Below are 479,439 nucleotides of genomic sequence, written 5' to 3'. Positions count from 1 at the left end.
AGGGAAGAAAAATCACTTTCGTAGTGGTAACAAGGGTGGCCCATTTCAAACAGTTGACAGGAATGTGTGAGTTTGGATCGTTCTCTCTCATGCAGGCTGGGGCACTGGTGCAGCAAGTAGCTGGGGGGAAGCAGCTCCAGATGGCCCTGCATTAGACTGAGGAGGAGGAGGAGGAGGAAGTGGCAACCACTAGTGGCTGTGGACCTCTGTGCTGCTGACTGCCTGCACTCCTCTAGTTGGGTCCACAGTTGCCCACCTGCAGTGCTCCTAGAGCTCCTCAGAGGGGCGCAGCTCAGGAACTGCTACATGTTTTTGTTGTGTAGAAAGCTCAGGGAGCACTCCGCCACCTCAGACAAGCCCAGGCAAGTAACGCCTCACGTCTCTGCTGCTCTCCTCAGTCTCCTTCTGCTCTGTCCCTCTAAGGGCAGCAGCAGCACTGGAGCAGGTGCAGGAAAGCCACTGAGCTCCCACTTGTGGGGAACCAGCCAGCAGAACAGTGGCTGGGACAGAACACAGACAATGTGGTGGACAGAAAAGCTCAGGAGCAGGAGATGACTTTTTTGTACATTTCAACAGCACAAACAGGGATGTGTGTGTCAACTAGAATGAAAAGATTGCTGCCTTTCTGAGACTGGATGTATTTCTAAAAGATGTGTCTAACTCAGCCACAAGATACAGGCTGCATGAGGAATTAGATGAGTGGATTTCTTTGGTCTGGTTTGTACAGGAGGTCAGACTCTTCTGGCCTTAAAATATATCGGTCTAGGAAGCGGGGAAGGGTAAGTTAGGCAAATGTTTGTGCTGCCCCAAAACCAAGTGATGCATAGGTCCTGGATGAAGAGTGAAGTCAATGAAAGCACAAGTATCTGTATACCTACAGCAAGCAATAACATGAATACCGACAGAGCAAGTTCCTCCACACAAGCCTCCATGAAGATGTCTCAGACTCAAGAGGCCATTTCTGGGATGGGAGAGCGCAGACGCTCTCCAGGTTCCCAGTCCTGGAGCTAACTGAAGGAACTGGACATGGGGATGTCAGTGCCAGCTCTGCTGTGCGTCCAAGCACTTTCCAAAGCTGGATAAGTATTATCCTCATTTTATAGAGGCAGGGAATCAGAGAGGTAAAGTGACTTAACCAAGGGTCACACCAGTGGCAGATTAGCCACTGGGCCGACAGGGCTAATCCACCCTGGAAAAAATCCGTCACCGAGCGGTGGAAGCCCAGAGCCCTGGCAGAAGTACCGGGTGGGGCAAGTCCTCATGCCCCGACTCCACTCCCTGGCAGAAGCTCTCTGTATCCCTCGCGCCCCAACCCCAGGAGCTGTGCTGGGCAGGCGGGGGAAGCCCCCAGGCCCTGACCCCAGTATCAGCAGTGGACGGGCGTGGCAGAGGAAGCCAACGCGCCCCAACCCCGCTGCTTCCCAGCAGAAGCGTGGTGCGGCGGAGGAGGCACTAGCGCCTGGACCTCCACTGCAGCCTGGGACTCTCGCTCCCTGCCACCGCCTCAGGGCTGGGGGAGCACTCACTCCCTGCTCTGGCCCCAGGGCCATGGCAGGGGGGAGGAGGGGGGCAGAACTTCTCCAGTCTTGGAGGGGCATAAAGGAGCAAACAGGTTGCGGGTCACAGTGTGTGTGTGTGGGGGGGGAGGTTGGGACCGTCGGTGGAACAGGGGCAGGGCCGCAGGGGAAGTGTCAGAACAGGGTGAGGCCATAGGTGTAGCCAGAGGGGAATTGGTGGAATGGGGGTGGGCCTGCAGGGGAAGGGGGTCCCCCTACTTGCTCTGGCCCAGGGCCCCATGAAACCTTAATCCCCCCTTGGGTCGCACAGCCAGGTATCAAACTCAGTCTAGCTGACTCCTGTTCTATTGCTTTATTTGCTAGCGCAAGGTGCTTTCCTATTAACCCACCCTTGATTAGGTGAATAATCCCCAGAGTTCAAAGGAAGGGTTAACAGGAGCCATAGTAAAAGGGTCGAATTAAAGAGAAAGCCTTAACTGTAAGGGCCAAAACCTTTAATAAGTGTGGAAAAACTTAATACGACCACCAGGGGACACTATAGACTCAAGAATTGAAGCACTAACACACACTAAGGAGACATTCTCTCAGATTTTCTTGCCCCTCACCCACAGGTATTTGCTGCGGGGAGGTGATTTGTACTTTTGCCCCATCACCGTTACAGTCAGAGCTATCTGTTTGTATAGTACCTAACAGAGCGGGGCCCTGACCTGTTTGGCCTCTTGGCATTAGCACAATATAAATGTTAAATACTTTCCAGTTGCAAATGTACTGTACCTCATCCCATAGATTTGCACAGCACCTAGCACCACTGGGCCAGATCCTGGGTGCTACCATAATATAAACAATACAGGACTAGCCATGCCAGGAACCCACAGGCACGAGACAATTGCAGGGGATACAGCACTCTCTGTAACACATGGTCCTCTACCTTGTAAGACCTCTAACCTCTCAGAGAAAGGGAGGTTAGGAGGATCACATAACACCGATTCAGTTGGCAATGTGGGAAAAGAACAATGGCCACACCCTGTAGAGGAGATTAGCCCGAGTGGGACTCACATTTGGGTGTTTCACTTCTAACAGTGTGTGTATGCACGCGCGCACACCTGCCCATCTCTAGAAGGGAGATGAACACCCCAGCGAGGGAGGCACATGTTCAGGATTAATTAGCAAAGCAATCTGCAGATGAAAGTGCCAGTTATAGTGCAGTATGAATTTACATAGCGGCCAATTAACAGGATTAAGTTGCAGCCTTAAATCCTTATGTTGGTCCCTATGTGCATGTTTTCGCACAATGCGCTTGTTTACCAAGGAATTGTTAGTGCCATGGGTCAGTTTCACCTTTCATTCCAACTGGGCTTCAGCTGTTCCCATCCTGTGTTTTGTGAACTGCCTACCTTGCCAGTAAGAGCTTTTCTTTCTCACCTTCTGCTACAGGAGTCAAGCTTGTGAAATCCCTCAAAGCATTTCATTTGGTTCATTTAACTTCAAGAGGATAAAGCATTCAGGCATGCCATGGTGAGACATGCACAATATTAACTACATTGCTTTGGTCAGGCCAGGCTGCTGCTGACTTCCTTTATATGAGAAACTGCTTTCCTGTTCCACTGTGCAAGTATAAGATCACATCTTTGTCAGTATCAATTCTTTGTGCAGCTGGAGCACCTGCAGGCCCCAAATGCAATCAGGGTCCAATCCCTGCCTTAAAGAACTTACAATCAAAGAGAAAAGACACACAAAGGGGAGGGACAACGGAAGAATCTTACACAGGGGGAATTGAGGCAGGGAGAGAGAAAGTGACTTGCTCAGGGTCACGCAGAATTTTGCTGGGACCTGCACCCAGATTTCCCTGGTCCCAGTTCTCAACCATAAGCCCAACCTTCTTCTCTCTTATCTGGTGCCTCTGTATTAGATACTGGCATTTAGGATCATGATCAATACAGCAATTATATTTTCTATCAAAAAGTTTTCAACTAACAGAGTGGTAGGTGCAACCCTGGGAACCCCAGGCCAATGAGCCTTACGTCAATAGCAGGTAAATTAGTTTAAATAAGAGTTATAAAATACCTAGACAAACAGGATATAGTAATAGGAACAATAATGAGTGTGGCATGCTCAAAGGAAAATTACACCTCTTTCAGTCATCCAAATAGCACACAAAGGAGAACCAGCGGACAATCTATTTGGATTTTATTTTATTTTAAAGAAGAATTTTTTAAAAAATGATTGAGCTGATACATCAAGAAGAAACAATCCAGGCATTTGAAGGAGGGTTAATTTAGCTGATATGAAGAGATGGAAGAGAGGCTGCACAGCTGACTTTAAAATGACCACCGGCCATCGTATTTCCAGATAGCATATGGAGACAGGTTTCTCAGCAAACTCAAGATTTTGGTCAGAAAACAGCAGTTGATGACTGACAGACCTAAAATCTTTGTTGATTATAAAGATATATAGCACCACTGATGTGGTCATAAATCCAAAGCATAGGACCAAGGGAATACAAACCAGACACTTTTTGAAAGGCAACTGAGATAGTTTCTTTTATCCAGTGAATCCTGCACCAGCTTTGCTTCCACAATTTTATGCAACAACCAACGAACCTGGGCTCTATCTTCATTTTCCGGTCTCCTGCACTGAATTTTCCAGTTATCCTTTCAGCTGGATTATGGCATTTTTCTGAACCTCCCAGATTTGCTCAAATCCTTCCAGCACGTGCCTTAGCTTGGATGCCTGGCATTTTTCCTCTTTATGCTGCTGCTCTGCAATCTCCAGCTTGTTATGAAGTTGTTTCAAGCACTTCTGGATTTCAGAAATTACATTTCCCATACCTGATCGCTCTCCTTCTTGAAAAGATTTGTAATCCTGATATGCAGAAATCTGGAGACACATTCCCTTTATTTCATCAGTCAGTTGGTCATTGGCTCTTTCCAAGTTCCTGTTTTGGAATTCCAAATGTTTAATCTTTACTTCCTTTAGTTCCAGAATCTCCTCGACATTCTCCACCCCTTTGCCAATCTTCCACCACTGTTCTGTAACAGTCTATTTTGGCTTGCAAGTTTCTGTCCAGGTCTTTCATTCAATTGTTTTGCTTTATTAGCTCCTGCTTTTCAGTATCAAGGTTGGGAGCTGTTTCTCCAAAATCCCATATTTGATTCTGTACACTTTCATTGGTAACAGTCAGGTCCTGAATTAGGGAATTATCCATGTGCTCAGTCTGATAGCCTCTGACGCAGAGATAAAATTGTGCTCTTTGTGGAAATAAAACAAAATCAAAAACCATGCCAAAAAACAAGGTTAGCCAGGTCATTGTAAGCCTGACTTCACCTCTACTAAATTTTAGGAGATGTACATGGTCAAATATGCTGTTACAAATTGTTTGTGGGTTATGTTAGCTCACATGCTTTGCTGTAGAACATTTTATTTCATATAATCAATTTGAAGTGGAGCATTCTTGGGATCTGTGTCCGGACCTGCTTTATGTCAACAAGTGACAGGCAAAACATTCTTTAAAACTTGCATCTAGCTAACTCACACGTCATAAAATCCGTCTGTTCTCACACATCATAAATACCTTGTTGTAAACATGGCCTATGTGTATTATCATAGCTATTGTGTTCTTGGCCAAGATTTAGGAAAGTGACTACTGATCTCGAATGCCTCAATGTTGGGTTGCCCAACTTTTTCAGAGCTTTTTGAAAACCAGGGTCTCAAGTTGGGACACTTACCAAACTAAGGCACTCCCAAATCACTCACCCCTTTGTAAAATCTTGGCTTTTGTGTGGATGTAAAGGGTTTTCTCTATGTCTTTACTTAAACTTGGCCTTGAACATACCAAGATCTGTTAAAAAGGCAAATAAAAGAACAGAAGTGTCTCTATGGAAACCTGGGTCTTCTCAAGACGAACTCCCGCCTCTTTTGTTTAAAGGGATATTCCAGCCTGCCAGGGACATAAATAATTTGTCTGAAACAGTAACAAATAGAGCAAATTTATGTTCTGAAACGATACAGATATGTCCCTTTAATTAAGACATTCCAAGAGCGAAGCTGTGCTATCAAAGCCGTAACAATGGGCTGCTATTCACTCAACCCATTCTTCTTCTCAGCTACAAGCCTTCTCTTTTAAAAGGCACACAAAGGATTTACTTACACACACACACACACACCTCTCTCCCTCTTGGGTACAAAATCCCAGAAACTTATTAAAATAAATTATTTCTATAAACATCGAGGAGTTAAGTGAAAAAGACATTTTAACTATAACAGTTAAACACAGGAAGCATATTGTGTAAGTTCCCATCTGCCTCTTGTGTTTTAAGGCAGTGGTCCCCAACCTTTTTGGCTGGCGGGCGCCGGACAAAGGACCGTGGCAGCAGTCGAACATCTTCAGCGGCGGCACTTCAGCGGCAGCACTTCTCGATGACGTCGCTTGTCAGCGGCAAGCGGCATCATCCAGAGGCGTTACCGGCGTTTGGCGGATGCTCGACTGCTGGCCAGGAAGCGGGCGCATTTAGATGCCACCGCGTTGGGGACCCTTGTTTTAGGGAGAGGGATAAACCTTTGGGTTTGCTATTCTTCAAGGGCCTGTTTCAAAATCCACTGAGGTCAACGGGAGTCTTTCCATCACTTCCAGTGGACTCTGGATCAGGCTTTGATTGCCTAGATTGATGTCAGCCTAATTTCTTGTTAAGCTTTTGCAAGTCGCTGGTTTGCAGCGGTGAGCAGTCCTTACTATTCCTTGATCTACTTGACACGATCATAACACCTTGAAGCGGACTGATTTTCAGAGGGTGTGTAGTAGGCAAACAAAGAACCTACTAGGTTATGTTCCAAGCAGCTAATATAAAGGAGTCATTTCAATATAAATATATATTAAATGGGGAACTATTTAAGTGGCATAATTGAGGAATCTGGCTCAGAAACAGACAAGAGAATTGTTGCTAGTTCTTCAAATGTATTGTCATTTACCCTGAAAAGACCATAGTATGGAAAAACCAAAGAAGCAATCATCAAAACAATGCAGATTTATCTTCACTGGAAAGAGCTTTCCCAGGATTTTTAAATTTTTAAATATGTTTGGAATGAAAATCTTCTCAAAGTGAACTAAAGTAGTTTTAACTTCTTGAAGTTCTGAAAGCATTGCTCCCAAGACAGAGTGGTGGCCATAAAATCTGACCAGATTTATTACTCTAGTACAATAGAACTTCAGAGATACAAACAGACCTGTCAACCACACACCTCATTTGGAACCAGAAGTACGCAATCAGGCAGCAGCAGAAGAGACAAAAGAGAAAAAAAAGGAAATACAGTACAGTACTGTGTTAAACATAAACTACTAAAAAGGAAAGTTTGAAAAGATTTGACAAAGTCAGGAAACTGTTTCTGTGCTTCTTTCATTTCAATTAAGATGGTTAAAAGCAGCATTTTTCTTCTGCATAGTAAAGTTTCAAAATTGTATTAAGTCAATGTTCACTTGTAAACTTTTGAAAGAACCACCATAATGTTTTGTTCAGTTACAAAACTTTCAGAGTTACAAAAAACCTCCATTCCCGAGGTGTTTGTAACTCTGAGGTTCCACTATACATGGGCATTAGCCAAGCATATATGCATGAACTGAAGCAGCACTGAGCCCAGGACATGGGAGGCGATGACTGAATGGGAAAGGCAACATGTTGCTACATGAGTCCAACCAAGTGCTAAAAGTAAGGCAGATACCAGAGTTTTAAACTACATGAGAACTCAAACAGAAGAATTTACCTGATGTACCTGAGGCAGTTAACTTAAATCAGGCCCAGCCAGCCAGCCATTGTACTCTGCACCACTGACTTTCATGTCAATAGATCAGGGCAATGAAGCCAGACTGTTAGATGACACAGCTCTGATGTCACAATCCTACAATTTATCAATGGGCCTCAAAAAGCCTTTGGCAAAAGCTCTCACACAAAGCTATTAAGAAAACTAAGTAGTGATGATGGTAGTCCATTTCCCATTACATGGGCCAATAAGACAGTCATTGGTCATTTATCCAACAATTACTCAAGGCAATGCTACTTCCCTTCAACCTCTGTCCAAATTCCCCAGGGAGTGTCTATCTGATCATTCAATCAGACTTCCCCCAGGGCTGGGGTGTTCTAGTTTCTGACTAGCCTTGGATTTCTAGGTGAACACCTAGGACAAAATTTTGTCAATTTTATCCTAGGTGTTCACCCAGAAACCCAAGGCTAGTCAGAAACAGATATCCAGGGAAATCCTTAATCACAGAAAGGTGAACAAATGGGATTTTTAATGACTGGAGTTTAAAATTATGATTTTATTGCGAGCTGTGAACGTGCTGTGAACATTCAGGTAGTGGGCTAGGGAAAACAGGGACTCGGACCATCCTTCTAGTTGAACCTGTTTTAACTTGTGTCGAGCTGCCAGGCCCTGAAAACAGATTAATCTAGGTTATTTTAGGTGAGATCTTAACTACAGACTTTTGCAGGCGTAACTATGTCAGACAAGGGCGTGTAAGGTGTGATTTGTGCCAGCAAAACCCTCTAGTATAGATACACTCATACCAGCAAAGGAACTGCTTGCATTTTCATATGACTGTGAATTCACATAAGATATTGAAAAGCAGAAATGCTCTCAACCAGGAGATGTGTGTATGTACCTGATGGTGATTGAACTATACAAACCAATTTTTAAAAAGATGAGGAACCAGAAATTAAAGTTCACTTGGAAAATTATAGTCCAGTGTTTAGGACACAGATTTCTCCAATCAGATGCAGTTCCAAGTTTCCTGATATTTTAAAAACTGTGGCAACCAGAGGAATTATTAACCTTCTTGGTCCTCCATCTCCCAAACACTGTACATCTGGCAGATATTATGGCTAAACGCAGTAACTTGTTAGGCAACAAGGGAAGAGGCAGAGACCAGAGTGAGGAAGATGAAGAAAAATCCATTGGTATCCAAGCAGACAGGGTCAATTACAGGTTTCACCTAGGAGTTGGACTGAGCTACTATGCACTGTTACCATTTGCTGGAGGCCTGGTGGTTCCTCCATCATTTAAGGCCTCATACATTGGTTTAATTTATACCAGAAGTGGCCAGAAGAGGAGGCCGTGGCAAGGAAAGCAACAGCATAGTATGAGAAAGCAGCTCCCACCTGACGTTAATGCATGCCTTTTTACACGATCTTCTGGTTCCTCAGTATGGAAATTACAGTCACTTAGACTCCATATCATGTTCGTAATTGGATATATGCCAGTCTAGGGAACTCCAAATATAAAATAATCTAGTTTGCATGTACCACTTTAGCCATCACCTCTGGACACTCAGTGGCAAACGAAGAATAGCATGAACAGTAGTCCAATTTGAGAGGATTGTGTTTATGACTATGAAGTTAATCCTCTAAATCCTCTCTCCCCCACCCTGAGGTCAGAAATGCAGCAGTTTTTATTAAAATCAACATACAGCTGGTTATAGTCCAGTGTTTAGGACACAGATTTCTCCACTCAGATGCAGTTCCAAGTTTCCTGATGCTTTAAAAACTGTGGCAACTAGAGGAATTATTAACCCTCTTGGTCCTCCAGATAAGTCACAGGATAAAGAAATCAGATTATTTAGTTTACACACACAACTACTATACCCAACAGCATCTGAACTTGGTATAGGAAATTATACTTTCTCAAATACCACTATGGCAAACTGTGGGCAAATGGTGATACTGTCATGGTGACCACTGTATCAGTGTTTTATGATACAGACCAGTGATGTCTTTAACACAAGCTGTGCTTTACAGATGAAATAGTTTTAAAAATAGGCCTGCCACCTTCTTCTGTGATTTACCTTCTAACACACCAGAAATACTATTTTTGCAAGTGATCTAATAATTAGCAGAATTGAAAACTGAAGCCTACAAATCTGAGATGAAAACAGAAAGAGGATCTTTTAATCAGAGGCTGATTCACAAGACGTAGCACAAAGGTGATCCATGAATTAAATCCTCCGATGGTTGCAGAAAGTTAATTCAGAATATTTCAGCTCTCTCTGTCAAGGAGTCCGGCAGCACTGAGGAAGTGTTTGGGTGCTGCATACTCCTGCAGCCCCCTTTTCCGTTATTAAAACTGTTCAGATTTCTGCTGGCTGCGCCATTCTTCAAGTAACCCGAAGCATGCAAGAGTTTCAGTAGTGTAACAACTGAGCTGGGCAGAGGCAGGGAAAATGCAGCCAGCGAGAGATTTAATTGATTAAGATAAACATGGTCTAAGGCTCCACACTTATGTTAAAAAACAAACACATTAGGAGATATGAAATCAAACTGGCTTTGCTACATCAGGCTCAGAGGTTCTCACAAAGACCTTGTCAACCATACAAAATAGTCTTCTCCCACCAAGAGGGTGAGAAGGCTGATCACAGCTTTAGATCAGCAATGCCTCCTTTAACATTCAACAAATACTACTTCTGCGGCCCACTCTCAGGGGATCAAAGTTTTGGGCACCCCCAAGGAGCAGGAAGGCAGGTATTCTGAAATGAACATTGAAAAGACTTGGCACGATGACTATGATGATTCCGCATTAGTGGTTGTTCTTCGCTGCCTCTTTTGCGGCAATAATCAGAGGAGTGAGACTAGAAAGGGGCTTTGCAATTTTCAGGAACTGGTGCTAGGAGAAAAGGAGAAAACTAAGTTATTGATGATACCTTTGAGGTCAAGTCTCACCACAGAGTAAAACATTTGTACTGAAGCCATGCAGAGCTCAAGTGGTTTGCAGTTTAGTTTAGTTACAGGCTCAAAACTCAAACCAGGTTAAACTAAAAGGTTTGCTGAAGTCACAAACCTTTCAAGCAAGCCTGGATTGAATTCCAGCTTTGCATCAAATTCCCAGCTTTGTGGGCTTGTAACACAAAACTAGTTGAAACTCAGGAAATTCGTCATGGATTCGGAGTTAATTCAAAAATATAAATTGAAAGTTAGAAGATCTCAGTCCTGGACGGAACGAAGACAGATCTGCTCTAGTTCACTCAGAAGTTATTGAGCTGGATGTGGGAGTCACTGGGTGATTTTCTAAGGCCTGTGTCATGCAAGAGGTCAGACTCAATTATCAAAACAGTGCCTTCCGGCTTTTCAATCTATTAATATCTGCAAAGCAGAACTGGAGTTAGGCACAGTTATAGTCAAACTGGCAATCTAAGTCATTTACTAGATATCCAGGCGTCCATTTGCAAGACACCTTCCACTTACTACAATGCAACCCAGATATGATTGTGCATCCATCACACTATACATGGTGCCACAAAGCAGCGTATGGAGAGTTCATCCTGAGCTGAAGGCGGTGGGTTTTGAGGTAAATTTCAAGAAGTGGCAAAACCTGCAGCACTGGGGAAATAATTCCATGTATAGGGGGTAACAAGAAAAGCTGCTAATGCCCAATCTGACCATAGTGTGTCAAGGGAGGAGAACAGAAGACAGATTTAAGTGGATTTCAAGTGAAGAAGTCAGGTAGAGCCGAACCACTCTGGACATGACCATCCCATCAGTCACACATGCACAACTCCCACTGAACTTCTGTGGGAGTGGAACACACGCAAACTGAAGGGGTTGAATTCAGTCCTGGAACTGGACATCCATGGAAGCAGAAGGGAGGTGGGTGAGAGGCCAGTACTGTTCTGCTCCCTGGAAGCATTTTGGCTACAACACCCAGGCTCCCGAAACAGAGACTGCAGGAATTTAGGAAGAGCATCAGTGAGAGAATGTCACCCAATAAAAGGTTAGCGATTAAGGCATGAGTAGAGGCATCTCAGGGAAGCAGACACAAGGTAAGGCAGACTAGCAGAGCACGGACAGGGTGGAAGTCCCCTTTGTAGCTCAGCTGCGGTGAATAAAGGAGAGAGATGGCAGGGTCTGAGACACGGTATAAAAAGACACTTGCAGCAGAAGGGCTGTCGTGGGGAATCATTCAGTTGACAAGGCCAAGAGGAGCAGGGAGAGAAGTCTGAGCAATGAGAGAGTGCTGACACACACAGAGTTGGGTACCAGCTATGGAGAAACCATGGGAGTAAGGGGCTCTGCATCTTGGTGGGCCAGGCCCAGAGTGAGCATTCTGAATTTGGTTACAGAATATTCCACCCAGCTGTTGCCATTAAACAGTGGCTAAAACAAAAATGGATCGGAACCAGGAAGAGAGTCCTAAAGTAAAAAATCCTCATCAATCCACTCCCTGTGCCCCTTTGGGCAAGTCACCTCGGACATGCGTGTGCCATCAGCCTTGCCATTTTAAACATAAAATAAATCCTCAGTAGAGGCCAGAGCGCTGGCTTGACTTGAGCTCGCCCCTCCACCTCCCCTCCCAGTGGTTACCTGTAGCAGTTCTTTGGCAGAGCCTCTTTTCTCTACATCCATCTCGAGACAGCGGTTAAGGAAGTCTCGAAATATGGCTGAAAGCTTCTCAGGGTTCTGCAGCTCTGGAGTACCATTGGTAGCAATGAGATACAGGGCCTGCAGGAAATGAGCACCAAGGAAACAAAAGGAAAAGAGGGGCAATTCAGATTCACCCCTTGTTGGAGCGAGATCCCTCCTTCTACAGATTACACAGGCTTCTATTTTTCCTGCACATTCCGTTAGGAACAAATTGTTGCATGACTCATCCACGCTTATGTCCATCCATGTTTATTATAAAACAGAACTGCTGTCTGCCCTATTTTTAAATGGCCAGGATCCAGTTCTCTAGTATTTTACCCTATTAATCCAGGTTTGGATCCTGTAGTCATCTGGAGGGATTTGCAAGAAAAAACATTTCATGCCTTGTCTAAGGGCTTTTATACACAGGGGAATTTACTAGCATAACTAGATCAGTATAATTATTCCACTGTGGTTTATACTGGTATAACTCCTTGGTATAATTACTGGTATAACGTCTTCAAGAAGAATGTCCACACGGGGAGTTATACCACTAAAATTTCAGCAGTGTAACTCTACTGGCATAATTATGCCCGTAAATGTCCCTGCATACACAAACCGAAAGAGCCCACTTTTGTAAGACGCTGAGTGCCTGTCTGCAATAGCTCAGGCACTCAGCACCTTGCAAGAACAACCAGCTTTCCCAATATGACAGGGGGAAGTCAGACTGTTCCAAACAGAGAGAATTAAGAACCAATGGGCTCAGAGAATTTGATTTAAATGAGAACCATCCTTCTGGATAAGGATGTCTCCACCTAAGCAGAAAGAAGGCAAGAATCAATTTGATGCTCCCAGGCAGTCTAAAGGTTTTTCAGAGCCCCTGAACTTAAGAGGAGCAATTCAACAGCCTGGGAACTGAAGCACCTCGAGTTAAAAGAAGCCATAGTGTTAAGTTATTGAGGCCAGTTAAGTAACAGTCACTTCCTTTCCCTCCTTTCCTCCTCACTGCCTCCCTCCCTTTGGGCTTTTTCTTTGGCTATGTCTACAGTATAGTCTGTGTCAGCAAAACTTATGTCGCTCAGGGGTGTGAATATTCCACCTCCCAGCAATGTGAATTACACCAACGTAAGTGCTTGTGTGCACAGCTCTATGTCAGCGGGAGAGCTCCTCCCACCGACACAGCTTCTGCCACTGGCAGAGGTGGGTTTTTTATTCCCATGGGAGAGCGCTCTCCCATCAGCACAGAGTGTCGTCACCAGATGCGCTGCAGCGACACAACTGTATCAGTGCAGCTGCAGCGCTGTACATACAGACATGGCCTTAGTCTCTTGCACTGGAAACCAACGTCAAACAAACTGGGCTAGACTCTTCTCATCCTCTCAGGAGTCACATCTGACCAACAGAGGGATAATTTGATCCATTGATTAACTTTGCAGGTCATCTGCATCCCAAATGAATAAGTGAAGGTCTGGTGTATATCATATATGGAAAGGGACAATGTCAGGCAGATTAGACTCAACATTTTTAGATTACGTAAAAACCCCAAAATTTTACAAAACTATTAACAGAAACATTTATTTTGAATGTGTTTGGATTTGAAACTTCTCCTGCAATGCTTGCAGCTCACCCACTGCCTGGGCTCAGCCTTTGCAACCCATCTACCACTGCCACAGTATGAGAACCAGGCAGTGAAATGGAGTGGGACTGCACAGGAGGGGCTGGTCTTGAGGATTTGAGAAGCCAGCCACGATTACAGAACACTATGCCTACTGGTGCTCCTGCTGCCTCACGCCCATAACGTGAGATAGTAAGTAACTACCTACAATCTGGTCCTCAGATCTTAGGAGCAAGTCTACAAAAGCGACTGACATGCTTTGAAGTGGGCCATTGGAAAGGTATTCTTAGAAAGACAGCTTACGAAGGAAGGTTAAATCACTTCACAAAACCAAGACCACAGGCCTCCACTATCTAGAGCCAAACTCAGACTTCTAAGGCTCTGAAATGGTCAGAATCTTCCTCATTTCTAGTTTCTAGCCAGGATAGGGACAGAATGGAGAGAAATGGCACAAAAGACTATTCTTGCATTGCTTCTGGACTAATATAGCAGAGAAGTTCATAGAAGCATCCAGGGTGCATCTGTTCACCCTAATGCAGAAACTTCTGAGGTTTCCTTATTAACGTATGACTATACAGTAACTATCACAAAAGCGAAGCCAGGTTTGACACATCTGGCTGACTCTCGCACGGCACTGCAGTGACATAGCATTAGCTTACTCTCAGGGGGTTCTCATTGAGGTAAGGAGGTTCTCCCTCAATCATTTCAATAGCCATGATTCCCAGAGACCAGATGTCCACTTTCGGCCCATAAGCCTTCCGCGTCACCACTTCAGGAGCCATCCAGTAAGGTGTCCCCACCATGGTGCTGCGTTTGCTCTGCTCTGGTGTTATTTGGGCACAAAAACCAAAGTCAGCTGGAAGAGAAAATTGGGAGGGGGAGGAGCAAGAAGATATTTTAAACATAAATTAGTTTGTTCACAAAGATAGAGAACATAAGAACAGCCATACTGGGTCAGACCAAAGATCCATCTAGCCCAGTATCCTGTCTTCTGACAGTGGCCAATGCCAGGTCCTTCAGAGGGAATGGACAGAACAGGTAAGCATCAAGTGATCTATCCCAAGTCATTCATTCCCAGTTTCTGGCAAACTGAGGCTAGAGACACCTTCCCTGCCCATCGTGGCTAATAGCCATTGATGGACCTATCCTCCATGAACTGTTCTAGTTCCTTTTTAACCCTGTTATAGTCTTGGCCTTCACAACATCCTCTGGCAAGGAGTTCCACAGGTTGATTGTGCTCTGTGTGAAGAAATACTTCCTTTTGTTCATTTTAAACCTGCTGCCTATTAATTTCATTTGGTGACCCCTCGTTCTTGTGTTATTAGAATGACATTAATGCCAGAGAATTGACTGAAAACAAGGCTGAAAATGGGTTTCATATTATCCATCAGTTGATGTAAGTTATGAAAGGAAGGGTAGTTATGTGGTTAAGACATAAGGCATCTGGATTCTGTACAGTAACTCCTCACTTAAAGTTGTCCCGGTTAACTTTGTTTCGTTGTTACGTTGCTGATCAATTAGGGAACACGCTCGTTTAAAGTTGCGCAATGCTCCCTTATAACGTTGTTTGGCAGCCGCCTGCTTTGTCCACTGCTTGCAGGCTAGCAATTGCTGGCAGTTCAACTGTCCCTCCCCCCACTGCCATGTGCTGCTCCTGCCCTCTGCCTTGGAGCTGCTCCCGGGAGCCTCCTGCTTGCTATGCAAGGGAGGGAAGGAATGGAGGGCTAATGTCAGGGTGTCCCCCTCCCTCCTACTCCTGCCCTCCGCTTACCCCTTTTCCACATAAAGCAAGGAGGGGACGACAGGGCTCAGGAGGGAGAGAGCTTGCTGGCTGCAGCTGCTGTCTCAACTTCCTGATCTTTTTAAAGGCAATGTACTTAGAGTGGTGTCAGGGTACTTAAAGGTGTAATGCGCATCTCTCTCTCCCCCACACACCAGCAGGGCTGGCTTTAGGAACTGTGGGGCCCGATTCGAATACCCGGCGGGAGCCTGAGTCTTCAGCGGCACGGGAGTCCTTCACTCGCTCCAGGTCTTCCACAGCACTGAAGGACCCCCCGCCGCCAAAATGCTGCCAAAGACTCGGACTGCCGCTGGGTATGTAAAAAAAATAAAAAATTTAAAAGGCACCTGGGGAGAATCGGCCTAAAGCTGGCCCTGCACACAGGGTGTGTGTCTCTGTCTGCTATGCTGTCTCCCCTCCCTCCATTCGTGCTGCCTTGTGGAGTATGAGGCTACATTAACAATGTGTTAACCCTGGAGGGCTCAGACGAATGCTGGTTCATCATTTAGCAGGAAGGCATTCCATGGGAAATATCCCACCCTCTTACTTCACCACATCAAACAAGCTTCACAATCATCACTGCTGTGTACAGTATTAAATTGTTTGTTTAAAACTGTGTGTGTGTGTGTGTGTGTGTGTGTGTGTAGTTTTTTGTCTGGTAAAAAAAATTCCTAGAACCTAACCCTCCCCCCCCTTTCATTCTTATGAGGAAATTGGATTCGCTTAACGTCACATTTTTCAGGAACGGAACTACAGCGTTAAGCAAGAAGTTACTGTAATGACTCACTGTAACGCCGTTGGACAAGTGAACACCTCCATGACCACATATAAAATGGAGACAGTATTTCTTGTCTCACAACCTCCCTGAAAGCATAGCGCACTATATATGCTGTACATTCTAAATGTCAATATTCTAAGTTGACATTGCCAGAAAAGTGAACTGATGTTAAATCTGATCTGGGATTAGGATAGTCTATGTTTTTTCTCATCAGATGTGTCACAGTTGTGTATTTCCACAGTAGATGTGTCATCCCATCTAGCTGGATTTGCTTTACAGTGTGAACACTTGTGTCCATACTAAAATTAATTTACTTTTAGACATTTAAACTCAGTTATGGTCAAAAGTAAGAATAATGGAACCATTAAGTGAAGATTTCTGATCCCCATGTCTTTTCAACTCATCTGCTTATTTTACTGATTAAAACAAGTACTTACTCCTGTTAGCCTTGCAAAGCCAACACAGCAAGCTGGTTTCTCTCATGCCTCCTGCACCATAAGAAATGGTTACTTACTGGAACTGTGATTCTTCAAGATGTGATACAGACACGAATAGTCCATGTAAGTGTGTGTGTGCCCAGCTCACCAGAGCTGGAGAAATTTGCCTAGCAGTACCTGCGGAGAGGTGGCACTTGTACCTTGTCACCATAGCCCCTCCCCTGGCTACATGGGACAGCGCTGTCCCAACCCTCCCTCAGTTCCTTAGCATCAAATGCCTGGAAACAAGACTCCAATTCAGAGGATGTGGAGGCTGGGTCATGGAATACGTGACTGCATTATATCTCAAAGAATCACAGTTACAGTAAGTAACCATTTCTTCTTCTTCAGGTAGACACAGCCGTGTATTCCACTTGAGTGACTCACAAGCAGTACCCCACCAGGAGGCGGGGTTCAGGGTCTACCTAAACAGTGACTCCAAGACCGCCCTACCAAAGCCTGCATCCACCCTGGAACATGTGGTTATAGCATAATGGTTTGTGAACGCATGTATTGACAACCACGTAGCAGCCCTGCAAATGTCCAATATGGAAATGTCACTGAGGAACACTATGGATACTGCTTGCGCCATAATAGAACGAGCTCGCACCCACTGCGAGGGGTAGCCAGAGCTATTTCCTATGCAGTCTTGATGCAGGATGTTATCCATTTGGAGATGGTCTCTGCAGAAACCACTTGACCCTTCATGCGATCTGCATACGACACAAATGAGGCAAAGCATGAAATGGTTTAGGCCTGTCCAGATGTCAGGCCAGCCTGACACCTAAGATATGGAGATGCTGCTTTTTGGAGATGAATGTGGCTTAGGAAAGAACACAGGTATATACATCACTTGGTTCAAATGAAACTGGGAAACCACTTTAGACAAAACTTTTGGATTCAGGCCATAAGGTCACTTTGTCTTTGGAGAATTGTGTATACAGTGGCTCTGCCATCAGAGCATGCACCTCTGACACGCTCCCTGGGGATGTGATCACTACCAGGAATACAGTTTTCTGACACACAAGCAGTAAGGGACAAGATGCCAGGGGCTCAAATGGACGTCCCATTGAGGCTGCTAGGATGAGGTAAGGTCCCACAGATGAAGTGGCTCTAGGAATGGAGGATGTAGATGAAGGAGCTCTTCTAGGAATCTTGCTACCATGGCATTGACGACAACTGATCTTCCCTGAATGGGGGGAATGAAATACCAGTATCGCTGCCAGATACTCTTTCAATGAACTAAACACACTCCCAATGACAGAAGGTGCAGCAGGCTCTCCAAAATGCCCTGGATAGAGGTCAGTGATGGTTGGATTCTGCGGGCTAATGGCCATACCGAAAATAGCTTCCATTTCACTGAATAGGCCACCCTGGTGGAATGTCCTCTACCGTTAAGGAGGATTTGTTGGACAGCCACCAAACATGGCTCTTCCTCCTCATTCAGCTGTGTCACAACCATGCTATTTCCAAAGCTAGCAGACAGTAGATCTGCTCAAAGAGCAGTATCTCGTGAGAGGGGGCCCTGAAGGGGGATGGGGAGGGAAGGTGGGAAGGAGTTGTGGAAAGGAACTGGGTGGCATAACCCAATCTGATGGTGCTTAGGGCACAGCTGTGAGTGGTGATCGATCCCCAAGCATTGTGAAAGAAGGCCAGCCTGTCCCCAAATCAGGGAGATCAGGAGAGGAGCTATGACTAGAACAGTGCTCTGGACCAAAGAGGCAAAATGGGTGCTTGAAGGACAGTGTGTGGCCTGGCCGAACCCCGAGACCAATTGCTTTCTCCTGTTGAATCTATCCCTCTTTCTGGGTTTGTCCCATTGCCTTGGAGGAAGGCAAAGCCGGCCAAACATGCGCTATAGACAATACTGCTGCTGAACGCCGCAGTGGCATCTCTGCACCACTGGCATGTACGCCCCCAAGGACCGCAGGGTAGCCCCAGAGTCCTTGAAGGAATGCAGCATCTCGTCAGTTTTGTCAAAGAACAGTGTCTGGCTGTTTCAGGGCAAATCCTCAATGTCTTGCTGGATATCAGGGGCAATGCCCAGACCCTGCAGCCAGGAAGCCCTCTTGGTGACTGCAGAGGCCATCACCCAGGCTGAAGTGTTCACGATGTCTAGCATGGGCTACAAGGACACCTTAGCAACCAAACAGCCCTCAGTGACAAATGCCCAAAATTCCTCACACAAGGCAGCTAGTCTGTGAACTCTGACATAGCTGTCCAGTTAACAAAATCATACTTGGACTGCAAGGGTTGCTAGTTTGCATCCATAAGGAAGAGGAGTTGTAAATCTTCCTGCCCAGGAGGTTCAATCATTTAGAGTCCCTATCCTTAGCAGACTGCCCTGCTGGGCTCTCTCATTCACTGCAGATACAACTAGGGAATTTGGGGCTGGATGGGAGTAAAACTGCAGGTGGTACAGAAGCCAGCATGCTCCAGAGGGCCTTAGCTGGTTCAAAGAGCACATCCTTGATAGGAGGGCAACTCTCCCAGGAGCAGACGGCTGCAGATATCCACTAATTTGTTGGTATTCTCTTGCAAGAACTCCACTTGGATACTGAGGGAAGAAGCTATGCCCCACAAAAGCTCTTGGTATGCCTTAAAATCCTCTGGTACTGAAGGGAAGGATGAGCCAGGCAGCACAGAATCATCCAGAAATGAAGACTAGGCTCTTACCTGAGCCAAAGCCGGATCCTGTTCTAGGGCTGATGGACCGGGATGGGACAATTGTGGGGGCTCCGCAGGGAGAACGGCCCCCAGAGCCTGGGACTGCAGTGTACCATGATGGTCATCACTGCAGACCTGGCCAGCAATTTTGCCTTCAAGCAAAACGAAGAGCGGGACCTCTGCAACCGAGGAGCATTCCATGGAGGCCGTTGACATGGATAACGCATTGGTGGACAGAAAGTGCCAGGCCACAGGCCTCCCTTTTGGCCATGAGACAAGCATCAGTCTTGGTACCCATAACATTCCATCAAAGGGCCCCGATGCCAGTCAGGCCATGGAGAGCAAGAGAATGGTGACTCCGACTCAGATGCCAAGGAGACTCGGGATCCTGGCAAAAAGCGTGGAGTGAGACCAGAGGGAACAAGTAACCCATCTGATGTATCCCCTGTCCAGAACAAGGCAGGAAGAGGTGTTGCCCATGGAAACAGTACCATCAGTATTGAGCATGCTGGTTCTGGAAGCGCTGTCGATCACAAAGTCAGCAGCATTACCAGACTGTCTGATGGTACCAACGTTGAGGGAGGTGAAAGTCGCCATGGAAGCACTTGCAGAGCCAACCGTAGCTGTGCAGAGGAGATTCCTGGTACCGAGGTCCCTATACCATTCTGGCACAGACTCTGCAAGGGGAACACTGGGGTATGGTGCCGACAGACCCGAGGTTTCAGCACTTGTTCAGCCAACAGGGCTATACATGATGCAGTCCTGGACCAATGGAGAGATTGGGACCAAGAGGCAGAGGTGGTCTGTAACTGTCTGGTACCGACTGTTTCCACATTTATTGGTATATCAGTATGTCCCTCGTCAGTACCAGACTCAAGACACCAGAACCGGAGTCAACAGTACAGGGTTTCTAGCCTTCCTATTTGGTACCAGGGAAGGGTTAGAGGTACCTGTGCCATCCTGCACACCAGCACCAATTCTGTGCTGGCCTGCTTTTCCTGGGTCAGGTGGAAGAGTCACCCCCAGACCTGAAGCAATCTCAGTTGGTGTCACGGGACCTTTTCCTCGGCACCGTCAGCAGGAACAGCTCCTCAGTTTCTTTGGAGAGGTGACTGCTCCGGAACATGAAGCGGCAGCGCTCTCCGAACCCAAGGGTGATCTGCAACTCAGTGAGGGCCCTGGTACTGCCGCAGGCTGCATGGCCTGTTTGAGCAGGTACTGCTTCAGGCAAAGGTCCCGCGCCTCTTGAGTCCGTTTTCTTAGATGAGTTGCTGATCACACAACACTCTGATGTGGGCCTCATTGAGACAGAGGAAGCACTGCATGTGGGGATCGCTCCTCCACAGAAAGGACAATGTTTACACATCAGTGGGGGCATCACCGAGGAAACAAACTACTACAACTAATGCTACTCTAACACTAAGGGTACTACTAACTAAAAGAACTAGATAAATTCATGGAGGTCCATCAGTGGCTATTAGCCTGGATGGGCAGGGATGGTGTTCCTAGTCTGTTTGCCAGAAGCTGGGAATAGGCAATAGGGGATGGATCACTTGATGCTTACCTGTTCTGTTCATTCCCTCTGGGGCACCTGGCATTGGCCACTGTCAGAAGACAGGATCCTGGGCTAGATGGACCTTTGGTCTGACCAAGTATGGCCATTCTTATGTTCTAACTACACACAAGGGAAAATAGTAAACTAGTTGAGAGGTAACGAGGTTAAGATCACACAGGGCGCCGACTCCAGCCACAGGCAGTAAGAAGAAACTGAGGGAGGGTCAGGACAACACTGCCTCATGTAGCTAAGGGAGGGGTTATGGCCACAAAGCATGAGTGCCACCCCCTATGGGTACTGCTAGGGAAATTTCTTCAGCTCTGGTGTACTGGGTGCATGCACACCTAAGTGGAATATATATCTGCATCTACTAGAAGAAGAAACATAGCTACCAGCAAAACATACAGCTTAATTTTTAGATCCCAGATTGAGCCTTGCACCCAGGCTAATAGCTAGAAAAATCATCTATGGGTTATAACTGAGTAAATTTGTATTGGAGCCATTGAGAGAATCAGCCTGAAAGCATACTGCACCATTTTCACAGAGAGACTTTTCTAACTTAACCCGCAGTAGGCAGCTATCAGAATGCAGTTTAAAAAAAAATTCTATAATGCACACAGCATCTTTGCCTCTAGCTAGCTATTCATAGCTTGCTACAAAGTCAAAACAGTGGGATATTGAAGTGCAGTTCTACTCTGAAAAGGGATTTATGTAAAAAATATGATACCTTCTTATTCAACAGATCTGCTCCTTCCGTCCACCTCAAGTCACCCTTTTTAATCTAGCCTAGGGGTTGGCAACCTCTGGCACGCTGCTTGCCAGGGTGCTTACCCTGGTGGGCCGGGCCAGTTTGTTTACCTGCTGCATCGGCAGGTTTGGCGGATCGCGGCTCCCACTGGCCGCGGTTCGCCATCCCAGGCCAATGGGGGCGGCAGGAAGTGGCACGGGCCGAGGGATGTGCTGGCCGCGGCTTCCCACCACCCCCATTGGCCTGGGATGGTGAACTGCAGCCAGTGGGAGCTGCAATCGGCCGAACCTGCCCACGCGGCAGGTAAACAAACTGGCCCGGCCCATCAGGGTGCTTACCCTGGCGAGCTGCCTGCCAGAAGTTGCCGACTCCTGATCTAGCCCAACCATATTTAAAGCTATGGTCTCAGTGCACAGTGATTTATCCCTGCAGCTACCATTAACGCAAATAGGTGCCACTGCCTATTGGCTATCCTCACAACACAACTGTGCCTTGGAAGGACAACCTTCCCTTTAATTTGCAAGCTCATAATTACAGTCATCATCAAGGCTGCCTTCTGCATACTTAGTTTGACGGAGCCGTCCATTCCTAGTAGAATGTTGTCGCTCTTGATGTCTCTGTGAATGACTTGGCTTGAATGGAGGAATTCCAGAGCCTGAAGACACTATGAGAAAACAATACAGTATTTTTTTAATAAAAAGCCATTCAACAACCTTTGAAATTGTATTAGAAAAGGGGCAACTAGTCAAATCTGAAGAGATGCACTTTTAAACAACATGGGCTTAGTTTCTTTACTATAAGCAACATATTCTATCTCCACAGTTTCATGACTGTACTTCTATGTGACACACAAGTGATATGTCAGAGTATCTCAAATCTGTGTGGAACGGAGATCGTTGTTTGTACCCTGATCAGACCCAAATTGGAATTAATCATTATGAATTGGGCAAAAAATGGATTTTTCTGTTCATTGGCAATTCCTCCCAAAATAAACAAATGCATAAAGAAGTTATTTTTGGGGTCAAACCAAAAAAGGCATTTTTTAAACTTTTTAGCAAATCAAAAAAAAATTTAAGTCAAAACTAAACAAAATGTCTCAATGTCAAAATAAAAATAATTAGCTTCTACCCAAAACATTTTGTTTCAGATTTCAGGCATTTTGACAAAAGCAAAAGAAAGGATTCTCAAATAGGAAGGAGGAGGTTGGGTGGAGCCTCCCTTATAAGCTTTTGTCCGCTGGTGAGAGCAGCCACATGGGATGTGGGAAACTGTGACTCTAACAGCATCCCAGTGCAAGAGGCTCACTGGCATTTAGGACTGAGTTTCAGCTACCGTGACCAGTTGTGTGTACCCCAACTCATTAATGACGTACATGACACCTTTTAGATACAGGTTACAATATCAATAGAAAGCTAATGCCATACAGATACTTAATACTATTGGGGGTGTATGCACAGGGGACAAATTCAAATTAACAAACATGAGGAATTAATGGTCTTAATGTGCATCTGCCAGGCAGAGCTGAAGTTACTCCACCCTAGACAAAGGGATGTGGCTCTGCCACCTTGAAGGTACTTCCAAGGTTGAGTAAGTGACAATGGGAATGCAATTTACATAGAAAGTTAATAGGACCATCAAGCAAACAAGGAGAGGAGATAACCACTTAGCATCACAGCATGGGGAGGTAGGAGGGGGACTACAAGAAACAGATCAATTTGCATTTTAACAAACACCAGCAGGGGAAGAAACCAGCATGAAATTTCCTTTACCAGGAGACTCCATGTTGCCTTCCTCGCAGCTTGAATGAACTTTACTTTGGGGACATTAACCTTCAGAAAAATCCATTGCAACGGTTCAGTGGACTATAAAAGAGAGGGGCAAAAACAATCCCAAGTTATCTTCCATCTAAAAAGACAATCTTCCCGGACTTTGTGGAAGAACCCGACCAGAGGGGAGGTCAGCCATCTTGCTGGAAAGTAGATTGGTATACTGAACAATGGCTGTAGCTTGTTTTGTTAAGTCTTAGCTGCTAGAAAGCATTTTTCACTTCTATTTGCCTGTAACCATTTCTAGCTCTATTAACAAGAGAGGATAGGATTTTAAGTGAGTTCCAATAAAAAGAATAAACTTATTTTACTTTTAATCTAACCCAAGCCAGCGTTGCCTTTGAACTGAAGTGAGAGTTAACTCCAGTTAAAAAGTGATGAGTTGGAGCAAACAAGCCTTATTATTCCTGTGAATTGTCCAGGAAAAGGCTGGACATTTCAGAGCTGGGAAAATTCCAGACTGGGAGCTATTCATGGGCTACAGGCTGTTCATATCATCATGTCTGACTAAACAGAGCAAGAATGAAGCTTCAGCCTTGTAGCGAGGGCATTTGTTTAAAACATGAGCTCAAGTCCCTACTCGGCATCAGGTAGGTGAGGAAACTGAACCTCGGTCTCCCACATCCCAGGTAACTGGTCTAGCCACAAGGCTATTATAACGGAGGCACCACCACCACTTTGTGAAGCCTTTGCTTTGTTTTCTTCAAAAGGCTGAAAACTTAAATGAATTGTTGTGGGGCTGAAACAAAATATTTCCTTTCCATGGTATTGAAACATTTCAACTTTTTCTGTTTGGTTGAAACTGGTTGGCGAACTCAACACAAATTTGCGAATAGCTTCACTCACCCCAAACTGAGTTTTTTGGTAAAGAAACTTCTGAAAAATTTGCCTAGCTCTAGATCTGAGGGTTAAGGCATCAAAATGTTACCATGCTGCAAGGGATTATGTGTTGGGAGCCTAAAAGTGATTTTAAGCCCCATTAACTAGATGTGGGATCTGGCATTGCCCTGAAAACAGGGACTACCCTAGAACTCCAGAATAGGTTGCAAGCCTGTCTGCAAACAGAATATTAACACTGAGATGATGGATTCACTAATGAGGCTGTGAAGAAATAGGTCAAACCAAATTTAAAAATAAACACTGTGCATGGGCTTCTCTGGCACAACCTGGAATAAATCATTCTGCAATATCACAAGAACACTGCCAGAAAATTCCTTTGTAATAGTGAGCTGGCCCATAAAGGCCCAGGCAACAACAGAGCTTCCACAGTTCTTCAGCTTGATGCATGGTTTTCAAAGTTTCTTCGGTATAATTATTGAAATCTAAACAACATTTGAAAAGGAGAGAGATTTGAGAACTGCACCACAAGTGGAAAAAGAGCAGCTTTACATTCAAGAGGAATGCCACCCCCTTCCATACATACAGTGTGCCAGAACGAGCTCTTTTAGGAACATCCACAGGAAGCCTGGAACCATCCAGGGCACTCCGTGGGGCCTACCTTAACGAGGCCTTAAAAGTCCACCTGCCCCTCCAGAAGGAGTATCTTCTTTCTTTCTTCTGCTTTTAAAAAGCAGGAATTCCATTATCCAATGGAATTCACCTTCCAGGGCAGGAGGAAAGTAAAGGCTCTGGGACAGTACAAAAATATGAGGGGAGTTTTTTTCAAAGGCAAAGAAGGCAGCTGGGTCAATGGAAAGTCAGGTGCCTAACTCCCATCTGTGTCTTTGAAAATCTCCCCCTTCATTCAGCATTTGCTTGCCCCTCACAGCCTGGTTTCTGGGGCAAATCAAAACAGTATAAAGTCATTTTATCCTGATTTAATGGGGGCACTGAATCAGTGCAGAGAATTACAGACATTAAGATTTTCAGGCCAGATGAGACCATTGTGATCACCTAATCTGCCTTCCTGCATAACACAGAGCACAGAACCGTACCTAGTATTTTTTCCATCAAGCCCACAACTTGTTTGAATTACAGCACAGCTTTTCAAAAGGTATCCAGTGTTGACTTAATGATTGCAAATGATGGAGAATCCATCATGTCCCTAGGCAGACACTGGCAGGCAGGCCTTACTTCAAACAAGGAACTTTAGGTAACAGAAATTCAAATTGTTAAAGATTTACTCTGTTAACAGGACTGCATCCATTAGCTAATGTTTGCACAGCACTGTGGCATGCTACTTCTGTGCTCAACTCACTGGTGATATTTCTTTTAAATGTTTCTGTCACAGTTAAGCTATGTCCTATGGAACTATTAAATATCTAGTTCCAAGTCATACTGCAAAACCATGACACTTCATGGAAACCTTAATTTTATTTATACATTTCACGCTAAGCACTCGTTCTGACAAGTAGGGCATGATCTTACCTCTCGACACACAGCTGCTATTTGTCCTTCATCCATGCAGGTCTCTGTTACAACATCCGTCAGGGAGCCGCCTGCCAAATACTCCATAACTACCCACAGTTCATCTCCTACAAGGTAACTATAAAGGACCAAAAAAAATAACAGACGGTAGTTGTATTTCTTTAGCCAAAAAAGCTCTGAGTAAAGCTATTTTTAAAATGTAGTGGGCCACTAGGCATCTGTGCCTCATTCTAAAGTCCAAAATGCCTGGAGAGTCAGTGTGGAGTGATGGAATCAGCTTACGGGCATGGCTGAGAGCTCTTTTTTGTTCAGAATATCACCAGCTTGAATCATCACTGGAATTGGCAGTCTGTTACCATCCAGCTTTAAGTTTTCAACCATTTTTACTTTATGCATTACACCTGTGTGGTGAACAGCGATAGTAATGTATGTGTCTATGCCATGCCAAGAGTCCTAGACTATTGTTATATGAGAGGTAACTCAACCAATCACCATCCTTACTCTACAGCTAATTAATATGCAATACTTTCATTGGCTGTCTGAGGGAAACTGCACAGATGGTGGATTACTTGGCCAAGTCGCCACACCTCTGTACCTAACTGCCACCACGTAAACCCACACAACTCTCCCAGGGCAACGCAACCACCCATACAACACCACAACCAGCACGTACAATAAGCCCAAAAATGCACACACCACTTTACCACAGCACACTCCCCTAATTGACCACTTGTACAAATCAACAAATATTCTAGCACAACCCCTCCTAGAGACACAAATGAACACAACCACCCATACGACATAACCAGCATACACATGGAATTTGCGGTCTGTTGTAAGCCAGTTTTTAAGTTCTCGGCCATTTTCATCCTTTTGTTTTATTTTTGACATACGTGACTATAAATTAAGTCTGCGACAGCATGGGCTTTCAGCTATTAGTTAACAGACTGTTAATTTAGCAGTGCTAGAGATTTAAGTTACTCAGACAATATTTCTGGTACTCCAATGATTTATTATTTGATGTACCCGCCCCAAAGAGCTTGGATTTTACTTTAAGACAAGAGAGAACATGTAGTTGAAAATAAAAGGTGTGGGAGGGGAAAGGGGGAATGGGTAAATAGTAATAGGCTCCTGTTTTGTCATGGATCAGCTGTGCGCCCATTAAGTAGAGTCATTTTTAAGACAATATTGTATATTCTTAAAGTCTGATCATTAATTTTTTCCTTGCACCTATGACACCTAAGGATCTCAAAGCAATTTGAGAATGACAGTATCCTGCAAGATATGCAAGCATTATCACCATTTTACACAGAGGGAAAATGAAGGCACAGAGGTTAAAAGAGATTTTCCCCAAACGACACCACAGAGTAGCAGAACCAAGCTTATAGACCAGGCTTCTGGCTCCTAGTTCTGTGGTTTAATCACAAGACCATCCTTGGGCCAGATTCTCACCTGCATCAAGATCTGCTTGGTGCAGGGGCAAAGGGCATGTCGACTGGGGAGCTGATTATGGTTGCCTGATTCTCAAATTGTCTTGGCCCAGGCATTAAATTAGAGCTAAAGGACCACATGCCAGCTGTGAATCTAGTACAGCAGGGCTCTGGCCTGACCCTTTCCTGGTATGTCCACAACAGGATGGGACAGGGGCTGGGAAAGAGATGGCTGCATATGACCTGGTTCTGTTGACTAGTTCACAATTTCCCTCTTCCAGGGGGCTGTGGTGAAATCCTAGTCCCTTTAAGGAGTATGTGTGCTCTTGAGGTTATAAACAAGACACTGGGATGAAGAACTGCTATCTCTGGCATTAACTCGTGTGACCTTCAGTGAGTCATCTCACCTCTTTGCCTCAATTTGCCCATCTGTAATGTGAGAAACTACCTTCCTTTACAGGGCCCACAGTGGGAAGCTTAATTTATTTGTTATCCTCACAGTAAATGCCAATTATAACTTCTATCTCATCACGGTTACCCTCCTGTTTTTAAAGTTAATTTTGAGGCGGGAAAAGAATCTATGTGGTCAGCTTTACACATTTTATTACCAGGACATTTTGCAGCCTGTTGGTCTATAAAGCAGACGCGATCAGCAGACAGAAAAACAAGAATCAAATCAGATTAAGAGCTGCTGTGCTGGTCGTGACATTGTGCACTAGCATCGATCAAAGAACGCTTCAGTCTGATCAGATGACCAATCCTACTGCATCTGGAAAGCCAGAGGAAAATGTAATAGACAGTCTCAAAGTAATAAATAATTCTCCAAGTTGTCAAAGGTAGAAAGCAAGGTGAGTGTCTGGTTCCATGATTATCTAAAATCTTTCAAATAGGAGAATCGAGAAGATTTAACGCATATTCTGACTTTAAAATACAGTAATTCCCTCACTTAAAGTCATCCCGGTTAACGTTGTTTCGTTGTTGATCAACTAAGGAACATGCTCATTTAAAGTTTTGCAATTCTCTCTTCTAATGTCATTTGGCAGCCGCCTGCTTTGTCCACTGCTTGCAGGAAGAGCAGCCCGTTGCAGCTAACTGGTGGGGACTTGGATCCAGGGTGGACCGTCAGGCCCCCATCAGCTCCCTGTTCCCCTAAGCCACCCAGCAGGCTATCAATTGGCAGTTCAGCTGTCCCTCCCCCCACAGCAACATGCTGCTCCTGCCCTCTGCCTCGGAGCTGCTCCCAGAGACTCCTGCTTGCTGTGCAGGAGCAGAAGGGAGGGGGTTAATGTCAGGGTGTCCCCCCTACCCCCTGCTCCTGCACCTTGCTTACCCCTTCTCCATATAGAGCAGGGTGGGGACACAGACAGAGAGAGACGGAGAGCTTGGGGCAGTAGCTGCTCTCTCAACTTCCTGATCCACTTAAAAAGACAATGCACTTAAGAGTGGGTCAGCTTACTTAAAGGGGCAGTGTGCATCTCTCTCACTCTCTCCCCCCCACACACAAGGTATGTGTCTGTCTTTGTCTGCTATGCTGTCTCCTCTCCCTCCTGTTCCTGCTACCTTGATGAGAGGCTACATTAACAACAACATGTTAACCCTTGAGGGTTCAGCCAAGTGCTAATTCATCATTTAGCAGCAAGGCATTCCCTGGGAAACATCCCTCCCTCTTCCACCCTCTAACTTCACCACCTCAACCAAGCTTCGCAATCATCATAGCTGTGAACAGTATTAAATTGTTCGCTTAAAACGTATACTGTGTGTATAGCTATATAGTTTTTTGTCTGGTGAAAAAAATTTCCCTGGAACCTAATCCCCCCCATTTACATTAATTCTTATGGGGAAATTGGATTCACTTAACATCATTTCACTTAAAGTTGTATTTTTCAGGAACATAACTACAACGTTAAGCAAGGAGTTATTGTAGGTAGTAATGATTCTGAGGCCACACAGGACTGCTTCGGCGTGTGGGCTTTTGCTCCAAAGTAACACACACCATTTACACTTGCACTAAAGGAGACTCTAGTTAAATGAGGACAGGTATGGTCTAGTCATCTGAGCAGCTGACTAGGAGCCAAGGAGATCAGAATCCCAGCTCACCAATGACTCTCTGCGTAGTACTGAGAAAATCCCTTGAGAACCCTGCAGGAGTGTACACAGGGCCCAGGAACATTCACCAACTGGCCTATGTTTCCCTGCATGTGCCGAGAACACAGCCTCTGGACACCCGACATCCATGGGGAAAGGAAGCTGTGGGGCAATGCCCCCTTTGCTGCTCTGTTTGGAGTCTCTTCCCAGAAGTACAGATTTCATAGGAACTGGGCTATGACTGGTTCTGCTGTCTGTGCAATAACGCCCTCTTGACGGAGACTATAGAGCTGGAATACTACAATTTTCTTCATGAATATTCCTGCTGACCCGATGAAACTGGGTTATCCTCCTCCTAATGGATCCCCAAAGCTATTGTATCCCAAAAATCCCCCCACTCACTTTTAAGGTTCTGTGTCTTACCCATCATCATCATCTTTCCAGTCAAGTACAATTAGACATGCCTGCCTTGCAGATTTCATCAGCGCCTTTAATTGATCAGTGGCACTCTCCTTCCCTGCCATTAGTGTCTTCTGCAGCATAACTCAGCTTGCCCAACGGGCAAGAGATTGGGAGATCACATGTCCAGCATGACCATACACAGCGCAACCCAGTGAGCACCAGCTGGAAGCTGAAAAGTAATTCTGAGCAGCGGACAGAGCAAGCCAAGAAGCATGCTGGGAATCTGAAGCTATGCCATCAGCAGCCATATGTGCATGGCAGCGCCTGACACCTAAACAGCAGAGATCTTACACAACCTGCAAGGACGCAGAATTAATTCAAGCTTCCTGCCAGCTCTAGCTGCGTAAATGTGATTTGAGGAAGCAGGCTGGTGCCACCTCCAGGCTCATCTTGATCTTTAACCACAGCAGAGCCCAGTATTAGTCACTGAATAGTTTATTGCAGATATGTTTCAAATGCTTTTTTTGCGGGGGAAGGGAGGGGTGCAGTTTCTGAGACAGCAAAGGGGACTATGATTACAGATACAGGACCAAGTTCTGTTCTCTCCCACTGACCTGCTGTATGACCTTGGGCACATCACTTGGGGTCAAATTCTGCCACCCTGACTCACGCTATGTAGTCCTACTGAAATGGGGCTCCTTATGCAACGAGAGGTTACTCAGCATGAGTCAGGGTGGGAGAATCGGGCCCAGAACCTCTCTGTACCTCTGTCTGCCCAGCTGTAGAATAGTGATGTGTTTCTCTCAGGCTTACAGTTTACAAGGTACTTTGAGATTTTTCCATAGAAGACAACATATAAACACCAACCATCACTATAAACCTGCTCTTGTGAAAAACTCTATAGAATTCAGTAGAAAACGACAGCTCTTCTACATGGTTTTTGGACATTCACATAGTATTTGATACAAAGTTATATTTCTACTACAGAGCACTAATAATTTTTTAAAATCTTATAGCAAAATAAGAATTAGCTATTAAATTTCAGAGGTGCACAGTACAGTATCACATTCCTGGGTAGCACTGTGATTCTACTTCTATTCAATTGCATGGGGCTTTTCCATATACATGACTACAACTGAAGGTTTTTATTTCTGTGGGGCTGATTGGTTGGTTTTGTTGTTTGTTTGTTTGTTTTTAAAGGAGATTTCTCTCAAAAGGTGAGAAACAAAAGGTCTCTATGTTTACCTCACTGGGCTCTGCATAGGTACAGGGGTCCACCATACAGATGTGGGCTCCTCATCTCAAAAAAGATATACTGGCATTAGAAAAGGTTCAGAGAAAGGCAACTAAAATGATTAGGGGATTGGAATGGGTCCTATATGAGGAGAGATTAAAGAGGCTACGACTCTTCAGCTTGGAAAAGAGGAGACTAAGGGGGGATATGATAGAGGTATATAAAATCATGAGTGATGTGGAGAAAGTGGATAAGGAAAAGTTATTTACTTATTCCCATAATACAAGAACTAGGGGTCACCAAATGAAATTAATGGGCAGCAGCTTTAAAACAAATAAAAGGAAGTAGTTCTTCACACAGTGCACAGTAACCCTGTGGAACTCCTTGCCTGAGGAGGTTGTGAAGGCTAGGACTATAATAGGGTTTAAAACAGAACTAGATAAATTCATGGAGGTTAAGTCCACTAGTGGCTATTAGCCAGGATGGGTAAGGAAAGGCGTCCCTCTGTTTGTCAGAGGGCGGAGATGGATGGCAGGAGAGAGATCACCTCTGGGGCACCTGGCATTGGCCACTGTTGGAAGACAGGATACTGGGCTGGATAGACCTTTGGTCTGACCCAGTATGGCCTTTATGTTCTTATGTTCTCACTCATATGCAAAGCACTGGAGGATTGGGATTCAAAGGAAAATATATAGTACACTTGCATAGTATTTTTATACAGTGCCTAGCACAATGGGGACCCACTCTGGTTGGAACCTCTGGGCACTTCTGTAATAAAATACATTTCAGATGCAATTCCTGGTGGTATACGAAAGTGGATAAAGCATGAGTAGCCCCATTTTACAGTCAGAGGAATGGGGTCAATAGAAGGGCCTATGATCTGGTTTTCACTCAGATGTTGGAAGCCTATAGATCCATAAGGGGCTTAGATCTTTCATCTCCCCAGTCCAGTCACCTAATTGCAAGGGTATCCTTCCCCATGCTGCCTTTTGTAATAATAGATTTGCTAAAGCAAATTTGGGTTCCAATCGGAAAGGCATTCAGTGTCCGAGAAAGGACAGGGAATAGGGCAGGCCAGGACAAGCCTGATTCACAACTACATTACCCCCTTTTACATCACCAACAAAACCCCAGGTTCACACTGGTGCAAAACTGAAGTACCACAGTAGACCTAATCTGTACATAGCATTCCTCCATCTTGTAACTATTACAGAACTATTTGGGAGCTGCTTTGCCCACTGCCTAAAGCAGTAGAATGCTCAGTTCTATTCAAGATGTCTTTTGAAAGAAGGGCGATGACAAATGCAGCAGCTCATGTACTGGAGGCATTTAAACAAGACAACAGGGCATGTAATTACCCAATAGCCCAAATTTTCTTAATGGAGAAGGCAAGTGCAGTACATGTAGTGTTGCACAACTTCTCTAATTAGATAATAAATGCCACCTTTAAGCAACCTTATTGTCAAAGGAAGTTGTCACGCTGCTCTCCATCAACCAAGTTAAATTCACAGCATTTAATCTTGTGTTCTTTGCAACACTCTACACAAGTGGGAAGAGTTTTAGAGGGGTAGCCGTGTTAGTCTGGATCACCCACGAAAGCTCATGCTCCAAAACATCTGTTAGTCTATAAGGTGCCACAGGATTCTTTGCTGCCTTTACAGGTGGGAAGAGACATATGAACACAAACCAAAAAAAAAAAAGAACAGTCAAGAACTAACCCCCAGAAGTCACATTACAAGTCACTGATGGCCAAATATTTATAAATGCTCTCCATTCAATTGTGGGACAGTTCAGTCCTCTGCAGTGCTTGAATTAATTGTGTTTTAATTGTGAGAGGACTGGTGGCAGGGTGGAGGGTCTGGATCCCCCCTCTCCTGCCTCGGTTCACCTGGATTCAGAATCCCATCAGGATGTGCCACAAGGCTCAGTCCTTTCCCAAGTTTTCCTGGAATCATGGGGAGAACTACACAAACAGAGTATGGTTGGCGGTATGACTGAAAGTTCTAATGATTGTGCCAGTGGTTGGGAAGGATTCTCAGGACTTATTGGAATGTACCTAGTGTGTGATTTAGAGGATTATTGTATGTGATGTGCTGAGAGAAGCAGATACAGCAGAATCTCAGAGTTATGAACACCAGAGTTACAAACGGATAGGTCAACCACACACCTCATTTGGAACTGGAAGTATGCAATCAGGCAGCAGCAGAAACAAAAAAAAAGCCAATACAGTACAATATAGTGTTAAACTACTAAAAAAATAAAGGGAAAGTTTAAAAAAAGATTTGACAAGGTAAGGAAACTATTTCTGTGCTTATTTCATTTAAATTAAGATGGTTAAAAGCAGCATTTTTCATCTGCATTGTAATGTTTCAAAGCTGAATTAAGTCAATGTTCAATTGTAAACTTTTGAAAGAACCACCATAACATTTTGTTCAGAGTTGTGAACATTTCAGAGTTACGAACAACCTCCATTCCCAAGGCGTTTGTAACACTAAGGTTCTACTGTAGGCACAAAAACAGCTAGACTGATCAATAACGGACTGGTGTCTGTCTCAAATACACACTGGGAAAAAGCTAAAGGTAAAATAACGGAATGCATTTGCAATGTCACTTCTCCATCTCAACACACCCTTGGTTTTATTCATAACAATTTACATTTATATAGCTGCACCTGTCATCCCTAAAGGTACTAAAATGCTGTACAAGTTTGCAGTACATACAGCACCACTGAACTGCAGCTCACAGATGCAAAAGTGTGAGGAGCAGCGTTTTTGGGTAAAGTCAGGCAGATCCCTTAAGAAAAGGTCTTGGGGACTTTAATATCTTTGCAGAGCAGATGCATATTCTGTTACACAGTCTATTCTGAAAGACCCACAGACAAACCTCATGGCTATTTACCTACAGTGCTTTTGAAGGGCTGGAGAAAGTCAAGATTTAAGTGCGTGGTCCAGAGACCCTCCGCAGCAACCTGGACCTTAATTCTGTGGCAGCTCCATTGAAGTTGAATATGGAGAATTTTAATGATGTATGAAAATGGCTAATTCAATTGATACACAGTGCTCTAGATTATTTAGTTTGATACTAAATTCAAGTCACTGTATGCAGTCCCCCCCTAGTTTTGGATATGACACACGTTTTTGTTCTGACAGCTCATAATTGCATCCTAATAGGTATTGGGGGAGGTTACAGGTTCTGGCAGCTGGGAAGGAGACAAGTGAGGTTTTTGGCAATTGGGAAGGCAGTTTGAGATTAGAGTAAAAGCCTTTTAACTGAATGTTTCTTCTAAAATGGTCAACAATAAAACAATTGACAATGCTGATGTTTGTACCATGATCGTTAGGTGAACACCCTGTTGGCTGAAAGGAGCAGTTCATGGCTCTCACAGATGTGTTTCAGACTGTCTACAGCAGTGGCCACCAACCCGTTGATCGCAATCACTGGGTTGATCTTGGACACTCTCCCAGTCAATCACGCTCTCCAGCCTCAGCAGCCCCAAGCCACTCCCAGAAGCCGCTCCTGGAAGCGGCCAGCATGACCCGCGGGGGGGAGGGGTCTCTGCACACTGCTCTTGCCTGCAAGTGCCACCCCTGCAGCTCCCATTGGTTGGGAATGGGGAGCTGCGGCCAATGGGAGCTGCAGAGGCGGTGCCTGCAAAGAGGAGCAGCACGCAGAGCCACATGCCCCCTCCCAGGGGCCACAGAGGCATGTTGGCCCCTTCCCGGAGCAGTGTGGCCACGTGGTGCACTACTGGCTGGCGGGGAGGGTGGCCCGGCTCATGACAGGGAGGAAGTACCGATGAGCTGTTTCCATTTCTCCTCAAGTGGTAGGAAGGAAATTGCTTTCAGTGTCTAAAATGCAGCAAAGGAGAGGGATACAACTTGGAATCCTGACTGCACAGCACTAAAGCCTTCCATGCCAGCATTTTTACAGTGAATCGAGTGCCAATGAAGGCTGTTTGATGCAGAACTGGACTGAGAGCACCAAACTCCTGGCACATAGTTACTATATAGTGTTACTATCACTCTGGGTTGGATTCAAACAGGATCACTGAGGAAGGTGAAGGGCAGTGGCTATACACAGCATATCTTTTAAATCAGAACATACCTGTCCAAGTAGTTGACAATGTTAGGGTTTTTGTTTTCCCTCATTACAAGGATTTCATTAATTATAAGTTCTTTCTTGGGCTGCTGTTGCAAATTCATCTGTTTGATTGCAACCTAAGAGAGGGAGAGAAAAAATACGTAAAGCATTAATATATTAACATCCCTAGAAATCTGCCAGTTGCTAGTCTCTGCTGCTTAAGTTCAATTTGCAAATAAAGTTCACCACCACTTTATTATCTCAGGGTACACAGCTGTTTTGTAACAGTGCAAGTACTTTCATCCAGTCAACTTCCAGAAGCGTTCAGCGACGCAAGCAAAAAAAAATTGAGAGGCAAGTATTTCCCTATTGGAAGCCTGCATCATAGCTGGATAACCTTGCTCCTTGCAGTGCTCTTGGCAAAATAACAAATAGCTCCTTACTACAACATGGATTGATTTCTCTAAAAAGCTCATTCTTTAAGGAATCCAGCTCTCTTTATTTCAGATCAGCATCTTCTTTCAAATGCAAGTCAGGCTCCAAGAAATTTGTGGGACAAATTCATTTAGCTTAAGTGCAGTTTTCCAAGGTACTAATTTCACTGTGTTATAACTGAGCTACAATGGTGAGCAGCAGTGTTCAGATCCAAAGTTTGGTGGTGGTTAGACCTGAGAGTCTGGTTCAGACCCACCTCTAGCCAAAACTTTGTAGGTGGGCGGCACTCTTATTATAGTCTCTTGGTCTGTATCTTTTCTGCAGTGCATCACTGCACATACACAAATCTCTGTGTGTGTGTATAAGCCGACAAAGTAGACCGCAGTCTCATGCAATGTATTCTTCGCCATTATATCCAAATAGTCACAATACCAGTATATAAAAGGCCAAATCAGGCACTCTTACTCATAGTATAGTCATTTAACTGTTAAAACAATGGGACTGCTCAGTATGAATAAGCTGGCAGAATCAGTTTGATTGTGTTAACATTCTGTTGGGTTTTTTACAATATTTAGGCAAAGATAAAGTGAAGGGAATGTAGTTACACCTTTATGGCAAAGAGCTATTTGCAGAAAAGGCAGCATTTCTAATGGATGGGAGCCAGCAAGGAAAATGCCAGTATAGATAGGTACAATCAGCACTTAGGTATTATGGTTATAGATTCTACAGGAAACCCTGACACAGGTGAGACTAGAGAGAACGTGCTGCTTGCCAACAGTGTTTACAAAGCTGTCAAACTGCAGTTTGACAGTAAAACATGCAGTGGTGACATTTGTTCCCTTAGGACAGGAGGAATGAAAAACAGAGGGTATCTGCTCCAGACCTCACAGAGCTGGAAGACAAGAAATCCCTAGATCAGGGGGATTTTAACCACCCATATATCTGTTAGATAACAAACAAACAGCGTAACAGTAAAAGAGATTCCTTTTACAAACAAGACAGTTTTATGACACATAGAATATAGAACACAGCCAGAGGAGAAGCCATCCTGGAACTAAAGAAGAACTGGTGAGAAACTAGGAGGACAGGAATTGACAGACTGGACCAGAACATACGGCCAACTAACTAACCCCACTATTTTGTCTGACAGTAACCAGTATCAGAAGCTTCAGAGCAAACCAGTACATAGTTATGGGATAGCCTGCCCCCATACTCCCCTGTGAAAGTTTCTTTCTAATCCATTAGTCAGAGCATGGCTTATGCACTGAAGCATCCATCCCTTCCAAAATTCTGGCTTCATCTTTTATTTTTAATTCGTACAATAGTAACTTCGTTATCCATATAATCCTACTAAAGTTCTTAGCCTGTTAAATATTGTGACAAGCAGTTGCACAGGTTACATGCATTGTATAATAAAATATTTCCTTTTATTACTTTTAAACATGCTGCCATTCAATGTCAATGAACTTCAGAATAATAGGAAAGATTGATACCGGTGTCCAAAAACGACTTGAACTCAGCGTAACAAGGAATGGGTTAACAGAATATAATGCTTAAGGATTTCAGGAATGTAAAGTCTATGGCCTGATCACACTCTCACCATGTTGAGAACCAGGAGTTACTGGAAGTCACTCAAGTCCATGGGTTACACAGTTGTGTACAATGGGTTTGAGTATCAGTATGGAACTCAGCTAAGGGATCCTAAGAGACAACATACAGGTACAAACTTCCAGACTACTTTTCCAAAGGAATTGTAAAAAACAAGCAGCAGCCAACATGGTTCCCCTTTTCAAAAATGTGAAGTCAAACTTTTATTAGTGCTTTGTCATCTCACCCCTTTTCAGTCCCTAATACAGTGTCAGCAAAAAGCATATAGTTGTAAGACTACTGGTATTTAATTGTTGGCTTTGTATAATTGCAAAATGGACCCATATTTCAAGAACCAATAATACTACAAACTTTCCTGTTTATTTCAATACTAGCTTTAGTATTATTAGAATGAACATTATTCCATCATTGCAAAATTCTTATTTGTCTTATAGACACGTAATATATAGGACCTTATTTTCTGAGGTGCTGTGAACCCATTGTCGCATAGAATAGAATACCAGGATTGGAAGGGACTTCAGGAGGTCATCTAGTCCAACCCGCTGCTCAAAGCAGGACCAATCCCCAGATTTATGTCCCAGATTCCTAAATGGCCCCCTCAAGGATTGAACTCACAACCCTGGGTTTAGCAAGCCAATGCTCAAACCACTGAGCTATCCCTCCCATTAGCTTATGGTACTGCCCATGATGTGCTGGGTGCTTTCTAGATGTTCAAAATGGGATGGTACATGCCCCAGTGATCTAGCAGCCTTAGGGCAGACAAGCAGGTAGACAGAGATTGGATTGGGAAAGGGAAACAAAGATTTTCTGTCCAGGTCAGTTAGATTCACTGTAGGCAGCGGATGAAGAGTGGGTCTTTAAGGGGGACTTAAATGAGGATAGAGTAGATGGGCCCCTCTCTGGAAGAGCTCAGGGAAAATGAACTATATAGGTAAACGTACAGTATGTATGTTAATATCACATATAATGAGTATGTTTTTACACACACACACACACACACACACACACACCCATCCTCATGGCTCCAATAAATAAATAAATCCTTCCAAATGTGAAGTTATGCATGGTGTAGAATTTAGGAGCTCCTGTTTTTTTCCAGTCCTATGCTCAGACCACTAGCCGAGGCCTGTCATTAAATTAAAAACAAGTGTTCTCATTAAAAGCTAAATGTCATGAATCTTTGAAAGAAGATCTATGTTTTGTAGTGTCAATTAGAACCTGTAGGGCCTGTTCCAAAGCTCAGTGAAGAAACAATCTGGCAGCACTCACCTCTTGTCCTGTAGCTACATCCATTGCAGTATAAACTGTGCCTGAAGCGCTAACCAAAGAGGGGAGAAAACACATTGTTAGTGCTAAACAGCAAGAGTGATAGCTTTAAATAAAAGAAGAATTTTCCAATCCATTAAATTTTTACCTTAAATGAACATATCATTTCAACTCTGTTTCTACACAACATTTCCAAGAGTAAACAGCAATCTGAAATATTTATGAGCAAAGCCCAATGGCTAAAAAGAGTGACATAGAATATATTGAGGAACTGGCTATAACACAACAATCTCTTGACATGGTTAGGGTCTTGGACTGAACCTTGTTCTGGAAAAATCACTAATTTGGAACATGAGTTGATCCCATCTAAACTGACACGACAGCACCAAGGCTCCCTAACATGGCAGAGATTAAAGGGTAGACTGAATCAGCTAGGCAAGGCAGACATGGCATTTGTAATGAGAGACAGATAGTTTGATCCTGCACCTACTGGATTCAGTAGCAAATCTTCCATTGTCTTTAATGGCCCAAAGAGAGAGAGAAAAGCCTGCATCGTTTTAAATGGAAAAAAAGTTAACCATCTGTATACTCACTACTGGGAGAAAACATTTGTACAATAGATCAACAGCCATCTTAAAAAATGGAGTCAACTGTCAGTAAAGAAAGAGGTAATACATCTGATACTCCTTCTCCTACACCCCACTGCCAGGGGACCCAAAACCAACGCTGAGCAGAAAAGGTTAATTCTGAAAGCAAATCTGTAATTTGAAGAGGTTTTGTGCACTGGAAATAAGCAGTTCTTTCCCTGCACACAGATATATTTAGCAACACAGTCATCTAATGACATATATTTTAATATTAAACAATCACACAAAACCTCACAGTCACTATGACTCAAGAGTATGTGGGGAGGGGGAAGGAAGGAAAATGTTATGATACTGTTTCCAGCAAACAAACCCAGCTTGGGTTTTCTGCTGTGTGTATACTGAGTGGGGGGGAAGCAGTATATACTAACCCTTGTCCGATCTTCTCAAACCGTGTGTATTTCTTTTTGGGGTCTCCCACACTCACGATACTTCCTTTAAAAAAAAGGGGGGGGGTTTAAAATTCTCGTTATACACCAATGCAAGAGCAATCCGTTGTGCATCAAAGCCCCAACCTCAAAATGACCTCTGCATGGGTAAATGCCTGTGGCTGCACTTGGCAGATGCAGGAGCTGCTCACATGGAGTTCTCTGCAGGATCAGGGCTTAAAAGAGAACTAGTCTGCTGGAAGGCCATAAGCGTCATTGTCACCACAGTTAACATGCAGTGGATGCTCATACTTTTCCCAGCAGCATGGCTGCTCAGCTCCCTTGCAGGGAGAGGGCAGAGAGTAGAGGATATGGATTTGTATTTAGTAGAGCTGGGCAGAGGAAAGTATTCCATTTCATAGAGGATTCTGAGAGCTGGAGATCTGGTTTCATTCCAATTTGGAACAAAGCCCCCAAATGTTGAAGTTCTCCACAGAAGGGGACAGAACCCTCACCATGGGGCAGACTGCTTCAGAGGCTGCCGCAGAGCCACACCTTGGAAGCCAGGGGGTCCCAGCTGAGGGCAGATTGCCTGGTGCGTTGCTTCAAAGCTACAGACCCTGGAAGCCCTGGGGATGCCTGGTTCCAAGGTAGTTTGCCTGGCTGGCAACCTGGTAGGAAACCAAGCAAGGTTCTGAGAGAAACCTTCGTGATTTCTAGAGGACCTTTGTCAAAAATCAGTGAAGTGTTTCGATTTCAATGTTACTTGTCCTTCCAGCTACTCTCTGCAAAGAGCTTTGATCTTCACAACACCGTTGAGGTATAAGGAAGTATCATCATCCCCCCGGGTAGGTTGGGAATCAGAGGGGAAAATTAAAGCCAACCTTTCCAAAAGCACAGGCAGATGGAAAGAGCCAAAGAGGTGCCATTCTAGGGCTTAATATGGAAATTGGGAACATAAGGGTTTTTCAAAGTTAGTGTTTGCAAGTTACCTGAGCAGTCAGTATATGGTGGGATTTTCATAAGTGCCCAGAGCTGAGCAAGAAACACCAATTAGACACATAGTGGCCTTTGTAGACCACTTTGCATTTAGTAATGAGGCCTGGAAACCCAGTGGCGAGCGATGTAAAAACAAGCTGTTTTCAGACATCACTGGGGCATGGCCAAATCACAGGATCTGGGGCAGACAGAAGTAATGGAGAGGAAAAAAGGGGCAGCCCAACTACACAAACCGAGAATTGACACCACAATTATAGAAATGACCTTTGCTCCTTGAGGATGAACTGCTGGGCAAGGGCTCAAGAAACCTCTCTTCCAGTGTAAGGCACGGGCCCTGGGTTCACACTGTAAATTTGATAACTGCTGGAGAGGAGTAATGACAGGATTTAGGAGGAGTTGTGATATTATTAAACTCTGAGTTAGTATCCTCATCTGTAAAATGGGGTAATACTTTCCTGCCTCACAAGAGGTTGGCAAGATTAGTCAGGGCCGCCCGGGGGGGGGCAAGAGGGGCAATTTGCCCCAGGTCCCGGGCTCCGCAGGGGCCCCCACGAGTGTTTTTTGGGGCCCCTGGAGCGGGGTCCTTCACTCGCTCGGGAGCCCCAGAAAACTCTTGCAGGGCCGGGCCCCGGACCTTCTTCTGCTCCCAGTCTTCGCTGGCGGGGGAGTCCTTCCGCTCCAGGGCGGAAGGACCCCCCGCCATCGCATTACCACCGAAGCGGGACCTGCCGCTGAAGTGCAACCCGGTCTTCGGCAGTAATTTGGTGGCGGGGGGCCCTTCCGTTCAGGGACCCACCGCCGAAGTGCCCCAAAGACCCGTGGCGGGGGCCTCCCCCCCCGAATTACCGCCGAAGAGCAAGGTACACTTCGGCGGCGGGTCCCAAAACGGAAGGGTCCCCCCTCGCCACCGAACAGGGCCGGCTCTAGACATTTCGCCGCGCAGGGGCCCCCTGCCGCTTGCCGGTCCCACGGCTCCGGTGGACCTGCCTGCGGGAGGGAAGGGTCCGCTGGTCCCGCGGCTCTGGTGAACCTCCCACAGGCGTGCCTGCGGATGCTCCAGCGAAGCTGCGGGACCAGCGGACCCTCCGCAGGCACGCCTGCGGGAGGTCCACCAGAGCCGCCTGCCGCCGATGGCCCCAGGCCCCCGGAATCCTCTGGGCGGCACTGAGATTAGTAAGGTTTTCAAAGTGCTGCATATGTGCTAAAAGTTCTTAAAATCTTTCTATATTTGTAGTTGCAAGAAAAGCTGTTAAACTTTACCAGAAGCTGGGAGAGGGCGATGGGATAGATCAGTTGATGATTACCTGTTCTGTTCGCTCCCCCGAAGCACCTGGTATTGGCCACTGTCAGAAGACAGGATACTGAGCTAGATGGACCTTTGGTCTGACTCAGCATGGCCGTTCTTATGTTCTTAATTATGTTTGCAGGAGCTGTAAGTGGTTGTCAGAAGACCCATCTATGAGCCAACTTGTACCCCAGTATGAGCATGTTCAACTCTGCTCCCTTCAATAGAATTACACTGGGGAGACAACAGATGGCAAAGCTTCCAGCAAAAAAACAATCTTGCAGCCGCCAGAGGGTGTTGCTAAAGGCGTCAATGTGAAAGAATTAACACAATGCAGAACACATGGCCCTTTAAAGCAGATCCAGCAAGGTTGACACATTTATACAATATAGCTGTAGTGACTTTGCAAGTGTTGCACTCACATTACCTTAAATTACTCAAGTGATTCTATTTAGTAGCCTTTTGTTACACAATAATCACTCCTTTGCTCTTTGGGGCCAAGGACTGTCTTCTGGCCCTGTGTTTGGGCAGCATCGAGCACACTGGGGTCCAGGTCCATGACTGGGGACCATGGTAATACAGATAACAGTAATCACAGAAATGTAGGGCTGGAAGGGACCTCGAGAGGTCATCTAATCCAGACCATTGCGCTGAAACAGGACCAAGTCAATCTAGACCAGCCCTGACAGGTGTTTACTCAACCTGTTCTTAAAAACCTCCAATGATGGGGATTCCACAATCTCCATTGGAATCCTATTCCAGAGCTTAACTATCCTTATAGTTAGAAAGTTTTTCCTAATTGACTTCAGAGGCGCTACCCTAATTTATACCAGCTGAGGAGCTGGTCCTGGGTTTCATTATGATTCATATTTGTATTACAGTTGATCTGCAAGTTATGTTGTATTGTCTCATGTTTAAAATTTGCTTGTGCCAACTGACTACTTAAAAGTCAGAGGTTGGGGACCTTCACCATAGCAATTTTACCCAGGCGTTTGAAGGGAGCAGGGCCTGGTAAAAGCTTGTGTTTAAGGGAGCAGGAATTTTAGTGAGGAAAGTCTCTTTTATTGGTTTTGTTGGGAAGATGGGGGGAGATTTTCTGAGGGTTGCTGCTGGTCTCAGCTGTACTGTATTGCTAATGATAAAGGCACCCACAGTACCAGAATGCTTTTAAAATGTTACAAATAGAAAGCAAATGTTGAAACCATTTGGAGACATGATGGAAACCTGGGCCTATATTTTCCAAAGCAACCAGTGATTTGGGGCATCTCAATGTTTGAGACTCCTAACTATGGCCTGATCTATAGAAAGTGGTGAGTGAGCAACCAACTCTCTGACCATCAGTCGCCTTCAAAAAGGTGCCTGCCTCATGTTGGGCACCAATCCCTTTAGACTAGGAGTCAGCAACCTTTCAGAAGTGCTGTGCTGAGTCTTCATTTATTGACTCTCATTTAAGGTTTCGCGTGCCAGTAATACATTTTAACGTTTTTAAAAGGTCTCTTTCTATTAGTCTATAATATAGAACTAAACTATTGTTGTATGTAAAGTAAATAAAGTTTTTAAAATGTTTAAGAAGCTTCATTTAAAATTAAATTAAAATGCAGAGCCCCCCAGACCGGTAGCCAGGACCTGAGCAGTGTGAGTGCCACTGAAAATCAGCTCCAATGCTGCCTTCGCCATAGGTTGCCTACCCCTGTTTTAGACCATGGTATCTATGGGAGGAGAGCAATGAGGAAGTTTTCTAGCTATATCCTTTTGCTGATTTTATTTAGGAGTTGTTGTTTTTGGGGTTTTTTTTTTTGGGGGGGGGGGGTTTGTAGTCATAGTAATAAGCTTTGCTCACCTTCAGCCTAACTAAGTTAATTATAATTATCCTAGAGTTGAGAAAAAGCAATATCTAGGTTGGCTTCAGCTTTCACACTGAAAAAAATATCTATATATATGTATATATTCAGGGCCTAATTGCCACAGAGTTTGAGCATCTGCAGCTCCCACTGACTTCACTTGCAATCAGCGTGCTCAGCATGCCTGAAAATAAGGCTCTCGGTGCTTAAATTTGCACTTGAATTGGTCACTGAATAACACAAACATTGAGTCATAAAGTGAAGTCTGAAGTGAGTGATCTCAGAATGTAACTGTCACAGGATCTCTGCTTAGTAAGGATTTGGGAACGGAATTTGCCTCTAAGGGTATGTCTACATCTACAATTTTGCAGCGCTGGTTGTTACAGCTGTATTAGTACAGCTGTATAGGGCCAGCGCTGCAGAGTGGCCAGACTTACAGCAACCAGCGCTGCAAGTGGTGTTAGATGTGGCCACACTGCAGCGTTGTTGGGCGGCTTGCAGGGGGGTTTGGGGAACGCGAGAGCAAACCGCGGGGAAGGAGACCTGCTTGCAGGGGGGTTCGGGGAACGCGAGAGCAAACCGCGGGGAAGCAGGTCTCCTTCCCCGCAGTGTGCTCTCGCGTTCCCCGAACCCCCCTGCAAGCAGGTCTCCTTCCCCACGGTTTGCTCCGGTGTTCCCCGAACCCCCCCGCAAGCATGTCTCCTTCCCCGCGGTTTGCTCTCGCGTTCCCCGAACCCCCCTGCAAGCAGGTCTCCTTCCCCGCGGTTTGCTCTCGCGTTCCCCGAACCCCCCTGCAAGCAGGTCTCCTACCCCGCGGTTTGCTCCGGTGTTCCCCGAACCCCCCCGCAAGCAGGTCTCCTTCCCCGCGGTTTGCAGGGGGGTTCGGGGAACGCGAGAGCAAACCGCGGGGAAGGAGACCTGCTTGTGGGGGGGGGTTCGGGGAACGCGAGAGCAAACCGCGGGGAAGGATACCTGCTTGATTACCAGAGAGGCTTCCTCAGGTATGCTAGGATACCTGCTTATTCCACGGAGGTCAAGAAAAACGCTGGTGAGTGTCTACACCTGATGACCAGCGCTGGATCACCAGCGCTGGATCCTCTACACTCGAGGTTCGACCGGGTGTACGGCCAGCGCTGCAAACAGGGAGTTGCAGCGCTGGTAATGCCCTGCAGATGTGTACACCTCCTAAGTTGCAGCGCTGTAACCCCCTCACTAGCGCTGCAACTTTGTGGTGTAGACAAGGCCTAAGACACCAAATAAATCAGAATACGGATTTTCAAAGTTGACATACTTAATTTTTCCAAGATTTCTTCATCTGACATCTTCGGCTTTTTCTTCTGTTTCTCTGTATTCCTGGTCATTGTGTCAGGGGATGTTGTGTTGTTTTCAGAGGGTGAAGAGATAGGCGAGGTGGCCACATCTCTGGTAGGAGGTGGTGGAAGGGGCTCTATCACAGAACGGGTGTATACCTTTGTGTTGGGGAGAAATATGTTTTATTAAATGAAGATTAAAAATAAAAGATCTCTATGCACTAGACATATGTCCTTAGCAGTAGCACGTGCCAAGCAATGAAAGAAATATTACTACAGTAAGTAGCATTACTACATTAAGAGCTCCATGGCTGGATGCTGCTCCATTAAGCTGCTCTATGAAAAGGCATGAAGTAATTTTCTCCTCCCCCAGAGCAAGGAGGAATTATGGGTATGCCTCCATTTTGAGTGGGGAGTGTGCTTCCCAGCTCAAGGAGAAATACTCATGCTAGCTCTGATCGCCCAGCATGCTAAAAATAGCAGTTTGGCTGCAGTGACATGCAACGGGAGGGGTAGGCACTCCAAGTCTGTACCCATCTGAGATCATAGACACGTATTTGGGGAGGCTAGCTCCCCATCTCCTGCCACCCTGGCCATATTGTTATTTTTGACATGCTACTCAATCAGAACTAGCGTGAGTATGTCTCCTCGAGCTAGGAATCACACCCCCAGCTCAAAGTGTAGACATGGTCTGTGACTCTGGGTTACAATTTGTTCTCAAGTATGTTCCTGGGGCAGTGCAGCTGTGCACCACCTCTTACCCTGGCCAGACTAAAGTTGCAGCGTAGCCCAAAGTGGTGAAATCTGTAGGAAGGGAACAAAGATTTCTAGCTTGCTCACTGATTTTGTGTGTTCAGGTCGTGGAGCTATCACTGGGGGTGGAGCAGCATCATCCTCGTCATCTTCATCTTCTGAAACTGGCGGTACAGCAGGAGTCTCGGATACAGCCTTCACATTCTGCATTTTGGTTAAAAGACAAAAGATACCTTTGGAGTCCCAGAATTTTATTTTTTTAAAATCACTCCTCACAGAAATAGAATCACGCTTCTAACATTTAAGCCCTTCAAATCACAACAGGAATTATTATCAAACGGGTTTGACAAGAAACCATGGTCAGATCTCTTGGATTATGCTATAAAGTGACAATTTGATGTCCTACGCGTACAAACACTTAAACCCACTAGGGAATTTATGGAACTAAATGGAACTCACACGAGCACACGGATGTCTGCGGCATCAGACCCTAAAAAATCCATGGACCAGGTTTCTTGGACTCTTAAAGGCTTGCTCAAACATTCCCTGTTGGATAGTGATGCACGCTGGAGGTGTGGGAATGAGGGGGTAATTTGAGATGCATTATGCAGCAACGCCTCAATATCAGATATTTCTGGTGGCTTATGGAAATAGTATTGCATCATAAATTACTAGCTAAGGCTTCAATCCTGAAATGTCCCTGCAGGGAACCTGTTACAAGCTTAACTAACACATTCCATTTCAAATAAGTTTACCACAAGCCCTCACTTAAAAGAGACGCCTGCCCAGAAATTAGCATCATGTGGGTGGAGAGTGCCATTGGGTATGGTTTGACCAAAGGTGTTTAAGAAAGAAGCATGGGAGAGACACTGAGTAAGCAGCCGGCAACTTAATCCTGAAAATAATCTACAGAGATTTGGGGTACTGACTGGAAAGAGCAGTTTGGGTGCTGAGAGCCAGAACATTGTCCCCTGTTTGATTCTCAGGGGAACAGGATTTTCTACATTCCTTGTAAATAAACAATGTTGCAACAAACCGGACTCCATCACTGAATTCTACTCCCAACTGGAACAGCCCCAGGGCCTCGAACTTTGACTAGCTGCTCAGATCAACAGGGTTATGAAGTGTCATTGAAGGTGATGAAGCTTTACACATGGTCAGATTGCAGAATGGGGCTAAGTCAAAATTATACTTTGCTACATGATTTTTTTCATTACATGAAACCACGAAGCCAGATAAAAGTGACTGCGATTGCATATGGCTGTATGAAGAGAGACTGATCTTTAGAAGCAGGAAAAGCTTGTTTCCACGTTAAAGAGCTTTGTGCCTCAGTTTCCCCTCTGTAAAATAGGAATAACTAATGCTTATGGCATACAAACAGAAGTCAGACAAAAAACATAAAATACTCTTTCTGGAACGTTGCAACATAACTACTTTTATTCTTAGAATCCAGAATGATAACACAGTAACCAAAATCAGAGATAGACAAAGCAGGCTGCTCCATAAGACAGCAAGGCACAACTCACTCCACCTTGTTCTAGAACTGTTCTCTGCAGACTGATGACTGATTGTATGCTTCCCTACAGACCCCCCTAATTTACGAGCAGAAGCAGGAAACACCCCACACCACTCAAAGTGATAGCTTGCAATTCCAAGAAGTTTCTCAGAGCACCACAATAATAATAATCTTTCATCTGACTAGGCTCTAGGTGCTCCAGGCAGGGACTGTCTCTCATTGCACATCTGTAATGATTAAAACTGAATTTCACAGGACAGAAGTCAGTTTGATCTAGAGATGTGTCCAGGAAACATTTTGGATGTAGATCCAAACTGCATATTTCAGGGGTGTTTGGCTCCCATGCTTTGGTTCAGGTCATCTAAACCTGATCTAGTACAAAGTACATTGCAATTTTAGGTAAGACGCTTCCGATTTTAGGACTGGACTCACCAGCAGTATGTCCAGATCCCATATTTTATACAGCTCCTGCAGCGTGGATATCTGACTTGTTTTTAATCTGGTCTATATGTGCTTAATACTTATGTCCCTGAAAGCAGCACGATTTATGCGTAAAATGTTCCCACATCAAAGCAATTAGTGGTGACATGCATATCCAAAACCCCATTATGAAATATACAGGCTCCCCGCCATGCCAGAAGACATCCACCTCCATGATCATTAGCATTTTTGTCCTGTGTTATAAGCAGTGGCCTTACTCCTTTTACGTGACAAACAACGTAAAAAAAATTATTAAACAAAAATACTCAAACTGCTGGATCTGAAAAGTGCCCCATCCAGGAAAATCCAGCTAACTCCATGTGCGGAAGAGCGTTCTGTAGAGCAAGCAGTTTCTCTCTCCAGCAGATGGTTAGCATCAGGAAAAGTACCTGCCTGACAGCTCTGGAGACAGAAGTTCTCTATTTAATTGTCAGAATGGGTCCTCTGGCAGAGGTGGTGGCAGCAGCAGTGAAAGCTTCTCACACACACATGTGGCTTGGAAGGGTCAGTTGTGAGTGTCTGCCATTTTTTAAATATGTCCAGGCTCTCCCTCAGGTTCTTGGAAGTCCTATGCAAAGTAAAGCATGGCAGACATCCATAACTAGCATATCTGTCTGGGCTAGGGGAGGGGAAAGTTTAACAGCTAGGCAAGCCAGAGATACCTGCCATTAGCAGATATAGGAGGATTTTAACAACAGTAGGGGTATGAGCAGCAAAGATCAGGCACTTGTCATTAGTGAGGATGGCTGAATAGGAGGAGAGTTTACATGGTTGATTCCCCTCCCACATTTTTTCCAGAAGCAGCAGGGGTAGTAGGTGACTAAGTGGTGAGTGCTCAAAAGAGACATTCCACAGAGCAGAGCCATTTGCCCCACCACGTGTCACATGCCTTCAACCAGTCTGATCTTGAGGGGATAGAAAGTGGTTCAGTCTCCAGACAACTTAATCTCTGGATTCTCCAAGAAGACTGCCAGCAATGGAGCACTGATGGTACTTTCTGTGACTAGGACACCTGTCCCACTTGGAGTTGAACCAAGTCTACCAACAATCATCAGATGGTGATGATCAGGGACAGATCTGAATAGGGCTCTTAGAGAATAAAAGGCTCCTTCTTCATTTACCATTCTCCTGAGTCATCATGTCACCCAGCTACAGGTGAAGGTAGTTTTCAGTCCTCAGATTTGTTTTGTAGGGAAGGCACGCTTCAAGTCTAGGGACTGTGTGAGTTTTTCCTTAAGCGTGGCAAGTAAACAGAAAGGCTCACTACTTCTTTCCCAAAGATATGATTAAAAATGGTGACCACACCTGCGATTAGTACCCCACCCCCCCACCGCCCAAAAAAAAACAACCCTGCTTTTCCAGCAGATTTTCTCTCTGGGACAACCCTACGTGACAGGAATAGATAATGGGCAGATTGTTAGCACAGCTAAAGCACGTTGCTGTGCCAACAAAACAAGCATTGGCAGAAGCACCACACTGATTTTAATAACCAGAGTAATAAATAACACGGCTCTGGGTGCAGATTAACTTCCTTTGCACTGTGTTTGTTATTGTCTCACCTGCTGAGAAACGAGACTGGCTTGTTCTCATCTAAATGGATGGCTGAGATCACTGCGGCCTTGGCACCTCTATATCCTTAGAGTGACACTATATTCTCCAGCAACAGTTAGACACTGTCCCTGCACTGATGCTCTGAAAGATCTGTATGCCACCCCTTTCCACATTATGATCAGGGTTGGGCCCAAGCCATGAAGTTTGGATCCAGACCCACACACTTTCCCAAAGTTAAAGGATAAGGCTGAAATCAGATTTCGTGTCGTGGATCAGGCTCAATATTGATAGGCCCTACTTCAGTAATACATACAGGATACAGTAGCTATATGGATCTATAAAGCCTTTTCAAATCTGATATAGAGCCGTTATTTCTATATATTCATAACTGAAAAATAATACACTTCACACTCCCTTCCTACATAAGGGGCACAGTCACCAAGCAGAAACCAAAATCACTTTTGCTTGAATTTTTTTAAAACCTACTGTTGATAGAAGTGACACTCTAAACTGACTATAATAAAGACTGGTAAAAACAAAAGTTCTCTATTTTGCCAGTTTCCTTTGTGTATCTGAGCACACTTTGTGTGCAGTCAATTTCACAGTTTCCCTGTATTGTCATTCTCCTGTTCATGTGAGACAGGAATGGAACAAATATTTATTTTTTTTAGTTTGTGATTGTAAAACCACAAAAATTAGCAAGAGCTATTCAGTGAGAAGAATAGACCCTAAAACTACTTTTATTTATTATTTTGAAACAATTAGATTAAAAAATCATAGTATTACTTTACAAAATAGTGACTATCGAAGTGCACATTTCCCCTGACCCACCAAAACAGTTATACTTGTCTTCATGCATTGGGTTCGTTTTTAGTTTTGATTTTTCAGTTTTCCACCAGTTCCTTAGAGCTGGCACAGAGACAATAATGTGACAATATTAAGCCAAAGTTACATTTGTAAAAGTTAGTAAGTTTAACTGATCTTAAGTCTCCAGCCTCCGTCATGCATTTAAATACTACGAGGCACTTGCTTTATCAAAATTTGAGGGCCTAATTCTGCAAGGCATTGAACGTTACACTTGAGGAGGTTCTGACTAAAAAATTAGTAAGATAAGGCTGCTGAGCACCTCACAGAATCAGGCCCCAGATCAAAAGCCTGGCAAGATAACAGCTTCCTGCTTCCTGCTTAGATGTTAGCACAGTTAAACAGTTTAAGTTACTAATGACAGATGCATTTTTACAACAAGAGGAAACAGTTACAAAAGCTTGTAATATGGGTTTTATTTTTCCTTTATAAGGCAGACCCAAACATAGTTGGATAGGGATGCACTGCCTCTGGATGAAGTGACAGCAAACTCACTCCAGATAAAGGTATTGTAGTGAGGAAATACAAGATGATGATGGAGTGGTATTATTTTTGTAAATGATTTTGTTTAATCCTTTTGTGCTGGCTTACTTACAAAAATACCGCACACACACGCACACACACACATACTCAATGTTCAACAAACAGCAAAACTTTTAAATTGTATCTTCTCAGTAAAAGGAGGTTCTGAACACGTGCTGTAATGGTTGGAGTACAGGTCAAGAAGAGAGAAGACCTTTAAGTAAATTAATCTTGAGAAATAAAATGAATCATCTACAGCAGTTCACTAATCAGATCTTGCATGCTAATAATTAAATTTAGTCAGATCATAGACATTTATTGATACCTGATAAAAAGCAGGCTGGCTTTCATTTTCCAGATTATTTTGCATAGGGGAAACTGCTGTTCACTAGAGTCCAGAAATAGATCTGCTTCTGTGAAGGCAGCAATATTCACTAACAAAAATCACTTGGAATATAAAGCAGTAACCTCAATAGCAGACAGTTTACAGGAAAAGGAAAAGAAATGCTTGTAGGCCAGAATGACAGACACCCCAATTTACATAATTTTTTGAAATTAAGATGACAAATAATACTGTTTAGCAGTGTTCCCTCTAATTTTTCCACGCATGTGCGGAATAAATTTTGTTATGTGCACCAATATGAAGATGATGTGTTACACATCACCTTCATATTGGTGTACATAACAAAATTCATGTGGCAGGGTGTGGCTGAGGAATTCAGAGTGTGGGCGAGAGCTCAGGGCTGAGGGTGAGGACTCCAGGTTGGGGTGCAGGCTCTGGGGTGAGGTTGGAGATGAGGGGCTGAGGGCTGAGACAGAGGTTTGGGGTGTGTGGGGAAGTGAGGGCTTTGGCTGGGGGTGCAGGATCTGGGCTGGGGTCGTGGATGAGGGATTCAGGGGCTACGGCAGAGGGTTGGGGGGAAGTGGGAAGAGTGCTGGGGTGGGGCCGGGGATGAGGAGGTTGGAGTGAAGGAGGAGGCTCCGGGACTACAGCGGGGGACAAAGGACTCCCTCCAGCTCTCTCCCCGCAGCAGCTCTGGGCTTGGGCTGGGTTGGGGCTGGGCACGTCTCCCCTGGCCGCAGTATGTCCCTCACCGGTGACCTGGAGGAGCAGCAGTGGCTGTGGGTTCCTTTAGGCCCCACCACCTCCCACTATCACTGGCAGGTAGCCAACGACTGCTGCTTGCTGGTGGGTGACAGAGGCAGAGAGAGGAGCCGTCAGCCGGCCATCTGAGAGGAGCAAGTGGGCAGGGGGGGGCATAGAAGCCGTGGGCCCATGGGCCTAGAGGAGCACAGGGGAGGAGCCGGAGAGGAGCCAGCGCTGCAGCCTCCGGGCTGCAGCACAAGTGAAGTGGAGCGACAAGTCGTGGGGCCCCTGTTGAGCATGGGCCGGGCACCGTGGCGCCATGATAAACCCGGTACTGTCTGGGACGGGGGTGCCCCTGCAGGTCCAGGGTTGGGGGAGAAGCATCTCTCCCCGCTGCAGCCGCGAGCACCTGCACAGTGCTTAAAAGTCAGCTGCATGGCTACGCAGCTCACAGCTTAGAGGGAACTTCGCTGCTTAGCCACATTTTGGGTAGCCTAGAAGTGAAAGAGGATGTTGACATTAAATACACCTCTACCTCAATATAATGCTTTCCTCAGGAGCCAAAAAATCTTACCGCATTATAGGTGAAACTGCATTATATCGAACTTGCTTTGATCCACCGAAGTGCGCAGCCCCGCCCCTCCAGAGCACTGCTTTATCATGTTATATCCGAATTCGTGTTATATTGGGTCGCATTATATCGGTGTAGAGGTGTATAAAAATGTCTCTACAGTTATAGTTTTATTTTATGCACATTTTAAAACTTAAAATATAAGAAATATATGAGGTTTTTAAGGCCCGGCTTGACAAAGCCCTGGCTGAGATGAGTTAGTTGGAGTTGGTCCTGCTTTGAGCAGGGGGCTGGACTAGATGACCTCCTGAGGTCTCTTCCAAGCCTAATCTTCTATGTTTTTATGATTCTATGAAAGAAACATTAATAAAAACCAAAAAGCTCACCAATGTATTTGATGAACTGTACTCCTCTGCAGATTTATCTGAAAACAAAACAGAACAGATACAATTGGAATTATTATAAATTACTTGTATTGCTGCCCTAGTGTGCCAGGCACTGCGCAAACCCATAGTGACAGTCACTGCTCCTAAGAACTTTCAAGCTAAACAGAGGGTAGGCAAAAGGAAGTATTATCCCCATTTCACAGATTGTGAATCATGGCACAGAGTGATTAAGGGGTTTAAGTGACTTGCCCTGCATCACACAGCGAGTCTGTGGCAGAACCAGGGATTCAACCCAGATCTCCTGGGTCCCAGTCCAGTGCCTTAGCCACAAGACTCCAAAATGGCTTACTGAGCCCCATTAATACAAATGGAAAACTCAGAAATGCTCAAAAGTGTTTTTCTTCAATCTTTGGCCTCTAAAGAATGCAAGGTTAGCAGATGATTGGGAACAGCTTCACACTTAAAAAAAATAAAAAAGGGCAGAGTATTGTGAAGCAGGCTTAAAGTATGGTTCCAGATGTAGATATTCCATGTTTTTGTCCCACTACTAATGTGACATCTTTTGTTCAGAAAAGTTCAGAAATGCTTTCCAAGATAGACATGTCACTTCACCCAGCACTGGAATGCAGCATCTCAGATGCTGAGCCACCACCAGGGTATTTAGTGGGTAACAAGCCTGTGACCTTAGCTGGTAGCAACAGCAGGCTCTGATCCTCTGTGTAAACCAGCCCCTACTGTAAATGCAATACATGTAGCCAGGGTCTTATCCAGGCTTTTCCAGAAGGTTGAAAAATGACAGTGAGCAAAATTCTGTGCAGAAGCACTCAAGGAACCAAGGCACTGAGCACACAGACAACAGCAAGGGAAGCTATTGCAAATTCCAAGACATTGCTTGCTTCTTCGACCAGTTTTGAAAAGAGGCCCCAGAACCACGACTTCCACAGCCCCAGCCTCACTGCCACAGAAATGCACTAATCATTTCAAATCCAATTAAGTTTAAGAGAACATGAGGCTATTTTTCAAGATTCCTGACTTTTTTGGGTTGCTACCTGTGAGTGATACATGGCTTGGAACTTGTCCAGGTTTCTTACAAGCCAAGAAAAGTTTCTGCAGGAAATTAGGTGTGACACGAGTTAGCGAGTTCCCCAAGCAGGTTGCCAACTGTGAGATAAGGAAACAGGAAATCTAAAACTCTGCAACCATAATGGGGACAAATTCCCTGCTCCCTGGGGTAAAAAGATGCAATTCCCTGCAGCTACATCCTAGGGTCCTATGCTTGAGATGCCTTCACCACAGTGTACTCAATCCATCCCTCTTAAATCCATCCTGAAACAAGCTGGTGCAGAATTTAGCTGCCCTCTTACAAAAGAAACTCTCTGACTGGGAGCAGATTTGCCTGTTAGTTTCCAGGTGCTGGTTTTAATCCATAAAGTACTGTGTGCTTTGGGACCTGCCCATCTTACAGACTTCCTTATTCACAACTGCAGCCATTTGGCAAAGGAATTAGAAGAGACAATCAAGCTGGATTTCAAAGGAGAAAGGCTGCTGGCAGAGCAGAAGAACATCGCATTACCTTTGTAAAAACAACTCTCCAGGTGTTCTGGCATTTGTTTGTTTATTTTAATTTTTAAAAGAAAAATCATAAGGACTTATCAGGGATTCACACTCAGTAATGCAGAATCAGAGATTTACTACATACCTGTGAAACTCATGTACTTCTGACTGTTGGAGGTCTTTTTGGAATTGTAGAATTCTAGCACGTCGAGCACGGCCTGGGGATTTTTCTTCTGCTCCGATTTGGTGATGTTGGAAGTCTGCAATAACCGAGCCCACTGCTCTGGCATACCCTGTTTGAGACATTCCAAGCAGTTACCACCACACTCTTGGATGCAGCGTCTACATTCAGCCTAAGGTTGTTTAAAACGTTTAGTTCAGCCACTCAGTTTCCGAGATTTTTCATTCCATGTGAGAGGGCTCATTGGATTAACCCCTTCTCATTGCCCAGCAACCTAGGTTTGAAATCTAAATCCAGATACTGCCGTCCGATCCATGCAGACGAATTCTCATGCTCATGTGGAGTTCCACTGAAATCAGCAGGCTCTGAAAAGGCCCATAGCTCTGAACCCAACATTCAGATCCAGCTCCCAAAGTTCAAAAGAGGAAAAGGCAGATCCAGTGTTTTGGTTCAGGAAAGTCTTCTATGAAATACAAGAAATTTCCTATTATGTGACTATCCACTTGTAAGAGGACTATAGTGGTAATTTAGTCTGCAAGCTCTTTTACCACGTTTGCATAGCACCCAGCACAATCAGGGCTCTGATCCTGATTCAGGCTTCCTGGTGCTATTGTGACGCAATTTTTCGATAGGCACCAAACCATATTTTGGCCCAGTGTTGGCTGTGACCATGTGGTAATTCTAACAGCATCTAACGGAGTGTCTCCCAAACATTAAAAACAGAATTTCAACAGAGACACATGGCTTCAGCCACAGGTGAAATAAATTTGGCGACCACATTCGTCAAGCTCACAAAAGACACTGAATAATTTGGTATTATTGTTTTTCATACCAGTGTGTTAGGGACTTTACAGATTGGCCTCAAGATATGGCTCCTCCCCCCTCAACAGCTAGTCTACATTCAAGAACAGATTGGTGGATCCGCTAGTCAGATGTGACAAACTGTTGCATTTTGGTTAGCTCAGGAGAGCCCCAGAGACAGCCATACAAACTACTACTGTAAGCAAGATTACAGCATAACCCTCTCCTCTCAATATTCTGCACATCAATAAAAAAGATAAAGCGAAATAGATGCCATTAATTTTAGGAAAATACATGCCGCGCACTAGCATGCGTGTTTGTGTGGAGCTGGCTGCTTCCTAAAGAAGAGATCTGGAATTCAGTGAGACATAGCTGTCAGGCACAGATTAACCTTCTCTGTTGCCCTGGCCCAGCAATGCAAAAAAAGTTGGCTCACTATCCACTTCAGCTAAGAACAGATAGTAAAAAACTGGCCCACAGACAATCTTTCTGGAGTGTATTGGTGCCAGGTTCGACAACCAGACAAAACGTCCAGTAACCAGGTTCCATCCTTAGAGGTTTTAAGGCCCGGCTTGGCAATGCCCTGGCTGAGATGATTTAGTAGGTGTTGGTCCTGCTTATAGCAGGGGGTTGGACTAGATGACCACCTAAGGTCTCTTCCAACCCTGATATTCTAGGATTCTATTCCTGAGGGAATTCTGTGACCAAAAAAAAAAAAAAAAAAATTCTGTGCACAAAATTTTAAAATTCTGCAAATTTTATTTGCCAATAAATAAATGTGAAGGCTCCAGCATGGCAGTGGGGAACACAGGCCACTGACTGTACAGAGAGGTGAGTTCCCTCTGCAGCCCCTGCCCCAGGACAGGAACTCCGCAGTGAGGTTGCACCTAACCCTGACACAGTCCAAAGGCCAGGCCTCCCCAGAAACACCCTGGGGCCCTTCCCCTCTGTGCCAGGTACACCAGGTGTGGGCAGGCAGGTTCAACCCAGCGGGATCCAAGTGTGGAGGGGCTCAGTGTGGGTTGAGAGGGTTCTGTGTGGAGCAATCTGAGTGCGGGCAGCAGATGCACAAGGGGTCATTGGTGGGTTCCAGGTGCTGGGGGAATGAGACTCTGCAGAGGGGTCCAGGTAAAGGTGGTTGCCGCTTGGCAGGGGAGTGGGGATGGCATGCTCAGCAGGGTGGGGGTGCTGCTGCTGAGGGGACACCACATGCCGAGCTGTCATTTTCTGCAGGGAAGCAAAGAAATCTGCAGAGGGACCTGAATTCTGCATCCACGCAGTGACACAGAATTCCCTCAGGAGTACTCTATACATGAATTAAACTGGGTGGGATTCTCTGGCCCATGTTATGCTGGCAATCAGACAAGATGATCATAATGGTCCCTTCTGGCATTACTTTATGAAGGATGAATATCTCCCAGCTCCACTAATGATAAACAACTGTGTAATCCTCCTTCCCCCTCCAGAATCACTTACCGTGAATTCTCCTGTGACAGCATCAAATCCAACATGAATTGTGTGTTCAAAATCTGAAGGGAGGGAAATTTCTGGGCGTTCTTTCTCCTTCTTTTTATTGGCTGCATATGAGAGAGAGAGAGAGAAAACATCAAGAACAAAGAATACTTCCATGGTAGTTCACAGTACAACCTCTGCAACCAAATCCACAACAAAAAACATATGATCTGTGGAAATGTGAAAAAGATTCTGACTGCACACTGATAAAGATTTAAGGTTATGGGACAACCATATTCTGATATTCTTGATATTTGCATTTGTAGGCCACACAGAGCCCAGAGAGGGTGACGAGTCTGCACACAAATGTCCCACGTAGTTTATGTTTTCCAGCTGCTGTCTTGTCAACTGCAAAACAAATGCTACTCAGCTATATAGACAGACATTGTTCCCCAAACCATTCATATCACCAAAATGGAGGTTTTAAAGATACCCACCTATTCTAAAAGCCACCATTTTAACCCATTGTATTGCACACATGTATTGTGTTTCCCAAGTTTAACCAAATAGTCTTATTTGAGTCCCGTGCTCATAAGACCAGATTCTGCTCTCAATTATATCCATAAAAATCCAGAGTAACATTATAGAGGTTAATGGAGTTACTTCAGATTTACCATGTACTGTGTAACAGAGCAGGATAAGGGTACATAGCCTTAAAGGTTTTTCTAAAACAACATTAAGTCCTTAGGTTTTTTTCAGTTTAAGTGGAGAGAATGTTAAATAGTGACAGCTTTGTAAAAGAAAGGAATGAGAGAAGAGTAGATGGAACACTGGAGGATCCCACACAGACAGAGAAGCTAGGAGGAACCAGAAGCATCTTCTGGTTAGCAGATGTCAAGCATCTGCAGCATGCAGACCAACCAAAGACGGGACTAGCAGCTGCAACTGGGAGGAATACAAAGGAAGCTGAAAGCTGCAGCCTCGGAGAAGGAAAGTGAGACAAAGGGATGCTGAGAAAGCCAATAGATCAAGGTGGCTCAGGAACTCTAAGACAACTGAAATGGATGTGTGAACTACCAGAGCATTAAAGAATGTTAGAACATTTACTGTCCAAAATTCAAGGCACAGAACTTTTTGACTTCTATATTTTGATCTACTGAACGTCAGGATATCCTTCTACACATTAATTCTGCATCTGGAAGGATACAACTTTTCACTAACCAACATCTCCAGCATCCATTTTCAAACAGCATAATGAGCAAGTCAAGCTTTGCTCCACTGATTGCAGCTACTGCTTTCAAATTCATATTAAATATGAAAATGCATATTCAAGAAGAAGCCTCAATAATCAGGGCTGGTAGCTTGGATAAGCCTCAGTTACACTGACTGGTAAACAGTGTTTTCAATAATGAATTAAATAATTTAATTGCATCTACTGCATTAAAGATTCATAGTTCTCTCAATATCCAGCTCTCATGCAGATATTAAACCGGAGATAAAGCGGCATTTGCTCATTATAGTAAAAATGATTATGCTTTGTATACATGTGGACGTGAATTGTAATCTTTGTTGGCAATCTCATGATTCTTTTGATACCCCACGTAACTGAAGTGAGTAACCTTGTGATCTTATGGCTGTAACATTGGTCTTTCCTCAAAGCACCTGCTTCCTACTGCTTGTCAACCCCACCATTGACGGCACAGAATGGCACAGCACAAATTTGATTGTAAACTCTTTGGGGCAACCACCAAGGACCTCATTCTAATCTCACTTAATCTGTGCTATTCCTAACTGATGCGAGTGAGATTAGAATCAAGCCCCACATGTTTCTATTTGTCCAGTAGAGCCCCTTTGGAAGTAGTAAAAATAAGTTTAACTACTTCAAGACCTGGTTTAAGTAAACAAGCACTCAAATGCTTAAACAGGCTTTCTGATTCTAAGCACATATGAGCTTGATCAAATCGGAGAAACAGATCTCAAAACATACATGCATTAAAATATTAACACTATCATTGCTTTTCACTGATGACACTGTATATCACAGAATGAGGAATAGGCTAAGAAGGATTAGATTTAAAAGGACCTGTCAGCCTTGCTCTACACTTTAATCCCACTTTATAGTCTTAATGGATATTTTACCCTGGGCCTTGTAATGGTATATAGAGGACAACAGAAAACTCTTTAGGAGTTTCAAAAGAAAAACAGTCTTCCTAGAAGCACCTATCTATTGTTGATTACTTTATTTCAATTAATGCCCCATTAAACTGTAAGGTTCTGAGGAATAAAAGTAAACTGAAATGTATGCTCAAAAAATTTCAGTGAGTGTCCATGATTGCATTCTCACAGTGAACCTTTCATAAACTAGCAAGGTTTTTCTGTAATGTGCCAGACGCTGAGTATGAGTTCCTCAGATGAAGACAATAACTCTCTCAATACAAGGGGGACTTGCTAACTGAAAATCCTCGGTTGAGAATTACAAGCCAATAATAGTCTTTTCAACTAACTAATATCTCCAGAGAGATGTTGAGCACTCACAACTCTCACTTAAGACAATGAAGCTGTGGATCAGCACGTCTAGGAATGAGGCCACCTCACTATTAAGTCTATATTCAAACATCGGAATTATGTCAGAAGCTGTACTACCCAGCAATGAGGCCAAAATTCCACAATGCTACCCGACTACCACCATGGAAAAGTTAGCAACACAACACCATAGCTCCCAGGCGTTCTAAGTTGGAGCTCCACCAGGGACAGCTCCAGATTCACCCCATAGAATCTCAAGAGATCTTACCACCTCTTCCTGGGCCACTTGGAAAAGTCACCTGAAACACTTCCCACCCCTCTAGCGTTTCAGTAGGTGGTGCACAGCAGGCACAGCACTGCAAAGGAGAAACCATCACCAAAGTCTTAAATTCAGCTCATTGAATCAATGAGGTTCTTTACATAATTGTTTTATATGACTTGCTTGCGAAGTGTTTGCCAATATTGCTTTCTGCAATCCTCAATTTATAATAGTATTTAAAAAAGTGAATCTGAAGTCCAATATTATTGGTCAGGCCTGCTCCTCAGTGTACCACAGCTGTACAGTCTTTATGCAGTTCCATCACAGTAGAAATTACATCCAACCTGCATAAACCCTTCTTTTACTCCAGTCAACTCAGTAGTTGAATTGTAAGCCTTAATCAAGCTGGGTTCTTGTGTAAATAGGTTCGTGCTTTAGGAGATTCTCTAAGGCTGATCAGCTGGTGGATTTTCTATTAACAATTCATCAGCACTTCACATCAGGTGTGGTAGCCAGTCAGGGCTTACATATTGGTCTGTCGGTCATCCTACCAGGAGCCAGAGTGGCAACCAGGCTAAAAGGCCTCTGACAGAGGCAGCAGGAGAAGGCTGCCACTCTGGTTCAGACAGGTGCATTGCAACAGAAGACTCTTCTGGCCTTGGCAATGATTCTCTTTTGCCTGAGCGGCTACCATGCTGGAATGTCTACAAGAAGCCAGCTTCCACTGACTTCAATGGCAGTCTGCTCATTGACTTCAAATTGAAGCTGGATCACACCCTCGATGTAAAGAGAACCCAGAGCTGCTGAAGCATCACATTATGGCACTCCTCTTTAGTTGCCAGTTTTGGGGTGGGGAGGGAGGAAACAATCATGTCAGTGTAGAAACAGACCTGGTAGCGTAACCCTTTTATGGAAAGTACGCAGACAGTGGTCAGCAAACAAGACTGCAACAGCTAATAGCAAGGGTACTGTCCCATCTGCTAGCTAGAGACAAACACTACGTAGGACTGAGATCTGGAAAGCTCCTTTGGAACAAGTTACATAACCTCAAAAGGCTCTGTTACCTTGTTGTCGCCTGTTGGTAGAAAAGAACTACGTATCTGGTGCTCAGATACCAAACACTGTACTTACCATTGTATACACAGAGGAAGAGAGAAACCTGGCCCAATTTTAAAAAAAAGTAAGTAGATGATATTTTATTAACGTTTAAGAGCATGAGAGATAAAGGGGGAATAGGGAAGGGTTACAGACGTGTTAAGACATCCAAAGCTCATTTTCACCTAACAGCATGTGAACTGACTCATTTAATCCAGTGCTTTGCATTCATGTTTAACAGCATCTCGCATCCTTAACATACCTACACCCTTACTGCAGATTGGCACTATGATAGATATGAAACTGTCTGCCTGCTTCCCAGAGCAGGTTAAATAGTATAAACAGCAAATAAGTTACTCTTAGGCCACAGAACTAGGATTAGTCCTTTCCATCTAGCAAGAATTTAGGAGCCTGACTCCTTAATGAAACAGTTGAGAATGTAGATACAAAAATTAGAGAAAGATCTTATTTATTTAGCACCCAACTACCATGACAATGGGCACTATGAATCCTTAAAAAGAGACTGAAAAAGGGAGATAAATACATCATAGAGATGGGTTCCTTACAAACAGATTAAAGAGAGATATAAAAGGAAGCAGCACAGACTAAGGACTAGAGAATTTCTTGAATCATTGCAACTGATTCATGTGATAAATGTACAACCTTCGAAATATACTAATGGAAGAAATTAAAATTGCATGTACAGTACATCAGTTCTGTCCCTTATTCCCATCTTGCCTGTTACATTACTTATTATAGCTGAAAGAATTCATTCAATACAAATTAATGTGCAAGAAGTTATAGGGATAGATTATTTTTAGCAGTGGACAATGTCGCATCCAAAATTCTGAAATAGAATAGGATGACAAAGACTCATCTTAGACATTAAGCTCTTCAGGGCTATCGACCACATAGCAACATGCGACAGGACTGGTAAGAAATGGTCTTTTAGACGTACTTGCACTCTTCCAGCCTGCTTTCAGTTTCACCAATGCAGAAGGCCACTGGGGCTCCTTCAGGAGGCCCACTCACAATGGTTGCAAAAACTAAGGCCAAAAACCCCCTCCAAAAAACAAACAAACCTCACTGAACTTTGGAAAGGCAGCTGTGATAGGCTCTGAGAACAGGGACATTACAGTGTCTATATCCCTGAAAACTGGTAGTCACAGATCTCACAGAAACACACACACACACTTTAACAATCAACAGATTATGAGAAGGAATGGGGAGCTTGTGAGGGGAATGGCATTAATTATTAGGAAAGCAGATACCTAGCTAGCCACCACAGGCAGCCCATATTCCCAGTATGGCCAAAAAAAATTATGTGAAATATTAGACTTTGTGAACCATCCTCTACATTCTAAAGAATCATTAACATCATTCCCCAGCAACATGCAAAGAAGAAACTATAGAGAAGATCAAAATACTGTACTTTTATCTCCTGGCAATATAGATCGGTAAAATCGGTCTCTCTTTTTCTTTTCTTCAGGGTTGGGAGGCAAAGGTTTTGAGCCATGGTTTAAAGTCCCAATGTCTTTGCTTCCAGATCCAATCATAGTGCTGGTATTTCTCATTGGAGGGGCTGGAGGTTTGTCTTCGGCTTCAACACCATTATTAGACATCTTCAGCAAAAGAAGCTGTTACTAGGACCAGGAGAAAGAAATAATCACTTTTGTGCATTTTTAATTACAGTTGCAAATTGATCCTTCAAATAAATTGTGCATCAGCTTTGTCTTTTAGTTTATGTTAATTACCTGCAGATAACAAACTTGCATAAAAATTTTCTTCTGGGGGCCAATGAATGGTTCCACTGAAGTGGATGCCAAAATTCCCATTTATTCACTAGTAATCAGGATCTGGCCCTCGGAACACAACTCTTAATTATTTCCCATATAAAGACAAAGTTTAAAGGTTCTTTCAGAGTTACTGACCATCATGCCCAGCCTTTTTAAGGGTATTTCATTTCATTGAGCTGGTAAAATAAAACTGGATCATCCACACGCACAAAGTGACTCTTCATGTAAATCATCCTTAAAGTGAAGATTTAAACAAAGAAGCTACTGTATTTTTAGAATAAACCATTAGCAGCACAATTAACTCATTCCTCTCACCAAGTGAGAGCAAAAGAAATCTTTATACAGCCCAACTGCACAGAGAGCTTGTTGGAAAATGCTGGAATTTTTCATTAAAAATTCAAACAATTTCTGACCAACTCTAGCTGTAAAACAAACCAATCCTATTCCTCAGAATAACCAGATAACTTTCCAAATTTCACACTCTCACACACACACACACACACACACACACACAAAACAAACAAAAAAACACCCCACCACACCTCCTGATTTGAGTCCTTTTATTTGGTAGCAGGTTCTGTCACTAGGAAAAGCCCAGCTCCAAAAAGTGATAAAATAAAATCAGAGCAAAGTTAATTTACAAAGTCCAAATCTCTGAGTTGCTCAGGCAGAAGAAGAATCCATGCGGGGACACAGCTAGTGTGACCCAGACAGAGGCTACTGCTACATGACAGAGCTTACAGCGGCACTGCTGTAGCACTGTTAGTGCAGATGTTCAGAAGAGAGCTCACCCATTGGCTGAGTCACTCCAAGCCCCGCGAGCAGCGGTAGCGATGTCGATGCCGGGAGAAGCACTCCCACCGACATAGGCTGCCCACTCCAGCACTTATGCAGGTGTAACTTGCATCGCTCAGGAGGGTTGTCATAAACAGATAGCTAAGGATTAATGTTCTTTTACCTGTAAAGGGGTAACAACAGTAACCTGAAACACCTGACCAGAGGACCAATTAGGAAACAAGCCTTTTTCAAATCTGGGTGGAGGGAAGTTTTGGGTGTGAGTTCTTTGTTCTTTGTCTTGGGTCTGACCCTCTCGGCTCTGAGAGTGATTTTTCTATCTCCAGGCTTTCTAATCTTCTGTTTCCAAGTTGTAAGTACAAGGATAGTAAGACAATAGGTTTATATTTTTTTTTGTATTTACATGTGTGTAGTTGCTGGAATGTGTTAAATTGTATTCTTTTTGGATAAGGCTGTTTATTCATTTTTTTTCCTTTAAGCAACTGACCCCGTATATTGTCACCTTAATACAGAGATATTTTATGTCCTTTTTCTTTCTTTTTATATAAAGCTTTCCTTTTAAGACCTGTTGGAGTTTTTCTTTAGCGGGGACTCCAGGGAATTGAGTCTGCAGCTCACCAGGGAATTGGTGGGAGGAAGAAGTCAGGGGGAAAATCTCTTTGTGTTAGATTTACTAAGCCTGACTTTGCATACCCTCTGGGTGAGGGGGAAGAGAGATTAGCTCTCTCTCGGTACTTGTGTTTCCAGGACTGGAAACAGGGAGGGTAGAATCCCTTTGTTTAGATTCACGGAGCTTGCTTCTGTGTATCTCTCCAGGAACCCAGGGAGGGAACCCCTGGAGGGGAGGAGGGGGACGGGAAATGGTTTATTCCCCTTTGTTGTGAGACTCAAGGAATCTGAGTCTTGGGGTCCCCCAGGGAAGGTTTTGGGGAGACCACAGTGAGCTAGGCACTGTATAATTCCTGGCCGGTGGCAGCAATTACCAGGTCCAAGCTGGTAACTAAGCTTGGAGGTTTTCATGCTAACACCCATATTTTGGACGCTAAGGTCCAGATCTGGGAAAAATGTTATGACAGGGATGGTTTATTCACACCTCTGAGCAACATAAATTATGCCAACATAAGCTATAGTTTAGACCAGGGGTAGGCAACCTATGGCACGGGTGCCGAAGGCAGCATGCGAGCTGATTTTCAGTGGCACTCACGCTGCCCGGGTCCTGGCCATCGGTTCGGGGGGCTCTGCATTTTAATTTAATTTTAAATTAATCATCGTAAATATTTTAAAAACCTTATTTACTTTACATACAACAATAGTTTAGTTATATATTATAGACTTATAGAAAGAGACAGTCTAAAAACGTTAATTGTATTACTGGCAAGCAAAACCTTAAATTAGAGTGAATAAATGAAGACTCGGCACACCAATTTTGAAAGGCTGCCGACCCCTGGTTTAGACATATCCTAAGAAGGCCACATTCCAGCAGGGGGCTTTAAAGTATCAAAGCAGAACTTCATTGATTAGTCTGGCAGTCACAGCAGAGCCTGAAGGGCACTTTCAAGAGAGTCCCTAAGGTCCTAATTTCCAGAGATACAGGTGCTTTCTATATCAGGCCCTAGACTTAAGTTTTCCAGAGTGACCACTGATTTTGAGTACCTCCTCCTGGACAGTTAAAATAGAGACACCTTGGCCACTGAAGTCAATAAGACTTCTGGGTGCTGATTGCAGAACTGGAACCTAAGTAAGCCAAACCACAGCAAAGGCAGGTTATTACGCCTTACCTAATATATTTAACTTAGAAGTGGTGACTCCACACAAGCCTATCCGGAGTCAGTGTCCTAGAAATGAAATTTGTTTAAAGATTCTCATTTGGGACATTGATTTGAATGTCAGGAGGTAATTTTTGACAGCCAGATGAGTCTATTCAGCTTTCCACTTGTCTGGGCGTGTTCTGGCATCTACCTCCTGCCTCCTCCAGTATTCAGGTCACTGGCCATCAGCCCCCTGCCATTCCCCAGTGTGAAAAGGAGCAAGAGCAAAAACAAAGCTGACAGCTGGAGATGCAGAGACCGGGAGCTGCATAAGAAGTTTGGGAGATTTCTTTTGGTACAAACTAAAACGCACCAGTAACTTTGACAGCCATTGGTGGGTAAATATCCTGTTTGACATGAATACACCCGAGACCACGTTTATATGGAGCTGTCTTGCACACAGCAGCATCACTGGTGCCTATAAAATTAGCAGCTCATCTAGATCCAACTGAAACAGAGAAAGGAACAAGCACAGCCTGCCAGGCAGAGTCACTAAAGAAGCCCTGAGTTCCTTGCATTCACACACCTATGATCAGGAAGAAGCAAGTTACCAGGAGGCTGCTAGACAAAGACAGCAGCAGGAAGAGAAATAGGGAGGTTAATGTCAACAGCTGCACACTTGCCTAATGCCGCTCCTCGGGAGCGATAGTCATTTTAGTCACTGCTGCCTCTTTCCCACTCATCCCAGGTCAGGAAGTGTTTTGTTTTGTTTTGTTTTGGGGGAGAGCAGGGGAGAAATGATCAAGCTTTCCCCTGCACTTCAGGCTCCTGGCTACTAGGAACTAGTACCTGGCCTGGTGTGCAGGCAGGCAAAAAAAACCTACCTCCCCACTGACTCCCTCTCTCTTGCTGTGTCTTCCTGCAGCACACTGCCAGCAAACAGGGAGACACCAGCTGACCCCCTCACTCACCCATCTCCTGCCACCTTGGAAGGGATGCAGGACCAGCAGGGTGACCAAATGAAATAGGGAAGGACATTGAGGAGAGCTCTGGGGGGAGAGAACAGACCATTCAGGGGACAGGGCTGGTGGAAACAGTGAGGAAAAAGGACCACAGGGTGGCAAGGAGGGAGACAGTGGAGAAGAGAGGGAAAGGAAGGAGAGAACAATTTAGACAAAAATAGAATCATAGAAGATTAGGGCTGGAAGGGACCTCAGGAGGTCATCTAGTCCAACCTCCTGCTCAAAGCAGGACCAATCCCCAGACAGATTTTTACCCCAGTTCCCTAAATGGCCCCCTAATGGATTAAACTCACAACCCTTGGTTTAGCAAGCCAATGTTCAAACCACTGAGCTATCCCTCCCCATTTAATAATTGGAGATAGAGCTCTCTCCTAGAACTGGAAGGGACCTTGAAAGGTCATCAGGTCCAGCCTCCTGCCTTCACTAGCAGGACCAAGTACTGATTTTGCCCCGGATCCCTAAGTGGCCCCCTCAAGGATTGAACTCACAATCCTGGGTTTAGCAGGCCAAAGCTCAAACCACTGACTTATCCCTCCTCCTAGGGGAAGGGCTTGTGGCTAATGCCTCTGACTGGGAGACAGAACTCCTAGGTTTTATTTCCAGTTCTGCCACTCACCTGCTGTGAAACCCTGGAGAGGCCACTTCATTTACACGTGCTTCAGTTTCCTCATCTATAAAATGGGGACAATACCCCCCTTCCTCACCGGCAGATGAAAGCACATTAAGATCCTCGAAGGGATGGGGCAATAGGAGTGCCAGTTACAGCTATTTGATTAAATGAGGGGAAACTCAGGTGATCAGAAAATGCTCACACACTTCACACACGCCCCCAAAAAGAGACACAGCTCAACAGCGGATACCAGTTCTGCACACCTATTTGAGAACTCAGATTTGCAGTTCTCACCTAGGCAACCCACAAGTAGATTCCTCCTCTCACTCAAGCCACCCAAACCCTTCCCCGGGATTGCCCCACACAAGATCTAGGATTGTGGTATTAAAATATACACCTCCCCCATTGGCCTAACCAGTGCACAGAATGTGTGTGGTCAGCTTTCTTCCTCCCCACAACATTTGGGGGCAGGGAGGGGGAGAACACTCCAAGCTACAGGTTTACAGGGTTTGTTTCAGGATTGAAGGCCCCAGTCTCTTCCATGGATTCTCCAGGAACTTCCTGGGAAAGCCCTCAGGTTCCAGCAGCCCAGTCCTAGCAGCTATGTTCCACATGCACGCACCTGACATGGTGTTTTCACAAAACTTTGAGACATCAGCCTGGGATGTTTACTTGCCTGAAACAGAAAGAAAACCCACACATTTTGAAGTCCAAAGATTAAAAAACAGCCCACTGTCAATGGGACAGCAATTCTAAACGTACACTATTGTCAAAACCCTGCTAAGCTCAGGTTTTGCAGGATAGGTAGGAGCCTCGAGTGGAGCATTCCGATTTGCATCTTCTTAGCGTATGTGCACCGAGCCTCAGATGGCAAGTGACCAGGAGTCATCACCTAATTTGGACTGCTGGTTGGAGCATTAACTTCCCTGGCCCGGGCTGGGTACTGACAGGGAGGGAGTGCAATGTGAACGCTGATCCATGCCTGAGTTATTCTGAATGTACCAGAAGGTGGCACTCTCCTCATCAAAGTGCAGCATACATGCAAATTATTTTCTTACCATGATAATATGTAGCCGACTCACTGCCCTTTCCTTCTTTAAATATAAAGGAGCTGTTTTATTTGCATTCTGCATGAATTCCAGTAGCTCCAGCAAGTAGTTGCTTTCAGCAAACCACCACAGTTGTCAGAGCTCAATTACACCAAAGTGAGTCACTGAATAATCTCTGCTCTAAGCAACCCAGATTGCAAAAGCCAGTCAAAGTAACATCAATCAACCTAATTTCCCTTACTTTTCACAACACTATGATTGTTCTGTTTGCAATGACAGAACACTCCACGAGAAACTGACTTTACATTTCAATGGCAAGACAACAATAGAAATGTAATTACCCAGCAAATGAACCTTTCATCTGAAGTTAGATAAGGGATGCATCTTAGGGCATGTCTTCATGTGTAAGGCGCGGCAGCACTTTAAGATGGCTTTAACATGGCTTGTGTAGTTGCAGCAGAGAGCTGGGAGATCCCAGCGCTCTAAAAACCACCTTCATGAGGGGAATAGCTCCCAGCACTGGTGCACTCTCTATACTGGCACTTTACAGAGCTGAAAGTTTCAGCACTCAGGGGGGTGTTTTTTCACACCCCTGAGCGAGAAAGTTGCAGCGCTGTAAAGTGCCAGTGTAGACAAGCACTTAGATACAGATACAATTTTCTCAATTCCCATATATTAAAATACCAGCACTCAGACCAAATCCCACAGTCACGACAACAAGGGCATCTCCACTGTCTAAAGCTATTGTTTCTGTGGTCACTCTGGAGCACTGAATGTGAGAAGAACCATATGGTTCATCACACAGCAGTCCTGAAAATACACTGTGGTATAGACTAAGAATAGTAAGAAACTTTTGTCTGCCATGAGTCCAGAATACAGTTAGTATCTGTACTCTTGAAATCTCTTTTTACCTTTTCAAATCAATTATCAGCCAATGTAAGTGATCCCAGTGGCCCAATATAAATGCGCTCACTGATGTATATGTCCTATCCACATGAATAATTATGAATGGGAGAAGAGGTGATCCAACCAGGGCCAGCTCCAGCCACCAGCCCAGCAAGCAGGTGCTTGGGGCGGCCATGGGAAAGGGGCGGCACGTCCGGCTCTTCGGCGGCAATTCAGCGGCGGGTCCCTCACTCCCTCTCTGAGCGAAGGACCAGCTGCCTAATTGCCACCGAAGACAGAAGCGGCAGCGGCAGAGCTCCCGCAGATCACAATCTTTTTTTTTTTTTTTCTTTTTTTTTTGCTGCTTGGGGTGGCAAAAACCCTGGAGCCGGCCCTGGATCCAACAGACCACCTCTCCAGCACAGATTTGATATGCTGTTCTTCCTAAGAGCAGAATTTAACAGGTGCATAAGAATGGTTTCCGAAAACCCTACATCTAAAATTACCTAGACAGATTTGTAATTTCTCCTGGTTTGTTTTAAGCAACCATGGGCCCAAACCACAAAGTTCACATCTGGAGAGGAACTTTCCCAAACTTTGAGGGTGTTTGGATCTGGGAGTTTGGAGCCTCTCTAGGCTCTATTCTAATATAAATAAAAAGTAATAGCTTTATCCTAATTAAAAACAAAATAAGACCGTCTAATAGAAAGTCTACACTAAACATTTATGCTATGCAAATAATGTTTTCCTTTGGAAAGCCAAGTCATTTTATGTTGATGTTCCCACCACTGAACATCAAGCTGAATTATATTTTCCTGTAGTGTTTTCCTTTAGCAAAAGCAATTGCTAAAGAGAAAGCAGTGAGGGAAAAACCAGTATTATAGCTGAAATCTATCCAAAAGTAGATGCCATAAACATAACTATGCCCAGTACATACTGATTGCTGGAGCCAACATGAAACTCAAAAGAGCCATCTATAATTCATGCAGTCTGGGAAGATGATAGCTGAGAATTAGTCATTATAACTTCTAGATGAAATAAACTATACTAAAAAAAGATTAGCCCAACAGTTATTCTCTCAGCAAGTACAAAATTTTAATTAGTTCTGAAACACTGTTTTCCCATTGTTACCATGACTATTGGTCATCTTGACCAGATTCCAAAACAAAAAAATCTTAACTGTTATGCTGATTACAATCAGCCCGGTTACTCATTTTACCTCTGTGTCAACATTCCTGTTATACTCTGATCCACACAATATAACTGATCATGGCGAACAAGAACACACACATTAAAGTTGCCTTCTTCCTTATAAGACAATTGTTCCTACAACTAAGAAGTGGGGGAGGAGGGGAGGGAAAGGAGCAAACATTGTACTGCTGTGACACATATCGTGCTGGGATGCTATAAGTAGAGGAGATTCAAAACACACAACCTAGGGGTCACCCCATGAAATTAATAGGCAGCAGCTTTAAAACAAACAAAATGAAGTATTTTTTCCACACAACACGTAGTCTACCTGTGGAACTCATTGCCAGAGGATGTTGTGAAGGCCAAGACTATAACAGGGTTCAAAAAAGAACTAGATAAGTTCATGGAGGATACGTCCATCACTGGCTATTAGCCAGGATGGGCAGGGATGGTGTCCCTAGCCTCTGGTTGCCAGACACTGGGAATGGGTGAAAGGGGATTGATCACTTGATGATTAACTGTTCTGTTCATGCCCTCTGGAGCACCTGTCATTGGCCACTGTTGGAAGACAGGATGCAGGGCTTGATGGACCTTTGGTCTGACCCAGTATGGCCATTCTTATGTTCTTATTCCCTCCAGATGTGTCATGCCCTTATTTCAAGAATCCCAATGAATCATCACAGGGAGTTTGCTGGCCTGATATCAACACAGGAAGGATACACTCACTGGGCCATTTTAATCTCCATCAACACAAGGACATCCCTGTGCTGAGGGACGATGAGCTATATGGCACCTTAGGGAAAAGAGAGCCCAGAATGTCACCTGGAGCTGTGCAGGGGGACGGACAAGAAGGACACACATGCTCCTCACAGTTGTGGGAGGATGGACAACAAAATGTAGATTATAAAATGGAAGATGACTACCAAGCCCTTAATATAGAGCCAGATGTTGTAGTATTTAAGCACTATGCACAGCTCGCCAATAAGTCAGCCACCATCAATACATGATCCCAACCCCAGAGTTTAGAAGTGAACTAATTTCATACAAAGAGAAAAGGATTAGACATTTTAATTAAAATTCTAGCAAAGTAGAAACCAATGAAGTTGTGTCTCACTATTCCTCACCCTTAACTCACTCTTGCACCATTTTAAAAACTGTTAATGCTTTCTACATTACATGTACTGTGTGTGAGCACTGGCGCGCATCCCCCACCATCCATTAGATTACAGCCACTGGTTGCAGTTTTGCTCCACTGCTAGTTTTATTATTTATATAGCACTAAAAGCTAATTCACCAAATCCCTTGGTAAGGTATTGCAATGGTTGAATTGACTCTTTAAATCAAGACAGAATGTCTTTTAAAAACACAATCTAGTTCATCTTGGTCTTGATGCAGGAATAACTGGGCGAAGTTCTATGACCTGTGTTATGCAGGAAGTCAGACTACCACCACAATCATCTCTTCCAGTCTTAGACTCTATATAACAAGGTCCCTGCCCAATGGCAGTGCTAAGAGGGGCTTGCAGGGGCTATAGCTACCCCAAATTTTTCCTTAGTTTCCCCATAGTCATCCCTCCCCATGCAAAGGTCAGATGTTACCCTGAAGTAAGGATGGCCTGGTATGTTATTCCCACCCTTGCTTCTGCTGCCTTCAAAGCTGGGCACCCAGCCAGCAGCCGCTGCTCTCCAATCATCCAGCTCTGAATGTTGACGATGTCCAGGGTCAGCCTTAGGGAAAATGGCACCCTGGGCAAACGGGGGGTGGGAGTTCCCCATATAGTGACCCTCTCCCCGTGACTGGGGAGCAACAGGGGCAGGAAGCGGGGATTGGGAAGAGTTTCCTGCAGTGGGTCTGACTTGGGTTACTCCCTGCTCAGTATTTGATCAGCCTTGCCAGTTCTTTATGGATTTGCCAGTTGCCAGAAAAATAAATTAATCTGCCAGGCTTGGGTTTTTATAATGTGGGTCTAAAGATTTGTATTATCACCACAATACACTGGGATATCTAATGGTAAAAGTTTCTGTGTCCAGCCAAAGATGCTGCAGTGTTAGCTCTTCTGCAGCTTAAGTAAGGAAATGATGTTATCAATCTTATCTACATGTGTTATCTCTCTAGTCTAGATACTATAAGTGGCTGCTGAAGGGTGTGGGATGTTGCAGAGTTGTCTTGTGGTTGGGATTGTGGCAGGCTTGCCTTGGGGCGGGGGGGGGGAGGCGGCGGAGGGCAGGAAAGTGACCGGTGTTTTTGTATTTTAGATGTGGTGACCCTAGTCTGATCTGGTCCTGGGAGTAGTCTGTGCAGGGGAAGAGGAAGTCTCAGCCCTCCCCAGCCCAGCTGTGACTAGCAGCAGGAGCCCCGGCCACAGCACCCCTAGTCTTACCCCTCCCCAGCTCTGAATCCAGCGCTTGGAGGTTAAAGAGGACTTATGCTGGCTGGGGGGGAATTAATACGTATAAATGTATAGCGCCCCCCCACCCCCCGCCAATTTTCTGTCTAGCCCTGCTCAGCCACCCCACACCAGGAAGAGGCTGGCACCACCGCTGTACATGCCCCTTACGTGGTACATTGCATTAGTGCACATGATCACCTCTCTCTTTAGTAGAGGATCCTACTAATTATCACAGCATTTTTCTCTCTCTCTCTTATAAAGGCCTAGGGTTCAGTTCCTGCTCACTACCATGGCGTCTGCACATAGATAGCCTTTGTTACACTAACCAAAACCCACTGGTTACTCAACGCTACTAAATTCTCTCCTTCAAATTAACTTAAGTATTTATATGGCTCCCACCACAGAAGTATTTGAATAATATGGTAGGTGCAGAATATATATTATAGTATTTTTCGCTCCATGCATCTGATGAAGTGGGTTTTAGCCCATGAAAGCTTATGCCCAAATAAATGTGTTAGTCTCAAAGGTGCCACGGGGATTCCTCATTGTTTTTGCTAGTACAGACTAACACTGCTACCCCTCTGAAATATATTACGTGTTTATGCTACAAGACCTCAGTAGGGTACCTAAAAAATCTTTCAAGGCTGGAGAGAGAGAGGTATCCTCCATGTCAGAGACAATCTTTATTTCTCCAAAACACCATTGACAGACCGGTCAGAGTACTTGTTCCATGCCAGCCATAGCCCCATGTGACATAGAGGCTCTTTTGGTGGTTCACTTCTGTGTCAGCCAACTCTTAGCCTGACAAACTCACTATACTCAACACATTGCTGTCATAGTATTGATCGATAAAGAATGTTGTGTAAGGTATCAAATGAAAACTTAAATCAAATTGGCCACCATAATCACTGTGTGATATATGTATGGGTAACAATTACAAAGTTGTAGGTATGTACTAAAAATATGCTCAAACCAGGAAAGCAGATAGGTTGGTGAACAAGTTTGCCCCAGACAAAGGAATGATTGTCTGCCTTGGTACTGACTGTAAATGAAGCAGGGTAAGCCATAGACAATGGGAATTATATTTGCATCTGCAGGCAACAGGAAAAGAAAATGAACAAGAGATTGAGAAAGGGGGACATGATGCCAATGCTCTTGGGAACAAACAGTAAGAGGTTTACTGGACTAGCAGAAGAAGGGGAAAAAGACATTGTGGTTATGCATCACTGAGGGAACAAAAAGGAAAGCAACTTTTGTATCCATGAATGGCATATCCACAGCCACATGGTTGGTGACATTGAAGGGTGGCTTTAGGTGAGAATCTGCCTTAGATAAGGACTGCAGCATGTTAAGTCTAGTCACTAGAAAGCACGTTATATTGTTAGTTTTATTTGTACACATTTTCTATTATCTTTGCTTAGTATCCCTTAAATCTCTGATCTTTTTTAATAAATGTATTCTTAGTTTTTCTAGAAACTCATCTCAGTGATACGTTCTGTTTATAGACATAACCCAAAAGGACACTCAGATGGAGCCAAGTGTTTCTAATTTAAATGATCTCACTCAGCAAAAAATCCTCAGCATTTCAGTGAATGGGGAAATGCTGTTACCCTGTCAATTGTACGCCAGAACAAGCAAGCTGCCTTTATTGCTGCTGCTGCCCTCAACGCAGGCTCCTCCTTTGCTGCCACACTTGAAACTCTCCCTTGGCTTTCATTCCGCTTGAGCTAACAGAATGACAGGGTAGGGTTTCAACTTTCAGCTGCAAAAGTCAAAGTAGAGAGGGGAGCCAGAACTGGCAGCAGAAGCAGAAGCAGAAGCAGAAACACACACACACACACACAATCTCTCTCTCACCCCCCAGCCTCCCGCTCAAGAAAATCTTCATCCCTCATCTAAGTCTCACTCCTCCTGCCCCAGAAGGTAGAAGATGATATTGGTGGGAGCAATTAACATATTAAATCACACGCACAATACATAAAAAGAACATTTGTCAGGTACTTAGCAATAATTCAAATTGCATATAAGCAGCAAGAGCACCACAGGCAACTGCATTATTAATTAGCTTTCTGCTGCAAAGGAATCTGTTCAGAGGATGGACCTGGGCCACAAAGTTCAGATTAGACTCAATCTTCTCTCTGATCTCAAACTGGTGTAAACCTGGAGTAACTCCATTGACTACAATGGAATCACCTTGAATTCCCGTGGCATAACCAAGATAAAGAGTCTGAGCCAAAATGCTTCAGCCTTGAAATGGAGAGACCACCTTTCAACAACAACAAAAAGGTTATAAGTCTCCATTCTTTTTCAGTATTTAGCATCCTTGTTGAGACTTCCAACAGTGATGCTAAATGTTGAGTGGCCCTTGCTCACTTAGAACTCAGCTCCTGCCAATATTTCACATTGATCAGTGAACCACAAGAGTTTAAAAGTCTTTCAGTCACTACCAACGTGGACCAGGTTCAAATTAGTGACCATTAACCCTGAGCCCTCTGTTCAAGTTTTTATTATTTTTAGACAAACTGTAATTTGACAATCATTATTTTAGCTGTGCGAGTGTAAGATGAACATCTTGCCATGAAGATGGAACACAGGCTAACAATATCACAGAATACATAGCGGACCAGACAGTGAGGGAGTGGGTAAGAGGATATGGAACCCAAGTTATTATTGCTGCCAATAATGTGCCTGCTCTGATAACAGCAGACTTCACTTTCCATGGCAGGCGTCTTTCATGAGCACTTGTTCATTTAACTCCATCCCCAAAAGCATAAATCTCACAGGGAGGCATGCAGTTTTCAACACTAAAAAACACATTAGCCACGATTATTTGTAGAACTACTGTTTGGATCTACTTAATAAGATATCATATTGATAAACACGCATTTTAAGTGCAGCCAGAATGTGATGTGATCTATACACTAAGGGTTACACTCAGTCCCTGCACAGAGTCCCTGAGGGAAAAGTGAGGCAAGAAGAGGTTAAGGTGGAAAGTCTGCAAGGCAAAGGGATGTTGTGACAGTGGAAAGTAGATGCGGCTCCCTGCCCACTGGGAAAGGGGTGCACATGAGAACAGCAGTGCCCAAAGATTGAGTGGTGTTGGCTAGGAGCTGGCTTAATCAGCACTGAGAGGGATGCCTGGATTCAGTGTGGTCCCTCCACAACTCCGCTCGCAGGGCTCCTATGGAATTCACAGTAGATTTAAAAGCATGAGAGAAGAGAGCAGCAGCACTATGCTGGGACACATGGCAAGGCTGATACAAGGAGGTATAATTTACACATCCCAGCAGCACCGTACATTAAATCTAGCACCGAGCATATGGAGATTATAGGCTGATTCTGGACATGTAATGACTCCTTGTATGGGCCTGAAGCAGATTCTGAAAATGGGACTTTTAGCCGCACAGTACAGCCATTGTCATTTGAGTTAAATGAATACAGTAACTCCTCACTTTAAGTCGTCCCAGTTAACGTTGTTTCATTGTTACGCTGCTGATCAACTAGGGAACATGCTCATTTAAAGTTGTGCAATGTTCCACTCTTATGTTGTTTGGCTGCCTGCTTTCTCCACAGCTGGCAGCCTCCCTATGCCTCCCGTCCACCAGCAGACCCCACAGATCAGCGCCTTCCCCCTCCTCCTGCCCACAGCAATCAGCTGGCTTGCAGCGTTTGGGGGGCAGAAGGGAGGGGGGACGAGCAAGGACTTTGAGCGCAGGCTCCCCCTCCTTCCCCTCCCTTCTAAACGCTGCGAGCCAGCTGATTGCCCCGGGCAGGAGGGAGGAGCGAGGACTCAGCGTGCCTCCCCACTCCCTCCCCTGCCTCCTGCCAGTGGCAATCAGCTGACTTGAGGCGTTTTGGGGGCAGGAGGGAGCGGGGAGGAGAGAGGACTCAGTGTGCAGGCTTCCCCTCCTTTTCCTGCCTCCCGAACGCAGCAAGCCAGCTGATTGCCCCAGGCAGCAGGGAGGAACAAGGACTCAGCGTGCAGGTTCCCCCTCCTTCCCTTGCCTCCTGCCCAGGGCAATCAGCTGGCTTGCAGCATTTAGAAGGAAGGGGAGAGGAGTGAGGACACAACGTGGGAAGTAAAGGGGGAGGAGGTGGGGGGGACAAGAGGCAGGTCAAGGATGGGGTCTTGGGGAAGGGGGTAGTGAGTGGGCTAAAGGGTTGAGCCCCCCGCCCATGGTGCTTGCAGAGTAGGGGAAGCTGCCACTGCTGTGCAATGTGCTTCTCCTAGCCTACAGCACCTTCAGCCTCCTTGTCTGTGTCATCTCCAGTGCCAGTGGGCTGTGCCTGTGTGGGGGAAGGCAGGGGCACCTCCCAACTACAGTACAGTACCTGTATTAAATTGCTTGTTTAAAATGTATATAATGCCTTTTGTCTGGCCAAAAGAAAATTTTCCCTGGAACCTAATTCCCCCCCGCATTTACAGTAATTCTTATGGGGAAATTGGATTTGCTTAACATCGTTTCACTTAAAGTTGCATTTTTCAGGAACATAACTACAGCGTTAAGTGATGAGTTACTGTATAACTCCACTTGCTGGTAACAGTATTAGGCTATTGTCCTCTAGTGGCCAGCCATTAGAGAGGGATGTGACATCTTTGCCAGTGAGTTACCCTACTGAACACGGTGCTTCCTACTGGCTGTAGTCCCACTGAAGGCAAAGGAACTGTTCAAGGGAGCAAGCCCAGCACTCAGTTACAAATGCTTGTAGGTTCAGGATGCATGTTTCTAATCAATGCCATAGTGAGAGTATCATACTGACATAAATCATATCAATCGCTTTAGTTTAATATTGTTTTCTTAAGTCTCATGACTTTGGAGCTAGACAAAAGAATCATGAACGTTCCAATATAAACCGAGCTTTGCATAAAATCTACAAAACTTCACAGCAACTGGATTAGAAGACAGTAAGAAGAGCAGCAAACGTAGGGATCCGCCAACTGAAAAAGGAGAAGCTAATTTAGAGTCAATGGAGACAAACTCATTAAAAATTGTGTATCTAAATTCTTTGAGTTTGCAATGATTATTCCTTCAGCTGTGACAGCATTAATACCCTAACAGCATTTTACGGAAGATGATAAACCAAGCTAAAGGGGCTCTAAACTACGCTAGGGTTTCCATTCAATTTAGCTTTTAAGAGTCTCTCCTTGCTGCTACAGCATTAAACTATATATGTTTACTATGATATTCTATCGGATTCTAGTGGAACAGCACCAATACGCACAATTTATAATCCACATATACACAAAAATATCTGCTGGGAGGTGGGGAACAAGCTAAGAGATAATACCCGAGTGCCGCAGCTAAGTCTCATATTACTAAAACTTCATTACTTTTACCAAGTGTACTGTATAGAACATTTACTAGTGCATTAAGAATCAAATCAATAAATAATTAAAAACTAAACTACAATTGTCACAGTAAGCCAACTAAGTACAGTTGGTGATGCATTATCTTGTACAGTATTGTTCACTTAGACCCCAATTCTGCAGGTGGATGGAGCCCTATTAAAGGCAATGGAAGTTTACATAGACACTGGGATCTACCCAAACACACCACATTGTAGGATTGACTTGTGACGTTTGCATGTGACTAGTACCTTCCTGTGTATTGGGTCTTCTAGTAACTAGTGAGATTCTACTGCAATAACTTACACTTCGTATACAATGTCATGCATCCAAGGATATAAAAGCACTTTAAGATGCCTAAACCCCAAAAAATCTCTCTTTTGAGTTGCTAAACATAATAAAACTTGTTGCCCCACAAAAGGTTTGTAGCGGAACCTCCTGCTTCAAAAAACACAGACTCCTACCGTTTAAGCAGAAGGAGATTCTTCATTAGCTGTTAGCAGTAAGCTCCATGAAATATAGTTGGGCCCTTCAGATTCCACCCAATGGAGGGTAGCAGTAAGCACATACACGTTTATTACAGTTTTTTGCCCATTTTACAGATACTATGCCACAGTGCATGTGTGGTTAAAGAACACAAAGTCAATAATGGAACCAAAAATAGAACCTGGCGTCCCCCTGAAACAGAGGCCTAATCCTATGATGTGACCTCTTTGGGGCATGGATCATCTTTTTGTTGTGTGTTTGTACAGCACCTAACACAATGGGCACTAGCTGCAATACAAGTAACCACTATACCACACTCCCTTTATAAATAAAATATCTATGATAAAACAGCATTATCATGATTCATACGCACAGTTACATTTGACTCCAATATTCTTGTTTAATGTATTCCTTCCTGATTAATAAAAGCAGCAAAGAGTCCTGTGGCACCTTATAGACTAACAGACATTTTGGAGCATGAGCTTTCGTGAGTGAATACTCACTTCGTCGTTGCATCTGACAAAGTGGGTATTTACCCACGAAAGCTCATGCTCCAAAACGTCTGTTAGTCTATAAGGTGCCATAGGATTCTTTGCTGCTTTTACAGATCCAGACTAACACGGCTACTCCTCTGATAACTTCCTGATTAATGTAACAGGCAACAGCTCTGTTATTTATATTATATGAAATATATAGATTATATTATATTATATGAAAATGATGGCACTGGCTGCAGCTAAACACAATGCAGGCAGGGCACTGCAGACTTCTACACAAAGCCCTGCACCAGTATCCACTCAAAACGAGTTGGTTGCATCAATCCAATACCTAGTGGACAATGTCCACATCACAAAATTACAATAGGGCTGATACAGTACTGTTTGGATTATACGGACAGCCAGCCAGCCAGTTTTTACCTTCCACATAGGGTCTATATATCCATCACTTCTGAATGCTTTAGGAAAATAATGTTCCTTCACCATAGGACGGCTGGATATTTGTTGCTGTTGTTGTTACTACTAAATTATGGAAAAAGTGTGCTCACTGGATTAGGTCCCAACATCAAGTCTTGCATCTAATCTCTGTTTGGTCTGGGAAGTGGTGACCAGGACTGGTTTCCCCATTGAATAACAGAAATGAGTTGGTTCTAACACAATTTACAAGTAAGAGCATTTTGTTTTGCAACAGTACTCCCTACCAAGCCAGGTGAGCTGCCCGTTGTGAGGATACAATTACCTATCTAGGCAGTAACAGGTGGAGAGAAGCTCTGATTACTCTTACTTTGAGTGACAAAGGCATGTGCACTAGCACACATCCCATCCAGCAGGCAGATCCAGGACACAGAACTTTCTGCACATTCTGCCCAAGGTTATCTGTATTCTTGCACAAGGCAGCTCTGGTGGAAAGGACCGGAAACAGAGATTCAAGGATGTCTAATACGTCCTGTCCAGTCCAGAATGTAAAGTTATACGTCGTGCAGCTAGAAATGGCTTCTCAAATATAAATGGGACACTCCATTTCTGAAAGGGCCCTTCCATAGCCTAAGGAGCTTATAATCTAAAAGTAATCCTTGTATCAGGCCATGGGTGGGGGGGAAGTTCTTAGCAGAGGTGATCCACAGACCAAGCACAGCCAGAAGTGGCACATAACCTACTAGGTTAGCTAGTCCATTTCACTGCCAGTGTAGGATTGTTCCCCACAATATGTTCTCCTGAGATTTTTCCATGCCAAATTCTTCTTTATCTTGGTATTTTCATACTTCAGATATTTGCAGTGGTCATCATGTCCTCCCATTAAGCAAGCTGTGCATATTTGGCTCTTTTAATTCTTTTCAGATAAGAATCCTTACAGCTCCTCTAGTCATTTCTGTTGCTTTTCCCTGAACTCCCTCCAGTGTCCAAAACGGTTTTGGTATTATGGAGCCCAGAACTCAGTGCAATATTCAAAACAGTCTCAACAGAACTGTATTGGCCTTTTCTGCCACTCTCCCACGTTTCCAATAGTAGACCATAAATTTGCTGTATATCACTGCTAGCTCCCCTTTCAGCATTTTAGAGCTGGGCCAACACCAGTCTCCTACACCACTTAACCTTGCAGTAGGGTTTGGCTATCAGAACCTACTCTATGATTTTGGTTCCTGGTCTGATCCCAAACTGCTTCTAGCTCTCATTCAAATGAGGCTGAACCATGAGGAGATTTCAGCCCAAGATTGTTGGCTCCCAAATGCCATCATTCTGGTATGAAGTCTCATCAGAACCTATTGCTAAATTTTAGAGCCATCCCAACTAAAATCATCTGTCTGTTTCAACCTCTAATCCAATCTCCAAACTCAGCCTATAAACTAATCTTGATCTGACTCTAAATAATGTCCACAGGCCCACTGCTTCTCCAGTCTTCTCCTTCCCAGTATCTATGTTTTGGATTACTTTCCTCCAGATTTGTTAGCTGCCTCTTTTTAAACAATCTAATTTTGCTATTTGCTGCCCACATTTCTAAACCCTTTAAAAAGACCAGTCAGGCAAGAGAAATAGAACAAGGGGATCTATATACCTTTCAATTTAGTTTAATCTGCAAGGCTCAGTCTAAACTAGGGAAATTGGTCACGTTTAGAAATGTTTTAACTAAACAGTTTTTAAAACAGACAAGTTTTCTAATCTAGGCATGGTCTGTATGTCATTTAAGCGTGGTGTTACTCCAGTTCAGATCATTAATGCCAGAGTGCTGCAGGGGTAAATGGGATAAATTACAACCTTGGTATTTCTAATGTAAAAGACAATCATACTAATGTCAAGAACCCAAATGGCAATGAGTATTAAAAAATACAACTAGATGAATTTTATAATAGGATTATTTGTCTGATTTAATTAGTGTGGCTTACCTACTAAGAAATATGCCACAAGAGCTAATTTCCTTGTAGCTTTTAGTTGTTAACCAAAAAAAAAGCTGCTTTTTATGGTGAACTGAAGAGAACTGCATTTTCTTTTGTAAAACGGATTCTTTCTACCTTCATGAACACTATTCTTTCAAATGGAATGAGGAATAGAAAAATTTTACAAGAGAAGGGAGATTATTTCTTAGTTTCTTTCAGTTACCAATTGATTAGCTGAATTATTAATAGAAAAGAGCCATCTCATGGACCTTAAATATTAAACAACTTCTGTCCTCATCTCACCCACTTTTATATTTCCCCTACTACACATTTACCATATTTCAGCCAGTTCATCTCATCCTCATTTTTTAATCTTTTTTCCTATTTGCTAAGCAGACAGTGCAGGTTTTCTATATAGAGTTCATGGTAATAAACCAGAATCAGACTCAAAAACCTCAGACTGTTATGATTTCAACTACACACAGATCATCTTTAGCTGTCACTAGCATTAGATATCATGTGCCAGACCCTCACTGATTTCAGCGGAGCTATGCTCCATCAATTGTGGATCAAACCCCGTATCCCTTTGTAGGTTACCACCATGGATAAATAAACTACCCAGTACGGCCATTCTTAAGTTCTTTAATTCAAGATTAACCTTGACCTAACAGGTAATGATCAAGTGATCTCTCTCCTGCCGTCCATCACTACCCTCTGACAAACAGAGGCTAGGCACACCATTCCTTACCCATCCTGGCTAATAGCCAATAATGGACTTAACTCCTGTCTCCCCGCTTTTCCCCACAGCCACGGCCCTGCTCCAGGGATGGGGTGCAGACAGGGATAAGGTAGGGTGCAAGGTAAAAAGTTTCGGGACCACTGTAATAGAGTATGATGATACACAAACAAACCCACTTGCCTGGACATTACAAGTGGACTGAAGCAATGGAGAAGGGCTGGACAGAAGGGAAGGATTAAATGTTGGGTTAGGGAAGGGAAAGGACCAAGTTCAAAATCCAAGTTCGCAACAACATTGAGTTTTGGGCATAGGTGCTGGAACAAGAGGTACTGGGGCTGCTGCTGCACCTAGAGTTGCCAATTTTGGTTGGACCTACTCCTGGAGGTTTCACCATACAACAATCTTTAATTCAAGGTTAACTTTTAATTCCTGGAGACTCCAGGACAATCCTAGAGGGTTGGCAACCCTAGTCGCATCTCCTGGCTTGAAGTGGATTCCATTATATACAGCAGTTTGGTTCTATAGCTCTCACCGCCCCCACTATAAAAATTGCTCCAGCACCCCTGGTTTTGGGAAGGTTGAACTTTTGCATAAAGACCGATCTCTAGTTAGAAGAAAAAATGAAGAAATGTTTAAAGTGATAAGTATCAGAGGGGTAGCCAGGTTAGTCTGGATCTGTAAAAAGCGACAGAGTCCTGTGGCACCTTATAGACTAACAGACGTTTTGGAACATGAGCTTTCGTGGGTGAATACCCACTTTATTCACCCACGAAAGCTTACGTTCCAATACGTCTGTTAGTCTATAAGGTGTCATAGGATTCTGTCACTTTTTAAGGTGATAAGGAAGCAGAGAGATTGAGGGAGAGTCTAGACACGTGGAAGATGACAGAAGGCAAAAGAACAAAAAAAAAAAAAAAGGAAGACAGACATTATATAAATATCTTAAACATTTTGCAATATAATGCAACATTAACCATAAATGGCTGCAGCATTTATGAGCAGGATATCAGAGACAGTGATCACCAAGTGGCGGGACACTTACGTGGCCTTGGTGCAGCCTTAAGATTGATAGTGGGCCCCAACTCAAAAGCTGGAGTATTATTTACAAAGTGCCAAACGCGTACTAGGTGCCTTTTCAACAGTCAAGGATGAAGAGCTGCCTCTGCTCCAAGATGCTTAAAATCTGAGGCCCTGAGTCAGCAAAACACTTCAGGGCATGTTTAATTTCCACTGGGAGTAAGTGAGTCCAATTCCAACAGTACTTAAGTAGGCACTTAAGTGTTTTGCTCTACTGAGGCCTAAATAGAGAAGAACAGCAAGCAGGGATAGGATTCACCAGAAAAGCAAAGGGATAGATCAGCGTAGCTGAGTACACAGCCTGCTAGCTACTTGTTTTCTGGGTTTGTTTAGCTCCTATCGCACTCCCAGAGGGACAATGAAAGTTTCTATTGTTATTAGAACACACGTGCTCAGACCTATCTGAAAATACTCAGAACAAAAATACACAGTATACAATGTAAACTCTTGTTCACTTGTTAAATCAAATGATAGATATGTACAGTTTAGGCATAATTCATCAAATAGCTATCCATGTTTGAGCACTCGACTAAAAAAAAGCCTCAAAAAGGACAGATATTTGCAAAAATTATTCATTTGCTACATGTGCGGCATCATGCCAACACCACATACTATGTTATAATGCACATTGAAGGAAGATTTAATGAGGTCCTCAAGAGGAGATTATGCTTATTCATATCTTGGGTTTTCATCTCCTAATGGCAACAACCAATTTATATGAATAAAAGTGATCAATCAAACAAGACCAAGTTTTTTGTGGTGGATGAAATCAGATTCCAGATTCTTTATGCTTCTCTAGAAGCTCCAGGGAGCCGTTTTACCCTCCCCCTCAAAAGTACACCCTAGTATAGTCGAAGTCTCTGGAATAACAGATGGTGTTAAGAGAAGAAGGGAAAAGCAATTTCCATATAAACAGTTGAAATAAAAAAGGGTCATGGCACAGTGACCAGCCACATTCACCTCCTGTTTAAATCCCCTGAGAAGCATCCTTAGTTTTTAACATCTGTGCAGGCTATATTTACTCTCAAAAGCATGCTCTCATAAAAAAGCTACAAGCCCATCTATCACACTGGATTGACACAGTTTCAGTCATTGGAAATGTGACAATATGCAAACTCCACTGTTTAACTAGCAAGCACATGGTTGGTTGATGAATGAGAACAACTGTGTTCTTACCATGAGGCCCTCAATCAGAACTACCACTGGAGAAGGACTGCTTTTGGATAGAGTAACTGGTTCTGGGCAAACTGAAGCACTGCATATGGTTCTTCAAATACAATTACCAACTTTTCCAAGTTGGTACTGTATCCATATGGTACCGCATAGGAACCAGTCTACAAAGATAAAATTTACTGTGTCAGGACAGAGCACTGTAGCGTAGATGCTTCCTACATGGACGGAGGTTCCTGCCCCGCCCCCCATCAATGTAGTAAATCAATCTCTCCAAGAGACAGTAGCTAGGTCATCAGAAGAATTCCTGTGTTGGCCTAGCTGCCACTGGGCAATGTAATTACAACACACTGGGCAAGAACATTTTCATTTCAACCGTGCACTCACATCTCCTCTTATGCTTCTGTTCCAAAATGAGTCATATTTCAGTCCCCAGAAGATCCACTGTCAATGCGGCTAGGTCAATCTAATTTTTAGGTGAATGCCAGGCTCCGGGTTCTAGTCCCAGTTCTGTCATTGACCTGCAGTGATATCTCAGTCAAATTTCCCCTCCTACCCTTTGTCTGTCTGGTCTAGTTAGATTGCAAGCTCTTGGAGGGCAGAGACTGTCTAGGTGTTTGTACAGCCTCTAGCACAGGCTTGGTCCTCTAGTCGCTACTGTAATAGGAAGAGTTGTTTGAACACAGGGACCATCTCTCTCTATGCTGAGCGTTCATCTATCACAACTGCTAGCCAAGAGGAGGAGGAGGAGGAGGAGAAAATCTTCTCCCTTTCAGCAGAGATGATGTGACAGCGGAGAGAGTTCCACTTTGAAGAACGAATGAGCAAAGAGCCCAGCCTTGGAGGAGCAAGAGAATACAGACAGTTTGGGCTTTGGTGCCTAACACCTGCTAGGTGTGTTTCTTAATTGCTGTTGACTAACATTCCATATTGACATTGACACAATTCCAAGCAGGCTTTGAAGTTAATACTTCACTGAGGTGGAGAAGTAGAGCTCTCCCACCTTAGCTGGAGATAATTTCCTGCCAGGTCGGTTAACAGTGCATTATTTTAAAAGTTTTTGGCAATGGGAATTTTGCCCAATAAATTATCTCAGGATTTGTCCGATTCAGTCACGTAACACTTCCCATCCCTCCCACCCACCCCCTAAACATGAAACTGAGCCTAAAACTAGCTGACAGCGTCCCTTTATTATTGGCACAAGAAAGATGGCATGCTAACAGCTTCTGAAATGCAGTTCCTGGGTGTTTATTTTGCAGCTATTCAGTTCAACAGCTGAAAAAATATTCTGGAGTTTCCAAATTCATGGGAGTGCTGTTTCTGATTTTGTTAAAGGTGTATCATGAAACAAGCCAGTAGAATATCATGCAGCAAACCTATTCAACAGTCAAGCAGCAGTGTCTGTGTCCGGCATCAGTAGAACTGCAGCATGTCATCAATTACTATTCAACAATCCCCAGCGTCTCTTTAAAGGTTCTTAGATTCCTTCCTTCCCAACTGTCAGCTATTAAAAAGAGGATCAAAGAACAGCACTGGAGACGGAAATTGTCCACTAGGACATCTATACCCTGTATCTATCCTTCTGGGAGGACTGTTCCCCAGAAAATAAAATCGTTTCTTTAACCAGTCTAGTTTTGTAGGTCTGCAGGAAGGGAGGCTGAAGGTGAGGTAAAGTTCAACTGATGTAAAACCTGCTTCCCCACACTGGAAAATACTGCTTTAGAACAGGTGACAAACAAGATGTTCAAACATGACTTGCATTCTGTGTAGAAAAAGGACTGTTGCATTTCATGTCACATCAGCTGGTTCTGATTTATTCCAGGACTAACTATCACTAGAGCTGATTGAATAATTTAGTTTTTAGTTTGGTGGCTGAACTAGACATTGTTTGACCCAAAACAATTCCTCCTTCCCTCCCCTCCCCTCCGTTTTTAGGTATTTTTCGCCTCATATTTTTAAATAAATCTCACTAAATTTTAAAACAAATGTCATTTTGAAATGAAAGGTCAAAATGTTTCATTCCAACTTTTTTTTGGGGGGAGGGGTGTCATTTTTTCCCCCCTGAAAGAAACTATTTGATCAGTTTGACTCAGAACTATTCCCAAGTTCAATCAACTATTCCCAAGTTCAATCAACCAAAAACTGAAGTTTTTGGTGAGCAAACTATTCATCCAAAAACTTTTGCCCAGCTCCAACCATGACTAGCCATTTAACTTATTCCTTTCTATGTACTGCATCTTTAAGTTTCCTGTAGTAGCTGTTTGCAGAAAGCTGCCACCATTTAGCAAAGCAGAGATGATGCAGTATGTTCCAGAGGAGATGCACTCAACACAGTGCTTTCCATAATTGACAATAAAAATTACATAGGCTGGAAATATAGGACTGCACTCTGTTGACAGTATACAGAACAAAAGAATTCAGCTTCGATGTATGATTCTCCAGGAGCAGGGCTTGAAAAACCCACTTGCCCTTGGCAAGTAGGAATCTGCAGTGAGATTTTCAAAAGCACCTGAGTTTGGAACACAAGTCCCCCTGAACTTCTGAAAATTCAACTCATGGAGCTTTAGCACAGATAGTAGAACTGTTAGTGCATGTTAATCAAGATCCTTAACAGAAGTTCTCATTAGGAAACCCTAGGGATGGAATGAATCTTTCATTCATAAAGGAATATATCACACATATTACTGGCATGCAGATATTCATCTCTTATGGGCAAGCCCAAAGAGCTACAGAAGAATAAACAGGACCACCACCAGCTTGTTCCATGGGAAGCAACGTAGGAAGGAGAGGACATAGCCGGGGGACAGTCTGACCTACCCCTCTGAATAAGGAGCCAGCAGCTACATTCACTCTCTTCCTCCAACCCTCCTCCCATGAGGAGTCAAGTGACAGGCAGCTGATGTTTTGAAATGCATTTGAATGGAGTATCTCCTTAGAGGGTGATCGTTCACTCATTGCAATCACTGATTTCAATGAGCACAGGATTGGGATTGATGCTCAGGTGCACCTTCATCTGGAGTAGCAGGTGCTCCACACATTTCAGGATCAGCCCTTCTTTTGCAAACCAGGTCACAGCCAGTTAAGTCATCAATGCGGTGTCTAGGCAACAATATGTAATATTCAACACTGAATCTCTAGCTATCAGAAAAGGTCCTTGGCACAATGATTAACTTTAAAAAAATAGCCAAGGGGAAACTTGACAGTGGATCTTCTGGGGATTGAAATATGACTCATTTTGGAACAGAAGCATAAGAGGGGATGTGAGCGCACTGTTGAAATGACAAAACAGGTTCTGATTTAAATGAAGCAAAGGCATTTCTGCTCAAAATCGCACAGTTATCAAATGCCAAAGAGACTTTCACAGATTAGTTAATACACTCATGTTTAACCCTGAAACTAGGCAAGATCTAACTATTTCAGACAGCAGAGGAAAAAAGACTGACTCATCAAAATGAAATCATGAATAATTCCAGAGCAGTCATGTTTATATCTTGCATTCTTTAAACTCTTTACAGCAGAAAGACTCTGCCAGCCCTTCACTTCACTAACATTGAGTTTCACAGTTACATTTTAGAACTATTGGATTTTAAAAGCTGAAAATTAAAGACAAAAGTCTTTCTAAGGCATGCGATTAAAAACCTTACACCAACATGAAATACCAATTTATTCCATGCAAGCCCATTAAACTATTATTTATATAGTATAGCAAAAAATGGCTACAAGATATCACTGTCACCACCGAGGAGCACAGGAAATTCAACCTCATTTGAGCTAAAGGTGTAATGCTGTTAGTTGTAACGAGGTAGGCTTTTGTAGTCTCTCGGGCCAGCCTCTGGAGGGAGACATGCTCACTGTTAGCGCTTGTCTAAGTTAAGGCAGACAAGACATGTCAAATGATGACTACAGGCTCAAGGAGAAGTATGGATAGCAGTCACATCTATTGGTAATATACACTCATCACAGAGGTTCAAAGATTATTGTGTGTATGTGCATACACAGGTTTTCAGACTGCATGGAAGCAGTCTATTTTTAAGAAGGGACTTGAAGGAAGAGAGTACTTAGCAAAACGGAGAATTGGTCAGAGAGAGCTCTAACCGTAGGCTAGTAAAGGCAACAAGAAGAGGAGTTAGTTGCACAGTTTGGTTAAAGGACTAAAGGTAGCTCTCTAAAGAAGACTTCCATTCTTCCTTTCCCCTTCATCAAGTGCGTAGCATATGATCAATTCCTCTTTTCTAAAAATAAACTACTGAACTACTAAGCTTTATTGCTATATCCCAATTCTGTCTACAGACAACACAGACCATGTCATCAGAACCTACTGTTTAGTGTTGGTTAGTTTTATTATTAGGAGGACTCTTGATGCTAGGCTTGGAATCAGAGATTGGCGCTAAGGAGGAAAGAGCTGTTTTAAGCAGACAGAATCAGGTTGTAGTAGGATGAGAGCCTGAGACATGAGCCTTTGCATCAAAGGCCTGTATGAAGCCTGAGGCCTGGGCTGAAGTAGTGGTCAAAACTTTACTGATATAAAGCAAAGACAAACTGTGAATAAGAGGCAGGATCTGCTCACAGATTCTGGCAAGAACAGGGCTGATATTGCAAAAATACACATTCCTAAGAAGTGCTATGCACAGAGCACTCACACAAACACATCCTGATATCAAATGGTTCCAGAACATCCCGATATCAAGGATGGTACAAAAACATTCCCCAAGCATAAGAGAAACACACTGACCCCTCCTAAAAGATAAGGTCTGGATGACAGTACATAATAGAGATGTTTTTATTGAACCAACATGAACAAGGTGATGAGTAATAACTAGCCATGTCAGGCAGAGGTAACTAACTTTGTCAGAGGGACAGTATGTAACTTGTTTGTATCAGGGTATCTCAGAGGAAGTGTCTTTGTCTAGCCTAGGAATGAATGAAAAGTCCCACCATTCACTGAGCTGGTCCACTGTTGTATTAGTTGTCCAATAAAGTCTGCGGAATACTAGTACTATGCTTCGTTGACAATAAACCTGGCCTGATGCCTTCATACCTTAACGGATCTTGTGGTCACTGGGCAGTTCACTCGAGGTCTGCTGTGTCAACTGTCTGTGCAGAGCTGGGACAGCACACAGGGAGAACACACACACATCCAAACATCTAATCACATTTGTGACCCACGACCGCTGATCTGGTAAGTAAGCAAGCTGTCCTCTGTAGGAATCGTGATCTAACATGACAGAAAACCACGAGCTAGGGAACTCCCTTATCCCCTCCCTGCAAATCCCCACAGAGTGTGATGAAATTTGGACCTGTTGGATTGCCAGCAAGGGGAGCCAATATGAATTTTAAAAAGAATGTGGGGAAACATAGACTGGAATATATAAAGTAATGGCAGAAACTGAAGTTTTGAAAAACAATAACAAAAGTAAAAAAATGTAGAATATTGTAATTAATGGCCATGGCAGTAAAATGGCTTAAACAACATGCCACAATACTGGCCAAGCAAGTCATGGGAAAAAACAGGGAAATAGAAGAGGTAACCCAGGCTTTGGAAGAAGCATCCAGGCTGTCGAGCACTGGAAAGCCCAACTTCTTTTAGCAGGGCAGCAGGCAGTCCAAACACATCAGATGCTCAAACAGATAAAGCTGGAGAATAAACAATTGGAAACAGCTGTGGAAAAGAAAGAGGTGCCGTCCCCTGCTACCCAACAACAGACTTCAAGTGCTTTTATAGTGCCTGAAGGATGCGGACAGAAATGGAAACAGGTGGCCCAAGCCAAATTAAAAGATGGAACATGGAGTAATGGGAATGGATGCTGCACTGGGGAAAGACCCACCATCCAATCGCCCATGGGCAGGGGCTACCGCACCGCAACCACCACCTTATGATGAGAACCAAGTTTTGGAAAAACCTTCATCAAAACCTAGAACAATTCCTGTTAAAACAGAAACACTGGGTGAAGAAGAGAGGGTGAATGCAGAGCTGAAAACTGAGTATGGCACCTCATCAATACCTCGATTCACCCTTGATGCTACCCCACAGATAACTCCTACCGGATTAAAATTATTAAGAGAAATAGAACACGCAACTCAGAAATTAGAAAACTCTAAAATTGCCATGGTGCAAGTGTTACCACCCAAGCTTCAGATCTGATATCACAGCAGTCTACTTAAGACACACTATCTTGCAAGAAAGGTTGGTAAATTGCATTTTCTACATAAACACTGGATTAAAGAACTCACGTGAAAGCAGGATTATTTTTCCATAAGTAATTTACATTTGAAGAAATAGGCTGAATGAGAAATATACAGTGATATTTTATTTATTCAGAGATCAGGGGACATAATCCAATAGCTGGTCATTGTCACAGAATGATATGAGATATATACACCAAAAACTATTATTCTTCGTATTACAGAAGCACCTAGAAGCCCCAACTGAGATTGGGGCCCCACTGGGCTAGATACTGAACAAAACACCTAGTAAGAGATAGTCCCCGCCCCAAAGAGCTTGCAATCTAAAAAGGCAAAACTAAGGCGGGGGGGGGGGGGGGAAAGGTTACTGCTTACCCAAGGTCATACACCATGTTGGTGGCAGAGCCAGGAACAGAAGATAGTCTGGGATTCAGAAAACCTGACACCCTATCCACTGGACCATGTTGCCTCTCAGTGCTTCAGGATCTATGTAATACTATGTTTCAGTATCTTCAATGGTGCCTAGCTCCTGAACTGAATTAAAAGGCAACCTCGGAAAGCTTAGTGCCTGTGACAGCCTCATATCATCTCTAGTGCTTCTAGTTTAGAGTTTAACAAGAAAGTCTCACTGCTTTCAATGCCCTCACTGCTTCAAACAGAACTTTCTTCTGTACTGGCCAAGAGTGGGGATGTTTAACCCTGTGTGTTCACTTCCAGGAGTCAGTTTAGCAACTTGGCTTCTGAGAAATCCGCAGAGTAGCCCATTGCTGTGATATCTGACACTTCTATTTCTTACAGTCCACACAGACCTAGATCTTTGAATGCTCCAGATCAGCTGTGTAGCAGAATTTAGCCTCTTTGATCCACAATACTTAAAATTAAGGGCCAGATTCTGACCCCCTTTGAAAATGCCTTCCAGATGGACGTGCACACACAATGTAAGATACAAGAATAGCGTCATCTTGCATCCATATTCTCACCTCCCAACCAGCTCCTGATAAAATCCTACATTTTGTGGATTTTTAGGTATCACTGCAGAATCAACAGGCACATACTCACAAGCAAACAGACCTTCTGCCAAAACCCAGAATGCATCTGTGGTTGGAAGATCTGCAGAGTGGCCTCTTCACAGATTTTGTGGGCATTACTGTCAAGTACCAGGTAATTAAATTTTGTTCCCTCCCCTATTTTAGAATATTCTATGGCCCCAATAAACCTAGTATATGAGCACTATGGTAACGAGCACCACACTTTTTTTCTTAATGTATTTATCCTCATAACATCTTCAGTGCGATTATCCCCATTTTACAGATAGGCAACTGAGGTACAGAGAGACTTGGCCATAGTCCAATATGGAGAGTGATATGGAGCAGGGAACGGAATGCAGGTCTCTCAAGTCCAAAGACTACTCCCTAATCAGAGGACCATCCTTCCTCTCCTGCTCCCCAATGTAGCTAGCTCCCCACTAGCTAGCACCAAGTTTCTGTATGAAAGCTATGATCCAGTTCCTATTAGGATTCTTTCCTTTGACTTGGATATGAGTTGGATCAAGCCTTAATCTTGTTTAACACACAAACACACATCACCACCACCACACTACCGCTGTTAAAAAAAAAAATTCCAGAAAGCATATCTGAACCTGGATTTCACTTGTTGCCCCGCCCCTCAGGAAAAATGCAGATAAGGTTTTAATATGGAAATTAGGTACAGAAAGCCCTAAGTACAAAAGCTTGTGTGACAGTAGCACACAGTAATGCTGCATATGAAGATAAGCCTGTGTAGTTATATGCCTATTATCCGGAGTTTCTTTCATATGCATACGGCTCTTCCTCAACATAAGCTTTCAGCCCCAGGAGCTTCCCAGATGAGACCATCTGGAAGGAAACATGGCAGAGACAAAGAAGGGAAGAAAAGTTCATCTCTTCTCTCAGACCATTTTTCATTAGTAGCCGGCAGATGCAGATGCATCTTTGCATGCTTATGATCTTAAACATTAGCTTGATAAGACCAATATCCAGAGATGTGAGAGGGTTTCCAAACAATAACAAACAACGACTTAGAGGAAAGGCAAGTCTATGCATTTGGTTGCACAGAACAAAGGCATCACAAATCCATTCTTGCCCTGTATTCCCCTGGATAGAATTTCACACTGCCTCACTTCTTGAATAGTCATTTACACCTGTGCAATGTAGGTGTAACGACCATTTTGCACTAGTAGAACTGTACATCCATTTTGCACAAGTGTAAGTGACTATACAAGTAGTAGAAAAAGTCAGGCTCTCTATCTTACCTCTCATTTTCTGTCTCTCTTCCTCTCCCTTCCCAGGTCTAATCTCCCACATAAGATGCAATCACCAGAAGGAAACACAATCACACTTAATCAAGGCCAGTAATGACATGCCAACCAGCAGAGGACAGGATTTTGGAGAATCACGTGAAAGACTTGTACATTATCATTCAGATGTTTATTCCATTTTGCATTAGGTTCTGCTCCATATTTTTCCCGCCCCCTCCAATATACACACACTTCCTTTTTGGAATTATATCTTTTAAAGGCGATTCTATTCTGAAAAGAGTGACTCTGTAGAAATGGCACCTTCTTACCTCAACAGAAGATTCCAAGTACACTGAGGCTCATCTGCTGGCTCCTAAAAAAAAATTACTGTTTTTTTACTCCATATAGCCCTACAGAGTCAGAATATGTGAGAGAGTGAGCAGGATTGTACTCTTGCTTGTGGATCATCAACAAGATTGTATACTAAGTTTCAATCAGTTACACCTGTGCACTATTTCTTTATTTAAAAAAAAAATCACATCCCTAACCAAAAAAAGCATGTAGATCAGGCTTTAGAAATGCCCTAAAATGGGCTGGGCAGCCTAACCAATAGGTCAGTGTTATTTACAGTATCTGCTGGACCTATAATCTGATCTGCTTGAAGAAAGTTGACATTTGACTGAACACAGTTGAGCGGCTGGGCCATTTTTATTAGGGGCCAGTCTGAACCCCAGAGTTTAAAGCAGGATTCAGAACCCTTCTCGGAGATCAGCAATGTTCCTCTGCAGGATTTTGGACACACACACAGGCACACACTTACAGGATACTCAACTCTGGGGTTTTATTCAGATCCTAATAGAGATAGGAGTCATTTGTAGAAGTAAGCTGGATTCCAAACCCCACTTCCTGAAGTTCAGGATGTTCAGAGTCAAGGTTTTGGCTCGGGCCCATCCCTGATTTCACCCTCACCCCCAAATATCACCCCCAAAAATTTTAAGCTGCCAGTAGCTAAAACAAAAGGTTTTAAGGGATTGGGCAAAGAACACAACATTCCTGTCTGAGTGCAATGAAAACAGTTTGAACAAGCTTTCAAAAGGTCATTATCATAACAAACTCCCAGAAACAGGTCATCCATTTTCAATTAGAGCTGCGCAATTCAGCTCATTTCAAGCCCAATACTTTTGTTAAATTTGCTCAGTTTCCCTGAATGACTTCCAGAGTACTAAAGACCACCTTGGCCCCCCCACACTGGCTGACACCCGAAGCCAGGTCAAACTGAGCCGTTTGGCTGAGTTTTGCTTTGAGATGTTGAGGTTCTGGATGTCTTTGTACATGGAAAATCTGAGAGCATCATTTTTTCCAGTTACACCGCATTCCCTGGAGCATCAAACTCTGTATGAGGCAGGAAAATGCTCATATTCCCAAATGCATTACAGTTATAAATGTATCTTTGTCCTAAAGGATCATTCTGACTGAAAATGTTAATTAACTGAACTGCTTCATAACTGTGAAGCAACCTGTGGAAACTGATCTGTTTAAACAGAAGAGGAAAATACACACAGACCACCTAGGGCCGGCGCAACCCATTGGGCGACCTAGGCGGTTGCCTAAGGCACTAATATTTGGGGGGTGGCAACCACGGCGGCCGGATCTTCGGCCGCCCCGGTCATCATCGGTATTTCAGGGACGGGACCTTCTGCCGCCTAGGGTGCCAAAAAAGCTGGCGGCACTCCTGAGACCACCTATGGCAAGCAATATGGCTTTTCCATCTAACACATATGACTTCTGTTAAGAACTCCACATATTCTTTTGTCCTGTCATTTTTGTTGATTCAGAATTCCAGGATCAGTGCAAGGCATATTAGCTGTCAATCAAGTGGATGGGAGACAAAATAGAAGAAATTACTGCAGGGAAGGAAACAGTTGATATTCCTTCAGCACTTGTCAATACCTGTCACCTTTAGAATAATTCTTCTGGGGAGTTTTTAAAGCAATCTATAGAAAAAGTTCTCTCTGCTATAGACTTTTATTGGACTCTTACCCACACCAAGAATTTCTATAGAACTATTAGTTTCATTTCCATTCAGCCCTATAAGGTTTTTCCAAGAGGGTAATACAGGCGTCTCTAGAACAGTGGTTCTCAAACTTTTGTACTGGTGACCCCTTTCACATAGCAAGCCTCTGAGTGCAACCCCCCAAATAAATTAAAAACACTTTTTTATGTTTAACACCATTATAAATGCTGGAGGCAAAGCAGGGCTTGGGGAAGGAGGCTGACGGTTCATGACCCCTCAGCTAATATCCTTACAACCCCCTGTTTGAGAATCCCTGCTCTAGAACAATATTTGCAAATGGGTAACACTTATCCATAGCCTCATTTCAGAGTGGTGTAAACTGAGGCAGAGAGATGACGTGTCTTGAGCAAGGTCACAAAGCAAGTTAATGGCAGAGAGGGGAATAGATCTCCAGATTCCCAGTGTGGTGTCCTATCCCCTGGATCATGGCATCTGCCCCTCCTTTCCTCCTCTCCACAAGAGAGACTCCTCATCAAAAGAAGCAGGTTAGTTTGTGGCTATCAGATTATAAACTTGTTCCAACATTTTTCCCCTCTACGATTAGAAGTGATGCCGAACTGTGGAGTCCAGGTACAGATCTACAATCTTACAATGTTAGAAAGCATTTTCATTTTAGCCATTAGAATTAGAGAGGGTTCTGACCCAAAACCCCGGCTCCAATTCACCTCCTTTCTCCTCATGAAGATCTCCCACAGTTTCTGCACTTCGAGCAACGAAAAGTCCTTAAAGCTCTTTCACAAACCAATAGTAATATGCCACCAGATCAGAATATTCGCATTTAACATCCATGTTGCACTTGCATTACACTGGAGTAAATGACTTTACATGGTGGAAGGCAACAGGGAACTAGATCCTCTTATTCTGCTTTCCATAGTCTACTTAGAATACAAGCTCAAAGATATTGGTTCAAAGCTAGCTCAGCTCTTCTGGCCCACGCTGTGACATGACCATCAGCTCCCTTTTCCACCACTGACGTATGTAATATGCGCTGAAGTACATTTGTTCACCCAGCTTTCTTTCAAACATCCCAAGAATATCTTTTTGATCTGCAATTTGCTTATTCTCAACACCCCCTCTTGCACACACGTTTTTCAGTATCAGTCTGAATACTTTTGCAAGTGACTGAAGGCAGATGCTCAGTCTCATTTACGTACAGTTCCAATAGGACATGTCCCTGAAATCCAAGAGTATCCCAGTTTATCCTGATGTCCCTGTACAGTTTTTATGTAATCCTAGGCAGACTTAGATCCTAACAATGTCATTAATCCACTAATCCAATTCAACTGACAGGGGCCTGGTTGAGCTCACGGGCCCCCTCAGGGACTATTCCTAAAAAACCTCTCTCACATCACTACCCTTTCCCATCCAAGTGGAGGTAGCAAAGGCTCCAGAAAACAAACAAACAACCTCTTGAGTTTCTAGGCCCATCAGGTAGCATCTCCCATGACAGAGAACAGACAGTATTCTGTTGCAATGAATACAGGAATGATCCTTCATGTAAACTCCAGGATACAGACCAACCTTTCAGTTTTCTGGCTCTCCATCTCCCAAAACTGTATAATACATCCCTGCACTGCCTAGAATCACTATATAATCTCCCTGTATTTTCTCTTAAACTAAGCAGCCACGGAACAAACTGGTAAATGCATTGCACATCACAGCCCAGCTTACATAAAAACAGTTTTTCTTTGTGTAATCTTTCCCCAGAGCTGCTCCTAGTCCACTTGTGCTGCTCCTAGTCCACTTGTGCTCCTACAGCAAGGAGAAGGCCACAACCTTCTGTTAATCCCCCCACCACCACCCCTCGCACAGAATCTCCCAACCGGCCAGAAACGGGCGAGGGGGAGAGAGATGCATCTGCCTCAACCCTGGCATTGCTGCCACCTGTTCCTCCTTCCTACATTACACCAGAAAGCTGTTCTCCAGGGTGAGTCACCTCTGCCTTGCACCTGTGGGTAACCATTTACATCTGTGCACAGTGGATGTAAAAATGCAAACATGCTGGACTGGCGGCATTTTTCACCCACTTTGAACAGATTTAGGTGGTCACACATGATGGAAGGTGGTGGAGAATCAAGCACTCTGAATCGGCCCCAACTACCCGTTCTTCAGAATATCGATTTATAGACTTTAAGAACAAATTGTTTTAGATGGACATCACTCAGAGGTTCCAGCCCAGATCATGGTTTGTAACTTACTGGAGAATTCCAAATTGTCTTTCTGGTTTTTGAATTGAAGAATCCATTTACTTACCATAAAAGGAGGATTAATTGAGTCAGCCATAATGCAAGCAGCTGCTGTGGAAGCACCACACAGAGCTCTGCCTCTGCCAAGAACAATAATAATTTTATTTCTGAAGCACCTGCTGGGCAAGGTGCTTGGGGCCCTGCATAACATTAAAAACCAGGCTCATATACAATAATTACCAGAATTGGAAATGAATAAAAACTAACTGAAGGGTGCTCCAATGCCAGGAAAAGAAAGGGGACTTAAGGAAGCAATAATACGAGGCCCAACAATGATTGTTAGTAAGTACTTTCAGGAGAAGATGCCCTGGGGAATCCTCTATGCTTGGCAGCAGGCTCCCAGGCCGTTAGATCCATGCTCCTGAATTTGAACCACCTGTAGTTTATTTGTTAATGTTATTCAACTATACGTCTCAATATTCTCCAAAGCTGAGTTCTGCTAATTAAGATACATGAGGAGGAAAGTAGCAGGTCCCTCTGTTCTATTCAACTCCATAAATGACATCACATAAAACTTAACAGACAGAGCACCTGGAAAACGATTAAACACAAAAACACTCTATCACCAGTGGGTGAACTCTTTTGACAAAGCGATCACTATGTCTGACCTCTCAGTCCTCATCCTCAAAGGAAACCTGCACAACACTTTCAGAAGACGAGCCTGGGAGCTTAAATTAATAACTCTGCTAGACACTAAAAAATCCTGGATTTAACAGAGACACTGGATTTACGGCTTATTATAACAATCTGTAACCCATTCCCCCCCTCATTTTGTCCTATGACTGCAGAAGTGTTAACGGGCCATTCCACCTTGAAATGGTCCCTTACAATATGTGTTAACTACTTAGGCTAAACAATCTATTCCCCCTCGCATTTAGCTGTACCTTTCCCAGACCTGAAGAAGAGCTCTGTGTAGCTCAAAAGCTTCTCTCTCTCACCAACAGAAGTTGGTCCAATAAAAAATTATTACCTCACCCACCTTGTATCTCTAAAGCACATGAAGTCAGATTTAGAAGTATAGTCTTTTTCCTTAAATGTGTGTGTTACCCAACTAGTACATTTCTTACAATTATAAAGACAAATGCTTTAAGCTATTTCTCTGCTACCAAAAACACTATGGGCTTCTGTTGCTTTTACAAAGCAATCTGCAGCATAATTGCAGACACTGACTTTCCAAAAAACCTAACTTGAGACTGTTCCCCATTGAACGGGAGAGGCTGAAGCTATAAGGTCTTCACTGTCCGCACAATGTCCTAAGAGTTCTTTCAAATTAAAATGTACATTAATATTATGTTTGCATCAAACAGACCAGAAGGACAGCAGCTGCAGATATGTACACACACAGCTAGAGCTGCTAAAGACCTCTAAACACATGCCAGATTCACAGGAAGACCACTTTTCACCTGCCCATTTTGCTCACATGAAAAAAAGTCGAGGTCAGCTACAGAATTTCTCCACTCTGCAATCCCAAGTTTAGCTTATTTTGAATTTCGATACAGAGACAGGAGCTCACACAAGGAACACACCTTTCTAGGGCCAAAACACATTATGGCTCTGGCCAAAACACCCAAACATTCTAGAATTACCTCCACTAAAGAATAATGCAAATGCTACTTGAAAAAGTGTAGGTAAGAGGAAGTTGTTTTATGAAAGTGTGTGTCTCAGGCAAATAAACTAGATCAGGCCCTTGAATACTGAAGCCAAGAGATTAGTAGGATTTAAGAAGTGACTGGGCATTTATATGGATATATGAGAACATCTGCTGTTAGACCCCTTACACATTTATATCCAGTGGAAGTCATCATGCTCTAAGCCAGAAGTCCGTTACCAACTGCCTGAGGTTAGGAAGAATCTTTCCTTATGAATAGGCTACTACACAGCTGGCATCTTGACCACTCTCTAGAATATCTGATACTGGTCCCTGCCAGAGACAGAATAATACTAGATGGGCCACTGGTTTGATCTTGTATAGCAGTTCTTAAAACCCTTTTTACTCATTAAGGTTCTCATTTACTTTAATAGCATTTGGCTCAGACTCTAAGGGTCTGTCTACACTGGCAGAGTTACAGCACCAGCAGTTACAACGCCGCTCAGAGAGCACTGAAGGGAAATCTCTGTTGTGTGTTCACACTGTCAGCTGCCTGCACAATAGCGCATTCACACTTGTGGCACTTGCAGCGGTATTCAGAGTGGTGCACTCTGGGCAGCTATCCCACAGAGCAGCACTTCCTGTTCCGCTGCTAAGAGTTGTGGGAAGGTTGAGGGAGTCGTGGGGCATCCTGGGTCCTGTCCCAATGCCCCATGATTCATTGCTTTGCATTCCAGAAAACCCTGTACTTCCATTGGCATTTGGCACCGTCTTTCAGTGATTTGTGCACTGCATACCCTGCCTCTTTCAGGCTGCAGGAATGGATCCCAAACTGCTGACCAGTATGCTCGTTGCTCTGACCAACACGTCATGAAGGGCAGTGGAGTTATTCTGTAAACTACAAAGGCAAGAGCAGTTTGACAATGATCTCACCACGCATAGTAGCTACGACAAGATTATTTGTGGCATTCACAGAGGTGCTGGCTGCAGTGGAACGCTGCTTTTGGGCTCGGGAAACAAGCACTGAGTGGTGGGATCACTTCGCCATGCACATCTGGGATGATGAGCAGTAGCTGTAGAACTTTCAGATGAGGAAAGCCACATTCATGGGACTGTGTGATGAGATCACCCCAACCCTGTGGCACAAGGACATGAGAATGAGAGCTGCCCTCAGGAGCGGCGCCAGGGTTTTTGGTGCCCTAGGCGCAGGGCCGGCTCGCCAGTCCAACGGCTCTGGTGGACCTCTCACAGGTGTTCCTGCGGACGGTCCGCTGGTCCCGCGGCTCCGGTGGACCTGCTGCAGGCGTGCCTGCGGATGCTCCACTGGAGCCGCAGGACCAGCGGACCACCCGCAGGAACGCCTGCGGGAGGTCCACCGGAGCAGTCTGATGCCCTCCCAAACCCTGGCGCCCTAGGCGACTGCCTAGGTCTCCTAAATGGAAGCGCCGGCCCTAGCTGCCCTGCCATTGGAGAAGCACGTGGTGATTGCACTGTGGAAGCTGCCTACTCCAGACTGCTACCGATCAGTCGCTAACCAGTTTGGAGTGGGAAAGTCGACCATTGGACTTGTGTTGATGGAAGTGTGCAGGGCCATTAATCGCATCTTGCTCCGAAAAACCATGACTCTGGGCAATGTGTGTGACATTGTGGATGGCTTTGCACAAATAGGCTTCCCTAACTACAGAGGGGCGATAGATGGCATGCAATTCTGGCAGCAGACCACCTAATCAGCGGAAGAGGTATTTCTCAAGGGTTCTCCAGATGCTTGTGGATCACTGTGGGCATTTCACAGACATTAACGCAGGCTGGCCAGAAAGGTGTATGATGCCCACATCTTTTGGAACATTGACCTGTTCAGGAAGCCGCAAGCAGGGACTTTCTTCCTGAACCAGAAGATCACCATAGGGGAAGTTGAAATGCCCATTGTGATCCTGAGAGACCCTGCCTACTCCTTAATGCCGTGGCTTATGAAGCCATACATGGGGCACCCTGAAAGCAGCAAGGAGCAGTTCCAACAACAGGCTGAGCAAGCGCAGAAGGACTGTTGAGTGTGCTTTTGGCTGTTTAAAGGCCTGCTCGTGATGGCTCTATGGGAGACTGGATCTGGCCAATGACACTATTCCTATGCTTATAGTCGCTTGCTGTATGCTCCATAATATTTGTGAAGGGAAGAGTGAAAGCTTCACTCAGGGCTGGACCTACTGAGGCTCAACACCGAGAGGCTGAATTTGAACAGCAGGAGACCAGGGCTATTAGAGGGGCACAGCATGGGACCACAAGAATCAGGGATGACTTGAGGGAGCAATTTGAAGCTGAAATCCGCTAATATTTGTTGCTATGCTCAGGAGTGCAGTGCTTGTAATGCTAGGAGGTGATTGTGATTAGTGCAGATGATACACTATGAAGGGCTCGGTTTGCTTTCAGTTAACGGAATAAAGATTGTTTACAAACCAGAACAATTATTTTATTAAAAAACAACCACTGAAGGAAAGAGACAAACAAACAAAAAACACACAACAGAACTGAGGGGGATGGGGGAAGGGGGGGTTCCAGGAGGAGGTGGGGTCCCAGGACATTTAAAGATTTGTGTATGTCCAGGTAAAATATCCAATCTTCTCCTCTGGAGTACAGTGCAGTGGATACTGTACTTCAGCAGGGCTAAACTGCAGAGGTATGGGTGTTGAGTGCAGTGGGTACTGAGAGTCCACAGTGCTGTACTGTACTGTGACGGGGAGGAGAGGAATGCCGCAGGTACAGACTGGAGCTAGGAGGTTGATAAGTGTGTGTTGGCCGTGTCTAGGGTGGGAGCATGGGAAAGAGTAAACGAGCCCCTGATGGCGTGGCTGATGTGATTAGGTAATATGGCAACTCTGTCCACATATCTATTCAAGTGGCACCATCATAGGACCTAATCACATCAGCCACGCCATCAGGGGCTCATTCACCTGCACATCCACCAACATGATATATGCCATCATGTGCCAGCAATGCCCCTCTGCCATGTACATTAGCCAAACCAGACAGTATCTACGCAAAAGAATAAATGGACGCAAATCTGACATCAGGAATCATAACATTCAAAAACCAGTGGGAGAACACTTCAACCTCTCTAACCACTCTGTGACAGACTTGAAGGTGGCAATTTTACAACAAAAAAAGTCAAAAACAGACTCCAAAGAGAGACTGCTGAACTCGAATATGCAAATTAGATATAATTAAACTTAGGTTTGAACAGAGACTGGGAATGGTTGGGTCAGTACACTAACTGAATCTATTTCCCCATGTTAAGTATCCTCACACCTTCTATGGGTCATCTCAATTACCACTTCAAAAGTTTTTTTTCTCCTGCTGATGATAGCTCGTCTCAGTTGACTGGCCTCTTACAGTTGGTATCCGTACTTCCACCTTTTCATATTCTCTGTATGTATAAATATCTTCTTGCTGTATGTTCCAGTCTATGCATCCAATGAAGTGGGCTGTAGCCCACGAAAGCTTATGCTCAAATAAATTTGTTAGTCTCTAAGGTGCCACAAGTACGCCTGTTCTTTCTACCTAACTGTGTAAGCAGCTACACTACAATGTTCCTCCCAAAGACTGAACACACTGTGACATTACTCAGGGTAAAATCTGAACCATTGAACAGCTGTGTCCCCTGAATTCTCCAACCTGGGGTGCCTTTTACACTGCTTCACTGACAGAACATCCACTCCTGGTCTACTCACACACAGCTTCCAGCATGTAAATTACTCCCAGCTATATTGTATGAGTCTATGGCCAGCCACTCTTGATTTACACTGCAGAGAAACACCAGCAATTTCCTAGTCCCAGACTTGCCCCCGGAAATGTGCATCTTCTACTGCCCAGCTTTCCCCTTCTAGATTATACAAGCGCACAGAAAGTTCATCATTTTAATAGAAAGTGATATGCAGAAATCCTGCTATCTCAGATGGAGTTTTCCAGACACTTCAATACAATCGCATTGGTTTAGATAAAAGAGTACCCGATGTTATAACCTTCAAGACCCATTCGTCTCATGTAAGCTGCTCCCACACCAGCTGAAAATGGTGGGGAGAGGCCCAAAAGGGAGAAAGGTCAACTGTTGCAGCTGAACGTACGAACACCAGGGCTCTTTCAGTCCCTCAACTAGACCATCAAAATTCTGATGAGAAAGGTTGAATGGTTAAACAAGATGTAGTACATGGTGTCTCTCTGAAACCCTCGTTTCTTCCCACATGGCTACGAAGGTCTTTCAAAACCAGAAAACTGGACAGGACAGGAACCCTGGGAAGTTTGGGATTTATTATATTTCCATTTACTTGCTGGTGTATAAATCCCAGAAGATTGCAAGGTGGCTCTGGAGTATTTCAAAGTGTAAAATGACTCATTGGTCATCTCAGGAAAGAGTTTCAAAACATCAAGAGGAAGATCCTCAACTATATTTTGGATGCCCCTAAGGATCTCAGACAGCTGGAGCCAAGATGGCCAACACATGACAACTGCTGTGGAGATGGAGTGAGCTGTAGCATCAGCAGCAGCCAGAGCGGCTTATAAAAACATTCTAGCTATAACCTTTGGGCTAGGATGTCCTGGAACTGTTTGTGATGTTCTGCTGGAAGGTGTTCAATAAACATGTGAGACTTGAAACAGGCGGTGTGATTATCAAATTTATAGGGCAAAATACAATTTGCTGTTCTAAACTGCAGGGTCACAGATAAATAGCTCTTATGGCCAAAGGGGTCATATGGGGTCGATTTAGCATGGGGCTATCTTTCACATTCATTTACGGCTTCAGCATTCAAGGAGTTAGGTATGTGGAGGGGGGAAAAAATCCAGACATAATATTTGGTTGGGCTGGGACAGAACACTTTTTTTGTCAGCACACGGATAGTGCTGTGGCTGAGGTCTCCCAGATGGTCTTGGCAGAAGGGCTTTGTTAATGGGCAAGGCCACTCGGGGAGACAGTGCTGTCTGCCAAATGTGCAATAGTTTGCGTTGTGACTCTCCAACTTCTTCAGGGGGGGTTATCTGCAAGGAATCTGCAACCCATTTCGTGAGGTCCTGAAACCATGTGAAGTCATTGGCCAGAGAGGGTGGGGAAGAAGAGGAATATTAGTCTTTTGGGCGTCCTCCTTGTCTGTTACAGTCTGTTGCTCTTCAAAGGTTTCCTCCAGCTGTTGAGGTAGTTAAGGAGGAACAGATGGAGTAGGAGACTGGCAGTCCCAATGAGAGAGGCTAGGGGCTTTTGAGAACTGCTGCCAGTAGCAGCCCCTGCCAAGGGTCGCAATACGACCACTAAGTGGGACCATAAGGAATACAGAGTGGAATTCAAGGCCACTCATACCAGTGATGGGGACTCAGATCTGTCCCCTACCTGTGAGTCAACCCTCTCCTTGTAGGTGCCAGGGAAAGGGTTCATATAAAGGTAAGTAGGAGGCTCTTGCACCAAGATATGAGAGACCGAGGAAAGTTGCTTCTCATCATCCAACAGGGGAGCTCTGCCAGAGAATGGTCAGGGCCGCCCAGAGGATTCAGGGGGCCTGGGGTCTTCGGCGGCAGGGAGCCCCCGCCCCTGAATTGCCACCAAAGACCCGGCACTTTGGCGGCGGGTCCTGGGGCAGGACCCCCCGCCGCCGAATTGCCGCTGAAGACCTGGAGCGGAGGAAGCTCTGAGGGCCCGGGCCCTGTGAAAGTTTTCTGGGGCCCCCAGAGCAAGTGAAGGACCCCACTCCAGGGGCCCCGAAAAACTCTTGTGGGGGCCCCTGCGATGCCTGGGGCAAATTGGCCCACTTGTCCCCCACCTCTGGGCAGCCCTGAGAATGGTAGGGAATCAGGTGGTCCCGAGAGACCTGTAATTCCAGTGACTCTGTGGATGTTGCTACCAAAGTGCTTGGTACCCATCAAGAGGGGAGGCTCTGGTTCATTCAACAAAAATAGGTCTTTCCAATATCTAAATTCCTGCAGTACCGGATGAATTAACAGTACTGAAGTAGGTCCCTTGCAGTGGCAGGTCAATGGTACCAACAGTGTTGACTGTGTCTAAGCTATCATGGGCTGAAGCAGTTGCTTGGACTTCTGTGGTAACTGAGGGAAATCACAATTCGGGCTACCAGAAAAAGTAACAGGAGGCCTATCAGTACCAACTTGTTAGAAGCAGGCTGCTTGTTTCTGCTGCCCCCGTCACTTATTATGGTGCTGACACTGACTTAGGTACCGAAGCATGCTCAGGGTCATGGCTCCTAGAGCAACTCCGAGTCTTAGGAGTGTGATCGGTACAGGACGACTCTGGAGTCTTAATGGTATCCAGACCAGAACTTGAGGACTTGGACAGATTGATTTTTGCAGAGACTTAAGACCTCTCTGAAGTAGGCTCTTTCTGTGGAGAACTAGAACTTCTTTTCTCAGAGACTTTCCCAGTACCTTCTGACTTTTCCCTTAAAGGTCTGGGTGAACGCAGCATCAAGGTAGACAGGGCACTATGGTCGCTCGGACACTATTGTATGTGGGCGGGTTCCCTGAGCTGGGTTTGGGGTCAAGCAAAGGGGTTGCTCCATCATAAAGAGTTCCAACCTAATCTTCTGATTAATCCTTGCCCAGCTCTTAAGGTCTCTTCTGAGGGACGTGCATGTCCCCCAGGCAACAAATGCACCAGGACTAACCCCTGCGGACCAGGATAGCCTCCTGGCAAGTAAGACAATATGTGAACACAGGTGATCCTGGCACACCCCCTCAACAGAGAAAGAACCTCCCAGGAGAAGTGGGGGAAATAGAGAGAACACGATATTGCAATTCTCTTCAGAAAACAAATTTAACTAAACACTAACCTCACTTAACTAAAGGCTAGCCAAGGCAAGCCTGACAATTGAAGTGAGCACTCTGAATGCTCAGATCAAGGTTATGGAAAAGGAACTGAGGGCAGTCTGCCCACGCAACCCTATATAGCCTCGGTGTGGGGCACAAGCACGTGTAAGGTGCCTCTGCAAGCCTTCCAAATGCCTTTGATCGAAGACACATGGGGCCACAGTGCACCTGAAGCAGAGTACCCACAGGGACACACAATTTGAAGAACTTATTGCTGTTCTTACATACCACAGAGATGATTTATTTTTAACCTACATAAAGGTGACCTACAAAGGAAACAAAACTAGTTTTGTGTCATGTTTGGCTTTTCACATGTATACAGGAGGCGTGAAAGGTTGGGGGTGGAGGGGCGTACGTTTTCTTCAGCGTGGAAAAACAAGTCTGCTTTTTTTGCCTTTAGAAATACCAAGTGTGGCCTTCTTTAGTTTTGCTGTTAGACTGCTTGGACAATCCCAAATGTGGACTATAAGTTTTGGACTTAAAGGGAGTAAGGGTGTGGAACATTTAGACATCTTTTCTCCCAAGTGAGAGAGAGAGAGAGAGTGTGTATGTCTCCAGTATCACTTATGTATCCGTTCTCTATTTGTCTAAAGTCTTTCAGAAAAAACGGAGGCAGACAAAACAAATATTTAATGTAGAAAGCAAGCACAAAAACAAACTTGGGGTGGGAGGGAAGGAAGGAAGCAGACAGTACAAGAGCGCTTACATAAAAGAATGACAACCCTAACACTTTTCCTTGTCAAGTTACATTTAAAGTGATTAGTGTCAGGGCTTTCATTAAAAAACAACAAGGAGTCCTTGTGGCACCTTAGAGACTAACAAATTTATTTGGGCATAAGCTATTGTAGGCTATAACCCACTTCATCAGATGCATGGAGTGAAAATACAGTAAGCAGGTATAATATAGAGCACATGAAAAGATGGGAGTTGCCTTACAAAGGGGTAGGGGGGTGTCAGTGCTAATGAGGTCAGTTCAATCAAGGTGGATGTGGCCCAATCCCAGCAGTTGACAAGAAGATGTGAGTACACTTCTTCTAGATTTAAGGGAGAAACCAGCCTCACAGCCTAGATACATACTTATCCAAATGAAGATACAGGGTCAGCTTAATTTTGTGCTTAAAAATCTCTTAAAAATCTTGTTTGGGAACATCAGCAGGGGATTAGAACAGGTCCTAAAGGAGCAATTATGTTCCTACTCTCAATGTCTTTTGGCACTGGATGGCACAAGGAGGAATACTTTACAAAGAGATGAAATTCATTAAATTACTAAGAAAGGGAGTCAGAAATATACAAGTGATGGATTAAAATAGCAAAGTACAGATATTTGAAGGAATTGCAGATTTTTATTAATCCCTTTATTAGAAAGATGTGCAGTAGATTGAGAATTTATTTAAACCAGAAATGAAATATTTAAGTGGTTTTATTAGGTCAATGCAACAGCAATCCGACATGCTCATTTATTGTCCTGCAGCACTTCTTCCTGCCCCCAAACAGTTTTACATCTCTCTCGCTCTCCCCAAGGATGCCTAATGGACATTTCAATGGATATATTGAGCTTTTGCAGACTAAGCAATGTTGTTACTGCAACTTCATTATGCTGTACTTTATAAAGGCAGTATTGCCAACTCTAAACATTCAACAAAAATAATGAGTTGGGTTCTCAGAAGTAATTATTTTTTTAAAAAACTCTCATTTTATGTTCTTAGTACTTGCTTACCGGTTTTCACATCTGGGCCAATTACTGAGCTTTTCTCCACAGTCATTAGGGTGAGAAACTTACCGTACTTTGCTTTTTAAATAAATGCTAAGACACTCAGCAAACTGAATGGCTCCAGGAGGCAGAACTAAGAAAAGCTACCAAATATCATGACACTCAGGATATAGATCGCAAGAGTTAGCAACACAATAGAGACCCTAATAAAAGTACTCGTAAGGAAGAGTGGATGCCTTAGGGTCAGTGGTGCACAAACTTACGGTCACGTTCCCTTTACCATTCACTGAATTTGTCATGTACCCCTGCCCTACAACATGTAATCTCAAACTGGCGGTTTTTTTTGCAAGTTGACAGAAGGAACGAAAAAATTGTTTTTATTACTAAATGTACAAGTTCCCCTGCAGCAGCACTGGGATCCCACAGGACCCGCTGCCATCATAGCAGGATAAAAATTAAATAAACAATGTAGGAGCAGGTGGGAGTGGGTATTGTAGAGTGGGACAGGAGCAGGATTAAAAAAAAATAGTCCTGCTGCGCCGCAAACAACATGAACACCCTGGGCGGCAGCAGCCATTCTCTGGCCACGCAACTCTGTAGGCAGCGCTGCTGCCAGCAGCAGCACAGAAGTAAGGATGGCAACGGGGTACTAGACAGTCTGCAGCAAAAAGGGTTATTTGTGTGTTTGTTTTTTAAAAGGGCAAAAGGTCAAAGTTTCTTCACACACCCCGGTTTGAACACCACTGCCTTAGCTCATAAGTCAGAGTGTCATCAGCATTTATATCTAGGTTAACCCTGCAAGTTAAGTTCCGCTATAAAATAAAAACTGTTCCCATCTGGGAGCCTGTGTGATCCAGTGACAAGGATTCAGGAACTCTAAACCAGGGGTCCCCAACGCAGTGCCCGCGGGCGCCAGGGCATCTAAATGCACCTGCGTCCTGGCCGGCGGTCAAGCATCCGCTGAAATGAAGCTGAATTTCTGCTGCATTTTGGCAGCGATGCCTCTCGATGACGCCACTTGCCACTGACAAGCAACATCATCGAGAGGTGTCACTGCCGAAATGCTGCAGAAATTCAGCAGCATTTTGGCAGATGCTGGACCGTAGCCATGGTCCTTCATCTGGCGCCTGCCAGACAAAAAGGCTGGGGACCACTGCCCTAAACAGAGGAACTAAACTACTTTCTTACTCCTAGAGATCAGCATTGATGCACGGTGGCAGAATAGGGTAGAGGAAAGCATCAATGGACTTCTGTGGTAAAACAAATAATTTAAAGTCTTCTGGGGAGTCTGGCAATAAAATTCATACAAACATTTGTGAAAGGAAACAATTGTTCACTGGTGACAGTCATTCGCTACAAGATAATCACCGAAGACATAGTGATCCATCCAATATATCATTTTCATTTTGCATCTTACAATATTTTTTCAGATGGAGGCTGACAATTTCTATTTTTTAGAAACAGGCTTCCAGAGTTTAGGAATTCAACTCATCTTCAAAATACCCTGTAACATTAAGAGTGTTACTTAACTCCATAAAATATAGGAATTAGTATAGATGGGGATTCGCGTTGAAAATCCAGCACTCAATCTTCTTAACCACGGAGGTCCATCAGGTCACCAATACTGCTTGGACCAAGATAGAGCATCATACAGCAAGACCAGTGGTCTTCACAGGCAACATTTCCCTGTTGAAGATGCCCTCCAAAGCAGAAGAAGACTGCTTTTTTCTCTCCCTTCTTTAAAGTGTGCCTAAAGACATCATTTTTTCCCAAAGGTTCCTGTTTTACTTTAGTTGAAAAGGCAGGGTTGTCAAATCCTTAAAGAAAGTTTCTCTCACAAATGTTTTAGTTAACTAAATATCAACCAAACCAGAAGTGACAAAGTTTTAAACATTCAAATAAAAATCCCTTCCCCTCTCTAACCAGGTTTTTCCTCTACAGTGCCCATAATATCATAATCCTAACATTTCTCCAGTCACCCATAGATTCTTCTAGGGTAGACAAGACCTGATTCTACAGTGTTAAAAAACAACAGCAAAAAAATCCTCCAAGCATTATATATATACAAGCCCATTTCTCCCCCACCTCCACTTTGCGGGTGACCTTTAACTACAATATCATTGGTCCAGTAATAGAACACTCATATTTGGCACCATCTCACTGAATGCCTCTTGGCTAGTAAATGCTGTCAGTGTTAACTCCCTTGGTGTCACTGATCCATTAAGAAGAATGTGTTACGTAGCAGAAAAATCTAGGCTCCATCAAGATTTAATATGTTCTGTAGTTTCTGAAGGAAATGAGCATGTCACCCACAATATTTATTTGCATTACTTTCTTTCCAGAAAAGATGCACAATGTAATGGAATTTTATAACTGAGTGTCTTATTAATTTTAATAAAAACTAATCAATATCACATTTCAAAGCCTGATAACATATGGAGATATACCTATCTCCTAGAACTGGAAGGGACCTGAAAGGTCATTGAGTCCAGCTCCTTGCCTTCACTAGCAGGACCAAGTACTGATTTTTGCCCCAGATCCCTAAGTGGCCCCCTTAAGGATTGAACTCACAACCCTGGATTTAGCAGACTAATGCTCAAACCATTGAGCTATCCCACCCCAATGTGTCAGTTTGCCTTTAATTCTCTTTAGATTATATGCCCCTTATTGACAAGCTGTTACCTGACTGTTAGTTTTACCTTTGAAAGTGAAAGGTCATGGAAGTTCAGGCTCAAGAGGCTCTTAAATGAACTAGTGTAATGAAGGGATATCATCAGGACATCATCCACTGGGCCTTGTTATATTTTTTCGCCCCCGACCCCGCGGTTCTGAAAACCCAGTTATGCCTTCACATACATGACAACTCATTTTGAGTTGTACCCTGTATTGCGCTGAGAATTGCACTTTAAATCCCTATCACAGACACAAAGCTAGATACTTGTCAAATCGTTAAAAACTCTAATCATAACCCAAGTTCTCTCTCTTGTTATACCCATGCAACTGTATAGACTTCTGACGGGTAATATTGGTGTAATAGAGTACAGATCATTTGGTGCCTACTCTTCGTAAACAAATTCATAGCAGGAAAAGAATCCTTAAAGATTAGGATACCAGCTTAAACAAAAGCTTATTTTTTTCCTTCATCCTGAACTGGTATGAACTAAAGATGGATCTGAGCTTTTTAGTTCCAGATCCAAATAGAGGTTTCCCCAAATAAGACAAATTCTTGAAACAGTTTACAAAGGCAAAAGGTAAATCCAAGATCACATGAAGTCTTTAAATTGAGATTGGATATATTTCTAAGACATGCTCTAATTCATTCACAAGTTCCTGGGCTGAATAGTTTTCCCTACAACATGAGTGAACGTTAAGTCCCTCTCCAGCAAAAAATCACTGGGTAAAAATTCTAGTGTGACCTCCTGCCTAACACAGGCGAGAGATGATCATAGTGATCTCTGCTGGCCTTAAAATAAGCAATGTATGTGCATGTGTCGGCACATGCATGTATATAAAATGAGAATTATGAAAATCTGGAACCATATTTAGCATAAACAGTTTCAAAAATGAGATCTGACAAGACATATGTATTTCACAAGCCATAAAGCTTTCTATATGCAAACAGAAGAACACACTGTAACAAACACCACTATTTGAAAGCCCCACTATCTGAATGAAAATGATTTCTCTTTCCCATCCCCCACTTCATGAATAAAATATAACCCATAATCCATCAGAAAGTAAAAGAGAAGTCATGCTAGATAGGGGTATGAAACGCTTGTGTCATTTGAGCTATCAGGTATTTTAACAACCATAAAACTTTAGTTTTATTGCATCAATAAGACTGTTCCTTCTACCAATCTAGAGTTCAAAAAATAATAATAATAATAATCCAAAGTCCATCACTGCCACCATGACAGAAAACACGTCAGTAGAAGGAGTTATCACCACATCAAAGCTGGAACTCTTTGTTCTGACCTTTGGTATTTCTGTTTTTTAAAGTCAGTGATTGCACAGTTGATATTTCATCAACACAATCAGGGATGATGGATGGTCTTGTGCTGAAGGCACTGGACTGGGACACAGAAGATCTAGGTTCAATTCCCAGCTCTGCAACAGCTTAGACAAACCACTTACCTCAATTCTTCATCTGTAAAATTGGAACAATAGTACTTCCTGTCTCTCATTTGTTTAGAGCAGAGGTAGGCAAAGTGCAGGCCCATCCTGCCCAGCCCCTGAGCTCACAGCCAGGGAGGCTAGCCCCCTGCCCCTCCCCTGCTGTTCAGTCTCACCTCACTGTGCCGCCAGGCAGCTCAGCCCCAGTGCACCCCCTGTGCAAGAGCAGGGAGGGAGGCTCACCTGCAGCCTCAGGGGAACAGGTAGGAGGTGCAGGCAGCAGGAGCACTGCGAATGTGGCTGGAGGACTCAGGAGGAGCACTGGGTAGCCGCTTTAAAGGGGAAACTGCCACTTCTCTCCGGCTCCTCCTCCTGAGTCCTCTGACCATGTTCGCAGGGCCACATTCCAAAAAGGGCTGGGGCCGAGGAGTCGGATAGCGGGTGGGAGTCCCGGGGAGCCTGTTAGAGGCAGGGCAGTGGACATGGGGTAGTCAGGGAACTGGGAGCAGGGGGATTGGATAGTAGGTGAGGTCCCAGGAGGGGGCGGTTAGGGGACAAGGAGTGGGTGGGGCGGATGGGTCGGGAGGGGGAGGGGGAGGGGGAGGGGACCAGGCTGTTAGGGGAGGCACAGCCTTCCTTACCCGGCCCTCCATACTGTTTTGCAACCCCAATGTGGCCCTCAGGCCAAAAATTTTGCCCACCTCTGGTTTAGAGTATAAGCTCATCAAGGCACGCGCTATATATTACGTGCAACGCCAAGCACAGACTGTCAGTGAGGGTCTCTGGGTGCTACTGTCATAAATAATGTCAAATGCAGGAGTAAAACAGTATGCATGCTGTGCTGTTACAGCTTTTGACATGCTCAGTCTGTTCCTGCGTCGAAGAGAGAGACACAACATTAGGGACAGAAAGAGAGTGTTGTGCTAAATCTCTTAAAAAAATAAAATCTAATCAAGCACCTGATTCACCATATTAGGGCTGTCAGTTAACTCAAGCAATTAACCCAAACCAGATTAACTATCAAAAAATTAAACACTGAGATTAATTGCAATTATCACACTGTTAAAAATTAACAGAATACCAACTGAAATTTATTATAAATATTTTGGATATTTTCTACATTTTCAAATATACTGATTTCAATTACACAGAGTACAAAGTATACAGTGCTCACTTAATTTTTATTACAAATATTTGCACTGTAAAAAACAAAATAGAATTTTTCCATTCACCTCATCGAAGTACTGTCTGTAGTGCAGTCCCTTTATTGTGAACATCCAATTTATAAATGTAGAATTATTATTTTTTACGTAACTGTACACAAAAACAAAAGCCTACAAGTCCTACTTTTTGTTCCACCAATCGCTAAGACAAACAAGTTTGTTTCCATTGGCAGGAGATAATGCTGCCCGCTTCTTATTTACAATGTCACCTGAAAGTGTTTGCATGGCACTGTTGTAGCCAGTACTGCAAGGTATTTACGTGCTAGATATGCTAAACAGTCATATGCTCTTTCATGCTTTGACGTGTAGATTTTGTTTATCTTTTTTACAATGCAAATATCTGTAATCAAAAATAAGCACTCTACACTTTTCAATTACAATGCAGAATACAACCACTATATTTGAAAATGTAGAAAAACATCCAAAAAGATTTATAAACATTTAAATTGGTATTCTATAATTAACAATGGGATTAATTTCTTTTATCTCATGATCAATCGTGATTAATTTTACCATTTGAGAGCCCTATTTCGTTGCACTCTTCCACTGATGTAACACCAGTGATTTCAGTGAAGATAATCAGCGTTGAAGTGGACTAAAGCAGGTACGAAGAGCACAGACCATCCAAAAAATTGTACTGGGGAAAAAGCTATTGTTTAACCTGCACCCCAGATCAGACGCAAGAGGTCAAAAGAGCCCCTGTTTTAGCTTTAACAACAGAAACCAAATGTGGTTCTCCAGGTCATATACTCATTCTGAAGTCTAGATGATGATCTGAAGCCCTGTAATTGAGCTGGATGCCTCCACCAGGCCTTCATCCTCTCCTTCAATCCCTCTGTGACACACTGTACTTCAAAATGGCACCCTGTCACCCCCATACTCATCATTCATACATCATAATATTTCATACAAAGCATGCCATGTAAGATACCATATGAAAGGTTATGATCTGCTGAAACTCATTGTTCTATCCAAACGTGTATATCATTAGTGCGTATTAAGTTATAAAAGTAGCTGTATAGTGTTACAGAAATACGCTGTAAATTTACTAGTGACATACAAAGGACATCCACCCAGAAGGGTGTTCAACAACCATTAATTAGCAGGGGAGTTGTAATCCAGGGATTTACAATTCAATGGGGGCTGCCCAAGCACCACACAATGGGGACTGCTCTATTCTATGACTCAGCCGCACAAGACTACATCAGATTGATTGCTCAACCCAGTGACTCAGCATAGCCTACCAGGGCAAGTGTCGTCTAGGCACATGGACTAAGGATATAAAATAGGGAACAGTAACAGAAGGCCTTTACCTTTCTCCTCCCCCACACCTATGCTAGAAGCAACAGCAAAGCGGAGAAGATGAAGGTGATCTGAGGAGACTGGTCCAGGCTTAAGGAGAAGCCTGTGTGTTAAGAACTGTAACATCCAGTGGGCTGAGAAAAATGCTGATTTAAATACTGCCTCATGTAATAAAGTTTAAGATTTAGATTGCACATTTATCTTTTATTTTCTTTGGTAACTTTCTCTGATCTTTTATGCATCACTTATAACCACTTAAAATCTATCTTTCTGTAGCTAATAAATCTGTTTTATGCTCTACTTAAACCTTTACTTAAACCTTCAAAATTGCTTGAAGTGCTTGGGAAATCTCAGCTCAGTTACAAAGGCTAGTGCATGTCCTCTCCACATTGAGGGATGGACAGACTGGGTAAATCATCTTAGGGCTGGTCTACACTACGAGGGAAAATCGATCTCAGATACGCAACTTCAGCTATGTGAATAACGTAGCTGAAGTCAAAGTATCTAAGATAGAATTACTCACCATCCTCATGGCGCGGGATCGATGTCCGCGGCTCCCCGTGTCGATTCCGCAACTCTGTTCGGGTTGCTGGAGTTCCGGAATCGATATAAGCGCGTTCGGGGATCGATATATCGCGTCTAGATGAGACTCGATATATCAATCCCCAAGCAATCGATTGCTACCCGCCAATACGGCGGGTAGTGAAGACGTAGCCTTACACTGGGCAGGCTTCTGACCAGGGCAAGAAGGTGTAAGGCTGAGGAGCTGGAGGGAATTGCCTGGAGCCTCTCTATTGTTGGCTCATGAGTGGCTGGGAGAAGCATTCATGTAACTAGGTTAGACATGTCTCTGCCTCTGCATGGCTGTGTAAGTGCAGTACCTGCTAGAGAACAGTGAGAGGGAGTACAGGATGGTGGGTCCGAGGGCTCAGCAGTACCCCAGTTCCAGGTTGCATCCCAGGGATCCCGTCACACCCTCCTGAAAACACACTTGAACTCAAAAGGCCTCTAAACCCTACCTCTCCCCATCCCAAATAAGCATTAAAGGAACTTGCAATTCCTATGGGAACAGAGTACTTTGTCACTGGCTTGCTGTTGCTTCCCCTTCCCCTCTGCTTCATGAACACTGTCTGTTTAGACCAGGGGTCGGCAACCTTTCAGAAGTGGTGCGCCGAGTCTTCGTTTACTCACTTTAATTTAAGGTTTCGCGTGCCGGTAATACATTTTAATGTTTTTTAGAAGGTCTCTCTCTCTAAGTCTATATATTATATAACTAAACTAGTGCTGTATTGTAAAATAAACAAGGTTTTCAAAATATTTAAGAAGCTTCATTTAAAATTAAATTAAAATGTTGATCTTATGCTGCCAGCCCCTCAGCCCGCTGCTGGTCTGGGGTTCTGTTCACCTAGGCCGGCAGTGGGCTGAGTGGGACCTGCGGCCGGGACCCCAGCTGGGAAGGGTCTGGCAACCAGAACCCCAGACCGGCAGCGGGCTGTATGGGGCCAGCAGCTGGGACCCCAGACCAACAGCAGCTCAGCCCACTGCCGCTCAGGAGTTCCATCTGCCAGCTCCTGCCAGCCGGGATCCTGGCTGCCGGACCCGCTCAGCTCGCTGCCAGTCTAGGGTCCCAGCCCTGCCCACATACAGTGGGTACCTGAAGGGTCTGGCCAGGAGCTAGAATGAGGGAGGGGGCTCAGGGTTGGGGCAGGAGGTTCGGGTGTGGGGGCACTTACCTGATCAGCTCCCATTTGGTGTGAGGGGTGCAGGTAGGAATGTGAGTGGGGGTGCAGGAGCTCCCATTTGGTGCTCAGGGTGGAGGCAGGCATGTGCGGGGTGCATGGGATGTGGGGGGGTGCAAGAGTTAGGGCAGAGGGCTGGGGACATGTGAGGGGGTGCAGGTGTCAGGGTAGGGGGGCTGGGTATGTATGGAGGTGTCAGAGTCAGGGCTGGGGTCATGGGGGGGTGAAGGAGTCAGAGGGCTGAGTGGTACAGGGCTCAGGGCTATGTGTGGGGGGGAGGGGTCAGGGCAGAGGGCTCGGTGATTGCCCCCCCAGAACCCCCAACCCCCCCGCTCCTTGTCCCAACTACCCCCTCCTGGGACCCCACCCCCATCTAACCCTCCCTGCCCCTTGTCCCCTGACTGCCCCCCTAGGACCCTACCCTCTATCTGTTCCCTGACTGCCCCAACCTTTATCCACACCCCTGCACCCAGACAGAACCCCCTGCACTCCCATGCCTATCTAACCGCTCCCCGCCCCCTGACATGACCCCCAGAACTTTGGACCCATAAACCCCCCCGCTCCCTGCTTGCCCCAACCCCTCTCCACACCCCTACCTCCTGACAGCTCCTCCCACAGCACTCCCAACTCATCCTCCTAGCTCCTTGTCCCCTGACCACCCGCTCCAGAGACCCTCCCACCCTAACTGCCCCTCAGGACCCTCCTTGCTCCCTGTCCCCTGACCCCTATCCACACCCCACCCACTAACAGACCCCGGGACTCCCATGCCCATTCCAACCCCTCCCCCCGCTCCCTGACTGCCCCCTCCAGAGACCCCCGCCCCTAACCACCCCCGGGGACCCCACCCCCCATCCAACCCACCCTGCTCCCTGTCTGCCCCCACCCCTTATCCAACCCCACCCCAGCCCCAAACGCCTTACCATGAGGCTCCCCGCTCATCTAGAGTTTTGTCGCCGCCACGTGCAGTCCTGCCCCACCCCTCAGAGCACTGTGCATATGGCAGCAGGGCTCCGGATGAGCAGGAAGCGGTTTTCCCTCCCCACGGAGCCAAACGCTGCCCCGGCCCCCAGAGCCCTGCATGCACGGGGGCAGGGCTCCGGGGGAAGGCGGGGGAGGGGCCGGCAACTTGCTTCGCTCGGCCCGGCACTCCTGACAGGGAGCGGGGACCCTGCAGCTTGCCGTGTCGGCAGGACTTTTAATGGCACACTGGGCTCCCGGCAGGCTCCAGCGTGCCATTAAAAATCAGCTCGCGTGCCATCTTTGGCACGCATGCCATAGGTTGCCGACCCCTGGTTTAGGCTATAAGCTCTTTGAGGCAGGGATCCCATCCTCAGACTTTGAACTAGTGATTTTTAAAAGTTAGCCTTTCAAAAGAAAAGCCTTGCAGGACAGCTGCACCAAAAAGGGGAAAAAAATCAGAAAACCATATCTCAGTAAAAAGGATTTAGAACTCAAGCCTGCTCCCTCTCAAGTCAATAGGAATATTGCAATTCGCTTTGATGAGAGTAGAAGGGCAGGCTCTAAGTCAGCAAGGAAGGCACTCAGATATTACACTTATGAATGCCATATAAGTATCTAGAGAGAGAGCAAAACATAGGACCAGTGATTTCCTCCATGCAAACACCACAGTGTCTGTCGCAACATCCTGCTGATCAGAAAAATCATTAACAAAAATAAACCTCAAATAGCTAGTAATAGTGAGGTAGAGAGATGTTTGAAGTTCTGACCTATTTGGTGAGACAGTTAACACTGAATTTAAAACTGTTGCAAGCGAACTGATACAAAGAAAACTTGAATTCATCTTTTGTAATTAATTAATGGGGGGACGGGCGGGGGAGGAGAAACCAGGCTTGACATCTTTGAGGTATTAGAAAAATTCAAATCTTTCCATTTATATTTTCCCTATACACACAATTCTTCCTCCTCTGGGAAGAAGACCTGAAAAGCAGCTCTGTGTAAGCTCCAAAGCTTCTGTCTCTCACCAACAGAAGTTTGTCCAATAAAGGATACCATCTCATCCACCTGGCCTCACCCATAACAGTCACTGAGCACATGGTAGAATAAGAACATTAGTGCGCTGACAAGAGTGGTTTCTTCCTCAGGTTTAACTTTTATTTCAATACCACATACAGGAGGGATACCTTAGTAGCCTTAGTATCCCATTTGCAGAGTTCAGGTATGACAACTATCCACCCGGCTGTCACCCCCCACCCATTACTCTCAGTATTTCTGTAGTGTTGCATGCATACAAGGCCAAATTCTGGCTCAAGGTACAAAAGAAAAAGTACCGTAATCAATCTTCAAATAAACTCAAGCAAATACTGGAATAGCAGCATTAACATCTTCCTGTAGTCTGGCTGTCCTCTCTCTATACAGATTATGCCTGCTTGTAGGAGCAATCTGCATTAAGAGGGGGTGGGAGGCATAAAGGAACCTCAACTGCTCAGTGGACACCTATAAGGATTGCACCAAAGCCTCTTTCTGAGGGCAGGTCTATACTACTGGGTAAGTCAGTCTAACCCATGTTGCTCAGTGGAGTGAAAAGACAAAGACACACACACACACACACACTGCAAGCTACAGTGTTCAAAGCGCTGTCACAGAACATACAACAGCACAGCTGCACTAATGTAGCACTTCTAGCATAGACCTGCCTGAGCCTGACAAGTGACAAGCATCCTCAACTCCTCCTGAAGTCTGAGGGCACTCAGGACCTTGCAGGATAAGGCGCAACTCATCAAGCAGCTCCCAAAATAGAGGGGGGTTGGGGAATGCAATTACTGTACCCAGAGGTTAAGTACTGTATTGGGATTACTCTCTAATTCCCAATAGAAAGAACAGACTTTCTTCCTTCTGGTCCTTCACTTGCTGAAAAAAAATTTTTAGAAGCATACCTCTCTCTAAGAAATCCTGCCTACTCACAACACCCACCGTTCTTTTGCTTTTAAAACTTGGCTAAGACTAAATAGTTTAACAATGCAGTTCTCACTATTATTACCACATATTAAAATATATAATTACCTCAGATTAAAATAATCATAGCATCTAAACATAATTTGCACATCTTAGAGCAGATGAAGTTTCCCAAATATCTAGCCAAATCCTGAAGCCTTTTATTCGGTTTCTACTCATCTCTCTCCCCAGGAGAAACTCTGACTGGAGGCTGGGAATGAATAAGGGCTGAGTAATTGCCAGTGTGAGCAAATGTTCGGTGACATCCAGACAGCTCACATAGCGCTGTGATTGTTAAAGCCTCTGGAAGAGGAAAGTAGCCAGAATCACAGTGGACATCACTAGGAATACGAGGCTTTTTGAATCTGGGCAATTTCACACGGCAGCCTTTACAGAGTTGCAGAATGAGATAAAGTCATTTCTCCAGCGGCACCTTCCTGCGGCTGCTCCCCTCGCTCCCCAGGGACAGCCTTGAAGAAAGCCACCCACTGAGACACACCCACGCTCCCTGAATTCTCTGCTCATCACATTCAAAAAAGTTCAGTTCTGCTGCCCGAGTTCTCTCCAAGCACCAAAAATAAAACCGCAGAAGAGCTGCACTCTGCATTTTCACCCAACACCCCCCCACACACCCGCTGCAAGAAGCAATACCAACCTCCTGCCCCCATCGCCTATTAGCTCTGTTCACTGGGCACACAAAGCCGGGGGGGGGGGGGATCTCCATTCCCCAAACCCCATCCTACTTGTCTCACTAGACATACAACTCGCTCGCTGGACGTGCAACCCCCTCCTCAGGATTCCGGGTCCCCAATTCTCTGTATTCACCCCAAACCCCACACAACCTCCCCTCCCCACAGCTCTCAGCTCGCTCACCGCCTCAAACGCCAGAACGGCGCTCCGAATCGTGACACGCTCTTTATTTTCTCTGCTCCTGACATACCCCATCAATTCAGCGCTGAAGCGTTTGCCAGCCCCGGGCACCCCCGCTGTTTCAGTTCAGTAGACAAAAAGCCGAATGCTGAACCCCAAAACTGCCTCCTCGGGTCTCCCTCTTACCACAAAATCCAAGCGTCCATGCCCAGGTCTCTTTACCACTAGATATGAGAAAGCAAAGGGGGAACCCCCACCCCCAGTTCTCTCCAGTCAATGAACCCCAACAGAGCCAGGAAAAGCGGAAGCTCCAATTTAGATCTCAATTTCCCACACACACCCCCAAACACACACACGCACAATCCCTTCGGTTCACCCTGGCGCAAGTTAAGGGGGACTAGGAACGAAGGCAGCTCCCTTTGTTAAATGAATGAGCGGCATGTGCAGGAGAAGCAGCCGGCCCCCTCCCTTGGCTGAATGGGTCTCCCCAACCCCAGCCATGCAGCTTAGCCCACCAGCGCTGCCCAGAGCCCGGCTCGCCAGTCACCCACCCCCGCCCAGGGAAACTTGAAGGGACTCCGTCTGCGCTGCGCCCTGGTTTCAAACTTGTCCACACCAGGGACTCCGGAGAGCAGCGTGGGAATGAATGAGCGTCGCTCTCCGAACGCCCCCTGCCCGGGGAACCCCGGGTGACGCGAAGTGCCCTGCAAGTGCGCCGGGCAGGAGGGGCCCGGGCACCCCCTGGACTCACCGGGGCGCGGCAGAGCGGTTCCGTTCCCTGGCTTTCGCCCTGCTGCCGCTGCTGCGCTTCCTCTTTCTCCCTGCCTCGCACTCCCCGCGGCGCGGCTAGCTCAGAGCAAGGCAGCCAGCAGGAGCGCCCGCCCCCTACTCCTCCTCCTGCACGCCGCTCCGGCTTCCCCTATTGTCAGCAATACCTAAACCCCGGCTGCAGCGCCCGGCCCCTGCTCCTCCTCCTGCACGCCGCTCCGGCTTCCCTTATTGTCAGCAATACCCAAACCCCGGCTGCAGCGCCCGGCCCCTGCTCCTCCTCCTGCACGCCGCTCCGGCTTCCCCTATTGTCAGCAATACCTAAACCCCGGCTGCAGCGCCCGCCCCCTGCTCCTCCTCCTGCACGCCGCTCCGGCTTCCCCTATTGTCAGCAATACCTAAACCCCGGCTGCAGCGCCCGGCCCCTGCTCCTCCTCCTGCACGCCGCTCCGGCTTCCCCTATTGTCAGCAATACCTAGCCCCGGCTGCAGCGCCCGGCCCCTGCTCCTCCTCCTGCACGCCGCTCCGGCTTCCCCTATTGTCAGCAATACCCAAACCCCGGCTGCAGCGCCCGGCCCCTGCTCCTCCTCCTGCACGCCGCTCCGGCTTCCCCTATTGTCAGCAATACCTAAACCCCGGCTGCAGCGCCCGCCCCCTGCTCCTCCTCCTGCACGCCGCTCCGGCTTCCCCTATTGTCAGCAATACCTAAACCCCGGCTGCAGCGCCCGCCCCCTGCTCCTCCTCCTGCACGCCGCTCCGGCTTCCCCTATTGTCAGCAATACCTACCCCCGGCTGCAACACCCGGCCCCGCTCCCATCGGCTCTTCCCCTCCCTCAGCTGGGCTGCTCTCCCATTGGCCGCTGCGGGCGTCCGGCGAACCCCCTCTCCCCTCCCCCTGTGAGGTGGGTTGATGCGGATTGGGAGGGGAGGAGTGGGAGGACATGTGAGTGTGAAGCAAACAGAAGGCTTGCAGGGTGATGTCATGTGGGAATGAGGTAGAGGCGGCTGGGATTAGGGGGCTGCGAGCCGGCAGCACGAGCCCAGGCATCATCCCCCTCCAGCCAAACTCCCTGCGTGGCAGCATCTTCCGCAGTTTGCCAAGCCACCAGCCCATTATGTGCTCGGGGGAGTTTTAGGCGAATCAGCATTTTTCAGCTTCAGAGCCCTTTACAGACATTAACTAATCGATCTCCCCACCCGGCCATAGGCACTTGGAGGTAAATATGGAAAGAATTATCTCCCATCCCCCTTGTATAGTGTGTGAAACAGGAGAGAGTTGTTCTGCTCCGGAAACTATATAACCACACCTTCGGCCATGTCTACACTACAGCATAAAATCGAAATTATTAAAACCGGTTTTATAAAACTGGTTTTATAAAATCAATTTTACGCGTCCACACTAGGGCACATTAATTCGGTGGTGTGCGTCCATGGTCCTAGGCTACCATCGATTTCCGGAGCGGTGCACTCTGGGTAGCTCAGTAAAAGAATGAGACCAATAACTTTGATTTCCGTCCACACTAACCCTAAATCGATATAGTAATATCGATTTTACCATTACTCCTCTCGTTGGGGAGGAGTACAGAAATAGATTTTAAGAGCCCTTAAAATCGATTTAAAGTGCCTTGTAGTGTGGACGGTTACAGGGTTAAATCGATTTAACGCGGTAGTGTGGACCAGGCCTTAGTTAGGAAACCTGCTCCCTAGGTCTGTTCAGAGTCACCTTTGCTACTTTCCTAGAAAAATGCCTCCCCCTTTTGTTTTACTCCTGCCAGTCCCACAGAGCCACATAAGAGACTCAGAGAGCCAGCTGGGTTCTGTTCCTTCTTGTGCATCCTCAGCTGAATTGTTTACTAGATCAGTTACACCTACCTGTGCAAAACCTCTGATGGTATTGGGGCTTGAAAGGAATCTCTGACAGCATAAAATCCCCCATGGTTTCACTACCACTAGGGGCTCTGTGTAAGATCAAAAGCTTGTCTCTTTCACCAACAGAAGTTGGTCCAATGAAAGATATTACCCCACTCACCCTTTTCTTTCATGTTATTTGTGTTGTGGTAGGGCCAGGGCTCCATTGTGCTCAGCAATGTACAAACACATAACCAAAAGATGGTTCTTGTCCCAAAGACCTTACAATCTGAGCCCTTGTCTAATCTCAGAAGTTGTGTGACTTTATCCTAAATGTGTTTTTAAACTGGTGCAACTCCCTAGGTGGACCTTCTTATTCTGGTTTAGCTTAAACCTGCTCCTAACTGATTGAAGTTAAATTACAAGAATGCTGGTTTAAACCAAAACAAAAGCATCTCCGCTGCCTTTTGCACAAGTTTAAAATCACAGCTTTAGTTAAACCTGTGCAAGGTTCTCATGTGAACAAGCCCTAAATAAGAGATAAGAGACAAGTGGTGAATAGGGCAGACAAGGGGAACAAAAAACATCACACAACCCTGTTTAGCATGATAAGCAGTGGTCTTAAAACACCAGCTGGCTATCTGTTGTCATGTTGATAGAGAGAGCAACAGCAGGCCCATACTAGGAATCCCACTGTCACTAACATCAGTCGAGCTGCATGACGTATTGCAACAGTGAGAGATCTGACAAAAAAGCTCAGTGTAGACACACCCTAACTGCCTTGCCCAAAGCCACAGAGGAGGTAAATGTCAGAGCTGAGATAAGAACTCAAGATTTCTTGGCTTCTAGTCCTGTGCTGGGTAGAATAACTTCGTATACCTGAGGGGAAAATACAGATGCGTCGGGGGGAAATATAGATGGGTCCTGGTAATGAAAAAAAAAAAATTTTGAAACCAAGTCCTGGCAAATTTTTATTCAAATTATTGATTTTATCAAAATTTGTGACACAAGCAGATTTTTTCCTAAGCTTTTCTGTTCTCCCTGTATGAGCTGCTGCCCAGGATTCCCTTCTTCATGGCAGGTCTGGCTGCATCCATCCCTTGCAGAGTTGATAGACTGGTGTGGTAACACCATTGCTGTCTCCTCCTCGCACACATACCTGCAACCAGAGCTAGACAAGGAACAATGATCCCCCTTCACTTCCAGCACAGAAAGGTAACATCAACTCTCCACATCCAGCTGTGTGGGCAGTGACTGGTAAGGAATGGATGTGGCATTTTACACCCAGGACCTGAAAGACTGAAATGGCAGGGAATAGTCAAAGCATTTCACACTCCCCAGAAAAGGGGAATGGGTGGGGAATGACCCATGGCAGGGGGATAGTATGGAACGGCACCCTGTAAATATTGTTAGGGTATGGCTACACTTGCAGCTGTACAGCACTGGGAGTTACAGCTGTCTTCGTACAGCAGTGTAGGGAAAACACTGCAGTGTGGCTGCACTGACAGCTACCAGTGCTGCAGTGTGGCCACATTTGCAGCATTTGCAGTGCTGTTGGGAGTGGTGCATTATGGGCAGCTATCCCACAGAGCACCTCGTCCCATTTTGGCGCCGTGGGTTGTGGGAAGAGGATGGAAGGGTGCAGGTCATTCCACTTCCTGTCCCAAAGCCCCGTGATGCATCACTTCACATCCCAGCAGTCATTGTTTTTCCATCCATGTTTGGCACCATTCTGACTATCCCAACGGTTTCTGTGCAGCTCAATTTCTGTGGGAAATGGAGCCCGAGCTGCTGAGGAGTATGCTGATGAGTCTCGCCAGCACATCACGTTTGGCAGTTGAGCTATTCCTTCAGCTCCAAAGTGACAGTGAGGAGTCCGAAGATGATATCGAGTCGCCTGACTTGTATGACACTAAATTGCTTGTGGCATTCACGGAAATGCTCAGCACCATGGAACGCCGCTTTTGGGCTCGGGAAACAAGCACTGAGTGGTGGGATCACATTGTCATGGAAGTCTGGGATGACAAGCAGTGGCTGCAGAACTTTCAGATGAGAAAAGCCACTTTCATGGGACTGTGTGCTGAGCTCGCCCCCACCCTGCGGAGCAAGGAAACGAGATTGAGAGCTGCCCTGCCAGTGGAGAAGCGGGTGGCTATTGCAATCTGGAAGCTGGCAACTCCAGACAGCTACCGATCAGTCGCGAACCAGTTTGGAGTAGGAAAGTCGACCATTGGAATCGTGTTGATGCAAGTTTGCAGGGCCATTAATCGCATCCTGCTAAGAAGAACCATGACTCAGGAACGTGCAGGACATTGTGGATGGCTTTGCACAAATGGGTTTCCCTAACTGTAGAGGGGTGATAGATGGGACACAAATTCCTATTCTAGCACCACCCCACCTAGCATCCGAGTACATTAATCGGAAGGGGTATTTCTCTATGGTTCTTCAGGCGCTTGTGGATCACCATGGGCATTTCATTGACATTAACACAGGCTGGACTGGAAAGGTGCATGATGCACGCATCTTTTGGAACAGTGGCCTGTTCCAGAAGATGCAGGCCGGGACTTTTTTCCCAGACCGGAAGATCACAGTAGGGGACGCCCATTGTGATCCTTGGAGACCCTGCTTACCCGTTAATGCCTTGGCTCATGAAACCGTATACAGGGAAGCTTGACAGCAGCAAGGAACGGTTCAACTACAGGCTGAGCCGGTGCCGAATGACCGTGGAGTTGCTTTTGGCCGTTTAAAAGGGCGCTGGAGACCTCTGTATGGGAAGCTAGACTTGAGGGAAAACAGCATCCCTGTGGTTATATCTGCGTGCTGTACCCTCCATAATATTTGTGAAGGGAAGGATGAAACATTCAGTCAGGCATGGACCTCCGAGGTTCAACGCCTGGAGGCTGAATTTGCACAGCCAGAGAGCAGGGCTACTAGAGAGGCCCAGCACAGGGCTACAAGGATTAGGGATGCCTTGAGGGAGGAATTTGAGGCTGAAAACCAACAGTAATGTTTGGTGCCTTGCATGGGAGTGAAGTGCAGTGGTTACAATGTTAGTAGGAATCTGTTTTTCCTAAAATGATTTGCAGTGCCTGTTTCTTTCCTGGGCTATGGTATCTTTCACTTTCTGCAATAATAAAGACTGTTTTCAAAGCCAAGAATTCATTTATTGAAAAGAAAATAACTTTCTTGACAGACATACAACATTTTGGGAACCTAAAAGGGCAGGGAGGTGGGGTGGGGAACTGTACAGTCACAGGTTTGAATATGTCCTGTCTGGAGTGCTGTGCAATGACTGCTGCACTTCAGGATGAAAATACTGCATGGTGATGGGGGTTGAGTGCAGAGGGTAAGGGTCGTAGTTCTCAGGGCTGGTTGGTGAACATACAGGTGTTGGGGGCAGCTGGTGGTGGCAAGAACCTGGATGCTGGGGAAGGGGGTTTGGAGCTGACTTTGAGGCACAAGGGAAAGAGCTTTGGGACGGAGGGAGGCTGGCACGGTAGTGCTCTGCCTGCATGGCTACGAGCGCCTGGATAGAGTCCGCTTGGCGCGCCAGGATGCTTATCAGCTGCTTTGTGCTTTTCTTCTTAGCCACTGTATTTCTCTGGCGGATCCTGCTTTCCCTTTCCCTCCAGTCCTGCAGTTTTTTCCTCCAGTCCTGCAGTTTTTTACTCTCCCTGGCAGAGTGATCCATAACTGCTTTCAGCATGTCTTCTTTGCTTTTTCGCGGCTTCTTCCTGAGGTTTTGTAGCCTCTGAGCAGTCGATAATACGGGCAGTTGAGTAGTCAAGGACACTTTTCGAAAGGCAAAAATGGCAACAGTTAACAGAGGCAGCATTGTTTATAATCTCACCCAGACAGTTATTCCCACACAGTGAAGGAGTTTACAATCTTCTATTTAGCATACTTTTCCCATACCAAACAGAGTGCACATAACCCACAGGAGCCACGAAATGGTGAGTAAGGGGGACTGATTGCTTCAGGGCTGTGCTGGGGTTTCTGTGCGTTGGGGAAAGCAAACTGCTGCAAGGAGCACCTACAGTGTACAGTCTCCCAACATTTTCCACAGGAGTTAATCCTGGAAGTTATCTCGCTGCTGCGGGTCACCTGGGAAGAGCGGGAGAGTCTTCTACAATAATGTGGATTTCGCCCTGGCCCCTATGCAGCTTGCCTGTGTGCAGCAATGGTCCCTCCACCCCTTGCGGCACAGTGGCACGGACACGTTAGCCTGACTGGTACAAGGACCACAGTGGCTCTCCCTATAAACTTGCGCAAGCGCATTGCCCACGCTCTGGCTGAAATTTTTGAAGAGATTACTGAGGCCAATTACCACGACGTGATAGACCACATCAATGGGCTATTCCACATCTAGGCATGCATGCATGCAGCCCTAACCCTCCCTCCTCTCCCGCAACATTTCCATCCTGAAAATAAAAGCCGCTTACCGGGAACCCACTTCTCTGCTTGTCCTTCACCAAGTACCAGCTGCTGCGACTGGCTGCCTTCCTCCTGGCTTGAGAAGAGCTCCTGGCTGCATGCCTCCTGGGACTCCGGGGTGTCTCCCCCCAACCCAGTACCCTCAGTCTTGGTTTCCTCCCCCCCTCCCCCTCCTCCTCCCCTCCCCTCCCTCTTTGAAGTGTCCATCGTGGTCGTTGCATTGGCAGTGGGGTCACCCCCAAGTATTGTGTCCAGCTCCTTGTAAAAACGGCAGGTCGTGGGGGCAGCGCCAGAGCGGCAGTTTCCCTCACGGGCTTTGCAATAGGCACTCCACAGCTCCTTCAATTTAACCCTGCACTGCACCGCCTCCCGGTCATGGCCCCTTTCCAGCATGGCCCTTGAGATCTGCCCATAGGTATCGTAATTCCTACAGCTGGAGAGCAGCTGTGACTGCACAGCTTCCTCCTCCCGAACACTGATGAGGTCCAGCAACTCGCCATTGCTCCATGCTGGGGCTCGTTTGGCGCGTGGAGGCATAGTCACCTGGAAAGATTCACTGATTGCACTCCACACCTGGCTGAGCAAACAGGAAGGGGATTTTTAAAATTCCCGGGGCATTTAAAGGGAAGGTCACCTGAGGCCAGGGCAGTAGAGTGCGAACTGATGAGCAGAGTGGCTGAACAGGCATTCTGGGATACCTCCGAATACCTCTGGGGGCCAATTACAGCGCTTTTGGTGGCCACACTGGCGGAGCAGTGCTGCATCACCAGCGCTGCAATCATTATACCCCAGACAGAGCAGGAGTACAGCCAGCGCTGCAGCCAGGGAGATGCAGCGCTGTATGTGCCTTGCAAGTGTGGACGGTGAGTAAGTTGCAGCGCTGTAAACCCACCACCAGCGCTGCAACTCTCCACTGTCGCCAAGCCCTTAGTGTCTGCATCCTAATTCAATGATGAATCAGAACACATAGTTTCTTTGATTACTCCTCACTCCTATAGTGGAGGACCTGAAGCAGATGATCAGTCCTGACCACACTGAAGCACCCCTCTCCTAGTGGGACAATATACATACCAAATTAAACTCATTCAACACGAACCACTCATAAACCAATTTAAATGTGTCCACACAAGGGAGTTGCACCAGTTTAACTAGACCTGGTCTACACATAGTTTTTGTATCACTTTACTCATGCCCCAGTCTGGATGTAGTTACACCAGCAGTTCTCAAACTGTGGGTCGGGACCCCACAGTGGGTCGCGACTGTGTTTTAATGGGGTCACCAGGGCTGGCATTAAACTTGCTGGGGACCGGGGCTGAAGCTGAAGTCAGAACGCCACCACCCAGGGCTGAAGCAAAACTTGAGGGCTTCAGCCCTGGGCAGCGGGTCTCAGGTTATGGCCCCCTGCCCAAGGCTGAAGCCCTCAGGCTTTGGCTTCAGGTCCCCCCGCCCCTCAACCGGCAGGACTCTGGGCTTAGGCTTCAGTCCCCTTGCCCGGGGTCATGTAGTAATTTTTGTTATTAGAAGTGGATCACGATGCAATGAAGTTTGAGAAATCCTGAGTTATACCATATAAAGGCGCTTATACCATATAGTTTAGGAAAATAACTCCATCTCAGCTAGGGGTTATATTGCTTTAACTAGTTGACACAGTTAGGTTAGGTTTGGTTGACACAGCTATGGCACTCAGGGGTGTGAATATTTTCATAGCTATGCTGACCTAACCCCTGGTGTAGATGCAGTGAGGCTGAAAGAAGACTTCTTCTGTTGGCCTAGTGACTGCCGCTTGGAGATTTGGATTACCTACGGCAACAGAAAAATCCCTTCCAGTCCATGGCAGCGCAGCTGTAGTGTAGATATGACCTATGTCTCTTACTAAAACAATACAGTTACAATGGTAAAAAACAACTGTATGTAAAAAGCCAAGCCTTAAATTAATTTAGAAACCAATTTAGTTAAATCTGTGCAATTTCTGTGTGTAGATTAGAGCTAAGGAAGCAAAAAGTGGGCACAAAGTCTTCTCCCACCTTTGCAGACTGCCTTTAAGAGACCATTCCAAGGTGTCCCCAAAGGAATAGAGCATATTTCTGCTCCATTATTATTAGGAGATTAGGACAGATGGTGCCATAATTTGGTACCCCAAAGGGGTTCCTTGTGGTGATGGTACTCCTAGTGGCAGAGCCAGGATTTGCAAGCAGGGGTCAATAGGTCATTGGTGGCTGGAGAGTGAGTCTGCCCCATAGTCACGTAGAAGCAGCAGTTCCCCTTGCTCTCCATCCCTGTGTGAAAATTTTACACCTCCTTTTGCCAACTGCATAATATGCTTGAAAAAGGACCACACATACACCTGCAGGCTGCTGCGGGCAGGGTGGGGGGCAGTCGCCATTCTTGCCCCTTTATTAGCTCCACCATTGGTGTCATAAACAGATAGTTAAGGGTTAATGTCTCTTTTACCTGTAAAGGGTTAAGAAGCTCAGTGAACTTGGCTGACACCTGACCAAAGGACCAATAGGGGGACAAGTTACTTTTAAATCTTGGTGGAGGGAAGTCTTTGTTTGTGCTGTTTGTTTTGTTCGTTGTTCGCTCTTGGGGCTAAGAGGGACCAGACATACACCCAGGTGTTCCCAATCTTTCTGAATCAGTCTTTCATGTCTCAAAATTGTAAGTATAGCCAGGCAAGGTGGATTAGTCTTATGTTTGTTTTCTTAACTTGTAAATGTGTCTTTTGCTGGAAGGATTTTTACCTCTGTTTGCTGTAACTTTGAATCTCAGGCTGGCGGGGGTGGTCCCTCTAGGCTATATGAATCCGAGTACCCTGTAAGCATTTTCCATCCTGATTTTACAGAGATAATTTTTACCTTTTCTTTCTTTAATTAAAAGCTTTCTTTTTAAGAACCTGATTGATTTTTCCTTGTTTTGGAATCCAAGGGATTGAGTCTAAATTCACCAGGGATTGGTGGGGGGAAAAGGAAGGGAATGGTTAATTCCTCTTTGTTTTAAGATCCAAGGAGTTTGGATCTGTGTAGCGTCCCAAGGCAACCCAGAGAGGGGAAAGTCTGGGGGGGTGGGACGAAGGAGGGGCGATGGTTTATTTCTCCTTGTTTTTAAGACCCAAGGGGTTTGGGTCCTGGGTTCCCCAGGGAAGGTTTTGGGGGAACAGGAAGTGTGCCAAACACTATATTTTTGGCTGGTGGCAGCGTACCAAATTTAAGCTAGTAATTAAGCTTAAAAGTGATCATGCAGCTCCCCACTTTTTGGACGCTAAAGTTCAAAGTGGGGAAAAAACCTAGACAATTGGGTATCCCGTTTCCTGAATCCAAGCCAAACTCTATCAATCCTTCATCCCAACCTATTGTTGGGCATCTAAGACCTGCTCCATGACCAAAGACAGGAAGAGATGTTCAGGGATGTCTGTCCACAAAGTGGCAGTGGCAAATGGACCTCTCATCGTAAAAGATAAGTCTTGCTTGAGAGGTGACTGACTGAAAGCAAAACAATGTTTTTTTTAATTTGTGTTCTGAACTTAATAGGCAGAGCAGATGCACTGAGAGTCTTTGGGAAAGGACTGTGATTTTCCTTGGTGCTGAGAATGAAGTCATATGGCTTCATTCCAAAAAGAAGTTATTTTCCTCAGTTACCTCAAAAGGGTCCCTTGTGTTCTGTGGGCAGGAAATGAGCACCAGGCCCCAACCTCAAAGACCAACTCTGTTAATCAATTGATTTTTGAGTAATCACTTGAGAACCTAAATTTCCTCTTTTTTAGACTAACAGCAAAGAGTGTTGGCCCGCAGCCTGAGGCCCTGCCTAGACTAGGAAAATAGGTAGCAGCTAGCTAGCAGGATTTTAAACACCACTTAGCAACCTTTCAAAACATGTTAGATGCTTGTGGTCAGCTTTAAGGGGTTGCCTAGGGCTCAGCATGACCATCTAAGGGCTTATCTACACTTAGAGCACTTCCTGGCTCAGGGGTCTGAAAAATCACCCCCCTGAGCGCAGCAAGTCTGAGCGCTTTAGAGCACTAGTGTAGACAGGCTCCCCACGCTCAGAGCTAATCCCCTTGTGGAGGTGGATTACCAGGAGTACTGGGAGAGTGATAACACTCACACACATGACCACATTCACACTTCAAAGCGCTGCGGTGGGAGTGTTCCTGCACAGCGCTTTGAAGTTTCCAGTCTAGACATACCCTTAGACATCTTTAAAATTGTTAAACTTTTATCTACACTAGGTCCTAAGTAGAGTTTAAAAAGTTGTTAATTAAAACATGTTAGCTAACACTCATTTTCCTCCTCCAAATAATCAGTCTCTAGTGGTCTTTCTTTGGGTGATAACAGCCATTATTTATCCTAGTCTACATTGGCAACTGTAACCCTCTTGGTTTCATACTATGAGCAATAGACCAGAGTTTATGAATGTTGTACGGAACTACCACGTGTGAAGAACACAAAACTAATTACAAAGTGTCTGAACCTTAACCTGGTCTATGTCTAGCTTCCATCAACCTAGCTACTATCTCTCTGGAAAGTGGTGTTCCTACACCGATGGACAAATAGCTAAGGCACTATGTCAGCATAGTATTGTAGACATGGCCTCACTCTTCAGTCAAGTTCAGGGGAATAGCTGCACCCCTGCTAGGGGTTTGTACTGCTGTAACTATATTTGATTCTAAAACAATATCGTTAACATGGTACAAAAACTCTGTGTAGACAAGCCCCACATTTCATATATATATGAAGACACAATACCTGTCCCGAAAAGCTCACTAAGAAGGCATAACACTGGGTGATAGTGAACAGCAAGTTATGGCTCTGATTCTTCTCTCATATAAAGCATTATAAAGGAAAAGTAACTCCATTGAAAGTAATGTAGCTAATTATGTGTAGGTTGTGATGGAATCGGAGCCTCGGGGACACATTCACCAGGGACTTCCTTCTTGTGTAGTCATTTTCACACCCATGCAAAGTGGGTGTAAAACACTGCCAAATCAGAATGGTAACATTTTAAAACCATCTTCGCCAGATGTAAATGACAACATAAAGTGCAAGGCAGTAGAGAATCAAGCCCTAGATGTGAATTTGTGATGCAAGATGTTCAATGTATTCCTAGCTACATATGCAAAAGCATTATAGAGAATATATAGGTAATAAATAGTCCCTCTCTGTACAACTCTGGTGAGACAACTCTTGGGATAGTTCTGGTTACCTTCTTACCAGAAAGGTGTACACTGATTAGAGGGAGTTCAGAAAAGAGAAACAAGGTAATTAAAGGACTGAAGGGATAGACTAATAAAGAACTGTGGGACTAATTCTCCTCTCACTTACACTGAGATAAAAATGGTGTTACACTGGTGTAACCATTGCAAATGAGGGGTGAACCAGGTCCTAAATATATCAAAAGTGCACAATCATTGGTTTTGGAGTATTTCCACCTATAAGATCTACCTCTTTTTCTATCATCCCAGAGCAACCATCATAACCTAGGCCAACTGCTTTGAAGAGCTCAAGCCCAAACTCAGAAGCACTTCCTAAAATTGTATTAACTATGGCTTATACACTCAGTTCAAATATTGGGACAAACCCCAAGCATGCCTCTTGAATACAGGCATTTCCATGCTTCTGTTCAACAAAGCTCACTCCCAATCCCAGCTGTGTCTGCAGTTTCATCAATTAAAGTTGAAAACCCTTCTCATGTGTTCCCTGCCCCTCCAATATCATTTCTCAGAATTTAACCACATATTTCAATCAGTTCATTTCTGGGTTGTATTGTAGAAGTTTCCAAATGCTGCCTAATACTTTCATCCTCACATTGCTAGACTTATCATGGAGAATAATGACTTGCGTGGCACAAAGCAGGATGGTACAAACAATCAGATACAGTCTCGCTTGATAAGCTTCTGAGAATCTTCAGTTGCTCCTTAAAGGGTCCTTTCTTCTTGCTCAGGATATCCAAGAAGTTGGCTGCTCATAGAAATCTTCATGTCATTCAGATTTTACATGATCTCCCACTGCTTCATTGAAGACCTGGTATTTGGTGAAACTTCTGGCAATTAATATACTTTTTACACCCCAGACAATTTTGTCCGGAAAATATTCCAATACCAGCAAAGATTTCCTGTGATGGAGGAATAAGGTAAATATTGGGTAAGCCATAAATGATTACATGATCTTGGACTTACTGTGCAACTCTGGAAGTCATAAAATGCAAATGGGGTCCATAGGTTAGCAATGATGTCATCCTTTGATTCATCAGCTAGTAGGTGAGTCTGATCGCATATATCACCATACCCAGGCATGCTGCTCATTCTGAGCTGAAGATTGGTGCTTTTGTTGGCTGTACAGTCTCAGTTTCTGCTGAGCTGCATTGCTCCACATTTTTAGCATAGAATCTGTGATGTTTATGAGTCATCCAAAGTTTTTTGCTTCTTGAAAAAGTTATGAATATTCATAGTTAACCTGAGGTGGAAAACAAATTAAAATATATTTGAATTTTTAAAGTGGGATTTGAATACACTGGATCAGCCAGTGGAGCTATTCTGATTTACACCAGCTGAGGATCTGGCCCTTTAAATTTTAATCCTACAATTTGTAAGGCTCTATGGCGATGAGTGATTGGCATGGCAGGTTGACCTACACTCAAATATCAAAGGAGGCAGTGATATGCAAAAAACCCAGAGTTTTATCCTTAATTTCAATTATGCTATTTATGTCTTTAACTAAACGCATAATTCAACTAATGAGTGCACATAGGGCATGTTACAAAAATTACAGTCAAAATTTTCCCCTTCAGTCTCCCAGCCCCATTAATCTCATCTGTGCCTCTGTGTCTCTGAAGTCGTGATTCTGCCCCACTAAAATCCACCTTTCTCTATTCTCTCCCCAGCCAAGATCACCATCTCAAATGCTCCTCCTCACTCCTCCCCCCACCTCCATATCTGCCCCTTTCCACACAGTATCCCAGGAACTCCCCTCCCTGCCAACTTCCACACCTATCCTTGCCTCATTCCACACATTGTCGAAGAACAACCCCATCATCCAAGAATGCCCCCAACCCTGTTTTGGCTGGAAATCACGATGGCAGCTGAGCATAGCAAAATACATACATCATGACAGCATTACAGACAGCCAGGGAACAGGAATAGGTACCCAGAGGCAGTTGGAAGGGGATATCACTGAGGGGGGAGAAAAAGTTGTGGGGAGGAGAAGGAGAGACAACTCTCCTCAATGCATTGAGCCTTTGGATGGCTATAGAAAAACATTTGTTAATGACAAGATTATATTGGGGAAGGTAAGACATACTGTAGAATCAGCAGGATGGCAATGGCATGCAAAGATCTCACCCACGAGTCCACCTGTGTGTAATATTCATATCTGCAAAAGCCACAGAATATGTACAGTGCATAATATGCTGTCAGTGGCAGCAACTGTAATAATAGTACATTTCACTGTTTGTGTTTCAAATACCTCTTTTCACATTTAACTACATTTTTAATGGAAATTTCAGAATTGGGGGGGGGCATATTGTCTCTTACCCCATTGTTACTATGAGCAAATAACCTTGTCCTATTATTTAATTTGGTAAATCTTTCTCAGACATCTTTCAGATACCTTTCTGGATGCTGGAAGGAGACTAGCATCAAAATTAGAATTATTTTTCTGATCCTTTCTCCTCAGTGTAGAGAATTCAGATAAAATGGGACCCAGAGACCAAGCTTCTGCAAAATCTAAATAATGGACTGCTCCAAGCAGCAACTCTCTATTTCCAACAGGCAAAGCTGTTTGATTTAGGCTTTTCTTACAGGGCCAGAATTTGGCCTGTAGGGCCAATATTCATCACCACCCCAGTATAGTTTTATAAAATACATCTAGAAGCTGTTGTCATGTCCATGAATCATTTTCTATTCAATTTATTCTGTCCATTTTTCAGTCCAGTAATGTGGCTAATTCTTTTCTTTCAGCCTTTGACGGAATATAGTGGAGACTGATTAACAGGTAATCAGTGCTTAGTGGGCCAAATCCGGCTCACAGATAAATCATCCAGTTTCATGCCATTTAAATTTACATTTAATCCAGATTTACATAGGTGTAAATGACAGAATAATTTGCCCAATACATATGAGTAGAAGACGTGGCAGCCACAGAATTACAAAGGAAGAGTCAACTTGGAGTGAAAATTGTGAAGGGTGAAGTTTATACACTGAACCACAGTAAACCTGTCTTTCATTATAGACTGGCCACGTTTAATAGGCTTTCCTCTAGTTAAAGAAAATTAGAAAAAAATCAGTCAGCTTTTCCTCTCTTTATTGATTTCTTAAAGTATGGAGAGTTCCCATTCCCATTATCAGTGCAAAGAGAGCTAAGCACTGCAACAGCCAGCCTGAGTGAGACATCAGGAGAGACTGTTAATCCAAGGCTATTTTATCCGTTGAGCACTAACAAAGAAGCTCATTTGTTTGTGGAAAATCTTGCCTGTGAGGAGCGATATTGTAAATATAGGGGAGAGAGTGAAAGAGAATATAACAGCATAATAGAATTCATTTTTTTCCTCTTTTGCCTTACTTATGTGCCTATTCAATCCTGCTCCAGTTGAAGTCAATGGGAGTTTTGCCACTAATTTCAGTGTGGACAGGATCAGGCCTTTAGTCATTGCATCTCTGCCAGATTTTATTTCATACCCTGCCAAAATGTCACCACATGAACCAATCTGTAGCTTGAGTCATTTAGAACTGGACTGAACAAAGCCTTGGAAAATAAAATGTAGGGAACAATCCTGCTCTGGCAAAGAAATTGACTGGATGATCAAATGCGTCCTTTTCCATGCCTTTCTGATTCTGTCCTGCTGCATTATATGAGTGGCAACCAGGCAGTGAAAAGCATTGACAGACACCCATTCTTTGTGAGTGTTGTGCAAATGTTTCACATATATTATGCAGTTTAAGTAAGCTGTAAAAATATAAAATCATGATGTCACTTTCCTATATATTTGAACCCACCTAACACTCTTTGGGTGGATCTCAGTATAAATAATAATAAAAAAGATTATTGCTGATAATTGAAGATTACATCTGTTTCATGAGGCCTGTTCTTTTATATCAGTGCAGTAAAATTCATCCATCAAATGCATGTACAGCTCTTCTATAGTAACACTCTGTGTTTATAGCTGCTCCATATGATGTCATTAACTGCAAGAGGATCCAAATTCAATACCCTTGTCTCCTTAAAAAAAAAAAAAAGAAAAAAGGAAGTGTGGGTCCTCATCTGTGGCTGATAAAGTAGCAACTTCAATAGGTTATACAACAGAGAGAACTGTAATAAACAAATAGCTCTACTAAAACAACAAGGAGTCCGGTGGCACTTTAAAGACTAACAGATTTATTTGGGCATAAGCTTTCGTGGGTAAAAAAACCCACTTCTTCAGATGCATGGAGTGAAAGACTCCATGCATCTGAAGAAGTGATTTTTTTTTACCCACAAAAGCTTATGCCCAAATAAATCTGTTAGGGCTTGGCTACACTCAAAACTCCAAAGCGCTGATGCGAGAGTGCTTCCGCGGCAGTGCTTTGAAGTGCGAGTGTGGTCGCAGCGCCAGAGCTGGGAGAGAGCTCTCCCAGTGCTGCAAGTACTCCACCTCCTCATGGGGATTAGCTTGCACTGCTAGGAGCTGCGCTCCCAGGGCTGGGGCACCGTTTACACTGGCGCTTTGCAGCGCTGTAACTTGCTGCGCTCAGGGGTGTGTTTTTTTCACACCTCTGAGCGAGAAAGTTGCAGTGCTGTAAAGCACCAGTGTAGCCAAGGCCTTGTTCTTTAAGGTGCCACCAGGCTCCTTGTCGTTTTTGTGGATACAGACTAACACGGCTACCCCTTGAAACTAAACAGCTCTATTGCAATCTAGCAGAAGACAGTAGTATGCAAATAATTATATCAGTTCTAGAATGATTGTTACAGAACAGGCCACATTGGGTTCAAAACCACTTTGGAGATGCACATTGTTTTAGACCTGATGCTAGAGATTTCCTTTAATATGAGGTACTTCCCCTCAGCTCTCTCGGAACTGCTGATGAGCAGTGTAATATGCTTGGGGAAGCAGGATATCTCAGATGTTACAGAAACATTTTTATTTAACTATTTCATAAACCTGACAGATGAAACTGGATTCAGTGTCAACTAGAGAACCCCTAAACTCAGTCTGTCTCCATGTCTGTCTATAGACTACTTTCTGTTTTGTACTTGCAAGGTCCACAAGATAAAATGATGTCACAGGCTGGACTCCTGACCGGACTTCTCTCAAATCTAGTATATTACCTTTTAGATCTTCTGGGATTTAGGGGTGAAGCTGCTCTGAAATCTGGTGAATACACCATTCAAGATTATTCCAAGGTTGCTTCTGGAGTCATTTGTGTGGTATGTTGTACTAGTTGTTGAGTCTCTTCAACCTAGGCCTTCTTTTCAGTACATATTCCAGAAGCACTTATTCTGACACGAATGATAATCTCTCTGCTGGCTCTGATGTTGGTTGGGCCATGTGTTCTGCAATCCAGAATTTATGGCTTTCTCATATAAGTGCCCGGGCTGGCTGTCTTCTTGTTTCCCTCATTTCTGGGATATATCGAGACATCCAATTCTTGTCCATAATTCACCTTACAAATTACTAATTAATCCTTAAAGCATCCTGTGAGTAAGTATTGTTACCCTCATTTTACAGCTGGGGAAAATGAGGTAAGAGGTTAAGTCTCACAACAAAACAGTGGCAACACGGGAATTTGAACTCAGAGGCTCCTGTCTCCCAGTCCTGTGCTCAGACCTGTAGATTGCACCCTCTCTTGCTAACATGTTTGAAAGAGTCACATTTTCAGCAAATACTGGTAGACTGCTGCAGAGTATAATGTCCTACTACAATCCTCCAGAAGGGTGAGTAGAAGTGTGAAGTGATTTATGGGGGGAACGAGTTTATTTTTGGGGGAGTGCATCAGGTTGGCAGCACTCATCTGAAATCTCTACCTGCTAGCAGACTGTGGTCCTGCTAGAAAATGTCAAGTCTGTTTTTCTGTTCACTCACGGTTGCAGGTAACTCACTGTCCCATCCAGACATAAGGGAAGTAGGAGTGGCTCTGTTGAGAGAAAGGACATAGGTCGTGAACTGGGAAGTTCTCAAGGAGCAGCCAATCTGGGGGGCGGAGGGCTTAAGGTGCATTGTTTCCTTTCTATTAGGAATAAAGCCAGATCCCAGGAAGGGGATGACCCACTCTATTGACTGAAATGGACTGCATTTGAAACTGTGAGGAAGCTATCCGCTTACAGTGGCTTGCTGAGCTGTGGTTTTAAGATGGATAATGCTCCACTGTGAAATTGGTATATACTGTTTTTTGCATGTATGTCCAGAGCTCTGGATGAGCACATTTAATAAAATTAAATAAATAAATGAAAATGTACATTGTATTAAAGAGGACTGTATTAAAGTAACTCTTCTTCCCCTCTAAGTGGTTACGAAACAATGAAGCTTTCAGAGCTTTACACTTCACAGGGTAAAAAGTACAATGAGCTGCTTAACATTCCTCAGTTCAGCTCTTCTATTCTCATGGGTATCCAATTGCAAGGTATCTACATCAAACTCAATTCTCAGCTGATCCCAAAGCAGAGAGCATCTGGCTATGAGCGCTTCTGTTTTAACGTGCTGTTTCAGGACTTAGTTTCAGCATGAGTGTACGAGGTTTGCTATGCCTAAATTTGCTTGATATTGGCAAAGGAGCAATATCACAAAATCTTACAATATTCATTCTGTTTATGAAATGTGAAGTAGGCGCTCTTGCATTGCCAGGCTAATATTAACCATGATGTTTGCAAACGAGAAGGAAGCCAGTTATATAACAGCTAAAGCAGGCCTGTTACAAGGAAGATTAGAACACTTCTTGGTTTGTTTTCTAAATACATTTTATTTGTCTCCAACAAAGTCCAGTTTGCAATCCACATACAATACAGTTATAATCCTTACAATTGTAAAATTGATTCATTGAAAGAATCAGACAGGATGTAAATCTCACCATGGGATCCGCTAACTGTGAATGCAGAAGCCAGACAACCAGAATATTAAGGCGTGCAAATAGAATTTTCTTTCATTATTGTCAAATAGTCTCAATTGAGAAGGGAGGAAAGGAACAATAAAAGTATGTTATTAGCCTCTGGATTCTAATTAAATTATAAGTGTACTTGCTCATATCAAACAGCTGGAAGGGTTCTCCCCAGCACAGGTAGACAGACACATGCTAGCTCTGCTTGAATTAACCTGCTAAAAATAGCTATGTGGCCATGACAGCATGGGTGGTGGCTAGGGCTAACTGTCCAAGTATGTGCCCTGGGGGTTGGGTGGGATTGTACTTGGGGTGGAGGAGGGAGTCTGTGCCACCACCCATACTGCCACAGTCACGCTGCTATTTTGAGCAGGCTAATTCAAGCAAAGCTAGCATGTGTCTGACCACCTGTGCTGGGAAGCACCCTTCAAGATGCTATGTAGACCTAGCCTAAGGGAGAAAAAGGAGAGTGTGAGGAATAATTTAAAGGTTAGGGCCATTGTCTCATTGAGTGCATGTAGCTCGCATGTCCTAATTCAGTCAAAAGTTTATTGTATGAGAGACCCCAAATCTTGTACAATTTCTCACTCAATCTTCTATGCGTTTATGTTGTGTTGAAGCAGGGATTATAATTGCTTGACAAAGCAGGAGGAAGGAATGAGAGGGGATAGTCCAGACACATTCCAGGTGGGAGAGGGAAGGGTTCAGAAAATATTCCAGGAAGGAAGACCATCACGCTGAGAGGGCTATAGAATAGGAAGATAGAATTTAAAAGTTGAGGCCTAAAGTTAACTCTCTCCATGACATCCACATAGGGTGACCAGATGTCCCAATTTTATAGGGACAGTCCTGATTTTTGGGTCCTTTTCTTATATAGGCTCCTATTACTCCCTGCCCCCGTCCCGATTTTTCACACTTGCTCTCTGGTCGCCCTACATCCACAGCAGTTGGGGACTAAGTTCTGCCAATGATTCGTGAATTTATCATTGATCTGCCCAATTTTTCTTCAAACACCTTTGCATTTTCTCCAGTGCTGCCCTTTATGCATAGGAAGTGTTTCCCAAAATCCACAAACACTATTTTATCCTCCTCTCATTAAAACTCCGCTCTGTCACGATGCCTTCAAAGCACTCTACAAGGGTTGAGCGGTTGGTACCATGACTGCTGCTTCTTATTCTGATCATAATCGTTCATTGTTACTTTGTACATTCCATGTGTTTGTTGTATCCACCTGTTGTCTCTCATGATATACTTTCAAACTCGTAAGCTCTTTCAGAGAGTGGACCATCTTTTTGTTATGTGTGTACAATGTCTGACACAAAAGGGCCACAATCTTTAATTTACAATTTGAGGTCCTACCACCATTCAAACAAGAATAAATTGATGAGAAAAAAGTGTGTAAAATTCAACACAGACTCCATCTGGCCTAGGTGTTACAGTAACTAAAAAGCTTGGTGAATGAGCAATCAGAGATTATAGATGTGCTAAATCAGGTATGTAGGCCAGATCACAGAGAGTGTGTGTCTTTCTCATATGTTTTTAACAATACCTAGCATGCTGGAGCTCTGGCCTATATGCAGTACTGTAATGCAGATAAATAATAATAGTTTGTAACCTTTTAACTGATATCTAATAAACATAGACAATTCCCAGCTGCCCATTAGTATTAAAGAGAAAGAATGCTTGTGTTTCAATATCTACCCTAAGGAATGGTGTGCGAACATATTATGTTGTTGTTCCTTTATATTGGGAAGTTTAGGACTGAAGACTGAAAATGTACTACCATGAGGGTAAGAAACAGGCAGGGAGAATGACCTCTGGAGACAGTGGAGGAGGTAAAATAAACAAAGATGGCCTGAGTATAGGGTTGCCAACATAGGCGTACACAGCACATTTCATTAGGGAGTGCACCCAGTGAATTTTGTTTTTTTTAAAGAACATCATAAAGGTTGGGGTGCGGGAGGGAGTATGGGGTGTGGGAGTGGGTGCAGTGTGCAGGAAGGAGCTCAGGGCAAGGGATTGAGGCAGAGGAGGGGTGCAGGGTGTATGGGGGGCTCAGGGAATGGGGTTGGTGTGCAGAAGGGGTGCAGAGTGCATGAGGGGGCTCAGGGCAGGGGTCTGGGGTGCAGGAGGGATGTGGAGTGCAGGAGACGGCTCAGGGAAGGGAGTTGGGGTGCAGGAGGGTGTGGAGTGTAGGAGGGGCTCAGGGCAGAGGGCTGGGGTGCAGGAGGGGTGCGGGGTGCAGCAGGGGGCTCAGAGCAGGAAGTTGGGAGGTGGGGTGCAGGAGGGGGCTCAGGGCAGGGAGTTCGGGTGCAGAAGGGGTGTGGGGTGCGGGCAGGGGGCTTAGGGCCAGGAGTTGGGGTGCAGGAGGGGTGCAGGAGGGCACTCAGGACAGGGAGTTGGGGTGCAGGAGGGGTGTGGCAGGGGGCTCAGGACAGGGAGTTGGGATGCAGGAGAGGTGTGAGGGTCAGGCAGGGGGCTCAGGGCAGAGAGTTGGGGGGTGGGGTGCAGGAGGGGTTCGGGCTCCGGCCCAGCGCCGCTTACCTGCGGCGGTATGCTCCTTGCCTGCCTGCCCTGGCCCCACACTGTGCCGCTCACCACATCCCTGCGCGTGCGGCCCTGGGGAGGGGCGACGGAGGGCACACAGGGCTTCGCGCACTGCCCTTGCCACGCCTCCAGGTACCTCCCCCAGTTGGCTACAGTTCCCCGTTCCCAGACAATGAGAACTGCGGGGGGCAGTGCCTGGAGCAACACATGGAGTCCTCTGCCCCTACCCACCCCCAGGGCCCCAGAGACGTGGTGCCATGCTGGCTGCTTCTGAGAGTAGCATGGGGCCTGCGGCACCATGGGAGGCAAATCCCATGGGCCGGATCCAAAGCCCTGAGGGGCCAGATCCAGCCCATGGGCATTAGGGTGTGCCTGGGCACACCCCGTTCACACCCTTATGGTTGCCAGGCATCCAGTTTTCGACCAGAATGCCCAGTAGAAAAGAGACCCTGGTGGCTCCAGTCAGCACCACTGACCAGGCCACTAAAAGTGCAGCAGGGCTAAGGCAGCTCCCTGCCTGCCCTGACTTCGCGCGGATCCCCCCAGAAGCGGCCGGCATGTCCCTGCAGCCCCTAGGCGCAGGAAAGGCCATGGGGGCTACTCGTGCTGCCCCATGCACCAGCTCCGCAGCTCCCATTGGCTGGGAACTCCTGCACCCCACACCCCCTCCTCCACCCCAACCCCCTACCTCATCCCTGACCCCCCTCCTGCATCCAAACTCCCTCCCAGAGCCCTTATTCCCAGTCCCACCTCAAACTCCTGCCCCAGCCCTGAGCCCCTTCCTGTACCCCAAACCCCTCATTCCCATCCCCAGCCCAGAGCCCTCACCTCTCCCACACCCCAGCTCCCTGTCCCAGCCTGATGAAAGTGAGTGGGGGGAGGGGAGTGAGTGACAGAGGGAAGGGGTTGAAGTGAGCAGGGGGTGGGGCCTCAGAGAAGGGGCAAGACAGGGGCGGGGTGGAGCAAGGGTGTTCGATTTTGTGCGATTAGAAAGTTGGCAACCCTACCTGAATATTCATTTGGCCTGCACCGTTTACATTCATTTACGTCAGAACAGAGTGTAAGATGCTACCAGATGAGAATGGTAGCATTTTACCCCAATATCCATAATTGCACAAGGTTCATGGCAATGGACATTCAGGTTCAAGGAGATAAAATATTTCACTTCTGATACAGTCACATCAAAGCTTTTATTAGCTTAAATAAGATTTCCCCAGTGTCCTTTTCTACTATAGGAGATGAGTCTTCAGCAGCAGCAGAAGTTCTTCCAGACAATCCCTACACATAACTAGAAACAGAAGAGTTAACTTGTGGGGAAGTGTGTGGGAGAAGTAAGCAGGATTTTATAGCAAGGAAGCTTCAGATCAGAGATTATCAGTGGCTATGATCTCTTAAGCTTAACTCTTTTTTTCCCCCTCCCAAGACTCTGTAAGATGCTGTGGTGACTGAACAGAAAATAACACAGCAAAAGGCAGTAAGGTCTATTGCAGGGATCAGCAACCTTTGGCCTGTGGCTCGCCAGGGTAAGCCCCCTGGTGGGCCAGGCCAGTTTGTTTACTTGCTGAGTCCACAGGTTCGGCAGATCGTGGCTTCCACTGGCTGCGGTTCGCTGCTCCAGGCCAATAGGGGCTGCGGGAAGCAGCGCAGGCCAAGGGATGTGCTGGCCGCTGCTTCCCACAGCCCCCATTGGCCTGGAGTGGTGAACCGCGGCCAGTGGGAACCGCGATCAGCCGAACCTCTGGACATGGCAGGTAAACAAACCAGCCCGGCCTGCCAGGGGGCTTACCCTGGCAAGCCACAGGCCAAAGGTTGCCGATCCCTGGTCTACTGAGTAGGAAAAAATCTTTATAAACACAAACCAAACAAGGTAACTTAAGCAAAAAAACATCCCCAGCCCTCAGAAACTTGGTAGGAATCCCTGCCTTCCCACATGCACTCTTCTCCTTCTGCTCCCCAGCAGACTTTTTTATAGCTCATCCTTTTAAGGGAAGCTGGAGTTAACTTCTTGTGTACTGGGGACTAGACAGTGCTCCTCTACCCAATCCCACCCTCCTAGGTTGAATCTCATCATTGGTCAGGCATTCATAGCTATGCAGAAGACAATGCATGTACAATATTCATTGGTTGTCTGTTTTGTCTGACAAACTTTGTAGGATTGCTGACAAAATATTCCTCCCTTTCCAAACTGCCCAACTCCCTCCTCTCCATCCTGATACCACCAGTCTGCTTGCCCTATTTTTCTCTATCCCAAGGTGGGTGGCCACCCCTCTCACCCCAGTGAAGTCAGTTTCTTGGCCCACTTCACCCCACTTCTTCCAGCACCTTCCCACATGCATCTAGAAACCACAGTGACAGCTGCTTTAGATTAGATAGAGAAAACAGATTAAAAAAATATAGATATAGACTCCCCTCTCTGATCAGTCTGGCTCATTCCTGGCATTGCAGACAACCTCCAGCACAGGCTAATGAAATCTGGATTTACTTTGCAATAGCTGCAATAATAAATAATAATAATTAATAATACTTTGCACTTCTGCAGCATATTCCATCTGAGAATCTCAAAGTACTTTATACATTTGAATTAATAAAGCTTTACAATATCCCTGTGACATAGGTAAGGAATACACAGAGACATTTCATCCAATACTGAAATGTAGCAACTGTTTAACAATGCACTGAAACACTACACAGCTGTTTAGGACATGACAAATATCTTATCCGGTAAAAACTGCAGATGGAATTCAGGGAGGCAGAATGTAACTATGTTTGACTGAATTTAGAAGGCAATTATTTGTTTGAAGTTGGCCAGAACAAAAGTGCCCAGAGGATCTTAAGGCCATGTCTACACCTGTGCTTCTCAACCTATTTACCATTGTGAGCCGCATATGTGGCCCACAATGTGTTATATGGGCTTCATCCAATACTACCTCTATGGCCTTAGGGATGTCACATGGGTGGCAGCTCTGTGCTGATTGGGTCGCAAGTGGCCCACAGGCCACAGGTTGAGAACCACTGGTCTACACTAATACTTTTGTCAATCAGGGGGGTGAAAAAAACACTCCCCTGACCAACATACGTTACACTGACAGAAGCAACAGCGTGGACAGCGCTATGTTGGCTGGCGTGCAGGCTACTGACAGTTGTTGAGGGTGGTTTAATTATACTGGTGGGAGAGACCACATTTTGTCAAGGGCCTTAGTTTTACATTTCATTCAGGAAGACCACCTCCAGCAGCATAGCAGCCCATGTCAGGACTGGAGTACTGATTCAGTACTGACTGAAAGGGAAGAGTGCCAGCTGCTGAATCACCAACATCTTTTTTGAATCACCTACATATTTATTTTCCTTGGAGATTTTCCATTCAAGTATGGACCTAGTCCAACCCTACCAAGCGCATGAGATGACCCAGGGTCACCGGACAAAGCAGTAAGGCTGCAGTTTGTCAGCCCTTCTGCATAGTGGTCAAAAATGCATCAATAAATTTGATACATCAAGTTACGTTTCAACTAATACTCTTTGCTCACAATATGATCCCAAAGGCGTGTTACTCAGCACTGAGTCAAAGTAATCAAAGTGTTACTTACACTTTGATTGCAAAGGAACATTTTTGCTGGCTTTGCCAACTATTTTTGTTTGCTGTGGTGTCACCTCTCAAGGCAGAAAAAAGTCATTAGCAATATCAACAGCAGCACTTCTGCCTTTACATACGTAAATCATCATTTTAAGTGTGATCAACAGCAATATGCATAGCATACATGGATAACTGAGGAAACTTAAGTTTGTCAGACAGTGTGAGGTTTCTTCAGTTAGAACAAAAAGTTTAATTCTTGCAGGTAATATTCACCCACATGCTTACATACTGGCCAAATTCTCCTGTCAGTCACACCTTTGCCACACATATCAAACCAAAATCATTTAAGGCATAACTTCATTGCCTTCAGTAGAATCACACCAAGATAAATTTGGCCCACTGTTTTATTTATTTGTATGTAATTCATTTTTTCATCCAGGCACCTAGGACACTGTAGAAAATTAAACCACAACAAACACAGCAACCCAGGAAAACCACTCACTATAATAGACAAACAAAGCAAAAAGAAAAATAATCCAAATGAGAAAGTGAAAAAGAGAAGCCAAAACTATCAAAGATGTACTGAGCTGACTAGAACAGCTGCACACCAAGACTTGAAGACAGTACAAAGGGACTCTGGCAGGCCTCCACAGGGAGAGAGTTCCACAGACAAGCTTCCTGAACTGAGAAGGCCTTATTTTCCCTGTTAATTCAGAGGGGACCATGGGATGATGAACAAGACAGCTAGACTGTTCTACTCAGGAAGGCTGTTGAGAAGAGTGACAGTCACTGAAGTACTTTGAGACAAGATTATTTTGTATGTTTTGCATATGAGGAGGAGAGATCAGTTTTATGGATATTGTAACAAATGCACGGCCATCCAGGAATATCACCATTGTCACTGTACTGCACACCATAGTCACACATCTTCATGGTGAGAATTCTCCAAAAGCATAGATTCCTACCACATGAACAAAAGGAGAATCTCTATGATCTATTAGCAGTATAAGGCCTATAACATACAGCTGGGCAGTTCTGTTAAATACTATATTAAATATGTATAACCCTTTTGGAGTGGCTGCTCCTAAAATACCACATGGAGCATATAGGAGACTCACCCCTGGACTACAGCAGCAATACTGGCAGAGGTTCAGGACTCTATTTCTCAGACTGCCTATGGTCCAGGGCAGAGATAGAATGGGCTAGCAACATTACTAGAACCAATCATAAACCAGAATTCAAAGACCAAGGGTTTGGTTTTACTTTCAGTTTATGGCTGTGTTGAGCATAGCAGAGAGAGAAGCATCACAGCCAGAGAGGACCTTTCTACCCTCCACCTTCCTAACCAAGAGAAGACTTTTGAATCTTTTGGGGATTTCTGGGGAATTGAACAGTGTCATCCCAACAGAGACCTAATGATGCTGAGGAGAGTCATGGCCAGGCTACCAACAGCCAGCCTAAACACACATTGGAATTCAGACCAGAGAGCCACAAGGCTGATCTTCCCATCCTTGGTGTGGATACTTTGTAAGAACACCATTGTTTATTTAGTTTGCTATTCTGTTTTAAGATGGCCACCAACTTTAGAACTGCAACAAGCCTCAGACCCTGAGCTTAAATTCACTATTTGCGTGGGCAGGTGCTAGGAGGGGACACAAGGTGGTTTGTCCTGGCTGTAAATTTGGTAGGGGTAGAGTTTATGTATTATTGGTTTTTATCTTTTATTATCCTGTTCTCTCTTTCCATGGTCACTTATCCTGAATTCCCCATACCTAATTAGGCCCCAGTTACTGTTTTATTACTCTGGGAATTATGACAGCTATCTTTGTGTGTGCTCTGACTGACACTCCTCTGTAACAAACTGTGTGTTAAATATTTCCCAAGTGACAAGCCCTCCGTGTTCTCTGCACTAGGAGGGGTTTCCTTGAGTGGGGGCACCAGACAGCCTTATATGTGAACACAGCACCCATAACCCTAAGGAGAAAAGGGAGAAGGCTGTAGTCACACCTCAGGGCTGAGTTACATACATTTTACATTATTACTATTAATCACATTTATTATGGCGATGCCCTGTTATAAAACAAGAATGAGGTCTCAGTGTGCTAGACACTGAGGTTATGTCTACACTGCCAGCTGATTGGGGCTCACGGAGCTCAGGCTGCAGGGCTGTTTCACTGCAGTGTAGACTTCTGCGCTTGAAGACCTTTTGAAGTGGGAGGGTTCCAGAGCCTGGGCTCCAATCCGAGCCCGGAACACTACACTGCAGCGAAACAGCCCCGCAGCCTGATCCTCACAAGCCTGAGCCAGCTGGCATGCGCCAAGTGCGGGTGTTTAATTACAGTGTAGGCATATCCTGACAGTCCCTATCCTGACATGCTTACAGTCTAAATAGACAAGACAAATACTGGGTAATACAACAAAGGACTATTTTTATTATGACTTGAGGAGCAACTCATCAAATATTATGTTTCCAGAGGACATTCATTTAACTCACGCTACTTACTGGTTCAAATTTAGTCCAGATCAGTGGCAACTGAAAAATTTTAGCTTCTGATGGCCCTTCAGTGATATAACTACGGTGCCATTAGGTGGATTGCAACACAAAAACAATGTTGAAAGAACATTATTAAGGTTGCAAAGTCAAGCACTCAAAAGCTGGGAAATGCCAGAAGTCAGGTTGCCTGTGGAACCTTAATTCAGCTCCTTTGTGCATATGGATTATGATACAGTCCTTAATTACATGATCATATATTATATTTTCCAGCAAACACCTCCATCATTCAGGGCACATGATGGGCAGTACTCATTGAATGTGCAATTTTCTCCTCGCTGTTCAATGTGTGGGCCCATGTTTTAATTTTTCCTCACTACTGAAACCCTATTCTGAAGACAGGATTATTAAATTTATCATGGGTTTTTCTCTGATTTTCATCACTTTTGTGTCCTAATGGTTCACTATACAATGCTGATCATCCCCAGAGCAGGTCCATCATATGCACTGAATGAGGCAGGGATTCGGTGGAACAGATTCTTCTCACATGTAACTCTTTCTGCCCCTTTCCCTCCAACCCAACCCTGTTTCAGTTCTGTCTCTTCTCCACTCACGGCTCCTCATCCCAGTCCCATTTACTTCACCTAGCTAGTTCCAGTTTCCACTCTGGCTTCTCATCCCATCCCAGTCTCCTTGCCCAGCAAATCCTATTCTCACAACTCTAGACTCCCCATCCCAGTCTCCCTAGGTTCAGTCCAAGCCTCCACACTATTTCCCGTTTCTTTGCCTGTCCAGTCCTAGTCCTCTGCCCACTCAGTGCCTCCTTGTCCACAGATTCCTTGCCCAGCCTGTCCCAGTTCTCCATCTACCACTCCACAGATATGTCTCCCCTCCCTCCTGGCCTCCAATCACTCCCATCCCATCCATGTTCCCCACTCCTCTGGCTCCCAGTCCCCCTGGGATTCCTGGCCAATCTCATTGTCCCTGCCTCACCCAGACTGTCCCATTTCTCCCACCACATTGTGGATCCTCATCAGGTCTGTCTCCACTCCCCTTTCCAAACTCATTCCTCCTCACCCCACTGGTTCTCAGTCCCAGTTTCCTTGCCGGGCCAGTCTCAATGTTACCACACAGCTTCTCATCCAATTTCAGTCTCCTCCCCCTACAAACTCCCGAACCACATACACTCCAATAGCTTCTTTTAGCTGCTAATATCTAAGAAGTCTTTACTGAGTACATGTGAAGTGAGATTTTTCAGAGGCTGATAACTTGGACAAATTTGGTGAAGGCACATCCTTCACACAAAAGCCATCCCCTACCCAAAAAGTTCCTGCTCCAAATCATGGAGGCTCTAGAGCTTTTTCAAAAAGAAGATTGCCAATATATATATTTTTAACATTGGAAAACATTTTCCCCTAGTCTCATTCTTGGAAATAACTGAACCATTTTGGCTGAAAAAACGAGGAGTCCGGTGACACCTTAAAGACTAACAGATTTATTTGGGCATAAGCTTTCATGGGTAAAAAACTCACTTCTTCAGATGCATGGAGTGAAAATTACAGATGTAGGCATAACTATACTGACACATGAAGAGAAGGGAGTTACCTTACAAGTGGAGAACAGGTGTTAGCAAGGCCAGTTCAGTCAGGGTGGATATCAGCTGAAGAAGTGCGGTTTTTTACCCATGAAAGCTTATGCCCAAATAAATCTGTTAGTCTTTAACATGCCACCAGACTCCTTGTTGTTTTTATGGATACAGACTAACACGGCTACCTCTCTGATTTTGGCTGAAGTTTTCCAAAAGCATTCAGGCAACCTTAGGACTAGATGGTGCCACTAGCCCTACTTATAATAAGTAAAACTAATAGGTGGCTAATAACCCATCCAAGCCCTATTACACAACTCAAGGACTTTTCTTTGTCTTAGAATATTAAGTACTTCATTAGCCATGTTCTTGGTGGTTCATCAGTGCAAGAGCAGGGCCGGCTCTAGCCATTTCGCCGCCCCAAGCACAGAGGCACGTCGCGGGGGGTGCTCTGCCGCTCGCCAGTCCCGCGGCTCTGGTGGACCTCCCGCAAGTGTCCCTGAGGAGGGTCCGCCAGTCCCGCGGCTCCGGTGGACCTCCCGCAGGTGTCCCTAAGGAGGGTCCACCAGTCCCGCGGCTCCAGTGGACCTCCCGTAGGCGTGCGTGCGGATGCTCCACCGGAGCCGCGGGACCAGCGGACCCTCCACAAGCACGCCTGCGGGAGGTCCACCGGAGCCACCTGCCGCCCTCCCGGCAACCAGCAGAGCACCCCCCGTGGCATGCCACCCCAAGCACGCACTTGGCGTGCTGGGGCCTGGAGTCGGCCCTGTGTAAGAGTATGGAAATGGGCTGCAATTAGCTCTTTCTATCTCAAAATCCTATATCACAGAGAGTTCTTTGATGCATCCACATGCGTCTGAGAAAGTGGGTATTCACCCACAAAAGCTTATGCTCCAATAATTCTGTTAGTCTATAAGGTGCCACGGGACTCTTTGTCACTTTTTACAGATCCAGACTAACACGGCTACCTCTCTGTTCCTCGATGGAGTTGTTTATAAAAGAAAGCATATCTCCTTCTTCCTCTACTTCAGGGAGACATACTAATCAGATTCAATCTTTTTGTTCTATCCTTCAGGTCTTCTATTTTTTCCTGGATCCTCGCTATCTTTGATTTTTCATTATTTGAGTTTGGGATGCATTCTGTCTTTACTGCATCCAAACAGGCACTCCATCTTTGAAATCCTCTCTTGGAAGTCTTCCATAGCAGGCAGTTAATTTAATTTACAGTTTTATGAACACAAGTCAACTGCTCTGCATGGATATTTATGCCTTTCTGCATTTCTTTTTAAGCTGTTTTTGTGTTGGAGCGTCAGTGTTTCCTATGCAGACCTTCTTGTTCTCTCCCTGGTACTGGGACAAACTGTAAGGGGCCAATTCCACATCAGAGCAGTCTGGTGAATCCTGATAAAAATAGGTAATTTGACATTTGCTTTTCCTCCAAGTCTGTTTCCTGGGCTTCTTCAAAGTTGTGACTTGGGGGAGGGGAGGAGAAGAGAATGGCAGGTATTAAATCAGTCTTTTGATGGATTTCTGATCATGATCCGCAGAACTTCAGAGCTGTCAGCCCTCTGCCAGCTTGGATGACCTCACTAACAGTGCACTGCTTTGTTTCATATCCTTTCCTTGCAACCTTTCCTGCACTGGGGCCTGGTCTACACTACGCATTTATACCGAATTTAGCAGCATTAAACCGATTTAACCTTGCACCCGTCCACACAACAAAGCCCTTTATATCGATATAAAGGGCTCTTAAAACTGATTTCTGTACTCCTCCCCGACGAGAGGAGTAGCGCTGAAATCGGTATTGCCATGTTGGATTAGGGTTAGTGTGGCCATAATTCAACGGTATTGGCCTCTGGGCGGTATCCCACAGTGCACCATTGTGACCGCTCTGGAAAGCCATCTGAACTCGGATGCACTGGCCGGGTAGACAGGAAAAGCCCTGCAAACTTTTAAATTTCATTTCCTGTTTGGCCAGCATGGAGAGCTCACCAGCACAGGTGACCACACAGAACTCATCAGCACAGGTAACAATGCAGTCTCCAGGGAATCGAAAAAGAGCTCCAGCATGGACTGCACGGGAGGTACTGGATCTGATCTCTGTATGGGGAGAGGAGTCCATGCTAACAGAACTCTGTTCCAAAAGACGAAATGAAAAAACATTTGAAAAAATTTCCAAGGCCATGATGCAGAGAGGCCACATCAGGGACTCGGTACAGTGCCATGTGAAAGTTAAGGAGCTCAGACAAGCCTACCAGAAAACCAAAGAAACAAACAGAAGGTCCGGGGCAGGGCCGACAACATGCCACTTCTACGCTGAGCTGCATGCAATTCTAGGGGGGTCCGCCACCACTCCCCCACCCCTTTCCGTGGATTCCGAGGTGGGGGTGGTAATCTCAGCCATGCCTCAGGATTCTGCGGACGGGGAAGATGAGGAGGAGGAAGAGGAGGACAAGCTTGCAGAGAGCACACAGCACTCCGTTCTCCCCAACAGCCAGGAGCTTTTTCTCACCCTGATGGAATTACCCTCCCAGCCCTCCCAAGCTACTATCCCAGACAATGAAGCCATGGAAGGGACCTCTGGTGAGTGTACCTTTGTAAATATAAAACATGGATTAAAAGCAAGTGTTTTTTAATTTGCCCTGAGGACTTGGGATGCATTCATGGCCAGTACAGTTATGGAAAAGTCTGTTAACATGTCTGGGGATGAAGCAGAAATCCACCAGGGACATCTCCATGAAGCTCTCCTGGAGGTACTTCAAAAGCCTTTGCAGAAGGTTTCTGGGCAGGGCAGCCTTATTCCATCCTCTATGGTAGGACACTTGACCACGCCATGCATGTAGCAAGTAATCTGGTATCATTGCATGACAAAGCCTAGCTGCGTATGGTCCCGGTGTTTGCTGGCATTCAAGCAACATCCGTTCTTTATCTTGCTGTTATCCTCAGGAGAGTGATATCGTTCATGGTAACCTGGTTGAAATTCAGAAATTTAATTAAGGGGTGTTTGCCTGTGGCTTAAAAGAAATCCTTCCCTGCAGGTAGCCAAACAGGGGGGAAGACGGGGGTGTGATTGGCGCTGAGCTTTTTCACGTTTGGCAGCTGGGATCTTCCCTGCTACCAGCCATGCAGTGTGTGGGGGGGAGGTGTTTAGCAGTGATCTTCCATGATACCAGCCACATGTGGGGGGAGGGGTAAAGCAATCATCCCAGAGAATTGGATGGGGGGGCGGTTTTCTGCTGCTGCATGTTAACAGGAAAGAAGCAGCACTCAACAGGCTTTGTTTGCTATTTGGGAAAGGAGGGCGCTGGATATATGAAGGCTGCAGAAGACAAAAGACAATGGCTTACTATGGCCACATGCAAGCCGAATTCTGCTGCCTGGACCTGCGTCTGTGAGATCACTAACACCAGAGCCACAGGCACTCAATATTAAGATGCAAAATGCGACCTTGTAGTGAAATCACATGTGCTGTGTTAGGTGAATAGTGTTGTTCACTGAGAAAGAGTATAACCATTGTTCTGTAAAATGTATCTTTTTAAATACTTCGCTCCCTCTTTTCCCTCCCTCCTGCAGCTGCAAATTTTTCAAGCCTCCCTCCTCCGTCCCGAAGGCTATCAGAGATAAGGCGGCAGAAAAAAAAGACGCGAGATTAAATGTTCTCAGAAATCATGGAAGTGACCCGCAATGAAAGAGCTCATCTGAATGAGAGGAAGGACGCGGTAGCAAAGTACAGGAAAGATGGCAGTGACCATGAGGACAGGAGGGACGAACGTGAGGACAGGAGGGACGCTCGAGATGAGAGGAGAGATGCTCGAGATGAGAAGTGGCGGCAGGAAGATCAGCTGTGGCAGGATGAAACACTGGGGCTGCTGCGTGATCAAACTGACATGCTCCGGCGTATGGTGGAGCTTCAGGAATGGCAGCAGGATCACAGAGTGCCGCTGCAGCCCCTGTATAACCACTGTATAACCACCCTCCCCCCTCACCATGTTCCTTAGCCTCCTCACCCGCCAGATGAGTAAGAACGCATGGAGGAAGGCTCCTGTGCACCTGCCCACTCCACCCCAGTGGAAAGCCCAACCAAAAGGCTGTCATTATTAAGAAATTTTTTTAGTGGCCTTTTCCTTCCCTCCTATCCTCCTCCCAAACCCCACCCAGGCTACCTTGTCAGTTCTCTCCCTCTTTTTATAGTTAATTAATAAAGAATACATGATTTTTAAATGAGAGTGACTTTATTTCCTTAGAAAGCAAGCTGTGTTCGAAGGGGGAGGGTGGCTTACAGGGAATGAGTCAATCAAGGGGTGGTGGGTTTCATCAAGGAGAAACAAACACAACAGTCACACTGTACCCTGGCCAGTGATTAAACTGGTTTTCAAAGCTTCTCTAATGCGCACCGCCTCCTGGTGTGCTCTTCTAGTCGCCCTGGTGTCTGGCTGCACGTAATCAGCAGCCAGGTGTTTTGCCTCAGCCTCCCACCCCGCCATAAAGGTCTCCCCCTTACTCTCACAGAGATTGTGGAGCACACAGCAAGCAGCAATAACAATGGGGACATTGGTTTGGCTGAGGTCTGAGCGAGTCAGTAATGTGTGCCAGTGCGCCTTTAAACGGCCAAATGCACATTCTACCACCATTCTGCACTTGCTCAGCCTGTAGTTGAACAGCTCCTGACTACTGTCCAGGCTTCCTGGGTATGGCTTCATGAGCCACGGCATCAAGGGGTAGGCTGGGTCCCCCAGGAGAACTACAGGCATTTCAACATCCCCAACTGTTATTTTCTGGTCTGGGAAGTAATTCCCTTGCTGCAGCCATTTAAACAGAATAGTGTTCCTGAAGATGCGAGCGTCATGAACCCTTCCCGGCCATCCCACGTGAATGTTGGTGAAACGTCCCTTGTGATCCACCAGTGCTTGCAGCACCATTGAAAAGTACTTCTTTCGGTTTATGTACTGGGTGCCCTGGTGCTCAGGTGCCAAGATAGGGATATGGGTTCCATCTATCGCCCCACCACAGTTAGGGAATCCCATTGCAGCAAAGCCATCTACTATTGTCAGGGTCTCTTTCCCACTTTGAACTTTAGCATCCAGAAAATAGGGACCTGCATGTACTCCTCTAAACTTAATTCCTAGCTTAGATCTGATAGCGCTGCCACCAACCAGAGATTTCAGTGTCTGGCGCACGCCTTGTCCCCCCCAAAACCTTCCCTGGGGAGACCAAGACCCAAACCCCTTGGGTCGTAAAACAAGGGGAAATATACCATTCCCCTACCTTTCTCCTCCCAGACTTTCCCCTCCCTGAGTTACCTTGAGAGATTACTGTGATTCAAACTTCTTGAATCTTAAAACAGAGAGAAATTCACCTTCCCCTCTCTCCTTTCCCCCCACCAATCCCTGATGAGTTCAGACCCAGTCCCCTTGGGTCTTACACAAGGACAAAATCAATCAGGTTCTTAAAAACAAAAGCTTTTAATTAAAGAAAGAAAAAGTAAAAATTATCTCTGTAAAATCAAGATAGAAAATGTTTACAGGGTCTCAGCTTTACATAGACCAGAGGGACTCCCTCCCCCCTAGCATAAGATACAAGTTACAGCAAACAGAGGTAAAATCCTTCCAGCAAAATACACATTTGCAAATAAAGAAAACAAACATAAATCTAATCCGCCTTTTCTAGCTAATACTTACTATTTTGAACAGGGAAGACTGTTTCAGAAAGATTGGAGGAACCTGGTTGCATGTCTGGCCTCTCTAGCCCCAAGAGAGAACAAAGAACAACTCAAAAAGCACAAAACAAAGGCTTCCCTCCACCAAGATTTGAAAGTATCTTCTCCCCCGATTGGTCCTTTGGTCAGGTGTCAGCCAGGTTCACTGAGCTTGTTAACTCTTTACAGGTAAAAGAGGCATTAACCCTTAACTATCTGTTTATGACAACTATGGCCTGCACATTTCCCAGTCACAACCTTTCGTAGTAGCAGCTTAGTGATTGCTTTGGCTACTTGCATCACAGCAGCCCCCACAGTAGATTTGCCCACTCCAAACTGATTCCCGACTGACCAGTAGCTGTCTGACGTTACAAGCTTCCAGAGGGCTATCGCCACTCGCTTTTCAACTGTGAGGGCTGCTCTCATCTTGGTATTCTGGCGTTTCAGGGCAGGGGAAAGCAAGTCACAAAGTTCCATGAAAGTGGCCCTTACGCAGCCACTGGAAATCGTCCCACACCTGCAACACTATGTGGTCCCACCGGTCTGTGCTTGTTTCCCAGGCCCAAAATCAGCGTTCCATGGCTAGAACTTGGCCTATTATCAGCAGGATCTCCAACGCGCCGGAGCCCGCAGTTTGAGAGAATTCTGTGTCCATGTCCTCATCACTCTCGTCGCCGCTCTGCCGTAGCCACCTCCTCCTCGCCTGGCTTTGCAGGTCCCAGTTCAGCATAGACTGCACGAGAATGCGTGAGGTCTTTAAAATGTCCATGATTGCTATCTTAAGCTCAGCAGGGTCCATGCTTGCTGTGCGATGGCGTCTGCACAGTTCACCCAGAGAAAAAGGCGCAAAACGGTTGTCTGCTACTTGCACGGAGGGAGCGGTGAGGCAGGGGTGAGGCTGTACCCAGAACCACCTGCAACAATGTTTTTTGCCCCATCAGGCACTGGGATCTCAACCCAGAATTCCAATAGACAGGGAAGACTGCGAGAACTATGGGATAGCTATGGGATAGCTACCCACAGTGCAATGCTCTGGAAATCGACGCTAGCCTCGGTACATGGACGCACGTTGCCGAATTACAGTGCTTAGTGTGGCTGTGTGCACTCGACTTTATACAATCTGTTTCAAAAAAACAGTTTCTGTAAAATCAGAATAATCCCGTAGTGTAGACATACCCTGTGTGTAGTTTTGCTATTAATTCATAGCAAAGCAATGCTGCCACATAAAGGCAATAAGAGAGACTTGGTTGTATAAGTAGTTCAGCTATTGTTGCTGTCATTTTCTCCCCATCGTGGATTTCCTAAAGTCCTACACAAGTTTGCATTGTTCGGAGGTAGCATAAGCAGTGGGGAGGAAAAGGTGTTAGTACTCTGCTTAAACTCCTCCCCTGTTTCCAACCTAACATGATCAGCAGTGAAATAGTTGATCTTGACACTTACTTTGTCATCTTTAAGGCTTCAGCAACAAAACCCACTCAGAAGAAAGAGAGCAGTTCACACCTCTCAATTTTCTTCTAACAGACTGAAAAAATATCTCTGAGTCACATTCAGAAAGTTTTCTTTGCAACCATAAGGGTTAAGATATTTCTTTAAAAAAAAAATAAAAAAAAATCACACACAATCTAAGCTTACATTCTGCAGAAAATAATGGTACCACTGGTAACATGCTAATATGATGTACCACCCAGTACTGATTGAATCTGACCCCAATCATATCATTACTTTGTATTTTATTCATTATATTTTACTGATTCTTCCCCCAAAAGTAAGGAAAGAACAAACAAACAAAAGTGAAGAACGGAAAGGGAGGTGGAAAGGAGAATGATCACTCAGCTTTCGTCCACTAGGAATGAATCCAAGATTTCTAAAAAGTCAGACCAAATCTTTTCAAATTTGTCTGAAGTTCCTCTTCTGCTGAATGTTACCTGCTGCTGAGATGCCAGGTCAATCAAGTCGCTGTCCCAAGCTTCTAGACCTAGAAGCAGGCTGCTCTTCTCTCTAAACAATATATGTCATTTGGCTACAAGCGCTGCTCTAGAGAGCCAAGCTTTCTGTGAGGTGGAGAGTTTCCAAGATGATGGGATATATCCCAAAACACAGTTCTAGCATGTAACTTCTAAGAAAGTATCTTTTATTATATTAATCTTCCTGCCTGCTTCTAGCCAAAAGGATTGTATCCTGGGACAATCCCAGAATATGTGAACCCGCATCTTCAGCAGCAGTCTACTGGGGGAAGACCCATGCAAAGTGGTGACCAGTATGAACAAAATATAACTTCCTGCTGAATAACTCTTAATCACAGATCAATAGTAGCATTTTTAATGTTTTGCAAAGAGTGACCAGGTGCATGGGGTGGACCACATGAAAATGCCACACTCAGAATAGACCGCAAGAAACAGGGCAGACAATCCCCAAAACTGTTGGTTTATACCAGAGATAGGCAAACTTTCATAAGTGGTGTGCCGAGTCTTCATTTATACACTCTCATTTAAGGTTTCACGTGTCAGTGATACATTTTAACGTTTTTAGAAGGTCTCTTTCTAGAAGTCTATAATATATAACTAAACTATTGTATGTAAAGTAAATAAAACATTTTAAAAATGCTTAAGAAGCTTCATTTAAAATTAAATTAAAATGTAGAGCCCCTTGACCAGTGGCCAGGACTCGGGTAGTGTGAGTGCCACTGAAAATCAGCTCGCGTGCTGCCTTCGGCACACGTGCCATAGGTTGCCTACCCCAGGTTTATACTATAATTAGGTTCACCAGCAGGGACAGCTCTAGGTATTTTGCCTCCCTAAGCACGGCAGGCAGGCTGTCTTCGGCGGCTTGCCTGCAGAAGGTCCCCAGTCCGCGGATTCGGCGGCCCACCTACGGGAGGTCTGTCAAAGCCGCAGGACCAGCAGACCCTTCACAGGCAAGCCGCTGAAGACAACCTGCCTGCCGCCCTCACAGCGACTGGCAGAGTGCCCCCCGTGGCTTGCCGCCCCAGGCACGTGCTTGGCATGCTGGTGCCTGGAGCCACCCCTGTTCACCAGATCAGTAACAAAAGAGCTTTAGTAGCTCTACATTGGTTAACAAGAAGCCAAACAGTCCCCCTTAGGCATTCCAGCCCTTTATTCCAATCCAGACTAATATAGTGAGAGTTTACTGAAAACCCAATTCACCATATGTGTGGTTTTATCGATCCCAAAGGATTACCCCCAGGTCAATATATATTTCAGATCTTATCCAAATATCACGCTGTAACTAAAGATTTATTAAGAAAAGAGTTTTTGAATGGGTAAAGAATCATACATACAAGTGATTTTCAATGTTCATAGATCAGGATCATAACAATAATGGAATAGACTGCTGGTTTGCAAAAGTCTCTCTGGTAACTTCCAAAAGACTGGAAGATGTTCAGTCTAGGGTTGCCAACTTTCAATTTTTTAAAACCAGACACTACAGGCCCCTCTCTGTCGCTCACTGCACTCCTCCCCCTGGTCACTCACTCACTCACCCCCCCACACTCACTCCCCACCTCTCCCTGGTCAGTTGGTCACTCCCACCAGCCGCTCACTCTCTCCCCGCCTTTCTCCCTTCCCTGGGACTCACCTGTCACCTGCACAACCAGGCTAGGAGCTGATACGGAGCCTGCCTGCCGGCCCATGAGATACAGGTAGGAGACAACCCCGGGTGAGAAGAGGCTGACATGGGTTAATGACCTGGTGCCCCCCCGGCACTGTTCTGACCATCACCCTGGCCCCTCCCAGTCCCCACACCCCTGGCCAGGCTAGCAGGGAGCAGGCTGGCGGTGGTGTTTTCAGGCAGCACCTGTCCATTCCAGAATCCCTGCAGGCAGTAACTGGACTTTTGGTGTCCGGTCAAAAATCTTGTAGATTTTCAACAATGGGACTTTTCGGTTGAAAACTGAGTACTTGTCATCCCTATATCTGCAGCATTCTCAGGAAGAGTTATTTGGAGAGTTGATTCTTCTTAATGGCCCATCAAGTTTGAATAGCCCATTCAGAATGGGCTGGACTACCTTGTGGGTGTCACCCCAAGAACAAACATTTTAGATACAAATATATAGCCAATATTTCTAAGTTCAGATATAGTGATGCTACATGGATTTAACCAGGATAATCATACTTGACAGACTATAACTTTTCCACTGACACCTTACATGATACACTTTGTGTAAGATTTGTTGCAACTGCATAACAGTGGTAGCAACAATGATACAGATGGGCATCTTATATACGTAGAGAGAATAATAGACTATCAGGGTTGGAAGGGCCCTAAGGAGGTCATCTAGTCCAACCCCCTGCTCAAAGCAAGACCAATCCCCAACTAAATCATCCCAGCCAGGGCTTCATCAAGCCTGACCTTAAAAACCTCTAATGAAGGAGATTCCACCACCTCCCTAGATAACCCATTCCAGTGCTTCACCACCCTCCTAGTGAAAAAGTTTTTCCTGATATCCAACCTAAACCTCCCCCACTGCAACTTGAGACCATTACTCCTTGTTCTGTCATCTGCTACCACTGAAAACAGTCTAGATCCAACCTCTTTGGAATCCCCTTTCAGGTAGTTGAAAGCAGCTATCAAATCCCCCCTCAGTCTTCTCTTCTGCAGACTAAACAATCTAAGTCCCCTCAGCCTCTCCTCATAAATCATGGGCTCCAGCTTCCTAATCATTTTTGATGCCCTCCGCTGGACTCTTTCCAATTTTTCCACATCCTTCTCGTAGTGTGGGGCCCAAAACTGGATGCAATACTCCAACGCCGAATAGAGGGGAATGATCACGTCCCCCGATCTGCTGACAATGCCCCTACTTATACAGCCCAAAATGCCGTTAGCCTTCTTGGCAACAAGGGCACACTGTTGACTTATATCCAGCTTCTCATCCACTGTAACCCCGGGGTCCTTTTCTGCAGAACTGCTGCCTAACCACTCGGCCCCTAGTCTGTAGCAGTGCATGGGATTCTTCCTTCCTAAGTGCAGGACTCTGCATTTGTCCTTGTTGAACCTCATTAGATTTCTTTTGGCCCAATCCTCTAATTTGTCTAGGTCCCACTGTATCCCATCCCCACCCTCCAGCGTATCTACCCACTCCTCCCAGTTTAGTGTCATCTGCAAACTTCCTGAGGGTGCAGTCCATGCCATCCTCCAGATCCTTAATGAAGATATTGAACAAAACCAGCCCCAGGACCGACCCTTGGGGCACTCCGCTTGATACTGGCTGCCAACTAGACATGGAGCCATTGATCACTATCTGTTGAGCCCGATGATCTAGCCCGCTTTCTATCCACCTTATAGTCCATTCATCCAGCCCATAGTACTTTAACTTGCTGGCAAAAATATTGTGAGAGACGGTATCAAAAGCTTTGCTAAAGTCCACTGCTTTCCCCTCATCCACAGACCCAGTTATCTCCTCACAGAAGGCAGTTAGGTTTGTCAGGCATGACTTGCCTTTGGTGAACCCATGCTGACTGTTCCTGATCACTTTCCTCTCCTCTTAAGTGCTTCAGAATTGATTCCCTTAGGACCTGCTCCATGATTTTTCCAGGGACTGAGGTGAGGCTGACTGGCCTTGCCAGTCAAAAACCAGGCAGCTGGCAACTCTAAACGACACCTGAACACAGAAGCCAAAAACTGGACTGTCTGGGTACAACCCGGAGGGGTGTCAACGCTAGCTATGAGTTAAGGAGAACAGGGATCTGAGGTAAAACTGGTAAGCTGGGGGGTACTGCTTCTTTGGAAGCAGCAGACAGGTGAATACTGTGAGCGTCCAGTGGACCAGGGGTTGTACACTTCAGGGAGATGCTTGGAGGGTTTAAAGATGGGAGTGTGCCTATCGCTAACCTGCAGTGACAGCAGAGCCCATAGGGCGTTGAGGGGAGTGCTTGTGTTGCCTATCACCGCTGGAATTGTGGAGTTGACCCACAGCAGACACAGACAGGCTCTCTCACTCTAAGGGCAAGAGGTAGTGAGGTGCCTCAAAACCCTGGGTGTCCCTGAAAAGCATCACACTTTCTATTCATGAGTTTACGCATCTGTAAAATAATACTCTCCTATTGTATCTCACAAAAGGGTTGTGAAGCTTAATTTTTTAATATTTGTAAAATGATTGATATTATTATTAATAATTCTTTGTATTACAACAGTGCCTAGAGGTCCCTACTGAGTTTGGGGCCCAGTTGTAATAGACACTGGGCAAACATATAAGGAGCAGAAATCTCTGTTCCAAAAAGTTTACATCCTAAATAGACAAGAGAAAGAATGGAAGGAGAAACAGAGGCATAGAAGTAACATGACTTGCCCAAGATCACCCAGCAGGTTCGTGGCACCGCTAAGATTAGAATCCAGTTTTCCTGAATCCCAACCAAATACTCTAGTCACCAGACCTCACTCCTTCTTGAGCTATGATGGGATCTCTGCCTGGAAAGCACTATAGAGAAACAAAGTATTGTGCTAGAAAAATAGCACCAGGCTGAATGAATGAATGACCAAAAAACAAACAAACAAACAATCGAGTATGAAATAAGAAGAATAATTGGTCAGTTAGTCTCACAAGAACATGTTTTTTTCATATAACTTCTGATACTTCTGGCCATCAATGTAATGGAAACAGCTTTTTCACAGAATTTCAGTAATTCTAGCTCCCATCCCAGCCAACAGCTGGAAGTCAAAACCACTTAGCTGAATATTCAGAATTGGGTGACAGTCTTATTTTATCCAAATCTATGCCCCACCCCAAACAGAAAGAAACCACAGTGTAAGTTCAAGAGATAAAGTGAAAGAAACTCATTCATGTTAATTAAATATTAATCTTATTAAACTTCAAAAGCAATTTGACAAATATGTTGATAAACAGGGAGCAGGTGTCTCTCTGCACTTGCAGCAGCAACTCTGCTGATTGGAACCCATGCCATAGGAGTCCACTCACCCACACTGATATGACTGACTGAAGTTGAAAGGGAGTAACTCTACTTTGTACTGGCTTCACAGCAGTTCACTGCATCAGTCAGTCACTGTTTTGCAGGCTAGAGAGAAGGAACAAAGCACAATTGTTGGAGACCCTGTGGGTGAGGCATAAAGATGGCCTTACAAAGTAATCTCTTTAGGAAGATCCTCATAGAACTAATTGTACAGAGCAAACACAGAAGCTGTAGATAAAATAAGAAATAAATCTGAGTCATTTTTTCCTTCCTCACTCTACAATCCTCTTTCTCTTGAATTATTGTCACAAACAGACATAACCACAGGAGTGCAAGGCACAATCATTCACCTAATTTATTTTTCTTCATCTTTGGTCAGTAACTCTTTGGTAACACTGGCTAGTTGGATCCCTTTTAAACAGGGCTGCACAGGGTGGGGGCAAGTGGGGAAATTTTCTCCGGGCCCCACAGGGGTCACCACAAGAATATAGTATTCTATAGTATTGCAACTTTTTTTTATGGAAGGGACCCCTGAAATTGCTTTGTCCCAGGACCCCTGAATCATCTGGAGCCCTGCTTTTAAGAGGATGTGTTGTCTTCCTCTCTCTCTCTCAAAATCTTACACCACATGATTATGAAACCTCACATATTTACAAAGAAAACCAGAGCTCCCATTTACTTTCTGAACTGCTGCTGTTGTTTATGGCCTTAAAAAGCACCAAATGTGTTATCATCACCATAGCAATTGAGAGGGAGAACACAGAGTCTAACCTAATTATTTTCCACAAAGCAGTTACTGGCCTGACAAACTCTTTTTATCTGTTAACTGAATATAGTGTCTGATAACTGGCTGAAAAGGGCACTTATAGACTCATAGACTTTAAGGTCAGAAGGGACCATTATGATCATCTAGTCTGACCTCCTGCACAATGCAGGCCATACAATCTCAGCCATCCACTTCTATAACAAACCCTAACCTATGTCTGAGTTATTGAAGTCCTCAAATTGTGGTTTGAAGACCTCAAGCTGCAGAGAATCTTCCAACAAGTGACCCATGCCCCATGTTGCAGAGGAAGGCGAAAAGCCTCCAGGGCCTCTGCCAATCTGCCCTGGAGGAAAATTCCTTCCCGGCCCCAAATATGGCAATCAGTTAAACCCTGAGCATGTGGGCAAGACTCACCAGCCAGCACCCAGGAAAGAATTCTCTGTAGTAACTCAGATCCCATCCCATCTAACATCCCATCCCAGACCACTGGGCATACTTACCTGCTGATAATTTGGCAACTGATCTTAAGCTATCCCATCATACCATCCCCTCCATAAACTTATCAAGCTTAGTCTTGAAGCCAGATATGTCTTTTGCCCCCATTTGGCAATAATGTGCCACCATCCTAGAGCCAATGCTAAGGTTTGAACTAGCCATTAGACTTCAGCTATATACTAGTTTAGTAGCTACTTCTACAGGGCCAGGGGATTTGCTGTGCTAACTTGGGCAAAGGGAACCCTACATGGGCACAGCTCCCTATGACCACATAATAGGTGGAATACTACTTATTAAGACCCGCTTACACTACCCCTTATGTCAGCAAAATGCATGTTGGTCAGGGGTCACACCCATGAGAGACATAAGCTTCGCTGACATAAGCGCTCATGTGCACAGCATTATGTCAGCAGGAGACGCTCTCCCACCACCATAGCTACCGCCACTTGTTCAGGAGGTTTTATTAGGTCGGCGGAAGAGAGCTATACGAGTGATCTTACAGTGGCTCATTACAGCTGTGCCACTGTAAACTTCTTAGTGTAGACATTTAAGAGTAGGTTAGAGACAAATACCTGTCAAGGATGGCTAAATAATATTTAGTCCTGCCATGAGTGCAGGGGACTGGACTAGATGACCTATCGGGGTCACTTCTAGTCCTACAATTCTATAACTATGATTCTATGTCCTTAGCCTTGTCTTCATCTCCTTTGTCCATGGCAGCAGCATATCTGATCTGTGCGGAATGGGCTCTGCAGGGTTTTGACAGTGGAGCTAGAAGCTAGAGAAAATGGAAAACAGGAGTGCTGGATTCTATACATCTACACTGCAAAAAAAATCAAAATGAAACCCTGCACCAGTGAGTTTCAGAGCCCAGGTCAACTGATGTGGGCTCACGCGACAGGTGTAAAAATAGCAGTGTAGAGGTTCCTGCTCTGGCTGGAGACCGAGCCCTGAGACTCTCCCCCCTTGACAGGTTTCAGAGCCCTGATAGATATGCAGCTGTCCAAGTGGATATATTAAAAGGAATCAATACTGCTTAATACATCGGAGTCCCCTAGGCAGCCTTCCATGTCAGCCTAGCACACAGAGCTTTACAACCCATTAAATAACTTGAGCTTCTTTAAATTCCAGTAACAGTTTGTTTGTTTCACAGCACATTACAGAAATATAGAGAAATCTAATTTTCAGTCAAAACAACTGAGGTCAAATTTTTGTACTATTTCAATCTTAAGAAAATATTGCATTTTGTTTGACAATATTATTCATCACTATCTGCCAGTCAGAAACTCATACGCAAAGGAATAAATACATGACTATGATTTTCTGTTAAACCATAGGACTGTGGCTGGTAGTAAGTGATTGTTGGATGGAATATTTTGGAGACCATTGCCTTGAATGGACACTGTTAACTTGAAACTAGTCAATTTACCTTAGAGACTAACAAATTTATTTGGACATAAACTATTGTGGGCTAAAACCCACTTCATCAGATGCATGCAGTGGAAAATACAGTAGGAAGATATACACACACAGAGAACATGAAAAAATGGGTGTTGCCATACCAACTATAATGAGACTAATCAATTAAGGTGGGCTTATGAAAGCCTATGCCCAAATAAATTTGTTAGTCTCTAAGGTGCCACCAAGTACTCCTCATTCTTTTTGATGATACAGACTGAGGCCACGTCCAGATTAGGAATTAAAATCGATTTTAGATACGCAACTTCAGCTACGTGAATAACGTAGCTGAAGTCGAATTTCTAAAATCGAGGTACTCACCAGTCTGGACGGCGCGGCATCGATGTCCGCGGCTCTCCGTGTCGATTCCGGAACTCCGTTCGGATTGATGGAGTTCCGGAATCAATGTAAGCGCGCTCGGGGATCGATACACCGCGTCCAGACTAGACGCGATATATCGATCCCCGAGCAATCGATTTTAACCCGCCGATGCCGCGGGTTAGTCTGGACGAGGGCTAACACAGCTACCACTCTGAAACCTGTCAATTTACCCTGAGTCCTTCTGCCAATTTTTATGGTTTTACAATCACATTTAACTATATTACTAAATGTTTTTCTCCCCATGTTGCCACTGTACAAAGTAAACAAATTAAAATAGAGATTTTTTTCTCTCTTTGTTATAGCCATCTTAGGTATCAGTAATAACTATAATAAACCCTTTTCAGACCAAAGTGCAATTTTAAGTTGATTGGGTCTCTGCGGGAGGAGCAAGTTGCTTGAGAGTAGAAAACAGAAAGAAGGGGCACACTGTGTTGTGGAATTACTACAAACGTGCCTGAAGAAGATAGAGAGAGAGAATGTGCAAGTGTGTGTGTGTGTGTATATATATATATATATATAAACTGCATGTATGTGTGTGTAGATATATATATATGTAAACTGAACATGTGTAAACCTACTGAATGCAACAGGATTGCATAGGTGTTAGTGACAGCATAATATGAAGACAATGGAGATGCACAGGTATACCTGAAGACAGAATGTGGGCTGTGGAACCTTTATTTCCAGTGCTGATCCAGGAGACAGAAGAGACCCAACCAGACTCTTAAATCCCAAGGTGAGTTTGCAGGTTTGGAACTCTGAAAAACATTTTTCTACTTTTAAACTGAGCACAGCTGATATAGTGAGAGACTATAAACATGGAGTCCCTTTATGTCATTTTTACAGAGTCACATTCAGAATAGGACTGCATTTTAATATAAATAGTTTGATCCTGGACAGCCATTGTATTGATGGGAAATAACATAAAAAATGAACAAAGGACCAAGGACTGCACACTGAGCTATTTATGCTAGTAATTCTCTCTTCAATAGCATGAATAAGTCTACAGTAGCTAACTCCAAACCTAAAGAAAGGTATAGCCAAAGGTGGTTTTGTAAAACCAAGCGCAGAGGTTTTTCACTTAGAGATATCACTTTATCCAAACTTTGAAATAAGTTAAGGGATAAGGCTTTCAGGTAAATAGTTTCAAGTTAGACCAATCCCTAACCAGATGTGCCATTTAAATAGAGTTGTAACAGCTGCTTAGAATAATTAAAATGCATTGCACAGAATCAGTTCCCTGGTAATTATAACAATTATTTGGACATGCCATACATCATTATGCCAATTAAGTGGAGTCTTCTGAATTATGATTACTGAGTCCTAACCTGTGCATTTATACTGTATACCCAGATGGCTGGGCACCATCACTGGCTAATAATATTACTTCTTTTATTTGACTCATTTGTGTAGTAACAAGTAAGCAGTGTAATGATTTTTTGCAGAGTGGAAATAAAAGGCTCTTTGATTTTTTTTTAGTGAACTTATTAAGATCAATGTAATTAGCCCTCTTCCTTCAATGGATAAAGAGAGAGTTGGTTTTGGAATATCATGCTAGTGTGATACTGATTCTGAGATCTACAAATGAACTTGTCTAGTATGCACATTCTTTATGGTGACATTACTTTGCTGAAGTGTACATAGGATAAGTTATCTCTGTCTTGATATACAGTTAATGATAGTTTGCATGCCCTATATTTGAATATACAGTAATGTACCTATGGAAATGTGACTTTGTTATTGGAGAGGGGAAAAACTCTTTTCTTTTACTTTTTAGTTACAGTTTTAAGAATGAGATGTGACTTTGAGAACTTGGTGCATACAGGCTATGGTGATGAGTGAGATATAAAGGCACAGATGGATATAATAATTTACAATTCCGAGGGCAGAGGCTTAATTCCATTTTACTTAAGATGCAATGCTGATTGCAAAACAGTACCTTGTCCTTCTTGAAGAACTTTCAGTAGCTTCTTGAAAGCAGAGTGCAGTTTAATAGAAGGCGATGGATTCCCTAGCTATACCAGAGATTATGTGCCATTTGAACTTGCAGCATGCAACAAAAGAAGGATTTCAATTCATCACTGCCCAGAAAAATCAAATTTTATCCTCTTGCAAAAGGTCCTGAAATCCTTATTGGCATTATCAAGTACTTGTCTAATCCAATATTGCCAATCCCAAACTTGCAAAAATCATGAGTCAGTCCCTCCAACATTACATAACCTAAAAACATAAGAACAGCCGTACTGGGTCAGACCAAAGGTCCACCTAGCCCAGTATCTGTCTACCGACAGTGGCCAATGCCAGGTGCCCCAGAGGGAGTGAACCTAATAGCAATGATCAAGTGATCTCTCTCCTGCTATCCATCTCCATCCTTTGACGAACAGAGACTAGGGACACCATTCTTTACCCATGCTGGCTAATAGCCATTTATGAACTTAACCACCATGAATTTATCTAGTTCTCTTTTAAACACTGTTATAGTCCTAGCCTTCACAACTCCTCAGGTAAGGAGTTCCACAAGTTGACAGTGCAGTGCGTGAAGAAGAACTTCCTTTTATTTGTTTTAAACCTGCTGCCTATTAATTTCATTTGGTGACCCCTAGTTCTTGTATTATGGGAATAAGTAAATAAGTTTTCCTTATCCACTTTCTCCTCATCACTCATGATTTTATATACCTCTATCATATCCCCCCTTAGTCTCCTTTTTTCCAAGCTGAAGAGTCCTAACCTCTTTAATCTTTCCTCATATGGAACCCTCTCCAAACCCCTAATCATTTTAGTTGCCCTTTTCTGAACCTTTTCTAGTGCTAGAATATCTTTTTTGAGGTGAGGAGACCACATCTGTACACAGTATTCGAGATGTGGGCGTACCATGGATTTATATAAGGGCAATAATATATTCTCAGTCTTATTCTCTATCCCCTTTTTGATGATTCCTAACATCCTGCTTGCTTTTTTGACCGCCTCTGCACACATCTGGACATCTTCAGAGAACTATCCACGATGACGCCAAGATCTTTTTCCTGACTCGTTGTAGCTAAATTAGCCCCCATCATATTATATGTATAGTTGGGGTTATTTTTTCCAATGTGCATTACTTTACATTTATCCACATTAAATTTCATTTGCCATTTTGTTGCCCAATCACTTAGTTTTGTGAGATCTTTTTGAAGTTCTTCACAATCTGCTTTGGTCTTAACTATCTTGAGTAGTTTAGTATCATCTGCAAACTTTGCCACCTCACTGTTTACCCCTTTCTCCAGATCATTTATGAATAAATTGAATAGGATTGGTCCTAGGACTGACCCTTGGGGAAAACCGCTAGTTACCCCTCTCCATTCTGAGAATTTACTATTATTTCCTACCCTTTGTTCCCTGTCTTTTAACCAGTTCTCAGTCCATGAAAGGACCTTCCCTTTTATCCCATGACAGCTTAATTTACATAAGAGCCTTTGGTGAGGGACCTTGTCAAAGGTTTTCTGGAAATCTAAGTACACTATGTCCACTGGATCCCCCTTGTCCACATGTTTGTTGACCCCTTCAAAGAACTCTAATAGATTAAGCAGCAAAGAATCCTGTGGCACCTTATAGACTAACAGACGTTTTGGAGCATGAGCTTTCGTGGGTGAATACCCACTTCTTCAGATGCCCACGAAAGCTCATGCTCCAAAACGTCTGTTAGTCTATAAGGTGCCAAAGGATTCTTTGCTGCTTTTACAGATCCAGACTAACACGGCTACCCCTCTGATATCTAATAGATTAGTAAGACATGATTTCCCTTTACAGAAACCCATGTTGACTATTGCTCAACAGTTTATGTTTTTCTATGTGTCTGACAATTTTATTCTTAATTATTGTTTCGACTAATTTGCCCGGTACCGACATTAGACTTACCGGTCTGTAATTGCCGGGATCACCTCTAGAGCCCTTTTTAAATATCGGCGTTACATTAGCTAACTTCCAGTCACTGGTTACCGAAGCCGATTTAAAGGACAGGTTACAAACCTTAGTTAATAGTTCCGCAACTTCACATTTGAATGCTTTCAGAACTCTTGGGTGAATGCCATCCGGTCCCGGTGACTTGTTAATGATGAGTTTATCAATTAATTCCAAAACTTCCTCTAGTGACACTTCAATCTGTGACAATTCCTCAGATTTGTCACCTACAAAAGCCAGCTCAGGTTTGGAAATCTCCCTAACATCCTCAGCCGTGAAGACTGAAGCAAAGAATCCATTTAGTTTCTCCGCAATGACTTTATCGTCTTTAAGCGCACTGGTTGTTTAGCAGGCTTCCTGCTTCTGATGTACTTAAAAAACATTTTGTTATTACCTTTGGAGTTTTTGGCTAGCTGTTCTTCAAACTCCTCTTTCGCTTTTCTTACTACACTCTTGCACTTATGTTGGCAGTGTTTATTCTCCTTTCTATTTATCTCACTAGGATTTGACTTCCACTTTCTAAATGAAGTCTTTTTATCTCTCACTGCTTCTTTTACATGGTTGTTAAGCCACGGTGGCTCTTTTTTAGTTCTTTTACTGTGTTTCTTAATTTGGGGTATACATTGAAGTTGGGCCTCTATTATGGTGTCTTTAAAAAGCGCCCAAGCAGCTTGCAGTCACTGTACCTTTTAACTTTTGTTTAACTAACCCCCTCATTTTTGTATAGTTCCCTCTTTTGAAATTAAATGCCACAGAGTTGGGCTGTTGAGATGTTCTTCCCACCACAGGGATGTTGAACGTTATTGTATTATGGTCACTATTTCCAAGTGATTCTGCTATAGTTACCTCTTGGACCAGCTCCTGCACTCCACTCAGGATTAAATCTAGAGTTGCCTCTCCCCTTGTGGGTTCCCGTACCAGCTGCTCCATGAAGCAGTCATTTAAAGTATTGGGAAATTTTATCTCTGCATTTCGTCCTGAAGTGAAATGTTCCCAGTCAATATGGGGATAATTGAAATCCCCCACTATTATTGGGTTCTTAATTTTGATAGCCTCTTAATTTCCCTTAGCATTTCATCATCACTATTACTGTCCTGGTCAGGTGGTCAATAATAGATTCCTAATGTTATATTTTTATTAGAGCGTGACATTTCTATCCACAGAGATTCTATGGAACATGTGGATTCGCTTAAGATTTTTACTTCATTTGAATATACATTTTCTTTCTCATATAGTGCCACTCCTCCCCCTGCACGACTTGTTCTGTCCTTCCGACATATTTTGTACCCCGGAATGATTGTGTCCCATTAATTGCTCTCAGTCCACCAGGTTTCTGTGATGCCTATTATCAATATCCTCCTTTATCACAAGGCACTCTAGTTCACCCATCTTATTATTTATGAGATTGGCTTAGAAACCATGAGATTTAAAATAAATGTTGGGTTCTTCTTATTTGCCTTTTGGCTTTTGAGCTTTGCGGATGCACTTGGACCATATTTTCAAGGTTTTTGCCACAACCAGGAGAGCTTTAAGAAAAACATCAACTATCACAAGATTCATGATGAATGGCAAAATTAAATAACATCTGGCCTTCTTCAAATAACCTTCAACTCATTCATTTTAAAATAATCAATTGTATTTTTGACATATTAAAAATCTTATTTTAAAATCCCATTTTCACAGGATTCTACCAAGGATCCTCTATTATTTAAAAGCCTATAGTGTTCACGCAGATACATTTTTGTATATGTATTACTATAAATAACTTCTATCCAGTCCTGTAGCACTGGGAGGGAGATGGTTGGGTGAAATAAGAGAGTTCAGGGAGCTCCACTTCCATATGCTACAATTCTTTGCCCAAGAAATAACCTTTTTCTTGGTTTTATGGTTTGCTATACTTTCAATGACAAACATGCTTAATAAAGTGAGCAATACAATCTGAAAGAAAACGAAACAGAGAAATGTTACCGCAAGCTGGTGCAGGGGGTCACCGAAAGCCAGAACTAAAAATTACTGGTCAGCAAGTCTCTGTCCTCTAAGTTTTATTCTTGAAGAGGGTCAGAATGCATTGATTACAACCAAAAAAACAAAGGAAAAGTTGTTTGCCATAAATAAACCCGAAGTCATGTACAATTAATCTCTAAAACAAATGGATGCAGAGCTCTCCCTTCTCAAAGGCTATCTACTCTTCTGCTTGGTGAACATAAGAACGGCCATACTGGGTCAGACTAAGGGTATCAGCCCAGTATCCTGTCTACTGATAGTGACCAGTACCAGATGCTTCAGAGGGAATGAGCAGAACAGGGCAATTTCAAGTGATCTATCCTCTCTTCCAGTCTCAGCTTCTGGTAGCTGGAGGTTTAGGGACACCTGAAGCATAGGCTTGCATCTCTGACCACCTTTCGCTAATAGTAATTGATAGACCAGGACTCCATGAACTTATCTAATTCTTTTTTGAACCCAGCAGTCTCCAAATAGGCTACCCCTTGCATGCTACTCCCACAATGGCTTGTAAGGGAACCCATACCCATCCTTAACACCGGGTTCCAATCCAGGGACCCTTGACCCAGCAGCTCAAGTCTGTTCTCCCAGATCTTACTACTTCCCTGGACCACTTCCTACACTGCCTGTTACAGGCTCCTACTCTACTCTCCCCTCCCCCGTATCAGGGAGTGTGACTACAGGTTTCCTTAGCCCTCCTCTCTGTTGTCAGCTCCCTGGCTTTATAGAAGCCACACCTGTTTCTGCTTAGGTGAGCTTCATCCCCAGTTAATCCTCATTGCCCTCTAGCTCTCCTCCAGGCCTGTGGCTAATTAGCCTCTCTTGCCTATATTAACCCCTTCAGGGCTAGTGGGGTGGGGGGGAATGTCTCATCACATCACTATAAAAAACTGTGTCAGGGTTTTGGTTTTGCATCTTTGTTCTTCCAAAAATGTTATTTAAGTAGCCACTTATTCTAATATTCCACATATTTGTCCATGTAAAGATATTAACACAATGAACTCAGAAACAAAACACTGGATCTAAATTATTACGCTGGTTGAGTGCATGTGATCAATCCTATCTCAGTCTAGTGGTTGGACTCAGAGACTAAAAGAGCCTGCTAATTTCTCACAGCTAGAAGAGTTCAAGTCGTAAAGGCCTGTGGTTTTGGTGCTGACAATCCAAAGTCCCAGCCTCACTGAGGACCATGGTGTCTATGTGTATGTGGCCACAGATTGTTACATGAACACCTCAATACTTTATGTAACTGCATTTATAAAAACAAGTCCAAAAGAAAAACTACTCACAGACACTAGGCACCCATTAAAATTGTTTACAAACACAACTCACACAAACTTTGTGGTTTGAGCTTCTCTCTAGAAAATATGTAATCTTTTCCAACAGAGATAGCAATGTAAATTAAAGCTGCTGTAGGATTACCCAACAAATGATTGGTTCGTATAATGCTGCTATATCTTGTGGTCATAAAAAGCAATTATGTATACCCAGCTTATGTAAGGAATTTATGTATTACAATTAAAATTGCAAGATGGTGACCTTGAGCTGACCTTTTAGAGAACTATGACTCCTGATCCTTTCTTCGTGTAGTCATATGAGCATGTCAGCATGGAATTTTCCATTACATGTCAAGCAAGCTGCAAATCAAGGAATGAATGACGATCCATATGTCAGCAAACCACATATCATTTCATGTTTTATATATATGAGCCAGTCCAATCTTCCCCTTTTCTGGCAACTTGACAAGAATGTGAGGAAACTCACTGGCTAATCTCATCCATAGCAGGACCACAGAAATGGGAGGCAACTCAGTGACTAATTCCCATATTGCGCTTCATGACAACTTAAGACACCATAAATAGCAAGGCTGGCCCTTGGTCTCCCTACCTCCCATTTGTCTGTCTCAGCATCTTAGAAGGGTCCTCGATATGTTATCTAGTCCAGTCCCTTGCACTCAGGGAAGGACTACATAATAATTAGACCATTTCTGACAGGTGTTTGTCTAACTTGTTTTTAAAAAACTTCCAATGATGGAGATTTCACAACCTCCCTAGGCAACTTGTTCCAGTGCTTAACTACCCCTGTCAGTTAGAAAGGTTTTCTTAATGTCCAAACTAAACCACTTTCAGAAGCCATCCCAGAATGCCCCACAGTGACAGCAGAGTTGGTACAAACACTCCTGGTGAGGACACACACCACTGACACAGGGATCGTCGTGTGGACATGCAAAAACAGTTCAATTACTGCAGTGGCTGTATGCTGACATAATTTAGGTTGACATAATTTCATAATGTAGACATGCCCATAGAATGGAAGAATTACTTCTCCTGTCTTGCTTACAACACTCCTGCTCATATATCCCAGAACGATGTTTAATTTTTTGCAACAGTGTTACACTGCTGACTCATTATCTTGTGATCCACTACAATCCCCAGATCCCTTTCCACAGAAGCCCTTTCTGAGAGTAGAAGGAGGTACCTGCAGGCAAGGGCAGTGCACAGAGCCCTCTGCCCCACCACCTTCCAGGGGCCACAGGGATATGGTGCTGGCTGCTTCCGGGAGAGGCGTCGGGCCAGGGCAGGGGGGAGTCTGCCTTGCCTCACTGCACGTCGCTGCCACCCTGGAACTGCTCAAGGTAAGTGGCATCGGGCCAGAGCCTGCACCCCAACCCCCTCCTGCACAACAACCCCCTGCTCTGAGCCTCCTATCGCAACCTGCACCCTTCCTGCATCCCAACCCCTTGCCCTGAGCCCCCTCATACACCTCACCCCCTCCCATACCCCACACTCCCTCCTGCACTCCAACCCCCTGCCCCAGCCCTACATTTGTGGCCCTGCATGCAATTTCCCCACCCAGATGTGGCCCTCGGGCCAAAAAGTTTGGCCACCCCTGATGTAGACTGTAAGATCATCAGGGCAGGCACTATCTCTTACTATGTGTAGCATGTACAGGGCCTAGCATAATGGGGCCTAATCACTAGACAATAATAATAATAAATAATTCCTGAAGTAAAGACAAATGGAATGCATATTTTGTAAGGAGGGGAATGATGTATAGTGCATATTTGAATGTATAATAAGCTACATATGCAAAAACAGGTATGTACAATTGTGACAGGCTAAAATTTTGATCCTATACGAGGCAATTGTTAACGTGTGTTTAGATCATATGAAGTGCTGCATTTTATTTTTCTCTTTATATTAAACAAACAAGGGCATCAAAATAAAGTAGCAGCACATTTTAAACTCCTAGGAACCCTAATGTTCATGCTTGCTCCTAATTGTTGATCCCTGATTCAGCACTGGCACGGATCAACAAAAGAACAGGTGGTAAGGCACAGCTATGTGAGAGAAATGATTTTGTTCTGTTTACTCTGAAATGATTTTGCAACTTTGTTCTGAACATTACACTGACCTTACGCTGAAAGTAAGGTTTTGTTTTTGTTGGTGAAAGGCAACATATTCATCAGAGTAGGCATTGCCTCTGCAAGAAATTTACTGTCTATATCAGTGGTTCTCAAACTTTTTTTTCCATGGGCCACTTGAAAATTGCTGAGGGTCTCGACAGACCACTTAATGATCTTTCCAAATGTTGTTTGTACCATTAGTTAACTATTGTGAAACACTTCGGATAAAAGCACTATATAAAAAAAAAACCTTAATAATAATTAACTTTTTTTGTTCTACAAATAAAAGCACACAACTCATATTTTAAGATCAGTAGTCTTACCTTTCTAAAGTGATGGATGTGCCACGCCCTCTCTCCCCTGCAGTGGCAGCCCCCAAGCTGGGTCTGGGAAGGAGTGTGAGTGTCTCTCCTGCACCACAGCAGCCACAAAGTGGAGGCTGGGAAGGAGGGCCGTATCTCCTGGCAGCCACAGCCCTGGAGCAGGGAGAAGTCGCCTCTTTCTCTGGTCACCACAGCCCTGCACATCCCAAATTACCCCCACCTCCTCTTCTCACTCACCCCCAATTCCCCCCAAAGCCACTACCTCACCTTACATGTGCATCTTCTCCAGGGTCCAGGCACCTAATTAGTGGAGCCATGCCTGCACAGCTCCACTAATTAGGTGAGTGGCCCTTCATTCTCTTGTGTGCGGCTGCCCAGGCACGCACCTTAGAGGGAACTATCCGCAGACCACCTGAATGGAGCTTGCAGACCACAGTTTTAGAACCTCCTGGTCTATATGAACCTTGTTCAACAAATTGCAAGTCAGAAAGTAAATCTTGAAAGATTTGAAAACATAAAGTAATCTTTGCTGCCATCTTCTGGAAAATTATGTGTATATATGCTCAGGTATGCTGAACTCTGTCCTTTTCTGCCCTTGCAGCTACACTCTGTTTAGTATTAGCTCAGCTGCAACAATCATTGATAACCACTGACAGCAGTGGTTTAGTTTCAGAGCATGGACAAGACTCTGGAACCAATATCTTTACTGACTACTCAAAAGCTGGGACAATGTGCTTTCTACCTTATGATCACAACTACAGAGGGTCAGAGGGGCAATCGTGTTAGTCTGTATAATGAGGAGTCGGGCGGCGCCTTAAAGACTAACAGATTTATTTCGGCATAAGATTTCGTGGGTAAAAAAAACACTTCTTCAGATGCATGGAGTGAAAATTACAGATACAGGCATAAATATATATTGGCACATGAAGAGAAGGGAGTTACCTTACAAATGGAGAACAAACGTGGAAGGCCAACTTGTCAGAGTGGATGTAGTCCACTCCCAATAATTGATGAGGAGGTGTCAATACTACAGAGTGATCTAGCAGTGAGATAATAAAATTCTTCCCGAAGGATAAAAAAAAATGACACCATCAGATATGTTTCCTCTCCACACATTCCAGAAATAAAAATTGTAGGCCCAGTGTGTACAACATACACTCACCTACACTCGCAGCCTGGAACAGGTAGATCTTCAATTCTTCCCTCTGCAGCTGAAAAATATTCTTGGGGAGTGGAGGAACTGCCTCTAATCAAGTGAGAACTAATTCTGTATGTAAGAGTGGAGGCAAGAAACCATCTTCCTGTGTAAAAGTAACTGGTTATACTTATGCTGAGTAATTTAGAATTCACAATCCTTCTTCTCAACTGACCAAACATGAAGTTATCCCAAAGGAGGGACAATGCCTATCATCAGAACTGGCCTGAGACAATACAGGGCCTTCTTTATATATCAAGACAGGGCCCTGTGGTCTCAGAGGTACCCAGGACTGAAAGTCATTTTGTTACATCCCCCGCCCCTCACCTACAGCATGAGGGAGTCTTACTTGTGCTTAACTGGATGTCAGCTCCCTGACATCACCAGCCTGTTAGCCACCAAGCACTCTCCTCTGCACTATACCAGCCTTTACTTTACCTTATAGGTTAACAATGAGTGCACCCCAATCCCTTTGAAGCATTCCCCCGGTACTGTTAAGCCCCTTATAACTGAACACTCACAGAAATACCAGGCCCGCTTTTCCAGAGGAACAGTATACACACTAGTTTATATGATTCAACTGAGGATCTGCACCTGACTTAATATCACGGCACTGAGATATATTTATAGAGAAAACAATAATAAGTTCCCTAGCCTTTGTTTGCCAGAAGCTAGAAATGGGGATGGATCACTTGATGCTTACCTGTTCTGTTCATTCCCTCTGGGGCGCCTGGCATTCCCCACAGTTGGAAGACAGGATACTGGGTTAGATGGACCTTTGGTCTAGATGGCCGTTCTTAGGTTCTTAAATTCATTTTCAAGTGATAGCAAGTAAGGAAATTAGAATCAAAAGGCTACATATAAAATAAAAGCATAACGTGCTTTCTAGAGACTAAATTTAACTGTTTAACCTCCTGTCTAAAGACATTTATCTCACCTCCAAGGTCCTCCGTAGTGTTTCAACCAAGGTTGATTGAGATCCCATTTTCATGAGTGTAAAGGCACTGCCTGTTTAATTCTTATAGGCAGGATAAGGGCATGTGTTGTTTGCCTTCTATTTATATCCCCAACGTTCACTGATTGTCCCTCATGGTTTCTTTTCCTATGTTCTGCTTCCTTGTGGACTTCACATCTCTTTGATGCCTATTTACATACGAAGTTATCCATTGTGTTAGCTTACAATGCTTAACTTACATCGGACAGACAGAAAGGTGAATAAACATCTCGTCTGACAGAAAATCTTCTTCTCCACGTCTGCTGTGATACAGAAGCTAAGAACATATTTTCAGAGTGCACACATAACTCCTTACATAGTATCTCTACATACGTTTCACAATAGCATCAGGGGATGCAGGTTTGTAGAACTTTTGGTGATGCCCAGAACCTGCCCTCCAAACTCCACCCCCCCCAACTCCAGCCCCCACCTGCCTAAGGCTTTGGGAGGGAGTTTGGGTTGGGGGAGGAGGTCTGGGGTGCAGGCTCTGGGCTGGGACAGGGGATTGGGGTTCAGGACAAGTGAGAGGTTGGGGTCTGGGAGGGAGTTTGGTTGGGATACGGGGTCTGGGATGCAGGCTCTGGGAGGGAGTTTGGGTGCTGGGTGCAGGCTCCAGGCTGTGGCAGGGTGTGGGGGTGCAGGAGGGGGTGAGGAGTGCAGGGTCTAGGAGGGAGTTTGGGTATAGACTCTGGGCTGGGGAAAGGGGTGGGGGTATAGGAGGAGGTGAGGGGTACAGGCTCTGGGAGGGAGTTTGTGGCCTGGAGGGAGTGTGTGGGAAGGGGGTGGTAGGGTGCAGGCTCTAGGACAGAGTTTGGGTGCTGGATGCAGGCTGGGACAGGGACTGGGGGTACAGGAGGGGATGAGGGGTGCAGGCTCTGGGACTGAGTTTGGGTACAGGCTCTGGACTGGGGGTATAGACTCTAGGACTGAGTTTGGGGGTCAAAGGACAGGTGCAGGCTCTGGGATGGGATGTGGAGGGGTGCAGGGCTTACCGGGAGCTCCTAGGCAGGACAGGCTGGGAGTCTCCATATGCTGCTACCCCCAGGCACTGCCCCCACAGCTTCCCATTGGCTGCAGGGATGCTTGGGGTGGGACACAGACCCGTCCCCCCCGCCCCCGGGGCCACAGGAAGGGGTTGGCAGCCATGTGGAATGAGCAGGCAGGAAGCTGTTCAGCTCTGCTGTGCTGCTGGTGGGAGTGGGGAGCCCGGGCTGTTTTAAATGGCTCGAGGGAAGTGCAGGGTGGGGTCACCCGGGGCAGACAGCGGGGTCGAGGGAAACACCCAGCCTCAGACAGTGCTGGAGCCGGGCCCGTGGTGACTGGGCACCAGAAATATTCCTGCTGCCCAGGCACCACAGGCCATAGACTTTGCCACCCATGAATAGTATTAATGAGCAGTGTGACCCCAGCTTTCGTTTGACACTTTTTGGTGAACTAGAATGTACATACTGTACCAGAAACAGGACATTTGGAGTTCACTGTATTAAAAATGCAAATACTCATATACTATTTCAAGGTTGTATGGGGTTTCTTTAGCAGGGTGACAAGATTAATGCAACCTTTGGAAGGTATTAGGAAAATCAAAGGGCTTTTTGGAACAATATGTGTGAAGTGGATTTCCTACAAAGTACTTTGAGGTGAGAGAAATGCAAATTTTTCCTACCCAAGCCAAACTTTTGAAGATACATCATGTGGAGAGAGATCACTGTGTACTAATTACCTGCTTCTAGAAGCTCTACATCAAAGGTCCCTGAAAGGTATAAAGTGTGGACTGAGCGTTCTTGTTCTCAGCTGAAGCTGTGATAACCCTATAACCACAAGGAATCTCATTTGGGTGGTGGTTTGAGGGGCTACCGATACCAGAATCCACGTTAAGGTTCGGGTGAGCTCTGGTAAACTTATAGACTCATAGACTCCAGGACTGGAAGGGACCTCGAGAGGTCATCGAGTCCAGTCCCCTGCCCTCATGGCAGGACCAAATATTGTCTAGACCATCACTAATAGACATTTATCTAACCTACTCTTAAATATCTCCAGAGATGGAGATTCCACAACTTCCCTAGGCAATCTACTCCAGTGTTTAACTACCCTGACAGTTAGGAACTTTTTCCTAATGTCCAACCTAAATCTCCCTTGCTGCAGTTTAAGCCCATTGCTTCTTGTTCTATCATTGGAGGCTAAGGTGAACAAGTTTTTTCCCTCCTCCTGATGACATCCTTTTAGATACCTGAAAACTGCTATCATGTCCCCTCTCAGTCTTCTCTTTTCCAAACTAAACAAACCCAATTCCTTCAACCTTCATTCATAGGTCATGTTCTCAAGACCTCTAATCATTCTTGTTGCTCTTCTCTGGACCCTCTCCAATTTTTCCACATCTTTCTCGAAATGCGGTGCCCAGAACTGGACACAATACTCCAGCTGAGGCCTGACCAGTGCAGAGTAAAGCGGAAGAATGACTTCTCGTGTCTTGTTTACAACACACCTGCTAATGCATCCCAGAATTATGATTGCTTTTTTTGCAACAGTATCACACTGTTGACTCATATTAAGCTTGTGGTCTACTATGACCCCTAGAAGCAGCAAAGAATCCTGTGGCACCTTACAGACTAACAGACGTTTTGGAGCATGAGCTTTCGTGGGTGAATACCCACTTCCTCAGATGCATGTAATGGAAATTTCCAGGGGCAGGAATATATATGCTAGCAAGCAAGCTAGAGATAACGAGGTCAGTTCAATCAGGGAGGATGAGGCCCTGTTCTAGCAGTTGAGGTGTGAAAACCAAGAGAGGAGAAACTGGTTCTGTAATTGGCAAGCCATTCACAGTCTTTGTTCAATCCTGAGCTGATGGTGTCAAATTTGCAGATGAACTGAAGCTCAGCAGTTTCTCTTTGAAGTCTGGTCCTGAAGTTTTTTTGCTGCAGGATGGCCACCTTAAGGTCTGCTATAGTGTGGCCAGGGAGGTTGAAGTGCTCTCCTACAGGTTTTTGTATATTGCCATTCCTAATGTCTGATTTGTGTCCATTTATCCTTTTCCGTAGAGATTGTCCAGTTTGGCCGATGTACATAGCAGAGGGGCATTGCTGGCATATGATGGCGTATATTACATTGGTGGATGTGCAGGTGAATGAACCGGTGATGGTGTGGCTGATCTGGTTAGATCCTGTGATGGTGTCGCTGGTGTAGATATGTGGGCAGAGTTGGCATCGAGGTTTGTTGCATGGATTGGTTCCTGAGCTAGAGTTATTATGGTGCGGTGTGCAGTTACTGGCGAGAATATGTTTCAGGTTGGCAGGTTGTCTGTGGGCAAGGACTGGCCTGCCACCCAAAGCCTGTGAAAGTGTGGGATCATTGTCCAGGATGGGTTGTAGATCCCTGATGATGTGTTGGAGGGGTTTTAGCTGGGGGCTGTATGTGATGGCCAGTGGAGTCCTGTTGGTTTCTTTCTTGGGTTTGTCTTGCAGTAGGAGGCTTCTGGGTACACGTCTGGCTCTGTTGATCTGTTTCCTTATTTCCTCGTGCGGGTATTATAGTTTTGAGAATGCTTGGTGGAGATTTTGTAGGTGTTGGTCTCTGTCTGAGGGGTTAGAGCAGATGCGGTTGTATCTCAGTGCTTGGGTGTAGACAATGGATCGTGTGATGTGCTCGGGATGGAAGGTGGAGGCATGAAGGTAGGCATAGCGGTCGGTAGGTTTTCGATATAGGGTGGTGTTAATGTGACCATCACTTATTTGCACTGTGGTGTCAAGAAAGTGGACCTCCCGTGTAGATTGGTCCATTACATGCATCTGAGGAAGTGGGTATTCACCCATGAAAGCTCATGCTCCAAAACGTCTGTTAGTCTATAAGGTGCCACAGGATTCTTTGCTACTTTTACAGATCCAGACTAACACGGCTACCCCTCTGATACTATGACACCTAGATCTCTTTCTGCCATACTCCTTCCTAGACAGTCTCTTCCCATTCTGTATGTGTGAAACTGATTGTTCCTTCCTAAGTGGAGCACTTTGCATTTATCTTTATTGAACTTCATCCTGTTTACCTCAGACCATTTCTCCAATTTGTCCAGATCATTTTGAATTTTGACCCTGTCCTCCAAAGCAGTTGCAATCCCTCCCAGTTTGGTATCCTCCGCAAACTTAATAAGCGTACTTTCTATGCTAACATCTAAATCGCTGATGAAGATATTGAACAGAACCGGTCCCAAAACAGACCCCTGCGGAACCCCACTTGTTATACCTTTCCAGCAGGATTGGGAGCCATTAACAACTACTCTCTGAGTACAGTTATCCAGCCAGTTATGCACCCACCTTATCGTAGCCCCATCTAAATTGTACTTTCCTAGTTTATCTATAAGAATATCATGTGAGACCGTACCAAATGCCTTACTAAAGTCTAGGTATATCACATCCACTGCTTCTTCCTTATCCACAAGGCTTGTTATGCTATCAAAGAAGGCTATCAGATTAGTTTGACACGATTTGTTCTTTACAAATCCATGCTGGCTATTCCCTATCACCTTACCACCTTCCAAGTGTTTGCAGATGATTTCTTTAATTACCTGCTCCATTATCTTCCCTGGCACAGAAGTTAAACTAACTGGTCTGTAGTTTCCTGGGTTGTTTTTATTTCCCTTTTTATAGATGGACACTATATTTGCCCCCTTCCAGTCTTCTGGAATCTCCCCCGTCTCCCATGATTTCCCAAAGATAATAGCTAGAGGCTCAGATATCTCTTCTATTAACTCCTTGAGTATTCTAGGATGCATTTCATCAGGCCCTGGTGACTTGCAGGCATCTAACTTTTCTAAGTGATTTTTTACTTGCTCTTTTTTTATTTTATCTTCTAAACCTACCCTCTTCCCGTAAGCATTCACTATATTAGACATTCCTTCAGACTTCTCAGTGAAGACCGAAACAAAGAAGTCATTAAGCATCTCTGCCATTTCCAAGTCTCCCGTTACTGTTTCCCCCTCCTTACTGAGCAGTGGGCCTACCCTGTCCTTGGTCTTCCTCTTGCTTCTAATGTATTGATAAAAAGTCTTCTTGTTTCCCTTTATTCCCATAGCTAGTTTGAGTTCATTTTGTGCCTTTGCCTTTCTAATCTTGCCTCTGCATTCCTGTGTTATTTGCCTATATTCATCCTTTGTAATCTGATCTAGTTTCCATTTTTTATACGATGCCTTTTTATTTTGTAGGTCACGCAAGATCTCAAGGGTAAGCCAAGGTGGTCTTTTGCCACATTTTCTGTCTTTCCTACCCATCGGAATAGCTTACTTTTGGGCCCTTAATAGCGTCTCTTTGAAAAACTGCCAACTCTCCTCAGTTGTTTTTCCCCTCAGTCTTGATTCCCATGGGACCTTACCTATCAGCTCTCTGAGCTTACCAAAATCCACCTTCCTGAAATCCATTGTCTCTATTTTGCTGTACTCCCTTCTACCCTTCCTTAGAATTGCAAACTCTATGATTTCATGATCACTTTCACCCAAGCTTCCTTCTACTTTTAAATTCTCAACAAGTTCCTCCCTATTTGTTAAAATCAAGTCTAGAACAGCTTCCCCCCTAGTAGCTTTTTCAACTTTCTGAAATAAAAAGTTGGCTGCAATGCAGTCCAGGAACTTATTGGATAGTTGGTGCCCTGCGGTGTTATTTTCCCAACATATATCTGGATAGTTGAAGTCCCCCATCACCAACAAATCTTGGGCTTTGGATGATTTTGTTAGTTGTTTGAAAAAAGCCTCATCCACCTCTTCCACCTGATTAGGTGGCCTGTAGTAGACTCCCAGCACGACATCACCTGTGTTTTTTACCCCTTTTAGCCTAACCCAGAGACTCTCAACACTTCCGTATCCTATGTTCATCTCCACCTCAGTCCAAGTGTGTACATTTTTAATATATAAGGCAACACCTCCTCCCTTTTTCCCCTGTCTATCCTTCCTGAGCAAACTATACCCATCCACACCAACATTCCAGTCGTGTGTATTATCCCACCAAGTTTCAAGTAATGCCAACAATGTCATAGTTGTATTTATTTATTAGCACTTCCAGTTCTTCCTGCTTATTACCCATACTTCTTGCATTTGTATATAGGCATCTAAGATACTGGTTTGATCTTGCCTCCCAGCTTTGCCCTGACCCTCCTTCCTCACTGCCATTATAACCCGTGCTCCCTCCTGTTTCCAACCCATCTCCCAGGTCATTTTCCCCACTTACCTGTGGGGTTTGCTCACCTGTCCCCGTCGAACCTAGTTTAAAGCCCTCCTTACTAGGTTAGCCAGTCTGTGCGCAAATAAGGCCTTTCCCCTCTTCGAAAGGTGAACGCCCTCTGTGCCTAGCAGTCCTTCCTCGAATAGCATCCCGTGGTCGAGGAAGCCAAAGCCCTCCTGGTGACACCATCTTCGCAGCCAGGCATTCACCTCCACGATGCATCTGTCTCTGCCCGGGCCCCTACCTTCAATAGGAAGAATCGAAGAGAATACCACCTGCGCTCCAAACTCCTTAACCCGTACTCCCAAAGCCCTGTAGTCACTCTTGATCTGCTCAGCGTCACACCTCGCAGTATCATTTGTGCCCACATGGATGAGTAGCATGCACGTTGGTTCTTTTGGGGTTTTTAACATGTTTTTTTCTCTGTAGTGCTTTCCCCCGTAAGAATAAAGTAGGCTTGCTTAGAAAGAGCTGTGTGGTCATGAGAATGGTGGGCAGTCACACTGTTACCCAGCTCTGAAGAGACAGCAAGCAGGCGGTGCCCTTGAGCAACCTGGCTGTGCTGGGAATAACACAGTGAAGGCAGGGACCTGTGGGGTGAAATACTGAGGCCAGACAGAGCGGGACACAGCTGGGGAGCTGAAGCCGGAGAGTGGGTGCCTTTGGCTGGCCCACTGAGGAGAAATGCAAGTGCAGTGGCCTGCACTGTGACCGTGAGATAGGGACTGGCACCCAGGGGCCGAGTTCACCCCCTCAGAGCCATGAGGGCAATGTCCTGCCAATGGATGTCAAGACGCCCAAGGAGGCAGGGGGCAGAACCAGGCTGAGGCCCACGGATAACGTGTGGAGGAGGCTTCTGCCTGCGGTAGAGCCTGGGTGCGGGGTTAGATCCGAGTGACAGGCCCTTCCCCCCCTCCCCTGGCCATAGGCACGGGACCAAGCCCCTCCCTCGCCCGAGGGGACCCGGCTCCCTCGCGCTCTCGGCAAGCGCGTGACCGTCACCTCGCCGGAGCAACGGTCACAGGCGGCAGCGCGAGCTCCCTGCTCCCGTCAGCAGAGCCGCTGCGGCCAGCTCGGGAGCCAGGCACCGGAGGGAAGCCGCTGTCTGCGCACGCGCCGGTTGGCTCGAGCTCGGGCTCGGGCTCGGTCTGTTTCTATCCCGCCAGGTGGCCACCGGCCCGGAGAAAGGGCAGCTTCCCCGGGCCAGCCGCTGCCGCCGGCTGCCGTTTGGTGGAGGCTCCTCGTAGCGGGCAGGGGACGGGACGTTTTGCCACATAGGCACTGCGGAGGGGAGACGTAGCGGCCGGCTGTGGGGGAGCTTGGCAGGAGAAGGGGGAGAGCTGAGACACCTGAGCGGGAACTGGGGGAGCTGAGACACCTGAGCGGGAATTGGGGGAGCTGAGACACTCCCCTGACAGGCTGTGGGGGAGCTTGGTACGAGAGTGGGGAATTGAGACACTCCCCTGACTGGCTGTGGGGGAGCTTGGCAGGAGAGTGGGGAGAGCTGAGACACCTGAGCGGGAACTGGGGGAGCTGAGACACCTGAGCGGGAACTGGGGGAGCTGAGATACCTGAGCGGGAACTGGGGGAGCTGAGACACTCCCCTGACAGGCTGTGGGGGAGCTTGGCACACGAGTGGGGAGTTGAGACACTCCCCTGACAGGCTGTGGGGGAGCTTGGCAGGAGAAGGGGGAGAGCTGAGACACCTGAGCGGGAACTGGGGGAGCTGAGACACCTGAGCGGGAACTGGGGGAGCTGAGATACCTGAGCGGGAACTGGGGGAGCTGAGACACTCCCCTGACAGGCTGTGGGGGAGCTTGGCAGGAGAGTGGGGAGCTGAGACACTCCCCTGACAGGCTGTGGGGGAGCTTGGCAGGAGAGTGGGGAGCTGAGACACCTGAGCGGGAATTGGGGGAGCTGAGACACTCCCCTGACAGGCTGTGGGGGAGCTTGGCAGGAGAGTGGGGAGCTGAGACACTCCCCTGACAGGCTGTGGGGGAGCTTGGCAGGAGAGTGGGGAGCTGAGACACCTGAGCGGGAATTGGGGGAGCTGAGACACTCCCCTGACAGGCTGTGGGGGAGCTTGGCAGGAGAGTGGGGAGCTGAGACACTCCCCTGACAGGTTGTGGGGGAGCTTGGCAGGAGAGTGGGGAGCTGAGACACCTGAGCGGGAATTGGGGGAGCTGAGACACTCCCCTGACAGGCTGTGGGGGAGCTTGGCAGGAGAGTGGGGAGTTGAGACACTCCCCTGACAGGCTGTGGGGGAGCTTGGCAGGAGAGTGGGGAGCTGAGGCACTCCCCTGACTGGTTGTGGGGGAGCTTGGCAGGAGAGGGGAGAGCTGAGACACCTGAGCGGGAATTGGGGGAGCTGAGACACTCCCCTGACAGGCTGTGGGGGAGCTTGGGAGGAGAGTGGGGAGCTGAGACACTCCCCTGACAGGCTGTGGGGGAGCTTGGCAGGAGAGGGGGGAATTGAGATACTCCCCTGACAGGCTGTGGGGGAGCTAGCCAGGAGAGCGGGGAATTGAGATACTCCCCTGACTGGCTGTGGAGAAACAGAATCCCCCCTCACAGGCGGCAGGGCTGGAGAGGAGTGAGCCCAGGACCTGAGTGCAATTGCCCCTGCACTGGGAGAAGTCCTAGCCTCTCTCAGCCTGGGCCTCACTATGGTTCTGGATGAGACCTGTATCTCGCTCCTGCTGATGACTGGCACCATGATGTTGGTAGGAGGGTGCCGGAAGCTAACCGGACGCCATATACACTCCCGACGCCCTCGCATGTTTCTCCTGGAGCTGTTTGCCACTTTCCAAATCTGTGCCTGCACCAATGAGCTCCGGCTGCTGGCCAATGTGCAGCCCAAGCCACACTTTGCCCTCACCCTCACCTATGGTTTTACTGTCCTGCATGGATTGACTCTGACTGGCAGCACATGCAATCCCTGTGGCACCCTGCAACAAATCTTGGATGGTGGGATCTCAGTCAAACAGGGCGGGCTGAAGATTGGAGCTCAGTTTGCTGGTGCAGTGCTGGCCAGAATTTACATCCACTACATCTGGTCCATGGGGATTATCGAGGTGCACTCTGAGGCACTGGCAGAGGGCTGCAGTAATCCTATCCAAACCACTGAGACCCAGGCTTTTTGCATAGAGCTGCTCTTCTCCACTGTGTTCCAGCTGAGCATACTGCAATTTGAAGCTGTTAAACCCAGCCTCAGGGTCCACCTAATTGCTCTTCTCATTACTATGCTGGTGTATGGAGGTTAGTTACCTTTTTTTTTTTTTTTTGGTCCATGATTGTTTCAAATTATAGATATTTTTGAATTGTGTGATGTGTTAAAAAATGTGTCCATACAAAATTGTTTCTGTAGTACTGTTGTTGTGCTTTACAGCGGACAAAATACACTGAACAAAAGACCTTGATCCAATAAGCTGAACGGGAGAGGGATACTTCATTTGGACTCTGTATAGATGTAAAGGTCTACCTGCATAGATCCCTTTCCAGGATTGGGGCCTGAGAATGAAGTGAAGTGAAATCTCTGTTCTAAAGAATTTGCAGTCTAAAACACAAATGGGTAAAACTAAGTAAAAAGAGTTTCTCCAGATGGTTCTTTTAAATATTTTACTGAAACAAACAGAAAAATCCTTTCATAATACAACTTTATATTACATGACATCTTTCATGCAACTTGTGTCAATAAATTTGCCTCAGTTTAGCTACATCAGGGGTTCTCAACCTTTTTGTTTTTGAGGCCCTCCCAACATGCTATAAAAGCTTCATGCCACAACCACTCTTTTTCTGCATGTCCAGTAGATTAAAAGCCAGAGCCAGTGTTAGGGGAATCAAGCAGAGCAATTGCCTCCCAGGTCCCCATGCCACAGGGGGCCCTGCAAAGCTAAATTGCTCAGTCTTCGGCTTCAGTGCCGGGTGGTGGGGCTTCGGGCGTCTGCCCCACATGACAGGCCTTGAACTTTCCACCCTGGGGCTCCAGCAAGTCTAATGCTGACCCTGCTTGGCAGACCCCCTGAAACCTCACGGCCCCCCCCCTGGGGCCCGTGCCCCTGGTTGAGAACTGCTGAGCTACATCAATGTGCAAACCCTTAACATAGTTATACTACACACAAGTAAAGCGCAGTTTACACCAGTGTGATTTAATTAGGTATATTACATTGAGACCTCAGGTAAACCATGACTAGACCCCTGCAAATCGGCAGATATCCATGGACTATGTTTGCAGATTGGCTGTGGATACAAATTTTGTATCCATGCAGGACTATAACCATGACCAGGAACAAATGTCTCTCAAATATATATGGTAGTTTTAATTGGCAATCAATTAATTCAAGTTACAGTACAACCAGCAACTCTAGTCTAATCAAGACCAAGAAGACTGGAGCAAGTCCATGAAGATTTCCAGAAACAGGTTTGGCAATTTTGAACTATATTCTGAAGTGAATTTTTGCGGACAAAAGCAACATGGTGATGCTTCTTAACAGATTTTAAGTGTCTCACCTGAATCTTCCAGTAAAAGTCTTAGAAGAGGGGTGTACTCTAGATTATAGTATCCTGATATTAGCATAAAATAGAAAACAAGATTCCTGATTACTAACATTCCTCTGCTGTCTAGCAAATATATGTGTAAGCCAAAGTATGGGTCACGTCACATCATCTTCTAGTGTCTGGCTCTCATAGTGGATAGTAGCCTGTTACTGCTACTAGTTAATTAATGGTACTTTTGAACTGTGGATCTAATGCTCTTGGGTTCTGCCCTACTGATGATCTATGCAGGAGGTCACTATGGCTCAACCTGATGGAATGTTTGTATTTTTTTTTTTTAAACACTGGGATATTACATATTTAAAAAACGACATTAAAAGAACATTAAGGTCACAAAATCAATCACTCAAAAGTTAGGAAATTCTAGAACTAAGGTTGCCTGAGCAGTTGTAATTCATCCTTCTTTATGTAACATTATGATACAATCGTTAATTACATGGTTACCTGCTATTTGTTTTACTGGATCCCTGCCTCATTTAGTGCACAGGATGGACACTAAATGAGGCAGTGGGTTGCAAGAAGAGAAAGAATGGTCTCCTGCTGTTAAGGCAATTGGGCTGGGACTCTGGAGAGCTGAGTTCTCTTTCTGCCACAGTCTTCCTATGTGATATTGGGCAAGACTGTTGTTATGCATACATGAAAAGAGGCTGAATTATGGTTCTCCAGGCAAACTTAATTATGGTATTTCTTAGCTTGAATGCTTTACTTTGCAACCTTAATATTCTTTTGAGACATTACTGAAAATTATGTGTAGGTGAATGAGATAATCCTCAAATATAAAAATCATGCGGGATGAGTCCAAAAGCTTGTTTTAGGCTTTGGGATCCTAGTTCACAGTGTTGCAGATTAATATTGATAAATTATTAAACTGGGCCATTTTCACTGTTATGTATTTCAAAAATTCAGTTTTTTCTCCAACAAATACCAAACAGATTAGACCAGTGGCTCTCAGCCAGGAGTCTGGGGCCCACTGGGGGGCTGCGAGCGGGTTTCAAGGAGTCTGTCAAGAGGAGCCAGCATTAGATTTGCTGGGGCCCAGGGCAGAAAGACAAATCTCAGCTTATGGGGCTGAAGTCTGAGGCCGTAAGCCCCATTACCCAAGGCTGATGCTGAAGTCTGAGCAACTAAGCTTTGTGGGGCCCCCTGTGGCGGGGGATCCCGGGCAGTTACCCTGATTTCAACCCCTTAATGCTGGTCCTGGCTTTTATATGCAGAAAAATAGTTATTGTGGCACAGATGGGCTGTGAAGTTTTTGTGGCATGTTGGGGGAGCCTCAGAAAGAAAAAGGTTGAGAACCTCTGGATTAGACCATAATGTAGAGTAATAATTTGCCATTTTTTAAAAATTTTACATTGTTGCACTTGTGTTATGAAAAGTGTACTAAATCTTTGAATTTGAACTAAATTAGATGGTTTGTTTTTAAAGGCCAAATCGTGGGTGGCTTTTCAAACTGACATGCTTCAGTAATGAATGACCCAGAAGTATCAGAGTACGTTCCTTATACGTCAGGCTTCAACCTAAGGTGAATGTTTTATACCCTAGTAAACATTCAAGAGTTTTGTGCTGCAAGTGTAGGTGTGACTATACTCTAAAAAGCGATTTTTTTTTTAAAAAGCATTTGTTTATTATTTGCTCCATAACAAATTTGTTTTGCGTACAATTTTTTTAAAGGATTTTTCCTCTATTTTTTTTTCTGCTCTAGACAGAGATTGTATGCTGTAAAGTACCTAGCAGCATACTTGGGGACAATTCATAAACCCTGTTTATCTTTGGTAGTTATAAGGCAATTTTCACTTGGGCACTTAATCATAAACTGCTATCACCAATTTTTTTTCACTAGGATCCTAAAGTCTAGCTGGGTTATTTCCTTCTTATATATAATTACCTGTAAACCTGACCCAAAAGAGTGGTCTTACAGGTATACACCTCAATTTATTTTAACTGCCACTAATATACATATCAGATGGGTCAAATTAACTGCTGATGATGTGCAAGAAAGTTAGAAAAATCATCATTGTTATTTGTAAACTGAATGACTTTGATAGGGAATGATTGAGAGACAAATTTGGAAGCCCTCAATGTCATATTCTTTCATTTTCTGAAAGTACAAACAGCTTTTTATAGAACCCAACCTTTTCTCCCTTATTATTCTTCATATAGTATTTATGGGAGTTCCAAAAACTTCATGAGTAATTGGTCCCATGTAATTTAGGTCTTTAAATATTTTCTGTTTGGAAGAAGGCACTTGTATTTAAAAAGCATAATGTAAAAATGGAAATACACCTTCTGTATCTTTCACACCCATAATTTTCACAATAACCCTCAGTCTTCCCAACCATCAAAATTCAAGGGCAAAGAGCTTATTAAGTGATGTGCAATATTACCATTATTTTAAAAAACATGCTACAAAATATTTACTGTCGTACTATGAAGTGTTATATAGTATTAAAACTACACTTGTCAAACTAATAAAGAATATTTTGTTGCATTATCCTTATGTTTACATGAGACCAGTAGCTCAAAATGTGAACCTTCAGACATGTATCATCCTTGAATGCAGGGAGCTCAGAGAGATGCAAATATGAGAGCAAAGTTCAAGGTTGTTTGAGATACCTTAACTTTGCATTTCTATATTTTCTGGTGTTCCTTTCTGGTTTTATTTTTAAAGTACAACTTTAACTTTTATAGCTTGTAGATTTTTTTGAAACAGCATTTTATTAAGGTTCAAATTAAATTTTTGGTTTAGAAATAAATATCTCAATATTTAAAACTGCCCAAAAGTGTGTGAGGAACCTCAGAGAACAAACAGAAATACAGTGATACTGCCTTGAAGACTTTTCAATTGAAAATTTATACTGTATGTAAAATAACCTTTTAAAATGTTTTGTTAATCATTATCTGTATAACAAAAGATTATAGAAGTTCTCCATTTACTAAGCAAAACTAGCTATGGAGGACTACTGCTTAAACTTCTAATACTCCATTATCTACTATGCTATTATCTGGGTTGAAGAAGAGCTGATCCCTCATTCACCAAATTTGGCTACGTAGTCCTCTTCGGAAATAGCAGGAGAACAGGAGTCAGAAAATCTCCTACTCCTCTGTTTTATGAACATTAAGTTGTTTTAGCAGCTACAGTATTATTAAGAGGAGGGGACAAAAGAAAGCACAAGGGGAGAGAAGCAACAAAGGATGGAGGAGACAGGAGAACAGATGGGAGAGGTGAGAGGGTTAAAAATCCCTGAATTGAGGATGTGGGATGGAAAGAGCAAAGAAAAAACTGAAGCAAACTTTTAGGGTGAGAATCATTCTTTGTTTCATTACCATCTTAGGTGACTCACTTCATTAAATTAGATCAATAGCCAAAAGAAGGTCAAAATATAATTTACCCCCTAAACAGTAGTTAAAATAGATCAAGCTAAATTGGGGAGCTCACCAGTTTTGGTGGATACCATTACAGATCTGGACATTGTGAAGTAATGTAGCGTGGCATCATGTTGTGGTGATGAGTCACTGCAAGGAAAAGAGAATACTGTAAGGATGACAGGAAAAATGTCCAAATGCAGACCTTTGGTCAGCAAAACAAAAGTGTAAAAAAGTATGTGTGCGCCTCTACCCAGCTACACATCTCTGCTTTTCCACACTTCCATTTTGACCATGATGGACAATCTGTTTTAATGTAAAAACAAATAAGTGGGACCTGGGGTACTTTCCCAGAAAATTTTGTAATATATGATGCAGTCATACAATTTAGAAAATCAAGACATTTAAAGAGAAATTTTATGTTAAATCTATGTATTTATTTTTCCTGCCTCTTCCCATTAGGGGCTGCAAGGCACTTTCTCCTACTGCTGCTACCACTTTAAGTTCCTTTGGCTTGTGAGTCCCCACTTCAAAGGACGGGAGGACCTTTGGGGGAGCACTGGTCCCCCAAGAATAATTTCTCTTAGCTTTTAGTGGAGGAATGGGAACTGTGTTCCTGCACAATAGCTCCTACTCCTAAAATTGTTGAGTTCTTCCTTTGAAAAAGTTTGTAGGATAGATCATAAGAACATAACAAGAATGGCCATACAGGGTCAGACAAAAGGTCCATCTAGCTCAGTATCCTGTCTTCCAACAGTGGCCAATGCCAGGTGCCCCAGAGGGAATGAACAGAACAGGTAATCATCAAGTGATCCATCCTCTGTTGCCCATTCTCAGCTTCTGGCAACCAGAGGCTAGGGACACCATCCCTGTCCATCCTGGCTAATAGCCATTGATGGAACTATCCTCCATGAACTTACCTAGTTCTTTTTGAACTCTACTATAGTCTTGGTCTTCACAACATCCTCTGGCAAAGAGTTCTACAGGTTGACTATGTGATGTGTGAAAAAATACTTTCTTTTGTTTGTTTTAAACCTGCTGCCCTTATAGACAAAAATGAAATTAAAACCCTGGAAGTAAAAAAATTTCTGTACTTTTTGCATGATAAGCTAAGAACCCTCTTTAATGTTTTTAGAAAAGCTTTTGTATGTTGGAAATTTTCATAAATCTTTTTTCTGTGTATCTCTTTTTACATATCTCTTCCAGCTCCTCCTCTTTTCTTCCTTTTCTAAATATAAAAGTGCAGGGGGGAAAAGTCTCATTTTCATGCCTGACCTGTTCTGGCCAATCTGAATCGTCCATTGTTCCTAATGAGCAGCCTAAACGTGTTGTACAATCTACAAAATAGCATCTTTCATTCTAGTCATATATTTACAAGAGTTCCATGTCTGCAGGGATTGCCATCTAATATTTAAGGGCCTGCCTTGTATTATTATGATGGCACAGGAAGGTAGGGAAGAGGTGAGTATATGCAGGCCATATGCTTCCCAACATCAGGATAGGATCTCTGCTTAACACATGAAGTGGCATAGACTACTTGCTAGATGATGGAAACCAGAAGACAGCTAGCGTACATGCTTTTTGACAGTTTTCCCAGTAGCACATTTCTTTCCGTCTTTACCACAAGCTGCAGTTTTCATTCCTAGAATTACACATTTTAAGACAGGATTTCACCCTCAGTATCTAATTCAATATTTCTTATTAAATACTGGTATAATCCTGAAATACTCATTACAAATACTTTAGCTCTGGAACATCAAACACTAAGATGTCAGAGTTGTTTGTCTTAGCCAAAGTAGACACTATGCTTGGTGATATAAAAACTTCACTGTGAAACATTAAACATTTTGATTAAATACTAAACAGAAAAAGTATTGTTTTTCCTCATATCAGCAGTGATGTTGGTCTGTTGTCAGCAGATATTGGAAGATAAGAAAATAATATACTGCCATCACTTTAAATAGGCAATGTACGTGCAGCATTCAGCTGTGCATTGTGGGAGCTACAAAATCGAACCACCCCAACTCACTGAATAACTAAGCTAGAAAAGATAGCCATGTTTTAAAGTTATGGAAATTAATATGAACTTCATTTTATATTGCCAAGCTATATTATAGGCAATGCTCAAATAAGCCTTCATAGGAAAATGATAGCTCAGAGGATTGTCAATGGGTAAGGCGGCATTTTTGTCATGGAAGTCTAAGACTCCTTCATTTCCATATTTTAAAAAAAATGGTAATTTTTGACACGTGGGAATTTTGGCATGCAATAACAAACAGTTAAACCAGTTTCACTGAGAGCTCAGATATGTAGGCAGTGGAGCGCGGGGCATCTAACATATCTCTGCTAGGGTTTTGTTTTTTTCTCTGAAAAATTTCCCATTGGTGCAACTTCTCCATTGGCGAGACCACGAGAATAGACAAAGCTTCAAGCACCCACCACCATTTAAAAGTATGTTTACACAATACAAGGAAAAATGCTGATGGGCTGTTGTTATTTTGTCTTTGTTAGCACTCCCACCACTGTAATAATTTATGAGGTGCATTAGTATTTGCAACAGTTGGAATATTTTAAAATCAGAAAACAGGCTAGTTTAGATGAGGCTTTAGCTAATGGGATCTCTAACAACTATTTTATTTTGTTTGATTTATAATGACATTAAAAATGCATACATTTGCTATTTTGTTTCGAGTTTGTGGTGTGCCATTTTGAGGAAGATGGGTGAGTATAACAGATTCTATGATCTCTATGGTTTTGGGTTTTTTAAGACGTCACAGAATTTACTTTGTGGTTTTTGAAGTGTCTGCAGTGGCTGAAGCAGAAAAGTGATGAAGAAATGGCAGCAGCAGGTCTAATCTGTCTGCTTTACTGCTCTGGTGCTACTACAGAACCAAACTGGAAGTACTGGAATCGCAGATATAAATAGTTTTACATACTTTTTTTAATAATAAAATTATTTTAAAATTAAAATAGTGCATCTGTGACTTTTGGCCTTCCCTTTTACTATCAATTTGTAACTTTTACCCTTTATCCTCCATGACCAGGCCATGACTTTCCGTATAATTACCATGATAACCTATTAACCCCAATAAGGGGATGTGGTGCCTATGGACTCTGCATGGCTAGTTTAGTTTAGCTCAGTTCAGATGTGACAGTAAATTGTTACCATCTGATAGTTTATGTGAAATAAGTTGGGTGGTCTCAGTCTCAGATGGTTCAGAGAAATGAGTGGACAGAGTGGTAAACAATACCAGCGACCCTTCAGACAATCAAAGGCACATTCAACTGTCATTCTGCTCCTGCTGAGCCTGTAGTTGAATGCTCCTTGGAGCTGTCAAGGTGGCCAGTGTATGGCTTCATGAGCCATGGGAACAAGGGATAGGCCAGGATCACGATAGGCATTTCAAAATTCCCAATGGTAATCTGCCGGGCAGTAAAGAAAGTTCATGCTTTCAGCTTCCTGAACAGTCCTGTGTTCTTAAAGATGCAAGCGTCATACACCTTCTCAGACCAACCCACACTGATGTCAGTAAAGAGTTCCCAGTGATCCACCAGAGCTTGCATAACCATAGAAAAGTTCTTTCTGTGGGGTAGGTGGTCTGGTGCCAGAATAAGGATATGTATGCCATCTGTCACCCCACCACTGTTCAGGAACCTCATTGCTGCAAATCCATCCATTATGTTCTGCACATTGCTGAGAGTCGATTAGCATAGCAAGAGTTGATTAATGGCCTTGAAAATGTGCATGATAGTGGCCCCTGTGATGGTTTTCCCAACTCCAAATTGATTCCCAACTGACCAGTAACAATAGACTGCGCTGTGGAAACTTGCAATGCTCGCCACTCACTTCTCAAACTGTCAGTGTTGCTCTCATTTTGGTGTCCCTGCGCTGGAGGGCTGGGGCAAGTTTGGCACACAGACTCAGGAATGTGACCTTGCACATCCAAAAGTTCTGCAGCCATTGCTTGTCATCCCACACCTGCATTACAATGTGAGTAATCCAGTCAGAGCTTGTTTCTAATCCCAGAACCATCACTGCATCATCTCCAGCTGCTCTATGAACACTACCCCCAACCTTGAATTTTTTTTTCCATCTCCAAGGAATCATCATCATGGCTTTCCTTGCGGCTCTGCAAATACTGCAAGATTGTGCACCCTGTGTTTGTAATGCTCGTGACAATAGTTCAGTGCTGTGCAGGCTTCATTCTTCTGTCAGAGATGGTGGACAGCAAGGAGGGAAGCACATTTGTGGGATTTTGAAAAGGCATGAAAATTATGGGGTGGAGAACACTTCTTTATGGAAGTTGACCTGATGTTCCCAGTTACCCTTACATTACTTATTTTGGCCTCATGAGGCATTGCGAAAACTCCGAAAAGACTGCGCTGGGTGGTAGTGAGTTGCACGGTGGGATACCTACCCATGGTGCACTGCACCCTGCATTGATACAAGCTTTCCTGGTAAGTATGTGCACTGCCAACAAAAGGAGCCAAGAATGCACTCGCACAAGTGATGTACTAACTGCAGCGGCTGTATGCCAATGGAACTTAGGTTGACGTAATTTTGTAGCATAAACATGGCCTCCGTCACCACCACCAGTTGGGAAGCATTATCACTAAGGCTGCCAATTTGTCATGGAGGTCATGGAAGTCACAGATTCCGTGACGTTCCAGGACCTCCGTGACTTCTGCAGCAGCCGGTGCAGCTGACCCAGGTGCCACTGCACCCCAAGCAGCAGCAGGAGTTTGGGTGTGGGAGGGGGCTCAGGGCTGTGGGTTTGGGTGTGGGAGAGGTCGAGGGCTCTGGGCCGCACTTACCTCTGGGGGTGGGGCTCCCGGCCAATGGGAGCTGTGGAGCTGGCACTTGGGGTAGAGGCAGCACATAGAGCTGCTTGGCCACGCCTCTGCCTAGGAGCTGAGGGATGTTGCTGCTTCCGAGGAGGCATGGAGCCAGGTAGGGAGTCTGCCAGTCCAGCCAACCCTGCCACCCAGCACCAATGGCAACCCCCTGCCACCTACCCCAAGCACCTGCAGCAGCCCTGGGCTGACACCCCCACCCACCCAAGATTTAGTCAGGGGTATATAGTACTAGTCATGGACAGGTCACAGGCCATGAATTTTTGTTTACTGCCTGTGACCTCTCCATGACTTTTACTAAAATGACCTGTGACTAAAACGTAGCATTAATTATCACTCAAAACCATTGTGGAGGCAGAAAGGGATGTTTTAAGTGTTTAGCACCAAGTAATTCACCAAAATTACTAAAAAAGTATAGTCTAGAGTAACAAAAAATGACAGGACAGATCTTAAAAATTGTCTTAATAAATGCCAGTTCAGGGATGTTACCCCCATTATTTTAGTGACAAGGGGTCCTTGCTTTGCTTTGGGGGGCACAATGATGTAAGTCAAGCAGAATAATCACTTTTATTAATACAACTAATATTTTAAAAAAGGAAAAGAGAAATAAGAAAACAGAATAGAAGTAGTAGTAAACAATAGCTACTTCAGGTACAATCTTTTCTGTATGGTACTCTGTGGAGAGCTTTCAGCAGAGATTACACATTAAGAGTGGGTCCTCCTTTGGTGGGGATATATCTCTAGGTAAGAAAACCAAATTGTATTACTCCCAAAATTAGTAGCAAATATATTATAGTATACAGATGAGCAAAGGAATGTTGTTTAAAGATTGGTGAATCCGTTTGATTTATCCTGAGTAAACTGAACAGTTTATAAACTAAGTCCTGTTAAATAGAAGGAAGTATTTAAATTGGTAACTTAAAAGAAACCATTCAAGGAACAGTTTTCAGATAGTCAAATTAATGAATATTAAGAATCTTACATTTAAATTAAATCCCTCTTTTTCTGTTTGCCCAGGTTAGCATATCTCCTTTCCGGGAGTACACAGTCTAAAGCTGATGTGTAGCCCGAGAAGCTGTGTTAGCATTTTAATACCCTAGGACAATTATTAAATCTTAAAATTATTACATGAACAATTAAAATCTAAACTCTTGGTAGTAATTTTGCAAACTCCATTGCACAAATTATGTGATGTCATCGTGTTGCAGAAGCAGTGATGAATTGGAAGGTTGCTTCTTGATGCTGTGATGTGTGTGCAGGGTAGAGGATCACATTGGGTCACATCCCCATCCCCCCTGATTTCTGCCAGGGTTTTTATGCCCTGCCCTGAACCCTGCTGCATACCACTAGCAGCTTTAAATTGTGCCCCTATCCACACACACTATCAACAGTTACTGTCTCTGGTGGGAGGATTAGTTGTTTTGTTGCTGTTTGTTTGCTTGCTTGTAGAGGTATTGTAACTCTTCAGCTTTATGGTTATATTGTCTTTGTTTTAGTGGCAGGAAACTCTCAAGCCATCTTTAAGTTAAGAGATTTAACTCGTTTTCTTTATTCAGTCCATTTTCTGAACCATCCCTTCACTTCTAGCAGGATTTAATAGGAGCTGAAATTCAATTTTAGATGAGTGCCAGCACTCTTTATTTTCTTACCCGAGTCTTTCAGCTCTGGTGGTGGGAGAGACAGGCTCACTGTAGGATCCCGGTTAGTGTGGCCTCACTAGTACTCTTTTTCTGCCTCCCCTTCTGATTACAGTAGGGATGTATTTCCTGTCACTAGAGGCATAGATCTATGGGATCTAAGGAAGAACATGTGCCTTTATATCCACCCCTGTGTCTCCCTGTCTCTTATGCCTATAGTGTCCTATGTTGGCCCTAATGGGCCCCTTGAGGTATGCAGCTGGTGAGGAAACCTACCTCTACAGCCTTTTTTCCTCTCCTATGAAACTTCATAGAGCTTCCCAAGAGGGACAACTGGCATGGCATGATCAGACGAACAAGAAAGTGAGGAGGAAGAACACCTGCAATCGGAGAAGTACCCTCCTCTTCTTCACCAGACAAGGCAATAGTGCTCTTTCTGTTCAAACTGATGATTTCAATATGTTTTAGGAACTTCTGTGTCACATGGCAGATATGTCAGAAATCCCTGTGGAGGTAGTGCAGAAGAAATTGCATAAGCAATGAAAAATGCCTTTTTTCCCTTTTTTTTTTTTTTTTTTTTTTAAGTCAAGGCATTTTTAAAAAGTATAGATTTCAATGAACGTCCCTGGGAAATAGATATATTTCAAAATAAGAAATGTTCATTTTGGAGTTTTGAAATTTCATTTAGGAATTTATTTTCATTTTTATATATTTTTACATTATTTCATAACATGTCAATAATAGCAAAGCATAATATTCCTTTTTGAGCCCATCAGCACTGCATTATCTTGGAGCTTCTCTTATTTAAATTTCATGTTGTGATACCAGTCGGTTAATCAGAATGGGATATCAGAAGGAGGTAACAATCACCTGGGACAAAAAGCAGGAATTACTGCAGTCAGTGTAACATTCATACAAAGTAAGGGTTCATTGTTCATGCTGATTTATTCATCCAAGGAAAATTAGAAGCAAGCTTTAAAAGACTTAACCCTGGATAAAATCTGCAAAAACAACCCTCTCACACATGATCAAACACAGGCAGTTTAGCAGCATGAAAATTCTGGTTTGCAGATATCACTCTTCAGCAAAATGGCCACCACCAGAATACACATCAAAAGTTAAAAACAAAAAAGCCAAATTATCCCCAGTATAACTCCACTGATGCAAGTCGTGTTACACTAATGATGAATATAGCCTCCATAATGTATTTCATTTGTTTTTATGGGCCTAATCCTGAGAAATGCTGAGCATCTTCATTTTCATTTTAAGTCAATAGGAGGTGACAGTGCCTGGCATCTCTCAAGATCATCCCTATGTTTAGCCTAAGTGTTTAAAAAAAAAAAAGTGAAAAAAGTAATGCATAAGGCAAATTTGATATTTCCTTCCCCCTGTCCATTATTGCCTAGCAGTTACTTACTATAAGATAATGTACCTGGAAAGATACTGGAGCAAATTATTAAACAATCAATTTGTAAGCACCTGGAAGATAATGAAGTTACAAAGAATAGTCAGCATGGTTTTGTCAAGAACAAAATGTGCCAAAGCAACTTAATTTCCTTCGATAGGATTACTGACCCAGTGCATAGGGGGGAAGCAGCAGATGTGATATACCTTGATTTTAGTAAGACTTTTTGAAACCTGGCAGTCTCATAAGCAAACTAGGTAAATGTGATCTAGATGAATTTACTATAAGGTGGGTGCACAACTGATGGAAAGATCATACTCAAAGATCTTGGCATGTTTAGTCTTGAGAAAAGATGACTGAGGGGTGACCTGATAAATCTTCCAATATATTAAAGGCTGTTATAAATGGGATGGTGATCAATTGTTCTCCATATCCACTGAAAGTAAGACAAGAAGTAATGGGCTTAATTTGCAGCAAGGGAGATTTAGGTTAGATATTAGGAAAAGTTTTCTAACTATAATGGTAGTTAAACTCTGGAATAGGCTTCCAAGGGATGTTGTGGAGCCCCCATCATTGGAAGCTTTTAAAAACAAATGGGGCAAACACCTGTCAGGGATGGTCTAGGTTTACTTGATCCTGCCACAGTGCAGGGGGCTGGACTTGATGACTTCTCAAGGTCCCTTCCAGCCCTATGATTCTATGAACGTTAAAAATTCCATTAAAAAGTTGTTAGCATTAAAATTTTGATCCCTGTTTTTGTGTTCTATTATCATTTGGTGTGGGGTGTGTCATGTGCAGTCTGGTCATTGTGTTTCAGATTTCATGGAAGCTTAAAGTGATGGCTTATTACACTGAATTCCCATGGTACAGAGGTCAGAATCTCTCTACAGTCTGTAACCTTTGGAATTTTCTCTTTGGGCATTTGGCCAAGGTTTTTAGGGTAGTCCACAGGGAAAGATGCAAAGTACATTTATATGCTTCAGCTTCTGGTTTATTGTTTGGGGGTTGGACAGTAACAGCAGTAGTAGTGTTTGTTTTTTTAATTTACCTCACTGTAGGTTATGTATGCAGTTATGTTTATTAACTTTTGTAAAGTAACACCTACTTGCTAAGGCAAAAGTTTTCATAATAAATCATTAAGTAAATGGAACAAAAAATAGAATAAAATTAGTCTTTTAATAAATTTCCTCCATTGAACAGCAATTAGAAATGGAGGTTACTTGTAACTGAAGTTCTTCTGTATGCACTCTGCATATTCACACTCCTGGGATGTGCTGACGCGGTGCAGCTACAGTGATGGAACCTTCCAGTAGCAGTGCCTGTTAGAAGCACTTTAGTCCTCTTCTTTCTCCTCCTGACCAAGAGTGTGCACTGGAGAATAAACCTAAAACAGAATACATGATGTAGTAGTGATATAATTAGGACTCCACAGAAGCAGGGAAGGCAGGCAGGGAGTGGGAATATGCAGAGTGTGTATATCAAACAACTCCAGTTACAAATAACCAAGCTACTTTTCTTTTTAGAGTGCCCTTTGCATATTTCCACCCTTGGGAAAGTTTGGAAAGCAGTACAGTAACTCCTTGCTTAACATTTGTAGTTATGTTCCTGAAAAACACTACTTTAAGCGAAACAATGTTAAGTGAATCCAATTTCCCCAAAAGAATTAATGTAAATGGGGAGGGTTAGGTTCCAGGGAACACACTATAAGTTTTAAACAAACAATTTAATACTGTACACGGCAATGATGATTGTGAAGCTTGGTTGAGGTGGTGAAGTCAGAGGCTGGAAGAGGCTGGGATATTTCCCAGGGAATGCCTTACTGCTAAATGATGAGTGCTCAGCTGAGTGCTAGATCAAGAGTTAACACATTTTTGTTAATGTAGCCTCACTCTGCAAGGCAGCAGGAATGGAGAGAGGAGACACAGCACGGTAGAGAGAGACACACACCGTGTGTGTCTGTGTGTGAGAGAGAATGAGAGTAAGAGAGATGTACACATATACTGAATGTGTGTGCGAGAGAGACATGCATTGCCCCTTTAAGTATATTGACCCCACTCTTAAGTACACTGCTTTTTTAAGTAGATCAGCAAGTTGAGACAGCAGCTGCTGCCAGCAAGCTCCCTCCGTCCTGAGCCCTGTCATGTCTCCCCCCACCCCGCTCTGTGGAGATGGGATAAAGGTGCGGGGAGAAGGGGGATACCCTGACATTAACACCTCTCTTCTCCCACCTGTGCCTGCACAGCAAGCAGGAGGCTCCAGGGAGCAGCTCCAAGGCAGAGGGCAGGAGCAGCACACGGTAGTGGGGGGAGGGACAGCTGAACTGCCCGGCAATTGATAGCCTGCTGGGCGGCTGCCGCACAGGGAACTTAGGGGCACTGCTGGTCCACCTCATTCCAAGCCCCCACCAGCTAGCTCCAATGGGCTGCTCTTTCTGCAAGCAGTGGATAAAGCAGGCGGCTGCCAAACAACTTTCTAAGGGAGCATTGTGCAACTTTAAACAAGCATGTTCTCTAATTGATCAGCAACGTAACAATGTTAATCGGAACGATGTTAAGTGAAGAGTTACTGTACCTCAGTAAAGGATGGACAAGTCCTAATTGAACAATGATTGAAATACTGACCTGCCAAAATGAACATTGGACCTGGATTCTAAATCTAGTGCATAAGTGACTTGTAAAAGCATGGATTGTTCTCCATGTAGTGGTCTTGCAAATTTCAGCAATGGAAATGTACTTGAAAAATGTTGTAGACAGTGTGGCAAACCCAGGACAAATAGCAAGGGAGGGGTAGTAATTAGTCCCAGCGGGGTTAAAAGGCCTCTCCCTATCCATTGAGGGGAGATAGCCATGGAGAAATAAAGTTCAGCTGGAATAGGAGTTACCAGGGAACTAATTAGGTTCAGCTGGCCCCAATTGCTGGAGACCTTTTTAAACCCTCCCTGGCAGGGAAGCAGGCGGGGAGTGAGAGAAACTGTCAGTGAGTAGGTGCAGCAAGACTCTGAACTCTTCCAGCAAGGAAGACTGCACTCTGTCCCCAGAAGGGGAGAGAAACAGAGCAAGGGACTGACTGAGAAAAGGATCAGCCAGACCCTGCGTGACCGGGAAGGACTTTGCTTTGTCCAAGCCTGTGTCTCCAAGGCAAAAAGGGACTGAGCCAGCTGAGGAGAAGCAGGTACTTTGCCACAACAGCCATTCCTCTAGTACTATGAGCTCTAACAGGACCTGGAGAGGAAAGCAAAGCTTTCCTAAAACATTCCTCAGTACAGAGTCTGACCCATCCAGATAATGATTGAGCTGAAATGGCCTGTCATAAACAGATAGCTAAGGGTTAATGTCTCTTTCACCTGGAAAAAAAAGTAACCTGAAGCACCTGACCAGAGGACCAATCAGGAAACCGGATTTTTTCAACTCTGGGTGGAGGGAAGTTTGTGTCTGAGTTCCTTGTCTTCTGCCTGAATCTCTCTCAGCTAGAGAAGGATTTTTCTATTTCCTGCTTTTCTAATCTTCTGTTTCCAAGTTGTGAGTACAAAATGGTTTGTTGTTTTGTATTTACATGTCTATAGTTGCTGGAGTGCTTTGAATTGTATTCTTTTTGAATAAGGCTGTTTATTCAATATTCTTTTAAGCAATTGACCCTGTATTTGTCACCTTAATACAGAGAGACCAGTTTTATGTATTTTTCTTTCTTTTTTATATAAAGCTTTCTTTTAAGACCTGTTGGAGTTTTTCTTTAGTGAGGAACTTCAGGGAAATTGAGTCTGTACTCACCAGGGAATTGGTGGGAGGAAGAAGTCAGAGGGAAATCTGTGTGTGTGTTAGATTTACTAGCCTGACTTTGCATTCCCTCTGGGTGAAGAGGGAAGTGCTTTTGTTTCCAGGACTGGAATTAGAGAGGGTGGACTCCCTCTGCTTAGATTCACGGAGGTTGCTTCTGTGTATCTCTCCAGGAGCACCTGGGGGGGGGAAGGGAAAAGGTTTATTTCCCTTTGTTGTGAGACTCAAGGGATTTGGGTCTTGGGGTCCCCAGGGACGTTTTTTGGGGGGACCAGAGTGCCCCAAAACACTCTAATTTTAGTGGTGGCAGCAGTACCAGGTCCAAGCTGGTAACTAAGCTTGGAGGTTTTCATGCTAACCCCCATATTTTGGACGCTAAGGTCCAAATCTGGGATTAGGTTATTGACATGGTGGCAGCGGTGGGAAAGATAGAATCCAGAAGCCAGTAGGAATATTATATTTTTCTTTTCTCTGCTAGGGGCTTTTTAGCAGAGAGGGCTTGTTTTTCAAAAGGAACCAGAGAGATTTTTTTTTCTGCTCTCTCTGGCAGTTGTGGCTTGCATATTAAGCAAGAAACCATTAAGCTGTGACAAACAGGTCTTTTGTCGGACAATAGCACTCCCATTAGGAGTCATATACCAGCACTATATACATGCAAATAAAGTGGTTTTTCTGGTTTACCTTACATTGAAAAAATTAGCTAAAGGAAGAAAGGGAAAAAGGCACTGTTGCTAGGCAGACCCCAGGAGGCAACAAAGCCTGCAGTTCAGACAATAAACACCGGAGGGCACCCCAACACAAGAAAACAGGAACCATGCCTTCCAATACAAAAATGGAGGCTGAAGAACAAATCAAAGAAGCTGAACACAGGCGACAACTGGAAAAAAGACAAAAAGAGGTGGAGCTGAAAGAAAAGGAAGAAAGCATCAAACTGGCAGCCTACAAAAGAGAACAAGCAGCCAAAGAGGCAGCCCACAAAAGAAAACTAGAAAAAGAAAAGGTGGCCCACAGAAGGAAACAAGAAGAAGAAGAGGCGGCCCACCGCCGAGACATGGAAAAACAACAAAAAGAAATGGAAAAACAACAAATAGAAAATGAAGAGAAGGAAAAACAGAGAAAACATGAACTGGACTTAGCGCAAGCTGGGCTGCATGCGCCAGCCAGCCCTGGCAACCCTGCGCCAATGATTGTTCCACAGCACAGGAAATTTCCCACCTACAAGGCAGGTGATGACACCGAGGCCTTCTTGGAAAATTCTGAAAGAGCCTGTCTTGGGTACAGCATCCCTGAAGACCAGTACATGGTAGAATTGAGGCCACAGCTCAGTGGACCTTTAGGAGAGGTGGCAGCTGAAATGCCTAAGCAGCACATGAACGACTATAAACTTTTCCAAACCAAGGCCAGATACAGAATGGGGATAACCCCGGATCATGCCCGTCGGCGTTTCAGAACCCAAAAGTGGAAACCAGATGTGTCATTTCCCAAACACGCCTACTACCTTGGGAAAAATTATGAGGCCTGGATATCAGGACACAATGTTAAAACCTTGGAAGAACTGCACCTACTCATACAAATGGAGCAGTTCTTGGATGGTGTTCCTGAGGACATCACACGGTACATACAAGATGGAAAACCCAAAAATCTCGCTGAGGCGGGGGAGATTGGAGCCAGATGGATGGAAGTGGCAGAAAGCAAGAAAGCTACGGTCAAGGGGAACGAATACCCCAGGGGGCACACCGACCATAAACCCTACAACCGAGGACAGCCAAAGACCCCACATACAACCCAAGTAAAGCCACAGACGCCCTATTCTTCCACCTCACCAGTCTCCAGTAACTCACCTCGGCCCAGTGACCCATCAGATGGAAGATGCTTTAAGTGTAATGAACTGGGACATATCAAGGCCAACTGTCCAAAGAACGCCATCCGAGTGCAGTTCATTACACCACCATCACACAAAAGATCCCCAGGCCCAGATGCCTCTCAAATACCCTTGGAGCGAAGGGAAAATTTGAGAGTGGGCGGAAAGAAGGTTACTGCGTGGAGAGACACAGGGGCACAAGTGTCAGCTATCCACCAATCCTTCGTAGACCCCAAATTCATCAACCCAAAGGCCCAAGTGACAATTTACCCCTTCATGTCACAAGCTGTAGACTTGCCTACAGCTGAACTGCCTGTCCAGTACAAAGGCTGGTCAGGAATGTGGACTTTTGCAGTCTATGACAATTATCCTATCCCCATGCTACTGAGGGAAGACTTGGCCAACCAGGTGAAGCGGGCCAAGCGAGTGGGAATGGTTACACATAGCCAAACCAGGCAAACTTCCAGACCCATTCCTGTTCCTGAGCCGTCCACAGAGGCCCCGTCTGCGTTACCAGAGACCCAGACAGAGGTAGTGGACCCGGATTCCATGCCAACCACTGAAGCAGCCACAGCACCTCCAGTCCCAGGCCCGGAACTGGAACAGCAACCAGCACCAGCAAGTGCAACCCCATCTTCAAACTCAACGCCAGAGGGCGCCAGCGAGCCAGAACTGGCAGAAGCAAAAGACAGCCATACCCAAAAGGTTCAGCCAGAGCCTGAAATACCCTCAGGTGCACCAGCGGAGAGCGGTTCACCAGCAACGGAAACCACCCCATCACCTACCTCACTTCCAGAGGGACCAAGCCCAAGTCCACAGTCTGGAAGAACTGGTGACCCCAGCCACAAGGGAACAGTTCCAGACTGAGCAGGAAGCGGATGACAGCCTTCATAAAGCTTGGGCAGCGGCACGGAGCGCCCCACCGCCTCTCAGCTCTTCTAATCGATCCCGGTTTGTTATAGACCAAGGACTTTTATACAAGGAGATTCTTTCTGGTGGACACCGGGAAGAATGGCAACCGCAAAAACAGTTGGTGGTTCCAACTAAGTACCGGGGGAAGCTCTTAAGCTTAGTCCATGATCATCCCAGTGGCCATGCTGGGGTGAACAGAACCAAGGACCGGTTTGGGAAGTCCTTCCACTGGGAGGGGATGGGCAAGGACGTTGCCAAGTATGTTCAGTCTTGTGAGGTATGCCAAAGAGTGGGAAAACCCCAAGACCAGGTCAAGGCCTCTCTCCAGGCACTCCCCATAATTGAGGTCCCATTTCAGCGAGTAGCTGTGGATATTCTGGGTCCTTTCCCAAAAAAGACCCCCAGAGGAAAGCAGTACGTACTGACTTTAGTGGACTACGCTACCCGATGGCCGGAAGCAGTAGCTCTAGGCAACACCAGGGCTAACACTGTGTGCGTGGCCCTAACAGACATCTTTGCCAGGGTAGGTTGGCCCTCCGACATCCTTACAGATTCAGGATCTAATTTCCTGGCAGGGACCATGGAAAAACTGTGGGAAACTCATGGGGTGAATCACTTGGTTGCCACCCCGTACCACCATCAAACCAATGGCCTGGTGGAAAGGTTTAATGGAACTTTGAGGGCCATGATACGAAAATTCGTCAACGAATTCTCCAATAATTGGGACCTAGTGTTGCAGCAGTTGCTGTTTGCCTACAGGGCTGTACCACATCCCAGTTTAGGGTTTTCACCGTTTGAACTTGTGTATGGTCACGAGGTTAAGGGGCCATTACAGTTGGTGAAGCAGCAATGGGAGGGGTTTACGCCTTCTCCAGGAACTAACATTCTGGACTTTGTAAGCAACCTACAAAGCACCCTCCGACACTCTTTAGCCCTTGCTAGAGAGAACCTAAAGGATGCTCAGGAAGACCAAAAGGCCTGGTATGACAGACATGCCAGAGAACGTTCCTTCAAGGTAGGAGACCAGGTTATGGTCTTGAAGGCGCAACAGGCCCATAAAATGGAAGCATCATGGGAAGGGCCATTCACGGTCCAAGAGCGCCTGGGAACTGTGAACTACCTCATAGCATTTCCCAATTCCTCACTAAAGCCCAGAGTGTACCATGTTAATTCTCTCAAGCCTTTCTATTCCAGAGACTTACAGGTTTGTCAGTTTACAGTCCAGGGAGATGATGCTGAGTGGCCTGACGGTGTCTACTACGACGGGAAAAAAGACGGTGGCGTGGAAGAGGTGAACCTCTCAACCACCCTGGAACGTCTGCAGCGGCGACAAATCAAGGAGCTGTGCACTAGCTTCGCCCCATTGTTCTCAGCCACCCCAGGACGGACTGAATGGGCATACCACTCCATTGACAAAGGTAATGCTCACCCCATTAGAACCCCACCCTACCGGGTGTCTCCTCATGCCCAAGCTGCTATTGAACGGGAGATCCAGAACATGCTACAGATGGGTATAATCCGCTCATCTACCAGTGCATGGGCATCTCCAGTGGTTCTAGTACCCAAACCAGATGGGGAAATACGCTTTTGCGTGGACTACCGTAAGCTAAATGCGGTAACTCGTCCAGACAACTATCCAATGCCCTGCACCGATGAGCTATTGGAAAAGTTGGGTCGGGCTCAGTTCATCTCTACAATAGACTTAACCAAGGGGTACTGGCAAGTACTGCTAGATGAACCTGCCAAGGAGAGGTCAGCATTCGTCACCCATGCGGGGGTGTATGAATTTAATGTCCTTCCTTTCGGCCTTCGAAATGCACCCGCCACCTTCCAGAGGCTGGTAGATGGTCTACTAGCAGGACTGGGAGATTATGCAGTTGCCTACCTCGATGATGTGGCCATTTTTTCGGACTCCTGGCCCGAACACCTACTACACCTGGAAAAGGTCTTTGAGCGCATCAGGCAGGCCGGACTAACTGTTAAGGCCAAAAAGTGTCAAATAGGCCAAAACAGAGTGACTTACCTGGGGCACCAGGTGGGTCGAGGAACCATAAACCCCCTACAGGCAAAGGTGGATGCTATCCAAAAGTGGCCTGTCCCACGGTCAAAGAAACAGGTCCAATCCTTCTTAGGCTTGGCCGGGTACTACAGGCGATTTGTACCACACTACAGCCAAATCGCTGCCCCACTTTCCGACCTAACCAAAAAGACCCAGCCAAATGCAGTTAAGTGGACTGATGAGTGTCAAAAGGCCTTTACCCAGCTTAAGGCGACGCTCATGTCTGACCCTGTACTCAGGGCCCCGGATTTTGACAAGCCATTCCTAGTAACCACGGATGCATCTGAGCGTGGTATAGGAGCAGTTCTCATGCAGAAAGCAACAGATCACAACTTCCATCCTGTCGTGTTTCTCAGCAAGAAACTATCTGAGAGGGAAACTCACTGGTCAGTCAGTGAAAAGGAATGCTGTGCCATTGTGTATGCCCTGGAAAAGCTACGCCCATATGTTTGGGGACGGCGGTTCCAGCTACGAACTGACCATGCTGCACTAAAGTGGCTTCATACGGCCAAGGGGAACAAGAATCTTCTTCGTTGGAGTTTAGCTCTCCAAGATTTTGATTTTGAAATTCAGCACATCTCAGGAGCTTCTAACAAAGTACCTGATGCACTCTCCCGTGAGAGTTTCCCAGAATTCAGTAGTTAAAAAAGTGTTCTTAAAATGCAGAAGTCTGTTAGTTATATACTTAGTGGTATATGTAAAGGTGCATGTGTTGTAGTAATCTGTTTATTTTAAAGTTCTAGAAGGAAATCGCCGCCAGTGAGCTTCCCCACTGTCTGCAATTTGGGGGGCGTGTCATAAACAGATAGCTAAGGGTTAATGTCTCTTTCACCTGGAAAAAAAAGTAACCTGAAGCACCTGACCAGAGGACCAATCAGGAAACCGGATTTTTTCAACTCTGGGTGGAGGGAAGTTTGTGTCTGAGTTCTTTGTCTTCTGCCTGAATCTCTCTCAGCTAGAGAAGGATTTTTCTATTTCCTGCTTTTCTAATCTTCTGTTTCCAAGTTGTGAGTACAAAATGGTTTGTTGTTTTGTATTTACATGTCTATAGTTGCTGGAGTGTTTTGAATTGTATTCTTTTTGAATAAGGCTGTTTATTCAATATTCTTTTAAGCAATTGACCCTGTATTTGTCACCTTAATACAGAGAGACCAGTTTTATGTATTTTTCTTTCTTTTTTATATAAAGCTTTCTTTTAAGACCTGTTGGAGTTTTTCTTTAGTGAGGAACTTCAGGGAAATTGAGTCTGTACTCACCAGGGAATTGGTGGGAGGAAGAAGTCAGAGGGAAATCTGTGTGTGTGTTAGATTTACTAGCCTGACTTTGCATTCCCTCTGGGTGAAGAGGGAAGTGCTTTTGTTTCCAGGACTGGAATTAGAGAGGGTGGACTCCCTCTGCTTAGATTCACAGAGTTTGCTTCTGTGTATCTCTCCAGGAGCACCTGGAGGGGAGGGGAAGGGAAAAGGTTTATTTCCCTTTGTTGTGAGACTCAAGGGATTTGGGTCTTGGGGTCCCCAGGGACGGTTTTTGGGGGGACTAGAGTGCCCCAAAACACTCTAATTTTTTGGGTGGTGGCAGCAGTACCAGGTCCAAGCTGGTAACTAAGCTTGGAGGTTTTCATGCTAACCCCCATATTTTGGACGCTAAGGTCCAAATCTGGGATTAGGTTATTGACATGGCCTACCCTTGAAGAACTGGTATAAACAACCTGAGAGAAGATCTGAAGTCTTTAGTTCTATCCAGGTAATATGAGAGTGTTCTTTTTTCATCTCAAGGAATGTAATCTAGTATCTTCCTTATCTATATTAGGTTTTGGAAAAAATAAGGGTAAGCTAATACATTGATTCTTCTTTGAGTAGTGTCCTTATAAATGCTTGTGACGGACTTCCCCGGGATGCAGCCTGGAACTAGGGTACTACTGAGTCCTCTGGCATACCAGTCTGGGCCCCCTCTCATACTATGAGGCTGTGACAAGCTGCAGTCCTCTAGGTCTTGCACTTATATAGCCATACAGAAGCAGGGACACACCCAGCTTCAGTTACAAGAATGTTGCTCCTAGCCAATCATGAACTAACAATAGAGAGGCTCTGGCCAGTTTTCCCCAGCCTAGGACCCCAGAGTTGCACTATCTTTCCCTGGTCAGAAGCCTGACCAGTGCAAGTTATTACCCAATCTGCCCCTCCCTCAATTTGGAGAAGACAAAGCACCAGCCCCTGTTCCTGAGCAAATTTCCCTTTCACTTCAAACACCACACTCTTATAGGTAAAAAATATAAAACAGTTATTAATGACAGAGAGTTTTTAAGTGATTATAAGTAATACCATTCAGATCAAAGTAGATTACCTAACATGCAAAACAAAACCAAAGTCTGTTCTATAAACTAGATAAGATTTGAATCGAGCAGTGTCTCACTCTGATGGTACAAACAGTTAACCAATCTTCCCTCTTTCCTGCCTGGGACCACCTTCCCCTGTTCAGTCTGAGTTGTGGGGGGAGTGAGGCCAAGTGATGATATCACTTCCCCATTTTATAGCTTCTTTCATGTGGAGGGAACGTCATTGTTCCAAGCAAAGTCCCCACTCCCCAGCAAAATTTGTGGGAAAAGCACAGGCACAAGATGGAGTCCAGTATCACCTGATCTAGTCACATGCCTTTGCATACTTCAGTGAGTCATAACAGGGGCCGAAATAGTTGTGGGTGAGGACAAGGTCACAAACCTTTTCATGTTCTCTGTATGTATAAATATCTTCTTGCTGTATGTTCCAGTCTATGAATCTGATAAAGTGGGCTGTAGCCCATGAAAGCTTATGCTCAGATAAATTTGTTAGTATCTTAGGGATGTGGGTTGAAGAAACAGGCTCTGGATCCCTCTCACAAATCATCTAAGAGAGAGGAAGAAGTCCCCTTAGTGAGCCTAAAAATAGCCGTAAGCGATTACCATCTTGCTCAGTATCTTCAGCACTCAGACCATCTCAGTCTGGCACCCATGCCTCACGAAAACTGATGGCAACTGGTATCGCTGAGAGGCCCACGGACCTGATGGGCACAGGCACCAGGTCATGGGTACCAAAGGACAAGAGTAAGCATTCTAAAATATATGCAAGTCCATTTCTGAGCTGCCAGCGACAGCTCACCTGGCACCAGAACGACCAGTGTGGACAAGGTCTCCTTCCCCCCGGCATCACTATTGATGCCAAGATGATCAGTACTGGCAGAATCCCACCATTCCAGTGACCTCCACACGCTGGATGCACCCGAGTCCCCACCCCTTGGTACTGAGACCTCTGCACTGAGCCTCTACCAAGCATGGGAAATATCCCTGCTACCATGCCATGTCCCTCTGCTCTCTAGAGAGGGTTCAGACAGTGAGCCCAATACCCACAGATGACCCCATCGCCAGCATCTTGGTACAGCCACTCATGGCATCACTACCAGGCTGTATGCCACCCCAATGGCCATACTGGGACTCTCTCAAGCTTTGCCTGAGAATCTTCTAGATATGCCCTCTGAGCTGCAGCATCCAGGGCTTTGGAACCGCCTCAAGACATAGAGGAACAGGAAGCCAATACTGAGGAGGAAGTGACACCCAGGACCATATCCTCCTCTTCTCCAGACAAAACCATCATGCCTCCCCCAACATCTTTGGGCAGATGACTTTAATCTCATCCAGGAACTGCCAAAGAGGGTGGCAGACACCCTCCTGATACCACTGGAGGAAGTTAAGGACACCCAACACCAGCTTTTTGACATCCAGTCTTCCTGTTCCAACATTGGAATGATCGTTGATAAGGTGACCATCTTGAATTTTTGAGCTTTGACAAACTTGATAAGTCCTAGAGATTGTTTGAACCAGGTAATCCATTCATTTTACTTCTCTACCCATACCACAACACCCTTCCCCTTTCCTCTTCAGGGATCCTTCTCATGAGAATTTGCTATGATGAGAGAGAGTGCCTCCTCCTGTTAGGAGCTATAGAACCAGCTCTTCAGCATCTACGAGATAAGGGTTCTACTCTCATCATTTCCTAATACCCAAAGGAAGAGAGGTTGGAGACCCATACTAGACCTCAGAGCTCTCAACAAGTTTGTCAAGGCTCAAAAATTCAAGATGGTCACCTTATTGATGATCATTCCAGCACTGGAACAGGGAGACTGGATTTTGGCCTTTGACCTCCAGGATGTCTATTTTCACATCTCAATCATACCTGCTCATAGACCATGTCTTGGATTCACTCTGGGACACGACCACTAACAATACAGAGTGCTCCTGCTCGGGCTATCATTGGCCCTGAGAGTATTTTCCAAGGTTCTCTCAGTGGTAGCCACTCATATACGCTCTCAAGGGACAATGATCTGCTAGACAAGAAGGAAGGAAAGACTGCCAGAAACTGCACATTTTTTGAAGCTGTGCTTCTTCACTTTGACCTCTGTCATGATCAGTAAGTTAACTATGTTGTTTCAATGTTTAGTTTAATTTTTTTACTAAGTATAATTATACTAACTACTACAACACTGCAACTAACATTTTATTTATTCTTAGATGATTGCACTAATTACAGAGACAAACAGCTCTAAGGTGGCCTAATGTTGTGGCAGTTGGAAGGAACTGAGGTGACAATGGTGCCCATGATCTTCCTGTAGCCACACCTCCCTAACTGCTGGCATAGGATCTGGGGATGGGATGGGAGGGGAGGGGCAAGGCACTTCTAACAGGCCACAGCTACCCACCGTACAACGCTCCAGAAGTCGATGCTAGCCTTGGTACTGTGGACGCAGTCCGCCGACTTAATATACTTACAGCATTTTGTGTGGGGACACACACAATCGACTGTATAAAAACAATTTCTAAAAAAAATGACTTCTATAAATTCACCCTAACTTTGTAGTGCAGACCTAGCCTGAGAATGCAAAATCCATTCCAAGAACATTTTATAGTTCATTTATTTTGGCAGGTAAATTAAATAATTGTATGAAAAAATTGTGTGGTTTGTAAAAACAACCATGAAATATCCAAATGTTAAGAAATTGAGAATTTTCAGCCAGTGTGGATGGTAGTATTGTCACTAGTGACAGAAAATGAAGGGGAAGAGGCAAGGTAAGGAGTTCAGTTTGGACCATGTTAAGCTTAATTCAATGGTGAAACATATAGGAGGAGAGAGGCTGAGATGCAACTACTACAGAAGGTTTCACTGTTCTAGTTGCACCAAGTCAGCACATCCCAAGAGACTGACTGTGCAGGGGCACTTACAGAAGAACTGATACGATATAGTATCAATCAAGGACAGTCACAGAGACAGGGCTTATCACTATCTACATTGGAAACTCAGATGTTGTTAGAAGGGGGCTGAGTTATAGCCTGTGTTAGAGCATGTTTTTTTTAAAACTTGTTTTAAAAAAGTTTTGCCCAGTTCACCTGACCAGACAAACCAAATCAGAATTAAACTGTATTTAAAATCAGTTCTGCTAGTGCTGTTTATTACCAGTGTAACAAAATACACATTTAATGTAGTATCATGGATTAACATTTGTGTCCCCATACCAAATATTTCCGCTCAAAGAAATACAAGTCAAGAGAGATGGTTTAGTTTAATTTTGTTTAAAACTTTTATTGCAGGAGGAAACCTCACTGGAGCAGTATTTAACCCAGCATTGGCCTTTTCATTACATGCAAGTTGTTTCCATGAAAAATTCTGGGATTATTCACTAGTGTATTGGATGGCACCTTCCTTAGGTAAGTGCCTTTATGCTTTTTTGCACTTGAAAAAAACATTGTAACAACACGTGATTCAGGGAAAGAAATCACTGTCCTTTATTTTCACAATCTACTAGTTTTTCATTTCAAATTGAATCCAATAAGTTAAATTAATGCAACGTTAAGGTTAGAACTTGATTCAAGTCAGAACATTCAAAGTTATGGTTCCCAGAGGAATCATAATTTGTCCTTCTTGCATATATAGAGTGAGTTTTTAATCTCATGCCATATAGTAGTAGTACATATGACTTAGGTGGATGAGATTGTATCTTGCACTGAATCAACTTCTGTTGGTGAAAGAGACAAGCGTGAGCTGTGTGTCAGCTTGAAAGCTTGTCTCTTGCACCAACAGAAGTTGGTCAAAATAAAATATCTTGCACATCTTCTGACATATGATTTAATAAGGTTTGAAGTAGGAAACATAACTTTGAATTGTCTGACAGATTTATATCTCAGCCTTACTATCATATTAACTTAGCTGTTGGAATTATTATTATTTTAGGGGGTTCTTTTCTTTTTTAGAAAAAGTGAGGTATCATTTTCTTTGACTATGTGATCATTAATGTACACATTTAAAGTCTGTATGCTTGCAGGGTGCTTTGAAAGGAACAATGGCAAAATTTCAAATTGGTGTGCAATACAGGTATATCCATTTTAACTGGTCAGTTTTAAACTGACACACCTTATCTACTTTGCTCTGCCAGAATGATATTCCAATGATATAGCTGCCTTCCATTTGGCCCTGGTGCCTCAGTTTTAAAATTCTAGTGGTTTGAGATGTGCAACATACTGTAGGACTGTACAGGTTCTAGCAAAATATCAGCCACATGTGCTGGGTTCTGGCAGATCCTAAAAGGGAGGGTGAGCTGTGAAAGTGAAAAAATAGCCTGAGAGAATTTGAAAATGGACAGAAATTGGTCAGCTTGTATCCATCCAATTAGATTCTGTACTGCTTAATTACAACACACACAAAAACTGAGAGCTGGATTTTTCTTAAGTATTGGGCTAACTGCTCAAAATAACAAGAATAGGAGAACACCCAGTGTGGTGGTAATGTACCTTTTCCTCCTCCTTATTAAAGCCCAGACTTGGCAGCTTCCACTCCATGAAATCTAAATGTGCTCTACTTTAGTGATGTCACAGCTGTCATGAAACCCCACTGGAGGCTAGAACTAGCCTGTAGTGGTAAGATGTCATTAAGTACAAAATAAGAATATTAAAAAAGCAACTTAGCAAAATCGCACAAGACAGTACCTCATTTTTAAAAAGCCCTGTTAATGTACTCTACTTCTACATATCAGTCCTTGCCTCCACCACAGATCCGATGTGACATCACTAGCTTTGAAAAGAAACTGGCAAGTCCAAGTATGGAAAACTGGAAGAGGATGTATGTGGAGACAGAGTAAATGAAGTCAGTGTGCTGAATGCTCCTAAGCCTTGTTACTTGGATCAACTGGCACATAACTTGAAAATAAAATAATAATCCAAAAACTTTGAAGTCAGTTAAACTACATATGCTCTGTTTGGCTTTTAAAAGTACGTTTTTCCACACAATGTCTGTTTTGAATAATCTATTCTTAGGGTAAGAAATCTGACAGGGAAGAATTAATTAATGCTGTGATCTTCTACAGGTTCTGCAAGATTTCTCTTTGCAGGAAACCATGTCTGCTGTGATTCTTTTTGCAAGACACTGAATTTGCATGTCCCTTTCTACAAAGAAATGCTTTTTTCAGTAGTCTCCACTGTCCTTTAGACAAACAAACATATTTTAAAATTTTACTGTACATAGAACCTGGACCGTACGTTCCTCAAATGTACTTACTTAACTGCCTTTTTGTATTTTGTCCCATCAGGTACAGTGCTTGTGGCCATTGTGTGGGGTGAAATCCTTCCTCTGATATTCTGAGATTTTAAAATGGTGAACTCTAGAACTACATGTGTTAAAAAGAGAGACTCTTAAAAACAGAACTAAATTGCAGCAACACAGTACATAGAGGGAAGACACCTGGATACCAGGCATTGAGAACACTGATTTCCTTACAGGCTTTCCAGATAATTTTATGTTTTGAAATACAGTCTTAACTTTACAGTAGAATTGAATTACAGTAACAAATTGGTATGGTGAGAACAAGAATGAAAGTCTTTATCACATTTGTCAGTTAAGCCATTTATATGAAGAAAAACACTATTGCAAAATGAACTTGTCCCTTTAACTTTAATCCAAAATGCCATTCATTGACCTTTCTTCCAAACCTATTGAAAATGTCAATTGGAGAGAGATACAAAAGTTACATAACCTCCTCAGATATCTGCCACCAGTGGTTTAATTACATCAGACTCATCAATATATAATACCCACAAGAGGGGATGGATTCTGAAAAATTTATTCTTGAAATGATCTTTGCATATTCCCACTTGTGGCATATGTAGCCTCTGCAAGGGGGGGCTGGGTGGGGCATGTAGCCCTAAAGGATGCTACCTGTTAGAAAAATTACAAAGCTCAACCCCAGAGGCACTGTTTCCCACAAGTGTGAACATGGAGAGGTGACACTCTTAAAAAAGATGTTTTACTGCTAAGTACTAACCCACCTTTTCTTCTTGTGAGGAATCTGCCACCTCACTATCATTTATTGGCTTATTAGGGCCCAATCCTGCATGATAGTAAAAGTTGCAGAATCAGGCCCATACTTCAATTATTTTTGTCCACTCTTTTTCTGAGTACTAAGTAATTAATTCTTGGTCCTGATTGACAGCAGTGCATTTTCTATTGTTAACTTTGCCTAAGACTAGTCAGTATTATGAGCATGAGGAGTCTTGACAGGAGAGTTAATCAATACAATCAATCAGACAACATACTCTGATGACTATTCAGAGAGCTTGAATCATTTGTGACTCTGATGTCTCTTTAAGGGCACACAGTGGGCATGTTTAGGCCTCTGCCATACAAAAAATAACCAGCAGAGCAGCTCTGCTGCCTCAGAAAATGTACTGCTGCTGTACACCATGCCAGACTGGTCAGAGGCCACCTTTGCTTGTGGTGAAGACCACTCACAGGTTGTGAGCATTCCACAGTATTGTCATAGTACATTTTTCTCTCTATGCTTTTATAATATTAACATAGCAAACACTTTGCCCCCTCTCATCTGTGCAAAAACATAATTTTGTTTAAAATTTTATGTAGAGGGGCTGGTTGTATTTCTCCATTTTGTTTAGCAGATTTGAAAGGGGATCAAGTTAACAAGTTTTATACATAAGTGAGATACTGAAGCACAGAACTCTTGCAAAGCAGTCAGAGTTTGCACTATTAGATTCTGGTATCAAACAGTAACCTCACCCAGACTTTAAACAGCTGTAAGGTGAATACTTTATGGATACCACCAGGTATTTTGCCTGTGGCCAGTCTGGTTAATTTTCAGAGTAAGTAGTACTGCCACAGATAAGCACATTTTGCCTTTTTTGTTTTAAATAGCTGTGCATATGTAAGCTGTTACAAATAGCCTTATCTCAGCTAAATTTCCTCTCAATTTAAGATGAGGAGTGGGCTTACTTCAGAGACAATCCAAGTATTGCTGTGTTAGTAAGATATAAAACTGAAAAAAATGTCACCTCTTCAACATACTTAGTCTGCCTTAGTCCAGATCTGCAAATGTTGCAGTCTCCTGATCTTTCTCCCAGCACATACTATAATGCATTTAGGAACAGCCAGAGAGACATTTGAAATTATTTTTATTTGACACATTACTGTTAGGGATTTCCAGAATCTTTAAGGTGACTGACAAAAAGAGATGACTCACCACTAATTCATTTAAAATCTTAAATAAAAAAAGTGAGACCTGCAAAACTGAACTCTGAGCTGTAACCTAGACTCAAGATTAGAGGTGAGCAAATTATCAGTGTTGACATAATATTGGTCTGTTTAGGGATTTGATGCTGCCCAGTTATTTTTCTTGTAAACTTTTAAATCTGCCCTCTGGTAAAGTGAAATTGCTACTCAGTACAGTCCTACATAAACAAAAATCTGTTCACACCAAGCTTACTTAAGGGATGATGCGTCAAATTGCCCACAAAGCAAAACAAAATTTCATCAATATTTCAGAAATATAAAGCTATGGATGAATAAAATCTGCCTTTTAAACACTGAAATATAAATTCCTGGCCTTGATTACGCTGCAGGCCTCATTTTGCTGTAGGAACAGATCAGATTGTTTTTATACTATAAAAATACTTGGTATTGAATGAATTAAGCCTTACTGAGCAGATATTTTTCTTCCTCTTATTCTTACAAGTGTTCTGGAGGTAAATTATATATTGTTAACGCTTCAGATAATTTGTTTTAAATCTAGTGTTTTGTTCTCAATAAAATCTTTGCTTGTATATATTTCCTTGCATTTTAGATACACGGATTCAGAACTCAGTATGAGATGAAATGACTACTAACCTAATTGCCCAAACTTTCATACAATAGGAGCCCAGCACACAAACATTCACTGCTGTATTTCTGTATCCAGTAATTTAAAAACAAAAAATGTAGCTTGCCATGTGCCAGTGCTGGGAGGGCTTTTAAGACCTTATCCACTCGGTTCTCAGCTTGACGCTAAACTCATCACCAAGGTTTAGCTTAAAATCAAACTACATTTGAGTTGATCAGGCTCCAGGGCATACCAGACAGACAAAGTTACAGAGCATATCTTTTTCTTTATATACATTTACACATTACACTGAATTTACTACATTCCACTGCTTTTGCTTTTCTCTTATATTAGCATGTCTTTTATTTGTATTATATTCATGGCTTTCTTTTTTAAGTTTGCTACCTAGCATCACATTCCCAAGAGTACTGTAGTTGTCATCAGTTAAACCACTACTACTACTACTACTACTACTAGGCTCAGTGTACAAATGAGGGGAAGAAGGGGGTGGCTGGAGAGTGGGTACTCACCTTCTATGGGATAGCCTACCAAGGTGTAATCCCACATTAGCTTGTTCTCCCTTTAAAGCATGCTTCTGTAATTTTAACTTTACTTTTATTTTAAATTACATTATAAAAGCCTGGTACAAACTAATTTTTTTCCATTTAGCACCGTAGGAAATTGAGTTGTGAAACAGAATGTAGGCCAGTTAAAATAACATCCCCTGGGTTCATAGCACAAGTGGTCCTTTTCAGCCATCACACTTATCAGCACAAGCAGTTTTTACTTTACCAGTGTCCCAGCATCTCAACCATACTGTGCAATTTGGAGACTATTCCTCCCCAGTGAGCCCAGAAGCTGGCAACTCTGTATTACGCCTGCATGTCAGTATCCCTCAGGAGCAAATAGCAGTACAGAGCAATGGCTTTCCAGACCTTGCATTGCTCTGCAACAGTATTTGAGGAGGGAAAAACTTCCACACCCTATGGATTGCAGTGGTTTCACATTTAATTTCATGGTATTTGACATGTTAATTCTCTTATCCTGCACCAACTGCAGGGATAAAACATAGAAAGGATTTTCCCCCAGAGGTTGCTATTGGTTGGACAATTCCATACAACACTTCTCCCCCCTCTGTAACTAATGTGGCTCTAGAGTCTAGGTGCAAAAAAACTGATGGATAGTTCCTGAAATGTTGCAGTGTTGCTGCTTTCCATACTAAAGAAAAATTGAAGACACTACCAAAACACTCTGCTATGATCTGTTACAGGGGGCTTCTAGCAGGCCTGGATTGGAATTTATTCTCAGGTTTCTCTTCCCTAAATTAACATGGATAGTATTTTCATACCCCTCAGAGAGATTCACTCTTCAGACCCGAGTCTTATCTTTCTTAAGATTGCCCAAAGGTCATTTCAGGGGTTAAAGGACAACTGTACCCACTTTGGTCACCACATCTGAAAAGTGAGAGGGAGCAAGAATGGTGGAAGGCTATCAAAGTCCATGTTGGTAACTCCTCTTCCTCAGCTCTTATAGTTTTAGTTAGAAATGAATACTAGCTGTGTTTCTTATTCTAACAAACTCTCTTCTCTGCAATTATTGTTAGATAGCTATTCAGTTACACTGCTTCTGCCCATGCTGTCAATGTTCTGTAGCTAAAAAGGTAATCGTTTTCAACTACTGTGCAATGTGATAACATTTAGAGACTAAATTCTCAGCATCAATAGGTGCAGCGCCATTGTCTTTATGATCATGGCCATTGCCTTTTTCCTGTTGGCCAGCAGATGGCAGCCACAGTATCAGGACTCCTAATTTCTATCTGCAACTGTGTCACTGATCTAAGGCAATTCACCTAACCTCCTGGTGCCTCAATTTCTCCATCTCTAAAACATGTATAACAAACTTGTATACCAGGTGGAGTGCTGTGAAAATTAATTTACAGAAAAAGTTTAACAAGACGACTTAAAAATAAATATAAAATATCCCCCCTCGCTCCCGAGGATTGTATTAAAAAAAGCTGATCATGGACAGATTTAACATTCATGTCACAGTCCCAGTGGAAAATATAATAGAAAAGAGGGAAGTGGCTACACTTGCAGTTAAACAGCGTACAGCACTGGTTCAGCTGCACTTGTTGTCAGCACCTGGTAAATTTCATTGCAAAAACACGATTGGAGGTGAACAAAGACAAACAAGGGAAGGTTACATCATAGGAACGGACAACTAAATTACTTGCCAGAATCTTTCTTCCCTTTTCTGATGTCTGGTACCCTATCTCCTTTTCTCCAGTCTTCTGTGCCTTTCCAATTCTCTGTGACTTATCAAATAATTCTCAGTTTCAAAAGCATATTAGCCAATTTCCTTAAAAGCCTATGATGCATATAAAATCTGATTTGAGTGTTCCCAATTTCCAGATACTAGCTTATGTTCTTTACCAATAAATGGTCTTTACTATTTTCCAACTATGCCATCATTTTTATCTGACCAGGCTGTAAAAGATGCATCAATAATTTTAAAATAATCTTCAAAGGTTCTTGTAGTACATGGCACATTGTTTATAATATTGTTAAAAGACCATTAATTTTATTGAAAGAAGAATACTCTACAAAGAGCAGCTACAACTAATGTTATGTACGTTAGCAGTGGTTATGCCACCTGGTATCTTCTGGTATTCCGCAGTAAGCAAGTCAGAGAGGGAAGAACCAGTTTAAAGAAAAATTCTCCTCAATACTGTATGTGAAATAACTATAAGTGGCATAAATTATAACCAGAAATTTAAGAGGAGAATGGTTGTGACTGAAGCAGGTTCTCAGGTTGACTTCAGAAGAACAGATAGGTCTCTACCAGCTGCTCCAGGGACCCAAACACCTGCCTGCGCTGCTGGGGATGGGTGCATGACTGTTCTTGCAGCTTCCCTTCTCTTCCCATCAGAAGCTGTTTTTCTGCGGGGAACATGAATTCTGTGCACGTGCAGTGGCGCAAAATTCTCCCAGGAGTAGAATATGGAGAGGAGAGTTTATCTGGCAGAAAACTGTCTAACGAATCAGAGTGCACAGTGGAGAGGGAAGAAAGGCAGCTTCAGCAGATCTGTTCACTGTTCTTGGCAACCTAAACCCAGGAGAAGTCACGGTGAAGGTAGCTCTACCCTCAGAACAGTGCATATATACTGGGGGTTTGCATCAGTGTTGTTACAATAGTGCAAAAATCCTATATGTAGACAAGACTTAAAATGAGTTCAAGGAAAACATCCCCTTTAAGGGATGCACTTAATACCCCTCCCAAAAAACACAAATGAGAACTGCCAAAGAACAGCCCTGAGCAACTAAATGAGTCTTCCAAAGAAAATGATTGAAGGCTGCAACACAAGCCTGGATTGTGAGATACAAAAGTCTAAGTTTATTAAACAATTTTGTTAATGTTTATTACAAAGATGCAGAACAAGTCTCATCTGTGGGACTTCACTCAAGCCTCTCCCCTACCCAAACTCTGTCAGTAAAAAAATGACAAGACAAAAGACCTGAATAGATAAAGCTAGTTACTTGGAGGGCTAAACATTTAGTTAGTTTTGCTTTGCATTCTCAGCTGACCTTATTTTTCTTTACCAAACTCCTGTTTCTATCAGACATGGCTGACTCAGTGGATAAACAGACACAAAAATATGGACAAATTCTAGGACAACCTAGAATTCTGTTCCAATTACAATTTTGTTTCTTAATTCCTAGAATTTCTACCAAGGCTTCCTAGAAACGAGCCATGATTAGCCCCATTCAAGCATTAGATAAGAGGTGTTATTGTTTTTATCTTTTAAATAAAAACCCCACAGTGGTCACAGAAATGTCAAACTCTGTTTTAAGCACATCTATAAAAGCATTTACAGACGTAGATGTCCATGCTTAGGTCATTAATAGAGAAGTTATTAAAGAGGTTAATTCCCAATAGTCACTGCAACGCCTTGTTTTACAGCTTATTCTGGAAGTGTCCCAAGAGGAATCTGAAAGATATAAGACACGGGGTTTAGATAATTGGCATGAATGAAGTTATTAATCTTTACAAAAAAGTCTCTGAACAGCTGCTAGCAACAGCATGGGATAACTATTCACTCTCAGCACACCCCGGCCTGATTTTCAGAAGGTTGGGCACCTGCAGCTCACGCAGACTTGAGTGGGAGTTCTGAGTGGTCAGCTGGTCTGAAAAATCAGGCCCAATAAGCATACTACTGCTTTAAAAAATCAACATCACCGAATGTGTGTATGGGAAGGGAACAACAACTGCCAGTTTAATATATACAAAATAGTTTGAACAAAATGTGAACTTTTGTAAGTGGCATAAATAACTGTTCTTGACAAGACTAAGTACAAATTTCACACTTTTATCATCAACAAGTCGCTAAGAGCTTCATCAGGCAACTGTCACATCTCATTTGTGTAATGAACAGGGACATGCGACATTAGTGTCACATGAGGGTGTCACTTCAGAGGCATGATGGTTCATTGCTTTCTAAAGGATCACTGGGACGTGATGTTCCTGCAGATTGTTTGCTCAGTCTGCTTGCAATGTTAATGAAACAAAAAAGAATTAAATCTAAAATTATTTGCTCCATGGCGTACTATGAAAATCTCAGTAAACTTCCTCTTTATTACAGCAACCTACATGCCATAAACTTGTTAGCCCAGTGATTAGCAGAGACAAAGAGCTGTTTGTTCTTCACATGGATTCTGGGATTACTTGGGGAGTTACTTTATAATTCCTTGTGTTTTGAACAGCAGACCAACCTGGTGGCCCATTCATTACAGGGCTTTTCATACCAAAGGCTCTCAACTGCTTTATGAAGTGACATAATACTTAGCACTACATACACAGATCACTTTATCCACCACTGATCTGGAGCTGCTTGTTAATTGCACAGCAACAGAGTTTAGGACAGAAAACAAAGAACAGCATCACCAATTAACTCTGGCAACACAATGTTCTGTGACAACATACTGGGGCATGTACAGTCCAGACTCAGGAAGAGTACCGCCAACTGAAGATATTGTAACAATGTGCTAGGTGCTTTGCCAGCAAAAGAATTACCAATACATAAGGCATCTCTTTTAGATTTTAACTGATAAACATCAACAAAAACACCCGGATACAAAAAAATTAAATCAGTGTTTATCCAACAAAGACCAGAACTGGTTACCCAATCTGTGTTGACTTCACCCCCTTCCCAGTGCAGTTTGTTTATATAGTCCCTACTCCGTGGCTTATACCTAAGGGCTAGTCTTCACAGAGAAGTAATGCAGACTGTGTGTGCGTGCGTGCATGTGAGATTTCTAAAGCACACAAATGTATTGCATATTAATTGGACCACATAAACGAAAAGCTCCCTAGGGCACTTTCATGTAGTACTGTTTCAAATAGCACTATGTGGGTGTACAAAGGGAAAGCCCCCCTGTCCAGATTTTTGGACATCTAAACAGAACTTCACCACCACCACTCCCAAACCCCCCCCCCCCCAAAAAAAAACAAAACAAAAAAAACCCATAAGCCCTACAACACCACTTCCTAAGGTCTTAGATGCCTCCAATTCTACTGCTAACCTAGCTCAGTTTACAATGTGACCATTTGGTGGTAATGTTACTACAGAAAGTAGCACGGTTGCAGCGATATTACCACAAAGGAAACCTTAATCCATGGACTGATAGCCCTTGGAGGGAAAAAACAGCTCTAAGAACGCCATCTCTATGGTAACAAGAGTGGACCTTTTCAAGGTCTAAATGCCCTGGGTATCCCTGATACAGAGCGAGGAATCTGGACATGGATGGAAGAGTAACTAGAATCTTGACTGTACCCGTAATAGCTCCTCTTTGAACCACTCAGTGCTTCAGGATGGTGGCAGGGCCTCTGAGTGCTTGGAGTGACATTGTCTAATGGTGGTTTCTTGAGGCAGGATTTTGTGCTCTTGCTTCTGGGCTGAGAAGGTCAGAGATGCTAAAGCCTACGCACTGCTGCCAGCACATGTAAGCTGCTCCTATGGCTGGCTACCTCAATGGCCTGCCTTCCAGCTTCTGCAGCAGCAACTTTGCATTGGGCTTGTACAGCTCCATGACACTCTGTAGATGTCAGAAGTCAATTCCTCTCATCCGCTCCCAGATTAAACTGCTGCTCACCCCATCCCTGGCTGGGAAACACTGGCAACGCTGTTATCCCACTAACCTCGAACAGACAGAAAGGGTGACATTACAGAAGAGGGGACATAGAAGACTTATTTCTAGACCTGCTCCAAAGCTGAAAGCTTTCAATGACATCCCCACCAAGAAAGAATTCCTGTTCCACCTACAGTAAAACAAGAGATGGACTTGCCACAGAGTTCTGCCCCCTGAAACAGTCTGGCAAATCTTGCATGCTAAGGGGGGAAAACAATGGATACCAGGGACAATAACTTCCCAGCAATGGACCCAATATTTGTGTAGCTTCCAAGAGACTTCATGTGATCAGACAATTCACGTGACCCAAGGATCTAGATCTAACAACAGCCTAATCTACCTTTTCCTGAAGTGTGTAAGGTCACTGTCTGAAGAAGGGAAATTAACCTCACCTGGCTGTTCATTTTACAGTTTAACTCCTTTCCACAGTTTTGATAAACACTTCATTTTTTTTTCAAATTTCCTCTATTTCTTCTTTTACTAGAAGACACAATCCCGTGTTTATTCACAGAACTCTCAATGGTTTCCGAAGTAATTTAACATAGGGACTTATGGACAATTCTCAATTCATCAAACTACAAAAGCACACGGCTCTGCAGGACTGAAGAGCCTCACACTGAAGGTAGAAAAAAACTAAAGTTTTAAGCTTACAGCAGCATATATCTTCCTCAGTGATCAACTTCTGCATCTTCAAACTGCCCTGCAACCACTGGTGTCGCGTCCACTTCCATCCCATCTGAAAACAAAGCCAAGGCAATGAAATACTGTAGCACGCACAAGCTGAACACACTGTGACATAAAGCCAGTGCCCTCTGCTGGCGAGAGATTAGTGCTGCAGGAGATACTAATGTGTTGACAGTATTCTAGGCAAGTTGAAAACAGCAACTCCCCAGACCTATTTCACATACTCTTCGCAATACCCCTTTTTAAAAAGTCAGTCAGACAATACTAAGTCACTAAATTGCACATTATAAAGAGATGCAAGGTTGTTAAACTGCAGTTTCTATTACTCTAAGAAAACTTTTTTTCTAAAAAGCAAGAACCCTTATTTGGTTCACAGATTTGAACATTAGACCCCTGCAATTGAGAGGAACACACGATTAGAAAGCATAACATTGCAGGTATATATGAGGTAGGTTAGTCTCAAATAAAATCAATCTAGAGCCTGTTCTAAGAACTTCTGACCACAGGCGTTAGTCTCCAATGTAAAACCACCATGTTAAGCAAAGTCAGGATTAGTCACTTTAGCTGCAGAGTGTCAAGAAATCTCAGAAAAATTCAGAAGATCAGCAGCCAAGGATCTATCACTGAACTAAGCAAAACCCAATCCAACCCACTCTTCAAGAACAGAGCAACAGCCAACAAGATCCAGGAAGGCTACTAAGCTTGCTAAGAGTAGGTCCAAGCTGTGCCATACACGGTCCATTTTATTTCCAACATCCAGAACTTTGGGTTCAAAATCCAGACTGAACTTTGAGATGAAGGGAGATTTCACAAGAACAAATGAGATCATACAAAAACATTTTTATACAATGTAATTTAATCCACAAACTTGTGGAACACACACACACACACACACACACACAGTAAGTTAACCTATGAAAAAAGTAAAGAAAATGCAGAGTTAAAGCTAAAGAAAAGTCACTCAGCTGTCAATTATTGCAACACATCACATATCCCTAGTTACATACTGCTTTGCTCGGCTAGAGAAAGGATGGGCTGAAGACAAACTTTCACAGAGACTGGTTTAAAAGGCAAATCTGAGTTACATAGGTTCAATAAGTATTTAGAAAATCTAAAAATCTTACCTGAACTGGTGCAAGCCTATACTCAGACACACACACTGCATATTTTTGACCCAGGGAAAAGCAAGAGGTACTACCCTTTAAAGATTAAATGGCCAACATTTTAATTGCCCACTGCTTTTTCCCCATGTTTTCTAATATTTGTCTCCACATTGCTAAGGTTGCATTTACAAAGCATATAACAGTGATCGAACTACAAAACAGGTATTTTAAATGCTAATGGAAATACTTACACACCAATGTAATTTTTCAAATCATGTTATTACTCACCGTTTATATCGTGAAACCGGCTTCTTTTTCCCAACACACGCAGAAGTTTATGATATTATTGCTCACAAGCCAATTTCACCATTGCTACTGCCACAGCCACATAAAGCTGCATGCAGTAAGGGTCAAGAAACCATAGTATACGTAGTGTGGGGGAAAGGGACATGTCTCACCTTCAAACTCTCTCACTGAATCTTCTGTTCGCACTCCAGCCATGTTGTACTGGCTGCTCACAGACTGAGCTAACATGCCCTCTAATCTCTCCAAAGTGGCTTGACCCTCTGCAGTTAAGTGTGACAACCCTTCTTCATATGTGTAGAAGGAAGGGATATCGCCTTGTCCTTGTTCTGCAAAGACAAGTTTGCATTTAGCAGATATGAAGTTATAAACACAGCAAGTTCCTACAAGATACTAAACCACTTTAAAAAGATATTTCCAGACGTGGTCAGGTAACACATACTCATTTATTAACCAGGTAGGCTATTTTTAAACCAATTTCAAACTGAAAAGGATTCACTAGCACTGACGACACAGCAGGATCTTTTGACAATAGACAATTTCGAAAGAAATCCATACACTATCTAAAATGCTTTTAAAAGAACTCTCTAATGAGCAGCATTTTGCACTTGCATTTGCAGATCTCTAAGTGCTTCAATCAATGAATTTCTCCTAAACGCTCCTGCAAGGCATGATAGCAGGTAACAGCCCTGCTAAGGTTCAGACCAGATTTCTGCTTAAAGCCCAAATATTTTAAGTGCTCTAAATTCAATACAGTTACTCAGATTGCCTTGAAATTTGCCATGCCTCACGAGAGCACAGGTTTCCGTTAGTAGACCAAATCTGGGCCATTTCACCAAAGGGTACCCTAGAGATAGGTCCCTCCCAAAATAGCAGCTTTTTTTCCTTTAAAGTTGACAGATTCTGGCAACTAATTTGTGCTTACAGATAGATCAAACAGGTGCAGATCCTTACATCGGGATCTCAGACAACCAAGGGTTACCCTGGCAACTACCAGCCCACTGGGGAAAATAAAATTAAAATAAACTTTATTTGACAAAGATTTTGCTACTGTACTGTAGCACATCAAAACCATCTCATGCTAATAAGATGCTAATGAAATTACTGAGCATTGGGGAGAAACTAGAAAAGGCTGGATGGCATATTGCTAAAATCTGTCTGTCAGGGTTTTTTTTTTTAAATTTTGGGAAAAATGTATTTTTGAAAAAAAAATTAGACATGAATGCTTGATGCAACGTAGCAGCATTTTAGGAGGTGCAGAAGTTGAAGCATTTGAGGTGAGAAGGGTCAGACCCTTCTCTTTCATCTCCCCGGATGGGAGCCAGGCTCTGCAGGGGGCTTGCCTTACTGGGAGGGGTCCTGAGTCCCTGCTGCCTACCCTCTCAACATGAGCTGGGGTCTGGGCCTCCCTGTATTCCAGAGTTGTGTGCGCCCTACTCCTTTCTCCCCCGTTTGTGTGTCAGTATTTCAGGCACCTCAGCACATCTATGAAGGTCTAACCCCCACACACCTCTCCCCATGTGAGCTGAGATCTGAGGAAGTCCTGCCTCTCTGGGTGGAGCTTAGAATGGGCATGCTCAGAACAGGCACTAAGAAGACACTGCTGAGACTGTCGTGAAGAGCTGGGAATGGGTATGCCCGATGTAACAAAAACTCTCCAGCACTGGGGAGTGGGGAAAAGAACATCCAGACATGAATGGAGCAGTTCACAAGTCTCAGAGCTATTGTTTCAGGCTGTATTCAACTCCATGGGATATTCAGCTAAGAACATCTCATGGGGGCTATTAACACTGCCCTGAGCCTGCTACTTGGGCAGAAATCAGAGAATGAAGATTTTTCCCAAATGTTCACTAAGTTTTTCTTGAATTATTGTATTTTGGAAAAATGTAATCTGAATACACCAGAATATTCAGAAGATGCTGAAACCATATTTGAAAAGAAAATAAATTACACACACAAATGCTCACTGGGAGGGGAGTTGTGATTAGGGGTGCAAAAGTAGTTGGTGATATGGGAAGTGACGTTTGGGTCTGCAGCAAGGGCAGAAGATAAATGGGAATGGCTGGTAGAGGAGGGAAGAAAGCTTAAGGGAGGACTCATCTCAGAGGGAAAGGGTCAGAACATCAGAACGGTCATATTGGGTCAGACCAAAGGTCCATCTAGCCCAGTATGCTGTCTGCCGACAGTGGACAATGCCAGTGCCCCAGAGGGAATTAACAGAACAGGTAAGCATCAAGTGATCCATTCCTTGTCTCGCGTGAACAGAGGCTAGGGAAACCATTCCTGCCCATCCCGGCTAATAGCCATTGATGGACCTATCCTCCATAGATCTATCTAGGTATGAACTGGAGTGGGAGGGGAGAAGATGGGACAGGTTGGACAAATCATGCCAAACGAATCCAATTTCCTTCTTTAACAGGGTTTACTGGTCTAGCAGATGGGGGAAAGCAGTAGACATGATATATCTTGATTTTAATAAAGTTTAAGCACACTAGGGAAAAATGGTCTAGATGAAATTACTATAAGGTGGATGTAAAACTGGTTGAAAGACCATACTCAAGAGTAATTATCAATGGTTCACTGTCAAACTGGGAAGGTGTATCTACTGTGGTCCTGCAAGGGTCAGTCTTGGGTCTGGTACTAGTCAATATTTTTATTAGAGACTTGGATAACAGAGTGGAGGATATGCTATAAAATCTGGATGACTCCAAGCTGGAGGGGTTCCAAGCAGTTTGAAGGACAGGATTAACATTCAGAACAACTTTGAAAAAACTGGAGACTTGGTCTGAATTCAACAAGATGAAATTCAATAAAAGATAAGTGCAAAGTACTTCACTTAGGAAGGAAAAAATCAAATGCAAAACTACAAAATGAGGAATAACTGGCTAGGGGTAGTACCACTGAAAAGGATGTGGTGGTTACAGTGGATCACAAATTGAATATGAGTTATCAATGTGATGCAGTTGCAAAAAAGGATAATTATCCTGTGGTGTATTAACAGGAGTGTCACATATAAGAAACAGGAGGTAACTGTCTTGCTCTACTTGACACTGGTGAGGCCCCGGCTGGGGTACAGTGTCCAATTCTGGGCGCCATGCTTTGGGAAACATGGACAAAGAGGAGAGAGTCCAGAGGAGAGCAACAAAAATGATAAAAGGTTTAGAAAACCTGACCCACGAGGAAAGGTTAGTCTTGAGAAAAGATGACTGAGGGGAGACCTCATAACAGTTTTCAAATATATTAAAGGCTGGTGATTAATTGTTCTCTGTGTCCACTGAAGATAGAACAAGTAATGGGCTTAATCTGCAGTGAGAGATTTAGGTTAGACATTAGGAAAAACTTTCTAACTATAAGGGTAGTTAAACTCTGGAATAGGCTTCCAAGGGAGGTTGTGGAATCCCCCCCATCAGCAGAGGTTTTTAAGAACATGTTGGACAAACCCCTATCAAGAATGGTGTAAATTTACTTGGCCCTGTCTCAGCACAGGTGGTTGGAAGGGACCTAGAGAAATCATCATTTCCACGATTCTACTATGTAGGGCAGCAGAAACTGGGAGTTCAAGGAGGAGCTCATATCAGCCGAGTTCTCCTCTTCCATGCGTATGTGTGCTGGGACCTACCCTACCCCTACCCCTCTGCAGGGGTTTGAGACTCTCCTTGCCTACTATGTATTCTGGAATCTGGGACACCCTGCTCCTCTTAGGATGTTTCCATGTGAACTGGCATCTGGTGTCAGGAAGGTATTTTCCTCCAGGGCAGCTTGGCAGAGGCCCTGGGGGTTTTTTCGCCTTCCTCTGCAGTGTGGGGCATGGATCACTTGCTGGAGAATTCTCTGCAACTTGAAGTCTTCAAACCATGATTTGAGGACTTCAATGGCTCAAACATAGGTTAGGGGTTTGTTGTGGGAGTGGGTGGGTGAGATTCTGCAGCGATCATATTGGTCCCTTCTGACCTTAAAATCTACATAACCCAGGTAACATGCAGCCCTCCACTAAGCTACAGCATAGGGAAGAAGATAGCAAGGAGCAATCTCTTACAGTGCAAACTAGTGGCTTCATGAGAAGGGATGGGGAACTGGAAGGGGGCGGGGGGAAGACGCTACACATCATGGGGAATGTTGGGGCAGGGAGTAGAGAAGGAGACATATGCCAGTCTTCTCTCACATGCTTAAAGTTACTGTGACAACCACATAAAACACATGGTAAAAAACAAAAACACTGTATCTCCCCTGGGCAAACACATTTCACAAAAAGATTACTCCATATCTGACCTTTCAGTCCTAGTCCTCAAAGGAAACCTGCCAGAGGTGACTAGCGAGAGGAACACAAAGGGGGAAAGTGACCTTCCCACGTGACCTGTCCCCACCCCCACGTGACCCCCTCACATGACTCGTCCCCACCCCACCCCCAGGCTCTCCCCATCCCCCATTACCTGGCAAGGAGGGGGGGCGGCAACTCTGCCTCAGTCCCCCTCGAAAAGGAGAGGCTCTAGCTCCGCCTCTTCCCTTCCAGCTCTGGCCTTGTCCCTTCATCTCCTCAGCTGCTGGCCTTATCCCCCCTCCCCACCCCAACAATGTTGGGGAGGGTCACGTGACCCTTCGCACCCCCTGCCCCATTGCCTGTACTACACCTTCAAAAGATGAGCTGGGGAGCTTAAATTCATAACTCTGCTAGACACTAATGAGCACGGCCTTACCAAAAACATTGGTTTTATGGCTTTTTACACCACTAACTTGGTAGCTCCCCTTCTTTGTCCTGTCACTGCAGGGCTGCTTCACCTTGAACGATCCTTCAGAATGTGTTAACTACTTGTGCTAAATAACCTGTTCCATCTCGCATTTAGGTGGGACACTCTGAGTACCTTTCCCAGACCTGAAGCAGAGCTCTGCAGAGCTCATAAGCTGGTCTCTTTCACCAACAGAAGTTGGTCCACTAAAAGATATTACCTCACCCATCTGGTCTCTCTAACCATGTAATGAAACGGTCAAGGTTTTGGGACACATCCCACGGATGAGACTTCTCTCACTGGCCCTGTTAGCAACTACACAGACATTGCAAACATTTCAAAGCATGACCACTATCTCCACTCCACTATAACAAAACATCCAGGAGGGGGAGGAGCACTGCAGAATCACATGGAAAGAGCACTGGACAGGGACTATCCCTAGCTCTGTCACTGGCTTACTAAGTGACCTTGGGCAAGTCATGTCGTCTCCTTGTGCCTCAGTTTCCCAACTGTAAAATAGGAATACGGCTGTGAAGCTGTCCGAGATCTACTGATGAAAGGCACTGCATAAAAGCTAGGTCTTTCAATTATTATCTAGCCACAGCTGCATACAAACTGCAAACCTTGGTGAGAACTACAATTGTCTAAATGACCACTAATAGTTACCAAACATTTCTTCATTTAAAAAACTAGGAAATTAAATGACAAAAAATGAATTAGCACAGATTTAAGGCTGCCAGTGATAGCTCATGCCCTTCCTGAGCACGGAGTTCAGCAAAACTCAAACTTCTGCAAGCCAGGAAAGAGAGAGAGTTAAGGTAATTGCCCAGGCTACCTTAACTCTGCCCTCTTTCAGCAATGCCCCAATACACCCAGAACACACTCTGCCTTCTCACTGTAATGGACAGGGTACCTGCGCTTGCCGTACACTCAAACATTGAGCTACTCCGCTGACAGAATACCACACCTGTAAAATTTAATAACTACTTCATACCCTTTTATAACCCCTTCCACTCTCTCACAGAATACCATCTCCACGTACACTTTCCCTTACCCCTCATTAAATCCAGACTGTTCTCATACCCCACCTCACTACTCACAATACCCAGGGCAAAAAGACCCCAGTGCCCTATTGCTAACACAACCTACAGTTCTGCACTGAAACAATGCAGACTGGAACCTCAAGGTACATACTCACCTCTTTCCTGGGACCCCACACATGGGAGGACGCAGACCCAGATCTCCTCATATCACAATCACTGTTGTTCTTGAATGCTTTGACTTATTCCTCTCCCACTAAATACAATTACACACAACACAGGAGGTGCATGTAAGTCCCAGGGACTACAGCCAGCTCCAGGGGAGCAGAGTTAAGTTGTGTGGGCATTTACCTTAACGCTGCAGGTCCTTGTTTTCAGAAGTTTGAGTTTTGCTGAACTCAGCATTTGGGAAGGGGACAAGCTATCACTGGGCAACCGTAACCCTGCGTTAACAAAGTCTTTTGCCATTTAATTATATTTTACATACAAAATCTGTTAAGAGAACAGTGAGGTTGCAAAGTGGAACACCCGACATTTAGGAAATCCCAGAACCAGGTGGCCTGTGCAACCTTAATTCAGCCCCTTGCACATTTGGATTCTAGTACAATATTTAATCTCCTCTCTCAAGATGCACAGGATTGATGGTGTTCAGGGAATGAATCAGAGTTGTGTACTGAAGGAAACTGGTCTGTAGGGCCCTCGCCTCCTTTGTTGCAGAAGTTGGAAGGTGTGTAGTGAATGAGGCAGGGGGATTTCAAGAAGAGAAGGGATGGTCTCATGGTTAAGGCCATTGAATGCTGTCCTGGAGAAAAGACGGTTACTCACCTTTGTAACTGTTGTTCTTCGAGATGTGTTGCTCATATCCATTCCAGCTAGGTGTGCGCGCGCCGTGCGCACATTCATCGGAAGATTTTTACCCTAGCAACACTCGGTGGGCCGGCAGGGCGCCCCCTGGAGTGGTGCCGCCATGGCACCTGATATATACCTCTGCCGGCCCATCCGCCCCTCAGTTCCTTCTTGCCAGCTACTCCGACAGAAGGAGGGCGGGTTTGGAATGGATATGAGCAACACATCTCGAAGAACAACAGTTACAAAGGTGAGTAACCGTCTTTTCTTCTTCGAGTGCTTGCTCAAATCCATTCCAGTTAGGTGATTCCCAAGCCTTACCTAGGCGGTGGTGTCGGAGCGAGACATTGCGGAATGTAAGACCGCTGAGCCAAATGGGGCATCGTCTCTGGACTGCTGGACCAATGCGTAGTGTGATGCAAAGGTGTGGATGGAAGACCAGGTAGCCGCGCGACATATTTCCTGGATGGGAACATGGGCCAGGAAAGCGGCAGATGAGGCTTGAGCCCGAGTAGAATGGGCGGTGAGATGGCAAGTTGGGACGTGAGCCACGTCATAGCATGCCCGGATACAGGATGTCACCCAAGATGAAATCTGTTGGGAAGAGATTGGCATGCCCTTCAGGCACTCTGCCACAGCTATAAATAGCTGAGGCGAACGACGGAAGGGTTTGGTTCTCTCGATGTAAAAGGCGAGAGCCCTGTGGACATCCAGAGTATGCAGCTGTTGTTCCCGACGCGATGAGTGTGGCTTCGGGAAAAAGACTGGTAGAAAGATGTCTTGATTAACGTGGAAGGCAGAGACCTCCTTAGGGAGGAATGCCGGGTGCGGTCGCAGCTGTACCTTGTCCTTGTGGAATACCGTATACGGGGGATCCACAGTCAAAGCTCAAAGTTCCGAGACTCGCCGAGCCGAGGTGATAGCGACGAGGAAGACTGTCTTCCAGGACAGGTACAGCAGCGAGCATGTGGCTAGAGGCTCAAAGGGTGGACCCAGGAGCCTAGCTAATAAGAGGTTTAGATCCCAGGTACGGGTTGGGCGCTTGACCTGAGGGTAGAGCCACTCCAAGCCTTTGAGGAATCTGGAAACTATGGGGTGAGAAAAGATTGAACTGCCAGCTTCCCCAGGATGGAAGGTGGAAATAGCTGCAAGATGCACCCTTATAGAAGAGATCGCCAGGCCCTGCTCCTTGAGGGACCATAAATAGTCCAAGATAATGGGGACCGATAAACCTTCTGGGATAAAGTCATGCTGGGCGCACCAGTGGGAGAAGCGCTTCCATTTGGCGAGATATGTCATCCACGTGGAAGGCTTTCTGCTTCCCAGCAGCACCTGTTGCACTGAGGTGGAGCAACGCAACTCAGATTGGCTCAACCAGACAGCAGCCATGCCGTCAGATGGAGGGACTGCAGGTCCGGGTGGTGAAGCCTGCCGAAGCCCTGTGTTATGAGGTCCGGGCAGAGGTATCAGGTCTGCCAGAGAAAGGTCGAGCAGCAGCATGTACCAGTGCTGTCTCGGCCATGCCGGAGCGATCAGTATTAGCTGGGCTCTGTCCCTGCGGAGCTTGAGTAGAACTCTGTGGACAAGAGGAAATGGTGGGAAGGCATAAAATAGGCAACCTTTCCACGGAATTAGGAAAGCGTCCGAGAGGGAGCCCGGGGAGCAGAACACCTGGCATTTCCTGTTCTCTCTGGAGGCAAAGAGGTCTATGTGGGGAAAGCCCCACTTCCGGAATACAGAATGGAGAATGTCCAGACGGATGGACTACTCGTGAAACAGGAAGGATCTGCTCAGTTGCTCTGCGAGAGTGTTCCAGACTCCTGGGAGAAAGGAGGCTATTAGGTCTATTGAGTGGGCTATGCAGAAGTCCCACAGTTGAATGGCCTCCCGACAAAGGGGGGGGAGGACCGTGTCCCTCCCTGTTTATGTAATACATGGCCGTTGTGTTGTCTGTGAACACTGCAGCACAATGGCCCTGTAGATGATGCTGGAACGCTCGGCCCGCCAGTTGGACCGCTCTCAGTTCTCAGACACTGATGTGTAACGCCAACTTCCGAGACGACCAAAGGCCTTGAGTGCGAAGGTGCCCTAGGTGAGCACCCCAGCCGAGAGATGACGCGTCCATTGTTAGGGACGTGGAGGGCTGCGGTGTATGGAACGGCAGACCTGCACACACCAGGGATGGCGTCCGCCACCAGTCGAGGGAGCCTAGAATGCTCGGCGGGATTGTGAGTATAACGTCTATGGCGTCTCTGCCTGGACGATAAACTGAGGCGAGCCAAGTTTGAAGAGGACGCATGTGCGGTCTGGTGTGCTTTGTGATGAATGTGCGTGCAGCCATGTGACCGAGGAGGCCAAGGCAAGCGCAGGCAGAGGTTGTTGGGAAGCTTTGAAGTCTTTGTACAAGGGAGACTATAGCCTGAAAACGAGGTAGAGGCAAACTGGCCGTGGCAAGATTGGAGTCCAGCATGGCTCCGATGAACTCTATCCTCTGTGTAGGCGCCAGAGTGGACTTTTCTAAATTGATTATCAGGCCTAGAAGCATGAATAGGTCCTTGATGATGGTCACATGACTGGTGACTAGTGCCTCGGAGGTCCCTCGAATAAGCCAGTCGTCGAGGTATGGGAAGACATGTATTCGACGACAATGTAGGGAAGCGGCGACTACCACCATACACTTCGTGAATACCCGAGGGGCCGAGGAGAGGCCAAAGGGAAGGACCGTAAACTGATAATGTTGATGATTCACCACAAAGTGTAGATACCGTCTGTGCGGGGGGTAAATGGCAATGTGGAAATATGCGTCCTTCATGTCGAGAGCAGTGTACCAATCTCTGGGATCCAGGGAAGGAATGATGGTTCCCAGGGATACCATGCGGAACTTGAACTTTTTGATGAAATTTGTTCAGTCCTCGCAGGTCTAGGATAGGCCGGAGGCCCCCTTTCGCCTTGGGGATTAGGAAATATCGGGAATAAAACCCTTTGCCCCTTAATTCCTCCGGTACCTCCTCTATAGCTCTGACTGTAAGGAGCCTCCGAACCTCCTGCAGGAGGAGTTGCCCGTGAGAGGGATCCCTGAAGAGGGACGAGGAGGGGGGTTGGGAGGGAGTGGGTGAAAGAAACTGAAGATGGTATCCAAACTCCACCGTGCGTAGGACCCAAAGATCTGAAGTTAATTGGGACCATGCAGGGAGGAACGGGGAAAGGCAGTTGTAGAACTGAAAAGGATCCTCGGAGATAATTGGTACACTGCTCTCGGGCGCACCCTCAAAAGTTTGATTTGGGTCCCGCTGTTGGCTTGGTGGGACCGGAATTGTTACCCCCTTGAGGTCCAGACTGAAGTCTGCGGTTGGTACGACTTCGCCTTCTGGTAAAGTCTTGCCTTGGCCTAGGCGGGGGGTAAGGGCGCTGAGGTTGGGAGCGGAAGGACCGTCTTTGAGTCTGTGGCGTATGCATTCCCAGCGAACGCATAATTACGTGGTTGTCTTTTAGACTCTGAAGCCTAGGGTTCGTCTTTTGTGAGAACAGGCCCTGGCCATCAAATGGTAAGTCTTATATAGTATGCTGAAGTTCAGGTGGCAGGCCTGACACTTGTAGCCATGATATACGTCACATGGCTATTCCAGAGGCGACCGTTCTAGCTACCGAATCGGCGGCATCCAGCGAGGCCTGTAGGGAGGTCCGCGCTACTCTCTTTCCTTCCTCCAGGAGTGCTGTAAATTCCTGGCGGGAGTCCTGCAGGACCAGCTCTATAAACTTCCCTACGGCCTCCCAGGTGTTGTAGTTGTACCTACTCAGGAGGGCTTGTTGGTTTGCTACCCTGAGTTGGAGGCCTCCCGCGGAATAGATTTTTCGTCCCAACAAATCCATTCGCCTGGCCTCCCTTGATTTAGGTGGAGGGGCTTGTTGGCCGTGGCGCTCCCGTTCATTGATGGGCTGTACAACCAATGAACAGGGAGGGGGGTGCACATATAGGTACTCATACCCTTTAGAAGGCACCTTGTATTTCCGTTCGACCCTGCTGGGGATTGTCAGATGGTGTCTGCTCTAGCCTGGATCAAACAGATGAAGGGGAGAGCCACTCTAGTTGGTGTCTCCGTCAACAATATACTTATCAGTGGGTCTTCCACCTCTGGAACTTCCTCTACCGGCAAGTTGATATTCTGGGCAACATGCCGCAGAAGGTCCTGGTGTGACCTGAGGTCAATCGGAGGCGGGCCCGATGATGACGTCCCCACTACTGCCTCATCCGAAGAAGAGGAGGATGACAGCCCTGGGACGAGTGGGTCCTGTACTGACTCCTGATCCAGGGGGACCTCTGGAGCCAGAAGATCTTGTGGGTCCGGTGCGTGGGTAGGAGCTTCCTCCGTACCAGCTGGGGGGAGGTCTGCTAACAGTGGCCTCTGGCACACGGTGTTCTGATGGACCGGAGTGTGATGGGCCAGCGGGTTCCCCATAGGAAGCACTGTCCGCATGGGATGAGACGGATGGATGACGAGAAGGCCACGGAGGAGCTGAGGCCGTTTGGGCAGGGTCTCTGCGTCCATTCAATCCTTTTCCACGCAGTACCGGAGAATGGTACCGGGAGTCGTACCAGTGTCCGGAGTGAGACTGGGACCTGCGACCAGCGCGGTGCCGGGAGGTCGACCGGTGCCTTGAATCTCCGTGCCGAGATCGGCTGCGAGAGGTACGGTGCTGTGAGCGGTGCCGGGACCTGGACCAGTGCTGAGAGTATAGGGATGGCGACCGGGATCGCTAACGGTGCCGCAAGTACGACCAGTACCTAGATGGAGAGCGGTACCGGGACTGCGAGCGGCGTCGGGACCGGGATCGATGACGGGACCGAGAGTGCCTGTGGGACCTGGATCATGACCGGTGACGTTCGGTGGTACCGGGCGAGGATGGTCTCATCATGGCGGGCTTGCCTAATGATTGAACAACCCGCACCGGCGGTGCCGGGGGTTGAGGCAGCTCGGGCTCCGTCAAGCCAATCAACTCCCTTGCAGTGGAGAACGTCTCCGGCGTGGAGGGCACGATAAGCTCAACCATGGCGTGTGCCGGAGAGCTGATAGGCACCGGACTCGATGGCTCTTGCGAGACCGGAATCAACGGTGCAGAAGACTTCGGTGCCGTGGCAGCTGACGGTGCCGGGCAGGCCGACTTAGTTGTACGCTCTGACTGCGGCATAGATCCGGGAGCCACAGGAGTCTGATGCTTCTTGCTCCTTGGGGAGAGAGAGCGGTGCCGGGCAGGAGCTTGGGCCAGTGAAGGCTGGTGTCGAGGAGCCTTCACTGCAGTCGTGCGCTCTGGTGCGGAGGAGGCATTTGTCCCCGGCACCGCAGTCGGTGCCGAAGATGGAGGAGTTAGAGCTGCCTCCATCAAGAGTTGCTTTAGACGAATGTCCCGTTCCTTTTTCGTCCGGGGCTTGAAAGCCTTGCAGATGCGGCACATGTCTGCGAGGTGGGATTCGCCCAAGCACTTTAAATAGGAGTTGTGAGGGTCTCCTGTGGGCATCAGCCTATGACAGGCCGAGCATGGTTTGAAGCCCGGTGAGCCGGGCATGGGCCCCGGTACAGGGTGAGGAGAAGGGGCTAACCCCTGATCCCCCTTAACTATATACAATAACTACTACAAAGAACTACTAAAACTAGAAACTAACTAGAAATATAGAAGATCAAACTATATACATAATAATGATTAGAAACGAGCGGATAGCTAGGGAGCTGGAGATCAGCTAAGCCGCGCTCCACTGTTCCAACGACCGACATGGGCAGTAAGAAGGAACTGAGGGGCGGATGGGCCGGCAGGGGTATATATCCGGCACCATAGTGGCGCCACTCCAGGGGGTGCCCTGCTGGCCCACCGAGTGTTGCTAGGGTAAAAATCTTCCGACGAACGTGCACGCGGCACGTGCACACCTAACTGGAATGGATATGAGCAAGAACTCGAAGAAGAACTGGATTTTCCCCCAGCCTTTGCTACAAAGTTCCTATGTGATCCAGGGAAAGTCACTTAAACCAAAATTATAAACTTCAGACGGCTAGAAACTTTACAAAATAGTTAGGAATAATACTTCCCGGTTTACACAGGAGGAAACAGAAGTCAACTATCCAAGCTCTCCAGGAAAACTGTGGCATAGTGGAGAACAGAACCTACCTTTCCTAATTCTGTGCTTCAACCACACACATGCTCCTTGAAAGTTCCCTTTATTATGATTTCTGGACCAGACTTCAACTGGCATAATTTACATGCTTAAAATAAAGCATTTGCTCAAGTGCTTTTCTCAGTCAGGGCCTTTTACCACAGACTCTTCCACAACATGGCTGGAACCACCTAGCAGTTATTGCCAAGTAGAATCCCATCCCCTAGCAAAGCAAGTTGCAGGTCATATCTCTGAAAGCAGGAGGAGCCTGAATCAGAGGGGAGCCACTAGACAGGTCAAATTGACCAAGCCATAGGGTAGGTGCTAAAATCACATTAGCCTGTTGACTGGGAAGGGGGAAGGCTGCTGTCAGTTAGCGTCTTGACGCTTTAGAGAATACAAACAAGGCTGTAGTAGGATTCAGGGGCGGCTCCAGGCCCCAGCACACCAGGCGCGTGCTTGGGATGGCAAGCCGCAGGGGGCACTCTGCCAGCACCGCAAGGGCGGTGTCCAGGCGCCTGCAGGAGGTCCTCCAAAGCCGCAGGACCAGCGAACCCTCCGCAGGCAAGCCGCGAAAGGAAGCCTGCCTGCTGTGCTTGGGGAGGCAAAATCCGTAGAGCCGCCCGGGTAGGATTTGTGCTGAACTCCAACTAAAACTCTGCAGCCTGACTAGTGATTTTCTGCTCATTTCTGAGCTTCTATGCCATAAAACTACAATATAAAAAATTATTTAAACATAGATGATACCAGTAACAGCCAAGGAACACCTTTTAAAAATACACACGCACAATAGATACAATGCTTAACCTGAGAATAGCTTTCTAAGAAAGGCTCCAGGTACACAAAAGTTGGTAGGTATTTAAATGATAGCATATCACTAACCATGGGCCTCCACGTCATACTCCTCTCCTTCATAATCATTGTCTGAATCTTCATCGTCAGGGTCTGGGTGTAGGGCCTGGCATTCACACATTGCTGAAAACATAGCTTCCACTGTAAAAACAAATCACACAAGAGTCTCCCATTGGTGAATGGACAAAACAGCTCTAGAAACAGATTCCAAGGCCAGAAAGGACCATTGTGATCATGTAGTCTGACCTTCTATGTGACACAGACCACAGAACTTCCCCAAAATAAATCCCAGAGCACATATACATTAGTACGGATGTGACAAAGATACTTGTTTTAATCAAAGGATGGATAGTAAATACAAGTCTTTATACCGGGAGGTGTCTTTATCACATACATGGCAGCATCCAGGAGTGGTGAAAGGGCAGAGTAACAAAACCCCTCCATCCCAATACACCATGACAACACTCAGGAGGTTCTGGGGTGGGAGAGGAGGTCAGAGAGAAGAAAATAGGAATTCTCCTTCATTAAAGCAGCCACTGAATTAAAATTAGAAGTTACACTATATTAAGATTACAAACTTGCAAGCAAATTAAGTTACTGCTTTTTAGATAAATCCCTTAATAGTCTCTAAGTCAGTTAAGTCATCACAGGATGAGAGATAAAAGTTCTATCATGGATTAGAAACCATCTGAGACACAAAACAGAGTAGGAATAAAAGGTCAGTTTTCAGCATGGTAAGAAGTTAACAGCGGGGTGCCCCAGGAACCTATGCTAGAACAGGGAGGTTAATATATTTTTGAATGATCTGAAAATGGACAGGCGAAGGACAGCAGCTTTTGCATACAACACAAAATTCTCTTTAGTCAAGACTGAAGAAGATCGAGGAATGCAAGAGACGCATAACAAAACTAGCAGAAGAGGTATACTGTAAACCATTTATGCATTGCTGGGTTTAGATGCACTGTAAACACCCCAAAAGCCTAGGTTTCACCCCTATAGAAAATTTCATCCCAATTTGCAGTAGTCAACAAAGAAAAACAGTGTTAGGACATATAAGGAACAATAGAAAAATACTGAAACCACTTTCCATAGCTCAAGGGCACTCGTTCACCCACAATACTGCGTTCATATCTGGACACCGTATCTCAGAAGAGACACAGGGGAACTAGGAGAGGTTCAGAAATGTGCAATGAAAGTTATTAGAGGTATGGAGAGACTGCCATAAGGGAGATTAAACTAACAGTAGTTAACGAACACATATGCTACACAAGTAAAATGGCATTGCAGATGAATTAGGAGTTGCAGACACAGAGTCTGGTTAGTCTCAGAAATATTATTCAGCAGATATAATCTGAGTATTCTTAGAAATATTATTCAGCTACAAACCGCAACTGTACTAGAATTTTCACTGAAAAATGGCTGCCCAGCACATCCCAGCCTTAACTGAGATACTAAGACTGAGACTAAATTAAGCACAATCTACTTAAGGCTACTTCTAGGAAGGCAGAAGTCCAGTAGTTAACAAACGGTAGTGGGAGTCATGTCACTTGACCTCTCCGTACCTCAATTCCCCATATGCCTCACGTCCCTACCTCACAAGGGTATGGAGGCTTACCTCAGTGTTCGTAAAGAGCTTTGAAAGAACTGTAACAAAAAGAGCTATACCATTGTCTTATTTCTTTACTTACAGGCTGATTTGTCGCTGGGTACAAATCTGAATTCTGCAATTGGTTCAATATCATCATCATCACTGTCCTCCTCCTCTTCCCCTTCAGCCATGGGAGTTTGTTTTGTTTCTTCCTCTAAGGAATTCAAGTGTTTAAAAGAATGTTTACATTCCCCCAAATGCTGGCCCACGTGTTCTTTTAATGCACATACATATTACATACATAACGCAGTCAGGGACCTAGTTCCAAAATGCAGCCACAGTACCAGTGTCCCATAATAGAACTAAAGTCACATAAAGAACACAGGCAAAACATAGCTAAGAACTTTGTCTGCACTGCCTCTTAGGAATTTATAGGATGTCAACCACCAGAATACCCTGCAATAGAGCTGTAATTGAGCCCCTTTGCCTTAATTTTATCTGTAGTATAGACAGGCCCAAATAAATGACTAAGGTCACGTCTATGCTGGGTCATAACTGTCTGAGCTGTAACCATACTTACGTGTTTTTTGCAAGCAAGGTTCTAGCATAGCGTCCCCACTTTGTGCACAATAGAGCAAGGGTTTCTCTTCTTCTAAATGCAGCCTATAGCATGGCTTTAAAATGATAATAGACAAAGGCACTCTCATCTACATGGGGATGCTTGTTTTTAACAGTCTAGCAGTTTCCCTGACCAATGTGGATTGGGATTTTTTTTTTCTGTACTGTAGCATCAAGGGTTATAAGAGAAACCACAGTCCATTCTGGCCAAGGAAACTGACCCAGACTCTTCCTAAAAATAGCTGCGTTCAAAACATGGTTGTGTCTCTATACGCATGATAATTTCAAATTGTAAGAATGACAGTGTAAGCAATTACTTGATAGACCACGTTTATTTTATAGTGCTGTGATACAGTCCCCATGAAATCAATCAGCTTTTTGGACCGGCCCAGTAACAATAACCCATGTTCGGTTTCTGATCTCTCTGCTCCTGTTGCTAGGCAGGCACAGGTGGTGGAAATGGTGGGTAGGAAGCATGCTCAGCCTTCAAGGTGTGGGTGGGTGCCTCATGACTTCTATGAGCGAAGTCTCTAGATAACTAAGAAGCAGTGCTGAAAACCTCTACAGAGATTCATGTTAGAGCAGTGGTTTTCAAACTGTGGGTCGGAACCCCAAAGGGGGTCACAACCCTGTTTTAATGGGGTCGCAGGGCTGGTGTTAGACTTGCTGGGGCCCTGGGCCGAAGCCCAAGCCCCACTTCCCAGGACTGAAACCCGAGGGCTTCAGTTGTGGGCGGTGGGGCTCACGGTATAGGCCCCCTGCCAGGGGTGATGCCCTTGGGTGTCGGTCTGTCCCCCCACCTGGGGTATTAGGGCTTTGGCTTTGCCTCACCCCCCTCATGGGGGAGCGAGGCTCAGGTTTCGGTCCCCCTCCTGCTGTTGTGTAGTAATTTCTGTTTCAGAAGGGGGTCTCAGTGCAATGAAGTTTGAAAACCCATGTGTTAGAGGCCTGCTGCATTTTTACGTCTACTGAAATAAATAAGGAAGATGGCTGTGACGTGGAGCCTTGTATCTGGAAGTTTTAGCATAGGGGTACAAACTAAACCCACATCCCAGGAACTACAGATTTTCTAAAGGAACGTGGAACAAGTCCAGCAAGGCATCCATTTTCATGAAGAGTATCTTGTACTATCAGAGCCCAGAAACTCTGCAACGTAGAAACGTCAAGACTCAAAACAAGTCAGCAAAGCATCCACTGGCTGCCTCCAAAAATAAAGCATTCAAGGGGACTTCCCAACACTTTACCGGCTGACGTCAACAGGCACATATTGCGATTGGGGTGCCCAACTGCCTGTTCTCAGTTATGTCAATCTCAAGCTCACCCCTTCATAAAACACCACACAGATGCTCACAGGCACACACAACTCATTTGGAATGTGACAAAAGCTTCCAGATAAAATACTATGGATCCTACCCAGCCATGCTACACAAAACATGGAAATTCCTGCAATAATTGAAGCAGTGAGGTTGTTGCTTTAATGCCCTGAATTCCATCCAGCAGATAGCAGCAACACTGTATTACAAACCAGGAATGGACTTGAAAACTAATTGTGCAGGTTTCCACAGGCTACAGAAGATTTACTGTAGCCTGAGTTTGTACAGAAAATTAGTCAGATTGCTGTTACAACCCAGGGGAATCTCTCCAGGTAGAAGTGGCTCTACGCTCTTATGTGGTAATGCCAAATTTAAGAGCTTACCTTTATTTATTTATTTATTTAAATTCAATAAGTTTCTAGACCATGTTTCTCTAACCTAGATTCATGCAACATTAGAAAAAGATGCATTACAGAACTGGAATAAAAAATATATATACATTGTCCATTTCTCCCTCACACACTATCTGAAGAAGGTTCAATGGAATGGCTGTCTTTTTGTATTAACAAGCAATAGGCTCCTCAAAATATACCTTAAACAGACATTATCAAAGCTGGGACACTTTGAATTTAGCTACCAAACTGCTCCTTTCCCTCCTAATTTGCTACATGCACCTACTATTATGTTAGTGGGCATCTTTCTTAAGGAAGCACATAAAAAAAATTTCAAAGGAAATTTGCAAAAAATATTAACTGTGCATACACTGTTGCTTCTTTAAAATGCATAAAAATAGCACAGAAGACTCCACCCCAAAACATTTTTTATAAGTAGAAATCCATATCTTGTCTAACCAGGAAGACTGTTAAACTGAGTATTTATTATTACAAGTGAAGTCATGACATCAGAATCTTTAATAGGCCAAAAGCTGAAGCAAGTGACTGGAGAGTGGGGAAAGGAGAGATTTTTAGTCAGCCTATTTAAAACTTACTTTTAGTTTGTCTTTGTTAGCACGTATTTAACTGCAAAATATTGTGGAGAAAACATGTTATTGTTAAAAAATCCAACACCCTGCCCTTTCAGCAGAAGTTCATCATATAAGAGCTTCAAAAGTACCCCCAGAAGGACAGACTTCTCAAAACCTGGTATTTCGAAAAGGGTTTAAGGAAAAAAAAAAAAAGCAAACAAAAAAAAAATCCTCCACCACCACCACTTTCAGGTTTCCTTTCAGATCAAGAAGAAACAAGAAAGGGCATAAGCCTAAGTTTGTTTAAAAACCTCTGTGGGACAGCTTTAAAGATTTAGTAATAAGCCTCATAACATGAATAGTTCTTACACACCTGCAAGAATTGTGAATGAAGGCTTCCAGTGTAATTTCAAATCAAAGGCATGCAAACACCCATTCACTACACTGAAAAAGGGAGGGAGTAGAGTAAGGGGAAGCAGTGGAGGAAAGGGACATGAACACAAGCATCAAAGGAGCAGATAAGCAGATTTTTATTCTGTTTAAATAGGACCAAGAGAGCAGAAACAACTAAAAACTGAAGTTTAATAGGAATACTCTCCTGCCGTACATTTTAACAGGTCAAGAGGCAGGGCACAAAATGTGAATAGTAAAAGTGACTAGAATATCAGTCCACAGTCAGGCTTCCAGGAAAGGCACAGCCTTTAAGAAAAGGAAAGTAACGAGGTAGGGTGTTTGAAACAAAAATTTAAAGAGAGACAAGGCCTGACTTTTAAATCCCAGTTTCCTCACTGTTCATAATGGACAGTTCAAGTGACAAATTACCCCTACTGGGAGACAATTTTCATTTCAGTTGTTTATTGAGCTACAAGAAGGAGGAAGAAAAGTATACAGACATATCATACCTTCAAATTTGGCATTGACCATGACATACAAATGTTCCCATGGATAGGCATTTAGGTCCCTGGAGACAGCATGTAAACTTATGGTGGGATAGTCCAAGGAGAAACCCAGTCCAGACTTATCTAACCATGACAGGCGACTGGAAAAAAATAAGTCAAATTAAACAACTCCAAAAAAGTTCTGAGTCACATGACTCAACTTTACAGATGAAGTTCAACAAATCAAAAACAGTAAAAATCTATGGAAGAGATTCTGTAGGCAGCACTCATCCCACTTAGTACTGAACTAAGGCTCAAGAACTATGCTAACAGGTCCTTGTGTTTAAAATGAGACAACTTATGGTCAACGATACTATAACACTTTTTACAAGAGATGGAGTGTGAATCCAAGTGCTCTGGACAAGTTTCATCTTGGATTAGTACATTCTGATAAATTCCTGCTGCAGTTTCAATTTGAAAACCGCATAATTCATTTTCTGTCCTTAACTCTTAGAACTGATATGTGCTGTTGATATGTTGCACCCCAGAGGTAGCTGCACTGGTCCATGAGTATAATTCAGGGGTAGGCAACCTATAGCACGCATGCCGAAGGCGGCACGGGAGCTCATTTTCAGTGGCACTCACACTGCCCAGGTCCTGGCCACTGGTCAGGGGGGCTCTGCATTTTAATTTAATGTTAAATGAAGCTTCTTAAACATTTTATAAACCGTATTTACTTTACTTACAACAGTTTAGTTATATATTATAGACTTAAAGAAAGACGCTCTAAAAACGTTAAAATGTATTACTGGCATGCAAAACCTTAAATTAGAGTGAATAAATTAAGACTCGGCACACCAATTCTGAAAGGTTGCCGACCACTGGTATAGTTTATACCTCAATTTGCAAAGTGCTTTGTGATCTTTCAAAACAAAGAGATCAACACAAAATAAGATCTTCCTGAAGTTGTGCACAACATCCATACAGCTTACATCAGTGAGTCTATGTGAGTTTCTATGGGACACCAGGAAGAAACAAGATTTGAGGAGGTGAGGAATCACTTTCCTAATTATGATCAGCAAGCTGTTTCTTTCCTCAGTTTTAAGTGTTGACAGCTGTAAATGCACTGCATCTGTACTTGGATCCAAAGCCTCATTGTATTCAGCAGCGCCTGGTTCTCCCACACTGTGGAACTCCAATAATGTAATTGGAGTGCATACTGGCTCATTCTATTCATTGCTTGTAAATGGCTCTTGTAGAAGCCTCCCAGCACACTATATGAGGAAGCAGGGAGAAATATTTGTATAAGCCTCAGACAAAAGGCTATTGAAAGTATAGTAAAGGGCACAACTCAGCATTATACATGTCAACAGCACATATATTTGGCCTAGTCTACACTTAAAACTTAGTTTGGCCTAGCTACATTGCTCAGGACACAGTGACAGCAGCACTATTACCTGGTTTATAACTTGGATTTCAGTACAGATAGCTAGTTTACTTAAGAAGGGTGTCGCTAAGCTCCCCAGGGCAGTTCTACAGCGCTGGGCATAGTCAGCAGTTAAATGAGGAAGATCAGTGCACAGAAATGCAGAGGACCATCTCTTTCTGGACAAGAGCCCAGGAAGACCGCCCCGGCCTGATGCAGAGATAACATCCTGTGATAACCTAGAGATGGAGCCTAGAGATGGGGGGATCGGGAGCAGACAGGCAGGCTAGAAGAGCTGCTCCACACTGTGCCTAGGATGCCGGCGAAAGGCTCGCAGCCAGGGATGGGCTTCAGGCATCCCCAGAGCAGCACTGGGCATCAATGGGATTCCCACCACAGCCTTCATGCCAAACTACTGCAGACATCTACTGCTCAGATAAACACCCCAGACAGACGAGAGCACTGAGCTCCGAATGTAGAAGTCTGAAAACAGCGCAGTCCCACTGCACAAGGGCCTGTTCCTGCCAACCCCCCTGCCAGCCGGGTATCCTCACCAGGGCCTGCCCCCCCGCACATCCCCCGTCTCCCCGCCAGCGCCAGGCGTCCCCCACACCCCCCTCCCGCCAGCAAGGTCTCCCCACCAGCTCCTGCTCCTCCCCTCCACCTGACAGGTCTCCTCGCCAGAGCCTGCTCCTCCTCCATCCCCCTCTCCTCTGACAAGTCTCCTCTCCAGGGCCTGATTTCCCCCACCACGTCCCCCCGCCAGCGCCAGGTCTCCCCCACACCCCCCTCCCGCCAGCCCCTGCTCCTCCCCCACCCCCGCCAGGGCCAGGTCTCCCTCACCAGGACCTCCTCACCCGCTACCCGGATCCCCCCGCCAGGGCCTGCTCCCCCCATCGCAGCCCCTCGCCTGCCCCTCCCCCAGCGGCTCCCCAGGCCGCACCTCTCGGCGATGTACAGCGTCCCGCTGCCCAGCCCGCGACCTCCGAGCACCGCCTCAGTGTCGGGCTGCTGCTGCCGGATCCCCTCAGCCGGCGGCGGGAACCGCTTCAGGAAGCTCATGGCAACCGTCTCCCTCCGCCTGCCGCTCCGAGCCTGGCCGCCGGAAGCGGAAGCGCCGCTCTGGCCATCGATATAGCGAGGAAAGAGCCGCTCTAGGCACCGCTCTATGGTCAGGGGGCGGAGTGCTCGCCCCCTGAGGCCGGCACAGAGGCCACGGCGAAGCTCCTCCCCTTTGCTCTCTGCAATGGGCAGGGCGTGTTCCAGTGCCCCCGCCCCGCATGTGTCACGTGAACTGCTGTGTTATTGTAGGGTCTCCTGCTAAGAGATCTTGGGCAGTCCCCTGTGGGGGTGGCTTGGTCCAGACCTGCACATGGGACTATGGGCGTGAGGTCACACCAGGAGGTGGGGCACGCCTTGCCCACTCCAGTGCCAACGGCAGGGGAAAGGCCAGGAACGTGAGAGGGCCCACACCCCACCAGCAAGGGAGGGTCATGGCACAGGGCTGCATCTCCACAGCAGCTGCCACTGCTGAGCATGCAAGACCTAGGGCACAAGTGTGAAGACACATAAACCCTGCAGGAGGGAGGCCAAGTCTATACACAAAAATAAGTTGGTTTAACAACATTGGTCAAGGGCATGAAAAATCCACAGCTAAGTGATATAGTTAAGCCAGCCTAACCCCCCAGCTGTGGACAGGGTTAAGTCAATAGAATTTCTGTGCTGATTTAACTATCAGCTCTTGGGAAGGTGGATTGCCTACACCACCAAGAGAAACCTCTCCCCTTCCCCCCAAGCCAGCAGCTGTGTCTATACTGAAGCACTATAATGACACAGCTGTGATCATGCAGCATTTAAAGTGTACACAGCCTGACTCTCACTGAAGGTGGAAAACTTCCAAGTAATGTTGGAGAGGGGAGTCTAGTCTATGTGATACAATGGCTGTCACAGCCTTGCACATCTGCTGCTGCTGCCGCCGCCACCACCAGCCACTTAACTGCACCCATCGACCCACCACCCAGAAACCATAGGTGCTGACACTGTGGGTGCTCTGGAGCACCCATGGGGAAAAAAAAAGTGGGTGCTCAGCACCTGCTGACAGCCCCATGGATTAGCTCCTCCCAACTGCCTTCTGCCTGCCCCTGGCTGCACATATAAGCTCCTTCCTCTTCCTCCCACTGGCTGTGATCAGCTGTTCAGCAGGAGGCAGGTGGGGCTGGGGTGGGGGGCAGGAAGAAGGGGGTAGGAGTAGGGACTTGGGGGAAGGGGTGAAGTGTGGGCAGGAGCTGGGGTCCAGCACCCTCAGGGGAAATCCTAAAAAGCACCTCTGCTAGGAACCCACTCACCAAGGCAGTAGCACCACCAGTCACTAGCTCCTTTGCCATAGGGTGAACCCCCTGCTGGTGGTTACCCATATAATTCCCACCCCATGACAATACCCAACCCTTTGCTACACTGCAATGCCCACACCTGCCCACCCAGACTGGGCACATACCCCATAGCAGTATTCCAACTGCAACATCCATATGGACTCTTACCCATTACCTCCCAACCCCTCCAGGAAGCCACCCAATGTGACACATGCCAGAGAAATGCATGTTATAGACTCCTGTGAAACACAGTGATGAAGGAACAAGAAAGCTGGGCCCCTAGGGCCTGATTTTATTTCTACAAAATACAAATAATTGCTATTGTCTTACATAGGAATTACTCTTATTCTATGGCAGGAAAATAGGATCCCACAACATGACAGTTAACACTCTTAGCTCTGAACATAAAATAGCACAGGACCTTTAGTAACCTGCTCAATCCAAAGACACCCAGTCCTTCAGAACAGAGGTGGAAAAAATCATTGTGGAAATTTATTTATTTGGGTGCAAAGAACCACTGTGGTGGTGATGACAGAACTTACAAGATTTCATGCACACACCAGAAACAGCTAGTGGCAAGCAGAGTTTTACAATGCAGTTTTGCAGTTGCCTCTGTTTAGGTAGAGGGCCCGGTGCTGCTCCCAGGTTGGGCACTAGTTTCAGGTACATTAGATACAGCAGCAATTGGCACGCTTTTCTCTTTGAGCCTTGCACACACTGCAGTTGATTGGGAAATGAGTACCTACAACCCATCCAGCAGCACAACTGCTCTCTTGCTTGTGTTCTTCTGTTGCTTTTAACTTTCTCTCCTTTCCTATCTGCAAGATTTTTGTTTTGTCCCTCTTTATTTCCATCCTGCAGGCTGGTGCCTCCCAGTGCCTGTGACTCCACCCACTGGAAGTACATGATGCTCTTCCTACTTCCAGGACAGGCAGTGGGTAGAACACACTGTTGGCAATTTTCTAGGTATAGGCCACATCCACACGCTCTTATGACCTATCAAGTGAATGCTGGTGGCTGAGACTGCATTGTGCACCAGGGCACTTGCTACAGGAGCAGAGGGAGGTGGTGAACATTTCCATGGAGGTACTTGCCCCACCCATATCACACCCCCCTACCTTTCTACAGAGACAGAGGGGGATGTCCTAGGCATACAGCAATTACAGAAGCATCTGGCTTCTTTACCCTCCATAAAACAGGATTGGGGGGGGAGGGGCGAGAAAGAGATGGGGAAGAGAGCAATGGGTAATGACATCATGTTCCATATTTGATTCCAGAGGTTCTTTGCACTACTCAGATTTGTGCCTCATTAACTACTGGGCCAGGTTATTTTCCAATGCATGGTCACTGATCTTCCATCAAGTACATACGACTCTTTAATAAATGAGGGGGAATTTCACTCAGAAAAATCTGTTTTCTCTGGTTTTGAGTCCTGACCAAATGGCGGCCTGCCTTCAAAACACACCTCCAGTCTGTGTTTCAGAAAGCCTGTGTCTTTACCAATTCCTTTTTTAAAACATTGTCATCATCTAGAAAACAAAAAGCAAACAGAAGTGTTACAGTGAGAACCAGTTCAGATACAAGAGGTGAACCTACTGGACTCAATACACCTTAGTGACAATGCAGAGAGACTGCTGGAGGACACTAGTTAAGGCATGGAGACCTCAGCATGAAAGGTGACAAAGAAAGAAAAAAGTAGCTCTTCTGGGATCATTGCAGCATGTAAACTGAGTTATTAGCTAGATAGGCAGACTCCCAGGCCTCAACCCACCTTGAAAGCTAAAAGGTAGGAAGTCATATATACACCTTACTATTTAAATATTATCTATTTAACTTACCCATTGATGACTGTGTGGGTACTTCTTGAGAGATGAGTTTGGAGGCCTGGAACCAGATTCTGCTGGGAAGGTAACTACATCACAAGCCTCTACTATTTAGCCCACTTGTTGGCGGTCTCAGGACTGAGGTTAGTGACTCCGTGGCTCAGAAGACTGGACTACGCTCTCAGATCTAGGCCCTGTTTATGCTGGGCTTGTTTGGACCCTTTTAACTATACTACGGCAAGTCCCCAGTGTAGACATGCGCTGGATTGGTCCAAAGGGGGGAGAGGGGAGAAGCTTGCACCAGTACAGGTCACTTACTAAATCATCAGGAAAAGGTGTCTGCATTAGGGGTTTGCACCAGCATAATGACATCAGTGGGGCTACACCAGTGCAAATTTCTTGTCGTCTTGAGGTGACCCCTCCACATTGCACAAGACACATCCACTACAAATCATGAACTAGAGGTTATGAAACCACCATTTCAATTTGACCCACTGCCCGGCTTCTTAATATACAGACCGTCCGTAGGCATTTCCCACTACTTCTGGAGCAAAATGGAAATCCTACATCAGATTCGGTAGAATTTTTAAAGGGGGAGTTTTTGAGTACAAAATTTGAACAAATAATAGTACAGTGACTTGTGTTAAATTTAAGTTTACACTCCTTCCATACACACTTATTTTCATTGTGCCACAGATTTCTGTGTTGACCATGAATAACTACCTTGCAGAAGATGGCATGGGGGTGGAAGGTGGGGAAGGTTAGAGTTTGGATAGGAACTGGAAGGGTAGGTGGTTTGGATGTGACAGCTATTAAGGGCTTTTAGCACTTGGGAGGGGGAAAAATCTACAGTCTCTTTCCCTGTAACAGTCAGCTGACCCACGTTCCAGCATTTGCCAATGGATCTAACAATAAGCACATTAATTGGCTCCTGCTAAAATAATCAGTGAAAGCCAACACTGACATTTCTATTCACCATTATTAATCTTCTGAGATAGATGGGAAGTTCATACCCTTCAGAGAAGTCATTTTAGGTTGTCTACAGATTCAGTAAGGAAAACACATTGCAGGAATTTTACACAGTTCATAGCTGGAAGCTTTTCTTCCCAGCCAGAAGGGTTAGAAACAAAGTTTGTTTTCAGTGCTCGTCATATACTTAGATTTTAAGATCTGAGGGGCAGGGGCCATCATTTTGTTCTGTATTTGTACAGCACCTAGTACACTAGAGTCCTGGCCCATGACTGAGGCGCCTAGATACTAACACAATACAAATACATAATAAACAACAATAAATCCAAGCCTGCAGCCACAATTCTGCAGCAAGTACATTTCACTGTATCCCAAGAACAATAAGGGCCTTGATTAAAAATATACCCAGAGTAGAAGGAAATAGGTTATGAGAGACTTCACAGAGGTTAGCATTGAGAGCCATCAAACTGATCTCCAATTCAGCTCCTGCTTTCTTCTGTACTTTCTGGGGCTGTTTCCTGGTTGGCCACTAAAAAGAATGGTTACTTACCTTTTTGTAACGGTTGTTCTTCGAGATGTGTTGTTCACGTCCATTCCACATTAGGTGTGCGCACACCACACGCATGAGCGTCGGAAACTTTTTCCCTTAGTGGCTCCCGGCGGGGCGCCTGCCAGAGTGGCACCACTGCGCCACGTATATATACCCCCGCTGGCCCGACCCCCTCCAGTTCCTTCTTGCCGGCGACTCCGACAGAGGGGTAGGAGGGTGGGTGGTGGAATGGATGTGAACACCACATCTTAAAGAACAAGAGTTACGAAAAGGTAAGTAACCATTCTTTCTTCTTTGAGTGCTTGTTCATGTCCATTCCACATTAGATGAATCACAAGCTTACCTTTGGAGGAGGGTAGGAATCACGAAACAATTGATTGGAGGACCACTCTGCCAACTGCCGTGTCCTCCTGTGCCTGCTGGTTGACGGCGTAGTGGGTCGTAAAGGTGTGCACCGATGACCAGGTGGCCACCCTGCAGATCTCCTGGATCGGGACCTGCAGGGCCAGCTCTACTGTTTTTGCTGCCCCAAGCAGTGCGCCGAATTGCCACCGTGGACAGCGGGGGCAGTCCATGTGCCGTTAGGGTGGCATGCACGTTTCCGTGGTGGCGGCAATTCGGCGGCAGCTTCTGTCTTTGTCTGAAGACAGAAGCTGCGCCACCACAGGCAGCTGAACACAGAAGCTGCCACCACCGTGGAAACGCGCGAGTCGCCCTAATGGCACACGGACTGCCCCCACCGTCCGCGGCAGCAATTCGGCAGGCTGCTTGGGGGCAAAAACACACAGACTGCCGCCCCTTGCAGATTGCCACCCCAAGTACCTGCTTGAGAGGCTGGTGTCTGGAGCTGGCCATGGGAACCTGTGCCAGGAAGACCGCGGAAGCTGCCTGTGCTCTGATTGAGTAGCCTGTGACCACCGGAATCGGGACACCAGCGAGGTCATAACACACCCGAATGCAGTCCATAATCCACGATGAGATTCGCTGCGCCGACACCAGAAGGCCTTGCATCCTCTCAGTTACTGCCATGAGCAGTATTTACGACAGAGCTTGGTGCACTCCAAGTAGAATGCCAACACTCAGCAGACATCTAAGGTGTGCAGGCTGCAGTGGCTTGGGTCCTCATGGCGTTTGGGGGAAAAACAGCAGACGACAAATGTCCTGGCCCAGACGGAATTGTGAGACCACCTTTGGGAGGAACTTAGGGTGTGGGCGGAGCTGCACCTTGTCTTTGTGAAATACAGTGTATGGTGGCTCCGAGGTGAGCGACTTTAGCTCAGATACCCTTCTGGCTGAGGTGATGGCCACCAGAAATGCCACCTTCCAGGAAAGGCGGAGAAGGGAGCAGGTAGCCAGGGGCTCAAACGGGGGTCCCACGAGCTTAGAAAGGACTAAGATGAGATTCCATGGAGGACTGGGGGGTGTGAGTAAGGGAACACCCTTTCCAGACCTTTGAGGAATCGCCCCACCATTGGGTGGGAGAAAACCGAGCTACCTGAAAACCCTAGGTGGAAGGCGGAGATAGCCGCCAGGTGCACCTTAATCAAGGACAGGGCCAGCCCTTGCTGCTTGAGGTGCAGCAGGTATTCTAGAATGGCCGGCACTGGGGCCTGGTGTGGCTGTATCTGTTGTAACCCACACCAGCACAAGAACCTCTTCCACTTGGCTAAGTAAGTCGCCCTGGTAGAGGGCTTCCTAGTACCAGGTAGAACCTGCTGCACAGGAAGGGAGCACTGGCTCTCCAAAGCATTTAACCACATAGCTTCCATGCTGTCAGATGCAGCGCTTGCAGGTTGGGGTGGAGAAGCCGCCCTCCGTCCTGTGTAATGAGGTCCTGGTATAGAGGCAGGGTTATCGGGGCCTCCACCAACAGCTCGAGACCGGGGCGGAGAGAATGATCGACGCCCTGTCCCTGCGCACCTTGAGCAGTAACTTATGCACCACGGGGATCAGGGGAAAGGTGTATTTCAATTCCCTTCCTCACGGGATTGCGAGTGTGTCTGCTGTTGAGCCCGGGCTGTGACCCTGGAATGAGCAGAATTGAGGGTACTGGGCGTTGCCCTCGGTAGCAAACAGGTCCATCAGGGGAAACCCCCACTTTTGGAAGGGCGAAAGCATGACGTCTGCTCTGACTGTCCACTTGTGCATGCAGTAGGACCTGCTGAGGTGGTCCGCCAGCTCATTTTGCTCCCCTGGGAGATACACCACGTCGAGGTGAGTGGCATGGGCTATGCAAAAGTTCCAGAGGAGGAGAGTCTCATGGCAGAGCAGGGAGGAACGGGCTCCGCCCTGCCTGTTTACGTAAAACATGGCAGTCGTGTTGTCTGTCAGAACTGTAACGCTGTGACCACTCAGAGTGGCATGAAAGGTCTGGCAGGCTAAACAAACCGCCCTGACCTCTTTCACTTTGATATGGAGCAATTGCTCTGCCCCTGACGACACATCCTGGGTCCTGAGGTCCCCCAGGTGAGCCCCCCATCTGAGGTCTGACGTGTCTGTTACCAGCGTCAATTCCGGCTGTTGTGCAGCAAAGGGGATGCCTTTGCAAACCATGGTCTGGGACCAGCACCACATCAAGGAGTCCAGCACGTCCCCCGGGGCTGCCACAATCAAGTCTAGGGGGTCCCTGTCCACACGTGTGCAAGCTGCCATGTGGCCTAGCAGCCGCAGGCAACATCTGGCCATTGTAGTGGGGAACTGGCACAGGGAGTTCACTGCTTGCTGAATGGCCAGGAATCACGATTCCAGAAGGCTTACCCTTGCCTGTACCGCATCTAGGACCGCCCCTATGAATTCCTCTCTCTGCATTGGAATGAGAATGGACTTGGGAACGTTGACCAGGAGCCCCACCTTGCGGACCAGACTCAATGCCCTCTTCACGTGGGACCAAACCTCTTCTTTGGACCGACCCACCAGGAGCCAGTCATCGAGGTAAGGGTAAACTCGAATCCTTTGCCTCCGCAAGAATGCCACCACTACCGCCATGCATTTTGTGAAACCTGTGGGACCACAGGTAAAACCGTAAACTGGTAATGTTCCTGGTTCACAGTAAAGCGCAGAAATCGGCAATTCGCTGGGTGGATGGCGATATGAAAATATGCATCCTTCACGTCGAGGGCAGCGTACCAGTCTCCCGGCTCCAGGGAAGGGATGATAGTGCCCAGAGAGACCATGTGGAACCAGGCCTTGACCAGGAACTTGTTGAGCCCACGCAAGTCTAGAATAGGATGAAGACCCCCTTTGGCCTTGGGGATGAGGAAATAGTGGAATAGAACCCTTTCCCCTTTAGGTGTACAGGTACTATCTGTACCACATCTGCCTCTAGGAGCGAGCGAACCTCCTTTTCTAAGAGATGCTCGTGAGAAGGGTCCCTGAAGAGGGATGGGGAAGGGGGCTGGGGGGTAGGCAGGGAGGAAAACTGTAGCATGCACCCGCTTTGCACCGTGCATAACACCCAACGGTCCAATGTAATGCTGGACCACGCATGGGAGAAGTGGGACAGGTGGTTGAGGAAACAAGGGGATGGATCCGGTAGTTGATCTGGTACGCTGTCCTTCAACGCACCTTCAAAAGCCTAGCTTAGGGCCCGGCTGAGATTTATGTTGGCCTTGACTCTGGCCCGGCCTACTGGAGTTGCTGTTATTATTGCGCCGCCTCCTGTAGTCTCCGCCTTGCCTGCAGTAAGGCTTCTGTCGAGGACGAGGCTGGTACTGGCGCTGGGGAGGAGGTTGTGGCTTAAAGGGCTTCCTCTGAGTCACCGGGGTATGCATACCCAGCAACTTGAGTGTAGCTCTAGAGTCTTTGCGTCCATCTGGTCAGAGAAGAGTCCGGACCCTTCGAAGGGGAGGTCCTGGAACAAATTCTGGACCTCAAGTGGCAGACCTGACTCCTGAAGCCACGCTGAGTGCCGCATGACCATGCCCGATGCAATTGTCCTGGCTGCCACTTCTGCTCAGTCCAAGGACACTTGGAGGGAAGTTTTCGCCACGGCCTTGCCTTCCTCCATCAGGGCTGTGAACTCCTGTTGGGAGCCTTGTGGGAGGTTGTACTTAAACTTCCCCACTGCCATCCAGGAGTTGAAGTTATGCCTGTTGAGGATGGCCTCCTGGTTAGCAATCCTCAACTGGAGGCCCCCTGTTGCCCATGGCGCTCCTTCTCGTTTACCACTGAGACTACCAGGGAACATGGGCTCGGGTGCCAGAACAAGAAGTCGTATCCCTTTGACGGGGCGAAGTACTTGCACTCCACACCTTTGACTTGGTACACTGGATGCTGTGGTCTGCATATAGTTATGTAATTAGACTGAATGGTCTTAATGAGTGGGAGCGCTATTCTGGATGGACCTTCTGGGCTCAGAATGTCCACCATGGGGTCCTCCTGCTCAACCATCTCCTTGGCTTCAACCTCAAGTTATGGGCCACCTTATGTAGCAGCTCTTGGTGGGCTTTGTGGTCTAGTGGCAGAGGTCCTGTTACTGCCGTGCCTACTACTGCTTCATCTGGAGATGACGAGGAAGTTAGCAGTTGCTCAGTTTCCTCTAGCTGGTCTCCCTGGTCCCCTTCCCCCAGGGGAGGGGCTTCCGGCTCAAGCTGGGGCTGGTGGCCTTGGGGCGGCACCGCGTACGGTGCTGGGCTCCCCAGTCTCTCGCTCGGCGAGGCTGCAGGTGGCTTGGACACCGTAGCTTCCCTTATGGATGAGCGTCGGTGCAGGGACTGGCACCACTGTACTGAGTAGCTGGGCCTGGATGCTGGTGGTAGGCCCAAGGGGTCCAGAAGGGCCAGTGCCCTGGTGGTCCCCATTGTGGTTACCAACCAGTTTGTTGTTCCCTGCTGTCCGGAGCCTGTTGCAGGTAGCTGTATTGGCCAGAGTTGGCACCGAACTCCGGTGATGCCAAGCACGAGTGCCACGGCGATCTGTGTCGGCGGGAGGCTGACGATTGGCTTCTTGCTGATCGGGAACAGGACCAGTACTGCTGCTCTCTGGACCAGTACCGATGTTCCTGAGCCCTTGGCGACTCCTGGCTTCTGTTCTCCTGATGCCAGTCTCATGGCGGGGGGAGGGGGGTGGCACCGGGGAGTGCTGTGTGCCCTGCACTAACCCCGTTCGCTGACTCGCCTCCGGTACCGAGACTTCCCTCTGAGTCAAGGGTAACGGGGAGTCCACAGACTCGGAGCTCGACCAGGACCAAAGCCAGGAGTGGTGCCAGGGCTGTGTCCTCGAAGGGCGCACCATTGCTGGCTTTCCCTTCAACAGCATCCTGGGTCCGGGTGCCGGAGACTTCTCCCTGGCCGAGAGGGGGCTCGCCATCAACAATCTGATGAGGTCTTTTGCAGCCTCAGAGGTGTCAGGTGTGGAGGGCTGATCTATTACGCCCTCGAGCCCTTCGTCCGCACTGAGTTCACTTATAGCTGAACTCGGTGAGACTTGTGGCACCGGTACCACCAGTGCCAAAGTTGGTGCAGTGTCCATGCCGCTCTTCCTGGAACCCGGGGCCTGATATGGCGCCGGTCTCCTTTGTGGGGAGCGTCCGCACCCCTTCTTTGGTTTTGTCTTGGGCTGCACCGGGGAGGATGAGCGGTGCTGGGGCCTACTTTGGTGTCCCAGGGCTGATGGCTTGGGGTGCTTGGCTGGTACCGCATCTTTCGACGGCTCCGGGGCACTCCGCACGGAGGAGGCTGGGGCCGGCGTCGGGCGTTCCGGGCCCAATGGCTGCAGCGCTGCCTCCATCAACAACTGCTTTAAGCGAAAGTCTCTCTCTCTCTTTGTTCTCGGCTTAAAGGCCTTGCAAATCTTACACTGCTCTGTTTGGTGAGCTTCCCCTAAGCAACGTAGACAGGAGTCGTGGGGGGTCACTAACCGGCATAGGCTTGTGGCGTGTGGCACAAGCCTTAAATCCGTGGGCCTGCAGCATGCCCTGCAGCCCAGGGTGGGCACTAGAATCCTCCAAGCACCTAATCTATTAAGTGTCCAACAACAATGAAATGCTAACTAACTGATAACTAACTGATAACAGCTAAGGCTAAAAGATTGAGAGCAAGAGGTTGTTCTAATGCTGCCACAGACAGTAAGAAGGAACTGGAGGGGGTCAGTCCAGCGGGGGTATATATACACGGCACAGTGGTGCCACTGGCGGGGGCCCCGCCTGTCCGCCGGGAGTGGGTAAGGAAAAACTTTCCTATGTTGGTGCACGCAGTGCGTGTGCACCTAATGTGGAATGGACGTGAACAAGCACTCGAAGAAGAAACTCCTTTTCTTAATGTTATGATTTTCCATTGCCATAAGCACCTATCAGACCAGCTACCAGAAGCGGTAAACACATTTTTTAGATTTGTCACAGTTAGTGGTTCTAATATTCTCTGCAGGACTTGGCTCAGCCCAGGTGCCCCTCTTGTCATGCATGAATAAGTGAACAAAGCAGCAGAGCTCTTGCAGTCCCATCTGAAAGCTTCAGGGCTTTGCGCCTGGAATTGTATGGCTTGGCTATCATATTGCTGCTTGTAAGTTATGGCTAAAAGCAGTGATCTATCTCAAGAGATGCTGACGACACCTGGAAATCCTTGTCTATACAAAGTTCATGGCTGTAATTCATCACTGGTACAGCTCTATCAGTAACAAAAATGGTGGAAGCTGTAGCATAGACATGGCTTAGGTGTTTTAACCACAATAATGCTGTGGTAAGAGACACTGAACCTTACCACTTTCACCACTAGGTGAGCTGCACCATTAAGTAGATGACGGCAGACAAAGCTGAAGTGCTTAAGGCAAGTGGATACATAGAGTGATCAGAGCCAATTTACAGCATCACATAAATGGCATGCTGTGTCTCCAACTCATAACTGCATAGACAAAGCTTACTCTGCCTACCTTGAGAATCTACCATTTATCTGTATCCCCTACATTTTTCTTCTCATATGCATGAGTTTGGTTCTTCCATGTCCATACAAAATGATGTTTCCACTTTCAAATTCAAGATGGTCCCCTTTCTGTATTAAACTCTTATTAGGGTTGCTATATCCACACTGTACTGCAGAAGAACTATTGTACGTTTAGGCGTTTCTTCCACTTGTGTCAGCGCTTGGCAAAATCCAGTTGGTTTGGAACTCTATGTAGGATCACTGAGTGTCATTTTTGTGTACCGCTTACCCAGTCCATTCCTCCTTTGCCTCCTAGTACTCCAACAAAGCAACAGGTTTCAGCCAGGATCTCCCCTTCCAAAAGCCTCCATAAACCACATCATGAAAAAAACCAAAACATTATAAGCGTTAAAGGTTACCAGCAGTCCCAATCAATTTACTTGCCATCAACATGATTTTAAGGAATTATCAAATGTGTTTCCTTTCCTAAACTGGACCTTTAATTGCAGCTGTTTCTTTAAGGTGCTTTGGCCTCTTGCCAAGCACCAACATTCTCCAGGTCTCAGCAAAGCTGAGCCTTTTCCAGGCTATGTTTAACCTGCCTCTACAATCAAATTACTGAACTCTGATCTAGGAGATTGTGAACCCCTGACCAAGGCACCCATAAATGTCTGATAGGCTCTGTTGACAGACTGGCTTTGGATGTCTCACTTTGAGGAGAGTATTTAAGCCTTACGACGACAATGATTTTGTATAAACATGGGTTTAGTCAGTCAAAGAGAACAGGTGGCAGCAGAGCTAAAGCAATAAGGGTCAGATTTGTAAAAATATTTAGGCACCTAGTGGGATTTTCAGCAATTTGGTGCCTAAAACTCATTGCTTTCAAGGGGTGGTAAGTGCCCAGATGCTTTTGAAAAATCTCACCAGGCATTTAAATACCTTTAAAAATGTGGTCCTAAGATGCTAGTCTCCCAATTTGCCTTTCTGGATCAACTAATAGAACAGCCCTATATTTCTTTTTTAAAATAGTATATCTAGAAGATATAGAATATAGAGAAAACTGATAGCAAAGACCAGTCAAGCGCAGATATAGAAAATATAAGGATTTCAAATGTCTTCACTGTCATCAACTGCTGGTCAAAGAGAAAACCTCACAGGCTGAACTGGGTAAGAGAAACAGCACAATTTGCTACTTGTAGCCAAATGTCACTTTCAAAGGCTGGACCGATCTGTAGCAGCCATTTTCCACTGTCTACCTTAAAGTCAGACAAAAAGAAGCCCCTCCTTGCTATTTAGGTGCCAGGAAAATTAAAAGCAAACATGCTTCTCCCAGACATATTATACTTTGTACATCATCAAGTTATTTAATTTTTTTTATTATGACAATTTACATGTCATATTTATATGAAAGAAATGACAGTAGATATTATAACAAAAACATTATGAAAGAAAAAGTTACACAATTAGGCCTACAAGCTATAAAATGGCTTCAGGCCCAGCTTATACACAAAGAGTTCTGACCAGACTGTAGTGAGAGACAACAATGAACATTTCATTAACAAAAATATTGGCACCAGCCTTAACATTTTTTTTTTACTTCATTTACAAGGAATACAGTATTTAAACAGTTGTGTACTGCAAATCTAAAAACATCAGCTGTTATTAAACTGCAGTTAACCCCTTTGAGCACTGAGACCACCATGACTTTCGTTTTAAATTTTTTTAATGTATCATGTTTTACATGCAGGTGAAATTACTGGTGGGAAACAAAACAGTGAAAGCACCAACCTAGTTATGTGCAACAAGAATTACACTTCCAGTTTTTTCAACATATTTTCCCCCCTCCACACACACAACACATGCAGTGTGTGCACTGCAGTCCTTTCCCCTCAAAATATAGCAAGCCATGATTTCACAGAAAGATTTAAAAATCAAGGTTCAGGACTCAAGCAAAGCAAGGGTTAAACTCTAGAAAGAGCTGCTAAGCTTTCTGAAATTTACCATGTTACCTCTTAAGAGTAAGATAAAACAAAAATGAGGCCATCAGTGAATTTGAGATAAAAACTTTAAGGAACTGTAGGTTTCTCTGCCAACATTTAAACAGCACACAGAAGTAAGACAAAAACTGTATTTCATGTAAGCATATCTTAAAATTTAAGAGACCATATTTGGGAGTTTTGATCTAATCATCACAGAGTATTGGAACAACCATTCTGCTAGCAAGCAATCTGTATTAAATTTACTGGGACAGTGAATAGAGACATGAACATCAGGTATAAACACACAGAACGTGCCCATTTGACAGCCATTATACACTAAAATAGTGATATTAAACTTTTTGAATCAGTCAACTAGCATATGATAGCGGCTATGTATTATAAAGGAGGGCCGTGAAACAAGTAAGAAATTAGCAACCATTGGCATTTAAAAGAATTTTAATGCAAGTTAGGGGGAAGTACCACTTTAATGAATGTACTGTAAGAATAAGACACTATACAAGATTTCAGAGTCAATGTAATGAGTATGAAATTAAAAGCAAAAGATTTATGATTTGATTTCCTTTTCTACCACATTAACTTTAGTAGCAGTTTAATATCTATTAAGAACTTTAAGTCATCGAGCTAATAAATGGTGTGCCAGTACTACGCCTATTACGGCTTTCAGTAGAACAACTTTTTTTCCTGTAGAGTCATTTGTTAAGTCCTGAGAGTGTCAAGGTGAGATAATATCTTTTACTGGACCAACTTCTATTGGTGGAAGGTACATGCTTTCAAGCTCTGCAGAGCTTTTCTTCAGGTCTGGAGGAAGCAGAGTGCCTGAGCTAAAAAGTTGGAACTAACTACAAACAAAAATCCCGACCTGTATTTAGCTCAAACACCCAATGAAGAGCTTTGTGTAGTTTGAACACTTGTACCTTCCACCAACAGAAGTTGGTCCAATAAAAGATATGACCTCACCCACCATTTCTCTCTCATATCCTGGGATCAACATGGCTACAACAACTTGTTACATCCTAACAGGCTAAGCTAAATATTACAAATCACTATAGCTGTTTGGGTCATAAGAGGAGGGATAAGCATACAGAGTGGCCTCCATCAGATTGTGCCAAAGCCAAACAGTGTTATAATATCTAATGTATTGCTCCAAAAAAACCCTGCATCCACACTTACCCTTTAGCACTCATTCATCCGTTGCAGGAAACCAGTTTTGCTAACATACACTGATTTTTATGCAGCTGCTCAAAGGGGATAGGAATGAGGTCAAGAGGGTGTCAACCTCAGTGTCTTAAAGGGTACAGTCAATTTGAAATGGTCAGTTTTTAAGAGTGAATTACAAATTGTTTCAACACTCTGCCTGTCTGAATCTCCTTCTGCAAATGGTTGTGAGTGTGCAATCACATTTTGCTATTTTTTCTTCCTGTCCCGTACTGCCATTTGAAAGATCCACTCAAAATGACAGGAGGAAACAATTTCTTACTAGCCCTGAGAAACAGTGAGGCTGACTATACACAAAGTGCTATCTAATGCACATAGTAAACAAACTGGAAAAAAAAGAGCAACATTTTCCCCCTCTGATCTCTCAGCTCTAGTTAGTAACCTTTGGGGTTATTTGTAGCAATCAGAGAAATATTTACAGCCACAAGTACCCATATTAAGCAATGTGTCCCCTCTGCCTGCATTTCCCTTGTCTCTACTGCTCAGAACAGGTACCGGGTGCAAGCAGTTACAGAGCGATATCTAAAAACCCAGGTTGTCAGACTTTTTATAGTTGTAATTGTGTCTGGAGCCTTTACTCTCAATTGTAAAAATCTATTATCTACTTTAGAATGTTCTACTCTTTCCTTCAGAAACTGTACATAATTTAAGTGTTGTTCTAAGCTATATACATTTTTTGGAATGTACAAATAAGTTAAATTACTCTGAAGCTTTGGGCAATTACTGTATATACTCCTTCATTAGCCCATTGATTTATAAGCCGACCCCCCCCCCCCCCAAAATGGATAGGTAAAAACAGCAAAAACTGTATGACCCTTTCATAAGCCGACCCTGTATTTCAGGGGTTGGAAAACTTTGGCTTCTGGCCCATCAGGGTAAGCCACTGGCGGGCCGGGACATTTTGTTTACCTGGAGCGTCTGCAGGCATGGAGCCCCTCAGCTCCTTGTGGCTGCAGTTTGCCATTCCCAGCACAGTTTGCTGTTTCCTGTGCCACTTCTTACAGCTCCCATTGGCTGGGAACACCGAACTGCGGCCACAGGGAGCTGAGGGACTCTATGCCTGCAGATGCTCCAGGTAAACAAAACTACAATGTATTAGATCAGAGATCAGCAACCTTTGGCCTGCAGCCCGCCAGGGTAAGCACCCTGGTGGGTCGGGCCAATTTGTTTACCTGCCACATCCACAGGTTTGGCCAATCGCAGCTCCCACTAGCAGACAAACTGGCCTGGCCCGCCAAGGTGCTTACCCTGGTGGGGTGCAGGCCAAAGGTTGCCAATCCCTGTATTGGGTATTCAATTCAATGATTCCATAGAGTTTAAAATCATCAAATTTTGGTGTAGACCCGTTCATAAGCCAACCCCCGCTCTTTGATGCGTCACTTTTTTACCAAAAATATTCGGCTTATAATGAGTATATACGGTATTTCACTACCCATGCAACCTTGTTTTTTGCTGATTGGAGTTCTGTCATTCAAACAGGCAGTTATACTGATGCTATAATAAGAGCTTAGTCAGTGACTTAATTTTCAAAAAGAGATTAATGATTTTCAGTGTCTTGATTTTTTGTTGTCCAATGGGAGACACCTCAAAGTGGCCTTATTTTCAGTAAGTGAGTGTTCGCAGTTTCTGAAAAGTCAGGCGTCTTCAACGTGTCTCCGACTGGACACCCAAAAATGGAGGCATCCAGAATCATTAATAATTTTTGAAAATTTAGGTCAATACATATTGCAAACATTAGTTCAACAAAAATTAAGGCCTCTCTCTGCTCACTTCATATTTCCTGACTTCCAAAACACTTAAAAGCAACATCCCACCCCTTAACTCAGGTGAGGGGTTAAACACAAAAGCCAAGACTGGCAGCCAGGATTTCCTAGATTGTGTCAAGAATTCCAGCCCTAATCCTGCAAACCTGTATTCCTAAAAGCAGTCTTAATGACTTCCATAGATGCACTTGTGTGTCAGGACTTGCAGACCAGGACTACTTAACATGAATTGCTTTCTTTCTCCCCCCCTCCATTCAGTATATTTTTTTCCAGTAAAGATTTGTTTTTGTTTGAAGGATTTAATATTTATATACATTTTTTTAAAGGTTTTATTTTCCCAATGGACTGGAAGTGTTCTTACATAAATACGCACATAGGATGCCTCTTGTGTATTTAAATCTATAATACAAACCTGTGAACAGTAGTCACTGCACATGTGCCACAATCACTTTTTGCCATTTTGAACCAGTTGATACAAATATCTTGATCAGACCATTTTTGGACTAGCATGACTGCAAAATGTTATTTAATTACTGTATACAGAGGAGATTTTAAAAACAGGTGCCTTTATCTTGTTTAGTTTTAAGAAAGGTAGTTTGTGAAAGTATGTGATTGGAAGCAAATTTAAAAAGAAATGACTGTTGGGCCAAGCCTTCACGCTGAAGAGCTTTCAATGCCAAATTAGAAATGCCTGAAAACAGAGGTCTGTAACGGACACCCTGACAGTGTACTATTAGAATTATTGAACTACTACAGCATTCGGATAGTCACCTAGTTCAAATGATAAAGTTACTAAGATAAATTAGAACAAATGGACTGCCATGCAAAGGTTTTTTCTTTTATGAACATACATGTTGCCTTGAGGTTCTCTGAATAGGTCAGTCTTTCATGAGGAGTTCAGACACAGTGAAGACAAAACAGAAGCAAAAGGAATACAGTCCAGCCTCCATTAGCAGAAGAGCAACTGAGGCACCTTGATGCAGAAGAATAGTCTTCTCAAGTGCAGTTAAAATGCAAAAGCCATTAGATAAAGAAAAGATGTGTTAATGGGTTCACGTAATTTAATGTGCACAACTCTGAATCAACTATCAAATGCTCAAAGAGTTCACTGTTTAGCATTGATCTTCCTGTACTCATAATTAAACAAAGAGACATACATTGTGTCTACATTTGTTTTTTAAAACCAGGAATACACTCATTTAGAAGAATCAAAGACAACAAAAACAGCCATGGTGAAGTTCTTACTCTATTACGGGCTTTGTTAATGTAATCCATCACATCCATTTAGTGTGAAGTGAATTTACTGTACACTTTTGACATCAATGCTCATACAAGTGGTTTGCAAGCCAGCAAATATCATTCTTCTCGTGAAATGATCAGAAAGTTCCATCCCTCATTTAATTCCCTCAATTTGTAGCTTCCTCCCCTCTCCAGTGCTGCTTAAAACCTAAACTGCACTTAATTAACTTTCTTCCCAGTCAGTTCTGCACTAAACAATGTTCAATTTAAAAATCTGCAATATAGCAACTTTTAGTCACAACCTGATGGGTAGCTGTTTGTGCAATCAAATCCTTACATATAGGATTGATATCTGCTTATTCTTTTCCAGTTGGAACTATTCCGTTAAAATAACCCAAAGCAAGTCTCTGTTGTGTTTCTAAAACTTGATCTTTTGCTAATTAACTTAATCAACATCTGAAGATTAGTATTCATTGTGGATATTAACATAATCCAAAAACATTGCACTTCATTCCTTACCAAGATTACAGTAGAACACAATCTGCGAATGACACCAAATCAACTGGAAGACATTTCCATAGTGTGGACTAATGAAAATATTCTTACCATCTGACCAGGGGTCACTTGTGCTCTTATCAAGAAGTGCCATTTCCCAAATAAGATACTATACATTTCCCAGCAAGCAGAAAATCTTCAAAACTGGGGATTGGGATGGGGTTGAAAATGTAAGCCCTCTCTTTGAGCCAAATGTTGCAGTCTGGATTCCCACAGATATAAAAGGGAGCTTTGCCTGTGTAAGGGTTTCAGGCTTGGGCTCTTTGGGATGACATTAACACCAGAGAGGACTTTTTCTTAATCAGATAGAAGGTCAATCTACAAAACTGACATACAGGAAGTAAAGCTCCATAGCAGCATCAAAATCATGTATATATTTATGGAACTGACAGTACCTGAAAAATGACTGGATCCTCCGTTCCAGTGTTGTGACTGAACTTTATGATATTGTCTGCTTTTACATCATTCCCACAATTAAGACACAATATTTGATTTTTTTCTCTGGTTGGTGTATCCAATACTTTCAACTCTTTTGTATTTTTCTTACATTGAAATTAATTGCCCACTTATGTCTATAATTTAGAATTAATGCTACAGCAAGAATGCTTGCTACAGCACTGATCAGATACTAAAAGGCTAAGTCAGAGAACAAAAGGGTTATGGCACTGCCTAAACAAAACAGAAGTCGTGGCTGCGCAGAGTATTGCATATATGAATTAGACAGTTTGCACTGCAAATACTAAAAATGCACAGTTACTAACATTGAAAAATGGGAGCCACATGTCATTCATCATTTTAAATACAAGTATATTAGAAATGTAGCAGCACTACACTGTCGCATCACCTAAGCGCAAAAAAAAAAAAGCATATATGGTATAGTAGCTTAAAATGCTACATATGCTCTTAAGAACACTTTCTAACTTCTGTGGCTTTTCGCACTACCCTGTTTAAACATCTGTTAATGAAACCTGTTAACTATAAATTGACATGGTGGAAATAATTATTTGTTTAAAAATTCCAAGGGAATAAACTCATTTGGAAAGAAAAAGTGAATTGTCATTTTCTTAAGTCACAAACCTTGCTTACCATAGCAAACGATGAGTGGGTCCTAACCTTTTGCATCTTTGATGGTTTTAGTTTTATATATGAGGATATATGAACTGCTAGAATCCCAATGAAATAACGTTAATGCAGTCGGTTCTACAGAACTAACATGGACAGAGGGGAAAAACAAAAACAAGGACTTTCAAGGCTAGAAGGTAGGTATTTTTGGATCTAGGTTTTCTAGAGAGGTATTTAGTAAAGGCCTAATGCCAGTTTTATTACAATGAAACAGAAGTGCTTAACTACTGACTGACTAGTCAATACGACATTGAGGAGGTTTGGGTGGGGTAGGAAGGAGAATTCACTCCTTGGTGCCAGCAGCAAATTTGGTGCATCCATTGCCGGCAATGGACATAACACCGGAGGAGGGGGAGGGAGGAGGAATCCAAATCTCAGCGCAAAAGGTTTAACAGATGTGACCTTATCAGATTTCAACATTTGGCAGCTATGTTTTAGCTGTGGGCTACAACAAGTATAAACTTTACAGCCTACATCTTAATTAAGAGCGAAGAGAAAACTGAGTGCTATCCAAAACAAACTTCAGCTTCACTGTCTATTATGTGCCAAATAAACTGTTAAAAAAAATCTGTACACTTGAGCTAATGTACATGCCACTCAAAGTGATGAGATATTGTCTTGGAGTCAAGCATTTTCTCACAGAAATACTGCCTTCTTGAAATCAGTTGGTCACGTGACAACTATTAAAATGTATTTTAAGAAAATTCTAATGGCCAAAGGCCAACACTACATTCAAAACCTGCTAGTACATCCAGGCAGATAAGTAAATCAAAACAGAAACACACAAATCCAAAACAGAAAACCTTCAAAAGGAAAACTGCTCCATTTGTTTACTTCAATTTGAAGTAGATATTAGGGGCATGAATGGACCAGTCAAGGTTTGTTTGAAAATCCCTCCATCATCAGATGTGCTGTAATCCTGTGGTCAATGCAGTATGTACAAACGTATTCCTTTCAAAATACTCTGATAGATGATTTAAAACTCAAAACGGCCAGGCAGTTACTTTATACAGCGGTTCTGGCATCTGTGAAAAGTTTACAGCACTCACATGGTATCATTCCATTTACAAACTAACTTCACACAGATTCCCTCCCACCAGATACTGTACATTAAAGGCCATCTGATGAAAAATGTATGGAAAAACTGTTTTATAAATTCATTGCTAGCATGTTTTGACCGTCAAAACTTCATTACAGTACACTTTACTGTACAAACACTTTAAAGGATGTTTATCAGGAAACTCTGCAAGTCAAAATGGATACTAGAGTTCTTGTTTATTGTATTTTCTTGGCCTCTTTATTTACTGTGGTTATCTCCAATCTTAAATCAAGCTGCTTTCATGAAGGTGGTTACTAAAATGAGCTATGTATGTTAACCTACAACTCACAAAATGCAACAGTAGAGACATTAATTTTTAAACTGTCTGTTAAATTGTAATCTAAGTTGTGAACATTTAAATATAATATATATCTCATATGAAAAAGCTAAAGCACAAGTGCTTCTGCACACACGCCCCCATTCCCGCCTCCCGCTGCCCCCTGCCCCAGTTACGTTTTGGGCCCTGACCGATTTGGAATGCTTTCATAGGCCACATGTTTCAACAAATTTGTATGCTTTCAGGAAATATAAAGTCAAAAATATACAAATCTCTTGTTGTTATAAGGTTTTTGTGAATGAAATTACCCAGGACCATGGACTTGGAAGGAGAGAAAAAAAATTAAGAGGGAATTTACAGCAATTTATCTTCAAAGTTCAAAACTGGTCACTTCACAGAAAGACTGCAGAACTGGTGAAATTCTTGCTTCTAAAAAGTGATACTGTAGTGGAGAGTCTTCTAGGAAAAATAAAACAGCTTTTAATAACTGGCCCGCTGGTATGAGCTACCGTGGAATAAATTAGCACAAAAATGGAAGAAAGTCTTATAACTGTTCACTGTTACAGACGTAATCAACAAGGTCAGTCACTCTCAAAAGTTCATCCTCCTCTTCCTCTGGCCCTACTACCTCCTGACCACCCCCCGTCCCATTGGGTGCCAGGTTGGCATTGGCTGTGCTGTCCTTGGGGGCTTGAGTCTTCTCACTTGGTTTGCCAATCAAGGTTTCAATAGTTTTACCTGGGCTCTGTCCATTGGTGGAAGGCAAGTCCACTAGGCTGTAGTCCAACGGGCTTTCTACTTTCCCTACATTATCAAAGTCATCTTCATCATCACTTTCTATCCGGTAGCAGGGCTTCTTGGTGCTGTCATGAGGAGCATGAGGTGCTGATGGCTTATTTGCAGGTGCAGGCTTTTCTGCATCTTTGTTCGCATTGTCGCAGTTATCTTCATCATCTGTTTCAATTCGATTCAGCCGTTTGCGGACAGGTCTCCCCCCCTCCTCTGGTTCGTCCCCATCCTCCTCCTCTTCTTCTGAGTATTCGTCTGTACTTCGGCTACGTTTTCGAATAGACTGCTTTGATTCCTTTGCTGGTTCATCATCTTCAGAGTTCTTGGACATGTAGCTCTCTGGAATGAGGAACAGACTTAAAGCCGTTAGCAAAATCTGACGGCAGGCAAAACATTTACAATTGCTCTTTATATTTTCCCTTTTATCCCTCTCTTCTGAAATGTCAATCCTTTCTGTCTCGCATCCCGCCACCCCTCCCCTCTCACACCAATTCCTGCCAGGCCTTCTGAAACTTTGTTAGAGTACTCGCACATAAAATAAAATAAATAGAAATTGCCATACTAGATCAGGCTAGTGGTCCATCTCGCTTGGTATCTTGTTTCTGACACTGACTGCTTGAGGAGAAGGTGTAATCCCACACAATGGATAATTACGTAACAATATGCATTCAGAGAGGTTGTGGAGAAAGTTTATTCCTAATCTCTTAACACCCACTTTACACTCTTCCAGACACCGAGAGCCCATATTATGGCCATCAGCCTTCCCAAAGAGAATTGTATAGGACTCCTTTCAAATCTCATCAACATTGCCTTAAATTTCAGCTGGAGGGTTTGCTATTGTATACAGATGCTCCCCGACTTACGCAAGCGTTCCATTCCGTAACGGCTTGCATAACTCGAATTTTGCGTAAGTCGGAAACGTATACCCAACCATTACAGAAAAACACCCCCCACGCGTTCTAGATTACAGAACTTTTTCCATAAGTACGTATTTGCGTATGTCGGGTTTGCATAACCCAGAGGGCACCTGTAATGTAATGTCTTTTCCCTGAATAGAGGGAGTATTCTATAGCCCCCCAGCATCTGTAGCTCCTGATAGTCTGGGAAGGAAGAGGCTGGGACAGGAAATCATACACCAAGCAGTTTGACTCATCGGGCCATTCTGAGCTACCTAGAATGTGTGTACAATGTGTGTACATGGTCATCTAAAAGTATGTTTTTTGCACAAAAATTTTTACAACAGGCAAGTTGCCTCTGGTGTTTCTGAGCAGTCTTTCACACAGTTCCACAATAAATCTTCCAGGTAATTCTATTTCCAGTGACACTGTTACACACTATACTTTGATATGCCTGGGGAAAATACCAATGGTACCGCTGTGCTGTTTTTACTGCATAAAAAGCCAGTAACAAATTTAATACTATGCAAATTATCTCATAGAACAAATACTATTATTTAACCATTGGTAAGCCAAAAGTCTAGGAGTCAAAGGACTAAAGTTCCCAGAGCGGCTATTGTATTATATAGGAGATTCTTGGCAGAGAGGTTCTCTCTACATCCAATTTAACGGAAGAGAATGCAAATTACATTTTAAGGCTCAGTTTGCAAAAGACAATAAACTTGTATAATACAGTTAATCGCCTTTCATCCTGAAGGATCCTACAGCGCTTTACAAATTTCGGCCAACATTTCCCCAAATATCTTCTAATTATGGATTCTCAATTTGACACACAGTGCCTGCTCTTTGAAACATAAGAACAGCCATACTGGGTCAGACCAAAGATTCATCTAGCCCAGAATCCTGTCTTCCAACAGTGGCCAATGCCAGGTGCCCCAGAGGGAATGAACAGAACAGGGAATCATCAAGTGAGTCATTCCGTGTTGTCCATTCCGAGCTTTCCATTCATACCATCCTGCCCATCCTGGCTAATAGCCATTGATGGACCTATCCTCCATGAATTTATCTAGTTCTTTTTTGAACCCTGTTAATAGTCTTGGCCTTCACAAAATCCTCAGGCAAGGAGTTCCACAGGTTGACTGTGCATTCTGTGAAAAAATACTTCCTTTTGTTTTAAACCTACTGCCTATTAATTTCATTTAGTGACCCCAGTTCTTGTGTTAAGAGACGGTGTAAATAACACTTCGTTTTTACTTTCTCCACACCAGTCATGATTTTATAGACCTCTATCAGATCCCTCCTTAGTTGTCTCTTTTCCAAGTCTTAATCTCTCCTCATACGGAAGCCATTCCATACCCCTAACCATTTTTATTGCCCCTTTCTGAACCTTTTCCGAGAGAGGGAGTCCACATCTCATGCAATATTCAAGATGTTGGTGTACCCTGGATTTATATAGAGGCAATATAATATTTTCTGTCTTATCTACCCCTTTCTTAATGATTCCCAACATTCAGTTAGCTTTTTTAACTGCCGCTGCACATTGAGTGGATGTTTTCAGAGAAGTATCCACAATGACTCCAAGATCTCTTTCTTGGGTGGTAACAGCTAATTCAGACCCCGTTATTTTATGTGTATAGTTAGGATTATGTTTTCCAATGTACATTACTTTGCATTTATCAACATTGAATTTCATCTGCCTTTTTGTAGCCCAGTCACCCAGTTTTGTGAGATCTTTTTGTAGCTCTTCGCAGTCTGCTTTTCATTTAACTATCTTGAGTAGTTTTGTATCATCTGCAAATTTTGCCACCTCACTGTTTACCCCTGGTGGAGTGCACTGTCAGTGCAGGGACAGGTATTTTCGCCAGATTGTAGCATGTCAGGACACATGATGTAATCCATGACAAAATTCTTTGAGAAGAGACCTGGAGCTCCTTCATTCTGTCTGCTACTGCAACGAATAGTTAGGTAGATTTCTAAAATGGCTATGCTCGATACAGAAAGCTAACGCCCGGCAAACATCCAAAGAGCGAAGTTTCTGTTCTTGGCTGTTTGACTGTGGCTTAGGGTAAAAGACTGGAAGAAAAATGTTCTGATTAACATGAAACTGGGAGATGACCTTCGGGAGGAAGGCTGGTTGCAGCCGAAGCTGAACCTTGTCCTTATAGAAGACTGTGTAAGGAGGTCAGATGTCAGAGGTCAGATCAGGGCCTTAAGCTTGGCTACTCTCCTGGCAGATGTTATTGCCAACAGAAACGCTACCTTCGATGATACATAAGAGCAAAGATCATGTTTTGAGTAGCTCAAAGGGGGGGGGGCTCATTGGTCTGGAAACAACAAGGTTAAGGTCCCAGGCCGGGATTGGTTGTCATACTTGAAGGTATAGCCTGTCAAGTATTTAAGAAAGCATCCAACTATTGGGTTGGCAAAGACTGACCATTTCCGGTGAAAGGTGGAAATGGCAGCCACGTGGACTTTTATTGATGACATAGAAAGCCCTTGCTGTTTCAGGTACAGAAGGTAGTCCAAGATAAAAGGTATTGTCGAGTGCATAGGAGACGTGTTTCTGCAATGACCAAATTGTGAATCTCTTCCATTTGGCTAGGTAGGTGGCCCTAGCAGATGGTTTCTTACTGCCAAGGATGACTTTCCTAACTGGATCAGAGCAAGCAAGCTCCACTGGGTTTAGCCATAGAGCTTCCAAGACGTGAGGTGGAGAGATTCGAGGTTGGGATGCTGAAGATAGCCGTGGTCCTGAGTTATCAGGTCTGGGAGCATCAGTAGAGTGATCGGAGTTTCCACTAACAGCTTTAGAAGAGACACATACCAGTGCTGACGGGGCCAGGCTGGAGCTATCAATATTATCGAGTCTTCATCCCTCTGAACTTGGATTAGCACCCTGTGAATGAGTGAAATGGGTGGAAACGCGTAAAGGAAGTGGTCCTTCCAGGGAAGAAGGAACGCGTCCGCGATTCAGCCCGGGTTGTGATTCAGGAAGGAGCAGAACTGCGGACACTTCTTCTTGTGACTTGTCGCAAACAGGTCTATCTAGGGAATTCCCAACTGTCGGAAGATGGTGTTCACGATGTCCGGGTGGATGGATGACTCGGGGTTGTGAAAAGACCTGCTGAGATGGTCTGCCAACTCGTTTTGAACTCCGGAAAGATAAGGTGCCTTCAAGTGTATTGAGTGGGCTATGCAGAAATCCCACAGTTTGAGGGACTGTTCCTGGCACAAGGGAGATGAGCATGCTTCCCCCGTCTTTTAATATAAAACATCACTGTTGTATTGTCTTTCATGACTGATACACATCTCCCCTCCAAGTGAGCTTGGAAAGTCTGGCATGCCAGACAGACTGCCCTCAGCTCCCTGACTTTGATGTGAAGTAAGAGCTCCGCTTGGGACCAGAAGTCTTGAGTCCTGAGCTCCCCCAGATGCACTCCACTTCAGATGCTTGAAAGGGTGGGAGCCTCACTCTGGCATGCTGCATTACATCAGTACAGGCAGCATTACTGATGTACAGGCAGTACATCAGTACAGGCTGAGGGGCTTCAGGCAATTCCTTGCTGTGATGGTAAGGAATTGTCTGAGATCTTGTATGTCGTCACAAAGGGTGTGAAATCATGACTCTAGTAGAAATACTCTTGCCTGTCTTGTGTCCAACACTGCCCCTATGCATTCTATCCTCTGAACAGGGGACAGGGTTGACTTCTGCACATTCAGTAGAAGGCCAAGGTCATCGAACATTGCTCTTATCAGGCTTACGTGTGCCTCCACTTGTGTTTTGGAGCAGCCCTTGATCAGCCAGTTGTCAAGGTATGGAAACGCCTACACCTAGTACTTCTGCAAGAAAGTGGCCGTGACTGCCATGCATTTGGTGAACACTCAAGGTGCCGCTGACAGACCGAAGGTGAGGACCGGGAGCTGAACTAGAGAGAATATCCCAGTTCTACGGTGCTACTGTCATAAACAGATAGCTAAGGGTTAATGTCTCTTTCACCTGGAAAGAAGTAACCTAAAACACCTGACCAGAGGACCAATCAGGAAACAAGACTTTTTCAAATCTGGGTGGAGGGAAGTTTGTGTGTGAGTCCTTTGTTCTTGTCTTGTGCCTGTCTTTCTCTCGGCTATGAAAGGATTTCTGTTTCCTGCCTTTCTAATTTCCTGTTTCCCAGTTGTAAATACAAAAAGATAGGTTTGTTTTTTTGTATTTACATGTGTGTAGTTGCTGGAGTGCTTTAAATTGTATTCTTTTTGAATAAGGCTGTTTATTCATATTTCTTTTAAGCAATTGACCCTGTATTTGTCACCTTAATACAGAGAGACCATTTTTTTGTATTTTTTTTTCTTTTTACATAAAGCTTTCTTTTTAAGACCTGTTGGAGTTTTTTTTTAGTGGGGAACTCCAGGGAATTGAGTCTGTGCTCACCAGGGAACTGGTGGGAGGAAGAAGTCAGGGGGAAATCTGTGTGTGTTAGATTTACTAGCCTGACTTTGCATACCCTCTGGGTGAAGAGGGAAGTACTTCTGTTTCCAGGACTGGAAATAGAGAGGGTGGAATCCCTCTGGTTAAATTCACGAAGCTTGCTTCTGTGTATCTCTCCAGGAACCCAGGGAGGAAACACCTGGAGGGGGGAAGGGAAATGGTTTATTCCCCCTTGTTGTGAAACTCAAGGAATTTGGGTCTTGGGGTCCCCAGGGAAGGTTTCTGGGGGGACCAGAGTGCCCCAAAACACTCTAATTTTTTGGGTGGTGGCAGCTTTACCAGATCCAAGCTGGTAACTAAGCTTGAAGGTTTTCATGCTAACCCCATATTTTGGACGCTAAGGTCCAAATCTGGGAATTGGGATATGACAGCTACTCCTGGGGGAATTCTGCACCAAAAAATCCAAAATCCTGCATCAAAAAATCCAAAATTCTGCAAATTTTATTTGTCAAAATAATGCAATATCATCACACCAGTTTCACTTATTTTGGTAATTTATTTAAACTACCATACAGAAAAAAAATCCCACTAACTGTGCAGCATGTCCTAAACACATGAAAATTAAGTTACAAATACTTGGTAACCACGACCTTGCATTCCAGTTATAATCCTGGATTTTCATGTAAATTACACACTTTTATTTTGTTGTTTGGTGTTCTGTAAAGTAGAACGACGCTTTAAATTGCTCAGACTTTCACACAAGAAAACCATACAGTTTTGCTAATCATTTTCATGCATTTTTTAAAGTGGATAAGTAAAATAGATCCTGAGCTGTAATCTAACCCCACTGTGCCTCTCTGGCACAGGAAAAAAGCAAGAAAGCACACAGACCTTCCTAGCTGAGGATTCCGTTACTGTCATTTACAACAAGGTTTATTTACCCCATCTGGCAAGGTAAAGGAGTCTTAACTGACTAACAGTGGGAACAATTAACTAGCAATGGGAACATTAGCAGCCTGCCTGTTTAGTTATTACACTTCTGCTCTGCCTCAGGGACAGAGCCTGCTTCACACAGCCCTATGCCTGCAAGCCCGGGATGCAGCAACAGCGAGGATAGAGACAGAGTGAGTCTGTCTCACTCTTCCCATGCAGGCAGGCAACCAGCCCCACCTCCATGCCCAACCTCCCTCCTTCCCCTCCCCTCCCTGCCGCCATGATCTGCTCTCTGCTGCCGGTTGCTTCCAGCAAACGCGTCCAGGCTGCTGTGGAAGGGGCATGTGTTGCCCACAGATTTCTTTGCTCCCCCATTTTTCTGCAGGGGAGCAAAGAAATCTGCAGAAGGTATGAATTCTGCACCCCACTGCAGGGCGCAGAATTCCCCCAGGAGCACCAGCAATCTGACATGATCTGGGCCCAAGCATGGTAGAAGTGAGGCAATTGGCACAAAAAGGATGGGATATTTGGATTCAGTGTTTGAACTGGTGCGTCGCTCTCGGGCGCACCTTCAAAAGGCTTGTTTTTAACCGGAGGACTGTTTCACTTGCCCAGAGCCGATGAAGGAGGCGGCGGCTTCCTCCTGTTGTTTCTATTACGCCTCCTAAAATAGTCCTGCCTGTTGGTAGAATCAAGGCAGGGGCTGGGGCTTAAAATGCCTCCGCTGAGTAGATGGAGTATGGAGGCCCAGGGACTTGAGAGTGGCTCTGAGTCCTTAAAGCTATGAAGCTGTGAGTCCGATTTCTCAGAGAAGAGGGTCGAGCCTGGGGTGACCAGATGTTCCAGTTTTATAAGAACAGTCCCGATACTTGGGGTTTGTTTTTTTTTTTTTTTTTTTTTTTTTTTAAAAACATGGGCTCCTATTATCCCCCACCGTCCCGATTTTTTACACTTGCTATCTGGTCACCCTAGTCGAGCCCTGAAACAGGAGGTCTGTTGGACCTCATACAGGAGCTCTGATGCCTGCCGCCACGACTCCCCCTAATGGCCACCACTGAAGCCCTGGTCCAAGTGGCTGAACTGGCAACATCCAAGGCTGCCTGTAGCGAAGACTGTGCCACAAGTTTGCCCTCCTCCACCAAGGTAGAAAACTCCGCCCTCAGTTCCGCTGGCAGAAGCTCAGTGAATTCTGACGTAGCCCTGCAGGAATTGAAGCTATATCTGCTAAGGATTGTCTGGTGGTTTGAAATCCGAAGCTGAAGCCCCCCAGTAGAATAGACTTTCCTCCAAAAGGGGTCCAGCTTCTTCACATCTCAGGCTTTAGGTGATGGGCCTTGGTGCCCTTGCCATTCTCATTCGTTTGCCACTGCCACCACTAAGGAGTCCGGTGGCAAGTGTGAATAAAAGTGTTCAAACCCTAAAGTTTAGGGGAAACAAAATACTTCCTCTTTGTCCTTTTCGCCACCAGGGGCAGGGAGGCAGGGGTTTGCCACAGCATTTTGGTGGTATCTTATATGGTTTTAATGAGCAGCAGGGCAACTTGGGAGGGTCCTCAGGGAGTCAAGATGTTCACCATGGGGTCCAATGACTCAGAGACCTCCTTGACCTAGAGCCCCAGGTTCTGGGTCACTCTCTTCAGGAGCTGCTGGTGGACCCTACTGTCCTCAAGTGCAGGAGCCGTGGAGGTACCAGCCACTGCCTTATCTGGTGACGACGAAGACGAGGTTCTACCCGGGACCGGCTCTTGCTCTTGGCCTGTGCAGTGACCAGTACGGTGTAGGGCGGCTGGTCCTGCACCAAGAGAGATGGGGAAGGTGCATGGGTTTCTGAAGCCACCAACACTGACCTCCTGGAATAGGATCCCTTGCTTTGATGAAACGCCCAGGGGGTCCAAATTGGCCATTGGGTTGGAGCCTGCCATTGCACGGGTCACAGCATCGGGGGAAATTGCTGTCTCTCCCTGTCCGACCTCGAGTGTCTGCGCTCCGATCTGTGCCAGCTCCACCTGGACACACAGAATTCCACCTCTGAATCCGATTGGGAGGACTCACTCTGGGAAGATCATGGGAGAGCAGTGCCTACTAGTGCCATAGAGCGGTGCCGGGAGATTGGTGACCACTGCGGTTCCCCTGCTGGTCTGCTGCCAGAAGGTACCAGGGACCAGTGGACCTGATGATGGTGACTGATGTGGTACCATTGCTGGCTTGCCTCTGGACGACACCGAGAGTCTCGCAGGTGCCGTTGCCCTTTAGCTTGGTGCCCTGTCTTGCCTGGGCAGGGAAGGCAGTGCCATGAAGGTGATGAGCTCTCTTGCTGCCTTGAAGGTCTCTGGTGTGGAGGGCTGCTGCAAAGCCTTTCCGCAACTCTCCAGGGCAGGGGAGTCCTGGGGCGCTGGACTTGACTGACCCTTTGTTGGGCCAGCAGTCAACGGCGTCGGGCTAGGTGGTGCCACGCTTACGTGGCCCAATGCGAGTCCTTCTGTCCTAGACGCAGTGCAAGTGAGCACCCCCTGTACAGCTTCTTTTTCTTGAGGGGCACCAGGGATTGGGAATGGTGCCATGCGTGGAGCCCCTGTGCAGTGAGCTCTGTTGGTGCTGAGTGTCTCTGTCCAAGTCCTTTTTCGGTACCGAAGTTTCCCGTATCGAAGCTGGAGCACTGCGCACCAATGTTGAGGTGCTAGGTGTCAGTTCGGCCAAAGTCACCTCTGAGTGGGGACAGAGAGTGGCCTCCATCAGAAGGATCTTCAGCCTTTGGTCTCTTTCTTTTTGAGTCCTGGAGTGAAATCCCCCACAGATCTTGCAATGGTCCTTCTGATGCGATTCCCCCAGGCACTTCAAGCAGGAAGTGTGGGGGTCGCTCCCTACTGGAATCTAGCTATATAATGACTGAGTAACTACAGCTACTAGCTAACTGGTTTAACTATTCACAGAAAGACATTCTGAGCACTACTAGGGAGAAGGCTTGCCAAAGCAAGAGCAAATGAGCATTCCGGCTAACCATCACAGGCGGTAAGAAGGAACTGAAATGGCGGCGGGTTGGCGGGGCCCTATAAACGGCACCATGGAAGCACAACTCCAGGGGGTGCCTGAGCTGACCCGACGGGTACCGCAAGGGAAAAACCTGGCTACTGCGCACACATCTAATTAGAATCAACATGAGCAAGCATTCAAAGAACCACCAATCTTGCCAAACAAACCTAATTTCCTTCATTGACAGGGTTACTAGCCTAATGGATACAGGGAAGCAGAAAACATGGTATAGTCTTGATTTTAGAAAGGCTTTTGTCCCACAGTCCCATATGACATTCTCATAAGCAAATGAAGGAAATGTGATCTAGATGAAAATATTATAAAAGTGAGTGTACAATAGGGTGAAAGACTATGTGTAGTTATCAATGGCTTACTGTAAAACGGGGAGGAAGTATCTAATGGGATCCCACAGGTCAGTCCTGGGTCTGGTATTATTCAATATTTTCATTAATGACTGTAATAATTAAAGTGAGAGCATGTTTATTAAATCTGCAAAAAACATCAAGTGAGGAGGGGCTGCAAGCACTTTGGAGGACAGGATTAAAATTTGAAATAACCTTGACAAAATTAGAGAATTACTCTGAAATCAACCAGATAAAATTTAATAAAGACAAGTGCAAAGTACTTCACTTAGGAAAGAAAAACCAAACATACAACTACAAAATGAGTAATAACTGGCTTGGTGGCCGAGCTGCTGAAAAGGATCTGGGGGTTATAGAGTGGATGACAAAATGAATATGAGGAGTCAACAATGTGATGCAAAAAAGATTAATGTCATTCCAACATGTATTAACAGGAGTGTCATATGAAAGACATGGTCTGCTCTACTCAGCACTGGTGAGGCCCCAGCTGGACTACTGCATCCAGTTCTAGGCGCCACAGTTAGGAAAGATGTGGCCAAACTGGAGAGAGTCCAGAGGAGCTCAACAAAATGATAAAAGGTTTAGAAAACGTGACCTATGAGGAAAGTTTAAAAAACTGGACATGTTTAGTCGTGAGAAAAGAAGACTGAGGCGCAACCTGATAACAGTCTTCAAATATGTTAAGACCTGTTACAAAGAGGTCAATTGTTCTCCATGTCAACTGAAGGTAGGACAAGAAGTAATGGGCTTAATCTGCAGCCAGAGTTAGATATTAGGAAACAATTTCCAACTATAAGGATAGTTAACCTCTGGAATAGGCTGCTAAACGAGGTTGTGGAATCCCCATTACTGGAGGTTTTTAAGAACAGGTTGGACAAAACACTTGGTAGGGATGGTCTAGGTTTATTTGGTCCTGCCTCAGCACAGGGGACTGGACTAAATGACCTCTTGAGGTCTCTTCCAGCCCTACATTTCTATGATTCTATTCAAGTTTTAATTACAACTACAGGCATATTTAGGGGAACAGAACAAAATTACCCAATTTGGATACAACCAGGATACCAGGGTTAACACCCTTAACTTTTACAGAAGTGCTATGGATCTTTAATGACCACAAATGAAGCATAACAAATAATCCTGTCCTCCACAATAACTGCATTTCCTCCTTTGCAATCCCAACATTTCCCTGCCAGGTGGAGTAATTTCACACCAGGAAGTCAAGATAAGGGAAAGCAGGGAATTTGACAAATAGCAGTGGTAATTCCCTGTTATAGAAATTGATAGGTTGCATCACAAGGATACATTTAGATTTTAAGAAATATCAAGGATCTCAGGAAAGAATTCTCTGTGTATCTCACACTAAATGCAAATCTTGTGTTTACTTTATGCCCCATATTTCTCCCTTTGCACTATCACTCACAGATCAGCTCCTGCAAATGGTGGAGTGCTTGTTTTACCTTCACTGTCTGAACTGGGAAGCCTGCGTTTATGAAGTCGTCTTAACTCCTTTCCGTAGCGAACACTTTTCTGTGAGCCATCGCTTTCTGAATCCTCCTTATAGTTAACTTGTCTCTTCTGATTCCGCCTTGATCTTCTCCGCCTAGTTTCCAGGTAATCATCATCACTGTAATCTGTGTAATCACCACTTTCTGCAAAGAAGAACACAGCCATATACTTTATTCTGTTAAAATGAAAATGCACACTCACTGTCACATTTTCAAAAGATATGTTTGTTCACACAAAGTGCAACCTTGAGCAAACAAAATCAACCACTCTTTAGTCACAGGAAACCCTCAATCATTACGCTTCTAACGGGAAGGTTGTTATCTTGTCTGGGTAAAGTCTCATACTACTCCACTGGCTCCCAATTCATTTCCAGCTTGAAATTGCCATCTGTTTTTAAAATTCCACTATGGATTTGTCCAGTTACTCTAACAAACCTCTCCCACCACTCCTCTGGTTTCCTATTATCTTTCTATACAATCCTTTTTATCCTTCTATACTCCTACTTGTGTGAAACATACTTGTCCTCTACAGCTCCTGCCAACTGGAACAACCTGCTTGAATCTGAATTTATGATATAATCTCATTTCAATCTCCTCTGGAAAATACCTGTCCCCCCATGTTTTTATTTAACTGTAATTTTATTATATTCAAGCATTTTTAGACAACATGCATGAAAGATGTTGACAGAGTAACACTGAACTGTAGGCAGTGGTCAAAAATGAAGTGGGTAAACTCAATTCCCCAAACGAGAAGTGGCTAAACTCTGTGTACCTGAGTTTACCCTTGACTATACTACTGATGGTAGGAAAGTACAGATTAATTGTTCTCAAGTCAGCTACAAGATCAGTCCTATAGATTTCAAAGCTGCAGCTACGCGTTTGGTCAGAATACCAGATGACAGCATTTATAACAACCGACCCACCGTCATTCCTAGTTCTTGGTTCACCAGCCTTCTGCAGAATTAGTACTTTCTTAGGGTCTAGCTTGTCAGCCACTTTTTCCAACAGCTGAAAATAACTGTGGTAGCTGGATCATGTTTAGCTACTTTTTCTTTAAACCACATCAAAAACATTATTCCACAGTGTTAATGCTGCTTTTTCATTCACATCATGAGCTGCCCTATCGTGTTATTAACTGAAATGACCCAGACTAAAACAGCCGCATTTTTCTCTCAAAAACATTAAGGAAAAAATGAGAGTAAGTCAGTAAGAGAGCTCAATGAGAAACCTCAGAATTCTGGAGATGAAAAAAAATAAAGCAATCATCCATGTTTGTTATTTTTTTAAACTCAGTGTAAGGCGAGGCAGGCTCTCCGGAAAGGGAGCTTATGGGGGTAAGGAAAGGAACACATAGTTTGGGCTACCACCCTTGGCGGGGGGGCAGGGAGAGGAGATTGAGAGAGAGATACACTGCCTTGTGGAAAGGAACAGGACTGAAAACCTCAAAGACTGAGGTTCTTTATATTTGTCCACAAAACAGATGAATACTGGGCATCAGCAGTGCAAGCTTCTCCAACATCAAGCTGCCATGGAGGGATCACTTCCAGAGATAAGAAGGGAGTTCAATTTCCAGGCACACTGAGCCTTTGGCCTCTCTGCCAGCTGTTAACAAGAGTATTAGTGCATATATTAGGGTGGTATTTTTTTGTGATGGACACATGTCCACTAGGAACTGAATAAGAACTGCTCCCAAGCGTTAAGCTGCATTAAGGTGTAGATTAGTAATAACTTCAGATCCTTTAGCTTCTGCATCAGTTGCTCGCATATTTTCATTAATAACAGACTACCACCATTTCCACTATGAATCTCTATGTGTTCAGACTCTAGCCATTTCTTTCTTACACTCATTGTTGGTCTCTTAATGGCATGCAGAAAAGGAAGACAGCTTACGGAACAATTATTTTAAGTTCATACACCTTTCTTATAATTTGCCCATACATAAAAACTCACACTGGAGACCAGCCCTTCCATGATAACCCATTTCAGTCTGCAGCTCAGCTGACTTCAGAAAGATGGATACAATAGTGGAAATTCAATACTGCAATGAACTAATCCTTGATGATGCTGGGTGCCTTCAACTCCCAATGGCATTACGTAGTTTTGGGCCCAGTCCTACAAAGTAAGTGACACTCTCGAGAAAACTCTTCCTAAAATGTGCTAACTCCTCATGGAATGCTATGAGAATACATTTTTAAGAGACAAAATTTACTTATTTTCTGAGTTATTTCTTCTTGATTAGTAAGGACAAATAAACATAAGAAAAAAATATCTTCTCCCCTTAGTTCATTTGCTTCCACTGCTTATTCCTCTGGTAGGAATCATTTTTACAGAGTCAATTGTATTTCAGACAGAGGATGGATTTTCATTGGGGAACAGACAGTATAAGGCAAGGAACAAAGATACTGTTCTCATGCAAGTGTCCCTAGTAATTAAGGTTCAAAAGAGAGAAATATCAAAACCACAGATGCATAGATTATAAAGTCTGAAGGGATCACTACTGTAATTTAACTTTTTCCTCTAATCTAACATAAATCATAGTACAAGAATTCCTGCAGTTAAGGAAATTATTCTTCCCTACTAAAAATCAGGGATTGAGTTTCTAATAGCAATAGGCTTTTCAAAGTTTTCCATGAGGCATCAGCAGATCTCTGGGTAGACACAATGAAATAGTTCTTTGAACTACTTTTCCTGCTAAGTTTAAAAAAAATATTGTGCACACACAAAATATGCAAATAGAGATGCAATTGGAAATGAAACATCAGGAATCTGCAAATTCTACATACAATTGCCTGTTTTGCCCTCACAACTTAAGCATGCATTTAAAAATGAATGTGACCCAAAGAACCTAGCACTCAACACTAATTTCCTTTTGTGTATTTTGAAGAGAACACTCAGAGCAAGTGAAAACCTTAAATACGGAACACAAGTGTTAAAAAAACAGTACTCGCATGGCACTTTTCATTTCCAAAGTAACTCTCAGAGACATCCAATTAACTACCACAACACCTCTATTACAAAAGCATTAGCCCTATTTTTACAGCTAGAACATTAGAAGCACAGATGACATATGACTTGACTGACTCCATATAGCCAAGTCAATGTACAGGCTAAGATTAGAACTCAGGAGTTTGTAAGCCCCCGTCCTTTTGCTTGGGCCCTCTCCTCTCACATACAACAGCTAACTCTGAAAAAGTTAAGCTTACCAGACTCCCTACTTAAATTGTCCTCAGAATCTTCCTCTTCATCATCCTCTGAATATTTTTTCTTGACTGTTTTTCTTCGTAACCGCCTGCTTTGTCTCATTGGCCTGGAGTGGTGTCGCCTGGGTCTACGGGCACAGAACTCTGTATCACTGTCTTCATTTGACAGCTGATCATCTTCACTTTCATCTGGGTTTTCCTCTGATACAACAAACTCATCCTGAGATCTGTTAAAAAAAAGTTACAGCCAAAAGAGAGATACTTGAAACAAATGGACTAAAATACTGTACTATATAAGAGTTAGATATATTTAATATCGCTTATAATAAATATAGAAATGTATTACTGAAATAACATCTGCATCTTTTTTTGTCAGGAGATCCTAAGAGCATTTCACAAAAACGAATGAATATTCTCACAACTAATGTGAGGCACCAAATCTTTATGCTGAGATTAACATACTCAACACCGAAATTAAACACCTGCTGCATACCTGAAGGTGTCTTTACAGAGTATAACATTTGTGACAATGTTCCTTCTCTACCTTGGTGGGTCCCGCGCTTATTGGCAGATTTGCTCTCCTCAATGATTTTCCCCACAGTCTGGGTCAACTCCTCCTGTGTCTGATTAGGAGTTGGGAAGTTTGGGGGGGAACCCAGGCCTGCCCTCCACTCCGGGTTCCAGCCCAGGGGCCTGTGGATTGTAGCTGTCTATAGTGCCTCCTGTAACAGCTGCATGACAGCTACAATTCCCTGGGCTACTTCCCCATGGCCTCCTCCAAACACCTTCTTTATCCTCACCTTCCTCCTGGTGTCTGATAACTCTTGTACTCCTTAGTCCTCCAGCAGCACACACTCTCACTCTCAGCTCCTGGTGCCTCTTGCTCCCAGCTCCTCACACGCACTTCCTCCCCTCTGGCTTCCCCTCTCCCCCCGACTGGAGTGAGCTCCTTTTTATACCCAGGTGCCTTGATTAGCCTGCCTTGATTGGCTGCAGGTGATCTCATCAGCCTGTCTGCCTTAATTGGTTCTAGCAGGTTCCTGATTACTCTAGTGCAGCCCCTGCTCTGGTCACTCAGGGAACAGAAAACTACTCATCCGGTGACCAGTATATTTGCCCTCTACCAGACTCCTGTACCCCACTGGTCTGGGTCTGTCACATATCCCTCCCCCCTGCTCAACACCAAGGGGATGGGCAGCTTGGGATGCCAGACAGTGCACACGTGACAAGTCATTGGCATTGCCGTGACAGCTCCCTGCTCTGTGTTGCACACAGAACTGGAAAGGTTGGAGGGATAAGAACCACCTGGTCACCCTTGTGTTCTTCTTGTTCCACTGCATCCATTGAAGAGGGGCATGGTCGGTCACGAGGACAAATCTGCGCCCAAGCGCAATGCTTCCATGGCCCATTTTACGGTGAGGCACTCTCTCTCCACCACTGCATATTTTTGTTCCCTCCGAAGGAGTTTCCTACTGAGGTAGAGAATTGGGTGTTCCTCCTCCCCGACCATCTGTGATAGAATGGCCCCCAACCCTACTTCCTATGCATCCCTCTGCAGGATAAATACCTTGGTGAAATCAGGGGCTACCAGTACAGGGTTACTGCAGAGGGCAGTCCGTAGGTCTGTGAATGCTTCCTCTGCCGCTTCCGACCATCTCACCAAATCAGGTCCACGGGCTTCCACTAGGTCTGTCAGGGGGCTTGCCCTTGTGGCAAAATGGGGGATAAATCGTCTGTAATACCCCACTACACCTAGGAATGCCCGGACTTGTTTCTTGCGATGTGGTCGCGGCCAATTTTGGATGGCCTCCAACTTGTTCACTTGGGGTTTTACCAGACCTTTTCCCACAATGTAGCCAAGATATTTGGCCTCTGTAAACCCTACAGCGCACTTGGCAGGGTTTGCGGTAAGGCCAGCTAGCCTGAAGGTATCAAGGACTGCCTCCACCTTCTCTAGGTGGGTTTCCCAGTCTGGGATATGAATGACCACATCATCCAAGTAGGCAGCAGCATAACTGTTATGCGGGCATAATAGCTTGTCCATGAGGCGCTGGAAAGTAGCTGGGGCTCCATGTAGTCCGAAAGGGAGGACAGTATATTGAAAAAGACCCTCTCGTGTAGAGAATGCAGTCTTTTCCTTTGCGTCTTCTGCAAGGGAAATCTACCAGTACCCCTTTGTCAAGTCTAAAGTAGTCAAATACCAGGCATCACCCAGATGGTCCACTAGCTCATCTATGCAAGGTATGGGGTATGCGTCAAACTGTGATACTTCGTTTAGTCGCCGGAAGTCATTGCAAAAACTTGTGGTGCCATCAGGTTTGGGCACCAGCACGATTGGGCTGGACCACTGACTGTGGGATTCTCCGATGATCCCCAAGTCCAGCATTTTTTTTAACTTCTGCTTTTATTTCCTCCCTTTTGGCCGCTGGCACCCGATAAGGCCTCATTGTTATTCTGGCCCCAGGGTTCATGACGATGTGGTGATATGTCTCGGCTGTTCGACCCGGTTTTGTTGAGAACACATCTTGGTTCCGGAAGATCATCTCAGACACCTCATTCTTCTGGTCTGGTGTTAAATCGAGAGACACTCTCACCTGTTTGGAAGGCTTGTTTTCCTGGGTTAGGTCTTTTTGGATAGTTATGCACGCCTCTTGTGCATGCCAGGGTTTCAGAAGGTTGATGTGATAAATCTGTTTTTGTTTTTGGCATCCTGGCTGCCGCACCTGGTAGGTTACTTCCCCCACGGGTTCAACCACCTCATAGGGTCCCTGCCATTGGGCCAGAAGCTTGCTTTCTGCCGTGGGTACCAACACCATCACCCGATCCCCTGGCTGGAACTGTCGGACTTTTGCCTGGCGATTGTAATGGGTTCTCTGGGCCTCCTGTGCATTTTCCAAATGTTCCCATACAATAGGGGTGACACGGGCTATCCGGTCTCGCATCTCTATTACATGTTCTATTATATTTCTCCCCTCATTGGGTTCCTCTTCCCAGATCTCTTTGGCGATGTCTAGTATGCCCATATAATAACTCGAAGGGGGAAAACCCAGTTGAGGCTTGAGGTACTTCCCGGATAGCGAACATAAGGTAGGGTTGTAGGGTGTCCCAATCCTTCCCGTCCCGACTTACCTTATCATAGCCTTGAGGGTTCGGTTAAACCTTTCTACCAACCCATCAGTGTGCGGACGGTAGACGGAAGTTCTCAAGGTATGTATATGAAGCAGCATACAGAGGTCCTTCATTAGCTTTGACATAAATGGGGTTCCTTGGCCTGTTAATATCTCCTTTGGTAACCCCACTCGGGCAAAGATCCCCACTAGCTCTTTGGCTATCGTTTTAGAGGCTGTGTTCCGCAGGGGGACGGCTTCTGGGTAGCAAGCAACATAGTCCAAAACAACAAGTATATATTGGTGGCCCCGAGCTGTCTTTTCCAGGGGTCCCACTAGGTCCATGGCTATTCGCTCAAAGGGGACCTCTATGATGGGAAGGGTACCCTCAGGTGGGGACAGGGACTGTGCAGCTGACACTCTGGGCAGGATGCACAGTACCTCCGCACTTCTTCATGTACTCCGGGCCAGAAGAACCGTCGTAGGATTCATGCAGGGGCCTTCTCTACCCCCAAAAGCCCCCCAAAAAGATAACTATGAGCAAGACTTAATACAGCATTCTGGTGTTTGTGAGGTACTAGGATCTGCTGTACCTTCTGCCCCTGTACTGGTGCAACCCGGTATAAGAGATTCTTCTTCATTATGAAGTAGGGTCCTGGTCCCTGGGTTTTCCCTTTCACGGGGACCCCATCTATTTCAGTCACCTCCTTCCTAATGTTGTTGTACCTTGGGTCTTCAGCCTGGTCCCGTCCAAAATTTCCTCTCCCGGGGCTAATCTGCTCAAGAACTAGGGGCCCAGTCTCTGTTGCCTCTACTGGTTCAGAAGTGTTAGGTTGGGGGGTCAGACTCAGATGCTTCTCCCTCCTGGGTGGCCTCCTTTTCAACTGCTCGGGTCCGCCTACCTACGAGAGTGACCCTCTGGCTTTGAGTCAGTATTTGGGTTCCCAAGGCCTTAGCTGCCCTCCTTTCCCTTTCCCTTTCGACTTTCTACCCCTGTCTGGGTATGGAAAATAAATCTGGGGATATTTCAGAAAAGACTGGGGGTTGACAGTCTACTGTGGATGCCTCACTAACTTCAGGATTCCCCTCTGTCTCCAAGCCTCCTACTGGAAGTAAGTCTCCAAACCCTGCGAAGTCCCTCCCTATGAGCACCAGGTATGGGAGTTTAGGGACTACACCTGCTGCTACCTCAGTAGTGTTCCCCTGAATCTCGAGTTTTACTGGGATGGTGGGGTAATAACCTACTGTCCCATGGACACATGTTATCCCTGTACGTTTAGCCCACAGCAGCTGACTACACTTCACGAGCTTCCCTGAGACAAGTGTGATAGCACTCCCCGAATCAACCAGTGCCGTGGTCTCTAACCCATTTAGCTTTACTGGTCTGGTGTACATACGTGGGGTTAGTGAGACCCCCACAAGGTGGATTAGGGAGCATGGGTCTGCCCAGTTCCCCAGGTTACGCTGCATCGGCTCCTCAGCATTGGGACACTGTGCAGCTATATGTTCCCACTCCCCACAGGCATAACATCTGTATGGGGCCCTAGGCATTCTCCGGTCTCTTGGTTTGAGCAGTCTAACATCACAATCTTCTTCCCCCTCAGTGTTCTGACTCTTTGTGGCTTCTGGTGGGCCTTCAGCACCTCTCTTTTTCCACCTGGGCTCTCCTGGTGGCCCAGGCACCCGAGCTTTAGGGCTTAGTGCTGCTGGTTTAACCCGGGGTGCCTCTTCCTTAACTGGTCGGGTCAGCTCCCTCACCGTCCTTCACCTCTCTACCAGTGCAACAACGTCATAATAGGTGGAGAGTTCGTTCTGGCTTACCCAGGCACAAAGGTCTGGCGGTAGTCCCCTCAAGTATCGGTTGACGACCAGAACCTCTAGTACCTCTTCCGGACTCCGGGACTCCGTTCGCAACCACTTTCGTGCGAGATGGATGAGGTCATACAATTGGGACCGCGGGGTTTTGTTTTCCTGGTACCTCCACTCGTGATACCACTGGCCCCGCACTGCTGTCGTTACCCCAGATCTGGTCAGGATCTCTGCTTTCAGCTGGGGGTAGTCTGCTGCAGCCTGTTCAGGAAGATCATAATAAGCCTTCTGGGCCTCCCCGCACAGGAATGGGACAAGGATGCCAGACCACTGATCCCAAGGCCAGGCCTCCCGTAGGGCTGTCCTCTCAAAGGCCAGAAGATATGCCTCTACATCATCCTCCTGCATCATCTTCTGCAGCCAATGGCTGGCCCGCATGATCTGTGTCCCATCATGGCAGCGGTTCAGCTCTGAAGGGTCTTTACCTGGTTTACCAGTTCCCGCAACAGAGCTCAGTCTTGAGAAGCCTGGTCCATCAGCAGGCGATTAGTCTCTTGCTGCAGCTGCACTGCCTCCTGTTGGGCAGCTGCCTGGACATGGGTAGCCTCCTGCTGGGCCGCCGTAGCTTGTACCAATGCCCGTACTAAGTCATCCATTGTGCTGAAAAAAAAGTAAACCCTCTACCTTTTTTGTTTGTTTTTTAAATCACCCTCCTTCTTCTGCCGCGCTGTGCACACCAAATCCCACCTCTGACACCAGTTGTGACAAAGTTCCTCCTCTGCCTTGGTGAGTCCTGCGCTTATTGGCAGATTTGCTCACCTCAGTGATCTTCCCCACAGTTTAGGTCAGCTCCTCCTGTGTCTGATCAGGAGTTGGAAGGTCTGGAGGGGAACCCGGGCCCGCCCTCTATTCAGGGTTCCAGCCCAGGGCCCTGTGGATTGCAGCTGTCTATAGTGCCTCCTGTAACAGCTGCATGACAGCTACAATTCCCTGGGCTACTTCCCCATGGTCTCCTCCAAACACCTTCTTTATCCTCACCATAGGACCTTCCTCCTGGTGTCTGATAACTCTTGTACTCCTTAGTCCTCCAGCAGCACACCCTCTCACTCTCAGCTCCTGGTACCTCTTGCTCCCAGCTCCTCACACGCACTTCCTCCCCTCTGGCTCCCCCCTCCCCCCGACTGGAGTGAGCTCCTTTTTAAACCCAGGTGCCTTGATTAGCCTGCCTTGATTGGCTGCAAGTGATCTCATCAGCCAGTTTGCCGTAATCGGTTCTAGCAGGTTCCTGAGTACTCTAGTGCAGCCACTGCTCTGGTCACTCAGGGAACAGAAAACTACTCACCCAATGACCAGTATATTTGCCCTCTACCCACTGGTCTGGGTCTGTCACACATTACATAGTAGATTAGGACAGTAAGTGACTTCAAATGCTGTATCCAATTGAAACTGCAGGTGGCTTTATTTAAGCTGAATTCTAATTGGACCAGGACTTCAGGATAAACATCACTATTCTTATGAGACATTCTTTAAGTACCCACATCTGGTCAAGACTTCAGTTTGTGTGTCTTCTATGAAATATGGCACCCTCACACCTACAGTGCCCTTTGTCATACTGGTTCAGTAATAGTTCAGGCAGAACACCATCTGTGAAACAGTTTCATGTTTCACCTACAATAGGTGTTCCCTTGCGATCTCTCATTCAAGCACTGACCAAATACAAATTTATTCACTTGTGAGAGTTGAAAGAATCATATCCATGAAGCTGATGCGCTTATGGATAAACTTCTAATTCACTGATTTATATAACCGGTCTTTCAGCACTACTGTCATATAAAGACTTATAAATTTCTATAGCAGTTAAGCAGCCTACCTGAAAAGAAAGGTTCTTATGCAAGAGTAATAGGCATCCAACTCCCATATCTGAATGCAAACTCTAATCTAACATCCAACAGATAATTAGTAGAGATTATTGTTGAAAATATGTGGACTCAATGTGACAGATGAATGCAGTGCTAATTCAGTGAGATTTTTGCAGGCTGAATTCACTAACTAGGAAAGTTCCAGAACATCTTGCTCAACCACTGAAAAACCTTCAACACAATCACATGTGGAAAATGGAGCTGAAGAGATCTGAATAGAGATAGTTCCAAAACACAACAAGAGGGGTAATGAACAATGTGTCAGCCTCAAGGACTCTCAGCAAAGAGGGGGAAAAAAAGAGGTCTTGTACCCTAGTGTGTGTCTTTAGAAAGCATAAAAAAGGACTGAAAGAAATTCAGGTCTGTCTGCTCTGGAGGATTCAGATGACTAGAGAACTAATGAAATGGCAGCATCCCAAGAAAGTGAAAGTTGAGAAATTCAGAAGGGGAAGGGATATTTAATCAGACTGCTAACATTTTAGGTTTCACGTTCTTAACAGGTTAAACGCTACCTTTTCCTGATCTCCACATCTAGTTCTGCTGGCTTCTGAACCTCAAATTTGTAGTATGCTAAAAAAATTGATTTCTATAGCTTTCTTTAAGCTACTAGAGATGAAGCTTTCAGTCTATCAGTACTTCATAATTCTAAGATATCTATGAGGTCTTGTTTACACTAGAGAGTTGTGACTAGATTTTCTATACTGATAGAACAGAAAGATGCCTTATACTGGCACTGCAATTCCCATACAGTAAGAAACAAAACTATATTGGTATAAGTCACCTTTATACCAATAAAAATGTGTGTCCACACTAGGGCTTTCACTGATGTAACTACTTTTGTTATGTTTAAAAAAAAAAACTACATACCCCTAAATGAAAGAGTAAGACTAATAAAAAATTTAAGTCTAGACCTGACTTAACAGAAAACCCACTCTTACAGCTTCAAACCACAAAGAGACAACTAATGGCATCGTAAGCTCACAGAAACCTGTAGTGGTTAATAACCCAAGACTAGTAGTTTAACAGCTACCTACCCATCGCTGATCCTGAACTCATCCTCACTCTCTTCCTCATCCAGGTTACTATCACTATCGAGGTCGTTCAGTCGCCGTCGCTTCTTGCGACGTGCTGCAGCCGCCCTTTGTGGCCGCTTATTTTCTTTTCTTTCTTCCTCTAGGATGGTGGAAATGTCTTTTCCCCGGTGACCTGTGATATTAGACATGTCTTTGCCTCTGCCACCACCTGTGTTAGTTGGAGAAAGGGAAAATAAGCTGCAAGTTAATTATAGCATTTTTCATTCAACTTCACAGAGACCTTCCCATCCTCTTGCTAATTTCAACTTCCTTTTATAAAGGAGACCCTTTTCATCATCCAAGACTCAATTTCTTGAACCCAGGTTTCTTACATCCACAGCTTTATTATAGAGAGAGTATATTTTGGAAGGGATATAATCCCTAACATTGGGGGCTCAAAGCAACTATTTACCCATGGGATGTTAGAAAGAAGTTTCCCTATGGGCAGGTTACTGGACAATTGTCCATTACAGGAATGCCAGCACCTTCCTCTGAAGCATCAGATATTGGCTACTGTCTGGGACAGCATACTGGGATAGGTGGACCACTGATCTGATAGGAACATATTAAAATGCTATGCCATAAGATAAACTCAGGCACACGCACACACAAAACAAGATTATGAATGTTCTTGGAGGACAAGAGGTCTGAATATGATGTAGGACTGAAGGAAAGCTAGGGAGTGGATTCAAGGATATGACACATGATTGGAATAAATGAAAAGGAACAGTACTAATACTAAAAATATTGTTATTGACAGAATAGAAGAGTGCGGTGAGGGAAGAGGTGAGACAGGAAAACTAGAGATATGGTTCTCGTAGTCAAGGTGAGAGATCCCCAAGTCATGAATAAGTGTTGTAGTGGCGGGGGGGGGGGGGGGAGAGAGAGAGAGATGAAAGAACACACTGATTTTAAAGAAGTAGTAACAAGGCTTAGTGAGGGAACTGGGTGTGGCTGAAGGAGCGCTGGGAATTCTGAAATGGCATTAGCAGCTTGGGAGACAAGGGACAGTAGCAGAGTTCTTAGTGATGCCAGAGAGAGAAGGAAGTGGAGAGGGATTAGGAGGAAAGATGAGCAGCCCTGTTTTGGAGACACTGGATTTGAATTCGTAACAAGACATCTACAAAAGGCGTAGTTGTGAGATGTGAGAGTCAGTCAATCAATGGCACCATCACTCTCTACAGAGCCTGGTGTAGATCCTGATGATTTCTTTGGCAATCATCTATAAAGGACTGCCAAGGGAGATGGGAGTCACCAGGCAGCTGTATCCATAAGCCTTCTTCCCGGCTTATTTTATTCCAACCACTTATGCACCAGTAATTAGCATGTGCTAAAACTATTACCATAACTGAAGGCAAGAGGTGGGTTGTGGTTGCACACCCCATCACATGCAACTTGACTGGGGAACTGGTTTTGAAAACTGGCTGATTAGGAGGTGACATGAGCCCTACCACAAGGAAATAAGTAGTGGGAACATTAGCTTAGTACAGTGTTTAACAGCCAGTGTTTAGATACGTAGGCTGAGCAGCAGTCAGGGTATACTGATATTTATTGATGCAATTATGAAACAAAAAATAAATACAAAGTGTGCGCATACGTTCACAATCCCCAACCTGAAGAAGAGCAGTGTGTGGCTCGAAAGCTTGTCTCTCTCACAAACAGAAGTTGGTCCAGTGAAAGATATTACCTCCCTCACCTTGTCTCTCCCTCCACTTAACATTTTGCTTGTCTTCTGAGACTGTAAGGCCTTCAGGACAGGGACTATGTCTGTGTATGTTTCTATGGCCCTTAGCACAGTAGGATCATAGAGCATCAGGGTTGGAAGGGACCTCAGGAGGTCATCTAGTCCAACCTCCTGCTCAAAGCAGGACCAATCCCCAACTAAATCATCCCAGCCAGGGCTTTGTCAAGCCTGACCTTAAAAACCTCTAAGGAAGGAGATTCCAACACCTCCCTAGGTAACCCATTCCAGTGCTTCATCACCCTCCTAGGGAAAAAGTTTTTCCTAACATCCAACCTAAACCTCCCCCATTGCTACTTGAGACCATTACTCCTTGTTCTGTCATCTGCTACCACTGAGAACAGTCTAGATCCATCCTCTTTGGAACCCCCTTTCAGGTAGCTGAAAGAAGCTATCAAATCCCCCCTCATTCTTCTCTTCTGCAGACTAAACAATCCCAGTTCCCTCAGCCTCTCCTCATAAGTCATGTGCTCCAGCCCTCTAATCATTTTTGTTGCCCTCTGCTGGACTCTTTCCAATTTTTCTACATCCTTCTTGTAGTGTGGGGCCCAAAACTGAACTCAGTACTCCAGATGAGGCCTCACCAATGTTGAATAGAGGGGAATGATCACGTCCCTCGATCTGCTGGTAATGCCCCTACTTATACAGCCCAAAATGCCGTTAGTCTTCTTGGCAACAAGGATACATCGTTGACTCATATCCAGCTTCTCATCCACTGTAACCGCTAGGTTCTTTTCTGCAGAACTGCAACCTAGCCACTCGGTCCCCAGTCTGTAGCAGTGCATGGGATTCTTCCATCCTAAGTGCAGGACTCTGCACTTGTCCTTGTTGAACCTCATCAAGTTTCTTTTGGCCCAACTCTCTAATCTATTTAGGTCCCTCTGTATTCTATCCCTACCCTACAGCATATCTACCCCTTCTCCCAGTTTAGTGTCATCTGCAAACTTGCTGAGGGTGCAATCCACGCCATCCTCTGGATTGTTAATGAAGATATTGAACAAAACCAGCCCTAGGATTGACCCTTGGGGCACTCCGCTTGAAACCAGCTGCCAATTAGACGTGGAGCCACTGATCACTACCCGTTGAGCCCGACGATCTAGCCAGCTTTCTGTCCACCCAACCCATCCCATTTCTATCCACCCTTTCTATCACAACCATCAGGGTCGGCTCCAGGCACCAGCACGCCAGGACAGGGGGCGCTCTGCCAGTCGCCGTGAGGTTGCCTTTGGTGGCTTGCCTGCAGAGGGTCCGCTGATCCCTGCAGTGCTTGGGGCGGCAAAATACCTAGAGCCACCCGTGCAACCATCAAAGGGTTTCTTCAAGTGATGTGACATGTGCATGGATCTATAGGTAGGGTACAATCTGAGGCCCTATACCCTCACACAACACCATATGAGAATGATGGAGCATGGTCACTCTCTCTGCTGTCCTAACCACTTCTGGTCCTAAAGGCTCAGAGTGTCCCCCATGATAAGTAACACCATGTTTGGATGGAAGTGCTGCAGTAAGTAGATACCACTTTAGCATTAAAAATGTTTTGTTTCGTTATCTTTATCTCAGTGGGACCGAACCTTGCAGAAGTGGCACTCAAGGTAAGGCCAGGGCTGAGTGGAGGTTGCAGCCTCAAGTCCTAGTTAAAAGATAACCCAATTATTTTCTTCTCTTTTTCCCCTTCAGGATCCAGACAGCATTGAGGGCCTGATGAAGTAGTAAGTGATGGCAGACTCTTTCCTGGGAAGTCACCTCCTGTCGCCTACATGGCAGGGGCTGTATAGGCACCTGGGGCGATGGAGGGAGACAAGTGGCCCCCAGAGTGCCAAGGAAGGATAAATTGGGTTGTTTTATTTATTTATTTGTTAGGGTGAGTTTGATGGATAATCCCTGTACCATGCACACAGCGAAAACTCTGCACATCCATTCTTTGGTGCTCTAGTCACATACTGGGCCATACTGACACAGCTGTGGTCTGTCAAGCAGGGGCGTTTGAGCTGGATTTCCCTTATTATAAAAGTGAAGGGGGTGGCTGATGGAGTGTTCTCTGTGAGGGCTATGAGACTCTGGAACCTGCTCCCCCACTTAGTCCATAACAGCTCAAATTTGGTGACTTTCTGGGCACACTGCAAATGACATCTGTTTAATAAGGTCTTTAGAGAAAGCCGATGGTATACCTCCTACATGAAAGGAGGTGCCTGGCAGGCGGGCAGGCAGAGTTCCCGTGGAACTCATTGTAATGCTTTTGAAAAAACGGGCATTGTTCTGGGGATTCAAAAAGAACACGTGCAAAGGATTATCTGAACATTTTAAATATGCAAGAGATGCTGAAGCACAAATCCCACTGACAGGCAATAGGCACCGCGCTCCTAAATCGCTTGGGCATGCTTGGAAAAATCTGTCCCTCAGCTCTTCACCACGTCACAAAACAAAAATAAAAGACAGATTAGAATAGTAAGATTAGGTTATAATTTTCTAACTTCGTTCTAATTTTTTACTATTAGCTCCTTCCACCTGAGGATCACGAAGAGATTTACAAGCATTAATGAGTAAAGTTTCACAACACATCTGTGCTGTAAGGTAGTACTGACCAAGATCAGGGCCAACATTTTCAAGATGTTGACTAGTTTTGGGCACCTCAATGTGAAAACACATAGGAGCCCAATTTCCAGAGGTATTGAATACCAGCAGCACCCAGTGGCTTCCCAATCTGGCCATCCAAAGTTAGGGAGCAATTATAAAATGTTTGGTTCTTGATGCCCAGTTTTATGTTTAGATATTGAAAAAAGTAAAAACTGAACTTAATTATCATTAACAAAAGCAACATGACTTTTCCCTACATGGACTCTCCAACACATGATACCCATTGCCCCAGAACCAGGCAAATACAGTAGCAATTTCCATTTGAAAGAGCACTAGCAAAAATTTCAAGCTATGCAGAGATTCAGATGAGGTATCAAAAGGTCAGGACTACATGCATTCCCTCTGGCACTGTAATAGAATGCGCATTATACCAGCCCAGCATGTCACCATTTTAACTATACAAATAGTAAGTAATAAAAACATACCTCCTCCATCGGCCTCCTTGATATCATCTTCTATTGCTTCATCAATTGCCTCATCAAACTCATCAAATCTAAAAATAGTATCTTTTATTTATTACTTTGAAACAGAGCACAGTTCAGATATATTTTGATGTCACGCCTCAAAATCTAAAATAGCTGTAAGAATTCAGAGTGCTTCAGACATTCCAAAATTGAGGGAAAGTAATAAAATAATCAGAAAAACGTCATACATATTCATAGTGTACTAGACAGATGCTCAATGGGTTTTTTAAAAATATGTAGAACATTTCCAGCTTCTAGCAGGATGGATATATATTACTACCTAGGCTGACTTACTAATAATTTAGATAAATTCACAAAAACACTTCCTTCTTACAGAATATGCTACTGAATTAAAAAAAAAACACAATGTGAATATTTTGTTTTAAAAGTATTTCAGAATTTTTTCACAAGAAATAGTTGCTTATTGATTATGCAAAACTTTTTTTAAAATTTAGATGGCATATGCATCTTTGTTTTTCAGGACAGCCTTCTCAGATGTCTATACAAGTCTCACGTTAAGTAGTCAAGTTATCTGAATTTTGATTGCTAGTGTGCGTTTCATATTGTTCTACTTCTGCTCTCTAAACTTCTAAATTGGGTAGTTTACCTACATTTTAGACTAAACATAATACATGCTTTACAGAATTCTTCATTTGAAAAAACATAAGAATGGCCATATTTGGTCAGAACAATGGTCCTTCTAGCCAAGTATCCTGTGTTCCAACAGTGGCCAATGCCAGGTGCTTCAGAGACAATGATCAGAACAGGCAATTACTGCGTGATCCATCCCGTTGTCCACTCCCACCTTACAGCAGTCAGAGGCTAGGGACACAGAGAGCATGGGACTGCATCCTTGACTATCTTGGTTAGTAGCCATTGATGTATCTATCCTTTATGAGCTTATACAGTTTTGGCCTTCACAACATCCCCTACAACTAGAACCACAGGTTGATTGTGTGATGTGCGAAGTACTTGCTTTTTTTTTGGTCTAAGCCTGCTGCCTATTCATTTCATTGGGCGACCACTCCTCCTTGTGTTACGTGAAGCAGTAAATAACACTTCCTTATTCACTTTCTCCATATCAGTCATGATTTTATAGACCTCTATCATATCCCTCTTAGTTTTCTCTTTTCTAAGATGAACAGGCCCCGTCTTTTTATTCTCTCCTCATATGGAAGCTGTTCCATACCCCTAATGATTTTTGTTGCCCTTCTCTGTACCATTTTTCAATTCCTGTATATCTTTTTTGATATGGGGCAACCAGAACTACATGCAGGATTCAAGGTGTGGGCATACCATGGATTTTTATGGTGGCATTATGATATTTTCTCTATTATCTACCCTTTTCCTCATGGGTCCTAACATTGTTAGTTTTTTTTGACTGCTGCTGCACATTGAGAGGACATTATCAGAGAACTATCCACAACGACTCCAAGATTTCCTTCTGTAGTGGTAACAGCTAATTTAGATCCCATCATTTCGTGAGTATAAATGGGATTATATTTTCTAATATGCACTACTTTGCATTTTTCAACACGGAATTTCATCTGTCATTTGGTTGCCCAGTCATTCAGTTTTATGAGATCTATTTGTAACTCTTCACAGTCAGTTTCGTATATAACCATCTTGAGTAGTTTTGTATCATCTGCTAATTTTGCCACATCCTTGTTTACCCCTTTTTCTAGATCATTTGTGAATATGCTGAACAGGACTGGTCCCAACACAGATCCTTCGGGACCACCACTATTTCTCTCTCTCCATTCTGAAAACTTCCCATTTATTCCTACCTTTTGTTTCCTGTCTTTTAACCAGTTACTGATCCACGAAATCTTATCCCATGATGGCTTACTTTGCTTAAGATCCTTTGGTGAGGGACCTTGTCAAAGGGTTTTTGAAAATCCAAGTATATTATATCCACTGGATCACCCCTGTCCATGTTTGTTGACCCCCTCAAGAATTCTAACAGATTGGTGAAGCATGATTTCACTTTACAAAAACCATGTTGACTCTTCCCCAACAAATCGTGTCCATCTATGTGTCTGATAATTTTGTTGTTTACTATAGTTTCAACCAATTTGCCTGGTACTGAAGTTAGACTTACCAGCCTGTAATTGCCAGGATCACCTCTGCAGCCTTTTTAAAAAATTGGTGTCACATTAGCTATCCTCCAGTCATCTGGTACAGAAAATGATGTAAGTGATAGGTTACATACCACACTTAGTGGTTCTATAATTCCATAAATGAGTTCCTTTAGAACTCGAGTGACTACTATCTGGTCCTGGTGAGTTATTTACTATTTAATTTATCAATTTGTTCCACAACCTCCTCTATACCTCGATCTGGGACAGTTGCTCAGATCTGTCACCTAAAAGGAATGACTCAGGTGTGGGAATCTCCCTCACATCCTCTGCCGTGAAGACTGGTACAAAGAATTCATTTAGCTTCTCCATGACAATCTTATCATCCTTGAGTGTGCCTTTAGCACCTCAATTGTCCAGTGGCCCACTGATTGTTTGGCAGGCTTTCCGCTTCTGATGTACTTTTAAAAAAAGTTGTTACTTTTTGAGTCTTCAAATTCTTTTTTGGCCTGCCTAGTTTTCCATACAACTTGCAGACATTTCACTTTTGTGACTATACCTTTTAATTCCTGTTTACCTAGCTTCCTCATTTTGCATAGCTCCTATTTCTGAAGTTAAATGCTACTGTGGTGGACCTCTTTGGTACTTTCCCACCCAGACAAGGATGTTAAATTTAATTATATTATAGTCGCTATTATTTATAGGTTGAAATATGCTGTAAAGCAAACTGGAAGGACAAAAGCAAAAGTATTCTTCTTTCATATTTTGTATTTTTGTTATAGAAGACTTTATAATTGTGAATGTGACTTTGTACATACAGAAAGCAATTTAAAGGCAACCTGCAAATAGAAGAAAACAGTGTCTGTTCCCTCTTTGGTTTGATGTACAAAAGAAGACAGGAGGGTTTTGTTTAAAAAGATATTATATTTTATTTCTTGTTGGAAATTCAGGTCTTGTCTACCTTGGTTTCCCTGGAAGATACTATGGATGAGAAAAAGGCTAGTAGGCCTATGACATCAGATACAAGGAAATGAAATTGGATTGTCTGGAGAAGTAAATTTTATTCAGATAGATAAAATTCTACTTTTTTCCCCCCACATATCTTTTTTAATTTAAATGTTTAACAGCTGAAGAAAACCTCTTTTAATAAAGGTTCAGCCCTTAACTGAATGTGAGAGAGATCCTCATTCTGTACCTTACATGCACAACAGTGAAAACTATTCCTAATATTTCTGATATTTCTATGAGTGAAAACCACCAGGCTTTCTTCATAACAAAAGATTCCTGGCCTTCTTTGTACATCATAAAGAAGGAAATCCTCACATTTGCATGTCACCTTTAAAGTGTATTTATGGTAAAATGAGCAACTCTGAAATGACACCTTTGTGAGGTTTATTCTAAGATACTTCCAAACAAGTTTATTTTCTTCTAACAAAAACATTTTCGCTTCATTTTGTCTTTGGAATAATTAAGCTATTCTTTCCATTCCACATGTCACTACTAACAACTATTTTGGAATCAAGTGCTAGCTGACAATTGTCTTTTCATACATGAAGCATAGTAGATGGCAGCTTGCTCTTCTGCAGTTTTATTAGTTCAGTAGTGTTGATTTTGTATTAACCTGTTCATCAGTAAGTGATGCCGATGACTCCAAAGACATAAAGAAAGCAGGTATCCGAACAGAACTAACATACATTTTATAGATTCATTTGTGAGCAAAATGAGACTTTAGGGTTTATTTCCCCTCACTGAAGGAGGGCCTACACAGTTCTCATTAACACAAACTAGACTTCCATTGTGTACGTGTGAATTTGAAGTCGGGTACAGACAATACACACACACACAAATACATTCACAAACTCAAAGACATCTATGATGTACTGTGCACGAGATACTTGTCTGTCATTTTAGATAGTAAGACTGAGTTTCAAAATGTAAAACTGTATGAAACAAATTATTTCCATTTAAAAATCACTAGTCTCGCAGGATTTTATAAACCCATTGCAGTACTGTCAAAATACCCTACAGGCAAAAACATTTTCCTCTGGGTCAGTGATTGCCTCAACTGTCAGGAACATGACAGAAATCTATAAAAACCTGCCCTTAGCATCATTTCTCTTACAAACGATATTGAATTCTGTATACCACCAGTGACATTTTCCTCAGTGTGGCATCTGCTGTTAACAAAGGGAGGTTACTCCTGAGGGCATTCTGCGCCAAAAAATTAAAATTTCTGCACACAATATTTCAGAATTCTACAAAATTCTGCAAATTTTATTTGCCAAATAAATGTGGAGGCTCCAGGATGGTATTGGGGAGAACAAGCCACTGGCTGCACAAAGGTGGGAGATCACAGTGCAGCTCTGCCCCGGGACACAGACTCAGCGGTGAGGCTGCACCCACTTCTAACACAGGACCAGGCCTGCCCCAGAAACACCCCAGGGCCCTGCCCCTCCGTGCCAGGTGCACCAGGTGTGGGCAGGCAGACTCAGCAAGGCAGGATCCAAGTGTGGAGGGGCTTAATGTGGGGGAATCCAGGTGTAGGTTTAGAGCGTTCTGTGTGGGGCAATCTGGGTGCAGGCAGCTAAGTAGTGGATCTGGTGGCACAGGGGCTTGTTGGAGGGTTCCGAGAGCAATGGTAATGGGACTCTGCAGGGGGGTCCAAGTGAAGCTGATTAGGGCTCAGCGGGGGGGGGGGGGGGGGAGGGGAAAGTGACCTGGTGTGTATGTGGGGGGGAATAGAGCTCAGAAGCGGGGCTCAGAGGGGAGGTCCAGATGCTGGGGGAGTTGGGTGGGGATCCAGGTGCAGCTGGCTGGGGCTTGGCAGGGGTAGGGATCTGGGTGCGGATGGTTTGCTGAGGTGGCCCAGGTGCAGAGAGACTGGGACTTGGACTTGTGGGAGTGTTCTGGGTATGGGGAGGGGGTGAGGCTTGTCAGGAGAGTCTGGAGCATGAGAGTGTCTGGATGCTCGGGGGTTGGGTGGATGGGGGAGCAGCTCCCTGTACAGAGATCCCTCCCCCTGCAGTTGAGGAGCAGGAAGTGTGCAGGAGTTTGCAGAGCTTCCTACAGCTGGCAGAGAAATCTGGGGTGGGTCTGACATGGCCCCGGATGCCATGCAGGGGAAGAGAAATCCTCGTCCTCCCCTGCCCTGCCAGGACTAGCAGCTGAGCCTGGCATAGGGTAAGAACCAAGTCTTCCCCAGTCCCACCCGCTGCCATAATGCGATTTAGCTCTCTGCTGGGTACCCTGGTTACCTGAAACATACTGCTGGGGAGGGCCAAATGATTGCTCTTGTGGCTTCCCTTTGCTTTCCCATCAGAAAATCATTCTTCTGAAGGGGAAGCAAAGAAATCTGAGGGAGACAAATTTTGCACGTGTGCAGAATTCCCCCAGGAGTAGGAGGTACCGAAAAATATCTACAGTTAATTAAGAGAAAATTCCTGAGTGCTCAGTGAACATCATGCTGGCAAATTCATCACGTTATACTAATTCCCTATCACTCCCTGAGAGGAGTGCCAAATTAGTTATTGGCTTAAACACTGTTGTTGCCAGCAGGGTTTTAAACAGTTTCCTTGTGGACCAACGTGGACACTGATCACTTAAAAGCAGTGCTAGCTATGCTGTACTACAGACTACATCTGTAAGTAATCTACAGCACAGTTCTAGAACACACTGGGGAGGGGGGCAGGGGGTGGAAATCTTATGAACCTGTTAGCAATAACTGTCTGGAAACACTGGTGACATCACTATTCTGTTTCCAGCTATTCTGCAAAGGTAAAGTTCATTTTTCTCACTGTATCTTGTGGTAAGGGTTTCACTTGTACATTGCTTCAGGTGTTTACAGAGGAAAGGGACAATAGAAAAAGAGGAATAGGAGCACAAAGCTGTCAGATATTTATATTAGTCAGTCTTCCATGAGAGGGGAGAACCGATGCACCGGCCTGCATTAGTATTTTGCATACAGTGCAATAAGAATAGTCATTTCTAAGATGGCTCTATTTCCCATATCACTGGGCTAACCACTGTATCTGCTCTTACAGGTCAGTCATCTAAAGTGGCACCTTTGCTCCATGCTTGGTAATCACGTGCAGTATTCAAAAGTAAGACTGAAGACACTATAATTTGATCAGTTGGCGAACCATAAAAGTATCCTCTCTAGCAAGGGAATGGATGGACAGAGGAAATGGCAATATAATATTAATATTCTCCAGTTGGAGAACAAGATACCTACCTGTAACTTATGCATTTCCGTGTTCTAGTAGACCTCCTTTCAAGCCGTTTTGATTTTGACTTTTTGGAATCTTTCTTCTTTTCTTCCTGACTTTCTGGTATTTCTGGCTCCTGTTGAAGTATGACAACAAGTGTTAAATATGCTGGAGCAGACATCAGATAGCTTTGTCTCCCCTCTCAAGATTCACGAGGACTGAACTGGAATTGTCTATTTTCATGTCAGATAAGTGGTGTAAGGAAAACATTTCAAGTTCCCAAGTGGCTGATTTATACACAGGGACCTAGTTCACAGGTACACAGTTCTCTTTGTGGTACTATACATATGTATACTATACCTGTACTATACAAAGGCAAGATTTACTGGCAACATAATTCTGTAAGTATCTGGATTGAGGATGTAGATTACAGTAACAGTAGTGACATTATGTTTCCAGTTGAGGTGACATTTTCAGGCCTTGTCTATGCTATAGTTGAAAAAGACTGTTGCCAAGAAGTATTTGCAGCCATTGTACACTGGGATTTTTTCTGTGTGTACCATATTGATCACCTCCTCTAGACAGCTGACAGTTCTGGAGAAAAAGATCCATATTATGTTCCCACTCTTTGCATACCTTTTTATGGTACAGTTTCAGTCCCAGTCTAGACAGGACTTTAATTCTATGCCATTATTTCCAGAGCCTTAGTTTTCAATAAAAATTAACCTTTGAGCTGAATGTTTTGTTCTTATCAAGAGGTGTGGTGCTGGTTTGTTTTTGGGGGAGAAAGAGGCTTGTGGTGTTTTGTTTTTTAAAGTTTGGTAAAATCCCACTGAGCCATTTCTCAGTTATCCAAGTGTGGAGGGAGAAAATTTGGTTTAGCACAATGAGTTAGAGTGGAAAAGTCTACCTGACATTTATTGTTTGAACAAGTTTAAATGTAAAAGCTCATTTACTGGGCCTGGATGAAATCATCTGTTAGGAAGGCATAAGAAAAACATCACTTTAAAATGAGTTTATGAGGGAAAAAGCACAAGCTCTGAAGGAGCAAAACATTTTCCTCCCATTCTGGAAAAAAAAAGGGAAGGTCAATAAATTTTTGCTACAACATTCTGGCTGAAATCTTGCAGACATAAAAGCAAAGCAATGCAAAGAATGATGGTTCCTTCGGCAATTGTAACTCTCAATGTACACTTGTATTAAGACAAACGGTTAATACAATATCCAGTATCAGAAGATCCTTCCTATAGTAAGGAGAGAAGTTATGGATGCTATGGGCACCGTAATTTTGAATGTTCTGACTTTTGTGAATATAAAAACCAAGATCAGAACACTGTTACTGCAGGCTTTCTGCAGAGAAAGTGAACTCCGGACAGCATCTGGTTTATTTCAGGAAGTCCCAATATGTCAAATTACATTGGCACCATTTATTTAACAGTGTAGTTTTAAAAAAAGAACAAAATTTCTTTGGGGAAGTCAGTTATGCATCCCCAATCAATCATCAGGAAAGTGATAATCAGAATTGAAAAAAGGTAAATAATGTCTTAATTGCCTGTGAAGTATTTTACTTAGCACTATTCATAAAGCTTTAAGCTTTTAAAATTTGAACAGGTTTTCTCAATCCCAAAACAAAGCAAGAGCAATTAATATCCTTGCCTAATTCTTACACTCTCACCAGCTAAAATGTGAGACACTGAATTAATTCTCATCTACCTGTTAATTAAGGTTTTGCCTTAAAAGAGCATTTGCCACTCCTAACACTTGGGTGTCCTGTTCCCTGTGACCACATAGGGACTGTTGAGTAATGATGCAGAGTAGCCAATATCTTAGCAAAGCCACTCTTTGGAGCAGTCCAGAAATGATTTTTTTCACCAAGCTAGATATACTAAAAGGATTTAAATTAGTTTCATTATCAATACACAAAACAGCAAATTACAATATAGAGCAGTAAACTGCATTTAGGCCCTGATCCAGCAAATAATTTTAAGCACGTGTTTAACAAACACAATAGGTTCAAAATTTTACCAAATGAAATTACTAAACAATGTGGAGAGTTTCCTTTTAAAAATGATGCAAATCTTATGTTAGTATCTTTTTTTTTTTTTTCAGCAGACTGAAGTCAGTCACTTATTGCAGTAAACACATTGACGAAATGAAAGAACAATAGAACACAGCTGAGTCAACTTACTTGTGGTGGGATGATGTTCTCAATACTGATACCCACATACACCAATCGCTCTTTCCTTGGGTGAGAAAGAAAATTAAAAATAGTTCACAAGGAGCCTGTTTGTAAGATGGTACAGATTTAAAACAATGATCTAATCAGTATCATTCAAAATTATTCATGCAGTCCCACAGAAGCAGCCCTATGAGTTGTTTCACTGCAAAATACAAGTTTCCAGACCTTGGATAAAGTTAGTGGGTACACCTCTACCCTAATATAACACAATCCGATATAATACAAATTCGGATATAACACAGTAAAGCACTGGGTTGCCCTGGGCCCTTTAAAGCGCCGCCCGAGCCCCGCTGCTTTACATCTGAATTTGTGTGGAACCACGGGCCCTTTAAATCCCCACCTGAGCCTGGCTGCCAGGCTTGGGCGGAGATTTAAAGGATCAGGGGCTCCACCCACTGTGGGGAGCCCTGGGACCTTTAAATCACCGAATGAGCCCAGCTGCTGGAGCTCTGGTGGTGATTTAAAGGGTCCGGGGCTCCCCGCAGCAGCTGGGGCACCAGACCCTTTAAATTACCGGTGGGAAAGCCGGTCCAGTCCAGCACAGTGTACTGGCTGTTGCTGGTACGCCGTACCGGACCATACCCGATATAATGCAGTCTCAACTATAAGGCGGTGAAATTTTTGGGCTCCCGAGGACTGTGTTATATTGGGGTACAGGTGTATTATTTCCTAAGTCTTGAAGGATCACAATTTCCTTTACATGTGAAACCGGTGACTTTACAAACTGTTCAGACAACTGCAAATGTCTGAAAGGAACAGACACCGAGGAAGGAGAGGAATGGGTTACTGTGGTATGAGGGAGGGTAACTAGTAGTAACAGATCAAAATTAAGGAAAATTTAGAAAATAAAGAAATGGTTGAATATCTAAAACAACAGAGCCGTTAGAGTCTCCCAAGGGAAGCCACATCTCTTGAGGAATTTAAATCTAGACCGCACAATATAATGTGCTAAGAAATATACTGTAGAGAGCAATTATATGCTGGCAGGGGATGGATCAGATGTAATCTAATAGCTCTTCTTCATCTCCCCACTACTGTATTCCATGAAGCATTGCTACAATAGAACCTCAGAGTTACGAACTGACTGATCAACGACACACCATATCTGAAACTGGAAGTGGGCAATCAGGCAACAGCAGAGACCAAAAAAAAAAAAAAAAAAAAAAAAAAAAAAAAAAAAAATGCAAATACAGTTAAGTACTGTGTTAAACAAACCACTAACAAAATAAAAGGAAGGTTTAAAAAAAAAGTTTTGACAAGGTCTGGAAACTGTTTCTGTGCTGGTTTCATTTAAATTAAGATGGTTAAAAGCAGCATTTTTCTTCTGCATAGTAAAGGTTCAAAGCTGTATTAAGTTAATGTTCAGTTGTAAACTTTTGAAAGAACCACCATAACATTTTGTTCAGAGTTCGGAACATTTCAGAGTTACGAAAAACCTCCACTCCCAAGGTGTTCATAACTCTTGAGGTCCTACTGTACTGTTAAAATAGAAAGCAAGAATTAAGGCCAAAGTGCTAGACTTGTGTGTTTTTATGAGCTGAAACAGATCCTGGACGGCTGTACTGTCAATCAAAATTAGCAGTAAGCAACTGCATGTGCAAATCACATTTGCATGCATTGTCTATGTACCTAACTGTTCACACACATGCACAAATACCTGATATGCATATTAAATTTATATTTGTATGTGTTAGTTTGGCACACATACATATATGTACACAGTAACAAGCATCTATCTATGAAAACATGTTTCCCAATGTTTGCATGTGTCCGGCAGCAGATCGAGATTTTCAAATATTCTTATGACTGGACATCTGAACAAGACTTCCTTTTCTTAATATCCTTCTAATGAACCGATTGCAGAAAAAGAATATGTCCAATCTTTTTCTTAAGTAAAAGCAGCAAATACTGTGTTTGAAAGGAAGCTGACAAAACAGTAAAGTGGATTCTGAATACTTCTCCTATAGCTGTAGTAACGCCGCCACATGCTGTCACAATTTTATATTACTGTAGGATAACACCTGCACTGACATTTTTGGCTTTATTTGAAAGTACTTATTTTTCTATCCCAGTGCCAGTTCCCTAACCTTATAAATCCAAAAGAAACTCTCTCTTCCTCTGAGTGCTATGAGACCTGGGTGGATGGAGAGAAAATTGTTTCATCATTTGTCTAGCAGACTTAAACTAAGGGAAATTCATGAAAAATAATCTCTTGATGCAAGAGAAGAAGCTGCTAAAGGGGAGAACACAGATGTAAAAGCTTTAATAACCATCAATTTTTCTTCTGTACTAGGATTCATTGCCTCTTCCACTTATTTCCTATGAAGCAAAAAAATCAAGTACAACAAGGGAGTGAAGAGTAAAATTCAACCAGATTTTACCAGAGAGGGTCTCAAGTACTGATCCTAATTCTGACAGTCAGGAACCCAACAGACTGTATAGGAAATTAGGGGATAAAAAACAGCATTAAGGATGGAGCCTGCAATGTTGTAGCAAAATTCTTATATTAGACAGGCAGATGAAATAGCATGTACCTTCCTTACCAACGAGGAACAAATGAAGGCTCAACATTTAAACTAGCAGTTCTCAAACTGCCTGCCATGGAGATGCACTGGCTTTCTTTATCTCTAACTGTTAAACTGCATTAAAAGAACCTACATACACATTATCTCGTACTATTATTTTTCTGAGGGGTAGCCGTGTTAGTCTGTATCAGTAAAAACAATGAGGAGTCCTTGTGGCACCTTAGAGACTAACAAATGTATTTCAGCCTAAGCTTTCTTGGGATATAACCCACTTCATCAGATGCATGGAGCGGAAAATACAGCAAGCAGGTATAAATATACAGCACATGAAAAGATGGGAGCTGCCAAGTGGCGGGGGGGGATCAGTGATAACGAGGCCAATTCAATTAGGGTGGATGTGGCCCATTCCCAACAGTTGACAAGAAGGGATGAATATCAGCAGAGGGAAAATTATTTTTTGGTGATGACTAGTGGCATTCTGTTACTTTCTTTGTTGGGCCTGTCCTGTAGGTGATGACTTCTGGGTACCTTTCTGGCTCTGTCAGTCTCTCTCTTCACTTCTCCAGGTGGGTACTGTAGTTGTAAGAACGCTTGATAGAGATCTTGTAGGTGTTTGCCTCTGTCTGAGGGATTGGAGCAAATGTGATTGTCTCGTAGAGCTTGGCTGTAGACAATGGACTATGTGATGTGGTCTGGATGAAAGCTGGAGGCATGTAGGTAAGTATAGTGGTCAGTAGGTTTCCGGTATAGGGTGGTGTTTATGTGCCCATCACTTATTTATACTTTAGTGTTCAGGAAGTGGATTTCTTGTGTGGACTGGTCCAGGCTGAGATTGATGGTGGGGTGGAAATTGTTGAAATCCAGGTGGAATTCTCAAGGGCCTCCTTGCCATGGATTCAGATGATGAAGATGTCATCGAGAAACTGAAGAACTGGAATTAATTTGCAACCTTGACACCATCAAATTAAGCCTGAATAAAGACCGGGAGTGTCTGGGTCACTGCAAAAAATGATGTTCCCTCTGTTGATATTCACCGTTTCTTGTCAACTCTTGGGATGGGCCACATCCACCCTAACTGAATTGGCCTCGTTAGCACTGGCCCTCCGCCACTTGGTAGGCAACTCCCATCTTTTCATGTGCTGTACATTTATACCTACTTACTGTATTTCCACTCCATGCACCTGATGGAATGGGTTATATCCCACAAAAGCTTATGCCCAAATAAATTTGTTAGTCTCTAAGGTGCCAGAAGGACTCATTGTTGTTTTTATTATTTTTCTGTGTAACTAACTGCAGCAGCTGCCACAGGGATGATATGATATTATGAATGAGAGGAGGCAATCCATGAGACTGGGCATGGGTTAAGAGGTGACCAGGAACTGGAAAGTTGTCCCAGGAGACACTATCAAAAGATATGGTGCACCCTCTGAGACAAGGTTTGAGAACCCCTGATTTAAATGCAAAACAGTATCAGCAAAATCTTCAGTGTCCTCTGCTTCCATCTGGTGGCACGACATGGTTATAAATGTTAGTAGGTGTATAAATGAAAAACTTGAAATTCAGTAAGCCTGGAGTCGAAGGAAAAATATTTTGACTCAAGTCTACATTTTTGTCACAACTGTTATTGCCACCACGGTTTTCATTAAAAATAAGTTAGCCATAATCTGCCATTTGGGGATGTGTATGGACGTGTTGCTGAATAGCTAAACCAATTTCAATGAGAACCTTGAACGTCGCCAAGTTAAACCCTGGGCTGCATGGGAAATAATCAAAACTAGGAGACTTAGCAATGTCACTGCAGTGATACAAAGGATCAGACCATTGTAGTCTTAGTGAGAGTTTAATTACATCAGGGGGTTCTTTTTCCACCAAAGGAAAAGACTAAAAAACATGAAGAGCTAACATAGGTTTATACAGTTGAGCTCTGGTACAGTAAATACTGTCTTAACACCTGTAAGCTCTTGTGCCCCAAATAACCTTTATTTTCCCATTTTAGCTAAGAACGGTACTTGTACTGTGATAAAAACCAGGACCCTGGACTTTTTCCAACACCACTGTGTCATGATTTCTACCCTCTTCACCATGATTACCCTGGAACACACCACAATAAAGCAGCACTGGACTCCTGCCAGATTAGAAAATTGTGCCATTAAGTTTACTGCCCTGTCTCTCCTACCAATAGAGATCATAGGCTTCAAAAAGCAGCAAAAAATCAAATGCAGAAGAGGAAACTAGACTATTTTGGCTGGAGGATCAGACTGTTGAACGTTTGTTCTTATAGTAATTTTCACCATATAAAACAGATATAACATTTGAACAGCATGCTGTTCTGTAAAAATTACAAAACCAACAATAATGCAATACTTAGGCTGCAAATTTAAAAAGCAAGATAGACTGAGTGGCGATGAAGACGACAAGTCTGATAGCATTAATATAGTGTGTGATACTTGAACATTTAGGAATGCAAAAATACTATACATAAGCTATGTAGAAGAGTTAACACTGCTAGGAGGAACCTTAACTTTTCTGTATTTCCCACCTTTTAAAGTTTTCAACTGTTAATGTTGCATTAATATAACTTTAATACAAAACTTATTTTACAAAAAACAGACAAAACAGAAAGCCATGGCTCTGCCTTGAAACACATAAAATATCGTAAATAAAAAGAGAATTAACATTTCTTTACTATGCATGTGTTAAAGTTGATTTTTAAAGGCACATAATTAACGTTTTAAGAAATACTGCACCTCTCCCAACTGTGGATTGCTACTCACAAACCTGTTTCAGATATCTGTGCTGGGAACTGTGGGACTGCTATGCACAACGCATTGTTACTGCAACAGTTGGAAGACTGTTTGTGGACACACAGTGTTGATTTACACTAACCAGGACGATGGCTAGGATGGACACAGAGCTCCATCTCAAGTTACAAACTGAGACCGCTGTAACATGCAATAGTGTGATCCTGTAGTGTAGATGAAGTTTCAGACTAATCTTGGTGAAAAAGGCAACAGGAGTCTGTCTGTAAGGCACATTACGTTAGAAACTTCTGTATCCAAGTCAGGTGATTCAGAACTTGCCTACACTAGGAAATTTACACATTGCTGACTGTCTTAGCAAAGGGTGCAGATGAACCAGTGCTGAAAATTATTTAACTGCAAGCGTAAGCAGGACCAAACTATGTTCAGACGCCATGACTGAACCTTAGTAAATACCATCCCCTCATCTTCAACTACTGGACTTCTGTTTTACCCTCCTGTAAGCATATCCAGATTTGCTGCCAGCAGTAAACTTCCTGATTAATAGGAAGTTCATGGGATTAATCAAAAACAAATTTATCAGCTCAAGGTCTCAGTAACACACTTAGCCAGGTCCACTTAACGCTTGATCAGTTACTTCCACCTCTTTGCCTAGCAACTCACTGTGAGCTGTTTGTGAACACAACCAACTAGGTTTCAGTACCTTCGCTCTGCCCGCTCCTTCTTTTTCAAGACAACATCCAGATCTTGCAATTGTTCTTCTAACTTCTCACAGAGTAATTTCTGAGGGGATAATACACAGTATCAGTTTCTTGCGTAAGCAAATACTTTCATTAATCAGTTTATTCAGACACTTAATGCACCATTTTCACATTTGCCTTAGTGATAGCTGGAATAGGGATAAGTGTCTACATGTGGAATACTTAAAACTAAATTCATAGTTTTCTTTGCATTTTCCTGAATATAGCCTAAGATTATTATGTTAATTTAATCTCTGCCAGACACTTCAGTGGTGTAGCAACACAATATTACTTCTGTTGGAATACCACCAGGCAAGAACATGGCACGTAGTGAAGGTTCAGTCTTCTAAATTTAAGATAGACTTTAGCACAAATTTCAATACGTTTTGCCAGAGAGATAAACCCTTCTGGTGAGAGGTATCTATTGTAGAAAACAGTCTGCCCAGTGTGCGTATTAAAGAGGAGTGTTTAGAATAAACATATTTCTAAATGATTCCGTTTTTTATGTTACTCTGTATAGTTATCGGAAAGGTAACTGGGAGGTAGTTTGTATTTTATTTTATTTATATAAATACACAGTGAGTTTTAGTCCTCTTTCCCACAGTTCATTTATTGTTTATCTTTTTAGATTGTAAACTTTCATTTTAATGATTTCATTGGAAAACACATATAACTAAGTTTCCATTTATTGATTACTACTGTGGTGCTTTTTATAAAAAAATAAAATGTTTTGTATGATACAAGACCTTATATCCACATCGAATATCAAGATAATAATCAAGTCATCATGCAGGTGGCTATTATTGACAGATATATCACCTGCTTTGTAGGGATTCTAACATTATGTCTTAGGTAAGCAACTGAGTTGATCTTTGTTACAAGTAAGTGGCCCCTATAAGAACTTGCTTTGCTCTTCAGCAGGAGACCTGCCTTTTCCCATTACACTTGTTACATGTGCAAAAGTTCTCCCCAAAAGTGTTCTTATTGCAATCACTGTAGAACCTTTCCCCTTTGATCACATTTAAAACTTCTCTTTTGCAGATGTGATTTGTTCTCTCCCATCCATTCCTCCTCTCCGACCATATACTTTCTGTTGGTCTTTTTTGCAGTTTTAGGTGAGTTTTTTTCTTATTATGTACTTACTAGGAATTAGTCAACAGTGCCCTTAGCACCTTGGTGGGGAGGTGCTTTATATATAATCAGGTACAAGTAGCACTTCTAACTTCATTTGTAAAGAAAAAATTCTTACAATTTCAACATGTTAATTATTTAAATTAAAAAAAATACTTAAAACCACAGAAACAGGCAAATTTTCATGCACAATACAACTATACATCATCACTGATCAGGATCTCCTCTTGCACAGCAGCAGCCCTGCCTTGTGACATGCAAGTGATCTAGCTGTTTGGAACCAAAGATAGGGTATGAGATCCACCAGGCTGCCTCTATAATGTACCTAATTCTTCCCCAGTCACTGCCGCAGGAAAAGTATTAGTCACACTATGGCCTTTAAAACTCCAGGCCTCTACCCTACAGAACTCACTATTTTTGCACCTTCTATTTCACATGAAGGCCAGCCATGTGTTTGCATTGAAATATCTTTTAGTAGCATCTAGCCTCGGAGGAAGCACTGAAATTTGCCTGCTGCTAGGCAGTGACAGCACTCGCTCTGAGCAGAGACAGACTGGCATGTCACAAACATGCATGTTCCAACCAGGTTCTGAGCAAGTAGGTCTGGGAAAGGAAGTGGGTTTCAATCAGAGCTCCTGGCCCCTGGGAGAGCACTCGACAAAATGCCACAGCAGCATTTTGGCGGGGACGCCTCTCGATGATTAGGGGTTTGGAGAGGGTCCCATACGAGGAAAGATTCAAGAGGCTAGGCTTTTCAGCTTGGAAAAGAGGAGACTAAGAGGGGATATGATAGAGGTATATAAAATCATGAGTGATGTGGAGAAAGTGGATAAGGAAAACTTATTTACTTATTCCCATAATACAAGAACTAGGGGCCACCAAATGAAATTAACAGGTAGCAGGTTTAAAACAAATAAAAGGAAGTTCTTCTTCACACAGCGCACAGTCATCTTGTGGAACTCCTTACCTGAGGCGGTTGTGAAGGCTGGGACTATAACAATGTTTAAAAGGGAACTGGATAAATTCATGGTGGCTAAGTCCATAAATGGCTATTAGCCAGGAAGGGTAAAGAATGGTGTCCCTAGCCTCTGTTCATCAGAGGATGGAGATGGATGGCAGGAGAGAGATCACTTGATCATTGCCTGTTAGCTTTACTCCCTCTGGGGCACCTGGCATTGGCCACTGTCAGTAGACAGATACTGGGCTAGATGGACCTTTGGTCTGACCCGGTACGGCCATTCTTATGTTCCTGCTTCCTTGACTACTGCCACACTTCCCACATTCAGTCTTACAGGAAAAATGAAGAGAATGAATATTTCCAATTCTACTGTTACCTTGATGCAACCTTTGCAAAGGTAGGAAAGAACCGATTCTGTTAAGCAGTACAATAGCCATCTACTAATAATGAAAAAAAGAATGAAAAAAGCATGAGGAAAAGGTTATCTCCAGCTCGGTTTAATAACAGAGCAGGGGGCTGGTTGAGGCAATGCATCCCAAATGAGAGGTTATTTTTTAACTGAGAAAGATGGTTACCAGAAATAGTTTGTTAATCAAACAATGATTCTCCACAACATCTAGCAGAGATGAAAACTAGTCAACCAGAAAGCATACATGTTGGCAAGGTGGGCAGAACCACTCTCCATCTGGGATTATCATCAATGGGGGTCGAAGGCAGGCTGTGTGGTATCCACTGTCACAAGAGTCACACAACAGAATCTGTGGAAACAAAGTAACAGATTAGCATCAGTTTGCACCTCTTGGCAGGTAACAAGTTCTAAAGCTATTTTCTAGGCCGGGGTCCCCAATGCAGTGTCCGCAGGTGCCATGGTGCCCGCGGGGGCATCTTAATGCGCCGCATCCTGGCCCCCGGGAGAGCACCCGCCAAAATGCCACAGAAGCATTTTGGCAGGGACGCCTCTAGCTGATGCCAATTGCCATCAACAAGTGACATCATCGAGAGGCGTCGCTCCCGAATTTTGGCGGCGACGCCTCTCGATGACGTCGCTTGTCGACGGCAAGCAACGTCATCGAGAGGCGGCGCCGCCGAAATGCCGCGGTGGGTGCTCCACCGCCACAGTGGTCCTTTGGCTGGCGCCTGCCAGCCAAAAATGTTGGAGACCACTGTTCTAGGCAGTGTTGAAACAACTGCCTAAACACTCTGATCCGTACAAACTTCAGAACCTCCAAAATCACTTATTTGCAGGGTTTTATGGAAAGATGAAACATGTCTTTTCACGGAACAAGTTGATGGTACCAGCATGTTAAGCCTTAACTCTGGACTGTTTATCATGTGTACTGACACAAACAAACCCTCTCTGGATTGCCTAGAACCACAGAAGAACACAGAATTAGGAAGCTGTTAAAATGCATATTGATTTATCAGGGTAAACCCTAGATTCCGCTTTTCCGTCAAATAGGAGATGGTAAAGTTGACGTGAATTGTGTGCCCATCCATTGGAGTACGCAATTCATTCAAGGAGCTACTGAAGTGGTCTCAGCCATGCTGGCATGTCTGTCACATAACTAAAAGAACGCTTACCTTGTGAATTAATGGCATGAGCGAGCATTATTATTTGCCAGATAAATATAAATGTTAAAGATGAGTGGCAAGTGTTGTTAAAGCAGAACTGTAGAAATTAGAGATAAAATGCTATAGAGAATAGTCATCTATCTAGTCCTTCGTTTAGTGGTAAGCATCTCAAGCAATGGGGTTTTCAGCACTTCACCGAGCAGATAATGCCACTTCTAAAGAAACTCGATGTCAGGAAGTCTTCACGGATATTCAGGCAATACTTTTCTTATGAATTCCATTCCATTTAAAATATTGTAATATTCAGCATCTTACAATATTGAAAAAATATAAAAGAAAACTCCAGTGATAAATTATAATCCTTAAATAGTTAATTTACTGCATATGAACATACACTTATGCAAAATGGATCTCTAGAACAGTTTTTAGGAAACACTTGTCATATTACCTTCACAAATGAGAATGGCCTCAGATGAAGCTGCAAATGTGATACCTCTCAGCAAGCACTCTAGACATATGATGCAGATTGGGATTAGATGACAGCTGCTTCCACATGGAAGAGCAAGAACTTCAAAGATGAACATAGCAGTGGCTTTTCTGAAATCTTACCCCTTACATTTCCTTTCCTATCCACACAAATGGGTTCTCTGCTTCTTTCAAGTCTTACCCTATATTCTCAGATACCCAATATTGCAGCTTCCTATTTAATTCATTCTTTGTTATCTATAAGACCCAGTTTTTGGTGAATTATTCAAGTAATCATCAGAGGATCATATATTGCCCTGGAGTTTTCCTTTTATGCACACGCACAGTAAACCCCATGTCATAAGAGTTAAAGAAAAAGTGATGACATCTAAAAGAGGCACAGATTGTTGTCCCATGGCTTATTTAGGCGAAAAAAAGGTAATCAACCCTTATTACTCCAAAGGACATACCCAGAATGTAAAACTCAATGTTTCATCACCAAACGGCATGGGGTTTTACATTCAGAATATGTCATAATTGTCTTATTTAAAATTTCATATAAAAGATGTTTTTAATGTTTAAATTCTGGGTCTGGACCTTTATGGGCCTGGACTTTATTACACATTAAAAGGCACCAAGCTGGATGATTTCTGAGCGCTTGTTTTTTATACTGGGCTGCAAGTAGTTTCAAACTACTTGATTGTGCACTTAGTTCATAAATATCCAAACTGATTTTTAAAAATAAAGCAGAGTGAACCAGGTGAGAAGTCTGATAGTTTCTTTTTATTCAGCTGATCATGGATAAAAAGTGTTCTGACTTCAGTCTGCAATTAAAGTGACTATTACATGCCAAAAAGCGAAATTAGAGGAAAATTAAGGCTGTGAAGGCAAGTACTCAAAAGTTACGAAATGTCAGAAATAAGGGTTGCCTAGGAAACTAATTTGCTATTCTTGTATTTATGATAAAGTCTTTAGTTATATATTTACTTTTCATAAGTTCCCTGCCTCATTTGTTGCAGAACTTGGAAGATATGTAGTGAATGAGGAAGGGGACTACAGGAAGAGAAAGGATGATTTCATGGTTAAAGCTATGTAAGTCTGCTGTAAAAAACTGGTTTCTATCCCTGCCTCTGCCATAGAGTTCCTTTGTGATCCTCTGCAAGCCACTTCAACCCAACATTTAACAGGTGGACACTAACTGCACGTTTCTCATCCTCTGCATGCCTGATTTGAGATCCTGGGTTTTCATTTGCAGACGTGACGAGTACTCACAGAGACAACTGCTTTAAACACAAAGCACCATATAATAGTACATACTCTGAAAAATCAGGTGCTGAAGTCTGAAATTGGAAACCCAAAATTAGTAGACACTTTTGACTTTAAGTACTCTATGCCTTAGCTCCCCATCTATAAAATGGTGATAATAATAGCCCCTTTCCTAACAAGAGGTGTTCTGAAAATAAATGAACATTTGTGAAATGTGTATAATGTAGTCTGAGTGCCATAGAAAGTCCATGAGGAAATTAATAATTCTGTTTTCTGAGCAGGATTTGAATAAGGTGTATATATTGACAACGGAGGTTAAAACAAAATATTGAATGCTAGCTGTTCATTAATTGAGCACCATCCACTGTACACTGAATGTGGCAAAGGGCCTGTGGAAAAATAATATGTGATCATGTAATTACGATTCTTCCATAATGCATATATACAAAGGGGCTCAGTTAAGATTGCATGGGAACCTTAATTTTGCCTTTTCCTAACTTCTGAGTAGCTTGACATTGCAACCTTAATGTTCATTTAGAATAGCTCGTGTGTGTGTAATTTATTTATTTATATTACAGTAGTAGAGTTCAAAAAAGAACTAGATAAATTCATGGAGCATAGGTCCATCAATGGCTATTAGCCAGGATGGGCAGGGATGGTGTCCCTAGCCTCTGTTTGCCAGAAGCTGGGAATAGGCGACAGGGAATGGATCACTTGATGATTACCATTCTGTGGCTGCACTCTGGGGAACCTGGCACTGGCCACTGTCAAGACAGGATACTGGGCTAGATGGACCTTTGGTCTGACCTACTATGGCCGTTCTTATGTTGTGTTTTAGAGGCCCCAACTAAGTCAGATCTTCATGGTGCTATGTACAAACATAACGGAGTATATACTGTAAAAGATAAGACATCCTAAGGAGTGAAACAAACTTGCACTCTTCCCTCTTGGTTTCAAGTAAATGGTCCCAATTCTCTGCCTGTGATGTGAAAGGTATCAAAAACATCACACAATGAAGGGCAAAAGCTAGCTGTTCCCCAATAAGGGAGGCCAGAGAATGGAGGAATTCTGCGCCACTGCACACGCACAGAATTCATGTCCCATGCAGTTTTTTTTTCCCTCTGCGGAAGATACATTCTGCTGGAGAGGCTCTGTGGTTATGCCTTTTGCCACCAGATGCTGCTATGGCACCAGAACAGAGGGCGGCTGGCTCACCAGCTGTAGCAGTCAGGGTGAAAGAGAGGCTGCATTCCTCACAGTGCCCTGCCTGAGGGACCAGGGGAGGAGGAATGGGATATAGCGGGATAGACAGAGTGGGGCACATGGTGCTGCTGGGGTGGTCTCAGAATGGGGTTCAGAAGGGCCAGTGGATGGAGACAGACTAGGGCAGGGGCTGAATGGGAGTAGGGATGCACGGCCAGACAAGAGTTCAAGGACACATGGGGATGGGGAGGAGGTGTGGCTGAGTGGGGGTGCAGGGACACATGGGGACAGAGATGACCCATATCTGCTGATAGTAGAGAGGGAAAGGGGGCACAACCCCAGAACAGCTCAAATCACTCGCTCCCCAGGTAGCCGCCCCTCCAGGAAAGCCAGACCCCACCCTTCCCAGAAAGCAGTGGCCTCTCCCTGCAGCTCCTAGCTATTCCTCTGCTTTTCCCAGCAGAATTAAAGCAGCAGCCCCTCCCCACAGCTTCCAGCTGTTTCTCCTGCCTCTCTCTGCCTGGCACAGCTCGCCAGCTCAGCTGCTGCACAGGGAGGGGGCCTGGCCACAACATCTGGCTGAGCAATCGGAGCGGGTGGAGGGGAAGCGAAAGAGGGTGGCAATGTGCATGCGCTCCCTCCCCCCATGCATCACTTCTGCATGAGGAGAGGGGCAGATGTGCCTGACTGAATGGGAGAGACCGGGGTCAGATAGGGTCTGCATGGGAGAGGCTCCCCAACTCCATAACACTCTCCTCCCCTGCAACAACCCTCCAGATTCACTCCCAGGCTCCTTCCCAGCAATCAATTCCCTCTCCTCCAGCTCCTCCATTATCCTTGACTCCCCTAAGCCTTTGCATTACTTCTGAGGGGTGTGGGAAATATGTTTCTGTATTGTAGTGTAAATGAATTACTACTCAAAGTTCCATATTGATAGATTCGTCATATTTGTCAAAAAAATGGAATCTTTTTTGTTGTCTGTATTGTTACACACACATACACACTTGTTGACAGGTATTTTGAAATAAATTACCAAACTAATTGAAACTGACATGATTATATTATGTTATATTATTTTGACAAATAACATATGCAGGATTTTAAAATATTGTGTGCAGAACTTTTAGTTTCTTGGTGCAGAATTGGTCTAGGAATAATAATCTGTCTCATACACCCTCCCTTTTCCCAACATGAGACTCAGAACTGGTAAGAGGAAGGGAGAGAGAGTAAATGTTAGGGAAGGCTGAGAGATCAAGCTGGATTCTGAACTCTGCCTCCTCCTCCTCCTCCTGAGACCACCAGACTGGAAGCAGACAGGACAAGCGATGTGAGGGGGGCCATGCTGGAAGCAGATTTCATCTTAGCCCCAAGCCATCAGGGCATACCCACAGCATTAAAAAGTCTGTTTGTATTAAGATGAATAGTGGACATATTGCAGCCTTATCCATGTCCCTTTACTGTTACTACCTACTAAACCTGCCCCACCACTTTTCCAAGGGAGGGATTGTTTATCGTAAAATACCACTGCACATCTCTCAGAAGAAAGCTCTCCCATGGCAGAAATAGCTTTGTTTTACACATTACTAGTCTAAAAACCATCACTTTCAGGGTGATTAATGGAAGTTTTTTTCCCCATCACACTATTTTGTAGATCAAGAACATACTAGCTCAGGGTGATTGGGAAGGCCACACTTCTTGCATGGTTCATCATCATCAGCAGGTGCAGGTTCCTCTTCTTCCTCTTCCCTCGCAGATTCCTCCTCAGAGTTTTCTTCGGACTCAGATTCCTCGCTGTCTTCATTACTTGAATATCTCCACCTGCCACGTGTTCGAGTACCTGTCCACCGCACTTTGCTTCTCTGTGTGACCTAGTGTTCCAAAGGTAAAACACAGCAAAAGGCTCTTACATTGCCTCGTCATTTACACTGTGGGTTTTCTACGGAGGTGAAAGTAGAAATAGTGACTTACTGGTACGTAGCTGGGTTGGGGCCGGCTCTGGCCCCCAGAAGGGGTGGGGCCTCAGGCGGAAGGGACGGGGATGGGGGGTCAGAGCCAGCCCCAGCCCACCCTGTACCAGTAAATACCCTCCCCTTCCCCTGCCAGGGTATCAGTGGCAGCCCCAGCCCTGCTACCGGAGCCCTGGGGTAGCAGCGGCAGCAGGGGGCTCCGGCAGCAGTTTAAAGGGCCCAAGGCTCGTCCGCTGCTATCACCCCAGGCCCTTTAAACTGCTGCCGGAGCCCCCAGCTGCCGCTGCTACCCCAGGGCTCCGGCAGCAGGACTCTGGGGGCTATTTAAAGGGCTGGGGCCGTAGAGGCAGCGGGATCCCCAGGCCCTTTAAATAGCCCCCAAGGCGCAGCCGTTACTCCAGGGCTCTGGGGACTATTTAATGGGCCCAGGACTCGCCTGCTTCTACTGCCCCAGCTCTTTAAATAGCTCCCTCGAGCCCTGGGGTAGTGGCAGCAGGGCTCCGGCACTGTTTATAGGGCCCAGGGCAACAGAGGCAGTGGGAGCCCCGGCCCTTTAAATAGTACCCGGAGCCCCGCTGTCGTTACCCCAAAGCTCCAGGAGTGGGGCTCTGGCAGCAATTTAAAGGGCCTGGGGCTCCAGCCGCTGCTAGGAGCCCCAGATCCTTTAAATTGCTGCCTGGGAAAGCCGCGCCACCCCGGTACGGCACACCGGCTCCTGCCGCTATGCTGTACTGGGACTTACCGGCTTACTTTCACCTCTGGTTGTCTAAGTTAAAAAGACCGTCACACTTTAAAGTTTGAGTAAATGTTCTCTAAAATGAACTGATTCATTTCAATCAGAATAGCTACAGGAATAGTAGCATGATCATAGAATACCAGGGTAGGAAGGAAGGGATCTCAGGAGGTCATTTAGTCCAACCCCCTGCTCAAAGGAGGACCAATCTCCAGACAGATTTTTGTCCCAGATTCCTCAAGGACTGAACTCACAACCCTGGGTTTAGCAGGCCAATGCTCAAACCACTGAGCTATCCCTCCCTCCGATACAGCAGCTTCAATGAGTAGATCTTCCATTGAGTCCAAAAATCCTTACAGAACTAATTACAACTAAAGGGAAAACAGAAATTAAGGGGTATAGGCAAAGAAAATGCTTCAGGCGAGGCTTAAAAGACACGAAGACAAAGCTTTAGAATGTGACTCCACTCCTTTGTTGAGCTATCAAAATCTAAAATTTCTACTTTGACAAGGTAATTTTGCATAGTGAACATGAGAACTTTAACATGTAAACTCTTCCCCTCCAGAGTACAATAAATCTTATTTTGAAGCTGCCTTTCCTCAATCCAAAGAGAATATATTTCTATCACTGCTTCCTTTTAGAAAGACAAATTACAGAATGTGACTGATTTTACTTTTAGAATCATCATACTGTAAGAGATAAATTGCTGTCATCGTTAAGTGTTCTCTCTGCCTGTGGGGTTGGAGGAGGAAGATGTCTGAGAGAACTATGTGCATGTGTATGTTCTATACAAGGAGATCAGGCCCAAAATTCTCTATTATATTTTTTTATCTCACTATGCATATTTAGATCACTAAGTCTTTCAAAAGCTATGTCCATTTAAGACTGTACTTGTTTCCATTTTAACATATTGTTACTTGTAGTACCTATTACTACCAGAACTGAAAGATGAAAAAAATCTCAGTAATTTGTAGTTTATGTAAGGCATTTGACAGCACTTACTATATAACAGTTTCACCTGTCCCCTATAAGGTCAATTTCTCATTTTGTTTGTGAAGGTTATTCACACCGCAACAGAAGAGAGAAAAAACTTTTTTTAAACAGAGAAAAAGGTGTCTGTAGAACTACAAAAGCTAGTAAGGGGATTCAGAATAGGAACTGCACTTGAAAAAAAAAACTAGTTATTCATTTTTTAAATTAACTAGATTTCAAGTTGACACTGTCCTTTTACCAAGGACACTTTTTAAAAGAAAGAATTTCCTCTATCTTCCTGTTTTTTAAATGTATTTTAATTAGCTTTTCAGGAAGGCATACGGGTCAAAAAGAAAACAGAGTCACAGCATGGCTAATAGCAGGCTGTACATGTCTTCTACCTGCAAGCTCATTATCATTTCTACTCTATAAAAAATTTAAAACTGTGCCTGAAAGACAAACTTCTCATGGAAAACACTTTCTGAACCCAAAATAAAACCTACATTCATCCTAGATAAGAAATTCTCTCATAATCCCTCTAAAAGTGGTTCAGTTACTCTCAAGAACAAAACTCCTCTTAAATTCTACATAGCATTACTACTTTACTGTAACATTTTTCCTATTCCCATCTATCCGCCATCATCATCAAATTGACCAAGTATCAGCATATACATCACACAGTCAATCTACAGCATCTTATTCATGGTTAAAGCATCCAATCTATAGGATTTAAAGCATACTGAAGGTTTGATTAATAAGGATAAGCTCCTCTAGAAAATAAAATAATTTGCACTAGATATGCTAAAACCAGGTTCAATGTAAGAATTCTGACACTCACAAATTATGATGTTAATAGCTATTAGCACTCTCCTGGGGGCTGTTTTCAGACCAGTCACTGCCCTAACGAAGTTATTGGACTAGTGACATGCATAAATTGACCATAATGGCATGCTTCTCCACATTCCTCCACAAATTTGTTTTCCTTAGATTGAAAACAACCATCTCCTCCTGTGCGCTATAATGGTGTTACCTTGCTCACTTTAGAATTGGACTCCTTCTCTTGCTTTTTCACATCCTCTCTTCGGTCTTGCTTTTGCAGCACTGCCAGTTTCTCCTCTTCTTCCTCACTTCGTTTTTTGTCAGTTTTCTGATCCCGAGTCTCCACCACTTTTGGAGTAGGTTTAGATATTCTTGGAGACCTCCTTAAAGTGCGACCAACATTGACTTCCTCCTCTTCCTTCTTCTCGGCGTCCTGAGTCTTTGGAGGTGGATCAGGCTTTTTCTTTCTACTGGAGATCCTGATGGTTAACTTGATCCCTTCCTTCTGCCTCTCGGAGGTTATTTCCTTGTTATCTGTTACACAGATGTTCTCTTCAGAAACCAGTTTATATTTAAATTTGCTTTTGTGTACTGCAGATTCCTTTTTAGACTCTGAAGATTCCTCTATATTAGAGGTTTGGGCTTTATCTTGTTTATCTGGTTCTGTCTGGGTTGCTTCAAATTCCTCCTTTTGTTTTTCTGAATCTGATCCTTCCTGAACTTTGCTTTCATCGGGAAGCATGTTTTTGGAATCTGAGCCCTCTTTTTCTAAAGCAGATTTCTCGGAAGGAACAGGAGGAATAGACGATGGAGGAGTTTCAGCTGCTTTTGGAGAGTCAGATTTCTTCTCCAGTTCATTTTTGCTTTTCAAACCCTCTTCATCCGTTAGCTCAAGCTTGGGAGGCTCCTTAGGAGTGGATGTCTTCATGGACTTTTCCAGCTTTTCTAAACATTCTTTGAGTGGTGGTCGTCTGTCCTTCCTAGTTTTCAAAGCTAATTTATCTTCAGGTTTCTTGGGGCAATATCCTGCTTTCCAAGAGTCCTCCATTGCCACCTCAGAAGTCATACTGTCGAGGGACTCTTTTTCCATAGGACTAGATTCCTCCTTTAAAGGCACTTTCTGATTGGAGATCTCAGAGACCATAGCAGCTACCTCTTTGTCTGTAGGCACATTATCTTCACATGTTTTCACAATTTTGCTAACAGAGTTTAAAGAGTCTGATATTTTCCCCCCACTGATGCAATTTTTCTCCTTTGATGAGCTGCTGCTGTCTTCCTTTGTGCTAATGGAATGTTCTGACTTATTATTTTGGGTGACATTTTGGGCGACTTTTTCACTGCTAACCTCTCCATTTACTAGCAATTTCCCATCAGGACATAAAGCAGTGATTGTAGGGACTCGTCTAAAACCCTCCTCCTCTGATTTTCCTTCCTCTTTCAAGACATCCTTTGTTGGAGTAACACATTTACACAAGGACCCCTTTATTGGACTGTCATAGTCATCTGTCAGCTTGATCTCTCGCTTTTTCAGTGGTATCTTTGCCTGCTGGTCATTTTTAAGTTTCTCACTTTCTTCTGCAGATTTCTCCACAACTTCTTGAGGGGTTTTGACATTGACACAAAACTCAAATCTCTCAGGCTCATGAACTGTTATTTTATCTGTGCTGCTTTTTACTTCTTTTAAATCTTTTGGTTCTACTTTATTTTCCTTCACTTCTGCTTTAACAGGCTTGACATTTTCTTTAAAGGAATCATTTTCTTCTTTGGTAATCTGCTTTTCCTCATTGTTTTCTGAAGGTTTCTCTAGCTTTACTATGACAGGCAGTTTCATAATTTCCTTTTCTTCCACTTTCTCCACTTTCATCGTGTTTTCATCTGCTGGAACTGTAGGTGGAGGAAGGCTTTCCAATTCCTTTGACTGTTCCTCCATGTTCTCCTTTTCTTCTTTTATTTTTAATTCATTCCCTGTTAAAATAGAAACAAAATAATTTAACATAGCCAGATGAATTCTAGGATAAAAAAATAAAGCTAAAGATGCATCCTACAACAATCAAAATAAGTCCTCGCTAATGAAAATAAGGGTTTGGCCTAACACTGGCATTTGCCATCCGATTGACAAATATTAGCTAAAGAATGGGACAGAATGGCAGTTCAGTTTAACTAAAAACCAGAGATAATTCTAAACTTAACAGAAAATATCAGCAGAGCCCCAGATCTATCTTTTTTATGCTGACCTTTTAGCTTCCTAATCAATTTTAGTAATTTTTTTTCTAAAGTGTGTGTACATAAAAACTAAGCACAAGGTCTGTAACACTAGTTTTTAAAAGAAGTCTGAATTGACAGTTTGCATTATTTCACTATGACAGAATATTTTACAGAATTCCTTACATTAGAATTTCAAGTGAAGTGTCTACATCCAAAACACATTCCTGTTTATACACACTAATATTTTCAGAAATGTTTACTTATTTTTTTCTGTTTCAGAGAGAGAAGAGGAGAAGCTGCAATACTATGTCCTGAACCAAAATTCACCCAGATGTGTTGCACTTTAGCAGGGCCATGGTCCATGACTGGGTCTCCTACATGCTACCACAATACAAATAATAAATAACAACATTTTGCATTCATTTCACATGCACAAGTCCCATTGACTTCAACGGGACCAACACGTACAAAATAAGTACAGAGTACAAATACATCAGAGAAAACTGCAGGGAGCAGATCTACCCAGAGTTAGATGGTATGGTCTTTGCACAGACATTGAGATACAATTTCCAGTAGGTGTGTGATACAAGTCGTCAAAAAATGAGATGTAATAGCACTACATATTCTTCAGTGTGATCTTCCAACATTTGAAAGGCTCTTACTATTCCAAAATGCAGTAAATCTCAGCCCCAAGTTATTCCTTTCCCCCTGCACTAACTGAAGTCCTTTCCCAGATGAAAGCTTCCCAAAATGCTGGTTTAGTTCTAAATGAAGAGGGGGCATCCAAGAGCTAGCTTAGCACTCAAACAGGAAACAAGAAAGAAAACAGTGTACAGAAGGAAAAAAAAATTGGTGAGAAGAAACTCAAGGGACTTTGAAAGAAAAAACAAAACCAATTTAGTTAGTTTCGGAAGTCAGTCAGAGAGAGAAGTCAACTCCTCATGAATGCAAAACCAGAGACAATGTTTCAAAGGGTCCAGACCCATTTTTCCTCCTTACTTAGATGATTTACACTCCACTTTCCCCTGTAACTTCTCAATGCTGCAAGTGGCTTTCCTGAAAGCAGTGCTTACCTGAGATAAGAGTAGGATACATTTTCTGTGTCTACTCTTTTTCTGCTTCCTGTTCCCTTGTCTCTGACCTCTTTCTTTTGCAGCCCTTTTCCCTTGGCTATGCCTCTCCCTCAAGCTTCTCATAGAATCAGAGAATCATAGAATATCAGGGCTGGAAGGGATCTCAAGAGGTCATCTAGTCCAACTCCCTGCTCAGAGCAGGACCAATTCCCAACTAAATCATCCCAGTCAGGGCTTTGTCAAGCCTGACATTAAAAACCTCTAAGGAAGGAGATTCCAACACCTCCCTAGGTAACCCATTCCAATGTTTCACCACTCTCGAGTGAAAAAGTTTTTCCTAATATCCAACCTAAACCTCCCCCACTGCAACTTGAGACCATTACTCCTTGTTCTGTCATCTGCTACCACTGAGAACAGCCTAGATCCATCCTCTTTGGAACCCCCATTCAGGTAGTTGAAAGCAGCTATCAAATCCCCCCTCATTCTTCTCTTCTGCAGACTAAACAATCTCAGTTCCCTCAGCCTCTCCTCATAAGTCATGTGCTCTAGCCCCCTAATCATTTTTGTTGCCCTCCGCTGGACTCTTTCCAATTTTTCCACATCCTTCTAGCATTAGAGGGCAGCAGCCATTCTAATCCTTGTCTACGCTAGACAAATCCCCATTCTAAGAACTGATTTAGTTCCCTACATCAAAGTATTCACATCCACTCACAAAGAGGGCTTTAGCTGTTTACAAGTTCTCAAAACATCATTTGAGTAGACTTGGCTTTCAGCAAATTTAAGAAGTGGTTCAGTTTAAACTGTTTTAGTATAGAATAATTTAGTGCCGGTGTAGATGTGGACAAAGAAACAGTACATTTGGGGGTAGGGTGTTATTTCACGATCTCCCAGAACATACCGTTTCTGAAAGCAGTACTTGGATTGTGCAATAGGTACCAGAGGGAAGTGGAAGAGGAATGGTTTAAGTGCTGAACTGTTTGTACCTAAACCAGCAACAAGTAATTCCACTGTCTGGTATAGACACAACCCCATTGTCTAGCACTAGAAATTCTACAAGCAATGCATATCAGATGCTAGCCTAACACGAGTAGTGACATTAGCAAACTTTGATGGATTGGTGTATCATGCTGTCTTGTCTCATGATTGGCTTGTGTATACTGAAGAACTGTTTTAAAACTGGTTCAGCTAAATAGACTTTTAAACCAAATCAGTTACAGCCAAAGCATAGCCCTAAGTTTAGGTGCTTAAACTGGTCTGACCAGTTTTTACTGAACCAATTTCAAGAACATTGCTTGAAATTAACTCTGTAGTATCAATGATTAGGGAGATTTGATCATCTTTTATTTGCAATGTAATTGCAACTTTAGCCATTGTCAAATATCTTAGTTATATTAAACTTACATCAACCAATACAGATCATACTCTGTATTAATTATTGATATTAGCAATATACAGTTAATTGTACAATAATTTCTTAACTGTTTCTACAGCAGCTCACAAAATTATATTATTGTATTAATCGCTTCTTCCCTTCACCAGGTCTTTGGAAGAACATGCATCGAATGTCAATGCAATTGCAATACTTTCTCTCGTAGGCCAGAACTCTGGGCCAAATTCTGCCCACAGTTACACCTATAACACTCACTATCTTTAATATGATTGGCATGGGTGTAATGGAGGGCACAATGTGATCCTGAAAACCTTGTCCCCATTGTGGAAATTCCTCCAAAAAAAAAAAAAAAAAAAAAATGCACACCAATTTTAAAACCAGATTCCCCAGGGGAGACAGGCCTTTAATTGTTTTGAACCTGAAAAATGAAGAAGTCTTTTACTACAAAGAGAAGCATTTAACATTTAACTGATTCCTATTAAAAACCCAATACATCAAATAAGTTAGGCAACATATCAGAAATATGCAGTGACAAAGCAGTAAGGAATGAATAATGTTTCTTCACTGGTGAGAAAAATAAAATGTGCAGTTAAGGGCTTGTTATCAAACAAAGCTCATCACAGATCTTCATTGGGATTATTAAGCTACCTGCCGATACAGTACTTAAATCCAGCAATTTAAAACTATCTTGAACTGATGTGTTGCTCTTGATTTTAAAGCACAGGTTACTAAAGTGAAGAAAAATCCATATTTTGTGATACAAAGCCAAAGACAATGTTAACACAACTATGAGTGTGGTGTTTGACATCAGTTATGCCACTACACAAATTTGGGGGGCGGAAGGAGTTTCATGTCTATTAGAAACATGACGCTGGGTTGAAACCTAATGCATGACAAATGAAAGAAAGATAATAGATAGGAAAGCAAATGTCAAGTGTCAATGGTGTTGCACAAAATACCACAAAAACAAAGTAAATTTTTTTTTTAAAGAAAAGAATGGAAAGTTGTATATGTAATTTGTTTTGTTTTGTTTAAGTAAACTGAGTACACATCCAAATTATTTTGAATTTTAAGATGTGTGAAAAGGTTTAAAATGTATCCTTGATACATGGATCAGAGACTTTTAGCTCAGAAAATAATAATAATAATAAAAAAAACAGGCCTATTCTAATACTCTAATTTTTCAGGAAGTTGAACATTTTGATATGAGGCAGCACAACGTCTAAAGCTTGGTAAAAAGAGGGTAGAAAACCTGGTGGAGATATTTCTTCCTCCTTTTTGCTATCTTCATCTTCTATGCTAGGGCTTTCATGTGATGAGCTGTCCTGCTGGTTGTTCTTTTTCAACAGTGCAGGATCGATTTGTGCTTTCAAAAGCTCAAGCGTCTCAGCTAGCTCATTTCTGTTTCTGGATGACAAAGAAAAGAAGTAAGTTGTCTGATAAAGCTCTTTACTGGCTCTCCCCAAAGCCATACATCTAAAACAAAAAACACCACCTGCTTAAACGAATGCTGCATTACAAGCTATAAGACCAGTGGATCGGCTTTGTCCAATCAGAAGAGCCATCATTTAGTGATTAAATGACTTGCCATTTTATCTGTAGTAAAACTAAAACTACCTTGCTGACCCCTTCTGAGTGGCCTCAATAACCCATAAGCTCCAGACATCCTGCTTTGGATCTGAGCTTCTATCGTTTATTAGTTTTGTAATTATTAACCTATCATCATCAATGCCCATTCGTTCTCCTTAGCAGTTATCAGATTCTCTCATTGAAAGGCCTTGTAGTGCAGCACAGATGAAAAAGAGAAGAGCAATTATATTTAAAAGTAGATTTTTAAAAAGCACTTAAGTACTTTCCAAAATCCCACCCTAAAGAATACACAGAAGGCTAGAAAATCTGAACATTTAAAATTAGTTATTATAATGATGCAGAGATTATGGGAGGAAATTAATGCTCAAGCAAGCAAAATAAAGTTACCAATTTAAACATTTAAGTAAGGATGCAGAGAGCAGTAACAGACAACCTGTTTTGAGAGCTGGTTAAATGGATGCAATGCTGCACTGCAGGATTAAAAGTCAGGGGTCTCATATTTCTGCTCTCAAGCAAACACCTAGCAAGTTGTTTTGGATAGGAATTTCGGTTTTACACACACAAAAAAACAAAGCCTTGAAGCATGCGCAAGTTTAGCATGGAGAGCTTGGTGGTTTTAAACCCACTTCAGATCTCAGAGACAATTACTGTGTTTTACTGGCGAGAGTCACATGGTGCTAGTACTCTCTCAGCATAAGCCTATCCTACTTTGCTTTTCGGCCTCACTTTCTCCTGGCAGTCTACAGGGGCATGATGCAAGACAAGCCTAGTTTACCTTTTGGCTGATTTGGTTTGTTGTGTTTACTTTATTCACATACAGCAGCTACTAAAATCTCCTTAAGCGGTAACACTGGTCATGTTATGTAATCCACTGAGAATTGACTTTGCAGTTTAAACTTTGTGTTCAACAACCCTAATTGCTAAAGCTATAGCTACATACACACACACCAGTTAAATTACAGACAGTATTTGGTATTTATAAGATCTCTTTCACCATGTTTGTTTACTATTTTACTCAATGCCGATTCTCTTTTGATCAGAGTCCAGCTTTAAACACATTTGGTATTGACTAGATTTTTTAAAAATAAAGGTTCTAAATGAGAATATATTTAAAAAAATCAATCATTTGAAAATTTTACATAAATAAATTCAAAATTAAAAGACTCTTCCTTGGAAAATATGCCACAGTACACAAGGTACATGTTAGAAAATGAAATATTTACATAGTACAAAAACACTTTCCTTCATTTTAATAAGAATGATGAAAGGAATTAATTTGAATCTAGAAGATCAAGAAAAGGTCACTAGGCTAAACTGCTGGAGCTCACTAAGACTCACAGGAGCAGTGAGCCCCAGCATTTCAGCAGTTACTAGCACACTGTAACTCACTCATTAGTCATCCAGAATCTGAGTTCTACTTCAGAAGGTTCTTGTGTTTGGCTTTCTGTACTAGATTAAGGAATTATTTTGCATTCTATGAGCCTAGAACTCAACCCTGCAATTCTAATGAGAGCATAATGTTGTCCATTACTAATTTGTGACTGATAGCATGAGAGGTTAGAACAGGAGTCGGCAACCTATGGCACACGTGCCAAAGGTGGCATGCAAGCCAATTTTTGATGGCATGCGGCGACGGGCTCCCGGCTGGCAGGAGCTGGTGGACGGAACCCCAGATTGAGCCGCTCAGCCCGCTGCCGGTCTGGAGTCCTGGCCACTGGCCCCGCCTCCCAGCCACCAGCCCCGCCAGGCCCAAACCGGCAGTGGGCTGAGCAAGGCCTGCAATCCTTCTCTGGGGTTCCAGCCACTAGCCCCCCTCAGCCCGCAGCCGGTCTCGCGTTCTGCTCACCCAGGCCAGCAGGAGGCTGAGCGTGGCCGGCAGCTAGAAACCTGACTGACAGCAGACTGAGCCACTCAGCCCCCCGCCAGCCACCAGCCCGCTCAGCCTGCTGCCGGCTGAGTGAATGGAACCCCAGACCAGCAACAGGCTGAGCAGGGCCAGCGGCTGGACTCCAGACCGGCAGCAGGCTGGGCGGGGCTGAAATCCCAGACAAGGATCACACTAAATTGCTAAGACCTGCATTTTAATTTTATTTTAAATGAAGCTTCTTAAATATTTTTAAATTTATTTACTTTAAATACAACAATAGTTTATTTATATAATATAGACATAGAGACAGACCTTCTACAAACGTTAAAATGTATTACTGGCCAGCAAAACCTTAAATTACTGTGAACTTGGCACACCAATTCTGAAAGGTTGCCGACCCCTGGGTTAGAGAATTAACACAGTCTTCCTCCATGTTCCCTATAGCACATTGTCAGCACATAGTGGGACCATTCTCCAAGGGGCACAGTTCTCCTCCTGATCCTACTTCCATATATATATCTAGATGGTGTTTCTCTTATAAACCATAGAACGAAATATGCATTGGCTATTATCCTACAAACCAGCAAGCCGTTTTTCTTTATAAATCATATTTGTGCATGTGCTTTTCCCTACTGTGTATATCTGAAGACAGATAATTAAATTGACAGGAATACTGCTCTCTGAAAAGAGGATACTTATTGAATTTGACATCTGAACTTCATAGACACAGATAATCACATTTAAAATTTGCAGTTATAAACAAGAAAATAAAGAACAAAATTACCTGACGATGCATTTCCAAGAAGACCCATCCTGGTCATCCTGTTCTTCTACATACATTCTCACATTATGTTCTTGATCCAGCTGATACCAATACATTAGACCATCCTTGTCTCGACCAATTGGCTGGAGACGCATAGCATCAGCATCCTCTTCATTAATGATATTCTTAAATTTTAGATTGTCATCAAACTGACACTCACAGAGGTACTGAAAAAAATTGCAAAGTAGAAAGATTCTTTTAAAACACCAAGATATCACAAAAAACCTTGTGTGTGTGTTTTGGGTTGTCTTTTTAAACCTCCTTGGGTTTATGATTTAACTAGAGAGAGGGGGATCCAATGCATAGGTCTCTCCAGATTATACTCTTTTGGTAAATCAAAGATTAGTTTTTAATTTCTTGTTAGTGGCCATTTAGAATGGTGTTAAACCTCTTCAACAGTAAACTTTAAACAGAGGAGAATGAAGGCATCTTTACTGTACAGTAGAACCGCAGAGTTACGAACACCCAGGGAATGGAGGTTGTTCGTAACTCTGAACAAAATGTTATGGTTTTTCTTTCAAAAGTTTACAACTGAACATTGTCTTAACACAGCTTTGAAATTTTATTATACAGAAGAAAAATGCTGCTTTCCAGGTTTGGTGGTGGTGTTTTTTGGTTTTTTTGGTTTTTTTTGGGGGGGAGTTTACACTTAACGCAGTACTGTACTGTGTTTGCTTTCTTTCTTTTTTGTCTCTGTTGCTGTCTGATTGTGTACTTCCAATTCCAAATGAGGTGTGTGGTTAACTGGTCAGTTCGTAACTCTGCTGTTCGCAAGGCTGAGGTTCCACTGTAGTAAACACTCCAACAGCTACCACAGAAGATGAAAGCAAGCCACCACCAAAGCACACATGCACAGAGTGGTGTTTCTATTTCCTCTTTTAAAAGTAGCCATTGAAACTCTAACCTCTGTATTTTATATACATCTGAAAGCAATATACATGGGAAGCGTCCTTTTGTGAATGACCTAGCTAAACAATGGATATTATTTATTTAGTATATTAGTCTACAGTAAAACTCCATGTAATTTAAGCCATCACACAGGAGGCTCATTACTCCTGCCTCATCTCATGAGCTGAAAAGCTGAAGATGAGCCCCATCTCTCACCTTTGCACTTAAGATAAAATTGTTTCATTACTAGCTCATGCACATAACAAAAAAGAATACTGCATGCGTAAACACCCTCCAGGGGCAGAACTGTAGCTACAAATATATTTCAGTACGAACAAGTAAAGTATGAAAACAAATAGAAAACACCATATTTAGTTGAGGCTTATCCCCATTAACAAGACCATTAGCAATTACGATTGGTGATATTAGTTTGTTACAAGCTCTGACATCAGCTCCAAATTTAATACATTTAATTACTGCAATTTATAAGTTTTCAAAGGGTCATTTTAAAAAAAATAGTGAATACATTACCTTCAGAATTCCCAATTTGCATTCAACACTCGTTTCCAGGTATCCTTTCTTCTCCATCTCCCATGCCCAAGTACTGTTGAACTCTTGGCATATCTGTCAGATAAACAAAATATTAAACTAACTAGTATTAGTGGATGAATGTAACTTGAAACCTCTACAGAGGAAGAATATTTTGTTGCAATACCAACGTTTTATCTACGAACAGTGCAACTTCTGCAAGCAAAAAAGTCATCAACAAAAATCAGAGATAAAGCCAGGTGAAAGTGGGCAAGCATTGGGCATGTCACCATTAAGTCCTGAAAGATAGTCATCAGGATCTTGACTATCATCTCCATTTTCCTAGCTCTGAGCAACTCTTAAGAGACAGCACGATCTACAGCTAGGGCACTAGAATGGGAGTCAGGAGACTCAAGTTCTATTAGGAAGAGAACTAACTCTGTCACTGACTTGCTATGTGACCTTGGGCAAATTACTTCACCTCTGTGCATCCATTTCTTTTCCCATCTCCCTTTGTCGGTCATGTCTATTTAGACTACAAGTACTATGGAGCAGAGATTGCTTCTTACATGTCTGTACAGCACTTCACAGGGTATGTCAACACTGTGTTTTAAAACCCGTGGCAGCAAGTCTCAAAGCCTGGGTATACAGACTCGGGCTTGTGGGACTCATGCTACAGGGCCAAAAACAGCAGTGTAAACATTGTGGCTTGGACTGGAGCTTGAGTTCTGAAGCAATGTCTTTTAGCTGTTTTTAGCCCTGTTGCATGAGCCCAAGCCTGCAGACCCAGGCTCTGAGACTTGCTGCAGTGGGTTTTATAATGCAATGTAGATGTACCCACAATGGGAATCACAGTCTCAGTTGCGGCCTCTAGGCACTGCTACTGTAATACAAATAGTATGTGAGACTGCCAATCATTCCATGTTGTAAAACGATGTAATTATGTATTAAATGCTGAGGTCCTTGGAGCACATACCTGGAACCATCTTGGAGTCAGAGCAAAGGGATGGTGTACCACTATTGATGCATATAACTACAATTTTTTCCCAGTTTTTCAATTCTGGGTACTCTGATAAATAAGAATACTGTGATTATGCTATCAATAAGCATACAAATCTCTATATGGTTGTCAGCTATAGTACAGGGATTTACATCATATTAGAATTACTGATACATTATCATCAATATGGAAATCTCTCTGCTCTGACTGGCCACTAGAATTCTTATAGTCTAATCTGCTCCTGTCTTGCACATGTAATAGAGCCTGCAGGTCTGCAATGTTCTACATGCAGAAGTTGATATCTAGTTTCAGAAATTTGTGCGCATACCCAGGCAGGCCGAAAATTAGTTTGTTTAACTAGAACCTTAAGCTACTCTGGTCTGGGCATGCACACAGATTTTGGCTACAGCTCTAGGTTCACTAAAATTCATACTACGGATTTCTGACATAAAATTTCATCACATCCCAGCATATTCAGAGTAACAGAACAGAAATCTACTGTACCTTGATCAAGTATTTTTCCCATCTGTCTGCTGTGACAGACTTCCCAATCTTCCTCATCAGTTTCAAGTGAAGTTCTACCAACTCTTTTGGAACTGCATTATTAAAAAGGGGGAAGAGGGAGAGCAAAAGTTAAAAATAACCAACATAAATAAATCCTAATACTAAATATTATAAAAGTATTGAGACAAAACCATACATTGAGAATTTTTTAAAGTGCATAACAATTTGAAAACAATGTAACAAGGGTTTCACAACTAAAAACAAAGCAAGATCTTAAATAAATCAAATAGGTTTGCATTTAGATTTAAAATAAAAGACATCAATCCAAGGCTTTAGGTACCCGAATACATCACTGATAATACAACAATATCCCAGCAACATTAAAGTAATAATTTCACATGAAATGAGCCAGCTAGACACCTACAGACACTAATTCCCACTCTTTCACCATTGTGAGAAACACAGCCTCTCCAAAAATTCTATCAAACAGGTGTCTTTTGTTGCACGCCTGGAAGGTCACCAAATCTGAGCTATTTTGGACCAAGTGGGGTGGCACCAAGTTCTTGAGACAAGATTAAGGTCCCATACTGGTGTAAAATCTCTGATTCAAAGGTAGAGGTTACCCATACTTTAAAAAATCTTTTCATTGTAGGATGAGCCAACACCGAATGACCATCTATCTTCCAGCAGAAATTATTAATGACTGTGAGATGTAGCTTTACCAAGCTTAGAGATAGGTCTGATTTCCAGTAATGGAGAGGATGTAGAAGTAAACTGTCCTGCGTCACATCAGATTTGGAATCTCTTCCATTTTTGAATGTATGTGTGACAAGCAGCTATTTTTCTGCTTGTAACAGTACTTTCTTCACATGAAAGCTTATGCCCAAATAAATGTTAGTCTCTAAGGTGCCACAAGGACTCCTCGTTGTTTTTACTGATACAGACTAACATGGCTACCCCTCTGAAATCTATCCTCAGAGAACAGTTCGTTTCTAATCTTTGGAACCAATGAGGAGCCATGCTTGGAGCTGGAGAACTTGCAGATTTGAGTGATGGCTCTGGACTGCATCTTGAGAAAGAAGATGAAAAATGGAGTGGAGACCAACTGATGGACAGACTGCCAGTTGCAAAAGGTATGGCAATCATGTCTGCCTTGGCTTCGTTGGAACTACAAGAATAACTCTGGCCTTTTCTTTTTCTCAAATATCACTTTGGATCTTGGGAAAATCTCAGAATATCCGCTGTAGTCTTCTGTAAGATGGTTGCTGTGATGCCGATCTGGTGATTAATGCACCAGTTTCATATTTTCACTGTCTTGGCACACAGGGAATGTGATCTTGTTCCTCCCTCGTGGCTTATGCAGAACATACATGAAATTTTGTCTCTCAGTCTTTACATGTTCATCTCTGATCACTGGTAGGACGTGTGAGAAGACTCCTGTGAGTTCTAAGAAGTTGACACATAGCGTGGATTCAAGAGGGGACCATTTTCCCTAAATTGTGTAAGTGTCCAAGTGGGCTCCCCATCCCACAAGGAATGCACCCTTCATCAAAATCAACCATAGGGGTGGCTGACTGAAGGGGACTCCCACACATACACTGTGAGGATCTGCCCACCAGTCAAGCAAGTTTTTGATTGTTGAGGACATAGAAGTTTGTTTAAATTGTGTCTTCGGGACAGATACTTGTCTGACCCACCTTTGAAGACAATGTGCTTGCCCCCATGTGCCCCAGTAGTTGCAGAGAAGTTTTGGCTGAGATCTGCAGACTGGCCTGAACTGTCACAATTAAGCTGGCTAAGTGTTTAACCTGTGCGATGGGAGGAAGGTTTTGGCCTCCACTGCATCTAGGTTGGCTCGTAAGAATTCCAGTTGTTGCACTAGGCGTCAAAGTGGACTTTTGGGTATTTAGTTGTAGGAACAGATCTATAGACTTTTGTATCTCTTGCAAGGTGTTGGTGAAGGTACGTGGTTTGAGCAAGCAATTGTCTCGATACAGAAATATCATAATACCTTGTTTGTGAAGGTATGCCACGACCATAGAAACAACCTCTGAAAATACCTTGGATGCCAACGATAGACCAAATGGGAGCACTTTATATAGGAAATGATCTTGACCTAGAGTGAATCTTAGGAACCTCCTCTTGGATGGGTGGATTCTGTTATCAAAGTAAGCATTTTGTAGGTCGAGGGCCAAGAACCAGTTCCTTGGGTCCAGAGATGAGATTATTGATGCCAAGGTAACCATCTTGAAACATATTTTTACAAATCTGTTCAGTGCCCAAAAATCCAGAAGGAGTCTCCAACCACTGTTCTTTTTCTGTATAAGGAAGTATTTGGAATAGAACCTCTTCCCTCTGTGTTGGGTGGGAACTGGTTCTATAGCACCTAGTTTTAGGAGGTGGTTCATTTCTTAACATGAAAGGTGCTTGTGAGAAAGATCCACGAAGAGGGACGGGGAGGGAGGATGAGGGAGTAGGGGAGAAAGAGGTAAAACGGATTGAATATTTCTTGACGATCATCTCTAGTACCCACTTGTCTGAGGTTATACTCTCCCAGTTTTGATAAAAAGAAGCAAGGCGGTTGTGACAGGTTGGACCCCACTTCTGGGATGCCATCTGAAGTACTGGGATTTCACTGAGCCTGCCTGCTCCACTAGCCTGGGCTCCCTCTTCCTGTTTTGCTGAATCAGACTCTCCAGCCTCTGGCAGCACACATACAGGTAGGGACGCACCATCTGTAGAATCCTGTAAACAGCTCTCCATGGGAAGGTTTAGCTAGGAAATTGCCCAGCACTCAAGTGCAGCTTCCCTCTGGAAAGTACACCCAAGATAATATTGTTTTGTGTAATATAGAAAGATGTGCACAGCACAAGCTCATAAAAATTCACCCTCTCCCTCAATGTAGAGAGAAATGCACAGCTTCTTGCCCTCCCAATTAGAAATTGCACAAACCGAGTTCAAGAAGCAAAACACATTTATTAACTATAAAAGGCAGATTCTAAGTAATTACAATGGATCACAAACAGAACAAAGCAGATTACTAAACAAATAAAACAAAACATGCAAACTAAGCTTGATTCACTAAAGAAACAGGATTCAAAGTGTAATTTCTCACCCTAAATGTTGATTTTAAGTAGGATGAAGAGTTTCTTCAGTTTAGATTTCCAGTTATTTCTCTTTACAGACTAGACTCTTCTGTCTCAGTCTGGACTGAGCCCTTGCCTTTCCTTCAGCTTAGTTCCTGTCGCTCTTTGAGTACTTTCAGCACTCTTTCTTCTTGGGCAGGAAGGCAATGGAGAAGAGTCCTGTCTGCCTTACTCCCCAGCCTTAAATAAGATTTATGTAAGGCAGGAATCTTTTGTTCTCCAATCTTGACCTCCTCCTCCTTTTAGTGGAAAATTGATAGAAGTCCAAGATACTGTTTAGTACCAGGTGACAAGACCACTTGACCTAGTAGTGTCACAGCTATATCCCAGGACTCCTCTCAGGAAGGAGAGAGAGAGTAGTATCTTTAAAGTCTTATTGTTTCTTCCTAAAGGCTCATCAAAGCTGATGGCCTGTTGTCTGGTGGCTGTCTCCCAAATACACACACAGTTGTAATTGTTACATAGTCGATATTCCTAACTTTAGATACAGAAATTATACATGCATACATATTGGATAACCACAGTCAACAAATCATTTCCAACTATACCTTACAAGACCTATCTTGCATAAAGTATATCTTAGGCCATATTTTATCTTAACCATATTTCCATGAAGAATATGGGGTGTAACATCACAACAGTTGCCGAACTGGTGGAGATGTTCAGATTATTGGAGCATATGAGACTTGGTGTGGAAACTTGGGGCTTCGACCAACACATCAGAATTGTTTTTTGGATGCATAAGGTTGCAGTGTGAATGATTGTGGGGCATTTGGTTGCTGACTTTGTAATCTATGCCTCTTCCTTTCAGGATCATAATGTCTCTGAGGAGGAGAAAAGTGTGTAGGCCAGGATCTCTGTGCTGTCTGGTACTTACTGAGTCTTCTTTCTTGGGCAGCCATGTAAACACCCAGAAAACATAGTGTGGCCCTAGAATCTTTTAGTATGTGGAGGGATTCATCCATTCCTTCTGCAAAAAATGTAAGATACCTCAAAGGGGAGGTCCTCCACTGTGGCTTATACCTCCTTTGGAAAGGTGGAGAGTTGAAGCCAAGATGCTCTCCTCATGACAACTGCTGTGGAGATGGAACGAGCAGCTGTATTAGCAGGATCTAGAGAAGCCTCCAATGCTGTCTTCATAAGGAGCTGACCCCTCAGCAATGATCACCGGGAATTGCTCTTTCTGATCCGACAGGAGGTGTTCAATAAAGGCATTTAATTTTGAATAATTGGTATGACTGTGTTTTGGCATAAGGGCTTGATAGCTTGCGATCTTAAATTGTATTACATCCAAATAAATCCAGTTATTTCCAGTCCTTATTGTATGGTGTCATTTTAGTGTGATGCTGCCTGCCATGCTCATTAACGGCATCAATGACCAGTGAATTAGGGGATGATGACAAAATAAAAAAGTCCCCATCTTTAGAGGACACAATATTTTTTGTCTACCCTTTTGCATGTTGGGGGTATTGTGGATGATGTCTGCCACAGTTTTCACCCAATTAAGCAGTGCCTCATTGATGAGGAATGGAATCATTGCTGATGATGTCAAATAGTTTGCACTGTGAGATTATGACTTCATTAAGCAGGATTCTTAATCTGCTACCTATTAAAGAGGTCTTGAAATTGCTTGAAGTTGTATGCTGTAGTTCGTGGGGGAGGCATGACCACCTTAACAGGAGATGATGAGAAAATGTTTGTCACCCAAGGTCTCCTCTTGAGGATCAGGTGGTCTGGCTACTGAAGGTGAAGGAAATTGCTTTCCTCAAGCTCTATAGAGTTCCTCAAAAACTGTTGTCTATATGCCACCTGTGGGTTCCAATATGGCCACTGAGGTGGTGAGAAAGGGTATGGGTGGAGGCAGCCGAGGATGTCCATACCAACTGGGTGGGCACTTCTTCTCTGAGGATAGATTGAAAATGCACGACTTTCCACCCAGCTAGCTCCCTGGTGTTGTAAGGTAGAACCCTGGAATGACACTGAGTATAGGTCCATCCCCATCATCTTCCTCATCGTCACTTGACAGGTGAAGCAGTCATGGAAAGTGGAGTAGAATGTCTTGGTACTGCATGGAAGTCCAGGGAGCTAGGCATAACCCATACCATGGTTACGTCAGTGCCAAGTAAGGCTGATTCAGATATCTGAGACCATCAAGTCTTTGGGGAACCGAAATTCCTGTGGTACTGGAAAAACTATCAGGACGCACTGAGGTCAGTTGAGTAGGTGTCGTTGAAGCGGAGAGAGTTGTTGGTACCAGAGGCTCTCTGAATTGAGAGGAATGGCCACCAGGTGTCGCCACAGCCTTTTGCGATGCTGGCGTATGCAGTACTGATTGTCTAGAAGATTCCATTATTGCCGTTCTAGAGGAACTGGGTTTGTCTTCAATCACTCCTTTCCCCCAACAGTACCATTCTGCCTGAGCCGCCCTCTTAGGGTCTTTGGGCTTACCCATGGTACTGGTACAGGAGGATCTTGCAGCCTTATAGGTACCTAGGCATGGGTCAGTTAGTACACAGGTTATCAACTGTGCCAGGGACCTCTCTCTCTTGGCCAATTCCCTGCTCAGGAACTTGTGGTCTGTTTTTTCAAGACTTCCTGAGAGGAATCTGAGGATTTCCTCTTTGAAGCCACTGGAGGGTGTTGATCCAAAGATGCAGACAGGATCAGTCTTGACAGGGACCGCTTTACGGAGTGGGTCCCAGGCCCAGGGTCGGGGTTGGTCAAAGTGAGCTTTCCATCATGAGCAGTCTTAATTTCAGTTCATGGCTCTTTCTGGTTCCAGATTTTACTTTGAGACAAATCTCCACTATGCTGATAAGAGATTCCTTCTTGTCCATCAGGATAGGTTGCAGATCCTTGATGTTGCACTGGAGAGGGCAGTAAATGCAGCAGGAATGTGTCGCTGACAGAAATGGCTTCCTGACATGGGGTAACTAGGAATACCCTTTTCAGGGGTTACTTCCCACACAGGAAGAGCTAGGAAAATCTAATTTATACTAAGGAGATAACTATTCTACAAGGAAAATAAAATATATATAAATATATATATATATATATTTATGAAATGAAAAGAAAAGAAGGAAGTACTGACACTAACTGAAGTTCTATTACTACTAAGGAAAAATTAAGAAAAACACTGAGTAGAATCTCTGTCAACGGGCTCTCCTAAGGCTCAGTCTGCGGCCAAGGACAATTGAGAAACAACTGAGGATGGTTTACTCACACAATGCTATACAGCAACAGAGCACAGCACAAGATGGGGAGAGTGCATGTGAGAGCCAAACAGACATTGCTACCAAAAATTTCAGATCTGAGGTGCAGGGACATGAAGACTCCTAGAGTGGTGCACCCATAGGGACACTACCACTTTACAAATCATCTGTGATTTATAAATCAACCTGGCACTATCAAGCAGCAAAACCCCTGTGCCTCACCATTTTAATAAGCTATAGACAATTCAGAGCATCCATTATTTTAATATAATTGACTATTAGTAATGCAATGCCACAGGACCCTCAAAGTAATCCTTATTTATGTCAGAGATTCCATAAAATTTGTGATTTGTTGTCCAAGAACCACAGGGATCAACTTGTTTTTAACACGTGATCATGTATGTTTACTTGTAATAATTTGGTTATACACAACTTCAGTGTATTTTCTAAAAGCATTCTGCGCTAGCCACTTCACTACACATGCACACACAGGTCTGGTCTACACTACAAAATTGGAGTTGCCTTAACTATGTCATTGGAGAGTGTGAAAAATCCACACCCTTGAACTGCTTAGTTAAGCTGACCTAACCCCCAGGGTAGATAGCGCTAAGTCAACGGAAGAATTCTTCCACTGACCTACCTACCTCTTGGGGAAGTGGGTTACCTATGCTCATAAGAGACTCCTTCCTGTCAATGTGGGTAGCGTCTACACTGAAATGCTACAGTGGGGGCCATTGTAGCATTAAGTGTAGGTATACCCTTACTAATTTTAACAGCAGTAAGATGTATAAAATGAGAGATTTTATGATTTTTCCTGATGTTTTCTTACACCGGCTACATTTAACAAGAGTACTGCTGACTGAATTCAACTGCATTTTGTCTACGCCAGTGGTTCCCAAACTTTAACAACCTGTGAACCCCTTTCAGTAAAATGTCAAGTCTCGCGAACCCCCTCCTAAAAATGAATATTTCCAGGGATTTTCTCCTTTACCTGAGTATAAATTATAAAAGCAGTGATCTTGGAAATATAAAATTTGTTATGACATGCTTATTACACACTATTAATTATTTATCATTACAGTATTTTTATTACATTATGAAAATGGCAATTCTCTTCCAAGATCTCACTTTCATAGCTTGTATCACTTTGAATAAGTCTGTTATAAAACAAGGCACCTATGTTTCATCAAGGAGTATCAGATGTGAAACAGCATGAAGGTATTTAAGAAGACAACTCAAAGAGTTCCTCCTACACAAGCATTCAGGTCTTGAGTAGTCCAGGAAAACAACGCACATTACAACAAAGCTTAAATTTGTTCTTCATAATAATTTTAAAAACAATACTAGCTGCCTATTTAATTTTAAAAACACCAAAAAATATCCACCTCCCTTTCCATTTCTTATAAGGAGTCTTGAAGTTTAAATCTCCTCAGTGTGATAGATATGCTTGTTTTGATCTGCTTAGTTCTTGGAAGTCAACGGTCTCTGGGCTGCTGGCCCCATGCTGCCTGGGATCCCTAGGAACAACTCTGTCCGCCATTAGGGAACTTTTTCCTGAGAACCCTCTGTAATATTTCATTAATCCCCAGGGGCTGAAATCACAAAACCCATTTGGGAACCACTGGTCTACGCTACTTCTTTTATTGACACATTGTTTCTTCCCTTGTCACTTGTATTGTCATGTATCCAAGATTTGCATTATGGAGTTTATTTCTTCACCATTTCATTTATATTCTTTAACAAGCTAATAAGAGTCTTTAAAACAAATGCCTTGATATTCAGGTTAATATAAAGGAGTTCAAAATACGTAGTTTGTGTGAAAGTATTGATTTTATTGCAATGGCACTAGATCAGTTACATAACTTATAGCCAGTCTAGTACAGAGATGTCTCACGTTAAATGTGCAGAATCACCTTTTTTGGGGGGCAAATATCTGCTTTAAATACAGACAACGGAGAGTATCAAAATTATCTGTAGCATTGATTTCTTTTTTAGTCCATTTGTAGTTTGCCATTATTTATCTTCATTTTGAATAATCAGGCACTGCTCCCATTTGGTTTTCTTGGAAGAGCTAGTCCACATCACTGTAGTACTTGAGCATCCATTTTAGAACAAACAAATACAATCTCAGGAATCAATTCTGCAAGGTGCTGAGCACTATGGGCCTGAGCCACCAAAATATTTGAGCACAAAACACTTTAAGCATGTGAGCAAATTCCATTTGATTAAAGCTGAGGATATGCTTAGGTGTTCTGCTGGATCAGACCAGAGTGGTCAGCACCTTTCAGGATCAAGCACTTAGTTCTTCAATCATTCTGTTCCCCAGGCAGAGAGAATGTCTTTTTTTAATGCAGGAAAGTTGGCTTAGAGAAGTATCTCACATTTTTTCTGAAGGCTGAAATTCATGGTCACTCTGAATAGCCCTTGCTGAGGAGTCAGCTCTTTGAGGAAACAGGACTGAATTATTAAAGTCCAAAAGTTACAAAAGTAACTAGAAAGTAAATTCTTAGTATGCTCTGTGAGCACCTGCTACTATTTAGAAATAACCTATTGATGTCCTGCCATTTGTATGACATCTCAACATTTAATGTCCTGGGCCAGCAGGCTCAGGAGCTACAAGACATATTGATGCAGTTCTTACTTTACATTCTTCACAACACATTTAAAATCCATTCTTAATTTATTCATCGTTCTCACAGAACTTCATTCATATACCACACCAATATGAATGGTTGAACCAGAAATCAAGAAGGCCAGAGGTAAGCTGGCTGTGAAAATTGACCTTGTACATTCCCATATGCTTACACTATTCCTGGAGCATCCTAAACTACCAGGTGCATCCCTGGAGTGGTAAATCAGGGACCCCCATACATAGTATGGGCTGCTCTGAACATATTCAATATGGTTGTGTGTTAGGCTAACTACCTGTCCACATTTTAAAAAAAAAAAGTTAGTTATGGAAACAACCCATCTAAAGAGTCCATCTCCATTAAGAGATGGCAACACTGGTTCCCACATGCATCATAAGGCACGAGAGCATCTATCCTAATCATCTATAGTACTGGTGATAAAATGTATGAACTGCACAGATAATTCATGAGGCAGGGTGATGGAAATGTGTGTGTGTAGTGCAGACTGGGCAGCTAGGTTGCCTAGTGCATAGAACAGCAGCAGAAGACAGTGGAACCGAGACAATGAGCTGCTCACTGAAGCCGATTACAGTTACTGCAGCTGTACATTACTGCGTATTTTCAACTGTGAGCCAAAGTTGTGTGTGTTCAGGGATGGGAAGGACAGGAATGAAGAGTATTTCATGGAGATACAAAAAGTTAACATATTCACAGAATCTGGACCCATTGCACAAAGGAGTCCACAGGGCCCTTATGATAGTTAAGCTTCATGAAGCACCATATTGTGGATGTTTTTCCAATAATGTTTTATAATGTACGTAGACTGCATATTTATAGCAGAAAAACCATCTACATATAACTTTTATAAAGCTTTTCTTCTAAGAACTTAAGCCAAAAGGCAAATACTTTAGTATAATAGTGCCAATGTGGAGCCACTGTGTTTAATCCACCTCGCTGTCATTGAATCTGAGTTGGACACTAATATTTAAAGTAGCATCCTGGGCCACATGGCTGCAGAGGACCTGAGTTTAACAGGGTGTCTACATGGCAACTGAAGGTGTGATTTCAGGTTGGGTAGGCATACCTGAAAAAAGATTAATCTAGTTAGCACAAGTAAAGTTACCAGTCAAGACATGGCACCACAGGATGGTCCTCCTGTTATACTGCATGGCTAGCCAACATGGGAGCCCAGGCCTTGGCATCATCCCTGCTGGTTTTAGCTGTGCTAGCTACAGTAAAGCTGGCATGGGTATGCCTACCCAACACTTGAATGGTGCCAGATGTACCTCCCGAGGTAGGCTGGGTTGCCTCACTAGGGAGAAAAATCGAGGGGTCAAGAGGAGGAAGAAGACAAGTGTGTGTCTAGTAGGTTGGAAGAAGAGTGTGTCTGGGGAGAGAGGGGACACATTAAGCTAAATGGTAAAATTTTAGGGGTGTCTGAAATTTGTTGGATCTGGCTACCTTCAAACTTACGCCATTCTTGACCAGTATATGGGAGTCATTCTGCCCTGTTCAGATGAAGAGGGGTACTAATAATTACCATTTTAAAAATGTTTCTGTAACTCCGCATTTAACACTGTCAGAGGATGGAAGTAAGATGGCTTGAACTAATGTTTTAATTCCTTCACAATGGCAAGCGTTTTCTTCTCTGTATTTCTTATGGAGCACAACCCAACAGGGCTCTGCATCATTTACTTTCACTGTTTGTGGACCAGCATCTGATGAGATAAGCTCTGCTCTAAGAACAGTGTAGTAATTTTGTTCTCTGACGGCTCACTCTGCAGCAAAAGAAAGGGAACCAAATATTACCAATGTTACAAAAAACAGCCTATACGTAAAGTTTTGGCAATAGAGTGCTGGATTTAAAACCAAAATTAAAATCTGAATGACATTCCCCATGTAATACCACTTAAGATGAATCAAATTTGAACAGACCTCTAGATTCTGAACTAAGAGAAAGCTGTCTGGGAGCACAGCCTGTTAAAATAAACTTTACGGGTTAGGAAGTAACCCTAGGATTCTAGTCACTGTGCTATAAAAATTGGAACACCACACACGATATGTTAAAGGAAGAGACTCACTTAACTTACAATTGCATTGTGCTGTGTACTATGCTATTCTGAGATGATTAAGGGCAGATCTGATAGAAGTCTAAAAAGTCACGAATGGTATGGAGAAAGTGAATAGAAAATTGTATTTACCCCTTCATGTAACACAATAACTAAGGGTCACCTGATTAAAAGTCAGCAAGTTTAAAAAAAATAAGGAAGTACTTCTTCATACAACATAGTCAACCTGTTTAACTCATTGCCAGGGGATACTGAGAAGGCCAAGAGTATAAATAAGTAAACCTACTGCAGGGTGGTTTTGTTTTGTTGGTGCTATATAGATATACCCTACATCTTTAAATGACCAAATAATAAGACTAATGACCAACCTGCAGTGAACATGTAAAACCATTGATCAAATATGTTAAGGGCTGTTACAAAGAGGATGGTGAAGACTTATCAGGTTCCCCCTTAGTCTTCTTTTCTCAAGACTAAATATGCTCAGCTTTTTCAAAACCTTTCCTCATAGGTCAGGTTTTCTAAAACTTCTACCATTTTTGTCTCTCTCCTCTGGAACTCTAATTAGTCCACATTTTTCCTAAAGTGTTGTGCCCAGAATTGGACACAGTACTCCAGCTGAGGCCACACCAGTGCCGAGTAGAGCAAGACAATTACCTCCTATGTTTGACAAACAACATTCCTGTTAATACATCCCAGAATGTATTGTCTTTTTTGCAAATGCATCACATTGCCTGATATTTAATCTGTGATCTACTACAACCTCCAAATCCTTTCCTGCAGTACTACTGCCTAAATAGTTGCTCCCCTTTTTGTATTTGTGCATTTAATTTTTCCTTCCAAGCTGTAGTACTTTGCACTTATCTTTATTGAATTTCATCTTATTGGATTTCAGATCAATTCTCAAGCTTATCAAGATCATTTTGAATTCTAACCCTGTCCTCCAAAGTTAGATGTCATCTGCAAATTTTATAAATGTACTCTCTACTTCATCACTCAATATGTTAATGAAAATCGTGAATACTAGACCCAGGAAAGACCCTTGCAGGACCTCACTTGGTATATCCTCCAAATTTAACAGTGATGCATTGCTAACTACCTGGACACAGTTTTTCAACCAATTGTGCACCCACCTTATATTAACTTCACAATCAAATTTCCCCACTTCGCTTATGAGAATGTCTCATGGGACTGTGTCTAAAGTCTTACAAGTCAAGGTAAATCACATCTACTGCTTCCCCAATCCACTATATCAGTTATTCTGTCAAAGAAGGAAATTAGGTGGGTCTGACATGATTCATTCTTGACAAATCTATGTTGGCTATTACTCAGCATGTCATTTTCCTCTAGGTGCTTACAAATTGATTGTTTAATAATTTGTACAAGTATATTTCTGGGTACTGAAGTGAAGATGACTTGTCTATAATCCCCAGGACCACCTTTCACTCCTTTTTAAAGATCGGTATTATGTTTCTCCTTCTCCAGTCCTCTGGATCACCACTCCTCCTCCATGAATTCTACAAGATAATTGCTAACGTTTCAGAAATTGCTTCAGCAAATTCTTTAAATAATTTAGGATACATTTCAGCTGGCACTGCTGACTTGAATATCTAAATATTCTTCAACCTATTATTTCCTTGTTATTGTTAATATGCTGTTAAACTAGTCGGTCACAATTAACTGTTACCCTCACAACTAATTATACTTACTGCCTTTATAAAGTGCTTTAATACCTACAGATAAAAGTGCTATCTAAGAGCTGTGTATTATTATAATCGTTACCTTATTTGGGTCCAACAGTCTTTTAACCATCAGACATTTTTTTTTAAGAGTTGAAGCATATCCCAAGGCCACCCCTCTTACCCTTGGTTTTTGTTCCATGTGTTTGGAAATATGACAATCATATTTAAATGTCCTTTAAATGCCTAAGAATAAGTTTTATTGCTTTTCTCTGATTTCCACAGTAGGTAAAACACAGAAATACACTTCGCATCTACCATTGATTTCTATTACTACAAATAAATGGGTTAATGATTGCTGGTCTAGTACATCTCTTCAAAATATCTGAAACAGGGTAAACACCAAGGATGAAGAAGAATTCTTTAAGGTGATACAATGGACTACAGGTGAAGGAAAACTACCTGACAGTGAGATTTTCCTTAGGATATCCACCTCTGAACACAAAATCCTCTAGTTTGTTTTTAGGTATTGTTTTTATTGTAGAACTGCATAGTGTCCGAATAATTCTGAGTTTGATGATCAAAGTGATCATACCAAATAGAAGGCATGAAGTTACAGAAATATTACGCATGGGGTGCGGGGGTGGGGAAGGGAAGACATCTTGGAAGACACAGGCATTGTAAAGATTAAACTATATAAAGATTTTAGTAAGAAAATACAAGGAGAAGAAACCATGCATGCTTTGCTTTGACAATAAACTATAAGGAACACACACACTGCTGTATTAGAGCAGACCATTATAGGTATGTCTATATGACAAAAATTAAAAAAAATAAAATTAAACACAAAACCATAAAGGGCAGTTAGAGCCCAATTGACTTGGTCTCACAGGGCATGCACTACGGCACTAAAAAGAGCAATGTATATCTTCCTGGTTGGGCTGGACCTTGGAATCCAAGGCCTCCCCCCTGTGCTGGATCTTTACCGCTCAAGCAGGAACCTCTACACTGCTATTTTTAGCCATAATGCAACCTACCGCAGGGTGGTTTTGTTTTGATGGTGCCGTATAGACATACCCTACATCTTTTCAGGTTCATGCATCAGAAGGAAGCTAAATTAAGGCACCTGGCCAAGAGGCAACTCATAGGTCTTAAAGTTCATTTGGGTGCAAAGACATTGAGTATTCAAACGTCCTAGACAAACCCAATATGAGTCTCTAAATTTTTTAGCTTTTATTGAGCTTTGAAAGAAAGAGGAGACCTTATAACTCCTTGCTAACTTATATTTCTCATTGAGAGGTCACTAATCTGAAGCTATTGTATTTAAGGGGACATTAAGAAATTAATTCATGGAAATAAAGTTACACATTAATAGCCAGAAAGGTTTTGGCTTAATTTTAAATAAATAGTCTTTTTCCTCACCTATAAAATAATATTTATATTCAGAGTTAAACTCTTGTGCCCTATTAGATGTTAAATAAATTGATTTGTGGTGATTTTGCTTCATTATATGAAAAGAGGCAGCTTGAAAGCTTTTTCTGATTGTTTTGGGAATGCCATGTCTGGTGATCTTCGGTTTTGCTGAAGAACTTAAGGAGTCTCAGATGCAGGCTGAGAATTCTCTCAGCCTTTAACTAATAAGGAAGCCAACAGTGTTGACTTGTTTACAAAGACATTGACTCGTAAGTGTTTCTTGAGTTAACTAGATAATGTTAAAATAAAGCTTTAAGAACAGCCTGAATAAAGATCTCTTCTCACAGACAGGTTTCATTTTCTGAATCATGACATCAGAGAACTCACGCCTAGTCACCTATAGTCTTCAAAAAGAGAAAGAAAAGAAAAGGAAAAAGTTTCTTGATTTCCTCAGACATCAAATAACATCGGCCACAAACATTTTGGCACCTTTTTGCATTCATCTTTAAAAAAAATTCCCTTCTTCCGTGTTTGTGGTGATCTTCCTGAACCTGTTTGCCTCATCAACCTTACTCATGCTTTGGAATACATCCATAGCTTTACTTCTCCCTTTCCTAGAAAGTCTGCTAGTCCTGTAGAAGTTTATGTGATTTTTACCCATTTAGCTAGATACTAACACTACAGGACAAATGTCAAATTAATACGGCAGCAGCCTCCTCTACACATCTGATCCAGCAGCCTTAAGTCTTCACATACAACTAAAAATAATGTTTAGTTTTATGTCTACCCTCTAGTGCAGCACTGTTACCCAAAAAATTGTGTACCAAATATGATCCTATTGCATGCATTTGCATCATATACTCTGCGAGACAGTCAAAATATCTATGAAGGTCAATAGAAAATGCATGTGCCACATCGTTGATGGCATGGGTGTTATTCAAAGACAAGCGTTTCATTTAAGCAAGCGTTCGACCACGTAAATATTCAAACACCACGATTTATAAAGCAGCAAAGAGTCCAGTGGCACCTTATAGACTAACAGACGTATTGGAGCATGAGCTTTCGTGGGTGAATACCCACTTCGTTGGATGCATCCGCTGAAGTGGGTATTCACCCACGAAAGCTAATGCTCCAATACGTCTGTTCGTCTATAAGGTGCCACAGGACTCTTTGCTGCTTTTACAGATCCAGACTAACATGGCTATAAAGTATAATTCCAACTTAAAATGGGGCAAGTGCACGAAATCCTTCTACAGTGTAAATGTCCACTTAGTCTTTTAATTGAACAGAATCATAAAATGTGCAATAATTGCCAATATTTTACTGGAAAGGTTATCTTTAATAAGAGATCCTAAATCATCCAAATTTGTATTCTCCTCTCTTTCTTGGTGTCTAAGAATTTATCTTGTCCTCACAAAAGGGATTTTGCTGCTTCTTTCACAAGTTTGAGATGTCAATTAAATGTCATTTCCTGAGGCTTGTACATCAGACATGCCTCCAACTGAATTTCCTGAATGTAATCTTAATGTTAAAGTGCTCTTTAGCATACCTTGAGCCTAAACTATTTGTTAAACACCTGCAGCTGAATGTAAAATAAACGAACACCTCTAACCTTCAGATTTTTCTTGCTGTCCTCTAGTTATTATGTAACATTTACATGATAGCAGCATCTAAAAGCCTGAACAAGGTTGGGTCTCTTATGTCCCAGTTCTTTGTACATGTGACACCAATAGACTGGTTAAGTTGGGTATGACAACTCCTCAACAAAAGGCATTAAAATGTAATCAAGATAATTTTCTTGTATGTGAATTTCAAAGAGATGTACTAGAACAGGATCATTAACCCATTTATTTGTAGTAATAGAAATCAATGGCAGATGCGAAGTGTATTTGTCTGTGTTTACCTATATCTTGTTAGAAGTTAACAATGTAATCAGATTACCTTGTAGATGCTAATTCCCTTTCATGTCTTAATAGCCTTATATTACGCATGCAGATAGTTCAATTAACCTCAAAGATGTAAGATACTGAAGGAAACTAATAATATTATCTATATTGTCTTCAACTTGATTATCTATGCTACAATGAAGTACCAGTTAATTGCTTTATGTCAGTGGTTCTCAGCCAAGGGTACATGTACCCCTGAAGGTACGCAGAGGTTTTCCGGGGCGAACATCAACTCATCTAAATATTTTCTTAGTTTTACAACAGGCTACATAAAAAGCACTAGTGAAGCCAGTACAACTAACATTTCATAAGACAATGACTGGTTTATACTGCTCTATATATTACACACTGAACTCTAAGTACAATATTTATATTCCAACTGATTTATTTCATAATTATATGGTAAACATGAGAAAGTAAGCAATTTTTCAGTAATAGTGTGTTGACACACCTTTGTATTTTGGTGTCTGATTTTATAAGCGAATAATTTTCAAGTGAGGTGAAACTCGGGGATCCGCAACACAAATCAGACTCCTGAAAGGGGTACAGTAGTCCAGGAAGGTTGATAGCCCCTGCTTTATGTGAATGAATGCAACTAGTTTAACTATGTATGCATAGGAAATAGAAGATGAGCTTCAAAGCAACTATCTGTACCATCTATTCTTCCTCAGGGGAAAGTCCTGCTGTGACAAGAGGTTTATCAGCTTGCTACAGGACAATAAAGGAAGCTTCAGGCCTGATCTTTTTCATCTCAGGTCTGCTTAAACTTTAACAGTGAAGTCTCCAGGTTTACCTTGGACTACCCTGGAATTCTCATGGAAGAACTTGAACAGACTCTGTACCTGGACTGCCTATTGGACTATAACTCTTTAAACTGATTCCAGAAAGACTTTTACAAATCAGTAGCCTCACCATCTCTGCTATGAAACTGACCTAAGGACTTTACATATATGTATACAGATCTTTTAACAGCAACTCTCCTCTTTTTTTTCCCTTTTATTATTAAGCCTTTAGTCTTTTAGTTTCTAAAGGATTGGCATCTGCGTGATTATTGGCAAGATCTGAAACTCATTGTCCCGGTGATAACTGTCCGGTCCTTTTGGATTGGTGGACCTCACATATGGTAATCAAGTTTTCAATAACCTTTCACTATATTAAACTTGGCTGTCTAGATGGGAGTCAAGGGCTGGAATGCTTAAAAGGGACTGTATTTGGCTTCTTGGTAACCAGTGTAGTATTACAGAAGTATAGAATAAAACACCAGTTTGGGGGATTGTCCGCCCTAGTCCTTGCAGTCTTCCCTGAGTACAACATTCTCAGGATAGCCCATCCAGGCACCCAGTCACAGTGCCTCATGATTATCTACTTCCATCGATGCTGATTTTTCTTGTTCCTATCTCTAGTATTTGTTAGCCACCATTTTCTGAATGGTTTCTAAGGTTATCAATACTGCCCTGTCCAGGTTGTTTAAAATGTCTGCTCTTCCAGTGAGGGAATATTTCTAATCCTCTGAATATGCAATCTTGCCAATGGTGAAGTATATGATAGACACTGTCTTAGGTCTTTCATTATATTTCTTATTCAATTAATTTCAGTCAAACAAAAATCTATGCTTAGCACTCTTTGACCTTTCTTCTCAGAAAAATATTCAATTTTCCTGGTTTATGAACCCACTTAGGTGGCGCAGCCTCTGTAGATCATGAAATGCCTTTGCTTGCATTAATCAAAGCCATGGGCATTTAAGCATTTCATTGTTTAACTAGCTATTGTTGCCAACTTTCTCATTAAAAGGAGATTCACTGAGGGGTAACTATTCATTGCTTGCTCCTATTGAGAATTAACGTGTCCATGAATACATTTAGAGCAGTTGCTAGGCTAAGCTATAGCACTCTTATAATGTTGTTGTTTTTTTTGACAGAAGAATCTTGGGAACCTCTGCCACTCACTCATTAGTGTTCTGCCAAATCTATTAGAAAACCAGAAAAATCAGAAAATTCCCGTGGAGAGTTGGTTATAATCTTCAGGGATTCCCTGAAAATTTGCACCTGCACTCTGTTGGGAAGATTTTTGGTCTAAGGCTACTCATTCTTTTTGGGTAGCCCAAAAAAGGAAATAAATATACCCAAGTATGGGTCAAATACTGCCTATGACCAACTGCACAGGTCCTATTTCCATGCACTTGCTCCAAACATCTATATTGTGACACTGAAAGAGAGAGAATCCTTCCACAAATATTTAGCCAAATTAATCATCTAGCCCTGCCAGACCACATCTAACACATACAATAGAACCTCAAGAGTTACGAACACCTTGGGAATGGAGGTTGTTTGTAACTCTGAACAAAATATTATGGTGGTTCTTTCAAAAGTTTAAAACTGAACATTGACTTAATACAGCTTTGAAACTTCACTATGCAGAAGAAAAAAGTTGCTTTCCCTTTATTTTTTTTTATTTTTTTTTTTTAGAAGTTTTAAGTTTAACACAGTATCATACTGTATTTGCCTTTTTTTTTTTTGTTGGGGTCTCTGCTGCTGCCTGATTCTGTACTTCTGGTTCCAAAAGAGATGTGTGGTTAACTGGTCAGTTCGTAACTCTGATGTTCATAACTCTGAGGTGCTACTATACCTTGAATTTCTCTCATGGTTTGGGGATAGGTCTAGTAGGATCTTCTATTCCTATTCTCCCTAGAAACAGATCAATCAGTATTAACTGACACTGCAGTCGAAGGAACTTAGCCTGACTTACATGTTTCAGGTAATTTCATGTCTTTTTTCTCTTCCACCTACTGAACGCAGGAAACACGTCCTTTCAACAGAAGGTTCTAGAGCAACTAGAATGTTTGCGAGTGATCAGTTTTCCAATTTAGGATGGCCCACCATTTGATAAGCATCCAATTTATCTGACTGATACTAAACCTCTGCAGATGGAATTTGTTTTTAAAATGATTCTAGTCAATGAAAATGAGTAATCCTATCAAGTTAACTGCTTAGGAAGTTTCAGAGATGGGGGCAGAAGGACAGGGCAACTGTTATTTTACTCAGTGCACTAAAAAATAATCCATAAATGAAAGCTACTTTGATTACTTAAAAGCAAAAAATTTCTTAATCAGATTTCACAATAGACCAAAAATAGTATGGGTGGACATGACTGATGTTTAAAGACTTTTGATATTTGCATGATAAAATTATTTCAGCAAAATCATTTGGTTTTGTACAATTCTTAAAATGCAGTACTGGCAAAGGAAGATGAAGTAGAACACTTTTTTGGTAAGCACAAAAATGATACAACACGTTAGATGTTTTAAAATGTTTGTGTTTGCTTCCAGTCCTAGTCAGTTTCATGATTGGCAACTGAAGTGATATATCACAGCTCAGAAGCTGACAATCATAAATAGGCATAGAGTGGGCAAGAGACAGAAACAGAGCCAGAATCCACCGGAAGGGACAACTGGCCCAACAACAAAATGAACACAAAGTTGTTGAACTTTAAAAGCCATCTAACAGAACAAGGATGACAAAGGCAAGGCAAAGAGACAGGAGATGAACAGGGTTACTGTCTCAACTTCTGGAGTCACTGTTCCTTAACCAACTTCTTCCCCCACACAAACATTTAAGGTTGCAGTGAACGCTGCTGTGCACAAGGTACTAAACTCACAAGCCAGGGGAACATGTGCGAAAATGTTGGTAAGAAGTTATTTTGCCAAATCAATTTTGAAACTGTATCTGCTATTCAGAGTGTCTCCTAATGGTAATGTTGGAAGGGATAATTCTTGCAGAGATTTTTAAACCAGTCAATGAAGTTTCAAATAAGGCTTTTCTTGTACTTTCAGTAATCTCTTCTTTTCTGTCTATAGTGAAAATGACTTGTTAAGAACCATGTCAGAATTCACTGCAAAAACATGGCGGAACAGTGTATTGCAATGGCAAATCTAATAAGGGTCAAATTTATAAACTGTGTCAGGCTACTTTTTTTTGTGCCTTAACTCAGGTACTTAGAACCTCCCAGAGCTATCTTTCTGCTTCCACATGCCTCATGTGCCCTTCCCTGACGCAATGTTTTTCCCAATTTAAGCAGCATGGTCTCTGGGAGCTAAGTTTCTCTTTCCTTGTGTGTACCTTTCGTGTTTTCTATCTTCTTGCTTTCTCTTCCTCAAATTTGAAATTCTCTCCCTACTTGCCTCATATCCTCAACCTTTGCTATTCCTCCACATCACTTTGTAAGCTTCCTCTTTGTTATCTTATTCTTCAGAGCATAAGAAAGGCCATACTGAGTCAGACCAATGATCCATCTATAACAAGAGTTCTCAAACTGGGAGTCGGGACTCCTCAATGGGTCATGAGGTTATTACACGGGTGAGTGGTGAGCTGTCAGCCTCCATCCCAAACCCCGCTTTGCCTCCAGCATTTATAATGATGTTAAATATATTAAAGTGTTTTTAATTTATAAGGGGGGGAGGTCACACTCAGAGGCTTGTTATGTGAAAGGAGTCACCAGTACAAAAGCTGAGAACCACTGATCTATAAGAGCACATTGCTCTTACTATATTCCAGCCAGGTTCTTGCAATGGTGCCAATCACTGCAGTATCAGAGCACCTCCTAAGAGAGGATCACCAGAGTCACAACAGGCCAATGGCTGATAATCTAATTTTCCTGCCTACTTCACAGGCAGTAGCCAAGGCTATGTTTTTGGGGGGCCATTATTATCCATTATCCAGCATCTGTAAAGAATCCAAGAGGACCCAACTGCAGACCAATTTGAAAAATTATAATAACGTATCTCCAAGAACTGGAAGGGACCTCGAAAGGTCATCGAGTCCAGCCCCCTGCCTTCACTAGCAGGACCAAGTACAGATTTTAGCCTCAGATCCCTAAGTGGCCCCCTCAAGGATTGAACTCACAACCTTGGGTTTAGCAGGCCAACGTTCAAACCACTGAGCTATATCTCCCCCAATTAGAGGCAGTCTCCTCCACAGAAGGGTAAATTAATAGTGGATGCTAGGTCTTACAACTATTTCACTATGCCCATCAACATCCCATCTCTTTCCCTGGTTCAGCTTCAGTCAACTGCCTATCATGCAGCCATTTATCTCAGCTAGGTAGGGAGATGGTACTATCCACACCAAAGATAAAGATGACGCCCTGGATATTATCTGCACATTACTGGTATTTGAGACAATGGTCTCTCACAGCTTCCTCCACCCCCAGTAAATGCACGTAGATGTTAACAAGAATGAGAGAAGAGCATGATGCCGTGTAGGACTCCACAGATGAGCGTTCTGGAGGTAGAGGAGCAGTCGCTAATCACCGCTTTGCATATCCTGGAAAATAAAAATAAAAAAAAATGGAGCCATATCAGAGCTTTCTCATCAACCCCTGGAATAACTCTGGGTAAGACAGCAGTACACTATTCAAATACATATCCATAATGAGAGTGGATTTCCTCCTCTTATCTTTTTAGATTTAAAAAAAAAAAAAAAAAATCTAGTTTCCCCTCTCACTTTAGTTGACACAAGTCAGAACTACAAGGTGTGAGAGAGGGCACGTTTATAGTTGTGGCCAGTGTTTTTTTCTTCCACTTGGTGAGAATGTAGGAAGTGTCATAAGAATTCAGACCTGTAGTCCATCTAGTCCAGTATCTTGTCCCTTTCCATGGCCTGTCCAGATACTTCAGATGAAGGTGCAGAAAACCCCACAGGAGATGTGGAATAACCTGCCACCTGATTAATATCTAGTCCTCCTAACATTTAATAGTTATATACAGGCCTATGCCAGTCTCTATGTATATCACTAAGTTAAGTATTTTTATTGTAATTCTGGATATTAGTTAGCGAAATGACCAACATTCCCTTTAAAACTTGCTAAGTTCTTGGCTTCAGTTATATCCTATGGCAATGAATTCTATAGTCTAATTATGCATTTTGTGAAAAAGTATTTCCTTCTATCAAGTTCGAATTAACCACCTTTCAGTTTCACTAAATGTCCTCATTATTTTATTACGGAAACAGGAAGAACACAAGTTCCTAATACACCTTCCTAATGCCACACATTTTTGTATACATTTGTCTCCTCTCTAAAATAAACAATGCCAGTATTTTCAATTTCTCTTAATGAGAGCTTTTTCCATGTCCTTAATTATTTTAATCACTCATCTTTTAACAGGGAAGAGGGTGCAGGGCCACAGAGGAACAGAGGGGTGTACGAATGGGAGTGGAGGGACACACATGGATAGGGGGTGCAAGGACATGGGGACAGGAGCAGATGTGCCTGTCTGAATGGGAGAAGCTAGGGGTCAGCCAGGTCTGCAAGGGGGAAACTCCCTAACAATTCCTACCCACCCCCCCAAAACAAACTGTTCCATACTATTCCCACTCAAACACAACAACCCTCCAATTTCACACCCAGACTCCTTCACAGCAATTACTTTCCTCTCCCTCAGACCCTCCATTATGCAACTCCCCCAAGCCTCTGCACTGTGTCTGAGGGGTGCAAGAAATACCATTCTGTACTGTAGTTTAAATAAATTACTACTCAAAGTTCTGTATTAATATGCCTAGTAAGGAATCTTTTTTGTTGTCTGCATTGTTACAGACATACTTGCTGACAGGTATTTTTAAATAAATGACCAAAAATAACAAACTGATGATTATATTGTGTTATTCTGACAAGTTTGCAACACTTGAAAATATTGTGAAAATAATTAATTTTTGTTGCATCATTTTTAGGTTTTTGGTACAGAATTTCCCCAGGAGTAATTACTTGCATTTACAACAACACATTTACAGTGTGTTTCCCCATTCACCTACCTTGCTGAAGTTCCTCTCTGGACTTAACTTACCTGAGTAACTCATCTGCAATTTTTTTCTACCTGACTGCACATCCAGCTTTACAGCATTTATTAACATTTTGGAAAACACCAGACTTAGTTAACCTTCTGCCATGATGAAAATTGGTTTCCTATCTTTTTCGATCTAAACCACCACTTTCGCCTCCCACTCTGTGACTATCATTTCTCTAGTAGTCTTTTACTAATGATGACTTGTCAAAAGTCTTTTGAAATTCAAAGTAAATTGTGTTGGGCAGTTTTCTTTTATTCACATTCAAAAAATTCTAATAGATTAGCAGGATATGATTTTTCTTTGAATAAAGGATTAGACCCTATTATATTTCAGACGTTTTATTATTCTATTTTAAATTATGATTACACCAGTTTACCCAGTACAGATGTAAGGCTTTCTGGTCTATAATTCCTGTGCATCACCGCTAGATTTTTTTTTTTTTTTTTAAATATAGGTATAACATTTGCTATCTTCCAATTCTTTGGTATAGTATCAGTTTTTAATGAAAGACTGCACATTTTATTAGCATCTCATCCATTTCATTCTTAAACTCCTACAGAACACTTGGATGAATACCATCAGGGCCTAGTGACATTGCTTTTTAAAACTGTTTGTCCCAGCACAACCACTTTTAATTCATCAGTCCGATAGTATATCACTTCATTACCAGAAAAGAGCAGTTTTGAGATAGCTACCTTCCTAATACCATCCGTGGTGAAGCGTGATGCAAAGAAGTTATTTAACTTCTCAGCAATATCTTTTCCTTAATTGCTCCCTTTAAACCTGGTAATCCAACAGAACCATCAATTCTTTCCAGGCTTCCTGCTTCTAATATACATAAAAGCAGCAAAGAATCCTGTGGCACCTTATAGACTAACAGACGTTTTGGAGCATGAGCTTTTGTGGGTGAATACCCACTTCGTCAGATCCATGTAGCGGAAATTTCCAGGGGCAGGTATATATATAAGCAGGCAAGCTAGAGATAAGGAGGTTAGTTCAATCAGGGAGGATGAGGCCCTGTTCTAGCACTTGAGGTGTGAAAACCAAGGGAGGAGAAACTGGTTTTTTAGTTGGCAAGCCATTCACAGTCTTTGTTTAATCCTGAGCTGATGGTGTCAAATTTGCAGATGAACTGAAGCTCAGCAGTTTCTCTTTGAAGTCTGGTCCTGAAGTTTTTTTGCTGCAGGATGGCCATCTTAAGGTCTGCTATAGTGTGGCCAGGGAGGTTGAAGTGTTCTCCTACAGGTTTTTATATATTGCCATTCCTAATATCTGATTTGTGTCCGTTTATCGTTTTCCGTAGCGACTGTCCAGTTTGGCCGATGTACATAGCAGAGGGGCATTGCTGGCATATGATGGCATATATTACATTGGTGGACGTGCAGGTGAATGAACCGGTGATGGTGTGGCTGATCTGGTTAGGTCCTGTGATGGTGTCGCTGGTGTAGATATGTGGGCAGAGTTGGCATCGAAGTTTGTTGCATGGATTGGTTCCTGAGCTAGAGTTACTATGGTGCGGTGTGCAGTTACTGGTGAGAATATGTTTCAGGTTGGCAGGTTGCCTGTGGGCGAGGACTGGCCTGCCACCCAAGGCCTGTGAAAGTGTGGGATCGTTGTCCAGGATGGGTTGTAGATCCCTGATGATGTGTTGGAGGGGTTTTAGCTGGGGACTGTATGTGATCACCAGTGGAGTCCTGTTGGTTTCTTTCTTGGGTTTGTCTTGCAGTAGGAGGCTTCTGGGTACACGTCTGGCTCTGTTGATCTGTTTCCTTATTTCCTCGTGCGGGTATTGTAGTTTTGAGAATGCTTGGTGGAGATTTTATAGGTGTTGGTCTCTGTCTGAGGGGTTAGAGCAGATGCGATTGTACCTCAGTGCTTGGCTATAGACAATGGATCGTGTGATGTGCCCGGGATGGAAGCTGGAGGCATGAAGGTAGGCATAGCGGTCGGTAGGTTTTCGGTATAAGGTGGTGTTAATGTGACCATCACTTATTTGCACCATGGTGTCTAGGAAGTGGACCACTCGTGTAGATTGGTCCAGGCTGAGGTTGATGGTGGGGTGGAAGCTGTTGAAATCGTGGTGGAATTTTTCCAGAGAGTCTCCTTCCCATGGGTCCAGATGATGAAGATGTCATCAGTGTAGCGTAGGCAGAGAAGGGGCGTGTGTGGACGAGAGTTGAGGAAGCGTTGTTCCAGGTCGACCATAAAAATATTGGCATACTGTGGGGCAATGCGGGTGCCCATAGCGGTGCCACTGATCTGGAGATATGTATTGTCATCAAATTTGAAATAGTTGTGTGTGAGGATAAAGGCACAGAACTCAGCAGCCAGTTGTGCTGTGGCATCATCAGGGATACTGTTCCTGACAGCTTGTATTCCATCTGTGTGTGGGATGTTCGTGTAGAGAGCCTCTACGTCCATGGTGGCTAGGGTGGTGTTTTCTGGAAGGTCACCAATGCATTGTAGTTTCCTCAGGAAATCAGTGGTGTCACGAATATAGCTGGAAGTGCTGATGGCATAGGGTCTGGGTAGTCTAGAGCTATGCCTACCTTCATGCCTCCAGCTTCCATCCCGGGCACATCACACGATCCATTGTCTATAGCCAAGCACTGAGGTACAATCGCATCTGCTCTAACCCCTCAGACAGAGACCAACACCTATAAAATCTCCACCAAGCATTCTCAAAACTACAATACCCGCACGAGGAAATAAGGAAACAGATCAACAGAGCCAGACGTGTACCCAGAAGCCTCCTACTGCAAGACAAACCCAAGAAAGAAACCAACAGCACTCCACTGGCGATCACATAGAGTCCCCAGCTAAAACCCCTACAACGCATCATCAGGGATCTACAACCCATCCTGGACAACGATCCCACACTTTCACAGGCCTTGGGTGGCAGGCCAGTCCTCGCCCACAGGCAACCTGCCAACCTGAAACAAATTCTCACCAGTAACTGCACACCGCACCATAGTAACTCTAGCTCAGGAACCAATCCATGCAACAAACCTCGATGCCAACTCTGCCCACATATCTACACCAGCGACACCATCACAGGACCTAACCAGATCAGCCACACCATCACCGGTTCATTCACCTGCACGTCCACCAATGTAATATATGCCATCATATGCCAGCAATGCCCCTCTGCTATGTACATCGGCCAAACTGGACAGTCGCTACGGAAAACGATAAACGGACACAAATCAGATATTAGGAATGGCAATATATAAAAACCTGTAGGAGAACACTTCAACCTCCCTGGCCACACTATAGCAGACCTTAAGGTGGCCATCCTGCAGCAAAAAAACTTCAGGACCAGACTTCAAAGAGAAACTGCTGAGCTTCAGTTCATCTGCAAATTTGACACCATCAGCTCAGGTTTAAACAAAGACTGAATGGCTTGCCAACTAAAAAACCAGTTTCTCCTCCCTTGGTTTTCACACCTCAAGTGCTAGAACAGGGCCTCATCCTCCCTGATTGAACTAACCTCCTTATCTCTAGCTTGCCTGCTTATATATATACCTGCCCCTGGAAATTTCCGCTACATGGATCTGACGAAGTGGGTATTCACCCACAAAAGCTCATGCTCCAAAACGTCTGTTAGTCTATAAGGTGCCACAGGATTCTTTGCTGCTTTTACAGATCCAGACTAACATGGCTACCCCTCTGATACGTAATATACATAAAGAATTTGTTTTTACATCTTAGTATTTGCTGTTCAAAAATCCATCTTAGGCCTCCTACTTTCCACTCTTACATACTGGGTGCTGTAATTTATACTCTCACTTATTTGCTTCACTAAAGTTAAATTTCCAAATTTTGGAGGATTTCTGCTTGACTCAAATAACCTCACAAAACTTTGCCATCTACCCATCCTAGTTTATTTGTTCCTTTCCTGGTTCCCTTTTTGTTCAGAGGTATGCATGCTTCCTGAGACTACTACTGTTTTCTTAGCTGTGACATGTATCCTACTTAAGGATTTTGCTTCCTTTACTTTTTACTGTAGACCCTTTAAGGTACTCTTCTTCTTGATAGCTCCCTTTCTGAACATTCAGGATTACTGTGTCCGTGTTTGGTGCCTTAACATCCCTATGGATGTTGAATGTAATTATATTATGGTTATGATATAGTTAGCAGCTCAGCTACTGTTATTTAACATTAAGGGCTTGCCTACACTCAAATATTATTTTGGATTATTTTTCCCCATTTTAACTCATCAGGAGTAACACTTCTGGGTGCAGCAGATCCACATTGCTTCACTATACCAGCTAACATGCCCTCATTTTGAATCTGTGCATCCACCCAACACTGCATGTTTTCAATGTAAGCACACAATATTCTGGGCAGATAACACACGGTGCAACATTCCGCTGCTGCTAGGCTCTGTGTATTGTGGGATTTTTTTTGTGGTGCATTATGGGATACGTACCAGAAGCTAATGAAATTATGGGGCTTGAATCAAACTAAAATTCCTATGATTCCCTTTATCATCCCCTCATTCATCTGGCTTTTCAGAGCCAGTGCCATTTTCACAACATTGCCAGATAACAGAGGGAACACTGCTAAGCGCCACAATCCTGGTAGTCATTAATACAAACAGGCTGATGCACATGTATACTGGCAGTCATGCTGCTGGGTATCTTTGAATGACTTGGAAAAAGCCATAGCAGTGCTGTGGTGATACTGGCAAAGAAGACAGAGCCTCAAATAAGTTAATTGTTACATGAACTTTTTCTGAAATGACTTCTCTTGGTAGAGTACCATTTCTGAGCTTGGCCAACTAGCACTGACTGGTGGGACGGGACAGTTATGCTGACCCAGGATGACCAGCAGAGGAACTTTGGATGGCATAGGACACTCTCCTAGAGTCTGTGCAGAGCTCACCCTGTAAATGCAGTGACAGAACATCTATACAAAGGTTCCCCCGAGCATGGAAAAAGCACATACCCATTGCTATCAGGAAGCTCACCATCGACAACATTAACAAGTCACCGGGACCAGATGGCATTCACCCAAGAGTTCTGAAAGCATTCAAATGTGAAGTTGCGGAACTATTAACTAAGGTTTGTAACCTGTCCTTTAAATCGGCTTCGGTACCCAATGACTGGAAGTTAGCTAATGTAACGCCGATATTTAAAAAGGGCTCTAGAGGTGATCCCGGCAATTAGAATCCAGTAAGTTTAATGTCGGTACCGGGTAAATTAGTCAAAACAATAGTTAAGAATATAATTGCCAGACACATAGAAAAACCAACTGTTGAGCAATAGTCAACATGGTTTCTGTAAAGGGAAATCATGTCTTACTAATCTATTAGAGTTCTTTGAAGGGGTCAACAAACATGTGGACAAGGGGGATCCAGTGGACATAGTGTACTTAGATTTCCAGAAAGCCTTTGACAAGGTCCCTCACCAAAGGCTCTTACGTAAATTAAGCTGTCATGGGATAAAAGGGAAGGTCTTTTCATGGATTGAGAACTGGTTAAAAGACAGGGAACAAAGGGTAGGAATTAATGGTAAATTCTCAGAATGGAGAGGGGTAACTAGTGGTGTTCCCCAAGGGTCAGTCCTAGGACCAATCCTATTCAATTTATTCATAAATGATCTGGAGAAAGGGGTAAACAGTGAGGTGGCAAAGTCTGCAGATGATACTAAACTACTTAAGATAGTTAGGACCAAAGCAGATTGTGAAGAACTTCAAAAAGGTCTCACAAAACTAAGTGATTGGGCAACAAAATGGCAAATGAAATGTAATGTGGATAAATGTAAAGTAATGCACATTGGAAAAAATAACCCCAACTACATATACAATGGGGGCTAATTTAGCTACAACGAGTCAGGAAAAAGATCTTGGCGTCATCGTGGATAGTTCTCTGAAGATGTCCACACAGTGCGCAGAGGCGATCAAAAAAGCAAACAGGATGTTAGGAATCATCAAAAAGGGGATAGAGAATAAGACTGAATATATTATTGCCCTTATATAAATCCATGGTATGCCCACATCTCAAATACCGTGTACAGATGTGGTCTCCTCTCCTCAAAAAAGATATTCTAGCACTAGAAAAGATTCAGAAAAGGGCAACTAAAATCATTAGGGGTTTGGAGAGGGTCCCATATGAAGATTAAAGAGCTAGGCCTCTTCAGCTTGGAAAAGAGGAGACTAAGGGGGGATATGATAGAGGTATATAAAATCATGAGTGATGTGGAGAAAGTGGATAAGGAAAACTTTTTTACTTATTCCCATAATACAAGAACTAGGGGTCACCAAATGAAATTAACAGGTAGCAGGTTTAAAACAAATAAAAGGAAGTTCTTCTTCACACAGCGCACAGTCAACTTGTGGAACTCCTTACCTGAGGAGGTTGTGAAGGCTGGGACTATAATAATGTTTAAAAGGGAACTGGATAAATTCATGGCGGCTAAGTCCATAAATGGCTATTAGCCAGGAAAGATAAAGAATGGTGTTCCTAGCCTCTGTTCATCAGAGGATGGAGATGGATGGCAGAAGAGAGATCACTTGATCACTGCCTGTTAGCTTCACTCCCTCTGGAGCACCTGGCATTGGCCACTGTCGGTAGACAGATACTGGGCTAGATGGACCTTTAGTCTGACCCAGTACAGCCTTCTTAAGTTCTTATTAACTGCTACCAGTCACTTGCTAACGAGGATGGTAGATCAACTCTCAGGGCTATTGTGTGCTACTGAGAGGGCATTGCTATCCCGGGTCACTACATGCCCATTCTTTGCCTATCATATCAGCCTTCCGAGTTAGTCAACAGAAAGAGGTATTTCTCTGTGGTGCCGCAAGACCTGGTTGAACACCGTGGAAGGTTCACTTATACTAATGTGGGGAGCTCTGGAACACCTGGTTCTTTAGAAACTCAGATCTGTTTTTTGCAATGGGAAATAAATGTTTTCCTCCAGAACCACTGTGAACACTAATGGTATTGTGACTTCCTACTGTCATCCTTGAGACCCTTGATATCCTGGCTTATAAAGCCTTTTACTGTGCATTTGGATAGGAGAAAGGTTCTGTCTAACTATACCAAGTAGCTGCAGAGGAACAGTGAAGTGTGCATTTAGAAGACTGAAGGGAAGGTGGAAGTGCATCATGACAAGGCTGGAGGCTGTTGAGCAATATTTGCCTTGTGTGATAGGTACTTTTTGCATCTGCACAACATCTGAGAGAGCAAGAAGAGAACTCCTCCAAAGGGTGGGAGGCAGAGGTGGACACTTTGACCATTATGAACCACCAGAGAGGCTGAGTAGCTCAGGGACACACCGCACTACTACTATAAGGGCTGGGCATAGTGGTGAAAAATGTACATATCTTTGTGCAAGGGTTTTATTATGCTTCATACACGCATTTTTTGAAATTAACAGTTGTAAATTATGAAATCCTTAATGATCATACAGTGAAAACATAAAACCAACAGAATGGCAGCAGGCATGCCTGAAATGCTAAGTGCACAAGTTTGTGCTGATGACGTCACAATCACATGTAGGTAGGGAAATGGGTCAAAATTGTTCTGTCTTGGCGTGTGAGACAGCGAGCAAAGGACCTGTTCCCTGTAGTAGGGGAAGGAAAGGGGTGTTTAGCATACAGTAATCTCATGCAGCTGCAGGACAAAGCTAGGTTCAAGTGATGGCCATGAACACAGTACCACTATGCTCTTCACCAGGGCTGTCTGCCTCTGCATAATTTCCTCCAGTATCTGTGCCCGCATATCCTTTTCTTTGTCAGAGTCTAAGGTCAGAAAGGACCACTAGATCATCCAGTCTGACCTCCGTATATCAAGGCCAACACCACCACTCACCACCCGCACACTAACCCAACAACTGAAATGAGACCAAAGTACTACAACCCACAAGAGACTAGATTATGATGTGCCTCAAGAAGAGACTAGGAAGAACTGAAATGCACCATCTTAAGAAAGATAATCCTGGCAAGTGACCTGAATCCACATGCTCCAGAGGGAGGTGAAAAAACCCAAGTTCACTGCCAATCTAAGCTGGGGCAAAATTCCTTCCTGACCACATATAAAGCAAACAGTTAGATCCTGAGCTTGTGAGCAAGAACTAGCCAGCCAAGCACTCGAAAGACTGTTCAGTGCCATCTCAGAAGCACCCCACTTCAATGTTCCATCTCCAGCCATGACTATATTCTGATGCTTCAGAGGAAGGAGGTAAAAAAAAAAAACAAAAACAACCTTCCAGAATAAAGGGGGGGTGGAGTGGAGGAGGGGAAATCCCTTCCTGACCCCTGCCAGTGGCCAGTTGAAATCCTGCAGCATAAGCTTTAGAAACAGACAACATAAACCAGGAGTGAGCACCACGATGGTTACGCTCAGCCCCCATCAATCAGAAATTTGTCCAGCTATCAAAATTAACTACGTTTTTTGCCTCCCAAACTCTTATTGGGAGGCTGTTCTAGAACTTCACCCCTCTGATGGTTAGATACCTTCTTCTAATCTCCAGTAAGAATTTGTCCACGGCCAGTTTATATTCATTTGTTTTAGTGCCAACATTGTCCTTTAGCTTATATAGCTCTCCACCCTCCCTGGTATTTACCTCTTCTCCTGCTCCTCTGCACATGTATTCACAGAGAGCAATCATATTCCCCCTCAGCCTTCTGTTTTGCTAGATGAAACCAGCCAAGCTCTTCCAGTCTGCTCTCATAAGATAGGTCTTCCAATCCCATGATCATCCTACTAGATCTTCCCTGCATGTGTTCCAGTTTAAACTCATCTATTTTGAACATGGATGACCAGAACTGTACACAGTATTCCAAGTGAGGTTCTTCCTAATGCCTTGCACAATAGCATTCATGCTTCTCTATTGGAAATATCTCACCCAATACATCCTAAGACTGCATTTGCCTTTTTCACAGCTGCATCACATGTTGGCTCATAGTCGCCCTGTGATCGACCCACACACCCAGGTATCTCTCCTCCTCTGTCACTTCCAACTGATAAGCCCCCAGCTTGTGGCAGAAATTCTTACTATTAAATCCTAAGTGCACGGCCTTGTATGCTGTACCACTGAATTGGCAATGAGATCCCTCATCAGTTCTCTCTCCTCCTCGGTATCACAGTGAAGGAAACCTTGCCTCCACTCTTCAGCAACCTCATGGCTACATCCCAGGAGAGGAAGAAGATGATTAAACATGTCTCCCCCTTCCCCGCCCAAAAAATATGCCATGTCTTCAGATTCCAATAATGCTCCTGTCTGTGGGGGCTGCTGTGTGTCAGGTACTGAAGGGCAGAGAAACAGCACAAGTAGTTACTGTCCCAATTCTAGTTTCCATGCCAACACTGATAAGCTATTGCTTTTTCCTCAAACGGGAATTTTATTCCCATGGGCCCAACCCAGTCTTGGGGGAGTTTGGAAATGGTAAAATGTATTCCATTTTGCTACCCCCTTGTACATGACCCCTGTACCAATGCTGGCTTGGTGGTGGTCTGGGGGAGGGGTGAACAGCAGAGAACAAGTTAGTAATTGCCTGTGCACCTCTACAGGCTTTCGTTAGGTTGTAGGATGTTACCCTAAGAAGCATCCCCAAAAGGCAGAAAAGGATCTTGCTCAAAAGGCAATGGGCAAAGTGGGAAGATATGCCACACTGTTATTTGCCAGAATGGCGCTCCCACATCTGGTACAGGCATGGAAGGGAACCACCTCTTAAACAGGCAACCACAAGAAAGCTGCATTTTTTGCAGTGCAAATGCCAAACTAGAGCACTATCTTTTCCTTAAGTTCTCTTTTAAAATATCTGCAGACTAGCACAAAGTGCCCTGAAAAATAAATACTTTTGCAGTAATTCTTTTGAACCCTAGGGGTTAACAATAGTAAGTATGGGATTAAAACAGCCACAAATGCCTTACAATCTCTACGCATTTTGAAATGTCTCTGTAGACAAATATGGGAGATTTACCTCAGACTACAGCATGGGGCATTGGTCAACCTGTGAGCCAAAGTACTTTTCCTATTGCTTTTTCCTCTTTCTTTATCTGCAGCTACAATAAACATGCCTACTATGCAATGTATATGATTTTTTTTTTAAATCCCTATGGTATTGCCATCTTGAACAGAGGGAGGGAGCAATAAGCAGCACAGAAAGAGGGGGCAGGCACATTTGGCTGACGGCAATGGGATTTGATATTTTGGAGAAACAATACTTTGGAGCTTAAGGATGCCATTTTGAGCATGTCAGGTGGATGGGAGGATAAAAGCCAAGCAACTGGAAAGAGGATACCAGCTCACATCCACGCAATATGGTGGTACCCTGATGATATCCAGAAAAATGTTGTTTAACCTCTCGCCATACGTGTGTATTATAATATAGCACACAATCCTTACTGGAAAAGGTCCCTCCAAAGTATTGTCAGGCTGGTTCTCTGGCTGCATTTTCAGAGTCTCCTTCATTCTCTCTGCCTCATGGTTTTGCAAGTTGAAGAGATCTTGGCTGGCCGTGGCAATCTTCCCACTTGAGGTCCTGTTTGGGTGTCTTTGCATGCTGGGGTTCAGTGATAGACTCCCTTGCAAGTATCCAGTCTGGCTCTTCACAGTAGGTATGAGTTTTGTGACCTCTGCCAGAGGTGGTATTACTATATCTGGTACTTTTATAAAACACTGCCAGAACTCCACTCCTTTGCTGTGGAACTGCACTAAGTCCTGGACTGCCCCCTCTCCTTCATTTGGTCTGACAGCCTCTTATGTATCTTTGCATTTTGTGTTCAGACTAGATTAAACCTGCACCTCTTCTCACAAGCCAAGGACATCCAGGACCTCTAAAAGGCTCACATAGGACATGGCTGTTAAAATCAGAATGGACTCCAAGTATGTGAACTCACCATGAGCTGGCACCACTAAGGGGCACACCTACCTGCAGGCCAGCATTCAAATAGGGAGGTGACATCTGGTCAAGATGACTCCAGACTTGGAGCACTACAGGTCTCACAGTGAATCAGGCCCACCAACGTGTGCAGCAGTGCAGTGTGGGATAGCAAATGGAGGAGTACCAGAAGCAGTTAATTCAAAACGGTGATGCATCCACACCCGCTATATTGAAGGATAACTCTTCCTGAACTAGAGTAAATCTGCTTTCAAAGTGGATTAATGAAAACGTAAAGCTCTTTTTTTTTTTAGTAAAAAATGTGCAGGTTTTATGAAAGCTATTATCTGGTCTTTACCAATTTTCACCTGAATTTTGAACCACTCAAGCATATGAAAATAATTTTTATGTTAATAAATTATCTGTTGAATTGTCTTAATATCTATTTATCATAAGTATAAATGCAAGACTACCAAAGTTAGGCAGTGCAATGAAAGATACACATGTGTATGTACAATTAATGTAGAATTCATTAAATAAACCACAGCTTTAAACTGCTTTTATTGTCAATACTCTTACTTTTATTTGTTGCTTTTTTTTCCTGGTACTCCATCCCGATATTAACCCCAATGTTCTCCCAGAAAACTGTGAAGTTAATTCTTACACTGATTTTCACCCATTTTTTAAGTTTTTGTAACACTGATAAATTCCCAAGCAATTTTAAACAAAATAAAATCCAGAAATGAAGAGCCTTACGAATGCAGAATAAGATGCCACATAATTTGAAACAAGTATGGGGACCAAGAAAGTTTATCCAGTAAAAAAAACCGAAAAAACAAAAACCCTCATATTAATTCAAAATAACTTTCAACTGGGAATAGATTTAGTTGGAAATAAACTCTCCTTTTGTATGCTCTAGTACTGTCATCCTAAGCAGTACTCAGTTGGAGATAGTTTTTTTGAATTTTCTGCTGTCGTGTCATTTGACCAATTTATATGTGAGGAGGTGAAGTCCTACCTCAAAAAGGCTGCTCCTCCCCCCCCCCCACACCCGAACCCACTAGGCCAGTAACTCTGTTAAGAAGGAAATTAGGTTAGTTTGGCATGATTTGTTCTTGACAAATCCATGGTGCTATTCTTTATAACCCTATTATCTTCTAGATGCCAACAAATTGGCTGATAATTTGTTCCACAATCTCTTCAGATGTGGAAGTTGGGCTGACTGGTCTATAATTCCCTGGGCCATCTTTGTTCCCCTTTTTAAACTATGTTCCAAGATTGATTCAGCTAGCTCCTTAAGCCACCTAGGGTGAATTTCATCAGGCCCTGCAACCTGATTATTTTTCTTGTTTTTTCCCTATTTCGAAATGTGATCCCCTTTGTTAGTATTAACTGTGCTGAGTATCTGGTAACCACTAATATTTTTGGTAAAGGTTGAAACAAAATAGGCATTCCTATTTATTCCTTTCTGGTAGGAGTCTACTACAGACCACCTCACCAGGAAGAAGAGGTTGAGGAAGCTTTTTTCTAAACTAATAAAATCATCCAAAGCACAGGACTTGTTGGGGTAGATGAAGTCCCCCATCACCACCATCTGTTGGGAAAATACAGCAGGGCACAGATTATCCAACAAGTTCTTAGAATGTATTGGAGACTTAATTTCAGAAGGTGGAAAAAGCTACTAAGGGAAAGGCTGTTCTAGAGTTGATTTGACAAATATGGAGGAACTGGATGAGAATTTGAAAGTAGAAGGCAACTTAGGTAAGAGAGATCATGAAATGGTAGAATTCATGAGTCTAGGGAATGATAAGAGGGAAAACAGCACAATAAAGATAATGGATTTCAAGAAGGCAGACTTCAGCACACTCAACGATGAAGATTCCACAGCCTCCCAAAGCAATTTATTCCAGCGCTTAACCACCCTGACAGTTACGATGTTTTCCCTAGTGTCCTGCTTAAACCCCCCTTTGCTGCAAGTTAAGTCCACTGCTTCTTGCCCTATCCTCAGAGGTTAAGAACAACAATTTTTCTTCCCTCCTCCTTGTAACAACATTTTATGTACTTGCAAACTTTTATCATCTCTCCTCTTCTCCTGACTAAACAAACCCAGTTTTTTCAATCTTCCCTCATAGGCCGTGTTTTCTAGGCCTTTAATAATTTTTTAATCATTGGAGATTTTTAAGAGCAGGTTAGACAAACACCTGTCAGGGATGGTCTAGATAATACTTAGTCCTGCCATGAGTGCAAGGGATTGGACTAGATGACCTCTCGAGGTCCCTTCTTGTCCCACAATTCTAGGAAAAAAATTACTGAACACCTCAGTCCTCTGGGTGTCCTAAGTTATTACCTTCCCTTCAGTGAAAAGCAGACAACCTACACTTTCCTTAGACTTTCTCTTGCTTCTAATGTATTTAAAGAACCTCTTTGAAAGTCCTTTTATGTCCCCTACTGGTATAAATCATTTTCTGCCTCCTCCTTTGATTTTGTCCCTACATGCTTGTGCTATTCTTTTGTATTCTATCAATTTGTCCGTGTTTCCACTTCTTGTAGGATTCTTTTTTAATTTTTCAGATCATTAAAGATCTCCTGATGGAGCCATATTTGCCTCTTCCTATACTTCCTATTAGGGCTGTCAAGCAATTAAAAAAATTAATCATGATGTTAATAGAATACCATTTATATAAAATACTTTTGGATGTTTTCCACATTTTCAAATATATTGATTTCAGTTACAACACAGAATACAAAGTGTAAAATGCTCACTTCATTTTTTATTATAAATTTTGCACTGTAAAAATAAAATAGTATTTTTCATTTCACCTAATACAAGTACTGTAGTGCAATCTCTTTATCATGAATGTTGAACTTACAAATGTAGAGTTGTGTACACAAAATAACCACATTCAAAAATGAAACAACGTAAAACTTTAGCGCCTACAAGTTCACTCAGTCCTACCTCTTGTTCAGCCTATGGCTCAAACAAGTTTGTTACATTTGCAGGAGATAATGCTGCCCGCTTCTTTTTTATAATGTCTGCCTGTTCTCACTTTCAGTTTTCTCATGGCACTGTTGTAGCCAGCTGTCATAAACACACAGCTAAGGGTAGCATAAAATCCCTCTTTTACCTGTAAAGGGTTATGAAGCTCAGATAACCTGGTTGGCACCTGACCAAAAGGACCAATAATGGGAGAAGATACATTCAAATCTGTGGGGGAAGCTTTTTGTTTTGTGTTCCTTTGTTCTTTCTGAGTCAGCGAGGAATCAGGGCAGGGAAAATACATCTCCCAAAGCCAAACCTGAACTAAGCCTGTAAGATTACAAATTGTAAGTAATAGGAAGAAAATGCATTAGATTATATTTTGTTTTAGCTTGTGAATTGTCCCTATGCTGAAGGAGGTTTATTCCAGGGTTTTTTGGGGGGTAACTTACAAGTTTTGCCTAGGGGGGATCCTCTGTTTTTGGAATCTGATTACCTTGTAAAATTACCTTCCATCCTGATTTTACGGAGATGCTTCTTTACTTTTACTATAAAGTTCTGCTTTTAAGAACCTGATTGGTTTTTAGTGTCCTAAAAACCCAAGGGGTGGTCTGTGCCCACTTTGGTAACCTATTTGGCTGGTATATTATTCTCAAGCCTCCCCAGGAAAGTGTGTGAAGGGGCTTCGTGGGGATTTCGGGGGAACAGGAATTCCAAGTGGTCCTTTTCATTAAATCTTTGTCTAACTCACTTGGTGAACAAAGGAAGGATGTGTGCCTTGGAGAAGTTTTTAACCTAAGCTGGTAGAAATAAGCTTAGGGGGTCTTTCATGCGGATCCCCACATCTATACCCCAGAGTTCAGAGTGGTGAGGGAACCCTGACACCAGCATTGCAAGAGATCTATGTGCCAGATGCGCTAAAGATTCATATGTCCCTTCATGCTTCAACCACCATTCCAGAGAACAAGCATCCATGCAGATGATGGGTTCTGCTTGATAATGATCCAAAGGCGTTTGGACTAATGCATGTTTATTTTTGACATCTGACTCAGATGTCGTCAGCAGAAGGTTGATTTTCTTTTTTTGGTGGTTCAGGTTCTGTAGTTTCTGCATCAGAGTGGTGCTCTTTTAAGACTTCTGAAAGCATGCTTTGCACCCCGTCTTTATCAGATTTTGGAAGGCACTTCAGATTCTTAAATCTTGGGTCGAGTGCTGAAGCTACCTTTAGAAATCTCACATTGGTACCTTCTTTGCGTTTTATCAAATCTGGAGTGAAAGTGTTCTTCAAATGAACAACATGCTGGGTTATCATCCGAGACTGCTATAACATGAAATATATGGCAGAATACGGGTAAAACACAGAGCAGGAGACACAGAATTCTCCTCCAAGGAGTTGAGTAACAAATTTAATTAAAACATTATTTAATAACAAGCATCATCAACATGGAAGCATGTGCTCTGGAATGGTGGCCAAAGCATGAAGGGGCATATGAATGTTTAGCATATCTGGCACATAAATACCTTGCAATGCCAGCTACAAAAGTGCCATGCGAGTGTTTGTTCTCACTTTCAGGTGACATTGTAAATAAAAAGCAGGCAGCATTACCTCCCGTAAACGTAAACAAACTTGTTTCTCTTAGCAGTTGGCTACACAAGAAGTAGGAGTGAGTGGACTTGTAGGTTCTAAAGTTTTACACTGTTTTGTTTTTGAGTGCAGTTACATAACACAAAAAAAATCTACATTTGCAAGTTGCACTTTCAAGATAAAGAGATAGCATTATGGTACTTGAATGAGGCGAACTGAAAAAATACTATTTCTTTTATCATTTTACAGTGCAAATATCTGTAATAAAAATATAAAGTGAGCACTGTATACTTTGTATTCTGTATTATAACAAATCAATATATTTGAAAATGTAGAAAAACATCCAAAATATTTAATAAATTTCAATTGGTATACTATTGTTTAACAGTGCGATTAAAATTGCGATTAATTTTTTTTAATCGCTTGAGTTAGCTATGATTAATCGACAGCCCTACTTCCTATCTTCCCTTTGCGCTGGGATAGTTTGAAGTTGCACCTTTAATATAGCCTCGTTGAGATACTGCTAACTCTCTTAAACTCCTTTATCCCTTATCCCTACAACCTATCCTGAAGGACGATCCATCACTCTCTCAGATCTTGGGAGACAGACCAGTCCTCTCTCACAGACAGCCCCCAAACCTGAAGCAAATACTCACCAGCAACCACACACCACAAACATTAACCCAGGAACTTATCCTTGAAAAGCCCATTGCCAACTCTGTCCACATATCTATTCAGAAGATACCATCATAGGACCTAATCACATCAGCCACGCCAAAAAGGCTTGTTCACCTGCACATCTACCAATGAGATATATGCCATCACATGCCAGCAATGCCCCTCTGCCATGTACATTGGCCAAACCGGACAGTCTCTACATAAAAGAATAAATGGATACAAATCAGATGTCAAGAATTATAACATTCAAGCCAGTGGAAAACACTTCAACCTCCCTGGCCACTCGATTACAGACCTAAAAGTCGCAATATTACAACAACAACAAAACTTCAAAAACAGACTCCAACGAGAGACTTCTGAATTGGAATTAATTTGCTAATTGGACACCATTAAAGTAGGTTTGAATAAAAAGAGTGGGAGTGGATGGGCCATTACACAAAGTAAAACTATTTCCCCATGCTTGTCTTCCACCCCCCACCCCTCAACAGTTCCTTATATCTCCTTGTCAAGTGCTGGAAATGGGCTATTTTCATTACCACTGCAAACAGTGATTTTTCTCACCTGCTGACAAAAGCTCACCTTAACTGAGCACTCTCCTTATAATGTGTAGGGTCACACCCATTGGTATTGATGTGGGTGTGTGTGTCTGTGTCTGTCTTCCTTCTGTATTTTCCACTACATGCATCTGATGAAGTGAGCTGTAGCCCACGAAAGCTTATGCTACAATATATGTTAGTCTCTAAGGTGCCACAAGTACTCCTGTTCTTTATCCCTTAAGATTTTCTTTTCATGGGACCTTACCTACCAGTTCCTCTAGCTTTTAATCTGCTTTTTGATACTGTCACTGCCTGGAAGTGGCAGTGGTCTAACTAACTTAAGGTTGCATTTTTTATGTCACACCACTTCTAGACCACAGACCCAGTCCAGGATGTGATCAGCAATGTGCAGTGATCTCGAGATCACATGTTCAAAACCCTCAGTGGACGGAGGATTGAGCCAATGTAACAGAGGTGTTTTATCTGAGGATTGGTGCAGTTTCCCAGGACAATGAAGCTTATGTCATCTGCCTTAATCATCTGCTCAGTTCTTAACACATCCCACAAGCTTCTAGAAACAGATGTTAACAGTAATTAGAGTATTATCAACGAGATGTCAGATCTTGTTCATTGTCTTCCTGAGAGGCCACATCCCTTCAACTGGGACTTCTATATTGATACTATAAACACTGTGCCTTAAATACAGTAGTGGGTAGTCAGGTTATTGGCCACAACATATGACACTCTTGTCTGGTACTGCTTCTAGCACTGCATACAATTGCTGCTAATATTGGTTGATTGATTAATATAGTAGAACAGACCATTACAGCAACCTAATCTGACCTCCCATATAAGATTGGGTGAAATTCTGTAGCCTGTGATTTCTGCACCTGGTACAGTAGCTCAAGAGAGTGTTTGGGTATATCTTGTAGAAAGATATTCAATCTTGATTTAAAGTCATCAAGTGACTCTGAATCCATCCCTTTGTAAGTGGTTTCAAAGGGTTAATTACCTTCACTGTTAAAAGCAGACAAGTCCAAATTGGAAATAAATCTGCCTAACTTCAGCTTCCAGCCAACAGATCTTGTTTTGGATGTCCAGCTACATTAATAAGTCTTTCAGTTTCTGAAACATTCTCCCATGTAGATACTTACAAGACAGAGGTCAAATCACCTCTTGCTTTTAGTTTTATCTGGGAGATGGTTAAACTAGAATCCATTCCACAAGCTTCTAACCCAGATGTGTGAAAACTTTAAGAATGGCAAGCGTCACATCAACACAAAAACTGACTCTAGGATACAGACGAAAAAAAGCCCAGATATTTTTATCCCTTTGCACCTACTCAGATACTCCCAAGAATCAGTGCTAAAGGGAAGCTAGAGGAGGTTAGAGTACAAAAATCTGTGAAGCAGTTTACTTGTTGCTTTGAAGCATGGCAACTTCTTGAAATAAGTATTTTTTAAAGTCTGGACAGCTTTATGGTTCCATATAGAGTATAAGATATGCTCTAGTGGAGACAAAGAAAAACTAAAGCATAGGACCTTCATGTATTACCAGAGATTATTTGTCACATCTTTAGGTATTTCAAGATGTGTCTCTACCTTAAATTCCCTCTCTAATGCAAAAACTGCAGTAGTAGAGAGAAAGGTCTATGGAAGCAAAAGCATGCAACTACATTGTACCTGAAGCTAATACACAACAGCAAATCTGTATTTCTATGTTACATCACTTCTGGACTCTGAACCAATACTTTATAAATAACAATGATCAATATCAAAGCACTTAATATAACAGATACATGCCAATAATCACCCATGTAAGAAGAAGGACTTCAAGGCTGGACCAACTAGTTAATACAAACAGAAGAGACAAAGGAAATTAGATGAACAAGAGTTCAGATAGGGACAGGAATGCAAATATACAAGGGATAGGCTAAGGAAACATCATGGCAGCATCCACTTCAAAGACACCTCTCTTCTACAGCACCTTAAAGGAATGGAAGGATTTTTTTAGAGGCCATCCCACACCTGAATATGTGAAGATCAAGGAAGGAAACAAGGACTAGTGAAGAATGTAATTACAAGCAGAAGCACAAAACAATTTCTATTGAAGTTAAAGTCTCTATCCAGTTTTCCTGTAGCACAAGTCCCAATTTTAAGGGAAATACACTACAAACACGTATCTATCATATTTGTATTCCAAATATCCTTCATGAAGATTACCAATCTCTTATATCAGTAACATCTTACCAGTTCATTGCTGGAAGAACATCCAGAGTATTCATTCTTCTACCGATACAGTTTCAATCAAGTATAGTATGGCTAAGGAAGGTTTATAAAGTTGATAATCACCAATATACTTCAGAACTTGTCATTTACACTCATTCATTTACCAAGGAACCTGGCAAACCAGCAAGTCTTTTGTATAGTCATGTGTAAAATTAGATCTCTGTTGTGCAAGCTAACACTACTAATATTTTCATTCACATGGGATTAAGTGCGTAATTAACATTTTTACTGACTCTCAAGCTATTTGCAAACACAATAGAGAGAATCTGATATTTCTCTAAATACTGTACTAGATATCATAGTGGTGTATTCTTAATCCCTTCCAGTCACATATATTAAAAACATACTACTGTCTCCCTATTGCAAGGGGAACTCTTAGTAAGACACTGCATGATGTGGTCAATACTGCAAGTACAGTTCCAGTGTGTCAAATCATTTCAATTTGCACAAATTTTGCCCCTGGAAGCAAAAACAGTTTGATTAAAAAGGCTAGGTTCTTGAGATACATTGTAGGATGAGGCAGTGCTGATACCTGAGTTTTGAGTCCACTCCTCCCCCATCCACTAACTAGAGTTTATAACAAGTTTAATGAAGTTTCCCTGCCTTTATAAAGATTTTATTTATTAGCCAATATAGGGTTTCTTTTTATCGAATCTCAGTGCATACAAACACCAGGTTACACACTCAGCAGCATCTCCAGAAGCAACTACTACAAGCAGCTATCAAGAATATGGCAATTCTGCAATATACTCCACTCTCCTCTTTTGAAACCAAGTTTTAAAAGTTATAGTTATGATCACAATGCTAGCTGCCTTAGATATATCATTACAAGAGAAAAAAGCCTTTTTAAAATGGCAAAATTATTTGCTTTAGCCAGAGCCGTCGCTAGGGTATGGCAAGGCAAATCAGGGCAACCACCCTGGGCCCTGTGCTTTGGGGTGCCCCTGTGAGCCGAGAGGTGAGGAGGGAGGGCGAGAGGAGTGAGGAGGCGAACAGCAGACAAGAAAGGCCAAGCCCCCCCACCAGAACCTCCCCCTAGCGCCTCCTGCCCGCCGTTGGGCCCCCAGACAATCAGCACCTCCCCCTCCCCCTCGGGCCTACTGCCAGCTGCAGTTCAGCTGTTTCACGGCATCAGGAGGCACTGGGGGGAGGGCACACCGTGCTCAGGGAGGGGGTGGAACTGGGTGAGAAAGAGGCGGGGCGGGGCCTTGGGGGAAGGGGTGCACCGGAGGTGGGGCCTGGGGGAGCCAGTGGGGAGCACCCCTGGCAGATAGGCACTGAGTTTCTAATGTCCCGGGCCCCGCACCCCACTAGGCATGACCCTGGTCTTAGCAGTAATTCACCAAAACACCAAGGGTCTCATTATTTTGTTCAAACAACATCAACTTCCAATGAGCTACTAACACCACAAGTTAAAAGGATCTTTTTTTTTTTTTTTTTTTACATATTTTCTCTGAGAATCAGGCTATTTCCATGGCCACTATTTCACCTCATCATCCTACATAAAAATATAGAATAAAATTGAGACAATCATGAAACCGATTTGGCACGTTCAAAATGTCACCATTCAATCACACTGTTTGTCATTATCTCCCATCCTTCATTTGTATACTGTAATATAGAAAGAAGTCAGTTCTTTGGGGAAGGACTTGTCTTAGTAATTGCCTTCAAAGCACTTAGTATACTGTTGGTACTATGTAAATTAGCATAATATCTAACCAGATCAGACTACAAAAAGAAAGCTATTAATACTTAGGTGTAGAGGTGATCAGTATATTTCTTGATATAGTCATATACAGAAGCAATACAGTACTGCATAACTGCTGACTGGGCAATAGTAACTTTTTAAACTTCAACAGTAACATATCAGAATCCATATTATTCGATACTCAATTAGGCAACTACCAAATCTCTCCTCTGCACTCCTAAATCAACCTTTTTTGATAATGGGAAGAGAAAGTAGAAATTATACCTTGTTTCCTTAGAACAAAAAGTACCTATAGCTTGTCCATTCTCACTCATTAGTGGGCAGGATTTTCTTGATCACTTTTATAGAACTACAGAATATAGAACAGTTCATTATTGAGTTCATATATAATTGTTCTACCCGAACCTTTGAGTAAAGGTCTGTATGTAATATAATGAAAAATAAATTGCTTAAACAAGTTTTACACATATGCTCCAAAAGGCTCTCTGTCTTAGGCCATAAGCCTATGAAAAAATTCAGCTTGGAAGGAATTTTTGGAGAGATTTGAGATAGAGTGCTCACTACCAAGCTGCAGCATCACTGTTAATACCCCAATACAACTTCGCCCCATCATTTTTTTAAACGCTGCAACATGTAAAACATTATATATATATATATATAAAGAAACTGCAAGCAGACATAAGACATTTTGCCACTATTTTTTCCCTATGAATTTTTTTGCTCTTTCGTTTTATTTTTATTTGTTTATTTATTGGTGCGTGTGGGAAAGATTAAGTAGTAAGTGTTAAAACCTCACAGTAATTGCAAAGAACTATCTGGACACTGCTTTACTATTGATTCTACATCTGAAATAAGACATGAATGTTACACCTGAATTAAGACAGCAGCAATGTTTACGCTAGGAGGTAAGGGTATGATTCCCAGCTTGTGTTCGACATATTCCCGCTAAGTCTCCTCAAACCATCTCCTCACACCTGAACACTGTGGATACATACTAACCACGACTAGCCCAAGCTGCCACTCACCGCTGCCTATGCTACCATGGCTACTCTACTATTTTTAGCCTGCTAGCTGTCCTCAAGCTAGTACAAGTATATGTAATGTGAGTGCAGAATTCCCTCCTTAGCTCCGAGCGTAGAAACAGCCTTTAAGACACTATCAGGTAGTTTAGGGCCCAAACTAGGCTTTGTAAAAACTTCTTAAACATAACCAATATTTAAAATGTGTTTTATTAAAACAGTTTGTCTGGATTTAAACATTCACTTTGCACTATTTGAAACCTCAACACTGCACAAGTGTGCTAGTGCATAAAAACAGAAAGTGAAACTGATTACACAGATATTTAAATTAACCAGCTTAATTTTGCTACCCAAGCTGAACTGCATACAGCAAATATACAGCAAGTGTTAGGGGGAAAAGGACATTTCCAATTTTAACAGTCAGTTTAGTAACAGGCAACAAAATCTGTTTTAAGTTTATGTCCATGTAAAGCTTTTTATTAATTATAATTATTATTATTAAAGGCTCAAAAATAATTTTATAAAATGGACATTAAATTTAGTCTTCACAACAGTGTTACAAAAAATATACAGATGTATCTTTTGATAAGATAATAAAATAGTAGAACACATGCAGAGGACAATAGTCCTCATAAACGTAGTTCAATGGCTTGTTTTTCCCTTTTGGCATATAATCACCACACAAGTTTTCCCAAAACCCTAAAAGATGGTCATCTAAGCTTTTGTTTTTCATCTCCACACATTTCCTTCCCTGAAAGACACAGCCACCATAATCATGATCACATGCACCTTTTAACCTTGCCTGAATAAATGTCCAAAAAAAATTTAAAAAGTTAAGCTAGTGTTTTTAAGTGTTCAAATTTCTTCCAATATTGGGTCACACATTAAAAACATTTATTGATTTGCTTTCCATTCTTCCTTGAGATCTATGGGACCAGGAGTGGGTTGAAATCATGTAACAACATCTTATAGACAATAATATAAACAGCTATAGGACACAGCTAGAAGCTTTCAATTAATAAACTATAAAGAAAACTCTTGGTGATTATCACTATCTATTAAAAAAAGTGTTTTCATCATGCAATTAAAGGCTATTGTAAGGTTAAACGTCAGTTTAAGAATACAGAATTTACAAGATTTTAAATTAAAACTGAAAACTTCAAATTTGATTTTTAATTTTCACCACAAATGCTATTAGTTTACTTTTTGTACTTCAGTAAATCTGAGTATAGTGCCTCTTTTTTAAAATATTCCTTTACATACCAAAAAAACATGAAGTCTTGGAGAGGCAGGAAAAATTCTTTTATTTGAGAAAGCAGTAGTGTAGGCTGCAAGACCCAGGCAATGGCCACTGCATTTAGAAGTGTCTTGTTTGCATGAAAAAAGTGAGACTGGACATCTTAAGGAAGCAGTAACTAAATGAACCTTGACTGGTGTTTTGTTTGTGGGTGCCATAAGCATATAAATACAATGTTTGCACTGCATGAGCAAAGAACTCTCAGGAGAACAGACCAATGCTGTGGACCCGATTTGCAATAAATAGACATGGAGGAGGCTTTATGACGCGTTGGGGGGTTTTGTTGGTTTGGTTTTTTTTAAGGGCGGGGAGGAGGGGGGGCGTTGGACCAGCAGCAGCCCGGAGCCGGGATTCTCTAGCAGCAGGAAGTTTCTATGGGGCCGGGGGAGCATGCGCCTTGAGGCTCCTCGGTCTCTCTCTATGTGGCAAGAGAGCACAAGTAACCACCACACCAATAATAGACAGAGACCAAGAGCAACAAGCACCTTTCCCTTCAGTATCCGTGCGTCCCTCCTTCCCCACGGCTCTTCTGGTGCCCTGCCCTTCCTCCACCATCACCTCACACATCAGGGACTGGGGAGTCCGGCATCCCAAACATGTCAACATCCCATTCCCTGCAGCCTCCGGGAGGGGGGAACCAGCCTGAGTGAGGAGCAGCTTGAAAGAAGACAGGGGCGCCTGTAACCCTTCCCTCCGCCGGTCCGGCTGGGGGGCGGGACACGCTTGGCCCCCAACCCAATGGGAAGTGGGGTAAGAGATGAAGATTAAACGGGGGGGGGGGCGGGCGCGGCAACATCCGCACCGGGGGGCGGGTCTGGTCTCTCCTCTCCCTCACACTGAGCCTGGAGGGGCAGCAGCGCACGGGGCTCACCCCCTGTTCGGGGGGGGGGGACCCCCACGGGGAAAGGGCTCCCAGCCCCCACAGGGCCCAGGGGGAGGGAGCAGGCGCCGGAATGAGGAAGCTGCCCCCTCACATACCCCTCCGGTGGGGCAGGGGAAAGAAACCTCCCGCCCCAGCAGCTGCTCCCCCTGGACCCGGGGGGGGGGGGTTAAGGACACAGTAGAAGTCTCCCCTCCCCCCCAGCTTCACTCCGGGGAAGCCAGGCTCCTCCTTCCCCTCGGTGCGCTCCTCCCCCGTGGCCGCGGGCGGGGGGGGAAGCCCCAGCCCCCCCGCCGGTCTGTGAGGGAGGGGGCGTCCGGCCGCTTACCCTGGTCCCCGGGCTCCTGCGGCGGCTGCAGGACGCGCTCCAGCTCGGGGAAGGGCAGCTCGGGCAGGTCCAGCAGCGCCCCGTAGCGCTCCAGGAAGGAGCAGACCACGGCGAAGTTCGGCCACGAGCCGGGGCAGCACGGGCCCGACGGGGGCGGGGGAGGCGGAGATGGAGCCGTAGGAGCCGCCACCGCCGCCATCTTGGACCTGAGGATGGAGAAGGAGACGGGGAGGGAAGAGAGGGGGGCGCTGGCGAGCCGTGCCTGGAGGACGCCGCTACCAGGCGCCACTATCCCACAATGCAACAGCGGGGCGCCGGCCAGAGCGGCCCTACTCAACTACTCCCCCGCCTGCCTCGTGTGACACGGGAACGAAAACAAGGCGGGGGAAGGAGGGAGGCCGGGGCAGCCAATCAGATCTAGACGGAAGAGTCAGCTTCTGTTACTCTCGGGGCGCAGGCTACAGCGCGGGGGGCGTGGCCTATGTCGGGGAGCTGGCCAATGAGCGGGGAGGGGCGTGTCCCCCCGGGGCAGAGAGGCAGCTGCAGCTCTCCTGGCAGGAGGGGGTGAGTGGAGCTGGGTCTGCAGCGTGAGTGGGGGGCGCTGGCGGGGTGTCCCCAAGGGCACGTGGCTTCCCAGGGGGCAGGCCGGGCAGGCTAAGAGGACAGTAAACACCCCCGGGGGGGGTAAGGACAGGCAGGCTAAGGGGACAGTAAACACCCCCGGGGGGGGTAAGGACAGGCAGGCTAAGGGGACAGTAAACACCCCCGGGGGGGGTAAGGACAGGCAGGCTACGGGGACAGTAAACACCCCCGGGGGGCAGGCCGGGCAGGCTAAGGGGACAGTAAACACCCCCGGGGGGGGTAAGGACAGGCAGGCTAAGGGGACAGTAAACACCCCCGGCGGGGGTAAGGACAGGCAGGCTAAGGGGACAGTAAACAACCCCGGGGGGCAGGCCGGGCAGGCTAAGGGGACAGTAAACAACCCCGGGGGGCAGGCCGGGCAGGCTAAGGGGACAGTAAACACCCCCGGCGGGGGTAAGGACAGGCAGGCTAAGGGGACAGTAAACAACCCCGGGGGGCAGGCCGGGCAGGCTAAGGGGACAGTAAACACCCCCGGGGGGGGTAAGGACAGGCAGGCTAAGGGGACAGTAAACAACCCGGGGGGCAGGCCGGGCAGGCTAAGGGGACAGTAAACACCCCCGGGGGGGGTAAGGACAGGCAGGCAGGCTAAGGGGACAGTAAACAACCCCGGGGGGCAGGCCGGGCAGGCTAAGGGGACAGTAAACACCCCCGGGGGGGGTAAGGACAGGCAGGCTAAGGGGACAGTAAACACCCCCGGGGGGGGTAAGGACAGGCAGGCTAAGGGGACAGTAAACACCCCCGGGGGGCAGGCCAGGCAGGCTAAGAGGACAGTAAACACCCCCGGGGGGCAGGCCGGGCAGGCTAAGAGGACAGTAAACACCCCCGGGGGGCAGGCCGGGCAGGCTAAGAGGACAGTAAACACCCCCGGGGGGCAGGCCAGGCTGGCTAAGAGGACAGTAAACACCCCCCGGGGGGCAGGCCGGGCTGGCTAAGGGGACAGTAAACACCCCCGGGGGGCAGGCCGGGCAGGCTAAGGGGACAGTAAACACCCCTGGAGGGCTTGGGGGGCGGTAAGGACGGGCCCCTGGGAGGCAGGGGTGCGTGCCCATGTCTCAGGCGTGGGCAGAGGTGAACGGGCTGCGCTGGGATGGGGAGAGGTGAATAGGAGCCTCCCTCCCGGGGGGCAGTCAGTTAAACGTCCTGCGCGTGCCTTTGGAGGGGGTGGGGTAACTGGGGTGTTCCTGGGGGGATAGGTAGGGGGTAAATTGGACTCTTCCCTTCCCCGGGGTTAGGGATAAATGGGGTTTCCGGTGGGGTGCTGGAGTGGGGAGGGATAAATGTGCTTTTCTTAGGGGGGGCTGGACTGGGGTAAATGAGGTTTCTTTGAGGGGGCTGGAATGTGAGGAATAAATGGAGTTTCCACGGGGGGGAAGGGCTGAAGTGGGGTAGGGGGGATAGATGGGGTTTCCTTTGGGCATCAAAGGCGGCTTTTCTCTATCAGGAGGCGCCAACTGTCACAGAACCTGCCAGTGCCAACGTTCTATCCTGTTTCCAACATTCCATCCTGTCTCCTGTTACAAAGACATCACCCCTAAACCATCTTGCTTACTGCAAGCCTGATTCTGCCATCCTCATGCTGGGGAGTGTTTTACTCAGCTGGTGGGGCTACAAGCAGAGTAAGATATGATGATAAGGAAGGATAGTCCAGTGATTATAAGTAAGACTACATTTTAGTCATCGCCATTTTTAGTAAAAGTCACGGGCCCATGACCTGTTCCTGACTTTTATTAAAAATATCAGTGACTAAAACTTGGGATGGGGGTCTCGGGCAGCTTCCACCTCAAGTTTTAGTTGGTGCTGTGGGGGGGGGCAGGTGGCAGCATGTAGCTCAGGACCCCCGCTGGTGCTAGGGGTGGGTAGGTAGGCAGGCAGCAGCACTGTGTGGCCAGGGACACCCACTAATGCTGAGGAAGTGGTTGGTGGGGCCGGCAGGCTGAACACCTGCCTCTGTGCCTCCGCTTTTTCCCCCCAGCAGCAACAGACTTAGTTTGGGTGTGGCAGGAGCACAGGATGGGGTGAGGTGGCTCTGGGCAGCATTTACCTGGCTGGAAGGCTCCCTGAAAGTAGTGACATCCCCTTTGCTCAGCTCCATCCCAGACAGAGGTATGGTCAGGCAGCTCTGCACACTGCCTCCACCTGTAGACACTGCCCTGCAGCTCCCATTGGCCATAGTTCCCAGCCAAAGGGAGCTGCAAAACAAGGGTGCAGAGCTGGCTGGCCACACCTCCACCTAGCAGCTGAGTGAGGAGGATGTCACTGCTTCCAGGAAGCCCCCCAGGTAAGCGCCACCCAGAGCCCACCTCATGCTGTCCCATGCCCCAGCCCCAACCCCTCTCCATCCCACACCCAAACTCTGCTGCTGTGGGCATGGTGGCCTGAGACTGCCCCAGCAGTGACCTGTGCACTTGGTGAAGGGGCTGCCTGAGTTACCCCTGAGCCAGGTGCACTGGCTGCTGCAGAAGTCACAGAGGTCACGGAATCTGTGACTTCAGTGACAAACTTGCAGCCTTAATTATAGGTATGTTCGATAGATAGTTACTATGCATAAAGGTGACAGAATCAGGTGTTGGTTGAACAGCAGAAGAAAGAAGAATGTATGTTCCTTCTGATTTAGCAACCTATCACCGCTGTTTGAATGCACCTATAATCAGGGGCGGCTCTAGACATTTCGCCGCCCCAAGCACGGCGGCATGCCACAGGGGGCACTCTGCCGGTCACGCATCCCGCAGCTCCAGTGGCCCTCCCGCAGGCATGCCTGTGGAGGGTCCGCTGGTCCCGTGGCTTTGGTGGACCTCCCGAAGGCTGCCTGCCTGCCTGGTGTGCTGGGGCCTGGAGCCGCCCCTGCCTATAATGAGCAGTTGGCTGATTCCCATAAACTAGGCTCTTGGTCTGGGTGCTGACATTCAGATGCATTGCTTAGGATGCAGTAAGAAGGGACAGTTTTCTCCCAGATGGCCCCGTGGGAACATAGGTCCTTGATCAGTAGTACTACTAGTATTCAACCTGCTAAATACCAAATGTGTGATTGTCCTAAAATTAGGATACACCATCAAATGTTGGAGGAAGGAGGCAGAAATTAGTCCCATATATCGTTCCAACAAGATATTTTAAATAAGTTTCAAGAACAAGTTTCCTATGTTTTATCCTCCCCCTACAGGGCTCTATGTAATCTTGCCCTCTGTGTTTCTGTTCTCAATTCTCCCATTTCCCCCACCCCTCCCACCCCACTCCATACTCTCCTCCCAGTTCTTTGTCCTACACTTCTTTTTACCATTCTCAGCTTTGTGCCTTCTGTCATGGTCCCCTTATGCCTGGAGCAATCTGCTCACTAGTTTACTTTCCCCAGATTAAACAATGAAGCTAAACTAATCATTTCCTAAACCAGAACTTGATTCTTAAACACTAAATCTACCTCCTCTGCTGATCCCCATCTCTTCTATAATTTAATCGTGCCTCTCCTCTTGTTCCCTATATAACTGTCCAACCATTTTTTTTAAGTTATAAAACTCCCATAACCCTGACTCTAACAGCTGCACCATCTCTACTGTTCCCCTTTTTCAAGTGCAATAAAAAAGTCACCTTATCTCACCTATCTATCCACCCCCTCTGTTCAGAGCAAATGAATTGCTCTCCTCCATAGTCAGAACTCTTTGATGGTGATTGGCTCCTTTGTTCTCATCTTCCTTGATCTCAGGCCAGGCTATGATTTTTATGAACCACTTTGCTCTCCTACACCATCTCAATGCACAGTTATCTCTGATTCCCTCCTGACATACCTACCTTTCTGATCACTCTGCCTCTTGTTACTCTGCACTGAGGTCTAACTCTACTGAGAGTTAGATGCATAAGTGCTTTTGAAAATCCCATTTGGTATCTATCTGCATATTTAGGAGCTTAAGTAACTTTAAAGATCTGGTCCCACACCTCTTCTGTGGAGTTCCACTAATTCTTGGCCCATTGCTGTTTTATTTCTGTTTTCTTCTTGCGTGAACTTCTGTCAGACTTTAAATGTACTTGCCCCTATTGTGTTGATGTTACCAACTGTTCACATCCTCTGATATTTCTAATGATTCCTTCCTGTCCACTCTCGCTGCCTGTTTTGATCGTGCCGAACATATGGTTTCATCTTAACTTATTTTCTCAATGTCTCAAAGACAGCAAAAGGGCAAGAAAAGCATCCTCACACACAACTCCATTTCCCCCTTGACTTAAGTCTCCTACCATAACCTCTTATATTGCCTCCACACAGTCTGTAACCTAGGTATCATCCTTGATTTTAAGTCTCTGTCTTCCTATATTGCCTATGTTTGCAAATCTACCTAACTTAATCAGCTCCCTCACACTGCCCCTGTTATGCATGTCATGGCTGGAATCCTCATCCATTCCTCCACTAACTTGCCTTTCACAGGAAAATAGGAATTGTTATAGTAGCAGATCAGACCTTAGACAGTACCTCATGTTTCAAAAGAACATACAGGGCAACCCATAGTGGACAGTTAAGAGACAGTTATGGGATGATGCCCAAAAAAATAGAGACTTATATTCCTTCTAAAAATAATTGTTTTTAAATGCAACTTTTAGATGCCCTCCTGAATTCTATTAAGCTGTTTACCTCAATGATATCTTGTGGCAATAAGTTCCATAGACTAATTATTCCCAATGTATACATATTTCCTTTAACTAGTTTTAAGTTTTGTCTTTCAAATTCAGTAAATGCCTCCTTATTCTTATGTTATTGGAAAAGCAAATAGGAGCTCCTGATGTACATTCTCTATCGCATTTACAGTATGTCCTGTCTCTGTTACACAGTCCCAGTTATTTCAGCCTCTCTTCCTATGGAAAGTTTTTCATACCCCTAATCTTTTGTTACCTATCTAAAGAGAACTATAACTCCCTTCTGTATAATCTCGAACTATTGTAACTCCATAATACTTGTTTCTTAGTAAACCGTCACAAATATTTTATGCAAAAACTCTCCTGTTCAGAGCCAACTTCTAGATGATCTGCTCTGTTACTTTTACCCTTTGGTCTGTGTGGGTGAACAGAGGTGAGTGACTGATCTCCTTTGTCTTGAGACTTGCCTCTGTTCTTCCTTTCTTCTTCTGTTGCTGCCTAACTTCACATACCTCTCAGAAATGAAGATTTGCGTCTCCGCATGAAAGGAAGCTGGCTCCATGGCATTGATTGTAGATGTACTGAGAGAACCAAAAGAGACAAATCTGGTAGAGCTGTAGTCTTATGCAGGGGACATCCCTTGCACACAAGGGTATCAAGCACTTTGTCCTTAGCTTCGGAAGGAGTCAACAAAAAAAGTTGTCATGTTATCATGCTATAAGCATAAATGCTGAGGCAGTCTAAAACCTTTGCTGAGTCCCAGGTAGTAGTGCTGTTTGTTCTTGATGTGACATTTGAGGCAGCAAACTCAAATGCAATCTTGGCAGTCAAAGAAGCGTATCTACTGTCTGTCCGGTACCATAGTTTGCCTTGGTGTGTGTAAGGGGAGAGAGGGGTTGCATTGCAAGGTTACTGTAATGTTATTTGAGCTTTGTGCAAATGTTAGCAGGTTTTTCCTTAAGAATTTCCAAGAGGACTGAAAATCTGTTAATCCAGAGATTGCTCTTTTGTGAGGACTCTCTCATTAATCAGCAACACCAGGCTTCCTGCAGTGGATTTTGCTGTCTAATTTGAACAATTTAACACAACTTCAGGATGGGGAAATGTTTCTCTGAGTAGAAATCTGGATAGGCTGGAGAAGAAAATGTAGTTTTTAAGTGGGTGGCTGAATTCCATACATTTAATTAAAGGGCCTTTTTACTATTCACCTTATAAAGAGAGTCCACTCTTCACATTAGTTGGAACATAATGAACAGAGCTTTTTCAGTGCAGAGGTAGCATTTCAATAGAAAACTGGTTGTTTTCAGCCTACCCCACTCAGGAACTGGAAGAGCAGAAAGACAAATCTCTAGGATGGTGGTCTAATATCTAGCAAGCCGATCTAAAGCATTTCTGTAGTACCTGCCACCCTATCACCTGTCTGGTGAGCTGAGGTCTAGTGGAAAACTCCTATCAGAGATCCATCTCTGGTGCTGTAAAGACAGCATGGCTTGCCCCTGCTGCCCTTCTTGGTTTTTGGGGAAAGGGAGCATTTTTTCCTTTCTAGTTCTTCCACTGTCCCTGATCACTGCCTAGATCAGACTGTGATGGGTGCATTAGAAATGCCTAAAGTAGACTGACAAAGGAATGGTGTAATAGCTTTCAGTCATCAATGATCCCACTCACAAGCAGGAAAAAGGGAGGGTGGAAGAAACATTCCAGTATGCAAACATTCTTAAAAGTGAGTCCTTTGTATAGCATATGGCTGTCTTTCCTTGTTCTACTGAATACATTTAAACCTTAATTCAAAACTGACACAGCAAATATCTTGCATTTTACTCTCCTCCTCCAGCCCATCTTAGGCACCATAGCCATCTATCTAAAGTGTTGATATTACCATAGTATCTGAGCATCACCCAATAATTTATGGATTTATCTTTGCAAAACTCCAGTGAGATAGAGAAGTAGTATCATCCCTGTTTTACGGATGGGGATCGGAGACACCAAGAGTTAAATGTCTTCCTCGAGGTCCCACATGAAGTCTGCCAGAGCTGAGAACTGAACACATCTCCTGAGCCCTAATTCAGTGCTTTAACCAAAAGACTGTCCTTCCTTTCTTCCTCAGCACTCATTGTGAGTAACATCTGTATTTACTTACATTCCAAGTTCCTCAGGGCATGAACACTTACATTTCTGACATTTCTGATAAGCGCCATACATGTTATGGTGCCATGTAGCTAATGTTGTTTATTTCAGACCTTTTCAATTTGGCAATGTCTTCTCCTGAAATCGCTTCCCTTTCATGGGGTCAGATGATGGTGAAAGGTTGTTCTACAACTTATAAGGACTGCAAAGTGTGGCCAGGAGGGAGCCGAACCTGGGACTGGAGAGAAACAGGGACAAATGTAAGTATATTGTTTAGTCTATTTTAAAGTAGGGGCTAAGAGAGCTTTCTTGGGAACAGTTACTGCTGTATTTGTCAGTAGTGGGAGCTAAGAAATGTGGCGTCCAGAACTGGATACAATACTCCAGTTGAGATCTAATCAGCGTGGAGTAGAGCATGGAGAATTACTTCTCATATCATGCTTACAACACTCCTGCAAATACATCCCAGAATGATGTTTGCTTTTTTTTTGCAACAGTGTTACACTGTTGACTCATATTTAGCTTGTGGTCCACTGTGACCCCCAGATCCCTTTCTGCAGTGCTCCTTCCTAGGCAGTCATTTCCCATTTTGTATGTGTACAACTCATTGTTTCTTCCTAATTGGAGGACTGTGTATTTGTCCTTATTGAATTTAATCCTGTTTACTTCAGACCATTTCTCTAGTTTGTCCAGATCATTTTGAATTTTAATTCTATCCTCCAAAGCACTTGCAACCCTTCCCAGTTTGGTATCGTCCGCAAACTTTATAATTGTACTCTGTATGCCATTATGTAAATCATTAATGAAGATATTGAACAGAATTGATCCCTATGGGTCCACACTCGATAAGCCGTTCCAGCTTGATTGAACTCTCTGGGAATGGTTTTCCAACCACTCATACACCCACCTTATTGTAGCTTCATGTAAGTTATATTTCCCTGTTTTGTTTATGAGAAGGTCATGCAAGACTATATCAAAAGCCTTACTAAAGTCAAGATTTACCACATTTACTGCTTCCCTTCTATCTACAAAGCTTTGTTTGACAGGGTAACAAGCCATTAGGTTGATTTGACAAATCTGTGCTGTTAAACTTATCACCTTATTATCTTTTAGTTATTTGCAAATTGATTGCTGATTGAAAACCATACAGTTAAAGCAATACAACCCCTCCAATGTGGATGCAATTATATCAGTGCTTATACTGGTATAGCTATTCTGCCATGGGAAGGGAAATAAGTTATACCAGGATAAAGCATCTTTATCGGGGTGGGCAAACTTTTTGGTCTGAGGGCAACATCTGGGTGGGGAAATTGCATGCAGGGCTCTGAATGTAGGGCTGGGACAGGGGGTTGGGGTATGGGAGCAGGCTCAGGGCATGGGGTTGGGGTGCGGGTATACAAGGGGGCTCAGGATGGGGTTGGAGTGCAGAGTGCAGGAGGGGGCTCAGGGCATGAGGTTGAGGTGCAGGAGAGGTGGGGCAGGGGAATCAGGGCAGGGGGTTGGAGTGCGGGGTGCACAAGGGGTTCGGACTATGGGCTCTGGCCCAGAGCCGCTTACCTGGAGTGGCTCTGGGGTGGCAGTGACACTCCCCAGGGCCAAGGTAGACTCCCTGGTCCCATGCTGCTCCAGGTAGCGGCTGGAACCATGTCCTTGCGGCTCCTGGGGAGGGGGGGAGCAGAGGGCTCTGTGCACTGCCCTTGCCTGTGGGTACCTCCCCCAAAGCTCCCATTGGCCGCAGTTCCTCATTCCCAGCCAATGGGAGCTGCAGGGGGGCAGTGCCTTCAGGTGAGGGCAGCGCGTGGAGCCCTCTGTTACCCTCCCCCATGGGCCGCAGGGACGTAGTGCCAGCCGCTTCCAGGAGTGGTGCAGAGCCCACGGTGCCACGGAGGTGGCAATCTTGCAGGCCAGATCCAAAGCCCTGACAGGCCAGATGGAACCCATGGGCCACAGTTTGCCCACCCCAATTTTTATGCTAATATAACTGTGTTCTCAAAGTAGAGGTTGTATAACTATATCAGCAAATAACCCCACACCCCCTTACCCAAAAGTGAAATGGGTACAAAAGTCACACGTAGACCAGGACTAATGCTCTTAGTCCTGAACCTACAACTATATCTTATGTCGGCATACACAGAACCCCACTGAAGACAATTGGCCTGGTGCGAATCCAGCTGCAGGCCTGGAGCCCTTGTTTAGGAGCTCAATATAGACTCTTTAATACTAAGTGCTGGAAGACATTTCTCTCTAGTTTGATACTTACGGTATATAGCGCGCTTTGTGTAGTGATCTTAAGTGACTGGCAGATGGGGAAAATGTGGATTAGTGACCCCCCCCTTCCTTTTTTTTTTATTGTGCTATTTATTATGTAGAAGAAGGGCCTGAAACAGAGTGGAGGATGAGGGGTCAGTTGAGTTTTTTTTCTTTTCACATTAGAAATTCAGATCTTACCTACCCTATTTTTTTCCTTTAAGAATCTCTGGATGACTGGAGAACAAGAAGGTTTATAATAGCAGAAAAGTCATGCAAATGAAACCTGATTAATTGAACAGGAAGTGATTTTTGGTTAGACTGTTTCAAACTTGTGTTTGGTTAACACCTACAATACGCTTGGGAGGAATATGCTCTTTATAAAGATTCAAAGAAGCACCCTTCAGCTGAAGGCTGAGAAAGCTTTAAGTCCATAGCAGCTCATCTGAGGACTCCTCCAGCTAATGCAGGGAAAATAAGATGCAACATTCCTGAAATCTGTACGGTTAAAAAAATTACAAGAAAAAACAGACCTCCTTTATCCACTTTCAATAACAAAAAACACACCCATATTTTTCCCTTTGCAGGTCACTTTTAAAGCTCTGTACTTCCAGACAGGGAAGCAAGCAAGGAGCAATTATGTGACGGCTAAGATCATACAGCAAGCAGCAAAAAAGGGAATTGAACTAAGGTTTCCCAGCTCCAAAAGTGCTAGGAAAAGGTTCTCTTTATTTGATTAACAGACTGAGACTGTTTGGGTGATAGTCACAACACTTACCTTGTGACCCAGACAAGGGTGTGCTTCCTCTAGGGATGTTTCTATTGGTGGGGCTGAAGCCTGTGCATCAGGTGCTGTCACCCAGGGTGCCCCTCATGCTCTGCACTCTTGTTAGAAATAAATTGCTTCCTTTGCTGCTGTGCTGACAAATTGATGCCCAGTAGGTAATTCTCCTCTCCTTGGAAAAACTGCGTAACTGGCTCTGCAGGGTTCTGTGGCTTTAAGGACTAAGTCCATGTGACCTTAACCCTGGGGGATAAAAGGCAGCCTCCCTGGCTGACTGCACTTCTGTGCCAGCTGCTAATGGGAAAAAAGGAACAGGATTCCTGAGAGGTAGAGTAGAGAACAGAGAACAACAGACAAAGAAATTCTACTGCAGTTTCTTTATCGCCTAGCCCCCAAATCAGGAGAATTGACTGGGATAATGCATTTGCTCCCATGTTAGATCTCCCTCTCCATGAAGCTTGTTTGTTAAGAAACAGAGAGTGCCCCCCTCAGAAAATCTTTGTGTAAACAAAATAATTTTTTTGTTTTTATTCCAAGGCTTTAACGTGTCCAAAGTGTTGATCGCAGGCAGTGAACCCTCCTCATCAGCTATTGAATTATTGTAATTACATTAAGCCATACCTTTTTCTTTTATTTAGGTCTAAGTGACTATAATTAAAGTACACAAAGGTTTCTAGTGTACCTCAAAGGCCCATAAGGAGTTTTCTCTTTCATAAACACACTTTTTAAAAATGGTTAAGTCCACCCAGCAAGGCTCTGTAACAAGGGTGAGTAGTGTAGGAGAGGGCATACAAACCTTCGTAGGCTAAAGGGATGGGAAACTCTGTTTCCCCTGCTGGGTCTAGAGCAGCCTGGTGTTTATGCCATGTTTCTAGCCTGAGGAACTAAAGATGAGACCCAGATATCACATGGCATTGCGGAATGGGGATGATAATATTGCTGTAACATGGTGGCTTCCCTAACTTGAAACTTAAAGAACTGGTGAAAAGTTGGCTTCAGCTTGGAAAGACTTCTGCTTAAAAAATAAATCTGACAACTGACAGTAACAGCACACAGTGATTAAAGAACAGGGATGACATGCAATGAAAAGAGTTGTCTGGTCCTCTGTAATACTGAAGATTGGGGAAGGAAGGAATGTGGATCCCCAAACCATCAGAGTATCCCCCATAGGGCAAAGTTGGAAAACTAGTGAAACAACAAGAGTCATGTTATTAAATTGTAGGCTGATGCTTTGGCCTTAGTTCCTACAGTGAATGGGATATTTTCTGGTTGGGAAGGAACGGTTCCACGTTCGTGCAAGTTAGCTGGTTGTCTGATCACATTTATGTGCCTTTGATAGTTGTCTTCCGGAAGAATTGTTCAAAGATCTGCTACAGCGCTGCCTATTTTGTAAGGAAAGAAAAACATGGTCAGTCCCTCAGTCACATTCTTAATATTTTAATCTCTTTAAAGACTTGAATAGATTAATGGTAATAATTTTCACATTGAAAAGAGACCATACTGTAGCCAACTACAAGGCATAGTTCTTCTGTGTGTGTTTACAGTACATTTACTGCTAACCTTATATAGACAGAAGCAGCAGAAAAGTTAATGTAGGAAAAACAGTGGAAAAATCTCTGAAACAGTGTGGTGGGTTTTGGTGTGTGTTTGTTGTTTTTTGTTAAAGGGAATGAGTAGATCAGGGAAAAATTCATTTTTTAAATTCAGTCAAAATCTTCCATAAATATTTTAAGGAGATTAATCTCTTTAATTAAAATCATTGTTTGGACTTAAACATTCCTTTACCAAACACTGCAGCATTAGAATAGTACAGGAGAACTAGAAAATGAAACAGACTATACAGTGAAGTAAAACTGACCAGTATAACTATCCATACTGAATGAAATTCACAAAATAAAAGATACAAACAAGTAGAAAGTTGCATTTTAACATTTTTGGTTTTAATAATTTGGGGGGGGGTTAAATAAAGGAGGGGGTAAACTTTACTTTGTTACAGCCGTGTAACCTATTGACTTCAATAAGGTTTTGATTTTAACGCTAAACTTTTGCTGTTATTTTAATCTGACAATATTAATTTAATTTTTAGTATCTGAGACGTTAGCTGCCAAACTGAAATACTTTATAAATGTGTAGAGGGGCTACACATCCTCTCAGTTTATAGCTGTCTATATAGTATGTTAGCATATAATTCATATGATCAATTGATAACTCTTTCACTGGTACATTTAAACTACCTAGAGTATCCTCCTTTTGCAGTGTTGTTGTAGCCATGGATATTAGAGAGACAAGGTAGATGAGAATCTTTATTGCACCAACTTCTCTTGGTGAAAGAGACAAGCTATCAAGCTTTCACTAAGCTCTTCTTCAGGTCTGGGAAAGATACTGAGTGGCCTGGTCTACGCTACAAAGTTAGGTTGAGGCAGTGTGTCTTATGTCAATCTAATTGTGCATGTCTATACTTACATTTGTCTCCAATCACTGAAAACACCCCCTGATGGCAACACATTAACACTACCTCCCCGAGTGTCATGGTGGTTGTACTGAGATCGCTGCTGCAGAAGTGTAGACGCTGCATTACCTATGTTGCTCTTAACAGTCCTCCAGCAGCTGTTTCACAGTGCTCAACAGTGACTGCTCTGGTCACAACTGTGAACTCTCCATTGTCCAGCAGTCACAGAGACTGGAAGCCCTTTGCTCACCCCTTAAAATCCTGTGAATTTTTGAAGTGCTTTTTCCTGATTGTCCAGCTTGACAAGCCCACCTAGTAGCTCTCTATTGTGTGGAAGTGCCCAGCTGATCGTACTGTACTGGCTACCTAATTCAGACACACAGTATACTGTCAGCATACCAGAAGGCCAGAGAGGCCAACACCTGATCTGGTGCCAAGCCACAGACTTGCCAGTTTTACAAAGAACCACATGCCATATTTGGTGGAGAGCCCACTAGCACCCCGCAGACGACCCTGGATACCTCTGAGGAGCCTGATGTCGCTGCTGCAAACAGCAAGGAGGAAGAGGAGGATGGGGGACATGCAACCAGGAAAGGATTGAACTATGCCACGAGCCAGGATCTGTTTGAGACACCACTGCAGTCCAGTCAGTCAAGCACAGGCAAGAAGGGAAAGGAACCTTGGGTTAGAATGTTAATGTATTTCCCATTACAATATTGTACTGACACCTCCAACTTAACAGGATACTGCTTTTCACTGCTTTACTCATACTAGAAGAGGAGGTAGTGGTAAGGAGAAGTAGAGTTATCTGCTTTTCATACCCCTGTAGTTAAGTGGGAGGGGGACCGCTGTGCAGAGCAGTTTGTTTATGTACAGAGAAATGGCCCCAGGATCCTCCTGAGAGAGCTTGATGTAACTTTTGTGGAGGTACTCTGCAATCCTCTTCTGAAGGTTTCTAGGGATGGCAGCCTCATTTCTTCTTCTTCCACTGTAGGACGCTTCCCCATGCCAGCTGACAATAAAACTTCAGTAGGCAACATTGCAGTAAACAGGCTAGGAGCATAGGGTGCCCGGTGGCTTCAGGATGCCAGCAACAGGTGTGCTTCCTGCCTTTGTTTCCCTCAGGAGCGAGATACTGACTACAATCACCACTGCGTGTGGAAAATGATGCCAATATTCAGTGTCATTGCCCTATACTCAGTTCCATGGAACCAAGCAATTCCTTGCCCCTGCCATGCCATACTCACTGTGGCTGAAGCCGTGCACAGTCATTCCAAGGCAGAAGTGGCAATGAGCATGTCTTACGTAAAACTTTAGGGGAGCAAGGGAAGGGAATTCTAAATCCGAACTCTTGTTTTCTGTTGTGACTATACTGACAGCGACACCTCTGTGCGTTTTATCTGTACTGCTGCTGTTGCCCTTGCAGGTTTCCCCTCCACAACTGCAGCATGCCTAACCCAAATAAGGAGGAGAAAAAAGGACGTGGGCTGACAGATTCAGCCAGAACCTGCAAGCCATAGCAGACAGGAGAGAGGCTCTGGAGTGCTGGCAGGAAAAGGAGAGGGAGATGCACCAGGATATAATGGGGCTTCTCTGGCAGCAAACACAGATGCTGCAGACTCTTATGGACCTACAGGTTCAACAGTCAGGGGCCTGCTTCCCCTTGCAGTCCACGGAGAACTCCATTATAGCACCTGCAATGTTTCCATTACTTAGTAAAATTGTATTGTTTGAAATAATTCATAATTAGTTCCCAACATATGCTGCAGAGTGCCTAGTGGGATTGAAAGTGCCCACTTACTTGTTTTTGTATAGTGTGACAAAACTCATAAGCTCAGTGACAAAAACAGTGTAATAATCAAATGTACAGCAAGCACCGCAAAATTAAATAGGTGCATTGACAGTGTTCCATTCATACATATACACCAGGCACCACATAATTCCTCCCAGAACAGTAGGACCAAGTAGAGCACGGTGTACCACAACACATGACTGTGGCTTACTGTTAAAGTGCTCTTTCAAAGCCTCCCTGAGCCACGTATCTCCATGTTGAGCTCTTGTAATAACCTTTGTGTCTGGCTGTTCAAACTCAGCAGACAGCTGCTCAACCTCTGTCTCTGCGCCAATTTTTCTCCCTTTCACAGATATTATGCAGGACGCAGGAAGCAGCTATAACCATTGGGATGTTTTTCTCACTGAGATCCAATCTTCTGAGTAAACGCCAGCCTCATTTCAGTCTTCCAAAAGCACATTCAACAGCCATTCTGCACCTGAGCTGAGCCAGTAGGATTGTTCCTTGGTACTGTCAAGGTGGCTGGTATATGGCATCATGAGCCAGAGGAGCAGGGGCACTAGGTGCCCCAGGATCACTGTTGGCATTTCAAGATTGCTAATGGTAATCTGGCAGTTGGGAAAGAAAGACCTTGCTTGTAGCTTTCTGAACAGTCCTGTGTTCTTAAAGATGTGAGCGTCATGCACCTTCCCAGACCTGCCCACACTGATGACAATGAAGTGTCCCTGGTGATCCACCAGTGCTTGCATCACCATAGAAAAATAGCCATTTCTGTTGATGTACACTGTGGCAAGGTATTCTGGTACCAAAATAGGGATGTGTGTGCCATCTATCGCTCCACCAAACTTAGGGAGCCCACGTGCTTCAAATCTATCCTCTATGTTCTGCATGTTGCCAAGAATCACAGTCCCACATTGCCAGAGACTATTAATGGCGCTGCACACTTGCATGACAGTGGCCTCCATAGTGGATTTTCTAATTCCGAAATCATTTTTCCACTGACCAGTAGCAATCTGGTGTTGCATGTCTCCGCAGTACAATAGCTTCTTGCTTCTCCATTGTTAGTACAGCCCTTATTCTGGTGTCCCTGCGCTGGAGGGCAGGGAAGAGCTTGGTACACAGATCCAGGAATGTGGCCTTGCACATCCGAAAGTTCTGCAACCATGGTTCGTGATCCCAAGTCTCCATTACACTATGATCCCACCAGTGGGTGCATGTTCCTCAGACCCAGAAGCAGTGCTCCGCCAGCTGCAGCTGCTTTGTGAATGCCAACAACCTGAATTGATTCTGTTTAACAGCAATCTGTCCTCCAGGAAATCATCATGTTCCCTGCTGATTTAGTCCTTCTTGCAGCTCTGCAAATACCAGAGAATGATGCATCCATTGCTTGCAACACTTATGACAATAGTTCAGAGCTGTTCAGGCTTCATGCTTCTGTCAGATTGTGGACAGCGAGGAGGGCTCTGTGGGTTAATGGGTTGGTTTTTTTTAAAGGTGCAAAAATTATGGAATATAGATGACATTATGAGATGAAGAAAGTAACTCTATTGGCTTTAGGCTGATGTAATGTAGCAAAAATTTATAGTGTATACATGACCAGAGTGTCACATCTAAATACAAGGTAGAGAAGATTAAACATAAGGAGGTAACATACTGCAAGAGACCATTCAAGGTGAAATGGCTGTTAAGGAGGATTAGTGGGTTACAGATTGTTGTAATGAGCCATAAATCCAGTGTGTTTGAGTCCATGGCTTATAGCATTTAGCAGAGTTATGAATTTAAGCCCCCAGGCTCATCTTTTGAAGGCATTGTGCACCTTTGAGGTTTCCTTTGAGGACAAGGCCTGAGAGATCAGATATGGAGTGATCATTTTATGAAAAGCAGTTGCCTATGGGTGGTATGGTGGTTTTTAAATTTTTCTGTGAGAGTTCATTCAGGAACATAACGATCCTCTTGTTTCACCCACATAGTTCTTACTGGGACATTTGATGCCCTGGATAAGATACACCACATGATGTGATAGGTAGGTGTAGGACCCATGGAACTTGAAAGGTGTATTGTGGGGCATATTGATCATTGCATCAGTGGAGCTATGTCTACTGGTTTTTAATCTGTTATGGCAGGGTCTGGTGCCACTTTTGAGTTGATGTGTACTGGTCTATGGAGCTTGCTTCTGCTGATGAGTTTTGCAAGGTTGGGAGGTTGTTTAAAGGCCAGAAGAGGGTGTTCAAGAAAGCTTTATTTCAGGATGTGGTTCCATCGAGTATGGGTTGTAATGGATGGGTAGGCGGTGTGGGGTGGTTGGTCACAACCAGAGGTGTGCAGGTGAGAGGGGAGGTTCTGCACTGAAGTAGCTTCTCTCAGGTGGTTTGTGTGGCCCATTCCATGATGCAATCTACTTCTCTAGGGGAGTATCCTTTTTAGTGAAGGTAGTTTTAATTGTGTTAAGGTGTGTATCCCAGACTCACTCTTCTGGGCACATTCCATGTTATCTGCATGCCAGGCTGTAGCTAAACAGATTGTGTTTTGGGTGGTTAGTGGATGTGTGAAGGTAAGCGTGGTGATCTGTGGCTTTTATGTATAATTGTTTGTAGGATTCCCCTGTTGAAGCTGATCGTGGTGTCCAGGATTGTTGATGCTAGTGTGGAAGCATTCTAGAGATGGGTGGTGGTGGTGGTTATTGAAGTTGTGGTGGAAATCTGTGAGGGAGTTTAGGTCATCTTTCCAGAGGATGAAAATATCATTGTTTCTTAGGTACATCAACAGTTTGGGGCTATAATTTTCCATAAATTCTTCCTCAAGGTGCCCATGAAGTGGCTGGCATATTGCGGAGCCATCCTAGTACCCATGACTGTTCCCATGGTTTAGACAAAGTGTTGTTGAATGTAAAATTATGGATGAGAATGAAATGGGTGTTTGGTGATGTTTGAAGTTGGTATCCGGAGTGTTCATTGTCTTGTAGATATTTGAAGCAGGCAGTGAGGCTGGTGAGGGGTGTTGGTGTATAGGGAGGTGTCATAAACAGATAGCTAAGGGTTAATGTCTCTTTCACCTGGAAAGGAGTAACCGGAAACACCTGACCAGAGGACCAATCAGGAAACAAGACTTTTTCAAATCTGAGTGGAGGGAAGTTTGTGTGTGAGTTCTTTGTCTTGTGTCTGACCCTCTTGGCTCTGAGAGTGATCTTTCTGTCTCCTGCCTTTCTAATCTTCTGTTTCCCAGTTGTAAGTACAAAGAGATAAGACAGTAGGGTTATATTGTTTGTTTTTTGTATTTACATGTGTGTAGTTGCTGGAGTGTTTTGAATTGTATTCTTTTTAAATAAGGCTGTTTATTCATTTTTTTCTTTTAAGCCAATGACCCTGTATTTGTCACCTTAATACAGAAAAACCATTTTTATGTCCTTTTCTTTCTTTTTTATATAAAGCCTTCTTTTTAAGACTTGTTGGAGTTTTTCTTTAGTGGGGACTCCAGGGAATTGAGTCTGCAGCTCACCAGGGAATTGGTGGGAGGAAGAAGTCAGGGGGGAAAATCTCTTTGTGTTAGATTTATTAACCTGACTTTGCATACCCTCTAGGTGAGGGAGGAAGAGGAAAAATTAGCTCTCTCTTGGTACTTGTGTTTTCCAGGACTGGAAATAGGGAGGGTGAAGTCCCTCTGTTTAGATCCACGGAGCTTGCTTCTGTATATCTCTCCAGGAACCCAGGAAGGGAACACCCGGAGGGGGGAAGGGAAATGGTTTATTCCCCTTTGTTGTGAGACTCAAGGAATCTGAGTCTGGGGGTCCCCCAGGGAAGGTTTTGGGGAGACCACAGTGCGCCAGGCACTGTATAGATTCCTGGCTGGTGGCAGCTTTACCAGGTCCAAGCTGGTAACTAAACTTGCAGGTTTTCATGCTAACACCCATATTTTGGACGCTAAGGTCCAGATCTGGGAAAAATGTTATGACATGGTGTGCAGTGGTGGGATAGATAGAATCCAGAAGCCAGTAGGAATATTATATTTTTCTTTTCTCTGCTAGGGGCTTTTAAGCAGAGAAGGTTTGGTTTTAAAAGGAACCAGAGAGAATTTTTTTTTCTATTCTCTCCTGGCAGTAGCTTGCATATTAAGCAAGGAACCATTAAGCTGTGACAAACGGGTCTTTTGTCAGACAATAGCACTACGATTGTGAGTCAAGTATCCAGCAATACACATGCAAATAAAGTGGTTTTTCTGGTTTACTTTACATTTAAAAGATTAGCTAGAGGAAGAAAGGGAAAAAGGCACTGTTGCTAGGCAGACCCCAGGAGGCAACAGAGAGCCTGCAGTTCAGAAGATAAACACCGGAGGGCACCCCAACAGAAGAAAACAGGAACCATGCCTTCCAATACAAAAATGGAGGTCGAAGAACAAATCAAAGAAGCTGAACAGAGGCGACAACTGGAAAAAAGACAAAAAGAGGTGGAGCTGAAAGAAAAGGAAGAAAACATCAAACTGGCAGCCTACAAAAGAGAACAAGCAGCCAAAGAGGCAGCCCACAAAAGGAAACTGGAAGAAGAAGAGGTGGCCCACAGAAGGAAACAAGAAGAAGAGGCAGCCTACAGAAGACAGATAGAACTCCAGAGGGAGACCCACCGACAGTCCATGGAATTAGAAAAGGCTAAGCAACAGGCTCCAACCAGTCCTAACAACCTTCCGCCAATTATGGTTCCACATCCCAAGAAATTTCCCACCTATAAGGCAGGTGATGACACTGAGGCCTTCTTAGAAAATTTTGAAAGGCCCTGTCTTGGGTACAGCATCCCTGAAGACCAGTACATGGTAGAATTGAGGCCACAGTTCAGTGGACCTTTAGCAGAGGTGGCGGCTGAAATGCCTAAGGAGAAAATGAACGACTATAAACTTTTTCAAACCAAGGCCAGATACAGAATGGGGATAACCCCGGATCATGCCCGTCGGTGTTTCAGAACCCAAAAGTGGAAACCAGATGTGTCATTTCCCAAACACGCCTACTACCTTGGAAAGAATTATGAGGCCTGGATATCAGGAAACAATGTTAAATCCATAGACGAACTGCACCTCCTCATACAAATGGAGCAGTTCTTGGATGGTGTTCCTGAGGACATAACACGGTACATACAAGATGGAAAACCCAAAAATCTCACCTAAGCGGGGGAGATTGGAGCCAGATGGATGGAAGTGGCAGAAAGCAAGAAAGCTACTGTCAAGGGGAGCGAATACCCCAGAGGGCACAGACCATAAACTCTACAACCGAGGACAACCAAAGACCCCACCTACAACCCAAGGAAAGCCACAGACACACTATTCTTCCACCTCACCAGTCTCCAGTAACCCACCTCGACCCAGTGACCAGTCAGATGGAAGATGCTTTAAGTGTAATGAACTGGGACATATCAAGGCCAACTGCCCAAAGAACCCAAACCGAGTGCAATTCATTACACCACCATCACACTAAAGATTCCCAGGTCCAGATGCCTCTCAAATACCCTTGGAGCAAAGGGAAATTTTGAGAGTGGGCGGAAAGAAGGTTACTGCTTGGAGAGACACGGGGGCACAAGTGTCAGCTATCCACCAATTCTTCGTAGACCCCAAATTCATCAACCCAAAGGCCCAAGTGACAATTTACCCCTTCATGTCACAAGCTGTAGACTTGCCTACAGCTGAACTGCCTGTCCAGTACAAAGGCTGGTCAGGAATGTGGACTTTTGCAGTCTATGACAATTATTCCATCCCCATGTTACTGGAGGAAGACTTGGCCAACCAAGTGAAGTGGGCCAAGAGAGTGGGAATGGTTACACGTAGCCAAACCAGGCAAGCTTCCAGACCCATTCCTGTTCCTGAGCCGTCCACAGGCGCCCCGTCTGTGTTACCAGAGACCCAGAGAGAGGTAGTGGACCCGGATTCCATGCCTACCACTGAAACAGCCACAGCATCTCCAGTCCCAGGCCCGGAACTGGAACAGCAACCAGCACCAGCAAGTGCAACCACATCTTCAAACTCAACGCCAGAGGGCGCCAGCGAGCCAAAACTGGCAGAAGCAAAAGACAGCCATACCCAAAAGGCTCAGCCAGAGCCTGAAATACCCTCAGGTGCACCAGCGGAGAGCGGTTCACCAGCAACGGAAACAACCCCATCACCTACATCGCTTCCAGAGGGACCAAGCCCAAGTCCACAGTCTGAGGAAGAACTGGTGACCCCAGCCTCAAGGGAACAGTTCCAGACTGAGCAGGAAGCGGATAACAGCCTTCAGAAAGCTTGGGCAGCGGCACGGAGCACCCCACCGCCTCTCAGCTCTTCTAATCGATCCCGGTTTGTTATAGACCAAGGACTTTTATACAAAGAGATTCTTTCTGGTGGACACCGGAAAGAATGGCAGCTGCAAAAACAGTTGGTGGTTCCAACTAAGTACCGGGGGAAGCTCTTAAGCTTAGCCCATGATCATCCCAGTGGCCATGCTGGGGTGAACAGAACCAAGGACCGGTTGGGGAAGTCCTTCCACTGGGAGGGGATGGGCAAGGACGTTGCCAAGTATGTCCGGTCTTGTGAGGTATGCCAAAGAGTGGGAAAGCCTCAAGACCAGGTCAAGGCCCCTCTCCAGCCACTCCCCATAATTGAGGTCCCATTTCAGCGAGTAACTGTGGATATTCTGTGTCCTTTCCCAAAAAAGACACCCAGAGGAAAGCAGTACGTACTGACTTTCGTGGACTTTGCTACCCGATGGCCGGAAGCTGTAGCTCTAGGCAACACCAGGGCTAACACTGTGTGCCTGGCCCTAACAGACATTTTTGCCAGGGTAGGTTGGCCCTCCGACATCCTTACAGATTCAGGATCTAATTTCCTGTCAGGGACCATGCAAAAACTGTGGGAAACTCATGGGGTGAATCACTTGGTTGCCACCCCGTACCACCATCAAACCAATGGCCTGGTGGAAAGGTTTAATGGAACTTTGGGGCCATGATACGTAAATTCATCAACGAACACTCCAATAATTGGGACCTAGTGTTGCAGCAGGTGCTGTTTGCCTACAGGGCTGTACCACATCCCAGTTTAGGGTTTTCACCGTTTGAACTTGTGTATAGTCACGAGGTTAAGGGGCCATTACAGTTGGTGAAGCAGCAATGGGAAGGGTTTACGCCTTCTCCAGGAACTAACATTCTGGACTTCGTAAGCAACCTACCAAACACCCTCCAACACTCTTTAGCCCTTGCTAAAGAAAACCTAAAGGATGCTCAGGAAGAGCAAAAGGCCTGGTATGACAAACATACCAGAGAACATTCCTTCAAGGTAGGAGACCAGGTTATGGTCTTGAAGGCGCAACAGGCCCATAAGATGAAAGCATCATGGGAAGGGCCATTCACGGTCCAAGAGCACCTGGGAACTGTGAACTACCTCATAGCATTTCCCAATTCCTCACTAAAGCCCAGAGTGTACCATGTTAATTCCCTCAAGCCTTTCTATTCCAGAGACTTACGGGTTTGTCAGTTTACAGTCCAGGAAGATGATGCTGAGTGGCCTGAAGGTGTCTACTACGAAGGGAAAAAAGACGTTGGCGTGGAAGAGGTGAACCTCTCAACCACCTTGGAACGTCTGCAGCGGCAACAAATCAAGGAGCTGTGCACTAGCTTCGCCCCATTGTTCTCAGCCACCCCAGGACAGACTGAACGGGCATACCACTCCATTGACACAGGTAATGCTCACCCCATTAGAACCCCACCCTACCGGGTGTCTCCTCATGCCCAAGCTGCTATAGAACGGGAGATCCAGAACATGCTACAGATGGGTATAATCCGCTCATCTACCAGTGCATGGGCATCTCCAGTGGTTCTGGTACCCAAACCAGATGGGGAAATACACTTTTGCGTGGACTACCGTAAGCTAAATGCGGTAACTCGTCCGGACAACTATCCAGTGCCACGCACCAATGAGCTATTGGAGAAGTTGGGACGTGCCAAGTTCATCTCTACAATAGACTTAACCAAGGGGTACTGGCAAGTACCGCTAGATAAACCTGCCAAGGAAAGGTCAGCATTCGTCACCCATGCGGGGGTGTATGATTTTAATGTCCTTCCTTTCGGGCTGCGAAATGCACCTGCCACCTTCCAGAGGCTGGTAGATGGTCTATTAGCAGGACTGGGAGAATATGCAGTTGCCTACCTCGATGATGTGGCCATTTTTTCAGACTCCTGGCCCGAACACCTGCTACACCTGGAAAAGGTCTTTAAGCGCATCAGGCAGGCCGGACTAACTGTTAAGGCCAAAAAGTGACAAATAGGCCAAAACAGAGTAACGTACCTGGGACACCAGGTAGGTTGAGGAACCATAAACCCCCTACAGGCCAAGGTGCATGCTATCCAAAAGTGGCCTGTCCCAAAGTCAAAGAAACAGGTCCAATCCTTCTTAGGCTTGGCCGGGTACTACAGGCGATTTGCACCACACTACAGCCAAATCGCTGCCCCACTGACCGACCTGACCAAAAAGACCCAGCCAAATGCAGTTAAGTGGACTGATGAGTGTCAAAAGGCCTTTACCCAACTTAAGGCAACGCTCATGTCTGACCCTGTGCTCAGGGCCCCGGACTTTGACAAGCCATTCCTAGTAACCACGGATGCATCTGAGCGTGGTATAGGAGCAGTCCTCATGCAGGAAGCAACGGATCACAACTTCCATCCTGTCGTGTTTCTCAGCAAAAAACTGTCTGAGAGGGAAAGTCACTCGTCAGTCAGTGAAAAGGAATGCTACGCCATTGTGTACGCCCTGGAAAAGCTACGCCCATATGTTTGGGGACGGCGGTTCCAGCTACAAATTGACCATGCTGCGCTAAAGTGGCTTCATACTGCCAAGGGGAACAACAAGAAACTTCGTTGGAGTTTAACTCTCCAAGATTTTGATTTTAAAATTCAGCACATCTCAGGAACTTCTAACAAAGTAGCTGATGCACTCTCCCGTGAGAGTTTTCCAAAATCCAGTAGTTAAAGTGTTCTTAAAATGTAAACGTCTGTTATATACTTAGTGGTATATGTAAAGGTGCATGTGTTGTATTAATCTGTTTATTTTAAAGTTCTAGGAGGAAATCGCTGCCAGTGAGGTTCCGCACTGTCTTCAATTTGGGGGGCGTGTCATAAACAGATAGCTAAGGGTTAATGTCTCTTTCACCTGGAAAGGAGTAACCGGAAACACTGACCAGAGGACCAATCAAGAAACAAGACTTTTTCAAATCTGGGTGGAGGGAAGTTTGTGTGTGAGTTCTTTGTTCTTTGTCTCGTGTCTGACCCTCTCGGCTCTGAGAGTGATCTTTCTGTCTCCTGCCTTTATAATCTTCTGTTTCCCAGTTGTAAGTACAAAGAGAAGACAGTAGGGTTATGTTGTTTGTTTTTTGTATTTACATCTGTGTAGTTACTGGAGTGTTTTGAATTGTATTCTTTTTAAATAAGGCTGTGTATAGGGAGGTGAAATGTATGATGGCAAGGATGCTGTTCTGAAGGAGGTTGTTACTGGAGGAAATTAGTTGTCCCCTGAAGTAAACTGGCTCTTTGGGGGGGTGCAGCATGGTTTAAGGATGGGTTCTGAGAGTTCCATTATTCCTTCAGTAAGAGTGCCTTGACCAGATATGATGGATCTGCCTGGGTTCTCTTGTTTGAGTATTCTTTGACTGGCTAATATAACATAAAATGGGTGTTGGGAAGAAAGGGATGTTAATTAGTTCTTGTAACGTTACTATGCTTTGTCTTATAGCCTGTGACATGGCCAGTTGAAAATATTTAAATGAAGCGTTGCTGTTTGATGCTCTCAGCATGAAAACTAGCACTTTTTTTCCTTCAAACTTAGCATTCTCCAGGTGTGCAGCCAGCTGATCTTGAAGAAGTTGTCAAGAAGGGAGTTAAAACTTTAGTGATTGGTCGTGGCATGAGCGAGGCCTTGCAGGTAGGTTTTTGGTCAGACACAACCACACCTTGGAAATGCTGATATTTTTCCCCTTTAGGGAGAGATCATTTCTCACCTTCACAGAGAACAGTCTAGTACATCTTCAGCCCCATAATCTGAACCTTTTTTTTTTTTTTAATAAAACCCAGAAGCACTTACGAAAAAAGCTGTAAAAATGTAGAATCAGCATTTTGGGGGTAGAAATATTTGCTGAAAGTAACCTCATTTGATACCAATACATTAGCAGCCCCGTGTCAAACTAAGTGGGTTTACAACCTGCAGGAATAGCAGCAGCAATGAATCTTTAAACAGTGGTTACTTTTTAAACCCTTAAAACTGATTGTAAACTGGCTCTCTCTCCTCCTCCCCCCCATTGTAATAATTTGTCTCATTGATTACCCTGGCTAGTAAGGGTATTGCCAAGTGTCACTTCAGCTTTTTGAACATGGTAGGCTGAGCGAATTGGCAGAGGCATCCTTGTAATGCTTTCCACACTTGGGAAATTCTGTAACACATATTAATTCACAGCCACTTCCACCACTATCTCCTGAATTTCTCCTAATAGTACAGTTCAGAATTGCATTTAGGAACATGTTAGAGAAGAAGGAATACAAGATGGATATACCTTAGCTGCTATTAGACAGTGAAATAAAATTCCCTTTCTCTCCACTATAACGAATTCAAAGTTTATTCCCAGCCTATTACCAAGTTGGTTATTACCACAAGTTTATTTTACTGCCTTTGAAACAAGATGTAATTAAGCATTTTTCTGAACCAGAGCAACCAGTACTTATTTTTTACTAGGAGGTCTGGTCTGCAAGGAAAATAATCTAGCATTTGTTCTTATCTTTTCCTCAGGTACCAGCATCTACCGTGGACTATCTCAAGAAAAATGGGATTGATGTGCTAGTCCTGCAAACAGAGAAGGCTGTGAAAGAGTACAATGCACTGGTTGCTCAAGGAGTCAAAGTGGGAGGTGTCTTCCATTCAACATGCTAATGAATTAAACAATACAGCCCTCTTCCCCCTTAGCCAAAATGATGTGTGCCTTTTGAGTGAATAAATGATATTAGTCAGTATTGGGGCTTTATAGTTCATATTTCCCACTGTACCAAAGCCTGGATGTGAGATGAAGACTTAAAGCAGAGAAGAAATACAGCAGTATGGAATTTCAATGAATATAATTGTTCACAAATGTTCTTCCACGGTGCTGGATATGGTAGACTACTTGATCATGATTCCCTACACTTGTGATTTTTGACCTAATCCTCTAGGTCTGAAGGCATAATTCATCTTCTGACCATTAATGTTTGGCCTAGCTACTGAAGTAAAATATTCACTTTTAAAACCTGTTAGGAAATGATCTGCGACTTCACTTCATATCAGATTTGCAATAGCTATTGGATGATCACATTTGGTCACTACCATCATGTGTGTAAAATGGTGTATAAAAATGGTGAAAAGCTCTGCCTCCCATTGCCAATCCCTTGAGCTGTCCAAACTCTTAGCAGTGCACGCAGAGTGAAATGATGGTGGATTTGCTTCTTTGGGATGAATACTCCTTTTCATAACTTTATGATTTGTAAATTTTACATTACATGAAAACAAGTCACATGGAGCTAAAGAAAAAATAACCTCTATAGCGATATGTAGTAGTACACCTCAATAAGGAACACAATCTAACAGATGGTATCAGCAGTGGGATTATTTCAAACCCTGGTTTTATAGTTAATGAAAGTGAAAGCTAGCGTGCAGCATATTAGACTGGCCGATTATTGCTAACTAGCTGGGGAATGGTGGTTGGAATTTTTATATCAGGTGCTGACGATCAGTTGAACATTAAACACATGTAGATGTTTAATAAAAGCTACAGCTTTTAAACCTAATTGAATGGTGCCTGTCTTTCACTTTTATCTTGTGCTGGACTTACTGTAGCATATACCCAATTATAAATTATCTCTAAGATAGGTTTCATTCCACAGGGACTGCTAGCTGTTACTTAAATCTTCATCTTATATGTATTACAGTAGGGCACAGAGGCTATCAGAAGGGTCCTACTGTGCTAAGTGCTGTACAGTCATGTTGAAACAACTGTGCCTAGTTCCTATTTTTGGAAATAATTCCTTTTCCTTAAACGTTTGCTCTTCTCCATTTTGTATTAAATGTAAATGATTTCGTAGGGCAAATAAGAGGAAGAACTAGTGTTTGTAAAACACAAACTTCATTTTCATCTCTCAATTGCAATAATATCCTTCAACACTAGGGCTATGTTGAGGCAGTAGCTCATCTAAAACTGCAGGAGCTTTTTTCTGGGTGTCTTTGCATTCATTGAGATGGCAGCCAGTATAACTAGAAGGTGGATTATTCTCAGTATAAATGCTATAATTCTGAAGAGTTGGTGTGGTGAGCAGTAAAAGAAAGCACTGACCTAAAGGCTTTAGCTGTCTGACAGAAGTCAGTAGAACATGCCCTTCTCTCCAAAGACTCTGTACAAATTATGAAAAAAACTGTTAATGCAAGGCTGTATTTTAGCACTTGGACCAGGATATGGCCCCTACCCAAATCCAGCCATCATGATGTGTAATCTCCTGAGCTGCCAAAGCTTCAGAAAGCCTCAAGTAGTAACTTGGCAGAAGCCCCACCACCAAACAATCTGAGCTACATCTGGTGGTGCCCATAATGTGCATAGACGTGACGCATATCAGCAACTCAGTTCCTACACTGATTTTCTTTCAATCTTCCCATTCACATAGCAAAGTGACATTTAATCCAGTTTCAGGCTGGAGCCATATTTGTAGAACTGAGGCTAGATGAGAGCCAGCCTGGTTTATTTAAGGGGATAGCACGTTACCGGCTCCTCAAACTGCTTCAGTGTGCTCCATTCCCATCATGGTCTTTGGGGCAGTTAGCTCCTTTTACTTGTACTTGATTGACTTCCATCAGATGCCTTCCTTGTACTGTACCTTTATGCTGCAGCCATTTTAAGTTTCTTCTTGGAGTAACTTCCATCGCTTTGAAGCTGGTGGTGAGGAAAGGGAGGTAGATTTCCTATATACAGTTAGACTGCATCCCCTGCTATTATGACCAAATTCCTGCATTAGCATAAGTCATCGAGTTGTGATGTGAATCAGCGTGGGTGGCTGTTCCTTTCAGCCCCACAAAAAGTAATTATGTGGAATGCTAGTCACTAATGAGCCCAGACTTCTGCCTCAGTAGCTTCCGTAGCCTCATAGGTAAGGTTAAGATTTTGTCACAGTTATTTTTAGGAAATGTCACGGACAGGTGGTGGGCAATAAACAAAAATTCACAGGCGCGCCGACCTGCCAGTGACTTTTACTAAAAATAACAGGGGAAAGAGAAGGCTGGGGGGCAGGAGGTAGGAGAGAATGACACCTGGATCCCCATCAGAGGGCCTGACAGCCACAGCCTCTCAGCCACTGGGGCGGGACACAGCCCGGGCTCCAGACCCTGCCAAAGCCACGGGTACACGGCTCCAGCATGGCTGCAGCAGGGGTGTCTCAGCCAAAGCTGAAGCCCTGGAGAGAAGGGGGGCACACAGCTCCAGCCCTGGTTCCAGCCAAAGCTGTGGATGAGGGGGGGACGCAGTCCCAGCTCTGGCCAAAGTCACTAACAGCTGAAGCAAAAGGCACAAGTCTCAAACTCATGGAATCTGTGACTTCCCCACCATCCCTTACATACAGGCCAGCCAACACATGGCTGAATTGTCATTGGATCAGGCCCCATTGGTATGTCTATGCTGCAGCTGGGAGTGGGCCTCCCAGCCCCAGTAAACAGACTGGAACTAGCTGGGCTTGAGCTAACAAGCTAACAATAGCTGTGTAGCTTTTGAGGGGTAAGCTCTGAAACCCATCCAATCTCCTGGTGGCCAGCCTGAGCTGCCACCCAAGCCACAATGGCTACAGTGCTATTTTCAGCACATTAGCATGAGCACAGCCAAACACAAATCTCTCTCTACCCAGCCCAGAAGAATTGCTTGCAGCTGCAGTGTAGACATACCCATTGTGTCAACCAACCAGCACACTACGAACATAAGAACTGCCATTGGGTTAGGCCAATGGTTCAGCAGGCCCCCTGTATCTTGTCTCAGACAGCAGCCAATACCAGAGCTTCAGGGAAGCGCAGAGAACAGAGCAATTTTGGAGCTTTTGATGAAGCATTAATTAGGCCACACCTCCTTCAACATCCCACATGGGCAGATCTGTTAAATTGTGATTTCTATCCAAAAAAACAAGCTATATTTCAAAAACCAATCACCTCAAATACCATATTACAGATATGAACACTCAGGGCACGGCTCTCAACCACATACACGGCTTCTACTCTCCCTCCCACCTCCTCTCTCCACCACAGCTAGCAAGAGAGTCTGCCTCCCAGCAAGCTGTGAACACCCCCCACAGAAAATTCTTTTGCACAGAGCTGCTTCTGGGCTTAGTGCCAGCAAGAGTCCATGAGCTGCTCAGCCTACACATTAGTTATCTTTGTGAGGCAAGGTGCAGAATCAAGCAGCAGGGTAAGGCAGGACAAGTCTCTCTCTCTCACACTCACTCACACACACGACGCCGACGACCAGTGCTGCATAACCCCTTCTCTCCTCTGCATCACTATACACACACACACACACACACACACACACACACACACACACGACGCCGACGACCAGTGCTGCATAACCCCTTCTCTCCTCTGCATCACTATACACACACACACACACGACGCCGACGACCAGTGCTGCATAACCCCTTCTCTCCTCTGCATCACTATATACACACACACACACACACGACGCCGACGACCAGTGCTGCATAACCCCTTCTCTCCTCTGCATCACTATACACTGTGAAGGCTCCTCTTTACCAAGAGAAAAAGGAGAGTTTTAACACTAGACTATCTCAGGGCCAGCCAAGCACCTAGGGTTTAATCTCTCCCTACGTTTGAGTTTATAGTCAGGCAAAATGAAAGATTTGTTAGCTGCCACCCTCATGGAGCCCCCAGATCCATCTGCCACAAACACAGGAGTGAGTATTTTCTTCAGTATTGACTTGAATTCATCATGGTTTGAAAGCCAGGCTTGGGAAGCCGTTACATCAGGACATCCTGGCTCTAGAAAAACACATGGTTGCCAGGGAAGTTTTAAGGGTTGCTGAAGATCTTTTAAGGGCTTGTAAAATATTCCTCTCTGTGAGGTCTCTGGGGAAGACACCACCCCTCCCCAACAGATTGGTGTGTCTTACAAGGAATGCCATTGCTGCATCAAACCTGGGAAGGATCGGAAGGGATTACCAGGAACCCTGTAGAATCTCACAGCTTGTCAGTTCATCTTTTTCCCTTTGTCAGCTGCTTCACGCGCCTCCCTAGTGACCTCTGTGAAGGGGGATAGCCTGTTTTAGTTTTCAAGAGGAGGTTATCTGCCCTTGGCGTTAGGCTGTGCAGCCTCTCTCTGGCTGGCTCTCCATGGTGGCCACTACATTCATCTACACTGCTTCAAACATATGCAGGAAAACCTCCTGCTTGTCTGGCTTGGGGTCCCCAAGCTGAAAGGTCCACAAATAAGGTGGGAGCGCTGAAGGACTGAAAGCACGTCTGCCATGATGCCAGAAGTGGTATGGCCAAGTCCCAATGCTTCATGGAAAAGTCTGAACTGTCTCCAGCATATCCCAGGATAAAAGCCTCCATGCCTCAGAGCTGAGGAGAAAAGATCCAGAAAAAAATTACCCTGAATAGTATCAAATACAAAAAAAGACATGGAGTCAATATCCTAAAAGAAATAGTTTGCTATGTTAAGTAAGTTAGCAGGAGTTATAAGAACCCCCATAAAATGAAAGACATAATAGGAGGAGCAGGACAGATCAGAAATCTGTGTAGAAAAGTGTAAAACATCTGGGTGAAAATAATCCTCAGAACAGGCTAACTAGGAGGGAAAAGACTAGAAAAGCAACAGCACCAAAAGCAAGCGAGGTCTAATAGCAAACTATAAAATAAGTGTGCAGTGCAAACAATAAGGCAGCAAGAGAGCCAAAGTAAAATCACAGGGACGCTACAGTCCCTCCCGCTCTATGATAGGCGATACTCAGTCCTGTCAGCCTGATACTAGTAAAGACGTAGATGCTCTTTTCTGAATTCCAATGTAACAAAAAAAATGTTTGGAGCCACAGCAATTGACTTAAAGATCTGTAAAGAGTGAACTATGTATAACCATCAGTAGCTGAGCCAAACAATGACAAAAGGGGACTAGTCGTCATCTGTTTGAACAGTAGAAGACACCCAAGAGAGAGAATGCCTTAGTTCAACCTCATTGCAAAATCCTAAGAGTAATGAAATGAACGAAAAATAGAAGATGAGCATCAGGAAGACTAAGTGGATGTGGATCTTTGGTCTGACCCGATACTTATGTTCTTATGTTCACAAGGACAGTGGAAGCCCCATTGCTTGAATCATTTAGAACCAGAGAACATACAACGGGGAGCAAGGGAACAAACTACTGGATCTTCATTCTCTCTCTGAAGTTTTATGATTGTCCATATCTGTAGTTTTGCCAATGTCTTTCAGGGCCAGGTTTTCAAAGATATTTAGGTGCTTAAAGATGCATATTAGGTGCCTTTTGTATATTCCACTAGGCACCTATCTGCATTCCTAAGTGCTTAAACACCTTTGAAAATCTGGGCCTTGTTCCTTACCAAGATGGGGAAGGGAGGGACGGAAAGGACACTTTGGTCTCATATTCTACATGCCATGTAGCTGACTGTTAACACTAGCCCAACATAAGAATAAGGGATTCTCCATCATGTCATTATCTTCCTTGAGTTAAACAGAACATTTTCATTACAATGCTTGGCGATAAGGATGTCCAGTTCTCCCTTTACAATATGACATTTCCAGAAAGGAGAATCTGATTAATCAATGGTCCTAAACCAGTTGGCTATCCATAGCTCAGAGCTTCTTAGCCCCAGAAGAGCAAAAGTAAGTTTTTCCCCCTTTGCAAATACAGTGAGATGCCTCGCGTGAGCACTAACAACAATGGAACATGATGGTTTATATGAAAAACAGGCAGTAGCTGTCAAAGCTTCCTTCTGCTGCCCAACAACAGGCTTCACCCTGACATGAGGACAGCTTTTAGGGTTGATTGGGTAGTTCGCTCTCCATGGCTCATTCAGTTCTTGGATTCTCACCTCTGACTGCCAGCGAGGGTATCAGTTGTGGTGGCTTTTATCATATGGACATAAATTGAACCCACATTTTTTATTGCGATGACAAACTATACAAATATTGCCAAAGTGTAAAACAAGTGTAAGAACATCTGTCAGGAGGCAGCTCACTACATCAAGAAATTGCCCAGGATTCAGCTTCATAATAAGAGACGTACATCAAACCCTGTCCGCTGGAAACTGAACTGAGGCCGCCACACAGCAGTTAGCTGGTAACTCTGTTGCTACAGATGCAGGCTGTTTTCAAACCAGGGCCCTAAAGGTGAAATATAAAAACAATTTGTAAGAGCAATAATGTTACAAAGTGAGGTTTCATTCAGGAATACCTAATACAGCTGAGTGGTTGCAGGCATTTGGCTTTGTGCCTCAAGTGTGCCAGTATCTTAGTCTAAACAAGTAGTGACCTCTCTTTTCATTAGCACAACCCCCTACAGCAATACATGTTCACACTTACAATAAATAGAAACCGGCTAGATTGTGGTTTTCAGTTTTATTGTAGAAAAGCACACTTAAAGGGGATTTTATGCAAAATTATTTATGCTAATTTGTATGCAAGTGAAAAAGCATTTTTTAGCAATTCAGTTTGCTTGCTACAAATACACATTTTTACAAATAATTTACAAACACAGACAACATTTGGCTAAGTGCTTCCAGTAAATCCTACCTGCCATAGCTGGAAATCACAGGAGGCACAGCCCTGTGTTACGGAGAGGTGCAGACACCTTCCCAACAGAAGCATCTCTCAGGCAAGTATAACACCTCCCAGAGCATTGGGCAGTAGACATGAACCAAGAACAACCCTCCTGCTCCTTGACTGAAGGGCTGTAAACTATGCCTGCCCCTTAGGTAAATCTCCATATGCCTTTGATCCCACCCCTTGTGTACCTTCTCAAAGGATAGGCACAATGTAGCTCAATATCACTTAACTGAGTGTGACCAGCTACTGAAGCAGATCTTAGACTTCCTTTCCTACCAAAACTGATGCAGAGTTGCACAAATTAGAAGGCTAATTATCTAACCGTAGCAAGACAAGCGCAGCACAAGATTACAAAAAGAGTCTGCATTATACTGGAACAAAACAGCTATTAACTCTGCCTGTGCCACTGGCACACATCCTTCATAAGGAGACACACAAAACAAAGTTGAGAAGAAGAGTTTAAGTTCACTGGGTAAATATATATTGCCTCCCTATCATTTTAGGGATAGGAAAGGAAAGTAAGTCACTGATTTTACACGGATGTTGCATAGCTATTGCTCTATGTTAGGTAACCAACCTAAGTCTGCAATATAAAGTCTCATTATTGGTGAGATTTTTTGTTTTAAAACAGACAACATCACAAACTTGGCATGGATTAATACCCCATGCAATGCCACAACTTCAATACGGTGCACAAGGTGTGAGCAGCCCAAGTTATACAACTTTGAGAAGTACCTCCTGCCATTACCGGTGTGACAGCTCTTTAGAGAAGGATTTTTACTGGGCATACAAGGATCAATACACATTCCTAAAACTCTGCCTGATTTATCATAGTCCTAAGACTTATACGCATCTACATCCTTACTATATATTTGCATAATAAAAATTGCCAGCTGTACCTACCACTCACTCAGGAAAAATCTCCCATGGAAGCCACTGGGTGTTTTGCCTAGGTAGGAATTAAGGACTGCAGAATTTGGCCCAGTGAGAATATCAATGGAGGGAATGCCAATCTTAATTAGGAATTGTCTTGTTTCTGTTACTTTGATTTAGAAATGTCTGTGTATTGAATGTAACTATTTGTGTATTCAATGAAACCATTCACAACCATCTGCAAAAACTGCTACATTTTATAAAAATCAACTAGCTTCTCCATAGGGGATGCCATTTGTTATTTTGTAGCTGTCTTCTTTTGAGGTACTTTATTAATTATTATTATTATTATTAACAGTAACACTGTTTTGGTCTGATTCACTATCTTGAACACAGCAATTTGTTTACATATAACCCAACAATCCCACAAATAGTCTGCTAGTGATTGACTTCACCGTCTGGCAGGTTTTGGCATTATATACACTTTGACAGGTTTGCTGAATGGTATGGTTCCCTCAATGCCATATTCAAACGGTGGAAAAGCCTCCATGGTGTCCATCCAGGTGGATTTTGAGAGTCTAGTGGAAGCTTTGCTCCTACTGGAGTTGTATGCCAGTAGTAACCTCACTTCAATCTGACATGGCTCTGAAAAGAAAGAAAACAAACTAACACAATACACAGTCAGCGGATTGACTGGACAACAAAATACCAAGCAGAAAGTGAATTCTCATATGATTGATCTTGCACTGAGCCCCATATTGCCAGTTGCTGAAGCATGCTGCAAATGAAAAGCCAAGTAATACTGAACATTAATATGAAACTCTCAGATCTCATCAGAGATAAATGCCTTTTTATATGGTATAGAGCAGCAGTTGTCAACCACGGTTCTGGGGCCCCCAGGGGGGCCGTGCACAGGTTTCAGGGTTCCACCAAATAGGTCCAGTGTTAGACTCACTGGAGCCCAGGGCAGAAAGCTGAAGCCCCACTGTTCGGAGCTGAAGCCCAGGGGCCGTGCCACCTGGGGCTGAAGTCGAAGCCTGAGCAACTTAGCTTTGCGGGGTTCACTGTGGCATGCGGCCCCAGGCAATTGCCCTGCTTGCCCTAACGCCAGCTGTGGCTTTTATATGCAGAAAACCAGTTGTGGCGGCACTGGTGTGCCGTGGAATTTTTATAGCATTGGGGGGAGGGGGAGTGCTCAGAAAGAAAAAGGTTGAGAACCCCTGGCATAGAAGAGCGTAAACATAAATCAGCAATACATTTACTATGTAGGGTGTACACAGTTCCAGAAATTCTCTGTCATGACCTATACCAATGAAACACAACTGACTGCATTTAAATTAGAATAGTAGAATCATAGAACCATAGGGTGAGAAAGGACCGCAAGGATCATCTAGTTTAATCCCCTGCCAAGATGCAGAATTTGCTGTGGCTAAACCATCCAAGACAGATGGCTCTCCAGCCTCCTTTTGAAAACCTCCAGTGAAGGAGCTTCCACAACTTCCCTAGGCATCTGTTCCGCTGTCCGTCTGTTCTTACAGTTAGGAAGTTTTTCCTGAGATTTAATCTTCCCAGGTACTGAGGTCAGGCTGACTGGTCTATAGTTCCCTGGCTCCTCCTTTCCCCCCTTTTACAGGCATTATGTTAGCTCTTCTCCCGTCTTCCAGAATCTCAGTACGTTCTGAGGTCTTGAGCAATGCTCTGTGCTGAGAGGAGTGACCCCAGTTTAGTTTCTGGTGTCTCATTCTAAAGGCTATAAGGTCCATGAAGGTGTTGTGTCAAACAGTAGCCCCTCTGGCTAATTAACAAATAGTATCAGTCTGCCAGAAGAGTGCAAGTACTTGCAGGGTCAAGAGGGTACTAAGGAGATTCCTCAAGGATGTGGAAGTTCAGTGGGAGGAGGCTATAGCAATGGCAGAATCCACAGGAGCCCTTCAAAAAGCTTCTCTCATGCGTGTGAGATGCACTTTATGTACCAAGCCACTGAGGTAAAATGATGCATTCCTGTTTATAAAGATACAGCAACATTTAAGCATATAAACTCATTCTGATTATTCCTTACCTGTCCAGGCAGTATGAGAAAGGTAAACCTGAGTTATCAATCTGTGTCTTCCAGGACCAGGATTTCGAAAGTCAGCTGGTTTAGGGTGGATTAACTGTGTCTGTCCATCTGGATATAATACCTATGGAAAAAGAGGCAAAATAATCCAACATTTACTATACTTGGAATTTACACATTATGGGAGTACTTTTTTGCTACCATTGGGAAGGCAGGAATGCATAGCGTACCTTGTTGATGAGATTCCATATCCTCTAGTTTTACTGGCTATACACCAGCCATTCAGGACCATGGTATACAAAAAAATATATTGAAGATGATACTCTCTCCTGGGTAACCATCCAGTAGTGAACACTTTGTAAGGCTATATAATCTACTTACTACCATTCCACATCCATCCTCTTGGCAACATTTAAAAAAAAAAAATTCCCTTCCTGCAGTTTAGTTACTTATCTCAAAGGAGAGCAATGGGTTTATATCTTTATATATCCTTCAGAAGAGCCTCTTCTGCTTCCATAATTTCATTCATCCCACTGGGATGTACAGATATTTCTGTTGGCATGTATTAGTTGTTTCTGCTAATGTCCACAATGTGCTAGGTGCTTTTTGAATGCAAAAGGCGGCACCATCTGAAGAGTCTGCAATCCAAGAGTGCCATGACAGAGTTCCTGACAGACCAGTGCTGTGATCCGACATATCATACCTGCTGTTCCTAGCTGTTATGTAAGAAGAGATGGGCTCAAACCAAATTCTTACAATCTTTGGGTAAGTGAAGATCTGGACTCTGTGGGTCAGGACAGTCTCTAAACATACTGTTGTGTTAGCTACACAAAAAAATTCCTCACTGCTATTAAAGTACATAATTATTTATAACTAAGAAATACTAATATTGCGATGGTGCGCATCACGGGAAAACGCAAACTTCTCCTCAAAGACTTTACTTTCTTGTTTCCCTTTAGGAAGAATCACTCATTACCTGAACCTTAACTGTGCTCTGAGGGTCCTGCACATGTTCCAGAGTTGCATCAACATCCAATGCCACCACGAGTCCTGACGTAAACCTCAAAGGGTTATCAGACTCGCCAGCAGGTTCAATAATAGTTGCAGTAGCTCTGTGGATCTGGGAGGAAAAGGGAAGAGGGAGAAAACAAACATCTAAGAAAATACAAAGTAAACTTTTAGAAATTCCTGACACTATCTAAAAATTATTCAAGCTCCTTAGCTTGTTGAGGACAGTCCTGGAAACACTGTGCAATATCTGAAGAAATACCTCTCCTGACTAGCCAGCCAAATAGGCCATATAAGCCTCCTGGCTCCACCAGGACAGAGTTAACCCTGGAACCTGGGGCTGCTCTACACTCCTCTATGGATTACTGACCTGCTCTGGAAGAGGAAGCTGAAGGAAGGTGCTCTGTCGTAGCGTTGTTTGCAGGATCTTCACCGCTTCTGAAGGCTTGGAGGTCACAAGTCTGGGCATTAAGTCCAGCAGCTTATCCACAAAACTGTCTTGCATATGGGGCAGTTCAGAAATAAAACATCTGTGTGTGTTAAAAATATATTGAACAAAAATCAAATGCTTATTACAGTCACTCAGAAACTCTGCTGCTCAATTAAACCACTTATTGCTTCAGCTTTAACTGATCACCTCTATCGTGACAGTAGAAACATTCTAAAGATATCAGAATAAATGGACAAGTTTCAACCTTGGTTTCAACATTAGAAAAAATTGCTATGCTTCTCAGAGAAGCTGCCTGAGCCCGAGCAGAGTGGGCTCTCACCTGCCTGTGTGAATCTAATCTAGCTAAGTCATCGCGTGACCTAATGCAACTAGATATTCATTTAAACAGTCGCTGGCTAGATACTGACTGACATTCCAGCCTATCAGCAAATGCTCTTAGGTGAGCTTCTCTGAATGGTCTTTTCTGTCAAGGTAATATGAAATAACCCTAACTACATCAAGGGTGAGCAATTTGGCTTCCCCTTGGTTGCAGTGGGGTGTAGGAAAGAACATCTGATTCAAATAAAACATCGAAGACAATTTTAGTAAAAAACCTAGATGAGGTCTAATGTCCACTTTGTCTTTTGAGGTGGACCAGCCCTGAAGGCCTGAATTTCCTCTAGCCTTCAAGCTGCTGTTACAGCTGCTAAAAAAGGCAGTTTTCATAGATAGATATTTTACAGAACATGTTTCTAGGGGGCTCACAAGCAGGCTCCATTAACCAAACTAAGACTATATTAAGATTCCATGAAAAGAATGGGAGAGGATGGGAAGAGACACATGAATATGGTCCTTAAAGAATCTAGTTATGGCAGGACGACAGGAAAAAAATGGCGTGACTCTAAATAGAAGGATATGCTGATACTGCTGCTAAATGTATCCTTATAGAGTTAATGGATGCCTCTGAATGCTTTATGGATAGCAAATAGTGTAGAATAATAGGAATTGGGATTTCTAATGGAAACAGATAGTGTTGTGCTACTCAAACAGAGAACCTCTTTTATTTTCCTGCGCCGGTCAGTTTAGTAGAGTCCTTTCTGCTACGCACCAATATGTTCTGGACCTCAGCTGAGCAGCTTCTTTTAATAGTAGTTAACCATGCTGTCAGATGCAACGATGCTAGGCCTGGATGTAGGAGCTGACCTCTGTTCTGGGAAATCACATGTGGTAAGACAGTTTATGTTGGGGGCTGAGTCAACAGGTTCATTCAGTCTGAATACTGAAACTGCCGGGGTCAGGTTAGTGCTAGCAGGATTACTACTGCTGAATTGTTTGAGTTTCATAGAATGGCAGGGTTGGAAGGGACCCAGGAGGTCATCTAGTTCAACCCCCTGCTCTAAGCAGGACCAATTCCCCACTAAATCATCCCAGCCAGGGCTTTGTCAAGCCTGACCTTAAAAACCTCTAAGGAAGGAGATTCCAACACCCCCCTAGGTAACCCATTCCAGTGCTTCACCACCCTCCTAGGGAAAAAGTTTTTCCTAATATCCAACCTAAACCTCCTCCACTGCAACTTGAGACCATTACTCCTTGTTCTGTCATCTGCTACCACTGAGAACAGTCTAGATCCATCCTCTTTGGAACCCCCTTTCAAGTAGTTGAAAGCAGCTATCAATCCCCCCTCATTCGTCTCTTCTGCAGACTAAACAATCCCAGTTTCCTTAGCCTCTCCTCCTAAGTCATGTGCTCCAGCCCCCTAATCATTTTTGTTGCCCTCTGCTGGACTCTTTCCAATTTTTCCACATTTTTCTTGTAGTGTGGGGCCCAAAACTGGACACAGTACTCCAGATGAGGACACACCAATGCCGAATAGAGGGGAATGATCACGTCCTTCAATCTGCTGGCAATGCCCCTACTTATACAGCCCAAAATGCCGTTAGCCTTCCTGGCAACAAGGGCACACTGTTGATTCATATCCAGCTTCCTGGCCACTGTAATCCCTAGGTCCTTTTCTTCAGAACTGCTGTCTAACCACTCAGTCCCTAGTCTGCAGCAGTGCATGGGAGTCTTCTGTCCTAAGTGGAGGACTCTATACTTGACCTTGCTGAACTGCACCAGATTTCTTTTGGCCCAATCCTCTAATTTGTCTAGGTCCCTCTGTATCCTATCCCTACCCTCCGGCGTATCTACCACTCCTCCCAGTTTAGTGTTATCTGCAAACCTTCTGAGGATGCAATCCACGCCATCCTCTGGATCATTAATGAAGATATTGAACAAAACCAGCCTCAGGATCGACCCTTGGGGCACTCCACTTGACACCGGCTGCCAACTAGACATGGAGCCATTGATCACTACCCGTTGAGCCCAACAATGTATCCAGCTTTTTATCCAATTATAGTCCATTCATCCAGCCCATATTACTTTAACTTGCTGGCAAGAAAACTGTGGGAGACCATATCAAAAGCTTTGCTAAAGTCAAGGTATATCACATCCACCGCTTTCCCCATTTCCACAGAGCCAGTTATCTCATCATAGACGGCAATTGGGTTAGTCAGGAATGACTTGCCCTTGCTGAATCCATGCTGATTGTTCCTGATCACTTTCCTCTCCTCTAAATGCTTCAAAATTCATTCCTTGAGGATCTGCTCCATAATTTTTCCATGGACTGAGGTGAGGCTGACTGGCCTGTAGGCCTCTTGATATTAACAGGAACTTGGAAGCCACAAGTTATTCCTGGAGTCCATGAGATGAGGAGAGCATCTGACAGAGAGCCTGGGCACAGACCTCACCACAAACAGAATGTTTGGTATTTCTTATTCCTGTCTGAAGCAAATGGGGCTACTGTTGGGTATCCCCACCTACGGCAGATGCTCTGCAGGATCAATTATATGATGATCCATTAGCAAGGAAGTTCTGCAAGCCTGGTAGATGCATACCTACTGACATGATTGGTGATGAATGCACCAGTTCCAGAGATTAACAGCTTCTTGGCAAAGCAGAGATGACCATGCTCCTCCTCGGCTGTTCACATAAAGCATTGCTATGTGTTATCTATCATCTGGACTGATCGTCCTTGTAGCATGGGTAGGAATGCCATGCACACTAGACAAATAGCTCTACGTTCTGGAACATTTATGTGCAGATGAGATTCCTCAGCAATCCAGAGGCCCTGGCTGAAAGTGACCTAAGGTGAGCTCCCAAAGACAGCATGGAGGCATCTGTAACCAGCATCCTGATAAGCAGAGTTGGAGAAAATAGTACTCTTTTGCACACCAGCAGAATGTGTTTCCATCAGCTGAATGAGAGTACTCCTTGGGGGACCTGCACCCTCATATGATCTCTGCTGGTAAATATAAAGATTTCAACTACCCTTGCATGAGAGGCATCTGGTATGCTATATGATGCAAGTGCAGGAAGCCATGTGACGCAGGAGTCTGAGGCAAATTCTTACTGACATTTGTAGGCAAGCCTACAGCTGGTTGATGAGCTCTTCCTTGGTCCTGAATCTCTCCTGTGACACAAAGAAGCCTTTTCCAATATGGAATCTAGCACTGCCCCCCACAAACGCTATTCTCTTGGTCAGCAACGGTGTTGATCCTAAGACCCACTATGGCGAAAAGATGTAGGATCAGGTAAAAGGAATCAACCATCTGCTGTGGTGACCCTCCTTGAACACAAGAACATAAGAATGGCCGTACTGGGTCAGACCAAAGGTCCATCTAGACCAGTATCTGTCTACCGACAGTGGCCAATGCCGGGTGCCCCAGAGGGAGTGAAGCTAACAGGAAACAATCAAGTGATCTCTCTCCTGCCATCCATCTCCATCCTCTGATGAACAGAGGCTAGGAACACCATTCTTTACCCTTCCTGGCTAATAGGCATTTATGGACTTAGCCACCATGAATTTATCCAGTTCCCTTTTAAACATTGTTATAGTCCCAGCCTTCACAATCTCCTCAGGTAAGGAGTTCCACAAGTTGCCTGTGCACTGTGTGAAGAACTTCATTTTATTTGTTTTAAACCTGCTACCTATTAATTTCATTTGGTGACCTCTAGTTCTTGTATTATGGGAATAAGTAAATAAGTTTTCCTTATCCACTTTCTCCACATCACTCATGATTTTATATACCTCTATCATATACCCCGTCTCCTCTTCTCCAAGCTGAAGAGGCCTAGCCTCATCTTTCTTCATATGGGACCCTCTCCAACCCCCTAATCATTTTAGTTGCCCTTTTCTGAACCTTTTCTAGTGCTAGAATATCTTTTTTGAGGTGAGGAGACCACATCTGTACACAGTATTCAAGATGTGGGCGTACCATGGATTTATATAAGGGCAATAATATATTCTCAGTCTTATTCTCTATCCCCTTTTTGATGATTCCTAACATCCTGTTTGCTTTTTTGACTGCCTCTACGCAATGCATGGACATCTTCAGAGAACTATCCACGATGACGCCAAGATCTTTTTCCTGACTCATTGTAGCTAAATTAGCCCTCATCATATTGTATGCATAGTTGGGGTTATTTTTTCCAATGTGCATTACTTTATATTTATCCACATTAAATTTCATTTGCCATTTTGTTGCCCAATCACTTAGTTTTGTGAGATCTTTTTGAAGTTCTTCACAATCTGCTTTGGTCTTAACTATCTTGAGTAGTTTAGTATCATCTGCAGACTTTGCCACCTCACCGTTTACCCCTTTCTCCAGATCATTTATGAATAAATTGAATAGTATTGGTCCTAGGACTGACCCTTGGGGAACACTCCTAGTTACCCCTCTCCATTCTGAGAATTTACCATTAATTCCTACCCTTTGTTCCCTGTCTTTTAACCAGTTCTCAATCCATGAAAGGACCTTCCCTTTTATCCCATGACAGCTTAATTTACGTAAGAGCCTTTGGTGAGCGACCTTGTCAAAGGCTTTCTGGAAATCTAAGTACACTATGTCCACTGGATCCCCCTTGTCCACATTTTTTGACCCCTTCAAAGAACTCTAATACATTAGTAAGACACGATTTCCCTTTACAGAAATCATGTTGACTATTGGTCAGCAGTTTATGTTTTTCTAGGTGTCTGACAATTTTATTCTTAACTATTGCCCGGTACCGACGTTAGACTTAGTGGTCTGTAATTGCCGGGATCACCTCTAGAGCCCTTTTTAAATATTGGTGTTACATTAGCTAACTTCCAGTCATTGAGTACCGAAGCAGATTTAAAGGACAGGTTAAAAACCTTAGTTAATAGTTCCGCAATTTCACATGTGAGTTCTTTCAGAACTCTTGGGCGAATGCCATCTGGTCCTGGGGACTTGTTAATGTTGAGTTTATCAATTAATTCCAAAACCTCCTCTTGTGACACTTCAATCTGTGACAGTTCCTCAGATTTGTCACCTACAAAAGCCAGCTCAGGTTTGGGAATCTCCCTAACATCCTCAGCCGTGAAGACTGAAGCAAAGAATCCATTTAGTTTCTCTGCAATGACTTTATCGTCTTTAAGCGCACCTTTTGTATTTCGATCATCAGGGGGCCCCACTGGTTGTTCAGCAGGCTTCCTGCTTCTGATGTACTTAAAGAACATTTTGTTGTTACCTTTGGAGTTTTTGGCTAGTCATTCTTCAAACTCCTCTTTGGCTTTTCTTATTACACTCTTGCACTTAAGCTGGCAGTGTTTGTGCTCCTTTCTATTTGCCTCACTAGGATTTGACTTCCACTTTTTAAAGGAAGCCTGTTTATCTCTCACTGCTTCTTTTACATGGTTGTTAAGCCACGGTGGCTCTTTTTTAGTTCTTTTACTGTGTTTCTTAATTTGGGGTATACATTGAAGTTGGGCCTCTATTACGGTGTCTTTAAAAAGGGCCCATGCAGCTTGCGGGGATTTCACTTTAGTCACTGTATCTTTTAATTTTTATTTAACTAACCCCCTCATTTTTGTATCGTTCCCTCTTTTGAAATTAAATGCCACAGTGTTGGGCTGTTGAGGTGTTCTTCCCACCACAGGGATGTTGAACGTTATTGTATTATGGTCACTATTTCCAAGCGGTCCTGCTATAGTTACCTCTTGGACCAGCTCCTGCGCTCCACTCAGGATTAAATCTAGAGTTGTCTCTCCCCTGGTGGGTTCCCGTACCAGCTGCTCCATGAAGCAGTCATTTAAAGTATTGAGAAATTTTATCTCTGCATTTCGTCCTGAAGTGAAATGTTCCCAGTCAATATGGGGATAATTGAAATCCCCCACTATTATTGGGTTCTTAATTTTGATAGCCTCTCTAATTTCCCTTAGCATTTCATCATCACTATTACTGTCCTGGTCAGGTGGTCGATAATAGATCCCTAATGTTATATTTTCATTAGAGCATGACATTTCTATCCATAGCGATTCTATGGAACATGTGGATTCGCTTAAGATTTTTACTTCATTTGAATCTACATTTTCTTTCATATATAGTGCCACTCCTCCTCCTGCACGACCTGCTCTGTCCTTCCGATATATTTTGTACCCCGGAATGATTGTGTCCCATTGATTGCTCTCAGTCCACCAGGTTTCTGTGATGCCTATTATATCAATATCCTCCTTTATTACAAGGCACTCTAGTTCACCCATCCTTGAATGAGTCAATTGTCAAAGTACGGATATATCTGGATCCCTTGTCTACTCAGGTACGCTGCCATGACTGCCAAGCGCTTAATGAATACCCCCAGGTGTTGCTGAAAGATCACAGGGCAGAACACTGTACTGGTAGTGGAAAGTGTCCACTTGGAATCTCAGGTATTTTCTGTGTGCTGGATGAACTGATATGTGAAAGTATGCATCTTGTATGTAGAGAGCCGCAAACCAGTCTTGGCGATCCAAGGATGGGATTATGGAAGCGACAGCTACCATCCTCAATTTGAAATGATGGATGAACTTGCTGAGACATCTTCAGTGTAGCACTGTGTGACAACCCACTTTCTTTGGGACTAGAAAATAATGTGCGTTAAAACCCCTCTCCCCTCTGAATTCCAGAAACAACTCTTTCCAGTGCTCTCAGATTTAGAAGGGAGCCCACTTCTTGCTGTAACAGTATGTCTTAAGAGGGGCTCCTGAAGAGGAATTGGGAAGAGAGGTGGGGGGCAGGAAGGGTCTGAATAGAATGGAATACCCACATTGATCTCTAAGACCCAGTGGTCTGAGGTAATTCAATTCCAGGCCCACCTGAAAATAAAAAGGAAGTTGCCAAAAGGGGTGGCAGGTAGGAAAGGGTACAGATCATCCAAAGGCTCTGAAAAGTTCTTGAAGCAGCATCAGTCTTGCTGCTGGAAGGAGGACACAGGGTGTGCAATAGCAGAGGAAGAGGCAGCAGGCCTTCTACTTCTTCCTCAGCGGCTCTGATGAGCTTTGTCAGTTACACAGTAGAACCTCAGAGTTACGAACACCTCGGGAATGGAGATTGTTCGGAACTCTGAAATGTTCGTAACTCTGAACAAAACATTATGGTGGTTCTTTCAAAAGTTCACAACTGAATATTGACTTAATACAGCTCTGAAATTTTACTATTTAGAAGAAAAATGCTACATTCCCTTTTTTTCCCCCGGTAGTTTACGTTTAACACAGTACTATACTTGCTTTTTTTTGTTCGTTTTCGTTTTGGTCTCTGCTGCTGCCTGATTGCGTACTTCCGGTTCCAAATGAGGGTTGTGGTTGATTGGTCAGTTCGTAACTCTGAGGTTCTACTGTAATATGCGGAGGGCCTTTGTCTAGAGTAGTTTTGTTACCCAACATGCTTAGGGGCTAGCAGGCAACCTCAAAGAATGGAGAGTGACTCTCAAATCTTTCAGAGGCTGCAGGACTTCATCAGTTCTAGCACTGAACAGATGGAGGCCCTCAGCTTTGTCTGGACCTCCCTCAGTATTCTAGAAGATTGTAACCATGAACTCCTATGCATGGCAATAAAGGTGGCTATGGAGCATGCTGCAGTATCCGAAGTATCTAATGTTGCTTGCAGTGATATATGAGACACCCAATGTCCCCCAACTACAAGAGATAACAGTTTCTCCTTATTTTCTTGAGGGAACTGTTCAGTAAATTGTGATACCTTGTACCAGTTAATATAATCCTACTTTTGACAAGAACACCCAGTAATTTGCAATTAGCATCTGCAGGTTCAATGGTGATTATTTTTTCCTCCCAGGTAAATCTGATTTTTTCAGATTCTTCTCTTTGAGTCACTTTTGGGGGTCCCTGCTATCTGGATTTTTCATGCACAGCTGCTACTACCAAGTCCCACAAACTGGGTGCACATAAAAACATTAAGCCCACCTGAAGGGATCTGATAGTGCATATGTACCTTTTTTGAGGAAGGTGCCATAGATGCCAGGGTGCAAAGACGTGGACATTGCAGGGGTTCTGCCTTGCAGCCATGGATGGTAAAAAGGAACTGAGGGACAGTTGGGCTCATTCTGTCTTTATGCCCATGAGTGGGTGGTGGGCAAGGGCATCCAGCATGCAGGTACAACCCCAGTGGATACTGCTGGTCCAAAAAATCTGATCTGGCACATGCACACCAGAAGTGGAAGGCATGGGGACAATCAGAGATACCACAGTGATAGCCACTTTAAAAGTGAAAAATAAATTGTCAGCCTATTAGAAGCCAAAAACTGCACAAGATTTTTAAATCCGTTACCTAATAATATGAGATGATTATGATCTTGGGGCATTTGCTACAAGCCATAAGAAGCTTTTCAATAATCCATATGGTACATTCATTAAAGAAAATGGAGGGGGGGGGGGAGAGAAGAGAGAAGATATTGTGTTTTCAGACCTGCCCAGTGATTCTCTACTTGGTTATATTCTGTTTTTTCTAAGACCCCAGTTCTACACAACTGAGCTAACTGAGTTCAATAGGTGCAGGATCAGGCCCTATATGCACAGATCTCATTGGTGGCAATAAGAGTTGCAAAGACAGCCAGATATCCAAGATGAAACCCTCTGTGTAGATTGAGAGCAGAATTTTTCTATACTATGCAACTTTGGATTTTTTTATTTTTTAGAATTACATACATCTTAAAAGCTTAAGATCAGTTTGACACATTCTGTCTGAGATTATAATTACATATCACAGCAGAGGGGTAGCCGTGTTAGTTTGGATCTGTAAAAAGCAGCAAAAGAGTCCTGTGGCACCTTATAGACTAACAGACGTATTGGAGCATAAGCTTTCATAGGTGAGAAAGGATTTTGTATCAATGTTCTTGTGATTTTTGTTTTGTTTTGTTTTGTTTAATAGAAAGGGAAAGAGCAATGGGGAACTCACCTCTGAAAAGAATCCACCTCCTGTAAAAAATTTTCACACATTCCAAAAAGCGGTTCCACTCTGAAATGAAGATAAAAGGTTCCTGTTATTTTTCTCCCCTCAGTTAAAGACTGGCTATAATCCTACCAGCATTATAAAATTATCTAGAGATTCCGGAACATCCTGTGCTCGTGGAAAGTGCAAGATCTTACAGATGAGAGGTTAGCATGATAGTTTCATAAAATAAATCTTTGCATTTAAAGAGATTCTTTACCTCTGTGAAGAAAGTATTAACTTCAGCATTGTAACATGGGACACTGAGAAGCAAATAGGTTAAGTCACTTCCCAAGGCAACTCTGTGTTATAGCTGGAAATAAAAGCTAAAAATCCAGCCTCCTAATACTGAGCCCTAACCGTGACAAACTAAGGATATGTCCACAGTGCACCTGGAAGGTGTACATTCCAGCTTGAGGAGACATATCCGCGCTAGCTTTGACTGAGTTAGCGCACTAAAAATCCAAGTGTAGCTGTGGCAGCATGAGCAGCGGGAGAGACTGGCTGCCCAGGTACGTAATCAGCATCTTGAACTGGTATGTACTTGGGATGGGTAGACCCTTCTACCACTCGAGCCACAGTAGTTACACTTCCATTTTTAGTGCACTAGCTTGATCAGACCTACTGCAGGTATGTCTCATACACCTTTCAGCTCCAGTACAGACATAACATAAGGCTCTGATTGTGCAAACACTTAAACTCGTGTGTAACTTTAAACTCACTTGAATAATCAAATTGAACTAAACAGGGCCACTCATCTGATCAAAGTTCTGCACATGCTTAAGTATTTGCAGAACTAGTGCCTAAAACATCCACTGCAGAAATAAGTCCGTCAAAAGATTTTTTTTCTTTTCTAACAGAAAAGACTCATTAACAAGCTTATAGGGTAATCCATTAATATAAATATGACAGGTATTTTTTTTAATATGCATCTGACCTTTTCCTATTTAAATAAACTCCAAATTTTCAGGTCTAAAATGAATGATGCCCTATCAAAGTAGAAGTGATTAGATATGTATTTCATATCCTTTTGTCAGAGGAAAAAACCCAAATGGTTTGTACACTCCTAGTAAGTTCATCACTTGACTTTATGCTGTGTAGCTCAACAGGTATTTTGAAAAAACCATCTCATTCTCAACAGTCTTTTAATGACCCGTTATTTGCATATGATGATGTATTACACATGTAAGTTACCTTTGTCATTTGCAACCAAGCTTGAGAGAACTGGATTTTTGCTGTTAACCCATTCAAGGAGCCTCCCCTGCAGGTAGTTCTTACCCTCTAGTAGTACGTGCAGTCACTATAAGTTGTAACGCTTTGGCTTGCAGTCTCATGTGGTGAATAATGACCACTTGTCTATTTTCCACTCCACTGTACATAAACTCCATTTTGTAAGTTTCTTCCATAATCTACAATATAAACAACATGTGATTAACTGTGTCAGATTTTGTTCAGCTGCTGGGCGAGTGTGATAGTCAGAGACCTTTACTCATGCATCTCAGTCTCATACGTCTGAGACGAATAGCATCTCAGTCTCATAATTTCAGTTGAACTATTCATGGAATAAAGTAGTACCCAATATGTGTAAGGGGGATTAGAATCTAGCCCTAAATAAATTAAAAGAAATACAAAGCATGAAACCTTGCAGAAACAGGGATGTTCATGGGAGGTGTCTATGTGCTGCTTACCCATCCCTTTCTCTTTCCTGACGTCATCTCTCCCTGCATCCTGTTTCAGACCACCCACATTGTAAGCTTTCTGGTGCCCACTAACCCACTCCTGTAATAACTGCCCTGATACAGTGGGATAGCACAAGAGGTAAGCAAAAAACAGCAGCCCCAAAGACCCTGTTCGAGTTTAAGATCTAAATGGGCAGTTTCAGGTTTGTCTGGATTTTTGATTTTTAAAAAAAGTGTCCAATCCTCTTGCAATCAACTTTACAGTCAAGAATGCTCCCCGTTCAATTTCAAGCTTCAGCTACAAAACAAAACACACACATCATTCTGGATTCTTTAAAATATATAGTTCACAGTTTAGGCAATAAGTTATCCCATTTGTGATGGTACATTAGTTGATTATAGTAGAACATATAAAACATGCACAAATTAACTGGAGAAGTGCTGAGATTATTAAAGAAGGTTGCTAATTTCTCTGCAAGTAGCACTTCCTATTGAAGTCAAGTACCACCAAGTTACACTATAAGAAAGGTTGGCCTCTCCTCTCATTTTCGGGGAGTGAGCTGCATGTGCAATCAGAACAAGTAACCTCACCGAGGGGTCTGGGTACTGCTGGGAAGAGCTGCCCGTAAAGTTATTGCAATTAGAGAAAGATATACAAGCCTAATAGACTTTTCTTTCCACCAGTCTCTGGAGACAGCTCTTTACAGCATAGTGGGCTCTGACAGACAATGATAGCTGTCTCTTCACTACATTTTAATTAACCGGAGACTCAAATAGTCAGTATCTTCTCTCAACAGGACTAGATACTTGTTTCCAGCTTAGGTTTGTTTCCAGGTTGCTGAATAGCTCTCTTTCTCCTCTGCTTCTACTTGGATTCTCCAGTTTTGGCTTTTCTGTGCATGTTCTCTCTCATTTCAGGGTAGCAGCATCAAAATTGAACATGGGAAAAGCTTAGATTTGTAGTTAGATTTTCGGAAAGCCTTTGACAAGCTCCCTCACCAAAGGCTCTTAAGTCAAGTAAGCTGTCATGGGATAAGAGGGAAGGTCCTCCCATGAATTGGTAACTGGTTAAAAGATAGGAAACAAAGGGTAGGAATAAATGATCAGTTTTCAGAATGGAGAGAGGTAAATAGTGGTCCCCCAGGGATCTATACTGAGCCCAGTCCTATTCAACATATTCATAAATGATCTGGATAAAGGGGTAAACAGTGAGGTGGCAAAATTTGCAGATGATACAAAACTACACAAGATAGTTAAGTCCCAGGCAAACAGTGACAAGCTACAAAAGGATCTCTCAGAACTAGGTGACTAGGCAACAAAGTGGCAGATGAAATTCAGTGTTGATAAATGCAAAGTAATGCACATTGGAAAACATAATCCCAAGTACACATATACAATGATGAGGTCTAAATCAGCTGTTACCACTCAAGAAAGAGATCTTGGAGTCATTGTGGATACTTCTCTGAAAACATCCACTCAATGTGCAGCAGCAGTCAAAAAAAGCTAACAAAATGTTGGGAATCATAAGGAAAGGTATAGATAATAAGACAGAAAATATCATATTGCCTCTATATAAATCCATGGTACGCCCACATCTTGAATACTTTGTGCAGATGTGGTTGCCCCATCTCAAAAAAGATATATTGGCCTTGGAAAAGTTTCAGAAAAGGGCAACAAAAACGATTAGGGGTATGGAACAGCTGCCGTATAAGCAGAGATTACTAAGACTGGGACTTTTCAGTTTGGAAAAGAGACGACTAAGGGGGGATATGATAGAGGTCTATAAAATCATGACTGGTGTGGAGAAAGTAAAAAAGGAAGTGTTATTTACTCCTTCTCATAACACAAGAAACAGAGGCCACCAAATGAAATTAATAGGCAGCAGGTTTAAAACAGTGATACACATGGCCTAAAACGGAACAATTCAAGGCTGTTTGATCTAGAGTTTGCTGACGACATAGCTCATCAGCGAAGATGCCAACGGACTACAAAAACACACAAACCAAGTAAAAGAAGTAATGGAGAAGATAGGTTTGAGATGCAATGCAAAGAAATGTAAAGTCATGTTCATGTGGACTATAGGGACAGAAATCAAAATTGAAAGAAGAGAAACTGGAGAAGGTGGGCAATTTTATGTATCTCGGAAGTACCATCAGCCAATATGAAACGAGTTCCAAGGAAAGAAGACGAAGAATCAGGAAGGCAAACGCTGCATTTGGAAGACTCAGAAACATCTCCCTCAAGACAAAACTGAATGTGTACAAAGTAATTGCTATCGCCATCACAACATATAGCAGTGAGCCACGGCAACTTACCAAGAAAGATACACAAAAGCTGCATCCATTACATCACAAATGTCTAAGAAGAATATTGGGAATAACATACAGAGATATGAAGATGAATGAAGAAATCAGAAAAATTACTGGACAAGGCACCCACTCACAAATAATCTACAAGACATCAGCGGCTGGGACATGTGCTGAGAATGGAAAAAGAACGCTTACTAAATACCGCCCTTGAATGGAAGCCAGAAAATGCAAGAAGAAAGAGAGGAAAACCGCAAATAACATGGAAACAAACAGTTCTGAATGACATCAAGCATCTCAACACGAAATGGGAAGATTTGGAGAGAAGGGCTGTCATAAACAGATAGTTAAGGGTTAATGCCTCTTCTACCTGTAAAGGGTTAAGAAGTTCACCTAGCCTAGCTAACACCTGAGCAGAGGAACCAATGGGAGAACAAGATGTTTCAAAAGGAAGGAGGGAAGTTCCCTTTGTCTCAGTCAGTTTCACTTTGACAGGCCTGAGAAAGCTCCAGAATTCAGCCTCTTATTAAGTAGTGAGTATTAGTGAAGGAAATAAATAGGTTTATGTTTATTTCTTTGTAACCTGTCTTGTGCAATTAGAGGAATAGTCAAATTGGGTATTTGGGTATTTTATTTTGTGTAACTAAGTTTTTGCCCAGGGGAACATCCTCTGTGTTTGGAATCTGTTGTCTGTGGGAGTAGCTGGTATGCTAATCTCTCCCAGAGGTTTTTCTTTTACCTTTCTTTTCTTTAATTAAAAGCCTTTTTTTAATAACTGATTGATTTTTCCTTGTTTTAAGATCCAAGGAAGTTGGATCTGGATCCACCAGGAGTTGGTGTGAGAAAGGAGGGGGGGGTGGTAAATTTCTTCTTGTTTTAAGATCCAAGGGGTTTGGATCTGTGTTCACCAGGAAACTGGTGAAGTCTCTCAAGGCTACCCGGGGAAGGAAAGTAGTGCTTGCAAGTGGTGGCAGCCAGACCAGATCTAAGCTGGTAATTGAGCTTAGAGCTTCTCATGCAGGTCCCCCACATCTGTACCCCAAAGTTCAAAGTGGGGAAGGAACCTTGACAAGGGCAGTTGACAGGCAAGGATGGCAAATGTGGGTAGCCCAATGTGCAGCAGGCATGAGATGGACTAAGGTCTAAAGTAAAGGTTTAAAACGAACAAAAATAAGTATTTTTCACACAACGCACAATCAACCTGTGGAACTCTTTGCCAGAGGATGTTGTGAAGGCCAAGACTATAACAGAGTTTAAAGAATAACTTGATAAATTCATGGAGGATAGGTCCATCAATGGCTATTAGACAGGATGGGCAGAGACAGTGTCCCTAGTCTCTGTCTGCCAGTAGCTGGGAATGGGCGACAGGAGATGGATCACTTGATGATTACCTGTTCTGTTCATTCCCTCAGGGGCACCTGGCATCGGCCACTGTCAGAAAACAGGACACTGAGCTAGATGGACCTTTGGTCTGACCCAGTATGGCCGTTCTTATGTTTGTGCCTTGTGCCCAAGTTCCGAGTACCAGTTCAGTCCAATCTCTAATCTGAACTAAAAACTGACAGCTTTTATATCTGGGCTCCAGCTCACAGGCAACAATATCAAGTCAATCACCACATGAATGTTACAAACCATCAAAGAGGATGACAAATTGTTGACTTTCATCACTCCAATAGAGTCATTTAAGACACAGCTAATGAGATCAGCTGCCAGCATCTGATATGCAGAGATGGTCAGAGAGATGACTTTTTAGAAGTTTCATGACATTTTAGACTTGATTCTGACTAACAGGGATGAATTGGTTGTGAATCTGAAAGTTAAAGGCAATTTGGGTGAAAGTCATCATGAAATGATAGATCTCCTGATTCTAATAAAAGGAAGAAGTGAGAGCAGCAGAATAAGAACAATGGACTTCAAAAAAAGCAGACAAACTCAGAGAACTGGTAAGTAAGGTCCCATGGGAAGAAAAATCTAAGGGGTGTCTACACTGCACGCTTCTGCCAGTGTGTAAGGAACACACCCATATAGCCCCTCTAGCATAGGTATAAACCGGAGTGTAGACAATGAGGCAAGGCGTAGGCGGGTAGAGTAGACATGCCGGAAGGGTGTGGGCCTATACTTGAGAACATACCCTACGTGGCTTTCTACAAGCCCAAGTCATGCCTCCCACATCAACACTGTTACTTTTAGCAGTATATTGTCCAGCAGCAGGGAGGCAGTGGGAGTCCTTCCCCTACCACAGAAAAAGATTCTGGTAGTGGGGAAAGGCTCTGGCAAGGAGAAAGCAGCGGGCAGCTCAGCCTTTCCCCGCTCCCTCCCCTCTGCCAGGGCATTTCACTGTCACATGTAACTACACACACACTGCATGCCGCTGCCAGTGGTGCACAGTGCTGATGCAGGCTGAGGAAAAAAGGATTTCATGGTAGCTGACAGTTTCTGAAAGGAGACTATATTAAAGGCACAACAGCAAACTATCCCAATGCACTATCCCAAGGAAAATTACTACTTTTTCCTCTGAGGCCAACATGGCTCCAACAGAAGCTCTTTAATAACCTGAAAATCAAAAAGAAGTCATACAAAAAGCTGAAACATGGATGAACTGCTAAGGATGGGTATAAAAGAATAGTGCAAGCATGTAGGGACAAAATCAGAAAAGGAGAAAACACAAAATGAATTACATCTACCAATGGATATAAAAGGGAATAAGAAGAGATTCTAAATACATTAGGAGCAAGAGAAAAAACACAGGAAAGCATAAGTCCACTACTTAGCAGGGAAGGAGAGCGAAAATGAATGACATCAAGTAGGATGAGGTGTCTGATGCCTATTTTACTTCAGTCTTCACTAAAAAGGTTAATGGTGACCAGGTAATTAACATAATTAATATTAACAAGGAGGAAGGAACACAATCCAAAACAGGGAAAGGACAGGTTAAAGAACAGTTAGATAGGTTGAATGTATTCAAGTCAGCGGGTCTGATAAAATTAATTGTACAGTATACTATGAACTTGCTGAAGCCATCTCTGAACCCGTAGCAATTATCTTCAAGAACTCATGTAACCACCTAGAGGATAAGAGGGTAATAAGTAATAGCCAACATAAATTTGACAACAACCAATCACGCCAAAGCAACCTAATTTCCTTCTTTGAAAGGTTTATTGGCCAAGTAGATGACAGGAGGAAGCTGTAGGCATGATATAGCTTGATTTTAATAAGGCTTTAGACACAGTCCCACATGACAATCTCACAGGCAAACCAGGGAAATATGATCTAGATGAAATTATTATAAGATGGGTGCACAACTGGTTGAAAAACTGTACTCAGAGTAATTACCATATATACTCGTTCATAGGCTGAATTTTTTTAGTAAAAAAGGGAAGCACTAGAGAAGGGGGTCGGCTTATGAACATGTATAGAGAGGGAGAGGTGGGACACAGCCCCTCCTCCCAACAGAGGGAGCAAGGAGAGGCAGCACAGGCAGCAGAGCCAGAAGGAAAGAGGTGGGGCCAAAGTCTCTCTGCTTCTGGCCATGCTGCTTTCCCCCCAGCCTCCGAAGCAGCTGCAGCTCTGGCACTGGCAGGCTGCGGCCATGCCGTTCGGTCCCGCTCCCCAGAGCACACTGCGGCTGTACCGCCCGGCCCACCAGAGCAGCTCCAGCCAAGCCCGAGACATCCTCCCTTGGCCCTCCCTAGATAAGGTGGGAAGGGATGGGATGAGGAGAGTGTGGGGGTCCTGGGTTAGGGGTGGGATCATGTGGGGGGTGGTCACAGGGGTTACTCCCCTGCTCCCCCCCGCCCCTCCAAAAAATAAAATTCCCCAACAGTTGCTGTCCCGTCACATCAGGGTAGGCAGCTGGCACGCCGGGACACTTTGTTTACTTAGGTTTACCTCCATGCCTGTGGACGCTCAAGGTAAACAAACCATCTCGGCCTGCTAGCAGCTTATCCTGATGGCCTGGGAGCCAAAGTTTGTTGACTTCTGAATTATAGGGTAGGCTTATGAATGGGTCATAAAAATTTTCCATTTTTACCATCTTATCCATCTTGGGGGGTGGGGGGGTTCGGCTTATAAATGAACTGGCTTATGATAGAGTATGTATGGTAATAAAGATTTACTGTCTAACTGGGAGGACGTAACTAATGGGGTCCAACAGGGGTCAGTCATGGGTCTGGTACTATTCAATGTTTTCATTAATGACTTAGACCAGGGGTCGGCAACCTACGGCACGTGTGCCAAAGGTGGCATGTGAGTCCATTTTTCATGGCAGGCGGGGCAGGGTGAGCTGCTCGGCCTGACGCCACTCTGGGGTTCCCGCTGCTGGCCCCTTACCAGCCGGGGCCCCACCCAGCACCCGATGCTAGCCTGGGGGAAGGCTGAGACCCCAGCTGGCAAGGAGCCAGCAGCCGAAACCCCAGAGCAGGGACGGGCTGAGCTGCTCAGCCCGCCCCTGCTCTGGGGTTTTCACCGCCGGCTCCTGCCAGCCGAGGTCCTGCTGCTGGTCCCACTCAGCGCCAGCTGCTGGCCTGGGGGAAGGAATCCCAGGCTGGCAGCAGGCTGAGACCCCAGCTGGCAAGGAGCTGGTGGTGGAAACCCCAGAGCGGCAGCGGGCTGAGCTGCTCAGCCCGCTGTCGCTCTGGGGTTCCTGCTGCTGGCCCCTTGCCAGCCGGAGTCCCCCTCCACTGCAGCCCCGCTCAGTACCCGCTGCTGGCCTGGGAGAAGGAACCCCAGGCTGGCAGCAGGCTGAGACCCCAGCTGGCAGAAGCCAGTGGTGGAAACCCCAGAGCTGTTGCGGTCAGCCCCCCGCTGCTCTGAGGTTCTGGCTGCTGGCCCCTTGACAGCCGGGGTCCCCGCTGCCCCACTCACTTTGCTTCCGGTTGAGAGTTCCAGCGCAGGCCCCCTGAGAGACAGGGTCCAGGCTTCCGGACCTGCTCAGCCCTACCAGCCACCAGCTCCACTCACCTCAGCTGCCGATCTGAGATTCCAGCCACTGACCTCCTGCTAGCCGGTTATCAACTTTAAGCTGCACACAGGCGTCTGAGTTATAAGTATCTAAATAGGTGCCACCAGACATTGGAAAACTCAGCAAGGAAAAACAAGGGCAAGGATCACACTAAAGTAATAAGATCTGTATTTTAATTTAATTTTAAATAAAGCTTCTGCAACATTTTGAAAACCTTGTTTCTTTTACATATAACAGTAGTTTGGTTATAAATTATAGACTTATAGCGATACCTTCTAAAACGCTCAAAGGTATAACCGGCACACGAAGCCTTAAATTAGAGTCTATACATGAAGACTCAGCACACCACTGCTGAAAGGTTGCCAACCTCTTTGTTAAGATGTGCCAGATGCCTCTGAGTGTTTAAGTAAAATAGACTATTTTAGTAATCTTGGATTCCAAAAGTAATATGAATTGTGTGTGAGGTGTGGGATGAATCCTAGGCTGATGTGTATGTAACTCCACATGTACTTAAGATATTCAGAATTGCTTGGATGTTTTTTTTCTTTTTAAAGAGAAAACTACACACACAGCAGATAATTGGGTGATATCTAAATTATGAGTCAACCATCTGATTGAAGATATTATGATCATGTAGAACTCCACATTCAACATATTTAAATGCCTGCAGGAAACTAAAAGCTCTCCGCGTATCGTCTTCCGAGGAAGATCTACCTAGGCTGATTTTGTTGCAGTTGAGTCTGAGTCTAAGTAGTCTAACAGTTGCTCACAAGATCTGTTGTGCTAAAGCCATCATAGATTCATAGAAATGTAGGGTTGGAAGGGACCTTGAGAGGTCCTCAAGGCCTGCTGCCTCCCTTGCCTCAGGCATGACCATATAAACCTAGACCATCCCTGACAGGTGTTTGTCTAACCCAGGGGTTGGCAACCTTTCAGAAGTGGTGTGCCGAGTCCTCATTTATTCACTCCAATTTAAGGTTTTGCGTACCAGTAATACATTTTAATGTTTTTTAGAAGGTCTCTTTCTATAAGTCTATAATATATAACAAAACTATTGTTGTATGTAAAGTAAATAAGGTTTTTTAAATGTTTAAGAAGCTTCAATTAAATTAAAATGCAGAGCCTCCTGGACCGGTGGCCAGGATCCGGGCAGCGTGAGTACCACTGAAAATCAGCCTGCGTGCTGCCTTCGGCACCCGTGCCATAGGTTGCCTACCCCTGTCTTAACACACGAGGGAAGATCCTTGCCCAGAGGACTTGCCCTCATGAAGACATGGCTCCTACAATCTCACCTGTTTTGCAGCAGCTGATGCCAAAGCATTCTGTTTCAGGTAGAGAGGAGCTGCCACGTTCCACAGTTTTTCCTGGAGGGCCTACAAAAGAAACCCATGGAATATTGACAAATGTCCAACACTATAATTTAAGAATGAAAATGAAGTTATATTCTTGTGCTAAAAGGGCTTGGGAATAACACAAGAAGAGGGAGTGCTTTGTGTGTCCCAGACAACCCCTCCTTGCTGCTCAGGAGGCAGCACTCACAGTTTCTTCTTTCCTTGAGAACGTGTCAGCCTGATGCAGGGGTGCCTTTAAAAATATGAGCAAAACAGAAAATGGAGGAATCTGAAAACTCCATAAAATAAAATAAACAAATACACCTTATCCCCACCATAGGTTTCACATGTAAAAGCTATATTCCAAGTATGAATGTATTAGCTACTTGCCAGAATAGCTTTAGTATAAAGTATTCTTTAAAAGGTACAGGATATGGACATTGGGAAAACAAGAAACACTCTCCTATCCTGGATGATCACCACTTTCTCAGACCAAGATCAGGAACTCATCAGGTGTCAGGCAATGGTAACAGCCTGTTCTCAGAAGCTCATGGACCCAACAATATTCTAGGACACCTCTGTAGGCAGCTCCATCCCCACCAAAAAACAATGGAGAAGATTTAGTGAGTTACTAAGACTACTGGATAATCACAGCTACTGACACTGGTACCAAAGTATCTATTGTTTTCTGATTATTTGTGACAGAATCAGCAAGGGAGATCCACTGCCATACTCCACCCCCTACACTGTCCACCTCTCCCACCCCATCTTCCCTTCCATACAACTGCACAGCAACACTCCGGAAGCCAAGGTTCAGAACATGCAGGGTGTCCACTATCTGCACCAGCTCTTAAAATCCTGGCCCACCAGCCCCAGGCACAAGGGAACAGCTTTAGTTCTATATCCGAGACCCCTTGATCCCCAAGAGGTTGGGAAGGGGCAGGATTTGCTCCTAATTGCTTCTGTTCTGTCACAGAAAATATTTTAGTGGCACTGGAAGGGGTCTCACTTTCCAATCTGTTTAGGATTTTAAATTGTATGGTCTTTCCAGATATTATGAAATCATGAGTAGTCTAGAAAGATTGCAGCCTTTTCCATGTTGCTTTGTGATGGATCTTCTCACCTCAGCATGAGCATTTCCCTCACCTGAGCCAACCTTCAAGTAGAGTCCACCCACTTGCTACAAAAAAGAACTTATTTTTGCCAGGAGGACACGGTAGCATATCCCTTTTTCCAATGTAAATAGGTTCACACCAATCACCCCCCTGAGGAGAGGAACTGTCAAGGTAACTCCCAAGCCCTGATTCTCTGCATGGGCAGCACATAGTACTTCTGCAAAAACCTGCTGTCCCAGCAATTGACTGGTGCATTGAGCTGTATCTGCTTATATGTAATACTTTCTTTGGGTTGCAACTTTACCTGAAGATTTGCCTGGCCTAACATTGAGAGAAGCCAAATGGCAAATTCAACAGAGCAAAGAATGATTTTTTTTTCCATTTTAATAACCATTCTCTATTTTACTAGGCAATACAGTTATTTTTCTAGAAGGGAATTATTTGCAAATCTTCATGCTTTGCACTTTTATAGCAGATCTTCAAAGCATGTACAAACATTAAATTAAACTTCACAACATCCCTGGAAGCCAGGTAAGTACAGTAACTCCTCGCTTAACGTTGTAGTTATGTTCCTGAAAAATGCTACTTTAAGCGAAATGTTAAGCGAATCCAATTTAATGTAAAGAGGAGGGGTTAGGTTCCAGGGAAATTTTTTTCATCAGACAAATGACTATGTTTTTAATGTATCACATACAATATAAGTTTTAAACAAACAATTTAATACTGTACACTGCAATGATGACTGTGAAGCTTTGTTGAGGTAATGGAGTCTGGGATATTTCCCAGGGAATGCCTTGCTGCTAAATCAGTGGGTCTCAAACTTTTGTACTGGCGACCCCCTTTCACATCACAAGCCTCTGAGTGCGACCTCCCCCTTATAAATTAAAAACACTTTTAAAAAATATTTAACATCATTATAAATGCTGGAGGCAAGCGGGGTTGGGGTGGAGGCTGACAGCTCGCGACCCCCCATGTAATGACCTCGCGATCCCCTGAGGGTCCCAACCCCCAGTTTGAGAACCCCTGTGCTAAATGATTAACTAGCATGAATGGAGGGAGGAGACACAGCATGGCAGAGAAACACACAAACACACACACACACACACACACACACAGAAAGGGGCAATGCACATCTCTCGAAGTATGCTGACACCACTCTAAATACATTGTCTTTTTAAGTAGATCAGCAAGTTGAGACAGCAGCTGCTGCCACCAACCTCCCTCCGTCCTGAGCTCTGTCGTGTCCCCCCGCTCCGTGGAAATGGGGTACAGGAGCAGGGAGGCAGGGGAAGGAGGACACCCTGACATTAGTACCCCTCTCCCCCCCAGCCCTCTACACAGCAAGCAGGAGGCTCCTGGGACCAGCTCCAAGGTAGAGGGCAGGAGAAGCACACAGCAGCGGGGGGAGGGACAGCTGAACTGCCTGGCAATTGATAGCCTGTTGGGCAGCTGCCGCACAGAGAACTTAAGGGAGCTGATAGGGAAGCTGCCGGTCCACCCTGGTTCCAAGCCCTCACCAGCTCCAACAGGCTGCTCTTACTGCAAGCAGTGGACAAAGCAGGCGGCTGTCAAACAACGTTATAAGGGAGCATTGCACAACTTTAAACAAGCATGTTCTCTAATTGATCAGCAACATAACAACGAAACAATGTTAACCAGGACAACGTTAAGTGAGGAGTCACTGTATTATTCCTGTTTTACAGATGAAGAAATGAGGCAGTGAATTTAAGTTCTGGTCTATGCTAAGAAACTGACAATCTGCTGATAACTTTTGTCCTAGTGGATGAAAACAGTTTACCTACTATTGGAACTGTTTTCAATATGATAACAGAGAGCACAATGAAGACTCTGCTCCACGTCTTAGGAATCTTTTCTGCACCGTACTGAAAATAATTTTGTTCCATCAGCAGGCAAACCACTTTCAGCACCAGTTCCGCTAGAACCATTAACAAAGACCATTGTCAGCAAAGGGTCAGTCATCTTCTCTCCACTGGGATTTCAAGTCAGTGTAGCTGCACTGTGCAAACCCCTTGTGTAGACAGAGTTTCCACTGGTGCATGGTTTATATCAGTGGAGCCACATGGGTGGCTAAAATCACAGTATAAACAAGGTCTAATTGATTTGCCCAAAGGCACAGAGGGGAAGCAGTGTCAGAGCTGGGCTAAAAACTGTACCTCTTAGGGCCAGCTTAGCCTTGATTTTACCTAGCAGTAATACAAAGAACCTACAGGACTGCATATTGTAAAACACTGGCTTAAGCAAATTAGCACAAATGAAGCATAGGCCTATGACCTTTTGCACAGATAAAGTGGCCCAATAGTCACCCTAGATTTTGGGGAACTAGCTTGCTTAAGAGAAAAGTTGGCATAAAATGAGACTAGGCAACCATAAGAATACTGAACTGATACTAAGTTTGGATATTTTAGGATAGGATCGTTGGCAGATGTTTAACCACAAATTTGCTTTAGCAATATGGTAATGAGCATATAGGGATTAATATGCTAGCCTACCAGGTAAAGGAACCCCACTATTATGAGGGCAAGGAAGTTTGATATGGACAGAGGAGACTGGGTACTTATGAATATTCATGGTGCTTCCCTGGCTCTATATAAGCAAGAACCCACATGAAGAGGAAGCTGGCCCTCCACCCTTCAATATTTTAGTGCTATAATCTAATCACCTATCTTCAAGAATTAGGGATCCAGTCCATCGGACCCATTTGGCATGCCAGAAATAGGGCTGGTCCTTTGTCTCTTACCACTTTCTTGGAGATCTGGTGGTATGTGTATATAAGCCTGTGAACATATGCTACACAAGAGATAACATTCAAGCTCTCTCTAATACTCTATTAATACTACTGCTTTGGGGCTTTCCTTTCTCTATTAAGTATATTAATAAAGATGGTTACGGTTGTGTTTGTGTTTTGCTGCGTGAGAGTTTCCTGGCCATACACCCCACAGTTTCCTACAAGATATTGAACTTGTCAGTTTTGATTCTGTTGTGTCTGATTCTGGGGCAAAAACCTTGGTACGCTCCTCTCATTAAATGAGTCCCATTGGCAACCATTACAGGATCAGGCTACAAAACTCAAGAGCCCTTTACTTCCAGTCCTGTGCTCGGAGCACCATTGGATCCACAATTTCACCTTAAATCACTTTTCCTAAAGCAGACTTCATAAGTGGATAGACTCACTAGCACACATGAAATATGGCAAGTGCAAGATTTGCCCAGCACTGCGCTGGCAAACACACACAGCCAATTACAACATGATTCTCGACCCTAGGAACACAGATGAAGCCTAACCTTGATGAGGAGCAGCTGACACCGAAGGTAAGTTGCGGAGAAGTCTGCCACCCCTGCCAGTTCTGACTGAAGTTCTCCAAGCCTCTGAAGGTCACTGGAGAAAATAAGAGAAAATGCAAAATTCAGATACCTTAAAACACCACCATAAAGCACTGTCAAAGCCGAAGTTACCTATTTCTGTATTTTACCTCTGCCCACCCCTATAACCACCCCCATTAACAGCAGCAAAACATGCATGGCAGAGCAGCCTGCACCTGGGGACCAGTTAGCTTCTCTCCCCTTCTTGTAGGCTGACATGAGCAGCAGTTAGTCTGTCATCCTGCATTACTCTGCATCCCTACGGGAACCATACAGCATGGTGGCTCCAGATTTAACACAAACATTCCAGATGTTCATAGAGCAGCAAACAACCAATTTGTATTAAACGGCTGGGAAATCTTTCTTCTGATGCTAGCTAGAAGGAATAGCTTGGAACATACTGGATTCATTTAGCCAGTTATATTTGGAACATAGCTGCATTTCTGAAATACAACTTATTTTGTAAGTCTGATGTATAGTTTACAAGAGCTGGTTACTCAATGCAACACACAACAAGTAATTGCTTCAATACCAGTAGAGCAATCAGCCACACCCACTGCCTAGATTATGCTGACAGGGCAAACTAAGGGCACATCTACAACACATTTTGTTTAGATAAGCTAGGGTGTAAATTTACTCCATACAAGCCTGCCATGCACTAAATGTCAGTGTGGACACTGGTAATGTACATAACAGTTCATCAGTGCACTTTAATCTACTCCTGTTTCAAAGTGGGATAGGATCAAAGCACAGGAATGAACTTTTAGAGCTTCTCAGCAGGTTCCCCAGGGACACTTCGTGTGTGGCAGATTCACACCCCAGCTTGCTGTGAATTAAATATTTGTGTAAACAAACCCTAATTGAATAGGCAGAGTTTTATTACTCCAGTTTGTGTGGAATTTTAAACAAAATCTGGGTTTCTATTAAAAAAGAAATCTTATATTATGTAGAAATCAGAGATACAAAATGCAGAGTCCACTTTCTCATTTTTCATTCTGCATTCTGCTTTGTAATTTAGTCTTTCCAGTTTTTTTTAAAATCACTGTGTTGGTTTCTTGCATCCCCCTGCTGTAGGTATGCTATAGAAATAAGAAATAACTTATTTGATTCAGAAAGCTTCATCTCTCATATTTTAGCCAGGCTGATCCTATATTTCTGAAGTAGTTCCCAGGTAAGGCTCTGCTGAACCTGAAATTAGCCTCAACAGCCGTCAGCCTGCAAAGGGTCTGAGAGAATCCCAATCTTTGTACCCAAAGAAGCTAATTCTTAATCACAGGGGCAGCTTCTGCCTTAGATGCAACTGCAATAAAACCAATTTGGGGTTTACACAGCCAGTTAAGCCCACCCTTCTCCTTGGTAAGAGAGCAGTAAAAGGAGAAGAATTGCGGACTCCTTACTGTCCAGTCATCATGTCACGCTCAATTTGTCCCCAACATCCTAATGGGAGGGGAGACAGCTCTTCCCTGGCTAATAATCAGCCAGATAACTAGAAGCCCATCTTCAAAGCTTCTGTGGTTGACAATTCCATACTTATTTCTGTATAAACATTCTTAAGCCTTCACACCCTTGCAAGGTAAGCATGATCTCCACTGTACGGATAAAGAAACTGAGGCACAGATATCAGAGATGTTAAGTGACTGGCTAAAAAACCGGTGATACCTCCACTCTCAGACATGTGCTCTGAGCACTAAGGAACACCACCTCACTGGGGTGAAAGAAAAATGGCTTCCCTAGCTAACAGTAATTACAAGAAAGGAGGAAGCCTACTGCCAGGAACTCTTTCTACCCCTCTCCACCCAACAATCAAGGTAGCAGCCTCTTGTCCACTCCAAAAAAAATCCCATAACAGAACATATTTGTTTCGATATATTTTAAAAAGCACAGAAGTCCCTACCTCCTCTCCCAAAAAAAGCCAAAGGGCAAGGAGTTTATTACAGTCCTTGGACTGTAGCACTGGCTGCAGTTGCAGAAGAAATACAGATACGGAGATAGTTTACATTAATTCCGAATGCACAGCTATGCTGTCTCCTGATTAAGCTGTCTGTTTGCACAAGCTGCACATGTGGCCCTCTGCCACATACACACACCAAAAGTGCGTTCTGTTGCCAGCTTAGGGAAGCATTCACAGCTCCTATGAGATTTCCATAGCTGTTTTGTGCTTCAGAGATTTCAGATGTTCTACTAAGAAATCACCTCCACACAGCCACAACATTTAGTTCCTAAAACATTCCCAAGACAATTTTTATTGTGTGTACAGCAGCTTCTGAACAGCCGGGGACCAGAAATGCATCATCCACCTTTCACACTCATGTTTCAAATAATGAATACCACACTGTTTAGTCCTTACACTGGGTAGCTGCAAAGGTGATTTATGGCTACAAGTCAGCAAAGATAAGTTGGGAGAGAAAATAAACCTGTATGGAATGCTGCATCCACATTTGAGATCTTTTTCATTGCATTGTCCAGTACTTTCCTGCCTCTCAACTAAGGATCCTTTTCCTGTCCAGGAGACAAGGCACACGGAAAAAAATTCTTTCCAAGTCTTTTGTTCATGCAAAATCAATCAATCAGTAGATGAATTGGAAATGGAAAAGGCAGCACAAAACCTTCATTTAAAAGCCATACTGAATTCTTATCTATACCAAGGCAGACTGTGGAGCATAACAACATTGCCTATTTGGGGGAAAATCTCTCCTGTGAATTTAGTATGGGTGAAAAGGACGAGACTATTTGACGATTGGGACTGGTGGGCAGAACCCACCATGCAGTGGAAATCTGTAATCTCCAGCGAGTGAGGGGCCACAGAATTCAGAAATCAATGGAGCACAGGGGACAAAAATTGAACAGAAAGGGTCACAGGGTCAAAATGAGTGATCCAGAGTGGGCCGCCGAGCAGAGAACCCATGGATATTATTGATCACCCTAGAGACTGAAGTTCTATTTATCCTCTGCCTGCAGAGCCAGGTTAACTCTCCTGTGGGCCCGGGGCTATTAGATTTTATGAGGCCCTTGGGGTTTTGGAGTGGGGGAGTGGGCTCAGGGGTGGGGACTGGGGTGCGAGAGGGGTGCAGCTCCAGCTGGGGGAGGAGGCTCTGGGTTGGAGCCAGGGACGAGACAGGAGGTTGGGGTGCAGCAGGTGGTCCAGGGCGCGGACTTGGGGGGAGGGGGGGCATTTGGGTGTAGGAGGGGCCTCAGAGCTGGGACAGGGGGTTGTGGTGCAGGAGGTGGCTCTGGGCTAGGGTGGGAGTGCAGGAGGGGGGTGAAGGGTGCATGCTCCGGCCAGGAGGTGTTTACGTTAGGTGACTCCTGGTCAGCAGTGCAGCAAGCCTAAGGCAGGATTCCTGCCTGTCCTGGCTCCACGCTGCTCTACTCCCTGAGGTGACTGGCACGTCCGGCTACTAGGCAGAGGGGCCAGGCCGCTCTGCACAATGCACACTGCCCATGCCTGAAAGCACCGCCCTTGCAGTTCCCATTGGCTGCGGTACCTAGCCAAAGGGAGCTGCAAAGCCAGTACTGGAGGCAGTGTGCAGAGATTCCCTGAACGCCCCTCACCTAGGGGCCGCAGGGGCACATCGGTGAGCTGGCGCTTGCAGCTGCAGCCCGGGGGGCGCTGAGGCTCGGGGACTGGTGTCCAGCGGCACGGAGACTTGCCGCGGGCCGGATGAAAAGAAGCAGAGGGACACATCTGGCCCGTGGGCCTGCAAGGCCCCCCTCAGCCTGAGACCCTAAAGCCCCTGCATTAATGCGGCCCTGCCTGTCTGTGCTGCTCCTGTTCTGTGAAGTGCAAGTTTCCCCAACGTTATCCTGTCCTGGAAGGACCTCCTCTCTAAATACAAGATGGTAGTTCACTCTACATGCCTGTTAAAGCTATGGCCCCTACTGAGACTTTCAAAGGTGTCAATTGCAACTGAGCAGAAATAGGTCTGGGACCACCCACTTCACTTCACATGGGCCTAATCTTGTTTACAACATTCTCTTCAGAAGGTTCAGTCTAAGAGCCCAAACTGGGACATGAACCATCTAGAACCACCATAGGCATTTCAAAGAGCTGGGAATTATAACAATTCTCCTGACAATGGTTAATACTACTTACTACTACTACTACACTCTTATTTTCATCACTAGATCTCAAAACGCTGAAAAGTACACAGCCTTACCGAATGGTGAATTCAAGCAGCTCCTGTGTGCTCTGTGGGTCTAGGTGCTGAAGATTGTAAACTCTCTCAAGACTCTCCTGCAGGAACTGCTGGGAAGGATCTTCATGGGGGGTAACGCTGGGGGAAACAGGGGAGGATACTAGTTTTCTACCTAGCAACTGAGCAAAAAGGAAAACAACAAAATAAAAACAAAAAAGCTAAATCCAGATGACAAAATTCACTTGGTCACAATTTTGGGTGTCACCATTTAAACAAGAATTCTACAAAGTGGGAACTACAACATACTTTTCTAGTTCAGAATTTGCATCAACACCTTCAGTTTCACATCTTTATTATACAAACACTTTGCAGTTCTAGAGACCCCGCCCCATCCAAGGATCTCAATGCACTCTACAATTAAACTTCAACCCGAGAAGGAGGCATCCCCATATATAAAACAGGGATAGCAACGCACAGTGCTGTTAAAGTGTCTTTGCCAAGATCACACACGGTGAAATTCTCCCCCATGTAGAGGGCACACACTAGGCCAATGCGGTACGGGGGCATACAGCTTGACGGGGCAATCTTATCCATAAGTGCAGGGCTTAAGTGGAACTGATGTCAAGCAGGGGCCTGGCTGCAGGTCCTCTGCAAAGAGGTGAATTTCAGCCAGTTGCTGCAGAGCAGTGAAAAGAACTCAGGAGTCCTGCCTCCTATTCACCTTTTTAATCCAGTAGATTATACTCTTCTCTTTTATATGGAAAAATACGTTGATTTTTCTCTCAGACACGCCAAAATATTACACAATCCACACTGTCATGAGTTAATATTTCATACACACACTTCACAAATACAGCAGCATTCACCCCACTGAAGGAAAATCAGTCTTCTGAAAACAAAAAGTTACACCAGTGGCAAGTGAACAAAGTTCTCACTAAATATTCATAGCAACTGAGAGAACGATTGGTTGCCGCAAAAACAACTTACTCTCAATGGAGGGACAAGATGAGAGAGACTGTCACGAAGATAGGCATAGTGTCTGAAAGTATGATCCGAGAACAGCGCTGGCATTGTTGGGCAAGTTTTAGCAGCATTAAAAATGAGAACCAGAACAGCAATATCTATTGAAGTGGGAAGTTAAGGAAAAAATGGTCATTTTCAGATTCCTCATGGGTAGCAAGTTAAAAAACATTGGACACTTCCTTTGCTGGAGATTATTTATAAAGTTCTGTACAACAGGAGAATGCTGAGCAAAAAATCAAAACAGCTCTCTGCCTAGATACTAGGTACTGTGTTACAGTATGCTCCGCTGACAGACTGGTGCAAGGACAGCACCAGCATCAACCAGTTATAGTTAGGAAGTAATGTGAAGAAGATTTTGTAAACTAACATATTTTGGACTGAAGTAAGAGAAACAATTTAACTCAAATGGAGTCCTCTTTACCCAACTTTCTCCAAGCCTTTACTCAAAAGGACAAATGTATTCAATTAACTGCATTATCTATCTGGTTAGGTATAAACCCCTCCTTGAATTCAATTCAGATTCTCTTCAATTCCTAAAAGGGTTTATTCTAGTTATATTTGCACAGGAAGCTCTGGTGGATGGTGTATGAGACAGAAATTGTACTTCACAGAAGTAGGGGGGGGAGAAAGTAGTTCCAGTGTAACTGTTATACAAGAACTAGGGGTCACCAAATGAAATTAACAGGTAGCAGGTTTAAAACAAATAAAAAGGAAGTAGTTCTTCACACAGCGCACAGTCAACTTGTGGAACTCCTTACCTGAGGAGGTTGTGAAGGCTGGGACTATAACAATGTTTAAAAGGGAACTGGATAAATTCATGGTGGCTAAGTCCATAAATGGCTATTAGCCAGGAGGGGTAAAGAATGGTGTCCCTAGCCTCTGTTCATCAGAGGATGGAGATGGATGGCAGGAGAGAGATCACTTGATCATTGCCTGTTAGCGTCACTCCCTCTGGGGCACCTGGCATTGGCCACTGTCAGTAGACAGATACTGGGCTAGATGGACCTTTGTGTGCGCGCAATTACACAGATGAGCAGTGAGGAGAATGAAGGAAGAAAAATAGAATTTTATATATCTATAGCATCTTCCGTTGCCAACGATGATTATGACGATAACACTTAGCATATACACTGCTTTAGATGTCCCAATGCAAACACTAACTTATTCAAGATTTAAGAGAGAAACCAAAGTGCCCCACAAACTATAAACTTATATTTCCACTATAATTTAGCCACTTCTGTAGTGAAAGACAGCAGACAACCAGAAGAGTGGAAGAAGGGGAAGTTTTAGCTAAACGCTCCATGGCAAACCCTCCACTTACTGAAAGAGCTAACGGATCTTTAAGGTTCATGCAGACTTTGTTCTTTAATGGACTTATCTGACAGACCCACACATAACAAATTTCAAGGTACCTAGTTTATTCACGTCAGAGGGATAAAGGACTGATTTGATCCTGCTGGCATTTGAACTAGGGAGCAGTGTTATTCTAAAACCTGACCCCACCATTGGATGGGTAATAAAACAGAGTAGAACAATGGACACTGAAATAGCTGAAGTAATACTTTTTATTGGACCAACTTCTGTTGGTGAGAGAGAGAGAAGTTTTCCAGCATACACAGAGCTCTTCTTCAGGTTTGGGAAACTAACTAACCCGAAAGTTCATCTCTCCCACCAACGGAAGTTGGTCCAATACAAAATATTACCATCACCCACCCTGTCTCTCTAATACCCTGGGACCAACATGGCTACACCAACACTGCATACAGAAATAGCTGTAAGAGTTTACTTTAATCTGAAGCAGAACAATGATCTAATTAATTATACATATTTTTCTAATATTCTACCAAGTCAGCAAGAAGTTTTTGTCAGACAGCAAAAAAAAAAAAAAAAAAAAAAAAAAAAAAAAAAAAAAAGATACAGGCTGGGTCATCCATGTCAGGTTCTGGGGTGTCGAAAAACGGATGTGTACTCAACAGCTCTGGGACCAGTGGAAGCACCAGAGTAGGATGCCTGCATCCCAGGAACTTTAAGCACCTGAAAATACACAGGTTAAGGAAGATTTAACAAAAACAGTGGTGTTATTAATACTATTTCACATTTATATTACAATAGCCCTAAAGGGCCCCAATCAGAATCAGGACCCCAGAGAGTTAAGGCACTGCGCATACATATCCAATGATACAGTCTGAAGAACTAACAGTCAGTTTTGCTGGACCCCTTCAAATGTTAATGAAACTGAAAATATAGCTTGAAAAACATAACTAGAAAAAAGAGGGAGCAACAATTAACACAGTCTACTTAAACTGTAATCAGTTTGGGAGTAGGAACCTGTCTTGCTGCAAAATACCAAACATATTTTGGGTTGCTGTGTTACAAAAATGAATAACCATGCCAGCTTTACCAATCTTTTCTTTTCTTTTTTGTTAAAATATCCAGAATATGCTGTAAGAGGCTTTTAGAAAAAGCAGTTAAAAATAAATGTTTCTAAGGGGGAAAAAAAAAGTTCAATTTGAATCCATGTTTTCTATAGTATTAACTTGCTTGTTGCTTCCATTTTAAAAAATGCAAAGCAATTCTCTTGGGTATTGTACATGTAAATCAATGTTTGCTATGGAGCTCAAGTAGAACCCTCCCCACGCCCAAAAGCACAGTGTGCCCATAAACAATATAGCTGTCAACTGGTATAATAGGATCAAAAAAACAAGGTAACAAAGCCAATATTTAGTAGAATATTTTAAGTAACCAGAAATATATGGTTTAGTAGAGGTTAGTTTTTAGGTTGAACTAAACTTTACTGGAAACCATGTGAATACTTTCAAATGGTTGTTTATAATTTGGTCACTAGAATGGCCTTAGTGAGGTTCTCCTTTATGCAAGCAGATAAGCACATATGCAGGTAGAAAAAACAGTTACCTTCTCTTGACTGTTATTCTTCAAGATGTGTTGTTCACATCCATTCCAATCAGGTGTGAGCGCATTGCGTGCACTGTCGTCGGAAAGTTTTCCCTTAGCAGCTCCCAACCGGTCAGCTGTGGAGCCCCATAGAGTGGCGCTTTCGTGGCGCTCAATATATGACCCTGCCGACCTGGCCCCTCCTCAGTTCCTTCTTGTCTGCTACTCCGACAGAGGGGTAGGAGGGTGGGTATTGGAATGGACATGGGCAACACATCTCGAAAAACAGCAGTTACGAGAAGGTGAGTACTTCTTTGAGTACTTGTTTGTGTCAATTCCAATCAGGTGACTCCCAAAGCTCTACGCTGGAAGTGAGGTCAGAGTTAAGGAATTGCTGATTGGAGCACTGCTCTGACGAATGTGCATCATCTCTGGCGTGCTGAGTAATCGCATAATGAGAGGCGAACATAAGCACCAAGGACCACGTTGCTGCCCTGCAAATTTCTTGCATCGGGACTTGGGCCAGGAACGCTACTGCTGAGGCCTGTGCCCTCATGGAATATGCCGTAAGTGCCAGGGCTGGGATTTTGACCAGCTCATAGCATGTGAGATGCAGGACATGATCCAGGAAGATATTCTTTGAGATGAGACTAGCAGTCCTTTCATCTGGTCTGCTACCACTATGAACAGCTGATTTGACTTCCTGAACAGCTTAGTGCGCTCGATGTAGAATGCTAGCACTCGCCAAATGTCCAATGAGTGTAGCCTCTGCTCACGGCTACTGGCATGAGGCTTAGGATAGAAGACAGGTAGAAAAATGTCTTGGCTAGTATGAAAGAGTGACACTACCTTGGGAAGAAAGGCTGGGTGAGGCCTTAGCTGACCTTATCCTTCTGGAAGACAGTGTAGGGTGGCTCGGAGGTAAAAGCCTTTAGCTCTGACACCCTCCTAGCTGATGTGATGGCCACCAGGAAGGCTGTCTTCCACGATAGATAGAGAAGGAAGCAAGTCACTATTGGCTTAAAAGGGGGCCTCATTAATTTGGAGAGGACTAGACAGAGTTCAAGGGACAGGCTGTCTGGTCTGAGGATGTAGGCATTCCAAACCCTTGAGGAAATAGCCTACCATGGGGTTAGTAAATACGGCTCTGCCAGACGCTCCCGGGTGGAAGGCTGAGATAGCAGCAAGATGTACCTTGATGGATGACGCTGCCAGTCCTTGTTGTTTCAGGTACAGAAAGTACTCTAGAATGAGAAGTACAGACACCTGTAGTAGAGGTGTTCACTTGCTGGTATTCCCAGGCGCGTACCTTTTCCACTTACCTAAATCTGTGGCCCTAGTAGGTGGTTTCCTACTGACAAGTAGGACCTCCCTTACTGGTTCTGAGCACAGAAGCTCCATGGGTTTTAACCATGAAGCTTCCGGGCTGTGAGATGGAGGGACCAGGAGGTCTGGTAGTGAAGGTGGCTGTGGTCCTGAGTGATCAGATCGGGATGCAGTGGTAACTTGATCAGAGTGTTCACTGACAGCTCCAGGAGCGTGGTGTACCAGTGTTGTCAGGGCCACCAGAATTACCTCTGCTCTGTCCCTGTGGATCTTGAGAAGTAACTTGTGTACAAGAGGGATCGGTAGGAAAAGCGTACAACACGCGGCCTCCCCAGGGAAGCAGGAACACATCCATGATTGAGCCAGGATGGTGACGCTGGAAGGAGCAGAACATTGGACATGGTATTGGAATGGACACCTTTTGCTCCTGGTGGTGAACAGGTCGACCTGGGGAAACCCCCACCCTTGGAAGATGGAGTGTTGTGACATCTAGTTGGATGGACCACTCATGATGGCAGAACAATCTGCTGAGGTGGTCTGCTAGTTCGTTCTGCACTCCTGGGAGATAGGACGCCTCCAGGTGAATGGAGTGGGCTATGCAGAACTCTCACAGCTGGAGGGCTTCTCAACATGCGGGGAGGAATGGCCTCCACCCTGCTTGTTGATGTAAAACATGGAAGTGGTATTATCCGTCATCACTGCCATGCACTGACCTCATAGTCGGGCCTGAAAGATTTGGCATGATAACCGTACTGCCCTGAGCTCCTTGATGCTGATATGAAGGGGAAGCTCCTCTCATGACCATAGACCCTTTGTTTGTATGTCTCCCAAATGTGCACCCCATCCCAGAGCTAACACATGTTACAAGAGACAAAGAGGGCTGGGGGCTGTTGAATGCGACTCCCTCGCAGACTGCCCCGGGGTCAAGACACCACTGGAGGGACTCGAGTACTTGCCCTGGCACTGTGACCACTACGAGCCACACCTGGAGTGGCCTGAGCTTCAGTCTGCCATGGAGGATCACGTAAGTGCAGGCCACCATGTGGCCAAGGAGACTAAGGCATCCCCTTGCTGGGGTAGTTGGGTATCGCCTGAGGTTCTGAATAATGTCTGTTATGGCTTGGAACTGGGTCTCCGGCAGAAACGCCCTTGCCTGTACTGAGACCAGCACCGTCCCGATAAATTCTATTCTTTGGGTCGGTGATAAGGTTGACTTGTTCATGTTGAGGAGTCGTCCTAGTCTCTCAAAAGTGGATCCGACTAATTGACTTGACAACTGGCTACTACGGGGGTGCTCCAGTTACCGTCTCGAGGTAGGGATATACCTGCACCTGCCTCCTATGGAGGAAGGCTGCTACGACTGACATGCACTTGGTGAACACTCGGGGGGCTGTTAACAGGCCAAAGTGGAGAACAGTGAACTGATAATGTTTTTGGTTGACCCCAAACTATAGAAATCGTCTGTGTGCAGGTTGAATAGCTATGTGAAAGTACGCTTCTTTCATGTCGAGGGTAGCATACCAATCTTCTGGATCCAGGGAAGGTATAATTGTATTTAGGGAGAACATGCAGAACTTTAACTTCATCATGAATCTGTTGAGTTCTCGCAGGTCTAGGATAGGTCTGAGATCCCCCCACCTCTTAGCTTTGGGGATTCAGAAACAGCAGGAATATAATCCCTTGCCCCGTAGCTCCTAGATAAGAAGTTGCTTGTGAGAAGGGTTCCTGAAGAGGAATGGGGAAGGGAGGTGGCCAGGAGGGGAACAGCAGCAGAATTGGAGATAATATCCCATTTCTACCGTGGAAAGGATCCAGCGGACTGATGTTATTTGGGACTGTCATTAACAGATAGTTAAGGGTTAATGTTTCTTTTACCTGTAAAGGGTTAACAAACAGGGAACCAAACACATGACCAGGGGACCAATCAGGAGACAAGATACTTTCAAATCTCGGTGGAGGGAAGCCTTTGTTTGTGTTTTTTGGGTTTTGCTTTTTTCTCTCTGGGTCCTGGAAGGGACTAGACAGGCAACCAGTTTTCTTGCCAATCTCCCTGCTACAGTCTTTTATAGTGAGTAATTTAGTAAGAAAGGCGGTTATAGTCTTCTGATTGTTTCTGTATTTGCAAATGTGTAGTTTGCTGGAAGTATTTTAAATTGTATTTTGCTGGGGGGGGAGGCTTCTTTCTAGTTTCTATAAGCTGATAGACCCTGTAACTTTTTACCATCTAAATTGCAGAGAAACTTTTACCTTTTTTCTTTCTTTTTATTAAAAGTTTTGCTTTTAAGACCTGTCTGATTTTTTTTCCCCTTGTTGAGGCTCAAGGGAATTGAGTCTGTACTTAACAGGGAAGGAGAAGGGAGGGGAAGGGTGGAATCCCTTTGTTTCAGATTCACGGAGTGTAAATCTGTGTCTCTCTCTAGGAGACCTAATTTCTCTGTGTTGCGATTCAAGAAGTTTGAATCACAGTAATCTTCCAGGGTAACTCAGGGAGGGAAATCCTAGGAAAGGCAACGGTAAGGAAAGGGGTTTACTTTCCTTGTGTTAAGATCCAGGGGGTCTGGGTCTTGGGGGTCCCCAGGGAAGGTTTTGGGGGGACCAGAGTGCATCAGGCACGGGAATTCCTGATTGGTGGCAGCTTATCAGATCTAAGCTGGTAATGAAGCTTAGGGGAATTCATGCTAGTACCCATATTTTGGACGCTAAAGTTCAGAATTGGGAATTATATTATGACAGGGACCAAGCATAGTAGAAGTGGGACAGATGATTCATAAAACAAGGGGAAGAACCAGTGTAATAGCAGGTGCACCGTCCTCGGGAGCATCTTCAAAAGGCCTTTTTACAGCCCGATGAAGGTTTGGTTGGGCCTTGGCCCTGCCTAGAACAGGGATTGGAAGGGTTTCTGTTTGTTTGTTTGTTTAAGAATATCAGGGTTGGAAGGGATCTCAGGAGGTCATCTAGTCCAACCCCCCTGCTCAAAGCAGGACCAATCCCCAGATGGGCCCCTCAAGGATTGAACTCACAACTCTGGGTTTAGCAGGCCAATGCTCAAACCATTGAGCTATCCCTCCCCCGCCAGGTTTGCGCCTGCTGTTCCTGCCCCTATGCCTATAAAAATCCTGCCTCGGCCGAGGAGGACATGGACACTGCTATTGCAGTTGGGGCTTGAAGTGCTGTCATTGCGTTGCTGGGGTGTGCATACCCAATAACTTCACAGTTGCCAGGGAGTCTTTTAAGACTGTGCATCTTGGAGTCTATTTGTTCCGAAAATAACCCTGTGCCTTCAAATGGTAGGTCCTGCAGGGTTTGCTGCAGCTCGGGGGGACAATCTGGACCCCTGTAGCCATGAGCTCCTCCTCATGGCTACTCCTGAGGAAAGGGCGCTGAGTACGCAGAGTCCAGTGAAGCCTGATGGGAGGTTCACACCACTGCCTTCCCTTCATCAATGATCACCGAGAACTCTGCTCTGGAGTCTGATGGAATCAGCTCCTTAAACTTCAACATGGAGGCCCATGAGCTGAAGTTGTACCTGCTGAGGATAGCTTGCTGGTTAGCTATCTCAGCTGCAGGCCCCCAGTTGCATAGATTTTCCTGCCAAAAAAGTCCACCCTTTTCCACTCCTTGGATTTAGGGGTCGGCCCTTGCTGCCCAGCTCTCTCTCATTCACCGCCAATATTACCAGGGAGCATGCTTGCGGATGAGAGAACACATACTTGTACCCCTTGGAGGGAACAAAGTACTGGCGCTCTAGCCCCATGGCAGTGGGCGAGATTGAGGCAGTGGTCTGCCAGAGAGTTTTAATATTGCTCTGGATAATTTTTATTAGTGGTAGAGCTACCCTGGACGATCCCTCTGGCCGTGGATCCTGTGGTTAATTGGGCGAGGGCCCAAGGTTGAAGCTCCCGCCACCGCTTCATCTGGGGATGAAGATGAGGAGGCTAGAGGTGGTACAGGGTCCTCCTGACCCTCTGGCTCGCTGCCCTCCTCCTGTTCAGTGTCTGGGGTCCTGTGGCAACTGTAGGCAAGGTGGTAGTAGCCTGGCCTTGCAATGGGTTGTGCCTCGGAGGCAACCTGGGCTGGCTGTGGGGCTTGTGCCAAGGTCACCTCGGAACCACGAGGCATAGGCCGGTCTTTGGCTATCTGGGATGGTCGGTGCTCCGAGGCCACCGAATGGGAGCCCCTGGAAGAGGAGCCCTGGGCCCATGGTAAGCCCAGGAGGTCCAAAAAGGCCATTGTGCCGGAGGCTGCCACTGGGGGTTGTCATGCCATTGGCACCTCCTTCTGTCACTTGTTGGATCTGTGTCTGCTGCAATGGGAATAGTGCGAATCACATCCGAGTCCGAAGACATGGATCTCGACTGAGATGACCACGGTGATGCCACATAGTGCTATGCCAGGGACCTGCGCCATGTTGATAATGCAGGGGCCAGGTGTCAAGATGGCTGGGGACTGAAACCAGGAATACAGTGTTAGGGACTGGTGTCTTAGATCTGTTGCTGGGTACTGGTGCCGGGGGTACAGTGCTGGTCTCCTCTCAGAGCTGGGGATCACTGCTGCTCCCTCATCGGTGCCTGGGAGCACCATGCCACTGGTGCTGGGGAACCCTTCGCGGACTCCGCTGCTGGAGAACGGTGACTTGTGGATGTTGATCTGGGGCGGTGCTAAGGCGAACAGTGCCAGGCCGGAGAGGGTGACTGCTGCATCATGACCAGCTTGCCTCTAGATGGCCTCTGATCGCTGGGGGCTGAGAAGCCGTCATCTCTATCAAGTCTCTGACAGCTTCAAAAGTGTCCGGGGTGGATGGTAACTCCAACTCCTCCACCTGGAACTGCCCATCCCAGGAATCACTGTGCACTGCACTCGATGGTCCCCTCGTGGGAACCAAAGTTGATGGTGCTGACTCTTGTTGCCTAGACACCGAGGGCTCCTTCACGGGATGCCCTGGTATCACATCTGCAGGTCCCGCTGTTTTCTCCACCGGGGAGCGCCCCCTGTCAGCTTGTCTATGCTGCTTGTACAGCATCAGTGAATGTGAACAGTGCTGGGTTCTCTGCGCCTCCTGCGAAGCCAGATAGAGCCAGTGCCAAGTGTCTCTTAGAATAAAGTCCTTCCTTGGCACCGTGTCACACACCAATGCCAGGGCACTCCATATGGATGCATTCGGTGCAGGGTCCTGGCAGTCTGCAGCAGACTGCGGATGAAGGGCGGATTCCATGAGCAACTGCTTCAATCGGAAATCTTGCTCCTTTTTAGTTCTGAGGTGGAAAGCCCTGCAGATCTTGCACCTATCTATCTGTGCGTCTCCCCTAGACACCTCAGACATAAGTTGTGGGGGTTGCTCATTGGCATAGGCTTGCTGCAGGTTCTGCCGGGTTTAATGCCTTGGGCTCGCGGCACGCCCCACTCCCAAACTTCACTATATACAATATATACACACTAACAACTAAGACTAACTACAACTAAACTAGGCTAAGCTAACTATATAAAAAAATGCTAAGGGAAGCTCTTGCTAGGCAAGCAACCACAGTTCCAACGACTGTCGCTGGCGGTAAGAAGGAACTGATGAGAGGCTGGGTTGGCAGGGTCATATACTGAGTGCCACGCAGGCGCCACTCCACGGGGCTCCACACCCAACCCGACGGGAACTGCTAAGGGAAAACTTTCCGACGACTATGCATGCAGCGCGCTCACATCTGATTGGAAATGACATGAACAAGCGCTCGAAGAAGAATCTCTATTTCAGATGTCAGTGTGAAAAATGCTTAGTACCACTTCTGTTCGGAATATTTACAGGATAACAAGAAATCATATGAGTAGCAACTGTACCCCTCAGCTAAATATAACATTTACTGGCTTTAGGGCTTGGTTATTAGAATAAATAAGAAAGCTAAGAAAAGTGGACAAGCAAGAAGCATGTAGAAAAGCAATACTTACTTCCATATGGACTCTCTGTCAGTAGGATATTTGGTTAGGTTTTTCAGCAGCTCCACCAATGCAAGATGGATGCCTTCTTTAGTCGAGACATTGGTGCAGCACAGTAGTTCATGAAGTGCTTCCCGAATGTCTCGGGAGGAATCCTAAAACCAAGAGCTCTGACTATTAGCATGCACGTGTACACACACACACACACACACACACACTTTAAACATGTTGATTTTTTTACTTGGCTTGTAGAATTATTCCCATACGTTCCCTAAATCCAAAGTCTATTTCTAGTAGGTTACAGCAAAACCCAGAGGAACATCAGTCCAGCCCAACTGTTGCAGGCTCTGTTTCTTTTGAACTCAGCCAAGATGTCTCACTTACATATGTGCTTCCTTTCTCGGATGAAAACTTTTCCACTCTTCACTCTCTCAAATGAAAATCAGTAGGAGTAGTAAATATACCAACCGGTATCCTCAGGCACAAAGTCTCTCGTAGATATTTAGTGGTGCTGGGTAATTACTGCCTGGCCAAGCAGATGATGGCTGAAAACTACATTTAGCCATTGTGACAAAGTTCCTCCTCTACTTTGGTGGGTCCTGCGCTTATTGGCAGATTTGCTCACCTCAGTGATCTCCCCCACAGTCTAGATCAACTCCTCGTGTGTCTGATCAGGAGTTGGGAGGTTTGGGGGGAACCCGGGCCTGCCCTCTACTCCAGGTTCAAGCCCAGGGCCCTATGGATTTGCAGCTGTCTATAGTGCCTCTTGTAACAGCTGCATGACAGCTACAACTCTCTGGGCTACTTCCCCAAGGCCTCCTCCAAACACCTTCTTTATCCTCACCACAGGACCTTCCTCCTGGAGTCTGATAACGCTTGTACTCCTTAGTCCTCCAGCAGCACACCCTCTCACTCTCAGCTCCTTGTCTCTCTTGCTCCCAGCTCCTCACACGCACTTCCTCTCCTCTGGCTTCCCCCCATCTGACTGGAGAGAGCTCCTTTTTAAACCCAAGTGCCCTGATTAGCCTGCCTTGATTGGTTGCAGGTGTTCTAATCAGCCTGTCTGCCTTAATTGGTTCTAGCATGTTCCTGACTACTCTAGTGCAGACCCTGCTCTGGTCAATCAGGGAACAGAAAACTAGTCATCCTGTCACCAGTATATTTGCCCTCTACCAGACTCCTGCACCCCACTGGCCTGGGTCTGTCACACTATTTAGGAAGAAGTGTTCCTTTATTCAGCATTTGGAGCTAGAACTTGCAGGCCCTTAATCAGGCAAAATTCCCATTCAGTTCAGTGGAAGAAGTTATGCCCCAGGCAGCCTTAAATGGGTTTGCACAGGTGTCACTGAAGGCCATATTCTGAGCTGCAAAATCTGTTACTGGAGATGATGTATGGGATGAACAGAGCCAAGCATGACTCTCAGTTCCTAGGTTGAGTTTTCCAGGCTGGCAGTCAGGGGCTGATCTTTTTACTTTTGAACTGCATAAAGCTTGATACTGGAATTCAATGAGACAATAAATATGGAATGCCACAATGTCATTTTTGCAGTCAACTTTAAAGACAGAAAAACACTTCAAGAGGCTTTGCTGCCAGAAGTGTCACCTTTCACATACACCGTAACATGGAGGTCCCATAGCTCTATTTATATAAGTGTTTACTATTGTGCCATAGCTGAATTCTAGTTTGAAAAATTACATTCTGCCTGCCTAAAATACACTCTGTAGTTTCAAATGCACACATTCTTCCTCTTTACCAGTACTTATGCAGTGTTATTGTGTGCTGTTAAAAAGCTTTTGTGTTCTGCTCCAGAGGTGGCTGCATTTCAGTGGTAGATTTTTTTTTTCTCTTTTATTTACGATTTGCTGAACATCAACACCATGAGAAGAAACAGAAGCCTTGGTATTAAGAATCTCAGTCTAACTAAACACAGATAGTGCAAAAGGTGATTAAAGGGTAGAAGTACCACAGGGCTGTGTTGAATGTTCAGTGTTTGTCTTGTTTTTTTTTTTTTTTTTTTTAAATAAAACAACACTGCTGAGTGGACAAAACTTCACAAAGAAAGTGTGTTCTAAGGAGGGACGTGAGAGAGACAATGAAAGCATTGCATGCAAGGTCAGGCATAGGGATCGCAAGGAATGTATTAGCCAAAGTGCTCGGAAATCCTTCAGGATCAGAGATGCGATACAAAGCATCAATTATCACATTTCAGCTGGCATAACATGAATGATAAATCAGCGCAGAAATACAAACAACAAAAAGAGATGTAGGACTAAATTTTCAAACATGATTAGTGATTTTAGGTGCCTTGATTACTGGGTATCCAAATTTAGCTTTTTTGACAGCTTAGACCATACTCTGTATCAGCATATATCTTGACTTATCATACAAAAATCAAAGGTAATAAATTCTAGGAGGTCAAAGACAATGACCATGGGAAGCTCTTTCCAAAGAAAACACTTGCCTCCAAGACAGCTAGCACGGTATCGAGCTGGTCCTCTCGCAGCGTTATGTTGTTGGAGATTTTTCTCATCGTGTGTATTGACTGCAGTCTTACCTCTTCGATCTCATCATTAAACATGTCTACTAGAAAATCAAGACATTTCTCTGCAAAAGACTGTGAAGACTGAGCCAGCATACAGAGAGCCTCAACTGCAGCAATCCGAACCTCTGAAAGAAGGAAAAAAAATCTTATTTTGGGTTATTTTTAATACTGGTCAAAAGCTACATCACCTAGTGGCCAGACCTCAAGCTATGCAAGGGTAAGAATGTTGATAGGAGAGCGCTAAGGAGAATCTAGAGACAGCTCTGGTGATTCAGTTAAGTATCATTCACTCCAGTTCTGAACAGCACAAGCTACCATTTGAAGTGACGCTGAAGGTATTTTCAGGTGAGGAAAAAAAAAAGAAATGTATTATTAGATTATTAGAGCCATGATGTGTTCTGCAGGAGTAGGGGGTTCGTATAATTACGTTCTGTCTCCCTGTAGTCTTCCTGCCATTTCAATTGTATAGAGTGTTCTTCACATCCTTCCTTCACTTGCTGGGTAGCTCTCTACAAACATTACATTTCACCCCAGGGTGACTGTGTTTCAATAGCAGAAGTGAACCCTGCAGTGGTTCTCAAACTGTGGGTCGGGATCCGAAAGTGGGTTGTGACCTCGTTTTAATTGGGTCGCCAGGGTCGGCTTAGACTTGCTGGGGTTCAGGGCTCAAGCCCAAGGGCTCAGGTTACAGGCCCCCTGCCTGGGGCTGAAGCCCTTGGGCTTCAGCTTTGGTCCCCGCCCGGGGAAAGTGGGGCTTTGACTTTGCCCCTCCCCCAGGGTGATGGGGGTCGGGTGGGCTCAGGCTTCGGTCCCCCTTCATGGGGTCCTGTAGTAATTTTTGTTGTCAGAAGGGGGTTGTGGTGCAATGAAGTTTAAGAATTCTTTGTTTAGAGCTATGTGATCCCTCAGAAGGGAAGAGGTATCATGTGAATGGTTAATACGCATGTTATTGGAAAGACCAGAGGGAATAGCCAAACAGCCAACATGTATTCATGGTGTAAAAAACACTGTAGGTATTTGAAGTACCTCCACTTGTAATCCACTAAATGAAGGCAAAAGACTCTCTCATCTAGTTTCTGCAAGCTTTTGTGAATAGCGATCATAAAAACAACAGAACCAAATCTGACATGTTATAAGATATTTCTATTTTTCATCCAAAAAAGTTCAGCTTGAAAACACTGAATTAAAACTTGCAAATGTAGCATGTTAGGACTATTGTTCTTGAAAAACATGGTGAGATTCCTGATGCCTCTGATTAACTGGAAAAAATACTATCACAGTGAAACGTCTGCTTATTTACTTATAGATCCTTTCCCCTCATCCACCAACCTACTCACTACAGTCAAGGCAGCAGAGATTAAAACACATTTAATTGATACTGCTCTGACAAGGCAGACTAAGATACAGATTAAAAATCAGTGCATGGGAAGGCTGCAATGAGGTGTATAAGGTGGGACTGTAGACAGTAGCACTTAAAGTGCAGTAATGGTCAGAGGGGTGACTGTGTAAATAATTAATTTCCACATCAGTTCACCAGATCTGTGCGTACTTTGAGTCAATCACCTTCTTCACTGATAGAAATGCTACCTTTGGCACTGCAGAGTGAAAAATCTATGTGACAGCAAGTTGGATATTGTGGTATGGAAATCAGAATTGTTCCAAAGGAAAAATCTTTATTATTAAGCCAGAGAGAACCAAGGTTATTTTTCACATCCCAGAAAGATTTTGACAGAAATACCATGTAATTTTAATTGCAAAATGAGCAAGCCTAATAAAGAAGTCATAGAGCAACAAACAATCTTTACAATGTGATTTTACAGAGATACTCTTTAGAGCACACCCTGTATTTTCTAATGTTGCTCCATCCATGCTATAAATTTTAAAAGCAACAATCAGCAATTACAGCTCACAGAAATTTTCAGCTTCAAGGCACTTCACTAACATTAACCCTCTCAATAGCCCCATGGAGATACAAGGAGTAAGAATTATTCTCAATTCACAGATGGGGAAGCTGGGGCAGAGAGGTGAAGTGACCTTGGTAAGTCCCATCAACAAGGTCAGTGTCATTGTCATAACCAAGTTTAGAACTCCAGGGCTTCGGTCCCAATGTTGTGCTCCAAACTACAGCTGGCCAACTCTGTTAAAACTATTCACAGTGAGAGAGGACGAACATGCTTTAAATTGTTGTAAGATTAACGTACTTTCCCTTTTCTCTAGACTCCAGAGAATCTGTCAATTTCCAGCAATTAGAAAGTTTCCAATTTACGACCTAATCTAGCTTACTGAAGTCAATAAAAACACACCCAGTGGGAGCTGGATCTGGTCCCTGAACAGTAGAAGTAGGCACTCTTTTCCCCCACACACATACCTAAACTAACTGCTTATAAAAAATGATTGATTTCAGGGTACCCTAATACAGAATGCTTTGCCTGTCCAAAGTGCTGAGCTAACATTAATTCAGTCTTGCAAAGTCATGAATAGTTACCAACCGGGAACAAAATCTACTTGCTCACCCTCACCGAGAGGGTAATTAAAAAAAAAAAAACAGAAAGGCCTCGCAATATATTAGTCACTTGTTTAAAAAAAAAAAAAGGATCTGTTCCGGGCAACATGAATTTTGGAAGGCTACATTATCAAGTATGTTAGGCACCTTACATTCAAATCCTCTTTGGCTGCCACACACAAAGTTAACACTCACCATACATTTCATCTTCCAGGCCATGAACAAAAGCCCCACAAGCTCCCGATTCAATCAAGTTCACAGCGCCTGTGTCTATTTCTTCTTTGGGTGCATCGTCTCCCCATTTTCTGCCACTTGAAAACTCCCCAGAGCTGTAAAGCTCTTTGGCTCGTTCATGTGCAGTGCGCTTCCGCTGTGAAAACAAATATCATGACTGATTACAACCCAATCTATCACAAAGACTATTACATTTTAAAGGAACTATTGGTGCATTAACTGACTTGCTCTGCTTCCATAAAAGATTATAGCAAGAGGCTTCAACAATGATAGGAGGAAGAGATGTAATTACTGAGAGACATGAAAGCTACCCTCCTCTTATTTGAAAAATTACTCAATATTTTGTGCTTTGTTGTCACTGGGAAAAGAATTATATCTAACCTATGTAATTAGCATATTGTTAAAACACAATTCTTTGGTTATCCCTGTTAAATTGCGGTTAAGCCCTACCACTTTGACATGACTGTCCATCTATATTAGACACTAATTAGCATTAAACCATGTGTTAATCAAAATGTCTGCACATTTCCTAACACACTTCATTTGCCCAGGGCAGACAAAGTCTTACATTCACTTTCCATTAGCCCCATCATCCTTGTGAGATACAGATGAGTTATGCCATTTTGTAGATGGAAAAATTGAGCCAAAGAGAAGAAGGATTTTGCCCAAGGTCACTATATGAATCAACTATAAAGTCAGGGTTTTAAAAAAAAACAAAAAAAAACCAAGAATCCCAATTCTAAGCATTACGTCAGTTGAAATGACTGCCAAGGAGATCCTGTCAGATCTTGTACTGTAGCATATTCCCAACCCTGGAACACAATCTTTCTGTTCACAATAAATAAGAGAGAAGCTCTAAAACAAGATGGTGTCAAGATGGCATGCTAATCCCACTCTCTCCTCGATGAAACCTCAACAGCCTCAGGAGTGATTTATTACAAGAACACAAAAGCTAATGAAGCAGTTTAGGCTTCATTTTCTTTTAGATTAAAGTCAACCTGCCACAATCAATCAACTCTCAATTACCCTGAGGCATGGAAAAGATAAACAAGTATGTTCGACATTAACATACCTGTTGTGCAATTTTAGTATGCTAGGTATATGGGCGGGGAAGGGGGAGGACAAAATAATAAAAGACAAGGTTTATATACCCTCAAATCTGACATCAGCTTCTTGTCAAGCGTCTGCTCCAAGAAATGGGAACTAACTTGCTGCATAGATCCCTGAAAACAACAAAAAACACATTATGTGAAGAACCAAGATGGTTATGAATATAAGGCAATAGAATCTGCTAAGTGACACACCCCAGCACAGCGACCACTCATTTCTGTATTTCAAGGGGTTTATATAATGCTCATCATTGCAGTATTTAGGAGCTTTTGAGAGTTTATGAGTGTCCGCATATAAATTCATCACAGCACCCCACTTTCTATCTATAGGTTTCAGAGTAGTAGCCATGTTAGGGCAGGTCATCACCACCCACCAGATTGGCGGGTAGGGATCGATTTATCACATCTGGTCTAGACGCAGACAGATCAATTCCCAAAAGCGCTCCCTGTCGACTCCAGAACTCCAGCTAGCAAGAGGCAGAAGCGGAGTCGATGGGGGAGCAGCAGCGGTCAACTCGCCACCATCCTCACGGCCAGGTTTCGACCTAAGATACGCGTAGCTGAAGTCGGCCTATCTTAGGTTGACCCCCCACAGTGTAGACCAGGGCTCAGTCTGTATCTGCAAAAAGAACAGGAGTACTTGTGGCATCTTAGAGACTAACAAATTATGCTCAAATAAATTTCTCAGTCTCTAAGGTGCCATAAGTACTCCTGTTCTCTATCTATAGTTGGTCCTAGCTAGGGAGCTAAAAATCTGGCCTTGATGTTGGGGGCCATAAATAAGATTTTGGTTGTGCTGAGAAGTCCATTCCCCACAAAAGAGGGAAAAGCTGTGAATCTCCAGCTGGGAAGCTGTTTTCAAATGGATCTGCATATACGCTAGCTCCACCTCTCCCCTCAAACCTGCATTGAAATTTTGGCTGAAATCAATTGATCTAGACACTGACATCATATACAGTATCAACCAGCAAATCCAGTAAACAAAAGTCAGAAAATTAATGCTCTCCTCACATCCTTCTTTCCCAAACATAGGAAAAAAAGGTAACATACTGTGACCTACCAAGAGGACATGAGAATAACAAGGAAACTTACCAACAGTTTAGCAGCTTGCACTCTAACAACCCATGAGCCATCACTGACCATGTGACATATTTTTCCAAATGCATCATCAACTAAGCGAATTTCTTCATTGGAAGAAGGAATTGGTACAATGCTTAAGAAGACAAAGGCACACAATAGAAATCACTGTGCTGAGGCTTTGCCATGAAGGATAACATATTTTATACAAAGGCCAATGAAATAACCAGCGCTGTACTACTATATTAACATAGGGAATCTTAGGAACAAAAAAAAAATATCATCTAGTTCAACATGTCAACCCCCTTTTTGGCTTATCAGGCTATAGGCATTTAATATACATAGCCTTTCAAACCACTACGTAACGGACTTCTCTAAGACAAAACCTTCAGGACTAGCATGCTTATTCCATTGCTGTATAACTTTTTTAATCAGTTTGCGCACAGTACATACCTCTCAGGATACAGCTGACTGAGGACCCAGATCAACTGAACTGCAGCGCTGCGTACCTGTTCATAATCATCTGAGAGCAGTTTGCAAGCCTAAAAGGAAAGTTTCCAAATATTAATCTTAACTACCTGCACAAGGTTTACATTTAAGCTTCCATTAAACTCTCTTATATGATGAAGTACAGATTCTATACCAGCTGAGTCAGGTTAGGAATCAAAATGCATTTGGTTAGCTCAACCTAGTCCTACCAGACCTCTGTCCATTACACAAATTCAGTACAATATTTATCAGATTGGTTAGCTCTGCTCAAGTGAGCTCCGGGACTGGCTGAACTACACAGAGACATGTGAAGAATGTTGCACATCTTCTGTCCTCACAACAACTGACTATGCTCCATATTATTCTCATTTTCATAGGCCTTGATCCTGAAACCTTATCCATGAAGGTATACCCCATCCTCATCGGAACATCAATTAAACTATTTAATTCTGTTCAGGTTCTTATACTGCGTTTATCACCATAGTATGAGAACCTTCCAGTAGTACATTAAGCAATGCTACTACACACCTGCCACATGTTTTTTGTTCACTCATCGTCTCTTCATGTGCAGTGGAGTATCTTGTTTTGGTAGGGTTTCCCCCCATGCCCCCAATAAGTATAGCTGTTGCTATGAGTTTACATAAGAGAAGGCAGGTAAAAAAAGCACTTTGCACTAGAAGCAGAAAGTGGGGGGTTTGCGATGGTCCTTAGCTCTTGGTGGAGTTCATTCCACAGTCTCAATCCCCCAGAGAAAGTTCTGTCTCCTGCACAGATGGGCTTTACTCTTAAAGCAGAGAGTTCCATTATTCCAGAGGAGCATAGAGGTCAACCAGGTCTTTGTCCAAGCACTTTAGACAGTCTTTTAGATATCCTGGGCCCAGGCCACGGAACGTTTGGAAGTCCCTGCATGTGTGCAAGATTCCACTTGCAAAGATTAGACTGCAGGATCAGGGTCATAATTACTAAAATGCCTCACCTTTTCCCCAACCCTCTCCCTCCTCCAGTAAAAGTAAGCATACCTACCTGGACTATTGTAGCTGAGAAAACTAGGATTTTAAAAGGTCTTGCATTTTCAGGCTACCAAAGGCAATGATGCATATAATCTAACTACATATACTGAATGCAAATTACATCATCTCCACAGCTTCATTATCCTTGAACATACTTCCTTTCCTACTGAACTACTTTGTCACAGAAGCTAAAAAGGAACTTGCACAATATTTAATAAGGCATTACCTGACTGTAAATAGTCTGCTGCAATTTTAATCCTCTTTCATGTAGCTGTAGCTATAAAAGGAGGAAAAAAAACAAATAGATGCATTACTGTGCTGGACAACATGAATTCTCAATAAATTCTTGTCCTGAAAACATTCTGAACTACTGACCAAGCAAAGTGTAGAAACTGCTCTAGCAACCACAGACAATTTCTACACAGAATACTGTAGCTCCATATGAGTTTCTGAAGTACAAATAGTAAGATAGAATATGTTCCCTATACATGGGAAGACCATCCAGTAGGCTGTCATCTGAAATAAAAGCATTTATCTTTTCTAGACTGGCCTCTGCAGACTACAATTTACAAATGAAGAAAAAAATATTAAAACAGTAGCAAAATAGTCATGGGCAAGGTTTTTGGTGCCTCCAAAGAATGCTTTCTGGTCTCAAACCGCAGAATGATGGAGGCTTTTGTGCTGTGATAGTAAATTGTCCTGGTAATAAGAATCTAGGTTTGGACATTCAATTTAACCATAAAAAGTCACATGAACATGTTTAAAAAAATATCTGTAGAGAGAGTTCTTAAAATACAACAGAGTGGATGGAAAACGCAGAGGAAGATCCCAACCAGACCCCACTGAAAACCTGTATTAAATGCTGCCTCTTTTTCAGAAGTTTAACATGTGCTAATTTGAATATCCTCCATCCCCACATGGAGACAGCTTTACCTTACTAGCAGTTGCTGAACATCCAGTTAACGCGATTACTTAACACTGTAGAAACACTATTTTTAAGCACAAACTTTCTCTTGGATTTTTCAAGTTAGTGAAGTAGTTCTTCTTCCATCAGCAACCTTCTGATGCTATATCCCAACAAGCATTAGTTGGAATGGTCAGTACTGACCATAACCAAAGCTAAAGCAAGGAAAGCATATTTATTGCTAATCAGAATGTGCCTGATTTTGTTATAAAATGATAAGCTTCCAAAATATATATTTATCCTCTACTAACCTATTGTACAAGAATCTGGATATTCTCCTCACACTAGTTCAAGGCCAATTTAATTGAAGCTTGGGTAACTTTCATTCTCACATTTACCACAATGACTCAATAAATCACCCTCCTGTTTGAGTTTTTCTGACTCAATTTACAACCACTTACAAATTTTCTTGAGTTACTCCTAATACATTTAAGTGTGCAGCAGCATTTACCATAGCTTTTATAGCTGCAGTCCTAACACGAGGGTCCTGGTCATTAAAGTGGTCCCCTATTATCTTCTGGACATCTTTGGCAGCCAGGCTTTCAGCTTCTTTTGTGGCACCTTTTTCCACAGATCCAAGATAGCCAATCAGCTGGAGGCACTTGTTTCTGACACCATGGGACGAGTCTGTCAGATACTGCGTAATGGAATAGAATAAGAAATGTTTTTCTTGGTATTTTTTCCTTTCAAGCAGCAAACTGTTTCACGTAATATGAAGTCTCCCAAAAGTTTGTGTTTTGTTTTAAAGTTAAAACAGTTTTCAGGGAAAAAATCCAATAGTAGCTTTCCTCAAATATTTGATACTTATTTTATTCTATACATTATCAATCCTACAGAATAACAATTTCATGAAGAAGTTTAATCAGAAATTTTACACACACATACATTACAGTTCTCTCCAAAGAAAACTGCTTTTTCGGCAACAAATTAAAATAAGGTGTCTCATGAGGCATTATTTTCAAAAACAGTTGCAGATGTAATTTAGGCAAAATATTGCACACCTAAGCAGCACACACAAAATGAGTAACTGCTCATGCAGCAAGGATATCTGGCAGTTACAAGCATCCTCCCCATTTTACAGATAAGAATAAAAGTATCAAAGTCGGAATTCAAGAGTTCCTAGTTCCCAGTCTTGTGCTCATACCAAAACTGTCCCAGAGTTTATATGACTTCGGTATCTTAAAAGATACCCTTAAATTTAGTAGTCCTAACAAGAATTCCTGTCCCACAACAGATTGAGACTGAAATCAATGTAACATACACTATTAAATCCCTCCCAAAAAAGTGTTTTAAAGATCTTTTAGTATAATACAATTTCTTCTTATATATTCTCCTCCTCTAACACTTTACTAGAGGATTGATCATAAACCAAGGATAAGCAGCATATTTTAAAATTAAATTTAAAGAAGAGTGACTCACTGACACAGATAATTTTTTCATTAAAATACCGAAAGGGAAATAGATAATTATGAATAACTTATTAACTCACATGGCAATACATTCTGCGATTTTTACTCAACGCGGCTACTCCATGAACAGAATGTACTTTGGTTACAGACATAACTGTAACAAATTCAGAATGGTCAAAAGGCTTATTGATCAAATCAAACAGAGTCGGTACAGTTTTTCCCTTTATCGACAAGATTATCTTAGCTATAAACAGACACTGTTTTCTTGAGACAAGATAGGTGTGGTAATATTGTTTATTGGACCAACTTCTGCTGGTGAAAGAGACAAGCTTTCAAGCTTACACAGAGCTCTTTGTTTCTTTTATCTTTACTAGGGCTCTTATATGAGACATGAGTGCTGAGGGAAAGAGGTAGCAGATGTGGAAGTCAGATAACATTTACTGCACAAGCTTCAAAAATAATACTCCCTAAATCAGAGATGGGCAAACTACAGTCGGCCCGTGGGACCCTCCTGTCCGGCCAGCTAGACCCCGGCCCCTCCCCCGCAGCCTCAGCTCACTGCGCCACCAGTACAATGCCCTGGGCAGCAGGGCTGTGAGCTCCTGGGCAGCGCAGATGTAGAGCCCGGCCTGACCCGGTGCTCTGTGCTGAGCAGGAGGGGGCTGGCTCCAGACGGGCAGCGCGGCTGCCTGTCCTGGTGGAGCCGTGCCGCCAGTGCTCCCGGCAGTGTGGTAAGGAGGCAGGGAGCAGGGGAGGCATGTTGGATAGAGGGCAGGGGAGTTCGGGTTCGGGCAATAGTCAGGGGCCGGGGGTGTGAATGGGGGTGGGGGTGGTCAGAGGGTGGGGAATGGGCGGGGGTTGAATGGGGGCAGGGGTTCCGGGGGCAGTCAGGGGACAGGGAGAAGGGGTGGTTGGATGGGGTAGGGGTCCTGGGGGGCAGTCAGAAGGGGGGGGTTGGATGGGGCAGTGGGGGGCAGTCGTTGGGGGAGTCCGGGGCCGGTCAGGGGACAGACAGCAGGGGGGTGGATGGGGCAGTGGGGGGCAGTCGTGGGGGGAGTCCGGGGCCGGTCAGGGGACAGACAGCAGGGGGGTGGATGGGGCAGGAGTCGTGGGCCAAGAAGGCTGTCAGGGGCCAAGAAGCGGGAGGGGTGGATTGGGGGCGGGCCACGTCTGGCTGTTTGGAGAGGTACAGCTTCCCCTAACCAGCGCTCCACACAATTTCTGAAACACGGTGCGGCCCTCAGGCCAGCAAGTTTGCCCGCCCCTGCCCTCAGTGCTGCTAACTAATGTCAGCTAACATTATCTATGAACTCTGAGCTTCATTTCCTTTGTCTTTTTAAAGACAAAAGGCAACTGTGGTCCAGTGGATTGAGGACAGGCCTAAAAATAAGGGACTCTGGATCTGCGTAGAACCATTGGGATGCTGGGTGAATTGCAGACAGGTAGAAAGACAATGTCCATATCCAAATTTAAGATAGTTCTGTTCACCTGGGTTCTCCATGCACCAGCAATCCCATCAGGAAAACAGGAACAACTTTTAACCACATTTGTAAATCTTTACATGAACAAGTGGAAAGTATGAAAACTGATATGAATACGGATTTTAACAGGTAGGTTGTAGCTGCTATTTTGGGGCTGCAAGAGTCTCATTAATTCAGTTTTAGAGAGTTTGAGGGTTTCAGTGCACTGGACACTTTTTGTTATGTAGATTTTTTGCACTGCCAATCATAAAAATTCTGGTAACATTAATAATGCATATTTAAAATTTAGAGTGAAACTCTCCTCTCAGATATGTGCATGCAACTTCCTTTGATTTCAACACAAGCTACATGAATAACTGGGAGCAGAATTTGGTCTTTAAAGCATATTTACTACATCAATAAGACTATATTACCTTGCAGGCTACATCTAGTAGTCTCATTCTGACAGCTGGGTTCTCTGTGAGTTTCGTCCCAATCACCAACAGGGTATCCAGCAGCTGAGCAAGAACTTGGTGGGACTCTGTCAAACAAAACAGTGAAAGGTTTCATATCTCTTTACGGATTTCATGAGCCTACAGAGAACTCACTGTCTGCGTTGCAAGTAAACTCATAGACTCATAGACTTAAGGTCAGAAGGGACCATTATGATCATCTTGTCTGACCTCCTGCACAATGCAGGCCATAGAATCTCACCTATCCACTCCTGTAACAAACCCCTAACCTATGTCTGAGTTACTGAAGTCCTCAAATAGTGGTTTCCTCAAATAGTGGTTTAAAGACCTCAAGGTGCAGAGAATCCTCCAGCAAGTGCCCCATGCTGCAGAGGAAGACGAAAAACCTCCAGGGCCTCTGCCAATCTTCCCTGGAGGAAAATTCCTTCCCGACCCCAAATATGGCGATCAGTTAAACCCTGAGCATGTGGACAAGACTCACCAGCCAGCACCTGTATTCTTTCAGTTTGTTGGAAAGTTGTATTTGGCAAAGAAGTTTCCATCAAGATTTTAGTGAAGAGTAAGAAAAAAGCCACCAAATAGTCTCAATCAGCATCCCAATGCAGGAAAAGTGTAGAAATAAATCAATATGGCTTAAAAATCTTATACTGAGTTCAATATGGGATAGGCGTAAAGCCCTGGTCTACGCCGGGGGGAGGGGGAGAGGAGAAAGGAGGAAACAGATCTAAGTTACGCAACTTACACGTAGCTGAAGTCGACATACTTAGATCTGATATACCACTGCGCATATTACACAAATGATGTGCTCACAGGATGGAATTTCCAAAAGTGCCTAAATCCCACTGACTGTCAATTGAGAATGCCCTGAGAATGTCATGATAGGATTTTCCACTGGTCATAAAAATAGAGACTAGGAGGGGGAAGAAAATAGTGTTCCGTCTGAGCAATAATCCCCAATCACATACTTAGGCTGTTTGTGTTCACATAGGAGTCTTGCCACAGTCCGTAGATCAGTGGTCACCAACCCGTTGATCATGACTGACTGGTTGATCCTGGAGCCTCTGCCAGTCGATCATGCTCTCCACCTGACCCTTGCTGCGCTGCCAACTGGGAGCTGCCTGTGGTAAGCACCTCCCAGCCGGAGCCTGCATCTCACCCCCCCTCTTTCACTGCAACCCCCTGCCCCAGCCCAGAGCTCCCTCCTGCACCAAACTCCCTCTCAAAGCCAACACCCCTCACCTTCTCCTTCACCCCCATACTCTGCCCCAGCCTGGAGCCCCCTACTGCACCACACTCCCTCCCAGAGCCCGCACACCTCATCCTCCCCTGCACTAGCCTGGAGCCTTCTCCTGCACCCAAACTCCCTCCCAGAGCTTGCACCCCTCAACTCCTGTACCCCAACCTCCTGCCCCAGGCTCAGCCAATGCACACCCCACAGTTGAGATTGTTACACTGATTTGTTACAATCCCTGAAGGATTTTGGATCTATAAACCACAAATGACACTAATAAAAACTCATGAAATGTCCAGTGGATTCTATGAGATTAGGTGCAATGTGACCATATGAACCCTATATCCAAACTCCTTCCCAGACCTTGCACCCCTCACTCCTGCACCCCAGCCCCCTGCTCCAGCCTGGTGGAAGTGAGTGAGGGTGGGGGACAGTGAGCAACAGAGGAAGGGGGGAATGGAGTGAGTGGGGCAGGGCCTCAAGGAAGGGGACAGGGTAGATCCTGGGTTGATCTTAAATTCAGAAAGTGATCTTGTGCGTAAAAAGGTTAGAGACCACTGCCTTAGATGTACAAAGTCTGGAGGATTCTGCCTTGATTTAAAATTAGATCTGAAGCGTGACTTACTCTCATTTTGAAGAGTGTTAATGACATCATCCATAATGCAATCTGGAGAAAATCCTGCCGTCTTCGATAACAAACCTAGCAAGGAAGCAATCTTCAATCTCACAGAGGCATCATTCTCCTAGGGATTAAAGAAATGATAGTCTCCTCTGCTCTCTTTTCAGCTTAAAGATCATAAAATAGTGAAACACAGGCAGGACCCACATACAGCACAAAACCATGGACATCAGGGCTGGAGCCACCCCCTCACTAGCACTAATTACTGCAGCACAGCAATGCTAAATTTGATGGCATATTGAGATTCCCATGATAGCTCCCAGAACACTTCAAAAGAGTTCTTTCACCGAATATGAAATGAGTAATGCATGGACAAAAAGTATACCCTGTTATTTTGATACTATAGTACATGGCTCAAATGGTTTCAGTTTTACACTGTACATTTTCAGTCTTCAGCATGCAGGAGAGTTTTCTATTAACACCACAAATGTGTTGTAACAATTATTGATGGGAAAGATGGAGAATTTTAGAAGGTGGTTAGAGGGAGTTGGGAGTTTTGGCATCCAAAAGGAGTTTGGGGTTTAGCACAAATGAAGCAGTTTAGGCTTTTAGCACTGGGGTGGATGTGTCTCTTGTGTTTCTGCCTACAAACAAAGGAGAAAGCTGCCTCGTTGCATCCAAAGATAACCATAAGTATATTAGCTATGGATTTCTGCCAATTTACTCAATGGGGAAAGTTTCTGGTGATAATCATGTTGCCATCATTAGGCATCAGAATCAACATCCCATTTAAATTAGTTGGAGCAGTCCACATCTCTCAGAGTTACTGATTCAGGCTGTCTGCAGAAGACAACTATGCATCAGGTCATACTTGGGAATGTTCCCTACCATAAGGGTATAAGAGAAATCTAACTAAGGGCTAGTCTACACTGGCAATGCTTTAACATGGCTTGTATAGTCACGGCAAAGCACTGGGAGAGAGCTCTAAAAAAACCACCTTCATGAGGATCATAGCTTCCACTTGGTGCACCGTCTACACTGGCACTTTACAGCGCTGAAACTTGCTCTGCTCAGGGGGGTGTTTTTTCGCACTCCAAGCAAGAAAGTCACAGCACTGTAAAGCGTCAGTGTAGACAAGCCCTTAGACTATGGAGACAAGATCTGTAAGAACTAGAGTTACATTATGTGGCCAAGCAATCATGGGACCCTGAATATCAGAACTGCAATAATATCACACATTAATGTATGACATTCTATACCTTGGGGGAACGGTTCCACAGTCCCAGGCTGCACCCTGGGGATTCCGTCACAAATGGTTCACATGGTTTAATGTTCTGCCTAAAACAGTGGCCAATGGCAGAGGCTTCAGAGGCATCCACTCCATAATGTAATATGCCAATGGAGAGCAATTCTTCATAATTCTAGCTAGAGAGCAACCTATGCCCTGAAGAATGACGACTTAGTGCTCTTGCAATATTACTCCTGTGGGAATTCTACGCTACTGCGTGCATAATTAATGAGCCATGCATATTTTTAATCTTTTACACAGAAAAAAGCTTCCATTGAAATGCTGCTGCAGTTCTGCCTTTTGCCCACCAAGGGCACTGTGGCAAAAGAATGCAACAACTTCCGGCCATCAAGGGAAGAGAAAGAGGCTGCAGAGAATTCTTCAAAGCCCCTGTCATGCCAGGTCAGGAGACAGGGGCTATGGGGAGACAGACAGCATGGGATGCTGGGGGTGTCAACCAGGGTCTCATAAAGGCTAGTGGTGGAGGACAGACTGGAGAGGGGATGAATGGGAATGGAGGCACAGGGCCACAGGAGGCAGGGAGGTGCAGGGCCACATGGCGATGGGTGAGGGAGTGCAGAGCTACATCGGGACAGAGGAGTGGCTGGGTAGGGGCACAGAGACACATGGGGATGGGGAGGGGGTACAGAGCCACACAAGGGGAGGGGGTGCAAGGCCACATGGGGATGGGGGTGTGGGTGTCTGAGGGGTGGTGGAGGGACACATGGACGGGGGTGCACGGACACATGGGGATGCAGGAACACATGGGGACAGGGGCAGATGTGCCTGACTGAATGGGAGAGGCTAGTGGTCAGCCAGGGTCTGCATGGGGGAAGCTTCCTAACAATCCCTCCCCCCTAGACCCTCCCAAAAAAACCCATGCACCATACTTTTCCCACCCATACCAACAACCTTCCAAGTTCACACCCAGGTACCGTCCCAGCAATTTACTCCCTTCTCCCTCAGCTCCTCCGTTACCCCTGACTCCCCTAAGCCTTTACACTGCTTCTGAGGGGTACGGGAAATACCGTTCTGTATTGTAGTTTAAATGAATTATTACTCAGAGTTCTGTATTAATATGCCTAATAAGGAATATATTTCTCAAAAAAACATTTCCTGAATCTTTTTTGTTGTTGTCTGTATTGTTACAAACATACTTGCTGACAGATATTTTGAAATAAATGACCAAAAATAATTGGAACTGCTGTGATTATATTGTGTTATTTTGACAAATAAAATACACAGAATTTTGCATGATTTTAAAATACTGTGTGCCAAATTTTTAATTTTTTGTTGCAGAATTCCCCAAGGAGTACAATAGGCAGTATAACTAAACAGTTTACCTCGATAACGTGAGGCACAAATTTCCACAGAATATACCATGTGCTTACACACATTTCCAATGTCTCTGATGTTCTTGTATTAAAAGGATATCATTAACCTAGATTTAAATGAAATTAACTATTTCTAATAAAGGGTTTTTTTTTTTAAATCCTACATGAATGAGTCTTGCCATTTTCTTTTAAACAAGTTAAAAAGATTATTGAGGTGTTTCTCTCTCCCACTTCCTGGCCCTGAGCAGTGGATTAGGGAAACTGACCTTAGATTCCAGATCTGGTCATTACCTCATGGACCAGTACACAGGTAAGAAGAAGAACCTCCAGCTCCCTACTCCTGGCCAAGTGGACAAGTCAGGAAAAGGCTCCAAGGATCAGCTCAGCTGTAAATAACTCTGAGTTCTTAAGAGCCAAATTTTCAAAAGATTACAACTCCCATTTATGCATTTAAATAAGTGACAGGATTCTCAGAAGATCGCAGCATGTTGGGTGCTTAGCTGTTCGGAAAATCTGGCCAGAACATCACAATGGAAGTTGTCGGATCTGAACACTTTTGAAAATCTGGCCCCAATTGTGGCTGTGAAGCACTTGAAATATCAGGCTTATGTGTAGATTTAACCATGTATGTTATCTTGTATTGTCTTCACAGAATTTCATCTCTGTCTTTTTGTCGCCCAATTATAATTAGATGTTGCCTTGTGGCTCCTACCAAGTTGTCAGTATGGCCCTCAGTTGGACAATGCATGGGTAAGACCCCTAAAGTATGATATCCAACCCTATTCTAAAGAATGACAGTTATTCTTCCCAGACATATTTTCATGCAATTGTTCCCTCTGAAAGATGAGCAAGAGAAAGTCACATTATGAGAAATCTGTCCCAAATGGCTTTTCTGGGGCATGGGCAGGATGTGTTAGGTTTCTTATGTTATATATTCATAGACTCATAGACTTAAGGTCAGAAGGGATCATTATGATCATCTAGACTGACCTCCTGCACAATGGAGGCCACAGAATCTCACCCACCCACTCCTGTAACAAACCCCTAACCTATGTCTGAGTTACTGAAGTCCTCAAATAGTGGTTTAAAGACCTCAAGGTGCAGAGAATCCTCCAGCAAGTGACCCATGCTGCAGAGGAAGGCAAAAAACCTCCAGGGCCTCTGCCAATCTTCCCTGGAGGAAAATTCCTTCCCGACCCCAAATATGGCAATCAGTTAAACCCTGAGCATGTGGACAAGACTCACCAACCAGCACCTGTATTCTTTCAGTTTGTTGGAAAGTCGTATTTGGCAAAGAAGTTTCCATCAAGATTTTAGTGAAGAGTAAGAAGAAAGCCACCAAATAGTCTCAATCAGCATCCCAATGCAAGAAAAGTGTAGAAATAAATCAATATGGCTTAAAAATCTTATACTGAGTTCAATATGGGATAGGCACAAAGCCTTGGTCTACACGGGGGCGGGGGGAGGGGAGGAGAGAGGAGGAAACAGATCTAAGTTACACAACTTACACGTAGCTGAAGTCGACATACTTAGATCGACTTACCGTTGTGTCTTTGATGGGGGAGTGGCAGCAGTCAACCTACCGTGGTGTCTTCATCCCAGTGAGTCAACTGCTGCCACTCTCTCGTCAACTCTGCTTGCACCTCTCGCGGTGCTGGAATACAGGAGTTGAGGGGAGAGCGCTCAGGAGTCGATTTATCATGTCTAGACTAGATGCGATAAATCGATTCCTGCTGGATCGATTGCTAACCGCCGATCCGTCAGGTAGTAAAGACATACCCAAAGATAAAATGTAAGAGAATATAGAAAGAAGTATGTTGAAATTAACAACTTATCTAGGTATTCATGAAGCAGTTACCACCTTGGTACACTTGCTAATGCTTTTGAGGACACCGTGGGAACAAGCTACCTCTTAGCCTGTGAACATGCACAAAAAGAAGGCAAGAAATAGTCTTCAATTGAGCATCTTGGAAAGGGAGTAATAGCAATTATAACAGGGAACTCCCATATAATTTGATAAAACAGGATGGGATTCACAAAATTAAATCCCAGAAGGATTGTTCTGAATTTCATACCTTCGCAAATACCAGGTTAGTTGGTTGAAAATGACCAAAGCAATTCCCCTTGTGACTTCATCAACAGGGGAAGTAATGATTACCTAAAAAGGGAACCATCATGAGGCTGTTCAGAAGCAAAGTTTCAATCTGCTGTGCAGATCTATTATTCATACTGAGGTCTGAATGTATAGATTAGGGGGAGGACTATTACCTAGATACCAACAAAGCATACATCTTTTCATTATTCATTTATTAGTTAGCTGAGAGCTGGTGACAAGGGTCAAACTGATAGCCTAGAGTCTGAACTAAAATGTCCACAGAGCAGGTACAGCAGGGCAACAGAGCAGCTTTACAAGCTTCCCGCACACTGCCCTGAGAGTATGACAACCATGACAATTTTACAGCTAGAGCCCTGCAAATCTGTGGATATTCACTTTATATCCGCAGACCATGTCTGCCGATTGGATGTGGCTACAAATTTTTTCTCTGCACAGGGCTCTACCCTTAGGGACCATCTGCAGAGATAACATACAGTAGACCCCCGTTTATCTGACACTACATTATCTGGCTCTCCATATTATCTGAACCACCAGCACACACAGGTCCAGAGTGAGCAATCTCTCTTGTGGCCACTAGATGGCGCTGCAGCCTCGCACTTTCCCATTCTCTGGATTACCCAATTTTTGATTACCTGATCTGGGCCCTGTCCCAATTAGATCAGGTAAATGGGGCTCTGCTGTATTTCATCTGGCATGCCAACTTGCTTCTTGGCCTATCTGCTGAAATTGCCAACCAGAGTGCTAATTAACCACAAATCTAGGATGATGGTTTTACTCAAACTTTCCAGACTACTGTATTTCTTTCAGGAGTTTGATTTGTTTTGTGCACCTCAAGTTTCACCTCACTTAAAACCACTTGATTACAAAGGCAGACATAAAAATGCAAGTGTCACAGAAAAATTGCTTACTTTCTCATTTCTAATTATCATATAATTATTTTTTTAAAAAATCAATCGCAATATAAATATTGTACTTACATTTCAGTGTATAGTAGTACATAGAGCAGTATAAACAAATAATTCTCTGTATGAAATTTTAATTTGTACTGACTTCATTAGTGCTTAGGTAGCCAGCTGTAATATTAGGCAAATATCTAGATGAGTTGATGTATCCCCTGGAAGACCTCTGCGTACCCGTGGTTGAGAACCACTGGCTTAGACCACCAACTCTTTTTGCATAGGACACCGAGCAGCCCACAGGAGTAGCAAACAGGAGTTTTACAAGGGAGTTTTCCAGCAACAGCTGGGTTTGTGATGACCAAAAGAACTGCATAGCAAATTGCCTGCCAGGTGTGATGGTTGCAGACCTCTCGAGACCTAGACAGACAGACTTATCTGCAGTGCTGGGGAGGAGCCAGTGGTCGTGGTATATGTAGGTATCAATGACATAGAGGAAAGTAGGTGAAAGGTCCTGAAGGCCAAATTTAGGCAGCTAGGTAACAGATTCAAGTCCAACACTTCCATGGTAGTGTTCTCTGAAATGCTTCTAGTTACACATACAGGCCAGTTAGACAAGCAAAACTGGAGGGTCTCAATGTGTGGATAGTATCAGAGGGGTAGCCGTGTTAGTCTGGATCTGTAAAAGCAGCAAAGGGTCCTGTGGCACCTTATAGACTAACAGACATTTTGGAGCATAATGTGTGATGAGATGATGGTGTTTGGAGGAAGGATTCACATTTACTAGGAATGGGAAAATGTTGGGGAAAGGAAGAACCTATACAGGACAGATGGGCTCCACCTAAACCAAAACAGAACCAGATTGCTGGCATTGAAAATTAAAGAGGTAGCAATGCACTTTTCAAACCAAGGGCTGGGGGAAAGTCAACAGGTGCAGAGGAACCAAGGGTGAAAGTAACTTAAAGGACTTACCAGTACGCCGGAGTCCTGAGCAGGGAGCATGGCCTCAACTGGAAGAGGCAGAACCTTTAAATAGCCAGGCCCTTTAAACAGCCAGGCCCATTAAATCAAGATTTAAAGGCCCAGGGGCTCCAGCCGCTGCTACTGCAGCAGAGCCCCAGGCCCTTTAAATCACCACCGGAGCCCTGCTGCCACTACCTCAGGTCTCTGGCAGTGGGGCTTGGGTGGCGATTTAAAGGGCCTGGGGCTCTGGCTGCTGTGGGGAACGCTGGCCCTTTAAATCATGAACCCTGCTGCTGGAGCCCTGAGGTAGCAGCAGCAGGGCTCTGGCGGCGATTTAAAGGGCCCGGGGCTCCCCCCAGCAGAGATCTGAGTCCTTTAAGTTATCAGCCTGGGGAAGCCGGTCTGGTCCGGCACAGCGTACTGGCTCTTGCTGGTACGCCTCACCGGACCGGACCGGCTTACTTTCACCTCTGAGAGGAACACATGATTTGGACAACCACATCCACTGGGGAGGATTACAAGGGAAATTCTATACTCTTAGTAAAGAGAAGAGGATAGAAGTTGATAAAGTACAGGCAGGAACTGAAGAGAAACAGCCAAATGAAAAAAAGAGTTCCATTCAATTAGATCAGATGAAGGCAGACAAGTAAATATTGACAGATTTTATAAGTGCTTGTATACAAACACAAGAAGTTTAAATACTAAGGTATGTGAACTGGAGTGACTGGTATTAGATGACACTATTATATAAGAGGCACCACAGAAACTTGGTGGATTGATGAAAATCAACAGGACACAGTAATACCTGGGTGCTCCGAAATTCATCCATCTCCCTACACTTCAGATCCCAAGCAGCAACTTCAAAGCATTATCTATACAGTTCATTTTATTAGCAGGAGCCCGGCTAACCCAGGTCTGTCAGCCAAGCCTGGGGAAGTTCACTCCAAAAACCTATGTGCTCTTAGAAACGCTACACACCCCTCCAACCAGAACCACATCAGGAAATATACCCTACAAACGTGCTTCCGCTCCCTGCTGCTTTAAGCGTCATGCAGGTTGCGCCCCGGAACCCTATTTCCCACCTTGTAATAATGCTCCAGCAGGATCCTGACAACTCCTTCCACGCTTTCCGCCTCCACTGGCTTCCTGGCAAACTGAAGCAGATACTGCAGGGCATCTGCCGGCGAAGTGGCCTTACACAGATCTACGTGGAGCGCTGCCGATTTACTGGGCTTGGTCAGCCGCAGCTTCTTGGCGGAGATCTCTTCGTGCTGCTGCTACGGGGCAGTGACACGGCGTGAGGCGGGACACCCGAGCAGCGCGGAGCCGCCAGGCCCCAGCCCCTCCACCACTTTATCAGCCGACCCACTGCTTGGGGCGGGCGGGCCCTGCTCCGGGGCTCTCTGCCCCGTGCAGCCCCGCTCCGGAGGGGGCCCTTGGGGGCACCCCCCACATCGAAGGGGTCCCCGGGGTGGCTGGCAGCTGCCCGGCTCCCCTGTGCTGCCCTCCCAGCACTAGAGGTTCCAGAAGAGCAGTAGCCGCCCGAGGCCTCTCCCGGATCCAGGGTTGGGACTGGGAGGCGCTTCAGTGCTAGGCCTCAGGCTTCCAGCGGCCTTTCCTGCAACCCCAGGCCGCCCAGGAGTCGCCCTGCTCGGCCCGCGGCCGGGTCCCTCCCCCGGGGGAGTCCCCTTCCCAAGCCTCCCCCCTCGTGCTCCAGACTACGCCCATTACCTGGACGACCTTAGTGAACTCCTCATACACCCGCTTCTTCAGGTGCGCCGCCATGCTGAGCCCCGCCACCGCCGCCTTTCGCCTTCGGCAGGGCCTGAACCGCCTCAGCCACCGTACTGTACCGTACCCTTCTCCTTCCCCCCGCACCCGGAAACGAAACCATAGAGATGCTGACGATGACGAGAAGATAAACTGTCCTTCCTAGACAGTTGGAGGTCTCCTCTCTATGGCCAGTGAATCCCGGGCTGGAGAGAGGCTTGGTTGGGGCTGGAGCTGCCCCACTGGCCTTGAGTCAAGGGGCAGGTTGTAGTGCAGCTCAGGATCCTATGCCAGATTCTCAGCTGGGGAATCAGCAGAGCTCAGGATCTGGCTCCACTGATTCCCAGAAAAAAAAAAATTAATTCACTGGATCTTTTGTTAGCACATAAGTAGATTTCTGTATCTACCCCTTCCAGTGTAGTGGGTGCTGGTGTGTCACTAACAAATTTATTCCCTTCATGGTCCAAGAGGGGCCCGAACTGTTATTGCCTTCCAGGCATAGTGTGAGAACAT

At 44.1% G+C, this 479,439-nt stretch overlaps 6 protein-coding genes and 1 long non-coding RNA gene across 25 annotated transcripts; 2 read left to right on the top strand and 5 right to left on the bottom strand.

Moving 5' to 3' along the window:
* Positions 1 to 7,494: 7,494 nt before the first annotated feature.
* On the bottom strand, positions 7,495 to 119,473 carry PAK1 (p21 (RAC1) activated kinase 1). Its single transcript, XM_050941508.1, has 15 exons — positions 119,346 to 119,473; positions 61,720 to 61,930; positions 56,435 to 56,535; positions 54,122 to 54,269; positions 52,423 to 52,460; positions 45,533 to 45,649; positions 44,674 to 44,851; positions 39,261 to 39,324; positions 38,249 to 38,297; positions 34,961 to 35,073; positions 25,706 to 25,823; positions 22,077 to 22,176; positions 14,168 to 14,364; positions 11,855 to 11,992; positions 7,495 to 10,160 (listed from the first exon to the last, which is right to left on the bottom strand). Exons 2-15 carry the CDS (start codon positions 61,907 to 61,909, stop codon positions 10,074 to 10,076), a joined length of 1,638 nt encoding a protein of 545 aa, XP_050797465.1. The 5' UTR covers positions 61,910 to 61,930; positions 119,346 to 119,473; the 3' UTR covers positions 7,495 to 10,073.
* A 63,614-nt stretch (positions 119,474 to 183,087) lies between these two features.
* Positions 183,088 to 214,047, top strand: AQP11 (aquaporin 11). Of its 11 annotated transcripts, XM_050942376.1 has the most exons (6): positions 183,456 to 183,552; positions 183,687 to 183,794; positions 183,928 to 183,951; positions 184,188 to 184,930; positions 211,705 to 211,821; positions 213,696 to 214,047. In XM_050942376.1, the coding sequence occupies exons 4-6, from the start codon at positions 184,339 to 184,341 to the stop codon at positions 213,746 to 213,748; spliced, it is 762 nt and encodes a 253-aa protein (XP_050798333.1). In that variant the 5' UTR covers positions 183,456 to 183,552; positions 183,687 to 183,794; positions 183,928 to 183,951; positions 184,188 to 184,338; the 3' UTR covers positions 213,749 to 214,047. The 11 variants fall into 11 exon arrangements, with proteins under 11 accessions (XP_050798345.1, XP_050798333.1, XP_050798354.1 ...); XM_050942388.1 differs by lacking the exons at positions 183,456 to 183,552; positions 183,687 to 183,794; positions 183,928 to 183,951 and adding an exon at positions 183,088 to 183,166; XM_050942397.1 differs by lacking the exons at positions 183,687 to 183,794; positions 183,928 to 183,951.
* Positions 183,611 to 184,222, bottom strand: LOC127046038 (uncharacterized). The gene is made up of 3 exons (XR_007772911.1): positions 184,206 to 184,222; positions 183,865 to 184,020; positions 183,611 to 183,702 (listed from the first exon to the last, which is right to left on the bottom strand). It is a non-coding gene; the product is annotated as an uncharacterized LOC127046038 (long non-coding RNA).
* A 5,574-nt stretch (positions 214,048 to 219,621) lies between the features above and the next one.
* On the bottom strand, positions 219,622 to 246,024 carry CLNS1A (chloride nucleotide-sensitive channel 1A). The gene is made up of 7 exons (XM_050942518.1): positions 245,861 to 246,024; positions 243,516 to 243,652; positions 239,819 to 239,932; positions 238,161 to 238,271; positions 224,682 to 224,855; positions 223,088 to 223,172; positions 219,622 to 220,239 (listed from the first exon to the last, which is right to left on the bottom strand). The coding sequence occupies exons 1-6, from the start codon at positions 245,977 to 245,979 to the stop codon at positions 223,105 to 223,107; spliced, it is 723 nt and encodes a 240-aa protein (XP_050798475.1). The 5' UTR covers positions 245,980 to 246,024; the 3' UTR covers positions 219,622 to 220,239; positions 223,088 to 223,104.
* Positions 246,025 to 247,546: 1,522 nt separating this feature from the next.
* Positions 247,547 to 379,472, bottom strand: RSF1 (remodeling and spacing factor 1). 5 transcript variants are annotated; one of them, XR_007772577.1, is made up of 17 exons: positions 379,191 to 379,429; positions 332,137 to 332,228; positions 330,636 to 330,728; positions 329,178 to 329,383; positions 326,189 to 326,343; positions 320,480 to 322,233; positions 317,442 to 317,645; positions 311,925 to 312,029; positions 309,146 to 309,225; positions 303,108 to 303,162; positions 300,946 to 301,055; positions 294,598 to 294,665; positions 289,759 to 289,966; positions 281,893 to 282,116; positions 278,642 to 278,833; positions 267,111 to 267,880; positions 247,547 to 248,815 (listed from the first exon to the last, which is right to left on the bottom strand). XR_007772577.1 is itself a non-coding variant. In XM_050940356.1 (16 exons), the coding sequence occupies exons 1-16, from the start codon at positions 379,387 to 379,389 to the stop codon at positions 248,766 to 248,768; spliced, it is 3,795 nt and encodes a 1,264-aa protein (XP_050796313.1). In that variant the 5' UTR covers positions 379,390 to 379,428; the 3' UTR covers positions 247,547 to 248,765. The 5 variants fall into 5 exon arrangements, 4 of the variants coding, with proteins under 4 accessions (XP_050796313.1, XP_050796302.1, XP_050796293.1 ...); XM_050940356.1 differs by lacking the exon at positions 267,111 to 267,880 and having other exon boundaries at positions 379,191 to 379,428; XM_050940345.1 differs by lacking the exon at positions 247,547 to 248,815 and having other exon boundaries at positions 258,842 to 267,880; positions 320,489 to 322,233; positions 379,191 to 379,472.
* A 214-nt stretch (positions 379,473 to 379,686) lies between these two features.
* Positions 379,687 to 405,649, top strand: AAMDC (adipogenesis associated Mth938 domain containing). 2 transcript variants are annotated; one of them, XM_050942803.1, is made up of 5 exons: positions 379,707 to 379,777; positions 386,378 to 386,558; positions 386,682 to 386,830; positions 403,668 to 403,763; positions 404,622 to 405,649. In XM_050942803.1, the coding sequence occupies exons 3-5, from the start codon at positions 386,699 to 386,701 to the stop codon at positions 404,760 to 404,762; spliced, it is 369 nt and encodes a 122-aa protein (XP_050798760.1). In that variant the 5' UTR covers positions 379,707 to 379,777; positions 386,378 to 386,558; positions 386,682 to 386,698; the 3' UTR covers positions 404,763 to 405,649. The 2 variants fall into 2 exon arrangements, with proteins under 2 accessions (XP_050798767.1, XP_050798760.1); XM_050942810.1 differs by lacking the exon at positions 386,378 to 386,558 and having other exon boundaries at positions 379,687 to 379,777.
* Positions 405,650 to 408,561: 2,912 nt separating this feature from the next.
* INTS4 (integrator complex subunit 4) lies at positions 408,562 to 479,203 on the bottom strand. 4 transcript variants are annotated; one of them, XR_007772615.1, is made up of 25 exons: positions 478,888 to 479,200; positions 478,239 to 478,433; positions 470,566 to 470,683; positions 468,671 to 468,777; positions 465,819 to 466,004; positions 464,630 to 464,680; positions 463,358 to 463,446; positions 462,920 to 463,040; positions 461,870 to 461,941; positions 460,680 to 460,854; positions 457,901 to 458,106; positions 455,451 to 455,593; positions 447,220 to 447,335; positions 445,266 to 445,399; positions 444,300 to 444,457; positions 440,065 to 440,158; positions 435,608 to 435,688; positions 426,649 to 426,779; positions 425,338 to 425,397; positions 415,991 to 416,150; positions 415,589 to 415,732; positions 414,616 to 414,736; positions 413,012 to 413,201; positions 411,145 to 411,242; positions 408,562 to 409,466 (listed from the first exon to the last, which is right to left on the bottom strand). XR_007772615.1 is itself a non-coding variant. In XM_050940714.1 (24 exons), the coding sequence occupies exons 1-24, from the start codon at positions 478,939 to 478,941 to the stop codon at positions 411,230 to 411,232; spliced, it is 2,916 nt and encodes a 971-aa protein (XP_050796671.1). In that variant the 5' UTR covers positions 478,942 to 479,203; the 3' UTR covers positions 411,006 to 411,229. The 4 variants fall into 4 exon arrangements, 3 of the variants coding, with proteins under 3 accessions (XP_050796671.1, XP_050796658.1, XP_050796681.1); XM_050940714.1 differs by lacking the exon at positions 408,562 to 409,466 and having other exon boundaries at positions 411,006 to 411,242; positions 478,239 to 478,430; positions 478,888 to 479,203; XM_050940701.1 differs by lacking the exon at positions 408,562 to 409,466 and having other exon boundaries at positions 411,006 to 411,242.
* Positions 479,204 to 479,439: the final 236 nt, after the last annotated feature.

The sequence above is a fragment of the Gopherus flavomarginatus genome, chromosome 1 (assembly GCF_025201925.1).
Source record: "Gopherus flavomarginatus isolate rGopFla2 chromosome 1, rGopFla2.mat.asm, whole genome shotgun sequence".
Lineage (NCBI taxonomy): Eukaryota > Metazoa > Chordata > Testudines > Testudinidae > Gopherus > Gopherus flavomarginatus.
This window is presented reverse-complemented; position numbering and strand designations above follow the sequence as displayed.

What these genes read in the sequence shown, in the direction of transcription:
- AAMDC (XM_050942810.1), top strand. Translation starts at nt 386,699, where the DNA reads ATGTCTTCTCCTGAAATCGCTTCCCTTTCATGGGGTCAGATGATGGTG. An exon ending in GGAGAGAAACAGGGACAAAT is followed by an intron (nt 386,831 to 403,667) that starts GTAAGTATATTG and finishes CTTCAAACTTAG; the next exon opens with CATTCTCCAGGTGTGCAGCC. An exon ending in GCATGAGCGAGGCCTTGCAG is followed by an intron (nt 403,764 to 404,621) that starts GTAGGTTTTTGG and finishes TCTTTTCCTCAG; the next exon opens with GTACCAGCATCTACCGTGGA.
- AQP11 (XM_050942388.1), top strand. Translation starts at nt 184,339, where the DNA reads ATGGTTCTGGATGAGACCTGTATCTCGCTCCTGCTGATGACTGGCACC. An exon ending in TACTATGCTGGTGTATGGAG is followed by an intron (nt 184,931 to 211,704) that starts GTTAGTTACCTT and finishes CTTTTATTGCAG; the next exon opens with GAGGAAACCTCACTGGAGCA. An exon ending in TTGGATGGCACCTTCCTTAG is followed by an intron (nt 211,822 to 213,695) that starts GTAAGTGCCTTT and finishes TTGTCCCATCAG; the next exon opens with GTACAGTGCTTGTGGCCATT.
- INTS4 (XM_050940701.1), bottom strand. Translation starts at nt 478,941, where the DNA reads ATGGCGGCGCACCTGAAGAAGCGGGTGTATGAGGAGTTCACTAAGGTC. An exon ending in TGCTGGAGCATTATTACAAG is followed by an intron (nt 470,684 to 478,238) that starts GTGGGAAATAGG and finishes TTTAATCCCTAG; the next exon opens with GAGAATGATGCCTCTGTGAG. An exon ending in AGAGCACAGTTAAGGTTCAG is followed by an intron (nt 414,737 to 415,588) that starts GTAATGAGTGAT and finishes CTTTTTCCATAG; the next exon opens with GTATTATATCCAGATGGACA.
- RSF1 (XM_050940336.1), bottom strand. Translation starts at nt 379,389, where the DNA reads ATGGCGGCGGTGGCGGCTCCTACGGCTCCATCTCCGCCTCCCCCGCCC. An exon ending in TTCCCAATCACCCTGAGCTA is followed by an intron (nt 312,030 to 317,441) that starts GTATGTTCTTGA and finishes TTGTTTCCACAG; the next exon opens with ATTCTGTTGTGTGACTCTTG. An exon ending in TCCCAGTTCAGACAGTGAAG is followed by an intron (nt 267,881 to 278,641) that starts GTAAAACAAGCA and finishes TCCTCATTCCAG; the next exon opens with AGAGCTACATGTCCAAGAAC.
- PAK1 (XM_050941508.1), bottom strand. Translation starts at nt 61,909, where the DNA reads ATGTCTAATAATGGTGTTGAAGCCGAAGACAAACCTCCAGCCCCTCCA. An exon ending in TTTGAGAAGATCGGACAAGG is followed by an intron (nt 38,298 to 39,260) that starts GTTAGTATATAC and finishes CTCTTTGGTTAG; the next exon opens with CGCTTCAGGCACAGTTTATA. An exon ending in TCAATGAGAACCCCCTGAGA is followed by an intron (nt 11,993 to 14,167) that starts GTAAGCTAATGC and finishes CATTTCCTGCAG; the next exon opens with GCCCTGTATCTCATTGCTAC.
- CLNS1A (XM_050942518.1), bottom strand. Translation starts at nt 245,979, where the DNA reads ATGAGCTTCCTGAAGCGGTTCCCGCCGCCGGCTGAGGGGATCCGGCAG. An exon ending in ACGCTGTACATCGCCGAGAG is followed by an intron (nt 243,653 to 245,860) that starts GTGCGGCCTGGG and finishes ATTTTTTTCCAG; the next exon opens with TCGCCTGTCATGGTTAGATA. An exon ending in GTATGACGTGGAGGCCCATG is followed by an intron (nt 224,856 to 238,160) that starts GTTAGTGATATG and finishes TTGTCTTTGCAG; the next exon opens with AACAAGGACAAGGCGATATC.